This window comes from Anas acuta, chromosome 1 (genome assembly GCF_963932015.1).
Source record: "Anas acuta chromosome 1, bAnaAcu1.1, whole genome shotgun sequence".
Taxonomy (NCBI): domain Eukaryota; kingdom Metazoa; phylum Chordata; class Aves; order Anseriformes; family Anatidae; genus Anas; species Anas acuta.
In genome coordinates, this window is record NC_088979.1 from 153,044,639 (window position 1) to 153,621,354 (window position 576,716).

The window sequence follows — 576,716 nt, forward strand, 5'->3', positions numbered from 1 at the left end:
AGACAAGAATCTGGCTGTAACCCTGTACAACAAGGACCACGCATGTACACATGTGCACACAATTACATGGCATGGACGTAGCAGGAGAAAATTGAATATAAAATATTACAGAAAGCCAATAATTCTGGTTTATATCTTTCTTTCTCCTTGAGGCAGAAAAGAACCTGGCTATTTTAAAATCTGGGATCTATTTACATAGCCAAATGTAATGCTCTTTCTTGTGCAAAATAGGGTAGGAAGGAATTTAAAATGTCAACATTCCTGAGACCTGGTTATCTCTTTTCATGCCTCCCTCTGTATTAAGTATTAAGGATTAGACACTAGGTGATAGAAATTGTGACAGGTCTGCTGAAGCTATGACAAGTTATACCAGCTGCAAATATGATCTAAAATCTCTGACAATGTAGCTATGCTAGAAAATATGTTTTTAACCACATGGTAGCTAGCATATGGGAAAATCCTTTTGTTGACAGAGCATGGTTGCATCTTTCACTTGTTAGCTGATTTAGGAAACCAAATGAAAGATTTGACACAGAAAGTCAGCATTTTCCATGGAATGTGTTCAGTAGGATATGTGTTTTCCAAAAGGTCCTAATGGAAATGGAAAGCACAACATTATTTTTTAACCAACATTGTATATAAATAATAATGAAAAACAATCTTAAGATCCTAATTTCTTTTAAAGGTTGCTAGAGATTGATTGAAGTCCAGGTTTGTTGTTATCAGCGCACAAAGACCTTGGTATAAATTGGCCAGTTTGGTGACGGTGAGGTTTATAGGAACTAGAAATATGTGTATCTTCCCAGGCAAACAGTGTAAGAAAAAGTAATAATAAAAAACAAAACAAACAAACAAAAAAAAATAAATAAATTAGAAAACTTGCGCTTAGTGAAAAGAGGGAATTCTCTCACCTGTGCCAATGTGCACAGGAGAAGAAACTTCCTGGGTTGGGTCTCCAAAGAATTTTATTTTTGCTGTGTACGCTGAATATCATGAATTTTACTTCTTTGCATTCTATGACACACACAAATATAACTGGAATGCATCATCTATATGTAATAGCCTGTAGCAAACCAATTGACTCACTGATCACAGAAAGTACAATTCTGTACTGAACTGTTTGTGTGACACAGCAGAGGAGAAATCTGGGTCACCTGCATATCCCAAGTCAATGCAGTCAGTTAAAAGCTGTGAATGGTCCACTGAGCTGATTAAACTTCTGTTATTTTTGTTTACTTAAAAAAAAATAATAAAAAATACACTTCATGTTTTGTATTTTTTGCATATTTGCAAATAAAAGAAACAATTGCCTTAGCTCTAAATCAAAGTAGTGATGTCTTTAATCCACTAAAAATTAAATTTAATGTGATGTTATTGCTGGCATGTGTTAATTATACTTTAAAGTGGGGAAACAGAGGCCATCTGAGATTTTCATATATGATTTCACATAGTCAGATAAGATATTTCACAAACTGAGCAAGCAAGAAACAATTTAGTTCCTGCTAATTTAGTTGCTGTTCCTGCTTTATTGTTCATTAGGAGCCTAGAACTCCTTGACTATCCTCTCCGGACTTGTCTACATTACAGTACAAAACGTCATTTGGTTCCAACACTATTATGAAAAATCAAACTGAGTCTGTTTAGAAGGATTCAAAAGTTTACTCCTTATAATAATTTTCCTTGTTTATTTAACTCTTGAGAATTGTGCTTGTGCTGGTGTTAGATATGTTTCAGTAATGTTGACACATTCCCTCTAAAATAAGAGCAATCATGGCTTTCCTGGCTTTACTTCATACTTATACAGCAGGAAGCCAAGATTGTACTGAAGTAAAGAAGTAAATTAGGTTATTCCATAGAAAATCTGCAGGGACTGAGGTGGAAATTACACTTGCATCTTTGGCTGGTTTTGTTCTGCCGTGGGACGAAGGTCTGATGTTGCTGCCATAGAGACATATCATTTTTTGTCCAATTTTCACAGCCTATATCCCAGGCTGTACATTTGAGGGACAAATGAAGTAGAAGTAGACAGATCTAGACTAAAATTAAACTGTCTTTCAACATCTGCATCACAAGGGAAATGTCAGTACCCTGAAAAGTACGGGACTGATGGACAGCACGATGACTCACTTCTTTCTATGGGAAGGAAGATGACAAGAAACAGATTTTCAGCTGTTGATGAAGCTTTTCCATCTACTGGGCAATACATCTGCCAAGAAATGATGAGAGGCAGGATATGATATACCACTCATACTCCCTTTCCTCCACCTGCATAAAATCCAGGCTGTGCGCCACAGACTTCTTGGTTATGTTGCAGGCATCCATCTGTCAAGTAGGGCTTTTCTCAGAATTAAGGTCTTAGGCCAAATTAATCCCTGGGATAATTCCATTGTGTTTTGTCTAAGGAAATATCAATTACTGTGAACGGAAGGATGATCTCATGATGAAAGCAAATGAATGACTGGGAATCATAACTGGGATCTCGGACAGGTTCCTCTTCTGCTACAGAGTTCCCATATAAACCAGATAAACCAACACAAATGCCAGTTACCTCCACATCTACCCATGTAAAATAAGCTTATTTTTATTTCCAGAGACATCTTTTACGAATTTGTGTTTGTTTGAGCTGTTTTGATAAAAAGAACTACAAAAAAAAAAAAAAAGATAACCAGTATATTGCTATTTTTATAACGTGCAAGTTGACATATCTACAATTAGTAAGTTTACACTGTCAACTTACTCTGAACAACAGGGATTAAAAACTACCTTTGATCTCACTTTGGGCTAACTCAAAGGACAAGGGAGATAAATATGTAAAGCAGATTAGGATTAGTCTAGAATGGAGTAACATTAAGAAAATTACCCTTGAAATGTCAGCAGAGACGAAAAGCTACCTTTTGCTCTGACATTTCTTTTTTTTTTTTTTTTTTTTAATTCAAGCATTAATGAACATAGAACCAGAAATCAGTAAATCACAGAATCACAGAATTTCTAGGTTGGAAGAGACCTCAAGGTCATTGAGTCCAACCTCTGACCTAACACTAAGAAGTCCTCCACTAACCCATATCACTAAGAATGAGTCAATAGTATCCTGCAACAAATTAACTGACAATGGTTACATTGTCAGGAAAACTGGAGTATCCTTCTGAGACCTGAGATGCATCATTGTTTCCTACTGCACATGGGTGAAGAGAACACAAATGATCGGTTTAGGTGGTAGTCCAAAAATGCAGGCCCAGGCATCTGAAGGAGGAGTCGGGAAGAGGACAGCAACTTTAGTATGGAGACACCTGAAGTACTGAATATGGAAAATCACAGTTTTTCCATTAAATTTCATGAGGCTTTTAATCACAGAGGAACAAAAACTATTCTATTGTTTTATTGACTTTATTGTCATAGGACATTAAATCAAAAATGCCTTCAAAACTGTCAGAATTACATTTGTTAGAGCTCATTCAACAAACAAACAAACAAACAAAAACAGGAAAGGAACTACGCTTCTCCTTACGACGTTTATCTGAAAATATCTTTTAGAGATGCATGCCTAAATCAATTTGTTTGTTTTCTTAAAATGTAATTAGTGGGAAGGAGCTCCATTAATTCTCATTACAAATGCTTTACAATTTAAAGTACTTCTGCAGAGCTGTCAAGGAATTGGGTTCATAATCTGTCCTTCTCTTCCTGATTCAAAGTAGATGTTTGATTCCAGATTGCATGTATGCTAAAGGAATGCCCTAATTGCTAGTGCTAATTGCTTCTAAAACAATGGCTCTTTCATATCATGAACAAATGGGTGTTCCTGTACTAAAATGAATTGGATGGGAAAGTGCCCTGTCATAGACTGCCTGACATTGGTGCAGTTAGCAGCAGAGTTACAACACCATAGTTCAGATCTATTCTCTGGATTAGGCAAAGATACGTCGTGTCTCCTGTGCCCTTGGTTAATGCTGGTTGAAACAGAAATATCTGTATATCTGTATGCCATTCTGCATGCTCCTAACACACTTTGTTTCAGGTTTTGCAGGTATTAAGAGGCAAGAAAAGGCATATTTTAATAACTGTGACATGGCTTTGGAATACGCTAAAGCTTTAAGAAACACAGCAGTGTTTTTGGTTTTTTTGTTTGTTTGTTTGTTTGTTTGTTTGTTTGTTTTTTAGTTCTCAAAATAACAAGAGACAGAAATCTGGATACATAGAGGACTTTAACTGTGTAGATTAGGTACGTAGAAACTACAGCTGTCTCCATCTGATGTCAGTTAAGCAAAAAATCCACACTGGCACCTAAATCTAAAGCATAAAAGAATTCTCTGAAGAATGAGATATCCAAGTCCCTTTGTGGATTTTAGTCATAAGTTTTCTGGGAAACATTATCATTTTTAATCACAGCCATTTGGAGTAATCAGCTTCTTCAAGATAAGCTCTACTGTGAGTTACATAGATGCTTTTATATGTTAGATGTATACAAGAAATTTACCTATAACTATCTTTTTTCTTCCTGGAGAGTCTGTGTAATTACATTAGGTCAAGCTAAAATTGCATTGGTTTTCTCTCTCTCCCTCTCTCTCTCTCTCCAGCTCTGCAGCAATACTCTAGCTCCACTGACTGATCTAAAGTAGGAACTGGTGCCTCCTGGAAATGTGCTTCCTTAGGAAATGTGTTCAGCTAAGATCTCTTCCTCAGATGGATGCAAGTCCTGCGTGTACTTTCTTTTTCTGCTTGTATTTAGGTTTTGGTGTTTTATTTCTTGCAGATTTCCGTGAGATTTTACTGTTTAGCAGTTGCAATGCATTTTTAGCTTGCTTGTCATTGCTAACGTCATTATTATCACAGCTTTAACAGAAAACAAAACAAAAAACAAAACAAACAAAAAAAAAAAACAGAAAACAAACAAACAAAAAAACAATGTCTCAAAGAAAGTAGAAATGCTGATCTGTTGAGAATTAGTAGGATTTTTCCCAGCTTGGGACTACATCAGCATGACAGGAAAACAGCAGCTTAGATCCTGGTCCACAAAATCAAACAATCTCTGTGAATCAGTAATTCTGAAAAAGGCATTTGGCTGAAACTTTCTTCTCTACCCCACTTTCTCCTACTTTTGATAAAATAAGGTCACTCATTCATATACGTATTCAACTAATTTGATTTATTTCCTCAGATAGCACCAGCTTATCCCTGACTACTAACAACAGCAACTGCGTGGGTGTTTTAAGATGAGCCCAAGTTTACATTTCTGCGCTCATTAAGTCACATCACTGGATGTAATTTAGGTTGTTCAAAATATGCACAGTATTATATGATATTTATTTGATGATACCCAAGCATAAGAACTGGCCAAAACAAGACAAAACAAACAAACAAAATTCCACCGCATTATTCCTATAGTAACATTTAATATTCACTTGTCTCATTTTGATAACAATTCACAGCTAGCCTTTCTCTTCTCAGATGCTCTGAGGAAGCTGGTACAAACATTTTCTACAAACTCCAGCAAATGAACGCCGTGTATAGAAATTGAAGTGTCTAATCTAATCTGTTGAGGGATCTGCACCACATGCATTACCCTGACATTTAAGGTCTCATAGTCAGTGACCGCTTAACCAAATCTGTCACTGTGACAGACATGTATTTCTACACGCTGTGCCACAACTTAATCTTTCGGGCACGGTTTAGGTGGAGTGTATTGTAGCACACTGACTCAGAATCTATAATGTTGAAGAATCTATAATGATGAAGAAATTTCACACTTGGTGCTAAAACAGACCCTTTTTGAGGGCCATACCTGCAATAAAGCATATGAATTTTTCTGCTAAGCTATATGCAATAGATCAGCTGTTAGACTGAATAGCGCTAGTTATCTTTACAATTACTGCTAGTATTATGTGTTGTTACAACCCTCCACCTCTTCCCTTTTCCCTGATACCAGCATCTGTGACAATGACTTTCTGGAAGTGAAGGTTATTTTGGAAATGGCTGCCTAGTGACACATCTGAACTTCTAAATTACCTCTTTTGATACCTTGTGATTACTGCACGTCATGCTGTAAATCTTCTATGAGTCAGAATGTTATCTGACATCTCCAGATATTATAGTAAAATGTAACATTGTTCATAACTCCAGTACATTTATTATTTTAACTAACCGAAGAACAGATGGAGTTCCCCTAGCACACTTTGATTTCTACCCTCTTGTGCTCTCCAGCAGTGTTGCTTGCTTGTCATGGCCAACAATTTTGATGCTGAACCTGTATCCAGCTCTCTGCACTGGCTCCTTCCACCTGCTGCCCCCAGCTTGGACTGGTGCACGAGGCCACAGAGAGTCCAGGCAGAGTGGTATGTGCACACGTAGCCTTCTATTTCTTTCTACAAAGCAGGTTTTTCTCCACCCAAGAAAGCTCTTTCCATTGGGAGGACACTTATCCTTTGTTTATAGGGAGGAATGCTTCTGTGATACGCAGGCCCTGCAGGCTCCTGTTCGCGCAGCTGAATCCACGCGGCAGCTGGCTCAGGCTGGTGGGGTCCTGATGCTGCCTCCGGCCACCCGCAAGCACCGGGGATGTCCAGCGGGGAAGGCTGTCCCCACAGTCCTCACAACTGACCCCACCCTCTGTTGACATTTGCTTCTGTTACTCAGTGTCAGGCTTGGCTAAACTCTCTCCCCAGAGGATTTGTTTTGTTTCTCAAGCTCTCCTGCCAGGCCTCATCCATCCCAGCCAGGAGTCCTGCCTCCTTGAAGAAAAAGTCCATTTGCTCTTGATGGAGAAGGAGAGACTTCTGCCACTGTGACTCAGCAGCAATTATGCTGCTTTTCAGGCAGTTTCTTAGGATGTTCCAGAAAAGGAGCTGTGCAAGCCTTGTGTGGAAGCTCAGCAATCCCACTGTGGCAAGGACCTTAGTCCATGGCGGCTGGGATCTTGGCAGTAGGTCCAGAAACACATTGAGAACTGGTGTTCGAACGTCAGGATCACAGTTGCTCTGACAAAGCAGACCGACTCTTAAAATCTGGGTTACTGTGTTCTGTGCTTCAGGCTGAAAAGTTTAACGCGCAGTTCCCAGATCAATGTGATCTGCTAATGGGTTCAATAAGGCCCCTCAAAGCTTTAATATTCCGAACAAAATGCACCCTCCCCCCCAAGTCTGCAATTACTGCCACTGATGGTGATAACACACACCCCGAACCTAAGTAAAAGCAGCTGAGATGTTTGTGACACTTGGGGCAGACTTCACAAGAGCACTTTAAACGTTGCTTGAAAGAGGTCTTAATGCACTTAATATATCGTGATGTTGCAGAGAACAGCATTAAATAATCACGTAGGGGAGCAAGGAAACTTGTTAAAAGCTCCCCAATTTATTATACGCAGCTTGATGCACAGGCTCCCATTCTTCTGGGACAGCATGATGTGCCACTTGATGGAATTCATGAGGGAACGGTTATAGAAACGCCTGGCTGGCACAAAGCGGAGGCGAGACTTAAAAAACTCTCGAAAAAAGGAAACAAGCAGCTTGATGGACCCGAACCCCTTCCTTAACTTCGTGCCTCCGCACCCCCCGAATTACCGAGGACGGTTTCAGGGCGTTATTCCCGCAGCCGGGCCCCCACACGGGCCCTTTCCCGACCCCCCTCAGGCTGCGCCCTCCGTGCCCGGGGGGCAGGCACGGCCCCGCCGCCCGCCTGCTTGCAGGGAGCCCGGCTTGCGGCGCCGCTCGCCTCGGGCTGCGCTCGCTTCCCTGCCAAGTTTCGGTGCTTTGCTTTCGGTTTGCCCAGCGGGAACCCCCGCGGGTGGACGTCCTGTCACCATCACGGAGGGAGAGCGGGAGGCTCGGGGCAAGCGGGAGCGCGGAGCCCCCTGCTCTGCCACGGCATCCCGCGATGCGGGTCCTGGCTTTCCTGCTAACAATGTGGGCTTGGGGGGGAGGAGTAAAAAGGAAGAAAAGGGGCAAAAAAAAAAAAAAAGAGGAAAAAAATGATTTTTTTTTTTTAAAAAAAAAAAAAAACAAGAGGAAAAGAGCAATGGGAAAAGCAAGGAGAACAGCGCCAAGGAAAAGGAGAAGAAAAAGACAAAGGCCAAGAAGAAGACGTGAAGAGAGCGGGGAAGCGGGGCCGTGGGTACGGAGGAGCGGCCCCAACACCCGTTCGGGAGCGCTGCGGCGGCAGCGGGCAGCCCCCGGCGGGGCGGGGCGGGCCGGGGCGGGGCGGGGGGCGGCCGGGGGGCGGCCCCGCACGCAGGCGCGCTGGGAGCCCGGGGCGCCCCACGCGGGCGCTCCCAGAGCCTCGGCGGCGGCGCCCGGCTCGGCTGCGAGGGGGCGCGGGCCGGGGCCGTGCTGAGGGGGGGGGGCGGCGGCTGCCGCCGCGCCCTGGTGCTGGGCTGTGCCCGCTGCCATGGGGTAGGGAGCGGCGGGGGGACGCCGCCGGGCTGCGGCCGCCGTTGGAGCGCGGAGCCGGGGGGCGGCGGCGGCGGCGGGGTCGGTGCCGGGGGGGCTGCCCCGGTGCGAGCGCGGCGGCGGCGGCGGCGGGCGGAGAGATGGTCGCGGAGTTGGTGAGCGGCGCCCTGGGGCTCGCCCTGTACCTTAACACGCTGGGCGCAGACTTCTGCTACGACGACAGGTAGGGGACACGGGGGAGGGATGGAGGGAAGGAGGGGGCTGCCCACCTGCCCCCAGCCCCCCGGGAGCCGCCGCCGTCGGGTGGGTGTCTGTGCCCCCCACCCCGGCCGGTGGCTCCCGGGGGAAACCCCGCTTCGCGGCTTAATCCGGGCGCGATTAAAACGGGTGCGTAATTAACACGTACCGGGGAGAGCGGCGCGGGTGGGTGAAGTTACTGACCGTGCTGGGGCGCTTCGCCCGCCGCCGGCCTGGCCCCCCCCCCAGAGGCCAGCACGGGGCTGCTCTGACAGCTCCGCGCCGGGTCCCGCAGCCCCCGGTCGGCGGGTGGTGCTGCTCGGGGCCCGAGCTGTCCCCAAGGGTGGGAAGGGGTCAGCTGCATCCTTGGCTGGGTTTCCGCCTCGGTCCGAGGCAAAATGAAAAATCCCAAGCACCTGCCTGGAGCCTGCAGGTTGCCACCTCGGGGGTCTCCCCGTGCTGTCCCACCGTGGTGTGGGGTGCTGCACCTGCTGCGCCGGGGCCTCGCTCTGCTCCAGCATCATCCTGCACCAGGGCTGTGGCCACAAAGCCCCCGGTGCTCGGGTGGGTGCCGGGCACCACGTCCCCTGTGGGTCCTGGCACCTCTGGCTTTGGTCCTGCAGGTCGCTGGTATGAGCCTGAAGTCCCGCGAAGCAAAGTGTTGTGGGCTCGTGTGAGCCTTCCAGTTACGGATGAGGGTTTTTATTGTTTAAACCTGCCTTAAACTTATCCTGCAACTTAAAACTTCATTCATGAATGGTAAAAGAAAAAAAAAATCAACTGTTACTCTGACAGGCGAGGTCTGAGTTGGATCAATAGAAAGCAGCGAATATTTTGACACACTGACACTGTTTCAGACCCGCTTGTTTTAGTTAAGAGCTGCAGGAGTTGTGGAATATTTACGTAAACCCAAGTGGCATATGTTGCAATATTTAGGCAAAACTGGGTTGTTTAAGGACGTGCTTACAAGCCTGTCCTGCAGGCCAGTTCAGATTGGCTGGGGATGGAAGGCAGTTTGAAATACTACCTGATGTTATTGATGTGGAGGTCAGGGTTACTCTTGATCTTGCCTGAGTGTACTTTAACACAGTTGGGAAGTGGGGATGCGTGAGTGTCATCGAGGAACGGGTGGAAAAGGTAATCATGCGCTGTCTTCCTAATATTAATCCCACAGTATTTAAGAGGTGTTCCAAAACACGGCAGTGTTGGTATGTTTACCTTCTAACTAAAGAAAGTACTTCTCATTGTAACTAAGATTTAGGTATTCACTAGAGTGCTCTAAAAGCCAATTAATGGCAATTCTGTATGCGGGGTCATCTAATTAGGATGCCTTTCAACTGCAGCCCTGGAAGGGGAAAGGCAGAAATGGCTGTTGCATGCTGGTAATTGTTGAACTAGAAATGGTTATCTATTCAAAGAGGCAAGGCTCTCAGACCTAAAGTATTCTTTTAACTGTAATCACAGAATCTCGCTGCCCTGCAGGAGCCTACTTGAAAAGTAACGCTAGAAAAGGAGGTCGATGCTGGAGCTGCAGGACACAGCCCTCCATGTGGGAGATGGATCATGCTACTAACTTTAAGTGAATCAAGATTGTGCATTTAAGCTAGGAACCTGCAATCTTTGTTTCAGGAGGGCAGCATATTGCTACAGCTTTTTCTGCTTCCATTGCCATTATATTGAAATTACATCAGGCTGTTTTTTTTTTTTTTAATATAGTGATCAAGCTTACTATATAAAGGGTTTCTGTAATTGCGTTCTGTATATTTTTTTAATGTAGGTTGGTTAAGATTAAGTGGCATCGTAAAAACTTCTTATAACAAAATCAATTTCCCAATGGTAAAACTTAATATTTTAGCGGCTGCACAGCACCAAACCAAAGACTGTACGGACAGTGATATAACAAGCTTGCTTGTAGTCTGGGGTTTATGACTTTATATCAAAGGATTCAATATTTTATTTCCTACCCTTCACCCAATTAAGCTGAAATTGAATTTAAGCTCTGAGGAAGTTGAGTTTAAAAAAAAAAAAAAGTACACATTCTCACTTTTCATCATGAGTCTACCTAACTCAGCTGGAGAGATATGTGGCATGAGTGTAAGCATGATCTTTATAATCAATTGACGTATTGATTATTTTGAATTAAAGTGACAGCTTCTAAATCTGAGAGCTAGTATAAAGAAGAAACACTGCTTTTTTTTTTTTTTTTCTTCTGTGAACCTAGAAAACAAGCTTTTGTCACTCTGTTCCCTGCTGCTGCAATTTTTGCAGACAGCTGTGATATTTCCTAGTTAAGTGCGTAGATTATTGGGGGGAGAGAATCCTCTTCCACCAACCTCCTTGTTAATTTAGGAACGAATATATTTCCCATTCTCTTTTTGCATATTTGTTTTAGAAGAGATGAATATGGGAAGAGGGGGTGGAAATATTTTGATGTTTGACTAATGCCACAGTGAGCTCACATGGCATGCTAATAAAGCTTTATTTATTGCTGAGCAAAATCATTTTGGAAACAATAAGGAGGGGTAGCGAGAAATGCAATTTTGATTTCTACAGAAGTGTTGAAGATCTTCATTGTTGCGCTGAGTTAAATCCAGATTCCTGCCAGATTAAGGGGAGGCTAATCTCTAGTCACTGCACATACCGTCCTTATTTCATGCTAATGTCTACCACTATTACAGGAGGGAAACCTGTGGCTGCAATTAGTCTGACACCCTGGTATCATTATTTTGCTTTGCCATGTAAGCCCACCCTAAAGCAGACAGTTTGACCTGCGGGTGCCTTGCATTGAGACTGTGGTCCTTCGCGTGACCTGTGCTAAGTAAGACAGGTCCCTGTCAGTTTGTAGCTGAGGTGTGGAAGATTTAGTGCTCCAAGTATCCTGGGGTCATATGCTGCTGCTACAGCGCGCATGTCAAAAGCAACTCATCCGTTGAGGTATTCCTTTGTACTCCTAAACATGAGAAGAAAGGCATAGTTTAAGGAGGGTGTTAGGAAGAATCTATAACCTCCAGTGGTGTATTTTCTCTGTGGCCTGCTGTATATATTTTCCAGAGCACCAGTTTTGTCAGGCTTGTCTGCCTCTATGTTGGATGCCTCCATGAGATGTGGTAGCACTGACCAGATTTCTGTAGCTTGTGCTGTGTTCAGTAGGCCTGAACGGGGCAGTCTTGCTGATGGTAGAAATGACATCAGGCAGCCTGGTTTCAAAGTCGCAGGGCGGTATTACAAGCTGCATTGAAGAAATTCTAATGAATGCCTTCACAGTGTAGCGTCAAACGAGCATAATTTAAAAATAGGCTGAGGCTGTGCCCATTGCACAGTACCTCTGTTGGGTCTGACACATGAGAATTAATCTAGCAAGTGACCCAAATACAGGCTCTAGAAGAACAAGTGTAAGTACACTGGGGAAAATTACTTGCCATCTGTTTCCTCGTTGTATGTGTATATTTGATTATTAATTTACATTTGTGATTTTTGTGGCTCCTTTTTGTCATCTCCTCTCCATTTCTCAGCATCAAGTGTGTTATCTCCAGCAGCTTGCAATAGATCCAGTTCTCAGGTGGCTGCAGTCTCTTCAGTTTCAATAGTGAGGCTGGTGGTCAGTAAAAATGGGAAGAAGACATTCACAATTTCTCTGCAGCATTTTCCCATTGTCCCTCCTCTACTCTCTTAAATGTGCTAATTTAAAGTGACCCTAAAGGTAATTTGCATATGAAACATGGCCTTGTATGTGCTGATAAAGCAAAACATAATGCAGCGAAGATGCCTGAGTAACTGAAGCAACATGGTTTTCAGCTATTGTAGTTGAGGATCAACCAAGCAAACCAGTAATTGCCTGTCTAATGGGATGAAGCTGGCATGATAATGTTCTATTACTGTGATACCTGTTCTATTTTAAACGCTAAACATCATCTAAAAGTATATTTGGCTTTAACTTTAAAAAACATTTATGCATAAAAAATTTGTGTTGAATGAAACACCTTAATCAGAATGTGAAATCTGTTTCAACAAAATAATTTTTTTTTCCTCCAGTGAAGATGCTCTAGTATAGAGATTTTTTGGAAGCAAAAAAGAGATTGTCCTTGCAGGCTTTATTTTAAGATTTCTGTTGCATGTATATCACTAACATAAACTGTGTCACTTTTGGTAGGTGGTTTAGAGAATAAATTCATTACCGTTAGCAGATGGAGAGTCTCCCTGCGTCACTGGCGGGATGCATCTCATCTGCAGGAAGTTCTTCCAGCGCACAATGGAGTTACAAATTCAAATGATCCACTTTCTCCTGCATCTCCCATATGTATTCCAGCTGCACTTCTGAATCCTTTAAGTTTGCCAGAGTGAAAGTTGCTCAAAAGGCACAGAAGTCTCTCATCTCAATTTGTTAACCATCTGATAGCTGCAAGAACGCTGAATTAGAGCTCCTTTGCCTTCCTCATCTGGAAGTTTGCCTTTTCCTTGTTGGCTGCTAAGATTATTTTTTTTTCTGTGAAGTTGTCTGAAGCAGGCTTTGCTGTTTGTTTATGGAATTTCTTTCTTTAGCTGAAATATTTGATGTTTAAGCTGTAGATGTGAGCCTGTTGGCAACCTGTGGTGAAAGTTGCTCCAAATTGGAAAAACAGACTAAATTTTAAGAGAAAGATGCTTATTCTCATTGTTACTTATGTAAAATCAAATCTGTTTCTTGGGCCAATTCTTATGGTTAGATTTTAATAGGTTTTGTTTTTGAATTATTTTATAGGCTTGATATATCACTTGGATCAACTGTCTTTTTTTATATAATTTTTAAACTGTTCACCATCCATAATTTTTTGTCAGAAATGGTTGATTGAAAGGTGGATTTATTTTACTGTAATCTGTACCTTCTGCCAGAAGTTTTGGTTTTGGATGCTTTGACCCCCAGTTTTATTTATTTATTTTTAATTTCTCTTGGTTGCAAAAGTCTATTGTTGGCCTTTGAGGCTTTGTAAATGTTGAACCTCCCCTGCTTTTTTTTGCCTGGGGTGACTGATTCATATAAACCTTTCTTACCTTCCTTTAAAATGGGAGCTCATGGGCAGGCTAGTTAAGTCAGGATAACCATGGCATTTTGTTTCAGTTCTAGATCAGGCTCCTAAATCACGTACCTATAGCCTCAGGATAGTCCTCTAGACATGGGATATGTATGTTCATGGCTTGCATGGATGGTCCCTCCCAAGCAAGCAGCAGAGGGTGCAAATCCTATAATTATGTTCCCAGTTTCATGCTCCAAAGAACTCTACACTGAACTATTTTTCTCTAAAGACTAGCCTATTGCTGAATGAAACTTGAAGAGACAAAGGGCATTTTTTTTGGAAACACCGGGGATATTACTTAACAGGTTGACTCTACCGCTCAGTTTGTTCCATCAGTGCAGTCAAACACCTTGCAGACTTGTGAATGGGTCATAATGGTCATCTACAAAGGTAGTGGTGGGTACTTAGGCTCTGCCCTCTCTTGATGGCACAGCACTCATACTTGTCAGCTTCTTGCAAAACAAAGAAACCTGATGGGTTGCAGGAATGGCAGTTGAGGATCAAGTAGCATGTTAAACTCTATTTCACTTTGAGGGATGTGCCACTAGCTAGAACTGAGCGAGTGAGTGACATTGGTTGTGGCTCTGTGAGAATGGATTTAAGAATGGGGAAAAAAAACAAACAAACAATAAACGACCACCACCAGCTGTGCAACAACAGCATGGAGAGGTTGGTGAGAAGCAGCCTTGCGGATACTGAGGTCAGTGCAGAAGGAGGACAGGAGGTGCTCCAGGCACACAGCAGAAGTTCCCATGCAGCCTGCAGAGAGGCCCCTGGTGGAGCAGGCTGTCCCCCTGCAGCCCATGGGTACTACATGGAGCAGATCTCCACGCTGCAGCCCATGGAGGAGCCCCTGGTGGAGCAGGTGGATGTGGCCTGGAGGAGGCTGTGGCCAATGGAGAGCCCCCACAGGAGCAGGCCCCGGGCTGGAGCTGCAGCCCGTGGAGAGGAGCCCACACAGGAGCAGGGGGTCTGGGGGGAGCTGCTGCCCATGGGGGACCTGTGCTGGAGCAGTTTGCTGCTGATGGATAGACCCCCTGGTACAGACCCATATGGGAGTGGTTCTTCAAGAGCTGCTGCGTGTGGGCAGCCCATGTAGGATCAGTTTGGGAAGGATGGCATCCTGTGGGACGGGCCCTATGTTAGAGCAGGGGAAGAGCATGAAGATGGAGGAGTGGTAGATTACAAAGTGTTAGGGACTGACCACAGCCCTCATTCCCTGTTCCCCTGCGCTGCCTGGGAGAAGGGGAGAGGGGAAGGTGTGTTCAGTTTCTAATCTGTTAGTAACAGGCAATAAATTACATTAATCTCCCTGCACTGTGTCTGTTTTGCCCATGATGGTAATGGGTGAATGATCTCTCTGTCCTTATCTCAACCCTTGAGCCCTTTTTCATTATGTTTTTCTCCCCCTCCTCTGCTGAGGAGGGGGAGTGAGAGGAGGAGAGAGAGCTGTGCGGTGGTGCTGAGCTGCCCGCTGATGTGGAACCATGGTGCTAGGACACTGGGAATTATGTTGGCTTTTGTTGTCTGTTGGCTTTAGGAGGAGATTTTTCAGGAATAGTGGGAGGTTTCAGCTGGGGGTAAGACATTTACTGTCTTCACATCCCTTCTTTCCTTCATCTCATCTCTTTAATTGCTGTTTGCTTTATTGGAAACACTGTGCTTTCAGCATAAGCTATTTTTTCATATATTTTTTTTTCCAGTAGTTTATACAAATGGCCCATATACGTGCTGCAAAACCTGTTACAAAATCAGTTTAGTCTCTAAAAGAGTGTGTAGGAGTGCATGCAGTCAGAACAGTAAATAGAACAGCAGACTTGTTTTATACCTAAAACTTGAGACGGAGTCAATTCTGGCATCTGCCTTCCAGCAGGGAGCTGGACGAACTTCCCTTTGGAGTCTGCCACAGCAGCTCCTGAATTTATTTGTGGGGTCACTATGTGCTGTGAGTGTTTCCCCCTCTTTAGCAGTGAAGCGCATTGGCCTCAGCACTGCTCCTAGCCCGGACAGCCCAGGAAGCCCTGGGGTGAGAGGTGACTGAAGGAGGACTTTCCACATAGTGGTACAGACCATTACTGTGGAAGGCAACTGGACTGGTCTTTTTTTCTTTGGCTCTTTTTTTTTTTTTTTTTTTGCATGGCCTTTTACTCTGCTGCTTTGAGAAGGCAATTAGGTTCAGGTATAAATCCAGATGAGATGTTCGCAGTCACCTTTCTGGCCACTGGAATAGCTTTCCTAATCCCAAATAACACCGTGCATTTCTCTTACTGAAGTAGAAGGAGCCTGTATTGGCTTCAGTTGGACGCTGTGAGTGCAAGAATACATTTGTTGTTCTGTTATCAACCCTCTGCTATATAGTCTTTTTCATGCTTAATACTCTTTTAAAAACCACCACCACCACCAACAAAAAAAACCTTTATTTTCAAATAAAAAACACTTGAGGGAATACTATGCCTTGTCATATCCTCTCATTTCTGTCAGTTATGTGGAGGTGAAGGTGCAATCATGCCTTTGCTTGTGCTCCATACTGTACTTATTTGATTTGAATGCTTAGTGCGTTTGCAGTGTTGATTGTTTTAATTAGTTTAATAACAAGGTGAAGAAGAAATTAGGCTCAGAAATAAGGCTTCTTAAGATACTGCATCATTTTGTGAGTTATTCATCAGTCCTCTAGATACCACTAAAATAAGAAGATATTTGTTTTCTTGGATGAAGCCTATTTATTGACCTGGCTGTCCATCTTGATGCCGGAATTGCACCAGTGAATCATCCTGGGCAACTCCTGGATATCGGATGTGAAGCTTTGTTTGGAAGTTTGGTTTGTGGGTCTCTAGCAAGGATGTTCTCATTCTGTCCCCCCCCTCTTTTTGACCTTCCATATCTTCTCCCAGCAAATCCCATGCCAAAAAGGAAGAAACACGTTACGGTTCCTGAGCAAATACGTCTGGGAATGGTGTACATCTATTTGTGTATTTCCGTGCTGAAAAGCTGTGAATTGTAACAAGAATTTCCTTGTAATAAATTCCGTGGAGCTTCGGTGCATGTTCTTTGTTTTCCCCAAACAATTTCCGTTGTACTTGAGGAAAATTTTAAAGCTTTTTTTTTCCCCTTGGAGGGAAGGAGGATCGGTCTTGCAAAATTAATGCTAGTTGCAGAAGAAAGGTTTCATTCTTTAATTAATTATTTGTAATTAAACTTCTGATCTCTTTACATTTTTGTAATTAAAGCAGAAGAAAACTAAGGCTTTTTAAAAATCCTTTGATCTGAATTAGGATTCCAGTGCCAAAAAAATAATTTAAATGCTGCATAGCTATATAAAAAAACCTTGCAGAAAGAAAAAGTACTAAGAGAATGATGAAAAATTTTAATCAAATAGCATTGCATTTTTGTGTGTAGCAACTTTTTTTGGTAACACAAGCAGTTCTTTATAGCTTCCTTTTAACACCAGTATACTTGAATAAATTTTGTATTGTGTGTGAGAAGATATAGCTGTATGTTCTACTCCATTTCACAGTACATTACTCATCTCCTATATGTAAATTGCTTGAATTGTTAAAAATCATAGTATTTCTTTTTAATAAACACCATGCATCCTGGAGAATTGTTGACGTGGTCCTTTTTATGTTTTTTAAGAAGACAGACTTCACTATGGGGAAAGGCCAGAAAGTAGATTGCTGCTTGTATTGCTGATCTCCCGTTAAAAAAGCGAACTCCAAGCTGGATCCCTTCAGAGCACCATATAGGCTGCCTTTTGCTGCCAGTTATCTTCATGCCCCTCTTGGTCTTTGCAGCGATTGCAGGAATCAGCTCCACACCAGGTCTGTGTGAGCCTGAGTTAGCACTTGCGGCACCCTGAGTGTGGTTATGGGGCGTATGGAGAATTGCTGGCAGGGGCAGCCTGAGATGAAAGCTGTATGCACCCCACTAGGCCTGGGGTTGTGTGTCTGGATGTGCCCCGAGCTACTGTGCAAGCCATTACATCTCATGCTGCTTCTATTTCCCTTTTCACCGTTTCTGCTTGTAACGTGATTGCAAGCTCTTGGCAGCTGAAATTGCATCTTTAATATGTATGTTGCATTGGTTGGTTCAGCATGATAAGGGCATCTGGCTGTTTTAAAAGGATGGCTTGGCCTTAAAGGAAGGAAGCTTAATGGAAGTCCCTGTATATGTGTTCCTTTTTCCATAAAGTTGCTGCTTGTTTACAACATATTGACCACGGTGCTGTGGGATTTTACCTATGTGTTTTGTAAAAAGCGTCTCTCTAACTCTGTTTTGATTCATGTTGAATGAGTAGGTTTGTATGCATTCAAAACAGAATTCTGAATTATCCTGATCTATGATGGACCTAGATGCTTGGAGCTTTATGGCTGGCTGATAAAGGGTTAAAACAAGAAGGAAGGATTACACGTCCATGCAGCAGGAAGCTAGTTTGTCCTCTGGAATTTAAAGCCTGCTTTTAGCACTTGACAAAGAAAATAATGTAAGGATATTAAGAAAAAAGTATGTTTATAACCAAACAAAATTGATTTGCTGAGGCACAATAAACCTGTGAGAGATTCTGCAGGTAATTCTTCTCCTGTAGGGGATAGTCAGCTAGCTCTTCCTTTAATTTTTCTTCTAAATGTTTCAATTTCAACCATTATATGCAATCTCTTCTGAAAATAGTTAAAGGCCACTTCATCTAGGGTTTTGGAAATGTCTGGTAAGGTGGGAAAAAGATCCCATAAAGAAAATAAGGTTTAAGGAGTATTTGCTTTCACAGGCTTTTGTGCTACATACTTAATCCACTAGTGTGTAATGCTAAGTGTTAATATTTGATGTTTTACTCATGAAAAGTGATAAAAAATACCAACTGTATAGGAATTGAAGTGGTGTTTTGTCCATCTGATGCTAAGATACATACTGTATTTCAGAGCTGTTGACTTGATGTGTTTGGGAGTCAACTGTTTTTGCAGGAGAAACAGGAGGTTTGGTGCTCTTCACATTCTGTAGGTCTCTGTGCTCCTTGAGGTTAGTGCTGGAAAAGGAGCTTTGTCTAAGCAGAAAAATTGGATAGTACAGACAGGTCTGCAGGTGCCATGGTGATGTGCACAACACACGTATGTTGAAAGGCTCTGACGCAGTAGCTTGGAGCGAGGTACCACCCTGTTAGGCACAGTTTCCAAGTCACGTCGTGCATGCATGATATTTAAGTCTACCTACCTGACTCTCTGCTTGGCTTGTTCTGAACATCTTGCAGTCTGAAATTTGTAGATTTTGTACAGTAGCTTCTTACAGGTGAGGAGTTTCGGTTTATGTTCGCACTGTGCTAGTTGTTAATGGTGTGAAAAAGTGTATGAGCTCGTTTTGCAGCTAAAGGTTTAAATGTCAGTTTCTCATTGCTGAATCCCAACATGATACAGTACCTTCTTCTGAATAAGTGATTCTAAAGCATACAAAAAAAAAATGCTGATACACAAGTAAATGTAAGTATGGAAAAGCTTATGGGATTCTGCCATGAACACTGTTATTAAAGACTATGTCTCATTCCTTCTGTAAATATGTAAGAAATCTAAGTGATTTGGATGAGAATTTTCAGTGATGAGTGGGATTAAAATCAGTTTTTGAGAAGCTCTGCTTTCTTCTGGCCTAGTGTAATTTAAACAATACTGCTTAAAAGTGTAAGTTGCACTTGATCGCCTTAGCATGGGCAAGGCTGTAGGGACATCTGTTCATTGTGTAGCACAGTGGGAGCGATGGCTGAGTGTTTTCGCTTGAACAGCAGCCCTGAGAACGCTTTATTTTGCATACCTCCTTTAAGATAAGAAGTCGTGGGGAAGCATGTGTGTAGAGGATAAAAAAAAAAAAAGCACAGTATACTTTATATGCTGTATTATGTGGCTGGGAAGATACTAGTGAGTGAAGAGTATTTGTTTTCCATCCTTATTTTTCATGGAATCCTACATAAAATGCGTGAGATAGCAGAATGCTGTCCTGCTAAGGAAGAGCAGATACTGTGATAATTCATAGCATGAGCCTGAAATCATGCCAGTTAGTCCTTCGCCAAGGGTAAGTGATCACACACTTGTAGAATAAGCTGCTCAAGGAAGACTGCTTATCATGCCATATTTTGTTTTGTAAAATGCAAAAGAACCCTGTGTGTAGCAGGACAATTGCATTTAATATGCATATTTAATTGCACATATAATAACGGACATTTTTCATCTTAGTAGTACTTGCAGTGCTATCTTATGTCTGCGCCAACAGTGCAGGTCATGGAGGGAGTGAAGGGATGGACTGCAATCAGTGAATCTTCCAACAGAGTGATTAAATTAGTATCAAATTATGCCCTCAGGAATTTCTAAACTCATAAATATAGTAAGCAGTATGGTAATCAGAAAAAAGTATGTTGTTTTTTTCTAGTCAGAGTCTTGGTTTCTTTAGTCATTGTTCTGACTTTCAGCAGGAACTCGTGTGCAACAGTACCTTCTGCTGTTCTACTTTCTGCAGCAAAAGATCTGTGTTGACTTCGCAGTTTTATTTTTTTTTCTGCTGAGGGTTACAAGTTAGGTACATGGGTCGCCTTTCACTGTTTGTTCTAAATAAAACTAAATGAGGAAGCAAATGCAGAGATTATATTTCAGCTGTTGCATCAGGAACTGGCTAAACGTTGATTTAATTGAATTCAATTTAGACTGGTTGAATGTTGCTGCTGTTGTAATTAAAGAAAGAAAACTGCAGCTAACTAATCTGTTTTTCTGTCTCTTGTACCTGCCTGAAATTTATTCCTTTTCTAAGTACAAATGAGCAAGTATCCAGCTAAGCAAAATCAGTCTTTGTGCCTAGATGATTATGCACTATTTTGTGCTTATTGGAATGGAAAACATTAGCAGATTGGAAAGGATGAATAGCCTGCTTAATAATATCCAAGAAGGAAGAAAAATGACTTAATAATCTGCTTTAGTGATGATCTGTTTATTGCATCCTAATTTAGATAAGGTCAAGATAAAAGCAAATTATTTTGTATGTCCTACGTGTCAGTAAGAGATAAGACAGCACCACAGGCCTCAGGTTTGTGGTGAAGACTTCTTTCTTTACAAACGCCTGGACATGTGTTCAGCTTTTCAGATGTAAATACTCCCATTAGATGAAATCTTGGTCCAACTGGAGTCGATGGTAAAACTCATGGCAATTTAAATAAGGCTAGAATTTCATGAATGAGTTCAGTGAGACTACTTGTATGCATAAAGTTAAACACATGGCTAAGTGTTTGCAGGATAGAGGGCCCGCAAGGATACAGGAATAAGACCCTTGTGATGCAATTTGAAGTCTGACCTGCCTTGCTGTTGGGTGATGGAGAGCTGCAGTGAGGAAGTCGGTGAACCTTTTGGGCATAAACAAACACTGAGTATATAAAACATCATAAATAACTACAATTCATAAAACGCTTGGTTGGTCCTAAATAATGAAGCAATGAAAATGTTTATGGGCTGTGCTTGTTCTTGTAATATATTTTTATTTTATATTTTTTGGCACAAATGCACGTAAGGAATTAGTATCATTATTATGCTTTGTTATTCAGAACTACTTGGTGTAGTGGGTGCAGCTTTCTTTTGGAAGGGGAAAGAGGCAAGACAGAAGTCACAGGGCAGCCCCTCACCCTCAGCCTCATACTCAGTCATAGGAGTTGTGAAATGTTTGATAATTATGTCAGTTGTTGTAGTCATCATGTATATTAACTACTTAATTTCATATCATGCCCGGTAAAGAAACACTCTGTGCATTATCGTAACGTTGACGGCTCTCACCATCTGAGGCTCTCCTCTCCAGATGTTTCACTGTTTTGCAAATTTGATTTGGAGCTGCTTGTACAGCAGAACAACTGTCACATACATTAACAGATCTCTATCTCTCTCTTTGTGGAAAGTATCTTTGCAGAGCCTAGTTTCATGTTTCTTGGCGACAAATACTGTTTGAACGACTGCCTCCTTAATCCTCTGAGATTTAGATAAGTACAATTTTCCAGGTTTTTGAGGGAGTCCTAATTTACATTTCATAACACATACACAACCAAGCAGTTAGCATGAAGTCTTACGGCAGCCTGACAGTCCTTTGTGCCTATGGAAACAGTTACACAATGGTGCATGTGCAAATAATGTTATCAGGTGCCCTTTGTGTGTGTTCACCCGTTTTACCTAGAGTATACTAAAAAGCTGCAGCCTAATTTTCATTTAAATAAAGCCTGGTCTATTGCAAGATGAACTTGCATAAAAACAGAAACATCGAGGTCTTAAGAAAATAATAGCTGCTATTCATTCTTTTAAATGGCTTCATTTTGGCATGCTGTTGATGATATTTTTTTTTCTCTGAGCATGGCATTAAATGCTAGTGCCAGGAGGAACATCCCCCCAGTGGGGAGGTTAGATTCAGGCTGTAACCTTTCCTTTGTCCTTGCTAACTCTCCTTACAGGTGGATGCAGAACCTTGTTCTTCCTCCAGGTTGGAGACTAATATTCCCTATATTTCTGGAGAATAGAGGTGAACACACCTGCTACATTATCCTGCTGACTATGCTGTCTAATTGCTGTTGGGGAATAGGGAGTTGTAGTGGGCAAGTATATAACAGGTGAAGTGGCGAGGCAGTGGGAGATGCAACACTGGGACAGAGCTCTTCAGATGTTGTGTGCACAGGTGTCTGGGGCAAATGCTTTCTCACTTCTAATTGAGTGTTTGGGGTTCTTAAACTTTGTTTTTTATTTTTGTTTCATACTGATAAATCCTACTGGATTTAACTCCATTCACCAGAACATCTTTGGGCCCAGCTACTCTGCCAGTTTTTATCCCACTGTGTAGGGAGTGATGCATTAGAGTGCTTCAGGAGCACTTGAGTAAAGTTTTTATCCTCCCGGCAGCTTCAGACTGAAGTGGATGAGAAGAGCAATGCATAGGAAAGAGACAGCATATGCATAGTATTCCTTCATGTTAGTCTTTATGTTGTATTTGCAGGTACAAGAGCCATCTACAAGTTAAAGTGAGGAAAGGTCTGGAAAAAGGTGAAGCAACGCAGAAGATCTAATGGAGAAGGGAGAAATGAGTTACAGCCTTGGTAGTGGTTAGGTGCGTGGGATATAGAGGATCTAAAGCTAGTACACAAACTGAGAGGAAAATTGCCCTCAGTGTGTTAATGCTGCTGCTGCATTTGCTGAAAGAGACATTAGTCCTGGATTTTGGCAGTCTCAACTGTTTCTGTTGTAGCAAGCCAGGCTGGGTCAAACTGCTTAAACCAAAGATGCTTGCTTTGCCGAAACAAATCTGAGATCGATCACGTCATTAGCATGACTAATGGGTTAAAAAGGGGTAGCTGCTTGTGGTGTAGGTGGTGATGAGCAGTTGGTGGTGATAATCTGATCAGACCATACCAGTGAAGTCTGTCCAGAGAGGTCTCCTTGGATTTCACTTTTTTGCCTTTCACGAGTTTTCAGCTTGCTCTTCTAACCTGTTCTCTTTCTCCGTCTCCCTGGGTGGTTTTCTCCTCTCATGTTTCCTACAATGGAAAGCTAATAAGACATATACAGAAAACAGACGCTGGAACCAAAGTAGGAAAAATGAGCAATGGCTTAGTTAATGGAGTTTGGCCCTTTCAAGGAGAAAGACACAATGTAGACTAAAAAAAGAGATAAATTGCTTGGGAAAGGAAAATGGATAAAACAATGTGGCTGAAGACAGAGGCCCAAGTGTTACTGTGCAAAAATTAGATTGCTGCAGAAGCTAGGGTTTGTGGCTGCCTTGTTTGGCTATTCCTTACACTAAGTCCTAGTTTGGGACAGACGGCAGCAATGCAAAGCACTGTTAGTTTTGGCTGGTTCTTGCCAAGGCCTCTGTGCGGCTAATGAAGCGCTAGTTTTTAACCTAGTCTTGGCAATAGTGGTTTGAATGGAAGGCCAGACTGACCTATCAGCAGAGATGATACTATTTTTAGGGGTATGTATGTGAAGAAGTACTTGATGATATAAAGCTATAGAAACTCTTGGAAAGTGGCACTGTGTTTGTACTTTGAATGTTTAAAGAAGTTTTCAAATCCCTATCAGCATGAGAACTGACTGTGAATTTCAAACATAGAATTGCACAGCATGTGGCATTCATTTATAATCCCATTATTAGATTAAATGTTATGAATTAAACAAGTACTCTTTTCCCTGTGTTTGCTTAGGCTCTTGTTATGAAAGGGAAATGTGCATCTGAACTACCAGGTAAATAGACTTTGCCTTTTCTTTTGGGCTTTGTCTTCTTTCCTATAATATCTACACCTTTAAGGACAAAGGCAAAAAATCAATTTTCACATTAAAGAATAAATGATTTGTAAAGACACGTTAGAGCCCAGGCCTCTAAGACTTGTGGACTGAAAATGGAAACATAACCACAACTACCGTATTCTGAGACAAGTTCAGTGTGGAGTTTTACTGAAATGTTTAGGGGATGCTCTTGAGAATGTCGAATGAACCTTTAAAAGATTTCCTGCATTTGCCTGCATATTGTCTGGCTTTTGATGCTGGCACGAGCTTGGTAGAAATGCATGATGTAGTTAGAATTCTGTCAATTTATTGTGAAAAATAGAGCAGTGGTCATTTTTTTTGTCCCCTCACACTGGTGGTTCGTACATCTCCCTCTCTGGTTTTAAAGCAGGAGGAAAATACACTGAGATTTTCAAGTTAACTTTTTTAAACACCATTTTATTAGATGGAATGGATATTTTAGCCAGTGTTCACTTTTAGCTGATATAGTAATTCTTATAATACATCCATGTTCTGTGTATCAAGTGTGAGATCCAGGCTTTGGGCATAGTGGTGTGGGAACAATCTGCTCACACAGATGAGCCAATAACAACTACAAAGAAGTTGTTGTGACTTGGCAGTGCTGCAATCGCCACAGCTATTAGTCAAGGTGCTAGGATGAAGTCAATTCAAGTGGTAATTGTTGTTTTTTGAGTACTGCTATTATATAATAAGAATGGTTATACATGAAACTTAAAAAAAAATATATAATTGTGACTATTCAAGTTAGCTAATGCTTTTTATAGCACAATTTCATCATTTGCTTTGGTGTATAGTTAACTATCTGAAGTCCATGTAGCCATAATAATAATATTCTCCTCTCCAAGGGGATTTAGTTGGCGTTTTGGAGTCCTCTCAAATATGAGGGACAATGGCAATCTGTCCACCGTGATGGAGAACAGCAGCAAATCATACAGGCTAAGGCCTGACATACATTCAGTTCATTCTTTTGAGTTTCTGATGTCTAAATATATTCCCAGAGTGTGACCATCGCTGTGTGACATTGCCTCATTATTAACCTGAGTTGGATTTAGACATTTCTGGGTATTTGCAGTTTGGGTGTTTCAGAAATATGAGATATATCCTTTCTAATTTATTATCTTGAGTATTGTGTCAGCCAGATCTTTGATGAGTTGGGTGTCCACTACCTGAGAGAATGCACAAGTGTAAGCTGTCCTAATCCTAAGGTGTATGTAGTTCAGGCCCTTATTACGGAAACCAAACCAACATACTTTATCTCTCCCTGCCTGTTTTTTATGTGACTTAGTAGGATTGCTTATATAAACCTATGACTATCTTATTTTTTTAAGAACATAAAAATCTTAAAGATTTTGCTCATGTTTTAATTTCAATTACCTCATCAATACCTATAGCATGAAGTAATGGAAATCTGTATCTGGAACATTGGCGTGGGGGAAAATAAATTACAGGTAATGTTTTTCATCAACCATAATTAAAAGAATGATTATTACAATCAAAATTAATTGCATCTAATAATGACTGTTTTTCTTTTTTTGGTAACGAATCTGAATCTTTCTCTGATAATTTTCCCTTCATGTTTCTGAATGCTGTTGGAAAATTGTATTTTGCTGCTTCTTTGTATCAGTTTCTAAAGGGGATTCAGTACTTTCTGAAGGCAGCTATGTATTTTTTAAATCACTGGTCTGAAATGCGTTGGTTAACATGTATTTACTTTGTTTTTAACAATGAAATCATAGAATCGACAGTGCCACAAGCTAATCTGTGGATTTGCCTGAGGTGGTGGTGTGAGCCTTCAGAGTGATACATTTGAAGTTGTGCTCATCCGTTGATCTGAGTAAAGTATGCACCTTTATACAAAGACCTGGGTATAGTCATAGATAATTTTATGAATGTTTCTGAAGTGGAATTTTACTAAGTCTTTTCTCTTTTAGTTACTTCTATTTTTCACTGTTTGTTTTTTTTTTCTTTCCCTTCCCTGCACTAATCATCTAGTATTTGGAAAACAATTATTTTTTCTCTCTCTCTATATATACGTAAAAAAAAAAAAAGCTCTAAATGAAAGAAATGTTGGAAACAAGCCTTTTTCTATCATCATAGACCATGAACTGTGAAAGTGACACAAGCTCAACTAATCTTCTTGCATTTCAATATTAAATTTGTTCTATTTTTCACCTGTTTTTTTGTTGTTGTTATTCACTTTGTCCCTATGCTCATGTTCTTTCCTACCTCACCCTTAGATCACACCTTCTGTGATCTGAGAAGGAACCTGCTCTGAGCTTGTTTGGTGTCTTGCAGAAAGGTGTCTTTACTGATGGATTGGATTAATTAAATGTTGTTACTCGGTTCTCTGAATCTGATCTGTGTTTTGTTGCTTCTTATAATTCATGTAACCTGCTGCCTCTTGCAGGTTTATGACTTTGGTAAGGACAAGCGTCAGGATTTTATGCTGATGAACACCGGTAACAGCCTCTCTTCTATATTACCCAAAGTTCTTGAGCTCTAAGAGAGGGTAAAATAGAAAAGTAATAGGAAACAGGTTATATTACATATGTGCTACTGATGAGCTGCAGCATACCCTTCGGTGCACCTGTGTTAGCAGGGCAAATCTGTGAGTCTCTTGCCCTTGCCAGAAGACAGAGCCACCTTCAGATTCGGAGCTTGGCCTGGCAGTCCCAGGGATGCTCTGGTTTCCCAAGAGCGGTTGCTGAAGGCTGGGCATGACAGCCTCGATCATGACCTCTGGCTGTTCCTCCCCTGCCTGCCTTGCTCCTATAATCCTGCAGCAGCTGTCTGAATTTCCTTTGATTCCTCTGGCTTCAGCAAAGCTGCAGGGGCACTGGAAACCTGGCCCTGACCCCTGCTGAGCTGATGGAGATAAGAGCAATGAACATCATTGCCAGTGAATGCACACATTGCGGTGTGCACCGCTGCCCTATTTCAAGTCAGCGAACACTGGGGACTTGCTTTCTGAGAATGATCCATGCTCTTCCTGCCTGCCGCTGGTCCCAGTGGTGCCGGCTGTGACCCCCTGTCCCCCTGCCCCTCGGGTGGCAGGGTAATGGCAGGCCATGAGCCCTGTGGCTGCCGGTGCTGAGAGGAGTGGAGAAGGAGCAGGTTTGTAGGCCAGATCCTGCTGGCTCTGACTGGGGCCTGCTGGCTCTGCAAGGAGTGCCATGGGGAGCTAGTCAGAAGCGGGCTGAAAGTGCAGAGCTGCCCCTCTGTTATTCAGGAACATTTGCCAGGATCGGTGGAACAAGCGTCTTGGGTTTTAAGTGATGTCTCACTGTCCGTGGAGTAAACATTTCTTTGATTTTTTTTTTTTCCTCCCTGATTATTATTTTTAATTTTAGCATGGATTTGTGCACTGTCAATGCTTAGGAACAGTACTTGGTAGTTGATTCACTTCCTTTCCTACAAAGCACCTCCAGCAAACTGATGTGGAAGTGGCTGAATGTGTCAGCTGCAGAGTGAGGTGGCTGCTGGTGGGAAGGGTAGGGGCTGTTTTGGGTGGTTGCAAATACTGACAGCCAGTTTGAACACACCCCTCAGGCACCTGTCAGTACTCCTTAAACGTATCTGTTTGTCTGTTTAAAACTACTTGTTTTACTACAAATTAAGAAATAAATGTTCACCTTTTAAATTCATCTGGATTAATTTTTATTAGCACAGTCTGCTTTCTCTTTTCATTTTAACTCTGCTAGGTGTATTCAAATACTTTCAGCATTTGAACCTATCATGCGGAAACCTTTTAAAATAATTTTTCAGGATAGATTGCTCATTTACTTCTTCTAGAACTTCTATATCACTCTGTTAAATAATGGATTTCTTTAATGCTTACAAATGTGGAGAGACAATACAAAGGTTATTGCTTATTATTTCAGCCTGCAGACACTCATTGAGAAGCTGAACTCCACAATAACTTTCACTCCCCCATAGCTCCTCTAAGCTGCCAACATTGAATATTAATTCAGCATAACCGCTGAAGCATGCACGTAAAGTTAACAAATGCATTTGTGCACAGATTTATGATGTCATGAGATTAATAGTGGATATTCCTCCCTGTTTTTTTTTTTCTTTCTTTGTCATTATCAAAGTGTCAAGATTGTGGCTTTGTTACAATGCAGGTGGTGCGGGCTTGGCTTCAAAGCCTTCGCCAGGAGCCAGAAAATCCCTTCTGGAAGCGTTTGGTTTCGAAGCATTGCCCTTTGTGCAGACAATGGCAGCACTGCTTGGACAAGTTGCAGGCGAAGGAAGCATCCCGAGGTCCCTGCTGGCAGTGCCTCCAAGCGACCTGCAGCACCCACATTGCCCTCCCAGCCTCTGGAGAGCATCTGGAATCAGAGTGTAGGCATGGCAGCAGCCTGCTTACAGCTGCCTGAACTGGCAGCGGGGTGTAGGAATGAGTAAGGCAAAGTTAGCTTTATGAATGCACGCAAACAAGTTTTATGAATGCTATCATATCAAAGCGTTTGCAAAGCAGAATGAAACAAAGCCCTTCCTGGGCGTTTGCTCCTTTGTGTGCCTCATGGCTTCCTGATAAAAACTTAATTTGCCTGTTCTTTTCCCTTCTTGTAAAGCACTCAGAAGTGTGGATTTATGTATTGGAAAGGGGAGTCTGTCATTTATCTCTTTCCCTTTTTGTATCTGAGAAGCATTAGGAAAGAAAATAGCAATGCATTGAATTCGGTTGAAATCACTTTTCCCCATTTTTGAAAAGGACTTTTTGGCCTGTTAACTCCAGTTTGGGCTTTGAAAAATGGCAGCGTATATAACTTCCAGTGTGACTCACAGTGAACATGGAAACGCTGGATGGGTGCTGACATCAGATCCTCCTTTGGCCGTTCTTCAGTCAGCCTGGTACAGCCGCACTCTGCTGTGCCAGTGGGTCTCTGCAGGTCTTCCAGCTTAACTCACTCACATTTTATCATTGCCAACTTCGAAACTTGTATATTGTTTTAGTGTTTGAAGAGATAGTATATAGCAGGTAAGAAGTTGTTAACCTCATTAGAAAGGAGTTTCTGAAAAGCCTTACTTCCTGGTTGCAGTCTGATATTCCACAGAACTTAGTTATTTATCCTGATGTGGATATTGAGTTTATCTAGATTTTTCAGTTGTGTTACCCTATGTTTTTCTTGTGGTAACGTTTTCAGACTCTTCTCCTTCATGGTGGAAACACTAACTGGTAATTCATCCTTTTTCAGAAGGATTTTGAAAATGACCTAGAACAAATGACACACATGTTACAGAAGTGCTTTTGGTCAGGTGGCTTTTCTGAATCTTTGAATTTGTGTAGCTGGGCACTGCTGGCTGTAATGGAAGCAAATCTACTGGCAAATGTTTCCAAGACATTTTTTTTTTCCCTTTCCAGGTATTTTATACTTTTGATATCTACTCAGATATTTCTTCTTTGAAGTGATTTTAATTTTGGGTTGGTGAGTAATATTACTGATGATGCAAAGTCTGAAGGGAGATGGTTAGTTTTTAAAGTATTTTTGTTAATAGTTTTCTATATATTTGAAAGACCAGCCTTTTGCAGAGCCTCTCCATTTGTTTATTTATTTGTTTTTGTTTTACCTACCAAGATGACAGGCTAATCACACTGTTAGCTTTACACAATCAGATGTGCCAGTTGAATGCGCAGATGGAGAATACCTATTGTATGCCGGTGCTTCAGGGTAGGTGTTCCCACAGTACAGATGTGTGTAAGCAGAAGTCACATTTGCATTTGCTTAGTTTGAGGTTTATTTTAAATTCTGATTATGTTTGAGCCTCTCTTTCTCTCTCTCTTTCTCTCTCTCTCTCTCTCTCTCTCTCTTTCTCTCTCTCTGTTTTTCTCCTAAATAGGTGGGTAGAAGAACCAGGAGGTGAACTACTGGTTTCAGAGGGTTGTAGTTCTGAGTTGTGTAAGCTCTTAAATTGTGTATTATCTGTTTTGTATTGCAAATGCCTTTTAAAAGAGATATTCAACAGATGTATTGTAACTAGACTCTATTGGAAAAGGTTACAGCCTGGAGAGGAATGTCCACTCCACACTTTAAATCTCTTTCCAATGAAAGTTTCCTTTGTTGCCAAGGAAATAAAACAATGATTATGTTATGGGGCTGACAGTTTTGCTAACAATTCTTATTCCCAGAACAAGTCTGACCTTGTTAAGTTGTTGAGGATGATGTAAAATTCAGGGACTCCTATTAAATTTCTTGATGGGATTAAAATATAAATTAACCACTCCTCCATCTCCTTTCTCAAGGGGATAGAGAAAAGGAATCCATATTTTATGGGTTTTGGTAATGGCAATGTGTAAGTAGGCTCTATCCCTTCTGATGATGTAAAGAACTCCATTGACTGTCTAAGCTCGGTTGACTTTACTGAGGATTAAGTGTGTTGGGGTTCTCCCTGCTGCATTTCCCATTGGTACTTTCTACTGCTCCTTCAGTGATGTAGGTCTTTGCTGGGAGATGTAGGTCTTTGCTTGGCCATTCATAGCCATCTGATTCCTGCTTTGTCTGTTGATAGCGAGAGGTGGTATTTTCATCCCTCTCTTTTTTTTTTTTCCTTTTGGTTTATGTACATAAAGAAAATAATTAGAGGTAATAGTATTGGTTGTGCTCTCTGTTGCAGTTAGCAGTGCTGGTTTAGGGCGCTGGGCATACAGTTCTACTGGGTACGCTGGAAAGGAGGAAGAAACAAATGGGTAGTTGCTCTCATGGTGAAAGGATGTTGGCCCAAGTGCTAGTCACTGTTCCTTCCTCCTCTAATTCAGAGCATCAAATAAGACTCAGGATCAAACAATTTCCAGTGACATTGAGGTGCTACATCTTCGCTGTCTTTCCCTAGCTGTTTATGAGAAATAGGGAGGAAATGATCTCTTTCCTTACTTCTGAAGCTGGAAAACGGTGATGGCTGGGTTGTTGAGCAGAGAGGAAACCCAAGTGGAGGGAAGCTGAATGTTATTTTTTTTCCTGCTCTGTTTGTTCTTACTATATGTTTGGGCAGGTGGTCCTCAATGGTAGCAAATACCAGGAGCCTCTAAGATGAATGGAAAACATTCAGAGGTATAAAATGCTCTCACCACTGTGAGAGCATTTATTCACCACTGTGTGTTACCTGATTTTGTGCGAGAGAAGATGGAATCTTTATTTTGTTATGAACATTGCCAAGCTGCACCACAGAGTTGCTTCTGAAGCTATCAAAAACTACAGTTTTGCTGTGTAGTTCATTTCTGATAAAAACTTGAGCCTGAAAATGTACTAGTAACTATGTAACTAGTTACTAGTAACTATGTAATTAGTTGTGCTAATTTGCCTAGCTTTCTCTTTAAAAATAATAAATGTAGATCTAGTCAAAGGATGATTTCTGGGTGCTCTTACATTGCTCAGAGAGAACAAAGATGTGCAGATCCGGAGATATTTCCAGCACATTCCCCCCTCCCCCCCCCCCCCTTTTGTGCACTTAGTGAATTTCTTTAGGAGAGAGACTTCTCCCCTTCTCTTTTTATCTGAGTTGAGTAGTAGTAAATAATAACCTTTGGAAATAATCACCCTGTGGTAAGGAGTAGATTCTGACTTCTTGGTTTAAATGTTCAAGATAAAAAATGACCAAATAGAGTGGCTATAAATGTACAGAATGTATCAAGGTAGCCACTGTGTTTTAAAAATCCTTCTTTCCCTGTAATAATTTATTAGAAAACTATAATGTAGGAAGATGGTAAGGTGGAGACCAGCATTGCTGTTGATCTGCTATATTTACAAGTCTTTTTTAACCATGATTACTAGAAAAATATCATCCCCAAATCAGTGGCACATCTTTTATCCTCCTTTTTTGTTCAAAAAAGAGAAAAAAAAAATAGGCTGTGTTATTAGCTCTGAGTTACAGTTTCAGCTGATATAAGTTAATATATAGCTAGTAAATAAAATTTGGCTGACTCACAGCAAAAGATGTTCCTTATTTCCGCTTTCAGTTGCAGGAAGAGGGCAGACTGATTTTTGAAAACAACTACAATTATGACAAATTAGAGAAATCAAAATATTCTACAGAAACATGCAGATTTCAGAGGGTTGCCTTATCCTAGACATGCAGGAGAGGAGAGACATGATGCAAGTGATGTAGTTAAACAGGGTCATGGCATGAGCTTCGGTGGGGATCGCTAGTAAATAATTTGCACAGTGCAGGAGAGCTTCCTTCCTTAATTGTTTCCACCTGGTAGCAGGCTATTGTCAGATCAGGGACCTTTCTGCCCCTTCGAGCAGCACTCTGAATGAGAAATACACAGTGTGTTGTGAATAAGTAGTGTTTGGATAATAGCTAATTCTGTCTGGCTTCATTTTATAAAGCTGTTTGGAAATGGGATAGAACAGCATTCTCCTTCAGGGATACATGTTTTCCCATTGTGGTCTCGCTTGGGAGACTGTCTTTCTGGGTTTTTATCTTTGTATTGCTGCTTCTGCTACTACAAGAATCATGATATGATTTAAAATACCAGTATAAAAATATGAAGTTACGCCAACTTTTTAAAGCGCTATGACCTCTCTGTTTTAGAAAAAGGCACATGCAAGTTGTTCAGAAGTGTGCTGCTGTAGTAGAAGATGAAGTAATAAGTCCTTTCTTACACTCTACTTTAAATGCTAGGAAGGAGATGGATACATTAACTTTGTGTTTGTCTTGCCTAACACAAAAAAGAGAGAGGAAAGGGCATGCATATGAAGTGATATCACTACTTTATCTTGGAAAAAAACCATAATGAATTCTAATGTTAGCACTCTCTTTGGAAATAAGCTTGTCTCATCTAATGGAGCTGTTGTATTGTGTAAAAATTCAGTCCAGTTTTTGTGGCTGGAGACTAGAGTGTGAAAGTCCCTTCTTTTGTAATCTATGCCTCTTTAACAGTGTACTTGATTTCTGCCTTCAAAGTCTTGGAGGACTTGGAAAAAGTGAAATGGAATAAGTTTTCATCAGGATTCAACTGAAATGTGCTGTTTCAAGGCAAGCATACAATATTGGATTACTGCAGACTCCTTGTTTACACCTATTTTAGTTTCACAGTCTCATTTAATTTCTCTGAAATGATGGTACTGTAGCCTAATTAATAGTTCATTATATTTGTAGATGGATTTGGGAATCAAAAATTTAAAATTAAATTATGATGATTAAAAACTTGGTAGCAATGAGACTTTTGGATCTCTAGACATATTAATAAATGCAATCACACTGGTTACTGACAGCCCATTGCTTGTGTTGGACGGACAGCTTTGTCATGACTGAACACACACATTTGCTTGTACGCCTACGGTTCCTGACACGGAGCAGGAGGCAGAGGAATGCGTACCACTGGGGAAGAATTATCTGCCTGGGCTCAGTTGGCTTCTAGGAGCTGCTTGGTATTAGTTGTGGAATATTAAGCAGGGGGGAATCTGCCTTAGTATGTTGGAATGAGATTGCATATTTCATTAAAACCTAATTTGTTTTTCATGGGGAAGTACCAGAGGCTACGGCAATTACCATACTTGTAAGATTGGAAGAAAGATGCTTGGATGAAATCTAGCAAACAGGACTGTCAGTGCTCATTTAGAAACTCCTCTGTGAATCATTTTGAAGTGAATTTGCATGATTGTAGCAGACCCAGAAAACCTTTTGCAACAATTATCTACTGATACCACCCTATAATCAGCTGGAGATGGTGGGTACACTCCTCCCAAACCTTTTGTCTTTTTCACTGCAGTTTCTGGACTCTTCAGGCCCTTCTTCCCCCTCTTAGGGGTGTCCTGAGGTGCCCCAGAGAAGGTACTTGAAATATTGTGTGGAAAGGAAGAAGGCCAGGATGGAGGGCTTTTGCCAGAAATATAAGATTCTATTTTTTATTATTATTTTTAAGATCAGATCCTATATCTTTGGAATTGAGCAAGATGTAAGGGCCAAGATCTTGGAAGGTGTATATAAATCCCTTCTCTTGAAACCCAGATTGAAAGTCCTCCTAACATTTCTAGTTCATGATCTAATTTAGGAATTGAACTGAGCCCATCTAACTTGCATGCTAAATTTTGAAATGCTTGACAGATTAAAAAAAATAAAAAAAGGAAATTGGAGAGTAAATGGTGCCAAATAAACTCAGAAGTTTCAGTACTTTGCTCTTTATTTCAAATAGTGGAATAGGAAGTTGAGTCTTGAGCTATAATGAAAAAGGAATTTGTGCCTTGCAGTTAATATTGTTGGGAAAGTTTTGGATTTATAAATGACAGTTTGAGACTGACAGAAAAAATACCTTAAATCTGAAATGAAAGTACAGGCAGTCTTGGTGGGGAGAGGTGGAAAGTGTGGGAACTCTGTAGGATAATGTAATTTCTTTTTCCAGCTTATGAAAGTGGTTAGCAGCTGCTTATTGCCCTTAACGGTTTGTTTTTAATCGACAAGGTTCCCTTCTTGAGAGTTTTCAATTGTATTCTTGTGTCTCGTTGGGCTCAGCTTTCTCTATACAGTATAAGAAGTCTGGCGTATCTCCTCCACCACGGTGGCAGAAATAAAATTGCATCTTCAGAACAATCAGACATTGTGAAGTGAGTTGTTATTGAAGTCTCTTTGCCTGAGACACAGCTGTTTCTCAAGCATATGTTATCAAAACAGCTACAAGCCTCAGTAATGCTATATGGGAAAGAAAGAATTATCATTGAATTACTATTCGAAACGAGAATAAAGTCTAAGTGAACACCCATCTTCAAAGAAGTTGAAGTACAGCTTGACTTGCATTTACTGCCTTTTGGATGAATTTCATAGCTCCAAACTCACCATCTTTTTCATTCTGCAATATTTTGCCTGAGGAAGAACTATTAAATATGCAAAGACCACTTTCAAATATGGTGATAGTGGACTAGACAGTCTGTTCTGTGCAGATGCAGTTCCAGTATGTCTTTGTGTGTGTGCTTATGCATATGTAAAAACTTTAAACTAAGTATAGTTCTTAAAGTGCCTATAGAAATAAATCGATTTGTTACTTGGTACCAAAGCTGAAAGTAGCTTCGGCAGTGTGCTTGTAATGTTAAATAAAACATTCCCGATGACATTTTTTGAACAACTTATAGATAATTTAATAGTTATTAAAGATACAACCAGTGCTATTTAAAAGCTGTGTTAGCTAAGCTAAAAGATAAAGGAAACAAAAATGCTGTGGAAATATACATCTGCGCACTATCTAGCCTATGTTGTTTTGAACAGTGATAATGCTTCACCTGCATTACATCACTTTTGTGAATTTCACTAGCCTTTGTTTTGATCTTCCCATGAACAATTGAACCCAGCTAGCAGCGGAGCAGTCTTTTCAAATGTATTGCCATGCTGTGCATGCATTTCTGTATTGTGATACTATTGCCTCCAGTAATTTTTCTAAAGCCAAACCTCCATATCTAATGTTCTTGGTTAGTAATTTAACCAATCTTCTCTATAAATGTGATTTTTTTTCCACTTCATTGCTGTTTAGTGTAGCTGTGCAATTGCATGGTTTACTGAATTTTATGGCTTATGGACGATCTCTCTTCAAAGGATTTGGGAATCCCTCTACCAATTAGATAACATCTATTTTACCATTACTCTCATATAATTGTATATGATAACATAAAACCGAGACTCCTAAAGCAATTTGATTATTCATTGAGATAAAAAGCCTTACCATAAATCCTTGCTGACAATGGAATGGAAGCAATGTGGTTTTAATAGCTGACATGGATGTCCAACTGCTCCAGCATTCTCTCAGATTATGCCATGAGATGCTTTTTCATATTTAAGAGAGCTCCTATAGGGTACCATATGGCCTTTGATCTTTTTCTTTCTTTTTTCTGGGGAAGAAAAAACCCTACAACAACACCAACAACACTTATTGTAAAGTCATTGGCCTTGTGTCTCTTAATAGGTAAAAACATTGTTGGCCTCTCCTGGAAAGCAAAAGTGTAAGGAGAAAATGGATTTTGTAATGAGGCCTTTGCCTTTATGCTGTGGGTGTAGGCAGGGTGTGCTGTAGAAGAAGTGGGGATTGGCAAAGTCCTTTAAGTTTTCATGTCCTGCAGTGAAGGAAAAGAAAGGTTGCAGCATAGCATGAGGAATGCACTTGACCTTAAGGATGTTTGTGCTGTTACAAAGCAAGACAAAAATGCCATTTTTGATGTAAGCATCTTATCCTGAACCTTTAAGTTTCACAGTTGGTGGGAATGGGAGGAAGCTGCATGTGGCTGCTTAATTAATTAGCAGAGAATGTAATTGCGACTTGTATCCTTGATTTGTTGAGCACTAATAGTGAGTGACAGTCTGAGGAGTGCTCTAACAAACATAGCCTGTCTCAGACTTCATGGCTGGGCTTCGGCTTGTCTTTAGCATCTGTGTTACTTGTGTTGGGTGGATGCCCAGTTTGTCAAAAATGTTGGTGACTCTACTCTCTGCATCTTCTTTGCTGTATCAGAAATGGAACCAAAGATCAGGAGGCTGGCCCAGCTTTCTGGCTTCTCTTCCTGCTCTACCTTTGCTTTTGGTGACTGGGCACATCCTTAATTATACCTGTAGTCTCTGAGCTCTAGCCTCAGAAGGGGTGTGCTTAAGGAGCACTGAAGGTAGCTTGATTCCTACTTACTCCCTGCTGGAGTTGAGTAGAGACAGAAGAGAATCAATTAAGAGCAGAAAAGCACTTCTAAAAAAATAAACGGAGTAGATAAAACTCCCAAGAGAATGAAACCATTTGCAGGACATGATGAAAATTTCAACATTTGCATAATTACATTAACATGTGTAAATCAAATGCATTTTTTTCCTTACTGTGAGAAAGGCTGGTTTTAAATATTCCATGAAAATTTTGTGTAATGACTGATAGTGAAAGAATTTTTAGAGCATGTAATTGAGCTGCATTCATGGATAGGATAAACAGGTTAAAAGTGATTTCCATTTGTGTTTTTTGTTCCATATAAATCCTCAATTTTCTGTGCTCTCTTGAGTACTGTTAGCACTTGAAAGGTGAAACCTTTATTTTACCTGACATTAGAACTGCTTTCTCATTGAAAGCAGTTTCTAGTATTAAGGAATCATTCCTTCTTCAGTAAGAATATTGCTTAATTGAATATCCTTTCTGTTAATACTAATTCATGTTTCCAGGTGACCCCCAGGTATGCTTCTAATCTTACTGTCATTATAGAAGTGTTTTATGACCAGGGACAAAGAGAATATTTCTAGAGGGACAGTGTTTCCAACAGTTACCTGAAGGTAATTTCATTTGTATTGTTTGAAACTCAGTGTCCTTGGTATGTGATACTAGCATTTTATTCCAGTTTTGTTTTGTTTTGCAAGAATGTTAATTGATTTATTTATGCTTTGTGAGATAATGTAAGGCATATATCTACTCCATCCTGTGCCATTTTAAGTAAAAGGCTTCTGCTTTTTTGACAATGTTGTTGTCACCAGTAATGTAAGATTGATTGGAAATTGTATCTGTGGTGCGTCAGTGGATAGTGAGTACAATTTGAACGTGAGGAGCCTCATGAACCTCAGAGTCATTTTTGTTCTGAAATCGGGGAAAATGCAGCCTTTTCTGAAAGAAGACCTGGTTTACTAGAATGTTAATTGCCTTTAAAGTATCTTGTAGAACTTCATGTACCCATCTTAATTATTATGCAGATTTCATCAGAGAAAAAATGTTAACCTTCTTGGTACAGAAAGCCTTGCATAGTTTTTTTTGAGCAAAGATTTATATCACACTGCCCATCATGCTAGGCTTCCTTGGATTATTCTGAGTTACGAGCACAGAGACCAGCCTTGGAAATTGGTAGTTTCACAATTACTTGCTATTTCATTTGCAAGCTACATTTTAAGTTTAAGTTAAGGAAGTGCATCAAAGGTTTATATGCTTAAATGGATCTTGGAATTGCTGAACTCCTGATGTTTGGGGATAAGTACTTGCCAGTGATTAAAAAGTTAAGCTTTTTGAGAATTTTGCATTGATGGGCAAGCCAAATCCTTGTCAGAATATAGCATTGCTGCTGTTCTATGTAGAAGTATCTGGAAATGCCTTGCTAGGAATTAGTTGGTGTGGTGTAGTGTCTCAGTCATCCTTTGGAAATTGTGCTTACTAAGTACAATAATATTCTTGGTGAGGAGAAATAACATGCTATCAGGAAATAACTGCAGAAAAGTATATGGTATGCCATATACAAATTGTAGGGGGAGGTAAATTCTTGGCAAGAAATTTAGGAATGTTTCCATTTAAGACTGTAGAGATCCAGTTTCCTTTTTTTTTTTTTCCCGAAAGACGAAAAGAAACACTTGCTTCTTGAAATTGCTAAATGTTTTGTTCCATTTTGTAAAGTGAAGGCTGTTGCTGTTGACTTTAAATTGGTGAATGTAAGATCTCGCCTCTCATGAATATGGTATTTAAGTTACTGTGTACTGTACATGTTAGTCACAGTTAGAAGTTCATATCAAGGAAAACAGCAATGAGGAGATAAGGCTGTGCTTGAAAATGTACAAAAATGATTGTAGACTCATTTATCTGACTGCTCTGGTACACACTGCATTAAAGTACATAATGCATCATGGTTCATGTAGGGTTTAACATTCTTAGATTAGACTTTTATCAAAGGCTTTAAAAGAATGAATAGCTATCACATGTATAAATCATAAGGATAAGCAGAATGTTAAGCAGAAGTGAATTATGCTGCACCCATTAGTGACTAATCTGCAAAGGATAACAGCATACTTCTCCTAGAGGTTTATATAGGTACCCCTTCAGCTCACGCAGATCCTGTGCTGAATCTTCAAGCTTCAAATTGTAAGCATAAATTACGTGAATTTGGAATTGTTATATGAGTGTAATGGAATAAGGTGGTGCTTTCTTTTTTTGATGGTTAATACATAAAAATAATTGTGAAGAGTAGCGTGATGTCTATGTTGATTTTCTACCACCCTCTTTTTTTCTTCTAATTTTGTACTGGGTAGAAAAGATCTGATGAACTTGTCTGCTGTATGCTTGGAACGTACCTAATTAAGACACTTCTCTGGTAGAGTTTGGAAATAAAGCTGCTATTTCTCCAAGACACGTTGAGAGCAATGAAATAGGCATAGTAATGTATAGTAATATCTTCTTATCTCCTTCACAGTGGATTAGGAAATTATGGCCTTTGCTTTTGCTTGGTGACCTTTCAGTTGTGCTTCGTGTTTTGATCATCAAATTTAATCTAGATCCAGATTTTGGTCTTGGTTTTTGTGTTACTGTACTGCTGTACAAAGCCACTCCTTAAATCTTTGTAAAGAATGAATTTATTGCGAGGACAGAGTGCTTTATTTTCTTGATGGTATTCCTTCCCATTGCTAGGTGGTCCCTACCACTAAGAATAAGTGGGGAAAAAAAAAAAGGAAAAAGCTTACATTTATCTATGAAGTCTGCAAGACAATCTGCAGATCAGTTCTCAGAAGCAAGTTCTCTAGCAACAAGCTAGCTGTTGAACTTGTTTTCAGAAAGAACAACAAAAATCAATTTGCTGGGAAGGATCACTGGGCTATTGGATTCTGAGTTTTTTTTCCACTTTGGAATTTACTTAGTTTCGTTTTCCCTCTCTCTGGTATGAAATAGTACAAACTAGGATTACGTATAAACAGAGCTGCAAAGACATTGTATTTGCCAGGCTTTAGAAAGAGATAGTTATGCTGACTGTGCTCTCCTTAACCTCTGTTTTCATCCATGGTCAGTATATTCTTTGGGTTTCTGGCAAGCAGCATGCCTTTTGGAAGGGAATTTATTTAACCTTTTTGTTAAAAGTCTGAGCCTCTGGCTACATATAAATATGTACACTCTGTACTTTATCTTACCTGAGGCAATGTCTGTCTGAAAATTACCAGAAGACATCTTACTACTTACTGAATCTGTTTTTGATGATAATAGAAAGTGAATTACATTGAAACAAACAAACAAACTTTAAACTGTCAAGTTAAATTAAAATTTACTGGAGAGGAGTGTTATTTTTCCTGCATTCTATTTCTGCCTCTGATTGTTAGGTCTGAGCATTAGCACGATAGGAGGTTGTAGGTCATGGAAGGACTTAAACCATTTCCTTTCGTACCATCCTTCTCTTCTGTTTCAGTTAAATGAGCAAAATGAGGCCTGACGAAGTCTCTAATTCTCTCTCTGTAATCGTGTCTGTATTTGAATTATTGCAAACTTGGCTAAGAGGTTTCTGTGACTGCAGTGATATTTTGATAATATGGAGGTGCTTACAATCTGATTAACGCATACTGCATTTTTCTTCTCTCCTGCTGGGAATAAAAGTCTGGGGCTAATAAAATGTTTCCTGACCTTGAATAGGAGGTTATAGTGTTTTCTTTCTTGATTTTTTAAAAAAAGTGCTGATTTTGTTGCAATAAAATTTGAGAGGCATAGTAAGTGATAAAAATTGTGAGAAATTATGCATAATAAATGTGACCCTAGTTTCATTAGAATTTGGCTATTTTTTGCAGTCTGTGCAGAAGTAAGATTTATTTATTATTTTTCTTTCCACACTGTATCTAAGAAAATCAAAAGCTTGTTTTCGGTTCAAAGAAAGCTTCTGTTCAAAGATTATACTTTAAATAGTGAGTTAAGCAATACTTGGGATAATTGTTTTTTGTCTTTACAGAAATTGTGAATTCTACCTTGCATCTCCTTAACAGAGGTAGCAAATAAAAAACAGAGGTAGCAAATAAAAATAAAAACATGTCTGGCTTTAAAACTTTGCTAAAATGTATTGGCTTTTATATAAAAATGTCTGAAAACTGCTTTTCTTTTTCTCTTTTTTCCTGTTTTCTCTCACTTTTTTTTTTTTTTTGGCTCCCATTTATCATTTCTCAAATACTTCTTCCTTTATCAGAGCTTCCAGCTCTTCCAGGCTCTTTTGAGTTAAACTGCTTTCAGTTGGAGCTTGTATTGACAACATAATGACAGTCTGTGCACAACTGAGGTGGAATTAGGAAGTGTTAATTTACTTACAGATAGAGAAGAATTGTCAAGCTGGAAGCATTTGGGTTAGTAGGTGCTTAGCTTTTCATAACAATTGAAGGAAGGGAAGAATCTTAATGTTTTTCCCTCATTCTGCAACTCAGATTCCTTAATGACAAAGGTTGTCTTGGTATAGCCGAGGTCCCCTCCTAAAGTCGTGGTCTTCTCAGGCACAGGTGGTAGTGGATGGGATGCAGATGCAAGTTGTCTGGGGAGCTGTTTGCTAATCATGTCATTTTTTTGCCCGTCATTGACATTCACCTCTTTGAAGAACTGCCTCCAGATTTTTTCAGGAGTACCTTTTAGGCTCCATTCATACCTGATCAAGTAAAGATAGGAACAAAACTTGTCTTTGCAATCCTAGACATTCTTTTGCATGTACTTTCAGTTGGCATACCATGTTTATCAGGAAACTGTCCTTAAAATGGTACTTGCACTGAGCACTTATCACCTTCTAGCACAGCGCAACCTGGGTCTTCTCCAGCGGTCCTTGTACTCTGATGTGGAGCATGGGGGGGGGGGGGGGGGGAATCTTCCATGTCTTGTGAACAGTAAGTCCTTCCCAGTCCTAAAAAAAGGGATTAGTGCCGGAGTGAAAGACGGCAACAAAGATAACAGCCACCACATTCCTATGGCGGTCCTAGAAGTGGGCGGCAGAGATCACTGACGGGTGATGCTGAAAGGTATCTGTTTTTTTCCTGATGTGTAGGAGTGAGTGGCTTGTGGCCATCTCAGGTGATGTTTGCTTTCTGCGGGTTAAGGAGGTCAGGGTGAGAGGAGCAGCTCCGGAAGGAACCCGTTGTTCCCAGAGTAGTCTGGTATTTAAGGTTAAGGAGAACACATCTACACCGGAGATGAGCAGGAACTATGGTTTTTGTTCCTATATTGTTTTTGAGTTAGGGGAGGAAGAGAGGAGATCCACTAGTAAAAGCTTTTTTCCTTCTAGGGAGGATGTTTTTACCATCTGAACCTGTGAATACAGCAGGAGTTGGCTGTCAGTTTCTGCTTACAAATAGTTGTAACTGGCTTGGTTCCTCCTTCTGAGGTGGGTGGGGGATGCAGTCCTGGTTACAGCAGTATCCTGCTTATGTCTAAATAAACAGCTGAATTTCTGATGGGGAGGGCAACGTTTACTGAGGTGTTCGGAAAGACTGTGCTAAATGTCATCAGCTGCTTGTGCCCAGAAAGTGGAGCGATTATAGAATTTGCTACGGGTAGTACTTGCAGTTCTGGCTGGATTTGCTGTGGTGAGAATCAAAGGCTATTTTGGGACACATTTTTAAAGCTTTGAAGTGGTGTCATTAACTTGCATGGATAAATATTGCCCATGTAAAGGTTGGGAGGGTCAATCATACGATAGGAATATGTAAATGAATCTATGTTGTTTTTAGTCAATCACATCATGCCTGGCCCACTCCTGTATTCATTGAGAAACCTTTGGTGGTGGTCTTGCAGCCTGTCTGCCACAGTTGATCCGAGTGTTAATTCATGTGCTTAATATGATTACAAGTTTGTTTTCAAAGTCACAGCATTTTTCAAATAATCTTTCTGTGATTTATGGCTCTTGAAGTTCTAACATGTGTATTGGAAAATATTTTAAGAACTTGGTACTCTTTCAAAGTAGCCATGCTTATTTTTGTTTTGTGCTTTTCAAGTTTGCCCATCACCTAACTTTCTACTGTGTCTTTGAAATAATGAAAATACAGTATTGCTTTAAAATTCCTCTGAATTCCTCTGAAGTGGTTAAGTGAGTTAAAACATTGTGTTGGGATTGTTTTTCTCATACACACATACAAATAGCAAAAGTATAAGTTTTTTCTTTGCAGTCTTCACAGAACAGTATCAAAGAATTTGATGTGTTAAAAAGGCAAACATGCAGAAGAACAAAAATATAAAAGAAGGCTTTGATATGAAAGAAAACTTTGTGTTCTTAGACAGCACTCTGAGCCTTATCTTCTAGGGATTTACACCTGATAGAAAACCCTGGTGCATTTGGAAGGACAGAAGTATGTTGTTGTCTTTGGCATCGCTAATGAGCCTGGTAACAGCATGACTGTTTTTGTGGGATAATGCCTTCAGGCTTTAGGCAAAGCAGTGCGGAGGATGTGAGAAAAACTGGTCCTGGGAGACACCAAAGAAAGCTGGAGTCTGTCAGATAGGCTTCAGCATCCCAAGGCAACTGATCCGCAGTGAAACCCAGCTGAAATTATGGTGCTTTATAACTCGGGTAACAAGAATTTAGGATCCAGTGTTGCTGCTTATTTCTTCTCTGAAGTGGTCTGTTGACATTTATGTTGTTTCTTTTGTGTGCAGATGTGACTCTCTGGGGCTATGGGAAAAGATGGCAGTAAGATATAAATACATACTGTTTACTGTATCTTTGGTTCTGACATCTTACAGGATTCTTATTTAACCCTTATGAACTTTTTTAATGGGAATTTGTCATGTGAAAGATGTATTTAATTTCAGAAATTCAGCTGTGTGATAGCATTAGCCTTATTAATGTTTGTGCAGTTGTAATGTATCATGATTTTAACAATAATGGGACTTGCACAGCTCCAGGCTGCAGATTTTAATCTTGCAGTACTGCTCAGAAATAAAGCTACATAAAGTGATTAGCAAAATTATTTATATATTCACTAACCATTGGACTGGAGCCAAGGTCCCAGCCTTCTGGGTGAGCACCCTGCTCCCTGGGCATGAAGCTAAGCAGTCCTACGAGCTCTCTTCCCTCTTCTTCCTATGTTCCTCTGACTTTGCACATGTAGTAAGTTTTGGCATAGCTTTCAACAGGAAAGACTTGGTGCCCCTGTGACCCCGGAAAGCCTTTGAAGCTGGCGGTTTGAGCGCTTTGCTGGCGGGTGAGAGATCATGTTTCTGACCGGGGCAGAGGGGCGTTGCAGCCTGGCCCTCAGCTGGGAGGTGAGCGCGGGGGCTGTGGGGGGGGCCCATGGTGCCGCCATCTCCCTCGCGTGCTCAGCGGTGGCCTGGCCTTTTTGACAGGTGCTCCTCGGGAGGATCGATTTCTCATGAACTGAGGGAGTGAAGCATGAGATTTAATTTAGCCCGCAATCTACATTTATCAGAAGTGTGAAGGAGAAATCACGTTTACATTGACCTAGAATAATTTTTTTTTTTGGGGGGGGGGTGATGTGTGAGAGGGAGGAGATCTATTTTCCATTTTGTTTCCAATCTAGGATGTCTCTGCCATTAAACCTGAGGTATGATAGTGCATCCATCCCATCATGTCAGTGAACTTGAGCTCCTTTGGAGTAATAGGCTCTTCCAGTTGTTGCTAGCAGTGGTATACTTCTCTCAGTCTTCTGATGTCTGGAAGTGTGTCTTACAGAATGGAGACAAGAAACAAGTCAGATAATCATTCTGAAGTAAAATGGCTAACATTAGCTCTGCCCTTGCTTGCACTAACACAGATCATTTATTGCGAAAGGCCTCTTCTCTGTTCAGAGTTATATGGGAGTCCACTCCCACCCTCTATTTCACGTGTTCCTATGTGTTTGCATGGGGTGGCTCCACCCTGCTTCTCCCTCTTGAGCACTGAGCTAAGTCAAGGTGGTGCTCTAATGATGTTCCTCTTCAGCGAATCGTGAGCGGGTAGCATAATGGTGCCAGTAGGCTTGACAGCTAACACTTAAATACATCCTTTCATACTAAAATGGCAATAATATGAGAATAATATTAATAATTAAAGTCTCTCCGAATCAGTGTTTTGAAATTGATTTGAACCTACCTTCAGTAAGAACAACTGTGCTCAGAAACTATGGTTTGATACATGGCTTTGAACTAGTAGCTATATGAAACTTAAAAATAGCTGTGCTATTATTTCCTTAAAAGTAAAACAAAAATCTCATCCTAACCTACATAGAGAGAAGGCAGCAGATGCTTCTGTAGCAACGTAAGTCAAATGAAGGAGAGTATAAGGCTGGTTATGCTTTCACGGTGGCACCAGTTCAGACCTGCATAAAAACAGCAGTTTTGAGGAGCAGCCAGAAACTCGGATATTTGAGCTGGAAAAGGTCACCTTCTCCATTTCAGAGTGTAGGGATTCTGAGTACTTGTAAACATGGGGTCACTTGTTGGCTGGTGACAGAGGATCCAGTTCTGTTTTTGAGTCCTATTGCTGTAAATTAAATTTATTTTGAGGGGTGGCAGGATTGGATTTGCACTTGTGTTAGAGAGGGAAACTTTTGGCTCAGCATTTGCTTTTCAATGCCAAATCAAGCCCACAGGGGGAAAAAAAAACTTCTGTCATTCAGCATGTCCCCAGAATCTATTTTCTGGAAGAAGGTAATATACAGATGCATGAGAACAGTTCCTAGAGTACCAGCTGCAAAAGGTTGTATGTCAGAAAAATGTTATGGTTATCTAGCATGTAAAGAAAAGTGGAGGCAAATAACATTGTTGCCTGCATGCGCTGCTAGAAAGTATTAAACTGAAACATACTTCTAAAGCCAAGAAGGACACTGAGTAAAATCACAGTAGAAATATATTTGTGTTAGGCAGAAAGGAATGTTAGGACATTACATAATCTGAAGTATATTAGACACTTAAGTTTCACTCAATTGTCCCTTATCTAAGACATTAAAATATTGGACAAAAATCCCCCCCCACCTCTGCTTAGGTACTTTTTTTTATTTTTAAATCAGGACTTCCAATCTGTGCATCTGTGACTCCTAGAAAGCTGAAGGCATATTCACTGCCTCACATAATGCATAATTTCTGTAGTTATGATCATTCCCACCCACCTCCCTTTCATCTTTCTTCCTATATAGTGTAAAAGAGGTGAGCTGGATTCTGAAATGTTTTTCCATTAAATTCTTGTCGCGGGGGTGTGGATGAGTCCATGCTGTGTCCACACTAAAGTCTACTGGTAGTTAAGAAGTTGCATTGTTAGGACGTGAAGTGAACTTAGGAGGTGGGTTGTGCCTGTGTGCTTTCCCCGCCACCCTTTCCTCCTGAGAAAGGTCAGGTTTTATTCCAGAGAGGACCGTCTTGTGCCATGGGAAAATCTGAAGAGCCAAACTGTCTTTTCTCCGTGTTTCATGGAGTGGTTCTCATTACTCACTTCATCAGCTTTCTCAGGGGAGAGGGAGAGCAGGGTATTTAGATTGCCTTATAAGTACAGAAAGTTTCTCTAGTTAGTGTTATAGTTGTAGAATCTATAGCACAAGTAATTATTTAAGTTAAAAATAATAATTGAAGCCAAATGATGAAATAGAATCAGAAGGCAAGACTTCATGATCTGACTTTTCAGGGAAAATTAGTACATCAGGCAACAGACCAATCACATGCTACATCAGGTTATTACAAGCACTAATTATGTTTGCAACTTACTAAAACATAAACCCAACCACAACTCTTTTTTCTTCTCAGAAAAATGTCAATCTCAAAGCAGTGCTTATGTGCAGCAGCATGGTTGTCTCTGCAGATGTACAGTCTTTTGATGTCCTAGGAGTTTCTGTCTTCAGACTATTTCCAAACTTCTGCAGTTATACAAGGTGCAATAATGTTACCAAATCCCGAGTTTCTGAGAATGAAAAACGAATTATACATTTACTTCCTAATTTCTTTTTCTGCTGTTAACTTACAGTCATGGAGTGGGAAGCTTAGTGACCTTCATCAGCACTGCTCTGAAGGCTGCTTCCAGAGTTGTGTATGTGACCTCCTGCCTTGGTCCCTGTGAGCTTTTGCTGCTGGATAGCAGAGAGGTGACCGCTTGCCTGGGGACATGTGACAGGTGCACGCAGGGACTGCGGGCTCTGCAGGATGTGTCCTGGCTGTGTCAGGGCATGTGGATATCTGGTGGGTGAGGCTGGTATTGTGGTTTAGTCCTGGCAGGCAGCTCAACACCACGTGGGCACTCGCTTGCTCTGCCCAGGTGGGATGGGGGATAGAATCGGGAAGGTAAAAGTGTGACAGTTCGTGGGTTGAGATAAGGACAGTTTCGTGGGTAAAGAAGAAGCTGTGCAAAGCAAACCATGGAATCCATTTGCTACTTCCTACTGGCAGGCAGGTGCTCAGCCACTTCCAGGAAAGCAATTCTCATCATTCACAGCTGTTTCTTGGGAAGACAAACACAATCATTCCCAATGTTCCCCCTTCCTCCTTCTTTACCCCAGCTTTATTGCTAAGCATGACACCACACGGGATGAGACATCCCTTTGGCCAGCTTGGGCCAGCTACCCTGGCTGTGTCCCCTCCCACAAGGTGCTCCTGCTGCACCCCAGCCTCCTCACAGGCAGGGCAGCGCGAGGAGCAGGAACGGCCTTGGCTCTGTGCAGCCACTGCTCAGCAACAACTGAAACATTGGTGTGTTATCACCACTGTTCTCATCAAAAATCCAAAACAGCATCACATGAGCCTCTATGAAGAAAATTAACTCTGTCCCAGCCAAAACCACAGCAGCTGGTCAGAAAACCTCTTGTCAGCTTCCCCAGCTAGGGGCCTTTCTTGGAAAAAGGGATAAGAGGAGCCTTTGAAGGGCTGGGGAAATAAACATGTGTTGAGCTACACAAATTAGTGGAGAAAATCAAAGGCAGGTGCTATCAGCTGGGCTGATTCCTTGTTCATTTTCATTTCATTGTGTTTCAGGGTTGGTACATCTTTTCAGAAGATGAAGGGCATCTCTTAGTGATGAAATTCAGCATTGCTGCATAAAGAGATGCTGCAGTCGTTTTTTTTTTTTTTGCTTGTTTTCGTGAGTGAGCTACATTTCTCAGTGGTTGCTGACTAGGCTTCACTTTTAATCACACAGGAATAAGGACATATCAAATACTGTGCAATAGAAAAGGAAAAATAATATAGAATTAATGTTAACGACATAACGTATACAAAGGAGGGAGCTTCCTATACTGTTTTACCATATAATTCTGTGTAGAGCTTCTTACTATGAGATATGTTTTTAGTTCTTGACAGTGCAGGATGTCAAAAACACTAAGCCAATATTGCCTCTCTTCTGTCTTTTCTGAAACAAGAGTGTGTTAAAATCACTTGTAATTTTAGGCAAGAGCTAGAATATCTATTTTAGCAGGGCTTTCAGCCAGAAACTGCCATGGAGCAGAATCGGTGCTTGATGTTTCATGGGGAAAAAAAAAAAAAGGAAAAGAAGAGGAATATTGAGAGAATACAGATCTTTCAAAACGTGTAAGATAGCATTTGCAACTGTCATATACTCCAGCATATTACCCTTCCAAATGTCTAAAATCATTTACATCTAAGTGATAGAAATGTTAGTTTCCATACAATGAGCAATATCAAAAATGACTGGAAACATTTGCTGTCAGAAAGACATGGTAAATCTTTTTTGGCTGATTTATTGACTAAATGTTGCAGAACAACACTCATTGCTACAAAGCATTATTAGGTTTTACTAATAATGCTTAGAAAATAAGGTTAATTGTGGATAAACATGTTTGCTGTAAGGTGCTGAGATTCCAGAAAATCTTTGACATTGCATTGTCTCTATCAAAACACAAGTTACTGCACTTGTACATACTCATATGATTTGCAGATGAGTAAACACTCTGCATTGCTATCTTGCCAGATACTCATTTTCTATTAAACTGGCAGAAATGTTTTGTAACACTTGCTGAAAAAAAGCATCTTTAAAGGATTTTTCCACTTCTTTTTATCTTTTGTCTCTTTCTCCTGGGTTGGTGCTTTTAAACGATGATCTAGACTCTGTGTTGATAGTGATAAATTCAGAACTTTTCTAGTGAATCCTGTTATCCTGAGTTCAACCACTGGCAAAATACTGCTCTACAATACCTAAGTGGTTGGATGCATCCTGTTTCATGTAATCTCATCAGGATTGATTTTTGACTAAGCAGATGGCTTAGTCTTCTCAAAGAGTCCATAAGGAAATTCCCTGCCAGAAATGTTTTGTCTCATGACATTTGACTGTGCTGTTAACTGTGCTGATCCAAGAGGTTTGTAAGAATATATTCAGCTTTTTTGTGGTGTTCATCAGGAAGGTTTCATTGCAGGTCCTCAGACTCATAAATGGAAAACGTGATTCTGTTGCCAGATATGTTTCAGAGCAGTGCTTGTTGTCCAAGAACACTCTGGTTTTACAAATATTGTTGCACAGGCTGGTCAGTCAGTCTCTTTGAAAGCTTAGTTCTCTGTCTGTTTTTAGGATGTAGAGTATCTAGTACAGCTAGAAGAAACTGAAGAAAAATCATGTAATGAGGCAACCTGGATTAATTTTTTATTTTATTTCTTTATTTTTTAACACAGTGAAGTAATTTAAATAGAATTGGTGCAGGGGCTTGGACAAGAAGACCACTTAAGGTCATCTTTTCCAGCCTAGAAGAGATTCATGAAGAAGCCTTCAGGATCTGATGAATATCTTCAGGGAAAAATACAGCATTTGTAAGAACGACTCCACCCCTCAAATTTAGTTACCCAAAGGGAGGTATTGGTAGCGGAGGAACTAGATTTAATTAATTTTGCTTACCCATGTGCCCCCAGATTTGCTTGTGGAACAGGGAGATAACACTTTCTTTTTACCGATGGACTGGAAAATATGTTCTTCTGTTTCTGCAACTCCCTGTGGGTTCATCAGTTCTGAATAAATTATAAATTAGTAACTGAATTGAGCTATTTGCATGAGCCAAGCTCAAAATACATTATATATATATATTTGCTATATTCAAAGAAAACGCTATAGCTGTCAAAGCTGGTTTCTCTTTTTAATGAACTTTATGTGCTTAGCCCGACAAAGATGCTGTTTTTTTTTTTTTTAAGAGCTTGCCATAAAATTTTCACTCTTGCATCACCATGCAGGGGATGGTGTTCTGTAGACAGTACACTTTTGCATGCATAAAAATTCTTGTGTCTTGGTTTTTTCTTTTTGCCAGGCAGACCAGGTGTATTATGTAGATAGAATAAAAGTATGAAGAATGTATACAAGAATAAAAGAGTGCGAAGGAGGCTTTTCTAATGGAAAAGGAGCTGAAAATGGCAGGAATTTTGTTCTAAAAAAATCTAGCACTTACTGTAGTCTAGCTTTTAAGGTAACTGGCTTGGGTTGTATTGCTGGATTTTATTATTATCATTTCTTTTTCCTTTGTTTGTGTTAACTCTTCGCTTTTGAATTGAATGCTTGCTGGGAAGGAAGGAAAGTTTTACGTGGGTACCATGAAAGAAGTTGTGCCTTAGCACCACAACCACTTCAGTTTTCAGTTGACTGTGAGCTAAGTGTTGAGAAACAAAGCTGGCAACGTTTGTTCAGCAGAACATCACCTTTCAAAACTGGTAGATATATACATGGCTCAAACCACATACACTTCGTCTCAACCATCTTTTCCTCATCGTGGTGCAAGGCTGTGCTCAAAACTGCTGTGCTGAGGATCAGGTGCGGGAGCATGCGTGCACAGTGAGATGTGGTTACCCAGCAGCTGGCTCACAGAATATACTGAGTTGTAAGGGACCCAGAGTCGTTGAGCCCAACTCCTGGCACCGCACAGGTCCACCCAAAAACTCAGACCACATGACTATGTGCACAGCCCAAACGCTTCTTAGACTCCGACAGGCTTGGTGCCATGACTGCGTCCCTGGGGAGCCTGTTCTGGTGCACAACAACCCTCTCAAGTGAAGAACTTCTTCCTGATGTCCAGCCTGAACTTCCCCTGTCGCAACTTGACACCATCCCCTCAAGTCCTATCACTGGTCAGTAAAGAGAATATGTTGTCGCCTGCCCCTCCACTCCCCCTCATGAGGAAGGTGTAGGCTGTGATGAGGTCTCCCCTCAGCCTCCCCTTCTCCAGGCTGAACAGGCCCAGTGACCTCAGCCACTCCTCATACGTCTTCCCCTCTAGTCCTTTCACCATCTTAGTAGCTCTCCTCTGGACACTCTCCAACAGTTTAATGTCCTTTTTGTACTGTACTGTGGTGCCCAAAACTGCACACAGTACTCGAGGTGAGGCCACACCAGCGCAGAGTAGAGCAGGACAATCACTTCCCTTGACTGACTAGCAAATGCCGTGCTTGATGCATCCCAGGGTACTGGCTCATCCTTGTTCTGTGTGCTCTGTGGGGAGGTGGTGCTGTGTCGCGTTAAAGGGGTGTAGCTGATTAACCGTTACGGGCCCAGTTGGATTCAGAGTACTGAACCAGTCGGACATTCACCAAAACTGGGGGTCCGTTCGGACATTCACCAAAAACGTAATAACCACCTGGGGGTCCGCTCAGACATTCACCAAAAACGTATTAACCACCTGGGGGTCTGTTCAGACATTCACCAACAATGCATTAACCGTCTGGGGGTCTGGTTAGATTCAGAACACTGAACTATCACGGATAACCACCCTCACCCTAGTTGCATTAATGAGAGCTATCACAATGCAATCAAGTATGGTTTATTACAGCAACAGATAATCAGGTTCTTTTGGATTGCCGGTGATAGTGACTATCTGCAAAAGCAAGCTAGTATGCATGAAATACACAGGTGTTACAGGTGTTCTAGGCGCGGGTTCTAGGCGCGGGTTCTAGGCGCGGGTTCTAGGCGCGGGTTCTAGGCGCGGGTTCTAGGCGTTCTAGGCGTTCTAGGCGTTCTAGGCGTTCTAGGCGTTCTAGGCGTTCTAGGCGTTCTAGGTGTTCTAGGTGTTCTAGGTGTTCTAGGTGTTCTAGGTGTTCTAGGTGTTCTAGGTGTTCTAGGTGTTCTAGGTGTTCTAGGTGTTCTAGGTGTTCTAGGTGTTCTAGGTGTTCTAGGTGTTCTAGGTGTTCTAGGTGTTCTAGGTGTGCAGCCTAGAAATAAACGCGTTAAAAGGATCAAAGACTCTATAGAGATTTATAAGCAAATATTCAGATCTCACCCAAAGGCGTCCCAATGGGGGGGGAAGAGAGGCTCAGCCCGTCGACTGATCCCAGGAGTCAGGAGGTCCTAAGGATGTTGTATGTCCTTGGGATGGTATCTCCCCTGACGATGGTATCTTCCCTAACATCCCCTCTCTCTTGGGCCAATTTATATTATTTTCTATCTTTTAGGTGGAGCTTGAGTGGCTCTAGTCAAGCATATCTTAGTTATGATTGGTGTAAAGTTTTCCCGTTTCCGTTTAAAGTAATAGGCTCCGAGAAATTCAGAGCGCATGCTCAGTGAGGGGTGGTCGCACCTTGGAGGCGGGTAGCTTTTGGGATGGAGGTGTGTTTTGGTATTATAATGATATTATAATGAGCAAAAAGTACACTAGGGTACAGCATTTGTCAAAACATGACAGGTCTTTGGCTTAGGGTGGCAAAAAGTGCAGCTTTGTGCACAAGAACAATCGAGGCCCCACCTGATTACAGAGCCTAGCCGTGGTGTCTCCACTCCACTCTACGCTCCGTGGTGTTCCTTAGAGCTAGCACACCAAGTTTCCCCAGCGCGATAGCATCTAAGGTTGGGAGCCTAGGGAATGCTCAGATAATGCAGTTATGCCCTACCCTGAAAGCCTCTTCAATGCTGTACCTTTTCCTTAAAAGTGTGAATATTAGTTTTATTTTCCTAGTTACTTCAGGCATTTACACCACATGCTGACAGCACTCGTGCTGTGCTGGTTTCTTGCTTGGACTGGGAGGTGGGCCTTGAAAAGCACTGGTGTGTTCTTAGAAATGTAATTATGATATAATCACTGCTTTCTGTCTTAACATGAGTAGAAAATATGGAACAGTATCGTAAAGCCCCATTTCATTTCCTTTTTTAGTCAGGCTGTAGCTGCGTATACTCTTTGGGTATTCTCTTGCAAAAACAAACAAACAAGCCCAACACCAAACCTCTGCATAGTCATTGTGTGAGTGTCCTTAGTTTACAGCCTGTTGAGAAGAGTGTGTAGGAAAGAGGGTTTGGGTGTTCATACTCCTCCCAGCTATGCATGTATACTGTGGGCTGTTTCTGCAGCACGTTTTGCTCTCTTGCCTTGTTTAATGATTCCTTCAGCATTGATAGTCATACTCTTTACTGTTCAAGGCTTAACTGTGGATGAAATATCTTAAGGAGAGTGCCGACCACGTCAGCCAGCACTGCCTTAGCAAGATCTTATGTGGTGTTTTTGTCTCAGGCAATCTGTCCTTTCTATTTCCTCTTAATGCAATTAGGAACGGAGTTCTGTTTTGCTTTATCTGCATTTGAACTATATTTGCATTACTATTTTTTTTTTTACTTGTGGAGAAAAATAAACTGCATTTCTAGGGACAGATTGGACCACAAGCTTAGAAGTAATGCAATTTAGGCTCTAAAGCAGATAACTGACTCAATGCATTAGTAATAGCAGTATTTTTCCAGTATAGAGCTTCACAACAAAATGGGAATCCTTGTGACCAGAATTACATGTATGTTTTTTACAAGTGAAATTGAGCAGATGTTATTGTCTAGAGAGAAACAGATCAGACAGAAATAAGGCGTGTATGTATTACTGGCCTTTGCAGGTGTCTGTGGGATATGAAGTTAAATTCATTGGCCTTCATTCCTGCTTTAGGGGTTAGCAGTGGTGGCAGGCACATCTTTGGGACTGTGGGATTTCTCTCTAGCCCCACCATTAGTTTCTTTGTGTACGTGGTGTTGAAGGGAGTGGGGAATATTGTTGCGGCTGAAGGTCAACCGAGTAAGACGCAATCTGCTGGAAATGTTAGCTTATTCGAGAAGTATTTATTCCCATAATAACTGAAATGTTGGCACCAGATGCAGGGTAGTGGTTTTGAGATTATTTGTATTGATCATCTTTGCTGGTCCCCTATTGTACTGCCTAATCAGTACTGCTGTGCTCTTTTGTCTTAAGCTGATGATAATATATAAGGACTGTCAGTAATGTTCATCATCATTATTTTAACTTCGCATATTAGCACACACATGTATCATAATTACCCTGTTCTTTATGGCTATTTGCTGCTGTATGTGCAAGGGAAATGACAACCCCCCCGTCTAGTTCTCAATTTGCTCTCAAAGTCTGAACAATAGTCTTGATGTAGTAATATACAATCACTAGAAAGGGCTATAGGCAGCAGTTGTAAAAACAACACTTTTTTCATTTGCTGTAATGTCTGACCTTTTCATCTCTTTGATACCATAAGCTGTGGACTGAGTAACCTTGGAGTAATAGAAACAAGAAATGCTGTGCATCATCCAATGACATACTTCTGGCTACTTCAAAGAAGGTTAGATAAGATCTGTTGTAGGAAATCTTTTGCGTAGTCTATTAGAGTGAAGGTTGTAGCCAAGGATACCGTAGCTTCCTCTTTTAGTGAAGGAGAGAACTGAAACAGGCTGCTTTATCTTGAAAAGCTTAGTAAAACCTTGAACATATTTGAAATAATATTGACAGTGTGAGAGCTCATCTTAAGTAAAATGCTGACACTGGAAATTGTAGTAAGAACTTACCTAGTGTTGATATGATTTGTAGCTAGTTTTAGATGATTGGGAAGCTGCCGTTCAGTTCACTTGTTTACAATACTGTGATGTTCAAAATTCTCCTCAAGCAAATGCGGGGAACAGTATTTTTGTCTGCTGTCTGAAAAGGGGAATATTACTTTTCAGTATGTGCTACTGTTATTTCGCCCTGAGGTTTCATTATCTGCTGTAATAGTAATATGAACGGATGGCAAATCTGGCTTCATTCCAGATTTTCTGCAAAGTGGGAATGATGTTTTTACAGTTCAGAGGTGGTGCAAAACTAGCAAAATAAGTTGCAAAATGCAGTCTGCGAGCCTTCTTTAACAATGCATGGTGCTCTGTCTTTAAATGAAATTACTTCCTCTCTTGAAAGCTTAAAAACCATAACACTTTCTGATTTAACCTTGCAGAACAGAAGCATGTAGGCATTGTGCAGAAACATTGGGGATGTGATAAATTATTTAAAAATATGTACGCTTCCCCTACATAGGATTTCTGAGGTGCTTGTAGCTGGTTACAGTTGGTGTGTGGAGGTGCCGCACGGGCAGCAGCTGGCTTTGATGTGAGGCTGTGTTTTCTGTGTCTTTTTGTGGCCCTTTCCTGATGCCCCTGACATGGGAAGAAGTGACACCCGTGTTAACTAAGAGCTTCTACAAAGCCATGGTGCTGTTCACCTTGAGTTCCTTTGCTCTCAGTGACCCATGCAGAACTGCATTTTCAGCCCTGCCGTGGGGTGAACGACGCATTGCCAGACTTCCCTGAGGTATGTGGTTACCTCCATTTGGAGGCTTGTTGAAGCACGGAGGAGATGCCAAGCTCCCAGCGTGCTTAATGCTGGCCAATGCAATTGATGATTTTTCAGTATTTTCCATGGCAATAGCTGAATGTAACAGGTACTTTCTTTCTCTTCTAAGACAAAGTGTAGTGATTTGTAACGTGTAGCACTGAGAGGAAGTTATGGATGTTATACATCCTGTAGGAGAGCTGTTTGACAGTTGGCCCGGCCTGAATCAGCATTTTCCTTTAATCTCTCAAAGTGCGCTAAAGGGATCCTGCTCCTTCCGTCCCCCTCCCACTCCCAGTGACTAAATATCTTGTCAGAGATCAGTCTTTGCCTCTATTAGGGAGAAAAATAACTGGTGTGGGAAGGAAGCGAGTTTCCTATGGCTGTGCTAAGTTATGCCCTTAGGATAGGAAGAGACTAGAATAGCTTTTAGATGAGAAAGGTATCCTTGAGCATGCAGAGGAAAAGAAAAAAAATGACTCAGAAAAATTCAATCATGCAGCTTAGAATTTTTGTAATAAATAAATATTTCCAGAGGTGAAGCAGACAGGGTAGAATGTGTTTTTGCAAAGCTCCTTGTGGGAGAAGTGAGGATGGACTGCTATTTTTACTCCGGCAGTTTAGGACAGCAAGTGCAAATCTTTAGCTTTGGCATTTCTCATCTTGAAAATCTGTTCTTAGTTTAAGGCTGAATAACAAGCTTGCATGAACATGCTTAGGTATTGGATGTATATAGGAACTATTTGTAAAAAAAAAAAAAAAAATTAAAAAAATAATAAATAAATAAAAATAAAAAATAAAAAAATCCTACAGTAACAAAGCTTTTAAAGTAGCATGAAAACTTCTGTTACCTCAGAACCATATTTTCTTGTCCTTATTCATTTTGAATAAAAAATACTTCATATTCTTTGCAGTTCATTTCTGAAGTGGAAGCTGTCAGTAACCATACTGCAATCCAGGTATCTGGAATGTGAGATCAGAGTTTTCAACAAAGTTTTTCAGGAAACATGAGTTGTAAAGATGATGCGTTAATTCTTTATGATTTGGCTGTTCATAAAATTCAATGTCAAATTGTGTTCTGAAGTTCCTTTAGAGTCCAATGTAGACTATTTAGTAAGTTTGTGCAGAAGCTAACCACATTATAAAGTACTTTTAATCACTTAGCACATCTGGCTTCTGGTTGTTAACATAAATGTTATTGTAAAATCCCAAGCTAGTTCTCTGGGAAGAACAGATCAAAATAGAATTAATGCTGTATTTAAAGCATCTTTCTACTGACATTGGAGAGAATGGTTGCAGTGGTTGCAAGTTGGTGAGTTATGTTAGCACCCCTTGGTTAGCAAGTTATTCATCTGTTTCAGCTTGTCAGAGCACTTGCAACTGCTCAATGAATTTGACTTCAGTATTTTGATTCGGTACAGAATGGAATGAAAAGTATTCAATTAAAATACATATACAGAGAAAGGAATTCAAAAGAGCTAATAGCAACCAATCTCTGAGAGAATTTCTGTAAACAGAAAAGAAAGAAAAGACTTGAACATGGGTTTCTTGGGTATCTGTGAGATTGTTTATACAAGTTTTTGCCTAACATCTTGAAAAATAACTTTTGGCACTTGCACTTTCTAGTTCACAAAGTTTGTACTCTTATGACACTACACATGATACAAACACAACAAAGTTTTCAGAAATATAAAATTCTTCATCAAAAAGTTTTTAGTGAAAAAGCTTTTTATTTTTCCAATCTATTTTTTTGGTGTAGCAAAGTTCTCTCTGCACACTCAAACCCTTTCCTCATTAAAATTTGCTCAGAATCTCAGTTTGCCTTGAGCATTTCCTTTCTGAGCTTCTACAGATGGAAAAAACAAGCAAATACAGCCCCTTACTGTAGGTGACTTCTAGCCAGGGTGCTGGGAGGGTGGCTGGCTGCTGGAGAGCTTTCCTCTTGGGCAGCAATTCCTTGCAGAACTTCTCTCCTGAGGTGCGTGTGGTCTTGCTGGGCTTGGTTTAAGGAATGTGCCAGTTTCTCATTTCTGTGTCGTGTACACTTGTAAACTTGACACAAGCTCTGTGACAGCAAGAACTAAAAAAGGTATATTTTGTGCTAATCCGGAGGGTATAGAGACACTTGAGGTGAATGGGTCACTTGCCAACCCAAGGCATTCTACAATTTTCTTACTGTATAAGGACTGCTGTAAGTGGTAAGGATGGACTAGATTGCTACCTTTTACTGTGCTCTTTGCTGATTGTGCCGGGTAAGGGGACATCCAAGTGTTAAGCAGGACTGCCAGCATCAGCAGCGGTGCTGAAGGCTTTTCGACCATTTTGCTGTCTGCAACGGTCTACCACATAATTCATATCACAGTCTTTGGGCACCATATGTATATTGGAAAAGATACATAAATAACATAAGGTTTCTGTGTAGCACTCTAAAAAATTAAATTCTAAAATGAGTTCCAATTTTTATTCTTTAATTAAGTAAATGTGCTTAGATTCATGCTGTGATTTTATTATTTCTTTATTTCCCTTGCCAGTGAATAAGTAGTTGCTGTCAGGTTTCCTTCTCACTCTGTGTTTTGAATGGGATGGAGAAATGTGTGGCTAACAGCTACAGTGACATGCTGAGTACCTTCAGAATGCTTTAGTGATGGATTTTACTTTTTTACTTGACAGTAACTTCTAGACTGTAACTGACTTATGATGCCCAATTCTTCTGTGACACACACACATTGTGATTCAATATAAAGCAGACAGCAAGTTTTCCAGGAGAGGAAGAAACAGTTGTGTAAGGTCTGTAGAGTCCAGAGCAGCTGAATTTTACAGCTTGAATTATTCTGTTCTCAGTTGCAGTGAAATGATCTCTGCCATTCATGGCTGTTTTTTTGCTTGCTGGAGATGGACTAGGATCATGTTTACTGCAACAGTGTGTGGTACATGGCTGGACTAGTGGGATTCATCTGGTTTGCATACCAGTATGCAGCCACAAACCATACACTTTGAGCTGTTTAGAAACGTCTCTTAGGGGTTTTGGGAATCGTGAAGGAATCATTAGCCTCAAAAAGGAGAAGGTCGGAGTTGGGGGGAGAAACGTCTCTGCAGTGGTCTGTTTCATCAGGGGGTTTTGCTTAGTAAGCATCACTACCATTCAGATGTTAAGTAAGGATGTGGAAAAATATGTCTCTCTAAATCTCAGTGGCTCTCTGCCAGTCTGACTTGGAGCAGAGTTCCATCATGACTCAGCTGTGGTGTTTTGATCAGATGTTAAGGGTGTGAGCAAGGCACATCAACATGGAAATTCAATGCAAGCAGAAACACTCAGGCATCTTCTCTGTAGTTGTGGTAGATTGCTGATGCTTGAAAGAAGGTGTAATCCCCTACTAATCTAAATTAATTTACTATTAGCAGGCCAGGAAGATTAGAGGAATAGTGGAGCTTGGACGTTTGCCACCTTACTTAATGTCTCAGATAGTTTTTGTTGTTGTTGTTTGTTTGTTAGTTTGTTCTGTTGCCTTTCAACTCTGATTTGCCACTTTTCTAATTGTGCCCTCTTGTGTGCTGGCTGCTTGGGGCTCACAGTGCTGTGAATACCTGAAAATCCTCCTCTGTTCCCAAGATTAAACCTGTTAATCAGTCTGGGACAGATGAGCTGCACTTTTCTTTCCTGTACAGCTTAGGAAGCAAAGAGGGCTCCATATAGCAAGCGATATTAACAGAGCTTGTTCTGTAAGGTGTTCCTTCTTCATACTGGCTAGCAGTGGAGTAGCTTGGTCTGTGGAAGAAGTGAGAACAGATGGAACTTCACCCATTTAAATATTTGCTAATGTCTTCTGTAGTTCATAGGTGCAGTGAGGCTTAGATATAACATTCTGTTCTTTAATTTGCACCAACTTCTTTACTATGCTAACTTTATTCAGTGCATGGTAATGCTCCATTGTACGTGTGGATCTGGAAAAATGGGCGCTAGTATAAGCATCAGAGTATTTCCATAGTTGGAGATTTTTTAAAAAGAATTTACAGACAGAATGGATCTCAGGGTCAGCTGTCAGACAAAGCAAATGGTAAAAATGAAGCATTGACAGGTGGCAGAGAACTGACAAGTTTGTGTAGCACCACATTATCTGCCTTGCTGAATGAAACTGCTGTTGCTTAATTTGAGTATTGCACTTTACAGTTCCTGGCTTAAAACTCTTCTTGGCATATCATTTTTTATTTTTTTTTCCCACTCTTTAACATCAAAACGTGCAGGCCTAGTAGCATACATAATTTGATAAAATAAGATAGAGATGGAACAAAACTAGTCAGAATGCTTGTCCTCTGTCTGCCTTCTCACATTACTGTATAAAACTGAAGCATTTAACTCCTTTTTTGTTCCTTCATCAAATGCTTGTGATATAAGCTATTGGTTCCTCAGGGCAAGGGCTGAATGATCTTTGTACTTCTCTGGAAATGCCTATTCCTGTTTTTTGATTTCTGATGCCTACTGCTATATAATATGTAATGTTGCTGTGATATCAGGCTGTGTCAAGATGGTCATTGATATACGTCAAGACTTGTAAATGCCTGGCAGATAAACACAGGAAAACACACCTCAGTGGAATGACTGGAAAAAAAATAATCAGAGGTATTTAGTATCGTCATCTGAAATTCACAAGAAGCTAAGGCTGCTAGTCTTGGTTCCCTATAGATGAGCAATGAAATAAGTATTTGACCAAAAGCTGACAGTGGAAAACAGTAGCCTGCGTGAATACTGGTCACTATTACTCCTGGGGCTAGAATTTTTAATACAAACCAACTTGTGAAAATAGTTCTTAAAATGGATGTGAAGGAGACTGAAAGGTTGGAGAGATGAGCTGAAAGTTCATTAAAACAGTAAAATATTTCTCCTCCTCAAATTACCTTTGTTGGATGCTAAAATCACAGCTTCTTTTTTAGAACTTCAGAGAACCGAAAGCACGCTCAAGAGCATCGTACTGAGTACGTTTAACCAGGTGCTGATAGCTGTTGTCTCCTGAGTAATAAATTTGTAACTCTTTTGGAAGCTGTTGCTGTTTTTTAATATGATTTTTAGAACTTGAAGGAATGTGTTTCTGGATCATCTCAACTGAAAGAGTTGATGAAGGCTGGGAGATTCACTGGGTTGGGTAGCTGGTTGAGAGCAGCAAAGGCTTTGGTTGAATCAGGGGTTCTATAAGACAATTGCACAGCAGGTCATATAAATGACCATTTACAGCTGTGTGTTTTGTAAATTAATCTTTCGTACTACCAGACTTTTAATCAGAATGAGTGGGCTAGGAAGAAACTTTGGAAGGTTCTTAACACTGAAATATTACGGAATCCAAGTCTTGAGCTTCAGTACATTGAAGCTTGGCAAGTCTTAGGCAATTTGGAAAGTCTGCTTTACTAAATACCTGCTGTAACAAATGCAGATTTTTTTTTCAATCACCTGTATTTTGTTTGTTTGTTTATTTATTTATTAACTTTTATTTATTTATTTAGGTAAGAAACGTATTTTGATATTTTCCAATTAAAACCTCTCATTGGTTATGAGAGGATAGGTACATAAAGCATCAATGTGTTGTTCAAGGCTGGCAATCCGTTCCTATCTTACAAATACTCCAATTTTTCCTTCTACTTGACTTGTTGTCTTAGTATAACAGTTTTAATTTGCAGGCCTAAATGTAGAATTTGCCTAGTACATAGTTTGCCTTCTGAAGTTAGGGAATACACATTTTTATTTACCTCAGAATAAAGGATACTTTTATGCCAGAGGTGTGATACAGTATTTAAAAGAATTGTCATTCCCATAAAATGTTGTTAATCTTTTTTTTTTTCCAATAAGATGATGGTGATTTGCTTAGCCATTGAGGTCAGTTTTCTCCAGAATAACTGACTTGTTTGGTAGAAACTGCAGAAATTTCTTGCTTATTTAGTAATTTTTAATATTTAAATGCTCAAATATGCAGACAAGGGGATGATCTCAGTGATTAACAGAACCCAGTGCTGCATCTCTTGTTTGTTGAGGCCACAGCATCTATTTAATACTCTTGTAAGATGTAGGTAACCAGATGCATCTTGTGATGGACTGAAACCTGCTCCTCCTCCAGATCAAGATAGTAGACTTCGCTATGACTTCTTGTGGGAAGTTGCTGCAGTGACTGATATATGTGCAGTATTTTGCTTCATTTACTCCAAAACTAGAAGCAAATCATTGATTCCTATGGTGCTTCCTTTCTTCAGTGCTTCTGGTTTGCTCTCATGTACAATATGCTAATAGTGTTTTGAACTAACAGTGGACTGATATTTCTGCAGAGTTCCTCTTGGCTTTGCATTATTTGCACAAATGGCTTTGCTAAGTAATTACGTGAAAATGAGCACATGCTAATTCTTTCCCAAAATATTGAATGGAATATTAATTGGATTGTTTCCCTTCCACACATGACTTGAATCACATGCACTGAGCTTTTGTGAGTATAAGCAGGTTTCCTTTGTCTGCAACAGCTTGCTCACAGTTTGTGTGAATTGATGTAGCTTTTGGAGGCTGCAAAAATATTTGCCTATAGGGTTTCAAATGAAATTAGGTTTCTACAGCTGCTGGCCTGCTGATGCCAAGAGTCCACAGATTAAACTGTTGTAAAGAAAATCTGCAAGCATGCTTGTGATCTCCTCCATCCCCCTGACCCTTGACTATGGCCATATATGAGAATGAAATAAATTTCTGTTCAATGAAGTATCTGTTAAATGAACAATATTCAAGAAAAAATATGATATTCTCTCAGTTAAAAATATATTTGAAGTTGAAAGTCAATATTGAATGTACAGGTCTTTTTCTCTTCAGCTGTCTGATGCAATCATGTAGCAGTTTGAGGTATTTGGGTGGGGAGAAAATAGTTCTGTCAAAACAGTATCAGCATTTATCATGCAAATATCCAATAGGCAGAAGCTGAACTCTAGAGTTTTAAAATCAGTTTGGTCAGCTTCTGGTGTGCATTTTGTAAACAGGATCTCAACAGGCTTTGTAATCCTGCAGTAACAGGCTGGGAGATAATTCAGCCTTCCTGCAGACACGGTTAGTGCATGTGTGTGCAGATGGCTTATGCATGTAGTTTATGCATAACCCTATAAGCCTTTAGACAAATCGGTGTAGAATAATTAAAATGCATATGCCTTATGTAGATGTGTGTACATCTATGAAGACTTTTTGACAAGTAAAATGTATGTACTGTTTGGAACTGTTTAAATTTTATTGCTGCATCCAAGTATACAACCCTGCCTTCTTTGCAAATAGATGGCTAAGAGAGGTGATACGAAATTGATGTATTGCAAAAGGAGGTTCAAATTCTTTCTGATTTCTAATTCTTGCTTCGTTCTATCTTTCAATGATTTATTTCAATACGTTTCATTTAGTAAGTGGGGGAAGCAGCATTACTTAATACATCTCGCCCACACCAGTGAAGCTGACAACCAAAGAATTTGCATGCTATAATGAGGTGCTTGTGTACAGAAGGCTTTAAAAGAAGAATATATAATGAATTGTAATGGAAAGAGGTATGGTGGGAGCAGATAATATAGTGAGTGTGCAGTCTGTAAAGACTGCAGTCTGTAAAGACTGCAGAATGTTTTTCCTCTGAGGACAGTACAGTTTCTTTGAAAATTCTAAATTCACTTTTTTGGAATCTCATTCTGTCAGGGAGAAAAGTTTGCATTTCTCCCCTGCTTGTCATGTGATTAAATACTAGTCAGCATTGTATTGTATGTTAATACACAGATTAAACCCTTGTGCAAGTCCAAGAAACAGGTTAAATGCTTATTGACTTAGTTTTTATGATATTAAATATAATTAAGTTAAATCCTGAATTTGCTTCAGGAGAAAATTTCTGTGGGGTTCAGGGTTGGTTTTAGCGTTATAAAAGAGGGAGAAACCAAAGTCCCAAGGATCACTGCTGCTCCACTGCATTCCTGGATTAAGATAGTTGCAGTAATGACCTGGAGTATGTCACAACCACTCTTCAATTTAAATCTGAACAATTATGTTATGACAATAGGAAGAAGCAAAGAGCTATGTCATTAGGTTGATAGTGTCTAGTAGGACCTCAGTCGAGTTAATTGGAGGGTGGATGGGTGCAAGTAAAAAGGATTTAAGTCTTCATCACGTTCGTGTTTCAGAGATGGATGAGTGCTACCAGGGCTTCTGAGGAGTGAGTGCTGTTTGGGCCAGGTTGAGCCAGGTGGCCTGAAAAAGGTTCTTGTACGCTTCTGCTGTACCTTGTCATCACTTGGGTTTGAGTGAAGAAGATAGGGAAGTAGGTCTTGTCAGTACTTCTAGACTGCTGGGTAACATTTTTCCTTTCTTCTGTTTGTTTCTAGAAAAGCAAGCAAACAAAAGTGTAGGTGCTGTTGGGAATTGTGGCCTGGCTTTGTTCACCTTGGGCCTAAACCTTTGGGTGCTTTTCTCTGCAGGTCTATAAATTCTTCTGATCAACCTCCTCAGAGCTTGCAAGGTAAAAAGAAGTGGCAGACCTTGACAAGGAGAAAAGGGTTAGAAGCACTGGTAGTGTTTGGAATAGTGTGTTTTTTTTTTTTTTTTTTGGCAATGAAGAAGAAATAAACATTTTGAAGCCTCATGATGTGGGCGTGGAATTTCCCAGAATTTGGGATGGTCTCTCTTGCTTAGGGAAACGAATAAAATTTATGCCTTTCTTTAAATTTCAAAGCATATTTTATGTTTCAGGGATGTCTTTTGATGTACAGAATATCTGAAACTGTGAATGCAAATGTTACACTTCTTGCTGTTGCTAAATTAATAAGTAAGAATGAATGTAAAAGCAATTAGTATCTTTGTGTCCCCAGTCTAAATTCATCTGTCCAGAGGAACAGCTCCACTTTGCATAACCAATACAAACTAGAACTTCTTCCTGCGTACAGAAGAACAGCTGTCAGTCACATCAAAAGACCTAAAGCTGAACTTGCTGGAGTAGAGATCTGTGTTCTCTTTGAGAATAACATAATGAAATACAAGTATGTACAAATACAGATAGGACTTCAGTGAAATAAAATAAAATAATTCTTGTTTGGCTGCTTTCAGAAATAAGTAAATAAATAAAATGAAACTCCTTGTACTTCACCTTCATACAATCTGTTTTTCAAGATGTATTGGGAATTCTGGGTATGCTCTGTAAGCTGATCGTGCAAGCCTTTTTCATCTTCCAGCTTCGCTATGGGCTTGCTTTACCTGGATGCATAAGAAATTTGACAATTAATTTTTCTTCTTGGGATTGCAGTCTGCCTTTCAGACTTCCTTGGGATCACACTCACCTAGTCTGAATTGAATTTACAGGGATAAAGAACTGAAAGTATTTCCTTCCTCCCCAGAGACCTCCCATACAACAGGGCTGATTTAGTTTAATCAAAATCAGGCCTTGTGAATTTAAGCAAATGCTGTGATTTCAGACGTGCATGCCTTGTTGTCCAGAAGAAGAAGGAGTGAAACAGTAGAGTGCGATCACAGTCTGCCTTGGTAGACATCAGGTGCAAAACGTGAATTCAGGAAAGGAGGAGTTGCGGGGGGTGGGGGTGGGGACTGAGCAGTCTCAAGGTGGTGTGTCCATCTTAAATATGTTAATTAAATTCTGTATATGAATATTCAATTGTAAGACAGTTTCTTTAAGGTAAAGAAAATAACATGTTGAAAAATATGTACCAACTGCAGACACAATGGCTTGTCTGTAAAAGTCATTGAGAGCAGCAGTTCCTGCAGAGCTTTGCAGGTAAGGGGGGTGGAGGGGACAGAGTCGTGCTGGCCTTCCGAGGGAAACCTCTCACTGCTCAGCAAATTGTCTGTGGCGACTAGCAGTCCTGGAGCTCAGGAAGAAATGAGCTGTATGGTTTCTCCCAGTGCTTAGTAGCTGAGCGGGACTAATACAGTATTTGTATTGTGGAATGGAAAGGCACTTCTAAAACTCTGGAAATGACTCCTTCAGTACAATGCCCAGTGGTCCCAGGCAACGATCTTGTCTTGTTGAAGAGAGCGTGTAAGAATAATACACCAAGAAAACTTAATGCTGAGATAAAGACATACCTAACAGTTGCTTTCTGTAGCTATTGCTGAATAAGTTGTTTTGTTTGTATATGTAAATTATGTGAAAAATAAAAAAGATATTTTTCAATAACGTGTTGGAATTTCATTAACTGATCACCCCTGTTTCAAGGCCAGCAATGACTCAACTCGAAGTTTTTTAGGAAACGGCAAACGTTTCAGCTTTTCAAAATTATCGGACATTTTATTTCTAACAAAATACACAAAATAGCCTTTATTTTCCTCCCATTCCTGTTGTTCCCCCCCCCCTTTTAATTGATTTGATATGTAATTTTGCCCCCCCCCCTTTTAATTGATTTGATATGTAATTTTGTTTCAGGAACAGCTACAGAAACATGTAGCAAATTCAGCCATACTTTATTCTTAGTAGCTATTTGGGTGAGATGGGCAGAACAGGATGATATTTAAGCTACGTGCTACTGGAGAGGCTCCAGTGTGTTGCAAGGCATATTTACAGTGTGTGAACTCCTGCGTCTGGGGATCATGTGTGTGCTTACCAGCAGTGGAGCTGTCACATCCATTACGGGTACTTCCAGGAGCAATGATAATTCATAATGTAAAGTAGAAACCATTCAAGCTAACGTTATGCATCAAGATCATCAGTGTCCCTCATCTCTTGTCCTATTTATATACTTCCCCCAAAATTAATGGATAACCTCAGTGTCCAACAGAGCGCCAGTGGCTTAACATTTGTCATCAGTGTGATTATACTGGTGGGTCTCGTATACTGCTGGCTTTTGCAGAAACATTTGGTGGTTTTGTGGTGTGGAACATGTTGTTTTACAGTGCCTGTGCAGTGGCCAGCAGATTTGTTTAAACTTTAAGCAGAGCCTGGTTCAAACCAATCACCCCAGGGAATGAATCCTGGCGCCTTGCGTTAGGGCTGTTACTGTGTGAGGCATCCAGAAAAGATCCAGGCAACTCTGCAGCTTCAGAGTTAATATTGTTGCTTTCTTGTGCATCACTGCTATTGCTGTAGATGCATTCCTGTTCCTCCTGCCTCTGCTGAATGGAAGAAAGGTGAGGACTAACTACTTAAGATTAGAGGAAATGTTTTCAAGAGAAGCACTTAAAATGTGATTCACCTCCAGCTTGTTTGCCTCTCATAATTTTGAGTGCTCTTCATTAACTGACTGTTGTGTGCTATTTTTTCTGTGTAGACCTCTAGGGAAAATTTAACTTAACTAAGAGAAACACATGTTAATACAAATTAAATAATTTTTTTCCCTAGATTACATGCTGTCTGCAAATTGCACAAGGGTATTAAGTGTTTCCAAATTCTAATTGTTGATTTTTATTTTTTATTTTTAGCAGTGGAGGTGATTTTCAAGCTGTTCTCAAAAGTTGAACTGACTGCCTTCTATCCAGAGTAGGTTGTACAGTGGTGGTTTGAATTTTTAATCAACTGATAGCTGCTTCTTGCTGTTCACTACACTGCTGGCACTTCAGCATTTGCAAGTTTGACAGTGTTTTGGCAGAATTTCACATTCATACTAGTCCTGTGCTATCAATCAATATTCTTGTAGCTGTTTTAAGTTGCATACAATACTACTGGACATGTCCATTGCTCTGTTTTGCTTGCTTGCTCTCCATGTGTTAGGTGATGCACAACATAGGAGTTTGGTTCATATTTTGCAAATAAGTTCTTAAGTTTATCAAGAAGTTCATATTCTAGAAATAGAAACACAGAACTGTAGAATGGTTTGAGTTGGAAGGGACCTTAAAGATTATCCAATTCCAACCCCCTGCAGGGACACGTCCCACAAGGTCAGGTTGCTCAAAGCCCCATCCAGCCTGGCCTTGAGCACTTCCAGGGTTGGGACATCCACAGATACTCTGGGCAACTTCTGCCAGTGCCTCTCCACCCTCTGAGTAAAGAATTTCTTCCAAATATCTAATCTAAATCTGCCCTCTTTTAGTTTCAAGGTGTTACTCCTTATCAATCACTACAGTCCCTGACAAAGCTACTGGACCTAGCTTTCCTGTAGCCCCCTTTAGGTACTGGAAGGCTGCTATAAGGTCTCCCTGGAGCCTTCTCTTCTCCAGGTTGAACAACCCCAACTCTCTCAGCCTGTCTTCATAGGAGAGGTGCTCCAGCCCTTTGATCATCCTTGTGGCCCTCCTCTGGACTCGTTCTAAAACTTCCATGTCCTCTTTACACTGGGGGCCCTAGAGCTGAACGCAGTGCTCCAGGTGACGTCCTGCAAGAGCGGAGCCGAGGGGCAGAATCCCCTCCCTTGCCCTGCTGGCCACACTGCTTTTGATGCATCCCAGGGCACGATTGACTTTCTAGGCTGCAAGCGCATGTTGCTGGCTCATGCTGAGCTTCTTGTCAACCAACACTCCCAGGCCCTTCTCCTTGGGGCTGCTCTCAATCCCTTCTCCACCTACCTAGTCTGCGTTTGTGCTTGGGATTGCCCTGGCCCAGATGCAGGACCTTGCACTTGGCCTTGTTGAACCTCATGAGGTTCGCACAGGCCCACCTCTCGAGCCTGCCCAGGTTCCTCTGTATGGCATCCCCTCCCTCTAGCGTGTCAACCACACCACCCAGCTTGGTGTTACCTGCAAACTTGCTGACGGTGCACTCAGTTTCACTGTCCATGTCACTGACAAAGATGTTAAACAGTTAACTAGCACTGGTCCCAATACCGACCCCTGAGGAGCACCATTCATTACTGATCTCCACCTATACAGTGAGTCACTGACTGCAACTATTTGAGTGCAATCATCCATCCAGTTCCTTACCCACCAAGTGGTCTATCCATCCATCAAGTCCATGTCTCTCCAATTTAGATACAAATGTATCATGGGGGACAGTGCCAAATGCTTTGCACAGATGACATCAGTTGCTCTTCCCCTATCCACCAATGTTGTAACTCCATCATAGAAGGCCATTAGATTTGTCAAGCAAATAAAAGATCTGTAGCTTTATTAAATGTCTGTTTTGTGATTTACTACTGAAGACATTTATTGTTCTGTTTTCATAGCTACTGCATCTTAGCTGCTCATAATGTCACTGAACAACTGATACTCTCTTTGTTTTCCTCCCATTAGATGTGGTATTCTGGGGAATGTAAGCCGAGGAAAATTGCTGCTAGCATACTACGGAACTTTGTAAATGCTTACTGATTTGTATGATTTGTTGGATTAATCCATAGAAACTATGTTTCTAAATATAAAAAGTAAAATGTAACTATATGTAGCACAGCTATTGGTATTGTGTTGATTATGAGAGCAAGGAGAGAGTAATGTTTGCCCAAGTTTACTAAACCTATGCCTTCAGTTACAGACGGGAAAATTGAAAATGATCAATTGTCTCACTGCACTAAAATGAAAGAGTAAAATGGGAAAAAAAATTCTCTTAGAACTACCCATGTAAGTTATCTTCAGATCCTGGTGATGCGTATGAACCTTTTAAGAACGGCTGGAAAGGATGGAGCTTGTCAGATATAGGAGCAAAGTCCTACTGAATGGCCCTACAGGTTTTAGAATCATAGAAACACAAGGTTGGAAAGGACCTACAAGATCATCTAGTCCAACTGTCCTCCTATCACCAATACTACCCACTAAGCTACTAAATCATATCTCATTGCACCTTGTCCAGGCACTTCCTGAACACCATGAGGGACAGTGGCTCCACCACCTCCCTGGGCAGGCCGTTCCAGTGCCTGACCACTCTGAGAGAAAAAGTTTCTCCTTATATCTAATCTAAATCTCCCCTGGTGCAACTTGTGGCCATTTCCTCTACTTCTGTCATTAGTTATTTGGGAGAAAAAGATGACCTCCTCATCACAGCCTCCCTTCATGGCAGTTGTAGAGAGCAATTAGGTCTCCACTGAGCCTCTTCTTTTCCAGACTAGACAATCCCAATTCCCTCAGCTGCTCCTCATAAGACTCCAGACCCCTCACTAGTCTTGTTGCCCTTCTCTGGACATGTTCCAGGACCTCAATGTCCTTTTTGTACTGAGGGGCCCAAAACTGAGCACAGTTCTCGAGGTGTGGCCTCACCAGAGATGAGTACAGGAGGAGGATCACCTCCCTGGTTGTGCTGGCCACATTGTTTCTAATACAGGTCTACAGGTCTTCAGCATGTCAGTTCTTGATCCCTGTTTCCAACTTTGAATTGTGGAAGATAAGCAAACAAAAAACAAAACAAGCACTAAACCTCCTCATTGTAATGTACATATTTAAATGTCCATTAATAATACCAAAATTTTGCAGTGATATGCCATTGCAATAGCCAGCACCAGCCCTGTGCTGCCAGTTTGAAGAAAGGCCTGAGTTTAAGCAAGTGTGAGCATGTTCCCAAAGTCTCTTGCATTTGGAAGCTTTTCTAGGTGGCATTATGATAAGCACTTGAGATTTATTGTGCTGAAGGAGGATGTTCCTTATTGTGTTATACTGAGGGTTCAAACTGAGGTGGGCTTAGGGGGGGGACCCAGAAAGTAGGACAGGAAGAAAGGGAAATCTTTTATTTGGTCATGTTGAGCAGCGGTGCCTCCTATACCTTGGCATCCAAACTAAAATTTTTGTATTTTTTTTCTCTTTACCAAAATCCTCAGTAAGAGTTTTAGCTCATGTATTTATTTTCTCTTTAAACCCAGCTGAAGGTGTTGAGCAACTGAAGTGTTTAAGACTGTGCCTCTGTTGGAACTACTCAGTAGCTCAAAGAAGAAAGTATTGTGGGATCGGGACTGAAAAGGGGGGAGATACTTTGTGTGTTTCCCAAACGTGTGGGTGAAAATAGTGGGATGCAATGCTTTCTATAGAATACCAGAATTATAAAGTACTATAAAATACTGACAGCTGTCAAAGAGCCTGCTGGTTCCCCTAGTGATTAGCTGAGAACAACAACAAAAAAATCTCTATCTGTCTGTGACTCTGGGATTGGATTGTGATCTTTTCTCTCTGAACAGGGGCTTTATTGTTATTGCTTTATATTAATGGATTGTGCTCTTTCTGAGCTGTACGCTTTTACGCTTTTTTTTTTTTTTTTTTTTTTTTTTTTGACTCTTGGTGGTGTGTGGGTTAGGTTCTTGTATACTCACTGGCTGGAAGCTGTTTGGGTAGTTAAAAAAGTGTGAGAAGTGGGAAGTTCTTTCTATTCCTTTCAGTTTAGCTTCTCTCTGGTTTCTGGAGCAGTGCAGAGAAGAAGGAAAAAGAATTTTTCTTGTTATTATATTGTTTAAAGCTGAACAGCTGCTTTTAAAATTATTATTATTTATTTATTCTTACATGTGCATTCTGGCTTGAGTCACAAGTGAGCGAGAGTTCATGGGATTCATCCTGTTCCCTCAGGGATGTTTGTCCACATCAGAGAGACTTTGCGCACTGTCACAGCATTGGCAACCTGTCCTCTGCAGAGGCTCAGTGCTGGAACCGACACGTAATCGTCGATCAGGAGAGGCGTATTGGCAACGCTTCCTAATGCTTATGCAGCACCTGCCTTGACTGTGCCTTGGTCTGTCCCAGACCCTTAGTTTCAACAGCAGTATAGGAACCAAGTTCACGCTCTGGCATGAGGGAGAAAAAACTTCAGTAGTTACTGGGTAGTGCTTGTAAATTCACCTAAATGTGCAATGTGAGTGCCTTGATGGAGATGCCATAAGGATAGCTTCAAAAGCACAATCAAGCAAATATTCTGATCAAAGATATAGATGCCGCCTAGGAGTCCATTTTGCCCTGACCTTAATATGTCAAGGTACCAAAGAAATAGCTTTGTAGAGAACAGTGTCAGTACCTATTACAGTATGTGATTTTGTCTGAAAGAGACGCTGCCCTTGCAGTGAATGATCAGTTGTGTTTTGTCACCAGAGCTACATCTTGAAAGAACTAAGGATCTTGGCAGTCAGCAAACGGGCAGGTGAGGGAGAATCAGTGTTCTGATGTTCAACTAGCTTTCTTATGAATAATGTGCAAAGAAGGTTCAAGAAGTCTTTTGGAAGAAGAGTCTCAAATGCATGGAGTTTTTTTTTTTTTATGCGATTACAAAATACTAAGCCTGTTTTTCCTTTTTAGAGCATCTTGCTAAAGGCTGTCTTCACTCTGGTTTGCAACTTCATTCAATCACATTCTGTTTTTGCTCTTTTCAAGGTTTGGTTTCATTGCAGTATAACTTTCAGCATCTGTAAGAACTCTCTGTGGAACACTGAACAATAGGGGGGAACAAAACCACTGCCAGCTCTGCACGAATTGAAGCCTGTTCTTTAAAATCTCCTGGGCCTTAATGCATCCATCTAGCTTCTAGGTCCTGATTGATCAGTGCTGGGAATAGCATCATATTCCAACCAGTTGTGATGTGCCAGGTCACGATTAAACTGTCTCGCTTGGGAAAAAGGAAGGAAAAGTAGTTGAATAAATCCGTATTTTGCAATTCCTTAAAAAGGCAGGAATCCTATAACTCTACAGGTGTGGAATAATTTTGGCCACTTATTGCTTAGTGCCTCAGAGCTTTTCTACTCTGACGTCCATGGGGAACAACCCTTATGGGATCAAGCTGATGTTAGGGAAGTTGGTGTGGCACTGCCCATGATTTTTGTGTATGACAAACAAGGAATTCAAAGCTGGTTTAGCAAAATTCTGAACTCTTGTCAAAAGTGCATGCTTGCAAACTGTGCAGTAATATTGCAAATGAAGATTTTTGTGTGTAACTTAGACAGCAGTAGGATAGAATTTTGTATAGTGTGATTAGACGGATAATCCCTTAGCTAGAAATAAGGCCTGTGCTAAATGAATCCCTCTCAAATAAATGAATTGCATTAAGGTCTTTGAGTATGCTACCTCAAAAAACCTTCTTCAGTGCAAGCCTGTTTCCTGTAATACTGAAATTTTGAGTTACTAGGTATATTAAATAGAGTGCTGTGTAGTGAAGCTTTAGCTCAGCAAAAAAAAAAAAAAAAAGCGTTTGAATTTCTCCAAATGCATAAAACTTCTAAAGATGGGACTACAGATCAGAATTTGTATGTACTGCTCTGTTTTGGTTTGAAGGTGTGGTATAAGTGGCTGCATTCACCAACAAAAATAGAGCGAGTTTATAGGTTCCAAATTATATGTTGTTATAAAGACAGTGGCTTCCTATATGAAGTAACAAAAGAAAAAAGCTATAAGAAAACTGAAGAAAAAAATGTTTTCCTTTATATTAATAGGTTTATTGCTGAAGTTAACTTAAAATATATGGTCTGCCTTTTCAGTCATATCCCAAACTGCTGGTTTGAAAAGTGATGATGAATTGCTAAAAACAGTGTGCTCTTACAAGATTTGCTCCTTAGTTTCTTTTGATTTGAGTATTTAACATAATGTGCTTACTTATCATAGATGATGTTACAGTTAATTGCCACCTTCTCCATTTTCTCTCTGTTCCCCCTTCATTTTGTTTAACTTTCCATTCTGAAGGTTCATTAAAATAAATGTCTTCTGAAGTTTCAAAAAAACTTTTGAATTTAATGGGACAGCTTGAGAAAAGGAATTAGATGGACATTAGATGAAGTTTAAATTCTCCCCCCTCCTTTGCAGATGGATAATATGATGTTGCACATAAGCAATCAAAAAACCCACATCTTTTTGCCCCATTACATTCAAAACTGCTCCTTGAGGAGAAGCTATTAAAAACAAATTGCATGCTTGAAAAAAAAATGTTTTCAGTAGAAAAGAATGTGTTCTAAAATCTGAAATGTTAGTGACTTTTACATTATTTTTTCTTAATTCTTATCTGTGACTGAAATGAGGACTGAATGCATGTTTAACATATTATGCATATGGCAAATATTAGACATATATAGTACTGTGAGAGTAAGTTGTTTTTTAGACCTTCTTGGAAGCAGTGTTCCTGAAAGATTCGATGTACTGTGTTAGTAATCACTCTTGCACATAGTATGAGGCACTTCTTAAATGCTTAACTCAGACCAATAGAAATGTGGACCTTCGTTTAAATGTTAGAATCTCTAGAGCATTCATTGTAGTTAAATTAAATATAAGTAACATATGAAATATGGCAGTTAATAAACAGTTAATATACAGGTGTTATTTTAGAAGAGGCCCCATTGCATTGTTCTGTTTGGCAAGGTTATTCCCCTTCCAATTCGTCTATCTGTAAACAACACTGAAATATGAAAGACCTGATTTATTTTAACATGCTGAACTGCTGTTTCTGACCTATATTCTTCTGGAACATCTGTTGCCCTAAATTTTTATTTTTTTTACTAGTCTAAAGCCTACAATATTGAGTCGGTTTTATACTGACTTTATAGTGTCTGAAATTCCTCTTTGATGTTCATTTTGCTTGAACAACGACTTCAGATTTTGATTCTTAAAACCAAGTCTTTCATTTTCCGAAGGTTTCGGTCCTTCCCCCCCACACACCTTGTGAATTAAGAGTTTTAGGACTCTGTTCATCTGCATCCTTCTGCTGTCTTTTGAACAATGGCTGCCTGCTTACACTTCGTAGCTCTCATTATATTTTCAGGAGTCTCCTCATTTAGTCAGCTTGATAATTTGAAAAAACATACAGAATGATACTTCCTGAGGCCTCCACAAATGTGGAAGTTTATCAAAATAAAGATGTATATTAAAAAAAAATATATCTTTTTTATTTCTTTCAGCCTAAAATCATGATTTCTCATTTGCTTATAAATATGTGGCTTGCAGGTTTAGCATTGCAACGTATAGCTCCTTAAAGAAAATAATTACTTGATTGCTTGCTGTTCTGTCATTGCATTTCAGCAAGGCTCCTGACCCAATTAGGAGGAAGACTTGGTTCCTGGGAAGCCTTTTATTTCTCCAGTTAACACATGGATGATGATTTTTATTCTGATATGGCTTTTTATAATTGAGATAAATCACCAAATATGACAGGAAATTGTAAACCTTTTCGTGTGCCATTTGGTTTTCTTTCCACCTGTGTTTTTGCTGCCCTGTGTTTCTCTGCACTTCACTGGTCCAGCTCTCCCCTTGGTTTCCCACTGCTTTTTGTCCTCCCCTACATGTAAGCCTGTTTTTTGCCCTCAAAATCTCCTTAGCACACACTCATTTCCCATTGCTATTTCCTGTCTGTGCTATCTATTATACTGAGGTTTGGCCCTTTGGGCTTAAAGTAGTTTGACTTGATGCCAGGGAAGCTATGAGAAGTGATGGTCTTGCTGGTTGCTGACAGCTTGTTCCTGAATGAAGCAGCTGCAGGTAAATTTGAGAGCAACCTTTTTTTTTTTTTTTTTTTTTTTTTGGATATTTGAACTTTCTGAAGAAGGACAAATGTCTCATCAAAGTCTGAGGGAGATGTGAAGTTTACACAATGCTCTGATTGTAATGGCTTAGCAAAAAGAGACTGTGTGTTTATCCCACTGTTAGACTAAATTTGAAAAGGATAAAGAAATCCACCAACAAGAGAGGTCAAATATATACATTGATGTATGTTTGACATCTAAGCTAGTGCTCTGGGTTGCCTTCAAAGCCAGTGGAGGAAAATAGCACTCTGGGCATGACTCACTTAAAATTGATGTCTAGAACGATCAGCTGAGTGCCTGCTTCTCAAAGGTAGACATCTAAAGTTTGGTGTTTGTAATCTCGGTGAAGAATCCCTTCAGGGATGTGGAGCGTTTACTCTGGAGCAGCAATCAATAGTAATTTTGTTTTTGAGAAACAAACCTTCTGGTCTTTAGCTATAACTTTTTTTTTTTTTTTTTTTTTTTTAAAGTATCAATCCCTTGTAATAAAATAAATCAGTGTGGTTAAATAGGTACAGCTGATTTCTCTTCCAGAAATATTTCTGTTATTTTCCATCCTTTGTGTGCTGGGAAGTGTGAAATCTATTGAAGGAATATTTGTGTTGTCTTAATACTCTGCTAATTGGGTCCTTATATACAATATAAACATTTTTGGCTGCAAGTGATGTGGACTTGGCCTCTATTTATTTGTTTTTATTCAGAAAATTGTAGCTGCTAATTAGTGGTCATGTCACACTGACAACAGAGACATTTAATTTTGTTTTCTCCCATTGGAAGGAGGAAGCAGTGAGAGGGAGGGGAAGGGTTTAGAGATTTTAGTGTGGCTTATTGTCTATGCAGATGAGAAGCTTCGCTGCCATGTAGCTTGTGTATTGTCCCGGAGAGTTTTGGTAGCTTGACCTGCTCTTCAGTCTGCTGACCCTTGTCTTTCTGCTCAAGCTTGTGCCTGTCTGATGCTAATTAGAGCGCTGTTTTCAGCGGTGTTCTCCTGAAAGCAGCATCTTGTCCAAGGGCCGCATTGGTGGTCCCAAGCAGACTGATGCAATGCGTTTTCCCAGTTGCCCTCACTGCCTGCACTTTGAGCATTTACCATGCGAGACATATAATGCAGGTATTAAGCCGTGGGGTTAAGATACCAAGTGCTCAAATACTGTAGCGTTGGGGTGCTCTCTGACTAGCTGGATAGCACATTAATAAAGGAGTAAACTGGTGTCCTGCATGTGTGTAGTCAAATTCCGTTGTAATTCTTTTCAGCATAGCTGTTGATTCAAAACACACTGAGGGAGCTAGATAAAAGGCTATTATATTGGAGACTCAAATAGCACAAGACTTTTTGTCTGCTGGGCTGCCTTTGCATTCCTCCTAAAAGTAGTACAGAAGAACTAACAGGCATTTGATGTCAGGGCTTCACAGAGTAACTTGAATATTTTGCAGCAGCGAGATGAATGGAGCCAAAACAATGTGTAAATTACCCTTGAACGATCTGTTTGTATTCTTTGTTCACTAAGGACTTGGTTAAAGCCCTAAGTCTTGCCAATAGAATTTTTTGTTTCTCAGTAATCACTATAAAGTTGTTATGTTACAAGTATCCATTAGACAATCCCATAAATATATTGCCTAACAGTAATACTTCAGTACAAAACTGGCTTGTCTAAGTTTCTCTCAGTAAGATAAGTAGCCAGCAGGATGAGAGAGGTGATCATCCCCCTGTACACAGTTCTGGTGAGGCTGCACCTCAAGTACTGTTCTCAGTTTGGGCCCCTCACTACAAGAAGCACATCGAGGCCCCTGGAGCATGTCCAGAGAAAGGCTACAAAGCTGGTGAAGGGCCTGGAGCACAAGTCCTGTGAGGAGTGGTTGAGGGAACTGGGGTTGTTTAGTCTGGAGAAAAGGAGGCTCAGGGGACACCTTACCGCTTTCTACAACTACCTGAAAGGAAGGTGTAGGGAGCTGGGGTCAGCCTCTTCTCACAAGTAACTAGTGATAGGACTAGAGGGAATGGCCTCAAGTTGCACCAGGGGAGGTTCAGGTTGGAAATGAAGAGACATTTCTTCTCAGAAAGAGCAGTCAGACATTGGAACGGGTTGCCCAGGGAGGTGCTGGATTCACTGCCCCTTGGGGTGTTCAAGGAGAGGTTGGACGTGGTGCTTAGGGACATGGTTTAGTGCGTGACGTTGGTGGTAGGGTGCTGGTTGGACCAGATGATCTCAGAGGTCTTTTCCAACCTTAATGATTCTGTGATTCTATGATAAGTGCATCCTGAAATAGCTGGGATGACTTGGAAATCATATCAACTACAACTTTTCCATATAGTTTTATGGCTTTTTCATCATGTTGTGATTTCATAATAATTTGAGGAAGGCGGATGATGGTGTTCTTCAGAAAATATAGATGCTTTGTGCTCTCTTTTGTTGTATTGTACATGGCCAGCATTAGTAATGATATGACAGTGTTGGTTTATTTATTTAGTCTGGTAGAATTCAAGAACACTTTATAAAATCCAAACTATGTTTCAATTAGGAAAAATACAAAAAATAGTTATCTTGAAGATTGGACTGGGTGTTAATCAAATGAATTGCTCCACAAGTACCTAAGCTTAAAGCCAGCCTAAACTGAGTTTTATATTCATAATTACAGTTGTGTAAAGTTTACATGGTCAAGGCAGTAGTCTGCAAAAACTTGAAAAGGGTTGCAAACTTCACTTCCAGAAATTTTTGTTAGTGTGACCTCAGAGCTTTTGTGAGTGAAGCTGGTGAGCAAAGAGAACTGTGCACAGTCCCTTTTTAATTGGGAGCTGTGGGCCTTATTATTTGGAATGCTTACTCAATGCAAAAAGATCTACTCAGCTAAGATGGAAAACTTACGTTCTTGCTGAATCCTTTTGAAATTGCAAATAGCAATTTAGAATGCAGTAAGCTAAAGGGAATTATTATTGTGTTTAAAGTTTGTTGGTCTGTTGGAATATTTAGAGAATTGCTATAATAAGTAGATTGCTGATGGGAGGGAAAAGAACATCTCCTGGCCTTGATTCATCTTGTTCGTTCATCAGTTGCAAAGAATTGCTATATAGAAGAAAAATTATAGAACTTCTTAGGGCATGTATGTGTGGCTTGTAATTTAGGAACATGGATTTTATGTGTGTGTGCACGTTTTGTTTCAAGGATCTTTTTCTGTGAATTATTAGTGCTGAGCTTTCTGTGATCCTATTGCAGCCCTAAACTGGTCTTAAACAGGAAACGTTCTGATTGCTTTTTTGTTTTGTTTTGTTTTAAAAGGGATTTGGCTGATGTTTTTGGCATGTAGCCTTTCTGGGACTATAGTTATAGATAAAGTTATCAGATACCTTATTATTAAGTGAAGAAGAGGAAAAACTGATACAGAAAAATGTTATGACACATAAGGTCTCTTCAGGTGTTTTCAATCACAGCACTGCTTTTCTTTTCCTAAACCAGCATGGAGCTTTTCACCCCTTCATCACTCTCTGGTTTATAGATATCTTCCTGAATGTATCTTTGCTTCCAAACAGCTTCATCTTTATTCTCTTAAAGAAAAGAGCAGAGTTAAACTCCTCTCTGCTTAGAAAATGTGCCTCTGAATTTCGTTTTGTTTTCTAGTACCTGATTTTTTTTTTTTTTTACAAAATTATTTACAGTTCTGATTTTTCAACTAGTACACTGATAGCACTTGATAGCATGACTAGGATGTTTACTTTAAAATCTTATCATCTTATACAGAAAATGTACTAAAATATTTTATCCTTGAAAGTGACCAAAAGTATGGAAAGACTGTTATGAAAGTCTGTTTTTACGAGCTAAATGTGAAGTTAGTCTACCTAGACGTTGTTCAAAACAACTGGAACTTGAGTACTGATAGCATTTGCTATTTTTTATAGTTACTGCAACTGTGGATTTTGTTATTGCCTGTATTGCCGATATTTTATAGTCTTACTAAACTATTTGAGTGAATATCCTGCAAGAGTTAATTCTACCTACTCCATTTGCTTGCTTCTACTATGAAAAAGCCTTTTTTCTTCTAAATTAGAAAGCTCTCTTCCCTGACTAGTGTTGTTTAAGAACATTGTTTCATTATTGCTGTATTCTGAATGTTTTATTTATTTATGTATTTCTGTGGGGTTGGAAAAGGTCATTAAATAATTGGGCATTTTCCATCCCCTTTTTCTCACAGTAAATCAGGTCTTAATGCTCAATTACTCTGCAGCTATTCAGGCTATTGCAGAGTAGGTATAAACCACTACATTCTAATTTGGCTGTATTTTAAATTTTCTCTGTAAGCTTCTCTGCTGATGCCTCTGCTGTTGCTATAAATGACTGCATGATGCAAGGCAAAGAAAAGTCAAACTCGAGGTGCAAGAGAACCTTTTCTTTCAATTTCTGCATGTGCATCGTTTGCTAGAATGTCTGTGTTTTCAAGTCATTGTTTGAGATGCTTTTTGTATAGCTGTGTTAAAATTTTGCGTAAGTATTTCAAGTTGAAGAGTGGTTCTGGGGTGATAATTATCATCCATATATGACTTTTAAACATTTTCCATATTGACAATAATTTTCATATTGTAGCACTAAAAAAAATCAGATGGTATATTGTATGTATTTTTTTAATGCAGATCATACAAATTCTAACCCCCCAAAAGTCATTTCTTTAATAATTTTCAGCAATTTTATCAGCGTTCTTTGATTGTAAACTTTTCTCTCCCTAATAAGAGTGTATGAATGGTCATACTGCGTCAAATTGGCTATCCATCTAGTCTATTGCTCACAGGAATGACTAGCAGTTGAGTAGAGGTGTGTGTGAGAGCAGAGCAAACAGTGATTCTTCCCTGGAAACTTAATACCAAAAATCTGCTTTTCGGATCTGCACTGACTGCCCATTGAAGCATGTGTTAAAAACAGTAAAGCAAAACCTCTCAGTTTGTATTTCACTTTCTACATAGCATAAATTGTTTACGCATCTCTGTCCTGTGGCCTTTTTTTTTTCCCCATTTTGAAGGATCTTGGTCTGTTTAGTTGTTCTTTGTGTAGAGCATGTCTCTGTTCATGTCACCTTTTTCCTCTCTCTCTGGTTTCTAATTTCCATATCTCCCTTTTTGAGAACAGAGAAAACAAACATAATGTGAGGCTTAAAAAAAAATAAAAAATGGGTGCCCCTGTAAGTATATACCATTACATAATGATTATTCTGGGACAAAATTCCTTGTCTTCTACTTGAACATTAAAATAATTGACCATTAAAATGCAGGTTTAAGAATGCTTTATAATTTCTGATATTTTTTTCTTCGTGGGCAATAGCTAGGTCAAAGTCCATTACTATGAATGTAGGTACACTCAGTACATTTCTGCTTGACTATATATTTATAAGATTTACTGAATTTGGTAATGTAATTCATTGCCTGATTGCAAAAAGTCCTGAGGGTTTTCCAGAGCTTTACAAAGTTGGCATTAATTTTTGCTATTGGATTAACAACAGCAAACTTTGTCATTTGATTTTCACTGCTATTCTCTTTTTCCCCTTGCACTTGCTTTTCAAATAATTAATTAATACAAGGAGCAGCACAGACACTTTCTGGATCTTTTTAAAGATCTTGCAATGAGTGTAAAGAGTTTATTCTGAGCCTTTCATACTGTTCGTATATTTGTTCTAGCAGCCATGTTTTAAATGGGAATTTAAATGGAGTTTTAAATGGAATTTTCTTTCAATTTCATTCTATACATGTCAGCATTGAGCTCTTGAGCTTATTTCAAAAACAGTGAAAGGCAGTTGAAAAATCACTGTTGCCTTGGAAGAAATCACTAAGGTTGAATCTGTCAAGATATAGCAAAACTTCTATTTACCAAGTGGTGCTATTCTAGGTTTATTTTTCTAGTTTAATCTTTTATTGCATTTAGCTTCTTTTGAAAGTATCAGAAAATCTGACTCTCCTTTTGTTGACTTGAATTTTTATGTATTTTCATCAACGTAACCGCTTATTCCCACTTTACACAAACTAAAACATGAAGGCTGGGTCTTCCTTGCACCAGAAATAGTAGTGAACATATTTTTCTGAGAGATAAACTGTAAGCCTAGGGATCTATGAGCAGTTTCTTCAGGAAGGTACATGTGCTCTGTTTAAATATACAGGAAGATTTACCTCCAACTTAGTTTCACTAGACTGCTTGGGAAGTTCTTGCAATGCTGTTTCATCTTGACTAACCTACATAATTTCCTGCCATCAGCTTTTTTTTCCATCTCCTCTAGGTCATTAATAAATCCATGGAACAGTGCATGCCACAGCACAGATCCCCAGGGCACATCACTGTTAACTTCTTTCTGTGCTGAGAGTTGGCCATTTATTCCCAGCAACTCCTTGCTTCCTACCTGTTTGGCCAGCTTTCAGGCCGTTGCTGGATTTAACTACTCACTCTGTGGTGTTTTTGTTGTTGTTGTTGTGGGTTGTTGGGTTTCTGCTTTCTTTTATTTTCTTTTTCAACAGACTCTGATGCAGGACACGTAGCTTACATTCAGCAGTTCTTCCTTATCTTCTGTTTTCTTAACTCTCCCCGAGTTCTGACAGCTTGGAGAGGCAATTTTTCACTTGTAAGAGTCGTACTTCTTTTCATCCTTGTAATGCTCATCAAAATGCTGTATATCTCCACCTAGATTCAACCTCGTGGTTCTCAACATCCAGTTATTTTTCATTTTTAAGTATGCTACATCTTACCCCACAATGAAAGAGGGTAAGCAGAAAAAACATAATTCAAATTGATGCCGTGTGGTAATGAATGATGCAGCTTAGATGTCTTCCAGTCAATGAGTAGCACCGGTGTTCTTTTATTGTGGTACTTACAAGCAAGGCAAGTGAAATTATACCTACAGAGTTTGTTTTTTTTTTTTTTTTGGCCAAGTATATAATTTGGTTACTTGAAATAAGGCTAAAATTGCTCCCTCAACATAATTTACAGCAAATAAATTCTTACTGAATAAAAGAGCATCCTTCTTCTCACATACTATAATTAATTCAGCATTAAAAAAAATGTAACATAGTTTATTTTTTAATTTGGTGTTATTACAGTGTTTCTTTTATGTAGTATTTCTCTTGTATGGTTATCACCCTTTTGGCTTGCAGTTTATCTTTGCTTTTCACTTCCTTCAACAATTAACATAGTAGAAAAACAGAGCTGGTTTTACCTTTATCCAAAACATTTCACGGTGTTGCCAATACGACTTTTAATTTAAGTGACAAACTTCTGTATTCGGTCTATTCTAATTTGATGTGAACTGTATGTTTAAAAAGATTTTACCTTGGCATCTGACATGTTGGTACTTCAGAGCTCATGGGCAAGGGGTCTAACACAAGACTTGCATGCATGCATAGACTAAATGTTTCCATATTCAAACACCTTGGTGGTTTAATATTTAGAAATTTGTATTAGTCTGGTTCAGGAATAGGTAGTTTAAAGCGTGATATGTTCATTACATTACAATCATTATTTGATTTTCTCAACTGGTTTTGATTATAATCTTTTGAAAGTAAAAGTCATGTGAATAAAAGGAAGATAATCTGCAACAAGGTCATGCATTGGTATACTTGAGTATATTCTTGTGTTTCAGTAGTTAAGTGCATAGGCACACTAAATATACATGGGTGTACAAGGGAATGCAAAAAAAAACCAAACTACTTTACAATCCTGTTTCCTTTGTTTCTATACAGAGTTACTGTATACTCTCTGTACTATATTTATGTACTCTTATGTTGCAGTTTCTATATTTTGTGGTGGATTCCTCTCTAAATAGCATGGGGAAAAAATAGTGTGATAACAAATTCCAGTGTCCAGAAGACTGACAGAAAGCTGAAGACCTTGGCTTTTGGTTTTGTTTGCTTAATTCTCTGTAGAGACTGCTCCTTTGGGAAATATGTAGATAAAACTGTGTATTGGAGGTAACTAAGTAATTCATAGCAGACTGCTTTGAATGATAATGACTGCTGCTGTCTTTCATCTTGACCTGCTGTTGGAATATTGAGATGGACAGAGATAACATAGTTGGTCTTTCACACAAAAACTAGCTTAAAGCTTGAAATGGTTCCTTGTCACTCTCCCTTGCCTCCTTCCAGGTGAGGTAGCACTGCAGCTGAAAGCATCCAACCTTTACACTAATTAAGGAGAAAAATAGAAGTGGTGGGTCTTGTACTTGCTCTGAAGTTGTGATGGGTTTCGGCTGAGAGCAGGCTTTGATGGGCAGCATCCGACATGATCACAAAGGAGAGTCCTTGCACGGAAGAGATTTGTCCAAATAGGCAAAGGAATAAACTTGTGTAAACCCTGTCCCCCGTAAGATCCTCACAGAGAAGTTGTTGAAGTTTGGCCAGTTCACGTGCTGGGTGAACTGGTGCCTTGAGGGGGTTGTTCAGGTACACGTGTGGAAAATGTGAATGTGAGGTGTCAGCATTGGTGCTATCATAATGCTTCTTCAGAACACCCCAAGGGTGGTATGAGGCTTTTTTGCCCAGTGGGGTGGGAGTATAACAGTATGGCTCAGCATCTGCAGACCTGTGGGTACTGAGCTGCAACATGAAAATGGCTTGGTTTGCCAAGTTCTTCAGGACAGCTGCAGTTGCAATTGAAATTGCAAGTGAAAGCAATTATAACTCTTGTGCTTCCTTTGTCATTATTTCAAACAGATCCACTTCCCTTGCTTTTTTCCTCCTGACATGGTTTATGGTACCTGCCCTTTTCTCTCCCTCACCTTTTGTGGCTTTATGGTAGCAAGGAAAGATAACAATACAGGTCTTCCCAATGGGCATTCCTTGTTGAAGGAAAATAATCGGGCATATATGGTACCAAATAAGTGATGGCTTAACATCTTGGGGGGTAGGAGTGGAGGGGCTGGAGGGATGTTACAATGCTTCATTTGTCTAGCTGTTAAAAGCTGCCACGATATGGATGCTTTCTGCAAAGCTTTTGTCTGATCTTGTTCACTTGCTGTCCCTATAAAATTTGCTCCATACTTTTGTTTTAGCTGACAGTCCTTCATAGGATATTCTTATCCACACCCAAATCATCCCATCTTTCCAGCCAAAGAACTATTTGGCATTCTTATTTAAAAAGGCTAAAACAACAACCATACACTCCTATGGGTCATTTGTTAGAGGATGACATCTTATAGGTCAGGGCAGGAAAAGGGCTGCTGCTATATTGATTTGGAATGCCACAGAGTATTTCTTGAAGGCTGGAAGTCATTACTTTTACAGACCTGTTATGTCTTATGTGCTCAGCATAAGCTTACTCTTTTGGCCCTTGCTGTACGCTCTCCTGCTGTGGTCCAAATGTTTCGTATGCTGGCTACACAGCCTTGCTTCCTCCTTGTATCAAACACAGCTGATTCACAGATCTGTGACCTTTCACTGATGTACTCGTGTGTAGTCCAGAAATGTGGGAGGGACAGAGGGGCTCTGTTACACTTTGGAAAATGTGTTATAAGAAACAGATTCTCAGTACCAGTCTTATAAAATAAGCCTTCCCTTTCATAGGGTCTGATTTGCCTTTGGCAGAACAGTCTCACAACACTCTGCATGGGTTGTGTTGTGAACCAATGCATAAGTGCATGTTTGTCGTGTGAATAGATGCCTTTTTCCCTGGATGCTGCTTCCATGGAATGATGTGTTAGACTTTTATGTCAGGCTTCTAAGAACTGGAGACATTTGCTTTTGTGTAAAACCATTTGGGTAAAAGTCCTTTAGAATTAATCTAGGAAGGAATTGAACAGCAATGTGTGCTCTGCTTTTTCTGAAGTACTGAACTGCAACTTGTTTCATAGTGTGAATAGAGAGGAAGGGAGTAAACTTCAGAAGAAAGTTTAGGAAAACAAAGTAAAAACGTTCAGAAGAGTTATAGGCATAATTCAAGCTGATTAGCTCAAAAAATTGTGTGAAATTGAGGGAACTGGTTCTCAGCTCTGCTTACAAATGCAGATCATTAGGGTTGTTATCTGCATCCACTCTGCATTGCTTTCAGTACATTTAATTTTGACTGGGAAGCTTTTGCATTCTTCCGCCTGCTGCTTTTCACCTACAGTCTTTAAACATCATGAAAAATGCAGACATCTTGTTTCATGCTTTGAAATATTTTTCAAGTGACATCTCATTTGGGCTTCTATGTATGTCAGTGTCTTGATACTTGCAGACTTCAAGTTATTTCAAGTAAAGTGGTGAAACATGAACATTTCATGTGGTTGGCATAGAAAAGGACAAATTAGATTTGTTTTCCTAACAATGAAGCTGACATGGTTAGCGATGACACTTTGGTGTTCTAGGTTGCATACAGTCCAGTATGTATATATAAGGTGGATATGTATGAATAAACAATTACCGAATGCATTGGGGCATAATTCTGGGAGGTATTAGGCATTCCTGGTCTGTAGTAACACTTGCCATTTTTTAAAACAGAGTTTAAAGGAATTTGTAGGTAATATATAACCGATATTTTCTTTATTGTATTGGTCATAATGGTGAGCATAGAGCAGCAACTCTCACATTCTATATGGTGTTTTTAAATCCTAGAGCCTACTTCATGTGCAAGGAGGATACAAGAAGTCTTTGAAAGGAGAATTTGGCATGAAACTTAATTGTTTGCAAAGCTAACTGCCTCACTGCTGATCTTTCATTTTTCATACTGCTAGGCTATTCAGATAAATCCAGATCTTTCTGTAGCTAATTCATTGTCAAAATCCCATTTCCTTCAGTGAAGCAAGATCCAGATACACACATCCACATAAATCTTGAAAGCTCTTTTAAATATTGTTTCAGTTTTTATGCCCTGAAAGGTTGTTCGGTGAAAATACTAACAGCTAATATTTTTCTTTCAGTACTATTGTGTTTGCTTAGGCAACAAGTAGAATTTTATTCCCCTCAACCCACAATAGAAGAAAGAACATTCCCAAATTGGATGCTGTGCAGTGATGAGTGCCTTCAGCTTAGAGCTCAAGTGGAGGCCCATATACCGAGCTGCTATTTTTCTTTTCAACCGGAGAAAAATGTATAGTGCCGTAGTGATATTACTCGTATACTTCCCACTAGTGATGTAATCCCTCTCCATTCCATCAAAGTGATGTCTTCCAAAGAAAATATATGAAGGGAAAAGGGAGGAGGTAGGACTTTTTAAATAATTATATTCATTTTTCAAGCAGGGTAGGACTTTTCCTGCGTTTTTTATACTCCTTGTGCTTGTAACTGAGTGCTTTCTCAAAAGTGTTGGTGTTGATCTTGGTAATACTCATTCTTATGGCAAATGTTTGTTTTTCTTCTACAGACAAGTAATTACAGGCCAAGAAGTTCTTGAAAGCTAAAGAATTTGTGCATGTATTTTAATTATTTCATTAGGAGTCAAAATCATGGCCAGCTCAGTTGTGTCACAACAGCCAAGCTCGAGCAGCATCCCTTTTGCTTGAAGTGAGCCGACTGGCAGTGCTCACGGGCTCCAGTCCTCTCAGCTGTGGTTTAGCAGGCAGCAGAGATGAGTCATTTGGCAAAGACGGCTCCAAAAGCTCCTGCAAGCTGGGAGGCTTCTGTTGGTCTTAGAGACGGGAAGGCATAATTTCCTTCTTTTCCAGATGGTTCAATGTGACCCAGAGTTGCAGCAATCAGCTGATGTTAACAGACAACCTTATTACCCATCTCTTTAACAAAATGCACAGCTCACATTATTTAAGCAGTGAACCGGCAACAAATTAAATAGTTGTACTGTTCATCACAGAACCTTAATTAATAAAATCTGACTCAAAGTGAGCAAGTCTGTCCCTAGGCACATAATTGTGATTAGATATTTGAAAGAACCAAGGTAACTTTCATATTTTGTTGCAGTTATTATAGCCATTATTTTTTTGTCCTAGGATTTCATTCTTGCTTTTAAGAATCCTTAAAGTCTGAAAACTTAACAGAGGGAAGAAGGAATGCTGTACTGTTGTGTAGTAAAGCATTGCCCATATTGCTCTTTCTCTCTACATAACTCATAAGAGTTATTTATCCTCTCTGGTTGCTGGCTGCTTTATTCCATGTTGCTGATATCTTTAAAAGGGGAGTGAGGGTGAAGTAAGCATTAACTGAGGATAAACTGCCTCAGTAGAAGGGTCTGAAGCTTTTTAACTTGACTCTTCAGGGCAGACCTAGCAAAAAGCCTGGGGCAGATGCCTGGTACTATTGCTACTTGTCAAGCTAGTAGAATGACTCAATCAACTTTAATTAAAATACAACATTTACATTGAAATGCAGGGACTCCAAAGGAGTTCTTCAACTATGAATTTTTTAAATGACATTGTAAAGCTTTTAGCTTAAAAACATAAAAACCTTATCAGTGAACAGCTAGCTTCTGGGGTTTGAATATCTTCAATTTTCAAGTATTTCACATTTTTTGAATTGCATATGGAATGACAGTGAAAAGCAATCATGTTATGTAGTATTGGGGAGAGTATTCTAGCTGCAGTGTTCTAGTATTAGTCTAATTGCCATTAGACTACAGTAATCACTCCCTATTCTCAAATTGCTCTGGTTAGCAATCTACTTTATTGATCATCTTTTAAGGGAGATCTTACTCTGAAAATGAATCTGGCTGTATTCAGTGGCATTATATGCCATGTTTGGCCCTCTGTCCTGGCTGTGGTTAACAGCATTCCTTTTGACAGGCTGTGATTTGGACTTAGATGTGAGAACACCCTGGAGACTTGGACGTGCCAATAAAATGGGACCCATCAGAAGCAGCAGACTTACTTGGGCAGCAGAAATCAGGTGCATGAATAGCATTGCTATTGGGAAAAGGTAGCTGTGTGCATTGCTTGTCTGAGTATTGATGGCAGGACTCCAGTGTGTATTCAGATGTCTTTTTAAGTGTGGGCCCCTAAACCAACAACTGACTGACCACTATTGCCTCTTATGAATATAAAACTCACTAGTGGTGAAAGTTGCTACTAAAGTCTTAAGAACAGAAATGATGTTCTGAAATGAAGTCATGACTGTTTTAATGTTGCTGTTGAAGCCAAGCATCTGGAACTAGAGATTTAAGCAAAATGTGAATGCCAGGAACCCTTTTCCAGTGCATGTTGCATCAAGCTTTGGCATTGCTGTAGTAAGACCAGACTTTTGAACTCTGAAATGTATCAACTTCTGCACAGTGTAAAAGGGCTTATTTGGGTAGTCTGGAAGTGGTAGCGTGCAGAAATGAGCTGATTTCCTCCTGATCTTGTGAATGCATATACAAGATGCAATTTTTTTTTTAACACTGATTTGAAAGTGTGAGATATTTAGTGTGGCTTCAGACCATCTTCTTCAGTGAAGCTCATTATTACACAGCTGTGAGAGGTTTAAATTTAGATATGTTTCAGTGTAGACTGCCAGTATGTTTACTGATGATCTCTCTGCAGGAAATATGATGACAAAGATTAATAATACCTCAGCTGTATGTGTATATAGAACAAAACAAATATTTTCAGGCTTTTTCAGTACACCAATGAATCTTCCCCTTGTTGCTCCAGTGAATTGGTTACATTCAGATATCTGTTTTTAAGTAAGTTCACCTGGATTTTCTAGACTATGTACACTTTAATGGAGAGTATTTAATAATAGAATAAACTGGCCTGCTAGAGGATACAAAGAAAATTCTGTAAATAATGCAGAACGGAGAATTGATTTTAACCTGTACTTGTTGGGAAGTTGAAGGCCACTGTCAAGAAGACAGGACAGTGTGTGGATCCTTTTGGCCAGAACCTTTTCTTTTATTGAAGAATCGGCAGCGCTGTCTGAGAATGATATTATTTTCTTATTCTGCCATTTAATACAAGGTTAATAAACTTAATTCTGTTCTTGATTTGATTATGGGTGAAGGAATCTATTTTTCACAGTGGTAATGGTATGCCAGTTGCGTGTAACCGGGGAGGTGCAACACCAAATGTGTTTATTCTAGCTGGTCCTTCACACTTCTTAAAATCTAGAAGTTTTTACAGCCCAGCATGAAAACAACATATAATCCTCTTGTTTAGAGGCTGGGAGTAGAGAGGAAGGAAAAGATAAAGAGGAGCTGTTATAGGAACTGTATTTGGTATATGGCTTTTGTACTGAAATGAATTTTTTGGGTAATGAAGATGCTACCTTTTTTATTACTCGTCTATTAATTGTTGACCTTTACAACGTCATTCAAAATTCACAGCAGTAAAAGCAATCTCATTGCCCTCTATGGCTTTTTGGGTTATGACATCAGAAAAGGCACTCAAGACTCCTTGCCCTTTCATTTGGGAACTGTGGAACTGTAATATCACCTAGGTTCTCTGTTCCTGGGAGACGATTGCTCTGAGTTGGCTTCATTGAAAATATATTACAGAAACAACAAGCCGAGTCTGTCCGTACTTGAAGTGTGCCATTCAGTGCCTATTAAGTGTTTGTCAGGCTTTTTATAGACAGTCTGTGAACTTTAAAAATACAAAATGCTTACATTCAGTGTGGTGAATAGGGATTTAGCTAAACTACTTTTATTAACATTGACTGAATGCCTTTAGTATTTACATAGTATTTTACATGTTTGAAGTGCTGTACTAACATTAATTAATTTTCAAAACACCCCTGTACAGTACTGTAGGTGAGAAACTTGGTGGCTAAATACCATCAGCTGCACTGAGAATGTCCCCACAAGGGTATAACAAAATGACTGAACAAGGACATTCTAAATTAAAAACCGGTTTAATTTAGGTCAACCGTATTCGTTAGCTCTGACTTTTGTGCATGGAGAACAGTAGATGACTGTGCTTGCTTTTAATTCTCCCGTCACTCCTGGGTATAATGGGACAGTAGTGTAAAAGAAACAATCCCACGTTTCTTTGCTTTTCCCCCTAAATTGTACTGACTGTTTTTTGCGTAAATATATTTAATGGATATGTGGTGCCTGAAGAGGGACACTGGAAGGTGTGAAGTTTATACATACTTCTAAAAAGCATAAAACAACAACGTACTTGATGATAGACCTGTTGAGGTAATTGCAGAAAAGTAGAGGGGGACATATTTAGAACAGCTCACAGCTACAGTTTTCTGATCTGCAATTAGGAGCAAGATTTCAGAACTTGGCATGCTGAAAATCTTAGCCAAACAGTTAAAAGCTGACATCATCCAAAAGGGCAGATTGTTTGAAATTTTGATCACTTGTTTAATAATGCTTAACAGCCAACATTGCACTGTAAATCAATGTTTGGTGAGAGAGAGAGCAGAATCTCCATCACTCAATCCCCCTGTCAACATGGAAAAAAATACTATTTTTGTGTAAACTGATTAGCAGATGCTGTGATAATCTACAATAATAAAAATAAATAAATAAAATAAAATCAACCAACCAAAAAAACAGCCAAACAGCTCTTACCCCACCCTTAGTTGTCCATAAACTCATCAGTAGCAAAAAAGAAGAGTAAAAGAAAAAAAGAAAGGACAGTTCCCTTTAGTTTTACTAAAATGTCTTTGCTTTTTGCTATTAACAATAATGAGGGCAAAGAGGTAGCAGGGAAGAGGGAGAAGAATAAGAGAAAAGAAAAACCGTGCCCACCATGCAGTTCCAACTAGTCAGGACCTTAAACTTTTACAACTATACTCTTTCTAAAATGAAGTCTTTTACCTAAAGATGTTAAAAAGTTACTATGCCTGGAAGACTTTCCTATTTATAATATACTGCATTTTCAGACAGTATTCGGTATGCTGTTTTTTTCTAGCTTGTTTTACACCTCTGTGCCCATCTAGATGTGATTTGTCTTTTTTATTGCCTTCAAATTCATCTTCAATGTTTTTTTTTTTTTTTTTTTTTATTTTTTTTGCCAGCGTAACAATTGAAATAGCAACTGCGGTGTCTTTTAAATGAGATGTTTACAGCATGGAAGTGCCCATCAGGTCACAGCCATGTTTTTCAGTGAGCAGGCCTTTTTATTTGTGTAATTAGGAACACTGATGACATAACGTTTGGCCTTGTTGCTCGGGTCCTTGGCCTTTAGATTACACCGCGATGCATCACAGCGATGTTTTACTGCCCCAAAGGCCCTGCTTTGGCAGCAGGGAAGAAGCAGAGTTGTGTGGTGGCAGCAGCAGCTCCAGGCCGAGGGGGAGCTGGGGAAGGACTCTGTGACTTTCTGGGAAGCTTTTTAGGGAGGTGGGTCTGAATTTCTCTTTGACCTTATTTCCCACCTCTTTGTTACATGGGGTCCTCAAAACTTAGAGGATCACAGATTATTATTTTTTTTTCCCGACTGTTCCTTGCTTTTCCTCTTCCCTCTGTCCTGATGAAGAAGCCCTATTTTCCCCTCAGGAGCCCTCACTTAGTCCACACTACTGAAGAGGGGGAAGAGAAAGGAAGAACCTGAAGCTGACTGCTCCTGCTGTGAGCAGTGTGGGACGAAGAGGTCAAGAGGCAGCTGCTGAGCAGAACGATGACTGCCATGGGGAACATGGGTATCAGCTCCTGCTGGTGGCTGGGGACGGAGGAGGTGGTGGTGCTGATGTGATCACATCAGAGCTGTGAACAGCTCTGCCTTTCGCTGGCACCTTCTGTCCCAGGGCTACCATGTGTGAGCCAGGCATTGCTCTCCATTTTACAGAGAGGCCAAGGAAATACTTGTTTAGCGGCGTGTATATATATTCACAAAGGGAAGCTTTGTTTTAATTACCCTGTTTTCCTCCTCTTACCATATCCCATTGTGAAAGGGGTAACTCTGCAGAGCTAGGTGATACAGCAATGAAGATCAAAGGCTGTTACAAACAGGCATTTTCTGTTTAGATTTGTTTCTGACCTTTTAGGCTGAGGAAGCGGCTGTGTAATTTATCAGAGAAAGGTTTTTGAGCACACAGATCTTTTCCTTCCGTGCTCATATGTGACTCTCAGCCACTTCCTCCTTTGTTTCCGAAGGTGCACAAAGGGTACGGAGGACTTGAAGGGTAGCATCGTTCTGATGGTGATAAGGAATTTTATATATTGCAATTTCTGAATGATTTTGCAAGGGAGGAAACAAGCAAAGGGAATTTTCCCTCACCTCGCTTAATTTTGCCTGTCTTAAGAGCAAGAGTTGGCTTCCTGAGAGCTATCAGAACCTAAGGGCTTATGCAAAAATGATGGAATTAGGAAATAGTGTTCAGTGAAATAAATGTGTCTGTGGCTGCATGAATGTGTGTGGTTTTTCTTTTAGGCCAGCTAATTTTACTTAAAAGAGTAATCAAAGCTGAAAAGAGGAGGTGGAAACTTTTTCTAAAGAGAAAATAAAATAAAATAAAAATAAATAAAATAAAATAAAATAAAATAAAATTAAATTAAAATAAAATAAAATAAAATAAAATAAAATAAAATAAAATAAAATAAAATAAAAAGCTCCAAAACATTCATTGCATGGAGTTGATGTTCAAGGACCGTCATATATTTGGACAACTTAATGGATTTGTATTGGAATTTAATTTCTTTGGCAGGGGGAAGTAGTTGTATTAACTACTGGGTGATGTTTTTGTTTTCAGTGTGATTTAATAGTTCTACATTCTTAGATAGAAATGGGAGAACATAGAAGCCAAGAAAGAAACAAAGCAGGAGGAGGGGGAGAATGTATTTTAATCTGACGTAGAACTAGAGAAATGTTAAAAGGTTTGGCTACTTAGAGCAGAACAAATCTGAAATCCTACAGCAGCAAAATACTTGAGGCTCTGAGACTGTAATTCTCAAAATTACAGTGCTGAAAGCCAGTTTATGCTATTATAGTATTGAATGTTGTTGTGCATGAAAGCATTGCTTATAATAGAAAAAATGTTACTGAAGGTTATTTCTGCTGCTGCTGTAATTATCTTCCTTTAGTTTATCTTTGGTTGTCTAGATGGCTTTTTAAAAAAATACAAAACCAGCCAATAAAGCATCATCTATACAAAAAGAATTCTTTACAGGAATATTTTTCTTGGAATGCCTGAATTTTTATCTGTACTTAACCACTTTGTCCCACGAGCTAAAGATCTCTCAGAAACCAAATGAGTTGGACATTTTCTGCTGAACACTGGTTTGTCATGGTTGTTAAGTTATTGTACCTTTCCCAAGAAATCAGAACTAGGAAGTTGATGAATATTTTAGTTGTTTCAATTAAAAAAATAAATAAAACCAACCCAACAGATGCATTTAATTTTTTTTCCTGTAAAGCGAGATTTCTTTTATAAAAAAAAATTGACAGATTAGACAGTGTTAATGGCAAAACAGGAGATGTGAGTTTGCATCATAATATCCCCTTGGCAGTGAATATTGAATTTCAAAAGATAATTTCTGTCTTCTGACCATAACCACATTTCTAAAAGGGCTAAGTAGCTGCTTAAAAAATAAAACACGTCACTTTATTGAGGTTGTTAAGAAGTAGTGTTCTCTGTCTTTATGATTCAAGCTATTATGTCAGTTTTACTACTGCTAGCCCTGCAAAACAGGTAGAGTCATGGGAGACTGAACTGGTTCATACATCACCTAGAGAATTGCTAATGAAGTTCCAGCTGCCAAATTCTGTCTGCAAATTAAAAGCATAGCACAGTTTCACCTTGTTTATGTTGCTTCTTAATATTCTGCTTTTTCATTTCTAATGAATCTGGTTACTGTTCCAAAGCCTTACTTTTGTTTTTATGTTCAACTCAAAATGATTGTTCCATACATTAATTTCGAGTGTTACTGTTTCGGGCGTATTAGATGTACTCTTATGCATATCTTGTTGAGGTCTTTCATGTTTAGTATTGCAATATATAAAATGTCACTGCAGTTGGAATTAACCTACTAAACTTTTGCTACTAGTCACTGCAATGTAAGCTTCAAAAGGGAAATGTTGATTTGCAAATCCACGGTTGATTTTTATGGATCTAACAGTTAGGAGTAATTTCTTTATTTTTATTTTTCCCTGAGCAGATTTGATTTGGATTAGAAGACTATAAACCTAGAACCAAACGGTCATTTTCACATTTGTGTTTCCAAGAGGAAGCACTCTTTCAGTTCTGGTTAAATGACACATGATTAAACAACTGTGACAGATTAAGGAGTATATCTATGTCCAATTCTGAATTTCTCTCTTTTATGAATAGCATCTATGATTGCAGCCATCAGTGTGGATTAGAGCTTCCATTTCATAGCTGAAAGAAAGTTATGCCTGAGGAACTGAAAAAGGAATGGAATGGCACTTGTCAACAATGGGTAACTGTAAGAAAGTTTCTTGATCATGGGTTACTTGAGGCAGTCGTTCCTTTTTTCCTGATTTCTGTCCCTTTAGGGGCTGCAGCATGGGAAATCCTAACACAAGAGCGAGAACAATGTAAGGTGTGTTAGACTACTTTTAAAAGAGAGATGTCAAAGCATAGGAGGTGTTCTGGGACTGGAATCCAGTGGCTCCAGGGGAGAAAAAGGCCCAGACGGAAACTGGCTTCCCTGAATTGTAATTTTAAGTAACGGCCTCATGATCTCTTCTTTTTCTTTTCTTCTCCTCCCAAATTAATCATGAGTTTCATAGAATTATGAAAGCATAGAATTGTTTTTGGTTGAAAGAGATGTTAAAAGATCACCTAGTACCAACCCCCCTGCCATGGGCAGGGACACCTCCTGTCAGACCAGGTTGCCCAAAGCCCCATCTAACCTGGCTTTGAACACTTCCAGAGATGGGGTATCCACAACTTCCCTGGGCAACCTGTTCCAGTGTTTTGTCATGCTTATAGTAATAATTTCTTCCTCATATCTAGTTTAAATCGAATCCCTTTTACTTTAAAGCCATTGCTCCTTCTATCACTGCACTCCCTGTGATCTTTCCTGTAGGCCCTGTTTAGTTACTGTAATGCCACTATAAGGACTCCCCTGGAGGCTTTTATTCTCCAGGCTGAACCAACCAACTCTCTTACCTTGTCTTCTTTGGAGAGGTGTTCCAGCCCTTTGATTATTTTTGTGGTCCTCCCCTGGACCAGTCCAATGAGTCCATGTCCTTGTGATGGATGCCTCAGAGATGGGTGCAGGGCTCCAAGCGGGGTCTCACGAGAGCAGAACAGAGGGCAACAATCACCCCCCTTGTCCTGCTGGCCACGCTGCTTTTGATGCAGCCCAGGACACAGTTGGCTTTCTGGGCTGCAGGCACACATTGCTGGTTCATGTCAAGTTTCTCATCAGCCAGAACCCCCAGGGCCTTCTCATCAGGACTGCTCTCAATGCCTTCTCTGCCTTGCCTGTATTTGTGCTGATGAAGGGAAATGAGGCTAAGCAAGTTTGCTGATGACACCAAACTTGGAGGAGTTGTGGACTCGAATGAGGGTGGAAAGGCCTTGCAGAGGGATCTGGATAGGTTGGAGAGCTGGGCGATCGCCAACCGCATGAAGTTCAATAAGAGCAAGTGCCGGGTCCTGCACCTGGGACGGGGAAACCCTGGCTGCACGTACAGACTGGGCGACGAGACGCTGGAGAGCAGCCTAGAAGAGAGGGATCTGGGGGTCGTGGTAGACAACAAGTTGAATATGAGCCGGCAGTGTGCCCTGGCAGCCAGGAGGGCCAACCGTGTCCTGGGGTGCATCAAGCACGGCATCGCTAGTAGGTCAAGGGAGGTGATTGTCCCGCTCTACTCTGCGCTGGTGCGGCCTCACCTCGAGTACTGTGTGCAGTTCTGGGCACCACAGTATAAAAAGGACATGAAACTGTTGGAGAGTGTCCAGAGGAGGGCTACGAAGATGGTGAAAGGCCTGGAGGGGAAGACGTACGAGGAACGGCTGAGGGCACTGGGCCTGTTCAGCCTGGAGAAGAGGAGGCTGAGGGGAGGAAGAGGAGGAAGAGGAGGCTGAGGGGAGACCTCATCGCAGTCTACAACTTCCTCGTAAGGGGGTGTCGAGAGGCAGGAGACCTTTTCTCCATTAACACCAGCGACAGGACCCGCGGGAATGGAGTTAAGCTGAGGCAGGGGAAGTTTAGGCTGGACATCAGGAAGGGGTTCTTCACAGAGAGAGTGGTTGCACACTGGAACAGGCTCCCCAGGGAAGTGGTCACTGCATCGAGCCTGACTGAATTTAAGAAGAGATTGGACTGTGCACTTAGTCACATGGTCTGAACTTGGGTAGACCTGTGCGGTGTCAAGAGTTGGACTTGATGATCCTTAAGGGTCCCTTCCAACTCAGGATATTCTATGATTCTATGATTCTATAAGCATGGAGGAGGCTTGAATAATTCAAGATTGGGTCTGGGATGGTATTTTATAGTCCCAGGAAGAGGGTGAGACCTAAGTGTTTGCTGGGTTCTGCTCCTGTGCAGCCTGAGAGAAACATGCAAGGTTCATGGGAATTGTGCTGTTCTCCAGAATGAAGACTCTCCATTTGGGAGACTGCAATGACAGTCTTCTCCTGCCTTCTCTTCTTGGCTTCAGCTGTTACAATTAGTACCAAAATGGTGATTCTTTATTCAAAAGAACTAGAAGCACCTGATTTTACAAAATCAGTTGCAATGTAATAAGAATTTCACCTTTATACATGGAGCTTCTTAATACCTGAATTAGTCATAGTAACCTCTAACTTCTTTATCTCTGCAATACAGAGCTCTGCACTACGTTTTTTGCTGTAAATCCATACCTGCAAAAATAGTTCAGAAATTATTACTGGTAAGTGCAATATTCTTCCTGAGTTGCAACTTCTTGATGGGCTATACTCAAAGTATACAGTTTATCCACTTAGGCACTTTTTTTTTTTTTTACATCAGTGTTTAATAGGCAAGCTACTAAAATGCCCTTGAAATATGTAGAAAGAATATTTGTACAATATTCTATTTAGAGAAAGAGGTCTTTCCATATTTGTGAGAGTTTCAGAAGCATTAGGGAACGTTCCTATTTGAATACTCTTTTTATTTTTCATATAAAATGACTGTCTAAAATCCAAGGAGTAAAAAAGGAGGAAGAAAATAAATTCATGCTTATAATTTCCCAGTAGAAAAAACAAGAAGCCTAAAACTAAAAAGTCTAATTATAATTAATTGAAAAGGTTTTTTGCAGAAGCTAGTGGCAGTGATTTGCATAAATTCTCATTAAGGTGAATAATATATTTTCTTCAAGATTCATTAAACAAGCTTTAATCAGTTGAGCTTGAAAAACATTGCCATGAAACTTCAGTTTAAAAGTCATTACATGGCATCTAAAATAAGTTCTGAAAAATTAGAGAAACGTATCCAAGAGACATCAGCATCCTTCAGACAGTAAGAAGCCATGTAATAAATACCAAGAGGAAGGGTAGGTTGTTGTTACTGGCTTTAAGTTAATTCTACAAAGACAAAACATACCTGGTGGGAAGGAAGCCTTGTGTCGCCAGCACAGTGGGGTGTCTTACCGGAGAGTGTTATCTGCAAACTAGTTTTTCTTTTAGTTTCAAGGAGAGAACCCAATGAACTGGCAGGTATGCTGCAGTAGGTACCACCTGTGCTTTGCATAGTGTGTACTCTACTGCAATTCTACTTTTTTAAAATGGTTAAGTTGAGCAGGCCATAAAAACATTTATGTATGTGTGAAACGTAAATATTTTTGTGCACTTCTATCCGATTCTGTTTTTCAGGGATTAACTCAGATGTGGACTTTCAAAGAAAAGGTTCTAATTGGTTTGATGTGTTTCCTTTTCCCTGGGCCTAATGAACAACTTTTCTTCATGAGTGTGTCCATTTGATGATAGGAGGGGTATGAAGTTCAGCTTAGAACTACCATTGTCTTCTCTTGGCAGCCAGGAAAGGTGGAGTGGCAAATCTCAGAGCTTCTGCAGTTCTTGGCAGTGCTTTCCTCTCTCTATTTAAATCCATAAAGACACAAGCACTTCCATTTTTAACTTATTCTACAAATAAATAATAAATCTGTATTTTTATATTGATTTTTATTATTGCTGGGAGGTGCAATGAACTCCTTATTTGGAGTATCCTCTGTTTCAGGAGCCAAATTTAAAGCTTTAGATGTTAGCATTGAATCAACTTTCTAAAGCAGCAGGTCCTAAATTGCAATGTATTCCAGTAATTTATGGCTTACTTCCAAGTGGTACACAGCTAGGCTGGAACCAGTACTTAACAACCTTTATTGTAGTACCTGGCCAAATCAAAGAACATATATGTTGAGTCCCTATTCTAGAGCAATTTGCTTGCTGTTGTCTTCCATTCAGTATATGCAGTGTAAAATAGAGATGGGGCTGTGAATGTCAGGTTGAATCGGGGAGACTACTACCAGTGAGTTCAGAAAACTTTGTTCTCTTAATCTGTATCAATTTAACACTTGCTGTCTTTGAGGGTGAACTCTTGTGGTAAAAAGCAGTACCATTGGCAAGAAAAAATAGAACCACAGAATGGCCTGGGTTGGAAGGGACCTTCTGGTTCCAACTCCCTTGCCACGGGCAGGGATGCCACCCCCTAGGTCAGGTTGCCCAGGGCCTTTGTTCAGCCTGTCCTTGAACACCTCCAGGGATGGGGCATCCACAGCATTGCTGGACCGTAGACCAGTGAATATAGCTTTTGTGTTGTATTTACTAGCAAGTTTGAATCATGCTTTCCCCTACTCATCATTAGGTGTAACATTTTTCCTTATGAATTTCTCTCATTTGAGAGGGCTCAACTGTATAGAGAGAAATAGGATACACTGATATTTTCCCATGTTAGTTATTCCTCAATTTAAACTTTTAGGGTTTGAAGCGTCTGAATGAAAATGTAATTCATGATGGCTTTTGCAGCTCTGGAGTCCAGATTTAGAAACAGATTGTTTATTTAGTAGCAGGGTGTCCTTAAAAGTACTGGCAAATGCCAGTAATCCTGACTTGAACATTGAAAAATTTGTTTCTAATGGACCCACATCACTGTGACTTTCAGGATTATATGTTAGCTGTTACAGCTTCTTTTTGTGACCCTGGAGAAGAAAGGAAGAAAGTTTTCTTTTTCTTTTTCTTTTTCTTTTTCTTTTTCTTTTTCTTTTTCTTTTTCTTTTTCTTTTTCTTTTTCTTTTTCTTTTTCTTTTTCTTTTTCTTTTTCTTTTTCTTTTTCTTTTTCTTTTTCTTTTTCTTTTTCTTTTTCTTTTTCTTTTTTCTTCTCCTTCTCCTTCTCCTTCTCCTTCTCCTTCTCCTTCTCCTTCTCCTTCTCCTTCTCCTTCTCCTTCTCCTTCTCCTTCTCCTTCTCCTTCTCCTTCTCCTTCTCCTTCTCCTTCTCCTTCTCCTTCTCCTTCTCCTTCTCCTTCTCCTCTTCTTTTTTTAAACAATATGGTGTCCTGAAGTAGTTTCTTTGTCTTCTGATAATTGTCACCATTATTTCTTATTTTATTATATTGGACAGTCTGTGTTTTCATATGTATTTATTTTGGCTTTCAAACAGCATATAAGTTATTTATCTTATTGTTGTAATTAAACTGCATCACAAATGTTGTATGTCTTATCTTTAAAGGAAAATAGACATTAAAATATCTCCAGATAAATGATCCCAGTTTTGATCTCTTTTCCCCCTTGTTTCAATTTTTGATGTTTTTACATCTTGTTTAAAAAGCTAGTATCCCAAAGCTTACTGGTGTATGTTAAGTTTTGGCCGAATGGTTCTTTTAAATATAATGGGAGGTCTATAAGTGATGGGTGGCCCAAAATCCAAAGTCACCATTCTATTCAAATAAACACACAAAGAAAGTATATGCAGGACCTTTAACTCTTACAGGAGCTTGGCAGTGTGCCATGCTTCTGACTTAATGGAATTGCTGATTTCAGGGTTGCCTGGGGCCACAACCACAAATAAGCATATATATCTCTGAGGTCATTGAAACCATTTTTATTATTTTCATAGCTATTGGAAATAAGTCACCTGGCTTGATTTATGTATAAAATTGCAGAATATCAGCCCACAGAAGTGACCTTTAATTTAAAACTTTCATCTGTTTTGTTGGCTTGTAGCAATGGCCTGTGATATTAAAATAACAGCAGCTCATATATCTAGAAATATCATTTTATCTTTCTCAGTAGTTGATGGTTAAGTATTCACTGTAAGTTTGGGATTCAAGTCGATTGCCTTCTGGGGAAAGGATCCTGATAGTGTGTGCTGCTACGACTCCCTGTTAGACTTGGTTCCATTTCCAAGGGTGGGATGTCAAACCTCCAGTGAGTGTGGAAATGTGATGGTGACATTGTGGGTTTCCTGTGGGCTCATCTGCCTGTGTGCTTCACTGATTTCTACAGGCCTTTATCCTACACCTGAATTAAGAAAGAATGAGATAGGGTGATGAAGTGGATTTGAATGAGATAGGTATGGCTTATTGCATGCAACATTTGGGTAAGGTTTCCTAACGCATTTGGATAGCATTGTCTTCTTGTCTCAGCATTTATTCAGAATTCATTGAAAGAACACAGCAGTCTGTGCTGAAAACTGAATAGGCCTCCAGTGCTACGTTGTCTTAGTAGATGGGATAGGTGTATTGGATAGCTATATTTACTGGCTATATGTCATAATTCATTTCTCAGTGTTTGCCTGTGTATCCCATGATAAGAAGCTGGGATGTTTATGATGCACAGCATTGTTATTCCAGCTAATTTCCTGTGAAGAGAAATAAATCTTGAATTCCCAATAACTTTGTAGCAAGATGCAATGTAGAGCCCCAGAAGAAGACGCAAGTCTTGTAGAGCAGAAACTGCTTATTCCTTATGTTACTCTACATTGGTTTTATTATGCAGAAATTAATACATCCTGCTGTTTTATATGCTCTAGCAAACTATAATTTTCTTCATTAAACTTTCAGTGGCTTGTAATGCCATGGGAGACAGCAAAGAGGGAGCCTTGAACTCTGCAGAGGTAACCTTCCCCAGCTCTGTAGGTGATAGGTGTATGTGCTGTAGTTTATGTAAAGATTCAAAACGGCTGTTTCTCTTTGGGGACTAGGGGTGGGGTGGGGTGAGGCATTGCAATTTATTTCTTAGATGATTTATATGTTAAACACATGTAGATCCCTAGCAGAAAACTGACTCTGTTCAAGTTACAGGCATGTAAAGTTGGAGCTTCTCTCTGAGGTGAAATTTAGTATTTTTTCTATCCTTCTGTAAGAAGCTGGGTTATTTGAAGAGAATACATTGGCCTTGTCAACAAATACAACACTGTAGTACCCACCGTTTTTCTCATTTTTGAAGTCTGTATGTGCTGATTAACCTCTGCAGACAGTCTGTTTGCTGGTTCCTTTGGATCACTTCTGTTCCACTCGGTTGCATCTCTCCCTCCTCATCTATCCAAGACCACATTTTAAGTTTCTTCATATTCTGATCTCAACCAACCCTGCTTGTGTGAATAATGAAGGCAAAATTATTACTGTCCCTTAGCAGTGCTAGAATTTAAGAGATAACGCGCAACTTCCATGTTACGAAAATACTGAGTATGAATTGTTTCCCTACAAATCATTTCTGTGTTTGATGTGGACTACTAAAAGAAGCAAACTGTTCATATTTTTTTTAAAGCTTTCGGTAGTACTTGTGCTTTATGTTCTCTTCTATTGGCTTTCCTCTGTAGGTATCTTTAGGCAGAACCTACAGCTGTCATTGTTAAAAAGCCAGAGTTATGAAATACCATAACCTTTTGTGGCATTCACATTCCTCAGCTACCGGGAAAAATGTAGTCCTCTGTTGTGCTGCTGTCAAAGGTTTTTGGACTTAAATGTTATGGTAGGAAGTTGAGCCTAGCGGCTAAATATTGGCTTAATCTTCCCAGAGATCTTCACTTTTTAGAAGGGTACTTCTTAGGAAAGTTAAACCTGCTTTATAAAAGCACATAAACAGCACACAAATCACTAGTGGAGAAAAAGTGCAAGCAGATTTGCTAGTGTAGAATTGGAGACTCTTAAAAATCTGTCCATTTCCATTCTGTGCTGCTTTCTTTCTGTAGTTCTGCTTAACTTTACTTAGCTGTAATGGTATAGTTGGGAAGGTTGATTTCGTACATGATTCTAGTAATGGCTTCAGTTTCCCTGAATTGCTGTCTGAGATCCTTATTACTTACTGCCTGCGTCCCAACAGCTGCTTGAAAACACAGGAAGAAATGGTTTCTGGTTGTTTTGTTTTTGTGCTTGGAAATCTAAAAAGTCTTCTGAAAGACTATAAAAGCTTATCCCAATTGCACTTGATTATATAACCCTACTGGTTTCAGTGACATAATTTGGAGGTTATTCCGATGCTAATGTGGATTAACGCTAATAAAGCAGAAATCAGAATTTGATCCTGTGTGTTCTGATAACATAATTCAACTAATTTGTCATTTCCTGGCTTTCTAGCTCAATCTTTGACAGCATCCTGTAAAATCCTCTGGAGTATGCTTGGTGCAGACTACCATGTAATGGTGACTATAAAGTCCATATTTTCTTTACTAAAATAACTGTGATTAGTCCTTTTATGTCAATCCCAAGCTGTTTCTGCTACCTGCGTGTTCTTAACCATGGAATTAAGAGAAAATAAATTTTATTTAAACATTGCAGTAGGCTTAGATTTCTAGTGTTTCACAATTGCTATGGCATGCCACAAAGATTTATTCCCTCTAATGGATATCTGCATCTGAGATTGAGGCACAAAGATGAAACAAGTCAGTAAAACTCATTTTTACCTTTTTTTCAGTAGCATCAACACCTTCCAAATGAGTGGGTGCCAGCCTGCTCTGCTAAAATATGCTTATCAAGGGCATCCCACAGTGCTCAGACGGAAAAGTTGAAGAGCTGGAAATAATATAGTTCATACACCGAAGACTATACTGAACAGTCTCTCTACTCACTAGAAGTTGTTATACATCTTTGTGAGACCAATTATATGGATCATTTTACTTTTGGATAGATTTTTTTTTCCTTAAAACTGGTTTTGACATAATTGTAGCAAGTTTGATTTTTTTTTCTTCCTAAAAATAATGGGGAGAGGGCTTCCAGGAATTTGTCTGATTTGTCTGACCTGTCTTCTGTGGCAAGGAGTACGGGTAGAGTTCAACTCCATCCATCGTAAATGTTTTCTAGCCAGATTTTGGCCCCTATATATACTCTGTAGGAAATTTGCTCAATAGAAATCCTATTCTGACAAGGAATTTTTTTTATTTCAGAATCTTCTGAAAAGATACTTTAATTATTTTGGTAGATTCACAAGTGAGTTAAGTTATCAGCAGAGAGAAATATAAACCTAGGGTTTTATTTTAACATCTTAAATGTTAAAATTTCATGCTGTTTTTCTTCCATCAAATTAAACATGTTTTGCTTTGCATGTTCGTTGGTGTTTCTCTTTTTGTCCCCAGATAGTTTCACTGAAATGGCAGCATCTTTGAATATCTTCACTGAAATGGCAGCATCTTTGATTCATGTGTGTAGTTGGACTTTGGAGCTGACTCAGCATAATTTGGTTGCTCAGTCCACAGGGAGAGCTTCCTTGACCTCCTAATATTATTTAGTGTATTGTAGCAAATAGTGCTGTCACCACAGTCACATGTGATGGCATATCAGAGAAGTTAGTAAACTGGAATAGGAAAACAGCGATAATTTTGGAGCAGTGGCATCTGTTGGGTTCCTTAGACCAGACTGATTTAAAAATAAAAATAAAAAAAAATATTTTCCACTTCCCCTTTATATGGAAGTTGCTGTCTGAAGATGGCACTTCTTGAAGTTTTAATATATTTATGTGGGCAGTCTCTCATGTACAGAATTGGGTGCCTTCTGAAGGCATGTACGCAATTTTGTGCTAAAAATGGACAATGCTACAAGAAAAGATAACTGTGTTCTGTTTTTTTTTTATGTATAAAAAAAAAGAAAATAATTAAGTCTTCAGCATAACTATTTGTAAGATACTGAAGTGTATTTAACCTTAATGGAAAATGCTTGTGCTGTACAATATGATTAAATGAAAAATCTGCTATTATTTTCTTCTCAGAAAGAGCAGTCAGGCATTGAAATGGGTTGTCCAGGGAAGTGGTGGCATCACCATCTCTAGGGATGTTCAAGGAGAGGCTGGGTGTGGCACTTAGGGACATGGCTTAGTGGGTGACATTGGTGGTTGGGTGATGGTTGGACCAGATGATCTTGGAGGACTTCTCCAACCTTAATGATTCTACAATTGATTCTGTGATAGCCTTTAGATAGGGAAAGGGATGAAAAGTGGAAATGATTATTTTCCTACTTACTTTCCTACATAAAATTAATTGTGCATTTTTACAGGTATGCAGAGAAAGAACTTAGTCTATGGAATTTGGAACAAAAATTCATGTCCAGCTTGAGGTTAGGACATTGCAAATATTGTGTTAAAAATTTTAAGTGCAATGTTCATAAGCACTTGCAAAATGATAAATGGTCTTGGCACTTGGTTTTCTAAAGCCTGATGCTTTTTGATGGGAAAATTTGTCACTACATTACAATCTTAGATTTTTTTTTTTTCCCAAATTTTGGTTCCTGGTAGTTATCGATGTGCAAATGTTTTGTTCCCATTTGTTGAGCAGGAGGAGGAGCTGGAAGGCGATCATTCAGTAGAGACTTTGGGGCATGTCATCAGCTTACTTCTTTGTGTGTGCAATTGCTGTGGGTCAGAACACTGTTTTTACACATTTATGCAATGTGTATTGCATAAATACACATACACTGTATGTGTATACATGTATTGCATAAATACACTTACAGATGGGGTTGAAGGGAGGAAAGAGGAGACTCTTTCAAGAGAGGAGAATTTGGGATGCACACAAATTCCATGGCTGATAGCTTTTAGCATTGTGGGATCTGGGCTTTGCAGTGCTTTGAATAAAGGAAGGAAAACCGCTGTGATTTTGACTGCTGTCTCAATCAGTTGATTCTTGCAGTGAAAAACATGAATATTACCAACAGTTGCTGGTCTGGGGCTGCCCTTTTTGCCCCCCCCCCCGCCTTTTTTTTTTTTCCTCCCCCAAATATGGACATTTCTTCAATATGGGTTCTAAAGCTAGTGTAAGGTTAAAGTTAACCTCTGGGTATTTGTTTTCACTAGATAGATTTAGTAGCATACCTTTCAGTTAAAGCAGTAAAACTTTAAGTTTAGACCAGACCTCTGTTAATGAAGGCTTTTTGAGCGCCTAAATAAAAGGCTTGAGTTAAGGAATTTATACAAAATAAATTAACACTTCCCTTTATACCCAAACCACACTCCCTCATGTAACCTCCTCTACTTCCCCCCAAGGAAAAGATAAAAAGGATGCTGTCTGTACATTATGTACATTATGTTGTGGTTCAGAAGTTTCTCATCTACTCATTAGTTACTCCTATACTTATGTGTGTACGTGTTCCTGGCTATTCTTTTCAATGCTTCACAAAAAATAAAAGTCAGATGCCTAAAATGTCTTTCAGGCTTTAATTTGGGAGTACACAAGAAGCTTGTGTTTAGGCATAATAAGACACAATCTCCCCAAACTTTCTGAAACTTCTGTCAATAAATAGACTTGAATTGCAAAAGATGTAAGCTTAAAAAATTAAATGACTGAGCTTTGTTTCCTCAGAACAGTCTGCCATATACTGAAAATAATATAGAACTGTTAATGGGACTGATATGTGACTGATAAGCTCTTCTGCAGTGGTACAGGAAGTATGCCTTGTTTTTCATATAATCATTTAAAATATGGAAAGGCTTTGGAAAGGCTTTATGTATATTCAGTAAGTGGCTTGTCAGAAAAAGTAGTTTAATGTCTGTCCTATTAATCTAGCTAAGAGTCTCAACATTTCCACTGTAACTACCGTATTCTCAAGCCTTAAAATGTCTGTCTTTTTCCTTAGAGATAATTGTACTGTTGTGAGTAGCTATATGGTGAAATTGCTAAAAAAAAAATAAATATATATGGTTTATTTTCTCAAAGGGAAGTAAGGAAGAGAAATAGGGTAATGCCATGTTCTTCTGTGGAACAGTAAATCTAATAAGGCCTGCTGGGCCCACTTTTATCATCTAAAATAGATTTGAAAAGGGCAGCAGAGGTTCCAGCTATGAATTCTGACCACGCTTCAGAAGCTTGGAATTACATTTTTACCCATACATATATATATGTGTGTTTGTGTGTGTGCACGTGTACGTGTGTGAAATAAATCATGAGCTATTGCCAGGCAGTAGTTTGCACTGAAGAATATTTGTAAAGAATAACTTTTAATGTGTATTTGAAGGAATATGTTATCAGGCAAATACTGAATATCTTGAAGTCTTAGGGGAACAGGATTAGCAATTTTGTATTACATGGTGTGGTGGGGAGAGGTTACCGTATATAACAGCTTTGAGAAAACGAGAAAACATTTTCTGGTTTAGTAATTTAAGTATTTTTTTTTTCAATAAATGCTTCTTTGTAGACCTATTGTACAAGTAGGTGAAGAAATGTGGGGAGCAGACACAAAGACAGGAGCTCATCTTCTCCCACTGTGTGTATCTGCTACCTCCTGAGAGGGATCTGATGGTACGCCATTGTTTGGAAACAGAAATTATTAATTTATTTTCTTGCTTCCCTCCAGCATATTTCTTACCTGTGTCTGAATAATCAACTAGACCTAAACCAGGCAGTTGACATTAGAGTTTCGGATTTCATGTAGTCCATCTTTTAGTGTTTGTTACGTCAAGCAAAAGATTGAACTGAGAGGAAGTGAGGTGCACTTAGGGTTAATATTAAAGCCAGATTCTTTTAGCATAAGAGGATAAACTTAGAAACGAAAGGGCTTATAGTATGGAGAAGGATACAGTCTGAAGCTTTTATGGCTAGCTTTTGAAATATTTATGTTCCAGGAGGAAAAGATTTTTCAGGCCAACTCAACCTTCTTGTAACCAAAATGTTTTGAACCTTTAGCTGCTTAAAGTTTTCAAAGCTCTTTTAGTCAATAAGAAAATCAATACTTGCAGCATGCTTCAGTGTAGTTAAAGCAGAGCTTGACAGCACCTGGTGTTATATATGGGTACCACCACTGGTTGAGAATGCCATTCCTTCTTCAGAATAACACTGTGTATCTTTAGTTGGAAAGTTAGAGAGGTCTAGAAAGCTACAGCTGGAGGGCTATTGAATTGTAGCCTACTGGTGGAAGAATCAAACCACAACTGATGGAACTGAAGTTAAATGTATTTATTTCCATTATGCTCTACAAATGTGCATTGTGTATTTTAAAAGATCGATTCCTTTAAAAGACATTGTGCAGTTTAGAAAAATCTTAGAAAGTCTACATCTATTTGTGAAAAAAGACCATAACTCTTGTCAATGATTTTTTATTATTATTTTTATTTTTGTATTTTATTTTTTTTTATTTTTTATTCATTTTTTTCTTTGTGTCATCATTTTTGATGGCAATTGCAAGTATATGAGGGTACAGTATAGATCTTTCCATTCTGCTTATATCTAATTCAGGAAAGCATCACCCCAAAAGTTTTATGAGAAAGACACTACTTACAGTCCTGTTACTTGTGGTTTGTGTTTGTTCTGGTACTAAACTTAAGTTGGCTATGAAATTACTGTTAAAGGACAGTAATATTCCAGAACCTGTAAATAATATTATCATTTATTTATATACTCTCTTATACAAACTGCATAGTTAATGGCTTTCACTAGCAGTTATACAAGATAGGAAAATTATATTAAAGATACACCATCTTTCATGTATGAGCACTGAGTTGGATGCATTCAGGTATTTCTAAACAGGAATAAAAGGAATGAACTTGGGAGAATTTAGCTAGGCACTAGTTTACTGACACCTCATTTCCGTTTGGTGGTGGTAGGTATTGCTTTAATTAGGTTAAAATATGATTTGAATGTAGGTGTTTTTTCTGCAGTGTTTGGTGTGTATAGTCGTGTTCTCAGAGCCAGCAACTCAGGATCCTATATATCACTTAGCTACTTGTTACCCAGTATTTCCCATCTGAAAACATCTGAGTTATTGGCTGTTCCTTAGAGATTCACCTAAATATTTGTTCTTAAGAGAAACTGAAAGCTGCAATCTGAAACCCAGAGGATGCACATAATTTGGTCTCCTGCAGGTGTCCCTAGTCAATATACAATATAGATAGCTTTTTTTTTTTGTGAAGTGGCACTGATAAGTTTTTACAGCCTGCTGGAATTGTAGATAAATCCCGCTTTCACAACTGTTGAGAAGGAATGAACTTTAAAACAGAACATGCAAGATATAATTGCTGCCAGACATCTACAAGAACGGTAACTAGTTCCCTTGAGTCTATAATTAAACATTTAAATGAATGAGTTTTCATGTACTTATGCTTATTACTCAGAAGACATCTCTATGCACTAGATAGTATTTTCTGATTTTTTTTTTCCTTTTTGCTGTCAATGCAGATTATATGTATACTGTAGTCTGTGGTCATGTATGAGAATTGTCCAAAGTATGACCATCATAGAATCATAGAATGTCCTGAGTTGGAAGGGACCCACAAGGATCATCAAGTCCAATTCCTGGGTACGCAGAGCACCACCCAAAAATCAGACCATGTTTCTGGGAGTGTTGTCCAAACGCTTCTTGAACTCCAGCAGGCTCAGTGCCATGACCACAGACCTGGGGAGCGTGTCCTAGTGCCCAACCACCCTCTTGGTGAAGAACCTTTCCCTAATGCCCAGCCTGACCCTCCCCTGTCCCAGCTCCATGTCGTTCCCTTGGGTCCTGTTGCTGCCCCAGAGAGCAGAGCTCAGCACCTGCCCCTCTGCTCCCTTTGTGACAGAGTTACAGGCTGCCATGAGGCCTCCCCTCAGCCAATTGTTCTCTCATCATATATTTATCTAGCTGTATGCTGAACATTTTGTCCAGAAGAATACTGTGAGAAACAGTAAAGAAGTCTTCATTGAAATCCAAGAAGATGACATCAACTGGCTTCCCTTGGTCAACTAGATGGGTGACCCTGTCATAAAAGGAAGTTTGTTAAGTGCGACCTTCCCCTCATGAACCTGTGTTGGCTATCACCAACGTTGTCCTTCAGGTGTTTTTCAGTAACTCCCAGAATAATTTTGTCCATAATTTTACTGGGCACTACAGTGAGACTGACAGGACGCTACTTAGCAGGGTCTTCTTTCTTGCCCTTCTTGAAAGCATGGACAATGTTTGCCAGCATCCAGTCAACTTGGACCTCTCCAGATTCCCAAGACTATTGAAAAATAATTGAGAGAGGTCTTATGATGACATCAGACAGCTCTTTGGCTACCCTGCGATGAATCCCATCAGGCCCCATAGACTTATATATAACAGACAAACAAATATATTAGACGTAGGCATGTACAATAGATGATGTCTGTTGTTTGCCTGCTTTCTGACCACACATATGCCTAACAAATATCCTGTGAGAAGTTTGGAAAGGTAGATTCAGCTACTGTGTATCTGGGAGATGTGAAGCTAATTTCTACTCCAAAAAGGAGTCTCTGGCAGTTTCTTTTCCAGGCTTGTTGTCTCTACAGGTAATGTGTAATCTCGTAACCATCCTTAGCATGACTCGTTAAGATATACCGTAGAAACACTCTAGGGTACTTTTCCATTGTTTTTTATGAAAAGGGAGTAAATGAAAAATATTCTAAAATGATCTTGAGGAAAAATAAGGAAGAACCTCCAAGTAGAGACTTGCCAGTCTATCACTGCCTATCTATTTTATGTGAGAGAAGGCTGGGCAATAGCTTCCTGTGTGCACATTTGGGAGTTCTCCTTTTTCTTAAAAATATGTTCCGTACTTCAAATGCTGATGTTCATTTTCAGCATATGGGGACCATTAGCAATATTGAAGCTGGACATATGGCTTAACGCGTTAAATCACTTTAGAATGTTGCATCTGTTTTTTTACCCTGGTGTTAACACCTGGATCGGTTTAGCACTAGTGCAGAAGTTTAGGACATATAGAGCTGTTAATTTTAAAAACATCTGGGCTTTTTTTATGCATGTATATGTGCGTGTGTGAACTGCTGGGTCTCCAGCATTATTTGAGTTTGATGAAAAAAATCTTACTTGAATTGTGATGAAGGTGTGTACTGACCCAGGCAAATCAGCAGTTTATAAAGCAGGAGACAGAAGAAATCTTTTGAGTAGATAAGCAGATGATTTTCCCATGCAGCTTTTGTCTTTCTTCCGACTTCTATTTTTAAAGTATTGATAGCTGGCTATGATTCTTCTTTTTCTTTTTTTTTTTTTTCCCTCTCAAACCGATCCATTTGTTGTACACTGAATAAGATATCCCGCTCTCCCGGGATGCATGAAATGGGCAGGCATTAAAAATTGACGAAAGCGAGTTCCCTGGCTGAGTCTGCAAGCCTTATCTGAGGCTGCTTGAAAGTAAAAATGCCAGTTGTGTTGGAGCTTTGAAAAACGGCTTTCCCTTGTGACCTGCTGCCTTTTAGTGAGAGCAGAGTTTACAGCTCTTTTTAAGAGTGATGAGTGCAGTTGGCGAGTTTCTCTTGTTATGCCCATTAGCAAGATTGGACTAATCTGCAGGACGTAACCTGGAGGTAAACTGTGAGTGAAGGAGAAGGAGAAGACAAGGCTAAAAAGGCGTTTTGTAGTTTCCTTTATCCCAGAGTCTTTCCTGGAGCCAGCAATTAATAACATTTTCCTATCTGTGGAGAGCCCCGGTCCCTGCGAGTGCACAGACATTATAAAGGACATGTCAGCACTGCCTGCCAGGGCATTAAGAGGAACAGCTTTTAAAATTGCCGTTGAAATCAGTGACTAAGCACCACTACTGCAGCAGAATTAACAGCTTGTTAATTTAATAATTAAGGAAAGGTGGGGCCTTGCTAGACAGGAGCAGGGCAGCTGGGGGCAGCTGGGCCATGCCGTGGACCTGTGGGAGGGCCTGGCTCAGGGGGCCCATCGTTGGGCCTGGCCAGGCTGTGGGAAGCTGGAGACTTTTTTGCTTTTAACTCGTAGGGCAAAATGGCATAGAGCTGCCTGGCTCTGGTACCTCGGATATTCATTTTTCTGCATTCTGTTGTTCAGTCAAGTCAAATGTTGACCACGTGTGGATTTTATTACATTTGATAATGTGAAATAGGGTAGCAGTTGAAGCTTAAGTGAGATGCACTTCTTTGCTGTCTGACATCTAGTTTCATCTCTTGTATAAGTGTTTCCAGTACCCCAAAACATTAACTAGACTATTTTCTAAACATTAACTAGACTATTTTGTTGTTGTAACATTCAAACATTTAGCAAAAAATAATCATGTGGAAAGAACTTTATTTCAAATCCTCTCTCAGAGAGGGTACAACATTTGATATGACTGGGCCATTAAGTAAGCTGGAACCAGCAGTTTCTGTATTTTTCATGCTGACAGGTATTAGCCTATGCTACCCTTACACTCATGAGAAACTACATTTATTTCACAGTTGTCTGATGAATTTTGTAGCCCAGTACAGGGTGATCAATACTGTATCTACAAGGCTTGCTGTTTATTTTTTTAAATACGAACTGGACTGAACAGGAAAGGATCAGGTTTGCATCAAATTTGATCTTACGACCGTAAAAGAAATTTGACTGAATTAATGCCTTCAGAATATACAATAGCTTTCTTTATGATTTTGAGGAAAGCAGTTTACTTTTGGCAAGGAAGAGACCAACAAGGGGATACATACTGCGTGGGAAGGAATGGTAGGGCAGCTGTTCACTTAGAGGGACAGAGCCAGTCCCTTTTCTTATTAAGTGCAGCGTGGAGTCATTTTATACATCTGTATCAGTAGCTTTATACATGTATACATGTATATATATGTTTTATAGATGTGTACAGTTACTTTTTTTTTTTCTGTTACAAAGTGGTTGTATGGAAATGTAAGTATTGGAAATGGGCACATCCGCAAAAGATACAAAACCGTACATTTCCTGGGAATATACAAAACCGTACATTTCCTGGGAATAACGTGTTTGCTATCTAGCCTTTTTGCAGCAGAGCAGTAAGCCTCTGAAGAGGGCAGTTGTAGTGGCAACTTACTTCTTTGCTGCCACTTACTTCTTTAGTATTTCCCCAAGAAAAAGATGTGTTTGTAGTTCAGGGTTTCAACTCTAAATTCTGACATCTGATAGCTGTTCTAAACACCACTCACTGTTCAGGAGCTTGTAGTCCTAGATACTATTCTTTTCTTGGAAGAGAAAGGAATATTTCTAGCCTAACACCTGCTTTACTTTTACTGAATTCCTAGTGTGTTTTTTTTTCTTTTTTTTCTCATGGTGATCCTGAGAGTGCTTCTACAAACTGAAATCACAGAGGACTTAGATTTCAGGAAGGGACTCTGTGGAAGGACAAGATAAATAATGTGAAAACAAAGATCTTGTTTTCTTCCAATGTTCTTTTGTGACTGGAATGAAATGAGAAAAATGTGTGTGGGGTTGGGAAAACAAATAGAAGCAACCTAATCCACTGCATAAGCAGAAGTCAAAATGAAAATTTTCAGGCATTCTAGAAGGCATCATCAGATCTTTAAGGGATTTAAGCTGACCTCTTCATAACCTCCGTGTGCACAGAGACAAAAGGACACGCCGGGAGGAAGCGTGTCTGAAAGCATTACAGCAGTGAGCTAGACAATGGAAATGTTGAGCTGCATGTTATTTAGAGCATTTGCATGAAGATTCTGTGACATAGCATATCGGTGTCTGACCATTTTTCTTTAAAGAACAAGACAAAATTTCTGAAACTAATAGTATAAAAACGAGTTTGGGTACAGGTTGCAAGGGACATGTTTCATGGGGAAGAGAATGTAAGGCGAATCTGGGCAAATGAATTGGACTACTGCATTTCCAACACTGGCCTGAATTTCACACTTTTTTTTTTTTTTCTTCTTTATCATCTGAATTGAAAAACGGTTAATTATGGGAAGGTATTTTTTGGAAAGGCCAGAAGAGGGAATGACTAAAGAAATAGAGATAAATCATTTCTCTTGTTTAATATTTTTAACAGTAGAGTCTTGAACTGGCTGGATTCTTAATTAGCCATATAAAATAAATGCTAAATGAGTTAAGCTTAGTAGTAAAAACAAAGCATCTTTACAGAATAGCTTAAATTTTGGTTATGAAGACAAGTAATTAATTAAATTCTAGCCATCATTTTGAGTTAAGCAGGTCTCACACCTTCTTCCTCAGCATAAATTTTAAATGCAAATGATTGGATTTGTACAAACATAGGGGACAGATTTTCACAGTATTGAATTAGAGATGGAGACTGCTAATGGCTGGCACCCGTCCTTGCCCGGGTGGTTGGAAACAAAAATGCTGAAAACTGCATTTTTTTTTTCCCAGTCAAGCTGACACAGACTGGAAGTCATAAGCTAATACAATGTAAAACATGTTTTTTTCCTCAACTGTAAATATAAGAAATTTAAGGGGAAGATGTATTTTCACCTATAAAATATTCTGCTGTCTGTCTCTAGCAAGGTGTTAGCTGAAAATGTTGTCAGTCAAAATATGTATGAGAAGGTTGTGGGAGTGTCCATACAGCACCACAGATTTGCATGTTCCTACCGACTTTGTGTTTGTTGTTCATCCATGTCAGTGAGATTCATTCCAACATCTAAATTAAAATTTCAGTATAAAAGGCCAGTTGGGTTTTAGTTCTGAATTACTGGAGGATCAGTTGTTTCAACAATAATGTTTGTCAGTTTTTCATATTTCTTTTACATTTTAATTATAACTCATCAAATCTTAACCGATTACTCTTGGGTTAGATTCAGATGAATGCCACTGAAGGGTGTTTCAATTTAATGGAAGCAGCGTAACATCTGTTTCTAATGTTTTAAAAGCCAATTTATATGGAAATTTTGCTTTAGCAAAAAGTCAATAGATGTGGACTTCTCTAACACCTCCTGTAAAAATTCAAAACTTGAATTAAAGCAGCATCAAAACAATGCCATTCTTTCTTGCTGTAGCAGTGTGATTACATTTTCATAACATTTCATTTGTATCCTTCTTCTATTGAAATGGAATTTTTGTCTTTTATAGCCGAGCCATCAAGACAAACCAGGACCTTCTGCCAGAGACGCCGTGGACGCATATATTCTACAACGACTTCTGGGGAACACTTCTCACTCACAGTGGGAGCCACAAGTCATACAGACCTCTCTGCACGCTCTCCTTCCGCATCAACCATGCTGTTGGAGGGATGGACCCATGGGGCTACCACCTTGTAAACGTCCTGTTGCATGCTGCAGTCACAGGTCTTTTCACAAACTTCTCCAGGATCCTCTTTGGGGATGGGTACTGGACCTTGATAGCAGGTCTGCTGTTTGCATCCCATCCAATCCACACTGAAGCTGTAGCAGGGATTGTGGGGAGGGCAGACATCGGAGCCTGCCTCTTCTTTCTGCTTTCCCTGATGTGTTACGTGAAGCACTGCTCTACGAGAAGTTCCTCAGCTAGTACTTGGGGCTGGATCTTGGGAACAGGAGTGTGTGCTGGGTGCAGCATGCTGTGGAAGGAACAAGGAGTGACTGTTCTGGCAATTTCAGCAGTGTACGATATCTTTGTATTTCATCGGCTGAAAATGCATCAAATCATTCCTGCTTTATACAAGGTGAGTCTTCTTTTCTTTCCAATAAACTATTCATAAAGCACCAGTCACTATTAAACAGGTGCTAAATGAGTTTTCAAGCACACAATAATTCTTAGTAGTTTAGTCAACTCTGAAAAATACGCACAGATGTCTGATACTGAAAGTATGTTTAAAGCAGTTTAGTAAGGACTTTTTACATTTTGTTTAAACAATGTGCTATTACACATTGCTATTATTTGACGCTGGGGATGTGTTTCTTTCAATTACTTTCCTTGCTTCCAGCAGCTCTCTCCTCATTCTGTTTACTGTCAGGCACTGGATATCTGGCTGCCTTTTGCAAAGAACTCATTCCTGCTCTTATCCTCTTGTATCTTGCAAACTCAGCTTAGTTTGGTTGGGCATGCAAGTGCAGCAGCTGATACCATCTACAGGCTCCCTGAGGCAAAGATAGTGCTTTTATTGTTCTAGTTTAACAGAGTTGCATAGAACCTGGGTACATGCCTTTGGCATGTATTTTTTCTCCCCCTAGTAGGAGCTGTGACACAAATCTTGTACTGCCTTACCAAACAAAGTATTTCTAATGTTTTAGCTTAACTGGCCTAAAGGCAAGCAAGTGAAATAAGAATAATAATAAAAAAATGCACATCAAAACCCTCTCTAACTTCTCCTCAAAGCTCATGTATTTTTGTGGTACCCATATACCCTTTCAGTTACGTTATTCGTTAACGTACTACGCTAATTCGTTAACGCATACGTTAAGATTCAGTTACGTTAGTTGCTGTACAAGTGACTAGTACTGTACAAGTGAAAACAGAGTCAAAAGAAAGCAAGTAGTCTCTCACAGATGATAAACTGTTGTGACATGTTGTCTTAGTTATGCACTTTTCTGGCAAAAATGAATGTTTTGACAGTATAATATCTTATGCCTTTTTTACTCATATATAAAATATGTATAGAACATTAATTATTATTACATTGCCCAGTACTATCTATTTTATATTCCCTATGTACCTGAGTTTATCCTTTCATATAAAATATTGTTTAGAGAAGTCTAGTGAGACTGTCTCTGGCCTGCTCCATTAAAAGACTGGAAATTATTTTCCAAGGCTGCTATTTAATTGACATCAGTGGATACTTTGACAGTGGCCACTCCCACTTGGAGTTGGGTATCTTGGAGGAGGTCGATGAGTCCTTCTACAAGCAGCTGGTAGTAGCCTCACGACCATGGGCACTGGTTCTCATGGGGGACTTCAATTTTCCAGACATCTGTTGGGTAAGCAACTCAGCCAGGTACGTGCAGTCCAAATGGTTCCTGCAATGCGTTGAAGACAATTTTCTGATGCAGGTGGTGGAGGAGCTGATGAGGCAGAGGGTGCTCCTGGACCTTGTCCTTACCAGCAGGGATGGGCTTGTTAGGGATATAAAGGTTGGGGGCAGCTTGGGATGCAGCGACCATGAGATGGTGGAGTTCAGGATGGAACTTGGTGGAAGAAGTAAGGCTAAAAGCAGGATTGCAACCCTGGACTTTTGGAGAGCCAACTTCGACCTCTTCCGGGACCTGCTTGGGAGTACCTTATGGGCTAGGTTGCTAGAAGGCAAGGGTGCATTGAAGAACGAGGCTACATTTAAACAGCACTTCTTCCAAACTCAGGATTGGTGCATCTGTAAAAGTAGGAAATCAGGGAAGGGGGGCAGAAAACCTGCATGGATGAGCAAGGAGCTCATCGATAAGATCAAAAGGAAAAAGAAGGTTTATGAAATGTGGAAAAAGGGCTTGTCCTCTTGGCAGGAGTATAGAAGGGTTGTCAGGGCCTGCAGGGACATGACAAAGATGGCTAAAGCCCACCTAGAATTGGGGCTTGAAAAAAAGATAAGAGATAATAAGGAGGTTTTTTTTAAGTATGGAAACAGTAAAAGGAAGACTAGGGATAATGTGGGTCCCTTGCTGAATGAGGGGTGTGTCCTGGTAACGGGAGACAACGAGAAGGCGGAGATACTGAATGCTTTCTTTGCTTCAGTCTTCGCTTCAAGGACTCCCCCCCGGGATTCCTCGACCCTGGAGGGAGGAGAAAGAGTCTGGGAAGTGGAGATCTCCCCCCTTGTTGACAAGGGAGTGGTTCAGGAGCATCTGAGTGGGCTCAACACACACAAATCCATGGGTCCTGATGGGATGCATCTGCGTGTGCTAAGGGAGTTGGCAGATGTGTTTGCCGAACCCCTCTCTATCATCTTTGAAAGGTCCTGGAGAACAGGAGACGTGCCTGAAGGTTGGAGGATAGCCAGTGTCACTCTGGTCTTCAAGAAGAGCAAGAAGGAGGATCCGGGAAACTACAGGCCAGTCAATCTCACCTCTGTCCCTGGAAAGGTGTTGGAATAGCTTGTTCTGGATGCCATCTCCAAGCGATTGGAAGACAAGAAGGTTATGAGGAGTAGTCAGCATGGATTCACCAAGGGGAAGTGGTACTCAACCAACCTCATTGCCTTCTATGATGGCATCATCAGCTGGGTAGATGAGGGGAGAGCAGTGGATGTCATCTACCTTGACTTTAGCAAGGCTTTTGATACTGTCTCCCATGACATCCTGCTAGCAAAGCTGATAAAGTGTGGGATAGAGGAGTGGACAGTAAGGTGGGTTGAGAACTGACTGACTGGCCGAGCTCAGGGGGTGGTGATCAGCAACACAGAGTCCAGCTGGAGACCGGTGACTAGCGGTGTTCTCCAGGGGTCGGTGCTGGGTCCGGTCTTGTTCAACATCTTCATCGATGACCTTGATGAGGGAATAGTGTCTGCCCTCAGCAAGTATGCTAATGACACGAAGCTGGGAGGAGTGGCCAACACACCAGAAGGTTGTGCTGCCATTCAGTGAGACCTGAACAGGCTGGAGAGATGGGCAGGAAGAAACCAAATGCGGTTTAACAAGAGCAAGTGTAGTGTCCTGCACCTGGGAAGGAACAACCACATGTATCAGTACAGGCTGGGGGACGACCTGCTGGAGAGGAGCTCTGAGGAGAAGGACCTGCGGGTCCTGGTGGACGACAGGTTGACCATGAGCCAGCAGCATGTCCTTGTGGCCAAGAGGGCCAATGGGATCCTGGCATGCATAAAAAGGAGTGTGGCCAGCAGGTCAAGGGAGGAGATCCTCCCCCTCTACTCTGCCCTGGTCAGGCCTCATCTGGAGTACTGTGTCCAGTTCTGGGCTCCCTGGTACAAGAAAGACAGGGATCTCCTGGAAGGAGTCCAGTGGAGGACCACAAAGATGATACGAGGCCTGGAGCATCTTTCTTACGAGGAAAGGCTGAGAGACCTGGGTCTGTTCAGCCTGGAGAAAAGAAGACTGAGGGAGGATCTTATCCATGTGTATAAATACCTGAGGTGTGGGAGACAGAGGGATTTGGCCAACCTCTGTTCAGTGGTTTGCGGGGACAAGACAAGGAGTAATGGTCACAAGATAGAGCACAGGAAGTTCTCCACCAACATGCGAAAGAACTTCTTCACGGTGAGGGTGATAGAGCACTGGAACAGGCTGCCCAGGGAGGTTATGGAGTCTCCTCTGGAGATATTTAAGGCCTGTCTGGATGCCTACCTGGGCCGCCTGCTCTAAGGAACCTGCTTTGGGAGGGGGGTTGGACCCGATGATCTTTTGAGGTCCCTTTCAGCCCCTTCAGTTCTGTGATCTCCCACTTGGAACAACTCCCAGTGGACAACTCCCACTTGGAGTTGGGAAATTTGGGTTTTGGTTGTAGCATCTGGCCAATGTATGACAAATCCAGACCACTATGGCAATTTGGATGCTGTTTTGATTTGGAATGACTTTTTAGTTTTTGGAATGACCATTCCATTTTTGGAATGACTTTTTAGTTTTATTTTCACATAATTTTGAAATGACCATGATATAAGAATGGTGTTTTAAACTGATATTTTAGCTCTTCTCAAGTAACTAGTAACAACAGAGCTAAGTTTTCTTACTAAAAGCTTTGGTTTTAATTTGGTTCTCTGAGTTTAGACATACAATGATGACGACTAGTTTATTTTGGTATTAAAAAAATCCAACAAAACAGATTATGTAGCTGCTTTCAGCTCCACATCTTTTTGAGACTGTTTGGGTGTTGCCTTTTTCTTATTGTTTTGGCCTTAAAACATGTCCCTGGTAAGAATTAAAAAAAAATCTTTCTTCCTAGAACAAACAGTAAAATCTCCTTAAATAAACAAAATCAACTTTTGATTATTTTTTTTCCTTTAATGTTGCCTATATTTTTTTGCTTGAAAAGACATTCCTGCACTGGAACTTGTATAACAGTAGCCATTCACAGATGTGTCTTCCTGTGCTAGCAACTGGCTTGAGTATTTCAAAACCAGAGTGCAGTTTAAAACAAAAGAGAACCAAAACCCGCCAAACTTACCAAACAAAACCCTGTCTTGTTTCAAAAATGTTTTTTAAGAATATCTGGAGAATTTGAAAGAACTGAATCAATTTATGGGTTCTGGAACTTGTGCTTTGCATTTTCTCAGTGTGGGAAGGAGATAGTAGAAGAAAAATAAAATTCAGAAATCAAACATTGGTCCAGAAAAAAGTTATGGTCTTTGTGTAGGAGAAGAAAAGTGTAAAATGGAGCCAAGGAAGAGAGGAAAATAATTTTTAAAAGATGGCTAGCTTAAATCTGTACAGAGTAAGTATGCAGTAATAATACGAAACTGAATGCAGAATAAACAGTGTGCTGCAGTATCCTTGTAATGGAATGGTTGAAAGGATCTACCCTTTTCAGTCTACCTAACCTTAAGCTAAACTTTGTCCAGCTGAGCTGACACAGCTGTTTCAAAGGTTGTGCTGGAAACTGGAACAAAGAGAAAATGCAGGTGATAAATAACCCTTAACAAACAAAACAAATATACCAGATACAGCTTTAGGTATTGGATACTGGCTGTATCCTGTCTGTATCCAGTTCTCTTTGTTGCCCTGCTACTGAGAGGAATGCTGAGGTGTGGGGGCAGAAACGAGAAACAGAATGAGGGATTTCGGGGAGCGGGTGGTTAAGGACTTGGGCTAGCTTGCTGACAGACTATCACTTTTGGCTTCTGCAAGCCTTTTGAGAGTGTCACCAAGGGAACTGAGACACAATTAATTATGTATAAGGAATTGTAACATTGCTGACTGCCTTCAGGATGGTCAGTGGGAATGAGCTGGTAAAAACAGCCTTAAAAATGCTCCAGCAGATGGAAGAGATGTCATTGGGGTTCCGAGGCTGGTTTTTTTTTTTCTTCTTTTTTTTTTCCATTTTGTTCTTATCATTGTACCAAGTGTCAAATAACTATGAAGTGGTGGCTACTACACAAGACCAGTAGCCATTTATTTGGCTCACACCTGTGATCACGGTGAGTCCTGATGTGTCACATCAAGTCCGTGACAGCATCCCATTGCAATTGGAAAAGACTGGCAGGGCTTCTGAGCAAGGCAGCTGCAGAGCAGGACCACCAGCAGAGCAGATGAACATTACCCGTTATTTAGAAGCTATTTTTAATACACTTTTAAAAATGTATATCATAGCTGCTTATTAAACTATCCAGCTCTTTTCCCTGTCATCTACATATTGGTTATTCAGTAGAACTTGGCTGCTGATCTTTTTTCCTTTGCCAAGTCTTGTTGTATTCCTGTCTGCCTGCAATACTTGCTCTCTGGCTGGCAAAGTTGTCAGTCCGAACCCAGTTTGATTTGGTTAGCTCTATTTTATTCTGTCTGACTCGCTTTCTAAGTGCGCTCTGATAAGAATATATCCCCTGTCTTTAAGTCAGCAGAATTTGTTGGAAATTATTTATTACAGTTGTAAATGAGTTGTCTGGAGTGAGAGCAATTAAAAAAATGTGTCTCTAGTGGGGCAAAGCATTCTTCATGGAAGAAAGCTGGGATTTTGCTTGATTTTCAGTATTTTAGACCTTGTTTCCACCATAAGTTGCATGGCAGGTATGCAGACTGATTGAATTGTCATGTGTCGTATATACCTAATGATTGTACCTGTCAGCAGTCAGACTTGCACAAGTTAAACTACCAGAAGTGTAGAGGTATGAGGGGGAACCTGACTATGGGAGAGAGCTGTGATCAAGTTCGTAATTATAGAAACTATGCAAATTCAGAGACCTAATTCTTTTGTACTTGCAGTCCCCAGTTTGAGAGCAGAGCCATTAATCAACATTGCTGTACACAGCCTTCTGTCCAATTAGTAGGACAAAGTTAATATAAGCCCTGCGGTACTGCCCTTTTTTTTTTTTTTTTTTTAAAACGTGGGAATGGAGCTGGACAACATTAGCAGTTAAAAAGAGGAGGTGAATGCACTTAATACTCATTTTTAATATAATACTAATGATAAAATATTTATTGCTATATGGTTTATGTGTACAAACTGCCTTACCGAAATAACGAAACCAGATGTGTGTTCCATTAATATTCCCTGCTATAGTATGGCAACATTTTGCCAGATCAACATACTGTTAATACAGAGGGTTCCCTGTACTAAAATAAGGACACCTCTATTTTCCCATCACTTATTTGACTAACAACCCCAGCCCTGGGAGGTCTGTCTCCCATGTGGAATTAGTTACTGGTATCTATAGCTGAACACGAACCACAAATTGGATTGCAGGATGCATTATCTAACCTTTCTGAGCTATTATAACAGTATTGGTTTTGTAAAAAGCAATTTTGTTGGAAACCTATATTTTATTTAAGGTAATTATGGAAACCTGGGCCTCTATGGATGACATGTTGAACCACCAAACCAAGCACTGCTTTCTTTTATGTTCTTGGAATGGCCTTATTTGTGGGTGATATGTATGATTCCTGCTCAAAATAGGACTTTGTGTATTAGATAAAGCTCCTCATTTTTGAGAACACTCCAAACTTGAAACAAGCCACCTTCTCCATTCTTTGAAGTAGCGACTTTTAGAACTGTCATGCCTTGGAAAGCAATTTCCAAATAAAATGCTGCTCTAGATTTAAACTTGGAATTTTATTCTTCTCTTCCAGGGAGCTTTAAAGCCTTAGCAATGCAGTGGGTCTTGCTGTTTTTTCATCTCTTCTCCATTTACAAGTTCTGTCATTTTGAGGCAGTGTTTTTATCATTGTTTAAAATCTAGCTTGATGATGGTGTGTTCTCTGTTTATTTTTTGCAATCTAAGGAATTTTAAGGTGCTTGAACTTAGCCACAGGCCTGGATATTTTGGCAGACCTGATTGGTAAGCCATGATTTTGCAAGATATTTCACTCAAACACTTGCGTGGGTATGGTCCTTTCTTAGCCGAGTGTCTTTGTGCTCGGAGCCAGATATTCAGCCAACATGCTTCTCCTGGACATTACTTCTGTCCCAGTTGAAAATAAAAATAACTTAGGGCTTCCAAACATGACCTGAGCTCTTGCGGGTTCTCTTTGTGAACAAGAGCTATTTCATAGCATGCTTGTGCGCTGTGTAACCTCCTTGGGTTTGGGGCTGAGGGCAGGTCGGAGGCCCTGGTCCTTGGTGCCCAGCTGTGAGCTCCTGCTTAGTGGCGGTCAGCTGGGGGTTAATTCTCCTGGCAACTCCAAGCCCGTACAAAATTGTGGAAATGCTGAGACGAATGTGCCTGTACATACATTGCTCATATTTCCGGAGGAACCAGCCTGGTGCTTTTCTCTTCACGCTGCGGGAGAGCAGCAGCGTGAGGCCTGCACTGTCCTGGCCGTCGCTCCCCCTCCCCCGGCAGATAGCTCCTAGACAAAAGAAGCTATTTGCAATTTGCTTCTTTCTTGACAATTTCAAGTAGCTAATACTGCTGTTTCCTGTAGTTCCCACAGCTCCTTGCTGCTTTTCCTTTTGATCCTAAAATAAGAAAAGCAAGATTGGCCTTAGCTATCTTTCTTGTCAGAGATATTGATCTCCTGCAGGTCCTGTGATGTCAGTGGAGTTGCACCGAATTGGACATCAATAAGTATAAATAGCTATTGTTTCCTGAAACTATTTTCATGTGGTGATTTAAACCACTGAAACAGATCACATATGACAGAAATATAGCATCCCTAGGCAAGTTTTGGAGAAGGGCTTTTTTTTATTACTATTTTCTTCAAACACGGAATTGTATGCTATCTGAAGTTTCTGGGTTAAAACGGACTATGTTTTAATATTAAATCTGTAATATCTTTTCTGGAATTGCTACTAAAATCTGTGTCATTTTTTTCTACCCACTTTGAACTCTACAATAATATTTTGGAAACTATTTTTGAGAGTGCCTCTTTGGAAAGAAGGAAGAAAGACAGACTTCTTTAATAAATAAGTAAATCAAAACCAGAGATGCTTTTTCATATTTACAGAGATTGTGAAGACATGAAGAACCTTTAGTGTAACAGAGAGGTTAGTTTGTTAGAGGAAAGTTGTCACTGTCTTCAGTTTTAGGTAAGATTTATACTGTAGGGTAACGTGCAGAATATGCTCTGTTCTTCATTCTTCCCCCTGACTTACAAGGGATCTGTTTTCAGGCATGGGTAAAAAAGCTTTCAGGAGCTTTGCATGGTTGGTGTTAGCCAACCATGCAAAGTAAAATGCAACCATGCAAGTAAAAGCACAAAGCTCACCATAGTAACAACTGTGTTTCAGAACATTAGGAGTATTTGCAGGTATTATTCTTCATCTTAGTGATTACTACAGCTTCCTAATGGAAACAGCTTTGTAAAATTGTTTTTCTAACAGCTGGCAAGTTTATTGTGTAAATTATCTGTACAAAAAGCAGTTACATTTCATGCTTTTTTGGAAGGGATGGTCAATTAAGTATTTTATGTAGTGATAAAGGGACTTGGGTGCCTGTGAACTTTGAGAAATACATGCAGCTTTGGCTGTTTTCAGTTTCCCATTTGTTTGTGAGCTGGAAAGCTGTGTCCCTTATCTCTCTAGCTCTGCTTCTCCATGAGTCAGTTGTCTGGGTACCATCCATAAAATGGGAAAAACAATGTACAGTACTAAAGCTAAGTGGTGTCTTAGTGAGTTAAATGTCTCCTGGTGTAACGCGTTTCATGTGGATTTGCCTCAGGAGTTATGCCTTTATGCTTAAACCTCTTTTGGTGTTTTGACTAAAATGCACGTATTTATGATCTCGTATTCATCAAGTATGTATCCCTTGTGTCTGTTAGATGCCAGACAGAAAGTTTATATGTGTGCCTTGCATACAAATCTTCTTCAAATACTCTCTTCAAACATGAGTACTTTACATTAGCCTCCTAATATCCTGCTTAGGCACCTAAATGCCCTGATTTAAAGTGCTGAATGAAGTGCTGAATGCTTGTAGCTCCTTACGGGCTTTACTGAATGAACCCATTGCACTTTGTAGACCACAACTAAGTAGCAAGCTAGACTATATGCTTCCAGCAGTCAGGGCAAGTGCTAATTGTGTATGAAGAGGAGGAGGAGGGAAAAAACCACACACAAACAAACAAAACCAAAACAAAACACCAAAGTGTGTTAGCAGTCAGAATCAAATGGAAAATAATCAAGGGAGAAGGTGTAGGTTCTGGGTGCTCTTAGTTCTGTCTCTTATAAATTCATTAAAGCACCTTCTGAAAATGTAATTGTTGCTGGGAGTACATGAAAATCAGCTTTATGAGCATTTTAACTGCAGTCACCTAATTTTCACAACACCAGAGCTTGGAAAGTATTACCTGAGTCTACTCAATAGAATTATGTTCTCAAAAGGCAGTCATCTTCCTAGAGTCCTACCCTAAAACAGAGCCTTTGCTGGTACCTGAGCATGAGCTTTGATTCCAGACCTGCGGGAACATATACAAAACTTGAGTCACAAGGGAGACTTTTCTCTTGGTATTATGTTTAATTTTGAATTTCCTGGCCTATGCTCGTTTTTATTAGTTGTAATGATTTAATGATTACGTACACACTTTTTCCAAACTGAGTGATTCTAAACAGTAACCTATGTGGACAGCTACAATATTAAAATACAAGTGTGTGAGATTTATGGTGGAAACAATCAGTTGTGATAGAAGGCAGCAAACATTTTTTGGCATATTTATTGGAAGAACAGAATGATACTTTGTACATATTGCCTCCATTTCTTTTTCCAGCTGCAATGTAGATTAGGTATAGGGGAGGGAGACAACCCAGGCTTGCAATCCTGTAGTTGATTTTATGGGTCAGTTCTTAGGAGGTAAATTTCTAGCCTCACTATCCTTGAATGTCTCTTGGAAAAAAAGAATCCCTCGATGCTGTGGATAGTCCACATTGGGAGGAGGGGGAAAACCAAATATTTTTTGTTCCTAAGTTTCTAGGAAACTAATTGAAAATGCACATGATGAAATTATGTTAGCATTGTCCAGAAGCTTTTGAGGGAAGGGAATGAGAATTCTTGTACCTGGTGCTCTTAATGTCAGGTAGAACATACGTACCTTTTTGCAATCAGAATGGTTAGAGTTTCAGACACATACACAGTTTACTTCTAAGGCTGTGGATTTGATCAGGTTGTGTAAAAGTCAAAGCTTCTGTGACATTTAATCACCAAAATCTTGTTTTCTCCCTTTACAAAAAAATATGGAAATAAATTCCCATAGCAACGAAATCTTTAAAGTGAGTGTAGGGGCATATTGAGTTAATAAAGGCAATGAAAGAGCAGGGAAAAGAGAGGGTAGAATTGTATCAAGTCTCTGTAAATTCTTTCTCTCCAAGAAAACAGGACTTTGGGGGCTATGGATAAATTTTTTGCATGTTTTAGTCTGTGTGCTTTAAAAGTATCCTGGGCAGCCTGTACTGCTGTACAGCACAGTGAAACTTGCATCAATAGCAGTGTTTATTTATCAGGGATTGTGAGATTACAGTTTATTTTTAAAATATATGTTTATTATAGTTCTATCTATTACTTGGAGACTTTTCTCCTTAAAAGATGTTATTAGAAGTGGCAAAACGCTGCCACAGAATAGCTCTCATGAGTTTTGACATAGAAGCCATGCCAATTTTTATAAGCTTAGTTTTTGCTTCTTTGGACTACTTACATATAGTATTTTTGGCTTCTGGTAATTTGAAATCTGTGGAAACTCAGTGTTAGCAGTTTTATGGAGGGATTTTTTGTTTCTCTTGTTTTTTTGTCTAAGCCATTATATATTTTTACCTTTTCTGACCTGAGCTGTTAAACAAGAATTTGACTTTTTGTGGGTGATTGTAGTTGAGAATAGGGATTAGGTGAGGAATGAGACATACTTGACAAAATCTTACTTACAAATAAAATCACAAACAGAATTTCTTGTGGGACAAGAAGTATCAAACCATGTGCCTTTAACCCAGCTCTAAACTCCTCTCAGTGAATGTTGCAGAGCTTCTTCTCTCATCTTATTTGGGGTAAAGTTACCTGCAGAATGTGTATTTTTACTGTCCTTCCTTTGCACCCAATTTTGTGATCTATGTTTTCTTACTGTTTCACATATGTACATGAAGTCTCTCTTGCAAGCAGAAAAACAAAAACAAACAAAAAAACCAACTGTCCACGCGCCTTTGCTCTGGTAGAGACATCTTTCCTTGGAAGGAGAGAGCAGTTGATTATTTCAGTCACCTTCTGTAAAACTTATCTCAAGAAAATCTTATCTCAAGTTAAATCTGTACTGTATGCATGTAGTTAGTGATAATGATTCACTGTGCAAGTCACTGGGTGGAGAGACCTTGTTACACAATACAAAAGTGGGTCTAAAGGCAAGGTAAGCAGATTGCTTCCTTGGTTGGCTGGTAGTAGGCTGCTACTAGTGCACAAAGCCTGAAGCTATCTGAGGAAATGTTTATACAATGCTCAGCATTTGGCTATTTATGATCACTCTTCTCATCAGGAGACCTGGTAGTCAAAGTAACTTAGACCTCAGGCATTCCAAAATTAAAAGAAAGCATTAACAATGAAGAGGTAAACATTAACTTTTGGAAGATTTCATTTGCCTTCTGTTTTGCAGTCCTGTAGATTACGTGTTTTCAGGATTTTGTCTGTAATCATGAAGCTTGAAAAGGGTGAAGAAAAATTCTTAGCATAATGAAAATTGTTCTTACGTGATGCTAGCATACTGTAAGACAGAACTAAGCTGGCTGCTGTTGTGACAGATTATTTGATCTGTAACTTTTAATCTTTAGGTTTACATGAAATACTAATTTAAAGAAAATGTTTTTTAATTTAGTCAGTGTTATGGTATGTCACTGTTGATATGTTCTGAAGATGTAAGGTTTCTAAATGTAACTTTTTAAAACATGCTTTTTATTTCCATCCCTTTTCAGTCTAGAACATGTTTTCACTCCATCATAAATCATGATATATATGGTAGCGTAGACCTTGACTATTGCAGATGACTGCTGCTGCCTTGGAACTGCCCTGCTCATGGTGTGCTGTCAGCAACTCTCGATTGAACACTAGCAAAAAGGTGTCTGTGTCTGTGCTCCCTCAGGTTGGTCTTCAAGGCTCTGCAGTGCCCAGGTTGCTCCTCTGTGCTCTGGTAGCCTGATAACAACCCCTGCCATCACCAGGTGGAGTAATGAAGATACAGGTGTTGGTGTAGCTTTTTCACTGATGTCTGCCTTGTTTATATGTGTGACTGCAAGTCTACATCTAGTAAACAAGTGATATATTAATATAGTCGCTAAGTGGGCTAGATCTTTGAGTTATAGCTTGGTGTCCTACTAGACATAAAGTCATTCTGGAATGATAATCCTGTTCTGAAGCAGCAGTGATTTAGTAGGTTTGTTAACCAAGACATAGTCCTCTTTGACCTGAGCCTTAACGCTCAGTGTTTTCAGCTTCAGGTCTGTACCAATCCTACGTAATGCTTTTCTTTTTCTATATTTGAAGGAAAGAATTCCAGTGCCTGCCTAAGTCTCAGTCTTTAAACTATATTCTAAAGTGTAAGGAAGAAAGGGAGAAATTAATAATGATAAGAAAAAAAAAAAAAAGACTGAATAGCTCAATATGTGGTATGGAAGCAAAAACTTGTGCTATACGGACTAACCATTCCATATTAATTGGCAAAGTTGCTCTTATCAGCCAGAGAAAGCGGCACCTGCCTTCTGACCTTACTGTCTGTAGTGTTTGTGTATTTTATTGTAAATTCTGACAGACTAATAAAAACTGAAACTTTATAAAATCTTTTTTGATGTGTGACCTTGCGTTTTGTGGAACTTGGTGGTTAGCAACCAACATACTGCCTCATTGGGGTAGTAAATTTATGTTTTAATACAGTTATTTGTTTTACTTGTAGTGTAGCAGACAGCTTCAAACCCTTAGGGAGAGCTTTTTAAGTCTGTCTGTCTTTCAGTCTGCTTTGCTACTTCATCCTCTAGGCTAGGTTGCAGTATTTTGATTAAACGTTACATTACTGTGATACATACACAAACCATTTGAAATATTCAGATTTGGTTTAAAAAAGGCATTGTTTAAAAATAACATACGTGTCCACAAGCTCACTAAAGAATTAATGTTTTCGTATGTCCCAAAGCCATGTTACTATATATCAGCAGGCTTCTAAGCATGTTTACATGAAGATGTGCAGCTAAATAGGTCAGAAATTTTCTTGCTAAAAATCCTGGAACTGCTTTTTAAAATAATAAGTATTTGCATCTGAAATCATAACATGTATTAGTTTTATGTTGACTCCTTCCAGGAAACTCAATTTTCTGTGCATTAAAGCAAAAATGTAAGTTGCTTTCTGATATTTATTTATTTATTTATGTTGATAGCATTGATGGCTGCAGAAATTTAAGTACATCTACTTTTCTCAACATTGTTTTTTGGTACAGTAATATGATATATTCTGCCATTAACTGACTGGTACACTCAACTGTGCATTTCATGGGCTACTTGCAGACATACAGACTCTTCCTGGAAGCTTGATTAAATGTGAACGTCCAGTTAACACCACAATTTCAGCAGTTCTTTACTTGGATGTTACATTGTGTTATGTCCTTATGCCGTGTGCAAGTGGAGCCAGATGTATTTAACATGGGACTTTTTCTGGTTGTGGTGTCTTGTGGACATCTTCTTGTGCCCCGAAGCAGAGCTTCATGTTCAAAAGTGGTTTTGTTTTTTTCCCCTCAAGATATTTGTTGATCTAATAGGATAGCTAGGCCATCCTGAGTGCAAAACTACTTGTTTGTGGGAAATAGCAATGTTTTTCTTGTCTGTGAAGATAGCTAGAAATCTAGTTCTGGTGTGACTAATGTTAAACTTTTTTTATTTTTATTTTTATTTTTATTTTTATTTTTATTTTTATTTTTATTTTTATTTTTATTTTTATTTTTATTTTTATTTTTATTTTTATTTTTATTTTTATTTTTATTTTTATTTTTATTTTTATTTTTATTATGAACAGACATGTTTGCAAGACCATGCAAGTTCTTAGTTAAGATTTATATCACAAGCTGTGCTTTGGTCAGTATTTGGCCATGTTTTCTTGTTGTATAGGCCATGAATGACTGGACCTGAAGTGCTACTATCTAGAGATACACCCCAAAAATGGTGAGGCTGGTTAAGCAAGATCCAGACTTGGAAAACATTGGTAAAAAGGCTTTTTGTTTTGTGACAAGATAATAACATAGTTTTCAAAGTCCATCTGTAGCTTGAAATATCAAGTTCTCTTGATATTTCTCAAGTTATTGCAGAAATAGCAGAAAAGGGAAAGATGCCTGTGTTTTAGATAGCCCTTTCATGCAGAGAAAAAAACTTTCATTTGCTGGAAACTATTGTGTCCTTAGGATGGTAAAAAAATCAGTAGTAGGAATTACAAATAGAAACTGTTGATGTAGGTGTAGCTGTATAGCTGCCAAACAACTCAGCGCAATCAATTCCTACATAAAATATACTGTTTGAGGCCTCACTGGACACCAGGAACTTAACCACCTGAAGTTAACAGCAGCAATTAATTTTAAAGGATTCTTGTTTCAATTGTATTGTACATTTTCTTTGATATCGAAGTGTGAGGTAGTTTTTCATATGCCTTATTCTTGGAGTTTAGATTTGTTTTTAAGTTTTACCCCTTTCTCTAAAAAGCCATGGTATCTTTAAAAGCATGCATAGAAAATTATTTGAAGTTTGTATTTAAATTCTTGATGCAGAGTTAAAAATGCTTATTGCTCCGTCACAGTTAACCTGTTTTAGCCTATTTGAACAGCCTGTCAAGGACATCCAGGTTTGATACCATAGAATCATTAAGGTTGGAAAAGACCTCTGAGATCATCTGGTCCAACCATTATCCTAACACCAATGTCACGCACTAAACCATGTCCCCAGGCACCACGTCCAACCTCTCCTTGAACACCCAGAAGGACAGTGACTCCACCACTTCCCTGGGCAACCCGTTCCAATGCCTGACTGCTCTTTCTGAGAAGAAATGTCTCCTCATTTCCAATCTGAACCTCCCCTGGTGCAACTTGAGGCCATTCCCTCTAGTCCTATCAGTACTTGTGAGAAGAGGCTGACCCCAGCTCCCTACACCTTCCTTTCAGGCAGTTGTAGAGAGCAGTAAGGTGTCCCCTGAGCCTCCTCTTCTCCAGACTAAACAACCCCAGTTCCCTCAACCACTCCTCACAGGACTTGTGTTCCAGGCCCTTCACCAGCTTTTGTAGCCTTTCTCTGGACATACTCCAGGGCCTTGATGTGCTTCTTGTAGTGAGGGGCCCAAAACTGAGCACAGTACTTGAGGTGCGGCTTTACCGGTGTAGAACACAGGGAGACAATCTCCTCCCTGGTCCTACTGGCTGCACTATTCCTGATACAAGCCAGGATGCCACTGGTCCTATTGAGCACCTGGGCACACTGCTGGCTCATGTTCAGGCGAGCGTCAATCAGCACCCTAATATCCTTTTCCTTTGCACAGCTTTTGAGCCACTCTACCCCAAGCCTGTAGCGTTGCATGGGGTTGTCATGGCCATAGTGCAGCACATGGCACTTAGCCATTTTGAACCTCATCCCATTGGCCTCTGCCCATCAACCCAGCCTGTCCAGGTCCCTCTGCAGGGCCTTCCCACCCTCTGGCAGATTGACACTTCCCCCCAGCTTGGTGTCATCTGCAAACTTACTGAGTGTGCACTCAATTCCCTCGTCCATATTGTCAATAGAGATATTAAAGACGATGGGCCCCGACACTGACCCCTGGGGAACACCACTGGTGACCAGTCGTCATCTGGATTTCACTGTGTTCACCACCACTTTCTGGGCCCAGCCACCCAGCCAGTTTTTAACTCAGCAAAGAGCCTACCTTTTCAAGCTATGGGCTGCCTGCTTCTCTAGGAGACTAAGTCAGAGGCCTTGATGAAGTCTAGGTAGACTACATCAACAGACTTTCTGTCATCCACCACACGGATGACTACATCAACAGACTTTCTGTCATCCACCACACGGATCACCTGGACTTAGAAGGAGACGAGGCCGGTCAGTCAGGACTTGCCTTTCATGAATCCATGCTAACTGGGCCTGGTCCCTGGTTGTCCCGCAAATGCTGCGTGATTGCATTCAAGATGACCTGTTCCATTACCTTTCCTGGCACCAAGGTCAGGCTGACAGGTTTGTAGTTCTCCGGGTCTCCTTATAGACCCTTATAGATAGGTGTCAGTCACATCAGCAAGTCTCAAGTAATCTGGGACCTCTCTGGATGACTATGACCACTGATAGATGATGGAAAGCAGGCCAGCAATCACATCCACCAGCTTCCTTAGCACCCTCAGGTGGATCCCATCTGGTCCCATGGACTTCACGGAATCACAGAATCACAGAATTTCTAGGTTGGAAGAGACCTCAAGATCATCAAGTTCAACCTCTGACCTAACACTAACAAGTCCTCCACTAAACCATATCACTAAGCTCTACACCTAAATGTCTTTTAAAGACCTCCAGGGATGGTGACTCCACCAGTTCCCTGGGCAGCCCGTTCCAATGCCTAACAACCCTTTCGGTAAAGAAGTTCTTCCTAACATCCAACCTAAAACGTCCCTGGTGCAACTTAAGCCCATTCCCCCTCGTTCTGTCACCAGGCACGTGGGAGAACAGACCAACCCCCACCTCGCTACAGCCTCCTTTAAGGTACCTGTAGAGAGCGATAAGGTCGCCCCTGAGCCTTCTTTTCTCCAGGCTGAACAAGCCCAGCTCCTTCAGCCGCTCCTCGTAGGACTTGTTCTCCAGGCCCCTCACCAGCTTCATCGCCCTTCTCTGGACTTGCTCGAGCGCCTCGATGTCCTTGTTGTAGCGAGGGGCCCAAAACTGAACACAGTACTCGAGGTGTGGCCTCACCAGAGCCGAGTACAGGGGGACAATCGCTTTCCTAGCCCTGCTGGTCACACTGTTTTTGATACAAGCCAGGATGCCGTTGGCCTTCTTGGCCACCTGAGCACACTGCTGGCTCATATTCAGCCGACTATCAACCAATACTCCCAGGTCCTTCTCTGCCAGGCAGCTTTCCAAACAATCCTCTCCCAGTCTGTAGCTCTGCTTGGGGTTATTGCGCCCCAGGTGCAGGACCCAGCACTTGGCCTTGTTGAACTTCATGCAGTTGACCTCAGCCCATCGGTGCAGCCTATCCAGGTCCTCCTGCAGAGCATTCCTACCCTTGAACAGATCGACACATGCGCATAGCTTGGTGTCATCTGCAAACTTACTGAGGGTGCACTCAATGCCCTCATCCAGATCATCGAAGAAGATATTAAAGAGGACTGGCCCCAGCACCAAGCCCTGGGGAACGCCACTAGTGACTGGCCTCCAACTGAATTTGGCTCCATTCACCATGACTCTTTGGGCCCGGCTATCCAGCTGGGACTGACTTGTGACAGTCCAGATGGAGCAGCAGGTCTCTAACTGTTTCCATCTGAAATGTGGGGTGATAATTCTGCTTCCTGTCCCAGATACCCAGACTGGGAGGCAGAGTACCCTGCAGATAATTAGTCTGATCTGTTGCAGAAGAAAATAGAAGATTGTCATGGAGCTGCTTAAATGGGAGAGAAGATTATGGGTAAATGATTGGAAATACCATCATCATGAAACATGATTTTGTGCCTAAATAGTATTTTCTCATGAAGTTAACAGTTTTAGTAACAAGCATTACTTTTTTAGAAGGGAAGTGAAGGAATATGTGGTCAGATAAAGCATTCAGAAGAAACCCAAGGGCAATGAAAACTGGAATGATTTAATGGTTGCCAAAGACAGTCAAGTGAGAAAGAAACGGAAAGAGAAGAACTTGATTACAGACAATGAGGAGGGGCAGGAAAACAAACAACCACCACCAAAAACCAAACCAAAACAAAACAGGATACAGACTTTGTTACTGAAGTAATTTTCTAAGAAGAATAACACAGTCTGAGAAGCTGGGAAACAAGGAAGAACGTGTTTCAATTTAACCTTTTTTTTTTTTTTTCAGAAAGACTATAAAGCAAAACAAGATGATGAAGAGAATGGAATTTAATAAGAAAAATATGAATTCATAATGTCATTGAATGTCGAAATTTAAATTGCAGCTCAGACTTCAATGTTTTAATTTCTCACTCAGTAGAAGTCATGGTATATAGAGAAGAATATGTGTGCATTCATATTTTGACATATATTAATTTAGGAGGCACATCATGTGATATTCTGGCAATAAATTTTTGGCTCATCTTAGAAATTCTTCTGAATTTTTAAAGATGAATGATTCAACTAAAATGCACAGAAGTTCTTTCTAATAGTTTCAGAAATGTGTAGTTTTCTGAACTTCAGGTCTTGTGCTTTTATTATATTTCCTACCTCAATTTTGCTTTAAAAAAAAAAATCATACTGGTTTTGTTGAGACTTCTTTCATGTAGAGGAAAACGTGGTTAGCTGACCGATAAACCTGAGATACTGTCTTTGTCACAAAAAGATGGGATGTTAGAGACTTACATTTGTGTCTGTACTATTCTAAATATTTTTGTAAACACTTCCTAAGAGTCCCTTAAAATGCACAAGGGACATTTATAGTGGATTTTGAAATTAAAGTGCTCAAGTATACCCCCAAATGAAAAAGAGATAACATGAGTGACAGCTGTCAAACTAATGAAAGTTTTCTTTGGAGGTCATTTGAAACAGTTTCATGTGACTAAGAAATATCTATTTTGTGTCCTGTTGTCCTTTTATTGCAACAGAGGATCTGAAAAAGGTGTTTGTTTTTTTTTGCTTTCAGCCTACTAAACTCAACCCCCTGTGCCTCTTTATACCTTGCCCATCTGCTTCGTGTTTTGTGTTGCCAAGTGTTTCTTTAATAGGTGCTCTGTTGTGCTGAAGTATACGTCTGGAACTCGAAAGGGGGACCTAAACTTAATGATGTGAAATTTCAAAGTGGCTTTAAGAGATTAGAGTGAATTTGCTTGTAAGAAATGATAATCTAAAACTAATGATCACAGATGTTCATTCAGGTAAAAGAAATAATTACCATACGCGAAGCTGGGATGCAGCATTGCCCTTCCTATTTTGAGTGAATTTTCCACTTACTGTTTCAATATTGCTAACTTATGCTATTAACTATTAGTTGAAAAGAGTGGCATTGGGATTGAATTAGAGAGGGTTTAGAGTCCTGTAATTTACGATGATTTATGTAACCATTTAGGAACTACTACCCCACATGGATTAGAAATGTGGATATGAAAATTTGTTTGAAAAAATGCTACCTAATGCAGTGGATTTGCTTGGAAAAAAAGAATGCCAGCTGTGTAAAGAAATTTTGGGTGGTGGTGTTATAAAATACAAACCAGATGTTACAAGAATAATCTTAAGAAGCTAATTGTGAAAGAGTACCTTAGCGTATCTTGCTAAAGATGGTAAGGATGAGTTACCATCTGTTAAATTCTATTCTACCATTGTTAAATTCTATGTGCTATAGTAGGAGAGAAATCATCACTAAAATAGGTTATGTGATCTAAATAATTCTGCCGTAATGCAAAAATGTATTTATTCCTTGCTCTATATTTTTCTAATATTTGAATACCAAAACATTTTCAGAATTTTCTCCTGAGATAATTATGTGTCAAAATAAAAAAAAAAAGGAAAACCAGACATGAGCAAAGGCTCTAGCCAATGGCTTTCAGCTGATTTTTTTAATAAGAGTCAGAAAATAAAATACACATGTCCAGCATAATGATGGTTGAGAATTGACTGCTCAGTTATAAATAATTGAATAATACAGATACAATGCTTGAAGGGATTTTTTTCATGTCCTCCAGCAAAGGATCCTCTGGGTACCAGGTTATGGGTAGATTCCTCCAAGTTAAAGGTGTAAGCCTATTACATGGGATGAACAGAGACATAATGGAAAAATTTATAGTCGGGGGAAAAAAGGATAAGTTATATAAGTAGAATGAGTTATTTCTTCATAGCAAATTATCTGATACCTTAAGATCTAACGTTCACCTTCACATTTCATCAGAAGCAGCATGTGTACTATAAACATGTAGATCTTCAGAACAAAGAGCAGAAACTAGAATTTGGCTGAATAACCTGTTGGCGAAGACAAGGTCAGTCAAGGCTCTGCCATAAGCACACAGAAGATTGGGCTAGATGGGACAAGACTTCTCTTCCACTAGCTTCTGCAGAGTAGCACCTTGCTTTAGAAGAACTGTCATATACACCAAATTAAGTTTCAATTCACTTATACATACCCAGATGGTAACTTTGCCTTGAAAGGTTTTCTTTTAATAAACATCAAAAAAATTTCTCACACATGAGCTCTGTAGTATCCCAAAGGTTTGTTGAAACTAACACGGCTTTTTATTGGTTTATTGTGATAAATGGTAACCCAAAAATGAAAATTTTGAAGTGTTATTTAAATGTATAATTTTAAGATTCCAGCAATGAAGTAGCAAAAAGGAGCTAAACATAAAGGACCTGCTAATTGTTCATGCATTTCTATTGAACATGTTGAATAGATTTTTTGCCAGTGAGACTGAGTCGTGTGCATGCGTCTTTTGAGGGCTAGTAGAGATTTTTACTACAAAGAATGATTTTGAAATGCATTTGACCAATCTTACTTTTTATTGTCAACTATTGTTTGATAAATGTTAAACAGCAACTGATTAGAAAGCTTAGACGCCTGTTTGACGGCAGATTTTTGGAGTTCATGGGATTAGCTGAAGAGCTTTCGGCATATTTTAACATTTTACTGTGTATCTCTGGAAAATACCAACCTCTCAGAGGGTTACGCTGTCATGTTTCTCCCGTCAAGTAAATCCTCATAAAGATGTGTATGAAGCACCAGGGGTTCCTCACTTCCTCCACCCATCAAGCCTAACAGCGAAAGTAGTGACTCCAAATCAGTGACTATTAAGGTACCTTTTAACAGAAAGCTGACGTCCCCTCCCTTCTGTTTTTATGAACTACTTTATGTATGATGCCACTTCATATTTGTCAGTCTGAAGGTAACATCACTAATGAAAGTTGATCAGTCAGTGTATTTATAACAGAGTCCTCAGACCCCAGGGTGCTTCTCAGTTATTAAGCAAGAGTAAAGCTTGTTAAGATCCACATCACTGGGATGGCTTAGGAAAAAGCCAGCGTGAAAAAATAAGTCTTAAGCTGACAGTTTTAGCATTTAATCCGTAACTGCACAGATGACTGCTGGTAGCACATTCCAGGCATGGAGCAGGGAAGTGCTGTCTCCTCTCTGCCCACTGCAGTAGGTGGTACCAGGGTATCTGTCACAACTGTGGTATAAAGTGTTGAAGGAACCAATGGAATAGATTTGTTTGGCACCATTGTCTCTTGTGCCAAGGTGTAAGGAGTCAACGCATTTTGGAGCTCATTTCAGCCATATCAGAAATGAAGACCTGATGCAAGTACTGGAAGTAGATGGATTGTTACGAATCAATGTTATGAAATGAAACAGAACTATATTGAGATTCCTATCTGCCAGTTACAGGTGAATTGTGCAAACATTTTTGCTTCTGTATATTCCACTACTGATTCTTAAAGTTCTGTTGTGTACTCTACGGGGAACTGAATTCCAAAGTTCTTCCTGATAATACCACAGCCTCAGCTTTAGCCATCTGAGTGTTAATTTCTCTCCACTCCTTTAACAAAAATCCTAGGTAATATTCTCCTCCAAACAGCCTAAACTTTTATCTAGAATTTATAACCCAGCTACTAAAACTGTCCAGATCAAAGTTTAGTCCAAATCGTAAAGTAAGATTATTTAGAAAGAAAGAAAAAAAGAAAAGGAATTCTTAAATTACAGATACAAAATTAGAAAAGTCTAGTTCACAAAAGGTTTTTAGCAACTTAATTTTTGGACAGTGTGATATCAGAAACTAGCAGTGGTGTTTTAGTGTAGGGGTATAAGACACACCTTACCATGATCGATGTTTCTGTCCACCTTTCCTCTCAATTACTCTAGTGTCCATCAGACAAGACAATTTGAGAGAGGAACAGTATTCTCAAAGGTGGACCTCTTAAAATCTTCAATAGAAGAAAACTCAGAAGAGACATCAAATGGCCATGAGATAAAAATATCTCAGGAGCTTGCATCTTGTTAAACACCAAAAATTTGGTGGTTTTAGTCCTCTTTTGGACCAAAGTAGGAAGGTATTCATTATGAAAATGTTTGAATTCTAAACAAAATTTTGTTTCCATACTTATCACTTACATAGCAACTGTTCTTATGTAGCACAGTATCAGCTGATCTGAAAATGTTTCCTCATACAGAATATTCACAAAAAAAAAAAAAAGAAAAAAAGGAGTAAGTTTATCAGAAGGTGTGTTTTCAATCTGGGTATGTTTCTTTTAAGGAAATTTTGTGAAAGGATTACTATCAAACTAGTTCCTTCCATGTACCCATGTCTGCTGTGTCCCGTGTCCCATGTCATGTTTCTTTGTGTTGTCATTTTGCTTTCCTTTTTTTTTTTTTTTTTTGCATTGGGATTTCAAAACCATATTCTGTGTACAGTTTTCAGTAAAACTGGATGATACTCATATACAAAAAAGCTCATTTTAATGCAGTAAGAAGAAAAATAACAATCAATAACTTCAAAGATATTCCAGTTTGTGGCGAAAGTCTTAAATATTTACAGAATCTGTTTTCTAGTATGTATTGATTGTCATCAAGTAGTGATAATTCATCTTTTGCTTGACACCATATCACTTAATCTTCTATCATTTTTCCCTTTGACAGTCTTCTTAAAAATGTCAGAGCTCTTAGACTATATTGGCTTATTATTTTGCTTTGAAAGTAAAATCAGTGGTCATAGTTGCAGAAAATGATACATGAAAATGGTCTGCAGAAATGCTTTATTATTTGAAGATGATCAAAATATTTCATTTTTTTCTTTCCTCAGTAGTTATAGAAAGTCTTGTCTCATATCGAGAAAATGTGACTCCATGAGGACAACATAATTTGGTTACTATTCCTGTAACTGGTTATCTCAGAAATACTGGATCAGAACAAGGAATAAAACATTCTTTATAATAAACAAGTAAAGGTTTACCACATAAGGCAGTGTCTCCAGGTCTAGATTTTGGCCCCACAAGTCTGGCTTTTTGTTGTTGTTGTTTACTTGTTAACACATAGGAACTATTTTGAAAGAGAAAACTATCTTTACCAATACATATTAGACTCCGGGTGTGGTGGGAGGACTAGCAGGTCTGTGTGTCCTGGGGCCTGACAGGCTCTCCCATTGACCTGGAATTACCATAGGCAAGTTCATCATTCTCCCTGTCTAGATTGTTTTTCTGTAGATTAAGAATAATAACAGCAGATTGATTCCATGATTTCTGTGTGCACCTAGCCCCCAGAAAACTTCATTTCTGTCGGCTGGTTTACTATAACTTTATTGATGTGTTCTGGAAGTAGTGCAGTTACACAGCCCAGAGGATTTCAGGGTGACTAATAGAAAGGATTAGAATTGTCTGTAAATAGTGCTCATGGTGTAAATTTTTCGGCTTTGAAAGGCATACTTTATTTGTGGTTTCAGGAAATAAGAATGGAGTCTTTTCAAAACGTTTCCGAGAGACCAGCAATTTTATAAGTAAATGTCTTTTGTGTATATGATTCTGTATGATTCTTTTAATGACAAACTGCTCAAATAAGTCTTAATCAGAAAAAAGTACGTGGAATATCCAGTCTTAAATTTTGAATATCATTTGTGTCAAGAAGAAGCCTAGTGTTAGAAGAATTTCAAAACGTGATCATCTTGTCTAGTAGTAAAATTACAACTTTTCAATTTCTGATTTTACATCCTGGATTATACTCCATCAATGTTGAGTAACTTTTTTCATCTCCCTCTTTATCAGATTACATTAAATCTTTGTTGCTTAAGGGGAACACCTGTTAAATTAAGTGATGGATCTTCCCCTCTCTTGTATGGATGTTAATTTTATCGGACAGCAATCAGTTCTGCCAACTTGTAAGGTACCTGTGAAGATAACAGTGCAAAGATTGGGAATAACTTTGTCTTTAGAGAAACCTTGTGATTTGCATGTAGGGAAGAGATAGCTGTGCTATTAAGCAATAAATTTATTCCTTCATGCTTTGCCTGTTGCAGTGGATACCGTAGCAGTACAAAGACCTGTTCTGTCTCCATATTTATGTCAGTGGGTCTTGCAGTTACTCATCAACCATTCACTGTTTGCTGCCCTTTGTTAATTATGGCCATGTTTGCCCATTACATCAGATGAGCGATCTGTTACAAACTTGGGCTGAACACTTCACATGTACTTAACAAAAGATTTTTATTGAATAACATGACTACTGGCCACCTGGGACAAGGCCAAAATCAGAGGAGGTGCCCGAAGCAAAAGGTCAGATTCCACAGGCTGACCCAGCTCCTTCCCTGCTGCTTCTCTCCTCCTGCACTCCCCTCAAGTGCCACACCTGGTAAAGCACCACCTGCCAAGTCTCTGCAAGGGTCATGAGAGCCAAAGCCAGGCAGGAGATGACTGACAGCTTGATGGTACCGCTTCATCTGGACCATGATGGCCAAATGAGATAGAATTCCCACTGGGCATATTTCTCTGTGAATTAATACAATTACTCCAATACATTGGACAAGTTGTCTAATTTCATGGATTTGCATAGCAGTGAAGAAGGAGTCAGCACAGTATCCATATGAGTGTCGGTATTGTCAAAGTAAGTAGCAAATGCTGATTTCACAATCGTTGAAAAATGTGTCAGGAGATCACTTTCTAAATCACTACTGAGAATTACTTGTCATCTGTAAGCTCTCACACAGGACGTCACTTAATTCACACAAAGTGCTTGTTACATTGTGTAGAAACAAATGCGTATATCATTGTTATCAGTTATTCAGGAAAGTATATTCCTGATAGCAGACTTTTTGATACACCTTTGGAAGGTAGCATCTTGTTTCACAAACTCTTTTTATTTGCCCCAATGGGTGCAGAAAGTAGCATCCAAGGTGGATATGAGAAGGTAAGAAAAACTGAGCTAATTCCTAAAAAACTGTGTTACGTTTCCAGAGGTGTATATATTACCCCTTTCCAGGCTCATATTCCTGTTTGAACTCTGTTTCCAGAGTAAAGCTCCATGTGAATTGTCTATAAGCACTGTCCATGAGTAAGCACAAAGTACCTCTCTGCCTAAACCTGGACCCATCTCTGTCCTAGAGACCTTGACCTCTAACAATGTCTCACTGGTTTCAGAGATGAGAGATGATGCCTACAAAGTATAACTCCTGTAAGCATACAGTAATTTCTGATGTTTGTGTATCAAACCCATGCGAACCATACCCAGTTTGTTCTTAAGCCTCTTCACTGTCCAGTTTCTTCTAGATACAGTGGAAGAATGTAGAGGAATTTGAGATCGGTTGTGTGGGTGGGTGAATATTTGGGACTGCTGTGATTTCTTCAGTTCCTCTCATCTTCTGATGTCTGCTGCTTTTTTTTTTTTTTTTTTTTTTTTTTAAGGGCAAGACGGTTGAGAAGGTGTGATTATAGCTGTGAAAACAGCAACTAGGCATACTCAGTAATGCTTTTTATTTATCTGTCTGTTTACAGTTCAGACACACAAACTAGTGAAGGCTTAGGGGACTTTTTTTTTTTTTTTTTTTTTTCAAACTTTGGATAACATAAAGACGATTAGCTAACCAAAAATATCTCTAAGTAGCTCACTTCATTCTGCATTTGTTTATCTACCCCAAAAGCTAAGCTTGGATTTCTCAAAGCTGTGTTAACTCTCCTTACATTCTGCTGGAAACCTCAGGCTTATCCATAAGCAGTTAAAGTTAATGAAACAATGGAGGTAGTTAATTCAGAAAAGGAGATCAGTTTGTGTAAGCTGGTGGCTGTTGTCAGCTGGGAACTATCATGATTGTCTGAAGAACAATTGATTTATTCCGCCAAATTTTCCACTGTAACAGTAATATATACATATATGTATGTGTGAAAAATTATGGAGTCCCTTGGTGTTGTGGAGAATCTCTCTATGTCTAGCAGGATGGGAGGGTACTTAAATAGTTATTTTAGCAGCACATTCAGTCGAGCCCCTGCCAATACAGTCCATGTAAGTGCTCACTCTGCCTTCAGTATCTGAACTTTGTCTCCAGTCTGAACAGGGATAGTCAACCAAAACCATCACTGCTCTGAACACCTTGTCTTCCTCCTCAGTGCACTTAGCGACTCATTTCTCTTCAGGTCTGTTTGTCACTGTCAGGCAGGTGCCTGGCAAAGCTCCTTCCCCTTTGTCTTACTGCTCAGCTCTGCTCCTTCCTAATTCTCAGTGTAACTATTCCCTACTTCTCAGTGTAACTGAGCAAAGAGGTGTCCCAACTGGCTGAAGATCCGTAGCATGAAGGGTAAGGAGTGAAGAGAGATCTGCCTCCCACTCCAAAAGGTGGTGGAAAAGAAAGGAAGCACTGGGGCTGAAGTTGGTAGGTGCCTCCGAGGAGTTCGAGGAGAGGGGAAGGAGAGCTTGCTGCTGATTCCACATAACCAGGGCAAACATGTCAGATCTCAGAAGCAGGTTCCTGTGTGGTGTCTTAATCCCATCCATGTTTTGTTCATCAGTGTTTCTCATTATTCAATGTACCCTTCCTGAAATGTTTTGCAATGCCCTTTGAGAAACATGACAGACTATTGGTAAAATGTTATTTGTAGGGGAATTAGTTGAATGTAAGTAAATTGAATGTAAGTAAAAATAAATATATGAACTAAATAGTAAAAAAAAATATGTGACAGAAGAAGTAAAGAGTAATTATTGCAAAATTATCTCACTTTGGTGCAATATGCCCCACAACCTTACACTTTGTGCTTTTTTTTTTTTTTTTGGATGAGACGAGTTTTGTATTTTGTTGTTGTTGTTAAGAATATTCATTTTGCATCACTCACAATCTAAAACCCAAAATGCAGTGACTATGTAGTGCAAAAAATAATGATTTTAGTTACATGTTGAGATAATTTTTTTTTCTGGGACTTTCAGTGACATGACTTAGCAGGTATATGCTGGGTATCCAGACAGTTCTGAAGAGGTTTAAATGGTACACTTCCAAGCCAGAAGGATTTAAAGCTGGGCCATTATGATTCAATTATGGTTTTTAGAGGATATAAAAGCACATTGCTGAGTCAAAAGAAACCATTTTTCCTCCAGTCTATTTTGGGCTGCAGAAAGAAGTGTTAGGCTGTCAAATTATTCTAAACTGGAGAATTTTGATTAAAGTTCAGAAAGAACTTGCATGCTTTCAGTTGGTGTTTACATAGTCATAATGACTTGGGCAGGACTGCAAATGTTTTTTTATTATCTGGAAACCCGTTCTATGAAGAAGGCAAAAAAAAAAAAAGACTTTTCAGAGGATTTAAAGCATAATGTTTCACTCCTCAAAATATGTTCTTCGCTTGCTTTTACAATTTTTTTATCTTTAAAAATCAATGCTGTTTCCATTTATTAAAACAAACTGAAGTAGTGTTCTTTGCATTTCCTTTTCTGTCTCAACCCTTCCATTAACATATGGCATAAAAGAGTTGATTGGAATGGTTGCATAGTGACACCAAATATGCTTATACTTGAAAGAGCAGTATTTAAAATACTCAGCCATGTGGATCTGACCAGATCAAGAACTCAGTCACAGCATAAAGGGTTTGGGGGTTACGTGTTTTACATTCCTCACATAAATACATCAAAGCTCGAGTATTTCAAGAGCAACCCAAGATCTTTATGCTTCAATACACTGATGGATCTGGAGCAAAAACAATGTGCTGCTTTGCTGCTTTGCCTTTTTTTTTTTTTTTTTTAAATTGAAGAAAGGATTCTTGGAAGAAAAAAGGTTATGCATAGTGATGCAAGTTACCTTAAGTGTTAGCTAGATGGCACTGAAACACACTCATGCTGCTGTATTAAAGTGACTTGTTTGGAGCACTGTCTTTGTTAACAAAAAGTTCAGGACTAAAGTATCTCTTAGCTGCTTCTTTTCCTTTTTTGGCGTTACATAAAAATCTGTACATCTGTATGTTTTTTTTCTTTAAAGAATGCTCCTGAAATTACAAACCCTTCCATATCGACTAATTGTATAGTCAGAGGAAGACAACATGAGATAAGCAATGCTGAAATTTTTGCAGGCCATATTACATTTTCATTTATATCTTTTCAGAATTTGAAAGTTCATATTTTAACATACAACGGATAACCCTTTCTTTCTCGCTATAAAAAGATATTTTTCAGGATGTAGCTATAGAAGGACAGCATACTTGGTATTAATGATAGTTAAATACAAATTCTGCATGAATTGCAGTGGAGGCATAACAGATTAAAATTCTACCCTAAGAAATAGATGTTCCAGCAGTACTAGCTGCATCATCAAAAATGGTTAGATATAACTCTGCCCAGGGGCTCAATGCTGTCTGTTTTTGTAAATTGTTAGGGAATACTCGAAAGACAGGTGAATTGGCATAAAAACCTGCTTTCAGATAGCTTCAAGGCAAAAGCAAACAAATTGTAGCATTCAAAAAGCAAAGCTCAAGCAGTTTTTCCTTATCTGTGTTCCTTTCCAGGACATTACTTTGTTCCTGCAAAATCCTCAGGCATTCTTCATGATCTGCACTCATCCATAGTGCATCCAATGCACACTTCTGCTGTCTCCCCACCTACCTCCTCATCGAGTTACTACTGTGGTCACTCACATATTTTTAGAACCAATCCTCTGATATGCTGAATTGCTTGTAAATAAATAAGCATCTACTTAAGGATCCCTGTAGTTGTTGATTTTTTGTTCGTTTGTACTCTTGTTCCCAAAGGAAATGGTTAAAAAGCAATATTTGAAGCTGGTGGGGAAGTCAAGGCCATGAGCATGGGAACCTAACATCCTACACACTCCAGTTCCAGCAGTGGGATGTAGGAGTCCCCTCCAGCACTGTCCTGGAGCTCACATTCCTGTCAAAGCCCAGCTTTCTGGGGGCACATTTTTACCTCTTCTCTACCCAACGTGGAGTCAGGTTTTCTCATGAGTTAGCGTGGCTCCTTTTGACCTTACTGAAATGCCAGATTTTGGCTTCTAGTTGCAAAATGCTGTATGATGCTTGATCTTTTCCATTTGGAAAGCAAAGTTCATGCAAAGAGAAGTTGCCCTTGCACTAAATAATGTTTTTTTTCCAGTCTGGATGAGTGACATTTAGAGCAAGGAAGAGGCTCAGTATGCAAGAACAAGTTATTGATGGTGTTTTCAAGAAGCCACCTCCTCCACTTCCAGTCAGCATGTCAATTTTCTTAGCATTTTAAGCCTTACCTCTCTTGGAATTCTGTGAAGTTCTCAGTAAGAGCTTTGAGGTTTGTTGTGTCTGGGACTTTTTCTTAAATGGAATACACCAAGAAGACTTTGAATCTTTAAAACTTTTATAGCTTTCTCAGAAAGCAAATAGAGAAATAAAGAAGAGCGTCATAAAAGGGAGTGAACAGATTTGCTGGGTGAGGCATACTCAGACAGTTGTGTCTGAAAGCAGGTTGTGTCCTTGCTTGCTGGCAAGGGCAATGCCTCTCATTTTTTTTTCCTTGTTTAGGGGGATCTTTGTGACCTCCTGTAGGTCGCTAGGAAGAGTTTGCCTGTTGTCTCTGAGACCTGGTTCCCTATTTCTCTCAAGTCTCCTGTTCTTATCCACGTGGTTTGTGGCTTTCCCTGTTTTTCCCCTGCACTGCAGAAGCTTTTCCCAGGTCAGTGCTCTGGCAGAGGAAGAGCTGGCTCCTCTTCCTGTGCATTCCACCTGAGCCAGGGCACGGCTGGCTGGTACGGCCAGCTGCCAGCCCTGGGCTCCTGACAAGCCCAAGCCCTTCAGCAAAATGTACGTGTACTGTAAACTGTGAGCTGCGACTTATACACTGCTAACATCTGTCCCAGTGAGAATCTCAGCTTTCATGGGGGATATAAAAAAATCAAAAAATATATACATAGTCCTCATGGTTTTGGCCAATGCTTAAGAATGTAAGCCTTTTTAATCTGGGATTTCAAAAGACAAATAACAAAAAACTAAAACAAAGTGGGTTTTCTGGACTTCTAGTTATTTCTGTGATAAGATTCAAAGTCTGACTGTGGGTTTGACAACAGCGAGGCCAGCCCAGCTGTTAACGTCCTTGTCTGAGGGAGGTCAGTTGCAGGCTGCAGGAAGTATTCTTCCTGTTTAATTGCTGGTGTAAAAGCTCCTCCACCTGTGCACACATGCAGCATTTGCGAGTTTTGTCAACCTTTCACACAGGCACTTGGGCTGGGATCCAAAGATGGATGTAGGGAGATGGTATGCTCTCATGTTTGCACAAGCCCAGAGGTAGGTCTTTAGGTTTCGTTCGGCTGCCACCTGCAGTTGCACATCATCCCCAGGCACCTTAAGCAGCGGCTGTCATGTGGATGCTCATGAGTTGACGTGCAGAGCACTTGTAAAGCCAGTCCAGGTCTGCATATCCCAGCTGCATCTACTCCTGTGCCATCAGGATTTCAGAGTGCCCCTGCCTGTTTGTACTCTAACACATTAGGGCTGCCACGTGCACTGATGTTAGACTGTGTGCTCAGGTGGATACTAAATTAATTACTTGAGCTACCAGAGCTCAGGTCTCCTCCAAAACCAAGGGCTCATGTCGTGCTTACTCATGTTCACTGTTGTCAACTGGGGTCTAGTTATTGCATTGTAAACAGATTCAATATTGGCAACTGAGAACCTGGATACTGCATTGGATACAGAGGCAAACAACTTTGAAAAGAGAAAATGTCAGTCTTGGGGTGAGAATACCTGCATGTTTGGGGTCTGCCATAGAAAAAGCATATGGAAATGTGGAAATTCTCCTTTCTGTTGAAAAGGAGGGCATTGTCCACGATTCTACAAAATCACTGAGCAAAAAGTAGGACAATATATTGTTTTCTAGAAAAAATTCAAGTGCCTGATTCTTTTGTTTGTGAACCTGTGAGCCTGTAGTAAGATTTCTAAGGAGCTAAGTTTGGCATTTCTTAGAGACTAACTTATACATAGCTCTGCCCAGAATGCTGATTTCTGTGGAGCCCATGCTTAGGTGCTTCACTTTCAAAGGATTTGAGATATTTATGCTTCCAGTCTGTAGGCAGTTCCAAAACGGAGTCACTGAAATTTTCAGCATACTGGTGTTTTCATTGTTTTTGTAACTTTAATATTAGAAATACTCATTTCAGAAATCACCTCAGAAAAAAACAAGCCAGCAAACTGTTCCAAAGAAGCATAAATACCACTGCATAGTAGACTTTACAGTTTAATTCCTATTTAGATATGTGAATTGTGGAAGCTGTGATTTTTAATATCTTGAAAAATGGCAAGGTCTCTTCAGAGTGGCTCCTTAAAAATCTAGCAGTTGTCATTTCTGTCTCTGCATGTATTTTGGTTAATGATTTTTATGTTCTTGTGTGAATAGGAAGGAATTTTAATGTAACTTGCATGTATGCAATTTAAAGCAGGATGTTAGCCTTATAAGTCGTAATTTTTCATCACTGAAATGAATATTGCTAGGCAGATAAATCCATAATGTGTGAGCCCTCCTAGTCTTTAAAGGTTATCCTCATTTTTTCTCTAAGCAAGGTCAAGAAGTGTACGTGCTGCATTGATTGGCAAAGTTGAGAAGCGTGTAAATGATTAACAACTTCGGACTTCTTTGCAGCCTAGTTGCTCTCTTGAAAATCAATCGAGCATGGTCAGTACCCTTCTGTGACATCTCAGGATGCATAATGCTAAAAAATCCCAGATAGCCTGCCACGGTGATTCTTCCTGAGCCAGACTTCAATGCAGAGAAGCAAGTTTGGAATTCATAACATGGAAATTAGTCATGTCCTCATTAGAAAAGTGGAGGGAAAAAAAGTGCACACATGTATACACACAAACACACACAAAATGAAAGCCCTTGACAAGTCAAAGGATGTAGGTGCTACAGTGTCAACCCCACCCACAGAGGGAGATGTATAAATATATATGTATATGTGTGTGTTTATATATATATATGAATTTATATAATACGTATGATATATAATAAATAAATAAAAATAAATAAATATATTATAAAATATATAAATATGTAATATATAAATAGATATATAATATTATATAATACATAAATTATATTATATAATATAATATATAATATATAAATTATAAATGAAAGGATTAGAAGTCTCTGCACTTTACTGGATGTTGTAGTAGTAGTCCTCTTTTTTTTTTTTTTTTTCTTCTTTTCCGTCTTGGTCTCCTCAGGAACCACTTTTCTAATGACTCTGGAGATTTATAGTTTAGAAGGTAGAGGGGAGCTGGCTGTGAAGTTGGCAATAGGGGGATCTCAGCACGTTAAGAACTGTAGTTATTTATGCTATACCCACCAAAGATAAGCAGGCTTTGGTTCCTTCTTAAAAGTCTGAGACCTAGCCAAATAGGAATTGCTGGCAATGATTCTGATAGCAAGTATTTGCAGATTCAAAGATGAGAAGGGAGAAAACAGAAGGGGGAGTGATTACAGACGAGGTTCCCAAGTTGCCTTTCTGTTTTTTTTTGGTTTTGTTTTGTTTTGCTTGTTTTTTAATTTTCTCTTTTCTTTTACTTTGTGATTTAATTTGAATATTTCCATAATTAATGACCTCTGAGCCTTCCACTCCAACCTCATTTTTTTTTAATACAAGCCTTTGTTCAAAAGAAAGGGGTAAGAACTTGAGTTTCTTCTTACTTTAACCCATTACTGTTCTCCTTTAAGACTGTGTTGCTGCTCCTTTCTTCTCCTGCTTTCTGATTTTTGTTTCTATATTATTGATTTATTTTACTTCTGAGATTTCCATCCATTCCCATCATATTTATAACTTTTACCCCATATCTTACCCTTGCAAAGGCAAAAAAAAAGTGTTTGAAATTTCTCTGTTTAGCGTTATTTTATTTTGAAGGAGAGAGGATTCCAGGATTATGTTGTCCATTTCTGTGTAAGACCAAATTTTTATTGTCTTTCAGCTGTACTGCACTAAAATTTCCATTTCTGCTTTGCACATTTTGGCTGAAAAGTATGCAACAACAAAGAGATGTCTTTTTATAGCTTGACTTGAGTTCTCTAGGCTTTTTTATTCCTTAATAGAAAGCAGGGCTAGTATAATTGTGGTGGTAAAAATATATAACAAATTTTATGGAGAAAGGTAATATCTTTTATTAGGCCAGTTGTTCATCTTTGGCCCATTTTTCCAATTATACTTTGTACGTTTTTCTAACCATGCTGCTTGCGCTAATAGAAGATGCTATCTCCTTTCATGCCTTTCCTCACTCATGCATAAGAACAGTAAGTCTTTTGTCTTTATTCTCAGTGAGACTCTGGCAAGCAAGGTAACTGATGATGTTTCAAAACTGATTAATTCTTTCAAACCAATTCCTTTGTATAAAAGCAGTAGCTGAAATTGTCAGCTAACGGCTACAAGCCTAGTTTAGCTGGGTTTGCTGTCTATCTGTCTGGCTGAATATTTGAATCGTAGAGTTGTGGAATAATAAGTAGCAGATGATACTATACTCAGGCTTTCCAGGATGTAACATTGGATCATGTTAGATTTTACAAGACTCTAGACATAAAGGTGGACCCCACCATTTCCAAAGGCACCGTTACGTTTCAGTGTAATAAGTGGCTGAAGAAAATAGTAAAAGTAGTTGAGGCATATAACTCACTTGGTTAGATACAGTGCAACAGAAGCATGTTAGAATAAATTTTCCAGATCTTATAGTAAAAGAGGTCACTACTGTCTGTAGTGCTTATTTATTTGTATAATAGACACTTATGAGGGAACAGAACCTCCTGGTGCACTAGAGAGAACATCGTTACAAATTCTTGCTGCTTTTACAAGTATAACATCTGAATTTAGAGGCAGGAGGGAAAGGAAAAAGAGACAAAAGGCTTTTAAGCAGCCTGCTTAATGTAATCCAGCACATCCATGTCAGAACTGGTTGTAGAAGCACCATGTTGATCTGGTATCAGGTAAGTTTCATTGTAGTACTTCTAGCAAAATTTTGGACAAATTTATTCTTTTGGGAGCAATTTAAGGTAACTATTCTATCCATGTGGGAGAGATGGAGAAGGTTTTAGAGGGAGTCTTAAGGCATTTTTGAGAGAAGAACGATGAGCTGATGAGGGGCAGGGGGAGTTGGAAATGTAGACAAAATGGATATGTAGCAGTGGAGAAGTTCATCTTAAGTATCTGAACGTTATCAAGGAACTGAAGAAGTGCATATTTCCAAAAGATATTAACATAATTTTCTGCAAGATTAATGAGTTTGGATCCTTCCTAGCATCACATCTGGGGAGCTTGTGTACTGACCCTGAAACCAAGCAGCCTGCGTAAAATGGATGTTCTTAAAACTGCCAGGTGGGAGAGATCTTGTGGCCATGTAATCCTTTTTAAAGTATGATGGCTCAAGGACTTCTTGTTTTAAAGTTGTTATGCTTTTTATGTTTAGTTGAACTTTTTTTTTGGTTGTTTTTGTTTGTTTGTTTGTTTTCTTTTTTCTTATTTCTTTTTTTTTTTTTTTTAATGGAATGCTTGTACTTAATGTTTACTACTTGTAATAGATCTCATGTAAGTATTACCACTCAGCCTGCTGAAGAAGCAGGGATGTACGTGCACATTACTACAATACATGGCAAGAATATGTCCTAACGATGTTCTCAGAAGTCATGGTTTGGTAGGTCTCTTTGGCAGCAGTCATGGCTTAACGAAGTCTCACCTCTTCCTTCAGTTTTCCACCCCTGTATGTCGTTCCCTCCATTGGGCTGACACAATGTCAGTTTGTACAAGGAACTGAGCACGCTGAAAACCATAGAAAACAAGCAAACTCCTGAAGCAGCATTGCTGTTCTCATACTATGAATCCATGGTCTAAATTCACGACTTAGAAAATAAATGTGATGCTTCTGTTAGTTAATTTAATTTTAAGAAGTTTGACACGCTCTGCTCTGTTGTCTTCTCTCCACCTTCCCACTCCTGCCTTTTATTAGCAAATTCAACAATATAATCAGCAAGCCGGGTAATTAGTTTCTAACATTTAAAGCCTCTATATGCACTTCTCATGCATGGTTATGGCATATGGGTTTTTGAACTTTTTTTAAACCCAATATTGAGGACTGGATGCAGCTTTCATCTAAGTTTACAGTAAGATGAGGGCTCATGTTTGTGTGCCATTTAGTTTGGTTCAGCAGCACATTTTGTGCCTCCCTTGAAGGGGAGAGAGAGGGCTCTAAGGCAGCTCACCGCTGCAGTGTCCTGAAGAATTAGTTGGGGAAGGTTACCTCTCTGCTCTTTTATTGCTTCCTTGCCAGCCAATGTCCTGCTCCAGTGCACAGTTTTTTTCTTGTTTGCATTATTGTCTGACCTTAGGCAACCTAGTTCAGTTCACTAAACCTTGCTTTATTCTTTTTTTTTTTTTATATACTGAATTATGTCGATCTGCTAATCTCTACAAATCTGTGTTTTATATTGGAGTGCTTATTAAAAACAAGCCAAAAGCTCAAAATAGAAACAACTTTGAGGATTTTTATTTTGATGGTTTTACTGTAGCAGAAACATTCAGTGATGTGGGTGTCTGCACAATACAATATAATATATCCTCTTCCAAGTCCTGCCTTTTTTTGTGTTCTCGGAGAAATCCCACACTCATTAAATAGTTTTCTATTAGGATAACTTGGAGAGAGAACTGCTGTACCTCAGTCTTCCCACCGAGTGAAGTCTCATTATAAATCATCTCTTTATGGTTCCAAAATACTGCACTTCCAAACTTCACTCATTAATGAGACTGGAATGAATTTCATAATGGCTGGCTGTTTACACTGGAGTCACACTCAGGAAAGACTATTACTGTTGACTTCCTTGATGCCTGAAACACGTCTGCGATGCAGAAGGCTGACAAACCGAGAATTAAGAGGGAAGGCTGTGTGTGTGTGTGAATATGAATGAATATATGCAGGCAAAATCAATTACATTTGCACCATTTTTATTTCTTCCTGCTTTGTTTGGTCCAAAAAGTGAAAAAGCTTATTTAAAACAAATGTTTTGATAAACATACTGAATCTATTTAATACATATATATATATATACATATTAATTTATTCAAAAAGCATATATGCATTTTTACATTTCCCTCATAGAAGCTGAATTGTTTTACAGCCTAACTAATCAGACCACACATCATTGCCTAGTGGGAAGTACTAAGATTGCATTTTAAGCCAAGCAAGATAGCAGTGCAGATGTTCAAGTAAGTTTAATATAATTGGTTAAGGGGCTTCATCATACCTCTTACAGTACCAGCAATTGACCTCTTTTAAGTACTTCACCCCTTATTAGTTGGTTGAAAAGTGTCTTGGTGTTGGTTCGCAGAAGATTGCTCACTGCCTCATTTCTTCACATTAGCTTAATGGACCATAATGAGTCACCATGCCAATTTCAATCCCATGACATGAAGTAAGTTTTGTCATCCATATTCTGGTTCACTATTTTTCATAGCTCTCTTTTTATTTGGATTATTAGGGATTTGATTTTGCATTACTGAGGCTAGTAATTGCTTTACCTTTAACTCTGTCTCTGGATCACACCCTAATAATACAATTCATGTTTTTAAAAGGGCTATAGTTAGATATCCTTTTAAATACTCTTTAAAAAGATATTTAAAATGAGCATAGAAAAAATAACAACAAATATATATATATTCTTCATATTTAATGTATAAGGAAACAAGGTAGAAGACATTCCGTTCAAGGTATTCTGTTATTTTTCTCTAACATGCTTCTGGGGAAACTTTTTGTTGAAGTATTTTCAGTTTTTATTATTGGTTAAATATTCTTATATGTGTTTGTACATTTCTATTCCTGTGATATCATTGCAACTCTATTTGCTAGTATCATTGAGTAGTCATTATTTATGTAGCTAGACAGTGCTGTTTGCTGCAAAATGTTTAATTTGTTCTCTCTATTTGTTTTCTAATAGATTTTCATTCCCATTTCTATCTAGTGTATTCTGTAGGGAGTGAATATAAAAAACTTCCCCAGAAATTAACATAGGACATGACAAGCTCTCTTCAAATTAGTCTTTGTGCAGAACCAATTCTATAAGAAACTAACCAGATCTAATGAAAAAGAAGAGCAAATGAAATTGATATTAAAATGTTAATTTTCCCAGTGTTACTTCTCTGAGACCTCAGTATTATTCATCAGGTCTTACAGAAGCTGTTAATTTCATTTTTTCCATGAGTGTTTTTTTTTCTTTTTTTTTCCCCAATGTATTATTCTTCAAATATCCAAGCATGTATCTCCAGAACTGTGGTGGTTTTACTCAGGTGGGCAGCCGAGTTCCACCACAGACGCTCTCTCATTCCCCCTCCTCAAAGAGGAAGGGGGAGAAAATACGACACAAAGAACTCAAGGTTTGAGATAAGGATGGGGAGATCACTCAACAGTTATCGTGATGGGCAAAAAAGACTCAGCATAGGGAAATAGTAAGATTTATTGCCTATTACTAGCAAGCTAGAGAAGAGAGAAACATAAGAAAGAAACCAGAAATGCCTTCCCTTCCCCCCCCCTTCACCTCCTTCCCCTGAGCGATGCCAGGGAACGGGGGAATGAGGGTTGGGGTCAGTCTATGGCACTTCGTCTCTGCTGCTCCTTTTCAGTCACTCTCGTCTCCTGTGCTGTGGGGTCCCTCTCACGGGATGCAGTCCTTGCTGAACTGATCCGGCGTGGGCTTCCCATAGGCAGCAGCTCTTCAAGAACTGCTCTAGATATGGGTCCGTACCATGGGGTCCATCAGTCACGAGCACACTGCTCCAACCTGGGTCCCCCACGGGCAGCAGCTCCTGCCAGGTCACCTGCTCCTGCGTGGTCTCCTCTCTACGGGCTACAGGTCTGGTCCAGAATCTGCTCTGGTGAGGGTCTTCCACAGGCTGCAGCCTCCATCAGTCAAGAACTAAACACGGAGACAAGGCTGAGTTAGATGACAAAGGAGGCATGTAGATGTGCTCTAGACTACTTGTTTTAACTGGGAGTATAAGAGGAAAACACACTTGAAATATACTGAAACACAAACCTTTCATCGGTGGGGTTGACCTACTGTTTGCTAGTATTCTTTCTTGAATTACCTTTCAGCTGCTGCAAGCACTGACTTTAAATCGCAAAAGTGAGTGTTGTTTGGAAGGCTTTTTTGGAAGGCTTTCTGAGACTGATGGTCATTGCACATCACGTTTTGTTTCTCCAATTCTTCATGGTTCCCATTGTTTGAAATGTGATGTTACTGTAGCATAGAATAAACAGATATTGCATCCAGATCATAGGAGATGTTTGTTAATGTTATATTGAGTTTTTCACACAAACATGTTCTGAGTCAGTAAACAATTACCTCTGTTTTTTCCTTTCTCACTGAATCAATAGATCTGAAAATATCTGCACACAAAGCAGATTTTAATATTTCTTTTTAAAGGAAAAAAGTAACTTCTTGTATGATCTTAAATGAACCTTCCTTGGTAATTTGAAATGCCTTCTGAGCTGATGAGTAGGTTCTGCATTTCACATGGAGTTTTAATTGACTATTTCTCTACACTTAAACATTACTCAAATAATTACAATTTGTAATATATTTTCTTTGTTATGAACATAGTTTCAAGATAACTTTGCTGCTCTTTCTTTCCTGTACCTTAAAGATACAAATAAACAAAACACCTAAATTTTTGACTTGGCAAATAAGAAAGCAAACAAACAAACAAAAAAACAACACAAGATTCTGATGGTTTTCCACTGCAGAAACTGACTTCTTTCATCCTATGGGCTTCCAGTGGATGGATTTCTATTACATCTGGATAGGTTGTTCTATCAAAACTGGAGCCAACTTGCTGATTATTCCATATACAGAAATTGATTGTTGATGACTTCCTCCTACTGGATTAATAAAGTCGATTAATCATTGCCAGAGTCTTAATTTGGCAATAAATTACATTTTTACTCATGAAATCCATTTCTATTTGCATTAGTCAGTTAAAAAGTATATGCCTATTTACATTCTTACAGTATTTATTTTTCTTCCACTAAATAGTAATCAGGCTCTTAGGTTTCAATATTCCTTTATTGCCGTCTTATTAGTGTAAGAAACATGTGAAATGTGCTGTACAAATTTTTGGTAGTAGGATTGCAGTGTGTGCTCTAGGCATCATTTGGTACTTTGCCTTCTCTTCCCTAAGCAAGCTCATACATAGTGTAAAGCAATGATCTTGGAAGTCTTTTCAAAACTGTATGATTCTGTGGTTCCTTTAGAAGAAAAAAATGCACATGCACCATCTGTCCAAGTGATCAGGCCTTCAGTAATTTGCCAACACTTTGTACAGGGTGAATATTTCAGAAGCATTGCCAGATCAGATTTCCTGCGTGTGGTATAGGAGATACAAAGGGCACTGTGGGTCTCAGCTATGAGTGCTCATCTTCAGGTGTACTCACGACTCAAGAGGACACTCTGGCTACATAGCAGGTGCAGGCTTTGCCTTCCCAGTGGGACTTGGGCAAACCTTCCTTCCTCCTAGGGGCTCTGCTGGGCTATTCATGAAGTTGCTCAAGCGAAGGTGCTAAACCATGCCTGAGCCCTGATGCTCTTCTCTGAGACTCTCAGGCGTCCCTGCAGCCCTTGCAGCAGAGGTGAATTTTCCCTTAGGTCCCTTTCACCTTACATGAATCGCTATTCAAAAAATTGTTGCAAAAGCAAAGCCAAGTCTTGTCATGTCATATGTGTTGTTTGGGTTTTGTGGCATGTTGATAATGAATTTGTAAAAAATCTCAGGCATGTTTTCTATCTCATTATGTATGCTGTTAGCTTTTTGCAGCGCCTTACTTGGACTATTTACCCTTTTTTCCTTCACTTTTTTTTTGTATTTTGTGTGTCATCAAGAAACTATAACATTATCATGCCAAGTTCAGAGTCAGTATTGCTGTTAACATTCTCACTTGGGGAGTTTGAAATGTGGCCGTTACTTGGTGTAAATTGCTGACATCAATGCCACCATTTTTACCAACGAGAAAGCCTGAACTATTATTATTTTTATAGTAAATAGAAATTACATTGTTTGATGTTGTACTAAAACACTCAACACAAAATATCTGTCTTTTTCTGTGATTAATTTTTATTTTTCCATGCAATATGTATGCATATATCTGGAGGTAGAAGGATATGTATGGACAAGATGAGAAGGGCAGCAGAGAGAATATAACAACAGAAAAAATAGATTTTACATTCTACTGGAGAAATTAGAAATAATTGACTCTCCCAGATAATTTTTCATTAGTCTTTGCTTTTTTTTTTTTTTTTAATTTTGTAGGAATATTTATATACGATAGTTTTAAGAAATGTACTATAGGAAGAGAGAACGTCTTAAGGACAGCAATCACCCATCAAATGATGGATCAAGAGCGCAACTTATAATGTGTATGATTGAGTGGTTTTTCTTAGTATTGTTTTTTTTTAAAATGGCATGGATTCATATGTGCTTGTAATCACTGGGCAAAAATATATGTTTGTAAAAGATGGATTTTAGAAATATGTGAAATGTGAAAAAGATGCTAATGTGACAGGGGGAACAAAGTGTGAGGGTCATCTTAATGTTTTCACTGAAGTGAAGCAAATCTTAAGACAAAGTAGGATTGCAGGAAGCCCTGGTACTTAATGCAGAAATTATTGGAGTATGGATAGGTTAATGGAGACAATACTTTATCTTTTCCACAAGTTACACATTTACTCTACTTTTAATGACAGGAAAAAGCCATAGAGACAACCTCCATGGCAGGTTTTTCCAGCACATCCCTATATTTAGCAGAGGAAAGCATCTCCTGATGAGTAACCTGAATCTTCCTTTCTTGAACTAAAGCTTATTATTCTTATCCTTTGGACATGGATATAGAAAACAGATTATTCCTTTCCTGTTTGCAGTATTCGTTTCTGTACTAGCAGGCAGCTGTCATGACTAAACAGCTTATGTTCTTCATTCTTTCCTCATGGGGCATGTTTTTCTAGATCACGAACCCATCTTATTCTCCTCATCTGACCTCTCTCTATTTCCTCCATTTATTTCTAATAGCTCTGTGCTGGATCCAGACAGTTTTAGGAATTACTAGTATTGGGAAGACTGGAAGGATTACTGCACATGTCTAGAAGGGTAGGCTTTCATTTGCAGTCCCAGTATAGCATTTGCCTTTATAGCAGTGGCTTAAAAGAGCTGCTTGTGATCTAATGCAATCCCAGATGCTTGTCAGAAAAGCCCATCACTTGTTCCACAACTAACATTTGTGCAGTTTTTTTTCAGTCAGAGTTGCTCCTGCCTTTTGTACAGGGTTCTTTTAGTGAAACTCTGTTTTTCTCAGAATTTCGGTTCTGCCTTCCAGCAACATACTTGTAAAGTGCATTTTGGCTAGTGCATAAAGTGCAGCACCCTCCATTCACTGCAAAACCTCTTTAACAATGTGTGTTAAACAAAGCTATGTCTATTGGACCATGTATCTACCTGTGTGCTGGTAAAAACAGGGTTGGGCAGTGTTCCTCAGAAGTTTGGCAGTTAGAGTAATGTCTCAGTCCCAGTGGGCTTCCAGCCTCCTGTGTTTAAGTTCTCACTGCCACAGATGGATGGATTAACCCCAGGCAGATATCATTAGCTTCCCGATTGTCACACTGCATTTGACTGTGCAGATGGATCCCTTGCAGAGAGCCTTCTCTTCTGCACTGATCATGCTCACAGATTTATCAAGCTAATCTAGTCCCTTCTGCTCCTGTATTACCTCTGGTCGTTCATGCAGTTGTTACTGTTAACACAATTTATTGTTTCCCTGGTTGTCCTTAGAACTATTTGTTCAGCTGAGAGGAGAGGCTGAAAGTTTTTTTTCTTTGTTTGTTTGTTTTTTAATTTAAAGACTTGCATTAAAGATTATAGAGGAAGATGGTAAATTTTAAATACCACTATTTATAACTCAATTTTAATTTTAGTATTCTGAGTAAACACCAATAATCACTGCTTGAATTGTGCTGCTTGCTAATTGCAAGAAAAATATACACGAGAAATCTTTGGCTTTTTTATATGTGCCCTAACTTCCTCATTGTGGAAGAGCTGTGGGTTCATAACACCAAGTAAATGTCGTTGAATTGGCAACAGTGTTGGACGAGCTACAGACGGAGCTCCAGCTCAGAGGAAGACCAGAGATGGGGACGAGCTGTTGCTGTATGACTGGTGTAAATGAGCTGACCCCATTTAGTGGCTCACAGGATGGGAACAAACAGGGCAGGTGGAGAGTGAGCTGGGAAGCTGATTCCAGCTCAGTGCGAAGCCCCAGAGCAGGCTGTGGTAAAGAGCTTTGTCCCTGCCCCGGCTGGTTTTGGAGCTTAACGTGAACTCAGGGTCGGCAGAGCTGTGATCCAGGAGCCTTCACCTGCTTCAGAAACAAGATGCTGTCAGTCCCATCTAGTGCCTTGGCAGCCTCCCGCTTCTTCAGGAAGCCCCAGCTCCTAAGCCAACATATTTTCAAGGAGCTCTAAGCTGGAAAAGAAACTCTTATGTGAGTAATGCCTGGTGACTTACCCACGTTCTTTTCTGCATTTCCCGACTTCTAAAAATAACAACCTCTGTGTGCTTAGCCCTGGTGATTTTGATATCTGGCCCGTCTGACCGCATGCCATAGTTAATGCTGCTTTGTGAGATGGACAAGGTGAGGTTAAAAGAACAGTGTCTTTAGAAAATGCTTTGGATACTGCTTAGGTGATGACGGAGCTTTGGCAGGGCTGCCCAATCAAGCAATCTGCTGCAGTGCCATATTTAAGAGCAGTATAATGGAGTGTGGAATTAGGATTTAATGTAAGGGAAACGTACAATGTGGGTGGGTCATGCAGATGGCTTTTGGTAGGGAGATGAAAAAGTTTTCTGCAGTCACAAACACTAAAATCGCAGTGGTGGTGCTTGACTGTTAGCAGGCAGGAGAGATGTTAAATGGGATCTAAATCAGCGCTCATTTTTTCCCTAGAAGAAAATGGCTACTTATGAAGGTTATAGGATTTATGGGGGTGTCAAAACATGTGGCAGATGGGCTGGATTAGGACTCATGAATACAGTAATCCAAAGCCTTGCTGCCAAGCATTACTGACGATCTCTTCCTGCTGCTGGGCCACACTAGAAGTCCGCAGTCAGAGGAGTGTGGGCTGTCAGAAGATGCAGGGAACGAGTTGCTGGTGTAAGTGCTGATGGGAGCAGAGACCTTTTTGAAAGGACTTTGTGCAGACAAAGGCCTACTAAGGAACTGATTGTATTATTTAACAAATTGCCGTAAGCAGATGTGTTTGTTTTTTGTTTTTTCCCACTTCTGGTTTTCTATACTAACCCTGTAGCTAAAATGTGAGCTAAGCCCAATTATCCCTGTCTATACTAGGGCAGTCAGGTGAAAGCCGTGCAAAAGGCATGAGGTTACGTGTTGAGAGAGGCAAAATGAGTCTGTCATTCTCCTTCTGAGCCAACTTTATCTGTGTGATTAAAAAAAAAAAAAGTACCTTAAAAAGTACCTTAAGTTTTTATGACAGAATTTTAACTGTTTGGTGTTAGGGAGGATTTTAGTTGTGGTTTTAGACTAAATCCAGAGGATCTTCTCTGAAACTAAAAAATTTACACTGGTAGCTCAGTGTTGCACAAGTTACTGGTAGCTGTAGTTAATGTGTGGTTAGTTTTAAAAAGATGTAAAGCTTCTGGCTTTTGAGAAGACCCATGGATCAAAAAGCCTCAGTGGAGGGATGCAAACCACTCGTCTCTAAGGCAACAAGAGGATACCTGCACTCCACTCCTCTAGTCTGTTAATTAAGCTCAGGAATCTGCCAGAGCTCCTTCTCTAGTTATCTGGTGTTCTGCAGCATGATAAATAGACATGTTGCTGTGAAAAATCACCTACCTGGATACCTCTGAGCTCCACAAGTGCATGCTTACATATTTCATTTGACGCTGGTGTAAAGTCTTAATGAAAAGAAAAGTGTTCTTAAAGCATGAAACACAATACTGCGTATAGAGATATGCTGTTCTTTATACATCCAAAAAGTCAGAGGGTCCAGACCTAACAGATCTTAAATTTAAGCTTAAAAGGAAGGCTGTAAATAATTACTGTAGCAGTGAGGATGGATTAGCTTTGAGGTACAGATTGTTTGTGTGCTAGGGCTAGGAGCAAGAGGCAAACTTTTCATTGTTACTGTTTTATGATGTATGAAGATCTGAAAGTTTTTAGCAGGTTTCTCTGTTAACCACGAGGAATGGCATATCTGCTGCAGCATGGCTTTGTCTAAGAACTTTGTAATTTGAACTTTCTTAGCATTTAGTTGAAAAGTGCAATTGTTAGAACTTTAGGGAACGGAGATTTCCTTCTCATTGTTAAGTATTAACAAAATAACAAAGCAATCTAAGTAAGCAATCCCCAAAAGCACAAAAGTCTGTTAATCAAGTTTCACTTGCATAGTATTTGGGATGTCTTAATTTTTCTGGTGCTATGTAGTTTTTCAGCAAAGACCTGCTCTTCTGAATTAAACAAACAAACAAATGAACCAGAACCCCAATCTTCTTCCTCCCAGCTTTTTTTTTTTTTTTTTTTTTTGTCCCCACATTATCCCCTTTGCACACACACAAAATTTGTGAACATGGATAATTTTCTTATTCCAAATACAAATTTAATTGGGAGTTTTGGTGATAACTGGTTTACCCAGCTTTATAACATTAGAAGCATTTGTAGAGTTCTGGCAGCTAGGGGTAGAACAGTGTCTGAGATGGGTTACAAAATATTATCCAGCTTACATATAGAAGCAAGTTGTTTCAGTAGGCTTTCCAGGGAATATATTAATCATAAAATGTAGATCTGGATTTCAATTGGTTTATTACCCCCAAAAATATTGATTTTCCAGTATATAGAAATATACAAAAAAAATAATACAATATGGCAAATGAAATATGTGGACTCAGACTTCGCTTTATGTATAAAAAGTGCAGCATTTTTATGTGGGTTTCATGCAAATATACATAAGTCGTTCTCATTACAAGTTTGTTCTCTTGTTCTCTACAAAGGCCTCCTTTGCATTCTTTGATATCTCCTCAAAATTGAATGAGTTAATCTAACTGACACTAAATACTTTAAAATTCACAAGGAGAATCTCTACAGAAATATGACAAGGAATAATTTTTTTCTTGAACTAAGCAAATAAGTTATGATGACTAGACCACATCCAGTAACATCAAGTTACTGGAACACTGGTTACATGACAGTAGAAAACTATTAACAATTGACCTGAAGTAGAGCAGCAAAATCATGTATATTTCATGATATCAAGAGGAGAGTCCTCCCACAAAAGAGAAAAATGAACTGCTTGAAAGAAATAAGATAAAACATTCCAGTTTGAGGTCCTGCTTCTGAGTAAGTAAAGAAACAGTGAATAACTATCCCAGGAATGCATAGTGTGAGATAAAAAAAAAACAACAAAACAAAAACAGACCTAATAAAATGAAAAATGATCGACAGATAATTTTTTGTAATAATGGGGGGAGATAATATCAAAGTGCTTACACTGTGTCTGGAGCTATTTAGCAAATAGTTTTTATATTCTTAAAGAAGGCATCTAAGAAATGGAAATACAAAAATTACACGTTATTTTAGCTTTCACAGATACTTCTGCAAAAAGAGAGTAATCCAAAACAGCTTTCATTTAGGGTGCCCATGTAATTGAGAGCAGAATTTAAGCTCATCAATCCTAGCAATAGGTGAGAAAGCCTTGCTTCTTGATTCAGGCAGAAGTGGTATGTTTCTGCAAGTGTATGAATAAGTAAGTGTTTTCTAATGGGGAGGGGGAGAGCCTGACAAGCAGCTCCAGCTGGCAAATATTGAGTTATTCCATAAATAAGTGGCAGTTCTTAGAGTTGCTTGTATGATGACATGAGTAGGCGGAGACATCTGAATGCTTCACATATTGTTATTTAGATGGGTATAAAGATGTGAAAGGTTTTAAAGCAGTGGTTTAATATGGTGTGCTTCAAGAAAAAAAAAAAAAAAAAAAAGAAAAAAAAAAGTTTGGCTGTGAGATGCAAAATGAAATGGAGCTTTATGTAACAGGCACATCTGAAGACTCCAGATGCTCATTGTAATTAATTAGAAAGGAAGACCTAAACATGGAATCTGTGTCTGTTTTCGTGTCTTGCCTTCTTGGAAAGTGTATTTGTTAGACGTAATACATAAGATAGTACTTTAGGAAAGATGTTCATTAGGGAGAATTAAACTGAAAAAGTCTTTAAATTTGAAATCGAGTTGAGGCAAACCGTTGTTTTAGCCATAACCGGAAACAAAGAAAGGATTTGTGAGGTTATGGGGAAACCATAGTAAGGTTCCATAAATTACTCTAAAATAAAGAATTTTCAGAGCAGTATTCAGTTACTTTGGGGAAATCTTAAGCAAGGACTGATAGCCCTAAGATCTCAAGGCTTGATTCTGGTACAGCCTTGATACAGTTCAAATGGAAGAGCTTATTCTTTCAGTTTATGGTCAACATCAACATTTTTGAGCCAAACATCAGACTTAAAATACCTGAGTTTTATTACAAGGAAAAAAAATCAAACAACAAAAACCACCAACAGTTGTATGAGATATTTATTGGTTTTTTTTGTTTGTTTGTTTGTTTATGATTTAAAACGAATTATGATTTAAATACCTGGTATAGCTGGTGTCAATTTATACTCATGATTCTTTATTTTCTTTATTTCAGAGGAAGAATTTAAGCCTCTTCTTCAGCATTGGATTATTGACCTCCTGGGGGACTGCACTGCTGGGTGTCCGCTTATACTGGATGGGTAACAAGCCCCCAAGTTTCTCAAATTCTGACAATCCAGCAGCTGACTCAGACAGTTTTCTCACGCGAACACTCACATTCCTTTACCTGCCGACCAAGAATCTCTGGCTGTTGCTTTGCCCAGACACCCTCAGCTTTGACTGGTCCATGGATGCCGTGCCTCTTCTGAAAGCAGTCAGCGACTGGAGGAATATACACACTGTGGCCTTCTATGCTGGACTCCTCCTCCTCGCCTACTTTAGCTTGAAGGGCTCTGGCAACGAGAGAGAATGCAATGGGAGAAGTGTAATGAATGGCAAACAGAATGCTAATGGGCATAGCTGTCACTCAGAGGTGGAATATAAGACACTGGAGGGGAAGTCGAGCTTCGCATCAAAGGAAGAGAATGGCATAAAAAGGCATGAAATTCAGAAACTGCAGCTTCCTTCAACTGAGAACATTGTCATTCTGTCTCTGTCTTTGTTAATAGTGCCCTTTGTTCCTGCCACAAACCTATTTTTCTATGTTGGCTTTGTAATAGCAGAGCGTGTGCTGTATGTTCCTAGTATGGGCTTCTGCCTGCTGGTTACAGTAGGTGTCAGGGCCCTTTATGTCAAAGCCCAAAAGCGCTTTCTGAAGAACTTGGTCTTTTGTTCCACTGCTGCATTAATTGTTTTCTATGGACTCAAGACTGTTGTCAGGAATGGGGACTGGCAGAATGAGGAGATGCTGTATAGGTCAGGGATAAAAGTAAACCCTGCTAAAGGTAATTTTTTGCTATTTATGGTGAATGTTTCATTTCTTCCTGTCTGTCTTTGCCTTTGAATTGTCTGATTTCGTTAACTGTTTCTGAAGAAGATGCTTCAGGAAATGTCTGTCTAAAGCACTATATGCTTCAGTAAAAATGTGAAAAAGGATGAATGTGTTTTGATCAGGTGTCACAGGTTTGGCATTAACACGCAGAAAGTGAGACCCAAAGGTAAGAGGACACTTACTTTTTCATTGATCTTAGTTCTTTATTTTGGCATTAAAGATGGAATATGATTATTACAGGCTCCACCCTGGTAATTTTCCATTTGGAGCTTGGTATCCATCGCCCTAATGGAGTTTTTTTCTAATGTTCACTGAATGTTCTGTTTGCTATGAACAGAAGATATAAAAAGTAGTCAGGGACAACATTAAGGAGTCGCTATTTTTTTTTTTTTAATTTTGTCTGACGCAAATAACGTCAATGCTACATAATAAAAATGAGGAAATGAGGTCATACTATTCAGCCTAGGAAATGACTGTGGTTCCTCCCGCATTCGAGCCCTGTAAAGAATTATTGTCAAGTACGTGTACCTTCATGTTAATATATAAATGTCAGCCATTGGTAACATTGCCCAGCTACTTCTTTCCAAGGTTGTATCTGTGCTCTAATGAAATGTGACTGCAGCTAGTGTAAACACATCCAAACTGGCAGTAAACTGGTTAGTGTAGGGATTGGTAGCAATGTTTGGCTGTGGCTCTGTGGTTTCAGCATATACAGCAGATCCAGCTGGGATCCTGAGCTGCCTTGGCTGTACTGCTCTTGGCACATGAGCAAGTTTACGTGAGAACAGTCAAAATACCACCTGTGAGTGCCATGTAGGCATTGACTAAGCCTTCGTTATTCACGATTCATCAGAAGTGAGAAGGGATCACTGATTGCTTTGCCTGTCTATGAAAGAAAAATTTGACAGTGCTTGAGCATATCATGCGGGTTTTTCCAGTTCTCTGCTCAAAAGCCCATTATATGATTGCGAAGTCATCTGCTGACAGAGCTGTGCATTTTGGTTAGACAGTTATATCATGGCATAGTCTAACAGCTGTGATGATAAGAGGCAAATGCAGATGTTACTGTGAGCTGATAGGGAGCGTAAAAGTGGATTTGGCAGATGAGATGCCTTGCAAAGCAGCATTAGAGTAGCTTGTCAATCATCAGTCTGACTTTGTAACTCTTCTTTTTGTGCTTTATTGCCCTAGGTAAAAATCTAGTTAAAATTATTAAATTTGTTGCTGCAGTAAGTGACTTTTTATTAAGTGTGAACAAGCATGTCCAATTTATGTTACTTTTTTTTTATTTCTAAAACTTAGTCGAGTGCATGAGGGCAAGACATGAGAAGGAACTGAACAGCAAGACAGCATGCCACACTGATATGATGCAGTGAGTGAGACTTACCAATTTAGTGACAATGTAAAGCTTGCATTAAAAAGTTGGCATTCCTTGGAAAGAAAAGAGTGTGTATTAAAAGATTAGAGTTAGCATATGTTCCTTTTTCATTCTCGTTGGGGATGCCCAGATATCCCAGACTGCATTAGTAGTTGTCTGCTTGCTTTGAGCCAATTTTTTGTGATAAAAAATAAATTCTAGTGTTTTTTTTTAGGATTGGCAGCAGTTTTGTCTGGAAATCAGACCGTTGTATAGTGTACTCCCAGGAGACAAGGCGAGCTATTTTCATCATACACATCTTAGTATGTGCAGACTAATGTATATATGATTGTCTGGTTTCCTGCCATATAAGCTGACATTAATGTAATATATGCAAAAGCAAAGACAGCATGTCAGTGTGGTGATACAGACATGACTAAGCTGACTGTAAATCCCCTTAAAATATCCTGTTAAACTTCTGTTGAATATTTACTAGCCCACACACATTGTAACAAAGCTGGGTATCAGAAACTCCCAGCTAAAGCAACCTGTCACCCAACTCTATTCATTACTGTGAATACTTCCTAGATTATCCCTGGCTGTGACTATGCTAATTGTATTTTCTATTTCTCATACAATCAGGCAAGCCTGACTGGACTAGACTGGCTGCCAATCTAGCCAAAGCATTAAGAGATCAACAATTCACACTACACTTCAGTAACTAAATAAGGTTGACATAGAAAAAACAATTTATTTTTGTTTGCCTCCTTTTTTTTATTTTTTTTTTGAATGTTAGTGATAAATAGGCTATTCATACAGAAAGACAATGGACTGTTCAGTCAAGTGATATGGTGGAGAAGTGTTTTCCTTCCTTTTAGGCTACTAAGAAGAGGTTGCCACTCCTCATTTCTCTGTTTTCCTCATCTCGCAGCCATTTTTCCTCGTGAGTATTTTCTCATTTCTGATCATTTTGAGCTGTGAGGTCCTTCTCCCTGCAGGCTCCGCTGCGCCTCCCTTCTCTCAGGAGCTTCTGGACAAAAGCTTCTTCTATCACAAGCTAAAGTGAAGAGAGGGACCCCTTCAAGAACTCCTCTCTAGGAACCAATAAAGAAGTAGGACTCTGGGAAGAGCAGTTTTGTTGAAGCAGGGAGCAGAATGTTTCACTCCAGATCCATCTGTGCTCTGGCCTGACTGGATGCCGCCATGCGATGGCCTTGAGCTGATGTGCCAGGCTAATATGTGCCAGGCTAATACATGCCAAGCTAACAAGGTTGCACAAGGGGCAAGCTGCTAGCACAGGTGCATCCGTGTGCTGGTGCCAGCAGACAGCTTTGGAAAGGGAGTTACCTCGTGTGGTGCTGGTTTATAATCAGGTCTTCTGTGTTGCAGTGTGTAAGAATCTAATCTCCTCTGCTGCTGTGGGACTGTCAGACAAAGTTGCTTAGTGGCCTCTTATCCTCGGTGAAGAAATTTGCGTTAAGTGCTTTGCCAGCGCTGTTGTTTTGCCAGCTGCTGGGACCCTGCAGGCCACGCAGGCAGGGAGCAGTGTTCTGCCCCAGGTGAGACCTCCGGCCCCTGCAGGCAGCTGCGGCCTTTCTCCAGGCTACATTTTTCCGGGCTGCTTTTGTCAATCACTGGCAGTGTGGAAAAATGCTCAAAAGCAGCGTGTATTGCTCATTTTATCTGTCAAAGAAAAAAAAAAAAAGTACAACAGCCCAACCTCTAAACCAAATAAGCAAAAAATACTCCATGACAGCTGGGCAGGCCCTGGTGAGGCTTCCCCAAGGCCCTGCACATCCCCAGGCTGGTGCTCAGCTCCCATCACCTGAGGGGGTTTGGAGGGGGACTGGGGATTCCACGGCTGCATCTCTTACCAGACTTGTTCATCTACTGCTCTGGTGGTTATGGCTAGTATTTCAAATATCTTTAAAGTGATCTGAGCCTTGCCTCCTTATGATTTCTTAGCACTTGGGGGAAAAATAGGTAGGATTGATTAATGCAGTTGATAGATCCTGAAGTGGTTGTATGCATGTTTTGACACAAGGGAGGGAAAGGCGCAAGTGTTTCTCTCTGCTACCTTCAGCTTAATGAGCAGCCAAACTGATGTAAAGCAGTTAATGTTATTTGAGTATTCTTTTATAATGAAGGAAGCCTCCCAAAATGTAAAAACAAACCACAAAGTTAAAAATGGGTGGTAGCTGTCACATCTTTTCCAATTAGACTGTGAGTCATTCTGTGCTGATAGTTACCTTGTGTTTAATATGAAATTATAATGGCATTGCATCTTGTTAGCTAAAGTTTTCTCTTTAGCACCAAGAGTAGGCTTCAAAAAGCATCGTCTTTTACTTCGAGGCCATGTTGTACCTTGGAGTCCCTATCATAATGATCTTTGATGTTCAGATATGTTTGTTGTACTGTTAAAGGCACTGAGTAAAGAAATAGAAAATAACAGAGAGGCTTAGGCTGTTAGAATGCTGCAGAGATATCCATTGCTTAATCATATTTACTGATGAAATTTTAGTCAATTTTAGTCTTCTGTTTTTTACCATGAAATTTGTAAGTGAACTTTGAAGATCTTTCCTGAAGCTAGTTAACCTGCTACACCAAATGGTGTAGTGTTCCTCAGTGGATGCTTAATTTCAACAATGTATTCAAGTCTTACTAAATTCATATATGTGACTACTGTTTTTGCAATGCAATATGTAACAGGAAAGAGATTCTCCCAGAAGCAGTATTATTGCATTATCGTGGTGCTCACACCTGGTCTGATAAGCCCTGTATTTGTGTCATTGACTGAAGTTGGCATTACCGCTCTTGCGTTCAGAACTAGCTTTGCATGTTGCTCAGATGTTTGTCCTTGTTCCATTGCATATTAATGAAACATCTTGGGCAGGTTAGTGGGACTTGAATATGTGCTATAGTCCTTTCCTGAATCAGTTTTTCTGTTATGATAAAAAGACTGGGCCTCCTGATTATAGTCATTTTTATTCTGCAGAAAACAAACAAACAAACAAAAAATAATATCCTTAATATCTGTTGCATGAAAACAAAGTTGAAGTGAGTGGGTTAAGTTTTGTTAAAATTAACTCCAATGATGGAGTCAAATTGTATAGATTTTCTTGATATGTGATTAACATGAAGACTTAAAAACAAAAAATCCCTCCTGGCAAAATCATTCAGGACATTTTTGCTTTTAAACATCTATCATCATGTTGTTCTCAGCAGGCAGCAGTTAAGACCAAGACATGGTGTTGACATAGAAGAGTACATACGTTGTTCCATACAAATATATAGCCTATTACTTTCTATCTTTCCATTCTTTCCTATACTTCAGTTCTTCTCAGTATGAATTTTTCAATTGTGCTTAATGTTTTCAGAAGATATTCTAATCATGAAATACTCTTCTTGACCACAGTGCTTCTTATCTATCCTACTTTCCTCTTTCTGCCTCATCCCACTATATTTGCACGTGTAGAAGATTTGTAGAACTTGCTTTGCTTTTTATTTATTTATTTATTGCATTCAACCTTGGTCAGTTTTAGTTGGAACTAAAACTTGGAACTTCATGGGTGATTACCTTTTTGTTTGTTTCGTTTCTTATCAATAATTTAGCATAGGATTGGTAAGGACTGCCTCTGTACATGCATGTGACTGTCAACATGAGTCTGAATTCAGCCATTGTCAAACTTCTCAGTTGAAAAAAAAAAGTACAGAGTAGCTATATACTCATTTGAGTAGTCATAAGAGGTACTAATTGTATTTTTATATCATGTATAGTTTACATTCCATTTTGTGTTATTAGTTTGGAGTTTAGTTTGCTGTAATGCCATCGGCTAAATACATTTCAGGAATTTTTAAATTTTTAAAGATAAGTTTAGCTTATGTCATCTCATCTATGCATCAGTATGCTTGTCTTTTCATCTGAATGGCAAAAAATACTTTGTATTTAATATGTTTCAAAATAACAAATTTCATTTTTTTTTATCCACGTTGAATCATTTGAAGGGTTAAGTTCCTCTTTAGTTTGGTGTTACTAATGCAGCAATCAAACATATTTAATTTAGAAATTGTTTTAAGTGCAAATATAGCAAAACCAAAACAATAACTCATGAGTTAATTTTGTCCCCAGTTTAAATTTTTTTGAAAAAGTACCCAAATTTTGCTCACCCAAGAGTTGTTCCTGTGATATAAAATAAATAAATAAAAATCCGTGCCTGTAAGCATAGAGCTTGTGTGCTCTGGTTCTGTGCACTTGGCTGGAAGAAAATACTAGAAGCTGTTTCCATCTGATTTGACAGCTTGCTGCTGTTATCCTTATCTGCTCTTAAAAAATAATTCTTTGCTAATGGAGTAGCTGTCAGTAAGCAGTCCCATCTTCCTCCTTCAAGAGACAATGAAAATAGCAACTAGTAGTGCAATGAGGAAAGTAGTTATAACATCTTGTAATAAACTAGGTGAAGAAGGAATATTTCCTTCAAGTAAAAAGGGTGCATTAAACCCATATTTTCCATGATTATAACTATCTTTATATCTTTAATATCATGATTATTAATATATTTATAGGAGATGAAAGGAGAAGAGATGTTTTAAGGTATGGCCTTCTTTGAATGTGTTTATTAATAGCACCTTCACCAGAATGCTCTGGTATTTAATCTTTTGACGAAGTTTTGCATGGTTATTTTCCCTGGCTTCTATTATTATTTTCAGCCTTTCTCAGAAACTCAACTTTGGCTATTTATTTATTTATTTTAAAGAAGAAATTACTGTAAAAGAAGTATAACTTCTGTCATGTGTTTCCAGCCATCAGTAATAACCCATGTACTGGCTCCTGTACTACATGGAAACACACACAATAATTAAAATATCTTACGTAAGTAAAAAAAACGTATATATAAAAAAAAATCTAAGACAATAGTAATACATTTTAAAATATCATTAGCGATATATAAATTTCTATGTCTATATAGTTCTGCTGTTGTATATAAATTATATAGGATATACTGTGGCCAATTTGGTGTTTTTGTTTGTTTGTTTGTTTGTTTTTGTTTGTTTGTTTGTTTTTGCTTGTTTGTTTGTTTGTTTTTCCCTGACAAAATGTCAGAATTTCATGGATAAATGTTGTACAGGATGTTTCAGACTTCTCAAAATAAATAGAAAATACTTTTTCTGTCTGCCAGCCTTAACAGCTTTAAAAGAGAAAGCTTAGTAAGTGAATTGCATGGAATTGTTTGTAAGTTAAATAAAAATAGTAGACTGAAAATAGTGCAGGGCTCTGTAAATGGGTGGTACTGCTGCCCTGGACAATGAGAAAGTGTAGAAGGAATGGCCATTAGTAAGTTGTTTGGGAAACAGCCATAGTTATCTGGAGCATTTGAGCATCCCGCAGGCAACCCAGCCACAGCAAAACAGTCTGGTTATGCTAAATATGTTGGAGAGCTGAAGGAAAGTGGTTTAAACTTCAGTTCAAAGCCTGAATTTATTCTCCAGTGACAGTATTCTCTCTTTCAGTTCTTCAGCAGTGCTGTAATTTCCTTTGAAACCCAAGTCACTGTGGGATATCTGCTTCTCCTTCAGCAGGATACCAGAAAGCTCAATATTCTTCCTTTGTGTCTGTAGAGGACTGGAAATAAGCATAGTATATATATGTGTTTTGTTTTTTTGTTTGTTTGTTTGTTTTTTTCCTTTAGCATAGTCCAACAACACCTCTGATCTGTGAATCCTAAATAGCAGGGGGATAAGAAGAGAATCTGTTATTAACTACTAGCTAGACTTTTTCTTTTTTTTTTTTTTTTTTTTTTTTTTCCCTTTGCATATACTAAGAATTTAAAGAAATAAACAATTCTGAGACATGGACTCTTGTTACCCTGTTTTGAGACACAGACTCATCAGGCTGTTACTTCTTCCCCCGCCTTTCCAGAGGTGCTCTGCAAAATCATTCAACAGACTCATCTCTGCTAAAAACTGCAATGCAAATAAACCCACCCCTGGTCAAGCGGGGATTAGCTTTGGCGAGATGTTTTTGTGTGTGTTTTTTTTGTTTGTTTGTTTGACTGGTTGGTTTTGTTGGTAGAATATTATGTGGATTGGATTAAGTTCAGTTTTTTTTTTTTTTGGCCAAAAACTAATATGCTTTTTTCCAGTATGGTTAAGGGTTGGGACTTCCGTATTCATGTGCTATGGACCTAGCTTGATTATTCTGGACGGAAAGAATTAGAGGAAAGTGAGATTATCCAGGTTGTTTCTTAAGCTGAGCATGTTTGTTTAAATGCATTAGATGCTCACCCAGTTGTTTCATTATTTTACCTTCTTTTCAAAATACATCAGCTGTGGAAAATTTTTCTTTACATACTGATTCTCAGCATGGGTTACTTATCTTCATTTTCCTACTCATGGTGGATTTCATACCAGTTCACACTGAGGTCCCATTACATAAGTCTAGTAGAGAAACCAACCTTTAATGTCAATGTAACAGTAATTTACATGCATTCTGACGTCTCTTCATGCCTATCCTGGCAGTGTAAAATCCATTTTTTTTCCCCACTCCCCTTCCTTTTTAACCAAGAGTTTTATTCAACACTCGGACTTGGAGTGTCATTTTTGCCAGCTCTGCATTCGTACAAAAATTAGCTGATGGCTGATGCATTTACAGGATGTGCAGAAGGCTCAAATTTAGTTTTGTTTGAAACTACAGAAAAGATCTCAAAATAGAGGAACTGAGTGCTCAGCATCCTTTCATTGTTTTTGCTTGGGTGCTGTAGCACACTGAACTTTTCTGTCAGTTCTCAGCACACAGAAGATATATAGAATATGGGTTCATTAGGAATGCTAGTGAATCATTTTAGTCTCTTTCCTTAGTTTCATTACTGGCAAAAGATGAATTAGGTCACTTTATGATCCACCTTCTTCCATGCCATCCATATTTCCATACCAGTATGGATGTTTATTGGATGGTGAAGTTTCACAGGCTCTGTCATGCCTTAGTATGTGATTTGAAAACAAGCAAACAAGACCCACTTTAGTTTTGTATAGAAGTCTGCTTCCTAGATACGAACTATATTGCCTTTCCAAGTCTGACACATGTAATTTGACTACTCTTACAATTCTCTTGATCTGATAAATGCCAGCCCTCCTGTGGCTTCTCTTGCACGTTCCCAGGATATTGTCCTCCCTGTTACCCTTTCCTGGAAGTGAGCAGACACAACCCATCTACTTTTAGCCTTAAGGACCAAGGCTGTCATTTCAGTCAGCTAAGCACACTCCTCCATTTCTGTAGGCATCTGGTTTACAGCTCACCACTTGGGACATAAGTGATAATTTTGAAATGTATCATATATGATTTTTTTTTTAGAATCACGCCTGCTGTTTTAAAAGTTATGTAATTTGACAAATATAGTACACTGTCAAGTCTTTGCCTAAGTCAGTTTAGTGCTTGGAAGTGTTCCTCAGGGCTGATCCTGATGTGTCTGGGGTGCCAGAGTTCTCCTCTTCCACTTGTATTTTCCTGGTCCTCTGGTCCCCTCTCACTAGAACAATTTGAGCACATCCCCCCCACAAAGTACAATTCATTATATCATGAGAGCTCTGGGTCAGCCCTGGTTCACTGATTAGTTCCTGACCCTTGTGAAGCTTTGTGATATGGCTTACTTGCTGTGTTCACACACTTGCAGTGCACGTAGCTAACAAAGCTATGCAAACAAAAGTGTCATCGGGCTTTGCAGTGAATGAGAAAAGTGACTGGATTAGATGTGTTAAGGGTAGCATAATTCATGTTTTCTCACTTTTTTTTTTTTTTTTTCTAACTTGGGTCAACTGATTCATCATTGCCTTCCCAAGAATTGCTGTAGCATGAGGGACAGGATGGCATACAAGTGGACAAGGATGAACTAAATGGGAAGGAGAGTGGTAGATGTGTGGCTGGGAAGCGTGTTTCTTCTTGAACTTGTCTGTTGAGTAACACTCAGGGGAAGCTCTGCTGTCAAACATTTCTATAATGTTACCCTAAAAACATTTTACACTAGAACTAAAAACAGTAAGAAAGTGCATTTTATCCCTTGGCACCTCAAACAAAGGTACTGGTGACAATTTCTTCATACAGCAGTCTGTCATTTGTAGTGAGTAGGTGTGTCTAGGAGAAGTGGGAATTTCTGCATAGACCTCCCACTTTTATTTGATGCTTCCATTATTCTGGGTGCTCCCTGAAGACTCCATTAATGTGATATTAAATGTTCAGTCAGGTTGCAGAGCCCTCACACACTTGATATTAGGCTTGTTAAAGCTAATTGGATTACTGAAATCTGCAAGTATGTCCTAGAGAGAATGAGGGATCCATGCTCTAGACTAAACAGAGCAAATGGAGAAGCCTGAGAGCAGTCCCTCCTTACCAGCTGTTCGGCGTCATCTCAGGATTTTGTTGAACTGACAGAGCCACTGTTCTATCCTTTGAGGAGAAAAAGTTAATTTTCTGTAACATTGCAAGAGGAACACGTGTATTGGACAGTGGTGTTGAACGTGGTTAAAGATGTCATACATTCGTACCTGTTTGCATCAGGGTTTCAGAGCTAAGAAACAAATCCAAAGCACTGCCTGCCAAAATTCAGTAGGTTCAGTACCCATGTTGACGGAGTGTTGGAGAGCTTTCAGAGCTCTGCATAGTTTTCAGTTGTGTTTTTCTTTCACCTGCTGTCATTCCAAAAGCCCTGGAATTGATCAACAAATGAAGTGTTGAACAAATGATATAAATAACACTCTTAATAAAAAGAAGAATAATATATAATGGTTAGGAGGTGGTAAATCTCTACTACAATCTGCTTCAACATTACTGTGTACCTACTGTAAAAAAAAAAAATCAATACATAAAGTAGATTAAACTCATAAATTATGGGTACACAGAAACCATTTTATCCCTTTAGGAAAAAGAAACAGGGCACTTCTGCTGTTAAGAAAATAAGGTAACTTGATCAAAGTTTGTCTGTTAACAAGTGAAGTTTTTGTAGGAACAACATTGTAAATTATATGGATGAATTTGTGCCATATTTTGACAAACTCATTATTTCTTAGGAATAATAGGAAAAACAGAAATAGCTTGTATGAACTATAATGTTCTCTTAGCAGAAGTTATGCAAAACCTGTTCAACTTCTAAAGTAGTAACCTCTAATGCTTATATGAACTTTTCTGTGCTTGAACCACTTAACAAGCATTACCTAACTGATCTGCTGAATGTGTCTGTGAGATATAGTGGGTCTGTACTGTGAGAAACCTTTCTTAAATGTGGAGCTCTCTTCGTTGACTTTTCTTAGTGAGTGCAACTGAGCTTTTATACTTTTTATTCAGGAAACCTATTTTACCTCCATTGGTGAAATTCTTTCCCCATCTAGAACAAAGTGATTGCCTGATGAAATGTGAATGTTAAAGGCTGAAGCACCACTCTACTTTCCTTAGTAGTACCCTTGAAAGAAGAAGAAAAAAAAAGCCATAAACTGCTTATGAATCTAACCTTTCGACAAGGAGGAAAAGGTGTTATTCTTTATAGCTATGAATATAAACTTTTAAATGTGAATTGTGTAACTAGTACTGTGCTCTCTCGTCATGTGTTATTCCAGCAAAGTCCTGGATATTTGTGATCTTGTTGACAGCCATGGATGGCCTCTGTTGCAAAATCTCAGCCTTTTTTTCTTCAGTAGGATGAATTTTCCATTAACAAACATTGGTCTTAATATTTCAACTTCTTTCCTGTGAAGCAGACTGCACTTGGAACTCCTCAAAGAATCTCAGATTTCACTTTGGGACCCTTGTCTGCTCCCAAATTTGTTTTGGGAAGGATGACCCCTTAACGGAAGTTAAGAACGTAGACCAAAATATAAAATGCAAATGCAAATATCAATGGTTCCCACAGTGTTTAAACTAAATAACTTAGTTTTCTTGGCCCTCATTTTATGAGAATACTAATTATATGGAGAAATGTTACGTACATCTCTCTTCTATATTACAAGAACACTTCCTCTTCTTCCTTTACTTCATTCCTCTAGAGGCTGTCATGCATTTACGTTCCATTAGTGTCTAGCTGTGTTGTTGTGGTAGGCACTGTACAAACCCATAGTGAGACACAAGCCTTGGCAGGAAAAGCTTGCAACTAATGAATGAGTAAAAAAATGTCAATAATAAAAATGGAAAGGCATCAGGAGGTGAAGCTTCCTGAACAACACATGTGAACAACAGATCAGCAGCAGAGCTGGGAGCAGAATATAACTCTTTTAATTTCTAGTTTAGTACCCGTAATATCAGCAGGAGGGAGCTGAATGTGATAGCAGCAATTTACCTATTTTAAAAGCATATACTTGAGCACAAGAAAAAAAATGTTGTTCCTATGCAAGCCACTTTCTACATTAAGTTTATTTTTACTGACACATCTTCTGTTGTGGGCATTGTTCCACAAAATTCTCTAATTTTTGAACAGTATTTAACCATAACAGCAGTCCAGTGCTTCCAGTATAAGGAATACATGGCTTTCAGCTATTAATTCAGAGCTTTAAGTAGGTGGTAAAATGAATGATTCAGTTTGTAAATATTTGATCTAGAATTATCTGGTATAGATGCTAAGACTGAATAGAAAAACTTTCTTGGTGAAAGTTGCAGATTTTTTAATATTGTTTGTTCCCCTTTACGATAGAGCTGAGAGATTCATAATGTGCTGCTGCACTTGCTTCTGCCTACATGGTGGCGATGATGTCTGCTGCAGGTTGAGGTGGCAATGTCAGTGCTTATAACCTGTGGTTTTCTTACTGATACACAAAAAGTAATAATTTATAGTACAAAATTGAGAAGTGTTAAGAACATGGTAAAAACAAACCAACAAACAAAACAAAACACCAAAACCCCACCCATCCACCCAACCAAAACCCAAGTGTCCTAAACTGGTCATCTGGCTTGTCATGCTGCAGTAGGTAATTCACATAAAAGTTGATAGTAAAAGTGAAGAGTTTATTTCTTTTGGGGTTTAGTTATATTTTATGCTCCCAACTTTTAGAATTTAGTTTAGTGTTCATGGGGCTGGTATGTTGACAGCTCTGTATAAACTGGTCCCTCTAAGACATTACGTATGGGCAGTGCCAATGGAATCTTCTTCGTGGTTTTTTTTTTGTTGTTTGTTTGTTTTTTTTTGCCATTTCTCAGAAGCATCACCTGGAAAGTAGTAAAATCTCATAACTGTTCCATATAGTTATTTTAGTAAGATCTTAAATCTTTAAGATTTGACTCCGTTACACTGGTAACTACCAAAGTAACTTATTTCAGAGGAAAATAAATAATTAAAACCAAAGAACCCTACACTGAAAATTAGTCAAACTGTGATGTAAATTCTTGGAAAGCATCACATTTCAAAGTGGGAAAGTGTAGTTTGTAGTGTTTTCTCATTGTAAAAATCTCATTTTTGCCATACTGTTTTACTACTTATTTCCCTTTGATTTTCTTATGTGACAAGTTCATAGCGAAAGAAAACATAAAAATGCACCAACTGCAATGCAAATTTCAAATATTGATGCTGTTAGCAAGAAAAAATTATTAGTGTACTGAATGGAAGAACTAGTTTGTATGAAATGGAGGCATTTTTCAATTGACTTGTTAGTCTTGGAAGAAGAGAGGCAAATGGAAGGTCAGTTTGGACAGTGCTGGAAACAGAAGAAAGTGTTTAAGCAAAGTTAAAATGGAACTCAATTAAATTATTTCATCATCCAAAGAAAAGTCCTAGCTTTAATAATGGTGAGGAAATTCAAAAAGTTTTGAGTGGGAATGATGCTTTGGAGCTTTGCAGCATCTGTTGGACCCATGAGCTTAATCATCTTTGATAAGCCTTGGTATCTTATGTCTGTAAAGTAAACGGGAACAGAAATAACTTTCTCATGAAGTTATGAATTCCTGATGGTTTAGGCATAAAATTGTAGGGGAATATGGAGGAGCTGCACTGTTTATCAGCTTGATGTGGAAGCTGTCATGTTTTGATACAAGTCAACGTTACTTTCACAAAGTGAAGAAGCCAGTGGCACACTAACAGCTTCGTTAGTGCATGTCTGCCATGCAGTTCTTCAGTGTTGATAATTGTGTTGATAAGTACCATAGTTCTCTTTCCACACCATTTTTGGCAGTGATATAATGATAACCTCCTCCTCCATTTCTTTAATCTGGAGGGGGAGGAAAGCAAAAATACTCTTTAAAAAGACTGTCAGATAAAAGCCTATTTTATTCAATAAACACAATTGTCTTTAGGAATTAGACTCAAAAATGCATGCTCTCACTGCTTTTTCTTGTAGTTTGGAATTGTGAAATAGTTTTCAAAATTGGACTTCTTTCTCTTCAAGGGGTTTTACATAAAGTGGGTTGTTTGCTTTGTTCTTGGTCTTATGTGCACCCCTTTCTTGTCCCTTCCAAACGGGAAGACTGAGATTAGTACTAGTCAAAATTAACCAAAAAAAAAATCAAAGGCAAATTCTGTTTTTCTAGTGAAGCTGAACATTAAAGATTCTTGTGTTAATGTCCCTTACCATAAATGTTGTCCAGGAGTGCCTATTTAATGGCTGTTATATAGGAACACAAAAGCAGACCTATTGCAGAATTTCAAAAAAAAAAAAAAAAAAAAGAGACAGAAAAGGAAAAGACATTAAAATAATAATAATAAAGAAAGCCTTTTTTTTTCTATTTTCTTTTTGCATTTTTTTTCACACCTCAAGTTTGTTTATGGAAAAAAACTTATTTTTTTTCATAGAGAGTCAGGAGAAATACAGAGAGATTGTCGAGAGGAGGAGTGCAACCTGGAACTACTGTTATTAATGTCAGATGCTAAAGAATAGTAAATAACATACAAATACCCATAAAGCTCTGTAGAAATTTCTTTGGCTTGACGTGCATTGTTCTGTGAGCTAGAGTTGCTAGTTTGGGCTGCTGAGAATTTAATTATGAACGATTTAGCTGTTCCCTAAGTATTTCAGTAGCTGTTCAAGTAGTTTATCACTGTCACTCAAGTAGTAGTCTAGTTCATGTTTTTAGATGTCTTCATCATTTTCTGTTTTAACTTATATTTTGTGAATCAGCTTTACAGTTTTAATATGGGAACAATATTGAAAAACTTAAATAATTTGTTGATACAAATTGTGAAAATTGTATATATAAATTATATACATATATTTTTAACATTGAATCCTATGTTTTGTTTCATCAGTTTTCAAGTATGTTTGCTCCAAGTAAAACTTAAAAAAGGCACTGTTTGCCCCATGGCATAATACATTGAAAAAGACAGCATTTTCCTTTTCTTGGTATACTATTTTAAAAAGTTTATCAGGTTATATTTTGGTGGTTTAATAGGGGATATTATTTGGATTTTTTTCCCTTGTTCCAGCAAAGATATTTTGTTAATAGATTGTGACTTCCCATATAGCTTTTATTATTATCTCATTTTTGGTCTCTTATTGCATGGATTAAATAGGGATGATGGGTAGGAAGGAGAGTCCTCTTTTAATACGATGGGTTATCTTTTGTAACTTTTTCATTAGTGATTTTTTATCACTTTTTTCTTATCTTTTTCACTAGCTTTTTTTTTTTAAAGAAAATGATTGGATCAAATAGTTCAAATATATGTTTTGCACTGAGTGTATTTTTCTGAAACTTTACTTTGTTGCTTTTTGGAAAAGCATAATTCTTGATTCAGTAGAAAGGGAAGGATTTATTTAAATTATGATATTTACACACATTCATTTCCATTTCTGATTTGTTTTCATAGCTCAATTGCAACCTGAAAGTTCAATTTTTCTGATCAGTAGAACGTGCTTCTTAAATCTAGGCAGATTAGAATGGACAACATTGTTCCTGCCTCACTATTGTTTGTCTTTCAGAATGAAGGTGCAAGGAGAAGCTTTGATATGCCAATTTATTTTTTTAAGGCTTTTTAAATCTTAATTCTCAGTTTCTATGAGATAGTTCAGAAAAAAAAAAAAATTAAATTTTGAAGCTGAATTTTGTCGTATTCATTTTCATTTTGAAAGCAGTTAAATGCCTGAGATCTGGAGGTACTCTCACTGCTAGACTATGTAAGTGTCTTCTTTAAAGTCTTGTAGAAATCTATTTTGATGTGGCTAGAATTATACTACTTAAAGAAGTGTTTGGTTTTGTACTTGGTGCTACTTTTTCTTGCTCCATTAAAAGAAGAAAAAAAAAAAAAGAAAAAAAATACCCACCCCACAAAAAAGCCAACCGCAACCCACACCTTTAAAAAGTCAATTTTCCTGCCAAGAAATCTATTGAATAGTGGTTCTAAGGTACCAAGAGATATTTCAGTTTATCACTGGCTTAGATTAAATGGAGTTTTAATTTTTAATATATCCATTTCTGTTGAGTAAGATCTATGGAACCATACGCAATGAAGTACAGCTTGAATAGACCAACTGTTTTGTAGGTGTTTGAGATGTGTGAATGTTACCTTTGTTCCCATGCTATGATGGAGTATTATTTCTAAAAGACCTGGGATTATTTCTATCTCAAAGTTGGAGCACAGGGAATTAAGCAGCAGGCAAAAAGTAAATATTGCAAAGCTGTTTCATTCACAGCTTGCTTTTTCTCTTGAGTTGAATAGGGTCTCCTATCAGGGAAAAATTGAATTTGTAATTAAAGATTAAATTGTGCTACATATGCAGTTTAGCATCTTCTGAACATTAAGTGTTCCTCTTTGGAGGAACTAATTTTGGGTATTGCACATTTTGTATGAAAAATATACTAGGTGGAATAAAAATCCATAGCAAATGACATAATTACAGATCTATTTTCTTTACTTTTGATTATATTCATTTTTAATTTCTCACTATGTACAGATGGAAAATAGTCGTGTGCTGTAATTTAGTTGAAGTCATTGAGTATGTTTTTGATAGGTATGTTGCTTCATGGCCAGGTATAATTTTGTTCCTGTTTCTGAATGGGCATGTAATTGAATCAATGCTGCTACAGTTTTGCAGGGCAAATTTAGCTTGAGATAAGGATCAAGAAGTCAGGTGCCTGAGATGTAGCAAATAATTGAAGTTCTTCCCCCCCGCCCCCCCAAGATTGATTGCCCTACTGAAGACAAATGAGTGAAATTCCAGGAGCAGGAGTTGTCAACACAGCCTCCTTTCTGTATATTCTGCCCTCTTTTTCTCTCCCCAGGTACCAGCTACAGAAAGAGGAAGTGGTTGCTGCAGGCGATAGCTGCCCTGAATGCCTAGGGCTGCCAGTATGAGCTCGAAGAACAACATTTGTTTTATCAATTGTTCCTCATAGCTTCATTTCCAGGCAGTACTAGATCATTCCTCTGTCTGATTCTATATATACATAGGTGTGAAGGTTTTTACCAAGCTTCTGTAGTCTAGGAAAGTAAAAAGACCTTGGCTTCCATATTCCTCTGAATAATGAATTATGAGATCATTGAGTTTTACGTTAATTATTTTCTGCTAGTATAACTTCTTTTAGTATCATATTAGGTTAAATTAATCATTCACAGATAATGATTTAAAAAAGTTTTACAAGTTGAGACAAAAGTCTAAATGGAATACATTTCAGATGTAATAATCAGTTTAATACTAATATTAAGCCCTTGACACAGAATACTTTGCAGACTGTAAAATAAGGTATTGCCTTAAACAGTACATTAACTTGGTTAAATACCAAGTATATTTAGTATATTTAATGGTGTTGATAGGACTTTTTCAGTCTGTTATCTGAAAAGATGAGCTAAATCATTCTTTTGTGCATCCTTTCATTTTTTGAGCTTCAGTGGTTTGGGGAGCAAGTAAATATGTAGCAGGAAATAGTTATGGGTTGTCCAAATAGTCATTTAATGCAATGCTCTAGTGTAGGAGATGGGAGTGAAAACAGAAGTAGCTGAGGAGTGTATGGAACGTACATCTATGGGAAATGGGATGGTTGCAGACTGCACAAGCAGCATCAGGGTTTGTGTTCACAAATGGGTTTAAAACATTATGTGTTTTTCTGACAAGTGTTTATGCTTGCAAGCTGGCTAGTACTCGTGTTAGGTGGTGCTTCCAAAATGGTTTCTGTGCTTAAGAAAGAATAGTAACAGTAATGGGGAGATAAATTCAGAATTCAGCATGCGTGATGTAAAATGTGAGTGAATCTGAGAATATTTAACAGTTTCACAAAGTAAAAGAACAGTGGAACTTTTTTGTAACTTTTCTCAATTTTTGAAAAACAACTTCTGAATTATTTTCCATCTTATAAAATACTATGGTAAAATAAAATGACACAGAAATGATACCTTCTGTTCTCATGGAAACATTGTTTGTTTGTTTCTTAGCATAATATATTGTGTATAATTGGATGATTTTACTTTTGTGAATCCTAAAAGGGTTCCATCATTTTTCCCAGCAATAATTATTTGTTCTGCTCAGAAGAAAATGCTGTTTGCTGTTGTGTTCACCCTTAAGGCAGGGTGCTTATGCAGCAAACCACAGAAGCTTGAAAGCAATATACTTTCTAAGGAAGAACATGTACCTTAAATAATAATCAGTCTATTAGCAGTATTGTAAAACTACATCGAGTTTGTATTTCTCATGCTTGATACAAATTTCTGTAAAAAAGGGCTTAAATAACTGAAGAAGGAGAATTTAACAGCTATTTGAGCTAATGTTTGTTGTTTGTACATCTGGAGGGAAGAAGAGTTTGCCATGTATTTGTGTGTTTGGTGAAAGGATGGGCATCATCTTTCCATGCCTCTTGCTCATAAAAAAAGAAATACTTGTGAAAGTAGAGCTGTTTTATGAAACAACTTTGATCTATTATAAGCATAATGTGTAGCATAATGTGCCTCTTTTTCATGTATACACATAGGCTACAGTTGTAAGGCCAGTTAAATTAGCTTCCTAAATTGTGAATAACATGGGCTGCATTTTCCATAAAACATTAGTTCCAGTTTCTTTTGTAAGTACACTTTTTGTGCCACTCAACAAAACTGCAAACAGAACACATGTGGAGCCTTAAATATGTTTTTTACCTCAAGTCCTTTATAGACAGGATATAAAAGCACATTGTATAAAATAATAAATCGTATGGAAAGGAACCACATGTTTTCCAAGTAAAAAAAGTGTATTTTAGTGATCTGTGCAGTATTGTCATATCCATATGGCATACTTTTAATCCTGGTTACTTACCTTACTGTTCTTTCAATTCTTGTGTCGTATGTCAATTTTCATGCCTCAGTGAGAGTTGTGTCTGCCTTGGGAACATTCCTTGCAGTTTTGAGTAGATAGGCTTCAAAACAAACAAACAAAGAACAAAAACACAACAAACAACAACAACAACAACAAACTATGAAAATGCTCTAGCTCTACATTTAAGCCTGAGGGTTTTTATTTAGAGGTGTTGTAAAATAAAATGGTCCTTTCCCTTTGCTATAGTTGTTTTTAAAGCATACAGATATGTATTGCTTTTCAAGTTCTTTTTCCCACCCAAAAGCTGTATGTATGCAGATCACTGGATGCAAATCACTGCTATAAGATGTGTATCTCATAGTAAGATGCAATGAAACAGAGAACTGGGGGAAAAATCAAGCAAGCTCCCCTACCCATCCATAAAAATAGCTTCTGTGTGAGTTTTGCCTCCCTGTGGAACTTCCCTGTGCTCAGATACTGTGTCATGTGTAATTGGATTGGAGCTCTTCCTGAATACTGTTTTCTCCTCTTGACAGCATGGGGTAACCTTGGAAATGTTCTCAAGAGCCAGAGCAAGATTTCTGAAGCTGAAAGCGCCTACAGAAATGCCTTGTACTACCGCAGCAACATGGCTGATATGCTTTATAATTTGTAAGTATGTGTGGCTTTCCTGAGGTTGGATCCTCTGCAAAACCTGTTGTGAATGGAGCTATTGATTTCCCTGCTGGAGATGGAGATGATGCTAGCTGTTGCTTTGTAATAGCCATTTCATTAATCGTGCTCCTTAAATTTTGGGGTGGACAGGATCTTTCCTTGGTCTACATTACTGTATATTCTTGTATCACTGTCTGGCTTGGAACAGGAAAATTACAAATCTGTTTGCTTTCAAAGAAAAAAAAAACCCACACTGAACAGAGTGCAGATAGATGAGCTGGCACCAGTAGTGCTCCATCTGTTTCTGGCTCCACTAAAATACAGAGGTGTTATTTAGACTTCCTTTTTAAGTCTAAATAACACTCGGTGGGAGGAGTGGGTGTAAACACTTTCTAGCATAAGCCAATACCCCTCAGTTAGCTGTCGAGGTCTGAAACATTAAAATAGCTAAATACTTTTCAGAGCAGTGGGGTGGGGACGGTTCAGTTGGTGCTCAGGGCTGGGAGCTGGGCTCTGCTGCAAGACAGACCCAACCCCTCCAGTTTGGGGTACACCATGGTGTCACTATATGCACAAACAAAATCCAGATAACTAGCATTTATTATGCAGTAGTGTAAGCTGTATGAAAATAAAATGCCCTGTGCAGTAGAAAAGTATGTGCTAGGGAAAGGAGATGGACAAACACTGAATGCAAACAGCAAGCCGCTTTATTAAAAAATAAAAAAAAATAATATCTGTAAATCCAGTTTCAAATGGCCATTTTTAATATCTGGATAAAAAGTTTACCATGGTAGACTTTTTAAAGTTACCCGTTTCATTAATTTGCCTGATGGGTAAACATACTATAAACTTTTATCTCTGTTTTCAAAATAATTTATTGATAGAATTTCCATTCAAAAGTTTATTTAAGATCTCAAAATCATATATATTTTTAATGCTCACACATTTACACACATGCATGCATGGTGTTTTTTTTTTTTTGTTGTTTTTTTTTTTCCTTCTTTTAGGCAATGGAGAGTGTGAAAGACATTTTTAAGAAGAAACTCTTTCCACTCATGCTTAAAGAAATAACTTCTGAAAACAGCAGGAGACTGCAGGAAAAAAAAAAGTGAAAAGATTGATATCCCTGAATTTCTCATACATGGTTCATTTTGGAGACGAAAATTATAACTATTAAATTTTTTTGTATGCCTATATGGTACTTTTGTCTCTTACTCAGTGTATCAGAGGAAACTCAAGTTAATACCAGGGTAAGAAGAGGGAAGGGGGATGGATGAAAAAGACAGGGATATAAAAGAAATCAGTCTTTGGCAGTTTTGCTGTTCTGCACGCAAGCCGATAATCTTCTGGCTTTACATTGATATACAAAATATATGTCTACAAGCCTTCATTTCTGATGAATAGAAAAATTCTTTGAATTCTACTGAGTTTGAGTAAAAGGAATTTAACTGAAATGATGGTTGGAATATAGAGGGCATAAACTTTCCTACATATAACTGTGAAAGTAGAGGAGGTTTATTTAGATGAAAGTGTTTGCTATAAAGTGTGTATACACGAATGCTTATGCAAAATGGATCTCCAATTCTTAACATTTCTGAACAGTATCCTGAATACAATTGAACCCTCTTTTACTTTATTTTACTTTTGTTTTGTTTTGTCTCATAAAACCATGAGTTATCCTACAGAAACTGAAAAATCTTACATAATCATTTTAATTTTTCTCATACCTATGTCATCTTGTTCTTTCCCTGTGTTGGTTACTCCCACATTCAGCATGGAAGCTAACTGGTAAATGGAGTAGGCTTTGACACCATTAAACCCCAAATTAATCCAATATTTTAAGCATAAACTCTGAAGAGGTCTCTTGCAAGTTCAGCCCTTCCTTGCAATGTAGTACTACGGAAGCCTTTTCCAAAAAAAAAAAAAAAAAAGTAATGGAAAAATTACTTCATGTGCTTACAAGAGGCCAGCTGGATTTACCATTTCTAGGTTTTAGGATGTACCTTTAAAACAGAAACAGTCATTTAGTACATCTTTAGAAAGAAAGCACCCTTACCATCATTTCTGATTACCGTGTTTTTGGCATCATAGATCATGTCTATTTTAGCCTCACATACTCTTTATTGTTTCTTAGCCTTTATGCCTCGGTATTGGATACAAATTAATTAGCACATGCAGCTGTACTCATACAGAGCATAAAAAAATCAAAGTGCTATCTGATTGAGGAACAAATTATTAAAGATTAACTCTCAATTTTCAATGGGTAATGATCAAGGAGAGAAGCTACATAAACAGAAGTGTTTGATCTCTGTTTCCTCATTCTTCTTCAAGAAATTGTCTTGCGATAAAATGTGCTGTTATTTAGCAGTTGTCTATTGATGTGTTAAAACCTAGTGAATTTAGCAGATTAGGTGAATGACTGATTTCAGTAAGACATTTTTATTTTCTGACTGTTGTACCTTTTCCACAGCTCTGTGTTGCAGCTATTTCTCCCCATTCAGGAGAATTTAAACTGCATGAATTTATATTACATAATTACAGAATCTCCTTTTGAAGGTTTGCCTGATACAGAATGTGTCATTTGCCATTTTGTTCAAATGTTACAATTATGCAACCATAAATAAATTCCCACATTTTTAGAAAATAGCATACATATAGTAAAGACCGAATGATAAGATGCTTAATATGGAAAAGGAGGATAAAAATAATACAAGCCATTAGTCACATGTATTACAGAGAACCACTGATTTCAGAAGATGAACAGATTTAGGCAAACTGTAATTCACTGGAAAGATCTGTTTTGTCTTCAGATTGCCCTCTCTCCACCCAACAGCTGGGAAACAATAAGTTTCTAGCTAACCTGTATCTTTAATGAATAAATGATTATTATTTATTATTTTTAAAACAAAGAAACCCACCTCTTGCTTACAATTAGTATTGGGTTGGTGGTTCAGCACTCTATTAGATATGGGTTAAAATGGGTTTGTTCTACTGATGTTTTCTCAGGTCCAAATAAGTAGAAGTGAAACTGCCTGTGATCCAGTATATCATGAAGATAATATCTTTGGCCTGGAATTTAGGAAATCTGAATTCAGGCTGAGGACTTGTGTTCTTGTTAGCAAACTTTTATTTTTATTTTTTTTTTCTGAAAGGCTCATGAAAAACTCTAGAGGATTTTGGATCATGACATCTCTGAAAGCAGCTGAGACTTTCATAGTAATTTCAGTGTGGAAAGTATTTCAGCTGTTGTTTTACACTGTATGTGGAGATTATATTACAATATTATATTACAATTATATACAACTGTAATACAGTAGTTTGTACTTCAAAAATACACATCAAGTGTCCATCTATAAATAATTTCTTTGACATCTTGAGGTGGCATGCAGGTAATTTCAACAAATAAATCTCAAATTCAAGTTCTCAGAGCTATGTATTACTGCTGACTTCAGCTAGATTTTATAGGATTTAAATCAGCGTTAACTGAGATCTCTTTTCATGCATTTAAGAAATCCCAGTATTTTAATACAACAAAGTACCAAGGACAAAGCTGTAGAAAAACTTGCTTTTCTGAAATAGGCAACGATTAGCAGATGAAAAACAAGCTACTTTATAATGCATTTTCAGCCTTTGATGGTTGCTACCTAAAGCTCAGGGTTTCTTGTATTTGTTTGAAATTACTGTTAATTCTTGCCTAAAGTAAAATTGCTTATCAGTTAAAAGACAGTTTTTTTCATTTATCATTCTATTTTTACTTAGGCCAAGTTCTAGTTCTGCTGCTTAGAGTATTCTTTTGTTGCCTATCCTAGTAATCTATGTTACCTTGAGTTTCTCAGGAGATTTTAAGTGTTTGCCATATCACATAAATATTGAAAATGCTTTTAAAATGGTACTAATTTACTGCATTTTGGGAGCGTACAGTGCTCCATAAAGGATACATTTCTAATAAACAGCCCTCCCCTTGCTTCTCTCCCCAGGTATCTCATTTTGCTTTCAGGGATAGGTTTGGGTGTACAAGTTTATCATTCAAATAAAAAGTATCTTCCAGTACATAAACCAGTCCTACAGGAAAGCTTGAAGAGGGACAGACCTTTATCGGGGAGTGTAGTGATAGAACAAGGGGTAACAGCTTTAAACTAAAAGGGGGCAGATTTAGATTATATATTTGGAAAAACTTCTTTACTCAGAGGGTGGAGAGGCACTGGCACAGGTTGTCAAGAGAAGCTGTGGATGCCTCATCCCTGGAGGTGTTCAAGGCCAGGCTGGATGGGGTTTTGGGCAACCTGGTCTGGTGGGAGGTGTCCCTGCCCATGGCATGGAGGTGGAACTGGGTCCCCTGGAACTGCAGGTAGAAGTTTAAGGTCTCTTCGAACCCAAACCATTCTGTGATTCTATAAAAGGCCCCTTCTGTGAGTGGTTCTGTCCATCTGTCATCATCTAGCACTGCTGATGCACACGGTGGGGACAGGTACTTTGCCTGGGGGTGCTGGCACAGCACACAATCGCCCAGCACCCAGAGGAGGGGGAAAGGTAGGGGCAGTGCTGCTTCTCATCCTGACAGCCACCCTTCCTCTGTCCAGTTAGCAGGGCTGGTAACAGTTGACGTCATGCTGAAATGATGGCAACTGCAACTAAGTGACACAGCGGTAGAGAACAGAATTATCTGCTGACCAATTGGCTTGCATTTGAAAAGCTTTTCCCTAGAATTAGAAGAAAATTACAGTTATGACTGTGTTGTCTGCAAAAGGAATGGCCGTTCTGTTACTGCCTACTGGGTATGTTAGGGTTATTAGTGATTACTGAAAGTGGGATTTATGTGCCATTTACATATTTGCTAACAGGATGTTATTGGAAAACATTAAACATTCCCTGTTTGCACTGATTAATGATTGGCTTTTTTGTTAATGGAACCTAGTTGTAGACTTACAAAAGGTTAGCACTCATTTGGTTGAGCAGTTAAATGACTTAATTGCTTTAAAAAAAAAAAAAAGACAAAACAAAAAAAAGCCTTAATTAAGTAGCAGACTTAATGGCTTTGTGCACTGCACTGCTGTAGCATCCATACCTGTCTTTCTGCCAGTTAATTTTGCAACCGACAATGAAAGAGTTGCCTTAAGCAAAGCACATCTTTTATTGCCACGTGGCTGCCTGGCTGGAGAAACACCTGTGTGGGGAATACAAGAAAGTTCTCTTCCATTTCATCTTTGTTGCCAGTGTAGGTAAATATATATATGTATATATATATATCCAGGTAGATATAGAGGAAATCATTGGGGGATGCACGTAGGCAGAGGCTTGGATGTAGTGCGACCATACCAAAATAATAACTAATGGGCCCTGTATTAGCTGTTATCAACTAGTATACAAAATTGATTAAACTATGTCAGTATTATATCTGGCCTGAAAGTTTAATACATATTTCATTAACATACATGTTTATCGTGATGGCAGTTATGGTTCCTGTGTATTGTAAATGGTCACTTTATGCCAGCTTTAGTAACCGAGGAGTTTACTTTCTAAGCAGAGCAACTGGTTTTAAAAGGACTACACTGGAAATAAAATAATATGTAAGTTGAGGGAAGTAGTAGGCTGTATACTGCCTGTTTGTATTTTGTGCCTGCTTTTCAGTCCCTGAAAATACTTTTTTTTTTTTTTTTTTTTCATTAGTATTCAGTGACTTTACATCAAAAACAAGGCAGAGAAGGAAGACAGGAAGATTTTTTAAAGTTGTTGGTTAAGAAAGATAGCTGAAATGATGCATCTTAAAGAATTCAGGATGGTTATGCAGAAGAACTAGATTTGGGAATATGTTTTGCTGCATTTATTTAAATAAGTAGCTCTATCTATAGAGGTGATGTGCAGCATTTCTATATAACCAGGATTTACTTTTTTCTTTTTCCTCCAACTAGAAAAACAGGATTCTGAGATGCTTTCTAAGTCACTGCATGAGGTCTGCTACTGCTGCAAGCAGTCAGCTCATATCCTCCGTTTCATAAATGATCCATATTCCACTGTAAAATTAGCTAGAAGCAACCTAGGCAAAACAGTCCTGTTGTTAGGCTGTGAATCTTGCTGCTGTGATAGTTAAAACTTGTCTCCTAATTCATCCTAAATTAGTTCATGGTCAATTTATACCCATTTACTTTGCGTCCCGTGGTTTAAGTACCTTTTTCTTTTCTGAGTAATTTCATCCTCGTGTATTTCTAGAGAGAGACTTCCACAGTACTTGTTTTATTAAGCTAAAGGAGTCATTGACTTTTTCCCCCCTCTCTCATTTGGTAGACTTCACATTTGTGCAATTATATGAATAAACTTTCTTTGAACAAAAGTTGTGTGTTTCAATTAATGTTTTAATTTATGTGCTTTACATCTGGGAAGTAAACTGGAGGGGGAAAAAGAGCTTTGAAACTGCAAACTTGAAGCAACTGGTCCTGTGGTTTGTTTTTGGGGGCTACTTGGGGTTATGCTCTTTTCTTTATTTAGCTGGGTAACTCTAGCAACTGTGGAAGTTTATTAAAAAGTGTCAGAAGCCTTTAAGCTCTTCTGTATTTATCCAAGTTTACTACTGGAGTTTACTCTCTTGTATCAAGAATCCTTATTGCAAGGATGTGCTTTCCTTTGTTTATTCTCATGTGAAGAAGAAGGCAGCCTTTGTATTCTGTAACTACAAAAGATAGGTACATACTTAATTCACACCAGTTGCCCTGATCCATCACTGGCTTTTGGTCAGTATTTTGCAATGCCCTTCTGCTTCTGTATTCTTCCTATCCACTCCTTATCCTTTCTCCCAGCAGTCTCTGAAAAGTAGTTATCATTTCATTAGCATCATTATCAGTAAACAAAAAAAGGGAATGGCATGTCAAGAGCAGATCCTCTCCTGGACATGGGAGGAACTTCCTTATGTGGCCGTCTGCCCCGGCTTCTGGGAGCTATCAGAGGCTTGGTGGTGTCCACAAGGTGAGAGCTCCCACTGAGGGACATTTTTTCTTTTGCATCTAGAAATTGGTCATTCAGAGCAAAAATGTTTTTGTTTGTTTTTGTTTTTGTGCCTGCTTTTACTATAAACAGAAGCGGCAATGTAAGATAAAAATCAACTGTCTCTTAAAAACAGATGGAGTAAAACTACCTATTTGCTAAACTTCAAAAATGTGCCCTCAACTTCTAAAAGATAACTTCAATGTAATAAGCATAATATTAAGCATGAAAATCAAATAAGAAATTGTTTTGATTGTGGAGATGGATAAAATTACAAGCCAAATTATAAATCTTTGATTAAACAGTTGATTTTTTTTTCTCCACACATAAAAGATGGAAGCATCCATGCACCAAACTTTTTTGGAAGGAGTTTGTCATTTTTATAAACTCATCATTCTTGCATTATAACTCCTTGTCAGGTGAATGGAAAGGAACTTCTTTTTGTCTAAGAGATGTTTGAAAGCCAATAGAAGAGGAAGCACAGGCTCCATCTGCTGTTGCCAATTTCTGACTTCATCCCTAGCAATCAGCTAGAGGGGAAAGAAGGAAGGAATTGGGACTATGAAAATAGGTCTGAACAAACAAATATGAAGAACTTCAGGGGGTCATGGGCTTTCATTGTTAAAGCCTGAGGGTCTTATGTCATTTATTTCTCTCCACGCTTCTCTGTTCTGTAGCTGGTCGTCTCATTTCTTGCAAGGATAGCATACTGTGGTAATTATGCAGTGATTAGTTCCCAGTTTATGACTGGGAACTTCTTAGAGTCATAGAATGGTTTGTGTTGGAAGAGACCTTAAAGACCACCCAGTTCCAACTGCCCTGCCGTGGGCAGGGATACCTCCCACCAGACCAGGTTGCTTAAAGCCCCATCCAGCCTGGCCTTGAGCACTTCCAGGGATGGGGCATCCACAGCTTGTCTGGGCAACCTGTGCCAGTGCCTCACCACCCTCAGAGTAGAGAATTTCTTCCAAATATCTAATCTAAATTTGCCCTCTTTTAGTTTGTCATTACTCCTTGTCCTATGACTACATTCCCTGACAAAGAGTCCCTCTCCAGCTTTCTTGTAGGCCCTGTTTAGATACTGGAAGACCACTAGACTCCAGCATGAGTCCCCCACGAGTGGCAGCTCCCCCCAGGCCCTCTGCTCCTGTGGGGGCTCTCCATGGGCCACAGCCTCCTCCAGGCCCCATCCATCTGCTCCACTGGGGGCTCCTCCACAGGCAGCAGCGTGGAGATCTGCTCCATGTGGGACCCATGGGCTGCAGGGGGACAGCCTGCTCCACCAGGGGCCTCTCCACAGGCTGCAAGGGAACTTATGCTCCAGCACCTGGGGCACCTGACCTCTTTCTGCACTGACTGTTCTCAGGGCTGCATCTCTTTGCATTTTCTCACTCCTCTCTCCCAGCTGCTGTTGTGCAGCAGTTTTTTCCCTTTCTTAAATCTGCTCTCCCAGAGGCCCAACCAGTGTCACTTGCTGGCTTGGTTATGGCCAGCAATGAGTCCCTTTAGGAGCCAGCTGGATCTGGCTCTGATCTGACACAGGGCAGGTGCTGGGCTCTGCTCACAGACACCACCCCTGCAGTCCCCCGACTATGAAAAGCTTAACACATAAGCCCAAGATAAGGACAACAGTATTCTGCTGACAACTGTTTGTATTCAACATCTCAGCTTCTTTAGAAAGGACTTCAAGTGCTAAATTGGCTCTTCTGTTAGTATTAGCTATAATGATCTCTGCAACCACATGGTGAAGTATGTGCTTCCTTCAGATACTGACTTGATCATATCTCTTCACTTCATGTTTGTCTTCACAACAGTGAAAAATTTTCAGGGGTCAGCTGATTTTACAGGCAACCAGGGATTCCCTGCAAGTTGCCTTACTTTTACACTGGTAGCGTGGTCGTATGGAACCTGAAGACTGAGGTCTCTGCTTCTACAGGCCATGCCGCCCACCCAGACCAGCTTGAGCAGTTCAGCTGTATGGCAGCAGGGCTGAACCATGTGCTTGCTTCTTGAGACCTCAGCCTGCCTCTCTTTAGTATTTTACTCTTTTTTTCTCTTTTTTTTTTTTCTCTTTTTTACTAATTTTTACTACTTTTTACTCTTTTTTTTTTTTTTTTACTAATTTATATTCCTTCTGTGTGGTGCACAAGGCAGTAGTCCTGTGAAGTAACAGTGAGCAATAATGCAGTTGGAGACTGTGACTGTAATACATATACTAAGAAGAGGAGTAGAAAATTTCACTGGCAGTGTTAATTTTGGCAGTAATTAAATTTAAAGTTTTTAATTTTAGTTGTATTTTGTGAGTAATTAGAGGTTACTGAGCATATTTATATGCTTGCATCATCCTGTTCAAGCTTAACGCTAGAGAGCATCTGATTTTTCATCTGGGAAGTGAAATATATAATCTCTTTAAGCTCTTTTAATATGCACTGTAATTTCAGGAATGCTTTGCCCATTTAATGCAAGCTTCATCATCTTAACTTTTTGCCTATTTAAATAAGTATTTATCCCTTCTTTGGCAAACATCCAATCCCTGAGATACCCCTCCCCCCCCCAGGTGTTAATTTTATTCAACAAAAAAAAAAACTATTTTTGAAATTTTCTTTCGGACTTTTCCTGGCTTCATTTAATCTGAAACTAGAACTAGAGACTCATAAATCTAATCAGCTTGTACTGTCAGAAGCCACAGGGAAAGCCAGCATTCAATCAGGACCAATTTCACGAGAAGAGGCAGTTCCTTGCCTCATAAAGGTTTTTAGGTTATATCCATCCTTTTTTTTTTTTTAATTTGGTTTTGTTTGTACCAAATCCCATAACAAATACTTATTGAAACACTAATAATTTGTTGAAATTCAGTTCTCAGTCATGCATCCAAACAGCTTGTGTTTATATAAATATATATGTAGGAGTGTGTGTGTGTGTGAGAGAGAGAGAATGAATGAATGTCTGTTAGTGGAACAACTGTATAAAAAAAATCTGGAAGAGAAGTAGGGGAAAAAAACACCTTAAGGTACCAAGTAATTAATTAAGAGTGCAAGTAGTGAACAGAAAAGATAAATCTAGTAATAATGATAAATAAAAGTACTTTTAATCAAAAAAGCATAAGTATCATATGCTTACTAAGGTAATTTATCCTGTTCAAATTGACTAATTACTGTATTACTTATTTTAATATGTGAAAATCATTATTCCAGAACTAAGAAAGGATTTTTAATATATATACATTTGTCCCAAAATCATGTAGAAGAATGCTTTTTTAAAAAAGTAAGAAGCTACTTAAGTATCAGACCATGCAACTCAGCTTTATGCTAGTTCTGTTGCTATTAGAAAATGGGATCAATCTATCATGAAAAATAATTTTCCTTTGAATAATTGCAGCTATAAAAATTGTAGACAAAACAAATATTTGTAGACTAAAGTTCTAGAAAATTTAGAAAATATTGTCCTAAAGACCATACATCTTGCCACCCGCAAGACACTTAGCATAATGCTTGCAGTTAAAAACTTTGGTGTCATGCCAAAAAGTATCCTGAAGTTTATACATTCCCTCATTGCTCAAATTTCTGTTGGTCAAGGACCAACAGAAAATAAATTGGGTTTACAACCTAATCTGGGGCTAGTGGACAGATACTGTTTCAAACATGAGGCCACATGGTACTGATGGAGAGAGAGAGTACAGAAAAAAGAAGATGTATTTTTCCATTTTGTTAAATTCTAACCCAATGACAGGAAGCAAAAAATATTTGTTTCCTCCTCTGAAGTCTTGTGGTTTAATTAAAATGGTTTTCCTGAGATTTTGGAGGGAAAAAAAGTTTCTCTGATTGGTAATGGAAAAACCAATCCAACCACTTTGGAGTTTGAAAAGCTATCATCAGATAAAAGCATAAAGGAAGAAGACAAAAATGCTGTGGGTTAGAGAAACTAAAAATTGAGGTGATAACCCTCTGCTCCCTCTGCCTTCTAAAAGAAATAGCTACATTTATTTTTTCCTGGTTACTTTAAGGTATATAAAGAGGATCAGCTACCTGCTAATAATGTCTGGGTCCAAATTTAAAATCAGTAATGATTAAGGATTTTCTTACCTTTGTGATATTGAGGCATTTGTGTATGCTTTTTCATATCATCAATTATGTCCAGACCACTTCTCAGTAATTTCTGTATGACTGCATTTTCTGTAATTTCTATATTCTGCTGTAATTTGTAATTCAGAAGGACGTTTGTCATAAAAGCTTTAATTCAAGCTTATGAATTACAAAACTAACTGAGAAAGAAGAGGAATTAGGTATCATTTTTGATTACTGTTCAGTTATTAAATTTGTTTGGAATAGAGAGAAGACAGAGAAAAAATGAACTGATGTAGGCGCTTAGCCCTGCAGTGAATAATTTAATGAAATTGCTCAGCAAGGACTGGTTAAGGTAATGTGTGTGAAGTGTTAAGTGGTTAAGTTTATTGTGCATTTGAAACAGGTCTGTTTAGTTCACGTCAAGGAGAGAAGACAGGCTAAACATGACTGAAATAGTTACAGATAACTCCAGCATACTCCAACTGCTTACAAAAAAAATCTCAGACTCAAGCATTTTCTCAAATGAGTAAAAGAATATCCTTGTTTCCAAGGAAGCCAAAATTACTGCATTTAACCTCTTTGGTAAAGTCATATAAATATATCTGATGTATATTAATTAATCCTGTTTTCAGAGAAAATACTTTTCCCACTAAATTGTTAGAAGCTTGCAGGTTTATTATATCTCTGTAATCATATTTGTTGCTTTAGTTCTGTTTTTAATATTTTTGTTTCATATGAGGCAAGGAGTACATTTTGAAGTTACTCTTTGAATAACCTTCCTCTCTTTTTTCTTTTGTCCTTATGCAGAGGATTACTGCTTCAGGAAAACAGCAGATTTTCAGAGGCATTGCATTACTATAAACTGGCAATTGGTAGCAGGCCCACATTAGCCTGTAAGTATTTCAGCTATACAAGCTCGCATAATATCGACTATTGTTTTTTAAGGACATCTTCCTACTTTTTAATAATACTTTTTTTCCCCAGATTTTTTTTTTTTCATTCTGAAAGTAGAAGGAGAAATTGTGTACTTTTCAGCTGAAGCAAGTGTTTATTTGTCAAGAGGTATGGTCACTGTGGTGCAGGGAAGAAGCAGATAGAGATATAACACTGAACAGTGTGATAGAACATAAAACACTTCTAATCGGGATGGTGAGACATAGATGCTGTTGCACAAATATATAGGCTCCCATTTTCTGTTTCATAAAGCCAGTCTCAGATTTTTATAGTATGTGTTGTGACTGAATAATACAAATATTTTTGAGGTCTTCTATTTTTTCCTTTCTTGCCTGAGGGACATGGGAAATAATTCATAAGGTGTTGCCCATGACTGATTCCAAAATTATGGAACACTTTTATTTTTTTTATTTGTCGCTAAAGTATTGAATATTACATATGTGTGTGCATGTGTGTACACATGTATATATCTTTATAAGAAACAACATTTCAAGCAATGACACCATATGCTTGATACAGTCCTAATAAGAGGAATGAAGCAGAGCACACCGCTTAGACAGCATTTCTTTTTCTTTTTCCTCAATCTTTGTAGTCGCTCTTCTTTCCTTGTGTCTGAACTTCCACCTCTTACCTGTTCTTCTTTACACCAATGATTGATCTATATTATATGAAAGCCAAATTAGATAATCATGAAATTGCTTTCTGGTATTACTTCAAAGTAAGCTGAAGACCAAGTAAAACATAACAGAACCCTATTAAAATATAACATTTCTTTCCATCTTCACAGCTGCCTATTTAAATACTGGTATCATCCTAATGAACCAAGGGAAGACAGAGGAAGCCAGGAGGACTTTCCTGAAGTGTTCAGAGATCTCTGATGAAAATTTGAAGGATCCTCATGCTCATAAAAGCTCTGTTACTAGCTGTCTTTATAACTTAGGAAAACTTTTTCATGAGCAAGGACACTATGAGGTAACACTTCAGATTTGTCTACAATATTATAAAATCTCCATACAGAAATAGTACCCATTGCTTCCATCCAGACTTTCAAAATATAACACAGGGACCAATTGAGTGAATTTCACCAAATCATTAGTATTCTCTACAGAGAGTATTTGTACTCTACAGTCATGGGTGTGAAGATGTTAATTTGCAGTGTGATGTTCTGGTGTCAGAATCAGTATTAACAATGATCACATCTGTTATGTGCTAATTCATTCTTTTTGGCTTTGCCCTCACTACTGGTATGAAAAAGATAAGCTGAGCTAATGTGTACTGGCTTTTTACTTCAAAATAGAGTAGCCCATCTTTTAAATTATTAAAAAGCCTTTATGGTTGCTACTAAGTCTCCAAAAATAAGATCTATTTGGAACAATTAAAAACGTCAGTGATTAGAAGCATTCCAGTGTGTGCTACTTTCAGATAACTGGACATAAGTGCTACAGAGATTGAATTTTTAGATGTAGTCATACATTGCACTCAACCCCATCCCATCTCATTTATGTGTGCAGTTGAGACAGTTGTGATTCCTCTTCATTCTCCCTAGTGAAATTATTAAATCCGGTCATTTGCTTGAGTTTTGACCTCTTGCAGTATTCGAAAGAAAGTAATTCTCTTTTTTTGCATTCCTAAGCATACTTCAGAACAGGAGTTACATATGGTTTTGATCCATATAACTCTTTCTGACTGTGACAGTTAACTCAGCTGTTTAAGATTAGGCATGCACATGCCCTATGGATTCCCTGTCATCTGTCTGCTGAATCCAGCTCTGTCAGATGGCAGTCACTAATTGGTTAAAACACAGGCACAGATAGCTGATACATTGATAAAGATAAGAGAACAGCAACATATTGCCTGCATGGCCAATAGAGTGTAGAGGTGGAGTGGAGTGCCTGGGAGGTGCAAGAAATTGTAAGAATTTAAAACATCAGGTTTCTGTCTGGTGGTCATGGCAGCCTGACCCAGGCTCAGTCATACACTTAGATTTTTTCAAGTATATTTGAGCCTTCACAAGCTGTGACTTTTTGATGGGATGATATGGAAAAAGGTGCAGAGCTAACAGATTGATCAGTAAGCATCCTAAGTGCTGAATGAATCATAAATACATGATCAAGTAATTCACAGCACATTAGTGAAAGGAATACAATTTTGGCACTTATATCTACAGTCCATCTCATTCTTTCCGTGTAGCAGAATTTCAGTTATGTGGGTTATATTCTGCTATTACTTGATGGTAGATAATGATTTCTTTATTTTTATGTCACTTACTGTAGCTCAGTCATCTGAAAATACTTTGCCGTTTAGTGTTATTCCATATGGTCTACCAGCCTATAGAATTTTATGTATATTTTATAAACTTGTGAGTCTTTGAAGGGTTTAAAAAAATGTTCCTTTTATTTTCACCTGGGAAAGGGGATATTTTATTGCAACTAATTTGATCTTTTGCCAATAAGCTTCACTGAATTTGGTAAAACTTTTGTATATGAGAAATGTGAGCTTGCTGTGATATATATGATGCAGATGCGTTTTCTTCTTCTGTACCCCCTCATTTAGAGAGAATAGTTTTTGTCTAATTTATATGCAAGACTGCTTTTGAAACTGGTGCTTTACTAATGATTTGTACTACCTATGTGTCTCTTCAGGATGCCCTTACGGTTTACAAAGAAGCAATACAGAAAATGCCAAGACAGTTTGCACCACAGAGCTTATACAATATGATAGGTAAGTGTGTTGTTAGTGTTTCTGAAAGGCACTTGTGAAGTCAGGCAGAGTGAAACAAAAGAGCATAGCCAGGCAACTGGGGCTCAAATTAGTTAGCTAATGAAAAAAAAAAAAAATTGCCTTCAGTAGATGCTAGCCAAACCAGGTTCAGAGTGCCAGCAAATGCAATGCTGGATAAGGCACAATAAGTGATTAGACTATCAGCTATTAGGGCAATATAGCAGCTCTATATCTAAGAGTGACCAATAAAGTACTTTTACATTTAGAATGCATGAATTAGTCTCTCATCCAGTTAGCTTGGAGACCTCATGTGCAATTCAGGTTTTTTAAACTCTTATTTATTTAACCTTGAAACTAAGAAGAATTTGCATTTGCTTTGTAGAAAATGGAATGAAAAGTCACCTTCATTATAGCATAACGTAATTTATTATGGGTGTTAGATGGTAAATTACCTTGTGAACACATTTTTTTAGGTTGCGACAAAAATGTGTTTCCAAGCTGATGTACTGTTAAGAAGAGGTCTGCAATGAGAGAATTTTTTTACAGGACCAGCCTATCTGTTCTTGAAATTTTTAGCAGAGTCCCTTGAGTACTACAAGAAACATTAACTTAAGTGTGAGGTGTTTTTATAATTTCAATTTAACTTCAGCTCCTCAAATTCTCTGACACATCCTTACAAAGAATACCTTGAACAGATAACAGAGAAAAAAAAAAAAAAACAAGAAAAAAATATATTATTTGTATTATTCAGATCTGTAAAGAAGAGGAAGGACAGGTTTTTGATTGTTCCATAGATGTTTTAAGTCTCTGAAGGGGCATGCAGTTCTTCTAACTAACCCCAGTTTCTGGCCAGTAGATTCTGTAAGCTCATATCTAAAAAGTCATAAGATGCCTTTGAAATAATTTGAAGTAGAACAATAAAAAATGTAATGAAACCATTAGGATCAACAGGAAAGGTGATTTTTTTCCCTTCCCCAATGCTCAAAATGCAAGAGTGTGTTGGTTGACACAGCCGTCAAAGGAGGCACTACTCACTCTTCTCTACTTATTTAGAAAATGTATCTTTTATTAGCTCTATACAAGTTCTTGGGCATGGGAAATAATATTCTAAAACCCTAGTTATAAAGGATGGTACATATTTGCAAATCTCTGTAAATGTTAAATTACATGGTTGTTTGAGTGACAAGTTATCTAAAGTCTGCAGTAGTATAAACACTTTATTAACAGTTCATACAGTTCAATGCAGTTACTTCTACCTAAATGCTGAGCTTTATCAGATCAATGCAAATAGCTAAAATTCCTAAAATGCTCAGGTTGATTATTGCACATACTCTTGTTGTTATAGAGTCTTAGCTGAACTATTGCTGTATCACTTATTTATCAGCATTTGCTGATAGATTTGATGGGGTTATCAACAGTCACCACTCTGTGGGAATTAAACATCTGCTTACTATTGGTGTCCTGTAGTGACTTTTGATGTACTACAGTGCTCCAAGCAATCTCTCAGAAGTTTGATTGCTCTCTTTAGTGCAGATAAATATTTCATAATTCTGATAAAAGTGCTCCTTAGAAGTACAGAAATTACAAAATGAAAACCAATGCCTTTGCCCACATCATGGTTGTTTCATTACAAAACAGGCCTGCATCGCCCTTTTTCTTTCCTATGAGCAGATGATTCTTTTAGAATCACAATGACCTAAAAGGTTCTTTGCTATTTTACTTTTTTCCCATTGGTTACTTTTTTTTGTGTTCAGGAAGCCTTTCTCAGTTTCCTTTATCCTTTTCTCAGTCCCCAAAGTTCAAGTTCACTCTGTTACCGGGATTTGCATTTATTAACTCACAAAGCAACAGTGAACATAGAGACCAGCTCAGTCCTTTGCCTGGGCTTGGCTGCTGCTACATCCTCCCTACCCTGCTCACCCGGCACATGTGCTGGGTTTTGCTTCCTTTAGACAGCCGCTGACGTGCAGTGGATGAAATGGTGGCATAACAAGTCATGGCCAGCTGAGCTTACCTTAGTCCCTTTTGGGCTACTGCAGAGAGCAACAGGCTTTTGGGGGATCTGTAAAGTACCTCTTCCCCTGGATGTAATATATATTTGTATTTGAGTTGCTGTTGTGATTGCAGCTTTTGCAGGGAAGCCAGAATTTGCTTCACACTTGTTGCAGAGGTGTGGCTTATTGGCTCTACTACAAAGGTGATCCAAGAGGCTAGGTAAAGAGCCAGATGGTGACTTCAGCTGAACTCAGTGCTGCTCTGTTAGCAGCAGGTTTCTTTAAAGCTGTCCTGGATGTGTCTACATGAGCTCACATGGTTGCAGTTAGATGCATTGAGTCAGATTGTTCTCCCTTGCCTGTTATGGTATAAAGGTTGGATGATAAGTCAGAGCTAGGTAGCTGTGTTCATTTTATGATGTGGAAAGAAAAGGATGCCTTCGGGGAGTAATTTAGCCCATCAGTCTTAAACATCTATTTTAGATTATATGAAGTCATCTGCAAGCATACTTCTGTAAAAGGAGCTGAGGTGATCAGCTTAGACTTGCTAGCTTGAGTTGGGTGAGGTATATCCTAAACACCTATTCAGCCACCTCTTTACATTGGGTGTGACAGGGGTACCAGGCAAACACATCCATTATCAGGACTACCTCACTCTGCAACTCATACTGTACCACTGGGCACCAGAAGGCTGACTGGATTGTTTATTTCTGTTTTCCCGTTGAAGACAACATTATAAACACATTCACCATAACACTCCCTTTGACATACAACATTGCATAAACTTGTCTTCATACTTCTTGCTTTTAAACAGGAGGCTAGAGGGACTAAAATAGGCCAGTCCTCTCTCATATACTTAGTGCTGCATGAAGCTGCCTCAGCTGTGCCCACTCACCATGTGCTCATTGCTGGGGAGGAGAAGGGGGAGAACCTGGGGAGTGCTCCCCACCTGTTCAGGAAGGAAGGGTCCCTCCCTGTCTCCACAAGACATGGGGAAAGGGTCTCCATGGTTTATCTTGAAATCCAAGAATAGTTACAGTTTGAGGATTATCTACTGCAGTTGTCATTATAATTGATGTATTCCAAGTCTCTGGGAATGGTTTGCTTTAGTCTCTGGGTTTTTATCTAACAGTTTTTAGTCTCTGGGAACTGCTTGGTTTTGTGTTAGGTACTGGTATGCAATCTTAGAAAACAGCACTTCCTCTAATTTCAGATAACTATTTCATTGAAGATTTTCTGGAGGCTTTTTTCCTTGCTCAGTGCAGGTGAAATACTTGAAGTAGAATAAGCAGGAGATGAACTGTTTAAACTAAATTAGAGTTGGAGCTCCAGCACTCCAAGAGCGGTAGCATTAGCACTCTGGCAGTGTTAAGCCTTTACACCACCTGCTTTCCCTGTCTGTCTTACCGTTCTTTTCCTGCACCGGCTTCTACTGGCCTTTTGCTCTGCCAGACCCAGGAGCTCATTCCCGCAGTGTGCCAGTCTGCCCAGCTGACTCTCATTTTTTAAAACTTTGAGTAACTTGTCTCCTAAACAAAAAGAAGTATTGGGCTTCAAGAAGCAAGACATCCATTTGACTTTGCATTTTATTCATTGTACAACAGGCAGAGCAAGAATACCAGCATCAAACATTCTAAGTTTGTGCATATGAAAAGTTGCAGGGTAGATTTTGCTCTCCTGTTGCTGTGATTTATTTTGCCAGGTGTGCAACAACTCAGCTAAGGAAACCATATGTTTCTCTGGCTTTGTACCAAGAAGTAAAAACTTTCTTTTTTTTTTTTTTTTTCCTAAAAGAACACCAAACAGCTAAAAATTAAAACTCTAAAACTAGAATCAAAATAATTATTCAACAGGCTGTATAGGGTTGGCTTGATATTTATTTTCTCTATGTCATACTTCTTTGATGTAAATTAAAAAGTACATACTAAGGTTACACAGATTAATTTGCTTGGCATGACAACATGCACTACAAAGGCCAGAGTCCAGCTCAGCTGCATTAAATAGGTAATATATTTTGTTTAAAGTTTCAATTAAAACCTGGGGTCAAAAGATAAAATGGTCCCTGTGGGATCTTGAACACTTTAATGCCAATATTAGGATTGCTTAAGGATCAGCCCCTGCTCTAGATGTCTTTTGCGTTCTTGAAATCTGATATTGTACAGTTGATTGTATTACACTGCTTTTAAAACCACACTGGCCCACCTGCTACAGTAATTCATACTCCTTGCCAGTGAAGTGGTGTGAGGTGGAGCATGGGAGCTTTATTTTAATATTGAACAGTACGAAGATGTTGGGGTGACCTTGTTCAGGATTAGACTGGGAAGATACTGTCATAAAGACAAACGTCATGATCACATTTCATCTGCCCTTGCCAACTAACATCTGAATGTCTATTTTCAGATGCATTTAATGCAAAGTCTTGCAAACCTTTTTGATGACAGAAAATCAAGTTACAGAAGAAACTAATGTTGCAGGAGTGAATATGGTTAATGACAGTTTAGATTTCTTCTTGCTAATCTGCTACATTGCACATGCACAGAAAACAAATCATACGCTAGTGAAAGCCAGGTACAGAACAGGAAAGGGGAGCCAAATTTTACATCTGGTGCAGAGGTTTGCATCATAAGTATAAAGGCTTAGCATGTAGAGAGATTTTCTGTGTTGATGATTATAACATAACTATCACTTTATTTGATTATGCTTTGGGGTGAATGAGGCTGTTTGTACAAACCTGTTAACATTGTTAAGGCTCCTATCCCATTTGCCCCTTGCTCCCATTAAATGTTTTTTTATTGAATTACTTTTAAATATTGTTTAGAATTCCAAGAAACACTTTTGTTGGTGTAGTTTTACAATTCATACTGTGCAAGACTTACTTTTTAAGAGCCAAAGATGATTAAGCTGTGAAATGCATATCCCACTTCATAACTTATGCAGAGCATGTTACCTACACTTGTCTGAGCTCCAGTCATCAGTGCACTCACTATGCATTTCACAAACCTTTCCTGATAATTGCTTACTAAATGTGCCTTTCAAACACTTTTTTCTTGAAAGATCATCTTGGTTGGAAAAAAAAGGATATTTTTTCCTTCATATGTATATTTTATTTCATGTTCTAGAATGTGAATGGAGTCCACTCCAGTAATAAGGGGTGTAAAAGATTTTGCTTCCTTTTTACCCCTCAAGCACCATCGGGCTACTTTAACCGTAACCCTGTCCGAGATTTTGCAGACTACTGTAGTTCATACCTGAAGTCCAAAGCTTGAGTGTAAACCTCTGGGCTGATTGAGCTGTCTCCTGTTTTTTCACTTTGTTTTGTCTGAAGGATTCAAAATGGGTATGAAGGCTACAGCAGTCAGTTGCTGAGTGGGTGGGACACACAGTTCTTGAGACCGTTTTTTTTGGACCATTGATCTATAGTTTCTAGTGAAATGCTTGAATATGCTTAGACAATATTCTGAAAGGGCCGAGAATGTATTTGTATTTTAAACATACAGGATTTTGTATGAAAATAAATACTAACATAACATTTGTAAGCTAAAAATATAGTCCAATATTGAAACTGGACTCCATGGATTCCAGTTAGACATGATCATAATAGAAAGTGCTTCTATTAAGAGTATTTTAAAGAAACCTGTTCTGGCATAATGTCCATGTTATACTGAAAATAACATAAAACATAAACTAAAGTAAAATATATGTATAAAATATGTGTACGTAAAGTAAAAGGCAAGAAAAGAGTACAATTACTTGTTCAGTTATGAATTCTTAGTCAGTTTGTACCTTACAATTTACTGCTGGCTCCACATCTGTTGGGAAATGAAAATGAACTTATCTGTCTCAGGTGAGCTCAGGGCCTCCATTTCTGTCAGTTTGCTTCATTCACTGGAAGTCTTTGTGTAACAACAAACAGCTGTGCTAAGTCCATGCTGTTCCATGCTGCAACTTATTTTATTTTGCCCTTCATTCGTATCCGTTTTCCACTTCAGGTATTTTCCTGGAAAAGTAGATTACTAGTCTAATTAAATCAGATCAAAGGCTTTGCTTTGGCTAATTGGGAACTATAAGAATCTGCTCAACCAAAGTAAACGTGGATTGACTCCCATCCATCAAAAACCCTCCTAAAATACAATGCACTCCTTGAAATCTTCAAGGAGATTATTCTGTGAAAGGGAAAAAAAAAAGTAGAATATGCTTAGTCTATGCAGTACTTGATGCTCATTAAGCTCGCATGCTTCGTCTGTTTCAGAGAAGTACATGCACTGCATATTTATCACCAAGACTGAAAAGTGCAGTGTATTTTGAACAGTAAAGTATAACATCAAACTATGCTCCTAGATTTATTATGTTATTGTATGCACTGATACCTAAGAGAAAAAAAAGAATGAAATGTATCTAGAGAGGTACATTTATGGTAAGAGCACCTGTGGCCTTAATTTGCACAGGAGGACTGCACATCTGCGTTATGAAAGACACAGACCCATTGTGGTACATGGGGTCACAGACCTCTCCATCTTTTTTCTAAGGCAACCTGTTTATATTCCTGATTCAAAGAAATAATTGAAAAATTAAATTTAAATCCTGACTGAAGGTATATAATAGACCTTTTCCTTTTTAAAATGCACCTCTGTTGTATTTTCTCTTTTGAGATCTGCTCTTGCCAATGCCAAGCTCTGTTCTGGAATTTTTTATGTTACATTTTTACCATCCAGAAATTTTGGTGGCAGATAATTACATATGCACATTTACTCTGCATTGTCTCACCTAGAGAGAGAATTTTTCAGTCGTCTTTTCAGCAATACCTTTTGTAATCCAGAAAGAAGGACCACAGAAGAATTAATGCTCTTAATCAGAAAGCATATGTACATGGCACAATGCTGTTGTGTTCATAGTTTCATTGTACTCACTCATCTATAAGTCTACTGTGCTCCCTGCAAGAAGATGGCCTTTGCTTGGGTTTTGCAGAGGTCTGGCTGCCATGGTACTGAAAGAATGATGTTATCTGCACTGCATCCAACACCAAGAATATCAGAAATCAGTAACTGGGAGGTTAATGTAGAACCATATAAGATTCTATCAGGCAAATGGTTTTAATTGTCTTCTATCACTATACAATGTGTGTAGCAAACCTCATCTTCCGTGTTTTCCTTTTGGAGGTTTTACATTAAGCTCATATTCCACTTCATTATCAAGTATAAAGTTAATGTTCCTGGGGAAATAGCTAGTAGCGAGCTGATCCTTTCTTATTATTATCATTTAATACCAATATTTAATATTTATTATTATTATTATTTTTTAATTATCCCTAATGCATTTATCCTGGGATAATTTTAGCATTTTTTGTTTATGCAGTATTTTGAAAGTATTTTGTCCTTTTCAATCCCAAGGAACCTGAAGAAATATAGAAAGATTGCTTTGCATAATGGTAGTCTTGCAATTGATCTCTTTTTCTTGCAAAGAAAATCAATTTGAGTACCAGAATTTTAGTTACAATGTCTAGTTAAAAGAGTCCATTACTCATTCCCTTGTCATAAAGTATTAATGGAGGTGATATTGAACTACATGTACAGTCCTTTAAATAGTGTTTCAGTTTCATATTAATGTGCTTTCTTGCTTTATATTAGTAAATAAGAGCTACAATTTAATTATCTATGTTTCTCCTTGTAGAATAGGCTAAGAAATGAGTGTGTAAGTGGCAAAAGTGGGTGTATAAATAACCCTGTAAAAAACGAGACATTTTTTGAATGACTGATTTGTCTTCTTTTGCTCCAGTTGGCTGTTGAATTTTTTGCTACCATTCATTGTGCAGGCACTGCTGCATGTGGCTGCATGTTGATACGTGTTAGGGAACTGAGATAATTCTCAATTTGTCATGTGGTTATTACTGCCCTGAATTTCTTCTCTGCTGCTGTTAACTTTAATGATAAAGTAGAATGCAACTTTCCTGAACGTTATAGACCTGAAAAATCTCATTAATAAATTCTCTGTGTGTGTGTGATCTCTCAGTTTTTTAATATGAGTTCTGAAAGATTTTACAAATTAAATACTTGTTAAATTTTGAAAACTCTTTACATGTACCACTGGTTTGCATACTTTCTGCCAATACAGGGTCCACTATTTTCCTAATGACTAAATAATTTATGTTGCAACATTATAAAAATTCAGACTTGTAACTGACAATTGTTCTTATATACAATATAAATATTATATTTCTTAGACATAGAAATACATCCTGAATGATAGAATTCAAGCCATACATATTTTCTCTGTAATTTTGTTGGAAAACTATCTACAGATGAAAAGCTTTTCATTAAAATTGCATTAGTCTGAGAAATAAAACCACTTGACTGAATTAACATTTCAATTAACAGTTGCTAGTTGTGTTTTTTTTTTTTTCAAATCATTTGTTTTTGTTTGTTTGTTTGTTTGTTTGTTTCAAATCATTTTGATTTCTTTTTATACAGGAGTGTCCTTCTAAATCATTTAGAAAAAGGAAATTAATAACAGACACTCTCACAGGACTTCCTTCCATTGTAATGACACTTTTTAATCACCTATAATGTAGCAAATCATGTGGTTTATGGGCAGAAAACAGACTCTTCAGGAAGGAAAAAAAATGTTCACATATAGAGAATTCCCTGTAAAGACTTCGAGGGGATAAAATTCCTTTTTCTACAGTTTGACATTTAGATTGACATATTGTCAATGCTTCATTTCTAGAGGCACAGCTCAGAAATACCCTCAAAGTTTTAGGAGGTTAGCTCATAAAGTAGCTGAGCTCTTAAAGCCTATTAAAAATTGAATTTGCCAGTGCACTGAAGATGTTAATCTCTTCCTATGTCAGAATGCATCATGAAAAATAGATGAGAGTCTTGGATCCTTCTGAAATTTGGCAGTGCATTCAGCACATACTACTAGCAGATAACAACTCCATCTCTTATGGCTGCTTACATTTCTTTTTAAAGGATCTCGTTGCTAATTGCTTGAAACTTTGCCAAGCTGTAACAGGTTGGGCTGAAATTTTCCACATAAAATAAAAAAAAAAGGCAATATGTTTTCCTCATTTCCTGTATGCTAAATGAAGCAGGAGCCTCTGGGAAAAATAGTAGGCAATCAAATAATTAAACATTCAGCCATAAAGCATACACCCAGAGAGACAGGAGCTAAAGGGAGCATATAGCTTGACTTCTGTTTTTTTCCAGTCTTTCAACACTTGACTTCATGACTTTGTTTTGCACATAATAAAATATAATGTTATGCTACTTATTTGTTAGTGCTAATATAGTGGAAAAAAAATTACACAATGAATTTGATCATGGGTGTTCATGTGTTTTTTCCTGCTTTTATTTTTGGTTTGTTTTGATTTGGCTTGTGTTTTTTTTTTTTGTTTGGTAGGTTGTTTTTGTTTTTGTTTTTTTTTTTTAGTTATTTTGGTGGTGGTGGCTTGTTGTTGTTGTTTCTTTCTTTCTTTGTTTTTGTTTTAAATAGAATTTTTTTGATAGAATCACTTGGGTGCTGCTGGGACTGAAACATCAGTTCCTTATGTGTATTTAATCAGATATCCAAGACCAATGCAAGTACAGAATACTATTTAAACAATTGAATTAGAAATCCTGCTTTGCTAAGTTAATAGGCTTGTGTCCCTTTTTGAAATAACTCTAATTTCTGGTAAAATTCACGTTGACTTCCCTTAGCCTTGGACAGTATGACTTCCTACTCTACATTATGCTAATTCCTGAAACTCAAAATTCTATGCCACATTTTGCCAAGTGTCTAGTGACAAAAGTAGGAAACAAACAAAGAACAAAATCTAACTGTCCAAATTTCTTTCATCAAGAAAACCTTCTCTAGCCTCTGTTAAAAAAAAAAAAAAAAAAAAAAAAAAAAAGTACTAGCTCACATAGTAAGAGGTTTTTCTATTTTGTCTCTTTGAGCAGGTTGGTGGTACCTTTTTCTCTGAGTTTTGGAGGTGTAATAGTTGGGCTCAAGCTTGAACAGAAAGCATAAAAAATTCTGAGGAAAAATTATTTGGTATGAATCATCTGGTGAGATGGTAAAATCCTGACTGCTGCAGGCTTTGTCAGTCCTTCACTTGGGCAGGGGCATATTTACATCTAGAGCCCTTGCAAAAGAGCTGTGTCAGTGCTGGGTATTAATCTGAAAGCAGCTATTCTTCACCACTACCTACTTGTTGATACTGCTTACTTCCAATCTTTGAGAAATTTGATCATGTTATTTCTTGGAGATAGAGCCTTTCTTTCTCAGCATGAGAAGTCCTTTCTCAGAAACTTAAAGCCTACAATTATCTGTACCACAGTGTGGTTTCTGACAGCACATTCTTCAACATTGCCTTCCTCAGCCTCTTACATTAAGGGGTTTTACTTGAAAAAAAGTATAATTTTAGTCATTTCATACGTAACTTCCTAAGACTAGCAATTTTGAAATTATGGATGCTGTATTCTAATTTAATCTAGTTGTTCCAGATAAGCGTATTTAACTATCTTCAGAGATTATAGGGGTTTTTGTTTTGCTGTCCCACCAGTCTTCCAGGACTGTTTTCTTAACCTTGACTAGTTTTTTTGTGTTTTGTTTTGTTTTGTTTTTTAGATCTAGGTTCTTGGTGTGTTATGATTAAATGTAAACTCATTTTGTATTCTTCCTTCTGCTCCATGCTGTGCAATGTAGACTGATGAAAAAGAAGTAACTTTTCTATAGTAGATGTGATAAAAATTCTGTTCCTTGGAGACTTCTGGCTGAAACTTCACAGCTGGAGCTCTCTCTTGCAATTCTGTTCCAACAAGCCTTTCATCTAAACCATGCTCTTTCAGCCCTAACAAGGCCATAACTCAGAATCTCCTCACTCAAGTGTCTGTAAGGCTATTTACTATTATTTTTTCATTGCAGGTGTTCAAAGCACTTCACCCTTTCCAAGATCTCTGCCCATGTAATAAATAGAAAATTATAAATGAAATAATAAATCTGTAAAAATCTTGAAAATTCGGTGGCATTCTCACTAGCGTGTGTTTCGCCCTATAGGAGAAGCCTATATGAGAATGAGCCGGCTGCCAGAAGCGGAGCACTGGTACGTGGAGTCACTGCGATCCAAGAGCGACCATATTCCAGCACATCTCACCTATGGGAAACTGCTGGCCCTGACGGTGAGTTAATCAGCACTGCTGGGAGTTGGTCCCAGGCCTTTTCAGTAGGTAAGGTGAAGGGATGGGAAGACTTTGGCCTGAAAATTTCTGATTGCAGTGTTCCAGCTGTGCTTGCTAAGGAAAGAATTTGATAGCGTGTGCTTTTTCTTTTGTGAAACATTGTACCCATGCCTGAAATATCACCTTCTCTGTACTGGAATAAAACAATAGTTAGAGCACTGAAACTGTATAATATTTAGGTAAAAGGTCCTTCTTTATCAGTAGTTAGGTCACAAGTATAATATAAATACAAAAAAGGTATCTAGTGTTTGACCCAGGGTAACAACCCGTGGCAGAGCTAGGGGTGTCCTGTACTTTGCAAATTATGTCTCATGCTTTGAATTTACACTTCTTTAGAAGTATCTCTTTGAGCATGCAAAATGGAAATAATCAACTCCTGTGTAAAAGTTACTTCTAGCAAATCAGAAGAGTTGGACTTTTTCATTTCTTCAAAATTTACTCTACCTTTTCAGTAAGGAGGAACTTTCAGCTCCAGCTAGACTAGCCCCATGATAGTTACAGCAGAGTGCCAGTCCCTCCTCGATTTTCACACATTTTGAAGATGAAAAGGGTTTTCTGTTCTATTCACTAAAATAGCCCTGTTTTAAAACCACCTTTCACTTCTTTCCTATTATTTTTTTTCTGACAGTATCCTCTTTCCTGTCTGTTTCTTCCACATTTGCTTTCATTGTTCGCCCCACTGGTTTCATATATCCTTTCTGCACTCTACTGATACGCCTTTGTATGGCTTTTCAATCAGCGTGCCTCAGCCTGAATCAACTTTTCACTCAACTTTTCACCAGCTATGAGCTTTTACTCTGACCTTGTTTATGTCCTGTCCAATCTTTAAGCAAAATATGTCCTTGGACAGAGGGTAGAGATCAAGTTAAGAAAAACAGTTCAAAATTAATTTCAGCAGATCCTTTGCTGCTAAAAGTATCTGAATTTGCAAAAGAGGGAGAGATTAGAACAGAAAGCCTCTATCTGAGCAACAGGTAACATAAACAGAAAGAATTAAAAATTGTTCAGTCTTATCATTTAATATTAAATAGTTTTATAAAAGCTCTCTTGATGAGAGGTTTTAACTTGTGCTAGAAGTCAAGCTGTTAGTGTTATATTCCCACTCCCTTTCAGATTCGGTCTCTGGAAAAACATTGTTTTATCAAAATTTCCAGTTCCCGTTAAAATTTTCAGATATTCACAAATGCATTTACTCACTGATTACCTTCCTCTGGAATAGAACTGTAAGTAGGTTACACAGCAGAATTACCTAAATTACCTTGTTTTTCCAGCAGATATCTTCATATCTTGCACCTAAGAATAGTATCAAAAAGACAGTATTATTGGCTTCTTCTTAGATCTTTGACACAGAAGTTCCTATTTGTTAGAATTGCTGTGGGGAAAGGAAGAGATTTCTCAATTAAAATCCCTTTAGTTTTTCCTTCCCTCCCCTCCCCCCGTTTCTTTCCCTACCCTTTGTACACCATGGTTAGTTTTGTTCATTTCCTGGACTTCTGTGTATGTGAAATACAAGCCTGATAAGGAAGGTCTTGCAGTTGCTCAGGGAAAAAAAAGTCTCTTAATTTTCTTCAAAATAACAAAACTGCTAAATCCAGTAACTCCTTACAGACACTGTGAGCCACTAAAAAGAAATTCTGGGTTTTGTCCCCTCACTGTGAATGTTCAGTTATAGGATTAACTATCAGTGACATACTCCAGCTTTGGAGAGGACGTGATGAATAATGTACACAAATCCTTATATTAGAATTGAACTGTTTGCTTTTCTTCAGGGATATAAACACAAGATACATATGAGGTGGATTTTGCCTTGAGGATCTTAACTATGCTTGTAGAAGAATGTGTCCCATTAGCAAAAAGGACAGGAGTTATATACAGCTTTGAAGACTGAATCCTTTACCATGTTAGGCCAATAAAGTACTCTGCCTGTCCTTTCCCAATGCATTCTTGCTATTCTGTACTCACCCTTTGCCATAATTGTAGTCTGTTCCCATCACACCTGTTTATTATCATCTCTTGACACTTTTTTTCTTATATTTCTGCCACTTCTTCTGATATTCAGGGCAACACGTACAGATAGGGCTCATGTCTATTCTAATAACAGAAGCATAAGCTGAAAATGCAGCGCTGATGTCCTTCTTGCCTGTAGTGACATTTTCATAAATGCAAGAAAACACATTGATGACAACGTAATTAGAGATAGTGGGAAATTTCACAGGTGGATATTTCATTCATGATAAAAATGTTATTTTGTCTTTTTTGTATTCAAATTCATTTATTTGGTTCTTTTAGTAACAAAGTCTGAAAAGACATTCAATAAAAAATCGGATGATGGAGAGATTTTGCAGTATAATACAAATTTTTATCTCTGTGTTGGTCACTTATCCCTAATAAGTTTTGCAGTCTACCATCTGCTCGATGATTCACATTAAATGCATTTTGACTAGTTTCTAGTTTCTAGCCTGTACTAGTATTAGTTCCCATCACAAATATATGATTGCTATAAATGACATCCTTCCTGCAAGACTGCACAGACTTTCCTGGGATTCAGTAGCTCTAGAACTACTCCCTTTGGCGTAGTTGTTTCAGTCCATATTGATCATGAGGTACCACGGTGATTTATTCTTCCATTTAACTTTGCTACCTAGGCTCATGGTCATTTATACACAGCCAGTGTATTTATGAGGGAGAAAAGTCTACTTCACTAAGTTTTCAGATGTTAGAGGAAAGGTGTTTTAGAGGCTTGTTTCCCTTCATCTGTCATATGCATTTTGGAATTAAACCTTCAGACTTTTTGCAGTCCTTTGTCTGAATGCAAGTAATGAGACAAAACTATTGATAACACTTCTCTGTGTCTTTCCCAGGAGAGAAATGTGAGACTGTTGATAAAGTGAAGGGTAGGAGTAGGTGCTAATATAGATAGAAAATTCTTCTCTTTCTGTGAAGTTGAGGGATTGGGGGGGCAAGAGGAGCAGAATTTCAGACAAGTTCCCAAGTCTCAGCCAAAGGCAATTGTATTATTGTACTATTGAAAAAAAAAAAGAGAGAGAAAAAAAAAGAGGCAGTAAAATCTAACCTGTAAAGTTCACAAATTTGGCTATGTTTTACTTCCTGACTTATATTCCAATAAAGTGATAAAGTGGCATAATTTCAACCCCTTTTTGTCCCCTTAAGTCTGTTGCCAGTATTAATGCTTACTTCATGACACAAAGAATTTATTGCCTTAGTGCTAATCTAGATACCTGCACCAGCTTCTTGTACCTTATGTGTGCTTTTTGTTTGTTTGTTTGTTTGTTTTGTTTTGTTTTGTTTTGTTTTTCCTTCCTATGAGGAAATGTGAGGCTGACCTATAACCAGTGTGTAGACTGGAAAACAGCTTGCTCATTATAGCAGGCTATCATTTCCCAACTTCCAGCAAAAACTTGTCAGTTTCATAGACAGAGACACAGAAAAAGAACATTCTAGAGTGTAAACCATTATTTTATTCATGTTGTCTGGCCTTGGTTCTGTCAAACACAAACTAGAATCTCTGGACATAAAAAAGCATCTTTTCTGAATTCATGATTACCTATCCATGTCCTTTTTTCTTTTTTTTTTTTTTTTCCTTTTAATAATATGTTTTCCAGCACACTTAAAATAAAGACACAGTATTCTGCATGAGTTTAGTAGCTTAGCAATGAAAAAAATATATGTTATCTATACATTTATTTCCAACTTGAACAATAACCACACCACATGAACAATCTGGTCTAAATAAAATATTAAGTCTACTTTGAGTAGGAAATTGGACAGGATGATATCTTAAGTTTTTTCCAGCATGAATTGTTCTATGATTCTATGTAGCTATCTTTGTTTTTATGCTGAAGCTAATTCTAGTTTACTAAAATGCATTATTCTGAGTCAAGGCCCTTGTACAGACATGTTTAATATTAAAGACTATTATTCTCTTATATTGAAAAGAGATTTTAAAGGAGAATTAGGTTGTACTGGAATGGGTTACCTTTTCTAAGCTCTAAAAAAAGTAATTCACAATTCATCCACCATGATAAAATGATTGCAATCATGCTGTGAGTGACAGATATTAATTCATGTCATCATCTCTATCCATTTGCATGTAGCTAATGTTGCTACTGTTCCGAAGGGCAATTTAAATTTTAAACTTGCATTTTATAAGAGATGAGTTGAACAATAGCAAACAAAAACATAATCTATGCTACTTAATTTTACTTGTGCTAATTCTCATATTTTTTTATATGCTCAATATAAATGCACATAATTTGTAGATGATTTCATTCATAAACTTGTATCTAGTGTGAAAAGTCTTCATAAGAAAACATAAAGTTATTTCTGTTCAACATTCTCTTCCACAGAGATGAACAACACAAAACCTCTGAGAGTGTTAATAAGCTTGCTTACTTCTAGAAATAATTTAATGAATAGTACAAAATGTACTTATTCAAAAACAGGGAAATTATTGAAACATTTTTTTTTAGGTTAGAATTATGGGAAAATTGAGAATATAGGGTGCTACAAGTCCAATTTCTAACAGTTTATTAGACAAACCTGAAAAAATGTTTTCTTCTCTAAAGGCTACATAAATTTTTGCATGTGTATACCTGGAAATATGGAATGATGCAAAACCAAGGAAACCCAATAAAAGGAAAAAGTGAAATAAGAATCCAAATAAAACAAACTTCCCTTCACCATCCCTGAAAACTTGTTGAGGACAACATCGGGTCCAGCAACATAATTTCAAATGCTGAATGTGACATTTCTTCACAAAATTATTCTCAGTTAAATTTACTTTCTGAATAACAGTAAATATACATCCTTAAAACTCAAAATACACTGTTAAGCTTGTAATAACTTTAATTTACATTTTAATATCAATAGTATAAACACAAAGCAAAACACACACACAAGAACAAACCACACACACACAGAAAACTGTATGTTAGTTTGTCATTGATAACTGAAACACCTAAATGGCATATACGCATGCATACTGCATATTTGTATGCAATAGAAACTTTTGCGTCAATTATTTACTACTGATAAAATATTTTTTAAGTTTTACTAATGATAAAATATTTTTTACGTTTTGTTGTAGTTTTTTTTTTTTTTTTTTTTTTTTTAATGCAGATACTTGTGTTTTGTCTTGATAGATTTTGTGATACAAGAAATGCCAGGTGGACTTTGATGTGCTGCTGTATCTGCAGAAAAAAGAGACCAAATTAAGGTTCTAAAGGAATGACTAATGAATTTAAAGTTCCATAAGTCACAAGTATTTCATAACCCATATATTGGATAATGCTATATGTTCATATCTAAAGATTAAAGATTACTAGTCTACAATTTTCCTGATAATATATTAGAACAGCAAAAAATGAGACGTTAAAAAGCATGATTAGTAGCTCAGCTAGTAGAATAACAGAAAAACAGATGTCTGTGGCTTAAGTTGATGCTTTTGTTATTGTTTATTTTTCAGAAATATGTGGCTCTTTAGGACTTACTTCAGTGCTTTTAGCATTTTATATTTCCAATGTTTTTTCATGTCTTTAATTTGTTACACTGAATAAATTACACGATAAGTTTGTCAGAGGGACATGCTAGTTGACCTGGCCCATCTACTTGTAGTACGTGAGTCTAGAGTCACAGAACCTGAGCCTCATCCCTTGCTTAGCTAATTTATTGCTGTATCACAAAGAAAAACATAATTTTTATAAAGTATTTAAAATTGCAAGGCTCCCAGTTCTAAGATAAAAACAAGTCTGTCAGAATGACAGTTCCAGGTGAGGCCTTGAGCATAAGCTGTAATTTATTTTCCATTTTATGAACAGACCTTCCAGAAGAAAAAGGGTTGGCTATCATCTAAAAACGTAAAATAAAAATCATGCATAAGTAAGGTTTTTATAATTTTCTTTTCTCCTGTCACTTTAATCTCCTCTTAGAGAGAAGACTGAGAAGCCCTCCCTTCTCATGTCTGGCCTCTGCCATCAGGCCATGGATGGCTGTTGTAGTAGCACTCAAGTCTGAGAAGCTTTATTTCAATTATAGATAAATTTGGTTTGAATATTTGTTTCATCTGTTATGAGTGAAGTTGAGCCCACAAACCACCCCTCACAGCTTGCAGCAATGCCTGTAATTGCAGTGCCTGTAATGTATTTAGGGCAGCCCCATATTGTAACATTTATCATTTTGCATATAGGAATTACAGGCTTTACTCTATTCCTTTGGAAAAAAAATGCACAGTGTTTCTTGCATTTTACATGGCTCCACACAGTGCTGTTAATCTCCTGTTTTTTTACTGTCTTGGAAAATCACCCAAAGTGATATAAAAAAATTTACTTTGCCTTGTAAAATTTCTGTGTTACAGCTCCAAACCATATTAAATTCAGTAATAATCACCCTAGAATGTTCCCTAAAATCTAAAATATTTTATTTTAAAACATTTTCTCCAAAGGGTGATGGTGAGAAAGGAGGACATAGACAGATAGTGGCAGTGTTTTGGATTAAAATAAAAGAAACAGGATTGTGCCATTCTGGTATCGACACTGAAGTTAAATAATTTTTTTAAGGTTCAGAATATTCACTCCTCAGTGGGTGGCCCGATTTTTGCCCACAGGTGTTTGTTGCTTATTTTCCAGACAAACAGAAGGCCAAAAAGCTATGCTGCCATTGTTGGTTAGTTGATAAATTACTCAGAGTGCCACTGTCAAGTACCCTACTACATTCAGTAATTGGTGTAGTCCTTGAAAGTCATCTCAAAATAAATATAAATAAGTGACAGTACAGAAGGAAATGGAAAGTAGGAAGAACAGAAAGACATGGGACAGCACAGGCAAAGGGGAACATAGTGCAATAGAGATTAGACTAATTCAACAGATTCTGTTTCTGTAATTATTTGTTTATTGTGTTCCAACACAGAAAGCAAATTTGCATTTGGATAGCTCTGTTATATTGTCGCTTTTTATTTCACTGTTCAATTGCTACCAATTGCTATCAACTCACGCCAATTGGAAGGAAGCATGGGCAAAGTAGTACAACCATGAAGTCAGAAGAGTCAGTTCTCTTCTGAGTTAGCAATTGAAAAGCTATATGTTAAACTTAGGTAAGATTTCCTAGAACAGTTTAACCCTTCTTTTAAGAATTAATAACTTTAAAACAACAAAATATATATTTTTAATGATATTTATTTTGGGAATGATAAATAGATAGATACATACATACTACATACATACTATATACATACTACACATACAAAAATCTGAAAACTATGAAAATGCTTTTTCTGAATGGGTGGGTCATCTGATTAGATGAGCAAAGCTGTTAGATGTTTCATCTTGGGAGGCTAAATGCGCTGGATGTTAGTACTGTATCTAGGAAGACTTTTTTATATTATTTTTTCTTTTTTTTTTTTTAATAATGAAAATTGTGTATTTCACTTAAACACCCAAAATAACAAAGTACAAATGACACTGAATACTTCAGTAGACCCTCCATAAGAAATCCAGTTGAGCCAAGAAACATCCAGTTCTCTGTTCTGTGTTCAGTTTGTCTTTGAGTCTGACACAGACACTGTAATTTTTCTTGCCACTTTAAATTCCTTGGGGGTTAAAACTGATCCAAACATAAGGTTTGGATTTAGTTATGAAATTTGCAAAATGTCAGAAGTTGTTTTTGTTTTCAGTTTACAAGCAATTTGTTTGTAGGGGATGGGGTTGAGTCTCTTCAATGTGGAAAGTCGTGTTTATTGACTTCAGAACCATAAGCCCAATTTATTTATTTATTATTTATTAAGTATGGTTATCTGGTGCATCTGGAGCATTAACACCTCCAGGCTGAATGTCAGGATTTCCAAACTCCAGAAATCTCAATAAATGACATCTATTGAGCTTGTATTTCTTCTGAGATTAGCTGCATGCCATAAAAATTGCATCCATAGATATACTTTTCAGTCCCCTTAGGATATATATTTGGCTGCATGCCAAGTGTAACAGAACTAATTGTAAAATTGAGTATTTTCATTTAAATAGAAAATCTCCATCTTACTGGTTGGTAAATTACTCTGATGCAGGTATTCAGGCACGTAACCCCTAACTAACCTCCTTCAGGGATCTCATCTTCTGTATCTTGTTTCTAACTTCCTGCAGACAGGAAAAGGGGAGCCCTAAACTTCTCACTTTACTCAACATAAATTTAAAGCTTATTACAGAAAACACCAGTGACACAGGATGAACTGCTTCCATTAAAGAGAGAGATCTTTTTGTTTTGTTACATGGTTGAATGTAGCTGCCAGTCACCTGTTATTACTCTGTGTGTAGTAATTTTGTCAGTAATCATAGAAAAATGCAAGATATAAGCCAAATTTACCATAGAAGAAATTCATAGGACTCAGTGAAAACAGTATCTGGAGATAGTGAATTTATATTCTGCTGACTGGCTAGTGAAATATGAGGAGATATTAATACACAATTTTATCAGAAAATATAAAATGTGGCTTAAGACTGAATGGAAAGGAAAGTGCCTAAAATTTACTTAACATTTCATTACATATTCTTAAAATAAAATTATCCAAAGCTTAATGACCAAGGCGAATGTTTCAATATAGGTCTAGACAGTAAATAAATCAGATGGTATGGAATGAAAAATTGTAAAGGTTTATTTAAGATTGCACACAATCTTCATGAGTGTTAATCGTGATTTAAAATAAAGTAAATAGGTTTTAGACTTCCAAGTTGCCCCTCCCCCAAAAAAAGACTAAAAAATGGGTATATATTAAAAAACAAAAAAACACTTCAAGGAAAAAAACAAAACAAAACAAAACAAACCCTCTGCCTATATTTCTTTTCTATACCATATTGAATGCTTTAGTAAAATGAGAATGCTTTTTGTGATATGAGACCCATAAAACAAGAAAATGGATGGGAAATAGCTCTAATATATTAGTTCTTAATCAGATACATACTGCTTTACTTGAAGAAAATATCACCTTAATATACTCTGAATCATGCCCTGAGCCAGTAAAGTTATGAGCTGTGCTTTAGATTCCTAAATCTGTATGTAAGCAGTGATGTCACATTCAAAAATGCTTAAGCTCCAGTGGATTCCAACCAAAGTCAATGGGCAGTGCTTAAATCTCAGCTCTCTGGTTATCGTGCCATTAATTATCCCCATAGATGTAGACTCAAGAACCCACTTTATCTTAATATTTTCTAAAATACCCTTGGCTCATAGAAGAATTCCACTGACTTTAGTAGAAACTGAGTCAGGCTAGTAGACGGGTTTTTAATCCACAGAATTACACCAGTGGTTAAAGGAGCACTGGGGTGATGCATCTAGATGGAAGTGCACCACTTCCACCTAATGTGCAAATAGAGGATTAAACTAAATCAAGATATTGTATTGTATTGATCCTATGAAGGCTTATTTCTCAAAGTAACCCACTGGATTACATTAGTGGTATTCAGACTTGCCTGTGTGAGGACCCTGGTCCAGTGAAATGTCTGGGGAGGACAGCATCAGTCACAACATCAGGGTCAAGAATACGTGAATGTGTCATACTGGACAATAACTAAGAAAGTTGTTTCATCTTTACTGTGAGGTAAACATTTGTATATGGTGAATATCGTATGTTAGTAGTTACGGATTTATCCCCTGATGTCTTCCAAAGTAATTAATTTATTGCTCCTATACACTGAGATTAATATATTACAAGAAACAGATAAAATATTCTCCCATTCTTGAAGTTACTAGAGAGCCAGAAATTCAGAGTATCAGTGCTGGTAATTTCTTACTGTGCTTATCTAAGGATACAGGGGAGGAAAACTTTCTTTGAAAAGGTGGCATGGAAAAGGTAGGTAAAAACACACTGTTTTTAGTTGGGCAATGCTGAAAGAAGGGCTTAGGATGACTGTAAACTTTACCCTCTTACAACTGTCTGTTTTTATAATAACATGTACTACTACTCATTGCAAATCTTGCCTCACGTACATGTGTTTTTCTGGACCAGATATTAACTTTTAGAAGTCATTGCTTCTTTGCTGTGTTTCATTGTTTTTATTTTATTATTGTAAAGAAGTGATAAGATTTGCCTCTGCTGCACAGGAAGTATAGATACTGAGATAAATTTTGGACCTTTGATGTGAATAAGGCAAATCCCATGTACTTAAGTGGGATTAGCATTTGACATACAAATTGTAGTGCAAGGCATTCATGTTCTAATTCAGAATAAAAAGAGTTGTAGAAACAGAAAAATTAGGAAAAAGAAGAATCTGCTGATTTAGATGCTTTAGTAGTAGATATTACATTAATTTTGTAAGTATTAAGTTAGAGGAGGGATGGAGATCTTGTCAATGTCAGTGACCTTATTGTAAGATGTAACTAACTAAAACTTTTGAAAAGTTTATTGCTAATTTACTCAGTTATACACCATGTAAATTGTGTTTTTACTGTTCTGTGACATGTTTTATAAGGCAAAAGGAAATGTTTATGAAACAGGTCTGCAATAATTTAAAGAAACCTGAAATGAAGCCACAGGTTCAGTTCAGACATATTTTCTCTCCTAGCATGCTCGCTGTTACTGAAGGGGAATATCCTCACGGGGAAAAAGGAAATATCTGAAATGATTGCTTTTTTTTTTTTTTTCCTGCATTCAGTGTCTGTATTTTAATCAATCTTCTATTAAGAAATCTTTCCATAATTCAGTTCTTTTTATTAAAAAAAATGAATGCTTGACAAAAAAAAAAAAATTGAGCAGATTTGGGGAAAGACAGTCAATTGCATTAGTGATGTAGTTAAAGATGGTGAAACTATATCGAGGAGTGAAGTTTCTGTTCTTCTGATTAAACCCTTGTGCATTTGGAGAACGACTACTATTTACAAAATATGAAATTGGTTTAAATTGCAGAGACCACCTAACTAGTTGAACCACCTTGCTGGTAGCCACTGTGTCATCATAGTTTACACAAGAGAGTTATTCAGAGCTGCTCAGCTGTATTAGTCTTTTCCAATTTTATTAGCATCTCAGGGTCCTTGGGCCTCCAGCAGCCTGAAGCGCACCAGCTGCCTCAACATGAATTTGGCACAGTCTGCCGGCACAGGGAGGGGAAAATTGGGGGGAGTATTGAAAACAGTAGATTTGTCCTCATTGTTTAAATGTTTTAAGGATAAATGCAGGGTATTTTACTTATCTGTCAGCTGTCATTAGCTGGCTTTCTTTCTTTTGTCATGGTAATCATACGTCTTTTGTAGGAAAGACTGGTTAACCAAATGTCTGACCATATTAGTAAGGTCAGACCCATTGTCTTGTCTCTAGGGAAGAAGCAACCAAGGAAGCAAAACCCCTTGCAGTCAACTTCTACAAAGAACAGGTGTCTTAAAAATCAACCTCCTGAATTTATATTTAACCATTTAACTGTTTCCCTGCCGAAACTGCAAGCAACCAGCCATTCTGATTTGAAGTCTGCATTATTTGTGAAGAACAGGATCTTTCTGAAAGCCAGGACAACTGGCATGCTAGGTCATAAGAGTCATGTGTCAGTTAAATTTACTTCTTTACGTTTAATTTCTGGAAGGTGGTAATCACTGGCAATTCTCGTTTATTTAGGCCCAGGAAAAAGAATGAAGTCTTCTTTATTAATGGAAAACTGCTGAAAGTTTTTCTTCATTATAGGGTAAGGTCCAGGTCTGATAAGGAGAGTGTCAGCGGAGTCTTCCAAATTGATTATTGAACTGTCTTCATTATGGATTTTTTCCTCAGCAACGAGATTGCCATTCATTGTTTTATGTTTCTGTATCATTATGTCTCAGTGCACTGAGCCATAAATATACCAGTGCTTTTGTGAAGAGGATCTCCATTAGGGTTTGGGCTAGGACCACCCACTTATTTCTCCTGAGCAAACCAGTAGCTATCAGATAGCACCTTTTCATTAGCTATTGACCTGGACTGGATGTGAACTGGTGACCAACAGGTGAAAGGTATTCTGTATCCCATTATTAATCCTCAGAGCCATCAAGTCCTTCTATTAAAATCTTATGAATAACTTTTTTTCCTTCAAATAAGTATGCTAGTATGCAATTGTAAACTTATATTTTTTGCTTTGTAAAGTTGCCAAAGCATGTGGTTGTGCATATACAACCTGCTGCTAGAAACTGGGAGGTTTTCAGTGTTTCTCAATACATGCATCTGTATGGATCAATATACATAATGGTGAACATGCACACAAAATGCCTTCCTGCACTAAGACTGCACTAAGGTACTTTTCAGCAGTTTAAACAATTTTTGTGGATTTTCTTTAAAAACTAGATTTTTTTTCCCCCCTCATGCTATGTGTTTTGTTTTACATATGATGGGAAGGGACAATGACAGGATTGTCATCTAACTGTAACTACACAATGCCAACATTCTGTTATGGTAGTTTACGTGTATATTGGATAGTTGAAAAAAATATACATATGCTAAAGTTTAATTGTAAAATAGCCTGATTCTGTCAAATAATTGGATTTCATATCATTTGACACAACCATACAGCATATTAAATCTATGCTGAGGTACTGACATTTTAGCAGCAGCCAGATGGCACCAAAGAGAACACATTAGATGGTATGTTAGAAGCTTCCTCAGAATGCCATTCTGCAGAAAACGTTTTTTGTTTGTTTGTTTGTTTGTTTTTTAATAAATATGGAATAAAAATGATGGTCAACATGAACAAATGGAGCTGTGCTGATCATTTGTAGTCAGATTATTTCATGTCCTGGGTGACATAATGTGAGATTTTCCCCCCTCCCCCTTTTCCTGTTAATGAGTATTTGGGCCTGTTAATAGCACAGTCTTTCTTTTGATGCTATGTATACTGGCACCTGTCATCATTACGTACTTCAGGTCTCCTGACAGGCCTGAACTTGAGTGCAGTATGCCATTTGGAAAGTGCCAAAAAGAGTAGAGCAGTCATGTTTTTTTGGTTTTCCTAGTAAATGAAAATTAATCATGTCTGACAAATGTTTGGGGCCTCAAAGTTCTGTAGGCAGAAGCTACATATTTTGTGACTGTATTCAATGAATTGTCCTTTTATGTTCTAGAAATAGACACAGAGACAGAGTGCAACCAGCTAAAATTAATGGTGTTTGTTTGTTTAAACAACAGCAAGAACAAAACAACGATGCAAAATGTGTAAATGTTAACTCTGCCAGAATTACGGATACATATGCTTGGTGCTTGTCATTTTGGAGCCTCAAGTCTGGGTTTACATGTGTCATGGTACCTCTTGCCAGAGTAAGAATGCCAATCTTGGAGTTAAAAGTGTTTAATTATAAACCTTGACCCCAATTAATTTAATTTGAATAATTATTTTATATTAACCCAAATTTACCATGTTTTCAATTGGAGATGATTTCATTCACTTTTTATTCTCAACTATGGTTGTATGCAATTAAAAAAATGTATTTAATCTTTAAATGTGTCTTTATTACTCTTGTAGATGAGGGAAAATTAGTCTGGACTATATGTAATATGGTACTCTTTTCTGAAAAAGAAAAAAAAAGAAAAAAAGGATAGCATATTCTGTCATGCAATTACACCAGTTGGTTTTCAGAAGCTTTGGAGTTATGTATCTAAGGTATAAAGGTTTACCAAAGTTTACTAAATAATCAGGTTAAACTCTTATTGCCTATGAGCTTTCATATTATGAAACTGCAATACTGTAAATGATTCAGTCTGCTTGTATGTCAACCAGGATGCTCTCTTGGAAATTTTCCATTTGTTTTGGTTTTGATAGAACCTAGTCTTGATATACTTCTTGGTGTGCTGCAGAACTTCTTTCTCTCTTTATTTAATTGTTTTTAATTGTTTTTATTCCCCTTGAGGGGAATACTGAGAATCTGGAGCAGCTGTAATCATGAACAGACCTCATTACTATTCTTATGTTAGGTTGTGGGATAGTGCAGGATGTTTTCAATGTCTGTTTCCAGACCACAAAACATGAGACAGCCTATATCTGTGAAATAACTATCAGGGCAATCTTGAGAGGTGCACACCGCAACGCCTTTTTTCCACCGTGGTTAAACTTTACTGTTCTTTATTCTGGAGGCTTTCTATTTCATAATTCAAAACACAGCAACTAATTTCATGGGGACTGGGATAAACAAGTCACAGGTATCTTATCAAATACCTAATGCTGATTTGCATTTGAATATCAGACTAGGCTACTCCAGTACTAATGCTTATTTATTTATTTATTTATTTATTTATTTATTTTATGAAAATCATAATCACTACTAATGGCTCTGCTCTGGCACTTTGTACCCCATAGTGCAACTTCAGTGGCTTGGTAATTTCGGTGACAAGAAAAGCTGTGGCTTAAAGTATTCCTGCTCTTCTCTTTTCAAAACAAAAACACCTTTTCTGTTTTTTTATTTTTTGTTTTTTTTTTGACTGCTTTGACATCACATTGACCATCATCTCTAAAAGTTACCCTTTCCGCTTACGTTTTAGGATTAACAGAACTGACTTTTGATGAAATCTTACTTGCCCCATTAAAATCAGAAGTATTTTATATTTCTATTCCTTCATTTGCAGTGTCCTTATTATTGGCTGTGTATATAGTGTTATTTCATAGAACCAAAGCACACTTTTCCCCTTCACCTCTTGTGGTTTTGTTTGTTTGTTTGTTTGTTTTCCAAAGGGAAAGACTGAAACTTCCTCCCACCCTCCCTTCTGATTTTACCCTTTTAGCTGATGCATGTCCGGAAAAGTATGGAGTTCCATGTTCACTCCAAGCCCTTTACAATATATTTTTTTGCAGTATACTTCTGCCATTTCCTTACTTCTTGGACACTGATGATGTTGGACACATTTCTTCCTCAGTCTGGAGATCTGCAGTGTAAAGTAGCTGACCACAAAACTTGCTCTAACACTTAAGCAATCATATTTACTTAGGTTAAGTGTAGCGATAATAGTAGTTGTTTTTCTCTAGTGCCTGGAGTTTGGAAATTGTAACTGCACATGATGGCTCCATGGTGACACACTGTTAAAATAATCTTTCCTCTTTTTCCCCCTCCTTTTTTTTTTTTTTAAGGGACGCAAGAGTGAGGCAGAAAAGTACTTCGTGAAGGCTATTCAGCTGGATCCTACCAAAGGCAACTGCTACATGCATTATGGTATGTTTTAGATAGATAGGGTTTCCACACATATTCCAGGCCTGCCGTTAATCTCAGAGTGATTAAGGATTTGAAAAGTGCTACTAGCATAATACCTTCTTTAAAGGGAAAGAAACTAATCTGCCATGTATAACTTCATCTCCATTTCAATTTGTTAATAACTACAGAGGGAGAGGTGAAGATTTTCTTATTTTTCATAGCTTTCCTCCTATGAGGGGAATTTCAGTATCACTGCTTCTGTGGGAAAGAAGAAAGGTGACTGCTGCCATATGTCAAAACCTCATGGATTGGAATATCATTATTAACAGTTTTGGCCTAAATTTGTTGAGTGATGGTGGGTGGGCAACTAAAAGTTTTACTTTAGTGTGCGTGAGTTTTACATATTGAAGTGTCTGTTTTTTGTTTAAGATTTATGGGTCTTAAATCTTCCTCCTTCCCAGCATCTTCTTGGCTTGAAATGGATAAGTATTAAAAAGGTTTCAACAAGTTGGCTGTGTCTTTGTCATACTAAAGCATAAATGTGCTTAAAGCACACAGTTAATTTGAAGGTATCTTTATAAGTTTGGATTGGTTTTGCTAGATGTGCAAAAAATATTTCCAGATGTGATTACTCCCAAGGAACCAAAAATATCTAACTTTATGGACTAATTCTTACTGATAATAGACAAATCTAAAAATAAATAAATAAATAAATAAATTCCATTGTAATTGAGGAAAAAGGTAGGGAACCATAGGCACACTGTATATATCTTTGTATATTGTTTTAATTTCCTCTTCTAATTCTAAATGGTAAATGTAAAATAAATGAAATTAAGTGGCCAAAATGGAAAATTAACCTCACTTAATAACCATGTCTTTACTTTGGGTATTTCTTTGTCTGAATTGCTCACATATTGTATTTCTGTTTGATCCTGTTCAGTGTAAAATTCTGTGTGTTAGACTCCCATAATTAATGGATACATTGTTACTTTGAATGTGTCATGGTATTTAAATGAATGTAGCTCAGTGTTGCATTATTTTGTATTATAGGTCATTTCAGTTAGTGACATTGTCTTCTATTTACGCCTGTACAGATAAATTTGATATGCATGTAAGCTCCATTATTTGAGTTGGATATTAGTATACCTGATGATATCTTAAGATAATGAGAAAAAGTTGATTGTTTCTTGAAATCCTACTCCATCCCATTCCAGCCTTTCATATTAAGAAATCTATCCTTAGCGAATAGGAAATCTATTTGAATACAAATTCAAAGGTAGGTCTCAACAATCCATTCTGGCATTGAAGTTAGGATTGTGTGTATTTTATTACAGGTCTAGACTTTTTTTTTCTCTCTCATTGCTTGATCAATTTGCCTGTCTTTTTTTTCAAGTAGGCATCATTTTGTGTTGGCCTATAAGCTAAAAGCAAGCTTATTCAAATCATCATTCATCTCTGATGTATTTGTTTCTTCATTACCAGACTACAGTATTAAAATGGTATATTGTTTCCTCATTAAGATTATTCCTTATCACTTCAGGCACAGGACTTCCTAAAATTTGAAATAAATTGTCCTTACTTTTTTCTCTTTCTCTCTCTTCTTTCATTCTCTACTTTCCCTTACACTTATTTATTGTATTGATCAGGAATCTTTAGTGTATGTTACCAGGAACATTCCAAATATTAAACACTAGTCCCTAGTGAACACTTTAAGTATATCTCTGCATCCCATGAATTTGTTTTAGCACCTTGTCACAGGTATGGTCCATATTCTATATGCCAAACGTTAAGCCACAGGGAAATATATCCATAGTTTACATATAAATCGTATCATAGGGATTCTTTTTTTTTTTTTTTTCTTAGCATGAATATATTGGAACAACAAATAAAATAGTTGGCATTGATCCCTAATAAAACACATACCTCACTGAGCAGCCAAATGGAAGGAGTGGTCTGTTGGGAGACAACAGTGTGTTGATGGGGTAGCATGAATATATGGACTGAAGATTTTCCTCCAAGTGCACATATATACACAGAGTTATAATTTCTTCTCCAAGGATGTGCAGATGTTCTTCTTGACTTCTAATTTTTGGACTTTTTTTTGGAGCTAAGAGAAGTAACTGTCGATACACTATATCTTTTAAGAGGCTTACACTTGTATTATAATGTGCTTTAATTCAGGCATTAAGCCAAAACTATTCTTAGAAAATGTAATTTGGTACAGGAGTCGGCTTATCAGATCCCACAAAAATTTGAGCAGAGGTGAACTGTTTCCTGGTTGCTCCTTGGGATAATACCACCATAGTACATTTCTGTGATCAAGCTAGTGTTACAATTAGTTTTGTACAGATAATTTGCTGGCTTTGAATTTATGTGGTTTGGCTTTAAAACAGTGTTTCTCTAACTCATTATGCTTGGAGATGTCTGAAAGGAGAACTAGTGGAAAAGCTGAAGAGCTATAAATATAGATACACATGTATATTATACTGAAGACGTGATGCCACTTTATTGGTCATAAGAGAAGTGGCTCTTGCTCAAGTGACAAATGAGGGTGCCAGTCCCCTCTGAGTCAGAAGTGCAGGCAGCTATTCAGTTGCCCACTCTGTTCTGTTCTTCTCATATGCCATTTATCTGAACTTCGTGCAGAACCATTGTCTTAAAAAAGCGTGAGTCTTCATGGGTGATATGATACAAGCTATTGAGGTTCAGCATACTGCCAGAAAGACTGAGCAGTTGAAAAAGAGAAAAAGCATATCAATAAGGAATAAGGGAAATGGTAAAGGGAAAAATGCAGAAGCATCAGTATATATTTTTTATTTATTTTTAATTCTCTGCAATGAAAATAATATTTTTAGCACAACCTACATGCTTTTAAACTGAAACACTGGAGAAAATTATTTCATATGCTAGATTTGAATGTTTCAGTAAAAGCTGAGGTTTTTACTTGGATATTTTAATTCATATTTTCTTTTTAAAGACGTTTGAAATGAACAGTTTTGACTAAACTGAGTTAAACTTAATAAATGTTTATTCATTTTTTGAACATCCATCTTTGTTTTTTCTGGGAAACGTTTCTTCAAAATATCCTACCCACATCTACTCAGGATATTGACTCTCATGTATCCCACTTTAAACGTTTAACTTGAGTGTGCCACAGTAGATCCTGCAGGGGTATATGCAGCTTCTGTCATCAACAGAAAGCACTAGGTATCTGCAGTGTGAGATAGACCACATAACTGAAATGGTCTTTGTTGCTGTCGTCTCCATTCAGAAAGAGTTCTTTGAGAACTCTTTCTGAAATGGGTGCCTTGATTAAATGCTTATGGTCAAGTGGGATGAATCCGAATGTCAAACAGCATCCACAGAGAGAACTCATCAATTCCAAAGGAATACTTCATATAAATACTGTGAGACCGTGTTAGCATTTAATGAATCAGTAAATCAAATTTTTGAATTTGCCAGAAATAGGAATGTCCACTGAGGTCAGACCAATGCCATTATGTCCCAGGGAATATTTAGTTTTGGATACTCTATTGACCACTCACAAAGGAATTTCCATTTCTGCTTGCAGTGGCCCTATATCAGGAAAAGCTGAAGAAAGATTCTGTATAAAATTGGTCAGTGAGGAGAGATGGGATGAATTTCAAATGGCATTCTGTACTTAAGTGTTTATCTGTTTGGAGCATAAATTCTTCAGAATCTTTTGACTGAAATGCAGTGTAATTGAGGATTTTGAGCTTTTGGATGCTTTATGCACTATCTTTCTCTTAAACAAGCAAACAAATAATAATAATAAAAACCCTAAAATTACAGTGAAGTTTATGTAGTGGAAATGTTTTACTTACAAAGCTTTCTTATTTCCTTTATAATTTGCTGTCTGAAAGCAAAACAAAAGAAAGAAAGAAACAAACAAAAAAGTGATACTAAAACAGGTTTCATTTTGCTTGTTGCTATAAATAAGTGTTGTTAACGTGCCTCTTAAAGTGTATACAGTTGCCTCTCTCCAACACAATGTAAATCAAGTAGCATGTATGTACATGTGTTGAGATTTCAAGATAAATTTGTGTAGAGGATCCTTCTTCCTTACATTTGTACTAGTTTAATTGGAATGGGAAAGTCTAGAACCAAACAGGATGTTCAGTTAATTCTGTTTTACCAATAACCATTGAGACCTCTTTTTAAAATAGTTCATTTGAATAATTCATTGTTTCTAATAACACTGAATTGTTTAACGATTCTCTTTTCATTATAAAAAGGGATTATTCTCATTAGATTAATTATACATTCACTTAATTAGGCAATCCACATTGATTATCTGCCTTTTTTAGTACATTTCCAGTTATAACCATAAAACAAAATGAAAAACAGCCTGTCAGATTAGGTAAAAGTGAAGAGCATTAGCTCTGCTCTCATTGAAGGCAGAATAGATTAACGCATTCTCTAATATTCTCACTTTTCTTTTTAATTATTTTTCACTTTTGAATTCTTGATAATTTAAAAGTTGGTTTAGCAGTTGATTTTGAAACACGTTTTTTCATTAAGTCATACATGTGTTACTGTGAAAATTTATATATACTTACATGTGTGCATTCAATTTTTTTCTTAGATGTGATGTATGTATAATCCTTACATGTAGTTACATTATTCACAGTGCTAGATTTTTTTGTCTTTATTCTTCATTGCCTGAAGAGCAGCCTAGGAAAACTTTATTTTTCTCCCAAATATGTAATGAAAAGATCTTCTGAAAAGAACAGTGTCGTAATGAAAAATTAAACATCAAAGTTTTATTGATAGGAAAGAGAAATATCAGCTGTGACCTAGGAATGAGGTCTTACTGATTTCTTCAAGAAACTTTTATGCCAATTGAAGAAATGTCACCTAGGCCCATAGGAGGGTCAGTTTTTATCTTCATCAATGAAATTAATAAAACTGACCTCACAGTGTGTAATTCCAGTGAATGAACTGTCCATTTCCCCAATTGTCAGGTTGGCTAAATGCAGTGTATGCTAAGTAATAAATAAAAGAGTGCATGGATCTGCTCTATTGGGAATACCAGATGCTACATGGTGATTGTGTGTTGAGAAATTAAATTCCTTGATGTGATGGGCTCAGGGCCAACCAGATGCAGTACGTCCATCACTAAGTCACTTTGCCAGCCTTGCCAATATGCACTCATGAATCTTTCAGCAAATGGAATTTTTCTTACCTTTTAAAATCTTTTGGAAATCCTAACACTAAATACGTCATAATCTTGTAGGGAAGCTCTAAGAAAAAGTTTATGATAGAACATGTACTTTTTAAGAAGGAATCTCTCCATCTTGTGCATTCAGTGCTGTCAAAGTAAGATGCTTGGGATACAGCTTGTACCTGCTCCTACAGTATCAATAAATGTTATTCAAGGGAGACAAGATTCATAGACCTAAAACAGGAAGAGAGATATAACTGGCTCACATAAAAACTTCACTAATCTTCCAACCTTTTTGCTCCCAGAACTCTCCAATAACTTAGATTTAAGAAAATCTTCAGCTGCTATTAACATAGAGAGTAATTCTTACTTCCAAAATGAAATTGAACAAGAAAGATGTATCAGAAACAGAATTATTTGGAAGAATATACTAGTTTTAAGTTGTTTGCATTTTTCTTGGCAGCTGTGAGTAACTTTAATGAGCATACAAAGACGTATGCATAAATTATCAAGTCCTTTTTTTTTGCTCTCTAGGCTGTTGCTATCATACAACATTAAAAGAAGATTATTACAAACCACTCTAATAACTATTTATTCCAAAATCCCTTTAGAACCAATTGCTTAAGTGATGGAATGTAGTGGAGTACTTCCAAACAAGCTAGGTCACTGACCCTAAATGCTGTGGAATGTACATGTTTCTGGTTCTCCCTTTAAGTTTCTCCTTAAATCTAATCATTCTGACATCCTGAATATGTGGCTGACTCTGCTTCCTCAGCACGATATACTAGACTGTTCAAGAGTTATCATGTAGAAATTTTAAATTAGAGACAGTGCTGGAAATGTGTCTTTATGCATCTTTCATGTTGCCAAAATTTGGGATTTCTGCAGGAACTGAAAAAGCTTGTGGTGCAATGATCCCCAAAGACTTGTTAATGATTATGTGTTCTGACCCATGAGTACCAACTCATTATGAAGATTTTTGAAGACAGAGCATGGAGGTGCTACAAAAGCACAACTGAATAGTTCTTTCCTATCCAAATATCTCTTTTCCAAACCTTATATATCACCAGGTGTCTGGGGAATTATATAGGGTCCAGACTCTAGCTTAGGATTTGTAAAAACATCAGGTCCTCTGCATTATACATTTTCATCATCAATTTTATGTTTTAGTGAGAGCTTGTAGTGATCCAGATGTGGTCACAAGCTCAGTCATTGAGTCCCAAAGGCTTGCAATTTAATTTTTTTCTCTGTTATCTCTGGTTGTGCTCTGGATGACATCCAACGGTATATTTAGCATAACTGCAACAGATAAGTTTTTCAGACAAATAAAAGCTTTAATAAAAAAGGACTGTTCTAAGCCAGTGCTGATATTGATGTTGCAGCACCCACTGGCTTCCATAGTCTTTCTATTAATTTTATTTGCACTGAATAATCTTCTTGATAGAAAAGAATTGAGGGGATAGACTCCCCAACAGTCCTTTCAGAAAGAAAGCCAGAAAGCAGGAGGAAAGATGGAATGGGATATAAGGAACAGTAAAACAAACTGGAATGCTACTGCCATCTTGGTGATTCTAGGTGATGTAAGTTCATCTTTGTTTTCCCTGTCACATCCTACACATTCAGTGAGAAATTGTCTTAACAGGCCTTGAAAACAAGATCTTTAAGCAAACATTCCCTTGCTCTGGGAAATGCTCATTCGCAGCCAATGAATCTGTTTTGAAACTCTGAGAGGAAACAGTTACATTAGGTCATGTCTGTTGACTTGGCATCTTGCAACATTGATTCATCACCCAAAAAGTTTTGGATATCAACTCAGAGGCAAGGTCTTTCCTCTCATTTCTTCCCCAGCATATGGAAAATTTTCCATTTAGAGAAATATCACTTGGCATCTGCTCTTTTGCTCCTGATTGGCACAGAGGTAGTGGTGGTTTCAGTCATGGTTCTGCGCATGCCAATAAGAATATAGTTCAGTTCTCAAGACATGATATTGTAGCCTTTCTGTGTGCTTCAAAGACTCACAAAATGTGTGAAGTCACACAGAACCTGATACCTGTTTTGGTTTGAGATGGAACGCTAAGTGCTTTGAAAGCTTCAACAAATATTGGTTTTCAAATCCTTGGTGTTGAATGTGCTGAAAGAACCACTAGTGAAGTTTATTATAAACAGATTTTACATTTGAGTTTATGGTCTTGATATATCCACTTCTCATGTTAAAATAGTTGTTTAAGTTGCTGCCATAGAAGGAGAAAACTCTTTTGAAGAGGATAAAATGCAGAAGATTTGGTGACGAAGGTATATCTATTTAAAAAAGCAAGTGCTAACTACTCTCTGTTGGGATTAGAAATTTTCTTCCTTCTTATTCAGAAGGTAGTTTACTTTTGTTTTTTTTTTTTGTTTTGTTTTTGTTTGTTTGTTTGTTTTCTGCATTAGTAAAGATAGCAGGACAAGAAAGCAAGCTGGAAGCAAGTTGGAAGAGAAAACCCAAGAGCATCCCCAGAACATTCAGAATGTTTCTTTTTAAAAGTAGTAGTAGCAAGATGCACTGTTTCAGAAATCCTCTCTGTTCTGGTACAAAGTATCTTTGAATGGATGCCAGTGAGCAAAAGAGAATGAACATTTCAACTAAGGAAAGATTGGTGCAACTTTCACTTTTATCTAGTGAAATAAAAGATCATAGTGCCAGTAGGGAATAGTTGAAGCCAATTCTTGAGGCAGGCACTAATGCGCTTGTGCTCTGAACATGAAAGATTGTTACAAACAGGCATATCCCAACCAATTAATACCTTTTATATTACAACAAAATAGCAGAACTACCCATTCAGTTTATAGTTTTTAAACTGGTGTTAGCACATGTCTTAACAAAATGCTTTACAAATGTTCATGGTCATTTTAGAGAGAGAATTATACAGGCTTTTATTAAAGCTCTATGCTTTATTATTATGATTATTAAAGCTCTTAATTAATTATTATTATTATTAAAGCTCTATGCTTTCATCTCTATGGATGAATAGTTGTTAAAATTTTTGACAGAAGATGAAAATCAGTTCTTTTCAACCACTGGGAACTGGAAACTGTTTTATTTTATTTTATTTTATTTTATTTTATTTTATTTTATTTTATTTTATTTTATTTTATTTTATTTTATTTTATTTCATTTTATTTTATTTCATTTTATTTTATTTTATTTTAATTTTATTTTATTTAAATATATATATATTTTTTTCAGAGACAAGTAGATTGCATATATTATCTTATCATTTTTTCCAGTCCAATATAGGCTCAAAACCACCATTGGTGATTTGCAGTAATATGTTTGAACAAAGCCGTAGGTATAGGAACCTTAATTTTTAATACTATTTCTGATGCTTAAGTATCTTAGAGTTTAGAGGAAAAAGAAACATGACTAAGAGGATAATGAAGTATTGACTTAGTTCCCTTTTGTCAAAGGTCTTTAAGAACTCTTGGCTACACATTTACACTCATCTCTATGCTATCTAGCAAAGATGGAAAATTCTATTTAAAGTAATAATGCTGCTCCAGACAAAGAAAAGTGTTGTTGAAGATCGCATCTGGAACTGGACTGTGGATTTCCCACTCTTGTTCTGGAACAGCAATGAGAAATATTCATTCCTTCAAGGAAGAAAATCTTGGATCCAGAGCTTCTAGAAAACTATTTTCTAAAAATCTCATTCTGATTCCAAAAAACAATCAGGCTACCATAATTTATGCTGTTGGCAAGACTCAGATTCATGACACCTGCAATAAGAGAGCTCTGTATGTGATGTTGGGCAGCGTCTCATAAATCACGCGGTTTGCCAGCTACCTTTCAAAGAAGAAAATCCTGCATGTAAATTTAGACCCACACAAGAGGCTCCTGATCCAGGGGCTTGTGGATCAAGCTTTCTGATCCACCTTAACACTCTGCCAGTATTTTGCCCTGCCTAGTGTTCTTTTCTTGGGAAAACACATCTTTATAGCTTTGACAGAAGAAGTTCAGAAGTCGCCTTTTTAGTGAAGAAAGTGCAACACTAAACTGCCAATCCAATTCATTCTTCCATGAACTTAGTGTATCATTTTAAAAGGAGCTGTAGCTAATGTTTTCAAAATGGGTTATCTCTACTTAGATGCTGTAAATCAAATTTAGATGTGTGAATAAATTTGGTTTGCATTTCAGGAGAACCTGGCAAATCTCAATTCTTAACTGAAAGTTTCCACCTTGTACTGTGTCTGTTTGGGATGGAGTTAACTTTTTTCATAACAGCCTTGGTGATGCTGTGTTTTGGATTGTGGCTAAAGCAGCGTTGATAAACACACCAATGTTTGGGCTGCTGCTGAACAGTGCTTGCACAATATCAAAGCTTTCTCTTTTCCCCACTCTGTCCCTGCAGTGAGTAAGCTGGAGGTGGGCAAGTGACTGAGAGGGGATATAGCTTGGACAGCTGGCCCAAGCTGGCCAAAGGCATATTCTATAGCATATAGTGTTATGTCTAGCAATAAAAACTGGAGTAGAGGAAGAAAAAGAGGATTTTTGGCTTCTAAGGTGAGCTTTGTTAAACAACTTGCTGGGCATCAGTCCATATATAAGAATCAGTGAGCAATTTCCTTTTTTGTCTTTTTTTCTCTTTTGCTTTTTTTTTTTTCTTTTTCCTTCACATATTAAACTGTTTTTATCTTGAACCTCAAATTTTCTTGCTTTTTTTTTTCCTTTACTGTCCCCTCATCATGCTGGGGGGTGAGCAAGCGAGTGCTTGGCTCTGCTTAGGGCAGTCCACCACACACCTGTATGCTCAAGTGTAGACTTTTCCACTAGACTGGAAAGGTAGCAGTCATTTATATTTGTAGCCCAGTCAGTTTATGGAAATGCTTAATCAGCAACCTCTGATTAAATTACCTCTACTTAGGAAATGAGTGGGGCAGTTGCAGGGTGTTCTCCTCTCTTGTTTGCAGTCAGAATTCTGTAAGAGTTTCGGTGTAAATGATGCTACAGTTGGTTTCAGGAGGGTGCCATGTGTCATTTGCTACCTATCCACTTAACACGAGGTATTTCCACTGTTATTAACCCTTCAGTGCAGGAGAGAGATTTGTTTATGGGAATGCATAGTCAAGAGTTTTCTGGAAAGTCTGACTTGTACTTAGTTGGTGTCATGGATTAATTGCAATTTGTTTTAGATAGCTTTGGTAAAACTGCAGTAAAGATAATCCTTTAATATGTTATATAAAATAATAATCCTATTATAGAGACACTCTTAAGAGTCCTGATAATAAACAGAGAGTGAATTCCATTTTTAACAATTTAAAATGTTAGAGTTGTTGCTGACATTTTTGATATGTCCATGTAGACTAATGGAATGTATGCAGCCAGAATCATAGAAAAAGCAATTAATAAAAATAAGCTTTTAGCTAAAGCATCTAGCAATGCACTTGCTTTTCAGTAAATGTAAATAATGATGTCCTATTCTAAATTAGCCTTCTTGTAGTAATCCTAAAGCATGTAGGAATTTCATAATATTTTTAGTAGTATGTTGATATTATAGACCTCTTAAAGAGCTAAGAATTAACCTAGTATATGTTGCTTAAGACAGCCAGTAAACCATTAGTATTGGTTTGAAAAGGTTTCCAAAAATGTAATTTAGTAATTAAATGGATGAAGTGAAAGAATTTTACTGTTTTAATAATGTAAATCTCAGTCAAGAAATTTGTTGATTATGTCACATTAAGTTGAATGTACCAGCTACATTCTACTACATTCAGACTAGTTATAAATATACCTAAGCTCTCTGTTGAGCTCCAGTGTTGAAATGTTTCATACAGACGGCTAGAAGTATGGTTCTGAAGATCTCTCCCTAAAAATCCTTGAGTTATTTTTGATGAAGACGATAAAGAAATATTTTATTCCACCCTTTTGGAATTAATTAGGCTAATGATCAGTTGACATTATTTTCAGGTTCTAAGCTGCAAAATATTTTTCCTTTTTTTTTTTTTTTTCAGAATAATCTTCAAGGCTTAGTACATCTCGAAACCTAAAAGGTTATGTGTTCTTTCTCTCCTCCTGTATAAAGAGTACATCCAGTTACTATCATCTTGCTTTCCTAATCCAGTACTTTCCATTATAAACAAACAAACAAAACGAAACAAACAAACAACAAAAAAACGCCACCCACAATATTAACAGTTTTAGGCTGGTTTGCTTCGACATTGACCTAAAGATGAGGGATGCTCTTTCAGTTCATTTGAAAGTGAATTGGAATATCAATTAAAGTTTTATTTTCAAATAATTCAGCCAAATCAGGGGAGAAGAACTGCCTATTGTAATTGGTAGATTGTCTGAGAATTTTCAGATTCAGAGATTGTCCTGCTGTATATAAAGCATGTCCTGATGTGGTACCAGAAAAAAAGAAAAAAAAAATGTAATTTTTGTCCCATTTTTTTCCCCATCTTGACATAAGGAGAGAAAATATTGACATTTTCTCATTCATAAGAGACTTCCGTTAATGGCTCAAGCAATAGTTTCTAATTCTGAAGATAAATTAATTTCTTATGATCAAAATTGTTCTCATATGTTTTCTTTTTATGTTTTTCCCTTCTTCTCGCTGTTCTAAAAAAGCCTTTTTGTAAATCATGTATTTCTGGAAACAACATAAAACATCATAGTGCATGAAAGGATGGCGCATAGCTGAGAGCGGATGTAACTGAAGCAAGCAAGGCTTATGCTATGAATGCCGTAAGATGTGAATGTTTTTCCGAGACTTTTTTGCAGATCTGAATATCTAAGACATAGGTGACTGTCTGAGTAAAGAATCTCCCGTCTCTTGCCAAGTTGAAAAGTATCCATGGAGAAAAAGCAAAAAGCTAGGAAAGCTGTCTTTCATCACTTTTGGTATTGAGATAATTCCTTCTGCAAACATTTTCATTGTACCCAAGCATTACTGGATTCACTGTGCCCTTACAGACCTCGCTGGCTCTGGTTAAGTGGATTTTCTGCAGAAAAAGATAGAAAGCAACAGGGAATGTATGAGGAAAGGAGGCAAGAAAGAAAGAAAATCACTTACCATGAGAGGAACTCATTTTTTCATGGACTGCTGTTCCTGAAGAGGCTTGTGGCCAGTGATGACTTGCTGGACTTTTGGATGAGTGATCTTATTTTTCAAAAGTAAGATAAAAAAGGAAGGATGGGATGTTGGAGCATATAATCACCATACTTCAAGATGGCTTTTCCAAATATAAGGTTATGCAGACACAAAGTCTAGACAGCTGAAACCCTTTGAAAAGTCCATGATCCAAAAATAACATGTTTTACAAATTAGGTGTGAAAAAGTCATTAAAAGGAGCAGAACTACAGTGGTTTGAGTAGCTTCCAAAGTGTTTTCTTCTTCACAGAATCACAGAATTTCTAGGTTGGAAGAGAACTCTAGATCATTGAGTCCAACCTCTGACCTAACACTAACAAGTCCTCCACTAAACCATATCACTAAGGTTCTTCTTCAAAGGAAAACTCAATTTTGTTGAGTTTTACTAGTTGTTATTTGCCTATCTTTTGAAAGTACTGTACTTTAGTTTAAGTTTGCTTAATGCTATATTATTTATTCTTCTCTGTTTTAACTTGGTGTGATGATTACAATATTGCCATTTGTAAAAATTCAGTCACATGATTTTAGCTATCTTCAGTTGTTTTTGTTTGTTTGTTTGTTTGTTTTTACGTGAAAGGTAAGGATTACTTAGGAAACATAAAAAAACTGCAATTCTATTAGAATCATTGATATATGTGATAAAGTGTCAGTTCATCAAGGTATACATATACAAACTTTCTAAAGCAAAGTATTGCTTATAATTCTAAAGCTGGGGAAACATTTGCATATACGTATGTAGAAGTAAAAAATATATTTGATACGATCTTTGAGATATCCTTATAAAATGGGAATATATTTTGCTTGTAGAGGCTATTTGATTTTATTTCTTTTTCCTCTGAGGAAGCAAAGATCAGTATAACTATAAGCAGAAGGGCAGGTTCTTGAAGACAGGCCTCTCGCAGATCAAGGGTATAGTTTTTTGACAGCTTAGTTTTATTATAACATTATTCCTAATCATAAATATCTTTTGTAAATATTTCAGTTAGTTATTCCTATCATATCTACTGGATTTTTCTGTATTTTATACATTTTAATTATATTGCAATGCAGAGTAAATCAATAAATGGCCAAACACTGAGTGTGGGACATCTAATTTGTTTTTGTTTTTTAATTCTTTTTTGTATCTGTATTTTCTGAAGTATTACCTATCAGTTGTTTTACATGAATTCATGTTCATGTACTCTATTCCAGGTCAGTTCCTCCTAGAAGAATCCCGTCTAATAGAAGCAGCTGAGATGGCAAAGAAAGCAGCTGAACTCGATAATACAGAATTTGATGTTGTTTTCAATGCAGCCCATATGCTCAGGTTAGTACCTTTACATGTCTTACTTGATTTTCTTCTCTTGTTTTGGAGAAAAAAGTCTTTGCTTAAAAAGGGTTTATTTTTAAAGCTCAGGGACTGTTTTGAATAATTTAATATCTCTAATAAGATGAAAAGAAATGTAATGAAAGTGTTGTGGGATTAGGACTATCTATTTCTAATTTTCTATGTGCTAGCTCATAATTTATTGCCTTTACAACTTCCATTGTTCACAAGTAGGTAGTTCTTTTTACTTGCATATAAGAACAATTGTTTCTTTTGTGAAGAACATCCTGCAGGATTTCCTTTGATCTGATCTCTTAAGATTTAGGATGCATAGCATTTGCAAATTATAGATCTGGAGGTAACTAGAGAATATTGGAAATATCACCTTTTGTGTTAATATCAGTAGGGAACGCTAGGATGATTAGACATCTAAATATTCTCGGGTTAATGCTGACTTTTAGACACACAGGAGCAATTAGTATTATCAGAATCTATGATTTTAAATGTAGTCATATTTAATTCTGTTCTCGTATCTGAAATGAATAAAATTTTAGTTGCCTTTTTTTCCTTTTAAAGCTGTTAGACCTGGATATTCAGTAACATTGAGCTTCTGCCTGAACATGATCATTAAATTCACATTACTTTAATAGGTATCATCCACACTTATTTCTAGGATAACTATCTAATTATTATCTATTGTTGACTTGACAGTTATGAGGATATTTAGTTTCATTTAGATTACATCTATGCTCAGAAAATGGATGACAAGGAAATAAAAAATATACTTCATTAGCATAAAACAGTTATTGAGATTATTTCTTTAATGGAGATCTGTCACTTGGCTGTTTGTACTTTTAACATTTAGGATATGAAATGAAAGGAAAAGAAAGGTAGAATCAGCTTCAGCCAAGTGACGTGTGTTGTAGAATGAAGTTTTATATACCAGGATTTTGAAATAAGCCCCAAAACGTTCTTAGATATAGCTCTTACTGCTTATAGATTAGAAAAGAAGCACAGACAAATGGTTCGCTGATATATAATGGTTTGACCTGCAACAGGTGTATCCACTATTTTTCCTTCCTCCTGATTATTTTCTGAAACTGTCTCCTCAATTCGGGAAGTTAAAACATCTAGTTTAATTAAATAAATTCATAGACAGAAGCATAGTAAGTTAGGCATGAAAGCTGAATCCAAAAGGATGTAGAAAGCCAGATTCCTACTGACTTCAGTAAGTGTGTTGTGCCAGATAGTTTAATGGTGTAAAATGGTGTGATTTTTTTGGTGTGTGTTATAAAATGTGTTGGCATACATCAATACTATTTAGCAATAGGCTTACTACATGACTCACTTTCTCTGTGACCACTGACTAAAGCACCTCAGGTCTTCAAGGCATATCTTTACACTGGGATATGAGTATTGTTTCACTCAGTGTAAGAGCTGTGCTGCTGTACTGTACATCAGCCGTGATTACCCTACTTGATCTGATTGGGACTGGACACTTCTAGGAGGTTTCATCCAGCAATGAGCTTAGGTACTCTGAATGGCATTCTCTATTTTAATTCTAAGCACTAATTAAAACCTTAAAACAACAACAACAAAACAACAACTAAGCCAAAGGCTTTTTTTAAAAAAATGTGCTGATGGTTTAGCTTAGCTAGAATTTATCTGTGCTCCTATGTGATACCTAGTTGATCTAGTTTTCCATTACAATACTCATCTTTCTTTGTGGAAGACTGTAATGGCTTCTTAATGGCTCTTGAAGTCTCAACTGGCCTGGACGATTTAATAAGCGTCGGGGTGGTAAAGTCAAATTCAGTGCTGCCAAGTTTTTCCTTAAAACCGCATGCATAATTATTTGAATTATTTTTGCTAAAATGTTATGATCCTCCTGTCTGCCTTGGTTTACTGCTTTACTTAGCAGTTTATTCAATGTGTTGTTTACATAATAGCAACGGGACATAGAGAATGTGTATCCATACATTGGGAAAGCAACTACAAATCCATTATGAGTCTGTGGAACTTCAGAAAAAGCTGATTTTCAGGATATTTAGAGTGAAGGAGAACAGTGGTGATTCCAAGCGGAAAGCAGATACCAAGAAATTAATGAAGAAAAGAAAGGGGTACTCAGACTGGAACAGAATAAGAAAGCTGGAAGCTATGGATACTCAAGAGGGCCATAAATGAAAAGCTGAAATTATTAAATATAGCAGTTTCATGTAGGCAGACAATAGCTATTGAGGTTGCTGTAGAGATCTATAAAAACTGATTGGTAAGTAAGAATTTTGAATGTACTGCACAGCTCTGAGGTAGAAAATATAGAAGTTCACAAGACATAGAAGTGAACTGTTTTGAGAGAGAAGGAGGGATACATTTTAAAGATTTGTTGTGGATTAAGAGAAAGAAATTGATATTGAAGTGGGTGATGCAGGATGTCCAAAATGTCTGGGAAGGTAATAGCAGTAGCTCTTTTTTTTTTTTTTTTTTTGCAAATTCTAATATTTTTGTATTGACTGAATGTTCTTCCCAGTGCCGTACTGTTGATTCAGGGAAGTATCATCTTTCCCTTTTGTCATTATCCTGTTTCCACCATTACCCCAAGGAGTGTCAGGAGATTTAGAAACATTAAGATGCTTATTTAGAATTGCACATAAATTCTTTATAATTTGGGTTACAGCTGCTTTGGGTGGATAAAATCACAGCATTCCCTCCAAGTTCAATTTGTTTTCTACACCACTAATTAACAATTTTTGAAAAATTTGAACAAGGCATACACTGGAGTGCTATGAATTAATGATTTGTTTGTTTGTTTTTAAATTTGCAACAGAACTGTTAACTGTGTCCTAATGCCATAGCTGTATTTTAGATAGCCTGTTCTCAGTTTTGCAGTCACAAGAAAGATTCCAGCTCCTTCTGTGAGGTATTCCATCACTGTTTACTTTCTGTCTTTGTGACTAAGTCTGAAGCTGAGGTCAAGTTTGCATTATTAGTGAACCTCTTTTTTTTCCTAATTACACAAACAGTTAATCATTTTTTTTTGCCTGGGTGATTTCTGTAGGATCATGATAATGCAATGTCAGATGAATTGAGTCACCTGTAAGAGGAGTGAGATGTAGGATGAATGTAATAATTTATTTTCAACAGTCTGGTAACTTTTAACTTGAATAGTTCTTGCGTGTAAAATTTGTTTTCTCACAGAATTTGTTTTTCAGACAGCTATATTCAAGGGTTATGTAGCTGTTTTTTTTTGAGGTGGTTCTTAAAACAGTAACTGCTCATGCGTTTTACTTTTGTAGTGTTTGCTATGCTTTTGCTTATATCCTCAGCTTGAAGCCTTTCAGTAAAGCTAGATACATCTGAATGGAGTGTAGTGAAGCATATATATTGGGAGTGCCTTATGGTGGCTCTAACTTCAGTGACAGAGTCATCTCTTAACATTGCTGTTTCACTTGGCAGTTGTGTACTGAGGTGAGACAGGTTTCCTGTGAACTAAGAGATGATTGCATTTAGAATGAGGAATGGCAGTGTAGTGACAGCGCTGTACTAATTTGAAACAGGAAAAGAGCTTCATGTTGTCTTCAAATGAAAACAAGCATAGGGAGAAGAGCTAAAAAGCACTTTTTTGTAGGAATATTTCTTTTTCATGCTTCTGTAAGACAATGGGTTGTTCTGGGCAACCATTGTATTACATGAAGTCATTGCATGCTTATTGGCAATTTAAAAACATAAGTTTGAATTAGAGCAGTGCTACGTGACTTGGTCTTTATTTTGCAGTGAACATCTATGAGAATATTTTGGCTTGCCAAACACACTGACTGAACATAAGGTCTAGTTGCTGGCACAATCTCACAGATACCTGTTCACCCTATATTGTTGCCTACAAAGATTTTATTCACTATGTAACTGCTATCGTTGTATTTAAATAGGTATATATATGGCTAACTATATCATTCCTGTAAAATTCTGTAACTGTTGTAAAATTGAAAATATGGATGAAGGGTTATGTGTATGGAATGTCATTATAATTTTGGTATGACACAAAAGGTTCCATTAAGAATGATAAGAATCAAACATCTGTTCTATTAAATACGAACCTCTTTCAGGAAAATGTCTTTTTCATAGTGGGACTGTTATCCATGATTTCACTTTAAAAAAAAAAAAAAAATTAACAGCCTGAAGCTTTAGGCCAAGCAACTGGCAGTTTAAAAATAGCCCTTTCCATTCACTTGTTTATGTATCTAAGCCAGTTTATGTATCTAAACATTGGTGTAGTTTTTTCTTTCAAAGCAATATTTTTTCCAGTGGTTAGCATAAACATTTAAAATGAATGTAAGTTGAATGTAACTGGGTGTCAGGAGAACCTAAGAGTAATGTGTTGTCCAGCACATTTAGGAAGTGTCATTGGTAATCGCCTGGAACTGGTGAAACACAAGAACTGGTAGGTCTGAAGGCTCAGGTAGAGAGAGATGAGAGAATAAAGAGAGATGACATTTTTTCCCTTGAAATAAGATTGAATGCTAGATGTTAATTGGGGAAATCAGATGTGTTTTCAAGGACACTCCTCATGAAAAGATTTGGAATACAGGTTGAAATATATATCTTAAGTATAAAAAGGGCTCTGTCTTCCCAACTTCTCTTTACTTCTTTTCCTTCCTTTCTGTTTTATTATTAACATTTTGTCTAATGTTTTACTGCCATGTGAATTATGTTTCCTTTAGTGGTGTCCTTCCCTTCTTTGACATTGATCCAGAGCCCTTTACTGCTTAGTGGCATAGGGTTACTGCAATTTCCTACCCCTGTGCCTTTTATTTTTCTCAAGGGATAGCCATTCCAAGGCTTAACATAATGAATTTCTAGCATAGATCTCCAATGAAAACGTGAACCAGAATTCTCCCGTAACTTAACTAAAGGAGCAGTTGCTGAATGCCTCAGTAATGGAACTGGCATTTTTCTGAACAGATTAGTTGGTGTGTGTTCGTTTATATAAGCCAATTTTAATAGATAATTATAAATTTAAATTGATTTCAATTTGAAAATTAATGATCAGTATGTGCATGTGGGAGGAAAGCAAGCCATGTATTTCCACCACTGGGCTAAAATTGGACAAGATTTTAATTTGGTCTATATTTACGTGCCAACAACACTTTTTTGAGCTGAAATGTATGGTCTGTGTCTGCCCCTGGGTAAAGCACCTTACATGTATGGGATTTCACTACATTCAGAAATGCTTTGTTTCCTGACAGTTCTGCATAAACAGGAAAAAAAAGCTGTGTGACATATTTCAATTTATGTGCCTTATAGTAAGTCCTGAAATTTGGAAGTATGACATATATATATTTATTATATATATATATTGTGTGTATATATATATATATATATATATATTTTTTTTTTTTTTTTTTTCAGTAGTTTCAAGTGCTACTAATGCCCCTCAGGGGTGATTCAGAAGCATGTTAAATGAGTGTTTTTAGACATTCAATTATATTTAACCGCAGCAACCACTGTGTTGAAGATGCATGTGCAAAGTAATATCAAACAGTTAACAGGTATCAACTGGGTTGTACGTGTTAAATTGTTAGTCAGGAAGTGGTTTCTGGCTGCATGTGAAGTATGTGAGAAACTTCAAAGAAATTATCCATCCTCCCTTTCTCTTCCCAAGACCAATAACTGTCTGTCAAAATATGTTGATTGGAAATAACTGCTTATTATGTATAATGTGGCTAATGTTTAAAATTTTAGTGGATGGGAATACAAAATTAGAACAAAATGTGATCACTGAACAACAAAGCACGTGAAACATCACATGTAACTAACAAAGTAATATCTCCAGATACATGTGCTCAGCTGACTTATTCTCAGCTAATTACTGTTCTTGGAAGGGGAAGAAAAAGAAAAAATAATAATCCATCCTGGTCTGTTTTATCCTTGTTTTCTAATTTTTCACTTGTATCATACAAATGTATCTGTAATCACATAACAAATAAGATCTCTTATATGAAGACAGCTAACTCTCTCTCCCTATTTTTTTTTCCTCCTTGGATTCAATATTGTGACAAAGCAATAGCAAAAGATATGTAGCTTGCCAGTTGTTCCTACATATTTACCATCTTTCTCATAACTTGTATGTGATTGAGAGATACTCCTTCAGCCAGTGGCCACAATGAAAATTTTGAGAGAGTTTAAGAAGGTAGAGACAAAAGAAGTAGAAAGGAGTTTGAGAGACGATGTAAAAAGGGCCTGTTGAGCAAAAAAAATGCATTTGGATTTCTTTGGCAACATAATGCATTCTTTTGAATGCATTAAAATTAAACGTGAGGGAATGAAGGTATAAAAATTAAACTACTAGGAGAATGTAGGCACCATCTATATGAAAGGAAAAAGAAAAGAGGTGGGCTGATAGTGCTTCAGATACCCTGAGACTCATCTTATTCCCGTGCAGTATGATGTCTAAGTTAAACCCACTCTTGGTCTGATGTGAGTAGGTGTTGAAATGAGAACTCATATAAATGATTTCCCTGAATCATAGAAACCTATTTTTAAGAAGTAGTATTTTCTGTATTTGGTTTCTTGAATAACAGTGTTCTTGGAGAAGCAGAAAGAAATGAACTATGTTGTTGTATAACGTGTAGCTTAATGATTTACTGTTAGAGTATGGGTAATTACAAAAAATAAACCAGGTTTTCCTCTGGTAAAGACTGGTACATCAGTGCTTTTGCCTCAGATGAGCATTTAGCCTTCTGAAGTTCTCTCCAGTGTGCACTAATTTTCAGAAAAACTATGTACCTTTTCAGAACTAAGAATCACAGAATTTCTAAGAAGAAAATATAATACACAAAGAGGGTTCATCAGATGAAATGGATATGCTGAACTACAATCTTTTAGATATTGTGGGTATTTGTTAAGGTAATATCCTTAAATGGTAGGGAATAGTTGCAGTATTTTTAGGTGTGCTTTTGTATGTTTGTTGGTTTGTTTTTAACCCAAAGAAACTGAAGAGTAATTATATTATGTTTTTTGTTTGTTTGTTTGTTTGTTTTTTCTCTTCTAATAGACAAGCCAGCCTTAATGAAGAAGCTGAGAAATATTATGAAATGGCAGCAGGATTAAGACCTAATGTAAGTACCTTCTCAATGATATCCATTACTTAAACTGATGAATGTGCTGTAGTGCTGAACTGTTTATGCTGAGGAGGGACTTCATGCTGGAATGTTTGATTTCTTGGCCTGTATCATATATGGTCAATTATAGGGTAGTCAGATAAAGTCATGCATTGGCTAGACCAATCAGTACACTTTCATGTTATCTTAGTGTAGTATTCCAGCAACAAGTCATACTTGGCTCACATATTTGAAAAAAGATTTATAGATTTAGATTTATTTATCTACTTTTAAATGTGTCAAGTTTGGAAAGCTCTCCTAATTCCATCTATTTTCACTAGTAACAAGATAATGAAAGGCTATTCTGTGATCTACTATTTAAGGCATTTTAAATAATACATTTATGCCTTTTTTTCTGTCAGGAACTTGTGGAAAATGTTGTTGTTCAACAGACTTAAAGATGGTACAAAATCAAAGAAATGCTTATTCCTTGAAGTGGAAATATGTAGGAATATATGAGCGCCTTGTTAAAAAAAATAAAGTTCATTACCAATTTTATTGCATCAGGAACTAAAGGAATAAAATATTTTCATTTTACCATTTATTACTCAATGTTATATTTCTTTTCAATTACCTTTGGACTTTGGGAGGAAACACCACTCATGGATATAAATGGGGCAGAAATTATTTTTAAACCCTCATACTTTGTCTATTGAAGGTATCAAGCACAGAACACATTCTTGTTGTGAAATTCTATAGTGCTTAATTTGAAAATAGGTTAGCATTTTCATTTTAAAAAATGGCAAAAGAATACAGTCTTAAGACTAAAGAATTTTGGTGCCTAATACCCCAAACTAACACTAGCTAAAACTCAAAATAAGCTAACAAAATACACTACAAAAAAATAAAGTAACCTATTCATATGAAACTTTCATTTTCACAGTCTCTTTAAAAACAAAACAAAACAAAAACACACAAACCAACTCCAAAATCTATGTATTCCTTTAATTCGTATTTTGTGAAATTACATTTTAGACCAAAAGATAGCAACTGTCTACTAACTTAGATATTTATTGAATCAGCACTTGTTTAGCTTGACTCTCCAGTTCATTGCACACACCATTAGCACCACTATACTGTGGAAGTCAACAGAAGGGTAAAGCTCAGTGTATCCTCTTAAGCATTTCAGTTCAGAGCAATGGCATGCTTTTGAAGCACATCTCACAGACATCTCCACTTACTGCACTCTGGTTCTCATCACTTAGTAGTATATGAATGGGATTAATTGTATATGAATGGGATTTCTTTGAGAGGAAACTAAATGAGAAGATGCATCCAGTATACATGTACTCTAGCAGCTAATAGGGATAGCCCAGAGGAAGTCCAAATTAAAACCAATGAAACACACATTTCATGGCCAAGGATACCTTAGTATCCAAATGTTTTCCTTTCTGTTGTGCTATGCCACTTGTTAGTATAGAGATATCTGTCTAAGACAAATTTCATAGAAGGTTATGAAGCTATGTCTGAATGATCTTTTGTTGGCTGTAGGTATTTTTCATATTGAAAGCAAAATATGATTTTAACATTTAATTGTTTTGATTTATAAGAACATTATCATCTTGCATAAGAGTGTGTTATTTTACTGGTATTATAAAATACATGTATTTTGGAGGTAGGGTGATAGCCTCCTCCTTGGCCTATCATTCCTCCTTGGAATGATAAACATCCCACCATCCCACCATTCCTTGTTTGCTGGTAAGGGTCTACTTTTCCTTTTGTCAACTGTGAGGGTTCTTTAGTGTTTTCTTTTTTTTTTTTTTTTTCTTTTTAATGCAAAAAATGTAACACATTTTCTCCAAGCATTCTTGGAAACAAGGTCAGCCTTGCTTGTAATTCTTAGTTCATTATTCTACCTTAAAATAATTGTTCTCTGTTTAGAAATAGTTTTATCTTAGCATCTAAATACTATTAGTTAATCAGAAGAAAAGTTAAATCTTGCTTTTTAAGTTTAAATCTAACAGGAACTCCTGTTGAGTTTCCTTTAAGAAGGAATTCACTTTTATCTTCAAGGTGCTAAAGCATAACTCTGTGGCTAACCATAATATGCATATGTTTCATGACTTCTCATAAATAATAATTACAATGGTGCAGAGTGGACAAGATGTATCAGTTTTCATTGCCAGCATCAACTGTTAGGAGAAGACTGTACAAGGGCAGTATCTCAAGAATGAAAGTCAAATGGGTAAAAGGGTAAAAGAAATCTCTCAAACGAGGTTTTCTAGGTAGTAAGTAATATAAAGCAGATGTGACAATAGAGTTCCTGGTCTTTCCAAGGCAGAGTAGAATGCAAATTGGCTGGCCATAGTAAAATCCTGTGTGCTCAGTTGCAATGTGTATACTGGAAAATTAAATGTGTCCGGGACTAGTCTCTAGCGTCAGGCCAATCAGCTTCTCACAGTGCATACAGATACTGTCTGAGAGACTGCAGTGGCCCAGTCCAGAGCTGTGTAGGAGCCATTTTTATGTACTGAAAATGTAGAGAATAGATTTCTAATGGCCTGGAATGTTCCCTGCTCACAGTGTAATTTGTTGTTTTGGATATAGCCCTTGTATCTTCTCAGTGCCTTATGAAAAATCAACAAAATGATGTCAGTCAAGATCTTAAAGAAATATCTTAATTTCAAATAAAATATATTACTGAAGGATTTTTTTTTTATGTATCACTAATAGTCTGAAACCATTTATTTGTACAGAATTCAAATACTAGATGTATGAATGCAATATAATACACAGATGTATGCATACAAAATTCCATATGTATACGTACATATATATACATTTGCGTGCATCTGTTTAATATTAGTTGCCAAGAGATCTGTTTCTACATTCCCTCACAGTGAAAATACTGCAGCATCTCTGAAGCCTCATTCCGTGCAATGGGTCAGCCTTGTTCCTAGAACAATGAAGTGGTAAAAGTGTCTGTTTTACAAGTCTTCCTCCTTCGGGTGCTTGAGATAGTACCTGTTGAATCTGGTGAATGAAACTTCTCTGAAACATGCAAGCCATTTTTTTTAAGAAAGCAAACATCACATAGATTATTATGTTGTTGTAATATTGGTGGTAATTAATTCATCATTGAATTAATTCTGATAGGACTGAAAAATACTGAAAATACTATTTATTCTCTGTGAAAAGCCATATTACAATGAATAAAATGTTTGCAAAAATGCTATAACTGGTAAAGGAACTGCTGAACACAGCACAGGTGAATTTATATATGTATATACACACTTCCTGAACATCTTTGCTTTTGGACACTCCTTCATTTTACAAAGTGTAAAAGAATTATAACACTTTGGTATAACAGCAGCAGCAGCTGAAATGCAGTTTGGGTACAAAATTAAAAACAAATCTAGCTAGTGTTATTGAGGGTTTAGACCTAGACATTCTCTCAATAATGTTTGTGATTGGCCGTATTTACAGTAGATGTTTATTTATCCTCTATGAAAGTAATTTCCAGTCAAATTTCAGAAGAGCGGTACTTTCTGTAGAATATAGTACTTCTGTGAAAAAGAGAATTGTTTTTCTTAATTTTCACTGAAGAGGCAAGCATTCTCAAAGTTGTCTATTTATTTCCAAGTAGACTTCACAAAGTTGACTTTCCCCTGGAGAGCTAAGGAGGAATCCAGGAAGAAATTCAGAGAATAAGTCTACTTTTATTTGCTATGAATCACTTCTTCCAGAGTTCTCTTTTCCTCCTTTGACTCCATAGGTAACCTAGAGAGATTATTTTCCCTAGTGCCTGGATCTTTTTGAATATTTTCTGAAAAATGCATTCCCACTGCGTGTGTTTACCATGGTCAAAACAAAATCATTTTAGAGCAGTGAGAAGCCCATATGTGTTCATTCTAGCAGTGTTGGCTTGGAAGTATGTTTACCATGTTAGTCTAATTTTAACAAATGCAATTACATGAAGAAATGAAAGTGCAGGTTTCTTGAACAGCAAGACATGTATGCAGTGATTATTCTGAGTGGGAGTATTGCTGAGGAAAGTCTGTACTCAGAGATAGTTTCTAGGTGCTCTTCATCTTGTAATGTTCATAAATCAGGCAATTGTTTTAACAAGTTGTTAGGCACTCTGTAATGTGAGCTTTATGCTCCCTTTGTTGTGGAAAAATCAGTCACGCAGAAACTGTTCTTTACAAGAATGTGAGATACTGTCTTAAGCTCCAGCTGTTATTGAACTTTTAAGACATCATTTGTGTAATGGAAATTCATTTCTAATTTTTTAAGTCTGAACTCAAAGCAACCAATCCTTAAAAGATGCTCTAGAACCCCTACATATGGCCAATGGCTCTTGAGAAGAAAAGGCACTTTGAAGTGTGACCTCAAGAGTATTAAATGAAAGAGGGCTCACCAGAGCCTTAAGACTTTGAGCCAGCACTTTGAGCTGATTGGCTTAGAAACATTCCTCAAGGAGATGCCATGACCTGCAAGTCACTGCCATCCCAACCACATATTAATGCTGCTTGCAGTCTGGAGTTCATGACAGCTTTAAACCCCATATCATCGGCACATTGTTAGAAACAGCTGTTTCCACTCTACCACTTCAAAAGGGCTTGATTAAATGTCTTACTGTAACAACATACATAAAGACACACACATAGAATGAGGGGGAAAAGAGAAATGTACCTATAAGCAAAATAAATATAATTTCAACTAGATGGTTTAATCATAGTGTGGGGGACTAAACTATTTCTTGACTTGAATGGTTTATGTAGTCAGTTAACACAATATCATATTAAAAAGCAGTTGCTACAAGTGCTTACTTTTTCCCCCCAGTGCTGGAATACAGATTTAGTGTCAAAGGCTCCAGTTTACAATAAGCTCTACCTCAAAGTGTCCAACAGTTTAAAGAAGGACACTAGTGATTTCCAGATAATTGAGTATATGTTTTTATAGCCTTCTTATAGATAAAATGCTTTTGGTGCCTTGTATGGCATATATCCTTTTATTTATGGCAAGACCTCAAAAAATAAATAGCCTTCCTAGAGTGCATATATCTTAAAATCCAACATCTATCTTGAAATATATGTGACCAAATCCTGCTTTATCATGATTTTCTTCCTTCAGAGTTTCAGTGCCAAATTCCCTTATTTGACTTTCTCCTGAATGTTTAGTAATTTTGTTATTTAGCTTGGGTAAATGTGAAGAAGATGGCTTTAATGTATTTAAGCAGTATCATTAACCAGTATGCTGTTTTCACCAAGGTGAATTTTCATAAAGTTCTTAAGAGCTCCTGCTATGTTATTTCTGCTGGTGATGGTAGGCAGATTGTTTAGCATTGATTCTTGAACTGTCTGCAGCTGATCCTCAACTGATAAGGCACCGTTCAGCACTTCACCAGCTCCGGTCTTCTCCTTGTGCTGCTCCAGGGATACTGCAAATCCCTCACCAGCAATGGATCCATTGCTCCAGCAGCTCTTTTAAGAAAATCTACCTAGTACCTGTAATCCAAACCTAAATGGGTTGTCTTGTCATAGTACTCAGCAGCATGGTACAGATAAAGCAGTCGTGGTCATCTACAGAAACAATACATATTTGATTTTTATACCACATATTATTACCAATAAAACATAAAATGACATAAGCATAAACATAAAATGGCTTGGGTTGGAAGAGGCCTTAAAGACCACACAGTTCCAACCCGCTGCCATGGGCAGGGACACCTCCCACCAGACTAGGTTTCTCAAAGCCCCATCCAACCTGGCCTTGAACACTTCCAGGGTTGGGGTATCCAGAGATTCTGTGGGCAGCCTGATCCAGTTCCTCACCACCCTCATTGTGAAGAACTTCTTCCTAATATCTAAATTTACCCTCTTTTAGTTTAAGGCTATTACTCCTTGTCCTATGACTACGCTCCCTGACAAAGAGTCCTCCCACAGCTTTCCTTTAGCTCCCCCCTTAGTCCTTATAGCTGCCTTCAGGAAGGCTCCCCAATAGGCTCCCCTTCAGTAAGGTCTCCCCAGAGCCTTCTCTTCTCCAGTCTGGACAACCCCAACTCCCTCAGCCTGTCTTCATAGAGAGAGGTGCTCCAGCCCCATGATAATCCTCTTGGCCTTCATGTGGACTTGCTCCAGCAGGTCCATGTCGGTCTTATGCTGGGGGCCTTGAGGCTGAGAGCAGTACTCTACATTGGGTCTCAGAAGACTCATGAAAATTTTCAGCTAAGAATCCTTGTTCTAAAATGTTCTTCTGTCTGTTTACTTCCTTATTCAAAGTAATGACAACATAGTAATCTTTTATTTTCAAATATGGATGCCATGGAATGAGCTCAGGGTCCTATTTTTAAATAGCTAGTGTCAGGCATTGACTTGTGCCTGCTTTTACAGGAAATACTAAAGTGAGCCATATGGGGCAGATGTAGCTTCTGTTGGTTGCCTGCCTGCCTCTGAGCTGCCCCTTTGCTCAGGGCTGCGGAGCTTTCCCCTCACAGCACCAGTTTTACTAAGCCTCGCATTGTTTAAAGCTTCTTCTCAAGCATGCCAAGCTTTCCGCCTCAGTGATATGAATGGCTGTGGACTCCTTCCAGCGCAGCAGCACTCTTGGCCTCCTGAAAATTGCTCCTTTCTTCTTTCCTGTTGAAGGTGTGAGGAATAAGAAAACTTCCCAGGATCCAGTTCTTCCTCTCTTCCTGCTCTGTTGCTTTCTGAAGACTGAATCGATTGTTATAGGGCATACAAAACTTTTAGAGACTAAAAAGTGTACCACAGCTTCCCTAATGAGAAGATAGGCGTGACTGATGGGAACCATCCTTCCAGATGGCACACTTAATGGTTTGTCTTTGGACAGTTAAAGGGGTGGGAGGCTTAAGCATCAATCAGCTTCACTGGGACAAGAGACAGTGGAACACCCTGAGAGGAAAGAGGATACCACTCTCTGATTGCAAAAGCATAAGAGAGCACTTTCTGCTTACTGCAAATTGGGTGGAATGTCCCCTTTGACAGAAAAAAGACTGCGTCCAAGATTTGATATCAGAATAGTTATGAAATATGTCAGCCTGCCTAGCAGAAGGTAGAAAGGGTCTTCACCGTTTACGTAGAATTAGCAACGCTTCTCCATGTAAGGAGCTTATCAGTGCATATTCTCTCTTTGATCCTCATGAGATGGAAAGCTTTTTAAATGTAGTTTGGGACCTGGGCCCAAATTTTTGTTGTTGGTGGTGGTGCTTCACCCATTACAGGTCCTTACACTCAACTCATTTTTTTTGTCTGTGGCTAAGTGCAAGGCAGGTACATTGCCTTTATCCAGTTATTGGGAGGAGATTGTGTTTTTTCTTTTGAACAAAACTTACAATTACATTTGTTCACGGTCCTCTTAAGTATTTTATAGATGCATTGCATTTTTTCATTGTGCACAATTGTCAGCAGCTTCGACAGTCTTCTGAATCTTAAAGTATTCTTACTTTAGCAGACATTGTTGTCTCCCATCTTTTTTCTTTTTTTCTTTTTTTTTTTTTTTAAAGGCAAATTTTAAAAAAAACACCAATATAAAAAAACAAACACATAGCATTTCTCATCCGAATGATCTCTGTCAGGGGACAAAGAAAGAACATGGGCTATTGGATTGGGGATATTTACCTGTAATACTGAAGCACAATATCAGGATGATTTGTATAATTTGAAAACTAACTTACTCAGCTGTGGAAAACACTAAATTTCCTTTGGGAAATACATGAAATGTTTTACAGCCTTATCCCAGAATACTCTATGTGCATTTTCTCATGCATGCTGCTAGCAGCTCTGTGAAAACAAAGATTGAGCGTACTTTTGGGTGATTATGGAATACTGAAATCTGGTTCTAGATATTATCCATCATAGTGTAAGATGCATGGGAGGAAGCTGGAAATCATGTCATTGTTAGCTTCTGTCTTATAAGAGTTAGATAATAGGAAGTACTTTTGTACTCTTTTCTTCTGGTTATACAAGCAGTTTAACATGTGAATATCTGAGATCAATTGGCCCACTCAGTGTATTGGGTGAACTTGGGAATTATAATAAAAATGTCTTTATGTTGCTTTTTATTTCTCATGAAGAATAACTTGTTTGACATCGATATCATTATACATACTTATAAGTATTTTGTCTGCATGAGTTCTGAATGATTGAAGTGAAAATCTGTATGAGATTTTTCTGCTTACATTGGATTTCTGTAGCACCATTGACTTTTTTAAAGTTACTTCTCTGTTTCTCCCATGTGAGAGGTAAATTGGGGTCTGTAGTTCCCGGTTTCTTCAAGTAAAATTATGTAAACTACTATCAACTCATCTTAATGTAAAGTTTTTCAAACAGCAAGCTTGCATACCCAGAAATACCCCACAAAGTAAGCTAAAATCTCGTTGTCATGGTAATTTGGAGTACTTTTCATTTTTAGCTATGAAAATGTTTGCAGATTTCCCATAAATATTAGTCCTTATACAGTCTAATTATTGCCATAATATATTTTCTGAGTCATTCATCTTTGTGAACTGTAAAATATATAGACGTGCTTTTCTTTAACAAGGGAAAGAAGTGTTGGAAATAAGCAACTGTATATTAACTCCTCTTTTCTAATTTCATTAACCTTTACCAATTCATTAAGTCATCAAATACTCTTACCAAGAACTGTTGAAACAGTAATTTTGTGCTTAACATTTAATTTGAGAGAAATTCTGATGATTCATGTGCTATTCACTTAGGATCTAGGTTGTATAACGTTTTCAGTACCTCTGGTGGCAGTCTCTTTTGCTGCTCAGAGCTGCTGGTAGTCTTTTCTTTGCAAACAAACACACAAAAAAACACACCAGTGTTTTGTTTTATTCATGTATCTTCCATTGTAACCTCTGTTGCCCTCTGTACTCAAAATTATAATCTAACTAAGTGTACAACATGTAAAAAGACCATGTTACCACAAAAATTATGCAAGTTTATTATTAGTTCAGTAATGTTTTTCTGAAGTTAATCACCCAGGTGTTAAGGTATAGGCGGTGGTTTTTTTTCCAGGCAGCTACCTAGATGCATAACATTGTTCTTGAGATCATTGATCTCAAGGGATGATTGTAATTCTCAGTTGATAGGTTGTAAATTCTCCAAAGAGAAGAAGTTCTCATACCAAATAATACTTGAACCATTTTCTTGTCAAGACCCTGATTCAGAAGTTGTCTAGGTCTGTGCCTTAGTTAGCTTGAATGCTTTTCTCACATTTATAAAGCAAATTCTTTTTATGCTTTTATGTGCATTTTCATTATGCAAATATGAAGCCTTTTTCTGATATATAAATACATTTGGTTCACCATCAAAATTACTTGAAGAAAAAATGATGTGCAACAGCTACACCTGTCTCATGGAGGTCAAAGTAGTTTCATCTAGTGTTTCATCCACATCTTTCTCAACAAATAACTTTTCTATGGTTACTTTTCACTATGAGAATAACAGTGTAGTGATTGTGCTCATACTCAACCATGGCATTCATTTACAGAATAATTAAAAAAGTAGATTTGTGAGACTAACTAATAGGATGTCACAGCCTAGAATTGTAGGATTGATTTAAACAAAAGGATTCATCACATTTTGAGATGATGGGAGACAGTAGTTTGTAAAGATACAGTCTCTTTGCTGAAATTGTGGAAGTGAAAATGATACATCACAGATAGACCTGTGCACTTGATTGTGATTCACAGGCTTATAGTGATATAGCGGGGGGTACTATGCCGCCTTCATCAATTCCTGGAGAGAGCAAGATTGGCTTTGCCTTGTAAATGTAGCCCTCGGTGTCAATCAAAAATAAAGTGCAATGAAATATAGAACTCACAGCAGTAGATTAGCATTTCAGAAATTAAACCATCTGTTTGAACTCAATTAAAAGAGAATCCAGCAAGGTTTTTCCTAATAGAGTATTCTAGTGCTAATTCTGGAAACAATGCAATAAATTTATTATGCAATTAGAACCGATAAGGAACTGATTTTAATGCTCATTAAATAAACTCAGCAGTACTACATTCTCAGTAGGATGTTTTGCAATAAATAACTTCTTAATTTTCTTCCTAGTCTATAATTCTGATGTATCTCTTATTCTAGGAAGGATATTTAGTTGTGGGTTGCTTTATCCTATTTGGCTTATTTTCCCCACAAGTTCTGGAGAACTCACGTTTCTGTTTCATGAGGTGGTTTTGATGCAACTGCTTTTGTTTTTTCCTCCTCATAGCATACATAAGTGATTGTCTAGGGAAAAATGCCCAACAATACGACTGTTTTGTGTCTGAGATTTGCCTGTGAACAATTTTGCAGACTGTCAGGAAGGAGACAGGTGGGAGTTTGCAACCTGATGTCATTTTCTTGTAATTTGTCATTAAAAGTAACTTCAATACCAGTCTGAATTTATTTTTCCCTGGAAAAGTTACAGTCGACATATCTGCTAAGGAGAAGGCACAGTAAGGATGGGTAGCTTTTAGTTTCCCCCAAAGAATAGTCACTTTCTCTTGAGGCATTCTGGAGTACTGTACATTGATCAACTCTGCATGTTGTGTTTACATGGATTTTGTTTACCACAGTTAGTTTTACTGGAGAGCAAGTACACATTCAAGTGTACCTACCCTTTTGAAACATATCTTCCATCTAATGAACAGCTTTGTTACTAAGCTGAGGCAGTTTTACTAATTCTTCAGGTGCTCCAGTAAAGATTGTCTTCCTGTAACATTAAGTAACTTTAATATGACATTATGATTTGTAACGGTGCCAGTTGCCTCAGCGTCTGGCTACCTTAAACTTGTTGAAAATGATTGCAGCATGAAAGAAAATAGAAATCTTTTCCAATATAACAACAACAGTAAAAAAGAAAAAACTACAATAAAAAAAATAAATCCATATGAAGGTTTGTTGTATATCTCTTAGGTACCATAGGGTGAATGATTGATGTATTTATAGTGGAGCTATCTTGTGGAAGGTTACTGTGACCTGGTAGTTCTCTGCATTATTTCTTCACATTGTGACTGCTTTAAAATACTCTTATAATTATCTGATTTACTTTTATCATGTTTAAAAGATCAACACACAACCCTTCATTAATTCTCTTTGAACAAATCTGTTTAATAGTCACATTGATTGAGTTTCTTGCTAATTAATTCACCAGTTGGTTATTTTACTAATAACAGAGGAACGAAATACTTTCTGATGGCATTTCTTCTCCGCTCCAGTCTGTGAAGGACTTTCCCCGGGGCAGTTTGGAACAAGCAGCTGCTTTCATTGAGTAATATCTGACATTGAATTTCAGGGGCAGGCATTGAACTATGATTTCTAGGTGCTATTTCTGCAAATAGTTGTCCTCCTGTGCTTTAATAAATAAATACTTAAACGTTTTTATAATAGGAATATATTATTTGCAGTGTTGTTTACATTTCTTAATGGAGTTCGAAGAATATGGAAAGCTTGTGTTCACTAAACAGCAGTTATTGGCATATGCATTATTAAGAGCAAACTTCCAGAGTAGTATGTGTAGGTCCACCACTGGTCTTTTTGATGTTACTTACAAAGCACTGCAAATATACATGTCATGGATTAGATATAGCAAATAAGGCTGCTTTCGCAGAAAGTAGCTCTATTTTTTAACAAGTCACAGTCTTGTAAAAGCCTAGCAAGTGATTAGTTCCAGTGGTCTCACTATTAGCAATCAAAAGACCATATTTTAGAAACTATGGTCTTAAAATCTTTTAGCTACAAGAATCAAAATTAAATCCTAGCGTTTACCCTGGAAGTTAATAATTTTAATATGTACTGTAGATTTAATTGCTAAATAGTGTATAGGGAACAGCTGCAGGTTACTGGCTGACAAAAAGTAAGTCATGAATTCATAAAAATTATATGGAACAGTGTAATTCAGGATTTTTGAAAGGACCTATAGTGTGTGCCTCTTTTCTCAGCTACTCTCATGTTCTTGTGGATAAAACTAAAGTCAAGACAGAGTGTGAGCAAATCCTTTTTGCTCTATACAACAGGCATGAAAGGGATGGGAGCCAGATGAAGGGGAAAAAAGGGAAGCAAAAAGATATGCAACCTTGTTCATGAACATTTTTTCAGACTTTTTCAGTTCTGTCATCTGAGTAAAGAAAAACATAGTTCCGTGAGCAATACATCATCTCAAGAGGTTCTTTTGTTTTGTTTGCTTGTTTGTTTTTTAATTTATTTGCAAAGTTACAGAGTTCATTTTTATTTGTAAAATTGCCTTGGTAACATTTTGACGTGCTAAAGTTGCATTTACTTGAACAAATAGAAAATACCTTCATATACTGTTGATAAAACATGCTATCAACATTGTATCACTTCAAGAAATAGACTTCAATTGTACTTTCCTGCCAATGAAATTATTACTAGCAGACGAAAAACTTGGTCTTCTTTTTTTCCTTGTTGCCTTGGGAAAGTTAGTCAAAAGAAACCATTTCTACAAAGTTCATCCTAAAACGTGCTGCAATGCCTAACAACCTCCTTATACATGTTGTTTTTCTTTTCCTTTTTTTCCAGTTTTTGTAATGCTTTAATATAACACTTTAAAAAAAAAAAATTCTTTGAGCTGTCTTAATAGTAAATATGCCTGTTATAAGCCTTAAATAAATTTTTGAGATTGTCTTTCCTTGTGCTTAAAGCAGATCTATCAAGTTGCATATAATGGTTTATACTCTGTGTCTGAAAGCTTTACTTTATAATAGCAAATACCTAAATACTGAACGGCAAATACCTAAATACAAGTACTGAAAACATACAGCAATATTCATATTAATCAAGTTCTTAAGTGTTTAATTCTGCTGACTGCACTTGTCAGCCAAAGGTGCAAAGCCTTGTTTGACACAACATTTTATCCAAACATCTTGAGTCAAAATCGTGGAAAACTTGTGATTTTGAGATTTCTTTAATTAGGACTAAAGTAGAGCTTAATTAAATTTTCGAGGCCAGAAATGAGCTCCTTTTCCTTCTGAAATTTTGGTAGTTGGCTATTCTACTCAAAAATGGAAGTTATAATGCAATACTTCATATGATTGTGAGAAGTATCTTGAAAAACTATGCAAAGTTCCCTGAGGACCGATGTATTTGATCAATATCTGGGCAAAATAGATGTATGATGCATTCATTCTCAGCAGTCATTTTTGTTTTCCAAAAAAATTTTTTTTTTTTTGTGAAGCTGGCATGAAAAAGTTGAACTTTTTTTTTTTTTTTTCCCCGTAAAGCTGGCAGCATGCACAGAGATAGTGAAACCTAAAGCATTTTAGAGATCAGATGATCTCTACACTGGAGTGTTCCCTGAGGATTAGCCAGTTTAATTGTGTTAATAAGGACAACTATTCTAATCTGCCCTGCGTTTGTGCCACTGGGTAAAGTAAGGTATATTCTTTGTTTTAACACTTGGCATTTCTTTTAAATTAGCAGTGGTTTATCTGTCTTTAAACAGTAACACAAAGCTACCTATTTTTCTTTTTTCCTAGGTTTAGCAAGAAAGTACATGCAAAAGTACATATTTACTTACATATTTAACTCCATTTAAAAATACCTTTACTTTTCCTTAATAGGACAAATTTCTGTTACTGAAAGATTTTAAGCAATTTCTGTTTGTCAGTATGGTAGTACAGATGACATTTCTGTTCAGCGAGTTTCTGACTTGCTGAGAATAGACTTTCTAATTAGCACAGAGGGTACTCGTGTGAGATAAGGTAAAGGAGTTGTTAAATGTTTTATGCCATAGCTGTGTATTAAAATGATCAAATTGCAGGCATCAGAGCACAGCTGGATTTCTATAAACAAAAATTAAGTCATCTGATGATTTTTTTTATGAAATCATACAGTGCTAGGAAAATTGGGTAAGATTGTCATATTCCATACTGATGAGAACATTTATTCTGGAAAGCTACAAAGTATAATTAGAAACATTTTGAGGCCTGGACTTATTTATTTATTTATTTATTTATTTATTTATTTTTAATATAACCATAATATTAAATACTCATAACGTATGTTCCTGTTTAGTTTTTATTACGGAAAAACAAGTATGTTATCCAAAAATGTCCATCGCTCTTTCTATATAAACTGAGAGAGATTACTAGGAGTTTTTTTAAGCATAAATCAAAGCAATGGATGCATGGCCATTGATAAAAAATCTAGATATACTGAAATTACAAATGTACATTTTCATGGGACTTTTAAAGCTGCCATGGTGATCTGCAACCTTTACCAGCTGTAACAAAGGCTTTTGTTAACCTGCCCATATATAAAATGGTATACTCTGCATTTATATAAAGGCCAATGGTAGGTAGCTTTTCAGCAACAAGATGCAACATACATCTCTATACACTTGTTTAGTTTTGGATAGCTATGTTTTTAAAACTTTGAGTATTCTATGGAATTTAATATGAAGAAAACATGGAGTGAAAAAATCTCCATTGGCTGCAGAAAATTGACGATAAAATGCCCCGTATTGATGTGATAATTTGAGAAACAAACTAGACCAGCTGATGTTCCTCCTTGTGCCAAGTCTAGAACTCTTCTCCAACTCACAGCTGTGGGTTTCCTTACTGATATTGATGACTAGGAAGGGGAGCAATCCTTCATTTTCCAGTTTGGGGTTTTAGGTATAAATATCTTGGAGCTTTTGATTTTAGACAGGAAAGTCTACAGTGTTCAAAAGCACACAAGACTAGATCCATACAGACAACTGCTTTATATTCTCTCATTGCACCAGGCACATAAAAGCATCATCTGCTTTGAATATCCAGATGAAAATGTCCAAATGTAAAAATAAATAAAGATAGAAGAAGAACAACAAAACAAAAAAAAAATATATGACCTAGCGTTTATGTAGTACCATCAGTTGGTAAGGTGACCAAGTGATGGTCTTTACTTTTGCCTTATTACCTTGGTACATTATTCTGACTTGAGGCTATTGCATAAATGTTATTCAACAGAAACTGTGCATTTTTCCTATCTGCTTTTTTTGTGTATGTGTGCTTTGTTTTTTTATGTCCGTATTTTTTTCTTGAGGGTGTTCATCTTTTCATCTGGAGATTAATAACTTGCCACTTTGGTGAACTAAATATGACTAGAATATGAAATAAAGACTATATATTTAAAGGAATATCAGTAAATTACTAAGGCTGTTCTCTGTCAGAATTACTATCAATGTAATGCTCTCAAACCCGATGACTAAATCCAAGGATCCACTCCCCTCTAGGGCCCAGGCTTGCTGTTAGTTAGATTTATGTAGCTATGTATGTTAGTTAACCTCACAGTAATTAGATTGGGATGCAGGCTCCCTTTACAGCAGAGATGTTTAGGTCCATTTCTGACTAATGCAACAGTAGAAACTGTGCTCTTCAGAATATTTACTCAAATTAGTACTTGCAGGGAGAATGTTTTTCTCTCCATTTCTCATCTTCGCTATTTAAGCTGAAAGCTGTTGTTGACACAGAAGCATTTTTGCAGAAATTGTTCACGGGCAAACTTGCAATTAAGTGTGCACTTAACTGTCGTAAAGGAGGAGTTGCATAGCATTCTTCCATTTTACGAGAGAGTTTGTAAAGAAGCTGTTGTTTTTATTTTACAATAGAACTGAGTGCTTTGCAGTCTGGGCTGATGATGCAGGAAATCTCCCTCAACTATGAATTTTATGCTTTTTCATTCTCTTTGATCCATAACATTTTGCCATACATTCTGTCATCTTCTTCCAGAATGCTTTTTCCACTAAGTTATCTGTTCTTAGACTATTTACTATTGTCATCTCAGACAGCTTACTGGAGATAGGTGTTTTAGTTGTGATTTATGTGCTGTTTGGAACAAAATACCAGAGGGAGCATATGCAAACTGCAGTTCTTAAGAGATAAAGCAGCATAGAGAACCAGGTAGAAAACATGAATCTCTGGAAGCAATAACTGGCACTTGGCTTGTCTGGCAACAGTAGCTCACTCCTATGAAAAGGTCTACTTCTATGTGTAACTCTGTCTCTATAATTTTATAGTAGAGAGTAAGATCCAGTTGGCAGCCACTATCTATATACCTCTCCCCTTCCTCTCCTTCCCCCCACACACTTTAGAATAGTATGCTTACATCTTGGGCAACCCTTAGGTCATGGTTTTTACTTGGATGTTTTGAGGTCTGTCAAAAGTGCCACCCATTAAATTATTCTGTTTTTCACAGTTATCTTTAGCAATAAAAAAATATGTTGACATTTTGATTGCTTCAGAAAATGCTATGTTGTGCTACAGCAATAACACCAGTAATGAAAGTTCAAGTAAAAACTCTTGCCATCACTGTAACAGGATAAAAAAGGTATTACAACACATTGTGACATGGCCACAATGAATGAAACAGTCCACCATACTTTGCTTTCATACATAGTGATCCATTCTACAACTAATACTGTGCTGCTTCACTACTCAGCCATTATTGTATCACCTATGTATCTTCACTTATCAAAGAGAAATATCTTAATTCTTCTTTTCACACAAAAGTGCTGGAATTAAATGTTCATGTGACAAAGTGTCTTTAAGTATAAACTTTACTCAACAAGAACATTTAAGAGAATAAGGGTCCTTAATTGCACTGTTAAAACAAAACACTTAACCTGTGTATTTCTGACGGGTTGGCCATGCTGATTACAGTTTTCATTAAAGAGCCCTGGGTTTGTTTTGAAACATCTACAAGATCGTGTACTACAGTAATTCACTAAGAGCAAGAGGAATGTTGGCAACATCTTTTCAGTGACCTTATAAAATGGCTAAGTGAGAAGTAGCTTGCAGTTTTTATTCTACTGGAGTATAAGCTGGCATGGTTTTCATTAAAATTACCTGAGCAGCAACAAAATGTATTTCCATTTCAGAATCTGTCACTGTGGCTTCCGTGGTGTCAAGCAAAGAAGGTCATTTTAAGCATAACTTTGGGGAAAAGAATTTCAGATTTCAGTGCTTGTGTTTGGGCTGTTCTTTGGTCATAGTTGCCACGCAAAAGCTGTTTTTGAACTAGACTCTGTTTCTGTATTTGTTTTTCTCTCCATAAATTCTTAGGCATATATAGGAGTAGACTTCTTTTTGGGAGTGTTGTTCTGATATGACATGAGGCATACACGGAGCCAGAGATTATGAACAAGATACTAGTTCATCAACTGTGTTGGAAAGATTCTTTGTGGTGGTGGGTCCAATATGGTACTTGGTTACATTAGTGTAATCCTGAAGTACTACACAGATTATTTTGAATTATTTGGGGATTCCAAATGCATTTTAGAAAATAATTTAATTCATGTTATTTTATTTTATTTTATTTTATTTTATTTTATTTTATTTTATTTTATTTTATTTTATTTTATTTTATTTTATTTTATTTTATTTTATTTTATTTTATTGGTGGTATGGAGAAAGTTTGAAAGAACTGTCATCAATGTAAACCAAAAACACTTCAGGCAACTGAGTTCATGCCTTTTGTTATTTTGTTATTCATTACTTACACTGTCATTCCTTTCCCCATCACCCCCCTGGCATGTCCCCCAAAAACACACTAAGGAAACAAGCACACCACAACAAAAATGCTAATAAAGAGAATAATTTCCAATAAACCATAAAAGATAGCATTTATAACCAGCTTTTCTGATGTAAAGCATCTGTCTCCAAAAGGAAATGAAAGAAGGCCTGTTCCTCCTTTCAAGTCTCTGAAGTAGTAGGTGGTGTCATTTGTTATACAGTGCTACAAGTCCCCAGTTATTGCACTGGTAGCTGCTGGCTGCCTTTGTTCACGTACTGAAAAGTTTCATCAGCTGTCTTTAATAAAAGAAAATACATGTGAAGAAAAACTATAGCAAATGTCTTTTGCTTTCTATCCTCAGACCATCATTTATAGCTATCAGGGAGTGATGACGCTGATGTGTAATCCTTCAGTCGCCCAAAATTCTTGTGACTGTTACAATATGCCATAGGTACTAGGATGGCTGATGCCCTAAAAAGTCAAGGAGCAGTCTTTCAGCTATCCTGTGGACTTCCTCCTCCGAAACATAAAGGAGCTGGTGTGAACTTGTAGGATTACTTGAAATGAATTTTCACTGCAATGGATACATTTTCCTAGAGCATTAATGGCCTAAAATTTGCTGTCTCCAGAAAGTCAGGAATAATAAGTATAAGTTGAAAAATTTCACATTTAGTTAAAAAGTTTATTTTTTTCTATATAATTTTGTTGCTTGCTCTAGTGAAATGATGTATTGATTTAAAGACATGATGGCAGAAGAGTTCTCTTAGCTAGGTGTACAGTCTTAAATATATGACTTTCTTTAGAGTACTTGACTAGTACCACACACATACAATATCTTCAGGGATGTGCGAAGGAAGTGGAGAGGAGTTCTGGAATCCATATTAGAAAACTATGTTACTTCTTACACAATAAGTTTATGAATGTTATAAAATTAGAAATGAGCATATTTTAATGTATCTTATTTAATACAAGTTTTTCTAGGTTTAAGTTTTTTAGTTCTTATCCTGTTGTAATCTTTGTCTAGCTACATACATCTGCACAGAATTATATTTTGAGAGAGAACATAGTACTATGTCAATGACTGAACTCTTGAAAAAAGCTGTTTGATTCACAAACTCTAGTCAGACAGATGACTAATAAATTAGCGAGTATGGACCATCCTACTTATGCTAATGTACAGAAAATTCTCTCAAAAAAATCTCCTATCTAAAATTAAACTAATAAAAATGTTGATATTTAGACAGCCATCCATTTGCAGTGAAGCTGTTTGCCTATCATTCTTCACTTGCATCATTTCAATTAGCACTCAGAACTTCTGTAATTAAGGAGTATATTATTCCATTATAAAATAGTGTGTACTACTGACACCGCTATGGGGAAACTATGGTAATGTGGCTGCTGGTATGTGTTGTCTGTAGCAAAGATTACATTTCAAGGGCTTACTTTTCCTTCTTTATGTGGAATATGACTGAAGAAGAAAGTTTGGAGAGTATTTAACTCAGAAATTCTTCATAAAATCCATCTGGGGATTTTGGGTTTTGCTTTTTTTTTGTTTTGTTTTGTTTTGTTTTGTTCTGTTTTATAGTAGAAGGCAGTATCTGAGTTGGGGTGAGGGCAGGGAGTTAATCTGTCAGAGTTAAGCAAGAAAAGTTAAATCTAAAACTAACATCTTCATATTTGATTGCATTAGCATTATGAGGTTTACAATAGGGAGGGTTGAACTCATTTTATTTTGCCTAATTCTGAAACTCCAGAAACCATGTGTTCTGAAAAATTGTTGCATTGCTTATCAGTTTTTAAGATTTATATCGTAATAGGTGAAAAGAAGCAGGAAGAAAGGTGAAAAAATATGAAATATCCATAGAACATAAAAGTAAAGTATTTTCTGAGCACATTTCCACTGCAAAATTTAGGTTTGGGGCATGAGTTACATTTTTTTGTGTGTTTTTTTTTGTTTTGTTTTGTTTTTTTTTTTTGAAGCTTGAATAAGAAGAATAAGAATTTAATTTGCTAGTGGATAGGTTTGGAACATAGGTAAGTCTTCTTCATCCGGACAACTTCCCATTACCACATTAGTCTGGAAGATTATCCCTAGTGAATATGTCATTGGCCTTCTACCTACCATATTTTCCTGAAGTTATTTTCACTGAAGGAATTGTAGAGCATTTCTCAACTTACTCCTAATAGTCTAAAGCTGATTTTGTATGTGGCTTCACGTTTTGAGTACTGCAATTTGATCAGAAAACTGGTGAGTGCTGTCTTATCCTCTGAGGCAAAGCTGTGTGACTTTGAAAGTGAGTGCTCCTGAAGTTCATCGGAAATGATAGTGACCAGAGAAGGGGGGCAATAGGGAATTTTGTCTAGTATCCTTTTTCCCCTTTTTCTTTGAAATGCAAGGTACTGGTTTGGCAAATACTTTGCTCTCGCTAGCATGTGAAGACCTTATGTACTTGCAAAAAGGAAGGTTAGACTGCTGTCTTCAGCTTCATAAATCTGCTTTCTCTGCCCTTGTAATGTTTGTTAGCTCTAGTAACTAGTCATGTTCAATTATCATGTAAAACCTTTTATTTCATGGTGGAATAATCTTAGGATTTAAAAATTAAAACAAGGAGCATTTTGTCTTAGCTAAAGATGCAATATTTGTTAGTAATGTAAGGAGCTTTCTCATAGATTTGCTATAAATGTTTCAAATATTTGTTATTAAAATAGTGTTTCCACCATGTTAATTTTATTCAATCATTCATAAAGGAATAATTGCCACAGCCTAAATCTAAATGGATATCCTAGGACTCCTGAATAACCTTAGAATCTGAGAACAGATTGTATTTTCTACTAGTTATAATTAAGAAAGAGAAGGGATGAGTTCCAGTGTGTTAACTGTTCCCACCAATTATAAACTCTTTATTGGCAATGAGTTAAATTAAAATTAAATTCCTGTCTTTAATCCACCCTTGGACTACTTTAATTTTCTCTTGGAAACTGTGCTATGCTGACATTACCACATGTAAAGCTTTATGAGGTCTGTGTTTTCTCATTAAAGAAAGAAGTCTATGTCTGTAGACACCAGGGCTTTATCTGTTTAAAGCACAAAGTACATAGCAGCTGTTCAGAAACTTTTTCTTGTTATCTCTATTTGCTTAAATTGCTAAATTGCTTCCATGAAAAGTCTGCAAACATAAGGGAATAATTTAAGTCGAAGAAGATTGTCTGAAAAGAAAATTGAAAATATTCTTAATATTTCTCTTTCCTTTTTTTTTTTTTTTTTTGTACCAGTATCCAGCTGCCTTAATGAATCTTGGAGCCATTCTTCATCTGAATGGTAAACTGAAAGAGGCTGAAGAAAACTACCTCCTTGCTCTTCAACTTAAACCTGATGATGTCATCACTCAGTCCAATCTTCGCAAATTGTGGAATATCATGGAGAAACAAGGTTTAAAGACAGCCAAGACATGATACAGAAAACTCTGAACTTTTTTTTTGTGTCTTAAATTGATTAAAAACCCAAACTAGAACTTCCATACAGCTGTCTGATCAGAGAACTCATTGGACTTGACTGCAAGGATCAGAGATCTTGATTGATTGCTGCTAGGAGAAGCTATTCTGCTTTTTTTTTTTTTTTTTTTTTTTGCTAGATAAAAAGGGAGACTGAGATATTCATGAAGGACTTCAGTGTTAGCCCACAAAAAGATTTAGAACCATAGCAGTCAAAAGAGAGTGTCTTGGCATATTTGATAAATCATTGCAAATCCCACATTGCTTACTACTCTGTGGGTACTTGAAATGTATACTGTCATAGAAATACTAAAGGAAATTTGTACAGTATACACTAAACCATATGGGAATAAAAGTGGTAATAATAGGTTAAAGTATTTTGCTGATACTCATTAAAATGCCTACTAAATCCAGTGTGTTTGCAGTTTGTCTTAATGCTGCTGTATCTCACTTTAAGACCACTTAATTCATAGTTTATATGGCCAATTATTTTTTTTAAAACCTGTCACTTGTGTTTAGATGGCACAGTCATAATTGTTTAGTGAGAATATATATGTTATTTCAATTTATTAAAAAAAATGTTGCAGTTCTTCTGAGATGCACAGTCAGATGGCAGTGGGCTAGACAGAATGAGCAAGGAATTACCCAAATTCTATCATATTCTATCTACAAATCATATGTGTATGCAGAAGCTAAAAACAAACAAAAAGTCCAAAGGTGTGATTTGTCCTGACTTAGCAATATGAGTGAGACTGATATACTGATATTTGCCATGGTATTGAATATGGTCAGAATGTCATCTTAAGAAAAAGAAAAAAAAAAAAAAAGATAAAAATGTTTGAATCTTTCTACATTGTCAGATAAGATTGACTTTAAACTAGATTCTGCATCCAATATTTTTGCAATAATTCAGCCAAGTGAGATTTGAAAATATTACTGCTTGTGTATGCTGCAGAGACTTCATGATTAACTCGGAGAGAAGGGAATGTAATAATACATTGTTGAGGCTAGAAAATAGGGACTGGATTAGATTATGTGTAGAATAGCACACGTAGGTCAAGAGAAATGTGAAACAGTGGTTGCCAGTTACTTTTCACAGTGGTGGTGTTTTAAAAACATATTACCTATTCAGAGTCTAACCAAATACTATAATTCTGTGTGTATTCTGACATGTGCTAGCAGCAGAGCTGTCAAATATCTAAGTATGCTTCTGGTGAGGTTCAGTTAATTTCTGGTTCAGAATGATTTGGCCTAGTTACTGTTTTATTCTTCAGTTTATAAGTGTAAAAATAATTTATTTTAAATTGCAGTGTATTGAAACTTTTGCAAGATTTTTTTTTTTCCTTCAGGCCATTTGTTAACTGCTTTCTTTCTTTGGAATAAGTATTATTGCTTATAAGAAAATGTACCATTTCATTTAATGACCTGTTGGTATCTGCTTCAATGTTCATTTCATAAAGGTAGATGTAATGTTAAAGTGGTAGAGCACCTTGAACTGAAGCTTCTTCAGGATCTTCTGCTAAAAGCTCTTTATTGAGAAAGTTTTGTTGTTGGTGGTGTTTTTTTAACTGTTGAGCACCATTCCAACAAAACCGTAGAAAAAAATACTTTGCTGTATTTATTTATTTATTACTTGACTGCAGCAATGTTACCTGCCATTAACACAGTAGTCTTTGAGTATTACTATTTCTTTTATTTTGTTTTCCTTGCATTTTTTTTGTGGTTAATATGTGTACCTAATGGAAAAGGGGACACTTGAGTTACTCTTCTTGATAATTTTCCACTTAAGCTTGGATATAAATCTGTGTTGAAATAGACTGGGGAGTAGCTGTTTCAAAGTCCGTGTAGTAAGAAAATATAGTAGTGTGTGTTTCCTTTTCTTTCCTCTTGCTCACTAAAATATCATATTGCTAAATTCACAACTGGCCTACCAGAAGGGCCAGAGGGGCAAGATTGTTTGGTTTTGTGGAATGTGTAAAATTTTTCTCAAATAATGTTTTGGCTGGAAAAGCAAAATTGAAGGGTCAAAAGTTGAATTTCTACTTTATCATTGAAACTAGTGGTAGAACACAATAGTAGCTGAACTTATTATTCTCCTTTACTGTTTTTCTGGAAAAAATATAGAAATAAATCAGATAGAACATGTGACTGAACCCAGTGTAAAACTGTGGTATCTTGTAGCTTAATTTGCTCAACAGCCATCAAACTTCAGTGGCTTCTAGGTCTTAACCATTCATTTACTATGTTATCTTTCCTTCAATTTGTACTCATTCTTGTTTAGTAACTTGTATTCATTGCACACAAGAGGGAAGGGGGGGCACTCAACTGATGCAGTATCATGCTTGTGTTTTTGCTTGTTTCTAAATTTGCTAGTGTAAATTTAACAAGAATGTCCCTGAATACATTTTTAAGTATAGGTCTGGGCTTGATAACTTTCTTCTTTTGGGATAAATTTGAAACATGTCTAGAATATGTCTCTCTGCTCAGGGATTTATGGTGGATTATTGCAGACAGTGCTAAAAAATAGAAGAGCACAAGACAAGTTTACTAAATTAAAATTTTATTTTTTGAAAAACTGTTATTTGTATAAATTATCAGATTTGTAGGCTTTCCTTTTTTTGTAGAAATAATTGTTTATGTGCCAGATAAGAGAATTTCAATTTTGTTTTCAATAATAAAGCATTGATAACTAATACATTGTGCATTCCTTTATCTGTTACTGTAGCAACTCTTTTTTTAATTCTTATTCTAATTTAGTGAGTTAGGCATGAGAGAGCTATATAGCTTAAACAAAGTAAAAATCTATTGTAGCTGTTTTTTTTTCTATATTCTATTACAATTATTATTAATTTGATATTTTCAAAAAGGTTCGCTGGAAGCATTTTTGAATATATCTACTTATAAATCTAGCCAAAAGCATATGGTAACTGTTAAATTTGAATGCTCTTTCTAAACTGTATGGGAATTGAAGCTAGTGAATAAGCTCTACTTAAAATTTGTTTTTATATTGACATACAAATATGACCTCAGTAAAAATGCTTCTAGAATGTATAATTGGCTACAGAAACTGGGAAGAAGAGTTGGCTTTACATGCATGGCCTTTTTAGTGTTTGAGATCACCTTTCTCTGATGTTGTAGTGTTATACGAACAATTTTAAATCTACTGCTGCTTTTACACAGGAGATGTTATGAAGTGATGCGTTTCTCTGACTTTTTTGTTTTTAATCCCCTTTCATCTTTTATGCACAGAGTCTGTCTAGTTAAACGGAACTAACACTGATGTTCTGCTACCTACCTAGGTCTGTTGCATTCAGGTCTTATGCATCGATGCTCTACAATTGAAAAACGTTGATGGTCATGAGTAGAGCATTAGAGAGACTTTGGGTCTATGACTTCCAAATTTAATTGTCATGCCTGATTTTTATTAAAGGTCAAGCCTTGCTTTCAGACATGGTCATTCCCTGCCTAAGTAGGTTTTGATGAAATGGCATATGATGTATGCAGAGTATGCAAAGAATAATCTGATATGTGTCACTCCTTTCTCATAGAACCAGTCTAAAAATGTGCCTGAGATCCCTCTTTGCAATCTTATCCCTAAATCTTTCTCTGTGAGATAATGTTCTGTCTGCCTGTTCTCCCAAAAGTCATGCTTTTCAGGTAGCAGATATTTGATAGCATTTCCATTTCTGAGGGAGGCACACAGCAGCTCCATGCAGGGGTAATTCAGTAGGAAGGATGAGGTGGCTTTTTAAATCTGGTGTGTTATACAGACCTATCTGATCTTGCTCACTGCAGCTGGCACAGATAGCTGCATTACTTCTAGGGTTTGAGCTACTATAACGGTAAGCCAGTAAATTATTCCACATGAATATGCCAGTTCATTTGGATCTGGCTTGGTACTCTTAACATGGCTCATGGTGTAAGCATTCCCATAGCAGCTTTGACCGCCAGAGGTGGATGCAGGTAGCAGGAGAGAATCTGTCTCCAGTTCAGGTGTGAGAACAGTCACTGATGGCTGAACTACTCTTTATTTTACTGCATCCCTAACGGTTGCAAGGGAGAGATTTCAGTGGGAAAATCTAAAGTGATTTAGAAAGAAATTGCAGGAACTCTGAAGAGAATTCCATGTAACCAGTTATCTTTTTGAAATTTGGTTTTCTGGTCCTTTTAAATTAAGATTGAGACCCCCATTCAGATGTTGTGCAGGTTCCCTCAGGTGGGTTGGCCCTGCAGTTTGAAAAACCCTCCCTTCCTTCACATAGATATTGAATGCTTAATCTCTTTGAAGTTCACTAGTGTAACATTTGAAGAATGAGTTTTAAAGAACAGAATATATAACATGTTATGTACAGGGGTGGGGTAGGAAGTGTCAGGGAGGTGATGCAAACATTTATATGGAAATCGGTAAGAATTTTAGAGGACAGATTTTATTCCAACAACAAAGAGGGAGCCTCTAGATCAATGTATAACAGGATAAACTAAAGGAAAGGGTATGCATCAGTGGGGGGAAAATTAATAATAAGTCAAAACCAAACATTACCAACCAGAAATACTGACCTCAGAAAGAAGAAGATGCAACAGACTTGAGGACATACCAACACATATTCAACATGAAAGACGGAATGCACACTTGAAGATATGCCACTTGATTAGAAAACCTTTATTGATTCATATTTGTTCAAAGTTCAAATTGTTGTTCCTCCCTTTCCCTTCTGTTTCTTTTCTTATCATATTAACCCTGTCATGGTGCACTGGCTGTTTGATAGTATCACTGTTGTAGACTCAGACAGCTTTGGAGGTTGCATATGAGGAAGCATTTCATAAGGGCAGAAACATCAGAGTGGACCTTCTAGAAAGGTATAAGGTAAATCAGATTAAATCTCTCATGCTTGCTAAATACTCATTTATTTCGAATCATGTTTCAGCAACATACTTAAATTATTGAGCTTGCAGCTATTTGTGCAAGGTTTGAAGATTTTTTTTGTTGTTTATATTAATTTCTGTCAGTGTGCATTTGAGCACATTTATATTTAAAAAAGATTTAAGATTTCCTTAAGATTTCTTTTTGAAGAAGCAGGTGTGTACACTATTTACAGTGAGAACAGTTTTTTTTTTAGTTGATAGAACTTGAGCATAATCCTATGTTTCTTTGCATCACCACTCCCTTAGCTGCTGACATTCTATTTTTAGACTGATATTTTTGCTTTTCTGAAACTCTGAAGCAGTATTCCTGCAGGATTTGAGTAGTTTATGCCACAGATACGACTATTTCAAGATAAACAGGAACAGAATTTGGCTTTGATGGATGATCTTGAGTTCAGGTTTGATTTCAGAAGTTATTTAACCTTGCTGAACAGATTTCCAACCAATAGTACAGTGTTTTGGTGCACCAGGAAATCCGAGAAAGTAGAGAGTATTTGGGAGGCTTTGTTCCTATAAGCAAAGCATTTTTTGTCCTTTTCTGGAGAAATATATTTTATCTTGTCTCTAATTTTCTTGAAAACAGATGTTCCTGTTTACTCAGTATATTTCTTTATTACAATGAGAAACTAATTTTACTTAGAACAGATTTATGCATTATTTTGACATGTTTGTTGCAACCACAAACAAGTTTCTCTACAGCACATGAGTGTGTAGTAGAGAGTATTGTTCCCTACATTAAATAAATTCCCTCTTCTGGTTTCCATCCAATATGCAAAGCCAATCATTAAAACAAAGAATCACTTTTGCACACCCACAGTTTCTGGAATCCTGCATTGTTCTTCTTGTGGCAGTGAATATTTTTATATGACAACATAAATATATAGGATGTTAGAGAAAATGTCGTATTCCTTCTGCAGGGTTGGATCTTTTCTTTCTTCTCAACCACCATTTCATAGATTTTTTTCCCCTTTGCTGCTCCTTAATGGAAGAAAGTCTTTAAGAATTGGTTTATTATTATTTTGCTTAGATATACAAACAATAACAACAGAGAACTTTACAAATGACACTCGTGTCTTGAAACTCACTGAAAGAGCAAAGCTAGTGTCTGTCATAAAAATAATCTATTAATTGCTATTTCTTCCTCCTCTACAATGTAGTTCCTCTGTGAAGTTTATATGTGTCAACATATAAAACATTTATATGTTTTAGCTATATAACTAGACCTGTGTTTTCTCTTTTTGTGTGTGTTTGTTTGTTTTATGGAATAAGTCTCCTGGTTATTGTTATCATCAAAACAGTAGATGCAGACAATTATTCTTGTTGCACAAAATATTTTTTCTCCCTCTCTCTTCTCCTTTGTTAGTTTTGTAAATGGTTGAGAAACTAAAAGAGGAACTACTTTCCCTGAAGCTGGCAGAGAACAGTTCTGGGTGTGAATTGAGCTTCTACATGTTTTGTGCCTTATAGCCATAGAAGTTAGTCTAGACGTAAATGGTCCATAGTTTACAGTTCTTGCTAAAAAGCAAAATGAGTTTTATATCTTTCTAAGTCTTTCACTAATAAGAGTTTTAAACCTTGACAGAAATATTTGGGACTTGAAAAAAAAATCTTGTCCACCTTTTTTTTTATTTATTCTATCAGTTTGTCTAGTAAGAGAGTACCTTCTTCACCCAAATTACTCTTCCACCTTTGCTGCCTGTCATTTTTAAAGAATTATAGGTGGTTCAAAGATGCAAATTCTTCAGATGGGCTAAATTTTTCTGTCTGCAAAGTTATGACTAATAAACTCCTGTTTTCTTGCTGAGTTTCAAAAATCAATTGTTAAATAACAACAACAACAACAACAAAAAACTACATACCTGAAAAGTTAAAAAATGGTATAATCTATTCAAAGTTTTTTGCAAGTGCTGTTTGCAAGTTTTTATTCCACTTTTCATTCCATTTAATTGTAAAGTTAGATTTACAATTGATGTCAACATTCTAATAATAACTCGATATCACATCAACTGGTTTGTCACTTTGTCATGGTAAAGATACTTTTTGCTTTTGCACATATGTACACATGTATGTTCCATAGCAAATGTTCTGATAATCTTCCCCATCAGTGCTGCGCATATTTACCCAACCAATTTTAGTAAGCCATTTATTGTAAGGTTTGTTTTGATGGTTATGAAAACATTGCTTTATTTGGCATGGGAAGAAGAGGGCATCAAGCATGTGAAATAAGACACGTACTGAACAACATATCTGTGGCCTCTCAGTAGTAATATATACAATATATAAATGTCAATTAGAGGTGGCGATATAAGAGTGAATTTTGTTTAACTCAATAAATGGTAATTTTGAAAAAAGAATGAACTGTAGCATCTGCAAATGTAATCATTAATGTTTAGATTTACAGACAGCTTACTCAAATAGTTTTTATATTCACCGGTGTAATAATGATTTAACATTAAAGTTATCTTTTTTTTTTTTTTTCTGTTTACTTACTTTATTTTATGTAATAATTTCAATTACTGTGCATTTTTAATCAGCTGCCTCTAAATTGAGTTACATGTATATTTGAAATACTTTCTCAAACTTATTTGAGAAATGACTAATAAAAGGTATCATGGTAATCTTTTTTATATTTCTTTTATTCTTAGGTAAAAATAATAAGGACAAGCAAGAAGGCTTGTGGTTGTATTTAGTTATTTAGTTACTTTTTTTTTGTAACCATTGTTTCCATATAAACACACAATTAACTGTACAAGGCACATAGTGATCCAAAGAAAATTGAAGCATGCTCCTGGGCCCAGGCAAATCCAGATGAAACTGTGGCTGCATATAATGCATGTTTTCCTGGAAGCAGCACAGCATTATGAAACAGGATCTTCACAATACGCTTATGCCAGCTGCAGCATATGATGATGTTTACCATAATTTTGCTAATCCTGAAACCAGGTGAACACATCTGAGAATGAAGGTCAAGTACATTTCTGAAAGTAAGGCTTATGAAGGTCGCACCTGGGAACACCCACAGTACACCACATCTCAAAAAGGAGTACTGTCAGGAATCACTTCTTTGTATTTTTTTTTTTTTCTCCATCATTTGAATGATTGCAGCCAAGGCTTTCTGGCCTGTGAAATGTTTGAATAACCTTCAAATGGCTGGTAGGCCTGGACTCTCTGATTGCCTTGGCTGTTGCACATATGTGGCAATGTGATCTTTTATAGGCAAAATATGCTTAGAACAGACTATGACCAGTATGCCATAAGATGGCAACCTGCTTAAATATTTTCATTTAAAAGCAGGAGGAATAAAATCTATGATATTTCAACAAAAAACTTGTACAATGCTGTCAAAGCAGCTTTACAGATCTTTCATGAAATCTTTGTTAGGTAAAGCCTTAGTTTATTCATTTGTGTAAGAGTATAAGTAAATAAAATAAAAAATAAAATAAAATAAAATAAAATAAAATAAAATAAAATAAAATAAAATAAAATAAAATAAAATAAAATAAAATAAAATAAAATAAAATAAAATAAAATAAAATAAAATAAAATAAAATAAAATAAAATAAAATGTCTTGCTCAGTAGTGAAGTGTGACAGTTTGGAAGGAAACATTTAAAAAGAATAGGCATTCTGGTCTTCTCTCTCTGAAATAATGCATTTTTCTTCCTTTCACTGAGGAGTGGGGGAAATAACTCTGGAAAGGGTTCATAGGGATTGTGAAAGAGTGATTTCTACTCTAAGTACCTTTAGAAGCTGGATGAATGTTAATTGACCATAGGGAGAAGCTGAGCTGGGAGAAACAGGCTGGACCTTGATGGCTCCCTGGTGACCAGTCAGTGAGGCAGGAGAGAGAGAAAAATTCAAATTGGCAACCATGCATGGATTTCATCTAACTTATTTTTTAAAAATGTAGTATGAAAAGGACCACCCATTTTGATTATGGGAATTTTTTGCTTTGCAGAGGTGGAATCCCTATGACTTCATTAGGCCTGACAGACACAACATGCAAATACTAAACCATACCAAAATATTTCAAAAGCATTTATAAACGAAATGTGCAAATTTAAAGGCCATCTTTTTTTTTTTTTTTTTTTTTTTTTTTTAACTTATTACTACCTTGCAAAGGCATGCAGTAGATCAAACAGATACCTTAACCAAGTGTCTTTGTTCACTATAGGGTATGATGATATGTTTCTTGGCATTGTTTCATGCCTCCCTTTCCCCCCCCCGGAAAAGAAAAAAAAAAAAAACAGAGGGGAGGAGGGGAAGAAAATCTCTGTTTTTGTCCCAGCCCTACGGGGGGAAAAAGAAAGACCATATTTCTAAAAGCATATCTGTGAAATTTAGTATGAAAACAGAAGTCATTTTAACTCAGGTTTTGATAACACATTGATTCAACTAGGAAAAGTGCCTTGAGATGGAAAAATGTGGGCTTTTAAAACTGAAGTTCAACATAAACTGCAGAAAATAAGGCATTTAAAAACAAAAGAAAGAACAGCCCTTTAATACAGTATATTTTTTATTATTATTTTTATTTTTTAATACCATTCCTAGGAAAAAAAGTTTTACTACTGTAGGAAAAAGAGAAAAAGCCAGACAGACAATGTGGAAAGCTGTTCTGTAACTGATTACTTGTTCCATTTTTACTTCTTGTTGCAAAAATACTGAGGGATATTTAGTCTCAGCATTTTTTGTTGGGGTGGCACGCCATGTTTTGGCAAATCCCAAATTGTCACATCCGTCTTGGCTGTTTCCTCCTTAGAATCTCTGGAAGTGACAAGATGAAGAGATCATCTCCCAAACTTCTCTAACCTTCGTCTTCCCATAACCTCACTTGTGCCTTTGGCTATTGTCCCTGCTTGCCCTGCTATATTCATCGCAGACAGCACTGTCCTGAGAGCAGTGATTTGTTTCTCCTTTTTGGCTCTGAAGTGCTTTGTACTCTAATGGGACTGTATAAATAAAAGTAATTAGTTTTTCTGCCTCATTCAGGGAACTATAAGTAAGAATAACAGGGTATGCCAATCTAACTTTTAAACAAATTACTTATTTGTAAGGTTAATAGATTTCTAACATGCACCTCCCTTTTTGCCTCTTAAATGGGAAAAAAAAGTCAGTAATACTTAAAATGTAAAACTGCCTCATGCAGTTCTGATCAGAGAGACTGAGAAAGCTGTAGAAATGATAGATGGACATACAGTGGGTAAGCAGCATCACTCAGTGTTGGATTTCTACTTTTAATTCAACAGTGGAAGTGATACAACCATACCTCTTAAGAGGAATTGTACAAGTTCCAACCATCTGTTAAATTAAGCATAAGTGATTATTATGAACATGTAGAGCAGGCCTGTTACAAGGGGGACAATAACTCTGCATGTATAACTAAGCCCTATGAGACTCCTCGATTCACATTTTTGTTTATTTATTTATTTATTTATACACTACTGTCTCACTCGCTGCAAAGTTCAATGGCAAGAATAATTAGCTTAATTCTTCCATATTAGATATAGTACATCCTGTGTTTGAAATAATGAAATGCTGGAAGAAGTCCAGATAGTAATGTCTTTTAAATAAATGCTTTAATATGTTGATACTTTTCTGGCAGTAATTTCCTCTGCCAGCTGCTTCTGTCTTGGTGGTACTTTGAAAATCAGTGGACAATAAATCAGACTCATTCAAAGAGAGGAGTTTCGATTACTAACAAAACCCAAACAGAACAAGACATAGCACTCTATGTGACAAACCTGGAAAAAAATACATGATCATGCTATTTCAAATAGGAAACTTCTCAAGGGTCCTCCTGTTTGTGCCTGTTCCCAACCAACAGATCTTGTTGCCTTACAGTTTCTGAAGCTTTTCTGACAATGTGCCCCCACTTTTTTCCTACTCTGCTTTTACAGAAGAAATCCTGTCCCACTTGAAGTTGAAAAGTTTTGTCATTGACTTGAGTGACTCGGTAACTGGCACAAAGACTTCACATTTATATGGTGGTTCCTCTGATGATTTTTATGATCTCCAAGCAATATAAAAATTGTTCTTAGACATACTGTGTACAGAAACAACTTGAGTACACTCTATTTTTTTGTTAAAGCCCACTCCCTCACTCAGGCAATGAGAAGCCATGTTAAAAGCATCAAGATAGAGAAGTTGCTTTAAAGCATCGGTGCTGGTGCAGAGCAAGTGCAGGTTGCTAACACAGTGAGTTGTTGTTTTACAGTGCAAGGTCACATTATCAAATTATAACAGGAACTCTATGCAAAAGGATTGTGTCTGTGTGTGTTGAGGAAAATACAATTTATTTGGAGATATATCCCCTCCAAGTGCCTGGAGAACTTTTGTTATAATGGCAACATTCAGCTGAGAATTAAATCACGTTTTAGTTTGTCAAACGTTCAATTATAATTATATGCATTGTACCAAATAAAAGTTAAAGCCTGATAAGGAGGCAATCTCTCTGTCTTTTCTATGTATAACCCCTCCTCCCAATCTACAAAAAAAGCATTATTTCTGGTTATTTTCAGTATGACCTCTCTTATAGTTGACTTCAACTTCATGGTCCACTGAGCAATGTGGACCAATCAATCAATTTGAATTTTGTGGACCAAATTAATCAATTTGAAAATTGATTAAAAACTGTAATTATTGTAGCAGGAACATAACTGTGATTGATAGGCCAAGTAATCAAAGTGGGTGGGAGGGAGGGAAGGAACCTCAACCTAAAATTTATTTGTGCTTCAGCAAAGCGTAAGTAAAACTGTAATTTCTGATAAGTTTATTTCTGAAACTTCTCAGTTTATTCTGTGTATTTTAAACACAAAAAGTGAAGAAAAATAAAAATACAACCATCATCCCCAAAAAATCCCAAACCTCTTGAAATTATGGGGATTTCTGTTATCTTCAGTTAACATTAAAAAAGACAGATTTTATTTGGTATAGACCAAAGAATTGTTCTATTTCATGAGAATGAAGCTATTATGGACATTTAATCTTCTTTGCTATTATTTTTCCTTTTGTAAAGTCTACTTATAACAGCTCTTGTATGTTTCTAATTAGTTTTGTCTGTCACAAACTTGATGAACAACTTTTTCCTCTGAAGCTCTAATCCTTTTGTGGCTTGCATATTAACTTTTAAATTAAATATTAAATATTAAATTAAATATATATATCATAGAAAACACAAAAAGACCTTCAGTAATGGATATCTTTTCTATCCTGATTTCTTTTCTTTGGTGATTGGCTCTACCACCCATGCCGTAGCTGAGAGTTCTTGCACAGTCTCCTGATTTTTCTAAAGGCATCATCTCCCACGCTGTTTTTTCTAACCACGTCATCTCCCTGCTCTTGACACAGGATTGTATGCTAAGCCCTTTTTGCTACAATACTAACCATTTGACTGGCAGATTCCATTTTTACAGACTAGGGCAAAACAAACCATTTTCAACTCAGTAGAGAGATTCAGTTGAGGAATGAGTGAAACGTGATTTGTATTGTTTGTTAGGTAGCTTTTGGTTTTGTTTTTTTGAAAAATATAAAATGAAATGTTTTAATCTCATCTAATCTTCAGTTTTGATATTACACATTGATGGTGTTTGTCTTTTCAACGAAAAATTGGAAGGGCTAATCTCAAGAAATACAGGAGTTAGGCTGGGAAAAGTACAAGGCTAGCAGGTCACTGACTGGAATACAAAGATCATTTGAACCTGGTCGGAGAAGTGCTAGTCATGCATAATTCAGTTCATCATTAGTAGGAGGAACAGGACAAACAATGTCACATGAGAACATATTAAAGAAACGTTAAAAAAAATGACCATTCTACTATATCTATTTTTCAATCTAGTGCCATAATATGGATTAGATGTGCAAGTTTTTTTGAAAGTTATCTACCTGTTACAGGAAAGAATAACACCTACACTCAATGCATTCAATTAAAATACCCACATATTATGTTTTCATAACTGGAAAAACCATAGGTTCTCACTATAATCTCAGACACATTGCTATAATTCCAAAGAAATTCCACCAAAGTGGAGTTGTATAAGCATATGTAAAACCAAAATCCAGCCCTGAGACCCTGAGGTTTTCTTGTTATTTACCATGCTATCCATTCCACATTTAAAAAAATTGAAATAAAATAAAATAAAATAAAATAAAATAAAATAAAATAAAATAAAATAAAATAAAATAAAATAAAATAAAATAGAGAAAAAGAAAAAGGAAAAGAAAAAAGAAAAAGGAATTATAATGAGCAATAATAATTATTATTGTTAAGTTACAGCAATCTTGAAAAAGTAAACATGTTAAAGAAAAAGTATTAGTAAGCAGTCTGTGATCTTCTTTCCAAATGGGACCTTCACACACAACAAAGTTACTGGCATCTGTTGTTCACTACAGACAGAGCAGTGATGACAAACAGATGCCAGTTTCTTTGAGTAGTCACCAACTCTGTGTTTGATTCTGTAGTTGCTAATGAGGTATTTTATTTCTTTGGTTCATAATTCCTGCATGGAGATGAAAAAGGAAAATAACAGTTTTAATTACCTTCTTGCAGTGCGCTAGAGATACTAATTTTTCTAGCCATTGCAACTTGTAATACTCGCAGGTTGCAAGAGAGGGTTCCTGTTTTCCTTGCAGTTGGGCTCAAGGCAGGTTTGGCTAGAGCCAGACATTCAGATCTAAATTGCTCACCACCTTTGGTGTTAGGTAAATGTGTTTGGAGCTGGAGCTTTATAAGAGGCAAGTATGTCAAAATTAACCTTAGAGGAAAGTACTCAGTGAGAACAGATCTGATTTCATCCCCAGATCTACTCTTCTTGTGAAGCACAACAGCACCTGATTTCAACTCGCTGCAAACAAGCGTACCAACACACTGCTCATAGGAGTAGCATTCAACTGTATTCATTTCTTAAGTTGTTTGTACTTTTCCACATAATCTATTCACATTATGAGTCCTGTTTTGACATTTAATCTCTATTTCATTAACTTTGCTTCTGAAAAGAGAATGAAACTTTTTCTGCTTCCACTGTTGGCGTATCTCAGTGATAGCTCTGTCACTGACACTCAATTGCCTTGCTTCCATCTCCACTTTGGAGGACATCAGGCAGGACATTTTCAGCAGTAAGACATCTGAAGTGAAGCACTGCTGCCTCTCTGACAAAACATGCAACATCTCCGTGTTTTCTAATACAGATTGGTCTTATTTTCCAAAGAGCTGAACAATCTGGATAAAAATATTGATCCAAATTGTACAAAATTGCCTAGGTTTTTGTGTTTTGTTTGTTTGTTTTCAAATATATCGATGCTCAATTTTTAGTGTTTTATGTACCCTCTAAGATTACTTAGAAATTTTGTCATACTTTCTGTGTAGCATATTATTAAACTGTTCTAACTTGATTTTTTTTCCAAGTGCTCTTGACTTTGACTGAATTATTCAGTTTGTTGAGAGGCAACACATTTCTAAGATAGTACTCTTTGAAAATATTCCTAATTTAAAATTGTTTAATAAATAGGTTTCTCTAGAAAGTTTATGTTCTTCATATTACCTCAAAGTACCAGGATTATTAATCATTATGTTGTTCCATTTCATTAAAGTTAATTGATTTCAAACATTTGAGAATACGATTTACTCCTACTATAACCTTGGAACCTTCTATCAATCTTAATCATGATTTTTATGGAGTAGATTTTATTTTATTTGTTTGGTTAATTTGCCTTATAGCTTCCACATTTAGCAGTTTGATTACATATTTCATTGTTGTTACCTTGTTTTTAAAGTGGTAGACAAAGTTGAAAGAATTTCATGTTCACAGAACAAGTGAATTTGCTCTAAACAAAGACTATCAATTGCTGGCAGATTTAAAATGGCAGAAAGAGAGAGAAGAAAAATACCTGATTTATAAACATATATATCTAACAGCATCAGTGGCAACAACAAAGCAGATCCCCCCATCCCTCCCCAAAAAAATGCAGAAAACAAACTGGGTTCTCTCAAGCTGGGTAGAGAGCTTTGTCAACTCTCATGCATGCAGTTTAACCAATGTTTTCGTGTCTCCTTAATAGTTTTACATAATCAAACATCTTTATATATTCAAGTGGATGTTTTCTTGTGCACACCTGAACCACATGCTGATTACTGATCAGTAAGATGTCGAATAGCAGTCTAAGACAAAAGTTAAGGAAACATTTAAGGAAGACAGCAGTTGAGGAAGAACATCTGAAACTAGCTGATTTTGGAAAGAATTCACTGGAAATATGTGGGTGACACTGCATTCTCTTTCAGTGAAAAGAGGCTTACATGATGTCTCTCTGTCCGTCAGTCTCACTCCAACCAAGCTGTGAATTTTCTGGCCAAATTCTACCCAGAGCGACATACATTTAACTGTCTTGTCATTAGCCTGAAAATGGTCAGCTGAGAGCAGGAAGACGACTCTGCTATTGTTCTTTCCCCCATACCTGCCCTCCCACAGTGCTTTCAGGAGGGAAATGCTGAAAGGAAATCCATACTGGAGAGTGAGAACAACGTGGGAAAATAGGAGCCTGGACCTTTTTAGACATCAGGGAATCCAGCCATTAGATGCAACCCATAGGAAACCAGGCCTCATTAGTTTTGCAGCTCACAGAACTGTTTTTCTAATGTAAAGAGGCTCATCTGTGCAAGCAATTTTTTTCGGAGACTTTCAGTCTGGGCACTTAGGTTGGGGGTATATGACATCAGGTATTTTGGGCCTAAATTTCCTGCAGTGAAGGAAAATTCCAGTATGTTAAATTGTTGTGTATTATACTTGGTATTTCTAAAAATTCCATTCTTTGTATGACAATTTGGAAAATCCTGGCAGTCCTCTCCTGCAGTGTGTCTTCCAGAGATTTCAGTGTCACATTAGGAGCTCTGACGTAAAGAGAGAATTAAAACATCACTCACTATTTCATTAATGCTAGTGTATTCCTTAATAACTTTTCCTGAGGCTATCAGAATATTTTAATGTCCCATCACTCCTGCAGCACAGAGAAGGGACATAGAACAATAATTTTCCCATGACGGAAATGCCTTTGAAGCAAAACAAAGCAATATTTAACACTACAGAGCAAACTCTCAAGAGCAGCCAGTGAGAAACACTGCTAAAACTAATTGCAACTGCCAGAGGAATGTAGGTCAGGAAGATGCAATTATCTGGCTAGAAATTTTAAAGGGTAATGAGGTCAGCACCCTATTTTTGCATTAAAGATCCACACAGTATTTAGAAACCACAACTGAGAAGACCCTCTGCCTTATTTCTTCTTGGAAAGAGAGAGTCCCTGTGAAGTTTACTGATTGATAGTGATATGTTCAAAGTGCTGTGCAGTATTCGCTTGCTCAGTGCTACCCACTTCCTATTGCAATATGGGATTCCTGGAGATCAAGGGAGGTCATGAGATCAGTGTAAAGGACTACAACAAAAATCTTCCAATAAATGAAATAGTATTTTGAAGCTGACATCAAGGAACAAAATGTCAAAAGCAGTGAACTGGGAACTGGCCACCCAGTAATGTAGTATCTGGACACTGTATCTTTCATCTTAATGTATCCCAAACAATTTCAAATCATAACAAATGGGGATCTCCTTATGTTCTACAACTGCTTGGGAGGTGAAAAAGTATAGACCCAGGAGGAGCATACACCCTTGCTATTTAATATGGTTATTACATCTGGCCTTGTGGATTGGCAATTCTACTCTGTTATATATGAATTTTCATATGACTTTGTTCACTATGGCATCTGTTTGTTCCAGTAGTTCATAAACCGCAGGATGAAAAGCTGACCTGTGGTTCTTTTTTATTTTTATTTTTATTTTTATTTTTATTTTTATTTTTATTTTTATTTTTATTTTTATTTTTATTTTTATTTTTATTATTTTTATTTTTATTTTTATATTATTTATTTTTATTATTTTTTATTTTTCTTCCCAGGGGAGAAGAGTATACTAATGCATGTGAATAGCTTAAATTTATAGTTAGTCTGCTTTATAGTTATAGCTCTAATAGGTTTTTTTATTAACAAAGATATCCTATTGTGTGCTTATGCTGTATGTCTTTAGCACAGAAAGATATGAAAAAGCATCTTGCATTTGGAGTGGAAGACTGTTAGGGCTCTAGACCTTAGTTTATAAGGAAGACTTTTTAAGAACTTCAGACTGGCCTGCAGAAAAGTGGTATCTATTGTCCTGCAAGATTTATCCTTACTTTCAAGTGCTCTCTTGTGCCAGAAGAGCAAAGCTATGTGCTATGATTTTTATCAAGAGATTTATGTGAACATTTTATATGTTCATAGATATCTGAAAACCTGCAAATACAGTTTGCTTTGACCTGGATCTTGACTCTGTTCACTGAAAAGACAGTGTAGAAAGCCAAGGACAATTTTGATATGCTTTTGCTAGTGTATAATTCAGAGAAGATGATGCATGCTTAGTATTAGTAAACATAGTATGATTTGATTTAAAATATTAAGTCAGTCCCATTTGTAAGTGAAATTCAGTAACACAAGATGGTCATTAGTAAAACTAATATTGAATCTCCATCAATCAGGCGTTTTTTTGTTGTTGTTGATTTGTTTTGTATGCTAGGTACTCAAATTAGTATTCAGTTTATGGCCTGGTAAGCATTCAGCTTAGAGCCTTTGTGACAATGAAAGAAATGGAAGGCCTGCTTACCACCAGCACTTAGCTTTTGGGGCCTTAGGAGAGCATACATAAATACTTTTAATGGCTTTAGTATGTTTTCACTGGGGAGCATCAAAACCAGTCTAAGCAAGATGAGTAAGAGAAAGCAGCCGAGGCTTTGTCTGCGCAGATGGTTGCAGGCAGTCATGCGTTTGATCTGCTTGCACACTGAGCTGCTTGAATAGAAGCCAGCTCTGGCCTGGAAGCCATAAAGACACATTAATACATTGCCATGCTGGAGCTCATAAGCCTTACCAATGCTAGGGCTACTTTTGTTTCAGTAACCTATTGCATTTATTTATTTATTTTTTTAAGGAAGTTTTTCCCATAGTTTGTTCCAACTATTATATTGTATACTACTATATATACACTATATACTATATATACACTGTTTTAGCAGGATCTGATTCTCAGAGAGAGAAAGCTTGAAACATCCTACATGCCGCTGGATCTACAAAGCTATCACAAGTTACTGTTATTTGGAAAGTTTCCTGGTTCCACAGGTGAAAGAACTGTCAAATTTTCTTAAATGCAAGACCCTGATCAGGTAAGAGTATACAAAAGTGAGATTAAAACTAGCAGCCACGACAGTTCTAGCAAATAGCTAGTGATAACAGGTAGTTTTCTGTTTAAAATATTTGAAGTGTCCATAGTACTGTATGATGTGGCTGCAGGCTCCAATTTCATGTTCTGGGTTAACAGCAGGCGTAACTTGGAGGAGCCACCTGATGCCCCAAAACACAGTGATTTCTCCTCATACTCAATGCCTGGGGAGGGGGGTGGGGGGTGGGGGGGAAGGGGAGGAGGGGTTGCTGGGGCAGGAAGGCAGTGGTTGAGCACTGGAGCTTGAGGCTTGAGGTTTCATAAAGGGTAGGGAGGATGACAGAGTGTGTGTAATAAAAACAGAGAGGAAAAAAAAAGATGTGAACTAAAAGAATAAAATGATATTGTCATAACACCCACAGGCCTCCCTTCTGGAAAGGATGGGGAGTAATTGTCAGAAGCTAAACTCAGTGTGCTGCAAACCCAGTCTCAAACTATCATTAATAATCTTGAGAAATGAGTCTGGAGGATAGAAATGAAACTGGCAGTTTTTCAGAGGCAGAGTCGACATCAGCTGTCATCCCATTGAGAGGCATACCCTGTTAGGGCCTGTTAATGTTACACTCCTGTCAGAGTGACATATAACATTACATGTTAAACAAGTGGCAGACGAGACAGTGTGGAGGCAAATTGTTGAGCAGATGGCACAGCCTACTTTACTTACCATTTGAAATCAGAATAGAGCAAATGCCATTTTTTGCATTCACTCTCATTCTTTCCAAATACTAGTCTGGGTACTGCTCAGCAGCTTCCTTCCTTTGTTGTAGCTACTGAGACAAGAGGAATTTCATGGTATAATTATAATATGGGGTATTTCAAGTGCACCACTAATTGTGTGTCTATACACATACATACATGTTGAGAGGAGATGGCAGCAGGGCTGGATATAAGTTTTCGAGCTGCAGCAAGTGCATACTTTGAGTGTATTACATCTCCAGATATCTGTTTTGAGCTGTGAACTACCTGTGGCTCATTGTGTCACTCTTCTTTCTATTTCTAAAACCTCACAATATGTAGAAACATCAGACTTATAGCATCTGCCTTCATTCCCAGTTATAGAAGGAAAAAAAAAAAAAAAAAAAAAAGGAAATTTTCTTTGGGAGCTGGGAAAAGAATGGCATAAAAGGCATGACAACTCTTTTCTCTCTCACGTTGTTCAATTCCTGTCCCTCTGAATTAAATTACAGTAATCCCATTGACTTTAGTGGTGTTGTACTGAACTATAATAAACCAATCAACTGATCTCTTAGTAAAAATAAGAGACTTCAACCATCAGCTTGGGACAGTCTGCATGAAATAACAATTTTAATCTAGTCCTCACATTAACCACCTTCTAGATACTGCTGGTTCACTTTCCTAATTAAGATGACTTTCTTCTTCTGGCCCAAGAAAGGAACAGTGAATGACAAGATATTGCTATGGAAAGTGACAGGCAAGGAAAAGTGCCATCACTAGTTACTTAGTAGGGTTAGTATGTTTGGCGCTTTTCACTCATTGACAAGATACAGCCTCTTCCCTAAGGACTTTACAGGCTGACTAGAAGAGACATTAAGTGTTCAAATATCTCTTAGTGACTCAGAAGAAATCCCAATCTGAAACGTGGTTTGAGAAGCCTTAGTAAGGAAAAGTGGAACCAGCAACAAATTCTAGCCCTGTTTTACATTCTGCACAAGGCAGAGGAAAAAAGGAAAATCTCACCTTCACAGGTGGTATGTTCAGCAGTCACACTGGATAACAAAAAGTATCCTACCACACATTTTCTTAGGTGGAGCTCATGAATTTATGGGCTTCTCAACCAGTATCCATGTTTTACAAGGTCAAAAATAAAAATAAATTAAAAAAAAAATAAATAACCTTGAGAATGTTTAATTAGTGTCCAGTAGCTTAAGTTATGCCTATCCAGAAGTTCACAGATAATGTTCTATGTTTGTTTGATATTTGTTAGAAGACTTAGTGATATATAATGAAATCATTATTAAAGAAGTGCAGGCATAAAACCCAATTATTTAATAAACCTTGTTTTTGTGTTTTCTTGAAGAACCACATAATGCTGACTCTTTTTTGTTGTAAATTTACCTGTCTGTGTGGAGGTGTGCTCCCCACCCACATTTCTTACCTTCTGCCTTGCTTAAACGCTGGCCATTGCATCCGAGGCTTTGCTCAGGCAGACAGCGACCACAGTGTCAGCTCCAGCTGGGTGCTGGAGAAACAGACAGACAGGCAGACGTCTTGCTCAGAGGCTAAGGGCCAACATAGCACGTACCACCACCACCACCACCCACCTCCCCCGAATATGTCCACCATCTTACCTCACAGACAGTGAGCAGGCTGAGAGAGCGCTCTTTAGGCCCTTCTGCACAGCAGATGGCTGCACGACAGGACCTCCCCTTAAGTAGGGCCACTTCTCAAGGTCACACCTGCTGCAGAGGTCCCTCATTCCTCACCAGAGATTCCTTGCTGTAATGGATCCTCAGTAAGTGACTAATAGCTTGGTAAACTGAAAGCTTCTCTAAGATCATACCTTAGATTGGCTGTGCACAACTGTTGTCCCGTCTGGTACTAGGAGTGGATTCAGCTACACCTCGGCTCCTTACCTCTTAGGTTCAAGTTTAGAAAGCAAGGGGGTGCCCTCTGAATCTCGTGTTTCAACAGGAGGGTCTCCCTAATGTGTCTGACTTAACACATGCTCTGTGCAGTAAATGATCAATGCACCTTACTGTCTCAAAACTTAAGTCAGTGACTTATTTAAGCTTTGTTATATTACTACATTATATCAATAAATATATTGTTGCTTTTCTCTTATAAGTGAAGTATATAATTTCATCCATGATGAGTTGATCCCCAAATAAAAATTATTTCTGGTCACACAGAGCGTGGAAATGTAGTTGTTGAGAGAGAAGGATAATGGCTTTTATGTCCGAGATACAGGAAGTCTCTTCCTTTGATACAGTAAATATGTTATGATTTAGCCTGCACTTCTGGTTTATTACCAAGTGTCTCTTGAAAAAAAAAAAAAAAAAAAAAAAAAGATGAGTGAAAGAAATGACAATTATTTGAATTCATGTCATTTTTATAACTTTGCCTATTTGTTTGGCAAACAGCTTCTTTTTGCCAGTCTGGTCTGTTGCATGCCCCACCTGGCAGGTCCACTGCATTCCAGATGTAGGTTTAAAGATAGGTTTGTTTGTTGCCCAAAATATGTACTGAGTTTGTATAATAACTTAAGGCTATTTTTTTTCTGGCATCAGCTTTCAGCTAATGGAGTTGGAAAATTCTGATTCTGTTGTCATTTTACTGTGATTTTAAGAGTGTGTGTGTGTGTGTGTGTGTGTGTGTGTGTAGACAACACAATAGTGAAAATTTCTTTATGGCAGAAATGGACTTGGTTTAGGAAACAGCTTTCCAAAACTTTTTCTTTAAAGTTGGAAACCTTCTTAAGTATCATTCATGGCTCATAAAGCATATATATGAAATAATGCATTTAATATTTCCAGGAATTTAGTATACCATTTAAATTGTAGGTTAATTTTCAGTGGTGACATAACACTTATAATGCACAATACATCTATTTAACAATGCTGTTATTATTTCAGTTATTCTCAGCAGGCCAGAGACTTATAATGTTTTTAACAAACAGAAATTCAGTTTGAAACAAGATGATTTATCTGTTTTTATTTCCTGGTGATAATCATCACAAATAACTGAATGCAAATATATTTCGTGAAGATTTTTAAGATGTTAGGCCAAATATTGTTCTCAGCTAAATGAATGGCTGATATTGATGATAAAAATACTGATGGTAAAGTCCAGGGACCTCTCAAAGGTGGGAGCTTTTGATGCTTATGTGTTATTAATCCCATATCAATGTAAACAAAACTACTGCTTCCTTTACCACAATGGAAATGCACACACCAATTTGACAACTATGCTTTAATGAACAGTTGTAATACAACTTCTTTCTACCTATGGCTGCTATAGAGCTTTAATATCTATTTATTTGTCTTTACTGGTGTTGACCTTTTATTGTTATAACTCAGTACATTCCAACTCATTATAAAACTTTTTATTTATTTGGCTCTACAACGTGTCTGTTGGTAATCAACTACTGTTTTTCTGTTACTATGTTTCTGAATAACATGAAATGTACAAAAGAAAAACAAATGGCATTTGTAATTGTTACAAGGTTTACCGGAAACAGCCTGAAATTGTTACAGTTATTTTTACATGGGAAAATTTTGGAGAAGGATATTCACAAAGAATGATATAAAACTCCCTGCACTCTTTTGACAATTTAATTGGGAAAGAGAGAGACACAGCTTAGCTCTTCTAAATGATCCTCTGCCTTTTTGAATAAAGGATAGAGGGACAGATTAGTCCCTCTGGTTATTAGGATAACATTGGCCTTTATGAACACCCCTCACAGACACTAATAGGGATGAAAGAGAAATAGAGCGCTAATAAATGTGTAAGCCTCTTCAGAAAAAGCCTTAAGTAGGTCTTGTTTTTCTAAACCATTAAGAAAACCTGAATGTCCAGCAAGGCCAATTCAGTGGCAGATGCCCAGTTTCTGCATATGAAGTCATAAATAATGTAATAGGGATGGTATTGATCTATGAGGGGGTTAACTCATTCTGTGCAGTTTCCCATTAATTAAATAGGGCAAATAAAGTCATCCTTCAAAGTGAAATTTCACTTCAGTGTCAATTTCCCTAACATGTTTTGCCTTCTCCAAAACTCAGCACTGCTCATTTGGCTACTTGACAGTAGCTATTTGGACGTTGTCATGCTGAATACTGAGACTACTGGATCTATGTGACAGACCCTTGAAATGGAGAAATCAAAATATGACTGTTGTCAGGAACTAACTTAAAAACAAAGAAAAACACTACATTGCCTAGGTGGAGCTACTCCTTGTCTGAAAACTCTTCGCGAATGGCAAAAACATCATGAAAGGGTGTCCAAGTCATTGCCATGGATTTTTGTGGTAAAATCAATTGAAAATATAAACATACAGTTATAAATAAAACTAAGTCTAAATACTCAGACAGATAATGACGGCAAATAATGTTAATAACTGCCTTCATATAAGTGATCAAGGAAAGCAATCAAGAGGAAAGAAGATTAATTGTTTTTATCTTGAGATTATCTTCAATCAGTTGTTGCTAGAATCACAAAGGGTGTTTCAAAGCTCTGGTTTAATTAAGAGATAATCCAGAATTATCACATTTAATTATGTTGTAAAGGTCATTATGTCTTCAGTCTTTGTCAGAAATACACCCACTGTGAAGAAGGCTATTATACCAGAACAAAAAGAGCACGTCACCGAAATGGGTAAAACTACATGGAGCTACACATACTGATGTATGTGAACAGCTGAGGGTCTTCATTAGATAGACAATTTACAAACTAAGTTGTCACATTCTTGAAAAGGCAAAAATACAAGTAATTAAACTGGATGATTCTGGATTATTTTACGTAATCCACCATTTTAGGATGGTTGTTACTGAAAAAACACTCTGATCTTCAATAATCTCTAGACTATGCAATTAGTCTTCTTACTTCACATATGTGATTGATGGCTACTTTTAAATAGGACCAATTTTCTGTACACCTTCTTTCCCCCTCTCCTCTTTTTCCCTTGGAGCTCATTCAAAGCTTTTCAGAATAAAGTAATCAGAATAGTTTATAAACCAACCATGATTAGATTAGTGCCTTTCTTCATCGCACTCCCCCAGCCCCAGAAATGTTGGCTTTCAGTACCTCTTGAAAGTCCCAAAGTAGTCCTAATGTTTATTTGCCTGTTCTCTTCTTATGTTTCACAATATCAGAAAGTATTTTTCTACTGAATATTAAAAAGCAACATTAATCATCCAGCAGTAAGGAGAAAAGCTTCAGCTGCTATAAACAGACTTCACTGACTTCAACAGAGTGATGGATAATTTATGACATGAGAAGATCATGCAGTAAATAGCCTATTAAATCTAAATGAAATGTATAGTTAATTGTGTATGGCGTATGATTTATAGCACTATTTGTTCTAGGAATTTCTTGACAAGATATCATTACTATTTGGCAAAAGATCTGAAAATTCTTATTGGAAATTTGGCTTCATTTTAACCATAGCCAGTGTATATCTAAATAAAGTGTTAGTAGCAAATCTGTTAGTGTTCTTGCTTAATCTGTATTAAATATAAAATATTTGTTGTATTCTAATGATATATATATATATATATTAAAAAGCTTTTAAATGTCTTTTTGATTTAAATTTAGTTGAACAAAATACTGATGTTTGATGTACCACATTGATGAACCTTGATGAACCAGTTCAATATTGGAAGTCTGATTGCTCCAAAGACCATGGCCAGAAACAACACTTGTTTTATCTGTGCTTTGTCTAAGTAATTACTAAAGTTGTATGGCATTGTATTTTAGATTTCCACTTAGTTTGTTATTTAAACGTTGAGGCAGCTTTAACTTTGCCTCAGAATAGCGATCTTAAAATGGACACTTACTGTGAAACAGAAAAATTTAACTTTCTAAAATCAGGTCCCTGGTATCAGGATCTGAAATACAGTCATGAGAAGCAAATTGCTATTTGCAAAGCAGAGAAACAACAGACAGATTGTTTCTTCTTCACTTACTGCGCACAGTGTGTTGGCACTACATTGCAGTAGCTCAGAAATCTCAAACTGTCAGGAAAAACAAACCATGCCCTACAGACAGAATATAAGGGTGAAGAAAAAGCACAAAAAGGAAACAAGGAATTCATCTTCATTTAACAAAAGCATGCTGTGTTTGCCAACAATGTGGTAGAGTCTACTTGTTGATGAGTCGTGCATTCCCAGTTTGTCCTTTTTATGCTGCTATTCTCTCTTGTTTCAGCTTACAGTACTAAGCTTGACTTAATGGGCAGTGAAACAAAAAAGGGAGGCACATTGTTCACATTGATTCTCATTGATGCTTCTTAATTGCATCCCAGTCTGTTTTAAATATCCTCTTTCATATTTGAAATGAAATATATTCTGATTATCTAACAATCCAGCATAATTTCTCACTTGGATGTCTTTTCTGTATACGGTTTGGTTTTATAGAATGTTTCCTTTGCTCTTAATTGTTTATGAGTTACCATTTCTTCATTAGACTACTTCAATTTTTATTAAATTTCCAAAATGTAATATGATACAAAATAATAATAATAATAAAAAAACAATAAGAACAAACTGTACTATTCTGAATGTAACCAATTAGGAGGTCTAAATCATGTAATGTAGTAATGATAGGCTTTCAGCTCAGGACCATTCCACAACTTTATAAAGTCAGGCAAACTTTTCATTGCTATGGGTTCTTTGTGAATGTTGTGCTCTAGACAAATTTGTGTTGTTATTTTTTAATTTGTTTGTTTGTTTTCACTGCTCTTTATAGCCTTGTATGTTCTTAACCTCTTTGCAGCTATACATACATGTACATCCGGTACAGGTGAAATTGTGCAGAAGGAAAGCTACTGACCAATTGCAGAAATCCATTTCACATGCCCAGCCTCCATAAAGAATGCACAAGAAAGCTTAGCTTCTTCAGCAAGTCATCCAAAACACTCAGCATGGTCACCAGGAAGCTGCCAAATGCCTGAAGTGTGGGGAATGCAGATGATGGCGTGCTCCTGGAGCTTTGTGAACAAGTATCCAGGACTATAGGGAAGCTTTTTCCTTTCCTCACAGCCTGAAGATTAATTCTGTGTCCCTTCTTGCAAGGGGCTATGCAGTACTCATGTTTCTCAGGTAAAGGAAGATGAGAATATTATGCTGGTGTGAACCTTTTAAAAAGTGTTTCCTTTCTTGGATGATAATTGTATAGGCAGGGGCAGTTATCAGGCACTGCCAGACTGCAGGCACTTAAGCAATATCAGATCTAAAAGGATGTTGCAGAGGAAGTTAGGTTTTTCTTTTTCTTATATTTTTTTTTCTTAACAGGAATTTGGAAGTTTTAAGTCAGCAACGTGGATGATAAGAGACACTGGGAAAAAACAACAAAGTAACTTTTCCTATTGTACACTAAAGACATAAATCCCATCCACAGAATTAAATCTTTCTTGGCAAGGGTTGGGGACCCCTCCTCACCCCTCGTGTGGGTTGTTGCAGTATCCAAGGCCCTCTGTTCCACATCCCCAGCCACAGTGCTGCCACGATCAATGCCTGCAGTCTGCCACCATGCTCAGCACAGGGAGGGATTGACACTTAGAAAGAGACAGAGAGGTAGAAAGGTGAGGGTTGACTCTTTCGTCTCCAATCCCTGCTGAGAACTTTACCTGAAACTCGTTTAAGGAGGAGTATGAATTTCTTCCAAAGCAGTACTGTAGGCTCAGACAAATGTAATGTTTTCCTGAGGAGTACTAAAAAAGGTTTTAAATAAGCAAACAGAACCACGTGTATAAACCAAAAATTTAAACATCAGTGGATGAATTTCTGTTTGCTAAACTGTTTCCTTAGTCAGCTCTTCTGAACAGTCACCACAGTCCCATGATCAATTAGTAAATCTGCATCACATACAGTTTCTGTATACAATCTCTTCTTTAAATATAACACTTCCTATGTGAAATCATTGGCTGTTGTTGGCTACAAAAACAGAGAGAGGGAAAAAATGATCAGATACTAAAGTATTACCATCAAAGTTAAATTTTAACCCATCTTATTCTTGTGTAAATAATTAAATTTTCCATCCGCTCTCTGATCCATTAGTACTTAATTTAAACCTTTTTTTTTTTTTTTTTTTTCTATGCAATGAAAACACTTAGCTTTTGAGGAAAATCCCTCCCATCACCTCCAGCTGGCTCCTTTTCCTTTCCCGTCTCACCATCTTGCTCTCAGGATAGCCCCTATTTAACCCCTTGTTTATTTATTTTAAGTTATTAGTATTGCTCTTGAGAGGTTAATCAGAACTAAGGCAATCTTTCAATCCAAGTATTTTAATATTTTCTTGAATGTCAGGGCACAGCAGAGCAGACCTGCTCCACAAGGTCTGGGGTGCTGGGGTCTCCCACAGGGTGGGTCTTTGGGATTGTACCTTGACTGGTAAGACCCTTCCAGCCAGGGCTGTTTGAGCCCTCCCTGCAACACTGCCTAGGATTGCTCTGTCTATGGCCACAAGGAAAGGGGTAGCTCTTGGCTCTGCTGTTGATGGGCTGTCCCTGAGCCCCAACAGCGAGACCTCCAGGGGTGTGAATGCTCTCACAGCCCTTACAATAGGCTAGTAATCAACCATTCATCCTTGCAGACTAAAAATCTTGCAAGGCAGCTGCCTGTCTTGTTAAGTCTTGAATTTCTCACACTTCTGGCATCATTTAAATAAGCTGCTTTCTAGACTGTCATCAAAGCAACACAGCTTCTGGGTTTTCTGAATTACTGTTTCATAGTACATATACAGAACCGATGAAAGCAAATGCAAGTAATGACACTGAAAATCATCATAAGGTTTCTAAACGAACCACTCAATCATTTGATCTGGATTGACCCTGCTTGTCATGGGGGTTGGACTAGATGATCTTAAAGGTCCCTTCCAACCTCAACTATTCTATGAGCCTGTGAGATTTGGGCAACAAAGATCATCAAGGGTATGAATCAACTTCTGATTGAGGAAGAATAAAGTTAGAAGTTATCAGTCTGGAAAACAGCTACTTGATGGAGGGGAGGGAAAATAATACAGATTTATAGATTCCTTGGTGGCATGCAGAGGCTCAATTAATGTTTCATTCTCTTTACCACAAGATGAAAGGGCTAATCAAATAAAGCTGAGGGTTCAAAACAAATAAGAGGACTCTTACCAAGAATACCGTGGATGTTCAAAGTTTACTTGGCGCTCAGGGAAGTTCAGTCAAAGTTCAAAGGAAAACAGCCATATAGCCATATATGTGGATATATGTAGCCATATATGGCTACAGTTGAGAGTAGGATACTGACCTAAGTGGTTCTTTAATTTAACCTGGTGTACAGTTCTTACATTCTTGCTTTCTGTTGTTTTTATGTAAGGGATAAATTAAGAGAGATTACAGAGCTGTAGAATACAGAGAATACTCCAAAACACAGGGTCACCAGTGTTAGACTCTTCCCTTAATACCTCCTTAATACCTCCTGAGTATTTTATATGTTGTTGAGAATTTGAAGCTTGGAATTATGAAAACAATTCAAGAAGAAAAATATAGCCACTCTGCCTTCTTATAAACTCTCAGGCTCAGGATGTCCATCTGATTGGAGCATATGATTTAGGATATTTTATGTGTTTTGAAGTTCACAGCAATGAGATTAAATGAGAAATAGCTTCAGTATCAGGACCAGCCTGGGGTTAGAATAATGGTGATGCTGGAGTAGTAAAAAAAAACAACAAACACCTGTATGGATAAAACTATCCCTCCATAGATACATATGGGTGTAACAAAATTCATTAGAACTAAAGGAAATATAGAACAAAATTACAGGTGCATTAAAAAAAAAAAAAACAAAAAAAACACTACCTGACTAAATTTATTTTTTGAATTTAATCCTCTAATTTCTACAGTTTTTTAGCTGCCAAGCTAGGAAATTTCCATCTTCATAGCAATAAATGTATCTCATGTTAGTCCTTTTGGCTTTATCTTATTTTGTAATAAAGTAATTTTCTCACTCCATCCTTACTGATCCAACTTTTATATTCTTTTAGCACTTACAGTTCTGAATGTTTGTTTGCCTACAGGATAATTTCCTCTTAAAAACTGTCATTTTTTATAAGGTCTCATCTTATGCTTGCTGGACTTTCAACAAAATATGGAGTTAGGAAAACAACAAAAAAAATTAAAAAGCTAAGCATATAAAATGCAGTGACAATACCACTAAAGTTTTGCATGAAATTTTAATACCGTTTTCCATGACAGTACTTTTCCATAGTCTGAAGACTCCAAATCCCTATTACTCAAATTTCCCAGAGGTCTAAAACCCACAGATACATCTTGATAAAGTTTTAACATACCCATGAGAAATGTGAGCTGTAAATACAAATGCTGAAACTTTGCTTGTATTACAAAAAGGTTGATCTGTGAGAGACTTTCTTTGATTAATTAAAAGTAAGGACATAATTCAGAGAGGGGTCATGCATATTTGGTTCCTACTGTCTCCCCAACGTGCACATACATTTATATTTTTAAATAAGATTATATTCTATTGTCAGTTTGGAAAGATAATGCATTATGAACATGCAGCAGCAAGATGCTGTTAGAAGTAGATACTGTTCTTTATCATCACCTGCCAGTTGATCCTGTATGATCCTGATTAACTATTTCTTTTTTAATTTTTGAATGCTATAGTTGGAAAAGCAATTAAATGTTTGCTCCTTTTAGAGTGTCTGATTTTCTGAGATCCTCTTGAAATGCTTCTCATCCAAGTCAGTTACCTTCCTTCTTTAGCATTAAGGCTGATACTATGGACACCAGAGACACCAGAAGTGTTGTCTCTTTGTCACAGGCAGATACCTTTTAATAAATGTTTAATAGCTTACATCTTGGGAACCTTAGAAACAGTTGCCCTGGTAATGAGATACTGCAAAAATTAACTTCAGTATTTGAACTGGAAATGGAACATTTTCTCTGTGAATGCTTCTGCTGAAACAGTTTATTTCTGAATGAGGACTTAGCAAAGTTAAAAAGAAAAAGAAAAGAAAAAAAAAAAAGTCTGGACCATGGAACAGTACAGATGACAGAATAAAATGGAGAAGTTTCATGGTATTTCTTTGTAACAGCATTCCCTTCTCTCCTGCAGCCTCCTTCCCATTTCCCCCTGAACTAGATACACAATTTACAGAGAAAATATGATGGTTTATTTTCTGTATGTGCCTTTAATCTACTGTTGTTTGAATGTGTAATAAACAATACTGTCTGATTGCTCCCCCTCACAGCGTAACTGTACTGGTATCAATTTAAATTTTTCCTTTAAATTGTTTCTATGTACTTCCCACAGTAACGTACATGTATCATTCTGAAGAATAACTACTGAAGATTTAGAAAAAAATGAGATTGTATCATAAACGCAATTAAGCCAGAAATGAATAAAAGGTCAGCTAAAAGTCAAACAATTTCTTAGTATTATACTCTTTTTTTTTTTTCACAATGTAAATGTACATTTTAATGATACCAAAATGAGTGAAACAGTTAAGATAACGATTGAATGATAGAAACCTTTTCAGAAATTCTTTGGTCTGAATCTTTAAAACTAAATAACATAATATTAAATTAATAGAAATAAATTCTACTTGATGCTTAAAATGATTATACTTCACACTTAAAAACTAATAGCTGTGTAATACATGTAAATAAAGTAAATATTGGCCTTATATAAGGTTCCAGTCTGTGAATCATGGGACATTACTTGTAATTTCAGCTCTGCTTTCAACAGAAATACCTCATATTGCTTGTTAGTGAATGCTGAAAATGGCACTGTCAGATGGGACAATGGAGGATTTTCCTAGAATGCAGGTAAGTGTTACTGGTGGTTAACAAGCTGATACTGCTGACTCCTGTGCTACCCTAATTCTGCTGCTTCTGAAAGGATGTTCATGACAGACTGATAGTTCAAGGAGCAGGCATTTCAAGGGGCAAGGCTAATACAGATTAGCCCCAAATGGGCTCTTTACACTTATTTTCACATCCATAAGTAAATGCAGGCCAAAAAAAAAAAAAAAATCCATAAAATCCAGTCATTGTTTGAGGTGTAAAATGCAATGAAACAGTTCAGACACTTAATCTTGCATTCTACAAGAAGAAGGACCAATTACTTTCCTGTGCATGTCAGAAAGTTGTGTAGAAAGAAAGGTTCTAGCTGGGAATAAAGAGTTTTCATGATGCTGTAATGTTAATTACAAAAGTGGGAGTAAGTCACTCTACTGCTCTGCTGGTTTGTGATTACAGTTTTATCTCCACAATCTAATTGCTAGGGCAAATGCCAGCATTTATATGTCTAAGTGAGCACTCCAAATGTGTACATGTAATTATTGCAAATGCAGGAATGTGCCTGTGAAACCAGAAATCTTTTTTCTGAAAAAATCAGAAATCTTGGAAACCTTTTTTCTAAACCACCTAGGTTAGCAAGTCATTTGTTGTATTAAAGGAAATAAAAACTTCTTATCACAGAAGGCACCATTTCAGGGTTCCTAGCATGTATTTCAGAGGGACAATACTTAAATGTTAATGTCAGGTCCTAATGTTGCAGGATAGGAAGGTCTAAGTATAACACAATTTAAAAAGTACACTCTTGTCACATTTAAGATGAATGGTTGTTTCTTTCAATAGGAGGAAGAATTATCTCATTTTTTCCTTTGAATAGCTAGGTGATTTTAATATCACCAACAGATTTAAATAACATTTTCTGACAGAAAGTATAAATCCAACTGCACCCATGAGGAGGTTTGTGGTAGGTTTGTGGATGATGATGTAGGTGCTGGTCAAAAGAAAAAAAGTCCTGAGAATTTATGCTTAATCTGATCAATAATATTAGCAAAACAATCAAATAAAAAAATGCCTTAAAAATCAACAAGTAACAATGTTTCATTTTGTCAATTTAAAAATGGATTGTTTGGGGGCTTGCTTCAGAATTAGTTTTCATTTCAGAATGGTATTTCAAGCATAAATTTCCCTATGTTTGTTTTAAAACTAATAGCAAAAAGAGAAAGCTAGCAAACTTCCAGACCCAAATGAATTACTTAAGTAAAATAGTCTTGCTAAATCCAAAGCAATATTGATTACAACCCTAAGGCCTCCCCAGGGGGCATGAAGGCAGAGGCTCTCCACTGGGGCTGCCACCAGCTGAGGGTTCTGACCCTGCAGATGGCCAATGACCCAGAATACAGTCTGGAGAAGCACTTAGGACCAAAAATCATCAGATAATTAGTGTTGATGGAAGACACCTTCTGGAGAGAAGCTGGTCAGGATTCTATGACAAAAATGCTTTCTCTCAAAAAATGATAATTTGTCAAGAGTATTATTTGTACTGGAATTGTATGTTTGAAGGAAAAAAGAAGTCTGCTTAGTGTTTCTTGTTAAGAAAAAATCCTGAATAGTGCAGGATGTGGGAGACCTAGATTAAAATCCTTGCTTTAGTCTTTTTCTTTGTAGTCAAAAGAAGATTTAATTATTTATGGAAAGCAGGACAGTTCAAACAAAGGAATTAGAGTTGCTGAATTAAGACCAAGGACCAGAGCCTGGATTTCATACAAGGCAGTCTATTGACTATTTATAGTTGAGAGAAAAAAGGGGTTTAGTGCAGATCAGGAATTTCTGAAATCTTTCACTGCCCTTATAAGAAGCAAATCCAATTCTGTTTTTTTGTCTGGCTGTGTTCCAGGGCTAAGTGGAACTATGCTGGACTAAACATCTAACTCAGAGCTCTCAGTATGGTATTAGTAGAATGAAACATATTTATTATGTCAAAAAATGTGATTTTCTCCTAGAAAGGAGAACATTATAAGGAAATAGAGTATCACCAGTCACTTATTTCAAAATTACTTTGCTTCACAAGACATAAAATACTGTGGATGGGGAAGAGTTAAAAATACTTTTGCAAACTTTCAGCTGGGCAAGGAATATATCTATTAGTGCAGCCAAATGGATTTTTTTTTTTTTCCAATACTACTGTAACTTATTTCAGCTTAAATAAATAATTCTCTTTGAAAATAAATAATCTATTCCCACTATGCAAAGTTTATTTGCACAGACCATAAAATAACATTTATTTATAGTTTGGAGGCCCCTGGGGGGATTCTGAAGATATAATTCATATCATGTATTTATTATCCTTTCTTCTGTCAGAGAGGGAGAGAGAAGATAGGGAATGAGAGAGGAAGAGAATAGTGGGTGGGGAAGGGAGAAGAATAAAGAGAGGGTGGCTGGGAGAGATAGAAAGATAGAAATAGAGCTTGATATACTGAAAAGTGTGAAAAAAAATGAAAAGGACATTAAAATTATCAGCAATCAACACAATTTCAGGTTACTCTTTGAGAATTTAACAATAGCAGGAGAATAAGAAGATAAATGACCTGGGAAAATCATGGGAGAGAAAATGTCAGATTCAGCAGCTGCAGCTTTTTAAATCCTATTAGGTAAGTCTTTCTTCTATAGCTCTGGGGTTGTAGAGGTAAAGTTTGCAGTAACAACAGGAAAATCAATTTTCGTTTATTTTTAGAAGAAATAACTTCCAAAATTAGGATTAAATGTATTTAGAGAAGATGATGCTGCAAACCCTGTTAGGCAAGCCAGAAGTGAGCAGGAGTAGTAAAAACAATCCCACTTATACATATCAGATGCTCAGGAGAAAGGAAGGGCATACATTCTTCCATGCCACTAAGCTGACAGTAGTCATGTTCAGCTCCATACTGATCATCCTTCCTGGCTGATCTTACAAGCCTGCTACAAGAGTGCTGAGTAAATAACTGCAACTTTAGATTTTCACTCAGCATAGAAAGCAGGCAGGCATTTGATTGGAATTCTTCAGTCAATCCTCTCTGCTATGATAAATGAGCTACAAGTAAAGACAAAGCACTGAAACACATCATTGTCTGTGAGAATTTTGCAGTTAGGATGAAAATTTAGATTTGGTGGAAAGCAACCTACAATGAAACAGCCTGACTAGATGACACAGACATAACACATAACACTCCCCTTCGCTTCCCCTCACCCCATTTCTGATGTGATAGTCCTGAGCAAAGGGAAAATTTGAGGCACTAATCTTTTCTTTACTAATATAGGCTTTTTTACAGCATTGTGTGTTGACGACTTCTTGTCTCCTAGTTAATTTATCATGCTGTATTGGCCTGAGGAATACTACTCATGACTCTGACTGCCTTAATATGTGTAATAAGCCCTGCTTTATATGTATTGCAAGTAGTAGTGCTAGCATAGTCAACAGCTGCCACAAACAGAAGTGGCAATAGTACTGATCAACTTTCTTTAATTGAAGGCTTCTAGTGAGACATTTGTCTGGGCCAAATAAATGCTGCTAACCCCATCACTTTTGATTAAAAGGTCCCTGACAGTATAGTTTGTGACACCTCATGTTTTAACAGGTACAATATACCATGATACAAGCCTATGATTCTTGAGTGTCAACACAGATTGTCTCAAGGTTCATGTTAGTTTTCCCTAGTTAATCTTAGCCGTACACAGAGTAGTAGTTATTTATTCATATTTGTTTTCTGTCATATTCTTAATTTATTTGCATTATTTCTTCAGTGCTAGGTTCAAGTGGTTATTCTGTGCGGATTCTTAAAAACCTGTGGGAAGCGCAGTATATTGTGATCACTAATACCTTTACATCCCCCACCCCACTCCCATCCCCTGCCTCTGCTAACACTTCCCTTGTCCCTTAGCTGAATTCCCCATAATAACATATGGAGTTTAGGTGCAGTGGGGAGAAGTTCTCATGATGGAGTCTGAGTGACAGAGAAGTTGAAAAAGGTTTGTATGCCATTTGAAGTACTTGAAGCTTGATAATATGGGTGCAAATATTTCTGGAAAGTCAGGTGAAAAGTCAAATTCTGCCATATTCATGCATTCACCACCTGTATTACATTGTTTAGAAATGAACAGTTGCAGGAGGTGCAGTATGTATTCAAATGCACAAAGATCTTTATCATGTGTGTCAGTTCTGCCTTCTGAACCTGACGCTTACAAAGTTCTTATATCAGCATTTAGATTTTTATTACTGATGTGAAATGTAACAGATTACATTAATCTGCCATAATGTATTGAATAGAAACATTTTTTTCTGTGTGTCTTTATTTATTAGTAAGTAAGCAATATGTGTCATTTTAAAGCATTTTTCCCTTAAGGCAGAAAAATTGATCTGAAGACATCAACGCACAAATCCTCTTACCATGAATGAAAAGGGGAACCTTGAAGCAGTTTAATGTAGCTAGACAAAGACATTATTCTCCACAGACTGCACAAGGAGTGGGGAGAGGTAAATGTCTGCTATATTATGTTTCTCTGTTAGTCAGTCATTGGATGATCGTGTTTCTTCTATTTACCATACAATGATCTGTTTCCTCTCTTTTGTATCCTATATGTGCTTTGAGTGACATACTTGCCATGGAAAACAAATTAAGGAAATTTCTTTGTGAGTAAATCAGACTGTTGAGCAACTAGCATGCTGCTTCAGTGAAGCACTGTTTTTCCAGCTCTTCTTTTTATATCAGTTATTGGTATTTCACTTTTTCCTCCTTGCTTTTTGTGCTGCCTTCCCTTGTTTTTGAGCTTGAGACACTCAGCCACAGGCTGAGAACAAATGGCTTTAACACTATGAAGCCTTGTCTGAATGCTAAGAACGCTCAATCTCAGCTAGTACTTGGGTGGGAGACAGAGCGTAATACAGCTGTAATACGGTATGATGGTGAATGTGTCACTTGTTCCATGTACTGGAAAAATGTCCTCTTAAACAATGAATGCCTCAGGCTTTGAATCTGAAATCACTGCCCACTGTAGTCACTCCATATATCATGTCTAAGGTTATGGCTTTCCAGGTATGTGTTTTGGAAGCAGAGCTGGTACCCTGACTGTTAAGTGAGGTGAAAAATGTGGCCACCTGCTCCAGTCACCGTGGCCCAGGACTACTTAAGCCCAGCTGCTTGTGCCCAGCCCAGTGCCTGGGGACCTAGTGTCTCTGCCCAGACTGGGAGGGGGCATGCGACTTTTGACATCCCCTCTGCAGATCCAACCAGTAGCAAAGATGAGCACATATCCCTGAGACACACAGACATGCAGAGATAGAGCACTGACAAAACCAGTCACACAGGCTGCCCCAACCACAGGCTGCCTTCAGCAGCACTTACACACAGGACTATTAAAACAGACACAGACAGCTGAATTCCCTTCCTCCTCTGCCTGGTAGAGACAGAAGACCCTGGTGTAGGCAGACACACACAGTACTCTCCAGGCTCACAAACACACACACATTCATGGATCCTTCAAGGCACAGCCCTTCTGTCTGTCCAACATCTTCACTCTGTCTGTCCAGCACCCCTGCACAAATCCATTGAGTACCAGCATGGCCTCTCTGTCCATCCAGCACCCCTGCATGGATCCTGAGCACTCATACCCACTTCATGGGTCACCTCCTTGCTGGCTGGTTCAGACTGAAATTCACTGCAACACACCACTCTACCCTTGTGCAGCTTTGCTCATCCTGTCATCAGTTACCAGGGAGAAGAGATCAGCACCTTCCTCACAATTTCTCTTCCTCAGGAAGTTGTAGAGGGCAATAAGGTCACCTCTTAATTTTCCCTTCTCCAGACTTGACAACCCAAGTGTCCTCAGCCTCTCCTCACAGGACATGACTTCCAGCTCTTTTCCCAGTTTTGTTGCCCTCCTTGGGTGCTTTCAAGTACCTTACTATCCTTTTTATATTGTGGAGCCTGGAACAGCACATAATATTAAAGGTGAGGCTACACCAACATCAAATATAGTCAGGTGAATCACTTGTTCTGACTGTCTGGCTCTACGTGCTTAATGCATCCCAAAACATGGTTTGCTGTTTTGGCTGCCCAGACACACTGCTGGATCATATTGAGCATACTGTTGACCAGCACCCACAGATTCCTTTCTGCTGAGCTGTTGTACAGCCAAGCATACCTGTGTCCCACATTACTCTGTCTCAGGTGCCAAACCTGACATTTTCCTCGTTGAACTTTATGCCATTGATGATTACCCGGTGCTTCAATCTATCTAGATCCTTTTGCAAAGCCTCTCATACTTCCAGAGAGTCAACAGCACCTCCCAGTTCAGTGTCATCAGCAAGCTTGCTGAGGACGCATTCCACTGCTTCATCCAGATCATTGATAAAAGTGTTGAACTGAACTGGCCCTAGAATTGAGTCCTGGGGAATACCACTGGTCTGCCAGGTAGATATAGCTCCACTCAGTAAAACCCACTGAGCTCTACCTTTGAGCCAGTTCATCACCCAGTGTAGTGTGAACCTGTTTATCTCACAGTTGAATAATTTATCCAGAAGGATGCTGTGAGGAATGGTATGAAAGACCTTACTGAAATACAGAAAGATTATGTCTGGTAACAGGTAGATTATGTGAGCAATATTATGAAATGATTATGCTCATATATTATATTATGTATTATAATATATATTGTATATATACAGTATATACATGTATATATATATAATGTATATGTATTATATATATTATATTTTATTATATGTATATGTATTATATATATATTACATATATTATATTATAGTCTATATTATTGTAATATAATATATGATGTGAAAAAGATTATGTCAGGTAACAACTTTGGTTTCATTGATTTTTTTTCTTTAATGTTTCCTTGGTTAAACTTGTTTGAAGCCCTGATGATCTCTTATTTTACACGCTACACATCACTCCAATTTCATCTCTCCAAGCAATGATGTTTTCATTATTTTTTGTGAAATAGAAGAAGCCTTTCTACCTTTTTGTCTATTACTTGCTTCATCAAGGTTATCAGAGGTATGTACAAGTAACCATTGCTTCTGCCTCATACTGCATTGCTTCTTTATGCAGTGTATTTATTTTTGTTTAGCAATCTATCAGAGGTGATATTGATCTTCATAATCTATGGTGTTATCTCAGGAAATCAGATTTAATACAGTCATTGCTATTTGCTTTGTCTCTTTAAGAAGGTGATTAATGTGTGTGACATTTACCTTGATTGTTACTCTCTTTAAAGATTGTCTTAATAATGAAGTTCATTTTGGAGGATCCAGCTGGAACTGGCAATATTAGGGGCAAATTAAGTAGATTCCAGTTTTCAGACTGGAAAATCAGAGAAGATACAAACATGCTTTGAAGCACACCAGTTCCCCGAGTGCTGAGAGCTATATGACTATTTTTAAGTTCATTGAAGATGCTCTGGCTCAAATTAAAGTCAAATTATTTGAAACATTCCTGGAAAACATCGGTTTAAAAGCTTCAAAGCCTGAAATGTGGTTGAAGTTAGTCAGATAAGATTTGAATTTCTGAAGGCACACAAACTTATCTACTCACACTTTTTTAAGAACCATGCCTTGCCTAGAAAGAGTTTTCTCTAGAGAAATTTGGCAGTTAACACTTTGATGTTGTTCTAGAGCCACTTTGTCATTCAAGAAAACTGAAAGCTTTCTAGTTTTCTTGGCATATCTTGGCATTCTATGGCAGTTGGCATTGTTAATACTATAGGTTAATACCCCACTGTTTAAGTGCAGTTCTAGGAAGTCACAATAGTCTTAAAAAATAAACTAATCAGCTTTCATGTCTGAGTGGTATTGTCTGTCTATTCCACTGTGTTCTGAATGAAATACTGGCCAGAATATCCATTTTAGTTACAAAATATGTCATAAAATCAAGGTTTAATTTGTACTTCTAGGTATGCAGATATAGTATAAGAAATTTTGAAAATACAGATTCAGCCAGGACACATTAAGGGTATAGTGCTCTTTGCACACTGTGATAGTAATCTCTAATTATTTCTTTATTTAGCTAAACCTTCAAAAACAAACAAACAAAACCAAACAAAAACCAAAAACAAGCAAACAAAAACCAAAAACAAAGAAAAAAAATACAATGAATGAAAATCATTTGATAATAGTAAGTAGACCCTATAGCTGGCCACTGGTGGAAAAGTTTCTTTCCTGATCCTTCAGCTTGGCAATAAGCTGATGTGTTCAAAATATCCTCACAATGTTTTCAATATGAGCTCACAATAGCGCTTTTAAGTTAAATTTGTTATAAAGAATTAAGGATGAGAGTAAAAGGCCTTGTGCCTTCCTTCTTAATACTAATATCAGGTAAGGAAAAACTCCAGTTTAGTCACCTCAGTAAAAACAAGACAAATCAGACTGTAAAGGAATATGTGCTTATACTCCTTAGCCATGACCACAGGTGCTGAGTTACTTGGTGTGATCTTGGATTACACTTCGTGTGAGGTTGTATTGCTGGAGCACTCCAAAGGATATTGGTGGGGGGCACTTCTGGATCTCCTTAATTGTTCCTAAACTAAATAAATCCCTTCAAATATCCACACTAGTTTTAGAAGCTCAAACTTTTTCTTTAGTCTGTTTTCATGTATCAAGATGAATAAATTCAGGTTCCCAAATATGATAGATGGATGCAAGCTACTTGCAAGCAATGTATTACCTACTTCACAAAAACAGAGTAGAAATAAGTACCTAAGGCAAATTGACATGAACAAGATAGCAGCAGCAGGAAGGAAAAAAAAAGAATTTTTTGAATTTCCTTCAATTCTAATAATTTGTTAGGCAGCTTCCAAACAGTGCTTGTGTACTGTGAAGTGCATGGAAAGTCTTTTGAACTGTGTAGCCAGTGGAGAGCAGGGAGCTGCTAGTGATTTTTGCTGCAGCCGCTATTTACCAAAGCATTCTACAATTCTCTTGAATGTACTTTCTTGACTGCAACTAAAATAATAATATTTTATGCACAAAAGGCCTATTTAAAATAAAGTTTAGATGTTAAAAATAATATTGTATTATTTTATGCTTTATACTAGTTGTTGCAAGTTTTTTTTTTGTTGCCTTTTTTTTTTTTTTCTCAAAACCAACAAATGGAGTTCATACTCATCCATGCTTTCATAACTTCTTTCTACAAAATGTCTTTCTTATGACAGATTGACAGTTTCATTTTGGATTTTCTTCTTTTTTTTTTTTTTTTTTTTTTTTTCCTCAACAGGATCTTTTTGCCTTGCTCCATCTGCTCTTTAGTTGGTTTTGAAACAGATGATTATAGAAGTCTAAAATTATGTACTGAAAAGTCACCACATTAATTTAGGATAGAAGGAAGCTGCACACATTTTATGCAAGAGCCAAGGTGGTCAACGAATGTTTATTAATATATAAAAGAAGAAGAATTATTCCGGTGCAAACAGTCTACACCCACTTACCATTAAGAAGAACTGCTTCTTAGGGACACTCCTGGTTTTGGTGACTCAATTTTCCAGCTGGAAAATTGAATGACTGAATGAATGACTGAATAGCCCAAGATGGAAGGGACCCACAAGGAACATCAAGTCCAACCTCTGGCTTTGCACAGGACCACCCCAAAATCAAACTATATGTCTGAGAGTGTTTTCCAAACACTTTTGGAACTCTAGCAGGCTTGCTGCTGTGACCACTTCCCTGGGGAGTCTGTTTCACTGCCTGACCACCCTCTCAGTGAAGAACCTTTTCCTAATATCCAACCTGAATGTCCCCTTTCACAGTTTCATGCCATTCCTTCAGTTCCTATGACTGGTTACCAGAGAGAAGAGATGAGATCCTGCCCCTCTGCTTCCTTTTTGAAGGCCTAGTAGGCCTTCTCTTTGTAGAGACCTAGACGTGTAGGCCTAGTCTAGGTCTCCTCTCAGCCTCCTGTTTTCTAGGCTGAACAAACGAAACTGCTCCTCATACATCATGTTCTCTAGACCCTTCACCAACTTTGTAGCCCTCCTTTGAACACTCTCCATCAGTTTTATATCTTTTTTATACTGTGGTGCCCAAAACTACACACAGAATTCAAGATGAGGTGGGTTTTATGGCCCCCAAAATATTTCATCAATCAGGGCCAGGGGATGTTGTATAGTAAGTAATACAATGGAGACACTATTTACTGTTTACTATTTATTAAACTGCTTAAACTAGTCTTCCCACTATACATACATATACATATATATATATTTGGTACAGCTATTTATATTATCCATAGACTGTTGCGGAGAAAATTTTTCTTAGTTGAGAACTTTGTCACTAGCTAATGTTAATTGTTAGTGGTTGTTCAAATCTATGTCAAATTGTGCTGAGCACCAAAGATAGAGTGCCAGAAAAGACATAGAAAGACATGCAAAAACACATGGGTTTTCCTAATTGTAAATATCAGACCCGTTAGGGAAAGAACACAAATTTTTAGGTGCCTTTTTTTTAAAAAAAAAAAAACAAAACAATTGAAGAACACAATATCTGTGACTGTCAACAACTTTTGGTCCTTAGTAAACTGTTTTCAGAAATATTCAAGGGTAATTGATTTTCAGGTGCTTCTATCTAGAAACAGTTGTATAATCTGTGAAAGTCCTTTGAAAGAAACAACTTCTTGTGAATGCCACTATGAAATGATAAGATTCAGTGTAAAATCTTTGCCAACTGAGGATTTTATATCTTATTTTTGATGCTAAATGCAAAGGTATGAACATGCTTGGATTACATGGAGAAAATACTTTTAGTTATATCCAAGGAAAGTCTTTCTCAGTGTTCTCATGTCTCTGAATGGCAAAAGCATTCATTAGTCTTAGAAAAGAGTATTTTTCAAGTGGAAGTAGTAATGCTTAGGAATTAAAATGTTTATATTTTATTGTATTTTATCTTATTTATTATTATTTTCTTTTGTTCCTTAAAAGATGAGACCAACCATTTCTTTGTCATTTTCCTGGTAGCAGAATAGTCAGTAGATCACTTGTTATAGCCATGAAGCACAGACGAGAGGTCAGATTTTTTTCAAAGAGAACCCTTTGGGTATATTGTGGGCTAATACTGGAGGAGTTCTGCAGAAGGGGTAACTTGGTGGGACTTCATGAGTTTTCCTAACTCACATTTGAAAAAAAGAGAGAGCAAGAGAGAGAAAGAATGGATAGGACAGTGAGCAGAGGAGCTAATGAAGCCTGTTCTGTTGAATTTGGCTGAAAGTTACATGACATCTATGACCTGAAGATGGACAGAGAAACAGCTGAGCAGCCAGATACAGTGTGCTTTCCAAAGTCTTACTTCAAAAGAAACTGAACTTAAAATCACAACAAAAACACTACACATAATAAAACAAACAGGGCATCTGCAATTTTCAGGAATACTTAGCATTTTTTCAAATTATCTACATAGACTCCCAGATGTGTAGATTTTATTTTCTCTACATCTCTATTAACCAAAGGGTTTTTTTTTTTTTTTTTTTTTTCCCCACATTTTTCTCTTTTTATGTCATGGCTTTCCATACTTTGGGTGCATGTGAGGTTGAACAATCTGCAGTGCCTGCAAGCAGGCAGGAGTATCTCTCAAAGGGAAGTGGACTCTTGTAAACTACAGTAGCACGTCTGCTGAAAAGAATCGATTTGGCAGTGTGGAGGGACATTTCACAATGTGCATGCAAAATGGTTAGATCTAATTGTATAGGCACTTCAAAAGTGTTCTTTTAAAATGGTGCTATTTTATTTGTTTATTAGAAAAGTGAACGTTTATAGCTGGAGATTTAAGGTGGGGTTGGGTTTCTACTCCATGTAACTTCCATTTGAATACTGAAGGACTATTAGTTTCTCTGAATTCTGCCATGTAAGCACTGTCCGTGGTCTGACAAGTATAACCTCTTAACAGTTTGATATTGAAATCAGGGGATTTAGTCTCTGGAATTAGCAATTTATATTCTGTGTTGCTGCTACAGTAGTTGCTGCATTTAAATTATTTATGCAAAGAAAGGGTACTGTTGTGTTCTTTCTTACAAATCGCACCAACTGCATGCTCAACAAGGGTAGACTTTTCCCTCTGAAATTCTGCTCTGTTTTCAAGAGTATATCTTTACCTTGTCACTGCCTGCTTACTGTGATGAAGATGAATCGAGATCACATAGCACTGAACCTTTCATTAACTCTAGAAAAAGTATCAGATTTGCTCAGAGATAGGAGAATCTTCCAGCAGTGGAGAATTCCCCTTCAGTCAGTCATTAGTATTTCTTGTAGATCACAGCTGAGCAGCCAGATACAGTGTGCTTTCCAAAGTCTCACTTCAAAAGAAACTGAACTTAAAATCACAACAAAAACACTACACATAATAAAACAAATAGGGCATCTGCAATTTTCAGGAATACTTAGCATTTTTTCAAATTATCTACATAGACTCCCAGATGTGTAGATTTTATTTTCTCTACATCTCTATTAACCAAAAGTGTTTTGTTTTGTTTTGTTTTGTTTTGTTTTGTTTTTTTCCCCACCTTCAGGGAGTGAAACTAAGTTTAGAGCACTAAATGTGCCTGGCAATACAAATCTGCTTTTATGATGCAGAGAAGTTCAGAACTCTTGTAGATTCCCAAGAAAAAGAAAAAAAAAAAAATAACACTGGCAGATCTTTAAAAACAAGTTGAATAGAAGTAATGCTTGTGGAAGTAAGCAAATAACAAAAAGATTCCACTTTTCCAGAATGGTTACTTGGTTTGGCATGTAAAATTCCTCAAGCAGAGAGAATTCACTGCCATCTGTTAATCAGTCACTCTCATAGTTTCATATATATCCACATAAAATTATGTTTATTTCTAAAAGCCTTATATACAAATCTTCCTGGACAAATATCAACTGTGTGTAAATAGGAACAGGATTTCTCCCATGAAAGTAGAGCTTCTTTATACATTTTCCCACACCACGTGCTCGATGCTAATAAGTTAGCAATGATTTGCATTATTATTATTATTTTTTGATGTAAGTAAAATTTTGACATTTGTGATCGATTTGATTTTTTTTTAATGGTCTGACATAAAATTACCTTTTAAACTTCATTCTTTTGAAATCAGCCCTCAAATTTACATAGGCTGAAGTCTTAAGAAAAGACAACTCATTAAAGATTATTTCTCCTTTCTGAAAAGAGAATGGGTATGAAAATATAATGAAGCATCTCTGTCAATTGTGGAGCAGCAGTACATACACACAAATGAACTTCCCTTTCTGCACAAAACGCAGGACATTTGCTGAAAAAAAAAAAAAAAAAAAAAAGTGAGAGAGAGAGAGATCAAAAAAAGCTTAAGTTCTTGCTTTTCCTCTGTTCTGTTCTCAGGTAGGAGCATCGTAAGTATGAAAATAGCAATGTTCCTGGCCAAGACTAATTTGCCAAATCTCTCTGCTTTTGTCTAGTTCTCTCTAGCTATGTCCCACTACAAAGAGCATGCAAACCCTGCGTGAACTTAAATGAACATCTGCTCGGCTGTAACTGCTACCTGATGATCCACTGGTAGTCCTGATGGCATAGGTGTAGTTATACTCCTGAGTTTATTCGAGTCATATAAATCTCTTTTCTCAATAATTTGTTTCTCCATTTTAATTTCTTTAACTTGTCGAAGTTTTATCTATATGACTAGAAATAGCAAGCAGTAACAGTCTCTGTTGCTAAGGCTTTATTAGCATCCTGTAGACAAATCAAATAAGTTAAAATAAAACAAAAATAAAAATAAAAATCGAGTGCTCAGTGGCAAGGGCAGTCAAATTTATCACAAAAATCTAACAAGACAGTAATAACAAGGGCCTTCGGTGACCCACTTTTACCATGCACAAATGTACAGTGTTTGCAAAAAAACAATTTGTTGATATTTTAAGTGTTTGCTTCTTGGAACAGATAGTTACAGACAATGACAGTAGTGTTTATTCTTGCTTAGTCTGAAGTAACTCACCAGAAAGCTCATTCAAGTCACAGCAGTAACTGAAATTCAACACCTAAGGGCAGGTGGTAACAGAAGCAAAATATATGTTATAAAAGGAGATTTCAGGTAAAGTAATAGTTTAGTTAAAACAAACCCCGTGTGTGTAAATAAATCAAGTAAAGTATTTAGAAGTTGCTAGCATGTTGTAAAAAAATAAAAATAAAAAATATGGGTACACATAGATAGCGAGAATCACTGCTTGCTGCAGCAGTTGTGTCATGGTGGTGTTCTGTCCAAACTGAGGAATGGGATTTACTGGCTTAGATGCAGTATGTCACCAGCACAACCATATGGTTTCTAGAAATAGCCAGATATCCCTGCTCTGTGCTCTGTGCTCTGCTGTGTTGTCTTATTAGTCTGCTCATGCTGAATTCAAGGGCTTTTGTATAACACATGTTTTAGCACTGTTTAGGTAAGCCTTGAGAGGATATGCATACTACTGAACAGAAAAGATGTGAAGGAGAAGTTAAAAGTTGAGATTTACATGTATTTACCTTCAAAAACAAGTAAATAGATCAGGATGTGACAAAGTGCACAGATGTTCAGTTTTGCTTCCATTTGAAGACAACAGCTACGTATCAATGATCAGGCTGAGATCTAATGAGGAGAATGGATCCTGAGACTGAGAAAGTTTCTAATGTATTCCTTTGCAGTTCTACTTATCAGAACCATATAAATTTTATAGCAATTTCTATGTTCCTGTACGAATATTCTCTCTAATTAGGGAAACATCTAGGTGGCATAAAAATGGTATTACTGGATGTAGGCCACTTACTGCTGGCACTTTGGTGTAGAGGTTTTGCCAGGGCAGAACGGAAAGGAGTCTGTTCCGGGCTCTTGAGCCAGCAGAATGTTCCAGAGGGACTATTCTGGCTGGTGCAATGAGGGCTAAACCTAATCAGATGCAACTTCAGGGGAAAACAACATCCTGAAATAGTCAAGAGGCAAGACTTTTTTTTTTTTTTTTGTCCTTTCTTTACTGGAATTTTGGAGAGACGGCCAAGAAAAATGGAAATATTGCCAAGATGTGACAGAGCCAAAGAGGAAGCTAAAGTTTAGGTGGATCTCTTGTGAGACTTTTATATTACTAGCCTTAGGGGAAAGCCTGGTCAGTGGAAACCAGTAGGAGAGCTGTCATTGATTTCCTCAGGGCAAGGCTGCATACGTTGTCCTGCTCTAAACAAGTTTTATAAATATGCATGCCAAACTGTGTCCTTGGGCACAGGGACAAAACCTACTTTTAGTATGATTTGAATTCACATCTTCAGAGGTCAAAGGTTAGACAAGTAATAGCTGGTGCCAAAGAGTACCTTTAAGCCCATAATTCCCCAAGGAAATAAGATTTAATTATGTAAGCAGTGCCAGCATTCACATGTTTTAATATTATTTACCATTGATGTAATAATGCAATTTCAAGACAAGAATGAGCATCACCTCCACCTTTTCTGTGAAATCAACAGCAAGGAATTAATTCCCACAGCACATGCAAATGTCTTGTGTTTTGTGCAAAAAGGGAAGTTCGTGTTTGTTTGTATGTACTGCTGCTCCACAACTGACAGAGATGCTTCATTATATTTTCACATCCATTCTTTTTTTCAGAAAGGATAAATAATCTTTAATGCATTGTCTTTTCTTAAGACCAGATTTTCGACTCCTCATTCACCCATCAAATCACTTAATGATATGAGCAATCTCAGTGAATACAAAAGGATTTTATTATGCAAATTATGCTTGTTATTCACTGTTTTAAAGAATTTGAGGTTTAGCTGCTGGAGTTCTTCATGGTGCCAGCAAAACTGTAGTGTCAACTATGATAGTGGTGTTGATCTTGCTCATGTACACTGAAAAATTGTCATCTGAAGAAAGACGACACCCACATCTATATTTAATTGTAACTAAAAACAGAAAAGCAATTTTAGTATCAATAGGTTTTAAGAAATTTGCAGTACTTTTTTGACTTTTGGATTATGGATTTGTTCAATTACAAAAAGAAAATGGGTATTGTATTGTTAATCCTAGTGAGAGATTAGTATGTAATAATGTTTTGTTCTAATAATGTTACTTCTTTAGAGTAAATCTCTTAGTTTATTCTAATATTAATTCACCTCAATTAACTTCCACTTATCTATTTATTTTATTTAATATTTTTTATGTATTTAAAATACTACTGCACCTCAGTATATGGAAAATATTTAGAATGCAATTTTTATTCATTTATGACTAATCTTTGTAGATAAGGTTAACAAAGAGGAGATATGAAATGTCATATTAAGGAGAAGAGAACAGCTGAGAAGCTGTCTACCACACAGCATGATTATGGCTTCATACAGTTTTTAAAGTAGCTACATAAGTTAACAGCCTTTATTGGTTTATTGTCTCAGAAATACGTCCAGCTGGGATTACCTATCCAAATCAAAAACTTTATGCTTTACTGAATTTTCTGCTTATAAGCAACAATTATATAAAATAGAAAACCCTTTTTAGTCATAAATACCTAATAAATAAATTTGTTAGGATTTATTTAAATATAAACATATGGCAATTTTATTCGGATAGCAAATCTTTTTGTTTCAACCAGATGTTTTGTTGCGTGTTTCAGCACTTTGGAAGACTATACCCCTGTAAGGTACAGAAATGGGGTATCTGATCACAAGTGTGCATGCAAGACTGGATGTCTAATTCAAGCCATGTCAATGACTGTGTTTTATTTAAATAAATTTAATTCTAACAGAGCTCTCTCTTTCCTAACCTGACCCTTTGCTGCCCTGACGGTTTCTCTGTATTCCTCCAAGGCTATCTGTCCTTGCTTTCACCCTCTGTAGGCCTCCTTTTTCTGATTGAGTTTGGCCAGGAACTCCTTGTTCATCCATGAAGGCCTCCTGGTGTTTTTGCCCAACTTCTTCTTTGTTGGGATGCATTGCTCCTGAGCTTCAAGGAGGTGATCCTTGAGTATTAGCCAGCTTTCTTGGGCCCCTCTTCCCTCCAGGACTTTGTCCTGTGGTACTCTACCAAGCAGATCCCTGAAGAGGCCAAAGTATGCTCTCCCAAAGTCCAGAGTAGAGAGATCACTCTTCTCCTTTATTTCCCTCAGGATCCTAAATTCCATCATTTCATGGTCACTGCAGCCAAGGCTGCCCTTGAGCTTCATATTCCCCACCAGCCCCTACTTGTTGGTGAGAATGAAATCCAGCATAGCACCTCTCCTCACTGGCTCTTCTATCACTTGGAGAAGGAAGTTATCAGTGTATTCCAGGAACCTCCTGGATTGCCTATGCCCTGCTGTGCTGGCCCTCCAACAGATAATCTATATAGTTGAAGTCCAGCATGAGGACCAGGGCTTGTGAATGTGAGGCTGCTTCTATCTGTCTACAGGGGGCTTCATCTGCTTGGTCTTCCTGATTGTGTAGCCTTTAGCAGAACTCCACTTTAATGTTCTATGTTCTGGCCTTCCCTTTAATCCTGACCTATAAGATCTCTGTCAGCTCCTCATTCATCCCCAGACAGAGCTCCATGCACTCCAGCTGCTCTTTGACATAGAAGGTAATATCCCTTCCTTGTCTCTCTTGCACATCCTAGAAAGCCTGCATCCTTCCTTCCCAAAACCCAGTCATGGGAGCCATCCCACCACATCTCTAATGCCAGCGAGGCTATAGCCCTGCAAGTGTACATACATATCTAACTTCTCATTTATTTAGCATGCTACGTTTGTTAACATAGACACATTTAAGTTGGGCCCCTGATGAAGCTGACTTACTTGCTGGAGTGGCTGGAATTCCTTTGTGCTCCTCTTTAGGTACTCTCATAATGAACTGTGACCCTTCTTCAGGCTCTGGGCATCTTTTGTTGACACCACCATCAAAACTGCGAGGAGTGGGATGGATTGAAGTTTCCCTCCCCCAGCAACTCTGGTTTAAATCCCTCTCCACCAATTTGGCAAGACTATGCCTGAAATGCGCTTCCCCTTCTCTGACAGGTGGACTCCATCAGCCCCCATCAGACCAAGTTTCTCAAAGTGTGTCCCATGGTCTAAGTAGACAAACCCCTATCTGTGGCAGCAGTCCTGTAACCATCTATTAATTTGCCAGATTCATCTGGCCCTTTCAATTCCCTTCCCTTTGACCAAGAGGACTGATGAAAGAAATACCCTTTAAAAACACCCTTCCTTAATTCAAATAAATTTTTAACTGGGGCCAAAAAATTCTTTCATTAAGGTTATTTAGAAGAGTTGAAGATAAAATTCAGGAGTTCACATCATATTGTAGTCTGTAAAAACACCACATATGAAATCATTGAAGAATGGCCAGCTGATGCCTATAGGATATTCTAAAATATGTATGTGAGTATAGTCTTAAGTAATGGACTTCTGATGAAGAAAGACATATATTTAACAGGTGTTATTCAGTTTGTAACAGGCTGAATAAAAATATTTTGTGTACCATCTGCTGTCCACTTAAAAATAAAATTGACATAATGATATGCAGTAACACATCACTGCATGTGCAACATATCTGGACTCTTTAATAGTCTTTTCTTTCCAGATTTCTCTTCTTGCTGAGACAATGCAGATTAGAGGGTTGAGCAAGATTTTCTGCATGGATGTTTCTGGGGATTTGACTGGTAAGGATTTAAGTAGTTATTCTGAAGTAGTGGCTATTCTGAAATTAAAACCTGTGTTCAGTTTACCTAACCTTATTGACATATGTAAGAAAATGAAATCTTAATCCAGAATACTTGCATGCAAGGATCTGGTTAGATTGTACCTGAGCATGAGGTAGCAGATGGAAGGTCAGCAATTTCTGATAGCTAGTGGTGGCTTTCCAGCAAGGAAATCACTACCAGTTCAAGGCTCTAGACTTCCCCATTTATCTTCACTGGCATAAAATTTTATTTCACACTGTTCCACTGTAGATACCTATCCAAAGCTACTTGGCACACAGTGATAAACTGATGTAGAAATCACCCTGGTACCTCCTGGTACCTAGGCAGTGCCATGTGCCATACACCAAAGATTGTGGTCTCTAGGCTGTCAAGCTGGCGGATGTGCCTGGAATGGATTAGTGCAGTTCTCAAGCCCTGTGGTGGGGTGTTTCGGTGTGAAAACTAGAGTTCTCCTCCAGCTAAATCTGCAGATCTATTTGAAAATCAGCAGTATTTCTGACCTGCAGTCACTCAGAGTTTTGTGAAAACCTATGAATTTTTCTCTGATCCTGTGTGTGAGATAGTAGGAGCTGGGTCAGATCTCATCATTGCCTGCCCCTGCCCACCAGATCACTGGGGAAAGGCTGAAGAAGTCTGTGATAGCATGCCAAGATGGTCCCTGGGGTGCATGGCACAGTGAGGTTCGCAGCTTTTCATGGCTTTGTGGTGCATGACCTCTCTTTCCGTGCTGGAGTCCACAGGTCATATGAAAGTAATTGGCAGTTTTTTTAACACAGCTAAAGAAAGAGCAGAGAGCTTTGCTGCTCTTTGTGAGTTGTTGAAACTGCAGCAGGGAGCCTCAGACACGGGCAAAATTAATAGGTATAATACAAGGTGAGTAACTTCTCATATCAGTGATTGCCTGGAGCCTCTTTGTCATGTTACAGGAAGGGAAGAGAAACCTTTGCACCTTCAGCTTGTGCACCTTGCATCCTAGTATCTATCTGATTTCTTCCTTAGTGACCAAGTAGACAAAACACGACCATTATCCTTCTTTCCTGGTGTGCTCCTTACAATCCATTTCCTTTTACAGGTTATTGTATGTTTATATCTGGATCTTTTATTTACCTGGGAGAAATAAGGCTGGCAGCTTTAATTCTAGGTGAATAGTTGGGTGAGAATAGGGATTTAGTCAACATTAATATCCGTAGGAATGGTACAGGAAGCTTTAGATAAGTTTGAACCAATGGAAGAATTAGTGGGTGACAGATGAGCTAGGATTTCAGAACAACTTTGATTAGAGATTTCAGTGGAGTGAACAACCAAATTTGAAGAAAATTTGTAGCAGTGAAACCAATAAGGAATTACATCTGACAGTCTGAACATGTTCTTCAAAAGAGATGGTTTAGGATTGTAGTTAATTTTAGGTGGCTTATGTAAGTCTGTTAATAAACCTAGCTTTGGACTAAGATATTTCAAGAAGAAATGGGAAAGAAGATAAGGGTTATTTGGTGGGTTGCTGATAGAGAAAAGTGAGAAGGATGAGGCATGGAGTTAGTGACAGGATACTTGTTTGGAGAAGATCTGTGTTATGGCAGGGGTACAGTGGTATAGAGCTTGAAAACAGAAATATCAGAGGAGATTTTCTAGAGTTATTCTAGAGGTAAGAGAGGGCCTTTGGTCACTAATAAGAACTTAGAAACCAAAAACAGTCGTTGGGGGAGAGGGCTCATGGGAAAAAATGAGAGATAGGATATAAAGGAGAATCCCCAAGTTTGCATGAAAAGAGAGAGGCCACAGACATTCAGGTTCCCTCTCTCCTTCCTTAACAGCCTTTTATTTAGACTACTATTAGAAAAAATAAAAATCAAGATCATAACTTAGAATGAGAGTTTAATTGTGAGGAAATTGAGAAAGTTTGGGATTGAGAGCTCCTGCAGGAGGGTTTTGCAATCCAGAGGTCTTCTTTTTTGCCTTTCCCTGACCAGGAATCCATAAAAAAATTATTTTGGGCCTGTTGCCCTTTCCCTATTCCTGTTTAAACTTTCTGAAACATGGAAGCCTCAAACTGTTTTGCAGAAAACTTGCTCCCATGGCAGGCTCTAAATTATCACTTGAAAAGTAGTCAGATAAAATATAAACCAAATATCTTCCAACATACTTCTATGTCTCTAGGTCAGAATCTTTGAACTTGACAATTCTACTTTGATCTGTAATTTGTATGCTTTAAATTTCATGTCAATTGGACTCCAAATGCTCAGAGGTCAAACTGGGTTCACTGGACCTCCTGCTGCTGAATCTGCATCCTGAAATACTGTCTCAGAAGAAGTCACTGCATTTGGTAGCGCTGGTTTAAGATTACATATTCAGCAAGTGTTCTGTGCTGTATATGTGTTCCACAACCTTTGTTCTGTACTTTACTGAAATGAAATGAGATGAGAAAGAGTTAAGTATACAGCATTTCCTTCCTAATATTTTTTGTTGGGCTTCACCTTGACATTTTAAATGCCAACACAGAGATCACAGAAGTGAGCGTCCCTCTGCCACAAGCCACCCACTTGCCCATATCATCTCCACCACTAAAATATTAAATGGGCAGAATCCCAGTCAGGGGCCCTGACTGTAGAAACACTGAAGTTGCACAAAACGAGTGATTACTTGATAGCATCAACTGAGTTGGGGACCTGCAAAAACACATCATGAAAGATAAAGTGCAATCTTATCTTTTACCACAGGACCTTTGATAGTTCTTGCTGTTGTGCAGAAGAGTCTTTTTCTAAGACACTTAGTACTTCATGAAAATGTTTGGACTATAAAATTCCAGAAACTGATGTGTAAAATGAAATTTGTTTACATAGAAACCTGATTAGTATTCTTTGGACACCTTCCATCCCACTGGATCTTATTGCAGAGCTGTTGACAGGATGTGTTTCTGTGATCAGGAAGGTCTAAAATTATATATATATAATATATATATATAATATAAAGATATATATATATATATCTTTAAAAAGAATAAAAAGAATAACTTATTTTGGAAACTATTCTGTATTGAATGAACTGAATCATCAGTAGATGAAAAAGGTAATTTATCGTTTAGGTGAGCAAGAAGATAGTGTTTCTTCTCTGAATGTAGGGGTGTGTATTAGATACTTTTCATTTCGTATTGCTTTGTAAAATTGTAAAATACTCCTTCAACAAAAGTTTTCTGTTTTGTATTGGGGCATTTCTAAAAAGGACATCACAGAATAGATCCCTTGAGAATCAGTTGCACAAAACATGCTTAGTTATCTCAAACTGCTATTTCCAGATTCTAAAGCAAGTGGGCATTTTAATGGATGATATTCCTCAATCTGAGTCCATATTAATTAATGTTCTTGTGTAATGATGTAGAAGCTGATTTTTTTTATTTATTTATTTTTTTTCTGGAAGAATGTAATCAACATATCCATTAGCTATGGTGATTAAAAATAGCTTCCTGATGATATTTGCAAAAGGAGGGAGGGTAGCTCCATTGTTCTATTCAAATTTCAACACAGCTAATTACATCCTGCTTATCCAAACTGTGATATCTGTACTTTCACATGAATATGATATACATAGAATGACTGTTAGCAACTGATATGTTCCATCTTCCAAATTTTCAGGTGTTGCTAAGTTGATGAAGTGTGTTGGGCCAGACCACTCCTTTCTATATTCAGGAAATGGCAGCTGGGTTCACCCCTGCAGAGAGTATTTCTATGGCTGATATATACAAGGAACAGAGCAAGGTGAGAGTTACTCCTCTGTTGCATACATTAAATCAAGACAGTTATGAAAGATAACTGGTAGCAGAATTAGGAACAGAATTCAAGTATTTAGTGTGGCTGCTCAAACCCATACCTTGGCTGATTTCACAACAAATGTGAAGCACAATAAAGGAGTCTCTTTCTGTTGTTACTAGGAAGTGGAATCATGGCACAGAATTTCTTTTAGTCGTTTTATAAAAAATGAAGAAAACAACAAAAAAAACCAACACCCTCAACCTAGAATTTTTTTAGATAAAAATATTCAAAGAATATTCTGTGATGAACAGATATGGAAACTGTAAAATATGAAGATTAAAAAGTATCAAAAGTAAAATTATACCTGAAACCTTAATTCCTTCCTCTAAAAAACTGCTTTTAGTTCTTTGGTATATTAGTCATGAAGAGTGGGAAGCACATAAAGCAGAAAATATCAGGAAGGTAAGAAAGTTTCTGTCGAGATTAAGGCTATTGGACATTAGAAAGCTTGTTTATATTTTCCATTGTACAGTAATACACATAGCCACCAGTAAAAGTGGTGTGCGTTTTCTTGTCACACAATCTCTTTTCAGCCAAGCAGTCGTGTCTTTTCAGCCAGGTATGTTGGATGGGATTTTCTAGTAATTGCCCTCCATATACATAGGCTGAGACTCATAACTTCCACTTCTTACATTTCTAAAGCAGAATTTTACTGCTTTAATGTTTAACTTCAATATAATTTAATATATATACTTGTAATGAAAAGTTTTAAAATTTTCCTATCTGAATCAAAATATCATCATGCTGACTACAACTACTATATCAGTAGGCAAAAAATATTGGATTACTGGATTCATACTCCAATACATATCACCTCTGTAACTGTGTTTCATAGTGAGAAACTTTGAACAGTTAGTTTCAAGTAGCTAGACTGTTTTTATGTAGTTGTATCAGTGTACCATTCCAAATAAATAGATAAATAAATAGAATTTAAAGCTCTGATTAGGACAATTTTGAAAACAAAAACAAAAAACAACAACAACAAACAAACAAACAAAAAAAAACAGTATTCGGGATATATTGCACAGACCTTTCCAAAGTTGTTTTTGTACCCTTGCGGGAACACCAAAGCAAAACTGCAGAATTTTTTAGGGAATAAATTTCAGATGCATAACAACACCCAGAGGAAATATCTATCTGTTTGCATATTTGGGAAAAAAAAAAATCTTTCTCATGTTCATTCTCAGTGCATGAAGGTGATATTCCAATAATTAAACATAAACAAAGCTCAAGAATTATAGTCATATTTAGAAAATGTGAATAGGCTAATTTAAATCCCTAAAGAGCTCCAGAAACTTTAAAGCCCTAAGTAATCATAAATGGAAATTAGGTTAATGTGGCATCCAGGCATTGTTTTCTGAAAGGATTAATTAAAAGCAATTTGCTTTCCCTGGAAAATATAGCCTTGTTATTATCAAGCATAACATTAACACTATTTGGTCAACAGGATTAAAACGAAAACAGATCAGGTGTAACACCTTGCGATATCTTTTTTTTTTTTTTTTTTTTTCCAAGATATGTGTTAACTTTATTTTTAAAGAAAAACACATTGTATAGCTGCTAAATAATTTTATCGTGTTTTATGTTCTTATGTATTGAATCTTGTATTGCCTTTGGATACCTTTTAAATATCACTAAACCTGACAAACAATTTATGAAAGAACCATACACGGACATGCATTCAGCCACTCTTGACACAACAATTTCTCAAGCCAAATTCTGTTTCCCTGATTTTTTTGACACCTGGGTATCAACTTCATCCTTTTACAAGCTCTGGCATTTCTTTCTGTTATGTGCCATGAAGAAATAAAGAAAATGACAAAACAGCTTCCTCCTATACATCCCAGTTCCTAATTTTTGTGAAGCACTTGTAAAAAAGAGAAACTCCAGCTCAAGGTTTCTGATATTTCTTCTGAGTCATATCTGAAGCTGAAGCCTTTTCTCTTGTGCAGATCCAAAAGAAATAAATCTCTTGCAAGATGGGAGATTGTGGCACCCATATTCTTAGCTTTAATGCACTCAAACAAAATGGGATCTTATAAACACTCATTTACATAAGGAGATTTCTAATAGCTGCATACTTGAACCCAAGTCCTAAGTGTTGACATCCTTCCTAATGCTTGCACGAAAAGTAATGTGGCGTCGGTTCTTATTTAGAAGCATCATCTATAGCTCACATAAAAAGTATACTTGGACATTGTACTGAGGAAATCTTCCTTCTGCCCATCTCTAAATCTCCAAATACATCTTACCAAACTCTTAAGTGATCTGAAATTCCTGGCCCTCCTTCAGAGGTTTGCTCTTAAGTAACTAAAGCTAAAACCTGGGATGTGTTTCCTGTGGGCTTCTTGCTCGGGGAAGGGGAAGCTCCTGGATAAATAAATAGAAAAAAAATAAAAAATAAAATAAAATAGCGTGATAAGGCCATTTGCACTGCATTGCAAATTCTACTAGGTTTGTACTGGGGATCAACCTGTTCCTTCTAACTTGTGAGCCTTTTTGTTTGTTTGTTTGTTTGTTCGCTTATGTTAATAGCACACCGTTAAAGCATTGGCTTAACACAGAGAATTAATGTTTGTACAACTTATACTGCTCTTGGCCCACTTGTCCCAGTGTTGGCCTATGCAGTGAGTAAAAAGGCTTGTAAATCCTAGTCCCTAAATCCCCAAATCCACCAGTAACAATAAGCTATGAAATGGTGCTGTTTTACACTGCTGGAGTCACAGAAGAAACAACCATGTTACCAATTCCTTCCTTTTATTTTCTTCTTATTTTAAAATTGTATATGTATTTTATATAGTCAGTATTTAAGAAAAAAGTGTCATTATTTTGCAATGGGGATTGAAACTGAAAAGGAAATAAGGATCTGGATAGCAATAAATGGGCTGTTTGTTACTTGATCCCACGTGAAAGAAAAAAAAAAATAAAAGAGCTAATTTGTTCTAAGGCATTTCTATATAGACATAATTACCATTTCTGACAGTTTTCTTCTAGCTCTGTTTTCTTAGCTAAAACATCAATAGATCATGTTCTAAGACTTTGTCCTAATGAACCAAAATTGAAAAACAACCCAAGGCGTCATGTTAAGTAAAAACTGTGAAATTCAGCTTTTCATCTGTACTCCCGTTGCAATACAACAACCTGTAATTTCTCAGAAACTATTCTTTTTTGTAAAACTCTTTACCTACTTTTTCTACATGATCTTACTTTAAGCTTATGAGCATATATTTCTGTGTGTTGTACTCTGCAGCTCAGACATATTTTAAAGGTATGGAGACATGACTGAATGTAACTGAATTAAAGCCAAAGAACAAATTAAGTGGTCTAGGTATCCACCAGCATGCTCTTAGCATGCCTCAGGTCTGAGCTAATGAATGTTATCACACAACCAGGACAGGATAAAAGCATACAAAACTGGTCAGTTATGCCAGCTCAGCTGTTAGAATGCAAATAGTTGAGTCGGTGTAAGATGGTGACATTTTGTGTCCATAAACTTAGTCGTGTAAGTATGGATATAAGAAAGATAAAGCAGTACTAAAATTGTTGTTACAAAAGGGGAAGAAACAATAATATTTTAACAAGCTATAATTGCAAATAGGTATTCCTGATATGCAGATTACTGAATGGATTGCTCATTTGCCTGCCAAGCAGATAACTCTGGACTTTTTTACTCCATGCCACCATTCACATTCATAACTTCTGTTTTTATTCTATGTGTAGAAGAGATGGAATGAACACATTTGAATGGCATTATTTGTTTAACCACCATCTTCCCAGAGTAGCTATATTTACTAAATACATTGAAAATAATAACATTTGGCACAATGTTCAAGATTCTGTTGTGAAGATTGAGTCCTAGAAAACAAAACCCTACAATAAAACCCTTCACTACCTGAAATCCCCTCTGTTGGCCTGAGCTTGTTACTTAGCAAGTATAGTTTGCTGACAGTGATTTAAAACCAGATACTATAGCATATTAAAATATAAACCTTTGTTGGAATAAGTACAAATTAAATGTTATAGCATAGCTGGCCCCTCTGAGTATAAAACATTATATTGATGCCTAACTGGCTACAGATATTAGAATAAACCATGTTTGACAGTGAAAAAAGGCCTTAGGCAACGTAGCTAGTACCATGTCAAAGGGAGAATGAAACCTTCTTTCTGTTACATATGGTTATTGATCACTGAAACAAATCTGTAAACAAAATACATTGAATATGTCAGCCTCTGCTGCCTTATCTTTCACAAGCAGGCCACTGACATCTCTCAAGAACAAGTAGGCTGGCACTTGAAAGCTATGTAAAACTTCAAAGAAAATGCACTGGAAAAGAGTCTTGGGAAACAGTACTAAAAAAAGTCTGAAGAAAATCAAAATGTCCATTTACAAGTGCAGTATGACATATACTGTACAGCTTTTCATGTCAATTTTAATTGTGAAGGTTTTCTGTTATTTTCAGTTTGGTAGTATTCTGTGTTGAGTAGCTTTGAACAAAGAAGCAGCTTTTAACTTTAAGCCTGGCTCAGCAATATGACTTTGCTCTCTGAAGAAGACAATGAATATGTTACTGCCTAGTTGGTGCCATGCTGTAAGATACAACACTCTTTTTATTAATATTTAATTATTATTATATCAGATTTACTATTATTATGCTTTTGTAGGGTTTTAGAATTATTCTTAAGTACATATCCAGTTTGCACTTAAATATGCTGCACAGAAAGAGCAAATTAATAGATATTAACAGAGGGGATAGATATGGAGGTAGGGAAAGAAGTGTGTGTGCATGGAGGGAAGGGTTAGAGAGACAGACAAAGACAAAAGAGAGACAGAAATAGATCTCTTTAGAAGACCAGAACAATCAGGATTCCAGATCAGAAGAAAGAGCACTTTCTTGGTAGCAGAAGATAGCCCTCTCCCATGAAGGCAGTAAAATAATAGAAAATAAAAATCCACAAAGGCAAATTCAACTCCCTATACTAAGGATGTGGCTTTAACATGCTTATTTTTAAATGTTCAGACTTTAACAGGCTTCTGAAAGTCACACAGTGTTAAACCATGTTTCATCAAACATACCACTGGAATTTTTGTGGTTAATTAACAGGTTATAAAGGTTACCTTTATATTTATATAAAATATATTTATATATAAAATATATTTATATAAATATATTTTTATATTTATTTAAGTAACATATTTATATAAAATATATTTAAATTTATAAGGTTCCCTTATAAAAGGGAAGGTTTTAGAAGGTTTTTTTTTTTTTTTTTTTTGTTCCTAGGCAATCCAGAGATGATAACATAAGTTATATTTTATGGTTTTTGTTTGCTTGTTTTTTACCAGATATTTTAAAAAATATTTGTTATTTTTATGTTATTAAAAACAAGTACATTCATATTGTATTTTCGTTAAATAAGTAACAATTGTAATACTGTTCTATGATCAATTATAAAATAAAAATGGAATGCTTTCTATTTCCAAAGGGAATATTCACCACTGAACTGAAGAAAAAATATTTTTCATATTGCTCATTAGCTACTGTTTCATCCATACTATTCTACCAATAAATCTATCTGTTTTTCATGTTGCTCATGAACACTATTGCAAAAAAAAGCTAAGTTGAATAAATCATTAAGGAAAGAAGGAGGTAAAAGTAGAATTTAAATAATAGTTTAAATTCTACTTTAAACTTTAAATTTCATTCTTTGAAATATATTTTTGAACACTTTGAATTAAGCATTTAGTCATATTCACCAAAAAGTCTAACATTATGCGAGGTAAAATTTTTTCCAACACCTTTTTTTTTTTTTTTTTTAAAGTCTGTCAATATCCCAAATTCAAATAAATGTATCTGACAATGGGATATTTTTACTTGCATGGGTATCTTGTCCAGTAGTGCCTCTTTAGTACAATGATATATTATTACTAGCTGATGCCTATTTGCCTATACTGTCTGAAGTGACAGTTTGAAATATCATTGTTCCATATCAGTGTACAAATGGTAACACCATCATAACTGGCAGCAGTCACCTTTTTTATTAGTCAACTCATGAGAAAGATTATGAGCAGGAAAGAACAAGTATTAACTATTATTGACATTATTATTATTATTACCATTACCATTATCATTATCATCATTATATATATATATTTTTATTTTGTTTCCTCGGATAAAATTGAAGATATGGGCATGGTAGCAGTGAATAAAAATTTTACTGTTTCTATTTACTTTACTCATTTCTGTGAATGAATGCAAGTTTAGAGCTCAAGGTTTGCAATTTGACATGTTTGATAAGTACTGTAATTGAGCATGTATGTAAAACTGTATATTAGATGCTGTCTCATTTCTTTATTTCATCTCAGCAGCAATAATTGTATCTTTGTTAAAATTAGTCATTTTGGGGAGAAAATGAAGGAACCCAGAAGACTGGGTGACTATATCTTGTTTTAAATAAATTGTTTTAATATTACATGAAGACAACAAATTAAGATATGCAAAGATGATTTACCACAGGATGATTGTATTTGATGAAACTAGTAAATTTTTCTGGTAAATCATTTTCTAAGTAAAGAAAATCTGACAAATGTTATCTGTTTATCAGTAACAATTTCACTTGAAGGTTTTTAGTTAACCTGGACTGAGAAGAATTGTATAGGTGGATGAAAAAGGTATCAGGGAGAAGGCATTTGAAAAGAAGCAGCCAGGACAGGTCTTCACTACTTTGCAAACTAAAGCTTTGCAAATTCTTGAGGCTGACTGGATTCAAAATTTCATGAAAGATTTTGCCACAAAAAATAGAAAAGTGACAATAAAACAAAGATAAAAAGGTATAACCAGTTCTTTATGCATTTCCATATAGAAAAACTGGGTGACCTAGTGTATTGCAGTAATTTAAACAATATGTCATTCTATATAGTAAAGTGCATGGTCATGCACATAAAGAATATGTGTATTTTAATTTTTGGTAGGCTTGCTGTGAGCTGTCAACATGATGCAGCTCTGAAAACGGAGATGGTAGGTTTAACAGAGAGGATAGATATGGAGATAGGGAGAGAGTTGTGTTTATGTTGGGGGAGGAAGACTTTTCCATGAGAAAGTGTAGTACAAGATACTGGGTTCAGCTCAGAGGCATAATGTGAGCAGTTGTGCTCCCCTACGTACAAGAAGAAATGCAGATTCTTTAGAGAACTGTTATGAGAAGAGACTAGAACAGCTTTTCTTAATTATGATAGTAAAAAGAAAGCTTAGAAAATATTTTTTCTCTACGTAAAAAGCTCATGGAATTGAACACTGGGGAGTAAAAAGATGACTATTTTAGCTGAAAAGCAATATTTGGCACTTGAACAAAGGTAAGTAAAGTGGTCATTAGTAAGTCTAAGTTGGAAATTAGTAAAAAGATTTTTAACCATCAAAGGAGTGAGGTTTGGACAAAACTTCTACCATGTAGTAATGGGAGCCAAAATGCCTAAATAATTTTAAGGTAGAGCTTGATGATACATAAACAGGTCTGCGCTGTGTGGTTTCGTTTGAAAGAAAGTGTATTTGATACACTGTGAGGCTCCTTCAGGTTTTTATCAATATCTTTTAGGAAGAGAGTATTTCTAGAGTTATGCATCTGAAATAACTATTCTATATCAAACTATTTATGACTTCAGTAACTAAACATACAATAAATGACAGGATGATTTTCTGAAGTTGAGAGAAGATCGGCATGTTTTAGAGTGTATCTAGATTCATAGTAGAAACTCAGCTAAAAAATGACATTCCTTACATGCTAGTTTCTTTGTAAGTCTTTGTTAGTCATAAACTGGAAGGTTAGAGTCATATTTGCAACTGTTATTTTCTGTCAAATTGCACCTTGATAATTTGGGGAAATAATATGAAAATATTGCACATTTCTACAAACAGAATTGTATATGTATATAATAATGATTATCAATTTCAATGCTGTCTTTTGTTTAGGCAACTTAGTTTCTCATGTGCAAACGTAAATTTCTGCATATGCAAAACTAGGAATTTTATTAAATACAATTTTTTTTTTTTTAAAATCCTTATACCAAATTAAAGTTTTAACTGACGAACAGATTCCTTTACTGAGCTGATCTACATTTTAATACTTGAGAGGATTAGGGCATTATATTTTTATAATTTTAAAAATTATAATTTTTAATTATAATTTTAATTATTGGGGCATTTTTAATTATACATGGGAGATGTATGCATACAATAATGCCTTTTAGGGCCAAGGAAGTTATACCCAGCAAGGTGAAATTCTCTTAGTCTTTTGGGGAGTAGAATACTTGCTTTGTATGACCCACTTCCTTGACTATCCACTATAGGATTTGGCTAACCATCTTTGGGTACATCTGTAACATACATCTGTAAGAAGATTTGCAAATTCCTTCATCTTTACCGTGTTACATACAGCACCAAGCAGACAGTTCTTTAGTGATAATATTTCAGGATCTTTTAAAACAGCCACTTTAGCATTCAGGTGACTTCTGTAAAATACTCAAAAGCAGTCCATATTTTTCTCTTTTGAGGATGTGTACCATAACACTTCAATTCTGCACCTTAATTAACATTTAATTTAAACTATTTGAGTGTAAGAAACACTTTCATATAATCTCTCCCTCTTCAGTCTAGCCTCAAACAAAGTGAAACAATCAAAAAACAGAACAACAACAACAAAATTAGCAAGACATTAGAGCTGTTAATATTTAGTTTGTACATTAAAATCAGATTGAAATTACTGAAATAAATCTTTTTTAAAGTATAATCTAGGTGTACTGAAACAAATGCAAAGTATAAAGGAAATTATTGACAGGGTCATGGTCAACACTAATGTTATTAGCTCTTTAGTCAGATTGTAGCTACTTTGGACTCCATCAAATAGTGAAATTGCCTTCCCAGGGTCAAGAGTCTTCCAAATCCATTTGTTGCAAGCACATTGTGGTGTCATAAACATGTTTATTTGTTCCTGAACATTGTGTTTATGCAAGGCTGTGTATAAGGTTATAATGGATATTTACTGTCTTAGAACGGTATGACTGGTAGGGAGGGATGGGAATAAAGACACATTTCCCTCTTTGTGCTAAAAATAAAAAGAAATTGAACTCACTGAATTTCAGTAGATAACATAAATCAGTATTTTCTAACAAAACAATATAGGGTGAGTCTTCTAATAGAAATGATTTCATATCTTGATGAGTTATAAAACTCCACTTGAAAAATATATAATGTTAATTAGAACAATTGGAGCAATAATTCATTATTACATTTGTCAGAAGACTATAAACAGGGCAAAAGGCAAAGTAAAGCTCCATCTCACCTATCTACATAATACATTAGCAAAAATGTGAAACTATGTTTCTAGTACATAATAAGCTACATGGAATATGGTTCTCTATATGCTGACCTGCATTTCTGGATTGACTTTTGACTGGTGAAAGAGCACAGGAAACACTAAAAAGATATTCAGCTTGTTAGGGTTTAATTTCTGCTATAGTGGTTTTCACCATGGGACCCATTTTCAACAGGGATGCCATCTGATTGCATTAAATGACTAACCTTCTCTGAACTTCAGTGTATACTGAAGGCCTAGTAAGAAAAGATACCAGACTGTCAGAAAAACTTCCCATAAACTTCTTCTAAATGATTTGATGCCCAACACAAAAGAGAAATTATAGCTGTTTTCTTTTCTATGAGACACTTTCTCTTAGGTCCCACTTTGGCAGAATACTTATCCCATGTGTTATTTTAAGCAAAGAAATAGTTCTAATTGACTTCAATGGGACTACTCTGGTGTTTAAGGAATCACATGGGTTTAAATATCTTATTGGATCAGACTTTTAAGTTTTGGAATTTTCACTGGCTGGAGGGGAATTTGCTATTGGGTTGTTGTTTTTACTACTGTGGCAGTAAAATTTGAAACCTCTCTGAATACACTGAGATGGGGAGTTCCAGACTAAAAATGGAAATGTGTGAGATTTAGTTATTGTTCACACATTTTCTTCACATTCACAGCTCAAGTCTAGCAAGTAGTTATGCAGACCCAGACCCTAGGCACACTTTTAACTGTATATAAGCAAGACACACTCTTAACTGTATATAAACATTTATGTGAATAGTCCCAAGTCATTTTATACCTATAGTATAAGAATGAAAAGATTCTATTGAGAGAAAAAAGTGTCTGGAAACTCTAGACACATTTTGGTGATGTGTTGTATGTTTGAGGGTCAATAACTTTCTTGGCATTGATTCCATTAGACACTTCTTCCAGAGCCAATGGGTACTGGCTTTCCTTTGTTTCTCTGCTATAGCTCAGGCATAAAACTAGGCTACTCCATATAAATGCACAACTAAGGTTCAGTTGATTATTTGTTACTAACTACATGTATTGCAGATTGAACTATAATGTGTTAGCTTAAGCCTCTTTCCTTGAGGCTCTTTTGATGTGTTTGACATTTTGTTGTAGATATAGAATAAGCCACTGTGGTTTAGTTGAGGTAGAGTAACTCCCTAAGGCGTGATTATGCAGTCACATGCAAAAGCCCTTTGTTAAAAACATAAATTTGGTATTCTTCCTAATTAAATTTATTGATTATGAAGTTCAAGGGAGACATCAGAACCACATCAGAATATGATAGCTTAAGTGGGGCTGAAAACATGTGCCTATATCCATCTAAAAAACACTTTCAAAATGGCCTTCTCTGCTGAGACTTTTTAATTGCAGAGGGTCCTTTTGGTTGTCTGGTTCAAAGGAAAAGATGTATATAGTAGAATGAATAAGTTCCATAATGTAGCAGATATTAGGAGAATATGTAGCAGATATTAGGAGAATATGTAGCAGATATTAGGAGAATATGTAGCAGATATTAGGAGAAATCTTTAGTTAGAACAACTTGCTGACTCTGCCCAAGGGTTGGACTGCACAGTTTCCAGAGGTCCCTTCCAACCTCTATGGTTCCCTGAACCTATGAATTAAAGCTTGCATTTCAATCACCTTGAAGTTGAGGGGAATGGGTCAACTTCAGGCATGTATTTCTCCCTTTCGGAAGACTAAGAGTAGGCCTTCTTGGCTGATCAAGACTGGCGTGCACTGCCTTTTCTCTAATTGGTTTGTTTAGTGCTGTGTGTGTTCACTGATGCACAGCAGGGAAGCTACTGCCCATCTTAACTGTGCCAGCAGCAAAATATGGGCATATGCTAACAATCCCAGTACCTAGGTCAACATACAGTAGTCATAAATAGTTACACAATAGTATATAATCCATCACATTCAGCCTAAAGAACTGGATTTAATAGAGTAGTTAGATTTTACAAGCATCTGAAATAGCAGTTGGTTAGTAAAACCCCATAAAACTGAGGTTTTATAGTAATACAACATATATATGTATCCATTACACAGCTAATCCTGTCTGATTTTGTTTTTAACAATCAGTTAGTATTTATTGATTGTAATGCCCAATAACTGTCTAGTTAAATTCATAACTAGAAACCTTAATTTGAAGTGGCACTAGAAGTTTGTCATTCAAAGTGTCTCTCAATCAAAAAAGAAGTCTGCTAACATAACCAAAAATATGAAATAAAAAATGCAATATATACAAGACATAGATTGTAAAAATAAATAAATAAATTAAAGCCACATCTATTGAATGAGACTTTTAATTTTTAATTTAATTTTAGTGATTATGTTCAATAAGACAAACAGAAAGCATTTCTTACTGTTTAAGCAGGAACCACAGCTCATGGGCTGTCTGCTCTCTGAATATGTTTCTATATATATGGAAAAGAGAAAATGGCATTGCAAAGAAAGACTGGGTAAAACAAAACATCACAACTATGGTATTTCTTCCTATCTTACCCTTTGTCAAAAGCATTGTAATATTTGAATGCTGTAAAGTATTAGAGAGAAAAAAATATATATATATATATTTTTTTTCTAAATGGGATAAATCAACTAGATGCAACTCAACTGTATACAAATGCAGTTATTGAAGGGGATGCAGAGAGAGTGACTCCTTTAATACCTGCACCTTTGCTTTCAGTATTCTTCAATAGGAAAAGGTGGTCATTAGTCAGCAACTGCAGGTAAAACTGTTTTGCTCTGTAATGCCAAAAATCAGAGTCCTTCTGAATCCTGTGAGTCCTTCTGAATCCAGAAGGCTCCCGCAAATTCCTGAACGAAATGGAAAGCTATACAACATTTACATTATGAATGCAGATTATAGAATAGCCCAATTGTCTTAAGTTTCCAATATTAGATATGTTTGGCTTTGTTAAGGACCCAGAATCCAAGAATTTAATGACGTACTTAAAACACTGCAGGAGTAGACTCTAATTTAGATTATATCTTTGGCTGTACTGTGAATAAATGTAGCAGTTTAGATTCTCTTCAGCAACTGATTTCAGTTGCAGAAAATGTGGAGAGCTGAGACATAAATGATCTCGATTGGCTATTTATCTTGCTTCTTTCACAAAGCATGATGTTTCCAGTATATAAAAATCTTTTCACTGTGAAAGTATTGTTTGATTAATAGAGCTGTAATGGAGGGAAATAGTCACTTTATGAATGAAAAGAAACACACATCTTGACTACTCAAATAGATGTCCAAATTTATATCCAGTTACCCAGATACTGAGCTTGAATTCAATACACTAATATATATATATATAACAAACTTGTTATGTGTCATGTTGTATTGTATCCAATTGCTCCATTAGAAACATTGAAGGTAAAATAGTTGTTAAATAAGTGTTTTTGCACTTTAAAATGCTGCATTTTAAATGCAACAGCTAATAGAATTTTCTCATAACAAGGGACATGATTAATACTCCGTGAGATTAGTAGAACCTGGCTGGTGAGATGACTTTCTATTTTATTTTAACATCTCCAGGGTCAGCAGCCTAAAGCAAGTTCAATTACACCTCCTTGTTTTTAATTTGAAGTAGATTGTCTCATGCTTTAATGCTTCATCCAGAGGTCCTATTTTTCTGCAAGAGTGTTTTTTGGACATTTATATATACAAGCAAAACTGACAGAACACCTGTGAAATTAAAATGTATTTGGAAAAATAAATTCTGTCCTATACCTTGACTTGCCATTAAAATATACCTATGTCTGAGTCAACAATGCTCAAGAAATCTGTTTTACATAAGAATTTGGAGCAGTTGATGTGTTAATCACAGCCTGAGTGGTCTAGATACTTTGTATTTCCTTTTTCTTGTGTGCATATATGACATACAAAGTACATTCCCAAGAGACAGGCGAGCATCTAAGAGTAATAACTAAAGAAAAATAAACAAAAGAAAGTATACCAACATTTGTATAAATATAAATGCTCAAAAAAAGAGAAGGCAAAATAAATCTAGATAGTGCCATAAAGCAAAAGAAATACAGAGGTTGCAAGGGATGCCTGAGGCTGAACTAATACTTCAGGTGGAGGGAATGAAAACTTGATTTATCATCCTTATGGAAATTTGGAAAGGGAGATTGAAAAGCTGAAAATTATTCCTTTCTGGAAATATGATTACAAGCTGACAATCTGAAAATCCATGCAAAATGATATAAAACATAATACAGATCTACTAAAATACTTTGTTTCCCTTTTGACCTTTATTTCAACTCGTTTTTATATGTTAAGATGCACTGACACTTGTCATATGTGAAGATGAAGTAAGGACACAAAGCTCTTACTTTAGTGCCTAAAACTAGACTTAGGTAGAACTGAGGCACCCAAATAAAATAAAACAATTCAGGACATTATGCTATAATGGCTATCTAGTCCTAAAAGCACCAAAAATAAGACACTGAGTTCCTACTTATGGACTTACCTGCTCATACACATACAGAAGAATAGAGACCATTGGAAGTTCCCAGTATTTTAGCTGCATTTGTGACTTAGCAAAGAAATATGAATTTCATTTACTTCAGTACTTAAAACACAGCTGATTTCACTAAAAATCTTGGTAGGTGTGATGGTTTTGCATGTGATAGAGTTAATTTTCTTCATAGTGGCTTGTATGATGCTGTATTTTGGATTTGTGTTGAAAGCAGTGGTGATCCATGGTCTAGTTGTTGCAGAGCAGTGCTTGCATGGAGACAAGGACAAAAGGAAAAGGAGAAAATAGAAGAAATGTTTGCAAGTAGATACACCACATACTATGCTTTGCTTTGTGGCCATCATGAGAGAGCCTTAGACCTCGTGCTGGGAAGCTCTACCAAAGGGATTTTTTTACTGTAAAACTTTTCTTTAGTGGAGCCCCTGGTGAATTTGAAATTCATTCATGCTTGACTTTATTTCTTTTCTTAGAGGAGGCTTTTAAAGGCAGGCAAAATTTGCTTGAATGTTGGAAAGCACAATTTCCCTAGGCAGACAATGAAAGCAGGATAGAAAAAGAGGGCAGAAAGCAGGATATGGGCCTGGCTAAGAACAAAATCAGGGCCTAAACTTCAGAAGAGCCAACTTTCAGCTGTTCAAAGAATTAATGGATGAGATCATGGTATGAATCCTCCTGGAGGCAATGTTAAGGCACATGCAGGACACGGAGGTGAGCTGGGATAGCCAGCATGGCTTCACCAGGGGCAAATTGTACCTGACCAGTCTGGTGCCTTCTATGATGGAGTGACAGCATCAGTTGACAAGGGAAAACTGACTGATGTCATCTACTTGGACTTCTGTAAGGCTTTTGACATGGTCCAATATGACACCCTAATCTCTAAATTGGAAAGGTACGTATTTGAAGGGTGGACCATCCAGTGGATAAGGAATTGGCTTGATGGCCACACCCAGAGATTAGTGGTCAATGGCTCTATGTCCTGGTGGAGGTTCTATGTCCAGGAGGCTGGTGATGAACGATATCCCTCATGGGCCTGTCTTCAAACTGGTGCTTTTCAATATTTTCATCAATGACATAGATAATGGGATTGAGTACACCCTCAGCAAGTTTGCAGATGACACCAAGCTGAGTGGTAGAGTTTATACAACAGAATGAAGGGATGCCATCCAAAATAACCTGGACAAACTTGAGAAGTGGGCCCATGTGGACTAAGTGAGGTTCAACAAGTCCAAATGCAAGGTGCTGCACCTGGGTTACGGCAATGCCAGACAGGAGTACAGACTGGGAGAAGAACTCATGGAGAGCAGCCCTGCAGAGAGAGACTTGGGAGTTATAGTGGACAAAAGGCTCAACATGAGCCAGCAGTGTGCACTTGCCAACTGCATCCTGGGCTGCATTAAAAGAGTTGTGACCAGAAGACTGAGGGAGGTGATTGTCTCCCTCTATTCTGCCCTTGTGAGGTCCTATCTGGAGTACTGCATCCAGGTTTGGGGCCCCCAGCACAAGCAGGGTGTAGATCTATTATAGTGAGTCCAGAGGAGGGCTAGAAAGATGATCAGAGGGCTGGAGTACCTCTCCTATGAAGAAAGGTTGGTAGAGCTGGGGATGTTCAGCCTGGAAGAGAGAAGGCTCTGGAGAGACCTCATTGTGGCCTTCAGTGCTTAAAGGGATCTTTAAAAAAGGACGGAGAAGGACTCTTTACTTGTGTAGATAATGATAGGACAAGGGGGGGTGGTCTTACACTAAAAGAGGATAGATTTAGACATTAGGAGGAAATTCTTCAGTGTAAGGGTAGTGAGACATCAGAACAGGTTGCCCAGAGAAACTGTGGATGCCCCATCCCTGGAGATGTTCAAGGCCAAGCTGGATGGGGCCTTGGCCAATCTATCTAGGGGGTGACATCCCCGCCTATGTCAGTGGGTAGGAGTTAGATGATCTTTAAGGTCCCTTCCAACCCAAACCATTCTATGATTCTAAGACATGATTCAGGTGGCAAAACTGAGTTCGTGAGCAGCTATGAGGATACTTCTTACTTGTTAAAAATACCTGTATTTTTCTAGGAGTTAAGGAAAACTGTGTGCCCTCCAAAGGAGAATTATATTTTTTTTAATGTGGAAACATCATCTTCTTTACCTATCCTTTTTGCATTATGTTACTGTATTTTTAATTTTCTTAAAAATAGGTACGGGAATTCTAGGGTACATGTAGAACAAATGTTCTTGCCATTCTTTTCTAGCACACACCCATGTTTAACTACATTTCAGTTTTCATTCATCATGGAAGTATTGAGGGATGAAAGAATGAGATCTTCTGAGACATTGTAGAGTCTTTTGAGAGTCTTTTCTTCACATTTCCAAGGAGGTGCAGTCTAGAAGCATCCAGAGAATTGCTGAACACTTAAGAACAGGTTCTAACTCTTCATTACTCTCTCTCAGAGTGACAGCAGTTGTTAACTCTGTAACAGCTTCAGCAGTGCCCTCCCAAATGCCACTTTGACTTGCATAAGGCATTAGGTATGTCCTTAACCTGCTGGAGACTCACCACGAGCCTTCATTTCTGAGACACGTTTCACTGCCCTTGGAGCGTCTATCTCCTTCCAGCAGTATAAGTGTCTGTGCATATTTTGACGATGGGTGAGGCCAAGAAAATAACATGATTTGAGGTTTCAGAATTACTACTGCTATGTAACGTTTTCCCCTATTCCTTTGTTCCTAGGTGCAAATGAACTTAAAAGCAAGGCCAAGAAATTCTATTTTGATTTTATTCAGTCTCAGCAAAGAATTCAAGAAAAGATTCCAGATATAGATATGGAACCCACAAGTTATTCATTTTTCCTTGTTGCTCTAGAAATACATTCTGTTGCTTTTAAAATGCTGATATTTGCTTTCTGAATGCAGTGATAGCATACTTTTTCCTCCTTTTTTTTTTTTTTTTTTTTTAAAGATCATTTAAAATTGTCATATAAGTGACACTTTTAAAATAATTTCTGAAATTCAATTTGAGTTAAGGTTGATGCAGACTTCTTTGTATCTAAAGAAATCCTCACATTTTTGGTAGAAAAGATGGTTCTTAAGAAATACGAATTATGTACATAAATCTTGCAAACAGGTTTAATATGTTGAACCTTCACAAGTCGTATATATATACACCTCAGCACATAATTGAGAATATGGCATGTTCAGTACTACCATATCTGAATTGTACACAACTGATAGATGCTTTTTTCATTTCTTCATTACATCTTACTGCTTCTGATGCAATTGGTCTTCTGGCTTCCTGGACATGCACAGCATCATTTAAACCCTGCAGATACAAAATACAATTGCTAAAGTCATCCTTTTTCTTGCTAAATTGCTAAAGTCATCTTTTCCATCTAATTTGTTTACCACTTCAACTGATAAACCTCGATGCAATCCCCATTTCATCTCTTTTTCAAATGTAATGTTTTTGACTTAGAATTTGACCTTGAAAACAGTTGAAACTTGCAGCTTGATTCAGCAAAGCATTTATTCGCCTTCCCAATGAAAAGTGGTTGCACTGACTACTTTCATTCTTCAGCTGAACACACTAAATGTTCATTATTATTTTTATTTTATTTTGTTTTGTTTTGTTAGTAACCACTTTGAACAATTCTCAGTCTATCCCATAGTTAGAGTTATATTATTCAGTTATATTATTCAGAGTATTCAGTGCCTGATACATTTATTAAAACTAAACCAGCCCATGCTATGTAATTTAAATTATGCATAGTTTTCTTAACTATTTAATTACTGACCTGTAGTTCATGAAATTTTATTTTTTTTTTTCCAGCTTACTTTCTACCCTCCAATCTTTAGCATAATCCTTTCATTTCAACTGTGCTTTTTAGTACCATCTAAGTGCTGTACATCAGAAAATACATAACTGAATTAATTAATATACACACACTTGTTTAGAAATAACATATTTTTTCACTTATTTTTCATATTATCCTAGACAGTTTTTGGGCTTAATACTTTTATGCCAATATTTTCACAAAGATTAACTGATTTTAACATTTGAACACAATTTAATTTTTCTTGCAAAAATCCCTGTGGCTAAGTATCAGTTTTACTAGATAATAAGACTTTTTATTATTCTTGAAAATGTTTTACCATTATTATCTTGTATTGCACAGAATAAGAAGATGCTATGAAGGATATTACTGTGTATGCTTTCTCATCCTATTTATCACAATAACTTGAGTATAAGAACAATAACCTAGTATTACGTCTGAGATCCCTCTGAGATTTAAAATTTTTAGTACCGTGGAAACAGTCTTGTGGGCTGATGCCAGCATATGTTCCTGGAAACATTTACAGTGATACAGCTTCAGCAGAGACAGTAATGGTATAAACAGGGCAAAGGAAATACCAGAAATGTTGCAGATGTTATTGATTATATGCCTTGGAGAATATTCCACTTTTGTATTTTGAGTCCTGTCAGTGTAAATCAAAAGGTGATGATGTTGTCAGTAAGATATATCACAGTTAGAATAATGTGCAATGACAGCAGTCCCACTACACTGATTGAACAGATTGTGATTTTAGAAATGGAGAAGACATCCATAGCGTAGATGAGGTATTGTAAACCAGAGGAAAATAATCTGATTTAAACATACTAATCATTGTGACCTGCGATTCAACTTATGCTGAAAGTTCATATGGCTGATAGGGTCATATCAACTTTATGTTAAACTGATATGGCTGCTTTAGGTTGAATTGACTGGCACATTGGAACTTAATGTAGGTCTTATTTCTGTTGTATCTGTTTGCAGCTTTCATTCTTTCTCAAAATGTGGAAGCTGTAGTACTAATTTTTAGGATCACTAATGAATATACAGCAAAGGCAAGCACAAGAATCTGTATTTAAAAGACAACACTCCATTAGATGGTGAAGTATGGCATATACCTAAATAAAAGTTTTTTTGAATTTGTGAAATCAAATCTACCAAAAGCTACATTACTACTTTTAGAATTCACATTTTAAACACACAGTTGAAATATTTCCTAATTTTTAAAGCTTTCACAGTCATCATTATGGATAAAACTAGGTAGATATGTTAATATGGAACAAAGTTCTGTAATAAAAATGTGCTAAGAATGCGAGTTAATTTTGAAGTAAAACATGCCTCTCTTGCCTTTTGAAACATGTAAATTATAACACCACCTGCAAAAAATCCCTTGAGAACAGATTAGCCCTACAAGTTTGTATAAAAATAGGACTAGAAGGAAATTACCAAGGTTTGGAAATTAAGGTGCAATTAACGTGCACTGACACGTCTATTCCTTTGAAATTACACATTATATATACATTTACACTGAAAGGTTTTAGCAAAGAAAATCAACTGATTAGCGCTTTGTCAAAAAATGCTGCAAAATAATCTGCTGCAAAATACCTTTATTTTGAACGAGAAAAGTGGATATCAAGAAAGATGAATACCATTATTTATACATTTTATTTAACAATTACTGTTTAAAAACAGCAGCAAGGAAAAGATCCCATTGTGATCTTGTGCAGTTAAATCAGACCTCTGGTAATTATCAGTGAATACAAAAAAGAAAGTTAAGAAATATTTTAGTGGCTAGATATCAGACAAGATATATGTAGATATACAAAATTCTTGTAACCTATTGGAAAATACAATAGTTCCGTAAGTTTTAAGACGTTGTGCAGATTTGAGGAGCTGAAACATCACATATGACATTCATTCAAAAATAGACAACTACAGATTTAAAATTCATGCAGAGTAGATAATTGAATGACTGCATTTTAATAGTTGGTGCAGAGCTCCCCTTATTCCGTGGGGGAGCTGCAGCCCTGCAGCTGCAGTGGCAAGGCAGAAGAGACAGGACACATGGGAGATGTGATGAAGCTGCCATGCCTGTTGGCATTGAGACTTCCATCTGAAAGGTAGGGCAAGATGGATTAGAGAGGAGGCAAGAGGTGCAGGGCTGCCTTTTGCAAGGTTACGGGGAAGTTGTGTGTACCTTGAGTGGCACGAGAGGTTAGAAAGATGTGGTGTGTTTCTGAGCTCCCTTTCTCCATGTCTCTTGGCACATCGCAATGGTGTTGGAGGGCATGAGAGCGTCGAGCGCAGGTGTGTGGTGCCGAGCTCTGGGTGTCCGCAGCTCTGGGGAAGTTGTAGGTCCCTGTGCAAACCGTGAGAGGTGCCGCGTGGTGCAGAGCTGAACCGTCGCCCATGACGGTGTGGAAGGTGGAGCTGACAGGAAGAGCACGGGAGGTTGGAGATAGCCTGGTTGTAGTGGAGCTGCTGGTCTCCATGAGTCTGCAATCCTTTCTTGTGCCTGCGAAGAAGAGACTTTGCTGGAGAACAGGTTGGAGTTGCGCAGCTCCCTGTGTCCATGCCTAGGGGTCCCTTGAATCTGACAGGCGCCCTTCAGAGGCGGCAGCATTCTGCCTCGTGTTTGTGACCCGACCAGATGGGTTTGCAGGTCCCTGGGAGGCCCTGGAGAGCTTCTCGAGCTGCCTTTTGGGAATCTCTCTCTATGCAACGCTTTGGGCATGGTGCTGCTTGAGATGGGAACATGCATAATTACCGAGTGCTTGGGTGGCATGGAGCGCCGTGTCCTGAGCCGTGGGGACCTTCCAGCTGCCAGGGAATAAAGGAGAGGTTAGAGAGAGAATGTGTGGTGGGAAGCCTTTGGAACCTTCCAGCCAACTTCCACACGGGGAGGGGCTTCAATCTGCGGTGTTTTTCCGAGATCCCTTTGCCGGTAGCAGTTGCGCCGTTGTGGTGGCCTGGGAGAGAACGACAGGTTTGATAGGAGGCTTGTTGGTGCCTTGTCTGGGTGTGACACAGGGATAGGCAAGTGGAAGGGGCCTGTGCTTACCATGAGAGACCCGAGTGCAAGATGCTGGGTGGTTGGCCGCCCCTCTTTTCCACGCCCGCGGAGTCCCTTTTTGTGCCTGTCAAGAGGAGGACGTGTTAGAGAAGTGGCAGGAGTTGCGGAGCACCCTGTGTTGATGCTTGTGGGAAGCTTGCACCAGACACGGAGGCGCTGAGAAGTGGCAGCGAGTCGGCCTTGTGTCTGTGTCCTCACCATGTGGATTTGCAGCTCCCTGAGAAGACGTTGACAGGTTGTGGATCTTGCTTGTGCGAGGCTCCCTTTGCCCAGGGCTTTGGGCATTGTCCTGTTGCCGCTAGTTGGGGAATGGCTGCTTGGCGTGGAGCGCTCTCTGTGCACAGGCAGTGGGACCTTGAAGTTGCTGCGGGAGAGGAAATGGGAGGTTAGAGAGGTGGTCAGTGGCTGAGATCTCCCTTTGTCCACAGCTGGTGGTGTCAGCTGCAAGGGAGCCCCTAAGAGATACCCTTGAAGTGGGTGGGGCGGACTTACCTATTTCTGTGGCCTTGTTCCAGCCCTGTAGCTGCCGTGGCAAGGCAGGAGAGCGAGCAGAGATGGGGCATGTGGTGAAGCTCCTGTGCTCGGCGCCTTTGGGACTTCCATCTGCAAGGTAGGGCAAGATGGGTTAGAGAGGAGGCGAGAGGTGCGGGGCTGCCTTTGTGCAAGGTTACGGGGAAGTTGTGTGTACCTTGAGTGGCACGAGAGGTTAGAAAGATGGGGTGTGTTTCTGAGCTCCCTTTCTCCATGTCTCTTGGCACGTCGCAATGGTGTTGGAGGGCATGAGAGCTTCGAGCGCAGGTGTGTGGTGCCGAGCTCTGGGTGTCCGCAGCTCTGGGGAAGTTGTAGGTCCCTGTGCAGACCGTGAGAGGTGCCGCGTGGTGCAGAGCTGACCCGTTGCCCATGACGGTGTGGAAGGTGGAGCTGACAGGAAGAGCACGGGAGGTTGGAGATAGCCTGGTTGTAGTGGAGCTGCTGGTCTCCATGAGTCTGCAATCCTTTCTTGTGCCTGCGAAGAAGAGACTTTGCTGGAGAACAGGTTGGAGTTGCGCAGCTCCCTGTGTCCATGCCTAGGGGTCCCTTGAATCTGACAGGCGCCCTTCAGAGGCGGCAGCATTCTGCCTCGTGTTTGTGACCCGACCAGATGGGTTTGCAGGTCCCTGGGAGGCCCTGGAGAGCTTCTCGAGCTGCCTTTTGGGAATCTCTCTCTATGCAACGCTTTGGGCATGGTGCTGCTTGAGATGGGAACATGCATAATTACCGAGTGCTTGGGTGGCATGGAGCGCCGTGTCCTGAGCCGTGGGGACCTTCCAGCTGCCAGGGAATAAAGGAGAGGTTAGAGAGAGAATGTGTGGTGGGAAGCCTTTGGAACCTTCCAGCCAACTTCCACACGGGGAGGGGCTTCAATCTGCGGTGTTTTTCCGAGATCCCTTTGCCGGTAGCAGTTGCGCCGTTGTGGTGGCCTGGGAGAGAACGACAGGTTTGATAGGAGGCTTGTTGGTGCCTTGTCTGGGTGTGACACAGGGATAGGCAAGTGGAAGGGGCCTGTGCTTACCATGAGAGACCCGAGTGCAAGATGCTGGGTGGTTGGCCGCCCCTCTTTTCCACGCCCGCGGAGTCCCTTTTTGTGCCTGTCAAGAGGAGGACGTGTTAGAGAAGTGGCAGGAGTTGCGGAGCACCCTGTGTTGATGCTTGTGGGAAGCTTGCACCAGACACGGAGGCGCTGAGAAGTGGCAGCGAGTCGGCCTTGTGTCTGTGTCCTCACCATGTGGATTTGCAGCTCCCTGAGAAGACGTTGACAGGTTGTGGATCTTGCTTGTGCGAGGCTCCCTTTGCCCAGGGCTTTGGGCATTGTCCTGTTGCCGCTAGTTGGGGAATGGCTGCTTGGCGTGGAGCGCTCTCTGTGCACAGGCAGTGGGACCTTGAAGTTGCTGCGGGAGAGGAAATGGGAGGTTAGAGAGGTGGTCAGTGGCTGAGATCTCCCTTTGTCCACAGCTGGTGGTGTCAGCTGCAAGGGAGCCCCTAAGAGATACCCTTGAAGTGGGTGGGGCGGACTTACCTATTTCTGTGGCCTTGTTCCAGCCCTGTAGCTGCCGTGGCAAGGCAGGAGAGCGAGCAGAGATGGGGCATGTGGTGAAGCTCCTGTGCTCGGCGCCTTTGGGACTTCCATCTGCAAGGTAGGGCAAGATGGGTTAGAGAGGAGGCGAGAGGTGCGGGGCTGCCTTTGTGCAAGGTTACGGGGAAGTTGTGTGTACCTTGAGTGGCACGAGAGGTTAGAAAGATGTGGTGTGTTTCTGAGCTCCCTTTCTCCATGTCTCTTGGCACATCGCAATGGTGTTGGAGGGCATGAGAGCTTCGAGCGCAGGTGTGTGGTGCCGAGCTCTGGGTGTCCGCAGCTCTGGGGAAGTTGTAGGTCCCTGTGCAGACCGTGAGAGGTGCCGCGTGGTGCAGAGCTGACCCGTTGCCCATGACGGTGTGGAAGGTGGAGCTGACAGGAAGAGCACGGGAGGTTGGAGATAGCCTGGTTGTAGTGGAGCTGCTGGTCTCCATGAGTCTGCAATCCTTTCTTGTGCCTGCGAAGAAGAGACTTTGCTGGAGAACAGGTTGGAGTTGCGCAGCTCCCTGTGTCCATGCCTAGGGGTCCCTTGAATCTGACAGGCGCCCTTCAGAGGCGGCAGCATTCTGCCTCGTGTTTGTGACCCGACCAGATGGGTTTGCAGGTCCCTGGGAGGCCCTGGAGAGCTTCTCGAGCTGCCTTTTGGGAATCTCTCTCTATGCAACGCTTTGGGCATGGTGCTGCTTGAGATGGGAACATGCATAATTACCGAGTGCTTGGGTGGCATGGAGCGCCGTGTCCTGAGCCGTGGGGACCTTCCAGCTGCCAGGGAATAAAGGAGAGGTTAGAGAGAGAATGTGTGGTGGGAAGCCTTTGGAACCTTCCAGCCAACTTCCACACGGGGAGGGGCTTCAATCTGCGGTGTTTTTCCGAGATCCCTTTGCCGGTAGCAGTTGCGCCGTTGTGGTGGCCTGGGAGAGAACGACAGGTTTGATAGGAGGCTTGTTGGTGCCTTGTCTGGGTGTGACACAGGGATAGGCAAGTGGAAGGGACCTGTGCTTACCATGAGAGACCCGAGTGCAAGATGCTGGGTGGTTGGCCGCCCCTCTTTTCCACACCCGCGGAGTCCCTTTTTGTGCCTGTCAAGAGGAGGACGTGTTAGAGAAGTGGCAGGAGTTGCGGAGCACCCTGTGTTGATGCTTGTGGGAAGCTTGCACCAGACACGGAGGCGCTGAGAAGTGGCAGCGAGTCGGCCTTGTGTCTGTGTCCTCACCATGTGGATTTGCAGCTCCCTGAGAAGACGTTGACAGGTTGTGGATCTTGCTTGTGCGAGGCTCCCTTTGCCCAGGGCTTTGGGCATTGTCCTGTTGCCGCTAGTTGGGGAATGGCTGCTTGGCGTGGAGCGCTCTCTGTGCACAGGCAGTGGGACCTTGAAGTTGCTGCGGGAGAGGAAATGGGAGGTTAGAGAGGTGGTCAGTGGTTGAGATCTCCCTTTGTCCACAGCTGGTGGTGTCAGCTGTCAGGGAAATCCTAAGAGATACCCTTGAAGGTGGGAGGGGCGGACTCATCTTTTTCTGTGGCCTTGTTCCAGCCCTGTAGCTGCCGTGGCAAGGCAGGAGAGCGAGCAGAGATGGGGCATGTGGTTAAGCTCCTGTGCTCGGCGCCTTTGGGACTTCCATCTGCAAGGTAGGGCAAGATGGGTTAGAGAGGAGGCGAGAGGTGCGGGGCTGCCTTTGTGCAAGGTTACGGGGAAGTTGTGTGTACCTTGAGTGGCACGAGAGGTTAGAAAGATGGGGTGTGTTTCTGAGCTCCCTTTCTCCATGTCTCTTGGCACATCGCAATGGTGTTGGAGGGCATGAGAGCTTCGAGCGCAGGTGTGTGGTGCCGAGCTCTGGGTGTCCGCAGCTCTGGGGAAGTTGTAGGTCCCTGTGCAGACCGTGAGAGGTGCCGCGTGGTGCAGAGCTGACCCGTTGCCCATGACGGTGTGGAAGGTGGAGCTGACAGGAAGAGCACGGGAGGTTGGAGATAGCCTGGTTGTAGTGGAGCTGCTGGTCTCCATGAGTCTGCAATCCTTTCTTGTGCCTGCGAAGAAGAGACTTTGCTGGAGAACAGGTTGGAGTTGCGCAGCTCCCTGTGTCCATGCCTAGGGGTCCCTTGAATCTGACAGGCGCCCTTCAGAGGCGGCAGCATTCTGCCTCGTGTTTGTGACCCGACCAGATGGGTTTGCAGGTCCCTGGGAGGCCCTGGAGAGCTTCTCGAGCTGCCTTTTGGGAATCTCTCTCTATGCAACGCTTTGGGCATGGTGCTGCTTGAGATGGGAACATGCATAATTACCGAGTGCTTGGGTGGCATGGAGCGCCGTGTCCTGAGCCGTGGGGACCTTCCAGCTGCCAGGGAATAAAGGAGAGGTTAGAGAGAGAATGTGTGGTGGGAAGCCTTTGGAACCTTCCAGCCAACTTCCACACGGGGAGGGGCTTCAATCTGCGGTGTTTTTCCGAGATCCCTTTGCCGGTAGCAGTTGCGCCGTTGTGGTGGCCTGGGAGAGAACGACAGGTTTGATAGGAGGCTTGTTGGTGCCTTGTCTGGGTGTGACACAGGGATAGGCAAGTGGAAGGGACCTGTGCTTACCATGAGAGACCCGAGTACAAGATGCTGGGTGGTTGGCCGCCCCTCTTTTCCACACCCGCGGAGTCCCTTTTTGTGCCTGTCAAGAGGAGGACGTGTTAGAGAAGTGGCAGGAGTTGCGGAGCACCCTGTGTTGATGCTTGTGGGAAGCTTGCACCAGACACGGAGGCGCTGAGAAGTGGCAGCGAGTCGGCCTTGTGTCTGTGTCCTCACCATGTGGATTTGCAGCTCCCTGAGAAGACGTTGACAGGTTGTGGATCTTGCTTGTGCGAGGCTCCCTTTGCCCAGGGCTTTGGGCATTGTCCTGTTGCCGCTAGTTGGGGAATGGCTGCTTGGCGTGGAGCGCTCTCTGTGCACAGGCAGTGGGACCTTGAAGTTGCTGCGGGAGAGGAAATGGGAGGTTAGAGAGGTGGTCAGTGGCTGAGATCTCCCTTTGTCCACAGCTGGTGGTGTCAGCTGTCAGGGAGCCCCTAAGAGATACCCTTGAAGTGGGTGGGGCGGACTTACCTATTTCTGTGGCCTTGTTCCAGCCCTGTAGCTGCCGTGGCAAGGCAGGAGAGCGAGCAGAGATGGGGCATGTGGTGAAGCTCCTGTGCTCGGCGCCTTTGGGACTTCCATCTGCAAGGTAGGGCAAGATGGGTTAGAGAGGAGGCGAGAGGTGCGGGGCTGCCTTTGTGCAAGGTTACGGGGAAGTTGTGTGTACCTTGAGTGGCACGAGAGGTTAGAAAGATGTGGTGTGTTTCTGAGCTCCCTTTCTCCATGTCTCTTGGCACATCGCAATGGTGTTGGAGGGCATGAGAGCTTCGAGCGCAGGTGTGTGGTGCCGAGCTCTGGGTGTCCGCAGCTCTGGGGAAGTTGTAGGTCCCTGTGCAGACCGTGAGAGGTGCCGCGTGGTGCAGAGCTGACCCGTTGCCCATGACGGTGTGGAAGGTGGAGCTGACAGGAAGAGCACGGGAGGTTGGAGATAGCCTGGTTGTAGTGGAGCTGCTGGTCTCCATGAGTCTGCAATCCTTTCTTGTGCCTGCGAAGAAGAGACTTTGCTGGAGAACAGGTTGGAGTTGCGCAGCTCCCTGTGTCCATGCCTAGGGGTCCCTTGAATCTGACAGGCGCCCTTCAGAGGCGGCAGCATTCTGCCTCGTGTTTGTGACCCGACCAGATGGGTTTGCAGGTCCCTGGGAGGCCCTGGAGAGCTTCTCGAGCTGCCTTTTGGGAATCTCTCTCTATGCAACGCTTTGGGCATGGTGCTGCTTGAGATGGGAACATGCATAATTACCGAGTGCTTGGGTGGCATGGAGCGCCGTGTCCTGAGCCGTGGGGACCTTCCAGCTGCCAGGGAATAAAGGAGAGGTTAGAGAGAGAATGTGTGGTGGGAAGCCTTTGGAACCTTCCAGCCAACTTCCACACGGGGAGGGGCTTCAATCTGCGGTGTTTTTCCGAGATCCCTTTGCCGGTAGCAGTTGCGCCGTTGTGGTGGCCTGGGAGAGAACGACAGGTTTGATAGGAGGCTTGTTGGTGCCTTGTCTGGGTGTGACACAGGGATAGGCAAGTGGAAGGGACCTGTGCTTACCATGAGAGACCCGAGTACAAGATGCTGGGTGGTTGGCCGCCCCTCTTTTCCACACCCGCGGAGTCCCTTTTTGTGCCTGTCAAGAGGAGGACGTGTTAGAGAAGTGGCAGGAGTTGCGGAGCACCCTGTGTTGATGCTTGTGGGAAGCTTGCACCAGACACGGAGGCGCTGAGAAGTGGCAGCGAGTCGGCCTTGTGTCTGTGTCCTCACCATGTGGATTTGCAGCTCCCTGAGAAGACGTTGACAGGTTGTGGATCTTGCTTGTGCGAGGCTCCCTTTGCCCAGGGCTTTGGGCATTGTCCTGTTGCCGCTAGTTGGGGAATGGCTGCTTGGCGTGGAGCGCTCTCTGTGCACAGGCAGTGGGACCTTGAAGTTGCTGCGGGAGAGGAAATGGGAGGTTAGAGAGGTGGTCAGTGGTTGAGATCTCCCTTTGTCCACAGCTGGTGGTGTCAGCTGTCAGGGAAATCCTAAGAGATACCCTTGAAGTGGGTGGGGCGGACTTACCTATTTCTGTGGCCTTGTTCCAGCCCTGTAGCTGCCGTGGCAAGGCAGGAGAGCGAGCAGAGATGGGGCATGTGGTGAAGCTCCTGTGCTCGGCGCCTTTGGGACTTCCATCTGCAAGGTAGGGCAAGATGGGTTAGAGAGGAGGCGAGAGGTGCGGGGCTGCCTTTGTGCAAGGTTACGGGGAAGTTGTGTGTACCTTGAGTGGCACGAGAGGTTAGAAAGATGGGGTGTGTTTCTGAGCTCCCTTTCTCCATGTCTCTTGGCACATCGCAATGGTGTTGGAGGGCATGAGAGCTTCGAGCGCAGGTGTGTGGTGCCGAGCTCTGGGTGTCCGCAGCTCTGGGGAAGTTGTAGGTCCCTGTGCAGACCGTGAGAGGTGCCGCGTGGTGCAGAGCTGACCCGTTGCCCATGACGGTGTGGAAGGTGGAGCTGACAGGAAGAGCACGGGAGGTTGGAGATAGCCTGGTTGTAGTGGAGCTGCTGGTCTCCATGAGTCTGCAATCCTTTCTTGTGCCTGCGAAGAAGAGACTTTGCTGGAGAACAGGTTGGAGTTGCGCAGCTCCCTGTGTCCATGCCTAGGGGTCCCTTGAATCTGACAGGCGCCCTTCAGAGGCGGCAGCATTCTGCCTCGTGTTTGTGACCCGACCAGATGGGTTTGCAGGTCCCTGGGAGGCCCTGGAGAGCTTCTCGAGCTGCCTTTTGGGAATCTCTCTCTATGCAACGCTTTGGGCATGGTGCTGCTTGAGATGGGAACATGCATAATTACCGAGTGCTTGGGTGGCATGGAGCGCCGTGTCCTGAGCCGTGGGGACCTTCCAGCTGCCAGGGAATAAAGGAGAGGTTAGAGAGAGAATGTGTGGTGGGAAGCCTTTGGAACCTTCCAGCCAACTTCCACACGGGGAGGGGCTTCAATCTGCGGTGTTTTTCCGAGATCCCTTTGCTGGTAGCAGTTGCGCCGTTGTGGTGGCCTGGGAGAGAACGACAGGTTTGATAGGAGGCTTGTTGGTGCCTTGTCTGGGTGTGACACAGGGATAGGCAAGTGGAAGGGACCTGTGCTTACCATGAGAGACCCGAGTACAAGATGCTGGGTGGTTGGCCGCCCCTCTTTTCCACACCCGCGGAGTCCCTTTTTGTGCCTGTCAAGAGGAGGACGTGTTAGAGAAGTGGCAGGAGTTGCGGAGCACCCTGTGTTGATGCTTGTGGGAAGCTTGCACCAGACACGGAGGCACTGAGAAGTGGCAGCGAGTCGGCCTTGTGTCTGTGTCCTCACCATGTGGATTTGCAGCTCCCTGAGAAGACGTTGACAGGTTGTGGATCTTGCTTGTGCGAGGCTCCCTTTGCCCAGGGCTTTGGGCATTGTCCTGTTGCCGCTAGTTGGGGAATGGCTGCTTGGCGTGGAGCGCTCTCTGTGCACAGGCAGTGGGACCTTGAAGTTGCTGCGGGAGAGGAAATGGGAGGTTAGAGAGGTGGTCAGTGGTTGAGATCTCCCTTTGTCCACAGCTGGTGGTGTCAGCTGTCAGGGAGCCCCTAAGAGATACCCTTGAAGGTGGGAGGGGCGGACTCATCTTTTTCTGTGGCCTTGTTCCAGCCCTGTAGCTGCCGTGGCAAGGCAGGAGAGCGAGCAGAGATGGGGCATGTGGTTAAGCTCCTGTGCTCGGCGCCTTTGGGACTTCCATCTGCAAGGTAGGGCAAGATGGGTTAGAGAGGAGGCGAGAGGTGCGGGGCTGCCTTTGTGCAAGGTTACGGGGAAGTTGTGTGTACCTTGAGTGGCACGAGAGGTTAGAAAGATGGGGTGTGTTTCTGAGCTCCCTTTCTCCATGTCTCTTGGCACATCGCAATGGTGTTGGAGGGCATGAGAGCTTCGAGCGCAGGTGTGTGGTGCCGAGCTCTGGGTGTCCGCAGCTCTGGGGAAGTTGTAGGTCCCTGTGCAGACCGTGAGAGGTGCCGCGTGGTGCAGAGCTGACCCGTTGCCCATGACGGTGTGGAAGGTGGAGCTGACAGGAAGAGCACGGGAGGTTGGAGATAGCCTGGTTGTAGTGGAGCTGCTGGTCTCCATGAGTCTGCAATCCTTTCTTGTGCCTGCGAAGAAGAGACTTTGCTGGAGAACAGGTTGGAGTTGCGCAGCTCCCTGTGTCCATGCCTAGGGGTCCCTTGAATCTGACAGGCGCCCTTCAGAGGCGGCAGCATTCTGCCTCGTGTTTGTGACCCGACCAGATGGGTTTGCAGGTCCCTGGGAGGCCCTGGAGAGCTTCTCGAGCTGCCTTTTGGGAATCTCTCTCTATGCAACGCTTTGGGCATGGTGCTGCTTGAGATGGGAACATGCATAATTACCGAGTGCTTGGGTGGCATGGAGCGCCGTGTCCTGAGCCGTGGGGACCTTCCAGCTGTCAGGGAATAAAGGAGAGGTTAGAGAGAGAATGTGTGGTGGGAAGCCTTTGGAACCTTCCAGCCAACTTCCACACGGGGAGGGGCTTCAATCTGCGGTGTTTTTCCGAGATCCCTTTGCCGGTAGCAGTTGCGCCGTTGTGGTGGCCTGGGAGAGAACGACAGGTTTGATAGGAGGCTTGTTGGTGCCTTGTCTGGGTGTGACACAGGGATAGGCAAGTGGAAGGGACCTGTGCTTACCATGAGAGACCCGAGTGCAAGATGCTGGGTGGTTGGCCGCCCCTCTTTTCCACGCCCGCGGAGTCCCTTTTTGTGCCTGTCAAGAGGAGGACGTGTTAGAGAAGTGGCAGGAGTTGCGGAGCACCCTGTGTTGATGCTTGTGGGAAGCTTGCACCAGACAGGGAGGCGCTGAGAAGTGGCAGCGAGTCGGCCTTGTGTCTGTGTCCTCACCATGTGGATTTGCAGCTCCCTGAGAAGACGTTGACAGGTTGTGGATCTTGCTTGTGCGAGGCTCCCTTTGCCCAGGGCTTTGGGCATTGTCCTGTTGCCGCTAGTTGGGGAATGGCTGCTTGGCGTGGAGCGCTCTCTGTGCACAGGCAGTGGGACCTTGAAGTTGCTGCGGGAGAGGAAATGGGAGGTTAGAGAGGTGGTCAGTGGTTGAGATCTCCCTTTGTCCACAGCTGGTGGTGTCAGCTGTCAGGGAAATCCTAAGAGATACCCTTGAAGGTGGGAGGGGCGGACTCATCTTTTTCTGTGGCCTTGTTCCAGCCCTGTAGCTGCCGTGGCAAGGCAGGAGAGCGAGCAGAGATGGGGCATGTGGTTAAGCTCCTGTGCTCGGCGCCTTTGGGACTTCCATCTGCAAGGTAGGGCAAGATGGGTTAGAGAGGAGGCGAGAGGTGCGGGGCTGCCTTTGTGCAAGGTTACGGGGAAGTTGTGTGTACCTTGAGTGGCACGAGAGGTTAGAAAGATGGGGTGTGTTTCTGAGCTCCCTTTCTCCATGTCTCTTGGCACATCGCAATGGTGTTGGAGGGCATGAGAGCTTCGAGCGCAGGTGTGTGGTGCCGAGCTCTGGGTGTCCGCAGCTCTGGGGAAGTTGTAGGTCCCTGTGCAGACCGTGAGAGGTGCCGCGTGGTGCAGAGCTGACCCGTTGCCCATGACGGTGTGGAAGGTGGAGCTGACAGGAAGAGCACGGGAGGTTGGAGATAGCCTGGTTGTAGTGGAGCTGCTGGTCTCCATGAGTCTGCAATCCTTTCTTGTGCCTGCGAAGAAGAGACTTTGCTGGAGAACAGGTTGGAGTTGCGCAGCTCCCTGTGTCCATGCCTAGGGGTCCCTTGAATCTGACAGGCGCCCTTCAGAGGCGGCAGCATTCTGCCTCGTGTTTGTGACCCGACCAGATGGGTTTGCAGGTCCCTGGGAGGCCCTGGAGAGCTTCTCGAGCTGCCTTTTGGGAATCTCTCTCTATGCAACGCTTTGGGCATGGTGCTGCTTGAGATGGGAACATGCATAATTACCGAGTGCTTGGGTGGCATGGAGCGCCGTGTCCTGAGCCGTGGGGACCTTCCAGCTGTCAGGGAATAAAGGAGAGGTTAGAGAGAGAATGTGTGGTGGGAAGCCTTTGGAACCTTCCAGCCAACTTCCACACGGGGAGGGGCTTCAATCTGCGGTGTTTTTCCGAGATCCCTTTGCCGGTAGCAGTTGCGCCGTTGTGGTGGCCTGGGAGAGAACGACAGGTTTGATAGGAGGCTTGTTGGTGCCTTGTCTGGGTGTGACACAGGGATAGGCAAGTGGAAGGGACCTGTGCTTACCATGAGAGACCCGAGTGCAAGATGCTGGGTGGTTGGCCGCCCCTCTTTTCCACGCCCGCGGAGTCCCTTTTTGTGCCTGTCAAGAGGAGGACGTGTTAGAGAAGTGGCAGGAGTTGCGGAGCACCCTGTGTTGATGCTTGTGGGAAGCTTGCACCAGACACGGAGGCGCTGAGAAGTGGCAGCGAGTCGGCCTTGTGTCTGTGTCCTCACCATGTGGATTTGCAGCTCCCTGAGAAGACGTTGACAGGTTGTGGATCTTGCTTGTGCGAGGCTCCCTTTGCCCAGGGCTTTGGGCATTGTCCTGTTGCCGCTAGTTGGGGAATGGCTGCTTGGCGTGGAGCGCTCTCTGTGCACAGGCAGTGGGACCTTGAAGTTGCTGCGGGAGAGGAAATGGGAGGTTAGAGAGGTGGTCAGTGGTTGAGATCTCCCTTTGTCCACAGCTGGTGGTGTCAGCTGTCAGGGAGCCCCTAAGAGATACCCTTGAAGTGGGTGGGGCGGACTTACCTATTTCTGTGGCCTTGTTCCAGCCCTGTAGCTGCCGTGGCAAGGCAGGAGAGCGAGCAGAGATGGGGCATGTGGTGAAGCTCCTGTGCTCGGCGCCTTTGGGACTTCCATCTGCAAGGTAGGGCAAGATGGGTTAGAGAGGAGGCGAGAGGTGCGGGGCTGCCTTTGTGCAAGGATACGGGGAAGTTGTGTGTACCTTGAGTGGCACGAGTGGTTAGAAAGATGTGGTGTGTTTCTGAGCTCCCTTTCTCCATGTCTCTTGGCACATCGCAATGGTGTTGGAGGGCATGAGAGCTTCGAGCGCAGGTGTGTGGTGCCGAGCTCTGGGTGTCCGCAGCTCTGGGGAAGTTGTAGGTCCCTGTGCAAACCGTGAGAGGTGCCGCGTGGTGCAGAGCTGAACCGTCGCCCATGACGGTGTGGAAGGTGGAGCTGACAGGAAGAGCACGGGAGGTTGGAGATAGCCTGGTTGTAGTGGAGCTGCTGGTCTCCATGAGTCTGCAATCCTTTCTTGTGCCTGCGAAGAAGAGACTTTGCTGGAGAACAGGTTGGAGTTGCGCAGCTCCCTGTGTCCATGCCTAGGGGTCCCTTGAATCTGACAGGCGCCCTTCAGAGGCAGCAGCATTCTGCCTCGTGTTTGTGACCCGACCAGATGGGTTTGCAGGTCCCTGGGAGGCCCTGGAGAGCTTCTCGAGCTGCCTTTTGGGAATCTCTCTCTATGCAACGCTTTGGGCATGGTGCTGCTTGAGATGGGAACATGCATAATTACCGAGTGCTTGGGTGGCATGGAGCGCCGTGTCCTGAGCCGTGGGGACCTTCCAGCTGCCAGGGAATAAAGGAGAGGTTAGAGAGAGAATGTGTGGTGGGAAGCCTTTGGAACCTTCCAGCCAACTTCCACACGGGGAGGGGCTTCAATCTGCGGTGTTTTTCCGAGATCCCTTTGCCGGTAGCAGTTGCGCCGTTGTGGTGGCCTGGGAGAGAACGACAGGTTTGATAGGAGGCTTGTTGGTGCCTTGTCTGGGTGTGACACAGGGATAGGCAAGTGGAAGGGACCTGTGCTTACCATGAGAGACCCGAGTACAAGATGCTGGGTGGTTGGCCGCCCCTCTTTTCCACACCCGCGGAGTCACTTTTTGTGCCTGTCAAGAGGAGGATGTGTTAGAGAAGTGGCAGGAGTTGCGGAGCACCCTGTGTTGATGCTTGTGGGAAGCTTGCACCAGACACGGAGGCACTGAGAAGTGGCAACGAGTCGGCCTTGTGTCTGTGTCCTCACCATGTGGATTTGCAGCTCCCTGAGAAGACGTTGACAGGTTGTGGATCTTGCTTGTGCGAGGCTCCCTTTGCCCAGGGCTTTGGGCATTGTCCTGTTGCCGCTAGTTGGGGAATGGCTGCTTGGCGTGGAGCGCTCTCTGTGCACAGGCAGTGGGACCTTGAAGTTGCTGCGGGAGAGGAAATGGGAGGTTAGAGAGGTGGTCAGTGGTTGAGAGCTCCCTTTGTCCACAGCTGGTGGTGTCAGCTGTCAGGGAGCCCCTAAGAGATACCCTTGAAGGTGGGAGGGGCGGACTCATCTTTTTCTGTGGCCTTGTTCCAGCCCTGTAGCTGCCGTGGCAAGGCAGGAGAGCGAGCAGAGATGGGGCACGTGGTGAAGCTCCTGTGCTCGGCGCCTTTGGGACTTCCATCTGCAAGGTAGGGCAAGATGGGTTAGAGAGGAGGCGAGAGGTGCGGGGCTGCCTTTGTGCAAGGTTACGGGGAAGTTGTGTGTACCTTGAGTGGCACGAGAGGTTAGAAAGATGTGGTGTGTTTCTGAGCTCCCTTTCTCCATGTCTCTTGGCACGTCGCAATGGTGTTGGAGGGCATGAGAGCTTCGAGCGCAGGTGTGTGGTGCCGAGCTCTGGGTGTCCGCAGCTCTGGGGAAGTTGTAGGTCCCTGTGCAGACCGTGAGAGGTGCCGCGTGGTGCAGAGCTGACCCGTTGCCCATGACGGTGTGGAAGGTGGAGCTGACAGGAAGAGCACGGGAGGTTGGAGATAGCCTGGTTTTTGTGGAGCTGCTGGTCTCCATGACTCTGCAATCCTTTCTTGTGCCTGCGAAGAAGAGACTTTGCTGGAGAACAGGTTGGAGTTGCGCAGCTCCCTGTGTCCATGCCTAGGGGTCCCTTGAATCTGACAGGCGCCCTTCAGAGGCGGCAGCATTCTGCCTCGTGTTTGTGACCCGACCAGATGGGTTTGCAGGTCTCTGGGAGGCCCTGGAGAGCTTCTCGAGCTGCCTTTTGGGAATCTCTCTCTATGCAACGCTTTGGGCATGGTGCTGCTTGAGATGGGAACATGCATAATTACCGAGTGCTTGGGTGGCATGGAGCGCCGTGTCCTGAGCCGTGGGGACCTTCCAGCTGCCAGGGAATAAAGGAGAGGTTAGAGAGAGAATGTGTGGTGGGAAGCCTTTGGAACCTTCCAGCCAACTTCCACACGGGGAGGGGCTTCAATCTGCGGTGTTTTTCCGAGATCCCTTTGCCGGTAGCAGTTGCGCCGTTGTGGTGGCCTGGGAGAGAACGACAGGTTTGATAGGAGGCTTGTTGGTGCCTTGTCTGGGTGTGACACAGGGATAGGCAAGTGGAAGGGACCTGTGCTTACCATGAGAGACCCGAGTACAAGATGCTGGGTGGTTGGCCGCCCCTCTTTTCCACACCCGCGGAGTCCCTTTTTGTGCCTGTCAAGAGGAGGACGTGTTAGAGAAGTGGCAGGAGTTGCGGGGCGCCCTGTGTTGATGCTTGTGGGAAGCTTGCACCAGACACGGAGGCGCTGAGAAGTGGCAGCGAGTCGGCCTTGTGTCTGTGTCCTCACCATGTGGATTTGCAGCTCCCTGAGAAGACGTTGACAGGTTGTGGATCTTGCTTGTGCGAGGCTCCCTTTGCCCAGGGCTTTGGGCATTGTCCTGTTGCCGCTAGTTGGGGAATGGCTGCTTGGCGTGGAGCGCTCTCTGTGCACAGGCAGTGGGACCTTGAAGTTGCTGCGGGAGAGGAAATGGGAGGTTAGAGAGGTGGTCAGTGGTTGAGAGCTCCCTTTGTCCACAGCTGGTGGTGTCAGCTGTCAGGGAGCCCCTAAGAGATACCCTCAAAGTGGGTGGGACGGACTTACCTTTTTCTGTGGCCTTGTTCCAGCCCTGTAGCTGCCGTGGCAAGGCAGGAGAGCGAGCAGAGATGGGGCATGTGGTGAAGCTCCTGTGCTCGGCGCCTTTGGGACTTCCATCTGCAAGGTAGGGCAAGATGGGTTAGAGAGGAGGCGAGAGGTGCGGGGCTGCCTTTGTGCAAGGTTACGGGGAAGTTGTGTGTACCTTGAGTGGCACGAGAGGTTAGAAAGATGTGGTGTGTTTCTGAGCTCCCTTTCTCCATGTCTCTTGGCACGTCGCAATGGTGTTGGAGGGCATGAGAGCTTCGAGCGCAGGTGTGTGGTGCCGACCTCTGGGTGTCCGCAGCTCTGGGGAAGTTGTAGGTCCCTGTGCAGACCGTGAGAGGTGCCGCGTGGTGCAGAGCTGACCCGTTGCCCATGACGGTGTGGAAGGTGGAGCTGACAGGAAGAGCACGGGAGGTTGGAGATAGCCTGGTTGTAGTGGAGCTGCTGGTCTCCATGAGTCTGCAATCCTTTCTTGTGCCTGCGAAGAAGAGACTTTGCTGGAGAACAGGTTGGAGTTGCGCAGCTCCCTGTGTCCATGCCTAGGGGTCCCTTGAATCTGACAGGCGCCCTTCAGAGGCGGCAGCATTCTGCCTCGTGTTTGTGACCCGACCAGATGGGTTTGCAGGTCCCTGGGAGGCCCTGGAGAGCTTCTCGAGCTGCCTTTTGGGAATCTCTCTCTATGCAACGCTTTGGGCATGGTGCTGCTTGAGATGGGAACATGCATAATTACCGAGTGCTTGGGTGGCATGGAGCGCCGTGTCCTGAGCCGTGGGGACCTTCCAGCTGCCAGGGAATAAAGGAGAGGTTAGAGAGAGAATGTGTGGTGGGAAGCCTTTGGAACCTTCCAGCCAACTTCCACACAGGGAGGGGCTTCAATCTGCGGTGTTTTTCCGAGATCCCTTTGCCGGTAGCAGTTGCGCCGTTGTGGTGGCCTGGGAGAGAACGACAGGTTTGATAGGAAGCTTGTTGGTGCCTTGTCTGGGTGTGACACAGGGATAGGCAAGTGGAAGGGACCTGTGCTTACCATGAGAGACCCGAGTACAAGATGCTGGGTGGTTGGCCGCCCCCGTTTTCCACGCCCACGGAGTCCCTTTTTGTGCCTGTCAAGAGGAGGACGTGTTAGAGAAGTGGCAGGAGTTGCGGAGCGCCCTGTGTTGATGCTTGTGGGAAGCTTGCACCAGACACGGAGGCGCTGAGAAGTGGCAGCGAGTCGTCCTTGTGTCTGTGTCCTCACCATGTGGATTTGCAGCTCCCTGAGAAGACGTTGACAGGTTGTGGATCTTGCTTGTGCGAGGCTCCCTTTGCCCAGGGCTTTGGGCATTGTCCTGTTGCCGCTAGTTGGGGAATGGCTGCTTGGCGTGGAGCGCTCTCTGTGCACAGGCAGTGGGACCTTGAAGTTGCTGCGGGAGAGGAAATGGGAGGTTAGAGAGGTGGTCAGTGGTTGAGAGCTCCCTTTGTCCACAGCTGGTGGTGTCAGCTGTCAGGGAGCCCCTAAGAGATACCCTTGAAGGTGGGAGGGGCGGACTCATCTTTTTCCGTGGCCTTGTTCCAGCCCTGTAGCTGCCGTGGCAAGGCAGGAGAGCGAGCAGAGATGGGGCACGTGGTGAAGCTCCTGTGCTCGGCGCCTTTGGGACTTCCATCTGCAAGGTAGGGCAAGATGGGTTAGAGAGGAGGCGAGAGGTGCGGGGCTGCCTTTGTGCAAGGTTACGGGGAAGTTGTGTGTACCTTGAGTGGCACGAGAGGTTAGAAAGATGTGGTGTGTTTCTGAGCTCCCTTTCTCCATGTCTCTTGGCACGTCGCAATGGTGTTGGAGGGCATGAGAGCTTCGAGCGCAGGTGTGTGGTGCCGACCTCTGGGTGTCCGCAGCTCTGGGGAAGTTGTAGGTCCCTGTGCAGACCGTGAGAGGTGCCGCGTGGTGCAGAGCTGACCCGTTGCCCATGACGGTGTGGAAGGTGGAGCTGACAGGAAGAGCACGGGAGGTTGGAGATAGCCTGGTTTTTGTGGAGCTGCTGGTCTCCATGACTCTGCAATCCTTTCTTGTGCCTGCGAAGAAGAGACTTTGCTGGAGAACAGGTTGGAGTTGCGCAGCTCCCTGTGTCCATGCCTAGGGGTCCCTTGAATCTGACAGGCGCCCTTCAGAGGCGGCAGCATTCTGCCTCGTGTTTGTGACCCGACCAGATGGGTTTGCAGGTCTCTGGGAGGCCCTGGAGAGCTTCTCGAGCTGCCTTTTGGGAATCTCTCTCTATGCAACGCTTTGGGCATGGTGCTGCTTGAGATGGGAACATGCATAATTACCGAGTGCTTGGGTGGCATGGAGCGCCGTGTCCTGAGCCGTGGGGACCTTCCAGCTGCCAGGGAATAAAGGAGAGGTTAGAGAGAGAATGTGTGGTGGGAAGCCTTTGGAACCTTCCAGCCAACTTCCACACGGGGAGGGGCTTCAATCTGCGGTGTTTTTCCGAGATCCCTTTGCCGGTAGCAGTTGCGCCGTTGTGGTGGCCTGGGAGAGAACGACAGGTTTGATAGGAGGCTTGTTGGTGCCTTGTCTGGGTGTGACACAGGGATAGGCAAGTGGAAGGGACCTGTGCTTACCATGAGAGACCCGAGTACAAGATGCTGGGTGGTTGGCCGCCCCTCTTTTCCACACCCGCGGAGTCCCTTTTTGTGCCTGTCAAGAGGAGGACGTGTTAGAGAAGTGGCAGGAGTTGCGGGGCGCCCTGTGTTGATGCTTGTGGGAAGCTTGCACCAGACACGGAGGCGCTGAGAAGTGGCAGCGAGTCGGCCTTGTGTCTGTGTCCTCACCATGTGGATTTGCAGCTCCCTGAGAAGACGTTGACAGGTTGTGGATCTTGCTTGTGCGAGGCTCCCTTTGCCCAGGGCTTTGGGCATTGTCCTGTTGCCGCTAGTTGGGGAATGGCTGCTTGGCGTGGAGCGCTCTCTGTGCACAGGCAGTGGGACCTTGAAGTTGCTGCGGGAGAGGAAATGGGAGGTTAGAGAGGTGGTCAGTGGTTGAGATCTCCCTTTGTCCACAGCTGGTGGTGTCAGCTGTCAGGGAGCCCCTAAGAGATACCCTCAAAGTGGGTGGGACGGACTTACCTTTTTCTGTGGCCTTGTTCCAGCCCTGTAGCTGCCGTGGCAAGGCAGGAGAGCGAGCAGAGATGGGGCATGTGGTGAAGCTCCTGTGCTCGGCGCCTTTGGGACTTCCATCTGCAAGGTAGGGCAAGATGGGTTAGAGAGGAGGCGAGAGGTGCGGGGCTGCCTTTGTGCAAGGTTACGGGGAAGTTGTGTGTACCTTGAGTGGCACGAGAGGTTAGAAAGATGTGGTGTGTTTCTGAGCTCCCTTTCTCCATGTCTCTTGGCACGTCGCAATGGTGTTGGAGGGCATGAGAGCTTCGAGCGCAGGTGTGTGGTGCCGAGCTCTGGGTGTCCGCAGCTCTGGGGAAGTTGTAGGTCCCTGTGCAGACCGTGAGAGGTGCCGCGTGGTGCAGAGCTGACCCGTTGCCCATGACGGTGTGGAAGGTGGAGCTGACAGGAAGAGCACGGGAGGTTGGAGATAGCCTGGTTTTTGTGGAGCTGCTGGTCTCCATGAGTCTGCAATCCTTTCTTGTGCCTGCGAAGAAGAGACTTTGCTGGAGAACAGGTTGGAGTTGCGCAGCTCCCTGTGTCCATGCCTAGGGGTCCCTTGAATCTGACAGGCGCCCTTCAGAGGCGGCAGCATTCTGCCTCGTGTTTGTGACCCGACCAGATGGGTTTGCAGGTCCCTGGGAGGCCCTGGAGAGCTTCTCGAGCTGCCTTTTGGGAATCTCTCTCTATGCAACGCTTTGGGCATGGTGCTGCTTGAGATGGGAACATGCATAATTACCGAGTGCTTGGGTGGCATGGAGCGCCGTGTCCTGAGCCGTGGGGACCTTCCAGCTGCCAGGGAATAAAGGAGAGGTTAGAGAGAGAATGTGTGGTGGGAAGCCTTTGGAACCTTCCAGCCAACTTCCACACGGGGAGGGGCTTCAATCTGCGGTGTTTTTCCGAGATCCCTTTGCCGGTAGCAGTTGCGCCGTTGTGGTGGCCTGGGAGAGAACGACAGGTTTGATAGGAGGCTTGTTGGTGCCTTGTCTGGGTGTGACACAGGGATAGGCAAGTGGAAGGGACCTGTGCTTACCATGAGAGACCCGAGTACAAGATGCTGGGTGGTTGGCCGCCCCTCTTTTCCACACCCGCGGAGTCCCTTTTTGTGCCTGTCAAGAGGAGGACGTGTTAGAGAAGTGGCAGGAGTTGCGGAGCACCTTGTGTTGATGCTTGTGGGAAGCTTGCACCAGACAGGGAGGCGCTGAGAAGTGGCAGCGAGTCGGCCTTGTGTCTGTGTCCTCACCATGTGGATTTGCAGCTCCCTGAGAAGACGTTGACAGGTTGTGGATCTTGCTTGTGCGAGGCTCCCTTTGCCCAGGGCTTTGGGCATTGTCCTGTTGCCGCTAGTTGGGGAATGGCTGCTTGGCGTGGAGCGCTCTCTGTGCACAGGCAGTGGGACCTTGAAGTTGCTGCGGGAGAGGAAATGGGAGGTTAGAGAGGTGGTCAGTGGTTGAGATCTCCCTTTGTCTACAGCTGGCGGTGTCAGCTGTCAGGGAGCCCCTAAGAGATACCCTTGAAGGTGGGAGGGGCGGACTCATCTTTTTCCGTGGCCTTGTTCCAGCCTTGTAGCTGCCGTGGCAAGGCAGGAGAGCGAGCAGAGATGGGGCATGTGGTGAAGCTCCTGTGCTCGGCGCCTTTGGGACTTCCATCTGCAAGGTAGGGCAAGATGGGTTAGAGAGGAGGCGAGAGGTGCGGGGCTGCCTTTGTGCAAGGTTACGGGGAAGTTGTGTGTACCTTGAGTGGCACAAGAGGTTAGAAAGATGTGGTGTGTTTCTGAGCTCCCTTTCTCCATGTCTCTTGGCACGTCACAATGGTGTTGGAGGGCATGAGAGCTTCGAGCGCAGGTGTGTGGTGCCGACCTCTGGGTGTCCGCAGCTCTGGGGAAGTTGTAGGTCCCTGTGCAGACCGTGAGAGGTGCCGCGTGGTGCAGAGCTGACCCGTTGCCCATGACGGTGTGGAAGGTGGAGCTGACAGGAAGAGCACGGGAGGTTGGAGATAGCCTGGTTTTTGTGGAGCTGCTGGTCTCCATGAATCTGCAATCCTTTCTTGTGCCTGCGAAGAAGAGACTTTGCTGGAGAACAGGTTGGAGTTGCGCAGCTCCCTGTGTCCATGCCTAGGGGTCCCTTGAATCTGACAGGCGCCCTTCAGAGGCGGCAGCATTCTGCCTCGTGTTTGTGACCCGACCAGATGGGTTTGCAGGTCCCTGGGAGGCCCTGGAGAGCTTCTCGAGCTGCCTTTTGGGAATCTCTCTCTATGCAACGCTTTGGGCATGGTGCTGCTTGAGATGGGAACATGCATAATTACCGAGTGCTTGGGTGGCATGGAGCGCCGTGTCCTGAGCCGTGGGGACCTTCCAGCTGCCAGGGAATAAAGGAGAGGTTAGAGAGAGAATGTGTGGTGGGAAGCCTTTGGAACCTTCCAGCCAACTTCCACACGGGGAGGGGCTTCAATCTGCGGTGTTTTTCCGAGATCCCTTTGCCGGTAGCAGTTGCGCCGTTGTGGTGGCCTGGGAGAGAACGACAGGTTTGATAGGAGGCTTGTTGGTGCCTTGTCTGGGTGTGACACAGGGATAGGCAAGTGGAAGGGGCCTGTGCTTACCATGAGAGACCCGAGTACAAGATGCTGGGTGGTTGGCCGCCCCTCTTTTCCACGCCCGCAGAGTCCCTTTTTGTGCCTGTCAAGAGGAGGACGTGTTAGAGAAGTGGCAGGAGTTGCGGAGCGCCCTGTGTTGATGCTTGTGGGAAGCTTGCACCAGACACGGAGGCGCTGAGAAGTGGCAGCGAGTCGTCCTTGTGTCTGTGTCCTCACCATGTGGATTTGCAGCTCCCGTAGAAGACGTTGACAGGTTGTGGATCTTGCTTGTGCGAGGCTCCCTTTGCCCAGGGCTTTGGGCATTGTCCTGTTGCCGCTAGTTGGGGAATGGCTGCTTGGCGTGGAGCGCTCTCTGTGCACAGGCAGTGGGACCTTGAAGTTGCTGCGGGAGAGGAAATGGGAGGTTAGAGAGGTGGTCAGTGGTTGAGATCTCCCTTTGTCCACAGCTGGTGGTGTCAGCTGTCAGGGAGCCCCTAAGAGATACCCTTGAAGGTGGGAGGGGCGGACTCATCTTTTTCTGTGGCCTTGTTCCAGCCCTGTAGCTGCCGTGGCAAGGCAGGAGAGCGAGCAGAGATGGGGCACGTGGTGAAGCTCCTGTGCTCGGCGCCTTTGGGACTTCCATCTGCAAGGTAGGGCAAGATGGGTTAGAGAGGAGGCGAGAGGTGCGGGGCTGCCTTTGTGCAAGGTTACGGGGAAGTTGTGTGTACCTTGAGTGGCACGAGAGGTTAGAAAGATGTGGTGTGTTTCTGAGCTCCCTTTCTCCATGTCTCTTGGCACGTCGCAATGGTGTTGGAGGGCATGAGAGCTTCGAGCGCAGGTGTGTGGTGCCGAGCTCTGGGTGTCCGCAGCTCTGGGGAAGTTGTAGGTCCCTGTGCAGACCGTGAGAGGTGCCGCGTGGTGCAGAGCTGACCCGTTGCCCATGACGGTGTGGAAGGTGGAGCTGACAGGAAGAGCACGGGAGGTTGGAGATAGCCTGGTTTTTGTGGAGCTGCTGGTCTCCATGAGTCTGCAATCCTTTCTTGTGCCTGCGAAGAAGAGACTTTGCTGGAGAACAGGTTGGAGTTGCGCAGCTCCCTGTGTCCATGCCTAGGGGTCCCTTGAATCTGACAGGCGCCCTTCAGAGGCGGCAGCATTCTGCCTCGTGTTTGTGACCCGACCAGATGGGTTTGCAGGTCCCTGGGAGGCCCTGGAGAGCTTCTCGAGCTGCCTTTTGGGAATCTCTCTCTGTGCAACGCTTTGGGCATGGTGCTGCTTGAGGTGGGAACATGCATAATTACCGAGTGCTTGGGTGGCATGGAGCGCCGTGTCCTGAGCCGTGGGGACCTTCCAGCTGTCAGGGAATAAAGGAGAGGTTAGAGAGAGAATGTGTGGTGGGAAGCCTTTGGAACCTTCCAGCCAACTTCCACACGGGGAGGGGCTTCAATCTGCGGTGTTTTTCCGAGATCCCTTTGCCGGTAGCAGTTGCGCCGTTGTGGTGGCCTGGGAGAGAACGACAGGTTTGATAGGAGGCTTGTTGGTGCCTTGTCTGGGTGTGACACAGGGATAGGCAAGTGGAAGGGACCTGTGCTTACCATGAGAGACCCGAGTACAAGATGCTGGGTGGTTGGCCGCCCCTCTTTTCCACACCCGCGGAGTCCCTTTTTGTGCCTGTCAAGAGGAGGACGTGTTAGAGAAGTGGCAGGAGTTGCGGGGCGCCCTGTGTTGATGCTTGTGGGAAGCTTGCACCAGACACGGAGGCGCTGAGAAGTGGCAGCGAGTCGGCCTTGTGTCTGTGTCCTCACCATGTGGATTTGCAGCTCCCTGAGAAGACGTTGACAGGTTGTGGATCTTGCTTGTGCGAGGCTCCCTTTGCCCAGGGCTTTGGGCATTGTCCTGTTGCCGCTAGTTGGGGAATGGCTGCTTGGCGTGGAGCGCTCTCTGTGCACAGGCAGTGGGACCTTGAAGTTGCTGCGGGAGAGGAAATGGGAGGTTAGAGAGGTGGTCAGTGGTTGAGATCTGCCTTTGTCTACAGCTGGCGGTGTCAGCTGTCAGGGAGCCCCTAAGAGATACCCTTGAAGGTGGGAGGGGCGGACTCATCTTTTTCCGTGGCCTTGTTCCAGCCTTGTAGCTGCCGTGGCAAGGCAGGAGAGCGAGCAGAGATGGGGCATGTGGTGAAGCTCCTGTGCTCGGCGCCTTTGGGACTTCCATCTGCAAGGTAGGGCAAGATGGGTTAGAGAGGAGGCGAGAGGTGCGGGGCTGCCTTTGTGCAAGGTTACGGGGAAGTTGTGTGTACCTTGAGTGGCACGAGAGGTTAGAAAGATGTGGTGTGTTTCTGAGCTCCCTTTCTCCATGTCTCTTGGCACGTCGCAATGGTGTTGGAGGGCATGAGAGCTTCGAGCGCAGGTGTGTGGTGCCGAGCTCTGGGTGTCCGCAGCTCTGGGGAAGTTGTAGGTCCCTGTGCAGACCGTGAGAGGTGCCGCGTGGTGCAGAGCTGACCCGTTGCCCATGACGGTGTGGAAGGTGGAGCTGACAGGAAGAGCACGGGAGGTTGGAGATAGCCTGGTTTTTGTGGAGCTGCTGGTCTCCATGAATCTGCAATCCTTTCTTGTGCCTGCGAAGAAGAGACTTTGCTGGAGAACAGGTTGGAGTTGCGCAGCTCCCTGTGTCCATGCCTAGGGGTCCCTTGAATCTGACAGGCGCCCTTCAGAGGCGGCAGCATTCTGCCTCGTGTTTGTGACCCGACCAGATGGGTTTGCAGGTCCCTGGGAGGCCCTGGAGAGCTTCTCGAGCTGCCTTTTGGGAATCTCTCTCTATGCAACGCTTTGGGCATGGTGCTGCTTGAGATGGGAACATGCATAATTACCGAGTGCTTGGGTGGCATGGAGCGCCGTGTCCTGAGCCGTGGGGACCTTCCAGCTGCCAGGGAATAAAGGAGAGGTTAGAGAGAGAATGTGTGGTGGGAAGCCTTTGGAACCTTCCAGCCAACTTCCACACGGGGAGGGGCTTCAATCTGCGGTGTTTTTCCGAGATCCCTTTGCCGGTAGCAGTTGCGCCGTTGTGGTGGCCTGGGAGAGAACGACAGGTTTGATAGGAGGCTTGTTGGTGCCTTGTCTGGGTGTGACACAGGGATAGGCAAGTGGAAGGGGCCTGTGCTTACCATGAGAGACCCGAGTACAAGATGCTGGGTGGTTGGCCGCCCCTCTTTTCCACGCCCGCAGAGTCCCTTTTTGTGCCTGTCAAGAGGAGGACGTGTTAGAGAAGTGGCAGGAGTTGCGGAGCGCCCTGTGTTGATGCTTGTGGGAAGCTTGCACCAGACACGGAGGCGCTGAGAAGTGGCAGCGAGTCGTCCTTGTGTCTGTGTCCTCACCATGTGGATTTGCAGCTCCCGTAGAAGACGTTGACAGGTTGTGGATCTTGCTTGTGCGAGGCTCCCTTTGCCCAGGGCTTTGGGCATTGTCCTGTTGCCGCTAGTTGGGGAATGGCTGCTTGGCGTGGAGCGCTCTCTGTGCACAGGCAGTGGGACCTTGAAGTTGCTGCGGGAGAGGAAATGGGAGGTTAGAGAGGTGGTCAGTGGTTGAGATCTCCCTTTGTCCACAGCTGGTGGTGTCAGCTGTCAGGGAGCCCCTAAGAGATACCCTTGAAGGTGGGAGGGGCGGACTCATCTTTTTCTGTGGCCTTGTTCCAGCCCTGTAGCTGCCGTGGCAAGGCAGGAGAGCGAGCAGAGATGGGGCACGTGGTGAAGCTCCTGTGCTCGGCGCCTTTGGGACTTCCATCTGCAAGGTAGGGCAAGATGGGTTAGAGAGGAGGCGAGAGGTGCGGGGCTGCCTTTGTGCAAGGTTACGGGGAAGTTGTGTGTACCTTGAGTGGCACGAGAGGTTAGAAAGATGTGGTGTGTTTCTGAGCTCCCTTTCTCCATGTCTCTTGGCACGTCGCAATGGTGTTGGAGGGCATGAGAGCTTCGAGCGCAGGTGTGTGGTGCCGAGCTCTGGGTGTCCGCAGCTCTGGGGAAGTTGTAGGTCCCTGTGCAGACCGTGAGAGGTGCCGCGTGGTGCAGAGCTGACCCGTTGCCCATGACGGTGTGGAAGGTGGAGCTGACAGGAAGAGCACGGGAGGTTGGAGATAGCCTGGTTGTAGTGGAGCTGCTGGTCTCCATGAGTCTGCAATCCTTTCTTGTGCCTGCGAAGAAGAGACTTTGCTGGAGAACAGGTTGGAGTTGCGCAGCTCCCTGTGTCCATGCCTAGGGGTCCCTTGAATCTGACAGGCGCCCTTCAGAGGCGGCAGCATTCTGCCTCGTGTTTGTGACCCGACCAGATGGGTTTGCAGGTCTCTGGGAGGCCCTGGAGAGCTTCTCGAGCTGCCTTTTGGGAATCTCTCTCTATGCAACGCTTTGGGCATGGTGCTGCTTGAGATGGGAACATGCATAATTACCGAGTGCTTGGGTGGCATGGAGCGCCGTGTCCTGAGCCGTGGGGACCTTCCAGCTGCCAGGGAATAAAGGAGAGGTTAGAGAGAGAATGTGTGGTGGGAAGCCTTTGGAACCTTCCAGCCAACTTCCACACGGGGAGGGGCTTCAATCTGCGGTGTTTTTCCGAGATCCCTTTGCCGGTAGCAGTTGCGCCGTTGTGGTGGCCTGGGAGAGAACGACAGGTTTGATAGGAGGCTTGTTGGTGCCTTGTCTGGGTGTGACACAGGGATAGGCAAGTGGAAGGGACCTGTGCTTACCATGAGAGACCCGAGTACAAGATGCTGGGTGGTTGGCCGCCCCTCTTTTCCACACCCGCGGAGTCCCTTTTTGTGCCTGTCAAGAGGAGGACGTGTTAGAGAAGTGGCAGGAGTTGCGGGGCGCCCTGTGTTGATGCTTGTGGGAAGCTTGCACCAGACACGGAGGCGCTGAGAAGTGGCAGCGAGTCGGCCTTGTGTCTGTGTCCTCACCATGTGGATTTGCAGCTCCCTGAGAAGACGTTGACAGGTTGTGGATCTTGCTTGTGCGAGGCTCCCTTTGCCCAGGGCTTTGGGCATTGTCCTGTTGCCGCTAGTTGGGGAATGGCTGCTTGGCGTGGAGCGCTCTCTGTGCACAGGCAGTGGGACCTTGAAGTTGCTGCGGGAGAGGAAATGGGAGGTTAGAGAGGTGGTCAGTGTTTGAGATCTCCCTTTGTCCACAGCTGGTGGTGTCAGCTGTCAGGGAGCCCCTAAGAGATACCCTCAAAGTGGGTGGGACGGACTTACCTTTTTCTGTGGCCTTGTTCCAGCCCTGTAGCTGCCGTGGCAAGGCAGGAGAGCGAGCAGAGATGGGGCACGTGGTGAAGCTCCTGTGCTCGGCGCCTTTGGGACTTCCATCTGCAAGGTAGGGCAAGATGGGTTAGAGAGGAGGCGAGAGGTGCGGGGCTGCCTTTGTGCAAGGTTACGGGGAAGTTGTGTGTACCTTGAGTGGCACGAGAGGTTAGAAAGATGTGGTGTGTTTCTGAGCTCCCTTTCTCCATGTCTCTTGGCACGTCGCAATGGTGTTGGAGGGCATGAGAGCTTCGAGCGCAGGTGTGTGGTGCCGAGCTCTGGGTGTCCGCAGCTCTGGGGAAGTTGTAGGTCCCTGTGCAGACCGTGAGAGGTGCCGCGTGGTGCAGAGCTGACCCGTTGCCCATGACGGTGTGGAAGGTGGAGCTGACAGGAAGAGCACGGGAGGTTGGAGATAGCCTGGTTTTTGTGGAGCTGCTGGTCTCCATGAGTCTGCAATCCTTTCTTGTGCCTGCGAAGAAGAGACTTTGCTGGAGAACAGGTTGGAGTTGCGCAGCTCCCTGTGTCCATGCCTAGGGGTCCCTTGAATCTGACAGGCGCCCTTCAGAGGCGGCAGCATTCTGCCTCGTGTTTGTGACCCGACCAGATGGGTTTGCAGGTCCCTGGGAGGCCCTGGAGAGCTTCTCGAGCTGCCTTTTGGGAATCTCTCTCTGTGCAACGCTTTGGGCATGGTGCTGCTTGAGGTGGGAACATGCATAATTACCGAGTGCTTGGGTGGCATGGAGCGCCGTGTCCTGAGCCGTGGGGACCTTCCAGCTGTCAGGGAATAAAGGAGAGGTTAGAGAGAGAATGTGTGGTGGGAAGCCTTTGGAACCTTCCAGCCAACTTCCACACGGGGAGGGGCTTCAATCTGCGGTGTTTTTCCGAGATCCCTTTGCCGGTAGCAGTTGCGCCGTTGTGGTGGCCTGGGAGAGAACGACAGGTTTGATAGGAGGCTTGTTGGTGCCTTGTCTGGGTGTGACACAGGGATAGGCAAGTGGAAGGGACCTGTGCTTACCATGAGAGACCCGAGTACAAGATGCTGGGTGGTTGGCCGCCCCTCTTTTCCACACCCGCGGAGTCCCTTTTTGTGCCTGTCAAGAGGAGGACGTGTTAGAGAAGTGGCAGGAGTTGCGGGGCGCCCTGTGTTGATGCTTGTGGGAAGCTTGCACCAGACACGGAGGCGCTGAGAAGTGGCAGCGAGTCGGCCTTGTGTCTGTGTCCTCACCATGTGGATTTGCAGCTCCCTGAGAAGACGTTGACAGGTTGTGGATCTTGCTTGTGCGAGGCTCCCTTTGCCCAGGGCTTTGGGCATTGTCCTGTTGCCGCTAGTTGGGGAATGGCTGCTTGGCGTGGAGCGCTCTCTGTGCACAGGCAGTGGGACCTTGAAGTTGCTGCGGGAGAGGAAATGGGAGGTTAGAGAGGTGGTCAGTGGTTGAGATCTGCCTTTGTCTACAGCTGGCGGTGTCAGCTGTCAGGGAGCCCCTAAGAGATACCCTTGAAGGTGGGAGGGGCGGACTCATCTTTTTCCGTGGCCTTGTTCCAGCCTTGTAGCTGCCGTGGCAAGGCAGGAGAGCGAGCAGAGATGGGGCATGTGGTGAAGCTCCTGTGCTCGGCGCCTTTGGGACTTCCATCTGCAAGGTAGGGCAAGATGGGTTAGAGAGGAGGCGAGAGGTGCGGGGCTGCCTTTGTGCAAGGTTACGGGGAAGTTGTGTGTACCTTGAGTGGCACGAGAGGTTAGAAAGATGTGGTGTGTTTCTGAGCTCCCTTTCTCCATGTCTCTTGGCACGTCGCAATGGTGTTGGAGGGCATGAGAGCTTCGAGCGCAGGTGTGTGGTGCCGAGCTCTGGGTGTCCGCAGCTCTGGGGAAGTTGTAGGTCCCTGTGCAGACCGTGAGAGGTGCCGCGTGGTGCAGAGCTGACCCGTTGCCCATGACGGTGTGGAAGGTGGAGCTGACAGGAAGAGCACGGGAGGTTGGAGATAGCCTGGTTTTTGTGGAGCTGCTGGTCTCCATGAATCTGCAATCCTTTCTTGTGCCTGCGAAGAAGAGACTTTGCTGGAGAACAGGTTGGAGTTGCGCAGCTCCCTGTGTCCATGCCTAGGGGTCCCTTGAATCTGACAGGCGCCCTTCAGAGGCGGCAGCATTCTGCCTCGTGTTTGTGACCCGACCAGATGGGTTTGCAGGTCCCTGGGAGGCCCTGGAGAGCTTCTCGAGCTGCCTTTTGGGAATCTCTCTCTATGCAACGCTTTGGGCATGGTGCTGCTTGAGATGGGAACATGCATAATTACCGAGTGCTTGGGTGGCATGGAGCGCCGTGTCCTGAGCCGTGGGGACCTTCCAGCTGCCAGGGAATAAAGGAGAAATTAGAGAGAGAATGTGTGGTGGGAAGCCTTTGGAACCTTCCAGCCAACTTCCACACGGGGAGGGGCTTCAATCTGCGGTGTTTTTCCGAGATCCCTTTGCCGGTAGCAGTTGCGCCGTTGTGGTGGCCTGGGAGAGAACGACAGGTTTGATAGGAGGCTTGTTGGTGCCTTGTCTGGGTGTGACACAGGGATAGGCAAGTGGAAGGGGCCTGTGCTTACCATGAGAGACCCGAGTACAAGATGCTGGGTGGTTGGCCGCCCCTCTTTTCCACGCCCGCAGAGTCCCTTTTTGTGCCTGTCAAGAGGAGGACGTGTTAGAGAAGTGGCAGGAGTTGCGGAGCGCCCTGTGTTGATGCTTGTGGGAAGCTTGCACCAGACACGGAGGCGCTGAGAAGTGGCAGCGAGTCGTCCTTGTGTCTGTGTCCTCACCATGTGGATTTGCAGCTCCCGTAGAAGACGTTGACAGGTTGTGGATCTTGCTTGTGCGAGGCTCCCTTTGCCCAGGGCTTTGGGCATTGTCCTGTTGCCGCTAGTTGGGGAATGGCTGCTTGGCGTGGAGCGCTCTCTGTGCACAGGCAGTGGGACCTTGAAGTTGCTGCGGGAGAGGAAATGGGAGGTTAGAGAGGTGGTCAGTGGTTGAGATCTCCCTTTGTCCACAGCTGGTGGTGTCAGCTGTCAGGGAGCCCCTAAGAGATACCCTTGAAGGTGGGAGGGGCGGACTCATCTTTTTCTGTGGCCTTGTTCCAGCCCTGTAGCTGCCGTGGCAAGGCAGGAGAGCGAGCAGAGATGGGGCACGTGGTGAAGCTCCTGTGCTCGGCGCCTTTGGGACTTCCATCTGCAAGGTAGGGCAAGATGGGTTAGAGAGGAGGCGAGAGGTGCGGGGCTGCCTTTGTGCAAGGTTACGGGGAAGTTGTGTGTACCTTGAGTGGCACGAGAGGTTAGAAAGATGTGGTGTGTTTCTGAGCTCCCTTTCTCCATGTCTCTTGGCACGTCGCAATGGTGTTGGAGGGCATGAGAGCTTCGAGCGCAGGTGTGTGGTGCCGAGCTCTGGGTGTCCGCAGCTCTGGGGAAGTTGTAGGTCCCTGTGCAGACCGTGAGAGGTGCCGCGTGGTGCAGAGCTGACCCGTTGCCCATGACGGTGTGGAAGGTGGAGCTGACAGGAAGAGCACGGGAGGTTGGAGATAGCCTGGTTGTAGTGGAGCTGCTGGTCTCCATGACTCTGCAATCCTTTCTTGTGCCTGCGAAGAAGAGACTTTGCTGGAGAACAGGTTGGAGTTGCGCAGCTCCCTGTGTCCATGCCTAGGGGTCCCTTGAATCTGACAGGCGCCCTTCAGAGGCGGCAGCATTCTGCCTCGTGTTTGTGACCCGACCAGATGGGTTTGCAGGTCTCTGGGAGGCCCTGGAGAGCTTCTCGAGCTGCCTTTTGGGAATCTCTCTCTATGCAACGCTTTGGGCATGGTGCTGCTTGAGATGGGAACATGCATAATTACCGAGTGCTTGGGTGGCATGGAGCGCCGTGTCCTGAGCCGTGGGGACCTTCCAGCTGTCAGGGAATAAAGGAGAGGTTAGAGAGAGAATGTGTGGTGGGAAGCCTTTGGAACCTTCCAGCCAACTTCCACACGGGGAGGGGCTTCAATCTGCGGTGTTTTTCCGAGATCCCTTTGCCGGTAGCAGTTGCGCCGTTGTGGTGGCCTGGGAGAGAACGACAGGTTTGATAGGAGGCTTGTTGGTGCCTTGTCTGGGTGTGACACAGGGATAGGCAAGTGGAAGGGACCTGTGCTTACCATGAGAGACCCGAGTACAAGATGCTGGGTGGTTGGCCGCCCCTCTTTTCCACACCCGCGGAGTCCCTTTTTGTGCCTGTCAAGAGGAGGACGTGTTAGAGAAGTGGCAGGAGTTGCGGGGCGCCCTGTGTTGATGCTTGTGGGAAGCTTGCACCAGACACGGAGGCGCTGAGAAGTGGCAGCGAGTCGGCCTTGTGTCTGTGTCCTCACCATGTGGATTTGCAGCTCCCTGAGAAGACGTTGACAGGTTGTGGATCTTGCTTGTGCGAGGCTCCCTTTGCCCAGGGCTTTGGGCATTGTCCTGTTGCCGCTAGTTGGGGAATGGCTGCTTGGCGTGGAGCGCTCTCTGTGCACAGGCAGTGGGACCTTGAAGTTGCTGCGGGAGAGGAAATGGGAGGTTAGAGAGGTGGTCAGTGTTTGAGATCTCCCTTTGTCCACAGCTGGTGGTGTCAGCTGTCAGGGAGCCCCTAAGAGATACCCTCAAAGTGGGTGGGACAGACTTACCTTTTTCTGTGGCCTTGTTCCAGCCCTGTAGCTGCCGTGGCAAGGCAGGAGAGCGAGCAGAGATGGGGCACGTGGTGAAGCTCCTGTGCTCGGCGCCTTTGGGACTTCCATCTGCAAGGTAGGGCAAGATGGGTTAGAGAGGAGGCGAGAGGTGCGGGGCTGCCTTTGTGCAAGGTTACGGGGAAGTTGTGTGTACCTTGAGTGGCACGAGAGGTTAGAAAGATGTGGTGTGTTTCTGAGCTCCCTTTCTCCATGTCTCTTGGCACGTCGCAATGGTGTTGGAGGGCATGAGAGCTTCGAGCGCAGGTGTGTGGTGCCGAGCTCTGGGTGTCCGCAGCTCTGGGGAAGTTGTAGGTCCCTGTGCAGACCGTGAGAGGTGCCGCGTGGTGCAGAGCTGACCCGTTGCCCATGACGGTGTGGAAGGTGGAGCTGACAGGAAGAGCACGGGAGGTTGGAGATAGCCTGGTTTTTGTGGAGCTGCTGGTCTCCATGACTCTGCAATCCTTTCTTGTGCCTGCGAAGAAGAGACTTTGCTGGAGAACAGGTTGGAGTTGCGCAGCTCCCTGTGTCCATGCCTAGGGGTCCCTTGAATCTGACAGGCGCCCTTCAGAGGCGGCAGCATTCTGCCTCGTGTTTGTGACCCGACCAGATGGGTTTGCAGGTCCCTGGGAGGCCCTGGAGAGCTTCTCGAGCTGCCTTTTGGGAATCTCTCTCTATGCAACGCTTTGGGCATGGTGCTGCTTGAGATGGGAACATGCATAATTACCGAGTGCTTGGGTGGCATGGAGCGCCGTGTCCTGAGCCGTGGGGACCTTCCAGCTGTCAGGGAATAAAGGAGAGGTTAGAGAGAGAATGTGTGGTGGGAAGCCTTTGGAACCTTCCAGCCAACTTCCACACGGGGAGGGGCTTCAATCTGCGGTGTTTTTCCGAGATCCCTTTGCCGGTAGCAGTTGCGCCGTTGTGGTGGCCTGGGAGAGAACGACAGGTTTGATAGGAGGCTTGTTGGTGCCTTGTCTGGGTGTGACACAGGGATAGGCAAGTGGAAGGGACCTGTGCTTACCATGAGAGACCCGAGTACAAGATGCTGGGTGGTTGGCCGCCCCTCTTTTCCACACCCGCGGAGTCCCTTTTTGTGCCTGTCAAGAGGAGGACGTGTTAGAGAAGTGGCAGGAGTTGCGGGGCGCCCTGTGTTGATGCTTGTGGGAAGCTTGCACCAGACAGGGAGGCGCTGAGAAGTGGCAGCGAGTCGGCCTTGTGTCTGTGTCCTCACCATGTGGATTTGCAGCTCCCTGAGAAGACGTTGACAGGTTGTGGATCTTGCTTGTGCGAGGCTCCCTTTGCCCAGGGCTTTGGGCATTGTCCTGTTGCCGCTAGTTGGGGAATGGCTGCTTGGCGTGGAGCGCTCTCTGTGCACAGGCAGTGGGACCTTGAAGTTGCTGCGGGAGAGGAAATGGGAGGTTAGAGAGGTGGTCAGTGGTTGAGATCTGCCTTTGTCTACAGCTGGCGGTGTCAGCTGTCAGGGAGCCCCTAAGAGATACCCTTGAAGGTGGGAGGGGCGGACTCATCTTTTTCCGTGGCCTTGTTCCAGCCTTGTAGCTGCCGTGGCAAGGCAGGAGAGCGAGCAGAGATGGGGCATGTGGTGAAGCTCCTGTGCTCGGCGCCTTTGGGACTTCCATCTGCAAGGTAGGGCAAGATGGGTTAGAGAGGAGGCGAGAGGTGCGGGGCTGCCTTTGTGCAAGGTTACGGGGAAGTTGTGTGTACCTTGAGTGGCACGAGAGGTTAGAAAGATGGGGTGTGTTTCTGAGCTCCCTTTCTCCATGTCTCTTGGCACATCGCAATGGTGTTGGAGGGCATGAGAGCTTCGAGCGCAGGTGTGTGGTGCCGAGCTCTGGGTGTCCGCAGCTCTGGGGAAGTTGTAGGTCCCTGTGCAGACCGTGAGAGGTGCCGCGTGGTGCAGAGCTGACCCGTTGCCCATGACGGTGTGGAAGGTGGAGCTGACAGGAAGAGCACGGGAGGTTGGAGATAGCCTGGTTTTTGTGGAGCTGCTGGTCTCCATGACTCTGCAATCCTTTCTTGTGCCTGCGAAGAAGAGACTTTGCTGGAGAACAGGTTGGAGTTGCGCAGCTCCCTGTGTCCATGCCTAGGGGTCCCTTGAATCTGACAGGCGCCCTTCAGAGGCGGCAGCATTCTGCCTCGTGTTTGTGACCCGACCAGATGGGTTTGCAGGTCCCTGGGAGGCCCTGGAGAGCTTCTCGAGCTGCCTTTTGGGAATCTCTCTCTATGCAACGCTTTGGGCATGGTGCTGCTTGAGATGGGAACATGCATAATTACCGAGTGCTTGGGTGGCATGGAGCGCCGTGTCCTGAGCCGTGGGGACCTTCCAGCTGCCAGGGAATAAAGGAGAGGTTAGAGAGAGAATGTGTGGTGGGAAGCCTTTGGAACCTTCCAGCCAACTTCCACACGGGGAGGGGCTTCAATCTGCGGTGTTTTTCCGAGATCCCTTTGCCGGTAGCAGTTGCGCCGTTGTGGTGGCCTGGGAGAGAACGACAGGTTTGATAGGAGGCTTGTTGGTGCCTTGTCTGGGTGTGACACAGGGATAGGCAAGTGGAAGGGACCTGTGCTTACCATGAGAGACCCGAGTACAAGATGCTGGGTGGTTGGCCGCCCCTCTTTTCCACACCCGCGGAGTCCCTTTTTGTGCCTGTCAAGAGGAGGACGTGTTAGAGAAGTGGCAGGAGTTGCGGGGCGCCCTGTGTTGATGCTTGTGGGAAGCTTGCACCAGACAGGGAGGCGCTGAGAAGTGGCAGCGAGTCGGCCTTGTGTCTGTGTCCTCACCATGTGGATTTGCAGCTCCCTGAGAAGACGTTGACAGGTTGTGGATCTTGCTTGTGCGAGGCTCCCTTTGCCCAGGGCTTTGGGCATTGTCCTGTTGCCGCTAGTTGGGGAATGGCTGCTTGGCGTGGAGCGCTCTCTGTGCACAGGCAGTGGGACCTTGAAGTTGCTGCGGGAGAGGAAATGGGAGGTTAGAGAGGTGGTCAGTGGTTGAGATCTGCCTTTGTCTACAGCTGGCGGTGTCAGCTGTCAGGGAGCCCCTAAGAGATACCCTTGAAGGTGGGAGGGGCGGACTCATCTTTTTCCGTGGCCTTGTTCCAGCCTTGTAGCTGCCGTGGCAAGGCAGGAGAGCGAGCAGAGATGGGGCATGTGGTGAAGCTCCTGTGCTCGGCGCCTTTGGGACTTCCATCTGCAAGGTAGGGCAAGATGGGTTAGAGAGGAGGCGAGAGGTGCGGGGCTGCCTTTGTGCAAGGTTACGGGGAAGTTGTGTGTACCTTGAGTGGCACGAGAGGTTAGAAAGATGGGGTGTGTTTCTGAGCTCCCTTTCTCCATGTCTCTTGGCACATCGCAATGGTGTTGGAGGGCATGAGAGCTTCGAGCGCAGGTGTGTGGTGCCGACCTCTGGGTGTCCGCAGCTCTGGGGAAGTTGTAGGTCCCTGTGCAGACCGTGAGAGGTGCCGCGTGGTGCAGAGCTGACCCGTTGCCCATGACGTTGTGGAAGGTGGAGCTGACAGGAAGAGCACGGGAGGTTGGAGATAGCCTGGTTTTTGTGGAGCTGCTGGTCTCCATGACTCTGCAATCCTTTCTTGTGCCTGCGAAGAAGAGACTTTGCTGGAGAACAGGTTGGAGTTGCGCAGCTCCCTGTGTCCATGCCTAGGGGTCCCTTGAATCTGACAGGCGCCCTTCAGAGGCGGCAGCATTCTGCCTCGTGTTTGTGACCCGACCAGATGGGTTTGCAGGTCCCTGGGAGGCCCTGGAGAGCTTCTCGAGCTGCCTTTTGGGAATCTCTCTCTATGCAACGCTTTGGGCATGGTGCTGCTTGAGATGGGAACATGCATAATTACCGAGTGCTTGGGTGGCATGGAGCGCCGTGTCCTGAGCCGTGGGGACCTTCCAGCTGCCAGGGAATAAAGGAGAGGTTAGAGAGAGAATGTGTGGTGGGAAGCCTTTGGAACCTTCCAGCCAACTTCCACACGGGGAGGGGCTTCAATCTGCGGTGTTTTTCCGAGATCCCTTTGCCGGTAGCAGTTGCGCCGTTGTGGTGGCCTGGGAGAGAACGACAGGTTTGATAGGAGGCTTGTTGGTGCCTTGTCTGGGTGTGACACAGGGATAGGCAAGTGGAAGGGACCTGTGCTTACCATGAGAGACCCAAGTACAAGATGCTGGGTGGTTGGCCGCCCCTCTTTTCCACACCCGCGGAGTCCCTTTTTGTGCCTGTCAAGAGGAGGACGTGTTAGAGAAGTGGCAGGAGTTGCGGGGCGCCCTGTGTTGATGCTTGTGGGAAGCTTGCACCAGACACGGAGGCGCTGAGAAGTGGCAGCGAGTCGGCCTTGTGTCTGTGTCCTCACCATGTGGATTTGCAGCTCCCTGAGAAGACGTTGACAGGTTGTGGATCTTGCTTGTGCGAGGCTCCCTTTGCCCAGGGCTTTGGGCATTGTCCTGTTGCCGCTAGCTGGGGAATGGCTGCTTGGCGTGGAGCGCTCTCTGTGCACAGGCAGTGGGACCTTGAAGTTGCTGCGGGAGAGGAAATGGGAGGTTAGAGAGGTGGTCAGTGGTTGAGATCTCCCTTTGTCTACAGCTGGCGGTGTCAGCTGTCAGGGAGCCCCTAAGAGATACCCTTGAAGGTGGGAGGGGCGGACTCATCTTTTTCCGTGGCCTTGTTCCAGCCTTGTAGCTGCCGTGGCAAGGCAGGAGAGCGAGCAGAGATGGGGCATGTGGTGAAGCTCCTGTGCTCGGCGCCTTTGGGACTTCCATCTGCAAGGTAGGGCAAGATGGGTTAGAGAGGAGGCGAGAGGTGCGGGGCTGCCTTTGTGCAAGGTTACGGGGAAGTTGTGTGTACCTTGAGTGGCACAAGAGGTTAGAAAGATGTGGTGTGTTTCTGAGCTCCCTTTCTCCATGTCTCTTGGCACGTCACAATGGTGTTGGAGGGCATGAGAGCTTCGAGCGCAGGTGTGTGGTGCCGAGCTCTGGGTGTCCGCAGCTCTGGGGAAGTTGTAGGTCCCTGTGCAGACCGTGAGAGGTGCCGCGTGGTGCAGAGCTGACCCGTTGCCCATGACGGTGTGGAAGGTGGAGCTGACAGGAAGAGCACGGGAGGTTGGAGATAGCCTGGTTGTAGTGGAGCTGCTGGTCTCCATGACTCTGCAATCCTTTCTTGTGCCTGCGAAGAAGAGACTTTGCTGGAGAACAGGTTGGAGTTGCGCAGCTCCCTGTGTCCATGCCTAGGGGTCCCTTGAATCTGACAGGCGCCCTTCAGAGGCGGCAGCATTCTGCCTCGTGTTTGTGACCTGACCAGATGGGTTTGCAGGTCCCTGGGAGGCCCTGGAGAGCTTCTCGAGCTGCCTTTTGGGAATCTCTCTCTATGCAACGCTTTGGGCATGGTGCTGCTTGAGATGGGAACATGCATAATTACCGAGTGCTTGGGTGGCATGGAGCGCCGTGTCCTGAGCCGTGGGGACCTTCCAGCTGCCAGGGAATAAAGGAGAGGTTAGAGAGAGAATGTGTGGTGGGAAGCCTTTGGAACCTTCCAGCCAACTTCCACACGGGGAGGGGCTTCAATCTGCGGTGTTTTTCCGAGATCCCTTTGCCGGTAGCAGTTGCGCCGTTGTGGTGGCCTGGGAGAGAACGACAGGTTTGATAGGAGGCTTGTTGGTGCCTTGTCTGGGTGTGACACAGGGATAGGCAAGTGGAAGGGACCTGTGCTTACCATGAGAGACCCGAGTACAAGATGCTGGGTGGTTGGCCGCCCCTCTTTTCCACGCCCGCAGAGTCCCTTTTTGTGCCTGTCAAGAGGAGGACGTGTTAGAGAAGTGGCAGGAGTTGCGGAGCACCTTGTGTTGATGCTTTTGGGAAGCTTGCACCAGACAGGGAGGCGCTGAGAAGTGGCAGCGAGTCGGCCTTGTGTCTGTGTCCTCACCATGTGGATTTGCAGCTCCCTGAGAAGACGTTGACAGGTTGTGGATCTTGCTTGTGCGAGTCTCCCTTTGCCCAGGGCTTTGGGCATTGTCCTGTTGGCGCTGGTTGCGGAATGGCTGGGTAGGGTGGAGCGCTCTCTGTGCACAGGCAGTGGGACCTTGAAGTTACTGCGGGAGAGGAAATGGGAGGTTAGAGAGGTGGTCAGTGGTTGAGATCTCCATTTGTCCACAGCTGGTGGTGTCAGCTGCAAGGGAAATCCTAAGAGATACCCTTGAAGTAGGTGGGGCGGACTCACCTTTTTCTGTGGCCTTGTTCCAGCCCTGTAGCTGCCGTGGCAAGGCAGGAGAGCGAGCAGAGATGGGGCATGTGGTGAAGCTCCTGTGCTCGGCGCCTTTGGGACTTCCATCTGCAAGGTAGGGCAAGATGGGTTAGAGAGGAGGTGAGAGGTGCGGGGCTGCCTTTGTGCAAGGTTACGGGGAAGTTGTGTGTACCTTGAGTGGCACAAGAGGTTAGAAAGATGTGGTGTGTTTCTGAGCTCCCTTTCTCCATGTCTCTTGGCACGTCGCAATGGTGTTGGAGGGCATGAGAGCTTCGAGCGCAGGTGTGTGGTGCCGAGCTCTGGGTGTCCGCAGCTCTGGGGAAGTTGTAGGTCCCTGTGCAGACCGTGAGAGGTGCCGCGTGGTGCAGAGCTGACCCGTTGCCCATGACGGTGTGGAAGGTGGAGCTGACAGGAAGAGCACGGGAGGTTGGAGATAGCCTGGTTGTAGTGGAGCTGCTGGTCTCCATGAGTCTGCAATCCTTTCTTGTGCCTGCGAAGAAGAGACTTTGCTGGAGAACAGGTTGGAGTTGCGCAGCTCCCTGTGTCCATGCCTAGGGGTCCCTTGAATCTGACAGGCGCCCTTCAGAGGCGGCAGCATTCTGCCTCGTGTTTGTGACCCGACCAGATGGGTTTGCAGGTCCCTGGGAGGCCCTGGAGAGCTTCTCGAGCTGCCTTTTGGGAATCTCTCTCTATGCAACGCTTTGGGCATGGTGCTGCTTGAGATGGGAACATGCATAATTACCGAGTGCTTGGGTGGCATGGAGCGCCGTGTCCTGAGCCGTGGGGACCTTCCAGCTGCCAGGGAATAAAGGAGAGGTTAGAGAGAGAATGTGTGGTGGGAAGCCTTTGGAACCTTCCAGCCAACTTCCACACGGGGAGGGGCTTCAATCTGCGGTGTTTTTCCGAGATCCCTTTGCCGGTAGCAGTTGCGCCGTTGTGGTGGCCTGGGAGAGAACGACAGGTTTGATAGGAGGCTTGTTGGTGCCTTGTCTGGGTGTGACACAGGGATAGGCAAGTGGAAGGGACCTGTGCTTACCATGAGAGACCCGAGTGCAAGATGCTGGGTGGTTGGCCGCCCCTCTTTTCCACGCCCGCGGAGTCCCTTTTTGTGCCTGTCAAGAGGAGGACGTGTTAGAGAAGTGGCAGGAGTTGCGGAGCGCCCTGTGTTGATGCTTGTGGGAAGCTTGCACCAGACACGGAGGCGCTGAGAAGTGGCAGCGAGTCGGCCTTGTGTCTGTGTCCTCACCATGTGGATTTGCAGCTCCCGTAGAAGACGTTGACAGGTTGTGGATCTTTCTTATGCGAGTCTCCCTTTGCCCAGGGCTTTGGGCATTGTCCTGTTGGCGCTGGTTGCGGAATGGCTGGGTAGCGTGGAGCGCTCTCTGTGCACAGGCAGTGGGACCTTGAAGTTGCTCCGGGATTGGAAAAGGGAGGGTAGAGAGGTGGTCAGTGGTTGAGAGCTCCCTTTCTACACAGCTGGTGGTGTCAGCTGCAAGGGAGCTCCTAAGAGATACCCTTGAAGGTGGATGGGGTGGACTCACCTTTTTCTATGGCCTTGTTCCAGCCCTGTAGCTACCGTGGCAAGGCAGGAGAGCGAGCAGGGATGGGGCATGTGGTGCAGCTCCTGTGCTCGGCGCCTTTGGGACTTCCATCTGCAAGGTAGGGCAAGATGGGTTAGAGAGGAGGCGAGAGGTGCGGGGCTGCCTTTGTGCAAGGTTACGGGGAAGTTGTGTGTACCTTGAGTGGCACGAGAGGTTAGAAAGATGTGGTGTGTTTCTGAGCTGCCTTTCTCCATGTCTCTTGGCACGTCGCCATGGTGTTGGAGGGCATGAGAGCTTCGAGCGCAGGTGTGTAGTGCCGAGCTCTGGGTGTCCGCAGCTCTGGGGAAGTTGTAGGTCCTTGTGCAGACCATGAGAGGTGCCGCGTGGTGCAGAGCTGACCCGTTGCCCATGACGGTGTGGAAGGTGGAGCTGACAGGAAGAGCACGGGAGGTTGGAGATAGCCTGGTTGTTGTGGAGCTGCTGGTCTCCATGACTCTGCAATCCTTTCTTGTGCCTGCGAAGAAGAGACTTTGCTTGAGAACAGGTTGGAGTTGCGCAGCTCCCTGTGTCCATGCCTAGGGGTCCCTTGAATCTGACAGGCGCCCTTCAGAGGCGGCAGCATTCTGCCTCGTGTTTGTGACCTGAGCAGATGGGTTTGCAGGTCCCTGGGAGGCCCTGGAGAGCTTCTCGAGCTGCCTTTTGGGAATCTCTCTCTGTGCAACGCTTTGGGCATGGTGCTGCTTGAGGTGGGAACATGCATAATTACCGAGTGCTTGGGTGGCATGGAGCGCCGTGTCCTGAGCCGTGGGGACCTTCCAGCTGCCAGGGAATAAAGGAGAGGTTAGAGAGAGAATGTGTGGTGGGAAGCCTTTGGAACCTTCCAGCCAACTTCCACACGGGGAGGGGCTTCAATCTGCGGTGTTTTTCCGAGATCCCTTTGCCGGTAGCAGTTGCGCCATTGTGGTGGCCTAGGAGAGAACGACAGGTTTGACAGGAGTCTTGTTGGTGCCTTGTCTGGGTGTGACACAGGGATAGGCAAGTGGAAGGGGCCTGTGCTTACCATGAAAGACCCGAGTGCAAGATGCTGGGTGGTTGGCCGCCCCCGTTTTCCACGCCCGCGGAGTCCCTTTTTGTGCCTGTCAAGAGGAGGACGTGTTAGAGAAGTGGCAGGAGTTGCGGAGCGCCCTGTGTTGATGCTTGTGGGAAGCTTGCACCAGACAGGGAGGCGCTGAGAAGTGGCAGCGAGTCGGCCTTGTGTCTGTGTCCTCACCATGTGGATTTGCAGCTCCCTGAGAAGACGTTGACAGGTTGTGGATCTTGCTTGTGCGAGGCTCCCTTTGCCCAGGGCTTTGGGCATTGTCCTGTTGCCACTGGTTGCGGAATGGTTGCGTGGTGTGGAGCGCTCTCTGTGCACAGGCAGTGGGACCTTGAAGTTGCTGCGGGAGAGGAAATGGGAGGGTAGAGAGGTGGTCAGTGGTTGAGAGCTCCCTTTCTACACAGCTGGTGGTGTCAGCTGCAAGGGAGCTCCTAAGAGATACCCTTGAAGGTGGATGGGGGGACTCACCATTTTCTGTGGCCTTGTTCCAGCCCTGTAGCTACCGTGGCAAGGCAGGAGAGCGAGCAGGGATGGGGCATGTGGTGCAGCTCCTGTGCTCGGCGCCTTTGGGACTTCCATCTGCAAGGTAGGGCAAGATGGGTTAGAGAGGAGGCGAGAGGTGCGGGGCTGCCTTTGTGCAAGGTTACGGGGAAGTTGTGTGTACCTTGAGTGGCACGAGAGGTTAGAAAGATGTGGTGTGTTTCTGAGCTGCCTTTCTCCATGTCTCTTGGCACGTCGCCATGGTGTTGGAGGGCATGAGAGCTTCGAGCGCAAGTGTGTAGTGCCGAGCTCTGGGTGTCCGCAGCTCTGGGGAAGTTGTAGGTCCTTGTGCAGACCGTGAGAGGTGCCGCGTGGTGCAGAGCTGACCCGTTGCCCATGACGGTGTGGAAGGTGGAGCTGACAGGAAGAGCACGGGAGGTTGGAGATAGCCTGGTTGTTGTGGAGCTCCTGGTCTCCATGACTCTGCAATCCTTTCTTGTGCCTGCGAAGAAGAGACTTTGCTTGAGAACAGGTTGGAGTTGCGCAGCTCCCTGTGTCCATGCCTAGGGGTCCCTTGAATCTGACAGGCGCCCTTCAGAGGCGGCAGCATTCTGCCTCGTGTTTGTGACCTGACCAGATGGGTTTGCAGGTCCCTGGGAGGCCCTGGAGAGCATCTCGAGCTGCCTTTTGGGAATCTCTCTCTGTGCAACGCTTTGGGCATGGTGCTGCTTGAGGTGGGAACATGCATAATTACCGAGTGCTTGGGTGGCATGGAGCGCCGTGTCCTGAGCCGTCGGGACCTTCCACCTGCCAGGGAATAAAGGAGAGGTTAGAGAGAGAATGTGTGGTGGGAAGCCTTTGGAACCTTCCAGCCAACTTCCACACGGGGAGGGGCTTCAATCTGCGGTGTTTTTCCGAGATCCCTTTGCAGGTAGCAGTTGCGCCGTTGTGGTGGCCTAGGAGAGAACGACAGGTTTGACAGGAGTCTTGTTGGTGCCTTGTCTGGGTGTGACACAGGGATAGGCAAGTGGAAGGGACCTGTGCTTACCATGAAAGACCCGAGTGCAAGATGCTGGGTGGTTGGCCGCCCCCGTTTTCCACGCCCGCGGAGTACCTTTTTGTGCCTGTCAAGAGGAGGACGTGTTAGAGAAGTGGCAGGAGTTGCGGAGCACCTTGTGTTGATGCTTTTGGGAAGCTTGCACCAGACAGGGAGGCGCTGAGAAGTGGCAGCGAGTCGGCCTTGTGTCTGTGTCCTCACCATGTGGATTTGCAGCTCCCTGAGAAGACGTTGACAGGTTGTGGATCTTTCTTATGCGACTCTCCCTTTGCCCAGGGCTTTGGGCATTGTCCTGTTGGCGCTGGTTGCGGAATGGCTGGGTAGCGTGGAGCGCTCTCTGTGCACAGGCAGTGGGACCTTGAAGTTGCTCCGGGATTGGAAAAGGGAGGGTAGAGAGGTGGTCAGTGGTTGAGAGCTCCCTTTCTACACAGCTGGTGGTGTCAGCTGCAAGGGAGCTCCTAAGAGATACCCTTGAAGGTGGGTGGGGTGGACTCACCTTTTTCTGTGGCCTTGTTCCAGCCCTGTAGCTGCCGTGGCAAGGCAGGAGAGCGAGCAGGGATGGGGCATGTGGTGCAGCTCCTGTGCTCGGCGCCTTTGGGACTTCCATCTGCAAGGTAGGGCAAGATGGGTTAGAGAGGAGGCGAGAGGTGCGGGGCTGCCTTTGTGCAAGGTTACGGGGAAGTTGTGTGTACCTTGAGTGGCACGAGAGGTTAGAAAGATGTGGTGTGTTTCTGAGCTGCCTTTCTCCATGTCTCTTGGCACGTCGCAATGGTGTTGGAGGGCATGAGAGCTTCGAGCGCAGGTGTGTAGTGCCGAGCTCTGGGTGTCCGCAGCTCTGGGGAAGTTGTAGGTCCTTGTGCAGACCGTGAGAGGTGCCGCGTGGTGCAGAGCTGACCCGTTGCCCATGACGGTGTGGAAGGTGGAGCTGACAGGAAGAACACGGGAGGTTGGAGATAGCCTGGTTGTTGTGGAGCTCCTGGTCTCCATGACTCTGCAATCCTTTCTTGTGCCTGCGAAGAAGAGACTTTGCTGGAGAACAGGTTGGAGTTGCGCAGCTCCCTGTGTCCATGCCTAGGGGTCCCTTGAATCTGACAGGCGCCCTTCAGAGGCGGCAGCATTCTGCCTCGTGTTTGTGACCTGAGCAGATGGGTTTGCAGGTCCCTGGGAGGCCCTGGAGAGCTTCTCGAGCTGCCTTTTGGGAATCTCTCTCTGTGCAACGCTTTGGGCATGGTGCTGCTTGAGGTGGGAACATGCATAATTACCGAGTGCTTGGGTGGCATGGAGCGCCGTGTCCTGAGCCGTGGGGACCTTCCAGCTGCCAGGGAATAAAGGAGAGGTTAGAGAGAGAATGTGTGGTGGGAAGCCTTTGGAACCTTCCAGCCAACTTCCACACGGGGAGGGGCTTCAATCTGCGGTGTTTTTCCGAGATCCCTTTGCCGGTAGCAGTTGCGCCGTTGTGGTGGCCTAGGAGAGAACGACAGGTTTGACAGGAGTCTTGTTGGTGCCTTGTCTGGGTGTGACACAGGGATAGGCAAGTGGAAGGGGCCTGTGCTTACCATGAGAGACCCGAGTGCAAGATGCTGGGTGGTTGGCCGCCCCTGTTTTCCACGCCCGCGGAGTCCCTTTTTGTACCTGTCAAGAGGAGGACGTGTTAGAGAAGTGGCAGGAGTTGCGGAGCACCCTGTGTTGATGCTTGTGGGAAGCTTGCACCAGACACGGAGGCGCTGAGAAGTGGCAGCGAGTCGGCCTTGTGTCTGTGTCCTCACCATGTGGATTTGCAGCTCCCTGAGAAGACGTTGACAGGTTGTGGATCTTGCTTGTGCGAGGCTCCCTTTGCCCAGGGCTTTGGGCATTGTCCTGTTGCCACTGGTTGCGGAATGGCTGGGTAGCGTAGAGCGCTCTCTGTGCACAGGCAGTGGGACCTTGAAGTTGCTCCGGGAGAGGAAAAGGGAGGGTAGAGAGGTGGTCAGTGGTTGAGAGCTCCCTTTGTCCACAGCTGGTGGTGTCAGCTGCAAGGGAGCTCCTAAGAGATACCCTTGAAGGTGGGTGGGGTGGACTCACCTTTTTCTGTGGCCTTGTTCCAGCCCTGTAGCTGCCGTGGCAAGGCAGGAGAGCGAGCAGGGATGGGGCATGTGGTGCAGCTCCTGTGCTCGGCGCCTTTGGGACTTCCATCTGCAAGGTAGGGCAAGATGGGTTAGAGAGGAGGCGAGAGGTGCGGGGCTGCCTTTGTGCAAGGTTACGGGGAAGTTGTGTGTACCTTGAGTGGCACGAGAGGTTAGAAAGATGTGGTGTGTTTCTGAGCTGCCTTTCTCCATGTCTCTTGGCACGTCGCAATGGTGTTGGAGGGCATGAGAGCTTCGAGCGCAGGTGTGTAGTGCCGAGCTCTGGGTGTCCGCAGCTCTGGGGAAGTTGTAGGTCCTTGTGCAGACCGTGAGAGGTGCCGTGTGGTGCAGAGCTGACCCATTGCCCATGACGGTGTGGAAGGTGGAGCTGACAGGAAGAACACGGGAGGTTGGAGATAGCCTGGTTGTTGTGGAGCTCCTGGTCTCCATGACTCTGCAATCCTTTCTTGTGCCTGCGAAGAAGAGACTTTGCTGGAGAACAGATTGGAGTTGCGCAGCTCCCTGTGTCCATGCCTAGGGGTCCCTTGAATCTGACAGGCGCCCTTCAGAGGCGGCAGCATTCTGCCTCGTGTTTGTGACCTGACCAGATGAGTTTGCAGGTCCCTGGGAGGCCCTGGAGAGCATCTCGAGCTGCCTTTTGGGAATCTCTCTCTGTGCAACGCTTTGGGCATGGTGCTGCTTGAGGTGGGAACATGCATAATTACCGAGTGCTTGGGTGGCATGGAGCGCCGTGTCCTGAGCCGTGGGGACCTTCCAGCTGCCAGGGAATAAAGGAGAGGTTAGAGAGAGAATGTGTGGTGGGAAGCCTTTGGAACCTTCCAGCCAACTTCCACACGGGGAGGGGCTTCAATCTGCGGTGTTTTTCCGAGATCCCTTTGCCGGTAGCAGTTGCGCCGTTGTGGTGGCCTAGGAGAGAACGACAGGTTTGACAGGAGTCTTGTTGGTGCCTTGTCTGGGTGTGACACAGGGATAGGCAAGTGGAAGGGGCCTGTGCTTACCATGAAAGACCCGAGTGCAAGATGCTGGGTGGTTGGCCGCCCCCGTTTTCCACGCCCGCGGAGTCCCTTTTTGTGCCTGTCAAGAGGAGGATGTGTTAGAGAAGTGGCAGGAGTTGCGGAGCGCCCTGTGTTGATGCTTTTGGGAAGCTTGCACCAGACAGGGAGGCGCTGAGAAGTGGCAGCGAGTCGGCCTTGTGTCTGTGTCCTCACCATGTGGATTTGCAGCTCCCTGAGAAGACGGTGACAGGTTGTGGATCTTGCTTGTGCGAGGCTCCCTTTGCCCAGGGCTTTGGGCATTGTCCTGTTGCCACTGGTTGCGGAATGGTTGCGTGGTGTGGAGCGCTCTCTGTGCACAGGCAGTGGAACCTTGAAGTTGCTGCGGGAGAGGAAATGGGAGGTTAGAGAGGTGGTCAGTGGTTGAGATCTCCCTTTGTCCACAGCTGGTGGTGTCAGCTGCAAGGGAGCCCCTAAGAGATACCCTTGAAGGTGGGTGGGGTGGACTTACCTTTTTCTGTGGCCTTGTTCCAGCCCTGTAGCTGCCGTGGCAAGGCAGGAGAGCGAGCAGGGATGGGGCATGTGGTGCAGCTCCTGTGCTCGGCGCCTTTGGGACTTCCATCTGCAAGGTAGGGCAAGATGGGTTAGAGAGGAGGCGAGAGGTGCGGGGCTGCCTTTGTGCAAGGTTACGGGGAAGTTGTGTGTACCTTGAGTGGCACGAGAGGTTAGAAAGATGTGGTGTGTTTCTGAGCTGCCTTTCTCCATGTCTCTTGGCACGTCGCCATGGTGTTGGAGGGCATGAGAGCTTCGAGCGCAGGTGTGTAGTGCCGAGCTCTGGGTGTCCGCATCTCTGGGGAAGTTGTAGGTCCTTGTGCAGACCGTGAGAGGTGCCGCGTGGTGCAGAGCTGACCCGTTGCCCATGACGGTGTGGAAGGTGGAGCTGACAGGAAGAGCACGGGAGGTTGGAGATAGCCTGGTTGTTGTGGAGCTCCTGGTCTCCATGACTCTGCAATCCTTTCTTGTGCCTGCGAAGAAGAGACTTTGCTTGAGAACAGGTTGGAGTTGCGCAGCTCCCTGTGTCCATGCCTAGGGGTCCCTTGAATCTGACAGGCGCCCTTCAGAGGCGGCAGCATTCTGCCTCGTGTTTGTGACCTGACCAGATGGGTTTGCAGGTCCCTGGGAGGCCCTGGAGAGCATCTCGAGCTGCCTTTTGGGAATCTCTCTCTGTGCAACGCTTTGGGCATGGTGCTGCTTGAGGTGGGAACATGCATAATTACCGAGTGCTTGGGTGGCATGGAGCGCCGTGTCCTGAGCCGTGGGGACCTTCCAGCTGCCAGGGAATAAAGGAGAGGTTAGAGAGAGAATGTGTGGTGGGAAGCCTTTGGAACCTTCCAGCCAACTTCCACACGGGGAGGGGCTTCAATCTGCGGTGTTTTTCCGAGATCCCTTTGCAGGTAGCAGTTGCGCCGTTGTGGTGGCCTAGGAGAGAACGACAGGTTTGACAGGAGTCTTGTTGGTGCCTTGTCTGGGTGTGACACAGGGATAGGCAAGTGGAAGGGGCCTGTGCTTACCATGAAAGACCCGAGTGCAAGATGCTGGGTGGTTGGCCGCCCCCGTTTTCCACGCCCGCGGAGTCCCTTTTTGTGCCTGTCAAGAGGAGGACGTGTTAGAGAAGTGGCAGGAGTTGCGGAGCACCCTGTGTTGATGCTTGTGGGAAGCTTGCACCAGACACGGAGGCGCTGAGAAGTGGCAGCGAGTCGGCCTTGTGTCTGTGTCCTCACCATGTGGATTTGCAGCTCCCTGAGAAGACGTTGACAGGTTGTGGATCTTGCTTGTGCGAGGCTCCCTTTGCCCAGGGCTTTGGGCATTGTCCTGTTGCCGCTGGTTGCGGAATGGCTGGGTAGCGTGGAGCGCTCTCTGTGCACAGGCAGTGGGACCTTGAAGTTGCTCCGGGAGAGGAAAAGGGAGGGTAAAGAGGTGGTCAGTGGTTGAGAGCTCCCTTTCTACACAGCTGGTGGTGTCAGCTGCAAGGGAGCTCCTAAGAGATACCCTTGAAGGTGGATGGGGTGGACTCACCTTTTTCTGTGGCCTTGTTCCAGCCCTGTAGCTACCGTGGCAAGGCAGGAGAGCGAGCAGGGATGGGGCATGTGGTGCAGCTCCTGTGCTCGGCGCCTTTGGGACTTCCATCTGCAAGGTAGGGCAAGATGGGTTAGAGAGGAGGCGAGAGGTGCGGGGCTGCCTTTGTGCAAGGTTACGGGGAAGTTGTGTGTACCTTGAGCGGCACGAGAGGTTAGAAAGATGTGGTGTGTTTCTGAGCTGCCTTTCTCCATGTCTCTTGGCACGTCGCCATGGTGTTGGAGGGCATGAGAGCTTCGAGCGCAGGTGTGTAGTGCCGAGCTCTGGGTGTCCGCAGCTCTGGGGAAGTTGTAGGTCCTTGTGCAGACCGTGAGAGGTGCCGCGTGGTGCAGAGCTGACCCGTTGCCCATGACGGTGTGGAAGGTGGAGCTGACAGGAAGAGCACGGGAGGTTGGAGATAGCCTGGTTTTTGTGGAGCTGCTGGTCTCCATGACTGTGCAATCCTTTCTTGTGCCTGCGAAGAAGAGACTTTGCTTGAGAACAGATTGGAGTTGCGCAGCTCCCTGTGTCCATGCCTAGGGGTCCCTTGAATCTGACAGGCGCCCTTCAGAGGCGGCAGCATTCTGCCTCGTGTTTGTGACCTGACCAGATGGGTTTGCAGGTCCCTGGGAGGCCCTGGAGAGCATCTCGAGCTGCCTTTTGGGAATCTCTCTCTGTGCAACGCTTTGGGCATGGTGCTGCTTGAGGTGGGAACATGCATAATTACCGAGTGCTTGGGTGGCATGGAGCGCCGTGTCCTGAGCCGTGGGGACCTTCCAGCTGCCAGGGAATAAAGGAGAGGTTAGAGAGAGAATGTGTGGTGGGAAGCCTTTGGAACCTTCCAGCCAACTTCCACACGGGGAGGGGCTTCAATCTGCGGTGTTTTTCCGAGATCCCTTTGCAGGTAGCAGTTGCGCCGTTGTGGTGGCCTAGGAGAGAACGACAGGTTTGACAGGAGTCTTGTTGGTGCCTTGTCTGGGTGTGACACAGGGATAGGCAAGTGGAAGGGGCCTGTGCTTACCATGAGAGACCCGAGTGCAAGATGCTGGGTGGTTGGCCGCCCCCGTTTTCCACGCCCGCGGAGTCCCTTTTTGTGCCTGTCAAGAGGAGGACGTGTTAGAGAAGTGGCAGGAGTTGCGGAGCGCCCTGTGTTGATGCTTGTGGGAAGCTTGCACCAGACAGGGAGGCGCTGAGAAGTGGCAGCGAGTCGGCCTTGTGTCTGTGTCCTCACCATGTGGATTTGCAGCTCCCTGAGAAGACGTTGACAGGTTGTGGATCTTGCTTGTGCGAGGCTCCCTTTGCCCAGGGCTTTGGGCATTGTCCTGTTGCCACTGGTTGCGGAATGGTTGCGTGGTGTGGAGCGCTCTCTGTGCACAGGCAGTGGGACCTTGAAGTTGCTGCGGGAGAGGAAATGGGAGGTTAGAGAGGTGGTCAGTGGTTGAGAGCTCCCTTTGTCCACAGCTGGTGGTGTCAGCTGCAAGGGAGCCCCTAAGAGATACCCTTGAAGGTGGGTGGGGTGGACTTACCTTTTTCTGTGGCCTTGTTCCAGCCCTGTAGCTGCCGTGGCAAGGCAGGAGAGCGAGCAGGGATGGGGCATGTGGTGCAGCTCCTGTGCTCGGCGCCTTTGGGACTTCCATCTGCAAGGTAGGGCAAGATGGGTTAGAGAGGAGGCGAGAGGTGCGGGGCTGCCTTTGTGCAAGGTTACGGGGAAGTTGTGTGTACCTTGAGTGGCACGAGAGGTTAGAAAGATGTGGTGTGTTTCTGAGCTGCCTTTCTCCATGTCTCTTGGCACGTCGCCATGGTGTTGGAGGGCATGAGAGCTTCGAGCGCAGGTGTGTAGTGCCGAGCTCTGGGTGTCCGCAGCTCTGGGGAAGTTGTAGGTCCTTGTGCAGACCGTGAGAGGTGCCGCGTGGTGCAGAGCTGACCCGTTGCCCATGACGGTGTGGAAGGTGGAGCTGACAGGAAGAGCACGGGAGGTTGGAGATAGCCTGGTTGTTGTGGAGCTGCTGGTCTCCATGACTCTGCAAACCTTTCTTGTGCCTGCGAAGAAGAGACTTTGCTTGAGAACAGATTGGAGTTGCGCAGCTCCCTGTGTCCATGCCTAGGGGTCCCTTGAATCTGAGAGGCGCCCTTCAGAGGCGGCAGCATTCTGCCTCGTGTTTGTGACCTGACCAGATGGGTTTGCAGGTCCCTGGGAGGCCCTGGAGAGCATCTCGAGCTGCCTTTTGGGAATCTCTCTCTGTGCAACGCTTTGGGCATGGTGCTGCTTGAGGTGGGAACATGCATAATTACCGAGTGCTTGGGTGGCATGGAGCGCCGTGTCCTGAGCCGTGGGACCTTCCAGCTGCCAGGGAATAAAGGAGAGGTTAGAGAGAGAATGTGTGATGGGAAGCCTTTGGAACCTTCCAGCCAACTTCCACACGGGGAGGGGCTTCAATCTGCGGTGTTTTTCCGAGATCCCTTTGCCGGTAGCAGTTGCGCCGTTGTGGTGGCCTAGGAGAGAACGACAGGTTTGACAGGAGTCTTGTTGGTGCCTTGTCTGGGTGTGACACAGGGATAGGCAAGTGGAAGGGGCCTGTGCTTACCATGAAAGACCCGAGTACAAGATGCTGGGTGGTTGGCCACCCCCGTTTTCCACGCCCGCGGAGTCCCTTTTTGTGCCTGTCAAGAGGAGGACGTGTTAGAGAAGTGGCAGGAGTTGCGGAGCGCCCTGTGTTGATGCTTGTGGGAAGCTTGCACCAGACAGGGAGGCGCTGAGAAGTGGCAGCGAGTCGGCCTTGTGTCTGTGTCCTCACCATGTGGATTTGCAGCTCCCTGAGAAGACGTTGACAGGTTGTGGATCTTGCTTGTGCGAGGCTCCCTTTGCCCAGGGCTTTGGGCATTGTCCTGTTGCCACTGGTTGTGGAATGGTTGCGTGGTGTGGAGCGCTCTCTGTGCACAGGCAGTGGGACCTTGAAGTTGCTGCGGGAGAGGAAATGGGAGGTTAGAGAGGTGGTCAGTGGTTGAGATCTCCCTTTGTCCAAAGCTGGTGGTGTCAGCTGCAAGGGAGCCCCTAAGAGATACCCTTAAAGTGGGAGGGGCGGACTCATCTTTTTCTGTGGCCTTGTTCCAGCCCTGTAGCTGCCGTGGCAAGGCAGGAGAGCGAGCAGAGATGGGGCTTGTGGTTAAGCTCCTGTGCTCGGCGCCTTTGGGACTTCCATCTGCAAGGTAGGGCAAGATGGGTTAGAGAGGAGGCGAGAGGTGCGGGGCTGCCTTTGTGCAAGGTTACGGGGAAGTTGTGTGTACCTTGAGTGGCACGAGAGGTTAGAAAGATGTGGTGTGTTTCTGAGCTGCCTTTCTCCATGTCTCTTGGCACGTCGCCATGGTGTTGGAGGGCATGAGAGCTTCGAGCGCAGGTGTGTAGTGCCGAGCTCTGGGTGTCCGCAGCTCTGGGGAAGTTGTAGGTCCTTGTGCAGACCATGAGAGGTGCCGCGTGGTGCAGAGCTGACCCGTTGCCCATGACGGTGTGGAAGGTGGAGCTGACAGGAAGAGCACGGGAGGTTGGAGATAGCCTGTTTTTTGTGGAGCTGCTGGTCTCCATGACTGTGCAATCCTTTCTTGTGCCTGCGAAGAAGAGACTTTGCTGGAGAACAGATTGGAGTTGCGCAGCTCCCTGTGTCCATGCCTAGGGGTCCCTTGAATCTGACAGGCGCCCTTCAGAGGCGGCAGCATTCTGCCTCGTGTTTGTGACCTGACCAGATGGGTTTGCAGGTCCCTGGGAGGCCCTGGAGAGCATCTCGAGCTGCCTTTTGGGAATCTCTCTCTGTGCAACGCTTTGGGCATGGTGCTGCTTGAGGTGGGAACATGCATAATTACCGAGTGCTTGGGTGGCATGGAGCGCCGTGTCCTGAGCCGTGGGGACCTTCCAGCTGCCAGGGAATAAAGGAGAGGTTAGAGAGAGAATGTGTGGTGGGAAGCCTTTGGAACCTTCCAGCCAACTTCCACACGGGGAGGGGCTTCAATCTGCGGTGTTTTTCCGAGATCCCTTTGCCGGTAGCAGTTGCGCCGTTGTGGTGGCCTAGGAGAGAACGACAGGTTTGACAGGAGTCTTGTTGGTGCCTTGTCTGGGTGTGACACAGGGATAGGCAAGTGGAAGGGGCCTGTGCTTACCATGAAAGACCCGAGTGCAAGATGCTGGGTGGTTGGCCGCCCCCGTTTTCCACGCCCGCGGAGTCCCTTTTTGTGCCTGTCAAGAGGAGGACGTGTTAGAGAAGTGGCAGGAGTTGCGGAGCGCCCTGTGTTGATGCTTGTGGGAAGCTTGCACCAGACAGGGAGGCGCTGAGAAGTGGCAGCGAGTCGGCCTTGTGTCTGTGTCCTCACCATGTGGATTTGCAGCTCCCTGAGAAGACGTTGACAGGTTGTGGATCTTGCTTGTGCGAGGCTCCCTTTGCCCAGGGCTTTGGGCATTGTCCTGTTGCCGCTGGTTGCGGAATGGCTGGGTAGCGTGGAGCGCTCTCTGTGCACAGGCAGTGGGACCTTGAAGTTGCTCCGGGAGAGGAAAAGGGAGGGTAGAGAGGTGGTCAGTGGTTGAGAGCTCCCTTTCTACACAGCTGGTGGTGTCAGCTGCAAGGGAGCCCCTAAGAGATACCCTTGAAGGTGGGTGGGGTGGACTCACCTTTTTCTGTGGCCTTGTTCCAGCCCTGTAGCTGCCGTGGCAAGGCAGGAGAGCGAGCAGGGATGGGGCATGTGGTGCAGCTCCTGTGCTCGGCGCCTTTGGGACTTCCATCTGCAAGGTAGGGCAAGATGGGTTAGAGAGGAGGCGAGAGGTGCGGGGCTGCCTTTGTGCAAGGTTACGGGGAAGTTGTGTGTACCTTGAGTGGCACGAGAGGTTAGAAAGATGTGGTGTGTTTCTGAGCTGCCTTTCTCCATGTCTCTTGGCACGTCGCCATGGTGTTGGAGGGCATGAGAGCTTCGAGCGCAGGTGTGTAGTGCCGAGCTCTGGGTGTCCGCATCTCTGGGGAAGTTGTAGGTCCTTGTGCAGACCGTGAGAGGTGCCGCGTGGTGCAGAGCTGACCCGTTGCCCATGACGGTGTGGAAGGTGGAGCTGACAGGAAGAGCACGGGAGGTTGGAGATAGCCTGGTTGTTGTGGAGCTCCTGGTCTCCATGACTCTGCAATCCTTTCTTGTGCCTGCGAAGAAGAGACTTTGCTTGAGAACAGGTTGGAGTTGCGCAGCTCCCTGTGTCCATGCCTAGGGGTCCCTTGAATCTGACAGGCGCCCTTCAGAGGCGGCAGCATTCTGCCTCGTGTTTGTGACCTGACCAGATGGGTTTGCAGGTCCCTGGGAGGCCCTGGAGAGCATCTCGAGCTGCCTTTTGGGAATCTCTCTCTGTGCAACGCTTTGGGCATGGTGCTGCTTGAGGTGGGAACATGCATAATTACCGAGTGCTTGGGTGGCATGGAGCGCCGTGTCCTGAGCCGTGGGGACCTTCCAGCTGCCAGGGAATAAAGGAGAGGTTAGAGAGAGAATGTGTGGTGGGAAGCCTTTGGAACCTTCCAGCCAACTTCCACACGGGGAGGGGCTTCAATCTGCGGTGTTTTTCCGAGATCCCTTTGCAGGTAGCAGTTGCGCCGTTGTGGTGGCCTAGGAGAGAACGACAGGTTTGACAGGAGTCTTGTTGGTGCCTTGTCTGGGTGTGACACAGGGATAGGCAAGTGGAAGGGGCCTGTGCTTACCATGAAAGACCCGAGTGCAAGATGCTGGGTGGTTGGCCGCCCCCGTTTTCCACGCCCGCGGAGTCCCTTTTTGTGCCTGTCAAGAGGAGGACGTGTTAGAGAAGTGGCAGGAGTTGCGGAGCGCCCTGTGTTGATGCTTTTGGGAAGCTTGCACCAGACAGGGAGGCGCTGAGAAGTGGCAGCGAGTCGGCCTTGTGTCTGTGTCCTCACCATGTGGATTTGCAGCTCCCTGAGAAGACGTTGACAGGTTGTGGATCTTGCTTGTGCGAGGCTCCCTTTGCCCAGGGCTTTGGGCATTGTCCTGTTGCCGCTGGTTGCGGAATGGCTGGGTAGCGTGGAGCGCTCTCTGTGCACAGGCAGTGGGACCTTGAAGTTGCTCCGGGAGAGGAAAAGGGAGGGTAAAGAGGTGGTCAGTGGTTGAGAGCTCCCTTTCTACACAGCTGGTGGTGTCAGCTGCAAGGGAGCTCCTAAGAGATACCCTTGAAGGTGGATGGGGTGGACTCACCTTTTTCTGTGGCCTTGTTCCAGCCCTGTAGCTACCGTGGCAAGGCAGGAGAGCGAGCAGGGATGGGGCATGTGGTGCAGCTCCTGTGCTCGGCGCCTTTGGGACTTCCATCTGCAAGGTAGGGCAAGATGGGTTAGAGAGGAGGCGAGAGGTGCGGGGCTGCCTTTGTGCAAGGTTACGGGGAAGTTGTGTGTACCTTGAGCGGCACGAGAGGTTAGAAAGATGTGGTGTGTTTCTGAGCTGCCTTTCTCCATGTCTCTTGGCACGTCGCCATGGTGTTGGAGGGCATGAGAGCTTCGAGCGCAGGTGTGTAGTGCCGAGCTCTGGGTGTCCGCAGCTCTGGGGAAGTTGTAGGTCCTTGTGCAGACCGTGAGAGGTGCCGCGTGGTGCAGAGCTGACCCGTTGCCCATGACGGTGTGGAAGGTGGAGCTGACAGGAAGAGCACGGGAGGTTGGAGATAGCCTGGTTTTTGTGGAGCTGCTGGTCTCCATGACTGTGCAATCCTTTCTTGTGCCTGCGAAGAAGAGACTTTGCTGGAGAACAGATTGGAGTTGCGCAGCTCCCTGTGTCCATGCCTAGGGGTCCCTTGAATCTGACAGGCGCCCTTCAGAGGCGGCAGCATTCTGCCTCGTGTTTGTGACCTGACCAGATGGGTTTGCAGGTCCCTGGGAGGCCCTGGAGAGCATCTCGAGCTGCCTTTTGGGAATCTCTCTCTGTGCAACGCTTTGGGCATGGTGCTGCTTGAGGTGGGAACATGCATAATTACCGAGTGCTTGGGTGGCATGGAGCGCCGTGTCCTGAGCCGTGGGGACCTTCCAGCTGCCAGGGAATAAAGGAGAGGTTAGAGAGAGAATGTGTGGTGGGAAGCCTTTGGAACCTTCCAGCCAACTTCCACACGGGGAGGGGCTTCAATCTGCGGTGTTTTTCCGAGATCCCTTTGCAGGTAGCAGTTGCGCCGTTGTGGTGGCCTAGGAGAGAACGACAGGTTTGACAGGAGTCTTGTTGGTGCCTTGTCTGGGTGTGACACAGGGATAGGCAAGTGGAAGGGGCCTGTGCTTACCATGAAAGACCCGAGTGCAAGATGCTGGGTGGTTGGCCGCCCCCGTTTTCCACGCCCGCGGAGTCCCTTTTTGTGCCTGTCAAGAGGAGGACGTGTTAGAGAAGTGGCAGGAGTTGCGGAGCGCCCTGTGTTGATGCTTGTGGGAAGCTTGCACCAGACAGGGAGGCGCTGAGAAGTGGCAGCGAGTCGGCCTTGTGTCTGTGTCCTCACCATGTGGATTTGCAGCTCCCTGAGAAGACGTTGACAGGTTGTGGATCTTGCTTGTGCGAGGCTCCCTTTGCCCAGGGCTTTGGGCATTGTCCTGTTGCCGCTGGTTGCGGAATGGCTGGGTAGCGTGGAGCGCTCTCTGTGCACAGGCAGTGGGACCTTGAAGTTGCTCCGGGAGAGGAAAAGGGAGGGTAAAGAGGTGGTCAGTGGTTGAGAGCTCCCTTTGTCCACAGCTGGTGGTGTCAGCTGCAAGGGAGCCCCTAAGAGATACCCTTGAAGGTGGGTGGGGTGGACTTACCTTTTTCTGTGGCCTTGTTCCAGCCCTGTAGCTGCCGTGGCAAGGCAGGAGAGCGAGCAGGGATGGGGCATGTGGTGCAGCTCCTGTGCTCGGCGCCTTTGGGACTTCCATCTGCAAGGTAGGGCAAGATGGGTTAGAGAGGAGGCGAGAGGTGCGGGGCTGCCTTTGTGCAAGGTTACGGGGAAGTTGTGTGTACCTTGAGTGGCACGAGAGGTTAGAAAGATGTGGTGTGTTTCTGAGCTGCCTTTCTCCATGTCTCTTGGCACGTCGCCATGGTGTTGGAGGGCATGAGAGCTTCGAGCGCAGGTGTGTAGTGCCGAGCTCTGGGTGTCCGCAGCTCTGGGGAAGTTGTAGGTCCTTGTGCAGACCGTGAGAGGTGCCGCGTGGTGCAGAGCTGACCCGTTGCCCATGACGGTGTGGAAGGTGGAGCTGACAGGAAGAGCACGGGAGGTTGGAGATAGCCTGGTTGTTGTGGAGCTGCTGGTCTCCATGACTCTGCAAACCTTTCTTGTGCCTGCGAAGAAGAGACTTTGCTTGAGAACAGATTGGAGTTGCGCAGCTCCCTGTGTCCATGCCTAGGGGTCCCTTGAATCTGAGAGGCGCCCTTCAGAGGCGGCAGCATTCTGCCTCGTGTTTGTGACCTGACCAGATGGGTTTGCAGGTCCCTGGGAGGCCCTGGAGAGCATCTCGAGCTGCCTTTTGGGAATCTCTCTCTGTGCAACGCTTTGGGCATGGTGCTGCTTGAGGTGGGAACATGCATAATTACCGAGTGCTTGGGTGGCATGGAGCGCCGTGTCCTGAGCCGTGGGACCTTCCAGCTGCCAGGGAATAAAGGAGAGGTTAGAGAGAGAATGTGTGATGGGAAGCCTTTGGAACCTTCCAGCCAACTTCCACACGGGGAGGGGCTTCAATCTGCGGTGTTTTTCCGAGATCCCTTTGCCGGTAGCAGTTGCGCCGTTGTGGTGGCCTAGGAGAGAACGACAGGTTTGACAGGAGTCTTGTTGGTGCCTTGTCTGGGTGTGACACAGGGATAGGCAAGTGGAAGGGGCCTGTGCTTACCATGAAAGACCCGAGTGCAAGATGCTGGGTGGTTGGCCACCCCCGTTTTCCACGCCCGCGGAGTCCCTTTTTGTGCCTGTCAAGAGGAGGACGTGTTAGAGAAGTGGCAGGAGTTGCGGAGCGCCCTGTGTTGATGCTTGTGGGAAGCTTGCACCAGACAGGGAGGCGCTGAGAAGTGGCAGCGAGTCGGCCTTGTGTCTGTGTCCTCACCATGTGGATTTGCAGCTCCCTGAGAAGACGTTGACAGGTTGTGGATCTTGCTTGTGCGAGGCTCCCTTTGCCCAGGGCTTTGGGCATTGTCCTGTTGCCGCTGGTTGCGGAATGGCTGGGTAGCGTGGAGCGCTCTCTGTGCACAGGCAGTGGGACCTTGAAGTTGCTCCGGGAGAGGAAAAGGGAGGGTAGAGAGGTGGTCAGTGGTTGAGAGCTCCCTTTCTACACAGCTGGTGGTGTCAGCTGCAAGGGAGCCCCTAAGAGATACCCTTGAAGGTGGATGGGGTGGACTTACCTTTTTCTGTGGCCTTGTTCCAGCCCTGTAGCTGCCGTGGCAAGGCAGGAGAGCGAGCAGGGATGGGGCATGTGGTGCAGCTCCTGTGCTCGGCGCCTTTGGGACTTCCATCTGCAAGGTAGGGCAAGATGGGTTAGAGAGGAGGCGAGAGGTGCGGGGCTGCCTTTGTGCAAGGTTACGGGGAAGTTGTGTGTACCTTGAGTGGCACGAGAGGTTAGAAAGATGTGGTGTGTTTCTGAGCTCCCTTTCTCCATGTCTCTTGGCACGTCGCCATGGTGTTGGAGGGCATGAGAGCTTCGAGCGCAGGTGTGTAGTGCCGAGCTCTGGGTGTCCGCAGCTCTGGGGAAGTTGTAGGTCCTTGTGCAGACCGTGAGAGGTGCCGCGTGGTGCAGAGCTGACCCGTTGCCCATGACGGTGTGGAAGGTGGAGCTGACAGGAAGAGCACGGGAGATTGGAGATAGCCTGGTTGTTGTGGAGCTCCTGGTCTCCATGAGTCTGCAATCCTTTCTTGTGCCTGCGAAGAAGAGACTTTGCCGGAGAACAGGCTGGAGTTGCGCAGCTCCCTGTGTCCATGCCTAGGGGTCCCTTGAATCTGACAGGCGCCCTTCAGAGGCGGCAGCATTCTGCCTCGTGTTTGTGACCTGACCAGATGAGTTTGCAGGTCCCTGGGAGGCCCTGGAGAGCATCTCGAGCTGCCTTTTGGGAATCTCTCTCTGTGCAACGCTTTGGGCATGGTGCTGCTTGAGGTGGGAACATGCATAATTACCGAGTGCTTGGGTGGCATGGAGCGCCGTGTCCTGAGCCGTGGGGACCTTCCAGCTGCCAGGGAATAAAGGAGAGGTTAGAGAGAGAATGTGTGGTGGGAAGCCTTTGGAACCTTCCAGCCAACTTCCACACGGGGAGGGGCTTCAATCTGCGGTGTTTTTCCGAGATCCCTTTGCCGGTAGCAGTTGCGCCGTTGTGGTGGCCTAGGAGAGAACGACAGGTTTGACAGGAGTCTTGTTGGTGCCTTGTCTGGGTGTGACACAGGGATAGGCAAGTGGAAGGGGCCTGTGCTTACCATGAAAGACCCGAGTGCAAGATGCTGGGTGGTTGGCCGCCCCCGTTTTCCACGCCCGCGGAGTCCCTTTTTGTGCCTGTCAAGAGGAGGACGTGTTAGAGAAGTGGCAGGAGTTGCGGAGCGCCCTGTGTTGATGCTTTTGGGAAGCTTGCACCAGACAGGGAGGCGCTGAGAAGTGGCAGCGAGTCGGCCTTGTGTCTGTGTCCTCACCATGTGGATTTGCAGCTCCCTGAGAAGACGGTGACAGGTTGTGGATCTTGCTTGTGCGAGGCTCCCTTTGCCCAGGGCTTTGGGCATTGTCCTGTTGCCACTGGTTGCGGAATGGTTGCGTGGTGTGGAGCGCTCTCTGTGCACAGGCAGTGGGACCTTGAAGTTGCTGCGGGAGAGGAAATGGGAGGTTAGAGAGGTGGTCAGTGGTTGAGATCTCCCTTTGTCCACAGCTGGTGGTGTCAGCTGCAAGGGAGCCCCTAAGAGATACCCTTGAAGGTGGGTGGGGTGGACTTACCTTTTTCTGTGGCCTTGTTCCAGCCCTGTAGCTGCCGTGGCAAGGCAGGAGAGCGAGCAGGGATGGGGCATGTGGTGCAGCTCCTGTGCTCGGCGCCTTTGGGACTTCCATCTGCAAGGTAGGGCAAGATGGGTTAGAGAGGAGGCGAGAGGTGCGGGGCTGCCTTTGTGCAAGGTTACGGGGAAGTTGTGTGTACCTTGAGTGGCACGAGAGGTTAGAAAGATGTGGTGTGTTTCTGAGCTCCCTTTCTCCATGTCTCTTGGCACGTCGCCATGGTGTTGGAGGGCATGAGAGCTTCGAGCGCAGGTGTGTAGTGCCGAGCTCTGGGTGTCCGCATCTCTGGGGAAGTTGTAGGTCCTTGTGCAGACCGTGAGAGGTGCCGCGTGGTGCAGAGCTGACCCGTTGCCCATGACGGTGTGGAAGGTGGAGCTGACAGGAAGAGCACGGGAGGTTGGAGATAGCCTGGTTGTTGTGGAGCTCCTGGTCTCCATGACTCTGCAATCCTTTCTTGTGCCTGCGAAGAAGAGACTTTGCTTGAGAACAGGTTGGAGTTGCGCAGCTCCCTGTGTCCATGCCTAGGGGTCCCTTGAATCTGACAGGCGCCCTTCAGAGGCGGCAGCATTCTGCCTCGTGTTTGTGACCTGACCAGATGGGTTTGCAGGTCCCTGGGAGGCCCTGGAGAGCATCTCGAGCTGCCTTTTGGGAATCTCTCTCTGTGCAACGCTTTGGGCATGGTGCTGCTTGAGGTGGGAACATGCATAATTACCGAGTGCTTGGGTGGCATGGAGCGCCGTGTCCTGAGCCGTGGGGACCTTCCAGCTGCCAGGGAATAAAGGAGAGGTTAGAGAGAGAATGTGTGGTGGGAAGCCTTTGGAACCTTCCAGCCAACTTCCACACGGGGAGGGGCTTCAATCTGCGGTGTTTTTCCGAGATCCCTTTGCAGGTAGCAGTTGCGCCGTTGTGGTGGCCTAGGAGAGAACGACAGGTTTGACAGGAGTCTTGTTGGTGCCTTGTCTGGGTGTGACACAGGGATAGGCAAGTGGAAGGGGCCTGTGCTTACCATGAAAGACCCGAGTACAAGATGCTGGGTGGTTGGCCGCCCCCGTTTTCCACGCCCGCGGAGTCCCTTTTTGTGCCTGTCAAGAGGAGGACGTGTTAGAGAAGTGGCAGGAGTTGCGGAGCGCCCTGTGTTGATGCTTTTGGGAAGCTTGCACCAGACAGGGAGGCGCTGAGAAGTGGCAGCGAGTCGGCCTTGTGTCTGTGTCCTCACCATGTGGATTTGCAGCTCCCTGAGAAGACGTTGACAGGTTGTGGATCTTGCTTGTGCGAGGCTCCCTTTGCCCAGGGCTTTGGGCATTGTCCTGTTGCCGCTGGTTGCGGAATGGCTGGGTAGCGTGGAGCGCTCTCTGTGCACAGGCAGTGGGACCTTGAAGTTGCTCCGGGAGAGGAAAAGGGAGGGTAAAGAGGTGGTCAGTGGTTGAGAGCTCCCTTTCTACACAGCTGGTGGTGTCAGCTGCAAGGGAGCTCCTAAGAGATACCCTTGAAGGTGGATGGGGTGGACTCACCTTTTTCTGTGGCCTTGTTCCAGCCCTGTAGCTGCCGTGGCAAGGCAGGAGAGCGAGCAGGGATGGGGCATGTGGTGCAGCTCCTGTGCTCGGCGCCTTTGGGACTTCCATCTGCAAGGTAGGGCAAGATGGGTTAGAGAGGAGGCGAGAGGTGCGGGGCTGCCTTTGTGCAAGGTTACGGGGAAGTTGTGTGTACCTTGAGTGGCACGAGAGGTTAGAAAGATGTGGTGTGTTTCTGAGCTGCCTTTCTCCATGTCTCTTGGCACGTCGCCATGGTGTTGGAGGGCATGAGAGCTTCGAGCGCAGGTGTGTAGTGCCGAGCTCTGGGTGTCCGCAGCTCTGGGGAAGTTGTAGGTCCTTGTGCAGACCGTGAGAGGTGCCGCGTGGTGCAGAGCTGACCCGTTGCCCATGACGGTGTGGAAGGTGGAGCTGACAGGAAGAGCACGGGAGGTTGGAGATAGCCTGGTTTTTGTGGAGCTGCTGGTCTCCATGACTGTGCAATCCTTTCTTGTGCCTGCGAAGAAGAGACTTTGCTTGAGAACAGATTGGAGTTGCGCAGCTCCCTGTGTCCATGCCTAGGGGTCCCTTGAATCTGACAGGCGCCCTTCAGAGGCGGCAGCATTCTGCCTCGTGTTTGTGACCTGACCAGATGGGTTTGCAGGTCCCTGGGAGGCCCTGGAGAGCATCTCGAGCTGCCTTTTGGGAATCTCTCTCTGTGCAACGCTTTGGGCATGGTGCTGCTTGAGGTGGGAACATGCATAATTACCGAGTGCTTGGGTGGCATGGAGCGCCGTGTCCTGAGCCGTGGGGACCTTCCAGCTGCCAGGGAATAAAGGAGAGGTTAGAGAGAGAATGTGTGGTGGGAAGCCTTTGGAACCTTCCAGCCAACTTCCACACGGGGAGGGGCTTCAATCTGCGGTGTTTTTCCGAGATCCCTTTGCAGGTAGCAGTTGCGCCATTGCGGTGGCCTAGGAGAGAACGACAGGTTTGACAGGAGTCTTGTTGGTGCCTTGTCTGGGTGTGACACAGGGATAGGCAAGTGGAAGGGGCCTGTGCTTACCATGAGAGACCCGAGTGCAAGATGCTGGGTGGTTGGCCGCCCCCGTTTTCCACGCCCGCGGAGTCCCTTTTTGTGCCTGTCAAGAGGAGGACGTGTTAGAGAAGTGGCAGGAGTTGCGGAGCGCCCTGTGTTGATGCTTGTGGGAAGCTTGCACCAGACACGGAGGCGCTGAGAAGTGGCAGCGAGTCGGCCTTGTGTCTGTGTCCTCACCATGTGGATTTGCAGCTCCCTGAGAAGACGTTGACAGGTTGTGGATCTTGCTTGTGCGAGGCTCCCTTTGCCCAGGGCTTTGGGCATTGTCCTGTTGCCACTGGTTGCGGAATGGTTGCGTGGTGTGGAGCGCTCTCTGTGCACAGGCAGTGGGACCTTGAAGTTGCTGCGGGAGAGGAAATGGGAGGTTAGAGAGGTGGTCAGTGGTTGAGATCTCCCTTTGTCCACAGCTGGTGGTGTCAGCTGCAAGGGAGCCCCTAAGAGATACCCTTGAAGGTGGGTGGGGTGGACTTACCTTTTTCTGTGGCCTTGTTCCAGCCCTGTAGCTGCCGTGGCAAGGCAGGAGAGCGAGCAGGGATGGGGCATGTGGTGCAGCTCCTGTGCTCGGCGCCTTTGGGACTTCCATCTGCAAGGTAGGGCAAGATGGGTTAGAGAGGAGGCGAGAGGTGCGGGGCTGCCTTTGTGCAAGGTTACGGGGAAGTTGTGTGTACCTTGAGTGGCACGAGAGGTTAGAAAGATGTGGTGTGTTTCTGAGCTGCCTTTCTCCATGTCTCTTGGCACGTCGCCATGGTGTTGGAGGGCATGAGAGCTTCGAGCGCAGGTGTGTAGTGCCGAGCTCTGGGTGTCCGCAGCTCTGGGGAAGTTGTAGGTCCTTGTGCAGACCGTGAGAGGTGCCGCGTGGTGCAGAGCTGACCCGTTGCCCATGACGGTGTGGAAGGTGGAGCTGACAGGAAGAGCACGGGAGGTTGGAGATAGCCTGGTTGTTGTGGAGCTGCTGGTCTCCATGACTCTGCAAACCTTTCTTGTGCCTGCGAAGAAGAGACTTTGCTTGAGAACAGATTGGAGTTGCGCAGCTCCCTGTGTCCATGCCTAGGGGTCCCTTGAATCTGAGAGGCGCCCTTCAGAGGCGGCAGCATTCTGCCTCGTGTTTGTGACCTGACCAGATGGGTTTGCAGGTCCCTGGGAGGCCCTGGAGAGCATCTCGAGCTGCCTTTTGGGAATCTCTCTCTGTGCAACGCTTTGGGCATGGTGCTGCTTGAGGTGGGAACATGCATAATTACCGAGTGCTTGGGTGGCACGGAGCGCCGTGTCCTGAGCCGTGGGGACCTTCCAGCTGCCAGGGAATAAAGGAGAGGTTAGAGAGAGAATGTGTGGTGGGAAGCCTTTGGAACCTTCCAGCCAACTTCCACACGGGGAGGGGCTTCAATCTGCGGTGTTTTTCCGAGATCCCTTTGCCGGTAGCAGTTGCGCCATTGTGGTGGCCTAGGAGAGAACGACAGGTTTGACAGGAGTCTTGTTGGTGCCTTGTCTGGGTGTGACACAGGGATAGGCAAGTGGAAGGGGCCTGTGCTTACCATGAAAGACCCGAGTGCAAGATGCTGGGTGGTTGGCCGCCCCCGTTTTCCACGCCCGCGGAGTCCCTTTTTGTGCCTGTCAAGAGGAGGACGTGTTAGAGAAGTGGCAGGAGTTGCGGAGCGCCCTGTGTTGATGCTTGTGGGAAGCTTGCACCAGACAGGGAGGCGCTGAGAAGTGGCAGCGAGTCGGCCTTGTGTCTGTGTCCTCACCATGTGGATTTGCAGCTCCCTGAGAAGACGTTGACAGGTTGTGGATCTTGCTTTTGCGAGGCTCCCTTTGCCCAGGGTTTTGGGCATTGTCCTGTTGCCACTGGTTGCGGAATGGTTGCGTGGTGTGGAGCGCTCTCTGTGCACAGGCAGTGGGACCTTGAAGTTGCTGCGGGAGAGGAAATGGGAGGTTAGAGAGGTGGTCAGTGGTTGAGATCTCCCTTTGTCCACAGCTGGTGGTGTCAGCTGCAAGGGAGCCCCTAAGAGATACCCTTGAAGGTGGATGGGGTGGACTCACCTTTTTCTGTGGCCTTGTTCCAGCCCTGTAGCTGCCGTGGCAAGGCAGGAGAGCGAGCAGGGATGGGGCATGTGGTGCAGCTCCTGTGCTCGGCGCCTTTGGGACTTCCATCTGCAAGGTAGGGCAAGATGGGTTAGAGAGGAGGCGAGAGGTGCGGGGCTGCCTTTGTGCAAGGTTACGGGGAAGTTGTGTGTACCTTGAGTGGCACGAGAGGTTAGAAAGATGTGGTGTGTTTCTGAGCTCCCTTTCTCCATGTCTCTTGGCACGTCGCCATGGTGTTGGAGGGCATGAGAGCTTCGAGCGCAGGTGTGTAGTGCCGAGCTCTGGGTGTCCGCAGCTCTGGGGAAGTTGTAGGTCCTTGTGCAGACCGTGAGAGGTGCCGCGTGGTGCAGAGCTGACCCGTTGCCCATGACGGTGTGGAAGGTGGAGCTGACAGGAAGAGCACGGGAGGTTGGAGATAGCCTGGTTTTTGTGGAGCTGCTGGTCTCCATGACTGTGCAATCCTTTCTTGTGCCTGCGAAGAAGAGACTTTGCTTGAGAACAGATTGGAGTTGCGCAGCTCCCTGTGTCCATGCCTAGGGGTCCCTTGAATCTGACAGGCGCCCTTCAGAGGCGGCAGCATTCTGCCTCGTGTTTGTGACCTGACCAGATGGGTTTGCAGGTCCCTGGGAGGCCCTGGAGAGCATCTCGAGCTGCCTTTTGGGAATCTCTCTCTGTGCAACGCTTTGGGCATGGTGCTGCTTGAGGTGGGAACATGCATAATTACCGAGTGCTTGGGTGGCACGGAGCTCCGTGTCCTGAGCCGTGGGGACCTTCCAGCTGCCAGGGAATAAAGGAGAGGTTAGAGAGAGAATGTGTGGTGGGAAGCCTTTGGAACCTTCCAGCCAACTTCCACACGGGGAGGGGCTTCAATCTGCGGTGTTTTTCCGAGATCCCTTTGCCGGTAGCAGTTGCGCCGTTGTGGTGGCCTAGGAGAGAACGACAGGTTTGACAGGAGTCTTGTTGGTGCCTTGTCTGGGTGTGACACAGGGATAGGCAAGTGGAAGGGGCCTGTGCTTACCATGAAAGACCCGAGTGCAAGATGCTGGGTGGTTGGCCGCCCCCGTTTTCCACGCCCGCGGAGTCCCTTTTTGTGCCTGTCAAGAGGAGGACGTGTTAGAGAAGTGGCAGGAGTTGCGGAGCGCCCTGTGTTGATGCTTGTGGGAAGCTTGCACCAGACACGGAGGCGCTGAGAAGTGGCAGCGAGTCGGCCTTGTGTCTGTGTCCTCACCATGTGGATTTGCAGCTCCCTGAGAAGACGTTGACAGGTTGTGGATCTTGCTTTTGCGAGGCTCCCTTTGCCCAGGGTTTTGGGCATTGTCCTGTTGCCACTGGTTGCGGAATGGTTGCGTGGTGTGGAGCGCTCTCTGTGCACAGGCAGTGGGACCTTGAAGTTGCTGCGGGAGAGGAAATGGGAGGTTAGAGAGGTGGTCAGTGGTTGAGATCTCCCTTTGTCCACAGCTGGTGGTGTCAGCTGCAAGGGAGCCCCTAAGAGATACCCTTGAAGGTGGATGGGGTGGACTTACCTTTTTCTGTGGCCTTGTTCCAGCCCTGTAGCTGCCGTGGCAAGGCAGGAGAGCGAGCAGGGATGGGGCATGTGGTGCAGCTCCTGTGCTCGGCGCCTTTGGGACTTCCATCTGCAAGGTAGGGCAAGATGGGTTAGAGAGGAGGCGAGAGGTGCGGGGCTGCCTTTGTGCAAGGTTACGGGGAAGTTGTGTGTACCTTGAGTGGCACGAGAGGTTAGAAAGATGTGGTGTGTTTCTGAGCTGCCTTTCTCCATGTCTCTTGGCACGTCGCCATGGTGTTGGAGGGCATGAGAGCTTCGAGCGCAGGTGTGTAGTGCCGAGCTCTGGGTGTCCGCAGCTCTGGGGAAGTTGTAGGTCCTTGTGCAGACCGTGAGAGGTGCCGCGTGGTGCAGAGCTGACCCGTTGCCCATGACGGTGTGGAAGGTGGAGCTGACAGGAAGAGCACGGGAGGTTGGAGATAGCCTGGTTGTAGTGGAGCTGCTGGTCTCCATGACTGTGCAATCCTTTCTTGTGCCTGCGAAGAAGAGACTTTGCTTGAGAACAGATTGGAGTTGCGCAGCTCCCTGTGTCCATGCCTAGGGGTCCCTTGAATCTGACAGGCGCCCTTCAGAGGCGGCAGCATTCTGCCTCGTGTTTGTGACCTGACCAGATGGGTTTGCAGGTCCCTGGGAGGCCCTGGAGAGCATCTCGAGCTGCCTTTTGGGAATCTCTCTCTGTGCAACGCTTTGGGCATGGTGCTGCTTGAGGTGGGAACATGCATAATTACCGAGTGCTTGGGTGGCACGGAGCTCCGTGTCCTGAGCCGTGGGGACCTTCCAGCTGCCAGGGAATAAAGGAGAGGTTAGAGAGAGAATGTGTGGTGGGAAGCCTTTGGAACCTTCCAGCCAACTTCCACACGGGGAGGGGCTTCAATCTGCGGTGTTTTTCCGAGATCCCTTTGCCGGTAGCAGTTGCGCCGTTGTGGTGGCCTAGGAGAGAACGACAGGTTTGACAGGAGTCTTGTTGGTGCCTTGTCTGGGTGTGACACAGGGATAGGCAAGTGGAAGGGGCCTGTGCTTACCATGAAAGACCCGAGTGCAAGATGCTGGGTGGTTGGCCGCCCCCGTTTTCCACGCCCGCGGAGTCCCTTTTTGTGCCTGTCAAGAGGAGGACGTGTTAGAGAAGTGGCAGGAGTTGCGGAGCGCCCTGTGTTGATGCTTGTGGGAAGCTTGCACCAGACAGGGAGGCGCTGAGAAGTGGCAGCGAGTCGGCCTTGTGTCTGTGTCCTCACCATGTGGATTTGCAGCTCCCTGAGAAGACGTTGACAGGTTGTGGATCTTGCTTTTGCGAGGCTCCCTTTGCCCAGGGTTTTGGGCATTGTCCTGTTGCCACTGGTTGCGGAATGGTTGCGTGGTGTGGAGCGCTCTCTGTGCACAGGCAGTGGGACCTTGAAGTTGCTGCGGGAGAGGAAATGGGAGGTTAGAGAGGTGGTCAGTGGTTGAGATCTCCCTTTGTCCACAGCTGGTGGTGTCAGCTGCAAGGGAGCCCCTAAGAGATACCCTTGAAGGTGGATGGGGTGGACTTACCTTTTTCTGTGGCCTTGTTCCAGCCCTGTAGCTGCCGTGGCAAGGCAGGAGAGCGAGCAGGGATGGGGCATGTGGTGCAGCTCCTGTGCTCGGCACCTTTGGGACTTCCATCTGCAAGGTAGGGCAAGATGGGTTAGAGAGGAGGCGAGAGGTGCGGGGCTGCCTTTGTGCAAGGTTACGGGGAAGTTGTGTGTACCTTGAGTGGCACGAGAGGTTAGAAAGATGTGGTGTGTTTCTGAGCTGCCTTTCTCCATGTCTCTTGGCACGTCGCCATGGTGTTGGAGGGCATGAGAGCTTCGAGCGCAGGTGTGTAGTGCCGAGCTCTGGGTGTCCGCAGCTCTGGGGAAGTTGTAGGTCCTTGTGCAGACCGTGAGAGGTGCCGCGTGGTGCAGAGCTGACCCGTTGCCCATGACGGTGTGGAAGGTGGAGCTGACAGGAAGAGCACGGGAGATTGGAGATAGCCTGGTTGTTGTGGAGCTCCTGGTCTCCATGAGTCTGCAATCCTTTCTTTTGCCTGCGAAGAAGAGACTTTGCTTGAGAACAGATTGGAGTTGCGCAGCTCCCTGTGTCCATGCCTAGGGGTCCCTTGAATCTGACAGGCGCCCTTCAGAGGCACCAGCATTCTGCCTCGTGTTTGTGACCTGACCAGATGGGTTTGCAGGTCCCTGGGAGGCCCTGGAGAGCATCTCGAGCTGCCTTTTGGGAATCTCTCTCTGTGCAACGCTTTGGGCACGGTGCTGCTTCAGGTGGGAACATGCATAATTACCGAGTGCTTGGGTGGCATGGAGCGCCGTGTCCTGAGCCGTGGGGACCTTCCAGCTGCCAGGGAATAAAGGAGAGGTTAGAGAGAGAATGTGTGGTGGGAAGCCTTTGGAACCTTCCAGCCAACTTCCACACGGGGAGGGGCTTCAATCTGCGGTGTTTTTCCGAGATCCCTTTGCCGGTAGCAGTTGCGCCGTTGTGGTGGCCTAGGAGAGAACGACAGGTTTGACAGGAGTCTTGTTGGTGCCTTGTCTGGGTGTGACACAGGGATAGGCAAGTGGAAGGGGCCTGTGCTTACCATGAAAGACCCGAGTGCAAGATGCTGGGTGGTTGGCCGCCCCCGTTTTCCACGCCCGCGGAGTCCCTTTTTGTGCCTGTCAAGAGGAGGACGTGTTAGAGAAGTGGCAGGAGTTGCGGAGCGCCCTGTGTTGATGCTTGTGGGAAGCTTGCACCAGACAGGGAGGCGCTGAGAAGTGGCAGCGAGTCGGCCTTGTGTCTGTGTCCTCACCATGTGGATTTGCAGCTCCCTGAGAAGACGTTGACAGGTTGTGGATCTTGCTTGTGCGAGGCTCCCTTTGCCCAGGGCTTTGGGCATTGTCCTGTTGCCGCTGGTTGCGGAATGGCTGGGTAGCGTGGAGCGCTCTCTGTGCACAGGCAGTGGGACCTTGAAGTTGCTCCGGGAGAGGAAAAGGGAGGGTAGAGAGGTGGTCAGTGGTTGAGAGCTCCCTTTCTACACAGCTGGTGGTGTCAGCTGTCAGGGAGCCCCTAAGAGATACCCTTGAAGGTGGATGGGGTGGACTCACCTTTTTCTGTGGCCTTGTTCCAGCCCTGTAGCTATCGTGGCAAGGCAGGAGAGCGAGCAGGGATGGGGCTTGTGGTGCAGCTCCTGTGCTCGGCGCCTTTGGGACTTCCATCTGCAAGGTAGGGCAAGATGGGTTAGAGAGGAGGCGAGAGGTGCGGGGCTGCCTTTGTGCAAGGTTACGGGGAAGTTGTGTGTACCTTGAGTGGCACGAGAGGTTAGAAAGATGTGGTGTGTTTCTGAGCTGCCTTTCTCCATGTCTCTTGGCACGTCGCCATGGTGTTGGAGGGCATGAGAGCTTCGAGCGCAGGTGTGTAGTGCCGAGCTCTGGGTGTCCGCAGCTCTGGGGAAGTTGTAGGTCCCTGTGCAGACCGTGAGAGGTGCCGCGTGGTGCAGAGCTGACCCGTTGCCCATGACGGTGTGGAAGGTGGAGCTGACAGGAAGAGCACGGGAGGTTGGAGATAGCCTGGTTGTAGTGGAGCTGCTGGTCTCCATGAGTCTGCAATCCTTTCTTGTGCCTGCGAAGAAGAGACTTTGCTGGAGAACAGGTTGGAGTTGCGCAGCTCCCTGTGTCCATGCCTAGGGGTCCCTTGAATCTGACAGGCGCCCTTCAGAGGCGGCAGCATTCTGCCTCGTGTTTGTGACCTGACCAGATGGGTTTGCAGGTCCCTGGGAGGCCCTGGAGAGCATCTCGAGCTGCCTTTTGGGAATCTCTCTCTGTGCAACGCTTTGGGCATGGTGCTGCTTGAGGTGGGAACATGCATAATTACCGAGTGCTTGGGTGGCACGGAGCTCCGTGTCCTGAGCCGTGGGGACCTTCCAGCTGCCAGGGAATAAAGGAGAGGTTAGAGAGAGAATGTGTGGTGGGAAGCCTTTGGAACCTTCCAGCCAACTTCCACACGGGGAGGGGCTTCAATCTGCGGTGTTTTTCCGAGATCCCTTTGCAGGTAGCAGTTGCGCCATTGCGGTGGCCTAGGAGAGAACGACAGGTTTGACAGGAGTCTTGTTGGTGCCTTGTCTGGGTGTGACACAGGGATAGGCAAGTGGAAGGGGCCTGTGCTTACCATGAAAGACCCGAGTGCAAGATGCTGGGTGGTTGGCCGCCCCCGTTTTCCACGCCCGCGGAGTCCCTTTTTGTGCCTGTCAAGAGGAGGACGTGTTAGAGAAGTGGCAGGAGTTGCGGAGCGCCCTGTGTTGATGCTTGTGGGAAGCTTGCACCAGACAGGGAGGCGCTGAGAAGTGGCAGCGAGTCGGCCTTGTGTCTGTGTCCTCACCATGTGGATTTGCAGCTCCCTGAGAAGACGTTGACAGGTTGTGGATCTTGCTTTTGCGAGGCTCCCTTTGCCCAGGGTTTTGGGCATTGTCCTGTTGCCACTGGTTGCGGAATGGTTGCGTGGTGTGGAGCGCTCTCTGTGCACAGGCAGTGGGACCTTGAAGTTGCTGCGGGAGAGGAAATGGGAGGTTAGAGAGGTGGTCAGTGGTTGAGATCTCCCTTTGTCCACAGCTGGTGGTGTCAGCTGCAAGGGAGCCCCTAAGAGATACCCTTGAAGGTGGATGGGGTGGACTTACCTTTTTCTGTGGCCTTGTTCCAGCCCTGTAGCTGCCGTGGCAAGGCAGGAGAGCGAGCAGGGATGGGGCATGTGGTGCAGCTCCTGTGCTCGGCGCCTTTGGGACTTCCATCTGCAAGGTAGGGCAAGATGGGTTAGAGAGGAGGCGAGAGGTGCGGGGCTGCCTTTGTGCAAGGTTACGGGGAAGTTGTGTGTACCTTGAGTGGCACGAGAGGTTAGAAAGATGTGGTGTGTTTCTGAGCTGCCTTTCTCCATGTCTCTTGGCACGTCGCCATGGTGTTGGAGGGCATGAGAGCTTCGAGCGCAGGTGTGTAGTGCCGAGCTCTGGGTGTCCGCAGCTCTGGGGAAGTTGTAGGTCCTTGTGCAGACCGTGAGAGGTGCCGCGTGGTGCAGAGCTGACCCGTTGCCCATGACGGTGTGGAAGGTGGAGCTGACAGGAAGAGCACGGGAGGTTGGAGATAGCCTGGTTTTTGTGGAGCTGCTGGTCTCCATGACTGTGCAATCCTTTCTTGTGCCTGCGAAGAAGAGACTTTGCTTGAGAACAGATTGGAGTTGCGCAGCTCCCTGTGTCCATGCCTAGGGGTCCCTTGAATCTGACAGGCGCCCTTCAGAGGCGGCAGCATTCTGCCTCGTGTTTGTGACCTGACCAGATGGGTTTGCAGGTCCCTGGGAGGCCCTGGAGAGCATCTCGAGCTGCCTTTTGGGAATCTCTCTCTGTGCAACGCTTTGGGCATGGTGCTGCTTGAGGTGGGAACATGCATAATTACCGAGTGCTTGGGTGGCACGGAGCTCCGTGTCCTGAGCCGTGGGGACCTTCCAGCTGCCAGGGAATAAAGGAGAGGTTAGAGAGAGAATGTGTGGTGGGAAGCCTTTGGAACCTTCCAGCCAACTTCCACACGGGGAGGGGCTTCAATCTGCGGTGTTTTTCCGAGATCCCTTTGCCGGTAGCAGTTGCGCCGTTGTGGTGGCCTAGGAGAGAACGACAGGTTTGACAGGAGTCTTGTTGGTGCCTTGTCTGGGTGTGACACAGGGATAGGCAAGTGGAAGGGGCCTGTGCTTACCATGAAAGACCCGAGTGCAAGATGCTGGGTGGTTGGCCGCCCCCGTTTTCCACGCCCGCGGAGTCCCTTTTTGTGCCTGTCAAGAGGAGGACGTGTTAGAGAAGTGGCAGGAGTTGCGGAGCGCCCTGTGTTGATGCTTGTGGGAAGCTTGCACCAGACAGGGAGGCGCTGAGAAGTGGCAGCGAGTCGGCCTTGTGTCTGTGTCCTCACCATGTGGATTTGCAGCTCCCTGAGAAGACGTTGACAGGTTGTGGATCTTGCTTTTGCGAGGCTCCCTTTGCCCAGGGTTTTGGGCATTGTCCTGTTGCCACTGGTTGCGGAATGGTTGCGTGGTGTGGAGCGCTCTCTGTGCACAGGCAGTGGGACCTTGAAGTTGCTGCGGGAGAGGAAATGGGAGGTTAGAGAGGTGGTCAGTGGTTGAGATCTCCCTTTGTCCACAGCTGGTGGTGTCAGCTGCAAGGGAGCCCCTAAGAGATACCCTTGAAGGTGGGTGGGGTGGACTTACCTTTTTCTGTGGCCTTGTTCCAGCCCTGTAGCTGCCGTGGCAAGGCAGGAGAGCGAGCAGGGATGGGGCATGTGGTGCAGCTCCTGTGCTCGGCACCTTTGGGACTTCCATCTGCAAGGTAGGGCAAGATGGGTTAGAGAGGAGGCGAGAGGTGCGGGGCTGCCTTTGTGCAAGGTTACGGGGAAGTTGTGTGTACCTTGAGTGGCACGAGAGGTTAGAAAGATGTGGTGTGTTTCTGAGCTGCCTTTCTCCATGTCTCTTGGCACGTCGCCATGGTGTTGGAGGGCATGAGAGCTTCGAGCGCAGGTGTGTAGTGCCGAGCTCTGGGTGTCCGCAGCTCTGGGGAAGTTGTAGGTCCTTGTGCAGACCGTGAGAGGTGCCGCGTGGTGCAGAGCTGACCCGTTGCCCATGACGGTGTGGAAGGTGGAGCTGACAGGAAGAGCACGGGAGATTGGAGATAGCCTGGTTGTTGTGGAGCTCCTGGTCTCCATGAGTCTGCAATCCTTTCTTTTGCCTGCGAAGAAGAGACTTTGCTTGAGAACAGATTGGAGTTGCGCAGCTCCCTGTGTCCATGCCTAGGGGTCCCTTGAATCTGACAGGCGCCCTTCAGAGGCACCAGCATTCTGCCTCGTGTTTGTGACCTGACCAGATGGGTTTGCAGGTCCCTGGGAGGCCCTGGAGAGCATCTCGAGCTGCCTTTTGGGAATCTCTCTCTGTGCAACGCTTTGGGCACGGTGCTGCTTCAGGTGGGAACATGCATAATTACCGAGTGCTTGGGTGGCATGGAGCGCCGTGTCCTGAGCCGTGGGGACCTTCCAGCTGCCAGGGAATAAAGGAGAGGTTAGAGAGAGAATGTGTGGTGGGAAGCCTTTGGAACCTTCCAGCCAACTTCCACACGGGGAGGGGCTTCAATCTGCGGTGTTTTTCCGAGATCCCTTTGCCGGTAGCAGTTGCGCCGTTGTGGTGGCCTAGGAGAGAACGACAGGTTTGACAGGAGTCTTGTTGGTGCCTTGTCTGGGTGTGACACAGGGATAGGCAAGTGGAAGGGGCCTGTGCTTACCATGAGAGACCCGAGTGCAAGATGCTGGGTGGCTGGCCGCCCCCGTTTTCCACGCCCGCGGAGTCCCTTTTTGTGCCTGTCAAGAGGAGGACGTGTTAGAGAAGTGGCAGGAGTTGCGGAGCGCCCTGTGTTGATGCTTGTGGGAAGCTTGCACCAGACAGGGAGGCGCTGAGAAGTGGCAGCGAGTCGGCCTTGTGTCTGTGTCCTCACCATGTGGATTTGCAGCTCCCTGAGAAGACGTTGACAGGTTGTGGATCTTGCTTTTGCGAGGCTCCCTTTGCCCAGGGCTTTGGGCATTGTCCTGTTGCCACTGGTTGCGGAATGGTTGCGTGGTGTGGAGCGCTCTCTGTGCACAGGCAGTGGGACCTTGAAGTTGCTGCGGGAGAGGAAATGGGAGGTTAGAGAGGTGGTCAGTGGTTGAGATCTCCCTTTGTCCACAGCTGGTGGTGTCAGCTGCAAGGGAGCCCCTAAGAGATACCCTTGAAGGTGGGTGGGGTGGACTTACCTTTTTCTGTGGCCTTGTTCCAGCCCTGTAGCTGCCGTGGCAAGGCAGGAGAGCGAGCAGGGATGGGGCATGTGGTGCAGCTCCTGTGCTCGGCGCCTTTGGGACTTCCATCTGCAAGGTAGGGCAAGATGGGTTAGAGAGGAGGCGAGAGGTGCGGGGCTGCCTTTGTGCAAGGTTACGGGGAAGTTGTGTGTACCTTGAGTGGCACGAGAGGTTAGAAAGATGTGGTGTGTTTCTGAGCTGCCTTTCTCCATGTCTCTTGGCACGTCGCCATGGTGTTGGAGGGCATGAGAGCTTCGAGCGCAGGTGTGTAGTGCCGAGCTCTGGGTGTCCGCAGCTCTGGGGAAGTTGTAGGTCCTTGTGCAGACCGTGAGAGGTGCCGCGTGGTGCAGAGCTGACCCGTTGCCCATGACGGTGTGGAAGGTGGAGCTGACAGGAAGAGCACGGGAGATTGGAGATAGCCTGGTTGTTGTGGAGCTCCTGGTCTCCATGAGTCTGCAATCCTTTCTTTTGCCTGCGAAGAAGAGACTTTGCTTGAGAACAGATTGGAGTTGCGCAGCTCCCTGTGTCCATGCCTAGGGGTCCCTTGAATCTGACAGGCGCCCTTCAGAGGCACCAGCATTCTGCCTCGTGTTTGTGACCTGACCAGATGGGTTTGCAGGTCCCTGGGAGGCCCTGGAGAGCATCTCGAGCTGCCTTTTGGGAATCTCTCTCTGTGCAACGCTTTGGGCACGGTGCTGCTTCAGGTGGGAACATGCATAATTACCGAGTGCTTGGGTGGCATGGAGCGCCGTGTCCTGAGCCGTGGGGACCTTCCAGCTGCCAGGGAATAAAGGAGAGGTTAGAGAGAGAATGTGTGGTGGGAAGCCTTTGGAACCTTCCAGCCAACTTCCACACGGGGAGGGGCTTCAATCTGCGGTGTTTTTCCGAGATCCCTTTGCCGGTAGCAGTTGCGCCGTTGTGGTGGCCTAGGAGAGAACGACAGGTTTGACAGGAGTCTTGTTGGTGCCTTGTCTGGGTGTGACACAGGGATAGGCAAGTGGAAGGGGCCTGTGCTTACCATGAGAGACCCGAGTGCAAGATGCTGGGTGGCTGGCCGCCCCCGTTTTCCACGCCCGCGGAGTCCCTTTTTGTGCCTGTCAAGAGGAGGACGTGTTAGAGAAGTGGCAGGAGTTGCGGAGCGCCCTGTGTTGATGCTTTTGGGAAGCTTGCACCAGACAGGGAGGCGCTGAGAAGTGGCAGCGAGTCGGCCTTGTGTCTGTGTCCTCACCATGTGGATTTGCAGCTCCCTGAGAAGACGTTGACAGGTTGTGGATCTTGCTTGTGCGAGGCTCCCTTTGCCCAGGGCTTTGGGCATTGTCCTGTTGCCGCTGGTTGCGGAATGGCTGGGTAGCGTGGAGCGCTCTCTGTGCACAGGCAGTGGGACCTTGAAGTTGCTCCGGGAGAGGAAAAGGGAGGGTAGAGAGGTGGTCAGTGGTTGAGAGCTCCCTTTGTCCACAGCTGGTGGTGTCAGCTGCAAGGGAGCTCCTAAGAGATACCCTTGAAGGTGGGTGGGGTGGACTCACCTTTTTCTGTGGCCTTGTTCCAGCCCTGTAGCTGCCGTGGCAAGGCAGGAGAGCGAGCAGGGATGGGGATTGTGGTGCAGCTCTTGTGCTCGGCGCCTTTGGGACTTCCATCTGCAAGGTAGGGCAAGATGGGTTAGAGAGGAGGCGAGAGGTGCGGGGCTGCCTTTGTGCAAGGTTACGGGGAAGTTGTGTGTACCTTGAGTGGCACGAGAGGTTAGAAAGATGTGGTGTGTTTCTGAGCTCCCTTTCTCCATGTCTCTTGGCACGTCACAATGGTGTTGGAGGGCATGAGAGCTTCGCGCGCAGGTGTGTAGTGCCGAGCTCTGGGTGTCCGCAGCTCTGGGGAAGTTGTAGGTCCTTGTGCAGACCGTGAGAGGTGCCGCGTGGTGCAGAGCTGACCCATTGCACATGATGGTGTGGAAGGTGGAGCTGACAGGAAGAGCACAGGAGGTTGGAGATAGCCTGGTTGTTGTGGAGCTGCTGGTCTCCATGACTCTGCAATCCTTTCTTGTGCCTGCGAAGAAGAGACTTTGCTGGAGAACAGGTTGGAGTTGCGCAGCTCCCTGTGTCCATTCCTAGGGGTCCCTTGAATCTGACAGGCGCCCTTCAGAGGCGGCAGCATTAGGCCTCGTGTTTGTGACCTGACCAGATGGGTTTGCAGGTCCCTGGGAAGCCCTGGAGAGCATCTCGAGCTGCCTTTTGGGAATCTCTCTCTGTGCAACGCTTTGGGCATGGTGCTGCTTCAGGTGGGAACATGCATAATTACCGAGTGCTTGGGTGGCATGGAGCGCCGCGTCCTGAGCCGTGGGGACCTTCCAGCTGCCAGGGAATAAAGGAGAGGTTAGAGAGAGAATGTGTGGTGGGAAGCCTTTGGAACCTTCCAGCCAACTTCCACACGGGGAGGGGCTTCAATCTGCGGTGTTTTTCCGAGATCCCTTTGCCGGTAGCAGTTGCGCCGTTGTGGTGGCCTAGGAGAGAACGACAGGTTTGACAGGAGTCTTGTTGGTGCCTTGTCCGGGTGTGACACAGGGATAGGCAAGTGGAAGGGGCCTGTGCTTACCATGAGAGACCCGAGTGCAAGATGCTGGGTGGTTGGCCGCCCCCGTTTTCCACGCCCGCGGAGTCCCTTTTTGTGCCTGTCAAGAGGAGGACGTGTTAGAGAAGTGGCAGGAGTTGCGGAGCACCCTGTGTTGATGCTTGTGGGAAGCTTGCACCAGACAGGGAGGCGCTGAGAAGTGGCAGCGAGTCGGCCTTGTGTCTGTGTCCTCACCATGTGGATTTGCAGCTCCCTGAGAAGACGTTGACAGGTTGTGGATCTTGCTTGTGCGAGGCTCCCTTTGCCCAGGGCTTTGGGCATTGTCCTGTTGCCACTGGTTGCGGAATGGCTGGGTAGCGTGGAGCGCTCTCTGTGCACAGGCAGTGGGACCTTGAAGTTGCTGCGGGAGAGGAAATGGGAGGTTAGAGAGGTGGTCAGTGGTTGAGAGCTCCCTTTCTCCACAGCTGCTGGTCAATGTAAGCTGCTGATCTGCCTGTTTGGTATGTTGCGGCCCCTTTCATACTGTCTTGGCCTGGGGATGTCATACAGAGATTCAGCCAATGAGAGGGAGCCGCCCACTGTGACGTCACTTTTTTCAGGAGGAAATGGCGGAAGTAAGGACAAGGTGGGAGTGAAGGTCGTGGGAATAGGAAGGAATGTAGCAAGGCCTGAATGCAGGAGGGCAGGGAGAGGGGAGCGAGGGGAGAGAGGGAAGAAAGGAGGGTGACTCGGGAGGTTTGGGAAGTAAAGGAGGAGGGAGGGAGAGGAAGGACAGTAGAGAATCTAAGTCATACTCCTGCTGTAAGGAACTTGCTGAGGCAGGGGGGATGGATCTGATGATCTCTTGAGGTCCCTTCCAACCGCTACAGTTCTGTGCTTCTGTTATTGTAGCATAGACAAAACATCAATTTATAGATATTTTTTTTTTTCAGGATTTTTATCCTGTCATCTCACTTTCTTTTGCCTCGAAATTGCTTTCAGTGTGTGCCACATGCTGAAGAATCAAAACCAACAGAAGCAACAGAATCACAGAATGATTGAGGGAGGAAAGGACCTCTGAAGGTCATCTGGTCCAACTCTCTTCTCAGGTGGGGACACCTAGAGCAGATTGCCCAGGAACATTTCCTGAGTGCTTTTGAATATGTCCGGAGAGGGAGACATCCCAGTTATATCATACATTTTGTATCAGGAATGGAATTAATACTGATTCACAAAATTTATGAAGGAGAGAGACAATTCTCTTTTCATAGGTTTTCTCTGCTGATTTAATTTTAATTTGAAGATTAATGTTGCTTAAAATATTTTGATTTTATTATTGAATGATGAGAGTTAACTTCAAAGATATACGGATCTCTCAGTTTACGTGTGTCCAAATGATCCTTTAATACCTTTATTTATTCCTCCTACACACCTCGGAATGCAATTTCTAGGTATATTGTCATTCTCATCATGGAGTATTTCATCAGATTTCCAGCTGCAGGCATACCACAGATATTTACATAGACTTGCTTTAAGTTACTTTAGCATTTGCAAATATACGCAACAATTTTGTATTGCATAACAAATGCATCATGGCGTCTGTTTTTCTTACAATTTCTCTGTGCAGTCCCAGTTATGTAGCTGACAGAGTTACCTATAAAACTCCATGTTATTAGGAGGTGACATGTATTACTTTCTTGCTGATCTGTGACACCAACCAGAAAGGGCTGTATAGAGTGATTTATCCATTCCACTTTGCTGAGCTCGGCTAATAAGATACTCAGGCCCCCTTACTGCTGCCAGTTATTTCTATTTTTTAAATTTCTGGATATGTTGTTATCTCCCCAAAAGAAATGCAAGTGCAGATCAGATTTAGAAATACAAGATTTAAAATTCTCTCTCTTTTCTTCCTTCACAAAATTCCATGTTTCAATAAGTAGTCTTTTTTTTTTTTTTTTCATAATACATAGATATGGATTAGACTGTTAGCCTCTAGTAATATCCAAACTCAAAAAGTCTTCATTGTCTTCTTAAATCTTAGGAAAATACTCTCTTTTAAGAATGTAAAACCTCATAGCTATCATTAACTTTTCATGGACTCATTTGTCCACTCTACCATTGTTAAATCCTGTCATGTTAACTAATGGGGTATTTATTGTTATGATATACACTAGATGAGGACTGTTTTAGGTATGAAACCTGTCTACTACTATTCCCACGCTGTTTCTGAGGCAACTAGAGCATATGAACTGGACTTCTTTTGGTGAAATTATACTGGAAGATGTGTTCCAGGTGTATGCTATTTTGGTAGCTATCTTCAGTCGTTAGAACAGCACCGCCCTCACAAAGTAAAATCCCTAAAATATTAACAGACCTCACTTTGATTTATTTAAGTGTACAGGCCTCTTTCTATTGAGCCACTTCTTGTTAGTTGTGGAATAATCTAATCCTTTTATCCTTTGGATGAGAGGGAAGGAGGGAGGAAAGGAGGGAGGGAGGATGTAGACTGCTCATAGCAATTATAGATGAGCTGTTTATCTCCATGCTAATTATGATAGTTTTGGGAACCATCATTCATATAAAATCCGTTTTCTTTTTTTCTCTTTTTTCTCTTTTTTTTCTCTTTTTTCTCTTTTTTTTTCCTCTTTTTTTATGACACAGCAATAAAATGTTCTTATCTGTTTTCCATTTCTAAGTTTGGGCTCATCCTTTCCAACATCATAAATATGTGGGAATTAATCAAATGTGTTTGTAATATGCTTTGAAGCACAGACTTCTGTTCTGGGCTCTGGTCTTGAAGTATGTGGCATGGTAAATTTTTTATTCCTTTGGAATTTGTAGCATTCAAAAGTGACTTTGAGCTGTTTGTACAGCTTTTGATCCTGGGATCACTCTGCAGTGATCCATCTTCTTTGCATGACTTATAACCTGCCTGATCCCAGGGTTGTTGGGATACAGACCACTTACCCATGACGTTGATCTGAAAAGGAATGAGCCAGAATCATGTGCAGTCACACTATGTTGGAGTTATGTTTCTTTACCTGTCTCAGTGGATTTGGGGGTAACTAGCTACATGGTGAAGCAGCAGTGAAAAATTGCCTAATAAGGAGCATCAGTAGTCTTTGGTCGTTATTAAAAGCAAAGACTTTTGATAACAACAAAATTCTGGTTGCTAACAAGAGCATATAACTACCTAACACATATTCCAGATACTTATAAGTAATGGATATATTTACAAGGGCTGCTTTTTGAATTATGATATGAAATTATAGTAGTGGAGGATATTGATACTGCTAGTAATATTGCATAATTAGAGCAGAAAAAATAGGTATGTTAATCAGATATAGATTACCACTGATATAGGTTGGCAAAAAAAAGGCTTAATTGTCATTTCCAGAGGCGCATCTATTCTTCATTCATTAAAAAAAATGTGCAGAAAGAGAACTGCATGTTGCATTTGAATCTTAAGAAGCTGAAATATCTGGAAGACAAATTTAAAAGCTGTGGATATATAAAAAAGTACATATTGGAATGAATTAAGGTCTAAAACATGAAGCATAACATCCACTAGTTCTAACACTTCTCTTTTCTTACCCTGTACTTTCTTCAGGGAATACATCCAAATCAAGGAAGAATTTGATCCTCTGAATTGCAGTAAGTATTATCCTATTCCTCCTAGAAGCCAAACTGAATTTTAACACAGATTTGTAAGTACATCTGTAGGAATTTTCTTCTGAGACTTCTTAAAATTGGTAGTGTATTTCATTCTCAAATTACAAACATCATTTTTGGTTAATTAAGGTTAAATTACATCAATTATAAAACATTATGGATGCAAAATGAAACTCCAAGTGCATTAATCATTAAAATTATAAAAATTCAAATAAAAAGCTTTATTATTAATGCTAACTTTTCCTAAACATTGGTAAAAATATGGTGTCAATTCTCATATTAGTATTGAGAACTAAAAATTGTGGTAATTTCTCGAACAACTATGAAACCACCATCTATCCATCTAAATGCTTGTAAAACTGACTCAAAACTGACAGAAGCAAAGTGTCTTCTATACACAAAACAAAATTCTGTTAATATGCCTCACATGGAAAACATTTAATATTTTTCTGACTTGAAAAATTGTTTGGGATTTTGACAGGTACTATTTATTTTCATTCTCCTTTATAACAGTTCTTAGAGTAGCTAGAGTTTCAAGAAATACTGGAAACTGAGATACTGAAAAACAAGTCAGTTAAGAATCTCAGATTTAGATATTCCAAGAAAAGTGGTCTGTACTCACAAATTCTTGCCTTTGTGAATTTCTTCTTAGCCAAACACTAGAACTAACAGAGGTGAAGGATTATCCTGTTATTGGTCTTCTAAGCCAAACAAATTAAGATGTTCTTCAAAAGCTGAATTCACCAGCTTCAAATTATACGCTGAAAACCGTCATTACTTAGAAGATACATCAGCTGCTGGCCCTGGCAAGATTAAATAAATAATAGATTTTCAAGGCTGAACTCTTTAAATTATAATTGCTTCTGGAAAGGACAATTCCTGGCATCTTGTGAGTGATAAAGAGAATTAAGGATCCACGTAAGCTTTTTGTCAAGGAAATTAAAGTATTTTATTATGTGTTGAAAAGTTTGAATTACACATTACAACGTATGTGAGGGACTTTCTTTTGCTGAAGAGTTGAATGCCAGTTTAATACAGAACAAAACGTAACTCTTACCATTCACTATCACAATTTAGAATGGTTACAGGATATCTGGATTGAGAATTTCTTGTCAACTGTTAGAGTGCTAAAGCAAAACTCCATTGTGAGACACTGGAAGCAGAGTACCATATCCATGGCATCATGAAATGCAACTTTAAATGCTTTCAGTTGTGTTATTTATTTTTTCATATTTTCATAGCTTTGAATAGTGTACTAAGAGTAAAGAATTTCATAGTAAATATGTCTGAGTGAGAAATTCATATCTTCCACATATCAGCAATTTGGTAGGAAATGCCAATACTTCTTCATGTCCTATTTAATAAGGGATAATAATTTAATAAGGAATTGGGTCTCCTGCTCCTAACTTGTGAAGATTCAGAATGGTAACTACTAGAAATTTTGAAATAAGGAAATGTGAGGAAGCTTTGAGCTGTGGACCCCAGACAGCTAAGGGAAATGCTGAAGCTTGTTAAGGTTCCAATTCTTCTGAAGAACTGGTGAGACATACCACTCATTAGAAAGAAAAAAAAAATGAAGTGATGAGTCTAGTGAGAGAAAAAAAAAAAAAAAGAAAAAAAAAAGAGCAATTGAACCTCACGAGAGAAGTCTATCATAAAAGATGAAGGAATCTATTTCTCTATACAAACACAAGATGAAAAGAAAGAAAAAAAATAAGGGATCTGTGGGACTATTTTCAATAAATTTCTCAAGATCAAGTTTTCCTTGTCTGTTGAAGGTTTATCTTAAATTTTGGACTACAGGAGAATTTAAATTCTGATAGTTATTCCTATGTTTGGTTTTATGCACGACTGTAGTTGAAACATTTGTAATAATTTTGAGTAAACTGTATTATGGTTTGAAGAGAAAAAATAATGTCGATAATTACAGAATCTGAATTATCTGAGATATCTTAAGTGTTGAAATTAGCTTGCAATATGTAAAGACAAATATGATATGAAAGTGCTATCTGTAATTCATGAAACTGACTAAATAAGGGTATTTCTTCAGGTTTGTAACACCAGAAGGGAGTTCCAGGAAAATTTGATAGCTTATTGTAAATGAAAGTTTACTGCTAGCTTACACTTTATTGCATGCTTTCCAGGAACACATGTGGCATTCCAGAAGCATATGTAGAAGGTGTGAGGTGTTTTGGAAACTATGGATTTACACAAAATTCAGTACATTGTCTGATATTTGAAAAGTACATTTTCAAATTAAATTCAGTATTTAGTGAAACAGACAACAGTTGAAAAGGCCGGAAATTTATGAGCTCTGCTCTTTTTGTGACCTGATTCTTCTGTGTTTTACTTCAGGAAAACTATTAGCTAATAAGTGTCCTTTGATTTCTCTTTCTAATTTCTTTTCTTTTTCTGTGAGCAGAGCTCTGCAGCTGCCCCATGTCAGATCAGAGCCAGTTCCAGCCAGCTCCTAAAGGGACCCACTGCCAGTGAGGAACATTGGTTGGGCCTTTGGGAGAGCACATTTAAGAAGGTAAACTGATGCACAACAGCAGCTGGGAGAGAGGAGTGAGAAGCAGCCCTGCAGACATCAAGGTCAGAGCAGAAGGAGGGTAGAAGGTGCTCCAGGCACGGAGCAGAAGTTCTCCTGCAGCCCAGGGAGAGGAGCCCATGCAGGAGCAGGGGATCTGGGAGGAACTACTGCCCTTGTTGGAGCAGTTTGGTCCTGACAGATGGACCCTACGGTATGGATTTATGTTGGAGCAGTTCTTAAAGAGCCTGTGGGAAGCCCAAATAGGATCAGTTTGTGAAGGACACCATACTGTGGGAGGGACCCCACATGGAGCAAGGGCAGAGAGGGACTGTGAAGGAGCAGCAGAGATGAAGACGTTGGATGAGGGGGGAAGGTGCTTATACTTTGCTTTTAGTTTCTCACTGTTCTAGTCTGCTAGTGATAGGCAATAAATTATATTAAGCTCCTTATGCTGAGTCTGCTTGGCCTGTAACAATAACTGGTGAGTGATCTCCCTGTCCTTATCTCAACCATTGAGCCCTTTCCATTGTATTTTTTCCCAATTTTCCATTGATGAGGGGGAGTCAGAGGGCAGTCATAGAGTTCAGCTGCCCATCAAGGTAAAACCACCACATTACTTGCTTTTTGTCATTTTTCTGACAAATGACAAAAAATGAAAGAAAATGGTGAAGGAGAATGGCTGGATATTTTAATAAATTGAAAAATTAGAATAAACAGCATTTCCCATCATAAAAAGTATATTACATCACAACTATTCTGATTTTAAAGTTGGGTGATATAACTGCAAGATTATTTCTTCACTGGATGGTTTCTCCATCCTATAGAAAGTCTAGTGTTAGAGGCTGAAACCATCTATTTTGACACAAAGACCCAACAAGAATTAGAGGAACAACGATAGGCAGATTACTCTGGAATGTTAAGGAGACAATTTCAGGGCAGGGAAAGTGGGGGCAGGGAGAGGGATCAAAATGCCTCTGACAGGACAAGAGGCAATGGGCACAAATTGTCACGCAGGATGATTGTGATATATGTTCATCTGCTTTGTGTCAATAGAGAGCAGTTCTGTCTGTCTCTGGGTCCTGCACTGGCAATTTAATTCTTCCACAGATGTGGTTTCTTCCCTTTCCTCCCAGTGTCCCAGTCTCCCCCTCATTATAGTCAATTTATCAAATCTTCAGAAATATTCCTCAAATCTATGAACCTATTTGCTTTTGTTATTCTGAACTCTTATTCCTAACAGTTACAGCCTTTTTGCCACCTTTGTGGTTGATTTAGCACTGCTAAAGATGTGACTGCAGTATCCCTGTGAATGGCCTGTGAGGAATGTTTTAACAACTCGTGAAGTGTCAATAGAGAGCTATTTGTATTTGTATGTTCTTTCTCTGAAGTCTCTGATGTCTGGGGGTTTCAGAACAACTGCTAACGACTAGTAACTGTTATGGCTTCTGAATGGGACACTATGCAAGCCCCTGATATCTGGCCAGGAGATTAAGGAGAAGAAAGAAAGAAGCTGAAGGACGGCTAGAAGACAAAACTTGCAGGGGATGCTGTGTAAGCTTTTGACATGTTGCCAAGGAGTACAAAGGGGAAGGACAAGAAAAAAAAACTGAGAGGAAGACTATAGGAGCCTTCAGCATGAAAGACCCCCAGAGACCTCCAGGGGGACCACCGGAGACTGATGCGCATGCTCCAGTAGGAGGGTTTGGATCCCGGAAGCTAATTATAATAACCCGTTTTTTTTTAGAGGTAGTAATGAATATGTATTAGCCTAGGAGCATAAAAATCAGCTACTTGATGTAACTGGTGTGCGTCTAGGTGGAGCAGAGACTCCCGACGCACCCAGCGCTGTTTGCTTACCTCTATTCTTTTAATAAATCATAAACTTTGATTATAACCCTATGTTGGGACTGAGCATTTTATAACAATGATCCATCTGAAAACACCTTTGATGTGAGGGTGGTCGAACAAGCTGTACAGAGAGACTGTAATGTCTCCATCCATGGAGGCGTTCAACATTTGTCTGTCCATAGCCCTGAGCAACCCATTGTAGCTGATGACTTGGACTATATGATCTTAAGAGGTCCTGGCTAACATTATCCAGTTCTATGATTCTGTTTGGGAGAAATTTGGGGAGCTATCTTTTAACAGGAAGGATTCTCTGGTTTCTGAATAAAACCATAATATTAAATTTTCCTTAAAGCTATGTGACAAAACTTATTCTTCTATGAAAGGTTGACGTTCAAGCTGACAGAAAGAAGGAATACTTGTTGCATACTGCAGTTGTAGTGGGGTTGAAAAAAGGATGAAAAAATAAAACGAGGAATGAAAGGGGAACTTTGCTGTGAGAAGTTTTTCAACTGGGTAATGGGTGAAGGGATCCTTGTATAACGCTCAAGCTTCAATTTAAAGCTAGGGTTGGGCTGAGGAAAAAAGAAAGGCTATAGCTATAGATGGAGTGGGGCAGGAAAAAGATTGTCAAAGGAAAGACACACCTTTTTCTATGGCCTTGTTCCAGCCCTGTAGCTGCCGTGGCAAGGCAGGAGAGCGAGCAGAGATGGGGCATGTGGTGCAGCTCCTGTGCTCAGCGCCTTTGGGACTTCCATCTGCAAGGTAGGGCAAGATGGGTTAGAGAGGAGGCGAGAGGTGCGGGGCTGCCTTTGTGCAAGGTTACGGGGAAGTTGTGTGTACCTTGAGTGGCACGAGAGGTTAGAAAGATGTGGTGTGTTTCTGAGCTCCCTTTCTCCATGTCTCTTGGCACGTCGCAATGGTGTTGGAGGGCATGAGAGCTTTGATCGCAGGTGTGTAGTGCCGAGCTCTGGGTGTCCGCAGCTCTGGGGAAGTTGTAGGTCCCTGTGCAGACCGTGAGAGGTGCCGCGTGGTGCAGAGCTGACCCGTTGCCCATGACGGTGTGGAAGGTGGAGCTGACAGGAAGAGCACGGGAGGTTGGAGATAGCCTGGTTGTTGTGGAGCTCCTGGTCTCCATGACTCTGCAATCCTTTCTTGTGCCTGCGAAGAAGAGACTTTGCTGGAGAACAGGTTGGAGTTGCGCAGCTCCCTGTGTCCATGCCTAGGGGTCCCTTGAATCTGACAGGCACCCTTCAGAGGCGGCAGCATTCTGCCTCGTGTTTGTGACCTGACCAGATGGGTTTGCAGGTCCCTGGGAGGCCCTGGAGAGCATCTCAAGTTGCCTTTTGGGAATCTCTCTCTGTGCAACGCTTTGGGCACGGTGCTGCTTCAGGTGGGAACATGCATAATTACCAAGTGCTTGGGTGGCATGGAGCGCCGTGTCCTGAGCCGTGGGGACCTTCCAGCTGCCAGGGAATAAAGGAGAGGTTAGAGAGAGAATGTGTGGTGGGAAGCCTTTGGAACCTTCCAGCCAACTTCCACACGGGGAGGGGCTTCAATCTGCGGTGTTTTTCCGAGATCCCTTTGCAGGTAGCAGTTGCGCCATTGCGGTGGCCTAGGAGAGAACGACAGGTTTGACAGGAGTCTTGTTGGTGCCTTGTCTGGGTGCGACACAGGGATAGGCAAGTGGAAGGGGCCTGTGCTTACCATGAGAGACCCGAGTGCAAGATGCTGGGTGGTTGGCCGCCCCTGTTTTCCACGCCCGCGGAGTCCCTTTTTGTGCCTGTCAAGAGGAGGACGTGTTAGAGAAGTGGCAGGAGTTGCGGAGCGCCCTGTGTTGATGCTTGTGGGAAGCTTGCACCAGACAGGGAGGCGCTGAGAAGTGGCAGCGAGTCGGCCTTGTGTCTGTGTCCTCACCATGTGGATTTGCAGCTCCCTGAGAAGACGTTGACAGGTTGTGGATCTTGCTTGTGCGAGGCTCCCTTTGCCCAGGGCTTTGGGCATTGTCCTGTTGCCGCTGGTTGCGGAATGGCTGGGTAGCGTGGAGCGCTCTCTGTGCACAGGCAGTGGGACCTTGAAGTTACTGCGGGAGAGGAAATGGGAGGGTAGAGAGGTGGTCAGTGGTTGAGAGCTCCCTTTGTCCACAGCTGGTGGTGTCAGCTGCAAGGGAGCTCCTAAGAGATACCCTTGAAGGTGGGTGGGGTGGACTCACCTTTTTCTGTGGCCTTGTTCCAGCCCTGTAGCTACCGTGGCAAGGCAGGAGAGCGAGCAGGGATGGGGCATGTGGTGCAGCTCCTGTGCTCGGCGCCTTTGGGACTTCCATCTGCAAGGTAGGGCAAGATGGGTTAGAGAGGAGGCGAGAGGTGCGGGGCTGCCTTTGTGCAAGGTTACGGGGAAGTTGTGTGTACCTTGAGTGGCACGAGAGGTTAGAAAGATGTGGTGTGTTTCTGAGCTGACTTTCTCCATGTCTCTTGGCACGTCGCAATGGTGTTGGAGGGCATGAGAGCTTCGAGCGCAGGTGTGTGGTGCCGAGCTCTGGGTGTCCGCAGCTCTGGGGAAGTTGTAGGTCCTTGTGCAGACCGTGAGAGGTGCCGCGTGGTGCAGAGCTGACCCGTTGCCCATGACGGTGTGGAAGGTGGAGCTGACAGGAAGAGCACGGGAGGTTGGAGATAGCCTGGTTGTTGTGGAGCTGCTGGTCTCCATGACTCTGCAATCCTTTCTTGTGCCTGCGAAGACGAGACTTTGCTGGAGAACAGGTTGGAGTTGCGCAGCTCCCTGTGTCCATGCCTAGGGGTCCCTTGAATCTGACAGGCGCCCTTCAGAGGCGGCAGCATTCTGCCTCGTGTTTGTGACCTGACCAGATGGGTTTGCAGGTCCCTGGGAGGCCCTGGAGAGCATCTCAAGCTGCCTTTTGGGAATCTCTCTCTGTGCAACGCTTTGGGCACGGTGCTGCTTCAGGTGGGAACATGCATAATTACCGAGTGCTTGGGTGGCATGGAGCGCCGTGTCCTGAGCCGTGGGGACCTTCCAGCTGCCAGGGAATAAAGGAGAGGTTAGAGAGAGAATGTGTGGTGGGAAGCCTTTGGAACCTTCCAGCCAACTTCCACACGGGGAGGGGCTTCAATCTGCGGTGTTTTTCCGAGATCCCTTTGCCGGTAGCAGTTGCGCCGTTGCGGTGGCCTAGGAGAGAACGACAGGTTTGACAGGAGTCTTGTTGGTGCCTTGTCTGGGTGCGACACAGGGATAGGCAAGTGGAAGGGGCCTGTGCTTACCATGAAAGACCCGAGTGCAAGATGCTGGGTGGTTGGCCGCCCCTCTTTTCCACGCCCGCGGAGTCCCTTTTTGTGCCTGTCAAGAGGAGGACGTGTTAGAGAAGTGGCAGGAGTTGCGGAGCGCCCTTTATTGATGCTTGTGGGAAGCTTGCACCAGACAGGGAGGCGCTGAGAAGTGGCAGCGAGTCGGCCTTGTGTCTGTGTCCTCACCATGTGGATTTGCAGCTCCCTGAGAAGACGTTGACAGGTTGTGGATCTTGCTTGTGCGAGGCTCCCTTTGCCCAGGGCTTTGGGCATTGTCCTGTTGCCGCAGGTTGCGGAATGGCTGCGTGGTGTGGAGCGCTCTCTGTGCACAGGCAGTGGGACCTTGAAGTTACTGCGGGAGAGGAAATGGGAGGTTAGAGAGGTGGTCAGTGGTTGAGATCTCCCTTTGTCCACAGCTGGTGCTGTCAGCTGCAAGGGAGCCCCTAAGAAATACCCTTGAAGGTGGGTGGGGTGGACTCACCTTTTTCTGTGGCCTTGTTCCAGCCCTGTAGCTGCCGTGGCAAGGCAGGAGAGCGAGCAGGGATGGGGCATGTGGTGCAGCTCCTGTGCTCGGCGCCTTTGGGACTTCCATCTGCAAGGTAGGGCAAGATGGGTTAGAGAGGAGGCGAGAGGTGCGGGGCTGCCTTTGTGCAAGGTTACGGGGAAGTTGTGTGTACCTTGAGTGGCACGAGAGTTTAGAAAGATGTGGTGTGTTTCTGAGCTGCCTTTCTCCATGTCTCTTGGCACGTCACAATGGTGTTGGAGGGCATGAGAGCTTCGCGCGCAGGTGTGTAGTGCCGAGCTCTGGGTGTCCGCAGCTCTGGGGAAGTTGTAGGTCCTTGTGCAGACCGTGAGAGGTGCCGCGTGGTGCAGAGCTGACCCATTGCACATGATGGTGTGGAAGGTGGAGCTGACAGGAAGAGCACGGGAGGTTGGAGATAGCCTGGTTGTTGTGGAGCTGCTGGTCTCCATGACTCTGCAATCCTTTCTTGTGCCTGCGAAGAAGAGACTTTGCTGGAGAACAGGTTGGAGTTGCGCAGCTCCCTGTGTCCATTCCTAGGGGTCCCTTGAATCTGACAGGCGCCCTTCAGAGGCGGCAGCATTAGGCCTCGTGTTTGTGACCTGACCAGATGGGTTTGCAGGTCCCTGGGAAGCCCTGGAGAGCATCTCGAGCTGCCTTTTGGGAATCTCTCTCTGTGCAACGCTTTGGGCATGGTGCTGCTTCAGGTGGGAACATGCATAATTACCGAGTGCTTGGGTGGCATGGAGCGCCGTGTCCTGAGCCGTGGGGACCTTCCAGCTGCCAGGGAATAAAGGAGAGGTTAGAGAGAGAATGTGTGGTGGGAAGCCTTTGGAACCTTCCAGCCAACTTCCACACGGGGAGGGGCTTCAATCTGCGGTGTTTTTCCGAGATCCCTTTGCCGGTAGCAGTTGCGCCGTTGTGGTGGCCTAGGAGAGAACGACAGGTTTGACAGGAGTCTTGTTGGTGCCTTGTCTGGGTGTGACACAGGGATAGGCAAGTGGAAGGGGCCTGTGCTTACCATGAAAGACCCGAGTGCAAGATGCTGGGTGGTTGGCCGCCCCTCTTTTCCACGCCCGCGGAGTCCCTTTTTGTGCCTGTCAAGAGGAGGACGTGTTAGAGAAGTGGCAGGAGTTGCGGAGCACCCTGTGTTGATGCTTGTGGGAAGCTTGCACCAGACAGGGAGGCGCTGAGAAGTGGCAGCGAGTCGGCCTTGTGTCTGTGTCCTCACCATGTGGATTTGCAGCTCCCTGAGAAGACGTTGACAGGTTGTGGATCTTGCTTGTGCGAGGCTCCCTTTGCCCAGGGCTTTGGGCATTGTCCTGTTGCCGCTAGTTGGGGAATGGCTGCTTGGCGTGGAGCGCTCTCTGTGCACAGGCAGTGGGACCTTGAAGTTGCTGCGGGAGAGGAAATGGGAGGTTAGAGAGGTGGTCAGTGGTTGAGAGCTCCCTTTCTCCACAGCTGCTGGTCAATGTAAGCTGCTGATCTGCCTGTTTGGTATGTTGCGGCCCCTTTCATACTGTCTTGGCCTGGGGATGTCATACAGAGATTCAGCCAATGAGAGGGAGCCGCCCACTGTGACGTCACTTTTTTCAGGAGGAAATGGCGGAAGTAAGGACAAGGTGGGAGTGAAGGTCGTGGGAATAGGAAGGAATGTAGCAAGGCCTGAATGCAGGAGGGCAGGGAGAGGGGAGAGAGGGGAGAGAGGGAAGAAAGGAGGGTGACTCGGGAGGTTTGGGAAGTAAAGGAGGAGGGAGGGAGAGGAAGGACAGTAGAGAATCTAAGTCATACTCCTGCTCTAAGGAACTTGCTGAGGCAGGGGGGATGGATCTGATGATCTCTTGAGGTCCCTTCCAACCGCTACAGTTCTGTGCTTCTGTTATTGTAGCATAGACAAAACATCAATTTATAGATTTTTTTTTTTTTCAGGATTTTTATCCTGTCATCTCACTTTCTTTTGCCTCGAAATTGCTTTCAGTGTGTGCCACATGCTGAAGAATCAAAACCAACAGAAGCAACAGAATCACAGAATGATTGAGGGAGGAAAGGACCTCTGAAGGTCATCTGGTCCAACTCTCTTCTCAGGTGGGGACACCTAGAGCAGATTGCCCAGGAACATTTCCTGAGTGCTTTTGAATATGTCCGGAGAGGGAGACATCCCAGTTATATCATACATTTTGTATCAGGAATGGAATTAATACTGATTCACAAAATTTATGAAGGAGAGAGACAATTCTCTTTTCATAGGTTTTCTCTGCTGATTTAATTTTAATTTGAAGATTAATGTTGCTTAAAATATTTTGATTTTATTATTGAATGATGAGAGTTAACTTCAAAATATACAGATCTCTCAGTTTACGTGTGTCCAAATGATCCTTTAATACCTTTATTTATTCCTCCTACACACCTCGGAATGCAATTTCTAGGTATATTGTCATTCTCATCATGGAGTATTTCATCAGATTTCCAGCTGCAGGCATACCACAGGTATTTACATAGACTTGCTTTAAGTTACTTTAGCATTTGCAAATATACGCAACAATTTTGTATTGCATAACAAATGCATCATGGCGTCTGTTTTTCTTACAATTTCTCTGTGCAGTCCCAGTTATGTAGCTGACAGAGTTACCTATAAAACTCCATGTTATTAGGAGGTGACATGTATTGCTTTCTTGCTGATCTGTGACACCAACCAGAAAGGGCTGTATAGTGATTTATCCATTCCACTTTGCTGAGCTCGGCTAATAAGATACTCAGGCCCCCTTACTGCTGCCAGTTATTTCTATTTTTTAAATTTCTGGATATGTTGTTATCTCCCCAAAAGAAATGCAAGTGCAGATCAGATTTAGAAATACAAGATTTAAAATTCTCTCTCTTTTCTTCCTTCACAAAATTCCATGTTTCAATAAGTAGTCTTTTTTTTTTTTTTCATAATACATAGATATGGATTAGACTGTTAGCCTCTAGTAATATCCAAACTCAAAAAGTCTTCATTGTCTTCTTAAATCTTAGGAAAATACTCTCTTTTAAGAATGTAAAACCTCATAGCTATCATTAACTTTTCATGGACTCATTTGTCCACTCTACCATTGTTAAATCCTGTCATGTTAACTAATGGGGTATTTATTGTTATGATATACACTAGATGAGGACTGTTTTAGGTATGAAACCTGTCTACTACTATTCCCACGCTGTTTCTGAGGCAACTAGAGCATATGAACTGGACTTCTTTTGGTGAAATTATACTGGAAGATGTGTTCCAGGTGTATGCTATTTTGGTAGCTATCTTCAGTCGTTAGAACAGCACCGCTCTCACAAAGTAAAATCCCTAAAATATTAACAGACCTCACTTTGATTTATTTAAGTGTACAGGCCTCTTTCTATTGAGCCACTTCTTGTTAGTTGTGGAATAATCTAATCCTTTTATCCTTTGGATGAGAGGGAAGGAGGGAGGAAAGGAGGGAGGGAGGATGTAGACTGCTCATAGCAATTATAGATGAGCTGTTTATCTCCATGCTAATTATGATAGTTTTGGGAACCATCATTCATATAAAATCCGTTTTCTTTTTTTCTCTTTTTTCTCTTTTTTTTTCTCTTTTTTTTTCCTCTTTTTTATGACACAGCAATAAAATGTTCTTATCTGTTTTCCATTTCTAAGTTTGGGCTCATCCTTTCCAACATCATAAATATGTGGGAATTAATCAAATGAGTTTGTAATATGCTTTGAAGCACAGACTTCTGTTCTGGGCTCTGGTCTTGAAGTATGTGGCATGGTAAATTTTTTATTCCTTTGGAATTTGTAGCATTCAAAAGTGACTTTGAGCTGTTTGTACAGCTTTTGATCCTGGGATCACTCTGCAGTGATCCATCTTCTTTGCATGACTTATAACCTGCCTGATCCCAGGGTTGTTGGGATACAGACCACTTACCCATGACGTTGATCTGAAAAGGAATGAGCCAGAATCATGTGCAGTCACACTATGTTGGAGTTATGTTTCTTTACCTGTCTCAGTGGATTTGGGGGTAACTAGCTACATGGTGAAGCAGCAGTGAAAAATTGCCTAATAAGGAGCATCAGTAGTCTTTGGTCGTTATTAAAAGCAAAGACTTTTGATAACAACAAAATTCTGGTTGCTAACAAGAGCATATAACTACCTAACACATATTCCAGATACTTATAAGTAATGGATATATTTACAAGGGCTGCTTTTTGAATTATGATATGAAATTATAGTAGTGGAGGATATTGATACTGCTAGTAATATTGCATAATTAGAGCAGAAAAAATAGGTATGTTAATCAGATATAGATTACCACTGATATAGGTTGGCAAAAAAAGGCTTAATTGTCATTTCCAGAGGCGCATCTATTCTTCATTCATTAAAAAAAATGTGCAGAAAGAGAACTGCATGTTGCATTTGAATCTTAAGAAGCTGAAATATCTGGAAGACAAATTTAAAAGCTGTGGATATATAAAAAAGTACATATCGGAATGAATTAAGGTCTAAAACATGAAGCATAACATCCACTAGTTCTAACACTTCTCTTTTCTTACCCTGTACTTTCTTCAGGGAATACATCCAAATCAAGGAAGAATTTGATCCTCTGAATTGCAGTAAGTATTATCCTATTCCTCCTAGAAGCCAAACTGAATTTTATAGTAAGGATATTTAACACAGATTTGTAAGTACATCTGTAGGAATTTTCTTCTGAGACTTCTTAAAATTGGTAGTGTATTTCATTCTCAAATTACAAACATCATTTTTGGTTAATTAAGGTTAAATTACATCAATTATAAAACATTATGGATGCAAAATGAAACTCCAAGTGCATTAATCATTAAAATTATAAAAATTCAAATAAAAAGCTTTATTATTAATGCTAACTTTTCCTAAACATTGGTAAAAATATGGTGTCAATTCTCATATTAGTATTGAGAACTAAAAATTGTGGTAATTTCTCGAACAACTATGAAACCACCATCTATCCATCTAAATGCTTGTAAAACTGACTCAAAACTGACAGAAGCAAAGTGTCTTCTATACACAAAACAAAATTCTGTTAATATGCCTCACATGGAAAACATTTAATATTTTTCTGACTTGAAAAATTGTTTGGGATTTTGACAGGTACTATTTATTTTCATTCTCCTTTATAACAGTTCTTAGAGTAGCTAGAGTTTCAAGAAATACTGGAAACGGAGATACTGAAAAACAAGTCAGTTAAGAATCTCAGATTTAGATATTCCAAGCAAAGTGGTCTGTACTCACAAATTCTTGCCTTTGTGAATTTCTTCTTAGCCAAACACTAGAACTAACAGAGGTGAAGGATTATCCTGTTATTGGTCTTCTAAGCCAAACAAATTAAGATGTTCTTCAAAAGCTGAATTCACCAGCTTCAAATTATACGCTGAAAACCGTCATTACTTAGAAGATACATCAGCTGCTGGCCCTGGCAAGATTAAATAAATAATAGATTTTCAAGGCTGAACTCTTTAAATTATAATTGCTTCTGGAAAGGACAATTCCTGGCATCTTGTGAGTGATAAAGAGAATTAAGGATCCACGTAAGGTTTTTGTCAAGGAAATTAAAGTATTTTACTATGTGTTGAAAAGTTTGAATTACACATTACAACGTATGTGAGGGACTTTCTTTTGCTGAAGAGTTGAATGCCAGTTTAATACAGAACAAAACGTAACTCTTACCATTCACTATCACAATTTAGAATGGTTACAGGATATCTGGATTGAGAATTTCTTGTCAACTGTTAGAGTGCTAAAGCAAAACTTCATTGTGAGACACTGGAAGCAGAGTACCATATCCATGGCATCATGAAATGCAACTTTAAATGCTTTCAGTTGTGTTATTTATTTTTTCATATTTTCATAGCTTTGAATAGCGTACTAAGAGTAAAGAATTTCATAGCAAATATGTCTGAGTGAGAAATTCATATCTTCCACATATCAGCAATTTGGTAGGAAATGCCAATACTTCTTCATGTCCTATTTAATAAGGGATAATAATTTAATAAGGAATTGGGTGTCCTGCTCCTAACTTGTGAAGATTCAGAATGGTAACTACTAGAAATTTTGAAATAAGGAAATGTGAGGAAGCTTTGAGCTGTGGACCCCAGACAGCTAAGGGAAATGCTGAAGCTTGTTAAGGTTCCAATTCTTCTGAAGAACTGGTGAGACATACCACTCATTAGAAAGAAAAAAAAAAATGAAGTGATGAGTCTAGTGAGAGAAAAAAAAAAAGAAAAAAGAAAAAAAAAAAGAGCAATTGAACCTCACGAGAGAAGTCTATCATAAAAGATGAAGGAATCTATTTCTCTATACAAACACAAGATGAAAAGAAAGAAAAAAAATAAGGGATCTGTGGGACTATTTTCAATAAATTTCTCAAGATCAAGTTTTCCTTGTCTGTTGAAGGTTTATCTTAAATTTTGGACTACAGGAGAATTTAAATTCTGATAGTTATTCCTATGTTCGGTTTTATGCATGACTGTAGTTGAAACATTTGTAATAATTTTGAGTAAACTGTATTATGGTTTGAAGAGAAAAAATAATGTCGATAATTACAGAATCTGAATTATCTGAGATATCTTAAGTGTTGAAATTAGCTTGCAATATGTAAAGACAAATATGATATGAAAGTGCTATCTGTAATTCATGAAACTGACTAAATAAGGGTATTTCTTCAGGTTTGTAACACCAGAAGGGAGTTCCAGGAAAATTTGATAGCTTATTGTAAATGAAAGTTTACTGCTAGCTTACACTTCATTGCATGCTTTCCAGGAACACATGTGGCATTCCAGAAGCATATGTAGAAGGTGTGAGGTGTTTTGGAAACTATGGATTTACACAAAATTCAGTACATTGTCTGATATTTGAAAAGTACATTTTCAAATTAAATTCAGTATTTAGTGAAACAGACAACAGTTGAAAAGGCCGGAAATTTATGAGCTCTGCTCTTTTTGTGACCTGATTCTTCTGTGTTTTACTTCAGGAAAACTATTAGCTAATAAGTGTCCTTTGATTTCTCTTTCTAATTTCTTTTCTTTTTCTGTGAGCAGAGCTCTGCAGCTGCCCCATGTCAGATCAGAGCCAGTTCCAGCCAGCTCCTAAAGGGACCCGCTGCCAGTGAGGAACATTGGTTGGGCCTTTGGGAGAGCACATTTAAGAAGGTAAACTGATGCACAACAGCAGCTGGGAGAGAGGAGTGAGAAGCAGCCCTGCAGACATCAAGGTCAGCGCAGAAGGAGGGTAGAAGGTGCTCCAGGCACGGAGCAGAAGTTCTCCTGCAGCCCAGGGAGAGGAGCCCATGCAGGAGCAGGGGATCTGGGGGGAACTACTGCCCTTGTTGGAGCAGTTTGGTCCTGACAGATGGACCCTACGGTATGGATTTATGTTGGAGCAGTTCTTAAAGAGCCTGTGGGAAGCCCAAATAGGATCAGTTTGTGAAGGACACCATACTGTGGGAGGGACCCCACGTGGAGCAAGGGCAGAGAGGGACTGTGAAGGAGCAGCAGAGATGAAGACATTGGATGAGGGGGGAAGGTGCTTATACTTTGCTTTTAGTTTCTCACTGTTCTAGTCTGCTAGTGATAGGCAATAAATTATATTAAGCTCCTTATGCTGAGTCTGCTTGGCCTGTAACAATAATTGGTGAGTGATCTCCCTGTCCTTATCTCAGCCATTGAGCCCTTTCCATTGTATTTTTTCCCAATTTTCCATTGATGAGGGGGAGTCAGAGGGCAGTCATAGAGTTCAGCTGCCCATCAAGGTAAAACCACCACATTACTTGCTTTTTGTCATTTTTCTGACAAATGACAAAAAATGAAAGAAAATGGTGAAGGAGAATGGCTGGATATTTTAATAAATTGAAAAATTAGAATAAACAGCATTTCCCATCATAAAAAGTATATTACATCACAACTATTCTGATTTTAAAGTTGGGTGATATAACTGCAAGATTATTTCTTCACTGGATGGTTTCTCCATCCTATAGAAAGTCTAGTGTTAGAGGCTGAAACCATCTATTTTGACACAAAGACCCAACAAGAATTAGAGGAACAACGATAGGCAGATTACTCTGGAATGTTAAGGAGACAATTTCAGGGCAGGGAAAGTGGGGGCAGGGAGAGGGATCAAAATGCCTCTGACAGGACAAGAGGCAATGGGCACAAATTGTCACGCAGGATGATTGTGATATATGTTCATCTGCTTTGTGTCAATAGAGAGCAGTTCTGTCTGTCTCTGGGTCCTGCACTGGCAATTTAATTCTTCCACAGATGTGGTTTCTTCCCTTTCCTCCCAGTGTCCCAGTCTCCCCCTCATTATAGTCAATTTATCAAATCTTCAGAAATATTCCTCAAATCTATGAACCTATTTTGTTATTCTGAACTCTTATTCCTAACAGTTACAGCCTTTTTGCCACCTTTGTGGTTGATTTAGCACTGCTAAAGATGTGACTGCAGTATCCCTGTGAATGGCCTGTGAGGAATGTTTTAACAACTTGTGAAGTATCAATAGAGAGCTATTTGTATTTGTATGTTCTTTCTCTGAAGTCTCTGATGTCTGGGGGTTTCAGAACAACTGCTAACGACTAGTAACTGTTATGGCTTCTGAATGGGACACTATGCAAGCCCCTGATATCTGACCAGGAGATTAAGGAGAAGAAAGAAAGAAGCTGAAGGACGGCTAGAAGACAAAACTTGCAGGGGATGCTGTGTAAGCTTTTGACATGTTGCCAAGGAGTACAAAGGGGAAGGACAAGAAAAAAAAACTGAGAGGAAGACTATAGGAGCCTTCAGCATGAAAGACCCCCAGAGACCTCCAGGGGGACCACCGGAGACTGATGCGCATGCTGCAGTAGGAGGGTTTGGATCCCGGAAGCTAATTATAATAACCCGTTTTTTTTTAGAGGTAGTAATGAATATGTATTAGCCTAGGAGCATAAAAATCAGCTACTTGATGTAACTGGTGTGCGTCTAGGTGGAGCAGAGACTCCCGACGCACCCAGCGCTGTTTGCTTACCTCTATTCTTTTAATAAATCATAAACTTTGATTATAACCCTATGTTGGGACTGAGCATTTTATAACAATGATCCATCTGAAAACACCTTTGATGTGAGGGTGGTCGAACAAGCTGTACAGAGAGACTGTAATGTCTCCATCCATGGAGGTATTCAACATTTGTCTGTCCATAGCCCTGAGCAACCCATTGTAGCTGATGAGTTGGACTATATGATCTTAACGGGTCCTGGCTAACATTATCCAGTTCTATGATTCTGTTTGGGAGAAATTTGGGGAGCTACCTTTTAACAGGAAGGATTCTCTGGTTTCTGAATAAAACCACAATATTAAATTTTCCTTAAAGCTATGTGACAAAACTTATTCTTCTATGGAAGGTTGACGTTCAAGCTGACAGAAAGAAGGAATACTTGTTGCATACTGCAGTTGTGGTGGGGCTGAAAAAAGGATGAAAAAATAAAACGAGGAATGAAAGGGGAACTTTGCTGTGAGAATTTTTTCAACTGGGTAATGGGTGAGGGGATCCTTGTATAACGCTCAAGCTTCAATTTAAAGCTAGGGTTGGGCTGAGGAAAAAAGAAAGGCTATAGCTATAGATGGAGTGGGGCAGGAAAAAGGTTGTAAAAGGAAAGACAAACCTCTTTCTGTGGCCTTGTTCCAGCCCTGTAGCTGCCGTGGCAAGGCAGGAGAGCGAGCAGAGATGGGGCATGTGGTGAAGCTCCTGTGCTCGGCGCCTTTGGGACTTCCATCTGCAAGGTAGGGCAAGATGGGTTAGAGAGGAGGCGAGAGGTGCGGGGCTGCCTTTGTGCAAGGTTACGGGGAAGTTGTGTGTACCTTGAGTGGCACGAGAGGTTAGAAAGATGTGGTGTGTTTCTGAGCTCCCTTTCTCCATGTCTCTTGGCACGTCGCAATGGTGTTGGAGGGCATGAGAGCTTCGAGCGCAGGTGTGTGGTGCCCAGCTCTGGGTGTCCGCAGCTCTGGGGAAGTTGTAGGTCCCTGTGCAGACCGTGAGAGGTGCCGCGTGGTGCAGAGCTGACCCGTTGCCCATGACGGTGTGGAAGGTGAAGCTGACAGGAAGAGCACGGGAGGTTGGAGATAGCCTGGTTGTTGTGGAGCTGCTGGTCTCCATGAGTCTGCAATCCTTTCTTGTGCCTGCGAAGAAGAGACTTTGCTGGAGAACAGGTTGGAGTTGCGCAGCTCCCTGTGTCCATGCCTAGGGGTCCCTTGAATCTGACAGGCGCCCTTCAGAGGCGGCAGCATTCTGCCTCGTGTTTGTGACCCGACCAGATGGGTTTGCAGGTCCCTGGGAGGCCCTGGAGAGCTTCTCGAGCTGCCTTTTGGGAATCTCTCTCTATGCAACGCTTTGGGCATGGTGCTGCTTGAGATGGGAACATGCATAATTACCGAGTGCTTGGGTGGCATGGAGCGCCGTGTCCTGAGCCGTGGGGACCTTCCAGCTGCCAGGGAATAAAGGAGAGGTTAGAGAGAGAATGTGTGGTGGGAAGCCTTTGGAACCTTCCAGCCAACTTCCACACGGGGAGGGGCTTCAATCTGCGGTGTTTTTCCGAGATCCCTTTGCCGGTAGCAGTTGCGCCGTTGTGGTGGCCTGGGAGAGAACGACAGGTTTGATAGGAGGCTTGTTGGTGCCTTGTCTGGGTGTGACACAGGGATAGGCAAGTGGAAGGGACCTGTGCTTACCATGAGAGACCCGAGTGCAAGATGCTGGGTGGTTGGCCGCCCCTCTTTTCCACGCCCGCGGAGTCCCTTTTTGTGCCTGTCAAGAGGAGGACGTGTTAGAGAAGTGGCAGGAGTTGCGGGGCGCCCTGTGTTGATGCTTTTGGGAAGCTTGCACCGGACACGGAGGCGCTGAGAAGTGGCAGCGAGTCGGCCTTGTGTCTGTGTCCTCACCATGTGGATTTGCAGCTCCCTGAGAAGACGTTGACAGGTTGTGGATCTTGCTTGTGCGAGGCTCCCTTTGCCCAGGGCTTTGGGCATTGTCCTGTTGCCGCTAGTTGGGGAATGGCTGCTTGGCGTGGAGCGCTCTCTGTGCACAGGCAGTGGGACCTTGAAGTTCCTGCGGGAGAGGAAATGGGAGGTTAGAGAGGTGGTCAGTGTTTGAGATCTCCCTTTGTCCACAGCTGGTGGTGTCAGCTGTCAGGGAGCCCCTAAGAGATACCCTTCAAGTGGGTGGGGCGGACTTACCTTTTTCTGTGGCCTTGTTCCAGCCCTGTAGCTGCCGTGGCAAGGCAGGAGAGCGAGCAGAGATGGGGCATGTGGTGAAGCTCCTGTGCTCGGCGCCTTTGGGACTTCCATCTGCAAGGTAGGGCAAGATGGGTTAGAGAGGAGGCGAGAGGTGCGGGGCTGCCTTTGTGCAAGGTTACGGGGAAGTTGTGTGTACCTTGAGCGGCACGAGAGGTTAGAAAGATGTGGTGTGTTTCTGAGCTCCCTTTCTCCATGTCTCTTGGCACGTCGCAATGGTGTTGGAGGGCATGAGAGCTTCGAGTGCAGGTGTGTGGTGCCGAGCTCTGGGTGTCCGCAGCTCTGGGGAAGTTGTAGGTCCCTGTGCAGACCGTGAGAGGTGCCGCGTGGTGCAGAGCTGACCCGTTGCCCATGACGGTGTGGAAGGTGGAGCTGACAGGAAGAGCACGGGAGGTTGGAGATAGCCTGGTTGTAGTGGAGCTGCTGGTCTCCATGAGTCTGCAATCCTTTCTTGTGCCTGCGAAGAAGAGACTTTGCTGGAGAACAGGTTGGAGTTGCGCAGCTCCCTGTGTCAATGCCTAGGGGTCCCTTGAATCTGACAGGCGCCCTTCAGAGGCGGCAGCATTCTGCCTCGTGTTTGTGACCCGACCAGATGGGTTTGCAGGTCCCTGGGAGGCCCTGGAGAGCTTCTCGAGCTGCCTTTTGGGAATCTCTCTCTATGCAACGCTTTGGGCATGGTGCTGCTTGAGATGGGAACATGCATAATTACCGAGTGCTTGGGTGGCATGGAGCGCCGTGTCCTGAGCCGTGGGGACCTTCCAGCTGCCAGGGAATAAAGGAGAGGTTAGAGAGAGAATGTGTGGTGGGAAGCCTTTGGAACCTTCCAGCCAACTTCCACACGGGGAGGGGCTTCAATCTGCGGTGTTTTTCCGAGATCCCTTTGCAGGTAGCAGTTGCGCCGTTGTGGTGGCCTAGGAGAGAACGACAGGTTTGACAGGAGTCTTGTTGGTGCCTTGTCTGGGTGTGACACAGGGATAGGCAAGTGGAAGGGGCCTGTGCTTACCATGAAAGACCCGAGTGCAAGATGCTGGGTGGTTGGCCGCCCCCGTTTTCCACGCCCGCGGAGTCCCTTTTTGTGCCTGTCAAGAGGAGGACGTGTTAGAGAAGTGGCAGGAGTTGCGGAGCGCCCTGTGTTGATGCTTGTGGGAAGCTTGCACCAGACAGGGAGGCGCTGAGAAGTGGCAGCGAGTCGGCCTTGTGTCTGTGTCCTCACCATGTGGATTTGCAGCTCCCTGAGAAGACGTTGACAGGTTGTGGATCTTGCTTGTGCGAGGCTCCCTTTGCCCAGGGCTTTGGGCATTGTCCTGTTGCCGCTGGTTGCGGAATGGCTGGGTAGCGTGGAGCGCTCTCTGTGCACAGGCAGTGGGACCTTGAAGTTGCTGCGGGAGAGGAAATGGGAGGTTAGAGAGGTGGTCAGTGGTTGAGAGCTCCCTTTGTCCACAGCTGGTGGTGTCAGCTGCAAGGGAGCTCCGAAGAGATACCCTTGAAGGTGGGAGGGGCGGACTCACCTTTTTCTGTGGCCTTGTTCCAGCCCTGTAGCTGCCGTGGCAAGGCAGGAGAGCGAGCAGAGATGGGGCATGTGGTGAAGCTCCTGTGCTCGGCGCCTTTGGGACTTCCATCTGCAAGGTAGGGCAAGATGGGTTAGAGAGGAGGCGAGAGGTGCGGGGCTGCCTTTGTGCAAGGTTACGGGGAAGTTGTGTGTACCTTGAGCGGCACGAGAGGTTAGAAAGATGTGGTGTGTTTCTGAGCTCCCTTTCTCCATGTCTCTTGGCACGTCGCAATGGTGTTGGAGGGCATGAGAGCTTCGAGCGCAGGTGTGTGGTGCCGAGCTCTGGGTGTCCGCAGCTCTGGGGAAGTTGTAGGTCCCTGTGCAGACCGTGAGAGGTGCCGCGTGGTGCAGAGCTGACCCGTTGCCCATGACGGTGTGGAAGGTGGAGCTGACAGGAAGAGCACGGGAGGTTGGAGATAGCCTGGTTGTAGTGGAGCTGCTGGTCTCCATGAGTCTGCAATCCTTTCTTGTGCCTGCGAAGAAGAGACTTTGCTGGAGAACAGGTTGGAGTTGCGCAGCTCCCTGTGTCAATGCCTAGGGGTCCCTTGAATCTGACAGGCGCCCTTCAGAGGCGGCAGCATTCTGCCTCGTGTTTGTGACCCGACCAGATGGGTTTGCAGGTCCCTGGGAGGCCCTGGAGAGCTTCTCGAGCTGCCTTTTGGGAATCTCTCTCTATGCAACGCTTTGGGCATGGTGCTGCTTGAGATGGGAACATGCATAATTACCGAGTGCTTGGGTGGCATGGAGCGCCGTGTCCTGAGCCGTGGGGACCTTCCAGCTGCCAGGGAATAAAGGAGAGGTTAGAGAGAGAATGTGTGGTGGGAAGCCTTTGGAACCTTCCAGCCAACTTCCACACGGGGAGGGGCTTCAATCTGCGGTGTTTTTCCGAGATCCCTTTGCAGGTAGCAGTTGCGCCGTTGTGGTGGCCTAGGAGAGAACGACAGGTTTGACAGGAGTCTTGTTGGTGCCTTGTCTGGGTGTGACACAGGGATAGGCAAGTGTAAGGGGCCTGTGCTTACCATGAAAGACCCGAGTGCAAGATGCTGGGTGGTTGGCCGCCCCCGTTTTCCACGCCCGCGGAGTCCCTTTTTGTGCCTGTCAAGAGGAGGACGTGTTAGAGAAGTGGCAGGAGTTGCGGAGCGCCCTGTGTTGATGCTTGTGGGAAGCTTGCACCAGACAGGGAGGCGCTGAGAAGTGGCAGCGAGTCGGCCTTGTGTCTGTGTCCTCACCATGTGGATTTGCAGCTCCCTGAGAAGACGTTGACAGGTTGTGGATCTTGCTTGTGCGAGGCTCCCTTTGCCCAGGGCTTTGGGCATTGTCCTGTTGCCGCTGGTTGCGGAATGGCTGGGTAGCGTGGAGCGCTCTCTGTGCACAGGCAGTGGGACCTTGAAGTTGCTCCGGGAGAGGAAAAGGGAGGGTAGAGAGGTGGTCAGTGGTTGAGATCTCCCTTTGTCCACAGCTGGTGGTGTCAGCTGCAAGGGAGCTCCGAAGAGATACCCTTGAAGGTGGGAGGGGCGGACTCACCTTTTTCTGTGGCCTTGTTCCAGCCCTGTAGCTGCCGTGGCAAGGCAGGAGAGCGAGCAGAGATGGGGCATGTGGTGAAGCTCCTGTGCTCGGCGCCTTTGGGACTTCCATCTGCAAGGTAGGGCAAGATGGGTTAGAGAGGAGGCGAGAGGTGCGGGGCTGCCTTTGTGCAAGGTTACGGGGAAGTTGTGTGTACCTTGAGTGGCACGAGAGGTTAGAAAGATGTGGTGTGTTTCTGAGCTCCCTTTCTCCATGTCTCTTGGCACGTCGCAACGGTGTTGGAGGGCATGAGAGCTTCGAGCGCAGGTGTGTGGTGCCGAGCTCTGGGTGTCCGCAGCTCTGGGGAAGTTGTAGGTCCCTGTGCAGACCGTGAGAGGTGCCGCGTGGTGCAGAGCTGACCCGTTGCCCATGACGGTGTGGAAGGTGGAGCTGACAGGAAGAGCACGGGAGGTTGGAGATAGCCTGGTTGTAGTGGAGCTCCTGGTCTCCATGAGTCTGCAATCCTTTCTTGTGCCTGCGAAGAAGAGACTTTGCTGGAGAACAGGTTGGAGTTGCGCAGCTCCCTGTGTCCATGCCTAGGGGTCCCTTGAATCTGACAGGCGCCCTTCAGAGGCGGCAGCATTCTGCCTCGTGTTTGTGACCTGACCAGATGGGTTTGCAGGTCCCTGGGAGGCCCTGGAGAGCTTCTCGAGCTGCCTTTTGGGAATCTCTCTCTGTGCAACGCTTTGGGCATGGTGCTGCTTAAGGTGGGAACATGCATAATTACCGAGTGCTTGGGTGGCATGGAGCGCCGTGTCCTGAGCCGTGGGGACCTTCCAGCTGCCAGGGAATAAAGGAGAGGTTAGAGAGAGAATGTGTGGTGGGAAGCCTTTGGAACCTTCCAGCCAACTTCCACACGGGGAGGGGCTTCAATCTGCGGTGTTTTTCCGAGATCCCTTTGCCGGTAGCAGTTGCGCCGTTGTGGTGGCCTAGGAGAGAACGACAGGTTTGACAGGAGTCTTGTTGGTGCCTTGTCTTGGTGTGACACAGGGATAGGCAAGTGGAAGTGGCCTGTGCTTACCATGAAAGACCCGAGTGCAAGATGCTGGGTGGTTGGCCGCCCCCGTTTTCCACGCCCGCGGAGTCCCTTTTTGTGCCTGTCAAGAGGAGGACGTGTTAGAGAAGTGGCAGGAGTTGCGGGGCGCCCTGTGTTGATGCTTGTGGGAAGCTTGCACCAGACAGGGAGGCGCTGAGAAGTGGCAGCGAGTCGGCCTTGTGTCTGTGTCCTCACCATGTGGATTTGCAGCTCCCTGAGAAGACGTTGACAGGTTGTGGATCTTGCTTGTGCGAGGCTCCCTTTGCCCAGGGCTTTGGGCATTGTCCTGTTGCCGCTGGTTGCGGAATGGCTGGGTAGCGTGGAGCGCTCTCTGTGCACAGGCAGTGGGACCTTGAAGTTGCTCCGGGAGAGGAAAAGGGAGGGTAGAGAGGTGGTCAGTGGTTGAGAGCTCCCTTTGTCCACAGCTGGTGGTGTCAGCTGCAAGGGAGCTCCGAAGAGATACCCTTGAAGGTGGGAGGGGCGGACTCACCTTTTTCTGTGGCCTTGTTCCAGCCCTGTAGCTGCCGTGGCAAGGCAGGAGAGCGAGCAGAGATGGGGCATGTGGTGAAGCTCCTGTGCTCGGCGCCTTTGGGACTTCCATCTGCAAGGTAGGGCAAGATGGGTTAGAGAGGAGGCGAGAGGTGCGGGGCTGCCTTTGTGCAAGGTTACGGGGAAGTTGTGTGTACCTTGAGTGGCACGAGAGGTTAGAAAGATGTGGTGTGTTTCTGAGCTCCCTTTCTCCATGTCTCTTGGCACGTCGCAACGGTGTTGGAGGGCATGAGAGCTTCGAGCGCAGGTGTGTGGTGCCGAGCTCTGGGTGTCCGCAGCTTTGGGGAAGTTGTAGGTCCCTGTGCAGACCGTGAGAGGTGCCGCGTGGTGCAGAGCTGACCCGTTGCCCATGACGGTGTGGAAGGTGGAGCTGACAGGAAGAGCACGGGAGGTTGGAGATAGCCTGGTTGTAGTGGAGCTCCTGGTCTCCATGAGTCTGCAATCCTTTCTTGTGCCTGCGAAGAAGAGACTTTGCTGGAGAACAGGTTGGAGTTGCGCAGCTCCCTGTGTCAATGCCTAGGGGTCCCTTGAATCTGACAGGCGCCCTTCAGAGGCGGCAGCATTCTGCCTCGTGTTTGTGACCTGACCAGATGGGTTTGCAGGTCCCTGGGAGGCCCTGGAGAGCTTCTCGAGCTGCCTTTTGGGAATCTCTCTCTGTGCAACGCTTTGGGCATGGTGCTGCTTAAGGTGGGAACATGCATAATTACCGAGTGCTTGGGTGGCATGGAGCGCCGTGTCCTGAGCCGTGGGGACCTTCCAGCTGCCAGGGAATAAAGGAGAGGTTAGAGAGAGAATGTGTGGTGGGAAGCCTTTGGAACCTTCCAGCCAACTTCCACACGGGGAGGGGCTTCAATCTGCGGTGTTTTTCCGAGATCCCTTTGCCGGTAGCAGTTGCGCCGTTGTGGTGGCCTAGGAGAGAACGACAGGTTTGACAGGAGTCTTGTTGGTGCCTTGTCTTGGTGTGACACAGGGATAGGCAAGTGGAAGTGGCCTGTGCTTACCATGAAAGACCCGAGTGCAAGATGCTGGGTGGTTGGCCGCCCCCGTTTTCCACGCCCGCGGAGTCCCTTTTTGTGCCTGTCAAGAGGAGGACGTGTTAGAGAAGTGGCAGGAGTTGCGGGGCGCCCTGTGTTGATGCTTGTGGGAAGCTTGCACCAGACAGGGAGGCGCTGAGAAGTGGCAGCGAGTCGGCCTTGTGTCTGTGTCCTCACCATGTGGATTTGCAGCTCCCTGAGAAGACGTTGACAGGTTGTGGATCTTGCTTGTGCGAGGCTCCCTTTGCCCAGGGCTTTGGGCATTGTCCTGTTGCCGCTGGTTGCGGAATGGCTGGGTAGCGTAGAGCGCTCTCTGTGCACAGGCAGTGGGACCTTGAAGTTGCTGCGGGAGAGGAAAAGGGAGGGTAGAGAGGTGGTCAGTGGTTGAGAGCTCCCTTTCTACACAGCTGGTGGTGTCAGCTGCAAGGGAGCTCCTAAGAGATACCCTTGAAGGTGGATGGGGTGGACTCACCTTTTTCTGTGGCCTTGTTCCAGCCCTGTAGCTGCCGTGGCAAGGCAGGAGAGCGAGCAGGGATGGGGCATGTGGTGTAGCTCCTGTGCTCAGCGCCTTTGGGACTTCCATCTGCAAGGTAGGGCAAGATGGGTTAGAGAGGAGGCGAGAGGTGCGGGGCTGCCTTTGTGCAAGGTTACGGGGAAGTTGTGTGTACCTTGAGTGGCACGAGAGGTTAGAAAGATGTGGTGTGTTTCTGAGCTCCCTTTCTCCATGTCTCTTGGCACGTCGCCATGGTGTTGGAGGGCATGAGAGCTTCGAGCGCAGGTGTGTAGTGCCGAGCTCTGGGTGTCCGCAGCTCTGGGGAAGTTGTAGGTCCCTGTGCAGACCGTGAGAGGTGCCGCGTGGTGCAGAGCTGACCCGTTGCCCATGACGGTGTGGAAGGTGGAGCTGACAGGAAGAGCACGGGAGGTTGGAGATAGCCTGGTTGTAGTGGAGCTGCTGGTCTCCATGACTCTGCAATCCTTTCTTGTGCCTGCGAAGAAGAGACTTTGCTGGAGAACAGGTTGGAGTTGCGCAGCTCCCTGTGTCCATGCCTAGGGGTCCCTTGAATCTGACAGGCGCCCTTCAGAGGCGGCAGCATTCTGCCTCGTGTTTGTGACCTGACCAGATGGGTTTGCAGGTCCCTGGGAGGCCCTGGAGAGCTTCTCGAGCTGCCTTTTGGGAATCTCTCTCTGTGCAACGCTTTGGGCATGGTGCTGCTTAAGGTGGGAACATGCATAATTACCGAGTGCTTGGGTGGCATGGAGCGCCGTGTCCTGAGCCGTGGGGACCTTCCAGCTGCCAGGGAATAAAGGAGAGGTTAGAGAGAGAATGTGTGGTGGGAAGCCTTTGGAACCTTCCAGCCAACTTCCACACGAGGAGGGGCATCAATCTGCGGTGTTTTTCCGAGATCCCTTTGCCAGTAGCAGTTGCGCCGTTGTGGTGGCCTAGGAGAGAACGACAGGTTTGACAGGAGTCTTGTTGGTGCCTTGTCTGGGTGTGACACAGGGATAGGCAAGTGGAAGGGGCCTGTGCTTACCATGAAAGACCCGAGTGCAAGATGCTGGGTGGTTGGCCGCCCCCGTTTTCCACGCCCGCGGAGTCCCTTTTTGTGCCTGTCAAGAGGAGGACGTGTTAGAGAAGTGGCAGGAGTTGCGGAGCGCCCTGTGTTGATGCTTGTGGGAAGCTTGCACCAGACAGGGAGGCGCTGAGAAGTGGCAGCGAGTCGGCCTTGTGTCTGTGTCCTCACCATGTGGATTTGCAGCTCCCTGAGAAGACGTTGACAGGTTGTGGATCTTGCTTGTGCGAGGCTCCCTTTGCCCAGGGCTTTGGGCATTGTCCTGTTGCCGCTTGTTGCGAAATGGCTGGGTAGCGTGGAGCGCTCTCTGTGCACAGGCAGTGGGACCTTGAAGTTGCTCCGGGAGAGGAAATGGGAGGGTAGAGAGGTGGTCAGTGGTTGAGAGCTCCCTTTCTACACAGCTGGTGGTGTCAGCTGCAAGGGAGCCCCTAAGAGATACCCTTGAAGGTGGGTGGGGTGGACTCACCTTTTTCTGTGGCCTTGTTCCAGCCCTGTAGCTACTGTGGCAAGGCAGGAGAGCGAGCAGGGATGGGGCATGTGGTGCAGCTCCTGTGCTCGGCGCCTTTGGGACTTCCATCTGCAAGGTAGGGCAAGATGGGTTAGAGAGGAGGCGAGAGGTGTGGGGCTGCCTTTGTGCAAGGTTACGGGGAAGTTGTGTGTACCTTGAGTGGCACGAGAGGTTAGAAAGATGTGGTGTGTTTCTGAGCTCCCTTTCTCCATGTCTCTTGGCACGTCGCCATGGTGTTGGAGGGCATGAGAGCTTCGAGCGCAGGTGTGTAGTGCCGAGCTCTGGGTGTCCGCAGCTCTGGGGAAGTTGTAGGTCCTTGTGCAGACCGTGAGAGGTGCCGCGTGGTGCAGAGCTGACCCGTTGCCCATGACGGTGTGGAAGGTGGAGCTGACAGGAAGAGCACGGGAGGTTGGAGATAGCCTGGTTTTTGTGGAGCTGCTGGTCTCCATGACTCTGCAATCCTTTCTTGTGCCTGCGAAAAAGAGACTTTGCTGGAGAACAGGTTGGAGTTGCGCAGCTCCCTGTGTCCATGCCTAGGGGTCCCTTGAATCTGACAGGCGCCCTTCAGAGGCGGCAGCATTCTGCTTCGTGTTTGTGACCTGACCAGATGGGTTTGCAGGTCCCTGGGAGGCCCTGGAGAGCTTCTCGAGCTGCCTTTTGGGAATCTCTCTCTGTGCAACGCTTTGGGCATGGTGCTGCTTGAGGTGGGAACATGCATAATTACCGAGTGCTTGGGTGGCATGGAGCGCCGTGTCCTGAGCCGTGGGGACCTTCCAGCTGCCAGGGAATAAAGGAGAGGTTAGAGAGAGAATGTGTGGTGGGAAGCCTTTGGAACCTTCCAGCCAACTTCCACACGAGGAGGGGCATCAATCTGCGGTGTTTTTCTGAGATCCCTTTGCCGGTAACAGTTGCGCTGTTGTGGTGGCCTAGGAGAGAACGACAGGTTTGACAGGAGTCTTGTTGGTGCCTTGTCTGGGTGTGACACAGGGATAGGCAAGTGGAAGGGGCCTGTGCTTACCATGAAAGACCCGAGTGCAAGATGCTGGGTGGTTGGCCGCCCCTCTTTTCCACGCCCGCGGAGTCCCTTTTTGTGCCTGTCAAGAGGAGGACGTGTTAGAGAAGTGGCAGGAGTTGCGGGGCGCCCTGTGTTGATGCTTGTGGGAAGCTTGCACCAGACACGGAGGCGCTGAGAAGTGGCAGCGAGTCGGCCTTGTGTCTGTGTCCTCACCATGTGGATTTGCAGCTCCCTGAGAAGACGTTGACAGGTTGTGGATCTTGCTTGTGCGAGGCTCCCTTTGCCCAGGGCTTTGGGCATTGTCCTGTTGCCGCTGGTTGCGGAACGGCTGGGTAGCGTGGAGCGCTCTCTGTGCACAGGCAGTGGGACCTTGAAGTTACTGCGGGAGAGGAAATGGGAGGTTAGAGAGGTGGTCAGTGGTTGAGATCTCCCTTTCTACACAGCTGGTGGTGTCAGCTGCAAGGGAGCCCCTAAGAGATACCCTTGAAGGTGGGTGGGGTGGACTCACCTTTTTCTGTGGCCTTGTTCCAGCCCTGTAGCTGCCGTGGCAAGGCAGGAGAGCGAGCAGGGATGGGGCATGTGGTGCAGCTCCTGTGCTCGGCGCCTTTGGGACTTCCATCTGCAAGGTAGGGCAAGATGGGTTAGAGAGGAGGCGAGAGGTGCGGGGCTGCCTTTGTGCAAGGTTACGGGGAAGTTGTGTGTACCTTGAGTGGCACGAGAGGTTAGAAAGATGTGGTGTGTTTCTGAGCTCCCTTTCTCCATGTCTCTTGGCACGTCGCCATGGTGTTGGAGGGCATGAGAGCTTCGAGCGCAGGTGTGTAGTGCCGAGCTCTGGGTGTCCGCAGCTCTGGGGAAGTTGTAGGTCCTTGTGCAGACCGTGAGAGGTGCCGCGTGGTGCAGAGCTGACCCGTTGCCCATGACGGTGTGGAAGGTGGAGCTGACAGGAAGAGCACGGGAGGTTGGAGATAGCCTGGTTGTTGTGGAGCTCCTGGTCTCCATGACTCTGCAATCCTTTCTTGTGCCTGCGAAGAAGAGACTTTGCTTGAGAACAGGTTGGAGTTGCGCAGCTCCCTGTGTCCATGCCTAGGGGTCCCTTGAATCTGACAGGCGCCCTTCAGAGGCGGCAGCATTCTGCCTCGTGTTTGTGACCTGACCAGATGGGTTTGCAGGTCCCTGGGAGGCCCTGGAGAGCATCTCGAGCTGCCTTTTGGGAATCTCTCTCTGTGCAACGCTTTGGGCATGGTGCTGCTTCAGGTGGGAACATGCATAATTACCGAGTGCTTGGGTGGCATGGAGCGCCGTGTCCTGAGCCGTGGGGACCTTCCAGCTGCCAGGGAATAAAGGAGAGGTTAGAGAGAGAATGTGTGGTGGGAAGCCTTTGGAACCTTCCAGCCAACTTCCACACGGGGAGGGGCTTCAATCTGCGGTGTTTTTCCGAGATCCCTTTGCCGGTAGCAGTTGCGCCGTTGTGGTGGCCTAGGAGAGAACGACAGGTTTGACAGGAGTCTTGTTGGTGCCTTGTCTGGGTGTGACACAGGGATAGGCAAGTGGAAGGGGCCTGTGCTTACCATGAAAGACCCGAGTGCAAGATGCTGGGTGGTTGGCCGCCCCCGTTTTCCACGCCCGCGGAGTCCCTTTTTGTGCCTGTCAAGAGGAGGACGTGTTAGAGAAGTGGCAGGAGTTGCGGGGCGCCCTGTGTTGATGCTTGTGGGAAGCTTGCACCAGACAGGGAGGCGCTGAGAAGTGGCAGCGAGTCGGCCTTGTGTCTGTGTCCTCACCATGTGGATTTGCAGCTCCCTGAGAAGACGTTGACAGGTTGTGGATCTTGCTTGTGCGAGGCTCCCTTTGCCCAGGGCTTTGGGCATTGTCCTGTTGCCGCTAGTTGGGGAATGGCTGCTTGGCGTGGAGCGCTCTCTGTGCACAGGCAGTGGGACCTTGAAGTTGCTGCGGGAGAGGAAATGGGAGGTTAGAGAGGTGGTCAGTGGTTGAGAGCTCCCTTTCTCCACAGCTGCTGGTCAATGTAAGCTGCTGATCTGCCTGTTTGGTATGTTGCGGCCCCTTTCATACTGTCTTGGCCTGGGGATGTCATACAGAGATTCAGCCAATGAGAGGGAGCCGCCCACTGTGACGTCACTTTTTTCAGGAGGAAATGGCGGAAGTAAGGACAAGGTGGGAGTGAAGGTCGTGGGAATAGGAAGGAATGTAGCAAGGCCTGAATGCAGGAGGGCAGGGAGAGGGGAGAGAGGGGAGAGAGGGAAGAAAGGAGGGTGACTCGGGAGGTTTGGGAAGTAAAGGAGGAGGGAGGGAGAGGAAGGACAGTAGAGAATCTAAGTCATACTCCTGCTCTAAGGAACTTGCTGAGGCAGGGGGGATGGATCTGATGATCTCTTGAGGTCCCTTCCAACCGCTACAGTTCTGTGCTTCTGTTATTGTAGCATAGACAAAACATCAATTTATAGATTTTTTTTTTTTTCAGGATTTTTATCCTGTCATCTCACTTTCTTTTGCCTCGAAATTGCTTTCAGTGTGTGCCACATGCTGAAGAATCAAAACCAACAGAAGCAACAGAATCACAGAATGATTGAGGGAGGAAAGGACCTCTGAAGGTCATCTGGTCCAACTCTCTTCTCAGGTGGGGACACCTAGAGCAGATTGCCCAGGAACATTTCCTGAGTGCTTTTGAATATGTCCGGAGAGGGAGACATCCCAGTTATATCATACATTTTGTATCAGGAATGGAATTAATACTGATTCACAAAATTTATGAAGGAGAGAGACAATTCTCTTTTCATAGGTTTTCTCTGCTGATTTAATTTTAATTTGAAGATTAATGTTGCTTAAAATATTTTGATTTTATTATTGAATGATGAGAGTTAACTTCAAAGATATACGGATCTCTCAGTTTGTCCAAATGATCCTTTAATACCTTTATTTATTCCTCCTACACACCTCGGAATGCAATTTCTAGGTATATTGTCATTCTCATCATGGAGTATTTCATCAGATTTCCAGCTGCAGGCATACCACAGGTATTTACATAGACTTGCTTTAAGTTACTTTAGCATTTGCAAATATACGCAACAATTTTGTATTGCATAACAAATGCATCATGGCGTCTGTTTTTCTTACAATTTCTCTGTGCAGTCCCAGTTATGTAGCTGACAGAGTTACCTATAAAACTCCATGTTATTAGGAGGTGACATGTATTACTTTCTTGCTGATCTGTGACACCAACCAGAAAGGGCTGTATAGAGTGATTTATCCATTCCACTTTGCTGAGCTCGGCTAATAAGATACTCAGGCCCCCTTACTGCTGCCAGTTATTTCTATTTGTTAAATTTCTGGATATGTTGTTATCTCCCCAAAAGAAATGCAAGTGCAGATCAGATTTAGAAATACAAGATCTAAAATTCTCTCTCTTTTCTTCCTTCACAAAATTCCATGTTTCAATAAGTAGTCTTTTTTTTTTTTTTTTTCATAATACATAGATATGGATTAGACTGTTAGCCTCTAGTAATATCCAAACTCAAAAAGTCTTCATTGTCTTCTTAAATCTTAGGAAAATACTCTCTTTTAAGAATGTAAAACCTCATAGCTATCATTAACTTTTCATGGACTCATTTGTCCACTCTACCATTGTTAAATCCTGTCGTGTTAACTAATGGGGTATTTATTGTTATGATATACACTAGATGAGGACTGTTTTAGGTATGAAACCTGTCTACTACTATTCCCACGCTGTTTCTGAGGCAACTAGAGCATATGAACTGGACTTCTTTTGGTGAAATTATACTGGAAGATGTGTTCCAGGTGTATGCTATTTTGGTAGCTATCTTCAGTCGTTAGAACAGCACCGCCCTCACAAAGTAAAATCCCTAAAATATTAACAGACCTCACTTTGATTTATTTAAGTGTACAGGCCTCTTTCTATTGAGCCACTTCTTGTTAGTTGTGGAATAATCTAATCCTTTTATCCTTTGGATGAGAGGGAAGGAGGGAGGAAAGGAGGGAGGGAGGATGTAGACTGCTCATAGCAATTATAGATGAGCTGTTTATCTCCATGCTAATTATGATAGTTTTGGGAACCATCATTCATATAAAATCCGTTTTCTTTTTTTCTCTTTTTTCTCTTTTTTTTCTCTTTTTTCTCTTTTTTTTTCCTCTTTTTTTATGACACAGCAATAAAATGTTCTTATCTGTTTTCCATTTCTAAGTTTGGGCTCATCCTTTCCAACATCATAAATATGTGGGAATTAATCAAATGTGTTTGTAATATGCTTTGAAGCACAGACTTCTGTTCTGGGCTCTGGTCTTGAAGTATGTGGCATGGTAAATTTTTTATTCCTTTGGAATTTGTAGCATTCAAAAGTGACTTTGAGCTGTTTGTACAGCTTTTGATCCTGGGATCACTCTGCAGTGATCCATCTTCTTTGCATGACTTATAACCTGCCTGATCCCAGGGTTGTTGGGATACAGACCACTTACCCATGACGTTGATCTGAAAAGGAATGAGCCAGAATCATGTGCAGTCACACTATGTTGGAGTTATGTTTCTTTACCTGTCTCAGTGGATTTGGGGGTAACTAGCTACATGGTGAAGCAGCAGTGAAAAATTGCCTAATAAGGAGCATCAGTAGTCTTTGGTCGTTATTAAAAGCAAAGACTTTTGATAACAACAAAATTCTGGTTGCTAACAAGAGCATATAACTACCTAACACATATTCCAGATACTTATAAGTAATGGATATATTTACAAGGGCTGCGTTTTGAATTATGATATGAAATTATAGTAGTGGAGGATATTGATACTGCTAGTAATATTGCATAATTAGAGCAGAAAAAATAGGTATGTTAATCAGATATAGATTACCACTGATATAGGTTGGCAAAAAAAGGCTTAATTGTCATTTCCAGAGGCGCATCTATTCTTCATTCATTAAAAAAAATGTGCAGAAAGAGAACTGCATGTTGCATTTGAATCTTAAGAAGCTGAAATATCTGGAAGACAAATTTAAAAGCTGTGGATATATAAAAAAGTACATATCGGAATGAATTAAGGTCTAAAACATGAAGCATAACATCCACTAGTTCTAACACTTCTCTTTTCTTACCCTGTACTTTCTTCAGGGAATACATCCAAATCAAGGAAGAATTTGATCCTCTGAATTGCAGTAAGTATTATCCTATTCCTCCTAGAAGCCAAACTGAATTTTATAGTAAGGATATTTAACACAGATTTGTAAGTACATCTGTAGGAATTTTCTTCTGAGACTTCTTAAAATTGGTAGTGTATTTCATTCTCAAATTACAAACATCATTTTTGGTTAATTAAGGTTAAATTACATCAATTATAAAACATTATGGATGCAAAATGAAACTCCAAGTGCATTAATCATTAAAATTATAAAAATTCAAATAAAAAGCTTTATTATTAATGCTAACTTTTCCTAAACATTGGTAAAAATATGGTGTCAATTCTCATATTAGTATTGAGAACTAAAAATTGTGGTAATTTCTCGAACAACTATGAAACCACCATCTATCCATCTAAATGCTTGTAAAACTGACTCAAAACTGACAGAAGCAAAGTGTCTTCTATACACAAAACAAAATTCTGTTAATATGCCTCACATGGAAAACATTTAATATTTTTCTGACTTGAAAAATTGTTTGGGATTTTGACAGGTACTATTTATTTTCATTCTCCTTTATAACAGTTCTTAGAGTAGCTAGAGTTTCAAGAAATACTGGAAACTGAGATACTGAAAAACAAGTCAGTTAAGAATCTCAGATTTAGATATTCCAAGAAAAGTGGTCTGTACTCACAAATTCTTGCCTTTGTGAATTTCTTCTTAGCCAAACACTAGAACTAACAGAGGTGAAGGATTATCCTGTTATTGGTCTTCTAAGCCAAACAAATTAAGATGTTCTTCAAAAGCTGAATTCACCAGCTTCAAATTATACGCTGAAAACCATCATTACTTAGAAGATACATCAGCTGCTGGCCCTGGCAAGATTAAATAAATAATAGATTTTCAAGGCTGAACTCTTTAAATTATAATTGCTTCTGGAAAGGACAATTCCTGGCATCTTGTGAGTGATAAAGAGAATTAAGGATCCACGTAAGGTTTTTGTCAAGGAAATTAAAGTATTTTATTATGTGTTGAAAAGTTTGAATTACACATTACAACGTATGTGAGGGACTTTCTTTTGCTGAAGAGTTGAATGCCAGTTTAATACAGAACAAAACGTAACTCTTACCATTCACTATCACAATTTAGAATGGTTACAGGATATCTGGATTGAGAATTTCTTGTCAACTGTTAGAGTGCTAAAGCAAAACTTCATTGTGAGACACTGGAAGCAGAGTACCATATCCATGGCATCATGAAATGCAACTTTAAATGCTTTCAGTTGTGTTATTTATTTTTTCATATTTTCATGGCTTTGAATAGCGTACTAAGAGTAAAGAATTTCATAGCAAATATGTCTGAGTGAGAAATTCATATCTTCCACATATCAGCAATTTGGTAGGAAATGCCAATACTTCTTCATGTCCTATTTAATAAGGGATAATAATTTAATAAGGAATTGGGTGTCCTGCTCCTAACTTGTGAAGATTCAGAATGGTAACTACTAGAAATTTTGAAATAAGGAAATGTGAGGAAGCTTTGAGCTGTGGACCCCAGACAGCTAAGGGAAATGCTGAAGCTTGTTAAGGTTCCAATTCTTCTGAAGAACTGGTGAGACATACCACTCATTAGAAAGAAAAAAAAAAATGAAGTGATGAGTCTAGTGAGAGAAAAAAAAAAGAAAAAAGAAAAAAAAAAAGAGCAATTGAACCTCACGAGAGAAGTCTATCATAAAAGATGAAGGAATCTATTTCTCTATACAAACACAAGATGAAAAGAAAGAAAAAAAATAAGGGATCTGTGGGACTATTTTCAATAAATTTCTCAAGATCAAGTTTTCCTTGTCTGTTGGAGGTTTATCTTAAATTTTGGACTACAGGAGAATTTAAATTCTGATAGTTATTCCTATGTTCGGTTTTATGCACGACTGTAGTTGAAACATTTGTAATAATTTTGAGTAAACTGTATTATGGTTTGAAGAGAAAAAATAATGTCGATAATTACAGAATCTGAATTATCTGAGATATCTTAAGTGTTGAAATTAGCTTGCAATATGTAAAGACAAATATGATATGAAAGTGCTATCTGTAATTCATGAAACTGACTAAATAAGGGTATTTCTTCAGGTTTGTAACACCAGAAGGGAGTTCCAGGAAAATTTGATAGCTTATTGTAAATGAAAGTTTACTGCTAGCTTACACTTCATTGCATGCTTTCCAGGAACACATGTGGCATTCCAGAAGCATATGTAGAAGGTGTGAGGTGTTTTGGAAACTATGGATTTACACAAAATTCAGTACATTGTCTGATATTTGAAAAGTACATTTTCAAATTAAATTCAGTATTTAGTGAAACAGACAACAGTTGAAAAGGCCGGAAATTTATGAGCTCTGCTCTTTTTGTGACCTGATTCTTCTGTGTTTTACTTCAGGAAAACTATTAGCTAATAAGTGTCCTTTGATTTCTCTTTCTAATTTCTTTTCTTTTTCTGTGAGCAGAGCTCCGCAGCTGCCCCATGTCAGATCAGAGCCAGTTCCAGCCAGCTCCTAAAGGGACCCGCTGCCAGTGAGGAACATTGGTTGGGCCTTTGGGAGAGCACATTTAAGAAGGTAAACTGATGCACAACAGCAGCTGGGAGAGAGAAGAGAAGCAGCCCTGCAGACATCAAGGTCAGCGCAGAAGGAGGGTAGAAGGTGCTCCAGGCACGGAGCAGAAGTTCTTGCAGCCCAGGGAGAGGAGCCCATGCAGGAGCAGGGGATCTGGGAGGAACTACTGCCCTTGTTGGAGCAGTTTGGTCCTGACAGATGGACCCTACGGTATGGATTTATGTTGGAGCAGTTCTTAAAGAGCCTGTGGGAAGCCCAAATAGGATCAGTTTGTGAAGGACACCATACTGTGGGAGGGACCCCACGTGGAGCAAGGGCAGAGAGGGACTGTGAAGGAGCAGCAGAGATGAAGACGTTGGATGAGGGGGGAAGGTGCTTATACTTTGCTTTTAGTTTCTCACTGTTCTAGTCTGCTAGTGATAGGCAATAAATTATATTAAGCTCCTTATGCTGAGTCTGCTTGGCCTGTAACAATAATTGGTGAGTGATCTCCCTGTCCTTATCTCAGCCATTGAGCCCTTTCCATTGTATTTTTTCCCAATTTTCCATTGATGAGGGGGAGTCAGAGGGCAGTCATAGAGTTCAGCTGCCCATCAAGGTAAAACCACCACATTACTTGCTTTTTGTCATTTTTCTGACAAATGACAAAAAATGAAAGAAAATGGTGAAGGAGAATGGCTGGATATTTTAATAAATTGAAAAATTAGAATAAACAGCATTTCCCATCATAAAAAGTATATTACATCACAACTATTCCGATTTTAAAGTTGGGTGATATAACTGCAAGATTATTTCTTCACTGGATGGTTTCTCCATCCTATAGAAAGTCTAGTGTTAGAGGCTGAAACCATCTATTTTGACACAAAGACCCAACAAGAATTAGAGGAACAACGATAGGCAGATTACTCTGGAATGTTAAGGAGACAATTTCAGGGCAGGGAAAGTGGGGGCAGGGAGAGGGATCAAAATGCCTCTGACAGGACAAGAGGCAATGGGCACAAATTGTCACGCAGGATGATTGTGATATATGTTCATCTGCTTTGTGTCAATAGAGAGCAGTTCTGTCTGTCTCTGGGTCCTGCACTGGCAATTTAATTCTTCCACAGATGTGGTTTCTTCCCTTTCCTCCCAGTGTCCCAGTCTCCCCCTCATTATAGTCAATTTATCAAATCTTCAGAAATATTCCTCAAATCTATGAACCTATTTGCTTTTGTTATTCTGAACTCTTATTCCTAACAGTTACAGCCTTTTTGCCACCTTTGTGGTTGATTTAGCACTGCTAAAGATGTGACTGCAGTATCCCTGTGAATGGCCTGTGAGGAATGTTTTAACAACTCGTGAAGTGTCAATAGAGAGCTATTTGTATTTGTATGTTCTTTCTCTGAAGTCTCTGATGTCTGGGGGTTTCAGAACAACTGCTAACGACTAGTAACTGTTATGGCTTCTGAATGGGACACTATGCAAGCCCCTGATATCTGGCCAGGAGATTAAGGAGAAGAAAGAAAGAAGCTGAAGGACGGCTAGAAGACAAAACTTGCAGGGGATGCTGTGTAAGCTTTTGACATGTTGCCAAGGAGTACAAAGGGGAAGGACAAGAAAAAAAAACTGAGAGGAAGACTATAGGAGCCTTCAGCATGAAAGACCCCCAGAGACCTCCAGGGGGACCACCGGAGACTGATGCGCATGCTGCAGTAGGAGGGTTTGGATCCCGGAAGCTAATTATAATAACCCGTTTTTTTTTAGAGGTAGTAATGAATATGTATTAGCCTAGGAGCATAAAAATCAGCTACTTGATGTAACTGGTGTGCGTCTAGGTGGAGCAGAGACTCCCGACGCACCCAGCGCTGTTTGCTTACCTCTATTCTTTTAATAAATCATAAACTTTGATTATAACCCTATGTTGGGACTGAGCATTTTATAACAATGATCCATCTGAAAACACCTTTGATGTGAGGGTGGTCGAACAAGCTGTACAGAGAGACTGTAATGTCTCCATCCATGGAGGTATTCAACATTTGTCTGTCCATAGCCCTGAGCAACCCATTGTAGCTGATGAGTTGGACTATATGATCTTAAGAGGTCCTGGCTAACATTATCCAGTTCTATGATTCTGTTTGGGAGAAATTTGGGGAGCTATCTTTTAACAGGAAGGATTCTCTGGTTTCTGAATAAAACCACAATATTAAATTTTCCTTAAAGCTATGTGACAAAACTTATTCTTCTATGGAAGGTTGACGTTCAAGCTGACAGAAAGAAGGAATACTTGTTGCATACTGCAGTTGTGGTGGGGCTGAAAAAAGGATGAAAAAATAAAACGAGGAATGAAAGGGGAACTTTGCTGTGAGAAGTTTTTCAACTGGGTAATGGGTGAGGGGATCCTTGTATAACGCTCAAGCTTCAATTTAAAGCTAGGGTTGTGCTGAGGAAAAAAGAAAGGCTATAGCTATAGATGGAGTGGGGCAGGAAAAAGGTTGTAAAAGGAAAGACACACCTTTTTCTGTGGCCTTGTTCCAGCCCTGTAGCTGCCGTGGCAAGGCAGGAGAGCGAGCAGAGATGGGGCTTGTGGTGCAGCTCCTGTGCTCGGCGCCTTTGGGACTTCCATCTGCAAGGTAGGGCAAGATGGGTTAGAGAGGAGGCGAGAGGTGCGGGGCTGCCTTTGTGCAAGGTTACGGGGAAGTTGTGTGTACCTTGAGTGGCACGAGAGGTTAGAAAGATGTGGTGTGTTTCTGAGCTCCCTTTCTCCATGTCTCTTGGCACGTCGCAATGGTGTTGGAGGGCATGAGAGCTTCGAGCGCAGGTGTGTAGTGCCGAGCTCTGGGTGTCCGCAGCTCTGGGGAAGTTGTAGGTCCTTGTGCAGACCGTGAGAGGTGCCGCGTGGTGCAGAGCTGACCCGTTGCCCATGACGGTGTGGAAGGTGGAGCTGACAGGAAGAGCACGGGAGGTTGGAGATAGCCTGGTTGTAGTGGAGCTGCTGGTCTCCATGAGTCTGCAATCCTTTCTTGTGCCTGCGAAGAAGAGACTTTGCTGGAGAACAGGTTGGAGTTGCGCAGCTCCCTGTGTCCATGCCTAGGGGTGCCTTGAATCTGACAGGCGCCCTTCAGAGGCGGCAGCATTCTGCCTCGTGTTTGTGACCTGACCAGATGGGTTTGCAGGTCCCTGGGAGGCCCTGGAGAGCTTCTCGAGCTGCCTTTTGGGAATCTCTCTCTGTGCAACGCTTTGGGCATGGTGCTGCTTGAGGTGGGAACATGCATAATTACCGAGTGCTTGGGTGGCATGGAGCGCCGTGTCCTGAGCCGTGGGGACCTTCCAGCTGCCAGGGAATAAAGGAGAGGTTAGAGAGAGAATGTGTGGTGGGAAGCCTTTGGAACCTTCCAGCCAACTTCCACACGGGGAGGGGCTTCAATCTGCGGTGTTTTTCCGAGATCCCTTTGCCGGTAGCAGTTGCGCCGTTGTGGTGGCCTAGGAGAGAACGACAGGTTTGACAGGAGTCTTGTTGGTGCCTTGTCTGGGTGTGACACAGGGATAGGCAAGTGGAAGGGGCCTGTGCTTACCATGAAAGACCCGAGTGCAAGATGCTGGGTGGTTGGCCGCCCCCGTTTTCCACGCCCGCGGAGTCCCTTTTTGTGCCTGTCAAGAGGAGGACATGTTAGAGAAGTGGCAGGAGTTGCGGAGCGCCCTGTGTTGATGCTTGTGGGAAGCTTGCACCAGACAGGGAGGCGCTGAGAAGTGGCAGCGAGTCGGCCTTGTGTCTGTGTCCTCACCATGTGGATTTGCAGCTCCCTGAGAAGACGTTGACAGGTTGTGGATCTTGCTTGTGCGAGGCTCCCTTTGCCCAGGGCTTTGGGCATTGTCCTGTTGCCGCTGGTTGCGGAATGGCTGGGTAGCGTGGAGCGCTCTCTGTGCACAGGCAGTGGGACCTTGAAGTTGCTCCGGGAGAGGAAAAGGGAGGGTAGAGAGGTGGTCAGTGGTTGAGATCTCTCTTTGTCCACAGCTGGTGGTGTCAGCTGCAAGGGAGCCCCTAAGAGATACCCTTGAAGGTGGATGGGGTGGACTCACCTTTTTCTGTGGCCTTGTTCCAGCCCTGTAGCTGCCGTGGCAAGGCAGGAGAGCGAGCAGGGATGGGGCATGTGGTGCAGCTCCTGTGCTCGGCGCCTTTGGGACTTCCATCTGCAAGGTAGGGCAAGATGGGTTAGAGAGGAGGCGAGAGGTGCGGGGCTGCCTTTGTGCAAGGTTACGGGGAAGTTGTGTGTACCTTGAGTGGCACGAGAGGTTAGAAAGATGTGGTTTGTTTCTGAGCTCCCTTTCTCCATGTCTCTTGGCACGTCGCAATGGTGTTGGAGGGCATGAGAGCTTCGAGCGCAGGTGTGTAGTGCCGAGCTCTGGGTGTCCGCAGCTCTGGGGAAGTTGTAGGTCCTTGTGCAGACCGTGAGAGGTGCCGCGTGGTGCAGAGCTGACCCGTTGCCCATGACGGTGTGGAAGGTGGAGCTGACAGGAAGAGCACGGGAGGTTGGAGATAGCCTGGTTGTAGTGGAGCTGCTGGTCTCCATGACTCTGCAATCCTTTCTTGTGCCTGCGAAGAAGAGACTTTGCTTGAGAACAGGTTGGAGTTGCGCAGCTCCCTGTGTCAATGCCTAGGGGTGCCTTGAATCTGACAGGCGCCCTTCAGAGGCGGCAGCATTCTGCCTCGTGTTTGTGACCTGACCAGATGGGTTTGCAGGTCCCTGGGAGGCCCTGGAGAGCTTCTCGAGCTGCCTTTTGGGAATCTCTCTCTGTGCAACGCTTTGGGCATGGTGCTGCTTGAGGTGGGAACATGCATAATTACCGAGTGCTTGGGTGGCATGGAGCGCCGTGTCCTGAGCCGTGGGGACCTTCCAGCTGCCAGGGAATAAAGGAGAGGTTAGAGAGAGAATGTGTGGTGGGAAGCCTTTGGAACCTTCCAGCCAACTTCCACACGGGGAGGGGCTTCAATCTGCGGTGTTTTTCCGAGATCCCTTTGCCGGTAGCAGTTGCGCCATTGTGGTGGCCTAGGAGAGAACGACAGGTTTGACAGGAGTCTTGTTGGTGCCTTGTCTGGGTGTGACACAGGGATAGGCAAGTGGAAGGGGCCTGTGCTTACCATGAAAGACCCGAGTGCAAGATGCTGGGTGGTTGGCCGCCCCCGTTTTCCACGCCCGCGGTGTCCCTTTTTGTGCCTGTCAAGAGGAGGACGTGTTAGAGAAGTGGCAGGAGTTGCGGAGCGCCCTGTGTTGATGCTTTTGGGAAGCTTGCACCAGACAGGGAGGCGCTGAGAAGTGGCAGCGAGTCGGCCTTGTGTCTGTGTCCTCACCATGTGGATTTGCAGCTCCCTGAGAAGACGTTGACAGGTTGTGGATCTTGCTTGTGCGAGGCTCCCTTTGCCCAGGGCTTTGGGCATTGTCCTGTTGCCGCTGGTTGCGGAATGGCTGGGTAGCATGGAGCGCTCTCTGTGCACAGGCAGTGGGACCTTGAAGTTGCTCCGGGAGAGGAAATGGGAGGGTAGAGAGGTGGTCAGTGGTTGAGAGCTCCCTTTCTACACAGCTGGTGGTGTCAGCTGCAAGGGAGCCCCTAAGAGATACCCTTGAATGTGGGTGGGGTGGACTTACCTTTTTCTGTGGCCTTGTTGCAGCCCTGTAGCTGCCGTGGCAAGGCAGGAGAGCGAGCAGGGATGGGGCTTGTGGTGCAGCTCCTGTGCTCGGCGGCTTTGGGACTTCCATCTGCAAGGTAGGGCAAGATGGGTTAGAGAGGAGGCGAGAGGTGCGGGGCTGCCTTTGTGCAAGGTTACGGGGAAGTTGTGTGTACCTTGAGTGGCACGAGAGGTTAGAAAGATGTGGTGTGTTTCTGAGCTCCCTTTCTCCATGTCTCTTGGCACGTCACAATGGTGTTGGAGGGCATGAGAGCTTCGAGCGCAGGTGTGTAGTGCCGAGCTCTGGGTGTCCGCAGCTCTGGGGAAGTTGTAGGTTCTTGTGCAGACCGTGAGAGGTGCCGCGTGGTGCAGAGCTGACCCGTTGCCCATGACGGTGTGGAAGGTGGAGCTGACAGGAAGAGCACGGGAGGTTGGAGATAGCCTGGTTGTTGTGGAGCTGCTGGTCTCCATGACTCTGCAATCCTTTCTTGTGCCTGCGAAGAAGAGACTTTGCTGGAGAACAGGTTTGAGTTGCGCAGCTCCCTGTGTCCATGCCTAGGGGTCCCTTGAATCTGACAGGTGCCCTTCAGAGGCGGCAGCATTCTGCCTCGTGTTTGTGACCTGACCAGATGGGTTTGCAGGTCCCTGGGAGGCCCTGGAGAGCTTCTCGTGCTGTCTTTTGGGAATCTCTCTCTGTGCAACGCTTTGGGCATGGTGCTGCTTGAGGTGGAAACATGCATAATTACCGAGTGCTTGGGTGGCATGGAGCGCCGTGTCCTGAGCCGTGGGGACCTTCCAGCTGCCAGGGAATAAAGGAGAGGTTAGAGAGAGAATGTGTGGTGGGAAGCCTTTGGAACCTTCCAGCCAACTTCCACACGAGGAGGGGCATTAATCTGCGGTGTTTTTCCGAGATCCCTTTGCCGGTAGCAGTTGCGCCGTTGTGGTGGCCTAGGAGAGAACGACAGGTTTGACAGGAGTCTTGTTGGTGCCTTGTCTGGGTGTGACACAGGGATAGGCAAGTGGAAGGGGCCTGTGCTTACCATGAAAGACCCGAGTGCAAGATGCTGGGTGGTTGGCCGCCCCTCTTTTCCACGCCCGCGGAGTCCCTTTTTGTGCCTGTCAAGAGGAGGACGTGTTAGAGAAGTGGCAGGAGTTGCGGAGCGCCCTGTGTTGATGCTTTTGGGAAGCTTGCACCAGACAGGGAGGCGCTGAGAAGTGGCAGCGAGTCGGCCTTGTGTCTGTGTCCTCACCATGTGGATTTGCAGCTCCCTGAGAAGACGTTGACAGGTTGTGGATCTTGCTTGTGCGAGGCTCCCTTTGCCCAGGGCTTTGGGCATTGTCCTGTTGCCGCTGGTTGCGGAATGGCTGGGTAGCGTGGAGCGCTCTCTGTGCACAGGCAGTGGGACCTTGAAGTTGCTCCGGGAGAGGAAAAGGGAGGGTAGAGAGGTGGTCAGTGGTTGAGAGCTCCCTTTCTACACAGCTGGTGGTGTCAGCTGCAAGGGAGCTCCTAAGAGATACCCTTGAAGGTGGATGGGGTGGACTCACCTTTTTCTGTGGCCTTGTTCCAGCCCTGTAGCTACCGTGGCAAGGCAGGAGAGCGAGCAGGGATGGGGCTTGTGGTGCAGCTCCTGTGCTCGGCGCCTTTGGGACTTCCATCTGCAAGGTAGGGCAAGATGGGTTAGAGAGGAGGCGAGAGGTGTGGGGCTGCCTTTGTGCAAGGTTACGGGGAAGTTGTGTGTACCTTGAGTGGCACGAGAGGTTAGAAAGATGTGGTTTGTTTCTGAGCTCCCTTTCTCCATGTCTCTTGGCACGTCGCAATGGTGTTGGAGGGCATGAGAGCTTCGAGCGCAGGTGTGTAGTGCCGAGCTCTGGGTGTCCGCAGCTCTGGGGAAGTTGTAGGTCCTTGTGCAGACCGTGAGAGGTGCCGCGTGGTGCAGAGCTGACCCGTTGCCCATGACGGTGTGGAAGGTGGAGCTGACAGGAAGAGCACGGGAGGTTGGAGATAGCCTGGTTGTAGTGGAGCTGCTGGTCTCCATGACTCTGCAATCCTTTCTTGTGCCTGCGAAGAAGAGACTTTGCTTGAGAACAGGTTGGAGTTGCGCAGCTCCCTGTGTCCATGCCTAGGGGTGCCTTGAATCTGACAGGCGCCCTTCAGAGGCGGCAGCATTCTGCCTCGTGTTTGTGACCTGACCAGATGGGTTTGCAGGTCCCTGGGAGGCCCTGGAGAGCATCTCGAGATGCCTTTTGGGAATCTCTCTCTGTGCAACGCTTTGGGCATGGTGCTGCTTGAGGTGGGAACATGCATAATTACCGAGTGCTTGGGTGGCATGGAGCGCCGTGTCCTGAGCCGTGGGGACCTTCCAGCTGCCAGGGAATAAAGGAGAGGTTAGAGAGAGAATGTGTGGTGGGAAGCCTTTGGAACCTTCCAGCCAACTTCCACACGGGGAGGGGCTTCAATCTGCGGTGTTTTTCCGAGATCCCTTTGCAGGTAGCAGTTGCGCCGTTGTGGTGGCCTAGGAGAGAACGACAGGTTTGACAGGAGTCTTGTTGGTGCCTTGTCTGGGTGTGACACAGGGATAGGCAAGTGGAAGGGGCCTGTGCTTACCATGAAAGACCCGAGTCAAGATGCTGGGTGGTTGGCCGCCCCCATTTTCCACGCCCGCGGAGTACCTTTTTGTGCCTGTCAAGAGGAGGACATGTTAGAGAAGTGGCAGGAGTTGCGGAGCGCCCTGTGTTGATGCTTGTGGGAAGCTTGCACCAGACAGGGAGGCGCTGAGAAGTGGCAGCGAGTCGGCCTTGTGTCTGTGTCCTCACCATGTGGATTTGCAGCTCCCTGAGAAGACGTTGACAGGTTGTGGATCTTGCTTGTGCGAGGCTCCCTTTGCCCAGGGCTTTGGGCATTGTCCTGTTGCCACTGGTTGCGGAATGGTTGCTTGGTGTGGAGCGCTCTCTGTGCACAGGCAGTTGGACCTTGAAGTTGCTGCGGGAGAGGAAATGGGAGGGTAGAGAGGTGGTCAGTGGTTGAGAGCTCCCTTTCTACACAGCTGGTGGTGTCAGCTGCAAGGGAGCTCCTAAGAGATACCCTTGAAGGTGGATGGGGTGGACTCACCTTTTTCTGTGGCCTTGTTCCAGCCCTGTAGCTACCGTGGCAAGGCAGGAGAGCGAGCAGGGATGGGGCTTGTGGTGCAGCTCCTGTGCTCGGCGCCTTTGGGACTTCCATCTGCAAGGTAGGGCAAGATGGGTTAGAGAGGAGGCGAGAGGTGCGGGGCTGCCTTTGTGCAAGGTTACGGGGAAGTTGTGTGTACCTTGAGTGGCACGAGAGGTTAGAAAGATGTGGTTTGTTTCTGAGCTCCCTTTCTCCATGTCTCTTGGCACGTCGCAATGGTGTTGGAGGGCATGAGAGCTTCGAGCGCAGGTGTGTAGTGCCGAGCTCTGGGTGTCCGCAGCTCTGGGGAAGTTGTAGGTCCTTGTGCAGACCGTGAGAGGTGCCGCGTGGTGCAGAGCTGACCCGTTGCCCATGAAGGTGTGGAAGGTGGAGCTGACAGGAAGAGCACGGGAGGTTGGAGATAGCCTGGTTGTAGTGGAGCTGCTGGTCTCCATGACTCTGCAATCCTTTCTTGTGCCTGCGAAGAAGAGACTTTGCTTGAGAACAGGTTGGAGTTGCGCAGCTCCCTGTGTCCATGCCTAGGGGTGCCTTGAATCTGACAGGCGCCCTTCAGAGGCGGCAGCATTCTGCCTCGTGTTTGTGACCCGACCAGATGGGTTTGCAGGTCCCTGGGAGGCCCTGGAGAGCTTCTCGAGCTGCCTTTCGGGAATCTCTCTCTGTGCAACGCTTTGGGCATGGTGCTGCTTGAGGTGGGAACATGCATAATTACCGAGTGCTTGGGTGGCATGGAGCGCCGTGTCCTGAGCCGTGGGGACCTTCCAGCTGCCAGGGAATAAAGGAGAGGTTAGAGAGAGAATGTGTGGTGGGAAGCCTTTGGAACCTTCCAGCCAACTTCCACACGGGGAGGGGCATCAATCTGCGGTGTTTTTCCGAGATCCCTTTGCCGGTAGCAGTTGCGCCGTTGTGGTGGCCTAGGAGAGAACGACAGGTTTGACAGGAGTCTTGTTGGTGCCTTGTCTGGGTGTGACACAGGGATAGGCAAGTGGAAGGGGCCTGTGCTTACCATGAAAGACCCGAGTGCAAGATGCTGGGTGGTTGGCCGCCCCCGTTTTCCACGCCCGCGGAGTCCCTTTTTGTGCCTGTCAAGAGGAGGACATGTTAGAGAAGTGGCAGGAGTTGCGGAGCGCCCTGTGTTGATGCTTGTGGGAAGCTTGCACCAGACAGGGAGGCGCTGAGAAGTGGCAGCGAGTCGGCCTTGTGTCTGTGTCCTCACCATGTGGATTTGCAGCTCCCTGAGAAGACGTTGACAGGTTGTGGATCTTGCTTGTGCGAGGCTCCCTTTGCCCAGGGCTTTGGGCATTGTCCTGTTGCCACTGGTTGCGGAATGGTTGCGTGGTGTGGAGCGCTCTCTGTGCACAGGCAGTGGGACCTTGAAGTTGCTGCGGGAGAGGAAATGGGAGGTTAGAGAGGTGGTCAGTGGTTGAGATCTCCCTTTGTCCACAGCTGGTGGTGTCAGCTGCAAGGGAGCCCCTAAGAGATACCCTTGAATGTGGGTGGGGTGGACTTACCTTTTTCTGTGGCCTTGTTCCAGCCCTGTAGCTGCCGTGGCAAGGCAGGAGAGCGAGCAGGGATGGGGCATGTGGTGCAGCTCCTGTGCTCGGCGCCTTTGGGACTTCCATCTGCAAGGTAGGGCAAGATGGGTTAGAGAGGAGGCGAGAGGTGTGGGGCTGCCTTTGTGCAAGGTTACGGGGAAGTTGTGTGTACCTTGAGTGGCACAAGAGGTTAGAAAGATGTGGTGTGTTTCTGAGCTCCCTTTCTCCATGTCTCTTGGCACGTCGCCATGGTGTTGGAGGGCATGAGAGCTTCGAGCGCAGGTGTGTAGTGCCGAGCTCTGGGTGTCCGCAGCTCTGGGGAAGTTGTAGGTCCTTGTGCAGACCGTGAGAGGTGCCGCGTGGTGCAGAGCTGACCCGTTGCCCATGACGGTGTGGAAGGTGGAGCTGACAGGAAGAGCACGGGAGGTTGGAGATAGCCTGGTTGTAGTGGAGCTCCTGGTCTCCATGACTCTGCAATCCTTTCTTGTGCCTGCGAAGAAGAGACTTTGCTGGAGAACAGGTTGGAGTTGCGCAGCTCCCTGTGTCCATGCCTAGGGGTCCCTTGAATCTGACAGGCGCCCTTCAGAGGCGGCAGCATTCTGCCTCGTGTTTGTGACCTGACCAGATGGGTTTGCAGGTCCCTGGGAGGCCCTGGAGAGCATCTCGAGCTGCCTTTTGAGAATCTCTCTCTTTGCAACGCTTTGGGCATGCTGCTGCTTGAGGTGGGAACATGCATAATTACCGAGTGCTTGGGTGGCATGGAGCGCCGTGTCCTGAGCCGTGGGGACCTTCCAGCTGCCAGGGAATAAAGGAGAGGTTAGAGAGAGAATGTGTGGTGGGAAGCCTTTGGAACCTTCCAGCCAACTTCCACACGGGGAGGGGCTTCAATCTGCGGTGTTTTTCCGAGATCCCTTTGCCGGTAGCAGTTGCGCCGTTGTGGTGGCCTAGGAGAGAACGACAGGTTTGACAGGAGTCTTGTTGGTGCCTTGTCTGGGTGTGACACAGGGATAGGCAAGTGGAAGGGGCCTGTGCTTACCATGAAAGACCCGAGTGCAAGATGCTGGGTGGTTGGCCGCCCCCGTTTTCCACGCCCGCGGAGTCCCTTTTTGTGCCTGTCAAGAGGAGGACATGTTAGAGAAGTGGCAGGAGTTGCGGAGCACCCTGTGTTGATGCTTTTGGGAAGCTTGCACCAGACAGGGAGGCGCTGAGAAGTGGCAGCGAGTCGGCCTTGTGTCTGTGTCCTCACCATGTGGATTTGCAGCTCCCTGAGAAGACGTTGACAGGTTGTGGATCTTGCTTGTGCGAGGCTCCCTTTGCCCAGGGCTTTGGGCATTGTCCTGTTGCCGCTGGTTGCGGAATGGCTGGGTAGCGTGGAGCGCTCTCTGTGCACAGGCAGTGGGACCTTGAAGTTGCTCCGGGAGAGGAAATGGGAGGGTAGAGAGGTGGTCAGTGGTTGAGAGCTCCCTTTCTACACAGCTGGTGGTGTCAGCTGCAAGGGAGCTCCTAAGAGATACCCTTGAATGTGGGTGGGGTGGACTCACCTTTTTCTGTGGCCTTGTTCCAGCCCTGTAGCTACCGTGGCAAGGCAGGAGAGCGAGCAGGGATGGGGCTTGTGGTGCAGCTCCTGTGCTCGGCGCCTTTGGGACTTCCATCTGCAAGGTAGGGCAAGATGGGTTAGAGAGGAGGCGAGAGGTGCGGGGCTGCCTTTGTGCAAGGTTACGGGGAAGTTGTGTGTACCTTGAGTGGCACGAGAGGTTAGAAAGATGTGGTGTGTTTCTGAGCTCCCTTTCTCCATGTCTCTTGGCACGTCACAATGGTGTTGGAGGGCATGAGAGCTTCGAGCGCAGGTGTGTAGTGCCGAGCTCTGGGTGTCCGCAGCTCTGGGGAAGTTGTAGGTCCTTGTGCAGACCGTGAGAGGTGCCGCGTGGTGCAGAGCTGACCCGTTGCCCATGACGGTGTGGAAGGTGGAGCTGACAGGAAGAGCACGGGAGGTTGGAGATAGCCTGGTTGTTGTGGAGCTGCTGGTCTCCATGACTCTGCAATCCTTTCTTGTGCCTGCGAAGAAGAGACTTTGCTTGAGAACAGGTTGGAGTTGCGCAGCTCCCTGTGTCCATGCCTAGGGGTGCCTTGAATCTGACAGGCGCCCTTCAGAGGCGGCAGCATTCTGCCTCGTGTTTGTGACCTGACCAGATGGGTTTGCAGGTCTCTGGGAGGCCCTGGAGAGCTTCTCGTGCTGCCTTTTGGGAATCTCTCTCTGTGCAACGCTTTGGGCATGGTGCTGCTTGAGGTGGGAACATGCATAATTACCGAGTGCTTGGGTGGCATGGAGCGCCGTGTCCTGAGCCGTGGGGACCTTCCAGCTGCCAGGGAATAAAGGAGAGGTTAGAGAGAGAATGTGTGGTGGGAAGCCTTTGGAACCTTCCAGCCAACTTCCACACGAGGAGGGGCATCAATCTGCGGTGTTTTTCCGAGATCCCTTTGCCGGTAGCAGTTGCACCGTTGTGGTGGCCTAGGAGAGAACGACAGGTTTGACAGGAGTCTTGTTGGTGCCTTGTCTGGGTGTGACACAGGGATAGGCAAGTGTAAGGGGCCTGTGCTTACCATGAAAGACCCGAGTGCAAGATGCTGGGTGGTTGGCCGCCCCTCTTTTCCACGCCCGCGGAGTCCCTTTTTGTGCCTGTCAAGAGGAGGACGTGTTAGAGAAGTGGCAGGAGTTGCGGAGCGCCCTGTGTTGATGCTTGTGGGAAGCTTGCACCAGACAGGGAGGCGCTGAGAAGTGGCAGCGAGTCGGCCTTGTGTCTGTGTCCTCACCATGTGGATTTGCAGCTCCCTGAGAAGACGTTGACAGGTTGTGGATCTTGCTTGTGCGAGGCTCCCTTTGCCCAGGGCTTTGGGCATTGTCCTGTTGCCGCTGGTTGCGGAATGGCTGCTTGGCGTGGAGCGCTCTCTGTGCACAGGCAGTGGGACCTTGAAGTTACTGCGGGAGAGGAAATGGGAGGTTAGAGAGGTGGTCAGTGGTTGAGATCTCCCTTTGTCCACAGCTGGTGGTGTCAGCTGCAAGGGAGCCCCTAAGAGATACCCTTGAAGGTGGATGGGGTGGACTCACCTTTTTCTGTTGCCTTGTTCCAGCCCTGTAGCTGCCGTGGCAAGGCAGGAGAGCGAGCAGGGATGGGGCATGTGGTGCAGCTCCTGTGCTCGGCGCCTTTGGGACTTCCATCTGCAAGGTAGGGCAAGATGGGTTAGAGAGGAGGCGAGAGGTGTGGGGCTGCCTTTGTGCAAGGTTACGGGGAAGTTGTGTGTACCTTGAGTGGCACAAGAGGTTAGAAAGATGTGGTGTGTTTCTGAGCTCCCTTTCTCCATGTCTCTTGGCACGTCGCCATGGTGTTGGAGGGCATGAGAGCTTCGAGTGCAGGTGTGTAGTGCCGAGCTCTGGGTGTCCGCAGCTCTGGGGAAGTTGTAGGTCCTTGTGCAGACCGTGAGAGGTGCCGCGTGGTGCAGAGCTGACCCGTTGCCCATGACGGTGTGGAAGGTGGAGCTGACAGGAAGAGCACGGGAGGTTGGAGATAGCCTGGTTGTTGTGGAGCTCCTGGTCTCCATGACTCTGCAATCCTTTCTTGTGCCTGCGAAGAAGAGACTTTGCTTGAGAACAGGTTGGAGTTGCGCAGGTCCCTGTGTCCATGCCTAGGGGTGCCTTGAATCTGACAGGCGCCCTTCAGAGGCGGCAGCATTCTGCCTCGTGTTTGTGACCTGACCAGATGGGTTTGCAGGTCCCTGGGAGGCCCTGGAGAGCATCTCGAGCTGCCTTTTGGGAATCTCTCTCTGTGCAACGCTTTGGGCATGGTGCTGCTTGAGGTGGGAACATGCATAATTACCGAGTGCTTGGGTGGCATGGAGCGCCGTGTCCTGAGCCGTGGGGACCTTCCAGCTGCCAGGGAATAAAGGAGAGGTTAGAGAGAGAATGTGTGGTGGGAAGCCTTTGGAACCTTCCAGCCAACTTCCACACGGGGAGGGGCTTCAATCTGCGGTGTTTTTCCGAGATCCCTTTGCCGGTAGCAGTTGCGCCGTTGTGGTGGCCTAGGAGAGAACGACAGGTTTGACAGGAGTCTTGTTGGTGCCTTGTCTGGGTGTGACACAGGGATAGGCAAGTGGAAGGGGCCTGTGCTTACCATGAAAGACCCGAGTGCAAGATGCTGGGTGGTTGGCCGCCCCTCTTTTCCACGCCCGCGGAGTCTCTTTTTGTGCCTGTCAAGAGGAGGACGTGTTAGAGAAGTGGCAGGAGTTGCGGAGCGCCCTGTGTTGATGCTTTTGGGAAGCTTGCACCAGACAGGGAGGCGCTGAGAAGTGGCAGCGAGTCGGCCTTGTGTCTGTGTCCTCACCATGTGGATTTGCAGCTCCCTGAGAAGACGTTGACAGGTTGTGGATCTTGCTTGTGCGAGGCTCCCTTTGCCCAGGGCTTTGGGCATTGTCCTGTTGCCGCTGGTTGCGGAATGGCTGGGTAGCGTGGAGCGCTCTCTGTGCACAGGCAGTGGGACCTTGAAGTTGCTCCGGGAGAGGAAATGGGAGGGTAGAGAGGTGGTCAGTGGTTGAGAGCTCCCTTTCTACACAGCTGGTGGTGTCAGCTGCAAGGGAGCTCCTAAGAGATACCCTTGAATGTGGGTGGGGTGGACTTACCTTTTTCTGTGGCCTTGTTCCAGCCCTGTAGCTGCCGTGGCAAGGCAGGAGAGCGAGCAGGGATGGGGCTTGTGGTGCAGCTCCTGTGCTCGTCGCCTTTGGGACTTCCATCTGCAAGGTAGGGCAAGATGGGTTAGAGAGGAGGCGAGAGGTGCGGGGCTGCCTTTGTGCAAGGTTACGGGGAAGTTGTGTGTACCTTGAGTGGCACGAGAGGTTAGAAAGTTGTGGTGTGTTTCTGAGCTCCCTTTCTCCATGTCTCTTGGCACGTCGCAATGGTGTTGGAGGGCATGAGAGCTTCGAGCGCAGGTGTGTAGTGCCGAGCTCTGGGTGTCCGCAGCTCTGGCGAAGTTGTAGGTTCTTGTGCAGACCGTGAGAGGTGCCGCGTGGTGCAGAGCTGACCCGTTGCCCATGACGGTGTGGAAGGTGGAGCTGACAGGAAGAGCACGGGAGGTTGGAGATAGCCTGGTTGTAGTGGAGCTGCTGGTCTCCATGAGTCTGCAATCCTTTCTTGTGCCTGCGAAGAAGAGACTTTGCTGGAGAACAGGTTGGAGTTGCGCAGCTCCCTGTGTCCATGCCTAGGGGTCCCTTGAATCTGACAGGCGCCCTTCAGAGGCGGCAGCATTCTGCCTCGTGTTTGTGACCTGACCAGATGGGTTTGCAGGTCCCTGGGAGGCCCTGGAGAGCTTCTCGAGCTGCCTTTTGGGAATCTCTCTCTGTGCAACGCTTTGTGCATGGTGCTGCTTGAGGTGGAAACATGCATAATTACCGAGTGCTTGGGTGGCATGGAGCGCCGTGTCCTGAGCCGTGGGGACCTTCCAGCTGCCAGGGAATAAAGGAGAGGTTAGAGAGAGAATGTGTGGTGGGAAGCCTTCGGAACCTTCCAGCCAACTTCCACACGAGGAGGGGCATCAATCTGCGGTGTTTTTCCGAGATCCCTTTGCCGGTAGCAGTTGCGCCGTTGTGGTGGCCTAGGAGAGAACGACAGGTTTGACAGGAGTCTTGTTGGTGCCTTGTCTGGGTGTGACACAGGGATAGGCAAGTGGAAGGGGCCTGTGCTTACCATGAAAGACCCGAGTGCAAGATGCTGGGTGGTTGGCCGCCCCTCTTTTCCACGCCCGCGGAGTCTCTTTTTGTGCCTGTCAAGAGGAGGACGTGTTAGAGAAGTGGCAGGAGTTGCGGAGCGCCCTGTGTTGATGCTTGTGGGAAGCTTGCACCAGACAGGGAGGCGCTGAGAAGTGGCAGCGAGTCGGCCTTGTGTCTGTGTCCTCACCATGTGGATTTGCAGCTCCCTGAGAAGACGTTGACAGGTTGTGGATCTTGCTTGTGCGAGGCTCCCTTTGCCCAGGGCTTTGGGCATTGTCCTGTTGCCGCTGGTTGCGGAATGGCTGGGTAGCGTGGAGCGCTCTCTGTGCACAGGCAGTGGGACCTTGAAGTTGCTCCGGGAGAGGAAAAGGGAGGGTAGAGAGGTGGTCAGTGGTTGAGAGCTCCCTTTCTACACAGCTGGTGGTGTCAGCTGCAAGGGAGCTCCTAAGAGATACCCTTGAAGGTGGATGGGGTGGACTCACCTTTTTCTGTGGCCTTGTTCCAGCCCTGTAGCTGCCGTGGCAAGGCAGGAGAGCGAGCAGGGATGGGGCATGTGGTGCAGCTCCTGTGCTCGGCGCCTTTGGGACTTCCATCTGCAAGGTAGGGCAAGATGGGTTAGAGAGGAGGCGAGAGGTGCGGGGCTGCCTTTGTGCAAGGTTACGGGGAAGTTGTGTGTACCTTGAGTGGCACGAGAGGTTAGAAAGATGTGGTGTGTTTCTGAGCTCCCTTTCTCCATGTCTCTTGGCACGTCGCCATGGTGTTGGAGGGCATGAGAGCTTCGAGCGCAGGTGTGTAGTGCCGAGCTCTGGGTGTCCGCAGCTCTGGGGAAGTTGTAGGTCCTTGTGCAGACCGTGAGAGGTGCCGCGTGGTGCAGAGCTGACCCGTTGCCCATGACGGTGTGGAAGGTGGAGCTGACAGGAAGAGCACGGGAGGTTGGAGATAGCCTGGTTGTTGTGGAGCTGCTGGTCTCCATGACTCTGCAATCCTTTCTTGTGCCTGCGAAGAAGAGACTTTGCTTGAGAACAGGTTGGAGTTGCGCAGCTCCCTGTGTCCGTGCCTAGGGGTGCCTTGAATCTGACAGGCGCCCTTCAGAGGCGGCAGCATTCTGCCTCGTGTTTGTGACCTGACCAGATGGGTTTGCAGGTCCCTGGGAGGCCCTGGAGAGCTTCTCGAGCTGCCTTTTGGGAATCTCTCTCTGTGCAACGCTTTGGGCATGGTGCTGCTTGAGGTGGGAACATGCATAATTACCGAGTGCTTGGGTGGCATGGAGCGCCGTGTCCTGAGCCGTGGGGACCTTCCAGCTGCCAGGGAATAAAGGAGAGGTTAGAGAGAGAATGTGTGGTGGGAAGCCTTTGGAACCTTCCAGCCAACTTCCACACGGGGAGGGGCTTCAATCTGCGGTGTTTTTCCGAGATCCCTTTGCCGGTAGCAGTTGCGCCGTTGTGGTGGCCTAGGAGAGAACGACAGGTTTGACAGGAGTCTTGTTGGTGCCTTGTCTGGGTGTGACACAGGGATAGGCAAGTGGAAGGGGCCTGTGCTTACCATGAAAGACCTGAGTGCAAGATGCTGGGTGGTTGGCCGCCCCCGTTTTCCACGCCCGCGGAGTCCCTTTTTGTGCCTGTCAAGAGGAGGACGTGTTAGAGAAGTGGCAGGAGTTGCGGAGCGCCCTGTGTTGATGCTTGTGGGAAGCTTGCACCAGACAGGGAGGCGCTGAGAAGTGGCAGCGAGTCGGCCTTGTGTCTGTGTCCTCACCATGTGGATTTGCAGCTCCCTGAGAAGACGTTGACAGGTTGTGGATCTTGCTTGTGCGAGGCTCCCTTTGCCCAGGGCTTTGGGCATTGTCCTGTTGCCACTGGTTGCGGAATGGTTGCGTGGTGTGGAGCGCTCTCTGTGCACAGGCAGTGGGACCTTGAAGTTGCTGCGGGAGAGGAAATGGGAGGTTAGAGAGGTGGTCAGTGGTTGAGATCTCCCTTTGTCCACAGCTGGTGGTGTCAGCTGCAAGGGAGCCCCTAAGAGATACCCTTGAAGGTGGGTGGGGTGGACTTACCTTTTTCTGTTGCCTTGTTCCAGCCCTGTAGCTGCCGTGGCAAGGCAGGAGAGCGAGCAGGGATGGGGCATGTGGTGCAGCTCCTGTGCTCGGCGCCTTTGGGACTTCCATCTGCAAGGTAGGGCAAGATGGGTTAGAGAGGAGGCGAGAGGTGCGGGGCTGCCTTTGTGCAAGGTTACGGGGAAGTTGTGTGTACCTTGAGTGGCACGAGAGGTTAGAAAGATGTGGTGTGTTTCTGAGCTCCCTTTCTCCATGTCTCTTGGCACGTCACAATGGTGTTGGAGGGCATGAGAGCTTCGAGCGCAGGTGTGTAGTGCCGAGCTCTGGGTGTCCGCAGCTCTGGGGAAGTTGTAGGTCCCTGTGCAGACCGTGAGAGGTGCCGCGTGGTGCAGAGCTGACCCGTTGCCCATGACGGTGTGGAAGGTGGAGCTGACAGGAAGAGCACGGGAGGTTGGAGATAGCTTGGTTGTTGTGGAGCTGCTGGTCTCCATGAGTCTGCAATCCTTTCTTGTGCCTGCGAAGAAGAGACTTTGCTTGAGAACAGGTTGGAGTTGCGCAGCTCCCTGTGTCCATGCCTAGGGGTCCCTTGAATCTGACAGGCGCCCTTCAGAGGCGGCAGCATTCTGCCTCGTGTTTGTGACCCGACCAGATGGGTTTGCAGGTCCCTGGGAGGCCCTGGAGAGCTTCTCGAGCTGCCTTTTGGGAATCTCTCTCTGTGCAACGCTTTGGGCATGGTGCTGCTTGAGGTGGGAACATGCATAATTACCGAGTGCTTGGGTGGCATGGAGCGCCGTGTCCTGAGCCGTGGGGACCTTCCAGCTGCCAGGGAATAAAGGAGAGGTTAGAGAGAGAATGTGTGGTGGGAAGCCTTTGGAACCTTCCAGCCAACTTCCACACGGGGAGGGGCTTCAATCTGCGGTGTTTTTCCGAGATCCCTTTGCCGGTAGCAGTTGCGCCGTTGTGGTGGCCTAGGAGAGAACGACAGGTTTGACAGGAGTCTTGTTGGTGCCTTGTCTGGGTGTGACACAGGGATAGGCAAGTGGAAGGGGCCTGTGCTTACCATGAAAGACCTGAGTGCAAGATGCTGGGTGGTTGGCCGCCCCCGTTTTCCACGCCCGCGGAGTCCCTTTTTGTGCCTGTCAAGAGGAGGACGTGTTAGAGAAGTGGCAGGAGTTGCGGGGCGCCCTGTGTTGATGCTTGTGGGAAGCTTGCACCAGACAGGGAGGCGCTGAGAAGTGGCAGCGAGTCGGCCTTGTGTCTGTGTCCTCACCATGTGGATTTGCAGCTCCCTGAGAAGACGTTGACAGGTTGTGGATCTTGCTTGTGCGAGGCTCCCTTTGCCCAGGGCTTTGGGCATTGTCCTGTTGCCACTGGTTGCGGAATGGTTGCGTGGTGTGGAGCGCTCTCTGTGCACAGGCAGTGGGACCTTGAAGTTGCTGCGGGAGAGGAAATGGGAGGTTAGAGAGGTGGTCAGTGGTTGAGATCTCCCTTTGTCCACAGCTGGTGGTGTCAGCTGCAAGGGAGCCCCTAAGAGATACCCTTGAAGGTGGATGGGGTGGACTCACCTTTTTCTGTGGCCTTGTTCCAGCCCTGTAGCTGCCGTGGCAAGGCAGGAGAGCGAGCAGGGATGGGGCTTGTGGTGCAGCTCCTGTGCTCGGCGCCTTTGGGACTTCCATCTGCAAGGTAGGGCAAGATGGGTTAGAGAGGAGGCGAGAGGTGCGGGGCTGCCTTTGTGCAAGGTTACGGGGAAGTTGTGTGTACCTTGAGTGGCACGAGAGGTTAGAAAGATGTGGTGTGTTTCTGAGCTCCCTTTCTCCATGTCTCTTGGCACGTCGCCATGGTGTTGGAGGGCATGAGAGCTTCGAGCGCAGGTGTGTAGTGCCGAGCTCTGGGTGTCCGCAGCTCTGGGGAAGTTGTAGGTCCTTGTGCAGACCGTGAGAGGTGCCGCGTGGTGCAGAGCTGACCCGTTGCCCATGACGGTGTGGAAGGTGGAGCTGACAGGAAGAGCACGGGAGGTTGGAGATAGCCTGGTTGTTGTGGAGCTCCTGGTCTCCATGACTCTGCAATCCTTTCTTGTGCCTGCGAAGAAGAGACTTTGCTTGAGAACAGGTTGGAGTTGCGCAGCTCCCTGTGTCCATGCCTAGGGGTCCCTTGAATCTGACAGGCGCCCTTCAGAGGCGGCAGCATTCTGCCTCGTGTTTGTGACCTGACCAGATGGGTTTGCAGGTCCCTGGGAGGCCCTGGAGAGCTTCTCGAGCTGCCTTTTGGGAATCTCTCTCTGTGCAACGCTTTGGGCATGGTGCTGCTTGAGGTGGGAACATGCATAATTACCGAGTGCTTGGGTGGCATGGAGCGCCGTGTCCTGAGCCGTGGGGACCTTCCAGCTGCCAGGGAATAAAGGAGAGGTTAGAGAGAGAATGTGTGGTGGGAAGCCTTTGGAACCTTCCAGCCAACTTCCACACGGGGAGGGGCTTCAATCTGCGGTGTTTTTCCGAGATCCCTTTGCCGGTAGCAGTTGCGCCGTTGTGGTGGCCTAGGAGAGAACGACAGGTTTGACAGGAGTCTTGTTGGTGCCTTGTCTGGGTGTGACACAGGGATAGGCAAGTGGAAGGGGCCTGTGCTTACCATGAAAGACCCGAGTGCAAGATGCTGGGTGGTTGGCCGCCCCCGTTTTCCACGCCCGCGGAGTCCCTTTTTGTGCCTGTCAAGAGGAGGACATGTTAGAGAAGTGGCAGGAGTTGCGGAGCGCCCTGTGTTGATGCTTGTGGGAAGCTTGCACCAGACACGGAGGCGCTGAGAAGTGGCAGCGAGTCGACCTTGTGTCTGTGTCCTCACCATGTGGATTTGCAGCTCCCTGAGAAGACGTTGACAGGTTGTGGATCTTGCTTGTGCGAGGCTCCCTTTGCCCAGGGCTTTGGGCATTGTCCTGTTGCCACTGGTTGCGGAATGGTTGCGTGGTGTGGAGCGCTCTCTGTGCACAGGCAGTGGGACCTTGAAGTTGCTGCGGGAGAGGAAATGGGAGGTTAGAGAGGTGGTCAGTGGTTGAGATCTCCCTTTGTCCACAGCTGGTGGTGTCAGCTGCAAGGGAGCCCCTAAGAGATACCCTTGAAGGTGGATGGGGTGGACTCACCTTTTTCTGTGGCCTTGTTCCAGCCCTGTAGCTGCCGTGGCAAGGCAGGAGAGCGAGCAGGGATGGGGCTTGTGGTGCAGCTCCTGTGCTCGGCGCCTTTGGGACTTCCATCTGCAAGGTAGGGCAAGATGGGTTAGAGAGGAGGCGAGAGGTGCGGGGCTGCCTTTGTGCAAGGTTACGGGGAAGTTGTGTGTACCTTGAGTGGCACGAGAGGTTAGAAAGATGTGGTGTGTTTCTGAGCTCCCTTTCTCCATGTCTCTTGGCACGTCGCCATGGTGTTGGAGGGCATGAGAGCTTCGAGCGCAGGTGTGTAGTGCCGAGCTCTGGGTGTCCGCAGCTCTGGGGAAGTTGTAGGTCCTTGTGCAGACCGTGAGAGGTGCCGCGTGGTGCAGAGCTGACCCGTTGCCCATGACGGTGTGGAAGGTGGAGCTGACAGGAAGAGCACGGGAGGTTGGAGATAGCCTGGTTGTTGTGGAGCTCCTGGTCTCCATGACTCTGCAATCCTTTCTTGTGCCTGCGAAGAAGAGACTTTGCTTGAGAACAGGTTGGAGTTGCGCAGCTCCCTGTGTCCATGCCTAGGGGTCCCTTGAATCTGACAGGCGCCCTTCAGAGGCGGCAGCATTCTGCCTCGTGTTTGTGACCTGACCAGATGGGTTTGCAGGTCCCTGGGAGGCCCTGGAGAGCTTCTCGAGCTGCCTTTTGGGAATCTCTCTCTGTGCAACGCTTTGGGCATGGTGCTGCTTGAGGTGGGAACATGCATAATTACCGAGTGCTTGGGTGGCATGGAGCGCCGTGTCCTGAGCCGTGGGGACCTTCCAGCTGCCAGGGAATAAAGGAGAGGTTAGAGAGAGAATGTGTGGTGGGAAGCCTTTGGAACCTTCCAGCCAACTTCCACACGGGGAGGGGCTTCAATCTGCGGTGTTTTTCCGAGATCCCTTTGCCGGTAGCAGTTGCGCCGTTGTGGTGGCCTAGGAGAGAACGACAGGTTTGACAGGAGTCTTGTTGGTGCCTTGTCTGGGTGTGACACAGGGATAGGCAAGTGGAAGGGGCCTGTGCTTACCATGAAAGACCCGAGTGCAAGATGCTGGGTGGTTGGCCGCCCCCGTTTTCCACGCCCGCGGAGTCCCTTTTTGTGCCTGTCAAGAGGAGGACATGTTAGAGAAGTGGCAGGAGTTGCGGAGCGCCCTGTGTTGATGCTTGTGGGAAGCTTGCACCAGACACGGAGGCGCTGAGAAGTGGCAGCGAGTCGACCTTGTGTCTGTGTCCTCACCATGTGGATTTGCAGCTCCCTGAGAAGACGTTGACAGGTTGTGGATCTTGCTTGTGCGAGGCTCCCTTTGCCCAGGGCTTTGGGCATTGTCCTGTTGCCGCTGGTTGCGGAATGGCTGGGTAGCGTGGAGCGCTCTCTGTGCACAGGCAGTGGGACCTTGAAGTTGCTGCGGGAGAGGAAATGGGAGGTTAGAGAGGTGGTCAGTGGTTGAGAGCTCCCTTTCTCCACAGCTGCTGGTCAATGTAAGCTGCTGATCTGCCTGTTTGGTATGTTGCGGCCCCTTTCATACTGTCTTGGCCTGGGGATGTCATACAGAGATTCAGCCAATGAGAGGGAGCCGCCCACTGTGACGTCACTTTTTTCAGGAGGAAATGGCGGAAGTAAGGACAAGGTGGGAGTGAAGGTCGTGGGAATAGGAAGGAATGTAGCAAGGCCTGAATGCAGGAGGGCAGGGAGAGGGGAGAGAGGGGAGAGAGGGAAGAAAGGAGGGTGACTCGGGAGGTTTGGGAAGTAAAGGAGGAGGGAGGGAGAGGAAGGACAGTAGAGAATCTAAGTCATACTCCTGCTCTAAGGAACTTGCTGAGGCAGGGGGGATGGATCTGATGATCTCTTGAGGTCCCTTCCAACCGCTACAGTTCTGTGCTTCTGTTATTGTAGCATAGACAAAACATCAATTTATAGATTTTTTTTTTTTTCAGGATTTTTATCCTGTCATCTCACTTTCTTTTGCCTCGAAATTGCTTTCAGTGTGTGCCACATGCTGAAGAATCAAAACCAACAGAAGCAACAGAATCACAGAATGATTGAGGGAGGAAAGGACCTCTGAAGGTCATCTGGTCCAACTCTCTTCTCAGGTGGGGACACCTAGAGCAGATTGCCCAGGAACATTTCCTGAGTGCTTTTGAATATGTCCGGAGAGGGAGACATCCCAGTTATATCATACATTTTGTATCAGGAATGGAATTAATACTGATTCACAAAATTTATGAAGGAGAGAGACAATTCTCTTTTCATAGGTTTTCTCTGCTGATTTAATTTTAATTTGAAGATTAATGTTGCTTAAAATATTTTGATTTTATTATTGAATGATGAGAGTTAACTTCAAAGATATACGGATCTCTCAGTTTGTCCAAATGATCCTTTAATACCTTTATTTATTCCTCCTACACACCTCGGAATGCAATTTCTAGGTATATTGTCATTCTCATCATGGAGTATTTCATCAGATTTCCAGCTGCAGGCATACCACAGGTATTTACATAGACTTGCTTTAAGTTACTTTAGCATTTGCAAATATACGCAACAATTTTGTATTGCATAACAAATGCATCATGGCGTCTGTTTTTCTTACAATTTCTCTGTGCAGTCCCAGTTATGTAGCTGACAGAGTTACCTATAAAACTCCATGTTATTAGGAGGTGACATGTATTACTTTCTTGCTGATCTGTGACACCAACCAGAAAGGGCTGTATAGAGTGATTTATCCATTCCACTTTGCTGAGCTCGGCTAATAAGATACTCAGGCCCCCTTACTGCTGCCAGTTATTTCTATTTGTTAAATTTCTGGATATGTTGTTATCTCCCCAAAAGAAATGCAAGTGCAGATCAGATTTAGAAATACAAGATCTAAAATTCTCTCTCTTTTCTTCCTTCACAAAATTCCATGTTTCAATAAGTAGTCTTTTTTTTTTTTTTTTTCATAATACATAGATATGGATTAGACTGTTAGCCTCTAGTAATATCCAAACTCAAAAAGTCTTCATTGTCTTCTTAAATCTTAGGAAAATACTCTCTTTTAAGAATGTAAAACCTCATAGCTATCATTAACTTTTCATGGACTCATTTGTCCACTCTACCATTGTTAAATCCTGTCGTGTTAACTAATGGGGTATTTATTGTTATGATATACACTAGATGAGGACTGTTTTAGGTATGAAACCTGTCTACTACTATTCCCACGCTGTTTCTGAGGCAACTAGAGCATATGAACTGGACTTCTTTTGGTGAAATTATACTGGAAGATGTGTTCCAGGTGTATGCTATTTTGGTAGCTATCTTCAGTCGTTAGAACAGCACCGCTCTCACAAAGTAAAATCCCTAAAATATTAACAGACCTCACTTTGATTTATTTAAGTGTACAGGCCTCTTTCTATTGAGCCACTTCTTGTTAGTTGTGGAATAATCTAATCCTTTTATCCTTTGGATGAGAGGGAAGGAGGGAGGAAAGGAGGGAGGGAGGATGTAGACTGCTCATAGCAATTATAGATGAGCTGTTTATCTCCATGCTAATTATGATAGTTTTGGGAACCATCATTCATATAAAATCCGTTTTCTTTTTTTCTCTTTTTTCTCTTTTTTTTCTCTTTTTTCTCTTTTTTTTTCCTCTTTTTTATGACACAGCAATAAAATGTTCTTATCTGTTTTCCATTTCTAAGTTTGGGCTCATCCTTTCCAACATCATAAATATGTGGGAATTAATCAAATGAGTTTGTAATATGCTTTGAAGCACAGACTTCTGTTCTGGGCTCTGGTCTTGAAGTATGTGGCATGGTAAATTTTTTATTCCTTTGGAATTTGTAGCATTCAAAAGTGACTTTGAGCTGTTTGTACAGCTTTTGATCCTGGGATCACTCTGCAGTGATCCATCTTCTTTGCATGACTTATAACCTGCCTGATCCCAGGGTTGTTGGGATACAGACCACTTACCCATGACGTTGATCTGAAAAGGAATGAGCCAGAATCATGTGCAGTCACACTATGTTGGAGTTATGTTTCTTTACCTGTCTCAGTGGATTTGGGGGTAACTAGCTACATGGTGAAGCAGCAGTGAAAAATTGCCTAATAAGGAGCATCAGTAGTCTTTGGTCGTTATTAAAAGCAAAGACTTTTGATAACAACAAAATTCTGGTTGCTAACAAGAGCATATAACTACCTAACACATATTCCAGATACTTATAAGTAATGGATATATTTACAAGGGCTGCTTTTTGAATTATGATATGAAATTATAGTAGTGGAGGATATTGATACTGCTAGTAATATTGCATAATTAGAGCAGAAAAAATAGGTATGTTAATCAGATATAGATTACCACTGATATAGGTTGGCAAAAAAAGGCTTAATTGTCATTTCCAGAGGCGCATCTATTCTTCATTCATTAAAAAAAATGTGCAGAAAGAGAACTGCATGTTGCATTTGAATCTTAAGAAGCTGAAATATCTGGAAGACAAATTTAAAAGCTGTGGATATATAAAAAAGTACATATCGGAATGAATTAAGGTCTAAAACATGAAGCATAACATCCACTAGTTCTAACACTTCTCTTTTCTTACCCTGTACTTTCTTCAGGGAATACATCCAAATCAAGGAAGAATTTGATCCTCTGAATTGCAGTAAGTATTATCCTATTCCTCCTAGAAGCCAAACTGAATTTTATAGTAAGGATATTTAACACAGATTTGTAAGTACATCTGTAGGAATTTTCTTCTGAGACTTCTTAAAATTGGTAGTGTATTTCATTCTCAAATTACAAACATCATTTTTGGTTAATTAAGGTTAAATTACATCAATTATAAAACATTATGGATGCAAAATGAAACTCCAAGTGCATTAATCATTAAAATTATAAAAATTCAAATAAAAAGCTTTATTATTAATGCTAACTTTTCCTAAACATTGGTAAAAATATGGTGTCAATTCTCATATTAGTATTGAGAACTAAAAATTGTGGTAATTTCTCGAACAACTATGAAACCACCATCTATCCATCTAAATGCTTGTAAAACTGACTCAAAACTGACAGAAGCAAAGTGTCTTCTATACACAAAACAAAATTCTGTTAATATGCCTCACATGGAAAACATTTAATATTTTTCTGACTTGAAAAATTGTTTGGGATTTTGACAGGTACTATTTATTTTCATTCTCCTTTATAACAGTTCTTAGAGTAGCTAGAGTTTCAAGAAATACTGGAAACGGAGATACTGAAAAACAAGTCAGTTAAGAATCTCAGATTTAGATATTCCAAGAAAAGTGGTCTGTACTCACAAATTCTTGCCTTTGTGAATTTCTTCTTAGCCAAACACTAGAACTAACAGAGGTGAAGGATTATCCTGTTATTGGTCTTCTAAGCCAAACAAATTAAGATGTTCTTCAAAAGCTGAATTCACCAGCTTCAAATTATACGCTGAAAACCGTCATTACTTAGAAGATACATCAGCTGCTGGCCCTGGCAAGATTAAATAAATAATAGATTTTCAAGGCTGAACTCTTTAAATTATAATTGCTTCTGGAAAGGACAATTCCTGGCATCTTGTGAGTGATAAAGAGAATTAAGGATCCACGTAAGGTTTTTGTCAAGGAAATTAAAGTATTTTATTATGTGTTGAAAAGTTTGAATTACACATTACAACGTATGTGAGGGACTTTCTTTTGCTGAAGAGTTGAATGCCAGTTTAATACAGAACAAAACGTAACTCTTACCATTCACTATCACAATTTAGAATGGTTACAGGATATCTGGATTGAGAATTTCTTGTCAACTGTTAGAGTGCTAAAGCAAAACTTCATTGTGAGACACTGGAAGCAGAGTACCATATCCATGGCATCATGAAATGCAACTTTAAATGCTTTCAGTTGTGTTATTTATTTTTTCATATTTTCATAGCTTTGAATAGCGTACTAAGAGTAAAGAATTTCATAGCAAATATGTCTGAGTGAGAAATTCATATCTTCCACATATCAGCAATTTGGTAGGAAATGCCAATACTTCTTCATGTCCTATTTAATAAGGGATAATAATTTAATAAGGAATTGGGTCTCCTGCTCCTAACTTGTGAAGATTCAGAATGGTAACTACTAGAAATTTTGAAATAAGGAAATGTGAGGAAGCTTTGAGCTGTGGACCCCAGACAGCTAAGGGAAATGCTGAAGCTTGTTAAGGTTCCAATTCTTCTGAAGAACTGGTGAGACATACCACTCATTAGAAAGAAAAAAAAAATGAAGTGATGAGTCTAGTGAGAGAAAAAAAAAAAGAAAAAAGAAAAAAAAAAAGAGCAATTGAACCTCACGAGAGAAGTCTATCATAAAAGATGAAGGAATCTATTTCTCTATACAAACACAAGATGAAAAGAAAGAAAAAAAATAAGGGATCTGTGGGACTATTTTCAATAAATTTCTCAAGATCAAGTTTTCCTTGTCTGTTGGAGGTTTATCTTAAATTTTGGACTACAGGAGAATTTAAATTCTGATAGTTATTCCTATGTTTGGTTTTATGCACGACTGTAGTTGAAACATTTGTAATAATTTTGAGTAAACTGTATTATGGTTTGAAGAGAAAAAATAATGTCGATAATTACAGAATCTGAATTATCTGAGATATCTTAAGTGTTGAAATTAGCTTGCAATATGTAAAGACAAATATGATATGAAAGTGCTATCTGTAATTCATGAAACTGACTAAATAAGGGTATTTCTTCAGGTTTGTAACACCAGAAGGGAGTTCCAGGAAAATTTGATAGCTTATTGTAAATGAAAGTTTACTGCTAGCTTACACTTCATTGCATGCTTTCCAGGAACACATGTGGCATTCCAGAAGCATATGTAGAAGGTGTGAGGTGTTTTGGAAACTATGGATTTACACAAAATTCAGTACATTGTCTGATATTTGAAAAGTACATTTTCAAATTAAATTCAGTATTTAGTGAAACAGACAACAGTTGAAAAGGCCGGAAATTTATGAGCTCTGCTCTTTTTGTGACCTGATTCTTCTGTGTTTTACTTCAGGAAAACTATTAGCTAATAAGTGTCCTTTGATTTCTCTTTCTAATTTCTAATTTCTTTTCTTTTTCTGTGAGCAGAGCTCCGCAGCTGCCCCATGTCAGATCAGAGCCAGTTCCAGCCAGCTCCTAAAGGGACCCACTGCCAGTGAGGAACATTGGTTGGGCCTTTGGGAGAGCACATTTAAGAAGGTAAACTGATGCGCAACAGCAGCTGGGAGAGAGGAGTGAGAAGCAGCCCTGCAGACATCAAGGTCAGCGCAGAAGGAGGGTAGAAGGTGCTCCAGGCACGGAGCAGAAGTTCTCCTGCAGCCCAGGGAGAGGAGCCCATGCAGGAGCAGGGGATCTGGGGGGAACTACTGCCCTTGTTGGAGCAGTTTGGTCCTGACAGATGGACCCTACGGTATGGATTTATGTTGGAGCAGTTCTTAAAGAGCCTGTGTGAAGCCCAAATAGGATCAGTTTGTGAAGGACACCATACTGTGGGAGGGACCCCACGTGGAGCAAGGGCAGAGAGGGACTGTGAAGGAGCAGCAGAGATGAAGCCGTTGGATGAGGGGGGAAGGTGCTTATACTTTGCTTTTACTTTCTCACTGTTCTAGTCTGCTAGTGATAGGCAATAAATTATATTAAGCTCCTTATGCTGAGTCTGCTTGGCCTGTAACAATAATTGGTGAGTGATCTCCCTGTCCTTATCTCAGCCATTGAGCCCTTTCCATTGTATTTTTTCCCAATTTTCCATTGATGAGGGGGAGTCAGAGGGCAGTCATAGAGTTCAGCTGCCCATCAAGGTAAAACCACCACATTACTTGCTTTTTGTCATTTTTCTGACAAATGACAAAAAATGAAAGAAAATGGTGAAGGAGAATGGCTGGATATTTTAATAAATTGAAAAATTAGAATAAACAGCATTTCCCATCATAAAAAGTATATTACATCACAACTATTCTGATTTTAAAGTTGGGTGATATAACTGCAAGATTATTTCTTCACTGGATGGTTTCTCCATCCTATAGAAAGTCTAGTGTTAGAGGCTGAAACCATCTATTTTGACACAAAGACCCAACAAGAATTAGAGGAACAACGATAGGCAGATTACTCTGGAATGTTAAGGAGACAATTTCAGGGCAGGGAAAGTGGGGGCAGGGAGAGGGATCAAAATGCCTCTGACAGGACAAGAGGCAATGGGCACAAATTGTCACGCAGGATGATTGTGATATATGTTCATCTGCTTTGTGTCAATAGAGAGCAGTTCTGTCTGTCTCTGGGTCCTGCACTGGCAATTTAATTCTTCCACAGATGTGGTTTCTTCCCTTTCCTCCCAGTGTCCCAGTCTCCCCCTCATTATAGTCAATTTATCAAATCTTCAGAAATATTCCTCAAATCTATGAACCTATTTTGTTATTCTGAACTCTTATTCCTAACAGTTACAGCCTTTTTGCCACCTTTGTGGTTGATTTAGCACTGCTAAAGATGTGACTGCAGTATCCCTGTGAATGGCCTGTGAGGAATGTTTTAACAACTCGTGAAGTATCAATAGAGAGCTATTTGTATTTGTATGTTCTTTCTCTGAAGTCTCTGATGTCTGGGGGTTTCAGAACAACTGCTAACGACTAGTAACTGTTATGGCTTCTGAATGGGACACTATGCAAGCCCCTGATACCTGGCCAGGAGATTAAGGAGAAGAAAGAAAGAAGCTGAAGGACGGCTAGAAGACAAAACTTGCAGGGGATGCTGTGTAAGCTTTTGACATGTTGCCAAGGAGTACAAAGGGGAAGGACAAGAAAAAAAAACTGAGAGGAAGACTATAGGAGCCTTCAGCATGAAAGACCCCCAGAGACCTCCAGGGGGACCACCGGAGACTGATGCGCATGCTGCAGTAGGAGGGTTTGGATCCCGGAAGCTAATTATAATAACCCGTTTTTTTTTAGAGGTAGTAATGAATATGTATTAGCCTAGGAGCATAAAAATCAGCTACTTGATGTAACTGGTGTGCGTCTAGGTGGAGCAGAGACTCCCGACGCACCCAGCGCTGTTTGCTTACCTCTATTCTTTTAATAAATCATAAACTTTGATTATAACCCTATGTTGGGACTGAGCATTTTATAACAATGATCCATCTGAAAACACCTTTGATGTGAGGGTGGTCGAACAAGCTGTACAGAGAGACTGTAATGTCTCCATCCATGGAGGTATTCAACATTTGTCTGTCCATAGCCCTGAGCAACCCATTGTAGCTGATGAGTTGGACTATATGATCTTAAGAGGTCCTGGCTAACATTATCCAGTTCTATGATTCTGTTTGGGAGAAATTTGGGGAGCTATCTTTTAACAGGAAGGATTCTCTGGTTTCTGAATAAAACCACAATATTAAATTTTCCTTAAAGCTATGTGACAAAACTTATTCTTCTATGGAAGGTTGACGTTCAAGCTGACAGAAAGAAGGAATACTTGTTGCATAATGCAGTTGTAGTGGGGCTGAAAAAAGGATGAAAAAATAAAACGAGGAATGAAAGGGGAACTTTGCTGTGAGAAGTTTTTCAACTGGGTAATGGGTGAGGGGATCCTTGTATAACGCTCAAGCTTCAATTTAAAGCTAGGGTTGGGCTGAGGAAAAAAGAAAGGCTATAGCTATAGATGGAGTGGGGCAGGAAAAAGGTTGTAAAAGGAAAGACACACCTTTTTCTGTGGCCTTGTTCCAGCCCTGTAGCTGCCGTGGCAAGGCAGGAGAGCGAGCAGAGATGGGGCATGTGGTGAAGCTCCTGTGCTCGGCGCCTTTGGGACTTCCATCTGCAAGGTAGGGCAAGATGGGTTAGAGAGGAGGCGAGAGGTGCGGGGCTGCCTTTGTGCAAGGTTACGGGGAAGTTGTGTGTACCTTGAGTGGCACGAGAGGTTAGAAAGATGTGGTGTGTTTCTGAGCTCCCTTTCTCCATGTCTCTTGGCACGTCGCAATGGTGTTGGAGGGCATGAGAGCTTCGAGCGCAGGTGTGTGGTGCCGAGCTCTGGGTGTCCGCAGCTCTGGGGAAGTTGTAGGTCCCTGTGCAGACCGTGAGAGGTGCCGCGTGGTGCAGAGCTGACCCGTTGCCCATGACGGTGTGGAAGGTGGAGCTGACAGGAAGAGCACGGGAGGTTGGAGATAGCCTGGTTGTAGTGGAGCTGCTGGTCTCCATGAGTCTGCAATCCTTTCTTGTGCCTGCGAAGAAGAGACTTTGCTGGAGAACAGGTTGGAGTTGCGCAGCTCCCTGTGTCCATGCCTAGGGGTCCCTTGAATCTGACAGGCGCCCTTCAGAGGCGGCAGCATTCTGCCTCGTGTTTGTGACCTGACCAGATGGGTTTGCAGGTCCCTGGGAGGCCCTGGAGAGCTTCTCGAGCTGCCTTTTGGGAATCTCTCTCTATGCAACGCTTTGGGCATGGTGCTGCTTGAGATGGGAACATGCATAATTACCGAGTGCTTGGGTGGCATGGAGCGCCGTGTCCTGAGCCGTGGGGACCTTCCAGCTGCCAGGGAATAAAGGAGAGGTTAGAGAGAGAATGTGTGGTGGGAAGCCTTTGGAACCTTCCAGCCAACTTCCACACGGGGAGGGGCTTCAATCTGCGGTGTTTTTCCGAGATCCCTTTGCCGGTAGCAGTTGCGCCGTTGTGGTGGCCTGGGAGAGAACGACAGGTTTGATAGGAGGCTTGTTGGTGCCTTGTCTGGGTGTGACACAGGGATAGGCAAGTGGAAGGGACCTGTGCTTACCATGAGAGACCCGAGTGCAAGATGCTGGGTGGTTGGCCGCCCCTCTTTTCCACGCCCGCGGAGTCCCTTTTTGTGCCTGTCAAGAGGAGGACGTGTTAGAGAAGTGGCAGGAGTTGCGGGGCGCCCTGTGTTGATGCTTTTGGGAAGCTTGCACCAGACAGGGAGGCGCTGAGAAGTGGCAGCGAGTCGGCCTTGTGTCTGTGTCCTCACCATGTGGATTTGCAGCTCCCTGAGAAGACGTTGACAGGTTGTGGATCTTGCTTGTGCGAGGCTCCCTTTGCCCAGGGCTTTGGGCATTGTCCTGTTGCCGCTAGTTGGGGAATGGCTGCTTGGCGTGGAGCGCTCTCTGTGCACAGGCAGTGGGACCTTGAAGTTCCTGCGGGAGAGGAAATGGGAGGTTAGAGAGGTGGTCAGTGGTTGAGATCTCCCTTTGTCCACAGCTGGTGGTGTCAGCTGCAAGGGAGCCCCTAAGAGATACCCTTGAAGGTGGGAGGGGCGGACTCATCTTTTTCTGTGGCCTTGTTCCAGCCCTGTAGCTGCCGTGGCAAGGCAGGAGAGCGAGCAGGGATGGGGCATGTGGTGAAGCTCCTGTGCTCGGCGCCTTTGGGACTTCCATCTGCAAGGTAGGGCAAGATGGGTTAGAGAGGAGGCGAGAGGTGCGGGGCTGCCTTTGTGCAAGGTTACGGGGAAGTTGTGTGTACCTTGAGCGGCACGAGAGGTTAGAAAGATGTGGTGTGTTTCTGAGCTCCCTTTCTCCATGTCTCTTGGCACGTCGCAATGGTGTTGGAGGGCATGAGAGCTTCGAGCGCAGGTGTGTGGTGCCGAGCTCTGGGTGTCCGCAGCTCTGGGGAAGTTGTAGGTCCCTGTGCAGACCGTGAGAGGTGCCGCGTGGTGCAGAGCTGACCCGTTGCCCATGACGGTGTGGAAGGTGGAGCTGACAGGAAGAGCACGGGAGGTTGGAGATAGCCTGGTTGTAGTGGAGCTGCTGGTCTCCATGAGTCTGCAATCCTTTCTTGTGCCTGCGAAGAAGAGACTTTGCTGGAGAACAGGTTGGAGTTGCGCAGCTCCCTGTGTCCATGCCTAGGGGTCCCTTGAATCTGACAGGCGCCCTTCAGAGGCGGCAGCATTCTGCCTCGTGTTTGTGACCTGACCAGATGGGTTTGCAGGTCCCTGGGAGGCCCTGGAGAGCTTCTCGAGCTGCCTTTTGGGAATCTCTCTCTATGCAACGCTTTGGGCATGGTGCTGCTTGAGATGGGAACATGCATAATTACCGAGTGCTTGGGTGGCATGGAGCGCCGTGTCCTGAGCCGTGGGGACCTTCCAGCTGCCAGGGAATAAAGGAGAGGTTAGAGAGAGAATGTGTGGTGGGAAGCCTTTGGAACCTTCCAGCCAACTTCCACACGGGGAGGGGCTTCAATCTGCGGTGTTTTTCCGAGATCCCTTTGCCGGTAGCAGTTGCGCCGTTGTGGTGGCCTGGGAGAGAACGACAGGTTTGATAGGAGGCTTGTTGGTGCCTTGTCTGGGTGTGACACAGGGATAGGCAAGTGGAAGGGACCTGTGCTTACCATGAGAGACCCGAGTGCAAGATGCTGGGTGGTTGGCCGCCCCTCTTTTCCACGCCCGCGGAGTCCCTTTTTGTGCCTGTCAAGAGGAGGACGTGTTAGAGAAGTGGCAGGAGTTGCGGGGCGCCCTGTGTTGATGCTTTTGGGAAGCTTGCACCAGACAGGGAGGCGCTGAGAAGTGGCAGCGAGTCGGCCTTGTGTCTGTGTCCTCACCATGTGGATTTGCAGCTCCCTGAGAAGACGTTGACAGGTTGTGGATCTTGCTTGTGCGAGGCTCCCTTTGCCCAGGGCTTTGGGCATTGTCCTGTTGCCGCTAGTTGGGGAATGGCTGCTTGGCGTGGAGCGCTCTCTGTGCACAGGCAGTGGGACCTTGAAGTTCCTGCGGGAGAGGAAATGGGAGGTTAGAGAGGTGGTCAGTGGTTGAGATCTCCCTTTGTCCACAGCTGGTGGTGTCAGCTGCAAGGGAGCCCCTAAGAGATACCCTTGAAGGTGGGAGGGGCGGACTCATCTTTTTCTGTGGCCTTGTTCCAGCCCTGTAGCTGCCGTGGCAAGGCAGGAGAGCGAGCAGGGATGGGGCATGTGGTGAAGCTCCTGTGCTCGGCGCCTTTGGGACTTCCATCTGCAAGGTAGGGCAAGATGGGTTAGAGAGGAGGCGAGAGGTGCGGGGCTGCCTTTGTGCAAGGTTACGGGGAAGTTGTGTGTACCTTGAGCGGCACGAGAGGTTAGAAAGATGTGGTGTGTTTCTGAGCTCCCTTTCTCCATGTCTCTTGGCACGTCGCAATGGTGTTGGAGGGCATGAGAGCTTCGAGCGCAGGTGTGTGGTGCCGAGCTCTGGGTGTCCGCAGCTCTGGGGAAGTTGTAGGTCCCTGTGCAGACCGTGAGAGGTGCCGCGTGGTGCAGAGCTGACCCGTTGCCCATGACGGTGTGGAAGGTGGAGCTGACAGGAAGAGCACGGGAGGTTGGAGATAGCCTGGTTGTAGTGGAGCTGCTGGTCTCCATGAGTCTGCAATCCTTTCTTGTGCCTGCAAAGAAGAGACTTTGCTGGAGAACAGGTTGGAGTTGCGCAGCTCCCTGTGTCCATGCCTAGGGGTCCCTTGAATCTGACAGGCGCCCTTCAGAGGCGGCAGCATTCTGCCTCGTGTTTGTGACCCGACCAGATGGGTTTGCAGGTCCCTGGGAGGCCCTGGAGAGCTTCTCGAGCTGCCTTTTGGGAATCTCTCTCTATGCAACGCTTTGGGCATGGTGCTGCTTGAGATGGGAACATGCATAATTACCGAGTGCTTGGGTGGCATGGAGCGCCGTGTCCTGAGCCGTGGGGACCTTCCAGCTGCCAGGGAATAAAGGAGAGGTTAGAGAGAGAATGTGTGGTGGGAAGCCTTTGGAACCTTCCAGCCAACTTCCACACGGGGAGGGGCTTCAATCTGCGGTGTTTTTCCGAGATCCCTTTGCCGGTAGCAGTTGCGCCGTTGTGGTGGCCTGGGAGAGAACGACAGGTTTGACAGGAGGCTTGTTGGTGCCTTGTCTGGGTGTGACACAGGGATAGGCAAGTGGAAGGGACCTGTGCTTACCATGAGAGACCCGAGTGCAAGATGCTGGATGGTTGGCCGCCCCTCTTTTCCACGCCCGCGGAGTCCCTTTTTGTGCCTGTCAAGAGGAGGACGTGTTAGAGAAGTGGCAGGAGTTGCGGGGCGCCCTGTGTTGATGCTTGTGGGAAGCTTGCACCAGACAGGGAGGCGCTGAGAAGTGGCAGCGAGTCGGCCTTGTGTCTGTGTCCTCACCATGTGGATTTGCAGCTCCCTGAGAAGACGTTGACAGGTTGTGGATCTTGCTTGTGCGAGGCTCCCTTTGCCCAGGGCTTTGGGCATTGTCCTGTTGCCACTGGTTGCGGAATGGTTGCTTGGTGTGGAGCGCTCTCTGTGCACAGGCAGTTGGACCTTGAAGTTGCTGCGGGAGAGGAAATGGGAGGGTAGAGAGGTGGTCAGTGGTTGAGAGCTCCCTTTCTACACAGCTGGTGGTGTCAGCTGCAAGGGAGCTCCTAAGAGATACCCTTGAAGGTGGATGGGGTGGACTCACCTTTTTCTGTGGCCTTGTTCCAGCCCTGTAGCTACCGTGGCAAGGCAGGAGAGCGAGCAGGGATGGGGCTTGTGGTGCAGCTCCTGTGCTCGGCGCCTTTGGGACTTCCATCTGCAAGGTAGGGCAAGATGGGTTAGAGAGGAGGCGAGAGGTGCGGGGCTGCCTTTGTGCAAGGTTACGGGGAAGTTGTGTGTACCTTGAGTGGCACGAGAGGTTAGAAAGATGTGGTTTGTTTCTGAGCTCCCTTTCTCCATGTCTCTTGGCACGTCGCAATGGTGTTGGAGGGCATGAGAGCTTCGAGCGCAGGTGTGTAGTGCCGAGCTCTGGGTGTCCGCAGCTCTGGGAAAGTTGTAGGTCCTTGTGCAGACCGTGAGAGGTGCCGCGTGGTGCAGAGCTGACCCGTTGCCCATGAAGGTGTGGAAGGTGGAGCTGACAGGAAGAGCACGGGAGGTTGGAGATAGCCTGGTTTTTGTGAAGCTGCTGGTCTCCATGACTCTGCAATCCTTTCTTGTGCCTGCGAAGAAGAGACTTTGCTTGAGAACAGGTTGGAGTTGCGCAGCTCCCTGTGTCCATGCCTAGGGGTGCCTTGAATCTGACAGGCGCCCTTCAGAGGCGGCAGCATTCTGCCTCGTGTTTGTGACCTGACCAGATGGGTTTGCAGGTCCCTGGGAGGCCCTGGAGAGCTTCTCGAGCTGCCTTTCGGGAATCTCTCTCTGTGCAACGCTTTGGGCATGGTGCTGCTTGAGGTGGGAACATGCATAATTACCGAGTGCTTGGGTGGCATGGAGCGCCGTGTCCTGAGCCGTGGGGACCTTCCAGCTGCCAGGGAATAAAGGAGAGGTTAGAGAGAGAATGTGTGGTGGGAAGCCTTTGGAACCTTCCAGCCAACTTCCACACGGGGAGGGGCATCAATCTGCGGTGTTTTTCCGAGATCCCTTTGCCGGTAGCAGTTGCGCCGTTGTGGTGGCCTAGGAGAGAACGACAGGTTTGACAGGAGTCTTGTTGGTGCCTTGTCTGGGTGTGACACAGGGATAGGCAAGTGGAAGGGGCCTGTGCTTACCATGAAAGACCCGAGTGCAAGATGCTGGGTGGTTGGCCGCCCCCGTTTTCCACGCCCGCGGAGTCCCTTTTTGTGCCTGTCAAGAGGAGGACATGTTAGAGAAGTGGCAGGAGTTGCGGAGCGCCCTGTGTTGATGCTTGTGGGAAGCTTGCACCAGACAGGGAGGCGCTGAGAAGTGGCAGCGAGTCGGCCTTGTGTCTGTGTCCTCACCATGTGGATTTGCAGCTCCCTGAGAAGACGTTGACAGGTTGTGGATCTTGCTTGTGCGAGGCTCCCTTTGCCCAGGGCTTTGGGCATTGTCCTGTTGCCACTGGTTGCGGAATGGTTGCGTGGTGTGGAGCGCTCTCTGTGCACAGGCAGTGGGACCTTGAAGTTGCTGCGGGAGAGGAAATGGGAGGTTAGAGAGGTGGTCAGTGGTTGAGATCTCCCTTTGTCCACAGCTGGTGGTGTCAGCTGCAAGGGAGCCCCTAAGAGATACCCTTGAATGTGGGTGGGGTGGACTTACCTTTTTCTGTTGCCTTGTTCCAGCCCTGTAGCTGCCGTGGCAAGGCAGGAGAGCGAGCAGGGATGGGGCATGTGGTGCAGCTCCTGTGCTCGGCGCCTTTGGGACTTCCATCTGCAAGGTAGGGCAAGATGGGTTAGAGAGGAGGCGAGAGGTGTGGGGCTGCCTTTGTGCAAGGTTACGGGGAAGTTGTGTGTACCTTGAGTGGCACAAGAGGTTAGAAAGATGTGGTGTGTTTCTGAGCTCCCTTTCTCCATGTCTCTTGGCACGTCGCCATGGTGTTGGAGGGCATGAGAGCTTCGAGTGCAGGTGTGTAGTGCCGAGCTCTGGGTGTCCGCAGCTCTGGGGAAGTTGTAGGTCCTTGTGCAGACCGTGAGAGGTGCCGCGTGGTGCAGAGCTGACCCGTTGCCCATGACGGTGTGGAAGGTGGAGCTGACAGGAAGAGCACGGGAGGTTGGAGATAGCCTGGTTGTAGTGGAGCTCCTGGTCTCCATGACTCTGCAATCCTTTCTTGTGCCTGCGAAGAAGAGACTTTGCTGGAGAACAGGTTGGAGTTGCGCAGCTCCCTGTGTCCATGCCTAGGGGTCCCTTGAATCTGACAGGCGCCCTTCAGAGGCGGCAGCATTCTGCCTCGTGTTTGTGACCTGACCAGATGGGTTTGCAGGTCCCTGGGAGGCCCTGGAGAGCATCTCGAGCTGCCTTTTGGGAATCTCTCTCTGTGCAACGCTTTGGGCATGGTGCTGCTTGAGGTGGGAACATGCATAATTACCGAGTGCTTGGGTGGCATGGAGCGCCGTGTCCTGAGCCGTGGGGACCTTCCAGCTGCCAGGGAATAAAGGAGAGGTTAGAGAGAGAATGTGTGGTGGGAAGCCTTTGGAACCTTCCAGCCAACTTCCACACGAGGAGGGGCATCAATCTGCGGTGTTTTTCCGAGATCCCTTTGCCGGTAGCAGTTGCGCCGTTGTGGTGGCCTAGGAGAGAACGACAGGTTTGACAGGAGTCTTGTTGGTGCCTTGTCTGGGTGTGACACAGGGATAGGCAAGTGGAAGGGGCCTGTGCTTACCATGAAAGACCCGAGTGCAAGATGCTGGGTGGTTGGCCGCCCCTCTTTTCCACGCCCGCGGAGTCCCTTTTTGTGCCTGTCAAGAGGAGAACGTGTTAGAGAAGTGGCAGGAGTTGCGGAGCGCCCTGTGTTGATGCTTGTGGGAAGCTTGCACCAGACAGGGAGGCGCTGAGAAGTGGCAGCGAGTCGGCCTTGTGTCTGTGTCCTCACCATGTGGATTTGCAGCTCCCTGAGAAGACGTTGACAGGTTGTGGATCTTGCTTGTGCGAGGCTCCCTTTGCCCAGGGCTTTGGGCATTGTCCTGTTGCCGCTGGTTGCGGAATGGCTGGGTAGCGTGGAGCGCTCTCTGTGCACAGGCAGTGGGACCTAGAAGTTGCTCCGGGAGAGGAAAAGGGAGGGTAGAGAGGTGGTCAGTGGTTGAGAGCTCCCTTTGTCCACAGCTGGTGGTGTCAGCTGCAAGGGAGCTCCTAAGAGATACCCTTGAAGGTGGATGGGGTGGACTCACCTTTTTCTGTGGCCTTGTTCCAGCCCTGTAGCTGCCGTGGCAAGGCAGGAGAGCGAGCAGGGATGGGGCATGTGGTGCAGCTCCTGTGCTCGGCGCCTTTGGGACTTCCATCTGCAAGGTAGGGCAAGATGGGTTAGAGAGGAGGCGAGAGGTGCAGGGCTGCCTTTGTGCAAGGTTACGGGGAAGTTGTGTGTACCTTGAGTGGCACGAGAGGTTAGAAAGATGTGGTTTGTTTCTGAGCTCCCTTTCTCCATGTCTCTTGGCACGTCGCAATGGTGTTGGAGGGCATGAGAGCTTCGAGCGCAGGTGTGTAGTGCCGAGCTCTGGGTGTCCGCAGCTCTGGGAAAGTTGTAGGTCCTTGTGCAGACCGTGAGAGGTGCCGCGTGGTGCAGAGCTGACCCGTTGCCCATGAAGGTGTGGAAGGTGGAGCTGACAGGAAGAGCACGGGAGGTTGGAGATAGCCTGGTTTTTGTGAAGCTGCTGGTCTCCATGACTCTGCAATCCTTTCTTGTGCCTGCGAAGAAGAGACTTTGCTTGAGAACAGGTTGGAGTTGCGCAGCTCCCTGTGTCCATGCCTAGGGGTGCCTTGAATCTGACAGGCGCCCTTCAGAGGCGGCAGCATTCTGCCTCGTGTTTGTGACCTGACCAGATGGGTTTGCAGGTCCCTGGGAGGCCCTGGAGAGCTTCTCGAGCTGCCTTTCGGGAATCTCTCTCTGTGCAACGCTTTGGGCATGGTGCTGCTTGAGGTGGGAACATGCATAATTACCGAGTGCTTGGGTGGCATGGAGCGCCGTGTCCTGAGCCGTGGGGACCTTCCAGCTGCCAGGGAATAAAGGAGAGGTTAGAGAGAGAATGTGTGGTGGGAAGCCTTTGGAACCTTCCAGCCAACTTCCACACGGGGAGGGGCATCAATCTGCGGTGTTTTTCCGAGATCCCTTTGCCGGTAGCAGTTGCGCCGTTGTGGTGGCCTAGGAGAGAACGACAGGTTTGACAGGAGTCTTGTTGGTGCCTTGTCTGGGTGTGACACAGGGATAGGCAAGTGGAAGGGGCCTGTGCTTACCATGAAAGACCCGAGTGCAAGATGCTGGGTGGTTGGCCGCCCCCGTTTTCCACGCCCGCGGAGTCCCTTTTTGTGCCTGTCAAGAGGAGGACATGTTAGAGAAGTGGCAGGAGTTGCGGAGCGCCCTGTGTTGATGCTTGTGGGAAGCTTGCACCAGACAGGGAGGCGCTGAGAAGTGGCAGCGAGTCGGCCTTGTGTCTGTGTCCTCACCATGTGGATTTGCAGCTCCCTGAGAAGACGTTGACAGGTTGTGGATCTTGCTTGTGCGAGGCTCCCTTTGCCCAGGGCTTTGGGCATTGTCCTGTTGCCACTGGTTGCGGAATGGTTGCGTGGTGTGGAGCGCTCTCTGTGCACAGGCAGTGGGACCTTGAAGTTGCTGCGGGAGAGGAAATGGGAGGTTAGAGAGGTGGTCAGTGGTTGAGATCTCCCTTTGTCCACAGCTGGTGGTGTCAGCTGCAAGGGAGCCCCTAAGAGATACCCTTGAATGTGGGTGGGGTGGACTTACCTTTTTCTGTGGCCTTGTTCCAGCCCTGTAGCTGCCGTGGCAAGGCAGGAGAGCGAGCAGGGATGGGGCATGTGGTGCAGCTCCTGTGCTCGGCGCCTTTGGGACTTCCATCTGCAAGGTAGGGCAAGATGGGTTAGAGAGGAGGCGAGAGGTGTGGGGCTGCCTTTGTGCAAGGTTACGGGGAAGTTGTGTGTACCTTGAGTGGCACAAGAGGTTAGAAAGATGTGGTGTGTTTCTGAGCTCCCTTTCTCCATGTCTCTTGGCACGTCGCCATGGTGTTGGAGGGCATGAGAGCTTCGAGTGCAGGTGTGTAGTGCCGAGCTCTGGGTGTCCGCAGCTCTGGGGAAGTTGTAGGTCCTTGTGCAGACCGTGAGAGGTGCCGCGTGGTGCAGAGCTGACCCGTTGCCCATGACGGTGTGGAAGGTGGAGCTGACAGGAAGAGCACGGGAGGTTGGAGATAGCCTGGTTGTAGTGGAGCTCCTGGTCTCCATGACTCTGCAATCCTTTCTTGTGCCTGCGAAGAAGAGACTTTGCTGGAGAACAGGTTGGAGTTGCGCAGCTCCCTGTGTCCATGCCTAGGGGTCCCTTGAATCTGACAGGCGCCCTTCAGAGGCGGCAGCATTCTGCCTCGTGTTTGTGACCTGACCAGATGGGTTTGCAGGTCCCTGGGAGGCCCTGGAGAGCATCTCGAGCTGCCTTTTGGGAATCTCTCTCTGTGCAACGCTTTGGGCATGGTGCTGCTTGAGGTGGGAACATGCATAATTACCGAGTGCTTGGGTGGCATGGAGCGCCGTGTCCTGAGCCGTGGGGACCTTCCAGCTGCCAGGGAATAAAGGAGAGGTTAGAGAGAGAATGTGTGGTGGGAAGCCTTTGGAACCTTCCAGCCAACTTCCACACGAGGAGGGGCATCAATCTGCGGTGTTTTTCCGAGATCCCTTTGCCGGTAGCAGTTGCGCCGTTGTGGTGGCCTAGGAGAGAACGACAGGTTTGACAGGAGTCTTGTTGGTGCCTTGTCTGGGTGTGACACAGGGATAGGCAAGTGGAAGGGGCCTGTGCTTACCATGAAAGACCCGAGTGCAAGATGCTGGGTGGTTGGCCGCCCCTCTTTTCCACGCCCGCGGAGTCCCTTTTTGTGCCTGTCAAGAGGAGAACGTGTTAGAGAAGTGGCAGGAGTTGCGGAGCGCCCTGTGTTGATGCTTGTGGGAAGCTTGCACCAGACAGGGAGGCGCTGAGAAGTGGCAGCGAGTCGGCCTTGTGTCTGTGTCCTCACCATGTGGATTTGCAGCTCCCTGAGAAGACGTTGACAGGTTGTGGATCTTGCTTGTGCGAGGCTCCCTTTGCCCAGGGCTTTGGGCATTGTCCTGTTGCCGCTGGTTGCGGAATGGCTGGGTAGCGTGGAGCGCTCTCTGTGCACAGGCAGTGGGACCTAGAAGTTGCTCCGGGAGAGGAAAAGGGAGGGTAGAGAGGTGGTCAGTGGTTGAGAGCTCCCTTTGTCCACAGCTGGTGGTGTCAGCTGCAAGGGAGCTCCTAAGAGATACCCTTGAAGGTGGATGGGGTGGACTCACCTTTTTCTGTGGCCTTGTTCCAGCCCTGTAGCTGCCGTGGCAAGGCAGGAGAGCGAGCAGGGATGGGGCATGTGGTGCAGCTCCTGTGCTCGGCGCCTTTGGGACTTCCATCTGCAAGGTAGGGCAAGATGGGTTAGAGAGGAGGCGAGAGGTGTGGGGCTGCCTTTGTGCAAGGTTACGGGGAAGTTGTGTGTACCTTGAGTGGCACGAGAGGTTAGAAAGATGTGGTGTGTTTCTGAGCTCCCTTTCTCCATGTCTCTTGGCACGTCGCCATGGTGTTGGAGGGCATGAGAGCTTCGAGTGCAGGTGTGTAGTGCCGAGCTCTGGGTGTCCGCAGCTCTGGGGAAGTTGTAGGTCCTTGTGCAGACCGTGAGAGGTGCCGCGTGGTGCAGAGCTGACCCGTTGCCCATGACGGTGTGGAAGGTGGAGCTGACAGGAAGAGCACGGGAGGTTGGAGATAGCCTGGTTGTTGTGGAGCTGCTGGTCTCCATGACTCTGCAATCCTTTCTTGTTCCTGCGAAGAAGAGACTTTGCTTGAGAACAGGTTGGAGTTGCGCAGCTCCCTGTGTCCATGCCTAGGGGTGCCTTGAATCTGACAGGCGCCCTTCAGAGGCGGCAGCATTCTGCCTCGTGTTTGTGACCTGACCAGATGGGTTTGCAGGTCCCTGGGAGGCCCTGGAGAGCATCTCGAGCTGCCTTTTGGGAATCTCTCTCTGTGCAACGCTTTGGGCATGGTGCTGCTTGAGGTGGAAACATGCATAATTACCGAGTGCTTGGGTGGCATGGAGCGCCATGTCCTGAGCCGTGGGGACCTTCCAGCTGCCAGGGAATAAAGGAGAGGTTAGAGAGAGAATGTGTGGTGGGAAGCCTTTGGAACCTTCCAGCCAACTTCCACACGGGGAGGGGCTTCAATCTGCGGTGTTTTTCCGAGATCCCTTTGCCGGTAGCAGTTGCACCGTTGTGGTGGCCTAGGAGAGAACGACAGGTTTGACAGGAGTCTTGTTGGTGCCTTGTCTGGGTGTGACACAGGGATAGGCAAGTGGAAGGGGCCTGTGCTTACCATGAAAGACCCGAGTCAAGATGCTGGGTGGTTGGCCGCCCCCATTTTCCACGCCCGCGGAGTACCTTTTTGTGCCTGTCAAGAGGAGGACATGTTAGAGAAGTGGCAGGAGTTGCGGAGCACCCTGTGTTGATGCTTTTGGGAAGCTTGCACCAGACAGGGAGGCGCTGAGAAGTGGCAGCGAGTCGGCCTTGTGTCTGTGTCCTCACCATGTGGATTTGCAGCTCCCTGAGAAGACGTTGACAGGTTGTGGATCTTGCTTGTGCGAGGCTCCCTTTGCCCAGGGCTTTGGGCATTGTCCTGTTGCCACTGGTTGCGGAATGGTTGCGTGGTTTGGAGCGCTCTCTGTGCACAGGCAGTTGGACCTTGAAGTTCCTGCGGGAGAGGAAATGGGAGGTTAGAGAGGTGGTCAGTGGTTGAGATCTCCCTTTGTCCACAGCTGGTGGTGTCAGCTGCAAGGGAGCCCCTAAGAGATACCCTTGAAGGTGGGTGGGGTGGACTTACCTTTTTCTGTGGCCTTGTTCCAGCCCTGTAGCTGCCGTGGCAAGGCAGGAGAGCGAGCAGGGATGGGGCTTGTGGTGCAGCTCCTGTGCTCGGCGCCTTTGGGACTTCCATCTGCAAGGTAGGGCAAGATGGGTTAGAGAGGAGGCGAGAGGTGCGGGGCTGCCTTTGTGCAAGGTTACGGGGAAGTTGTGTGTACCTTGAGTGGCACAAGAGGTTAGAAAGATGTGGTGTGTTTCTGAGCTCCCTTTCTCCATGTCTCTTGGCACGTCGCCATGGTGTTGGAGGGCATGAGAGCTTCGAGCGCAGGTGTGTAGTTCCGAGTTCTGGGTGTCCGCAGCTCTGGGGAAGTTGTAGGTCCTTGTGCAGACCGTGAGAGGTGCCGCGTGGTGCAGAGCTGACCCGTTGCCCATGACGGTGTGGAAGGTGGAGCTGACAGGAAGAGCACGGGAGGTTGGAGATAGCCTGGTTGTTGTGGAGCTGCTGGTCTCCATGACTCTGCAATCCTTTCTTGTGCCTGCGAAGAAGAGACTTTGCTTGAGAACAGGTTGGAGTTGCGCAGGTCCCTGTGTCCGTGCCTAGGGGTGCCTTGAATCTGACAGGCGCCCTTCAGAGGCGGCAGCATTCTGCCTCGTGTTTGTGACCTGACCAGATGGGTTTGCAGGTCCCTGGGAGGCCCTGGAGAGCTTCTCGAGCTGCCTTTTGGCAATCTCTCTCTGTGCAACGCTTTGGGCATGGTGCTGCTTGAGGTGGAAACATGCATAATTACCGAGTGCTTGGGTGGCATGGAGCGCCGTGTCCTGAGCCATGGGGACCTTCCAGCTGCCAGGGAATAAAGGAGAGGTTAGAGAGAGAATGTGTGGTGGGAAGCCTTTGGAACCTTCCAGCCAACTTCCACACGGGGAGGGGCTTCAATCTGCGGTGTTTTTCCGAGATCCCTTTGCCGGTAGCAGTTGCGCCGTTGTGGTGGCCTAGGAGAGAACGACAGGTTTGATAGGAGTCTTGTTGGTGCCTTGTCTGGGTGTGACACAGGGATAGGCAAGTGGAAGGGGCCTGTGCTTACCATGAAAGACCCGAGTGCAAGATGCTGGGTGGTTGGCCGCCCCCGTTTTCCACGCCCGCGGAGTCCCTTTTTGTGCCTGTCAAGAGGAGGACGTGTTAGAGAAGTGGCAGGAGTTGTGGAGCACCCTGTGTTGATGCTTGTGGGAAGCTTGCACCAGACAGGGAGGCGCTGAGAAGTGGCAGCGAGTCGGCCTTGTGTCTGTGTCCTCACCATGTGGATTTGCAGCTCCCTGAGAAGACGTTGACAGGTTGTGGATCTTGCTTGTGCGAGGCTCCCTTTGCCCAGGGCTTTGGGCATTGTCCTGTTGCCACTGGTTGCGGAATGTTTGCGTGGTGTGGAGCGCTCTCTGTGCACAGGCAGTGGGACCTTGAAGTTACTGCGGGAGAGGAAATGGGAGGGTAGAGAGGTGGTCAGTGGTTGAGATCTCCCTTTGTCCACAGCTGGTGGTGTCAGCTGCAAGGGAGCCCCTAAGAGATACCCTTGAAGGTGGGTGGGGTGGACTTACCTTTTTCTGTGGCCTTGTTCCAGCCCTGTAGCTGCCGTGGCAAGGCAGGAGAGCGAGCAGGGATGGGGCATGTGGTGCAGCTCCTGTGCTCGGCGCCTTTGGGACTTCCATCTGCAAGGTAGGGCAAGATGGGTTAGAGAGGAGGCGAGAGGTGTGGGGCTGCCTTTGTGCAAGGTTACGGGGAAGTTGTGTGTACCTTGAGTGGCACGAGAGGTTAGAAAGATGTGGTGTGTTTCTGAGCTCCCTTTCTCCATGTCTCTTGGCACGTCGCCATGGTGTTGGAGGGCATGAGAGCTTCGAGCGCAGGTGTGTAGTGCCGAGCTCTGGGTGTCCGCAGCTCTGGGGAAGTTGTAGGTCCCTGTGCAGACCGTGAGAGGTGCCGCGTGGTGCAGAGCTGACCCGTTGCCCATGACGGTGTGGAAGGTGGAGCTGACAGGAAGAGCACGGGAGGTTGGAGATAGCCTGGTTGTTGTGGAGCTCCTGGTCTCCATGACTCTGCAATCCTTTCTTGTGCCTGCGAAGAAGAGACTTTGCTTGAGAACAGGTTGGAGTTGCGCAGCTCCCTGTGTCCATGCCTAGGGGTCCCTTGAATCTGACAGGCGCCCTTCAGAGGCGGCAGCATTCTGCCTCGTGTTTGTGACCTGACCAGATGGGTTTGCAGGTCCCTGGGAGGCCCTGGAGAGCATCTCGAGCTGCCTTTTGGGAATCTCTCTCTGTGCAACGCTTTGGGCATGGTGCTGCTTGAGGTGGGAACATGCATAATTACCGAGTGCTTGGGTGGCATGGAGCGCCGTGTCCTGAGCCGTGGGGACCTTCCAGCTGCCAGGGAATAAAGGAGAGGTTAGAGAGAGAATGTGTGGTGGGAAGCCTTTGGAACCTTCCAGCCAACTTCCACACGGGGAGGGGCTTCAATCTGCGGTGTTTTTCCGAGATCCCTTTGCCGGTAGCAGTTGCGCCGTTGTGGTGGCCTAGGAGAGAACGACAGGTTTGACAGGAGTCTTGTTGGTGCCTTGTCTGGGTGTGACACAGGGATAGGCAAGTGGAAGGGGCCTGTGCTTACCATGAAAGACCCGAGTGCAAGATGCTGGGTGGTTGGCCGCCCCCGTTTTCCACGCCCGCGGAGTCCCTTTTTGTGCCTGTCAAGAGGAGGACATGTTAGAGAAGTGGCAGGAGTTGCGGAGCACCCTGTGTTGATGCTTTTGGGAAGCTTGCACCAGACAGGGAGGCGCTGAGAAGTGGCAGCGAGTCGGCCTTGTGTCTGTGTCCTCACCATGTGGATTTGCAGCTCCCTGAGAAGACGTTGACAGGTTGTGGATCTTGCTTGTGCGAGGCTCCCTTTGCCCAGGGCTTTGGGCATTGTCCTGTTGCCGCTAGTTGGGGAATGGCTGCTTGGCGTGGAGCGCTCTCTGTGCACAGGCAGTGGGACCTTGAAGTTGCTGCGGGAGAGGAAATGGGAGGTTAGAGAGGTGGTCAGTGGTTGAGAGCTCCCTTTCTCCACAGCTGCTGGTCAATGTAAGCTGCTGATCTGCCTGTTTGGTATGTTGCGGCCCCTTTCATACTGTCTTGGCCTGGGGATGTCATACAGAGATTCAGCCAATGAGAGGGAGCCGCCCACTGTGACGTCACTTTTTTCAGGAGGAAATGGCGGAAGTAAGGACAAGGTGGGAGTGAAGGTCGTGGGAATAGGAAGGAATGTAGCAAGGCCTGAATGCAGGAGGGCAGGGAGAGGGGAGAGAGGGGAGAGAGGGAAGAAAGGAGGGTGACTCGGGAGGTTTGGGAAGTAAAGGAGGAGGGAGGGAGAGGAAGGACAGTAGAGAATCTAAGTCATACTCCTGCTCTAAGGAACTTGCTGAGGCAGGGGGGATGGATCTGATGATCTCTTGAGGTCCCTTCCAACCGCTACAGTTCTGTGCTTCTGTTATTGTAGCATAGACAAAACATCAATTTATAGATATTTTTTTTTTTCAGGATTTTTATCCTGTCATCTCACTTTCTTTTGCCTCGAAATTGCTTTCAGTGTGTGCCACATGCTGAAGAATCAAAACCAACAGAAGCAACAGAATCACAGAATGATTGAGGGAGGAAAGGACCTCTGAAGGTCATCTGGTCCAACTCTCTTCTCAGGTGGGGACACCTAGAGCAGATTGCCCAGGAACATTTCCTGAGTGCTTTTGAATATGTCCGGAGAGGGAGACATCCCAGTTATATCATACATTTTGTATCAGGAATGGAATTAATACTGATTCACAAAATTTATGAAGGAGAGAGACAATTCTCTTTTCATAGGTTTTCTCTGCTGATTTAATTTTAATTTGAAGATTAATGTTGCTTAAAATATTTTGATTTTATTATTGAATGATGAGAGTTAACTTCAAAGATATACGGATCTCTCAGTTTGTCCAAATGATCCTTTAATACCTTTATTTATTCCTCCTACACACCTCGGAATGCAATTTCTAGGTATATTGTCATTCTCATCATGGAGTATTTCATCAGATTTCCAGCTGCAGGCATACCACAGGTATTTACATAGACTTGCTTTAAGTTACTTTAGCATTTGCAAATATACGCAACAATTTTGTATTGCATAACAAATGCATCATGGCGTCTGTTTTTCTTACAATTTCTCTGTGCAGTCCCAGTTATGTAGCTGACAGAGTTACCTATAAAACTCCATGTTATTAGGAGGTGACATGTATTACTTTCTTGCTGATCTGTGACACCAACCAGAAAGGGCTGTATAGAGTGATTTATCCATTCCACTTTGCTGAGCTCGGCTAATAAGATACTCAGGCCCCCTTACTGCTGCCAGTTATTTCTATTTGTTAAATTTCTGGATATGTTGTTATCTCCCCAAAAGAAATGCAAGTGCAGATCAGATTTAGAAATACAAGATCTAAAATTCTCTCTCTTTTCTTCCTTCACAAAATTCCATGTTTCAATAAGTAGTCTTTTTTTTTTTTTTTTTCATAATACATAGATATGGATTAGACTGTTAGCCTCTAGTAATATCCAAACTCAAAAAGTCTTCATTGTCTTCTTAAATCTTAGGAAAATACTCTCTTTTAAGAATGTAAAACCTCATAGCTATCATTAACTTTTCATGGACTCATTTGTCCACTCTACCATTGTTAAATCCTGTCGTGTTAACTAATGGGGTATTTATTGTTATGATATACACTAGATGAGGACTGTTTTAGGTATGAAACCTGTCTACTACTATTCCCACGCTGTTTCTGAGGCAACTAGAGCATATGAACTGGACTTCTTTTGGTGAAATTATACTGGAAGATGTGTTCCAGGTGTATGCTATTTTGGTAGCTATCTTCAGTCGTTAGAACAGCACCGCTCTCACAAAGTAAAATCCCTAAAATATTAACAGACCTCACTTTGATTTATTTAAGTGTACAGGCCTCTTTCTATTGAGCCACTTCTTGTTAGTTGTGGAATAATCTAATCCTTTTATCCTTTGGATGAGAGGGAAGGAGGGAGGAAAGGAGGGAGGGAGGATGTAGACTGCTCATAGCAATTATAGATGAGCTGTTTATCTCCATGCTAATTATGATAGTTTTGGGAACCATCATTCATATAAAATCCGTTTTCTTTTTTTCTCTTTTTTCTCTTTTTTTTCTCTTTTTTCTCTTTTTTTTTCCTCTTTTTTATGACACAGCAATAAAATGTTCTTATCTGTTTTCCATTTCTAAGTTTGGGCTCATCCTTTCCAACATCATAAATATGTGGGAATTAATCAAATGAGTTTGTAATATGCTTTGAAGCACAGACTTCTGTTCTGGGCTCTGGTCTTGAAGTATGTGGCATGGTAAATTTTTTATTCCTTTGGAATTTGTAGCATTCAAAAGTGACTTTGAGCTGTTTGTACAGCTTTTGATCCTGGGATCACTCTGCAGTGATCCATCTTCTTTGCATGACTTATAACCTGCCTGATCCCAGGGTTGTTGGGATACAGACCACTTACCCATGACGTTGATCTGAAAAGGAATGAGCCAGAATCATGTGCAGTCACACTATGTTGGAGTTATGTTTCTTTACCTGTCTCAGTGGATTTGGGGGTAACTAGCTACATGGTGAAGCAGCAGTGAAAAATTGCCTAATAAGGAGCATCAGTAGTCTTTGGTCGTTATTAAAAGCAAAGACTTTTGATAACAACAAAATTCTGGTTGCTAACAAGAGCATATAACTACCTAACACATATTCCAGATACTTATAAGTAATGGATATATTTACAAGGGCTGCTTTTTGAATTATGATATGAAATTATAGTAGTGGAGGATATTGATACTGCTAGTAATATTGCATAATTAGAGCAGAAAAAATAGGTATGTTAATCAGATATAGATTACCACTGATATAGGTTGGCAAAAAAAGGCTTAATTGTCATTTCCAGAGGCGCATCTATTCTTCATTCATTAAAAAAAATGTGCAGAAAGAGAACTGCATGTTGCATTTGAATCTTAAGAAGCTGAAATATCTGGAAGACAAATTTAAAAGCTGTGGATATATAAAAAAGTACATATCGGAATGAATTAAGGTCTAAAACATGAAGCATAACATCCACTAGTTCTAACACTTCTCTTTTCTTACCCTGTACTTTCTTCAGGGAATACATCCAAATCAAGGAAGAATTTGATCCTCTGAATTGCAGTAAGTATTATCCTATTCCTCCTAGAAGCCAAACTGAATTTTATAGTAAGGATATTTAACACAGATTTGTAAGTACATCTGTAGGAATTTTCTTCTGAGACTTCTTAAAATTGGTAGTGTATTTCATTCTCAAATTACAAACATCATTTTTGGTTAATTAAGGTTAAATTACATCAATTATAAAACATTATGGATGCAAAATGAAACTCCAAGTGCATTAATCATTAAAATTATAAAAATTCAAATAAAAAGCTTTATTATTAATGCTAACTTTTCCTAAACATTGGTAAAAATATGGTGTCAATTCTCATATTAGTATTGAGAACTAAAAATTGTGGTAATTTCTCGAACAACTATGAAACCACCATCTATCCATCTAAATGCTTGTAAAACTGACTCAAAACTGACAGAAGCAAAGTGTCTTCTATACACAAAACAAAATTCTGTTAATATGCCTCACATGGAAAACATTTAATATTTTTCTGACTTGAAAAATTGTTTGGGATTTTGACAGGTACTATTTATTTTCATTCTCCTTTATAACAGTTCTTAGAGTAGCTAGAGTTTCAAGAAATACTGGAAACGGAGATACTGAAAAACAAGTCAGTTAAGAATCTCAGATTTAGATATTCCAAGCAAAGTGGTCTGTACTCACAAATTCTTGCCTTTGTGAATTTCTTCTTAGCCAAACACTAGAACTAACAGAGGTGAAGGATTATCCTGTTATTGGTCTTCTAAGCCAAACAAATTAAGATGTTCTTCAAAAGCTGAATTCACCAGCTTCAAATTATACGCTGAAAACCGTCATTACTTAGAAGATACATCAGCTGCTGGCCCTGGCAAGATTAAATAAATAATAGATTTTCAAGGCTGAACTCTTTAAATTATAATTGCTTCTGGAAAGGACAATTCCTGGCATCTTGTGAGTGATAAAGAGAATTAAGGATCCACGTAAGGTTTTTGTCAAGGAAATTAAAGTATTTTATTATGTGTTGAAAAGTTTGAATTACACATTACAACGTATGTGAGGGACTTTCTTTTGCTGAAGAGTTGAATGCCAGTTTAATACAGAACAAAACGTAACTCTTACCATTCACTATCACAATTTAGAATGGTTACAGGATATCTGGATTGAGAATTTCTTGTCAACTGTTAGAGTGCTAAAGCAAAACTTCATTGTGAGACACTGGAAGCAGAGTACCATATCCATGGCATCATGAAATGCAACTTTAAATGCTTTCAGTTGTGTTATTTATTTTTTCATATTTTCATAGCTTTGAATAGCGTACTAAGAGTAAAGAATTTCATAGCAAATATGTCTGAGTGAGAAATTCATATCTTCCACATATCAGCAATTTGGTAGGAAATGCCAATACTTCTTCATGTCCTATTTAATAAGGGATAATAATTTAATAAGGAATTGGGTCTCCTGCTCCTAACTTGTGAAGATTCAGAATGGTAACTACTAGAAATTTTGAAATAAGGAAATGTGAGGAAGCTTTGAGCTGTGGACCCCAGACAGCTAAGGGAAATGCTGAAGCTTGTTAAGGTTCCAATTCTTCTGAAGAACTGGTGAGACATACCACTCATTAGAAAGAAAAAAAAAATGAAGTGATGAGTCTAGTGAGAGAAAAAAAAAAAGAAAAAAGAAAAAAAAAAAGAGCAATTGAACCTCACGAGAGAAGTCTATCATAAAAGATGAAGGAATCTATTTCTCTATACAAACACAAGATGAAAAGAAAGAAAAAAAATAAGGGATCTGTGGGACTATTTTCAATAAATTTCTCAAGATCAAGTTTTCCTTGTCTGTTGGAGGTTTATCTTAAATTTTGGACTACAGGAGAATTTAAATTCTGATAGTTATTCCTATGTTTGGTTTTATGCACGACTGTAGTTGAAACATTTGTAATAATTTTGAGTAAACTGTATTATGGTTTGAAGAGAAAAAATAATGTCGATAATTACAGAATCTGAATTATCTGAGATATCTTAAGTGTTGAAATTAGCTTGCAATATGTAAAGACAAATATGATATGAAAGTGCTATCTGTAATTCATGAAACTGACTAAATAAGGGTATTTCTTCAGGTTTGTAACACCAGAAGGGAGTTCCAGGAAAATTTGATAGCTTATTGTAAATGAAAGTTTACTGCTAGCTTACACTTCATTGCATGCTTTCCAGGAACACATGTGGCATTCCAGAAGCATATGTAGAAGGTGTGAGGTGTTTTGGAAACTATGGATTTACACAAAATTCAGTACATTGTCTGATATTTGAAAAGTACATTTTCAAATTAAATTCAGTATTTAGTGAAACAGACAACAGTTGAAAAGGCCGGAAATTTATGAGCTCTGCTCTTTTTGTGACCTGATTCTTCTGTGTTTTACTTCAGGAAAACTATTAGCTAATAAGTGTCCTTTGATTTCTCTTTCTAATTTCTAATTTCTTTTCTTTTTCTGTGAGCAGAGCTCCGCAGCTGCCCCATGTCAGATCAGAGCCAGTTCCAGCCAGCTCCTAAAGGGACCCACTGCCAGTGAGGAACATTGGTTGGGCCTTTGGGAGAGCACATTTAAGAAGGTAAACTGATGCGCAACAGCAGCTGGGAGAGAGGAGTGAGAAGCAGCCCTGCAGACATCAAGGTCAGCGCAGAAGGAGGGTAGAAGGTGCTCCAGGCACGGAGCAGAAGTTCTCCTGCAGCCCAGGGAGAGGAGCCCATGCAGGAGCAGGGGATCTGGGGGGAACTACTGCCCTTGTTGGAGCAGTTTGGTCCTGACAGATGGACCCTACGGTATGGATTTATGTTGGAGCAGTTCTTAAAGAGCCTGTGTGAAGCCCAAATAGGATCAGTTTGTGAAGGACACCATACTGTGGGAGGGACCCCACGTGGAGCAAGGGCAGAGAGGGACTGTGAAGGAGCAGCAGAGATGAAGCCGTTGGATGAGGGGGGAAGGTGCTTATACTTTGCTTTTACTTTCTCACTGTTCTAGTCTGCTAGTGATAGGCAATAAATTATATTAAGCTCCTTATGCTGAGTCTGCTTGGCCTGTAACAATAATTGGTGAGTGATCTCCCTGTCCTTATCTCAGCCATTGAGCCCTTTCCATTGTATTTTTTCCCAATTTTCCATTGATGAGGGGGAGTCAGAGGGCAGTCATAGAGTTCAGCTGCCCATCAAGGTAAAACCACCACATTACTTGCTTTTTGTCATTTTTCTGACAAATGACAAAAAATGAAAGAAAATGGTGAAGGAGAATGGCTGGATATTTTAATAAATTGAAAAATTAGAATAAACAGCATTTCCCATCATAAAAAGTATATTACATCACAACTATTCTGATTTTAAAGTTGGGTGATATAACTGCAAGATTATTTCTTCACTGGATGGTTTCTCCATCCTATAGAAAGTCTAGTGTTAGAGGCTGAAACCATCTATTTTGACACAAAGACCCAACAAGAATTAGAGGAACAACGATAGGCAGATTACTCTGGAATGTTAAGGAGACAATTTCAGGGCAGGGAAAGTGGGGGCAGGGAGAGGGATCAAAATGCCTCTGACAGGACAAGAGGCAATGGGCACAAATTGTCACGCAGGATGATTGTGATATATGTTCATCTGCTTTGTGTCAATAGAGAGCAGTTCTGTCTGTCTCTGGGTCCTGCACTGGCAATTTAATTCTTCCACAGATGTGGTTTCTTCCCTTTCCTCCCAGTGTCCCAGTCTCCCCCTCATTATAGTCAATTTATCAAATCTTCAGAAATATTCCTCAAATCTATGAACCTATTTTGTTATTCTGAACTCTTATTCCTAACAGTTACAGCCTTTTTGCCACCTTTGTGGTTGATTTAGCACTGCTAAAGATGTGACTGCAGTATCCCTGTGAATGGCCTGTGAGGAATGTTTTAACAACTCGTGAAGTATCAATAGAGAGCTATTTGTATTTGTATGTTCTTTCTCTGAAGTCTCTGATGTCTGGGGGTTTCAGAACAACTGCTAACGACTAGTAACTGTTATGGCTTCTGAATGGGACACTATGCAAGCCCCTGATACCTGGCCAGGAGATTAAGGAGAAGAAAGAAAGAAGCTGAAGGACGGCTAGAAGACAAAACCTGCAGGGGATGCTGTGTAAGCTTTTGACATGTTGCCAAGGAGTACAAAGGGGAAGGACAAGAAAAAAAAACTGAGAGGAAGACTATAGGAGCCTTCAGCATGAAAGACCCCCAGAGACCTCCAGGGGGACCACCGGAGACTGATGCGCATGCTGCAGTAGGAGGGTTTGGATCCCGGAAGCTAATTATAATAACCCGTTTTTTTTTAGAGGTAGTAATGAATATGTATTAGCCTAGGAGCATAAAAATCAGCTACTTGATGTAACTGGTGTGCGTCTAGGTGGAGCAGAGACTCCCGACGCACCCAGCGCTGTTTGCTTACCTCTATTCTTTTAATAAATCATAAACTTTGATTATAACCCTATGTTGGGACTGAGCATTTTATAACAATGATCCATCTGAAAACACCTTTGATGTGAGGGTGGTCGAACAAGCTGTACAGAGAGACTGTAATGTCTCCATCCATGGAGGTATTCAACATTTGTCTGTCCATAGCCCTGAGCAACCCATTGTAGCTGATGAGTTGGACTATATGATCTTAAGAGGTCCTGGCTAACATTATCCAGTTCTATGATTCTGTTTGGGAGAAATTTGGGGAGCTATCTTTTAACAGGAAGGATTCTCTGGTTTCTGAATAAAACCACAATATTAAATTTTCCTTAAAGCTATGTGACAAAACTTATTCTTCTATGGAAGGTTGACGTTCAAGCTGACAGAAAGAAGGAATACTTGTTGCATAATGCAGTTGTAGTGGGGCTGAAAAAAGGATGAAAAAATAAAACGAGGAATGAAAGGGGAACTTTGCTGTGAGAAGTTTTTCAACTGGGTAATGGGTGAGGGGATCCTTGTATAACGCTCAAGCTTCAATTTAAAGCTAGGGTTGGGCTGAGGAAAAAAGAAAGGCTATAGCTATAGATGGAGTGGGGCAGGAAAAAGGTTGTAAAAGGAAAGACACACCTTTTTCTGTGGCCTTGTTCCAGCCCTGTAGCTGCCGTGGCAAGGCAGGAGAGCGAGCAGAGATGGGGCATGTGGTGAAGCTCCTGTGCTCGGCGCCTTTGGGACTTCCATCTGCAAGGTAGGGCAAGATGGGTTAGAGAGGAGGCGAGAGGTGCGGGGCTGCCTTTGTGCAAGGTTACGGGGAAGTTGTGTGTACCTTGAGTGGCACGAGAGGTTAGAAAGATGTGGTGTGTTTCTGAGCTCCCTTTCTCCATGTCTCTTGGCACGTCGCAATGGTGTTGGAGGGCATGAGAGCTTCGAGCGCAGGTGTGTGGTGCCGAGCTCTGGGTGTCCGCAGCTCTGGGGAAGTTGTAGGTCCCTGTGCAGACCGTGAGAGGTGCCGCGTGGTGCAGAGCTGACCCGTTGCCCATGACGGTGTGGAAGGTGGAGCTGACAGGAAGAGCACGGGAGGTTGGAGATAGCCTGGTTGTAGTGGAGCTGCTGGTCTCCATGAGTCTGCAATCCTTTCTTGTGCCTGCGAAGAAGAGACTTTGCTGGAGAACAGGTTGGAGTTGCGCAGCTCCCTGTGTCCATGCCTAGGGGTCCCTTGAATCTGACAGGCGCCCTTCAGAGGCGGCAGCATTCTGCCTCGTGTTTGTGACCTGACCAGATGGGTTTGCAGGTCCCTGGGAGGCCCTGGAGAGCTTCTCGAGCTGCCTTTTGGGAATCTCTCTCTATGCAACGCTTTGGGCATGGTGCTGCTTGAGATGGGAACATGCATAATTACCGAGTGCTTGGGTGGCATGGAGCGCCGTGTCCTGAGCCGTGGGGACCTTCCAGCTGCCAGGGAATAAAGGAGAGGTTAGAGAGAGAATGTGTGGTGGGAAGCCTTTGGAACCTTCCAGCCAACTTCCACACGGGGAGGGGCTTCAATCTGCGGTGTTTTTCCGAGATCCCTTTGCCGGTAGCAGTTGCGCCGTTGTGGTGGCCTGGGAGAGAACGACAGGTTTGATAGGAGGCTTGTTGGTGCCTTGTCTGGGTGTGACACAGGGATAGGCAAGTGGAAGGGACCTGTGCTTACCATGAGAGACCCGAGTGCAAGATGCTGGGTGGTTGGCCGCCCCTCTTTTCCACGCCCGCGGAGTCCCTTTTTGTGCCTGTCAAGAGGAGGACGTGTTAGAGAAGTGGCAGGAGTTGCGGGGCGCCCTGTGTTGATGCTTGTGGGAAGCTTGCACCAGACAGGGAGGCGCTGAGAAGTGGCAGCGAGTCGGCCTTGTGTCTGTGTCCTCACCATGTGGATTTGCAGCTCCCTGAGAAGACGTTGACAGGTTGTGGATCTTGCTTGTGCGAGGCTCCCTTTGCCCAGGGCTTTGGGCATTGTCCTGTTGCCGCTAGTTGGGGAATGGCTGCTTGGCGTGGAGCGCTCTCTGTGCACAGGCAGTGGGACCTTGAAGTTCCTGCGGGAGAGGAAATGGGAGGTTAGAGAGGTGGTCAGTGGTTGAGATCTCCCTTTGTCCACAGCTGGTGGTGTCAGCTGCAAGGGAGCCCCTAAGAGATACCCTTGAAGGTGGGAGGGGCGGACTCATCTTTTTCTGTGGCCTTGTTCCAGCCCTGTAGCTGCCGTGGCAAGGCAGGAGAGCGAGCAGGGATGGGGCATGTGGTGAAGCTCCTGTGCTCGGCGCCTTTGGGACTTCCATCTGCAAGGTAGGGCAAGATGGGTTAGAGAGGAGGCGAGAGGTGCGGGGCTGCCTTTGTGCAAGGTTACGGGGAAGTTGTGTGTACCTTGAGCGGCACGAGAGGTTAGAAAGATGTGGTGTGTTTCTGAGCTCCCTTTCTCCATGTCTCTTGGCACGTCGCAATGGTGTTGGAGGGCATGAGAGCTTCGAGCGCAGGTGTGTGGTGCCGAGCTCTGGGTGTCCGCAGCTCTGGGGAAGTTGTAGGTCCCTGTGCAGACCGTGAGAGGTGCCGCGTGGTGCAGAGCTGACCCGTTGCCCATGACGGTGTGGAAGGTGGAGCTGACAGGAAGAGCACGGGAGGTTGGAGATAGCCTGGTTGTAGTGGAGCTGCTGGTCTCCATGAGTCTGCAATCCTTTCTTGTGCCTGCGAAGAAGAGACTTTGCTGGAGAACAGGTTGGAGTTGCGCAGCTCCCTGTGTCCATGCCTAGGGGTCCCTTGAATCTGACAGGCGCCCTTCAGAGGCGGCAGCATTCTGCCTCGTGTTTGTGACCTGACCAGATGGGTTTGCAGGTCCCTGGGAGGCCCTGGAGAGCTTCTCGAGCTGCCTTTTGGGAATCTCTCTCTATGCAACGCTTTGGGCATGGTGCTGCTTGAGATGGGAACATGCATAATTACCGAGTGCTTGGGTGGCATGGAGCGCCGTGTCCTGAGCCGTGGGGACCTTCCAGCTGCCAGGGAATAAAGGAGAGGTTAGAGAGAGAATGTGTGGTGGGAAGCCTTTGGAACCTTCCAGCCAACTTCCACACGGGGAGGGGCTTCAATCTGCGGTGTTTTTCCGAGATCCCTTTGCCGGTAGCAGTTGCGCCGTTGTGGTGGCCTGGGAGAGAACGACAGGTTTGATAGGAGGCTTGTTGGTGCCTTGTCTGGGTGTGACACAGGGATAGGCAAGTGGAAGGGACCTGTGCTTACCATGAGAGACCCGAGTGCAAGATGCTGGGTGGTTGGCCGCCCCTCTTTTCCACGCCCGCGGAGTCCCTTTTTGTGCCTGTCAAGAGGAGGACGTGTTAGAGAAGTGGCAGGAGTTGCGGGGCGCCCTGTGTTGATGCTTTTGGGAAGCTTGCACCAGACAGGGAGGCGCTGAGAAGTGGCAGCGAGTCGGCCTTGTGTCTGTGTCCTCACCATGTGGATTTGCAGCTCCCTGAGAAGACGTTGACAGGTTGTGGATCTTGCTTGTGCGAGGCTCCCTTTGCCCAGGGCTTTGGGCATTGTCCTGTTGCCGCTAGTTGGGGAATGGCTGCTTGGCGTGGAGCGCTCTCTGTGCACAGGCAGTGGGACCTTGAAGTTCCTGCGGGAGAGGAAATGGGAGGTTAGAGAGGTGGTCAGTGGTTGAGATCTCCCTTTGTCCACAGCTGGTGGTGTCAGCTGTCAGGGAGCCCCTAAGAGATACCCTTCAAGTGGGTGGGGCGGACTTACCTTTTTCTGTGGCCTTGTTCCAGCCCTGTAGCTGCCGTGGCAAGGCAGGAGAGCGAGCAGAGATGGGGCATGTGGTGAAGCTCCTGTGCTCGGCGCCTTTGGGACTTCCATCTGCAAGGTAGGGCAAGATGGGTTAGAGAGGAGGCGAGAGGTGCAGGGCTGCCTTTGTGCAAGGTTACGGGGAAGTTGTGTGTACCTTGAGTGGCACGAGAGGTTAGAAAGATGTGGTGTGTTTCTGAGCTCCCTTTCTCCATGTCTCTTGGCACGTCGCCATGGTGTTGGAGGGCATGAGAGCTTCGAGCGCAGGTGTGTAGTGCCGAGCTCTGGGTGTCCGCAGCTCTGGGGAAGTTGTAGGTCCCTGTGCAGACCGTGAGAGGTGCCGCGTGGTGCAGAGCTGACCCGTTGCCCATGACGGTGTGGAAGGTGGAGCTGACAGGAAGAGCACGGGAGGTTGGAGATAGCCTGGTTGTTGTGGAGCTCCTGGTCTCCATGACTCTGCAATCCTTTCTTGTGCCTGCGAAGAAGAGACTTTGCTGGAGAACAGGTTGGAGTTGCGCAGCTCCCTGTGTCCATGCCTAGGGGTCCCTTGAATCTGACAGGCGCCCTTCAGAGGCGGCAGCATTCTGCCTCGTGTTTGTGACCCGACCAGATGGGTTTGCAGGTCCCTGGGAGGCCCTGGAGAGCATCTCGAGCTGCCTTTTGGGAATCTCTCTCTGTGCAACGCTTTGGGCATGGTGCTGCTTCAGGTGGGAACATGCATAATTACCGAGTGCTTGGGTGGCATGGAGCGCCGTGTCCTGAGCAATGGGGACCTTCCAGCTGCCAGGGAATAAAGGAGAGGTTAGAGAGAGAATGTGTGGTGGGAAGCCTTTGGAACCTTCCAGCCAACTTCCACACGGGGAGGGGCTTCAATCTGCGGTGTTTTTCCGAGATCCCTTTGCCGGTAGCAGTTGCGCCGTTGCGGTGGCCTAGGAGAGAACGACAGGTTTGATAGGAGTCTTGTTGGTGCCTTGTCTGGGTGTGACACAGGGATAGGCAAGTGGAAGGGGCCAGTGCTTACCATGAGAGACCCGAGTGCAAGATGCTGGGTGGTTGGCCGCCCCTCTTTTCCACGCCCGCGGAGTCCCTTTTTGTGCCTGTCAAGAGGAGGACGTGTTAGAGAAGTGGCAGGAGTTGCGGAGCGCCCTGTGTTGATGCTTGTGAGAAGCTTGCACCAGACAGGGAGGCGCTGAGAAGTGGCAGCGAGTCGGCCTTGTGTCTGTGTCCTCACCATGTGGATTTGCAGCTCCCTGAGAAGACGTTGACAGGTTGTGGATCTTGCTTGTGCGAGGCTCCCTTTGCCCAGGGCTTTGGGCATTGTCCTGTTGCCGCTAGTTGGGGAATGGCTGCTTGGCGTGGAGCGCTCTCTGTGCACAGGCAGTGGGACCTTGAAGTTGCTGTGGGAGAGGAAATGGGAGGTTAGAGAGGTGGTCAGTGGTTGAGATCTCCCTTTGTCCACAGCTGGTGGTGTCAGCTGTCAGGGAGCCCCTAAGAGATACCCTTGAAGGTGGGAGGGGCGGACTCATCTTTTTCTGTGGCCTTGTTCCAGCCCTGTAGCTGCCGTGGCAAGGCAGGAGAGCGAGCAGAGATGGGGCATGTGGTGAAGCTCCTGTGCTCGGCGCCTTTGGGACTTCCATCTGCAAGGTAGGGCAAGATGGGTTAGAGAGGAGGCGAGAGGTGCGGGGCTGCCTTTGTGCAAGGTTACGGGGAAGTTGTGTGTACCTTGAGTGGCACGAGAGGTTAGAAAGATGTGGTGTGTTTCTGAGCTCCCTTTCTCCATGTCTCTTGGCACGTCGCCATGGTGTTGGAGGGCATGAGAGCTTCGAGCGCAGGTGTGTGGTGCCGAGCTCTGGGTGTCCGCAGCTCTGGGGAAGTTGTAGGTCCCTGTGCAGACCGTGAGAGGTGCCGCGTGGTGCAGAGCTGACCCGTTGCCCATGACGGTGTGGAAGGTGGAGCTGACAGGAAGAGCACGGGAGGTTGGAGATAGCCTGGTTGTAGTGGAGCTGCTGGTCTCCATGAGTCTGCAATCCTTTCTTGTGCCTGCGAAGAAGAGACTTTGCTGGAGAACAGGTTGGAGTTGCGCAGCTCCCTGTGTCCATGCCTAGGGGTCCCTTGAATCTGACAGGCGCCCTTCAGAGGCGGCAGCATTCTGCCTCGTGTTTGTGACCTGACCAGATGGGTTTGCAGGTCCCTGGGAGGCCCTGGAGAGCTTCTCGAGCTGCCTTTTGGGAATCTCTCTCTATGCAACGCTTTGGGCATGGTGCTGCTTGAGATGGGAACATGCATAATTACCGAGTGCTTGGGTGGCATGGAGCGCCGTGTCCTGAGCCGTGGGGACCTTCCAGCTGCCAGGGAATAAAGGAGAGGTTAGAGAGAGAATGTGTGGTGGGAAGCCTTTGGAACCTTCCAGCCAACTTCCACACGGGGAGGGGCTTCAATCTGCGGTGTTTTTCCGAGATCCCTTTGCCGGTAGCAGTTGCGCCGTTGTGGTGGCCTGGGAGAGAACGACAGATTTGATAGGAGGCTTGTTGGTGCCTTGTCTGGGTGTGACACAGGGATAGGCAAGTGGAAGGGACCTGTGCTTACCATGAGAGACCCGAGTGCAAGATGCTGGGTGGTTGGCCGCCCCTCTTTTCCACGCCCGCGGAGTCCCTTTTTGTGCCTGTCAAGAGGAGGACGTGTTAGAGAAGTGGCAGGAGTTGCGGGGCGCCCTGTGTTGATGCTTTTGGGAAGCTTGCACCAGACAGGGAGGCGCTGAGAAGTGGCAGCGAGTCGGCCTTGTGTCTGTGTCCTCACCATGTGGATTTGCAGCTCCCTGAGAAGACGTTGACAGGTTGTGGATCTTGCTTGTGCGAGGCTCCCTTTGCCCAGGGCTTTGGGCATTGTCCTGTTGCCGCTAGTTGGGGAATGGCTGCTTGGCGTGGAGCGCTCTCTGTGCACAGGCAGTGGGACCTTGAAGTTCCTGCGGGAGAGGAAATGGGAGGTTAGAGAGGTGGTCAGTGGTTGAGATCTCCCTTTGTCCACAGCTGGTGGTGTCAGCTGCAAGGGAGCCCCTAAGAGATACCCTTGAAGGTGGGAGGGGCGGACTCATCTTTTTCTGTGGCCTTGTTCCAGCCCTGTAGCTGCCGTGGCAAGGCAGGAGAGCGAGCAGGGATGGGGCATGTGGTGAAGCTCCTGTGCTCGGCGCCTTTGGGACTTCCATCTGCAAGGTAGGGCAAGATGGGTTAGAGAGGAGGCGAGAGGTGCGGGGCTGCCTTTGTGCAAGGTTACGGGGAAGTTGTGTGTACCTTGAGCGGCACGAGAGGTTAGAAAGATGTGGTGTGTTTCTGAGCTCCCTTTCTCCATGTCTCTTGGCACGTCGCAATGGTGTTGGAGGGCATGAGAGCTTCGAGCGCAGGTGTGTGGTGCCGAGCTCTGGGTGTCCGCAGCTCTGGGGAAGTTGTAGGTCCCTGTGCAGACCATGAGAGGTGCCGCGTGGTGCAGAGCTGACCCGTTGCCCATGACGGTGTGGAAGGTGGAGCTGACAGGAAGAGCACGGGAGGTTGGAGATAGCCTGGTTGTAGTGGAGCTGCTGGTCTCCATGAGTCTGCAATCCTTTCTTGTGCCTGCAAAGAAGAGACTTTGCTGGAGAACAGGTTGGAGTTGCGCAGCTCCCTGTGTCCATGCCTAGGGGTCCCTTGAATCTGACAGGCGCCCTTCAGAGGCGGCAGCATTCTGCCTCGTGTTTGTGACCCGACCAGATGGGTTTGCAGGTCCCTGGGAGGCCCTGGAGAGCTTCTCGAGCTGCCTTTTGGGAATCTCTCTCTATGCAACGCTTTGGGCATGGTGCTGCTTGAGATGGGAACATGCATAATTACCGAGTGCTTGGGTGGCATGGAGCGCCGTGTCCTGAGCCGTGGGGACCTTCCAGCTGCCAGGGAATAAAGGAGAGGTTAGAGAGAGAATGTGTGGTGGGAAGCCTTTGGAACCTTCCAGCCAACTTCCACACGGGGAGGGGCTTCAATCTGCGGTGTTTTTCCGAGATCCCTTTGCCGGTAGCAGTTGCGCCGTTGTGGTGGCCTGGGAGAGAACGACAGGTTTGATAGGAGGCTTGTTGGTGCCTTGTCTGGGTGTGACACAGGGATAGGCAAGTGGAAGGGACCTGTGCTTACCATGAGAGACCCGAGTGCAAGATGCTGGATGGTTGGCCGCCCCTCTTTTCCACGCCCGCGGAGTCCCTTTTTGTGCCTGTCAAGAGGAGGACGTGTTAGAGAAGTGGCAGGAGTTGCGGGGCGCCCTGTGTTGATGCTTGTGGGAAGCTTGCACCAGACAGGGAGGCGCTGAGAAGTGGCAGCGAGTCGGCCTTGTGTCTGTGTCCTCACCATGTGGATTTGCAGCTCCCTGAGAAGACGTTGACAGGTTGTGGATCTTGCTTGTGCGAGGCTCCCTTTGCCCAGGGCTTTGGGCATTGTCCTGTTGCCGCTGGTTGCGGAATGGCTGGGTAGCGTGGAGCGCTCTCTGTGCACAGGCAGTGGGACCTTGAAGTTGCTCCGGGAGAGGAAAAGGGAGGGTAGAGAGGTGGTCAGTGGTTGAGAGCTCCCTTTGTCCACAGCTGGTGGTGTCAGCTGCAAGGGAGCTCCGAAGAGATACCCTTGAAGGTGGATGGGGTGGACTCACCTTTTTCTGTGGCCTTGTTCCAGCCCTGTAGCTGCCGTGGCAAGGCAGGAGAGCGAGCAGGGATGGGGCATGTGGTGCAGCTCCTGTGCGCGGCGCCTTTGGGACTTCCATCTGCAAGGTAGGGCAAGATGGGTTAGAGAGGAGGCGAGAGGTGCGGGGCTGCCTTTGTGCAAGGTTACGGGGAAGTTGTGTGTACCTTGAGTGGCACGAGAGGTTAGAAAGATGTGGTGTGTTTCTGAGCTCCCTTTCTCCATGTCTCTTGGCACGTCGCAATGGTGTTGGAGGGCATGAGAGCTTCGAGCGCAGGTGTGTGGTGCCGAGCTCTGGGTGTCCGCAGCTCTGGGGAAGTTGTAGGTCCCTGTGCAGACCGTGAGAGGTGCCGCGTGGTGCAGAGCTGACCCGTTGCCCATGACGGTGTGGAAGGTGGAGCTGACAGGAAGAGCACGGGAGGTTGGAGATAGCCTGGTTGTAGTGGAGCTGCTGGTCTCCATGAGTCTGCAATCCTTTCTTGTGCCTGCGAAGAAGAGACTTTGCTGGAGAACAGGTTGGAGTTGCGCAGCTCCCTGTGTCCATGCCTAGGGGTCCCTTGAATCTGACAGGCGCCCTTCAGAGGCGGCAGCATTCTGCCTCGTGTTTGTGACCCGACCAGATGGGTTTGCAGGTCCCTGGGAGGCCCTGGAGAGCTTCTCGAGCTGCCTTTTGGGAATCTCTCTCTGTGCAACGCTTTGGGCATGGTGCTGCTTCAGGTGGGAACATGCATAATTACCGAGTGCTTGGGTGGCATGGAGCGCCGTGTCCTGAGCCGTGTGGACCTTCCAGCTGCCAGGGAATAAAGGAGAGGTTAGAGAGAGAATGTGTGGTGGGAAGCCTTTGGAACCTTCCAGCCAACTTCCACACGGGGAGGGACTTCAATCTGCGGTGTTTTTCCGAGATCCCTTTGCCGGTAGCAGTTGCGCCGTTGTGGTGGCCTGGGAGAGAACGACAGGTTTGATAGGAGGCTTGTTGGTGCCTTGTCTGGGTGTGACACAGGGATAGGCAAGTGGAAGGGACCTGTGCTTACCATGAGAGACCCGAGTGCAAGATGCTGGGTGGTTGGCCGCCCCTCTTTTCCACGCCCACGGAGTCCCTTTTTGTGCCTGTCAAGAGGAGGACATGTTAGAGAAGTGGCAGGAGTTGCGGGGCGCCCTGTGTTGATGCTTTTGGGAAGCTTGCACCAGACAGGGAGGCGCTGAGAAGTGGCAGCGAGTCGGCCTTGTGTCTGTGTCCTCACCATGTGGATTTGCAGCTCCCTGAGAAGACGTTGACAGGTTGTGGATCTTGCTTGTGCGAGGCTCCCTTTGCCCAGGGCTTTGGGCATTGTCCTGTTGCCGCTAGTTGGGGAATGGCTGCTTGGCGTGGAGCGCTCTCTGTGCACAGGCAGTGGGACCTTGAAGTTCCTGCGGGAGAGGAAATGGGAGGTTAGAGAGGTGGTCAGTGGTTGAGATCTCCCTTTGTCCACAGCTGGTGGTGTCAGCTGCAAGGGAGCCCCTAAGAGATACCCTTGAAGGTGGGAGGGGCGGACTCATCTTTTTCTGTGGCCTTGTTCCAGCCCTGTAGCTGCCGTGGCAAGGCAGGAGAGCGAGTAGGGATGGGGCATGTGGTGAAGCTCCTGTGCTCGGCGCCTTTGGGACTTCCATCTGCAAGGTAGGGCAAGATGGGTTAGAGAGGAGGCGAGAGGTGCGGGGCTGCCTTTGTGCAAGGTTACGGGGAAGTTGTGTGTACCTTGAGCGGCACGAGAGGTTAGAAAGATGTGGTGTGTTTCTGAGCTCCCTTTCTCCATGTCTCTTGGCACGTCGCAATGGTGTTGGAGGGCATGAGAGCTTCGAGCGCAGGTGTGTGGTGCCGAGCTCTGGGTGTCCGCAGCTCTGGGGAAGTTGTAGGTCCCTGTGCAGACCATGAGAGGTGCCGCGTGGTGCAGAGCTGACCCGTTGCCCATGACGGTGTGGAAGGTGGAGCTGACAGGAAGAGCACGGGAGGTTGGAGATAGCCTGGTTGTAGTGGAGCTGCTGGTCTCCATGAGTCTGCAATCCTTTCTTGTGCCTGCAAAGAAGAGACTTTGCTGGAGAACAGGTTGGAGTTGCGCAGCTCCCTGTGTCCATGCCTAGGGGTCCCTTGAATCTGACAGGCGCCCTTCAGAGGCGGCAGCATTCTGCCTCGTGTTTGTGACCCGACCAGATGGGTTTGCAGGTCCCTGGGAGGCCCTGGAGAGCTTCTCGAGCTGCCTTTTGGGAATCTCTCTCTATGCAACGCTTTGGGCATGGTGCTGCTTGAGATGGGAACATGCATAATTACCGAGTGCTTGGGTGGCATGGAGCGCCGTGTCCTGAGCCGTGGGGACCTTCCAGCTGCCAGGGAATAAAGGAGAGGTTAGAGAGAGAATGTGTGGTGGGAAGCCTTTGGAACCTTCCAGCCAACTTCCACACGGGGAGGGGCTTCAATCTGCGGTGTTTTTCCGAGATCCCTTTGCCGGTAGCAGTTGCGCCGTTGTGGTGGCCTGGGAGAGAACGACAGGTTTGATAGGAGGCTTGTTGGTGCCTTGTCTGGGTGTGACACAGGGATAGGCAAGTGGAAGGGACCTGTGCTTACCATGAGAGACCCGAGTGCAAGATGCTGGATGGTTGGCCGCCCCTCTTTTCCACGCCCGCGGAGTCCCTTTTTGTGCCTGTCAAGAGGAGGACGTGTTAGAGAAGTGGCAGGAGTTGCGGGGCGCCCTGTGTTGATGCTTGTGGGAAGCTTGCACCAGACAGGGAGGCGCTGAGAAGTGGCAGCGAGTCGGCCTTGTGTCTGTGTCCTCACCATGTGGATTTGCAGCTCCCTGAGAAGACGTTGACAGGTTGTGGATCTTGCTTGTGCGAGGCTCCCTTTGCCCAGGGCTTTGGGCATTGTCCTGTTGCCGCTGGTTGCGGAATGGCTGGGTAGCGTGGAGCGCTCTCTGTGCACAGGCAGTGGGACCTTGAAGTTGCTCCGGGAGAGGAAAAGGGAGGGTAGAGAGGTGGTCAGTGGTTGAGAGCTCCCTTTGTCCACAGCTGGTGGTGTCAGCTGCAAGGGAGCTCCGAAGAGATACCCTTGAAGGTGGATGGGGTGGACTCACCTTTTTCTGTGGCCTTGTTCCAGCCCTGTAGCTGCCGTGGCAAGGCAGGAGAGCGAGCAGGGATGGGGCATGTGGTGCAGCTCCTGTGCGCGGCGCCTTTGGGACTTCCATCTGCAAGGTAGGGCAAGATGGGTTAGAGAGGAGGCGAGAGGTGCGGGGCTGCCTTTGTGCAAGGTTACGGGGAAGTTGTGTGTACCTTGAGTGGCACGAGAGGTTAGAAAGATGTGGTGTGTTTCTGAGCTCCCTTTCTCCATGTCTCTTGGCACGTCGCAATGGTGTTGGAGGGCATGAGAGCTTCGAGCGCAGGTGTGTGGTGCCGAGCTCTGGGTGTCCGCAGCTCTGGGGAAGTTGTAGGTCCCTGTGCAGACCGTGAGAGGTGCCGCGTGGTGCAGAGCTGACCCGTTGCCCATGACGGTGTGGAAGGTGGAGCTGACAGGAAGAGCACGGGAGGTTGGAGATAGCCTGGTTGTAGTGGAGCTGCTGGTCTCCATGAGTCTGCAATCCTTTCTTGTGCCTGCGAAGAAGAGACTTTGCTGGAGAACAGGTTGGAGTTGCGCAGCTCCCTGTGTCCATGCCTAGGGGTCCCTTGAATCTGACAGGCGCCCTTCAGAGGCGGCAGCATTCTGCCTCGTGTTTGTGACCCGACCAGATGGGTTTGCAGGTCCCTGGGAGGCCCTGGAGAGCTTCTCGAGCTGCCTTTTGGGAATCTCTCTCTGTGCAACGCTTTGGGCATGGTGCTGCTTGAGGTGGGAACATGCATAATTACCGAGTGCTTGGGTGGCATGGAGCGCCGTGTCCTGAGCCGTGGGGACCTTCCAGCTGCCAGGGAATAAAGGAGAGGTTAGAGAGAGAATGTGTGGTGGGAAGCCTTTGGAACCTTCCAGCCAACTTCCACACGGGGAGGGACTTCAATCTGCGGTGTTTTTCCGAGATCCCTTTGCCGGTAGCAGTTGCGCCGTTGTGGTGGCCTGGGAGAGAACGACAGGTTTGATAGGAGGCTTGTTGGTGCCTTGTCTGGGTGTGACACAGGGATAGGCAAGTGGAAGGGACCTGTGCTTACCATGAGAGACCCGAGTGCAAGATGCTGGGTGGTTGGCCGCCCCTCTTTTCCACGCCCACGGAGTCCCTTTTTGTGCCTGTCAAGAGGAGGACATGTTAGAGAAGTGGCAGGAGTTGCGGGGCGCCCTGTGTTGATGCTTTTGGGAAGCTTGCACCAGACAGGGAGGCGCTGAGAAGTGGCAGCGAGTCGGCCTTGTGTCTGTGTCCTCACCATGTGGATTTGCAGCTCCCTGAGAAGACGTTGACAGGTTGTGGATCTTGCTTGTGCGAGGCTCCCTTTGCCCAGGGCTTTGGGCATTGTCCTGTTGCCGCTAGTTGGGGAATGGCTGCTTGGCGTGGAGCGCTCTCTGTGCACAGGCAGTGGGACCTTGAAGTTCCTGCGGGAGAGGAAATGGGAGGTTAGAGAGGTGGTCAGTGGTTGAGATCTCCCTTTGTCCACAGCTGGTGGTGTCAGCTGTCAGGGAGCCCCTAAGAGATACCCTTGAAGGTGGGAGGGGCGGACTCATCTTTTTCTGTGGCCTTGTTCCAGCCCTGTAGCTGCCGTGGCAAGGCAGGAGAGCGAGTAGGGATGGGGCATGTGGTGAAGCTCCTGTGCTCGGCGCCTTTGGGACTTCCATCTGCAAGGTAGGGCAAGATGGGTTAGAGAGGAGGCGAGAGATGCGGGGCTGCCTTTGTGCAAGGTTACGGGGAAGTTGTGTGTACCTTGAGTGGCACGAGAGGTTAGAAAGATGTGGTGTGTTTCTGAGCTCCCTTTCTCCATGTCTCTTGGCACGTCGCAATGGTGTTGGAGGGCATGAGAGCTTCGAGCGCAGGTGTGTGGTGCCGAGCTCTGGGTGTCCGCAGCTCTGGGGAAGTTGTAGGTCCCTGTGCAGACCGTGAGAGGTGCCGCGTGGTGCAGAGCTGACCCGTTGCCTATGACGGTGTGGAAGGTGGAGCTGACAGGAAGAGCACGGGAGGTTGGAGATAGCCTGGTTGTAGTGGAGCTGCTGGTCTCCATGAGTCTGCAATCCTTTCTTGTGCCTGCGAAGAAGAGACTTTGCTGGAGAACAGGTTGGAGTTGCGCAGCTCCCTGTGTCCATGCCTAGGGGTCCCTTGAATCTGACAGGCGCCCTTCAGAGGCGGCAGCATTCTGCCTCGTGTTTGTGACCCGACCAGATGGGTTTGCAGGTCCCTGGGAGGCCCTGGAGAGCTTCTCGAGCTGCCTTTTGGGAATCTCTCTCTATGCAACGCTTTGGGCATGGTGCTGCTTGAGATGGGAACATGCATAATTACCGAGTGCTTGGGTGGCATGGAGCGCCGTGTCCTGAGCCGTGGGGACCTTCCAGCTGCCAGGGAATAAAGGAGAGGTTAGAGAGAGAATGTGTGGTGGGAAGCCTTTGGAACCTTCCAGCCAACTTCCACACGGGGAGGGGCTTCAATCTGCGGTGTTTTTCCGAGATCCCTTTGCCGGTAGCAGTTGCGCCGTTGTGGTGGCCTGGGAAAGAACGACAGGTTTGATAGGAGGCTTGTTGGTGCCTTGTCTGGGTGTGACACAGGGATAGGCAAGTGGAAGGGACCTGTGCTTACCATGAGAGACCCGAGTGCAAGATGCTGGGTGGTTGGCCGCCCCTCTTTTCCACGCCCGCGGAGTCCCTTTTTGTGCCTGTCAAGAGGAGGACGTGTTAGAGAAGTGGCAGGAGTTGCGGGGCGCCCTGTGTTGATGCTTTTGGGAAGCTTGCACCAGACAGGGAGGCGCTGAGAAGTGGCAGCGAGTCGGCCTTGTGTCTGTGTCCTCACCATGTGGATTTGCAGCTCCCTGAGAAGACGTTGACAGGTTGTGGATCTTGCTTGTGCGAGGCTCCCTTTGCCCAGGGCTTTGGGCATTGTCCTGTTGCCGCTGGTTGCGGAATGGCTGGGTAGCGTGGAGCGCTCTCTGTGCACAGGCAGTGGGACCTTGAAGTTCCTGCGGGAGAGGAAATGGGAGGTTAGAGAGGTGGTCAGTGGTTGAGATCTCCCTTTGTCCACAGCTGGTGGTGTCAGCTGTCAGGGAGCCCCTAAGAGATACCCTTCAAGTGGGTGGGGCGGACTTACCTTTTTCTGTGGCCTTGTTCCAGCCCTGTAGCTGCCGTGGCAAGGCAGGAGAGCGAGCAGAGATGGGGCATGTGGTGAAGCTCCTGTGCTCGGCGCCTTTGGGACTTCCATCTGCAAGGTAGGGCAAGATGGGTTAGAGAGGAGGCGAGAGGTGCGGGGCTGCCTTTGTGCAAGGTTACGGGGAAGTTGTGTGTACCTTGAGTGGCACGAGAGGTTAGAAAGATGTGGTGTGTTTCTGAGCTCCCTTTCTCCATGTCTCTTGGCACGTCGCAATTGTGTTGGAGGGCATGAGAGCTTCGAGCGCAGGTGTGTGGTGCCCAGCTCTGGGTGTCCGCAGCTCTGGGGAAGTTGTAGGTCCCTGTGCAGACCGTGAGAGGTGCCGCGTGGTGCAGAGCTGACCCGTTGCCCATGACGGTGTGGAAGGTGAAGCTGACAGGAAGAGCACGGGAGGTTGGAGATAGCCTGGTTGTAGTGGAGCTGCTGGTCTCCATGAGTCTGCAATCCTTTCTTGTGCCTGCGAAGAAGAGACTTTGCTGGAGAACAGGTTGGAGTTGCGCAGCTCCCTGTGTCCATGCCTAGGGGTCCCTTGAATCTGACAGGCGCCCTTCAGAGGCGGCAGCATTCTGCCTCGTGTTTGTGACCCGACCAGATGGGTTTGCAGGTCCCTGGGAGGCCCTGGAGAGCTTCTCGAGCTGCCTTTTGGGAATCTCTCTCTATGCAACGCTTTGGGCATGGTGCTGCTTGAGATGGGAACATGCATAATTACCGAGTGCTTGGGTGGCATGGAGCGCCGTGTCCTGAGCCGTGGGGACCTTCCAGCTGCCAGGGAATAAAGGAGAGGTTAGAGAGAGAATGTGTGGTGGGAAGCCTTTGGAACCTTCCAGCCAACTTCCACACGGGGAGGGGCTTCAATCTGCGGTGTTTTTCCGAGATCCCTTTGCCGGTAGCAGTTGCGCCGTTGTGGTGGCCTGGGAGAGAACGACAGGTTTGACAGGAGTCTTGTTGGTGCCTTGTCTGGGTGTGACACAGGGATAGGCAAGTGGAAGGGACCTGTGCTTACCATGAGAGACCCGAGTGCAAGATGCTGGGTGGTTGGCCGCCCCTCTTTTCCACGCCCGCGGAGTCCCTTTTTGTGCCTGTCAAGAGGAGGACGTGTTAGAGAAGTGGCAGGAGTTGCGGGGCGCCCTGTGTTGATGCTTTTGGGAAGCTTGCACCAGACAGGGAGGCGCTGAGAAGTGGCAGCGAGTCGGCCTTGTGTCTGTGTCCTCACCATGTGGATTTGCAGCTCCCTGAGAAGACGTTGACAGGTTGTGGATCTTGCTTGTGTGAGGCTCCCTTTGCCCAGGGCTTTGGGCATTGTCCTGTTGCCGCTAGTTGGGGAATGGCTGCTTGGCGTGGAGCGCTCTCTGTGCACAGGCAGTGGGACCTTGAAGTTCCTGCGGGAGAGGAAATGGGAGGTTAGAGAGGTGGTCAGTGGTTGAGATCTCCCTTTGTCCACAGCTGGTGGTGTCAGCTGTCAGGGAGCCCCTAAGAGATACCCTTGAAGGTGGGAGGGGCGGACTCATCTTTTTCTGTGGCCTTGTTCCAGCCCTGTAGCTGCCGTGGCAAGGCAGGAGAGCGAGCAGGGATGGGGCATGTGGTGAAGCTCCTGTGCTCGGCGCCTTTGGGACTTCCATCTGCAAGGTAGGGCAAGATGGGTTAGAGAGGAGGCGAGAGATGCGGGGCTGCCTTTGTGCAAGGTTACGGGGAAGTTGTGTGTACCTTGAGCGGCACGAGAGGTTAGAAAGATGTGGTGTGTTTCTGAGCTGCCTTTCTCCATGTCTCTTGGCACGTCGCAACGGTGTTGGAGGGCATGAGAGCTTCGAGCGCAGGTGTGTGGTGCCGAGCTCTGGGTGTCCGCAGCTCTGGGGAAGTTGTAGGTCCCTGTGCAGACCGTGAGAGGTGCCGCGTGGTGCAGAGCTGACCCGTTGCCCATGACGGTGTGGAAGGTGGAGCTGACAGGAAGAGCACGGGAGGTTGGAGATAGCCTGGTTGTAGTGGAGCTGCTGGTCTCCATGACTCTGCAATCCTTTCTTGTGCCTGCGAAGAAGAGACTTTGCTGGAGAACAGGTTGGAGTTGCGCAGCTCCCTGTGTCCATGCCTAGGGGTCCCTTGAATCTGACAGGCGCCCTTCAGAGGCGGCAGCATTCTGCCTCGTGTTTGTGACCTGACCAGATGGGCTTGCAGGTCCCTGGGAGGCCCTGGAGAGCTTCTCGAGCTGCCTTTTGGGAATCTCTCTCTGTGCAACGCTTTGTGCACGGTGCTGCTTAAGGTGGGAACATGCATAATTACCGAGTGCTTGGGTGGCATGGAGCGCCGTGTCCTGAGCCGTGGGGACCTTCCAGCTGCCAGGGAATAAAGGAGAGGTTAGAGAGAGAATGTGTGGTGGGAAGCCTTTGGAACCTTCCAGCCAACTTCCACACGGGGAGGGGCTTCAATCTGCGGTGTTTTTCCGAGATCCCTTTGCCGGTAGCAGTTGCGCCGTTGTGGTGGCCTAGGAGAGAACGACAGGTTTGACAGGAGTCTTGTTGGTGCCTTGTCTGGGTGCGACACAGGGATAGGCAAGTGGAAGGGGCCTGTGCTTACCATGAAAGACCCGAGTGCAAGATGCTGGGTGGTTGGCCGCCCCTCTTTTCCACGCCCGCGGAGTCCCTTTTTGTGCCTGTCAAGAGGAGGACGTGTTAGAGAAGTGGCAGGAGTTGCGGAGCGCCCTGTGTTGATGCTTGTGGGAAGCTTGCACCAGACAGGGAGGCGCTGAGAAGTGGCAGCGAGTCGGCCTTGTGTCTGTGTCCTCACCATGTGGATTTGCAGCTCCCTGAGAAGACGTTGACAGGTTGTGGATCTTGCTTGTGCGAGGCTCCCTTTGCCCAGGGCTTTGGGCATTGTCCTGTTGCCACTGGTTGCGGAATGTTTGCGTGGTGTGGAGCGCTCTCTGTGCACAGGCAGTGGGACCTTGAAGTTCCTGCGGGAGAGGAAATGGGAGGTTAGAGAGGTGGTCAGTGGTTGAGATCTCCCTTTGTCCACAGCTGGTGGTGTCAGCTGCAAGGGAGCCCCTAAGAGATACCCTTGAAGGTGGGTGGGGTGGACTTACCTTTTTCTGTGGCCTTGTTCCAGCCCTGTAGCTGCCGTGGCAAGGCAGGAGAGCGAGCAGAGATGGGGCATGTGGTGAAGCTCCTGTGCTCGGCGCCTTTGGGACTTCCATCTGCAAGGTAGGGCAAGATGGGTTAGAGAGGAGGCGAGAGGTGCGGGGCTGCCTTTGTGCAAGGTTACGGGGAAGTTGTGTGTACCTTGAGTGGCACGAGAGGTTAGAAAGATGTGGTGTGTTTCTGAGCTCCCTTTCTCCATGTCTCTTGGCACGTCGCAATGGTGTTGGAGGGCATGAGAGCTTCGAGCGCAGGTGTGTGGTGCCGAGCTCTGGGTGTCCGCAGCTCTGGGGAAGTTGTAGGTCCCTGTGCAGACCGTGAGAGGTGCCGCGTGGTGCAGAGCTGACCCGTTGCCCATGACGGTGTGGAAGGTGGAGCTGACAGGAAGAGCACGGGAGGTTGGAGATAGCCTGGTTGTAGTGGAGCTGCTGGTCTCCATGAGTCTGCAATCCTTTCTTGTGCCTGCGAAGAAGAGACTTTGCTGGAGAACAGGTTGGAGTTGCGCAGCTCCCTGTGTCCATGCCTAGGGGTCCCTTGAATCTGACAGGCGCCCTTCAGAGGCGGCAGCATTCTGCCTCGTGTTTGTGACCCGACCAGATGGGTTTGCAGGTCCCTGGGAGGCCCTGGAGAGCTTCTCGAGCTGCCTTTTGGGAATCTCTCTCTGTGCAACGCTTTGGGCATGGTGCTGCTTCAGGTGGGAACATGCATAATTACCGAGTGCTTGGGTGGCATGGAGCGCCGTGTCCTGAGCCGTGGGGACCTTCCAGCTGCCAGGGAATAAAGGAGAGGTTAGAGAGAGAATGTGTGGTGGGAAGCCTTTGGAACCTTCCAGCCAACTTCCACACGGGGAGGGACTTCAATCTGCGGTGTTTTTCCGAGATCCCTTTGCCGGTAGCAGTTGCGCCGTTGTGGTGGCCTGGGAGAGAACGACAGGTTTGATAGGAGGCTTGTTGGTGCCTTGTCTGGGTGTGACACAGGGATAGGCAAGTGGAAGGGACCTGTGCTTACCATGAGAGACCCGAGTGCAAGATGCTGGGTGGTTGGCCGCCCCTCTTTTCCACGCCCACGGAGTCCCTTTTTGTGCCTGTCAAGAGGAGGACATGTTAGAGAAGTGGCAGGAGTTGCGGGGCGCCCTGTGTTGATGCTTTTGGGAAGCTTGCACCAGACAGGGAGGCGCTGAGAAGTGGCAGCGAGTCGGCCTTGTGTCTGTGTCCTCACCATGTGGATTTGCAGCTCCCTGAGAAGACGTTGACAGGTTGTGGATCTTGCTTGTGCGAGGCTCCCTTTGCCCAGGGCTTTGGGCATTGTCCTGTTGCCGCTAGTTGGGGAATGGCTGCTTGGCGTGGAGCGCTCTCTGTGCACAGGCAGTGGGACCTTGAAGTTCCTGCGGGAGAGGAAATGGGAGGTTAGAGAGGTGGTCAGTGGTTGAGATCTCCCTTTGTCCACAGCTGGTGGTGTCAGCTGCAAGGGAGCCCCTAAGAGATACCCTTGAAGGTGGGAGGGGCGGACTCATCTTTTTCTGTGGCCTTGTTCCAGCCCTGTAGCTGCCGTGGCAAGGCAGGAGAGCGAGCAGGGATGGGGCATGTGGTGAAGCTCCTGTGCTCGGCGCCTTTGGGACTTCCATCTGCAAGGTAGGGCAAGATGGGTTAGAGAGGAGGCGAGAGATGCGGGGCTGCCTTTGTGCAAGGTTACGGGGAAGTTGTGTGTACCTTGAGCGGCACGAGAGGTTAGAAAGATGTGGTGTGTTTCTGAGCTCCCTTTCTCCATGTCTCTTGGCACGTCGCAATGGTGTTGGAGGGCATGAGAGCTTCGAGCGCAGGTGTGTGGTGCCGAGCTCTGGGTGTCCGCAGCTCTGGGGAAGTTGTAGGTCCCTGTGCAGACCGTGAGAGGTGCCGCGTGGTGCAGAGCTGACCCGTTGCCCATGACGGTGTGGAAGGTGGAGCTGACAGGAAGAGCACGGGAGGTTGGAGATAGCCTGGTTGTAGTGGAGCTGCTGGTCTCCATGACTCTGCAATCCTTTCTTGTGCCTGCGAAGAAGAGACTTTGCTGGAGAACAGGTTGGAGTTGCGCAGCTCCCTGTGTCCATGCCTAGGGGTCCCTTGAATCTGACAGGCGCCCTTCAGAGGCGGCAGCATTCTGCCTCGTGTTTGTGACCCGACCAGATGGGTTTGCAGGTCCCTGGGAGGCCCTGGAGAGCTTCTCGAGCTGCCTTTTGGGAATCTCTCTCTATGCAACGCTTTGGGCATGGTGCTGCTTGAGATGGGAACATGCATAATTACCGAGTGCTTGGGTGGCATGGAGCGCCGTGTCCTGAGCCGTGGGGACCTTCCAGCTGCCAGGGAATAAAGGAGAGGTTAGAGAGAGAATGTGTGGTGGGAAGCCTTTGGAACCTTCCAGCCAACCTCCACACGGGGAGGGGCTTCAATCTGCGGTGTTTTTCCGAGATCCCTTTGCCGGTAGCAGTTGCGCCGTTGTGGTGGCCTGGGAGATAACGACAGGTTTGATAGGAGGCTTGTTGGTGCCTTGTCTGGGTGTGACACAGGGATAGGCAAGTGGAAGGGACCTGTGCTTACCATGAGAGACCCGAGTGCAAGATGCTGGGTGGTTGGCCGCCCCTCTTTTCCACGCCCGCGGAGTCCCTTTTTGTGCCTGTCAAGAGGAGGACGTGTTAGAGAAGTGGCAGGAGTTGCGGGGCGCCCTGTGTTGATGCTTTTGGGAAGCTTGCACCAGACAGGGAGGCGCTGAGAAGTGGCAGCGAGTCGGCCTTGTGTCTGTGTCCTCACCATGTGGATTTGCAGCTCCCTGAGAAGACGTTGACAGGTTGTGGATCTTGCTTGTGCGAGGCTCCCTTTGCCCAGGGCTTTGGGCATTGTCCTGTTGCCGCTAGTTGGGGAATGGCTGCTTGGCGTGGAGCGCTCTCTGTGCACAGGCAGTGGGACCTTGAAGTTGCTGCGGGAGAGGAAATGGGAGGTTAGAGAGGTGGTCAGTGGTTGAGAGCTCCCTTTCTCCACAGCTGCTGGTCAATGTAAGCTGCTGATCTGCCTGTTTGGTATGTTGCGGCCCCTTTCATACTGTCTTGGCCTGGGGATGTCATACAGAGATTCAGCCAATGAGAGGGAGCCGCCCACTGTGACGTCACTTTTTTCAGGAGGAAATGGCGGAAGTAAGGACAAGGTGGGAGTGAAGGTCGTGGGAATAGGAAGGAATGTAGCAAGGCCTGAATGCAGGAGGGCAGGGAGAGGGGAGAGAGGGGAGAGAGGGAAGAAAGGAGGGTGACTCGGGAGGTTTGGGAAGTAAAGGAGGAGGGAGGGAGAGGAAGGACAGTAGAGAATCTAAGTCATACTCCTGCTCTAAGGAACTTGCTGAGGCAGGGGGGATGGATCTGATGATCTCTTGAGGTCCCTTCCAACCGCTACAGTTCTGTGCTTCTGTTATTGTAGCATAGACAAAACATCAATTTATAGATTTTTTTTTTTTTCAGGATTTTTATCCTGTCATCTCACTTTCTTTTGCCTCGAAATTGCTTTCAGTGTGTGCCACATGCTGAAGAATCAAAACCAACAGAAGCAACAGAATCACAGAATGATTGAGGGAGGAAAGGACCTCTGAAGGTCATCTGGTCCAACTCTCTTCTCAGGTGGGGACACCTAGAGCAGATTGCCCAGGAACATTTCCTGAGTGCTTTTGAATATGTCCGGAGAGGGAGACATCCCAGTTATATCATACATTTTGTATCAGGAATGGAATTAATACTGATTCACAAAATTTATGAAGGAGAGAGACAATTCTCTTTTCATAGGTTTTCTCTGCTGATTTAATTTTAATTTGAAGATTAATGTTGCTTAAAATATTTTGATTTTATTATTGAATGATGAGAGTTAACTTCAAAATATACAGATCTCTCAGTTTACGTGTGTCCAAATGATCCTTTAATACCTTTATTTATTCCTCCTACACACCTCGGAATGCAATTTCTAGGTATATTGTCATTCTCATCATGGAGTATTTCATCAGATTTCCAGCTGCAGGCATACCACAGGTATTTACATAGACTTGCTTTAAGTTACTTTAGCATTTGCAAATATACGCAACAATTTTGTATTGCATAACAAATGCATCATGGCGTCTGTTTTTCTTACAATTTCTCTGTGCAGTCCCAGTTATGTAGCTGACAGAGTTACCTATAAAACTCCATGTTATTAGGAGGTGACATGTATTGCTTTCTTGCTGATCTGTGACACCAACCAGAAAGGGCTGTATAGTGATTTATCCATTCCACTTTGCTGAGCTCGGCTAATAAGATACTCAGGCCCCCTTACTGCTGCCAGTTATTTCTATTTTTTAAATTTCTGGATATGTTGTTATCTCCCCAAAAGAAATGCAAGTGCAGATCAGATTTAGAAATACAAGATTTAAAATTCTCTCTCTTTTCTTCCTTCACAAAATTCCATGTTTCAATAAGTAGTCTTTTTTTTTTTTTTTCATAATACATAGATATGGATTAGACTGTTAGCCTCTAGTAATATCCAAACTCAAAAAGTCTTCATTGTCTTCTTAAATCTTAGGAAAATACTCTCTTTTAAGAATGTAAAACCTCATAGCTATCATTAACTTTTCATGGACTCATTTGTCCACTCTACCATTGTTAAATCCTGTCATGTTAACTAATGGGGTATTTATTGTTATGATATACACTAGATGAGGACTGTTTTAGGTATGAAACCTGTCTACTACTATTCCCACGCTGTTTCTAAGGCAACTAGAGCATATGAACTGGACTTCTTTTGGTGAAATTATACTGGAAGATGTGTTCCAGGTGTATGCTATTTTGGTAGCTATCTTCAGTCGTTAGAACAGCACCGCTCTCACAAAGTAAAATCCCTAAAATATTAACAGACCTCACTTTGATTTATTTAAGTGTACAGGCCTCTTTCTATTGAGCCACTTCTTGTTAGTTGTGGAATAATCTAATCCTTTTATCCTTTGGATGAGAGGGAAGGAGGGAGGAAAGGAGGGAGGGAGGATGTAGACTGCTCATAGCAATTATAGATGAGCTGTTTATCTCCATGCTAATTATGATAGTTTTGGGAACCATCATTCATATAAAATCTGTTTTCTTTTTTTCTCTTTTTTCTCTTTTTTTTTCCTCTTTTTTATGACACAGCAATAAAATGTTCTTATCTGTTTTCCATTTCTAAGTTTGGGCTCATCCTTTCCAACATCATAAATATGTGGGAATTAATCAAATGAGCTTGTAATATGCTTTGAAGCACAGACTTCTGTTCTGGGCTCTGGTCTTGAAGTATGTGGCATGGTAAATTTTTTATTCCTTTGGAATTTGTAGCATTCAAAAGTGACTTTGAGCTGTTTGTACAGCTTTTGATCCTGGGATCACTCTGCAGTGATCCATCTTCTTTGCATGACTTATAACCTGCCTGATCCCAGGGTTGTTGGGATACAGACCACTTACCCATGACGTTGATCTGAAAAGGAATGAGCCAGAATCATGTGCAGTCACACTATGTTGGAGTTATGTTTCTTTACCTGTCTCAGTGGATTTGGGGGTAACTAGCTACATGGTGAAGCAGCAGTGAAAAATTGCCTAATAAGGAGCATCAGTAGTCTTTGGTCGTTATTAAAAGCAAAGACTTTTGATAACAACAAAATTCTGGTTGCTAACAAGAGCATATAACTACCTAACACATATTCCAGATACTTATAAGTAATGGATATATTTACAAGGGCTGCTTTTTGAATTATGATATGAAATTATAGTAGTGGAGGATATTGATACTGCTAGTAATATTGCATAATTAGAGCAGAAAAAATAGGTATGTTAATCAGATATAGATTACCACTGATATAGGTTGGCAAAAAAAGGCTTAATTGTCATTTCCAGAGGCGCATCTATTCTTCATTCATTAAAAAAAATGTGCAGAAAGAGAACTGCATGTTGCATTTGAATCTTAAGAAGCTGAAATATCTGGAAGACAAATTTAAAAGCTGTGGATATATAAAAAAGTACATATCGGAATGAATTAAGGTCTAAAACATGAAGCATAACATCCACTAGTTCTAACACTTCTCTTTTCTTACCCTGTACTTTCTTCAGGGAATACATCCAAATCAAGGAAGAATTTGATCCTCTGAATTGCAGTAAGTATTATCCTATTCCTCCTAGAAGCCAAACTGAATTTTATAGTAAGGATATTTAACACAGATTTGTAAGTACATCTGTAGGAATTTTCTTCTGAGACTTCTTAAAATTGGTAGTGTATTTCATTCTCAAATTACAAACATCATTTTTGGTTAATTAAGGTTAAATTACATCAATTATAAAACATTATGGATGCAAAATGAAACTCCAAGTGCATTAATCATTAAAATTATAAAAATTCAAATAAAAAGCTTTATTATTAATGCTAACTTTTCCTAAACATTGGTAAAAATATGGTGTCAATTCTCATATTAGTATTGAGAACTAAAAATTGTGGTAATTTCTCGAACAACTATGAAACCACCATCTATCCATCTAAATGCTTGTAAAACTGACTCAAAACTGACAGAAGCAAAGTGTCTTCTATACACAAAACAAAATTCTGTTAATATGCCTCACATGGAAAACATTTAATATTTTTCTGACTTGAAAAATTGTTTGGGATTTTGACAGGTACTATTTATTTTCATTCTCCTTTATAACAGTTCTTAGAGTAGCTAGAGTTTCAAGAAATACTGGAAACTGAGATACTGAAAAACAAGTCAGTTAAGAATCTCAGATTTAGATATTCCAAGAAAAGTGGTCTGTACTCACAAATTCTTGCCTTTGTGAATTTCTTCTTAGCCAAACACTAGAACTAACAGAGGTGAAGGATTATCCTGTTATTGGTCTTCTAAGCCAAACAAATTAAGATGTTCTTCAAAAGCTGAATTCACCAGCTTCAAATTATACGCTGAAAACCGTCATTACTTAGAAGATACATCAGCTGCTGGCCCTGGCAAGATTAAATAAATAATAGATTTTCAAGGCTGAACTCTTTAAATTATAATTGCTTCTGGAAAGGACAATTCCTGGCATCTTGTAAGTGATAAAGAGAATTAAGGATCCACGTAAGGTTTTTGTCAAGGAAATTAAAGTATTTTATTATGTGTTGAAAAGTTTGAATTACACATTACAACGTATGTGAGGGACTTTCTTTTGCTGAAGAGTTGAATGCCAGTTTAATACAGAACAAAACGTAACTCTTACCATTCACTATCACAATTTAGAATGGTTACAGGATATCTGGATTGAGAATTTCTTGTCAACTGTTAGAGTGCTAAAGCAAAACTTCATTGTGAGACACTGGAAGCAGAGTACCATATCCATGGCATCATGAAATGCAACTTTAAATGCTTTCAGTTGTGTTATTTATTTTTTCATATTTTCATGGCTTTGAATAGCGTACTAAGAGTAAAGAATTTCATAGCAAATATGTCTGAGTGAGAAATTCATATCTTCCACATATCAGCAATTTGGTAGGAAATGCCAATACTTCTTCATGTCCTATTTAATAAGGGATAATAATTTAATAAGGAATTGGGTCTCCTGCTCCTAACTTGTGAAGATTCAGAATGGTAACTACTAGAAATTTTGAAATAAGGAAATGTGAGGAAGCTTTGAGCTGTGGACCCCAGACAGCTAAGGGAAATGCTGAAGCTTGTTAAGGTTCCAATTCTTCTGAAGAACTGGTGAGACATACCACTCATTAGAAAGAAAAAAAAAATGAAGTGATGAGTCTAGTGAGAGAAAAAAAAAAAGAAAAAAGAAAAAAAAAAAGAGCAATTGAACCTCACGAGAGAAGTCTATCATAAAAGATGAAGGAATCTATTTCTCTATACAAACACAAGATGAAAAGAAAGAAAAAAAATAAGGGATCTGTGGGACTATTTTCAATAAATTTCTCAAGATCAAGTTTTCCTTGTCTGTTGGAGGTTTATCTTAAATTTTGGACTACAGGAGAATTTAAATTCTGATAGTTATTCCTATGTTTGGTTTTATGCACGACTGTAGTTGAAACATTTGTAATAATTTTGAGTAAACTGTATTATGGTTTGAAGAGAAAAAATAATGTCGATAATTACAGAATCTGAATTATCTGAGATATCTTAAGTGTTGAAATTAGCTTGCAATATGTAAAGACAAATATGATATGAAAGTGCTATCTGTAATTCATGAAACTGACTAAATAAGGGTATTTCTTCAGGTTTGTAACACCAGAAGGGAGTTCCAGGAAAATTTGATAGCTTATTGTAAATGAAAGTTTACTGCTAGCTTACACTTCATTGCATGCTTTCCAGGAACACATGTGGCATTCCAGAAGCATATGTAGAAGGTGTGAGGTGTTTTGGAAACTATGGATTTACACAAAATTCAGTACATTGTCTGATATTTGAAAAGTACATTTTCAAATTAAATTCAGTATTTAGTGAAACAGACAACAGTTGAAAAGGCCGGAAATTTATGAGCTCTGCTCTTTTTGTGACCTGATTCTTCTGTGTTTTACTTCAGGAAAACTATTAGCTAATAAGTGTCCTTTGATTTCTCTTTCTAATTTCTTTTCTTTTTCTGTGAGCAGAGCTCCGCAGCTGCCCCATGTCAGATCAGAGCCAGTTCCAGCCAGCTCCTAAAGGGACCCACTGCCAGTGAGGAACATTGGTTGGGCCTTTGGGAGAGCACATTTAAGAAGGTAAACTGATGCGCAACAGCAGCTGGGAGAGAGGAGTGAGAAGCAGCCCTGCAGACATCAAGGTCAGCGCAGAAGGAGGGTAGAAGGTGCTCCAGGCACGGAGCAGAAGTTCTCCTGCAGCCCAGGGAGAGGAGCCCATGCAGGAGCAGGGGATCTGGGAGGAACTACTGCCCTTGTTGGAGCAGTTTGGTCCTGACAGATGGACCCTACGGTATGGATTTATGTTGGAGCAGTTCTTAAAGAGCCTGTGGGAAGCCCAAATAGGATCAGTTTGTGAAGGACACCATACTGTGGGAGGGACCCCACATGGAGCAAGGGCAGAGAGGGACTGTGAAGGAGCAGCAGAGATGAAGACGTTGGATGAGGGGGGGAAGGTGCTTATACTTTGCTTTTACTTTCTCACTGTTCTAGTCTGCTAGTGATAGGCAATAAATTATATTAAGCTCCTTATGCTGAGTCTGCTTGGCCTGTAACAATAACTGGTGAGTGATCTCCCTGTCCTTATCTCAACCATTGAGCCCTTTCCATTGTATTTTTTCCCAATTTTCCATTGATGAGGGGGAGTCAGAGGGCAGTCATAGAGTTCAGCTGCCCATCAAGGTAAAACCACCACATTACTTGCTTCTTGTCATTTTTCTGACAAGTGACAAAAAATGAAAGAAAATGGTGAAGGAGAATGGCTGGATATTTTAATAAATTGAAAAATTAGAATAAACAGCATTTCCCATCATAAAAAGTATATTACATCACAACTATTCTGATTTTAAAGTTGGGTGATATAACTGCAAGATTATTTCTTCACTGGATGGTTTCTCCATCCTATAGAAAGTCTAGTGTTAGAGGCTGAAACCATCTATTTTGACACAAAGACCCAACAAGAATTAGAGGAACAACGATAGGCAGATTACTCTGGAATGTTAAGGAGACAATTTCAGGGCAGGGAAAGTGGGGGCAGGGAGAGGGATCAAAATGCCTCTGACAGGACAAGAGGCAATGGGCACAAATTGTCACGCAGGATGATTGTGATATATGTTCATCTGCTTTGTGTCAATAGAGAGCAGTTCTGTCTGTCTCTGGGTCCTGCACTGGCAATTTAATTCTTCCACAGATGTGGTTTCTTCCCTTTCCTCCCAGTGTCCCAGTCTCCCCCTCATTATAGTCAATTTATCAAATCTTCAGAAATATTCCTCAAAACTATGAACCTATTTGCTTTTGTTATTCTGAACTCTTATTCCTAACAGTTACAGCCTTTTTGCCACCTTTGTGGTTGATTTAGCACTGCTAAAGATGTGACTGCAGTATCCCTGTGAATGGCCTGTGAGGAATGTTTTAACAACTCGTGAAGTGTCAATAGAGAGCTATTTGTATTTGTATGTTCTTTCTCTGAAGTCTCTGATGTCTGGGGGTTTCAGAACAACTGCTAACGACTAGTAACTGTTATGGCTTCTGAATGGGACACTATGCAAGCCCCTGATATCTGGCCAGGAGATTAAGGAGAAGAAAGAAAGAAGCTGAAGGACGGCTAGAAGACAAAACTTGCAGGGGATGCTGTGTAAGCTTTTGACATGTTGCCAAGGAGTACAAAGGGGAAGGACAAGAAAAAAAAACTGAGAGGAAGACTATAGGAGCCTTCAGCATGAAAGACCCCCAGAGACCTCCCGGGGGACCACCGGAGACTGATGCGCATGCTCCAGTAGGAGGGTTTGGATCCCGGAAGCTAATTATAATAACCCGTTTTTTTTTAGAGGTAGTAATGAATATGTATTAGCCTAGGAGCATAAAAATCAGCTACTTGATGTAACTGGTGTGCGTCTAGGTGGAGCAGAGACTCCAGACGCACCCAGCGCTGTTTGCTTACCTCTATTCTTTTAATAAATCATAAACTTTGATTATAACCCTATGTTGGGACTGAGCATTTTATAACAATGATCCATCTGAAAACACCTTTGATGTGAGGGTGGTCGAACAAGCTGTACAGAGAGACTGTAATGTCTCCATCCATGGAGGTATTCAACATTTGTCTATCCATAGCCCTGAGCAACCCATTGTAGCTGATGAGTTGGACTATATGATCTTAAGAGGTCCTGGCTAACATTATCCAGTTCTATGATTCTGTTTGGGAGAAATTTGGGGAGCTGTCTTTTAACAGGAAGGATTCTCTGGTTTCTGAATAAAACCACAATATTAAATTTTCCTTAAAGCTATGTGACAAAACTTATTCTTCTATGGAAGGTTGACGTTCAAGCTGACAGAAAGAAGGAATACTTGTTGCATACTGCAGTTGTAGTGGGGCTGAAAAGAGTATGAAAAAATAAAATGAGGAATGAAAGGGGAACTTTGCTGTGAGAAGTTTTTCAACTGGGTAATGCGTGAGGGGATCCCTGTATAACGCTCAAGCTTCAATTTAAAGCTAGGGTTGGGCTGAGGAAAAAAGAAAGGCTATAGCTATAGATGGAGTGGGGCAGGAAAAAGGTTGTAAAAGGAAAGACACACCTTTTTCTGTGGCCTTGTTCCAGCCCTGTAGCTGCCGTGGCAAGGCAGGAGAGCGAGCAGAGATGGGGCTTGTGGTGCAGCTCCTGTGCTCGGCGCCTTTGGGACTTCCATCTGCAAGGTAGGGCAAGATGGGTTAGAGAGGAGGCGAGAGGTGCGGGGCTGCCTTTGTGCAAGGTTACGGGGAAGTTGTGTGTACCTTGAGTGGCACGAGAGGTTAGAAAGATGTGGTGTGTTTCTGAGCTCCCTTTCTCCATGTCTCTTGGCACGTCGCCATGGTGTTGGAGGGCATGAGAGCTTCGAGCGCAGGTGTGTGGTGCCGAGCTCTGGGTGTCCGCAGCTCTGGGGAAGTTGTTGGTCCTTGTGCAGACCGTGAGAGGTGCCGCGTGGTGCAGAGCTGACCCGTTGCCCATGACGGTGTGGAAGGTGGAGCTGACAGGAAGAGCACGGGAGGTTGGAGATAGCCTGGTTGTAGTGGAGCTGCTGGTCTCCATGACTCTGCAATCCTTTCTTGTGCCTGCGAAGAAGAGACTTTGCTTGAGAACAGGTTGGAGTTGCGCAGCTCCCTGTGTCCATGCCTAGGGGTCCCTTGAATCTGACAGGCGCCCTTCAGAGGCGGCAGCATTCTGCCTCGTGTTTGTGACCTGACCAGATGGGTTTGCAGGTCCCTGGGAGGCCCTGGAGAGCATCTCGAGCTGCCTTTTGGGAATCTCTCTCTGTGCAACGCTTTGGGCATGGTGCTGCTTGAGGTGGGAACATGCATAATTACCGAGTGCTTGGGTGGCATGGAGCGCCGTGTCCTGAGCCGTGGGGACCTTCCAGCTGCCAGGGAATAAAGGAGAGGTTAGAGAGAGAATGTGTGGTGGGAAGCCTTTGGAACCTTCCAGCCAACTTCCACACGGGGAGGGGCTTCAATCTGCGGTGTTTTTCCGAGATCCCTTTGCCGGTAGCAGTTGCGCCGTTGTGGTGGCCTAGGAGAGAACGACAGGTTTGACAGGAGTCTTGTTGGTGCCTTGTCTGGGTGTGACACAAGGATAGGCAAGTGGAAGGGGCCTGTGCTTACCATGAAAGACCCGAGTGCAAGATGCTGGGTGGTTGGCCGCCCCTCTTTTCCACGCCCGCGGAGTCCCTTTTTGTGCCTGTCAAGAGGAGGACGTGTTAGAGAAGTGGCAGGAGTTGCGGAGCGCCCTGTGTTGATGCTTGTGGGAAGCTTGCACCAGACAGGGAGGCGCTGAGAAGTGGCAGCGAGTCGGCCTTGTGTCTGTGTCCTCACCATGTGGATTTGCAGCTCCCTGAGAAGACGTTGACAGGTTGTGGATCTTGCTTGTGCGAGGCTCCCTTTGCCCAGGGCTTTGGGCATTGTCCTGTTGCCACTGGTTGCGGAATGGTTGCGTGGTGTGGAGCGCTCTCTGTGCACAGGCAGTGGGACCTTGAAGTTACTGCGGGAGAGGAAATGGGAGGTTAGAGAGGTGGTCGGTGGTTGAGATCTCCCTTTGTCCACAGCTGGTGGTGTCAGCTGCAAGGGAGCTCCTAAGAGATACCCTTGAAGGTGGGTGGGGTGGACTTACCTTTTTCTGTTGCCTTGTTCCAGCCCTGTAGCTGCCGTGGCAAGGCAGGAGAGCGAGCAGGGATGGGGCTTGTGGTGCAGCTCCTGTGCTCGGCGCCTTTGGGACTTCCATCTGCAAGGTAGGGCAAGATGGGTTAGAGAGGAGGCGAGAGGTGTGGGGCTGCCTTTGTGCAAGGTTACGGGGAAGTTGTGTGTACCTTGAGTGGCACGAGAGGTTAGAAAGATGTGGTGTGTTTCTGAGCTCCCTTTCTCCATGTCTCTTGGCACGTCGCCATGGTGTTGGAGGGCATGAGAGCTTCGAGCGCAGGTGTGTAGTGCCGAGCTCTGGGTGTCCGCAGCTCTGGGGAAGTTGTAGGTCCTTGTGCAGACCGTGAGAGGTGCCGCGTGGTGCAGAGCTGACCCGTTGCCCATGACGGTGTGGAAGGTGGAGCTGACAGGAAGAGCACGGGAGGTTGGAGATAGCCTGGTTGTTGTGGAGCTGCTGGTCTCCATGACTCTGCAATCCTTTCTTGTGCCTGCGAAGAAGAGACTTTGCTGGAGAACAGGTTGGAGTTGCGCAGCTCCCTGTGTCAATGCCTAGGGGTGCCTTGAATCTGACAGGCGCCCTTCAGAGGCGGCAGCATTCTGCCTCGTGTTTGTGACCTGACCAGATGGGTTTGCAGGTCCCTGGGAGGCCCTGGAGAGCATCTCGAGCTGCCTTTTGGGAATCTCTCTCTGTGCAACGCTTTGGGCATGGTGCTGCTTGAGGTGGGAACATGCATAATTACCGAGTGCTTGGGTGGCATGGAGCGCCGTGTCCTGAGCCGTGGGGACCTTCCAGCTGCCAGGGAATAAAGGAGAGGTTAGAGAGAGAATGTGTGGTGGGAAGCCTTTGGAACCTTCCAGCCAACTTCCACACGAGGAGGGGCATCAATCTGCGGTGTTTTTCCGAGATCCCTTTGCCGGTAGCAGTTGCGCCGTTGTGGTGGCCTAGGAGAGAACGACAGGTTTGACAGGAGTCTTGTTGGTGCCTTGTCTGGGTGTGACACAGGGATAGGCAAGTGGAAGGGGCCTGTGCTTACCATGAAAGACCCGAGTGCAAGATGCTGGGTGGTTGGCCGCCCCTCTTTTCCACGCCCGCGGAGTCCCTTTTTGTGCCTGTCAAGAGGAGGACGTGTTAGAGAAGTGGCAGGAGTTGCGGGGCGCCCTGTGTTGATGCTTGTGGGAAGCTTGCACCAGACAGGGAGGCGCTGAGAAGTGGCAGCGAGTCGGCCTTGTGTCTGTGTCCTCACCATGTGGATTTGCAGCTCCCTGAGAAGACGTTGACAGGTTGTGGATCTTGCTTGTGCGAGGCTCCCTTTGCCCAGGGCTTTGGGCATTGTCCTGTTGCCGCTGGTTGCGGAATGGCTGGGTAGCGTGGAGCGCTCTCTGTGCACAGGCAGTGGGACCTTGAAGTTGCTCCGGGAGAGGAAAAGGGAGGGTAGAGAGGTGGTCAGTGGTTGAGAGCTCCCTTTCTACACAGCTGGTGGTGTCAGCTGCAAGGGAGCTCCTAAGAGATACCCTTGAAGGTGGATGGGGTGGACTCACCTTTTTCTGTGGCCTTGTTCCAGCCCTGTAGCTACCGTGGCAAGGCAGGAGAGCGAGCAGGGATGGGGCTTGTGGTGCAGCTCCTGTGCTCGGCGCCTTTGGGACTTCCATCTGCAAGGTAGGGCAAGATGGGTTAGAGAGGAGGCGAGAGGTGCGGGGCTGCCTTTGTGCAAGGTTACGGGGAAGTTGTGTGTACCTTGAGTGGCACGAGAGGTTAGAAAGATGTGGTGTGTTTCTGAGCTCCCTTTCTCCATGTCTCTTGGCACGTCGCAATGGTGTTGGAGGGCATGAGAGCTTCGAGCGCAGGTGTGTAGTGCCGAGCTCTGGGTGTCCGCAGCTCTGGGGAAGTTGTAGGTCCTTGTGCAGACCGTGAGAGGTGCCGCGTGGTGCAGAGCTGACCCGTTGCCCATGACGGTGTGGAAGGTGGAGCTGACAGGAAGAGCACGGGAGGTTGGAGATAGCCTGGTTGTTGTGGAGCTGCTGGTCTCCATGAGTCTGCAATCCTTTCTTGTGCCTGCGAAGAAGAGACTTTGCTGGAGAACAGGTTGGAGTTGCGCAGCTCCCTGTGTCAATGCCTAGGGGTGCCTTGAATCTGACAGGCGCCCTTCAGAGGCGGCAGCATTCTGCCTCGTGTTTGTGACCTGACCAGATGGGTTTGCAGGTCCCTGGGAGGCCCTGGAGAGCTTCTCGAGCTGCCTTTTGGGAATCTCTCTCTGTGCAACGCTTTGGGCATGGTGCTGCTTGAGGTGGAAACATGCATAATTACCGAGTGCTTGGGTGGCATGGAGCGCCGTGTCCTGAGCCGTGGGGACCTTCCAGCTGCCAGGGAATAAAGGAGAGGTTAGAGAGAGAATGTGTGGTGGGAAGCCTTTGGAACCTTCCAGCCAACTTCCACACGGGGAGGGGCTTCAATCTGCGGTGTTTTTCCGAGATCCCTTTGCCGGTAGCAGTTGCGCCGTTGTGGTGGCCTAGGAGAGAACGACAGGTTTGATAGGAGGCTTGTTGGTGCCTTGTCTGGGTGTGACACAGGGATAGGCAAGTGGAAGGGGCCTGTGCTTACCATGAAAGACCCGAGTGCAAGATGCTGGGTGGTTGGCCGCCCCCGTTTTCCACGCCCGCGGAGTCCCTTTTTGTGCCTGTCAAGAGGAGGACGTGTTAGAGAAGTGGCAGGAGTTGTGGAACACCCTGTGTTGATGCTTGTGGGAAGCTTGCACCAGACAGGGAGGCGCTGAGAAGTGGCAGCGAGTCGGCCTTGTGTCTGTGTCCTCACCATGTGGATTTGCAGCTCCCTGAGAAGACGTTGACAGGTTGTGGATCTTGCTTGTGCGAGGCTCCCTTTGCCCAGGGCTTTGGGCATTGTCCTGTTGCCGCTGGTTGCGGAATGGCTGGGTAGCGTGGAGCGCTCTCTGTGCACAGGCAGTGGGACCTTGAAGTTGCTCCGGGAGAGGAAAAGGGAGGGTAGAGAGGTGGTCAGTGGTTGAGAGCTCCCTTTCTACACAGCTGGTGGTGTCAGCTGCAAGGGAGCTCCTAAGAGATACCCTTGAAGGTGGATGGGGTGGACTCACCTTTTTCTGTGGCCTTGTTCCAGCCCTGTAGCTACCGTGGCAAGGCAGGAGAGCGAGCAGGGATGGGGCTTGTGGTGCAGCTCCTGTGCTCGGCGCCTTTGGGACTTCCATCTGCAAGGTAGGGCAAGATGGGTTAGAGAGGAGGCGAGAGGTGCGGGGCTGCCTTTGTGCAAGGTTACGGGGAAGTTGTGTGTACCTTGAGTGGCACGAGAGGTTAGAAAGATGTGGTTTGTTTCTGAGCTCCCTTTCTCCATGTCTCTTGGCACGTCGCAATGGTGTTGGAGGGCATGAGAGCTTCGAGCGCAGGTGTGTAGTGCCGAGCTCTGGGTGTCCGCAGCTCTGGGGAAGTTGTAGGTCCTTGTGCAGACCGTGAGAGGTGCCACGTGGTGCAGAGCTGACCCGTTGCCCATGAAGGTGTGGAAGGTGGAGCTGACAGGAAGAGCACGGGAGGTTGGAGATAGCCTGGTTGTTGTGGAGCTCCTGGTCTCCATGACTCTGCAATCCTTTCTTGTGCCTGCGAAGAAGAGACTTTGCTTGAGAACAGGTTGGAGTTGCGCAGCTCCCTGTGTCCATGCCTAGGGGTCCCTTGAATCTGACAGGCGCCCTTCAGAGGCGGCAGCATTCTGCCTCGTGTTTGTGACCTGACCAGATGGGTTTGCAGGTCCCTGGGAGGCCCTGGAGAGCTTCTCGAGCTGCCTTTCGGGAATCTCTCTCTGTGCAACGCTTTGGGCATGGTGCTGCTTGAGGTGGGAACATGCATAATTACCGAGTGCTTGGGTGGCATGGAGCGCCGTGTCCTGAGCCGTGGGGACCTTCCAGCTGCCAGGGAATAAAGGAGAGGTTAGAGAGAGAATGTGTGGTGGGAAGCCTTTGGAACCTTCCAGCCAACTTCCACACGGGGAGGGGCATCAATCTGCGGTGTTTTTCCGAGATCCCTTTGCCGGTAGCAGTTGCGCCGTTGTGGTGGCCTAGGAGAGAACGACAGGTTTGACAGGAGTCTTGTTGGTGCCTTGTCTGGGTGTGACACAGGGATAGGCAAGTGGAAGGGGCCTGTGCTTACCATGAAAGACCCGAGTGCAAGATGCTGGGTGGTTGGCCGCCCCCGTTTTCCACGCCCGCGGAGTCCCTTTTTGTGCCTGTCAAGAGGAGGACGTGTTAGAGAAGTGGCAGGAGTTGCGGAGCGCCCTGTGTTGATGCTTTTGGGAAGCTTGCACCAGACAGGGAGGCGCTGAGAAGTGGCAGCGAGTCGGCCTTGTGTCTGTGTCCTCACCATGTGGATTTGCAGCTCCCTGAGAAGACGTTGACAGGTTGTGGATCTTGCTTGTGCGAGGCTCTCTTTGCCCAGGGCTTTGGGCATTGTCCTGTTGCCACTGGTTGCGGAATGGTTGCGTGGTGTGGAGCGCTCTCTGTGCACAGGCAGTGGGACCTTGAAGTTGCTGCGGGAGAGGAAATGGGAGGGTAGAGAGGTGGTCAGTGGTTGAGATCTCCCTTTGTCCACAGCTGGTGGTGTCAGCTGCAAGGGAGCCCCTAAGAGATACCCTTGAAGGTGGGTGGGGTGGACTTACCTTTTTCTGTGGCCTTGTTCCAGCCCTGTAGCTGCCGTGGCAAGGCAGGGGAGCGAGCAGGGATGGGGCTTGTGGTGCAGCTCCTGTGCTCGGCGCCTTTGGGACTTCCATCTGCAAGGTAGGGCAAGATGGGTTAGAGAGGAGGCGAGAGGTGCGGGGCTGCCTTTGTGCAAGGTTACGGGGAAGTTGTGTGTACCTTGAGTGGCACGAGAGGTTAGAAAGATGTGGTGTGTTTCTGAGCTCCCTTTCTCCATGTCTCTTGGCACGTCGCCATGGTGTTGGAGGGCATGAGAGCTTCGAGTGCAGGTGTGTAGTGCCGAGCTCTGGGTGTCCGCAGCTCTGGGGAAGTTGTAGGTCCTTGTGCAGACCGTGAGAGGTGCCGCGTGGTGCAGAGCTGACCCGTTGCCCATGACGGTGTGGAAGGTGGAGCTGACAGGAAGAGCACGGGAGGTTGGAGATAGCCTGGTTGTTGTGGAGCTCCTGGTCTCCATGACTCTGCAATCCTTTCTTGTGCCTGCGAAGAAGAGACTTTGCTTGAGAACAGGTTGGAGTTGCGCAGCTCCCTGTGTCCATGCCTAGGGGTCCCTTGAATCTGACAGGCGCCCTTCAGAGGCGGCAGCATTCTGCCTCGTGTTTGTGACCTGACCAGATGGGTTTGCAGGTCCCTGGGAGGCCCTGGAGAGCATCTCGAGCTGCCTTTTGGGAATCTCTCTCTGTGCAACGCTTTGGGCATGGTGCTGCTTGAGATGGGAACATGCATAATTACCGAGTGCTTGGGTGGCATGGAGCGCCGTGTCCTGAGCCGTGGGGACCTTCCAGCTGCCAGGGAATAAAGGAGAGGTTAGAGAGAGAATGTGTGGTGGGAAGCCTTTGGAACCTTCCAGCCAACTTCCACATGGGGAGGGGCTTCAATCTGCGGTGTTTTTCCGAGATCCCTTTGCCGGTAGCAGTTGCGCCGTTGTGGTGGCCTAGGAGAGAACGACAGGTTTGACAGGAGTCTTGTTGGTGCCTTGTCTGGGTGTGACACAGGGATAGGCAAGTGGAAGGGGCCTGTGCTTACCATGAAAGACCCGAGTGCAAGATGCTGGGTGGTTGGCCGCCCCCGTTTTCCACGCCCGCGGAGTCCCTTTTTGTGCCTGTCAAGAGGAGGACATGTTAGAGAAGTGGCAGGAGTTGCGGAGCACCCTGTGTTGATGCTTGTGGGAAGCTTGCACCAGACAGGGAGGCGCTGAGAAGTGGCAGCGAGTCGGCCTTGTGTCTGTGTCCTCACCATGTGGATTTGCAGCTCCCTGAGAAGACGTTGACAGGTTGTGGATCTTGCTTGTGCGATGCTCCCTTTGCCCAGGGCTTTGGGCATTGTCCTGTTGCCGCTGGTTGCGGAATGGCTGGGTAGCGTGGAGCGCTCTCTGTGCACAGGCAGTGGGACCTTGAAGTTGCTCCGGGAGAGGAAAAGGGAGGGTAGAGAGGTGGTCAGTGGTTGAGAGCTCCCTTTCTACACAGCTGGTGGTGTCAGCTGCAAGGGAGCTCCTAAGAGATACCCTTGAAGGTGGATGGGGTGGACTCACCTTTTTCTGTGGCCTTGTTCCAGCCCTGTAGCTGCCGTGGCAAGGCAGGAGAGCGAGCAGGGATGGGGCATGTGGTGCAGCTCCTGTGCTCGGCGCTTTTGGGACTTCCATCTGCAAGGTAGGGCAAGATGGGTTAGAGAGGAGGCGAGAGGTGCGGGGCTGCCTTTGTGCAAGGTTACGGGGAAGTTGTGTGTACCTTGAGTGGCACGAGAGGTTAGAAAGATGTGGTGTGTTTCTGAGCTCCCTTTCTCCATGTCTCTTGGCACGTCGCCATGGTGTTGGAGGGCATGAGAGCTTCGAGCGCAGGTGTGTAGTGCCGAGCTCTGGGTGTCCGCAGCTCTGGGGAAGTTGTAGGTTCTTGTGCAGACCGTGAGAGGTGCCGCGTGGTGCAGAGCTGACCCGTTGCCCATGACGGTGTGGAAGGTGGAGCTGACAGGAAGAGCACGGGAGGTTGGAGATAGCCTGGTTGTAGTGGAGCTGCTGGTCTCCATGACTCTGCAATCCTTTCTTGTGCCTGCGAAGAAGAGACTTTGCTGGAGAACAGGTTGGAGTTGAGCAGCTCCCTGTGTCCATGCCTAGGGGTGCCTTGAATCTGACAGGCGCCCTTCAGAGGCGGCAGCATTCTGCCTCGTGTTTGTGACCTGACCAGATGGGTTTGCAGGTCCCTGGGAGGCCCTGGAGAGCTTCTCGAGCTGCCTTTTGGGAATCTCTCTCTGTGCAACGCTTTGGGCATGGTGCTGCTTGAGATGGGAACATGCATAATTACCGAGTGCTTGGGTGGCATGGAGCGCCGTGTCCTGAGCCGTGGGGACCTTCCAGCTGCCAGGGAATAAAGGAGAGGTTAGAGAGAGAATGTGTGGTGGGAAGCCTTTGGAACCTTCCAGCCAACTTCCACACGGGGAGGGGCATCAATCTGCGGTGTTTTTCTGAGATCCCTTTGCCGGTAGCAGTTGCGCCGTTGTGGTGGCCTAGGAGAGAACGACAGGTTTGACAGGAGTCTTGTTGGTGCCTTGTCTGGGTGTGACACAGGGATAGGCAAGTGGAAGGGGCCTGTGCTTACCATGAGAGACCCGAGTACAAGATGCTGGGTGGTTGGCCGCCCCCGTTTTCCACGCCCGCGGAGTCCCTTTTTGTGCCTGTCAAGAGGAGGACGTGTTAGAGAAGTGGCAGGAGTTGCGGGGCGCCCTGTGTTGATGCTTGTGGGAAGCTTGCACCAGACAGGGAGGCGCTGAGAAGTGGCAGCGAGTCGGCCTTGTGTCTGTGTCCTCACCATGTGGATTTGCAGCTCCCTGAGAAGACGTTGACAGGTTGTGGATCTTGCTTGTGCGAGGCTCCCTTTGCCCAGGGCATTGTCCTGTTGCCGCTGGTTACGGAATGGCTGGGTAGCGTGGAGCGCTCTCTGTGCACAGGCAGTGGGACCTTGAAGTTGCTCCGGGAGAGGAAATGGGAGGGTAGGGAGGTGGTCAGTGATTGAGAGCTCCCTTTCTACACAGCTGGTGGTGTCAGCTGCAAGGGAGCTCCTAAGAGATACCCTTGAAGGTGGGTGGGGTGGACTCACATTTTTCTGTGGCCTTGTTCCAGCCCTGTAGCTACCGTGGCAAGGCAGGAGAGCGAGCAGGGATGGGGCATGTGGTGCAGCTCCTGTGCGCGGCGCCTTTGGGACTTCCATCTGCAAGGTAGGGCAAGATGGGTTAGAGAGGAGGCGAGAGGTGCGGGGCTGCCTTTGTGCAAGGTTACGGGGAAGTTGTGTGTACCTTGAGTGGCACGAGAGGTTAGAAAGATGTGGTGTGTTTCTGAGCTCCCTTTCTCCATGTCTCTTGGCATGTCGCAATGGTGTTGGAGGGCATGAGAGCTTCGAGCGCAGGTGTGTGGTGCCGAGCTCTGGGTGTCCGCAGCTCTGGGGAAGTTGTAGGTCCCTGTGCAGACCGTGAGAGGTGCCGCATGGTGCAGAGCTGACCCGTTGCCCATGACGGTGTGGAAGGTGGAGCTGACAGGAAGAGCACGGGAGGTTGGAGATAGCCTGGTTGTAGTGGAGCTGCTGGTCTCCATGAGTCTGCAATCCTTTCTTGTGCCTGCGAAGAAGAGACTTTGCTGGAGAACAGGTTGGAGTTGCGCAGCTCCTTGTGTCCATGCCTAGGGGTCCCTTGAATCTGACAGGCGCCCTTCAGAGGCGGCAGCATTCTGCCTCGTGTTTGTGACCCGACCAGATGGGTTTGCAGGTCCCTGGGAGGCCCTGGAGAGCTTCTCGAGCTGCCTTTTGGGAATCTCTCTCTGTGCAACGCTTTGGGCATGGTGCTGCTTGAGATGGGAACATGCATAATTACTGAGTGCTTGGGTGGCATGGAGCGCCGTGTCCTGAGCCGTGGGGACCTTCCAGCTGCCAGGGAATAAAGGAGAGGTTAGAGAGAGAATGTGTGGTGGGAAGCCTTTGGAACCTTCCAGCCAACTTCCACACGGGGAGGGGCTTCAATCTGCGGTGTTTTTCCGAGATCCCTTTGCCGGTAGCAGTTGCGCCGTTGTGGTGGCCTGGGAGAGAACGACAGTTTTGACAGGAGTCTTGTTGGTGCCTTGTCTGGGTGTGACACAGGGATAGGCAAGTGGAAGGGACCTGTGCTTACCATGAGAGACCCGAGTACAGGATGCTGGGTGGTTGGCCGCCCCTCTTTTCCACGCCCGCGGAGTCCCTTTTTGTGCCTGTCAAGAGGAGGACGTGTTAGAGAAGTGGCAGGAGTTGCGGGGCGCCCTGTGTTGATGCTTGTGGGAAGCTTGCACCAGACAGGGAGGCGCTGAGAAGTGGCAGCGAGTCGACCTTGTGTCTGTGTCCTCACCATGTGGATTTGCAGCTCCCTGAGAAGACGTTGACAGGTTGTGGATCTTGCTTGTGCGAGGCTCCCTTTGCCCAGGGCTTTGGGCATTGTCCTGTTGCCGCTGGTTGCGGAACGGCTAGGTAGCGTGGAGCGCTCTCTGTGCACAGGCAGTGGGACCTTGAAGTTACTGCGGGAGAGGAAATGGGAGGTTAGAGAGGTGGTCAGTGGTTGAGATCTCCCTTTGTCCACAGCTGGTGGTGTCAGCTGCAAGGGAGCCCCTAAGAGATACCCTTGAAGGTGGGTGGGGTGGACTCACCTTTTTCTGTGGCCTTGTTCCAGCCCTGTAGCTGCCGTGGCAAGGCAGGAGAGCGAGCAGGGATGGGGCATGTGGTGCAGCTCCTGTGCTCGGCGCCTTTGGGACTTCCATCTGCAAGGTAGGGCAAGATGGGTTAGAGAGGAGGCGAGAGGTGCGGGGCTGCCTTTGTGCAAGGTTACGGGGAAGTTGTGTGTACCTTGAGTGGCACGAGAGGTTAGAAAGATGTGGTGTGTTTCTGAGCTCCCTTTCTCCATGTCTCTTGGCACGTCACAATGGTGTTGGAGGGCATGAGAGCTTCGAGCGCAGGTGTGTGGTGCCGAGCTCTGGGTGTCCGCAGCTCTGGGGAAGTTGTAGGTCCTTGTGCAGACCGTGAGAGGTGCCGCGTGGTGCAGAGCTGACCCGTTGCCCATGACGGTGTGGAAGGTGGAGCTGACAGGAAGAGCACGGGAGGTTGGAGATAGCCTGGTTGTAGTGGAGCCTCTGGTCTCCATGACTCTGCAATCCTTTCTTGTGCCTGCGAAGAAGAGACTTTGCTGGAGAACAGGTTGGAGTTGCGCAGCTCCCTGTGTCCATGCCTAGGGGTCCCTTGAATCTGACAGGCGCCCTTCAGAGGCGGCAGCATTCTGCCTCGTGTTTGTGACCCGACCAGATGGGTTTGCAGGTCCCTGGGAGGCCCTGGAGAGCTTCTCGAGCTGCCTTTTGGGAATCTCTCTCTGTGCAACGCTTTGGGCATGGTGCTGCTTGAGATGGGAACATGCATAATTACCGAGTGCTTGGGTGGCATGGAGCGCCGTGTCCTGAGCCGTGGGGACCTTCCAGCTGCCAGGGAATAAAGGAGAGGTTAGAGAGAGAATGTGTGGTGGGAAGCCTTTGGAACCTTCCAGCCAACTTCCACACGGGGAGGGGCTTCAATCTGCGGTGTTTTTCCGAGATCCCTTTGCAGGTAGCAGTTGCGCCGTTGCGGTGGCCTAGGAGAGAACGACAGGTTTGACAGGAGTCTTGTTGGTGCCTTGTCTGGGTGCGACACAGGGATAGGCAAGTGGAAGGGACCTGTGCTTACCATGAGAGACCCGAGTACAAGATGCTGGGTGGTTGGCCGCCCCCGTTTTCCACGCCCGCGGAGTCCCTTTTTGTGCCTGTCAAGAGGAGGACGTGTTAGAGAAGTGGCAGGAGTTGCGGGGCGCCCTGTGTTGATGCTTTTGGGAAGCTTGCACCAGACATGGAGGCGCTGAGAAGTGGCAGCGAGTCGGCCTTGTGTCTGTGTCCTCACCATGTGGATTTGCAGCTCCCTGAGAAGACGTTGACAGGTTGTGGATCTTGCTTGTGCGAGGCTCCCTTTGCCCAGGGCATTGTCCTGTTGCCGCTGGTTACGGAATGGCTGGGTAGCGTGGAGCGCTCTCTGTGCACAGGCAGTGGGACCTTGAAGTTGCTCCGGGAGAGGAAATGGGAGGGTAGGGAGGTGGTCAGTGATTGAGAGCTCCCTTTCTACACAGCTGGTGGTGTCAGCTGCAAGGGAGCTCCTAAGAGATACCCTTGAAGGTGGGTGGGGTGGACTCACATTTTTCTGTGGCCTTGTTCCAGCCCTGTAGCTACCGTGGCAAGGCAGGAGAGCGAGCAGGGATGGGGCATGTGGTGCAGCTCCTGTGCGCGGCGCCTTTGGGACTTCCATCTGCAAGGTAGGGCAAGATGGGTTAGAGAGGAGGCGAGAGGTGCGGGGCTGCCTTTGTGCAAGGTTACGGGGAAGTTGTGTGTACCTTGAGTGGCACGAGAGGTTAGAAAGATGTGGTGTGTTTCTGAGCTCCCTTTCTCCATGTCTCTTGGCATGTCGCAATGGTGTTGGAGGGCATGAGAGCTTCGAGCGCAGGTGTGTGGTGCCGAGCTCTGGGTGTCCGCAGCTCTGGGGAAGTTGTAGGTCCCTGTGCAGACCGTGAGAGGTGCCGCATGGTGCAGAGCTGACCCGTTGCCCATGACGGTGTGGAAGGTGGAGCTGACAGGAAGAGCACGGGAGGTTGGAGATAGCCTGGTTGTAGTGGAGCTGCTGGTCTCCATGAGTCTGCAATCCTTTCTTGTGCCTGCGAAGAAGAGACTTTGCTGGAGAACAGGTTGGAGTTGCGCAGCTCCTTGTGTCCATGCCTAGGGGTCCCTTGAATCTGACAGGCGCCCTTCAGAGGCGGCAGCATTCTGCCTCGTGTTTGTGACCCGACCAGATGGGTTTGCAGGTCCCTGGGAGGCCCTGGAGAGCTTCTCGAGCTGCCTTTTGGGAATCTCTCTCTGTGCAACGCTTTGGGCATGGTGCTGCTTGAGATGGGAACATGCATAATTACTGAGTGCTTGGGTGGCATGGAGCGCCGTGTCCTGAGCCGTGGGGACCTTCCAGCTGCCAGGGAATAAAGGAGAGGTTAGAGAGAGAATGTGTGGTGGGAAGCCTTTGGAACCTTCCAGCCAACTTCCACACGGGGAGGGGCTTCAATCTGCGGTGTTTTTCCGAGATCCCTTTGCCGGTAGCAGTTGCGCCGTTGTGGTGGCCTGGGAGAGAACGACAGTTTTGACAGGAGTCTTGTTGGTGCCTTGTCTGGGTGTGACACAGGGATAGGCAAGTGGAAGGGACCTGTGCTTACCATGAGAGACCCGAGTACAGGATGCTGGGTGGTTGGCCGCCCCTCTTTTCCACGCCCGCGGAGTCCCTTTTTGTGCCTGTCAAGAGGAGGACGTGTTAGAGAAGTGGCAGGAGTTGCGGGGCGCCCTGTGTTGATGCTTGTGGGAAGCTTGCACCAGACATGGAGGCGCTGAGAAGTGGCAGCGAGTCGACCTTGTGTCTGTGTCCTCACCATGTGGATTTGCAGCTCCCTGAGAAGACGTTGACAGGTTGTGGATCTTGCTTGTGCGAGGCTCCCTTTGCCCAGGGCTTTGGGCATTGTCCTGTTGCCGCTGGTTGCGGAACGGCTAGGTAGCGTGGAGCGCTCTCTGTGCACAGGCAGTGGGACCTTGAAGTTACTGCGGGAGAGGAAATGGGAGGTTAGAGAGGTGGTCAGTGGTTGAGATCTCCCTTTGTCCACAGCTGGTGGTGTCAGCTGCAAGGGAGCCCCTAAGAGATACCCTTGAAGGTGGGTGGGGTGGACTCACCTTTTTCTGTGGCCTTGTTCCAGCCCTGTAGCTGCCGTGGCAAGGCAGGAGAGCGAGCAGGGATGGGGCATGTGGTGCAGCTCCTGTGCTCGGCGCCTTTGGGACTTCCATCTGCAAGGTAGGGCAAGATGGGTTAGAGAGGAGGCGAGAGGTGCGGGGCTGCCTTTGTGCAAGGTTACGGGGAAGTTGTGTGTACCTTGAGTGGCACGAGAGGTTAGAAAGATGTGGTGTGTTTCTGAGCTCCCTTTCTCCATGTCTCTTGGCACGTCACAATGGTGTTGGAGGGCATGAGAGCTTCGAGCGCAGGTGTGTGGTGCCGAGCTCTGGGTGTCCGCAGCTCTGGGGAAGTTGTAGGTCCTTGTGCAGACCGTGAGAGGTGCCGCGTGGTGCAGAGCTGACCCGTTGCCCATGACGGTGTGGAAGGTGGAGCTGACAGGAAGAGCACGGGAGGTTGGAGATAGCCTGGTTGTAGTGGAGCCTCTGGTCTCCATGACTCTGCAATCCTTTCTTGTGCCTGCGAAGAAGAGACTTTGCTGGAGAACAGGTTGGAGTTGCGCAGCTCCCTGTGTCCATGCCTAGGGGTCCCTTGAATCTGACAGGCGCCCTTCAGAGGCGGCAGCATTCTGCCTCGTGTTTGTGACCCGACCAGATGGGTTTGCAGGTCCCTGGGAGGCCCTGGAGAGCTTCTCGAGCTGCCTTTTGGGAATCTCTCTCTGTGCAACGCTTTGGGCATGGTGCTGCTTGAGATGGGAACATGCATAATTACCGAGTGCTTGGGTGGCATGGAGCGCCGTGTCCTGAGCCGTGGGGACCTTCCAGCTGCCAGGGAATAAAGGAGAGGTTAGAGAGAGAATGTGTGGTGGGAAGCCTTTGGAACCTTCCAGCCAACTTCCACACGGGGAGGGGCTTCAATCTGCGGTGTTTTTCCGAGATCCCTTTGCAGGTAGCAGTTGCGCCGTTGCGGTGGCCTAGGAGAGAACGACAGGTTTGACAGGAGTCTTGTTGGTGCCTTGTCTGGGTGCGACACAGGGATAGGCAAGTGGAAGGGGCCTGTGCTTACCATGAGAGACCCGAGTGCAAGATGCTGGGTGGTTGGCCGCCCCCGTTTTCCACGCCCGCGGAGTCCCTTTTTGTGCCTGTCAAGAGGAGGACATGTTAGAGAAGTGGCAGGAGTTGCGGGGCGCCCTGTGTTGATGCTTGTGGGAAGCTTGCACCAGACAGGGAGGCGCTGAGAAGTGGCAGCGAGTCGGCCTTGTGTCTGTGTCCTCACCATGTGGATTTGCAGCTCCCTGAGAAGACGTTGACAGGTTGTGGATCTTGCTTGTGCGAGGCTCCCTTTGCCCAGGGCTTTGGGCATTGTCCTGTTGCCGCTGGTTGCGGAATGGCTGGGTAGCGTGGAGCGCTCTCTGTGCACAGGCAGTGGGACCTTGAAGTTGCTGCGGGAGAGGAAATGGGAGGTTAGAGAGGTGGTCAGTGGTTGAGAGCTCCCTTTCTCCACAGCTGCTGGTCAATGTAAGCTGCTGATCTGCCTGTTTGGTATGTTGCGGCCCCTTTCATACTGTCTTGGCCTGGGGATGTCATACAGAGATTCAGCCAATGAGAGGGAGCCGCCCACTGTGACGTCACTTTTTTCAGGAGGAAATGGCGGAAGTAAGGACAAGGTGGGAGTGAAGGTCGTGGGAATAGGAAGGAATGTAGCAAGGCCTGAATGCAGGAGGGCAGGGAGAGGGGAGAGAGGGGAGAGAGGGAAGAAAGGAGGGTGACTCGGGAGGTTTGGGAAGTAAAGGAGGAGGGAGGGAGAGGAAGGACAGTAGAGAATCTAAGTCATACTCCTGCTCTAAGGAACTTGCTGAGGCAGGGGGGATGGATCTGATGATCTCTTGAGGTCCCTTCCAACCGCTACAGTTCTGTGCTTCTGTTATTGTAGCATAGACAAAACATCAATTTATAGATATTTTTTTTTTTCAGGATTTTTATCCTGTCATCTCACTTTCTTTTGCCTCGAAATTGCTTTCAGTGTGTGCCACATGCTGAAGAATCAAAACCAACAGAAGCAACAGAATCACAGAATGATTGAGGGAGGAAAGGACCTCTGAAGGTCATCTGGTCCAACTCTCTTCTCAGGTGGGGACACCTAGAGCAGATTGCCCAGGAACATTTCCTGAGTGCTTTTGAATATGTCCGGAGAGGGAGACATCCCAGTTATATCATACATTTTGTATCAGGAATGGAATTAATACTGATTCACAAAATTTATGAAGGAGAGAGACAATTCTCTTTTCATAGGTTTTCTCTGCTGATTTAATTTTAATTTGAAGATTAATGTTGCTTAAAATATTTTGATTTTATTATTGAATGATGAGAGTTAACTTCAAAATATACAGATCTCTCAGTTTACGTGTGTCCAAATGATCCTTTAATACCTTTATTTATTCCTCCTACACACCTCGGAATGCAATTTCTAGGTATATTGTCATTCTCATCATGGAGTATTTCATCAGATTTCCAGCTGCAGGCATACCACAGGTATTTACATAGACTTGCTTTAAGTTACTTTAGCATTTGCAAATATACGCAACAATTTTGTATTGCATAACAAATGCATCATGGCGTCTGTTTTTCTTACAATTTCTCTGTGCAGTCCCAGTTATGTAGCTGACAGAGTTACCTATAAAACTCCATGTTATTAGGAGGTGACATGTATTGCTTTCTTGCTGATCTGTGACACCAACCAGAAAGGGCTGTATAGTGATTTATCCATTCCACTTTGCTGAGCTCGGCTAATAAGATACTCAGGCCCCCTTACTGCTGCCAGTTATTTCTATTTTTTAAATTTCTGGATATGTTGTTATCTCCCCAAAAGAAATGCAAGTGCAGATCAGATTTAGAAATACAAGATTTAAAATTCTCTCTCTTTTCTTCCTTCACAAAATTCCATGTTTCAATAAGTAGTCTTTTTTTTTTTTTTCATAATACATAGATATGGATTAGACTGTTAGCCTCTAGTAATATCCAAACTCAAAAAGTCTTCATTGTCTTCTTAAATCTTAGGAAAATACTCTCTTTTAAGAATGTAAAACCTCATAGCTATCATTAACTTTTCATGGACTCATTTGTCCACTCTACCATTGTTAAATCCTGTCATGTTAACTAATGGGGTATTTATTGTTATGATATACACTAGATGAGGACTGTTTTAGGTATGAAACCTGTCTACTACTATTCCCACGCTGTTTCTGAGGCAACTAGAGCATATGAACTGGACTTCTTTTGGTGAAATTATACTGGAAGATGTGTTCCAGGTGTATGCTATTTTGGTAGCTATCTTCAGTCGTTAGAACAGCACCGCTCTCACAAAGTAAAATCCCTAAAATATTAACAGACCTCACTTTGATTTATTTAAGTGTACAGGCCTCTTTCTATTGAGCCACTTCTTGTTAGTTGTGGAATAATCTAATCCTTTTATCCTTTGGATGAGAGGGAAGGAGGGAGGAAAGGAGGGAGGGAGGATGTAGACTGCTCATAGCAATTATAGATGAGCTGTTTATCTCCATGCTAATTATGATAGTTTTGGGAACCATCATTCATATAAAATCCGTTTTCTTTTTTTCTCTTTTTTCTCTTTTTTTTCTCTTTTTTCTCTTTTTTTTTCCTCTTTTTTATGACACAGCAATAAAATGTTCTTATCTGTTTTCCATTTCTAAGTTTGGGCTCATCCTTTCCAACATCATAAATATGTGGGAATTAATCAAATGAGTTTGTAATATGCTTTGAAGCACAGACTTCTGTTCTGGGCTCTGGTCTTGAAGTATGTGGCATGGTAAATTTTTTATTCCTTTGGAATTTGTAGCATTCAAAAGTGACTTTGAGCTGTTTGTACAGCTTTTGATCCTGGGATCACTCTGCAGTGATCCATCTTCTTTGCATGACTTATAACCTGCCTGATCCCAGGGTTGTTGGGATACAGACCACTTACCCATGACGTTGATCTGAAAAGGAATGAGCCAGAATCATGTGCAGTCACACTATGTTGGAGTTATGTTTCTTTACCTGTCTCAGTGGATTTGGGGGTAACTAGCTACATGGTGAAGCAGCAGTGAAAAATTGCCTAATAAGGAGCATCAGTAGTCTTTGGTCGTTATTAAAAGCAAAGACTTTTGATAACAACAAAATTCTGGTTGCTAACAAGAGCATATAACTACCTAACACATATTCCAGATACTTATAAGTAATGGATATATTTACAAGGGCTGCTTTTTGAATTATGATATGAAATTATAGTAGTGGAGGATATTGATACTGCTAGTAATATTGCATAATTAGAGCAGAAAAAATAGGTATGTTAATCAGATATAGATTACCACTGATATAGGTTGGCAAAAAAAGGCTTAATTGTCATTTCCAGAGGCGCATCTATTCTTCATTCATTAAAAAAAATGTGCAGAAAGAGAACTGCATGTTGCATTTGAATCTTAAGAAGCTGAAATATCTGGAAGACAAATTTAAAAGCTGTGGATATATAAAAAAGTACATATCGGAATGAATTAAGGTCTAAAACATGAAGCATAACATCCACTAGTTCTAACACTTCTCTTTTCTTACCCTGTACTTTCTTCAGGGAATACATCCAAATCAAGGAAGAATTTGATCCTCTGAATTGCAGTAAGTATTATCCTATTCCTCCTAGAAGCCAAACTGAATTTTATAGTAAGGATATTTAACACAGATTTGTAAGTACATCTGTAGGAATTTTCTTCTGAGACTTCTTAAAATTGGTAGTGTATTTCATTCTCAAATTACAAACATCATTTTTGGTTAATTAAGGTTAAATTACATCAATTATAAAACATTATGGATGCAAAATGAAACTCCAAGTGCATTAATCATTAAAATTATAAAAATTCAAATAAAAAGCTTTATTATTAATGCTAACTTTTCCTAAACATTGGTAAAAATATGGTGTCAATTCTCATATTAGTATTGAGAACTAAAAATTGTGGTAATTTCTCGAACAACTATGAAACCACCATCTATCCATCTAAATGCTTGTAAAACTGACTCAAAACTGACAGAAGCAAAGTGTCTTCTATACACAAAACAAAATTCTGTTAATATGCCTCACATGGAAAACATTTAATATTTTTCTGACTTGAAAAATTGTTTGGGATTTTGACAGGTACTATTTATTTTCATTCTCCTTTATAACAGTTCTTAGAGTAGCTAGAGTTTCAAGAAATACTGGAAACTGAGATACTGAAAAACAAGTCAGTTAAGAATCTCAGATTTAGATATTCCAAGAAAAGTGGTCTGTACTCACAAATTCTTGCCTTTGTGAATTTCTTCTTAGCCAAACACTAGAACTAACAGAGGTGAAGGATTATCCTGTTATTGGTCTTCTAAGCCAAACAAATTAAGATGTTCTTCAAAAGCTGAATTCACCAGCTTCAAATTATACGCTGAAAACCGTCATTACTTAGAAGATACATCAGCTGCTGGCCCTGGCAAGATTAAATAAATAATAGATTTTCAAGGCTGAACTCTTTAAATTATAATTGCTTCTGGAAAGGACAATTCCTGGCATCTTGTAAGTGATAAAGAGAATTAAGGATCCACGTAAGGTTTTTGTCAAGGAAATTAAAGTATTTTATTATGTGTTGAAAAGTTTGAATTACACATTACAACGTATGTGAGGGACTTTCTTTTGCTGAAGAGTTGAATGCCAGTTTAATACAGAACAAAACGTAACTCTTACCATTCACTATCACAATTTAGAATGGTTACAGGATATCTGGATTGAGAATTTCTTGTCAACTGTTAGAGTGCTAAAGCAAAACTTCATTGTGAGACACTGGAAGCAGAGTACCATATCCATGGCATCATGAAATGCAACTTTAAATGCTTTCAGTTGTGTTATTTATTTTTTCATATTTTCATGGCTTTGAATAGCGTACTAAGAGTAAAGAATTTCATAGCAAATATGTCTGAGTGAGAAATTCATATCTTCCACATATCAGCAATTTGGTAGGAAATGCCAATACTTCTTCATGTCCTATTTAATAAGGGATAATAATTTAATAAGGAATTGGGTCTCCTGCTCCTAACTTGTGAAGATTCAGAATGGTAACTACTAGAAATTTTGAAATAAGGAAATGTGAGGAAGCTTTGAGCTGTGGACCCCAGACAGCTAAGGGAAATGCTGAAGCTTGTTAAGGTTCCAATTCTTCTGAAGAACTGGTGAGACATACCACTCATTAGAAAGAAAAAAAAAATGAAGTGATGAGTCTAGTGAGAGAAAAAAAAAAAGAAAAAAGAAAAAAAAAAAGAGCAATTGAACCTCACGAGAGAAGTCTATCATAAAAGATGAAGGAATCTATTTCTCTATACAAACACAAGATGAAAAGAAAGAAAAAAAATAAGGGATCTGTGGGACTATTTTCAATAAATTTCTCAAGATCAAGTTTTCCTTGTCTGTTGGAGGTTTATCTTAAATTTTGGACTACAGGAGAATTTAAATTCTGATAGTTATTCCTATGTTTGGTTTTATGCACGACTGTAGTTGAAACATTTGTAATAATTTTGAGTAAACTGTATTATGGTTTGAAGAGAAAAAATAATGTCGATAATTACAGAATCTGAATTATCTGAGATATCTTAAGTGTTGAAATTAGCTTGCAATATGTAAAGACAAATATGATATGAAAGTGCTATCTGTAATTCATGAAACTGACTAAATAAGGGTATTTCTTCAGGTTTGTAACACCAGAAGGGAGTTCCAGGAAAATTTGATAGCTTATTGTAAATGAAAGTTTACTGCTAGCTTACACTTCATTGCATGCTTTCCAGGAACACATGTGGCATTCCAGAAGCATATGTAGAAGGTGTGAGGTGTTTTGGAAACTATGGATTTACACAAAATTCAGTACATTGTCTGATATTTGAAAAGTACATTTTCAAATTAAATTCAGTATTTAGTGAAACAGACAACAGTTGAAAAGGCCGGAAATTTATGAGCTCTGCTCTTTTTGTGACCTGATTCTTCTGTGTTTTACTTCAGGAAAACTATTAGCTAATAAGTGTCCTTTGATTTCTCTTTCTAATTTCTTTTCTTTTTCTGTGAGCAGAGCTCCGCAGCTGCCCCATGTCAGATCAGAGCCAGTTCCAGCCAGCTCCTAAAGGGACCCACTGCCAGTGAGGAACATTGGTTGGGCCTTTGGGAGAGCACATTTAAGAAGGTAAACTGATGCGCAACAGCAGCTGGGAGAGAGGAGTGAGAAGCAGCCCTGCAGACATCAAGGTCAGCGCAGAAGGAGGGTAGAAGGTGCTCCAGGCACGGAGCAGAAGTTCTCCTGCAGCCCAGGGAGAGGAGCCCATGCAGGAGCAGGGGATCTGGGAGGAACTACTGCCCTTGTTGGAGCAGTTTGGTCCTGACAGATGGACCCTACGGTATGGATTTATGTTGGAGCAGTTCTTAAAGAGCCTGTGGGAAGCCCAAATAGGATCAGTTTGTGAAGGACACCATACTGTGGGAGGGACCCCACATGGAGCAAGGGCAGAGAGGGACTGTGAAGGAGCAGCAGAGATGAAGACGTTGGATGAGGGGGGGAAGGTGCTTATACTTTGCTTTTACTTTCTCACTGTTCTAGTCTGCTAGTGATAGGCAATAAATTATATTAAGCTCCTTATGCTGAGTCTGCTTGGCCTGTAACAATAACTGGTGAGTGATCTCCCTGTCCTTATCTCAACCATTGAGCCCTTTCCATTGTATTTTTTCCCAATTTTCCATTGATGAGGGGGAGTCAGAGGGCAGTCATAGAGTTCAGCTGCCCATCAAGGTAAAACCACCACATTACTTGCTTCTTGTCATTTTTCTGACAAGTGACAAAAAATGAAAGAAAATGGTGAAGGAGAATGGCTGGATATTTTAATAAATTGAAAAATTAGAATAAACAGCATTTCCCATCATAAAAAGTATATTACATCACAACTATTCTGATTTTAAAGTTGGGTGATATAACTGCAAGATTATTTCTTCACTGGATGGTTTCTCCATCCTATAGAAAGTCTAGTGTTAGAGGCTGAAACCATCTATTTTGACACAAAGACCCAACAAGAATTAGAGGAACAACGATAGGCAGATTACTCTGGAATGTTAAGGAGACAATTTCAGGGCAGGGAAAGTGGGGGCAGGGAGAGGGATCAAAATGCCTCTGACAGGACAAGAGGCAATGGGCACAAATTGTCACGCAGGATGATTGTGATATATGTTCATCTGCTTTGTGTCAATAGAGAGCAGTTCTGTCTGTCTCTGGGTCCTGCACTGGCAATTTAATTCTTCCACAGATGTGGTTTCTTCCCTTTCCTCCCAGTGTCCCAGTCTCCCCCTCATTATAGTCAATTTATCAAATCTTCAGAAATATTCCTCAAAACTATGAACCTATTTGCTTTTGTTATTCTGAACTCTTATTCCTAACAGTTACAGCCTTTTTGCCACCTTTGTGGTTGATTTAGCACTGCTAAAGATGTGACTGCAGTATCCCTGTGAATGGCCTGTGAGGAATGTTTTAACAACTCGTGAAGTGTCAATAGAGAGCTATTTGTATTTGTATGTTCTTTCTCTGAAGTCTCTGATGTCTGGGGGTTTCAGAACAACTGCTAACGACTAGTAACTGTTATGGCTTCTGAATGGGACACTATGCAAGCCCCTGATATCTGGCCAGGAGATTAAGGAGAAGAAAGAAAGAAGCTGAAGGACGGCTAGAAGACAAAACTTGCAGGGGATGCTGTGTAAGCTTTTGACATGTTGCCAAGGAGTACAAAGGGGAAGGACAAGAAAAAAAAACTGAGAGGAAGACTATAGGAGCCTTCAGCATGAAAGACCCCCAGAGACCTCCCGGGGGACCACCGGAGACTGATGCGCATGCTCCAGTAGGAGGGTTTGGATCCCGGAAGCTAATTATAATAACCCGTTTTTTTTTAGAGGTAGTAATGAATATGTATTAGCCTAGGAGCATAAAAATCAGCTACTTGATGTAACTGGTGTGCGTCTAGGTGGAGCAGAGACTCCAGACGCACCCAGCGCTGTTTGCTTACCTCTATTCTTTTAATAAATCATAAACTTTGATTATAACCCTATGTTGGGACTGAGCATTTTATAACAATGATCCATCTGAAAACACCTTTGATGTGAGGGTGGTCGAACAAGCTGTACAGAGAGACTGTAATGTCTCCATCCATGGAGGTATTCAACATTTGTCTATCCATAGCCCTGAGCAACCCATTGTAGCTGATGAGTTGGACTATATGATCTTAAGAGGTCCTGGCTAACATTATCCAGTTCTATGATTCTGTTTGGGAGAAATTTGGGGAGCTGTCTTTTAACAGGAAGGATTCTCTGGTTTCTGAATAAAACCACAATATTAAATTTTCCTTAAAGCTATGTGACAAAACTTATTCTTCTATGGAAGGTTGACGTTCAAGCTGACAGAAAGAAGGAATACTTGTTGCATACTGCAGTTGTAGTGGGGCTGAAAAGAGTATGAAAAAATAAAATGAGGAATGAAAGGGGAACTTTGCTGTGAGAAGTTTTTCAACTGGGTAATGCGTGAGGGGATCCCTGTATAACGCTCAAGCTTCAATTTAAAGCTAGGGTTGGGCTGAGGAAAAAAGAAAGGCTATAGCTATAGATGGAGTGGGGCAGGAAAAAGGTTGTAAAAGGAAAGACACACCTTTTTCTGTGGCCTTGTTCCAGCCCTGTAGCTGCCGTGGCAAGGCAGGAGAGCGAGCAGAGATGGGGCTTGTGGTGCAGCTCCTGTGCTCGGCGCCTTTGGGACTTCCATCTGCAAGGTAGGGCAAGATGGGTTAGAGAGGAGGCGAGAGGTGCGGGGCTGCCTTTGTGCAAGGTTACGGGGAAGTTGTGTGTACCTTGAGTGGCACGAGAGGTTAGAAAGATGTGGTGTGTTTCTGAGCTCCCTTTCTCCATGTCTCTTGGCACGTCGCCATGGTGTTGGAGGGCATGAGAGCTTCGAGCGCAGGTGTGTGGTGCCGAGCTCTGGGTGTCCGCAGCTCTGGGGAAGTTGTTGGTCCTTGTGCAGACCGTGAGAGGTGCCGCGTGGTGCAGAGCTGACCCGTTGCCCATGACGGTGTGGAAGGTGGAGCTGACAGGAAGAGCACGGGAGGTTGGAGATAGCCTGGTTGTAGTGGAGCTGCTGGTCTCCATGACTCTGCAATCCTTTCTTGTGCCTGCGAAGAAGAGACTTTGCTTGAGAACAGGTTGGAGTTGCGCAGCTCCCTGTGTCCATGCCTAGGGGTCCCTTGAATCTGACAGGCGCCCTTCAGAGGCGGCAGCATTCTGCCTCGTGTTTGTGACCTGACCAGATGGGTTTGCAGGTCCCTGGGAGGCCCTGGAGAGCATCTCGAGCTGCCTTTTGGGAATCTCTCTCTGTGCAACGCTTTGGGCATGGTGCTGCTTGAGGTGGGAACATGCATAATTACCGAGTGCTTGGGTGGCATGGAGCGCCGTGTCCTGAGCCGTGGGGACCTTCCAGCTGCCAGGGAATAAAGGAGAGGTTAGAGAGAGAATGTGTGGTGGGAAGCCTTTGGAACCTTCCAGCCAACTTCCACACGGGGAGGGGCTTCAATCTGCGGTGTTTTTCCGAGATCCCTTTGCCGGTAGCAGTTGCGCCGTTGTGGTGGCCTAGGAGAGAACGACAGGTTTGACAGGAGTCTTGTTGGTGCCTTGTCTGGGTGTGACACAAGGATAGGCAAGTGGAAGGGGCCTGTGCTTACCATGAAAGACCCGAGTGCAAGATGCTGGGTGGTTGGCCGCCCCTCTTTTCCACGCCCGCGGAGTCCCTTTTTGTGCCTGTCAAGAGGAGGACGTGTTAGAGAAGTGGCAGGAGTTGCGGAGCGCCCTGTGTTGATGCTTGTGGGAAGCTTGCACCAGACAGGGAGGCGCTGAGAAGTGGCAGCGAGTCGGCCTTGTGTCTGTGTCCTCACCATGTGGATTTGCAGCTCCCTGAGAAGACGTTGACAGGTTGTGGATCTTGCTTGTGCGAGGCTCCCTTTGCCCAGGGCTTTGGGCATTGTCCTGTTGCCACTGGTTGCGGAATGGTTGCGTGGTGTGGAGCGCTCTCTGTGCACAGGCAGTGGGACCTTGAAGTTACTGCGGGAGAGGAAATGGGAGGTTAGAGAGGTGGTCGGTGGTTGAGATCTCCCTTTGTCCACAGCTGGTGGTGTCAGCTGCAAGGGAGCTCCTAAGAGATACCCTTGAAGGTGGGTGGGGTGGACTTACCTTTTTCTGTTGCCTTGTTCCAGCCCTGTAGCTGCCGTGGCAAGGCAGGAGAGCGAGCAGGGATGGGGCTTGTGGTGCAGCTCCTGTGCTCGGCGCCTTTGGGACTTCCATCTGCAAGGTAGGGCAAGATGGGTTAGAGAGGAGGCGAGAGGTGTGGGGCTGCCTTTGTGCAAGGTTACGGGGAAGTTGTGTGTACCTTGAGTGGCACGAGAGGTTAGAAAGATGTGGTGTGTTTCTGAGCTCCCTTTCTCCATGTCTCTTGGCACGTCGCCATGGTGTTGGAGGGCATGAGAGCTTCGAGCGCAGGTGTGTAGTGCCGAGCTCTGGGTGTCCGCAGCTCTGGGGAAGTTGTAGGTCCTTGTGCAGACCGTGAGAGGTGCCGCGTGGTGCAGAGCTGACCCGTTGCCCATGACGGTGTGGAAGGTGGAGCTGACAGGAAGAGCACGGGAGGTTGGAGATAGCCTGGTTGTTGTGGAGCTGCTGGTCTCCATGACTCTGCAATCCTTTCTTGTGCCTGCGAAGAAGAGACTTTGCTGGAGAACAGGTTGGAGTTGCGCAGCTCCCTGTGTCAATGCCTAGGGGTGCCTTGAATCTGACAGGCGCCCTTCAGAGGCGGCAGCATTCTGCCTCGTGTTTGTGACCTGACCAGATGGGTTTGCAGGTCCCTGGGAGGCCCTGGAGAGCATCTCGAGCTGCCTTTTGGGAATCTCTCTCTGTGCAACGCTTTGGGCATGGTGCTGCTTGAGGTGGGAACATGCATAATTACCGAGTGCTTGGGTGGCATGGAGCGCCGTGTCCTGAGCCGTGGGGACCTTCCAGCTGCCAGGGAATAAAGGAGAGGTTAGAGAGAGAATGTGTGGTGGGAAGCCTTTGGAACCTTCCAGCCAACTTCCACACGAGGAGGGGCATCAATCTGCGGTGTTTTTCCGAGATCCCTTTGCCGGTAGCAGTTGCGCCGTTGTGGTGGCCTAGGAGAGAACGACAGGTTTGACAGGAGTCTTGTTGGTGCCTTGTCTGGGTGTGACACAGGGATAGGCAAGTGGAAGGGGCCTGTGCTTACCATGAAAGACCCGAGTGCAAGATGCTGGGTGGTTGGCCGCCCCTCTTTTCCACGCCCGCGGAGTCCCTTTTTGTGCCTGTCAAGAGGAGGACGTGTTAGAGAAGTGGCAGGAGTTGCGGGGCGCCCTGTGTTGATGCTTGTGGGAAGCTTGCACCAGACAGGGAGGCGCTGAGAAGTGGCAGCGAGTCGGCCTTGTGTCTGTGTCCTCACCATGTGGATTTGCAGCTCCCTGAGAAGACGTTGACAGGTTGTGGATCTTGCTTGTGCGAGGCTCCCTTTGCCCAGGGCTTTGGGCATTGTCCTGTTGCCGCTGGTTGCGGAATGGCTGGGTAGCGTGGAGCGCTCTCTGTGCACAGGCAGTGGGACCTTGAAGTTGCTCCGGGAGAGGAAAAGGGAGGGTAGAGAGGTGGTCAGTGGTTGAGAGCTCCCTTTCTACACAGCTGGTGGTGTCAGCTGCAAGGGAGCTCCTAAGAGATACCCTTGAAGGTGGATGGGGTGGACTCACCTTTTTCTGTGGCCTTGTTCCAGCCCTGTAGCTACCGTGGCAAGGCAGGAGAGCGAGCAGGGATGGGGCTTGTGGTGCAGCTCCTGTGCTCGGCGCCTTTGGGACTTCCATCTGCAAGGTAGGGCAAGATGGGTTAGAGAGGAGGCGAGAGGTGCGGGGCTGCCTTTGTGCAAGGTTACGGGGAAGTTGTGTGTACCTTGAGTGGCACGAGAGGTTAGAAAGATGTGGTGTGTTTCTGAGCTCCCTTTCTCCATGTCTCTTGGCACGTCGCAATGGTGTTGGAGGGCATGAGAGCTTCGAGCGCAGGTGTGTAGTGCCGAGCTCTGGGTGTCCGCAGCTCTGGGGAAGTTGTAGGTCCTTGTGCAGACCGTGAGAGGTGCCGCGTGGTGCAGAGCTGACCCGTTGCCCATGACGGTGTGGAAGGTGGAGCTGACAGGAAGAGCACGGGAGGTTGGAGATAGCCTGGTTGTTGTGGAGCTGCTGGTCTCCATGAGTCTGCAATCCTTTCTTGTGCCTGCGAAGAAGAGACTTTGCTGGAGAACAGGTTGGAGTTGCGCAGCTCCCTGTGTCAATGCCTAGGGGTGCCTTGAATCTGACAGGCGCCCTTCAGAGGCGGCAGCATTCTGCCTCGTGTTTGTGACCTGACCAGATGGGTTTGCAGGTCCCTGGGAGGCCCTGGAGAGCTTCTCGAGCTGCCTTTTGGGAATCTCTCTCTGTGCAACGCTTTGGGCATGGTGCTGCTTGAGGTGGAAACATGCATAATTACCGAGTGCTTGGGTGGCATGGAGCGCCGTGTCCTGAGCCGTGGGGACCTTCCAGCTGCCAGGGAATAAAGGAGAGGTTAGAGAGAGAATGTGTGGTGGGAAGCCTTTGGAACCTTCCAGCCAACTTCCACACGGGGAGGGGCTTCAATCTGCGGTGTTTTTCCGAGATCCCTTTGCCGGTAGCAGTTGCGCCGTTGTGGTGGCCTAGGAGAGAACGACAGGTTTGATAGGAGGCTTGTTGGTGCCTTGTCTGGGTGTGACACAGGGATAGGCAAGTGGAAGGGGCCTGTGCTTACCATGAAAGACCCGAGTGCAAGATGCTGGGTGGTTGGCCGCCCCCGTTTTCCACGCCCGCGGAGTCCCTTTTTGTGCCTGTCAAGAGGAGGACGTGTTAGAGAAGTGGCAGGAGTTGTGGAACACCCTGTGTTGATGCTTGTGGGAAGCTTGCACCAGACAGGGAGGCGCTGAGAAGTGGCAGCGAGTCGGCCTTGTGTCTGTGTCCTCACCATGTGGATTTGCAGCTCCCTGAGAAGACGTTGACAGGTTGTGGATCTTGCTTGTGCGAGGCTCCCTTTGCCCAGGGCTTTGGGCATTGTCCTGTTGCCGCTGGTTGCGGAATGGCTGGGTAGCGTGGAGCGCTCTCTGTGCACAGGCAGTGGGACCTTGAAGTTGCTCCGGGAGAGGAAAAGGGAGGGTAGAGAGGTGGTCAGTGGTTGAGAGCTCCCTTTCTACACAGCTGGTGGTGTCAGCTGCAAGGGAGCTCCTAAGAGATACCCTTGAAGGTGGATGGGGTGGACTCACCTTTTTCTGTGGCCTTGTTCCAGCCCTGTAGCTACCGTGGCAAGGCAGGAGAGCGAGCAGGGATGGGGCTTGTGGTGCAGCTCCTGTGCTCGGCGCCTTTGGGACTTCCATCTGCAAGGTAGGGCAAGATGGGTTAGAGAGGAGGCGAGAGGTGCGGGGCTGCCTTTGTGCAAGGTTACGGGGAAGTTGTGTGTACCTTGAGTGGCACGAGAGGTTAGAAAGATGTGGTTTGTTTCTGAGCTCCCTTTCTCCATGTCTCTTGGCACGTCGCAATGGTGTTGGAGGGCATGAGAGCTTCGAGCGCAGGTGTGTAGTGCCGAGCTCTGGGTGTCCGCAGCTCTGGGGAAGTTGTAGGTCCTTGTGCAGACCGTGAGAGGTGCCACGTGGTGCAGAGCTGACCCGTTGCCCATGAAGGTGTGGAAGGTGGAGCTGACAGGAAGAGCACGGGAGGTTGGAGATAGCCTGGTTGTTGTGGAGCTCCTGGTCTCCATGACTCTGCAATCCTTTCTTGTGCCTGCGAAGAAGAGACTTTGCTTGAGAACAGGTTGGAGTTGCGCAGCTCCCTGTGTCCATGCCTAGGGGTCCCTTGAATCTGACAGGCGCCCTTCAGAGGCGGCAGCATTCTGCCTCGTGTTTGTGACCTGACCAGATGGGTTTGCAGGTCCCTGGGAGGCCCTGGAGAGCTTCTCGAGCTGCCTTTCGGGAATCTCTCTCTGTGCAACGCTTTGGGCATGGTGCTGCTTGAGGTGGGAACATGCATAATTACCGAGTGCTTGGGTGGCATGGAGCGCCGTGTCCTGAGCCGTGGGGACCTTCCAGCTGCCAGGGAATAAAGGAGAGGTTAGAGAGAGAATGTGTGGTGGGAAGCCTTTGGAACCTTCCAGCCAACTTCCACACGGGGAGGGGCATCAATCTGCGGTGTTTTTCCGAGATCCCTTTGCCGGTAGCAGTTGCGCCGTTGTGGTGGCCTAGGAGAGAACGACAGGTTTGACAGGAGTCTTGTTGGTGCCTTGTCTGGGTGTGACACAGGGATAGGCAAGTGGAAGGGGCCTGTGCTTACCATGAAAGACCCGAGTGCAAGATGCTGGGTGGTTGGCCGCCCCCGTTTTCCACGCCCGCGGAGTCCCTTTTTGTGCCTGTCAAGAGGAGGACGTGTTAGAGAAGTGGCAGGAGTTGCGGAGCGCCCTGTGTTGATGCTTTTGGGAAGCTTGCACCAGACAGGGAGGCGCTGAGAAGTGGCAGCGAGTCGGCCTTGTGTCTGTGTCCTCACCATGTGGATTTGCAGCTCCCTGAGAAGACGTTGACAGGTTGTGGATCTTGCTTGTGCGAGGCTCTCTTTGCCCAGGGCTTTGGGCATTGTCCTGTTGCCACTGGTTGCGGAATGGTTGCGTGGTGTGGAGCGCTCTCTGTGCACAGGCAGTGGGACCTTGAAGTTGCTGCGGGAGAGGAAATGGGAGGGTAGAGAGGTGGTCAGTGGTTGAGATCTCCCTTTGTCCACAGCTGGTGGTGTCAGCTGCAAGGGAGCCCCTAAGAGATACCCTTGAAGGTGGGTGGGGTGGACTTACCTTTTTCTGTGGCCTTGTTCCAGCCCTGTAGCTGCCGTGGCAAGGCAGGGGAGCGAGCAGGGATGGGGCTTGTGGTGCAGCTCCTGTGCTCGGCGCCTTTGGGACTTCCATCTGCAAGGTAGGGCAAGATGGGTTAGAGAGGAGGCGAGAGGTGCGGGGCTGCCTTTGTGCAAGGTTACGGGGAAGTTGTGTGTACCTTGAGTGGCACGAGAGGTTAGAAAGATGTGGTGTGTTTCTGAGCTCCCTTTCTCCATGTCTCTTGGCACGTCGCCATGGTGTTGGAGGGCATGAGAGCTTCGAGTGCAGGTGTGTAGTGCCGAGCTCTGGGTGTCCGCAGCTCTGGGGAAGTTGTAGGTCCTTGTGCAGACCGTGAGAGGTGCCGCGTGGTGCAGAGCTGACCCGTTGCCCATGACGGTGTGGAAGGTGGAGCTGACAGGAAGAGCACGGGAGGTTGGAGATAGCCTGGTTGTTGTGGAGCTCCTGGTCTCCATGACTCTGCAATCCTTTCTTGTGCCTGCGAAGAAGAGACTTTGCTTGAGAACAGGTTGGAGTTGCGCAGCTCCCTGTGTCCATGCCTAGGGGTCCCTTGAATCTGACAGGCGCCCTTCAGAGGCGGCAGCATTCTGCCTCGTGTTTGTGACCTGACCAGATGGGTTTGCAGGTCCCTGGGAGGCCCTGGAGAGCATCTCGAGCTGCCTTTTGGGAATCTCTCTCTGTGCAACGCTTTGGGCATGGTGCTGCTTGAGATGGGAACATGCATAATTACCGAGTGCTTGGGTGGCATGGAGCGCCGTGTCCTGAGCCGTGGGGACCTTCCAGCTGCCAGGGAATAAAGGAGAGGTTAGAGAGAGAATGTGTGGTGGGAAGCCTTTGGAACCTTCCAGCCAACTTCCACACGGGGAGGGGCTTCAATCTGCGGTGTTTTTCCGAGATCCCTTTGCAGGTAGCAGTTGCGCCGTTGTGGTGGCCTAGGAGAGAACGACAGGTTTGACAGGAGTCTTGTTGGTGCCTTGTCTGGGTGTGACACAGGGATAGGCAAGTGGAAGGGGCCTGTGCTTACCATGAAAGACCCGAGTCAAGATGCTGGGTGGTTGGCCGCCCCCATTTTCCACGCCCGCGGAGTCCCTTTTTGTGCCTGTCAAGAGGAGGACATGTTAGAGAAGTGGCAGGAGTTGCGGAGCACCCTGTGTTGATGCTTTTGGGAAGCTTGCACCAGACAGGGAGGCGCTGAGAAGTGGCAGCGAGTCGGCCTTGTGTCTGTGTCCTCACCATGTGGATTTGCAGCTCCCTGAGAAGACGTTGACAGGTTGTGGATCTTGCTTGTGCGAGGCTCCCTTTGCCCAGGGCTTTGGGCATTGTCCTGTTGCCACTGGTTGCGGAATGGTTGCGTGGTGTGGAGCGCTCTCTGTGCACAGGCAGTGGGACCTTGAAGTTGCTGCGGGAGAGGAAATGGGAGGTTAGAGAGGTGGTCAGTGGTTGAGATCTCCCTTTGTCCACAGCTGGTGGTGTCAGCTGCAAGGGAGCCCCTAAGAGATACCCTTGAAGTTGGGTGGGGTGGACTTACCTTTTTCTGTGGCCTTGTTCCAGCCCTGTAGCTGCCGTGGCAAGGCAGGAGAGCGAGCAGGGATGGGGCTTGTGGTGCAGCTCCTGTGCTCGGCGCCTTTGGGACTTCCATCTGCAAGGTAGGGCAAGATGGGTTAGAGAGGAGGCGAGAGGTGCGGGGCTGCCTTTGTGCAAGGTTACGGGGAAGTTGTGTGTACCTTGAGTGGCACGAGAGGTTAGAAAGATGTGGTGTGTTTCTGAGCTCCCTTTCTCCATGTCTCTTGGCACGTCGCCATGGTGTTGGAGGGCATGAGAGCTTCGAGAGCAGGTGTGTAGTGCCGAGCTCTGGGTGTCCGCAGCTCTGGGGAAGTTGTAGGTCCTTGTGCAGACCGTGAGAGGTGCCGCGTGGTGCAGAGCTGACCCGTTGCCCATGACGGTGTGGAAGGTGGAGCTGACAGGAAGAGCACGGGAGGTTGGAGATAGCCTGGTTGTTGTGGAGCTGCTGGTCTCCATGACTCTGCAATCCTTTCTTGTGCCTGCGAAGAAGAGACTTTGCTGGAGAACAGGTTGGAGTTGCGCAGCTCCCTGTGTCAATGCCTAGGGGTGCCTTGAATCTGACAGGCGCCCTTCAGAGGCGGCAGCATTCTGCCTCGTGTTTGTGACCTGACCAGATGGGTTTGCAGGTCCCTGGGAGGCCCTGGAGAGCTTCTCGAGCTGCCTTTTGGGAATCTCTCTCTGTGCAACGCTTTGGGCATGGTGCTGCTTCAGGTGGGAACATGCATAATTACCGAGTGCTTGGGTGGCATGGAGCGCCGTGTCCTGAGCCGTGGGGACCTTCCAGCTGCCAGGGAATAAAGGAGAGGTTAGAGAGAGAATGTGTGGTGGGAAGCCTTTGGAACCTTCCAGCCAACTTCCACACGGGGAGGGGCTTCAATCTGCGGTGTTTTTCCGAGATCCCTTTGCCGGTAGCAGTTGCGCCGTTGTGGTGGCCTAGGAGAGAACGACAGCTTTGATAGGAGGCTTGTTGGTGCCTTGTCTGGGTGTGACACAGGGATAGGCAAGTGGAAGGGGCCTGTGCTTACCATGAAAGACCCGAGTGCAAGATGCTGGGTGGTTGGCCGCCCCCGTTTTCCACGCCCGCGGAGTCCCTTTTTGTGCCTGTCAAGAGGAGGACGTGTTAGAGAAGTGGCAGGAGTTGTGGAGCACCCTGTGTTGATGCTTGTGGGAAGCTTGCACCAGACAGGGAGGCGCTGAGAAGTGGCAGCGAGTCGGCCTTGTGTCTGTGTCCTCACCATGTGGATTTGCAGCTCCCTGAGAAGACGTTGACAGGTTGTGGATCTTGCTTGTGCGAGGCTCCCTTTGCCCAGGGCTTTGGGCATTGTCCTGTTGCCGCTGGTTGCGGAATGGCTGGGTAGCGTGGAGCGCTCTCTGTGCACAGGCAGTGGGACCTTGAAGTTGCTCCGGGAGAGGAAAAGGGAGGGTAGAGAGGTGGTCAGTGGTTGAGAGCTCCCTTTCTACACAGCTGGTGGTGTCAGCTGCAAGGGAGCTCCTAAGAGATACCCTTGAAGGTGGATGGGGTGGACTCACCTTTTTCTGTGGCCTTGTTCCAGCCCTGTAGCTGCCGTGGCAAGGCAGGAGAGCGAGCAGGGATGGGGCATGCGGTGCAGCTCCTGTGCTCGGCGCCTTTGGGACTTCCATCTGCAAGGTAGGGCAAGATGGGTTAGAGAGGAGGCGAGAGGTGTGGGGCTGCCTTTGTGCAAGGTTACGGGGAAGTTGTGTGTACCTTGAGTGGCACGAGAGGTTAGAAAGATGTGGTGTGTTTCTGAGCTCCCTTTCTCCATGTCTCTTGGCACGTCGCCATGGTGTTGGAGGGCATGAGAGCTTCGAGCGCAGGTGTGTAGTGCCGAGCTCTGGGTGTCCGCAGCTCTGGGGAAGTTGTAGGTCCTTGTGCAGACCGTGAGAGGTGCCGCGTGGTGCAGAGCTGACCCGTTGCCCATGACGGTGTGGAAGGTGGAGCTGACAGGAAGAGCACGGGAGGTTGGAGATAGCCTGGTTGTAGTGGAGCTGCTGGTCTCCATGACTCTGCAATCCTTTCTTGTGCCTGCGAAGAAGAGACTTTGCTTGAGAACAGGTTGGAGTTGCGCAGCTCCCTGTGTCCATGCCTAGGGGTCCCTTGAATCTGACAGGCGCCCTTCAGAGGCGGCAGCATTCTGCCTCGTGTTTGTGACCTGACCAGATGGGTTTGCAGGTCCCTGGGAGGCCCTGGAGAGCTTCTCGAGCTGCCTTTTGGGAATCTCTCTCTGTGCAACGCTTTGGGCATGGTGCTGCTTGAGGTGGGAACATGCATAATTACCGAGTGCTTGGGTGGCATGGAGCGCCGTGTCCTGAGCCGTGGGGACCTTCCAGCTGCCAGGGAATAAAGGAGAGGTTAGAGAGAGAATGTGTGGTGGGAAGCCTTCGGAACCTTCCAGCCAACTTCCACACGAGGAGGGGCATCAATCTGCGGTGTTTTTCCGAGATCCCTTTGCCGGTAGCAGTTGCGCCGTTGTGGTGGCCTAGGAGAGAACGACAGGTTTGACAGGAGTCTTGTTGGTGCCTTGTCTGGGTGTGACACAGGGATAGGCAAGTGGAAAGGGGCCTGTGCTTACCATGAAAGACCCGAGTGCAAGATGCTGGGTGGTTGGCCGCCCCTCTTTTCCACGCCCGCGGAGTCTCTTTTTGTGCCTGTCAAGAGGAGGACGTGTTACAGAAGTGGCAGGAGTTGCGGAGCGCCCTGTGTTGATGCTTTTGGGAAGCTTGCACCAGACAGGGAGGCGCTGAGAAGTGGCAGCGAGACGGCCTTGTGTCTGTGTCCTCACCATGTGGATTTGCAGCTCCCTGAGAAGACGTTGACAGGTTGTTGATCTTGCTTGTGCGAGGCTCCCTTTGCCCAGGGCTTTGGGCATTGTCCTGTTGCCGCTGGTTGCGGAATGGCTGGGTAGCGTGGAGCGCTCTCTGTGCACAGGCAGTGGGACCTTGAAGTTGCTCCGGGAGAGGAAAAGGGAGGGTAGAGAGGTGGTCAGTGGTTGAGAGCTCCCTTTCTACACAGCTGGTGGTGTCAGCTGCAAGGGAGCTCCTAAGAGATACCCTTGAAGGTGGATGGGGTGGACTCACCTTTTTCTGTGGCCTTGTTCCAGCCCTGTAGCTGCCGTGGCAAGGCAGGAGAGCGAGCAGGGATGGGGCATGTGGTGCAGCTCCTGTGCTCGGCGCCTTTGGGACTTCCATCTGCAAGGTAGGGCAAGATGGGTTAGAGAGGAGGCGAGAGGTGTGGGGCTGCCTTTGTGCAAGGTTACGGGGAAGTTGTGTGTACCTTGAGTGGCACGAGAGGTTAGAAAGATGTGGTGTGTTTCTGAGCTCCCTTTCTCCATGTCTCTTGGCACGTCGCCATGGTGTTGGAGGGCATGAGAGCTTCGAGCGCAGGTGTGTAGTGCCGAGCTCTGGGTGTCCGCAGCTCTGGGGAAGTTGTAGGTCCTTGTGCAGACCGTGAGAGGTGCCGCGTGGTGCAGAGCTGACCCGTTGCCCATGACGGTGTGGAAGGTGGAGCTGACAGGAAGAGCACGGGAGGTTGGAGATAGCCTGGTTGTAGTGGAGCTGCTGGTCTCCATGACTCTGCAATCCTTTCTTGTGCCTGCGAAGAAGAGACTTTGCTTGAGAACAGGTTGGAGTTGCGCAGCTCCCTGTGTCCATGCCTAGGGGTCCCTTGAATCTGACAGGCGCCCTTCAGAGGCGGCAGCATTCTGCCTCGTGTTTGTGACCTGACCAGATGGGTTTGCAGGTCCCTGGGAGGCCCTGGAGAGCTTCTCGAGCTGCCTTTTGGGAATCTCTCTCTGTGCAACGCTTTGGGCATGGTGCTGCTTGAGGTGGGAACATGCATAATTACCGAGTGCTTGGGTGGCATGGAGCGCCGTGTCCTGAGCCGTGGGGACCTTCCAGCTGCCAGGGAATAAAGGAGAGGTTAGAGAGAGAATGTGTGGTGGGAAGCCTTTGGAACCTTCCAGCCAACTTCCACACGAGGAGGGGCATCAATCTGCGGTGTTTTTCCGAGATCCCTTTGCCGGTAGCAGTTGCGCCGTTGTGGTGGCCTAGGAGAGAACGACAGGTTTGACAGGAGTCTTGTTGGTGCCTTGTCTGGGTGTGACACAGGGATAGGCAAGTGGAAGGGGCCTGTGCTTACCATGAAAGACCCGAGTCAAGATGCTGGGTGGTTGGCCGCCCCCGTTTTCCACGCCCGCGGAGTCCCTTTTTGTGCCTGTCAAGAGGAGGACATGTTAGAGAAGTGGCAGGAGTTGCGGAGCACCCTGTGTTGATGCTTTTGGGAAGCTTGCACCAGACAGGGAGGCGCTGAGAAGTGGCAGCGAGTCGGCCTTGTGTCTGTGTCCTCACCATGTGGATTTGCAGCTCCCTGAGAAGACGTTGACAGGTTGTGGATCTTGCTTGTGCGAGGCTCCCTTTGCCCAGGGCTTTGGGCATTGTCCTGTTGCCACTGGTTGCGGAATGGTTGCGTGGTGTGGAGCGCTCTCTGTGCACAGGCAGTGGGACCTTGAAGTTGCTGCGGGAGAGGAAATGGGAGGTTAGAGAGGTGGTCAGTGGTTGAGATCTCCCTTTGTCCACAGCTGGTGGTGTCAGCTGCAAGGGAGCCCCTAAGAGATACCCTTGAAGGTGGGTGAGGTGGACTTACCTTTTTCTGTGGCCTTGTTCCAGCCCTGTAGCTGCCGTGGCAAGGCAGGAGAGCGAGCAGGGATGGGGCATGTGGTGCAGCTCCTGTGCTCGGCGCCTTTGGGACTTCCATCTGCAAGGTAGGGCAAGATGGGTTAGAGAGGAGGCGAGAGGTGTGGGGCTGCCTTTGTGCAAGGTTACGGGGAAGTTGTGTGTACCGTGAGTGGCACGAGAGGTTAGAAAGATGTGGTGTGTTTCTGAGCTTCCTTTCTCCATGTCTCTTGGCACGTCGCCATGGTGTTGGAGGGCATGAGAGCTTCGAGCGCAGGTGTGTAGTGCCGAGCTCTGGGTGTCCGCAGCTCTGGGGAAGTTGTAGGTCCTTGTGCAGACCGTGAGAGGTGCCGCGTGGTGCAGAGCTGACCCATTGCCCATGACGGTGTGGAAGGTGGAGCTGACAGGAAGAGCACGGGAGGTTGGAGATAGCCTGGTTGTTGTGGAGCTCCTGGTCTCCATGACTCTGCAATCCTTTCTTGTGCCTGCGAAGAAGAGACTTTGCTTGAGAACAGGTTGGAGTTGCGCAGCTCCCTGTGTCCATGCCTAGGGGTCCCTTGAATCTGACAGGCGCCCTTCAGAGGCGGCAGCATTCTGCCTCGTGTTTGTGACCTGACCAGATGGGTTTGCAGGTCCCTGGGAGGCCCTGGAGAGCTTCTCGAGCTGCCTTTTGGGAATCTCTCTCTGTGCAACGCTTTGGGCATGGTGCTGCTTGAGGTGGGAACATGCATAATTACCGAGTGCTTGGGTGGCATGGAGCGCCGTGTCCTGAGCCGTGGGGACCTTCCAGCTGCCAGGGAATAAAGGAGAGGTTAGAGAGAGAATGTGTGGTGGGAAGCCTTTGGAACCTTCCAGCCAACTTCCACACGAGGAGGGGCATCAATCTGCGGTGTTTTTCCGAGATCCCTTTGCCGGTAGCAGTTGCGCCGTTGTGGTGGCCTAGGAGAGAACGACAGGTTTGACAGGAGTCTTGTTGGTGCCTTGTCTGGGTGTGACACAGGGATAGGCAAGTGGAAGGGGCCTGTGCTTACCATGAAAGACCCGAGTCAAGATGCTGGGTGGTTGGCCGCCCCCGTTTTCCACGCCCGCGGAGTCCCTTTTTGTGCCTGTCAAGAGGAGGACATGTTAGAGAAGTGGCAGGAGTTGCGGAGCACCCTGTGTTGATGCTTTTGGGAAGCTTGCACCAGACACGGAGGCGCTGAGAAGTGGCAGCGAGTCGGCCTTGTGTCTGTGTCCTCACCATGTGGATTTGCAGCTCCCTGAGAAGACGTTGACAGGTTGTGGATCTTGCTTGTGCGAGGCTCCCTTTGCCCAGGGCTTTGGGCATTGTCCTGTTGCCACTGGTTGCGGAATGGTTGCGTGGTGTGGAGCGCTCTCTGTGCACAGGCAGTGGGACCTTGAAGTTGCTGCGGGAGAGGAAATGGGAGGTTAGAGAGGTGGTCAGTGGTTGAGATCTCCCTTTGTCCACAGCTGGTGGTGTCAGCTGCAAGGGAGCCCCTAAGAGATACCCTTGAAGGTGGGTGGGGTGGACTTACCTTTTTCTGTGGCCTTGTTCCAGCCCTGTAGCTGCCGTGGCAAGGCAGGAGAGCGAGCAGGGATGGGGCTTGTGGTGCAGCTCCTGTGCTCGGCGCCTTTGGGACTTCCATCTGCAAGGTAGGGCAAGATGGGTTAGAGAGGAGGCGAGAGGTGCGGGGCTGCCTTTGTGCAAGGTTACGGGGAAGTTGTGTGTACCTTGAGTGGCACGAGAGGTTAGAAAGTTGTGGTGTGTTTCTGAGCTCCCTTTCTCCATGTCTCTTGGCATGTCGCAATGGTGTTGGAGGGCATGAGAGCTTCGAGCGCAGGTGTGTAGTGCCGAGCTCTGGGTGTCCGCAGCTCTGGCGAAGTTGTAGGTTCTTGTGCAGACCGTGAGAGGTGCCGCGTGGTGCAGAGCTGACCCGTTGCCCATGACGGTGTGGAAGGTGGAGCTGACAGGAAGAGCACGGGAGGTTGGAGATAGCCTGGTTGTTGTGGAGCTCCTGGTCTCCATGACTCTGCAATCCTTTCTTGTGCCTGCGAAGAAGAGACTTTGCTTGAGAACAGGTTGGAGTTGCGCAGCTCCCTGTGTCCATGCCTAGGGGTCCCTTGAATCTGACAGGCGCCCTTCAGAGGCGGCAGCATTCTGCCTCGTGTTTGTGACCTGACCAGATGGGTTTGCAGGTCCCTGGGAGGCCCTGGAGAGCTTCTCGAGCTGCCTTTTGGGAATCTCTCTCTGTGCAACGCTTTGTGCATGGTGCTGCTTGAGGTGGAAACATGCATAATTACCGAGTGCTTGGGTGGCATGGAGCGCCGTGTCCTGAGCCGTGGGGACCTTCCAGCTGCCAGGGAATAAAGGAGAGGTTAGAGAGAGAATGTGTGGTGGGAAGCCTTTGGAACCTTCCAGCCAACTTCCACACGAGGAGGGGCATCAATCTGCGGTGTTTTTCCGAGATCCCTTTGCCGGTAGCAGTTGCGCCGTTGTGGTGGCCTAGGAGAGAACGACAGGTTTGACAGGAGTCTTGTTGGTGCCTTGTCTGGGTGTGACACAGGGATAGGCAAGTGGAAGGGGCCTGTGCTTACCATGAAAGACCCGAGTGCAAGATGCTGGGTGGTTGGCCGCCCCTCTTTTCCACGCCCGCGGAGTCTCTTTTTGTGCCTGTCAAGAGGAGGACGTGTTAGAGAAGTGGCAGGAGTTGCGGAGCGCCCTGTGTTGATGCTTTTGGGAAGCTTGCACCAGACAGGGAGGCGCTGAGAAGTGGCAGCGAGTCGGCCTTGTGTCTGTGTCCTCACCATGTGGATTTGCAGCTCCCTGAGAAGACGTTGACAGGTTGTGGATCTTGCTTGTGCGAGGCTCCCTTTGCCCAGGGCTTTGGGCATTGTCCTGTTGCCACTGGTTGCGGAATGGTTGCGTGGTGTGGAGCGCTCTCTGTGCACAGGCAGTGGGACCTTGAAGTTGCTGCGGGAGAGGAAATGGGAGGTTAGAGAGGTGGTCAGTGGTTGAGATCTCCCTTTGTCCACAGCTGGTGGTGTCAGCTGCAAGGGAGCCCCTAAGAGATACCCTTGAAGGTGGGTGGGGTGGACTTACCTTTTTCTGTGGCCTTTTTCCAGCCCTGTAGCTGCCGTGGCAAGGCAGGAGAGCGAGCAGGGATGGGGCTTGTGGTGCAGCTCCTGTGCTCGGCGCCTTTGGGACTTCCATCTGCAAGGTAGGGCAAGATGGGTTAGAGAGGAGGCGAGAGGTGCGGGGCTGCCTTTGTGCAAGGTTACGGGGAAGTTGTGTGTACCTTGAGTGGCACGAGAGGTTAGAAAGATGTGGTGTGTTTCTGAGCTCCCTTTCTCCATGTCTCTTGGCACGTCGCCATGGTGTTGGAGGGCATGAGAGCTTCGAGCGCAGGTGTGTAGTGCCGAGCTCTGGGTGTCCGCAGCTCTGGGGAAGTTGTAGGTCCTTGTGCAGACCGTGAGAGGTGCCGCGTGGTGCAGAGCTGACCCGTTGCCCATGACGGTGTGGAAGGTGGAGCTGACAGGAAGAGCACGGGAGGTTGGAGATAGCCTGGTTGTTGTGGAGCTCCTGGTCTCCATGACTCTGCAATCCTTTCTTGTGCCTGCGAAGAAGAGACTTTGCTTGAGAACAGGTTGGAGTTGCGCAGCTCCCTGTGTCCATGCCTAGGGGTCCCTTGAATCTGACAGGCGCCCTTCAGAGGCGGCAGCATTCTGCCTCGTGTTTGTGACCTGACCAGATGGGTTTGCAGGTCCCTGGGAGGCCCTGGAGAGCATCTCGAGCTGCCTTTTGGGAATCTCTCTCTGTGCAACGCTTTGGGCATGGTGCTGCTTGAGGTGGGAACATGCATAATTACCGAGTGCTTGGGTGGCATGGAGCGCCGTGTCCTGAGCCGTGGGGACCTTCCAGCTGCCAGGGAATAAAGGAGAGGTTAGAGAGAGAATGTGTGGTGGGAAGCCTTTGGAACCTTCCAGCCAACTTCCACACGAGGAGGGGCATCAATCTGCGGTGTTTTTCCGAGATCCCTTTGCAGGTAGCAGTTGCGCCGTTGCGGTGGCCTAGGAGAGAACGACAGGTTTGACAGGAGTCTTGTTGGTGCCTTGTCTGGGTGTGACACAGGGATAGGCAAGTGGAAGGGACCTGTGCTTACCATGAGAGACCCGAGTGCAAGATGCTGGGTGGTTGGCCGCCCCTCTTTTCCACGCCCGCGGAGTCCCTTTTTGTGCCTGTCAAGAGGAGGACGTGTTAGAGAAGTGGCAGGAGTTGCGGGGCGCCCTGTGTTGATGCTTTTGGGAAGCTTGCACCAGACAGGGAGGCGCTGAGAAGTGGCAGCGAGTCGGCCTTGTGTCTGTGTCCTCACCATGTGGATTTGCAGCTCCCTGAGAAGACGTTGACAGGTTGTGGATCTTGCTTGTGCGAGGCTCCCTTTGCCCAGGGCTTTGGGCATTGTCCTGTTGCCGCTAGTTGGGGAATGGCTGCTTGGCGTGGAGCGCTCTCTGTGCACAGGCAGTGGGACCTTGAAGTTGCTGCGGGAGAGGAAATGGGAGGTTAGAGAGGTGGTCAGTGGTTGAGAGCTCCCTTTCTCCACAGCTGCTGGTCAATGTAAGCTGCTGATCTGCCTGTTTGGTATGTTGCGGCCCCTTTCATACTGTCTTGGCCTGGGGATGTCATACAGAGATTCAGCCAATGAGAGGGAGCCGCCCACTGTGACGTCACTTTTTTCAGGAGGAAATGGCGGAAGTAAGGACAAGGTGGGAGTGAAGGTCGTGGGAATAGGAAGGAATGTAGCAAGGCCTGAATGCAGGAGGGCAGGGAGAGGGGAGAGAGGGGAGAGAGGGAAGAAAGGAGGGTGACTCGGGAGGTTTGGGAAGTAAAGGAGGAGGGAGGGAGAGGAAGGACAGTAGAGAATCTAAGTCATACTCCTGCTCTAAGGAACTTGCTGAGGCAGGGGGGATGGATCTGATGATCTCTTGAGGTCCCTTCCAACCGCTACAGTTCTGTGCTTCTGTTATTGTAGCATAGACAAAACATCAATTTATAGATATTTTTTTTTTTCAGGATTTTTATCCTGTCATCTCACTTTCTTTTGCCTCGAAATTGCTTTCAGTGTGTGCCACATGCTGAAGAATCAAAACCAACAGAAGCAACAGAATCACAGAATGATTGAGGGAGGAAAGGACCTCTGAAGGTCATCTGGTCCAACTCTCTTCTCAGGTGGGGACACCTAGAGCAGATTGCCCAGGAACATTTCCTGAGTGCTTTTGAATATGTCCGGAGAGGGAGACATCCCAGTTATATCATACATTTTGTATCAGGAATGGAATTAATACTGATTCACAAAATTTATGAAGGAGAGAGACAATTCTCTTTTCATAGGTTTTCTCTGCTGATTTAATTTTAATTTGAAGATTAATGTTGCTTAAAATATTTTGATTTTATTATTGAATGATGAGAGTTAACTTCAAAGATATACGGATCTCTCAGTTTGTCCAAATGATCCTTTAATACCTTTATTTATTCCTCCTACACACCTCGGAATGCAATTTCTAGGTATATTGTCATTCTCATCATGGAGTATTTCATCAGATTTCCAGCTGCAGGCATACCACAGGTATTTACATAGACTTGCTTTAAGTTACTTTAGCATTTGCAAATATACGCAACAATTTTGTATTGCATAACAAATGCATCATGGCGTCTGTTTTTCTTACAATTTCTCTGTGCAGTCCCAGTTATGTAGCTGACAGAGTTACCTATAAAACTCCATGTTATTAGGAGGTGACATGTATTACTTTCTTGCTGATCTGTGACACCAACCAGAAAGGGCTGTATAGAGTGATTTATCCATTCCACTTTGCTGAGCTCGGCTAATAAGATACTCAGGCCCCCTTACTGCTGCCAGTTATTTCTATTTGTTAAATTTCTGGATATGTTGTTATCTCCCCAAAAGAAATGCAAGTGCAGATCAGATTTAGAAATACAAGATCTAAAATTCTCTCTCTTTTCTTCCTTCACAAAATTCCATGTTTCAATAAGTAGTCTTTTTTTTTTTTTTTTTCATAATACATAGATATGGATTAGACTGTTAGCCTCTAGTAATA

At 43.8% G+C, this 576,716-nt stretch overlaps 1 protein-coding gene and 7 long non-coding RNA genes across 10 annotated transcripts in view; 7 read left to right on the forward strand and 1 right to left on the reverse strand.

Moving 5' to 3' along the window:
* The first annotated feature begins 8,244 nt into the window (after positions 1–8,244).
* TMTC2 (transmembrane O-mannosyltransferase targeting cadherins 2) lies at positions 8,245–266,595 on the forward strand. 3 transcript variants are annotated; one of them, XM_068667510.1, is made up of 12 exons: positions 8,245–8,598; positions 113,305–113,875; positions 161,046–161,874; positions 180,993–181,107; positions 192,957–193,042; positions 193,891–194,075; positions 195,746–195,824; positions 206,855–206,976; positions 222,108–222,189; positions 235,672–235,786; positions 242,835–242,898; positions 245,781–245,798. In XM_068667510.1, the coding sequence occupies exons 1-12, from the start codon at positions 8,516–8,518 to the stop codon at positions 245,781–245,783; spliced, it is 2,334 nt and encodes a 777-aa protein (XP_068523611.1). In that variant the 5' UTR covers positions 8,245–8,515; the 3' UTR covers positions 245,784–245,798. The 3 variants fall into 3 exon arrangements, with proteins under 3 accessions (XP_068523611.1, XP_068523602.1, XP_068523593.1); XM_068667501.1 differs by lacking the exon at positions 245,781–245,798 and adding an exon at positions 243,303–243,480; XM_068667492.1 differs by lacking the exon at positions 245,781–245,798 and adding an exon at positions 263,682–266,595 and having other exon boundaries at positions 8,246–8,598.
* A 2,986-nt stretch (positions 266,596–269,581) lies between these two features.
* LOC137848409 (uncharacterized) lies at positions 269,582–284,785 on the reverse strand. The gene is made up of 3 exons (XR_011091333.1): positions 284,421–284,785; positions 284,188–284,311; positions 269,582–269,801 (listed from the first exon to the last, which is right to left on the reverse strand). It is a non-coding gene; the product is annotated as an uncharacterized lncRNA (long non-coding RNA).
* Positions 284,786–446,156: 161,371 nt separating this feature from the next.
* LOC137850262 (uncharacterized) lies at positions 446,157–451,001 on the forward strand. The gene is made up of 3 exons (XR_011092411.1): positions 446,157–446,262; positions 448,361–448,404; positions 450,864–451,001. It is a non-coding gene; the product is annotated as an uncharacterized lncRNA (long non-coding RNA).
* Positions 451,002–474,656: 23,655 nt separating this feature from the next.
* Positions 474,657–479,632, forward strand: LOC137850263 (uncharacterized). The gene is made up of 3 exons (XR_011092412.1): positions 474,657–474,762; positions 476,860–476,903; positions 479,370–479,632. It is a non-coding gene; the product is annotated as an uncharacterized lncRNA (long non-coding RNA).
* Positions 479,633–498,466: 18,834 nt separating this feature from the next.
* LOC137850264 (uncharacterized) lies at positions 498,467–503,442 on the forward strand. Its single transcript, XR_011092413.1, has 3 exons — positions 498,467–498,572; positions 500,670–500,713; positions 503,180–503,442. It is a non-coding gene; the product is annotated as an uncharacterized lncRNA (long non-coding RNA).
* A 23,500-nt stretch (positions 503,443–526,942) lies between these two features.
* Positions 526,943–532,132, forward strand: LOC137850265 (uncharacterized). Its single transcript, XR_011092414.1, has 3 exons — positions 526,943–527,081; positions 529,155–529,198; positions 531,658–532,132. It is a non-coding gene; the product is annotated as an uncharacterized lncRNA (long non-coding RNA).
* Positions 532,133–550,719: 18,587 nt separating this feature from the next.
* LOC137850266 (uncharacterized) lies at positions 550,720–555,928 on the forward strand. Its single transcript, XR_011092415.1, has 3 exons — positions 550,720–550,858; positions 552,951–552,994; positions 555,454–555,928. It is a non-coding gene; the product is annotated as an uncharacterized lncRNA (long non-coding RNA).
* A 20,192-nt stretch (positions 555,929–576,120) lies between these two features.
* The window catches only part of LOC137850267 (uncharacterized), a 4,968-nt gene continuing 4,372 nt past the window's right edge, over positions 576,121–576,716 (forward strand). The window contains exon 1 of the long non-coding RNA XR_011092416.1: positions 576,121–576,226. This is a non-coding gene — a long non-coding RNA (uncharacterized lncRNA). The remainder of the gene's footprint in view (positions 576,227–576,716) is intronic.

Coding starts and splice junctions, on each gene's coding strand:
- TMTC2 (XM_068667492.1), top strand. CDS start 8,516: ATGGTCGCGGAGTTGGTGAGCGGCGCCCTGGGGCTCGCCCTGTACCTT. Junction 161,875..180,992: donor AAAAGTAAACCCTGCTAAAG/GTAATTTTTTGC, acceptor TCCTCTTGACAG/CATGGGGTAACCTTGGAAAT. Junction 242,899..263,681: donor CAGCAGGATTAAGACCTAAT/GTAAGTACCTTC, acceptor TTTTTGTACCAG/TATCCAGCTGCCTTAATGAA.